This window comes from Heterodontus francisci, chromosome 1 (genome assembly GCF_036365525.1).
Source record: "Heterodontus francisci isolate sHetFra1 chromosome 1, sHetFra1.hap1, whole genome shotgun sequence".
In the NCBI taxonomy this organism is placed as follows: domain Eukaryota; kingdom Metazoa; phylum Chordata; class Chondrichthyes; order Heterodontiformes; family Heterodontidae; genus Heterodontus; species Heterodontus francisci.
Window position 1 is genome coordinate 274,940,041 of NC_090371.1, and position 446,666 is coordinate 275,386,706.

Consider the following 446,666-nt stretch of genomic DNA (forward strand, 5'->3'; position numbering starts at 1 on the left):
TCTGATGCAACATAAATGAGATGCATGGAGTTCAGTTGGTTGAAGATCTCTAACAGGTTTATTAAGCACTATTATATGCAGTGCAGTTAACTCTTTACAGAACCTGCCCCGAGGTGTTACAGTAGCAGAATGCCTCTGGCTCTGAGTCACATGACTGCATCCTGGCACTTAGCTCATTAGCATACTAAGATCTTAAAGGGACAGCACTCTTAAAGGCAATCACACAACACTAGCTTTTTGTGATCTGTGTACCTTAATCCCTTTGCTCCTCTACAGCTCCAAGTTGAAAATATTCTAATTAATTTTTCTCAGATCCTTACACTTCTCCACATTGTGGTGCAGTGATTAGCACCGCAACCTCACAGCTCCAGCGACCTGGGTTCAATTCTGGGTACTGCCTGTGTGGAGTTTGCAAGTTCTCCCTGTGTCTGCGTGGGTTTTCTCCGGGTGCTCCGGTTTCCTCCCAAAGCCAAAAGACTTGCAGGTTGGTAGGTAAATTGGCCATTATAAATTGCCCCTAGTATAGGTAGGTGGTAGGGAAATATAGGGACAGGTGGGGATGTGGTAAGAATATGGGATTAGTATAGGATTAGTATAAATGGGTGGTTGATGGTCGGCACAGACTCAGTGGGCCGAAGGGCCTGTTTCAGTGCTGTATCTCTAAACTAAACTAAACTCGATCTGGCATAATTATGCCCACTCATTTAGTCTGTGTATGTCCCTTTGTAACTTTCTGCTCCCTTCAACACTATTTACTGTGCCTCCTAAACTAGTGCAAACTTGGATATAGTTTAGAGTTACAGCACTGAAACAGGCCCTTCGGCCCACCGAGTCTGTGCCGACCATCAAGCACCCATTTATACTAATCCTACACTAATTCCATATTCCTACCACATCCCCACCTGTCCCTATATTTCCCTACCACCTACCTATACTAGGGGCAATTTATAATGGCCAATTAACCTATCAACCTGCAAGTCTTTGGCATGTGGGAGGAAACCGGAGCACCCGGAGGAAACCCACGCAGACACAGGGAGAACTTGCAAACTCCACACAGGCAGTACCCAGAATTGAACCTGGGTCGCTGGAGCTGTGAGGCTGCGGTGCTAACCACTGCGCCACTGTGCCGCCCCTCTATACAACTCTCTATTCCTGAATCCAAGTAATAAATATATATGAAGTGCTGAGGCATTAGTACAGATCCCTGGGGAGCACCACTTGTAACATACTGCCATCAGAGAATGAATCCTCTAGTTTTACACTCTTCTTCTACCTCCCAATCAATTATTAACCCATGTCACAAAGTTATCTTCAATTCTGTGAACTCTCGTTTTTGCTATTGATTTCTTGTGCAGAACTTATCAAATGCCTTCTGAAGGTCCACGTAGACAACATCTTTGGACACTCCCCTATCAACCATATCTGTGACCTCCTCAAAATATTCAATTGGAATAGTGAGCTATGATCTACCCTTCACAAATCCATGCTGACTCTCACTGATCAGTTGATATTTGTCCAAGTGCTCAGTCACTTTGTAGTTCTTTATATTTGATGCATTTATTTACAATATATTTAATATTTGTGTCTGCTCACACTATAAACACTTTTGCATTATAAATTCCTATGAAAAAACAAAAACATGCAATGATATACCACTTTTCATGATCATCGGACATCCCAAAGCACTTTGCAGCCAATGAATTATTTTTAAAGTGCAGTCACTGTTGTCAGGGAGGCAGTGGTGTAGTGGTAGTGTCACTGGACTAGTGGCTCTGGGGACATCGGTTTGAATCCCACCATGGCAGATGATGAAATTTAAATTTAATTAATCAATAGTCTAATGGTGACCATTAAACCATTGTCAATTGTTGTAAAAACCCATCTGGTTCACGAATATCCTTACCTGGTCTGGCCTACATGTGACTCCAGATCCATAGCAATGTGGTTGACTCTTAACTGCCCTCTGAAATGGCCTAGCAAGCCATTCAGTTCAAGGTAATTAAGGATGGGCAATAAATGCTGGCCTTGCCAGCTACACCCACATCACATGAATGAATAAAAATGTAGGAAACACAGCAGCCAATTTGCACAGAACAAATTCTCACAAACAGCAATGTGATAATGACCAGATAATCTATTCTTTATTGAATAAAATAAAAGCAAAATACTGCGGATGCTGGAAATCTGAAATAAAAACAAGAAATGCTGGAAATACTCAGCAGGTCTGGCAGCATCTGTGGAGAGAGAAGCAGAGTTAACATTTCGGGTCAGTGACCCTTCTTCGGAACTGGCAAATATTAGAAATGTCAAAGGTTATAAGCAAGTAAAGCAGCGGTGGGGCAAGAGATAACAAAGGAGAAGGTGTAGATCGGACAAGGCCACAGAATAGCTGACCAGAAGGTCATGGAGCAAAGGCAAACAGTATGTTAACGGTGTGTTGAAAGACAAAGCATTAGTACAGATAGGGTGTTAACAGACTGAAGATTGAACAGCAGCAAATACAGACATGAAAAAAAATAGGGGGTAAGCAAACTGAACAAACTAAGATGAAATAAAATAAACATACAAAAAAAATGTAAAAAATAAAAAGAAAAAATAACTCAAAATGAAAGTAAAATGGGGGGGGCCTGTCATGCTCTCAAATTATTGAACTCAATGGTCAGTCCAGCAGGCTGTAGTGTGCCTAATCGGTAAATGAGATGCTGTTCCTCGAGCTTGCGTTGGTGTTCACTGGAGCAATCCCAGGACAGAGATGTGAGCATGAGAGCAGGGGGGAGTGTTGAAATGGCAAGCAACCGGAAGCTCAGGGTCCTGCTTGCAGACTGAGCGGAGATGTTCCGCAAAGCGGTCACCCAGTCTGCGTTTGGTCTCCCCAATGTATTCTTTATTAATGTTGATCGAGAGATAAATATCAGCCAGGACACTGTGGCTAACTCTCCTGCTGTTCTTTGTAATAGTGCCATGGGATCGTTTATGCCCACCTGAGAGGGCAAACAGAACCTCAGTTTAAAATCTCATCCAAAGGACGGCACTTCTGACTGTACAGCACTCCCTCAGTACTGCACTAGAGATCAACCTGGATGGTTGAGGTGAAGTCCTGGAGCTGGACTTGAAACTACAACCTTCTGACTCAGAAGTGAGAGTGCTAGCAACTGTGGGATTAATCTAGTGAACCTTTATTGCACTCCCTCTAATACAAGTATATCCTTCTTTAGGTATGGAGACAAAACTGTTCACAGTACTCAAGATGTGGTGTCTCCAAAGTCCTGTACAATTGCAACAAGACTTTCTTACTCTTGTATTCCAACCCCTTTCAATAAAGGCCATCATACCAGTTGCCTTCCCGATTGCTTGCCGTACCTGCATGCTAATGTGTGTTTCCTGTACAATAATACCCAAATCCCACTGAATACTAACAATGAATAATTTCTCACCATTTAAAAAGTATTCTGTTTTTCCATTTTTACGACTAAAGTGAATAACCTCACATTTCTCCAAATTATATTCCATCTGCCACCTTCTTGCCCATTCACTTAACCTATCTATATCCCTTCGCAGACCGTCATCCTCACAGATTACTTTCCCACCAGCTTTGTACTGTCAGCAATTTGGATACATTTTAGTTGGTCCCATTATCTAATACATTGTAAATAGCTGAGGTCCCAGCACTGATCCTTGTAGCACCTCATCAGTAACAGCCTGCCAAGCTGAAAATGACTCATTTTATTCCTATTCTGTTGCCAGTCCTCTAACCAATCCTCTATCCCTGCTGATATATTAACCCCAACCCCATGAGCCCTTATTTTATGCAACAGCCTTTTGTGTCGCACCTTTTCAACTTCCCTTTGAAAATCCAAATATACTACATCCACTGGTTCTCCTTTTATCTATCCTGCAAATAACATCTCAAAAAATTCTAATAGATTTTTCAAACATTTCCCTTTCATTAAACCATGTTGACTCTGCCTAATCATATTATGATTTTCTAAATGCCCTGTTACCACTTCCTAAATAATGAATCCCATTATTTTCCCGATGACTGACAGCAGGCTAACTGATCTGTAGTTCCCTGTTTTCTCTCTACCTCCTTTTCTTAATAACGATGTTACATTTGCAACCTTCCAATCCACTGGACTGTTCCAAAATCTAGGGAATTTTGTAAGGTCAAAACCAGTGTGTCCACTATCTCTTCAGCCACCTCTTTCGAAACCCTAGGGCATAGGCCATTAGGTCCAGGGGATTTGTCGTCTTTCAGTCCACTTCTCCAGTACTATTTCTTTACCAATATTACTTAAGTTCCTCGCTCCCTTTGTTCTCCACTCTTTCATGGATAGTTTTTGTGCTTTCTAGTATGAAAACAGACATAAAATATTTGTTCAAAGACTCTGCCATTTCCTTATTCTCCATTATAATTTCTCCTATCTTAACCCACATTCACTTTTGCTACTTGCTTCCTTTTCACATACTTGTAGAAGCCATTGCCATCTGTATTTTATATTTCTGGCTAGTTCATTCTCATATTCTATTTTCTCCCTCTTTATCAATTTTTCAGTCATCTTTTGTTGGTATTTAACACTCACACAATCCTCAGGCTTACTACTCTTCTTGTCAATATTATATACCTCTTCTTTTAATCAAATACTATCCTTAACCTCTTTACGTTAGCCATAGATGGATCTCTTTTCCAGTGGAGTTTTTATTTCTCAATGGAATGTAGATTCATTATGAAATATTTCTTTAAATGTTCATCATTACTCATCAATCATCATATCTTTCAACCTAATTTCCAAATCCACCTTTTCCTACTCTCCCCTTATATCTTTGTAATGGACTTTATTTAAGTTCTATACTCTAGTTTTGGACTTGCATACATCACATGTATGTTTGGTTTTTATATTCCTATTCAATATTCCTTCTAGATACAGGTAATCTGTGGTATCATTGTGTGTTGCATAATGTTGATTTGATCTTACAAAATCCAATAAACCACAAAGTAGGAATTACTATTGCTGATAATAGTATTGAATGCTTACTATGATTGCATGGCATTCCTCTGTCCATTATTTTAATGGTTGCTGTAAACACTCTAAAATACACAGGTTACATCTTTCACTCAAAAGCAGACAGGATCATATGAAATGTTAAATGCCCATCTGCTATTATCACAACAGAAATGTCTACCATTCGAAGCTTATAGTAACAAAAATACAACTGTCATTGAGCAGGTAGTCACAGATTTTCGAATGCATCAAATGCCCCTAGTTAGTTGTATGGATGAATTTTTTCCCAACAGTCAAACGTTGTCTTGGAATGATCATTCTAGGAAAAGTGAGTGAATACTTTTCCTGCAATGGAATAAAGGAAAATCTGAACAGAGAGAATCACCAATCTTTTCTTTATCTCAGTGAGAGCACGAAAACAAGTTGATTGTTCTGGCAAAGTGTTGGCACAGACACAATGGGCTGAATGGCCTCCTTCTGTATTGTAAGCTTATATTGTTTATGGAGTGGTGGGAAGTTGGCATTATTCATCTGCTGAGTCAGCTAACAGCAGCTTTGTACTTGTTCGATTTTGGGTTGCTTGCTTCTTTAGCTCGTTATAACTCTAGAGGCCACACATCCTCCTTAAATATAAATCAACACTGTACCAGCAGTGGTGTTCCACATGTAAAAACGCCAGTCCCTGAAGCCCAGGTTGAAAATCCCAATGAGGCCCTTTGTCTTGTCTTCATTTTCTCTGGTTTTATCGTCACACAGTCATCTACAAGCTCCCAGTGCTAAAGTGCTCGAACCGGATATCCGATTTTTCAAAAGAGGAAAACAAAACGGCTTAAAATTCTTAGTAGTTTTATCTCCAGCTGTCATAACTTCTGTTGTTTTCTTCTCAATTTATCAAAACCTTGTGGCTAATCCTGTCAGGTGATCTCCATCTTGGGAGGAGTTGCCTGAAGGGATTAGAATCTTACATTACACAAACTATGAGGAGAGACTTTGATTTCTTCCAACTTTGCCTGGTTTTGCATTACTAACATATTTCAGGTATACTGTAATTCAAGCAGCAAAGCTCCATTGACTTATAATATTGGAAAGGTATCTGTTCTCGGATCAGTAAATCTAACGTGCGCCTTTGCTCTCCATTACATCTGAAATGTAGTTTCCACCAGAAATGTCAAAGAAAGGTTGCGCCGCTCAGCAGGTTAGAAAACTATACTTTGTTCTCAAGCTCAGACTGCTGAGATGAAAGCTTTCTCGCAGAGACAGCCACATAAGTTCCAAATGAAATAAATTTGTGTAATCTTAGTCCAAATTCTAAGGATCTGTAGCACAAAAATCCTCAACATTAAGCTGGAAGTCCTATGAAGGAGACTACAAGCGTTGCTAGGTAGAGAAAAGCTGCCCATCCACGATGGGCTGAATGGCCTCCTCCTATGCCATAACGTTTTCTGTGGTTCTATGGTTCTATCCAGCTCTGCCATTGCACTTGCTGGGTAACAAGTTTCTGCATTGGCTTGAAAAATGAATGCCGCCATCTATTTATGACTGTGTTACACTTGACCCAAGAGGACTTCATAATAGGCATTGGGTATAAGAACAATTCGCAACACAGCATAAAATTCACCAAAATAAGTAAATAATTAGAAATATTGAAATAGGAATGTTTATTTTGAAGCATTTTTCGCATCTTTAGGATAGGCAGTTCTCACTCCTTGCACTGTTCATATTTATAACGGACATCCACCTATATCAGGCAAAAGGTGTGAACCATTTCCGTTTCCAGAGGAGCTAATTACAGATGTATTAAGCACACTAACAATTTTGGGCAAAGTCAGATCTAGCACCTTAATCAGCGGTTCACACCTGGTTAATCCCCTGTATTTAGTAAGCATTGATTTAGATGCAACTGCTAACAATTATAAGAGAAAATTCCTAAAGTAGAGACATCAAGTATTCTGCTTTAAGCCTTTTTTTAAAAAAAAAGATTTCTTTAGTTTTACTGTCCACTGCGTGTAGCGGGAAAATCGTGTTAACATGAGCATGCCCGATGTAAGTGGTAGGGCCTGTACCAAAGCATTGTTTTTCTCTGCGGTGTCATTTCACTGGAGTCGAAATATTAACCAGGACACTGGAAAAACTCCCCGTTTTCCTTCAAATAGCGCCACGGGATCTTTCATACCTTGAACAGAAAGTGGGATAAATTTTTCTCAGTAATTACTGGAAAATGAACACTTTCACTCAATGGTGTTGTACTGCCAAGAACCAGCCTAATTTTCCTCAGTGCTTCATTAGATATTCATGATGGGCTTCCTGTACTCTTGGAGCCCTCCTATAAGTAATTTACCTCTGGAGAGAAGGAAAACCCAGTGGTGCTGTGGCAGCTGAAAGGGCCATGGCGGTATTTAATGTCTATAGCCAAGTGGTTCAATGCAATGTCTGGGGCTGCTGTGACTACAGGGCTCTGTCCCACATATTTACAGAAACCTCAATTAAGACATTACTGTCTGAATCCAGTAATTGAGCACCCAGCTCTCTTTACCCCCGAGGAAAGGAGATGCACCAAGTATATGATCCAGGCCTCTTGGAAGAAGGTAGCTACCTATTGCTGTGCAAAATTAAGTCGCACCCACTAATAATGCAGAATAATAAATATTTTCCAGTTGCAACTTCCTTGCATTGAACACTAGCTGCAACTTGCCAGCAACATGCAAGAGATACCACAATAGCTTTCACATCCCCCTTCCTTCTCCTGTAAGAGCTCCTTTACATCCAACTGAACATCTAGGAAAGTAATGAGAGTCTCACAGGACCAGTATTCTATTGCCAGCACTTATTTTCGCTACCATAAAGGAATGTTTTCACAAAGTGCCCTCACTTTCACTACTTTCTTGCTAAAGGAGAAATGGCTCCAGTATGAGCTATGCCTGCAGCTTTATGGCTTTGGCAGACCTCAGCTACCGTGCCATTGTCTCTGGTGTCCTCTAAGGATCTTTCCTTGGCCGCCTTCTATTTTTCATCTTCATGCTCCAAGGGGCAGCATGATCTAATAACACAATGACAGCTTCCACAAGTACACTAACCCAGCTCGACCTCACCACTTTTGGCGACCTCTCCATTGTCTCTAAATTGTCTAAATACTTGTCCGGCATCCAATAGTGGATTGACAGAGATTTCCTCCAATTAAGTATTGGGAAGACCGAAGCCTTTATCTTCAATCCGCACTATAAATTCCATTTCCTAGCGACTGACTCCATCCCTCTCCCTGGTAACTGTCTGAGGCTGAACCAGACTTTTTGCAACCTCAGTGCTGTGTTTGACCCCGCGATGAGTTTCCAATGTCATATCAGCACCACCACTAAAACCGTCTGTTTCCACCTCTGTAACATTGGCCATTTCTGCCTCTGCCTCAGCTCATCTGCTGCAGAAACCCTCACCCATGTCTTTGTTACCTCTATATTGAATGACTCCAACTTTACAATTCCTGGACAGCCTCCCTTCCTCCACCCTCTATAAACTCGAGATCATCCAAAATTCTGCTGCCCGTGTCCTAAATCGCACCAAGTCCCGTTCACCCATCATCCCTATGCTCGCTGATCTTCATTGGCTCCCAGTTAAGCAATGTCTCTTTTTTAAAGTTCTCATTTTTGGCTACAAGTCCCTCCTTTTGATGTGAATAAAGGTGATAAGCTAAATATGTTTCATCTACATTTAGTAAGTCATTTGATAAAGTACCTAATAGAAAAAGCTGCCTGCTTGATTGGCACACCATCCACCACTTTAGAGTTTTAGAGTTATACAGCACAGAAACAGGCCCTTCAGCCCATTGCGTCTGTGTCTTAAACATTCACTTCCTCCACCACTGGCGCACAGTGGCAGCAGTGTGTATACTACATACAAGATGCACTGCAGCAACTCATCAAGGCTCCTTCAACAGCACTTCCCAGACCCGTGACCTCTACCACCTAGAAGGACTAGGGCAGCAGGTGCATTAGAACACCACCACCTGCAAGTTCCCATCCAAGTCACTCACCATCTTGACTTGGAACTATATCACCATTCCTTCACTGTCACTGGGTCAAAATCCTGGAACTCCCTACCTAACAGCATTGTGCATGTACCTACACCACGTGGACTGCACTACTTCAAGTAGGCGGCTCACAACCACCTTCTCAAGGGCAATTAGAGATGGACAACAGAATACTGGCCTTACCAGTGACGCTCATATCCCAGGAATGAATGAAAAAAGCAGAATGTAAAACCAGCTCTGCTGGACTTTCAGTTGACCAGGCAAGAGTAGACAGAAGGCCCAATTCTAACCCTGACAACTCAGCAGAAACCAGGTGGACAGGCAGTTACAATCAGTATAGTGACTTACCCTCTGGTCCCTCTGTAATTTTAACTTGCTGTTTTTAGCAGGTGAGAAGGACACCACCAGAAGGCAGCAAGGTTCTGCTTTAATATGAAGATCGGGCTCTGCTGCCACAATCAGGGCCCTAACTGCAATTTTAACTCCAGGCCTGCATGGAAAGTCATCCTGGCTTCGGACTCAGAGATGGGAATGCTACCACAAAACCAAAGGTCCAATCCAGCGATGTAGATGATCCGTCAAGATTATTCATATTGGCATGAAACTTTCTTTTATTGCTGAAGCATTGAATATAAGTTTTTGATGGACCCAGACACCATGCTCACCTTCACAACCACTGGCAATGCCGTCCCTGCCCTGCTCTGAAGTTGCAGTTGTGGCTGCAGCAGGTGGCAAATTTCAGGGAGCACTGCACCTCAAGAAGGATAAATTGAACTTGGAGGGAATGCAGCTGAGATACACTAGAATGATACTTGGGCTAAATAGGTTAAAAAAAAATGAGGGCAGGCTGCATAGACCAGGCTCGTATTCCCTTGAGTGTGGAAGATTAAGGGGTGACTTGAAGGAGATGTTTAAAATAATTAAAGGGGTTGATAAGGTAGAGAGAAACTCAACAGATTGTGGGTCAGATTGCTGGACTGCTGTGGTACCCTGCAAGGCCTTATGACCACTGGTATCCACAGCCATGATGACAGCAGTATGAGCTTGCAGTGCAGCAAGCTGATCTTGCATTACAGAAACCTGAGCTTCCACTGGAGCACCCAGATGTTGGGTGGCTCCTGCTTGTTCTGCAATGGAAGCTGAGACAATGGCTATCAGATGCTGCATTATGGTTGGGTCTGCAAATGTGCTAAACACGGGTGCAGTACTATGCATAACCTTTAGACTGCAGCATGGCAGGGAGAATAATCAGAGGTGACGGAGAGCAGGACAAGCTGCTGGAAGAGGGAGGAGGAGAAGGGGAAAGAAGGGTTCTCAGCAGGAGGCCATATTCACCCAGGATATTCAGGGAGCAATTCACCTACCTGAACTTCAGCAATGAACAATGTGTGAGCTGTCTATACTTCAGTAAGGGTGTCCTAACTGAAACCTGCCACCTGCTGCAGCCACAATTGTAATCTCACAGCAGGGCAGGGACAGCATTGCCAGTGGTTGTGGAGGTGACCATAGCGATGAACTTTTATGCATCTCGTCTTTCCAGGCTGGAGCAATGGATATTTGCAACATCTCTCAGTTCGCCATCCGCTGTTTAAAAAAGGGAAGTCACCGAGGCTCTTTATGCGAAGACGGCTGAATACATTTCATTCTGTCTTGCCAAAGAGAAGCAGGTGGAGCACGCATGCGGCTTGCAGGCATAAGGATTGCAGGGCCCCCATGGTGCATGGTGCCTTGACTGCATGCACAACACTTTGCGGGAGCTTTATATCAACTCTGAGATGTACCACAACCGAAAGGGATTCCACTCCTTCAATGTGCAGCTGGTTTGCAGCCAATCACAGCATATCATGTATGTCAATGCCCAACATCCTGGCAGCAGTCATCATGCCTTCATGCTGCGGCAGTCCACTGTGCTATCAGCATTTGAGTCACCACAACGACCTAGGGTGCAGCTACTGGGTGACGAGGACAATCTGCTGACAACATGGTTTGTGACTCCAGTGTGCAACCCACACGCTTGTGGGCAGCATGCATACAACGAAAGCCAAGCTACCACACAAAATATGATAGAGCAGACCATTGACAAGCTGAAACAACGCTGCCTAGACCACTCTGGAGGAAACCTGCAGTACTCAGCAGAGCCGGTATCAAGACTTGTGGTGGTCTACTACTTGCTGCGCAACCTTGTTATCATAAGGACACAGACCTTTCCACCAGCTATATGGTGATCTGCTGAGGAGCAGGAGGAAGAGAGGAGGTAACCTAGACTACTTCTTCCTGGCTAGGCTGTCCTTGAATGACTCATCCAATAGCAATTCCCTTAAACACAACCCAAATTCTTTTTTCACCAACAGTCTCACACCTTGGGCTGGATTTTGTTCACCTCCCAATGTCGGGCTCTTCGGTGGAGGGGGCTGGAAGATCAGAGTGGCAGCAGCCCGTCACGGAACTCGACGCTGGGATTGCTGGTCCCGATCCTCCCAGTCGCGGCGAAGTTCCTGCAAAGTGCAAAGTGCAAACGAGAGAGTACACTGGGACATCATGTGGCCGACCCTCCTTCAGGGTGAAAACTTGCCATTTCTTCTTGCTACAGGAGACAAGCTGCTGAGTTTTTGACCAGTGCAGGACCTAAGGGGGGGTCTCTCTCTCTCTCCAGGCAACCCTGTAAGTGTGAACCCTGCCTGCGTACTACAAAACATCCAAATCTATCATTGCTGCAGAGAGAGACCATGGGGGAGAAAACCATTTACATCACTGTCTCCAAGAAAACCCTGAACCAGGTGGCCACCTCTACCAACCTGAAATGGCAGCACCATGAGTTCAGCCGGATGACAGCTGAATTACCAGACTCCACAGACTGTATATTCTTTTATTTGTTCTGGACTTTAATCAGTCTGTTCTTCATTCTGTAACGTATTTGTGTCTGTGTGTGATTCGTGTGTGTGTGTGTGTGTGTGTGTGTGTCTGTGTGTGTCTGTGTGTGATGTGTGTGTGTGTCTGTGTGTGTCTGTGTGTGTCTGTGTGTCTGTGTGTGATGTGTGTGATGTGTGTGTGTGAGAAAGTTGGAGCGTAGTTTATAATTTTTACTTACATCAGATTTTGATTAAGTACAATAAAACAAGAATTCCAAATGTACTACTCTTTCTTGTTTAAACTCTAGAAAACCTGTCCGATTGGTTCTTTTAGGATCATAGCACATAAAGGATTAAACACTCACTGAATTGGTAAGCACATCCACTGTTTAGAAGAAATAAACCCTGTTGCGGTCAAACAAGGAGAGGAACAAGAGGGGAGCCTTTCCACTCCTCCTCACCTGATCCTAACGTAGGAAACAGCATTTGCAGATAGATTCACTGACTTTGGCCCCTCATGTGAGGTAATTGAACCAGCATTGCATCTGGGTCCTCATGGCTTGACTCCTGGCAATGACCGCCAAGGCTATCTGCTTCCACTGCCTTCGCAAAGTTTGTCTGATGGGCCTTCTGGTCCCCTGTGGATAGATCACACCTCTCTTCTATCCACCTCCTCCTCCCATAAGGCATCCAGTGAGGCGTTAGAGAACCTTTGAGTACGGTCACTCCCGTTGCACCATAATTCACTCTTCTTCCTTCTCAGACTCTCTTCCATAAACAGTTTCAGTCCCTGCTCCAACCAGAATGACCCTCTTCTTCAAGAGGTGCAGGCTGGCTTTAAATAGCAAACACTAGCTTTTCATGGTTCTAGCCTCGCACAAACTTGGGCCCCCTGCTGAAGTATGCAGCCACTCCACAGCCCGTTTAGCACTGGCTGCACACAGCAACGTGTACATTAGCAGGCATCACAAATTTGCTGTGCAGCCTGCATTGGAAGTAATGGCATGGGTTAAGTTCGCATCGCAATCCCTGTACTTGCTTTCGGGGGATACCAAGTTTTTCCTCCTAAATCTTTAATTTGTCTTTTATATTTTAAAACTGGTAAATATTTATTGTGAGGTATAAGTGGCACAGATTACACTGAGTATGCATCTAATTAACCCTGTCTCATTACACAACACTAGATCTAAAATAGTCTGGTTCCTAGTTGGTTCCCCGTCATATTGTTCTAAAAAACTTTCTCAAAACCATTCCATGAACTACTTATGCCAGTTTGGTTTGCCCAATCTAAATGAAGATTAAAGTCTCCCATAATTATTGTGTTACCCTTGTCACATGCTCCTCTAAATTCATGATTTATACTCTGTCCAAAACTATAACTACTCTTAGGGACCTATATATATTTATGACTTGTCAAAGATTTTCATGCCTCTCAAGAACAGGATTTTTCCAACTGTGGAAACAATACATTTGGAATTCTTATTTCAGGAATGTACTTTTTACAAGCTGGGTTTTGAGAAGACAGCCACACCCGAGTGATGAGATTGTTGGAAGTCCATGGGGTCAATTTCTGCTTGTCTCCGTCAGTAATATCTATGTAATCTGGGTGGTATTGCTGAACCAATGTACAAGATGGGGAATTTCAAACTGCTGAGTTACACCCAAAAGCAATGTTCCTGTTTTCTGAAATCTTTTACACTGGTTCAAGATTCAGTTTGCACTAATCAAACCACACGCCTAGGTTGAAATTGCGAGATTCTGCTGATTTCACGGCTTCAGGAAGGGTTTTCAAATTGCTTTCCTTTTCTTAGCCGCACAGGTACTAGTCATCACATTTTAAAAGGTTTTTCCCATCAAAACATATTTAATTTACTAAGAAACTGACTCGTACACCAAGGACACTAATTAAATCATTCAGCATAGATGGTTAGTCATTTTCAACTATTTTAAAATCAGGTTACTCACAGGTGGAAGACTGGACACCCTTTTTAAAATGCTTATTTTTGCTGGTAAGCTCATTTGTCCATTTTAGCTGCATTAATAAAACGGGTTTCAGCAGCAGACGAGCTGAGACAGGGGCAAAGTTACGGAGGTGGAAATAAGCAGTCTTAGTGATGGCGCGAAGATGAACACTTCATAGAGAACACTTTACATTTGTGATTACGCAAATAAATCTTAGTGGAAACCTGAAATGTAACCTAACCAACGCAAATTCAAGTGCATTTTGGGCACAATTTCCCGAAAGCACCCGAAGTGGAAACTCTACCCCTATATGTACAGTGATGTAAATAGTATGCTAAACTGGACTGAAGGTAAAGAGAAGCTGGATTAGCAGGTCTGCTTAGACTGCAGTGTCTGTTTCAATTTGGATTAAACTGATACCCATGGAATGCAATCTCCTGGTAACTATTCACCTCTGTGCTGACCTGGTTCATGTTTCAATTTACAGGGCCCAACATGTACGCTTTTCTTCTTAAAAGTGGACTGAGCCCTAAATTTGACTCCTTACACCCACTTGATTTGAGTCACATTGCAGTGAACTTTAAAGGGATATCGGGAATTGGGAGCTCATATCCAATATATGATCATAAATAAGTTTGCATCACTTGTATACTGAACATTGTAATGCACAACAGCTGAAAATTTGGAACATTGTAGATTTTCAGCTGTGATGGAAACAGGATTAAGGGCTGAGGACCCTCTTTCAAAAGAGGTTTTACCTCCTACAATGTCTGCTCCAGTTGTGGTTGCACTGTCAGATTTTTGCCTTATTACTCAAAATAGCTACTCATGGTTTCAAAGTTTTCATGGAAATTTTTCTGAAATGGAAACTGCAGGAATACAAAACTCAAAAACATACTGCTGAGATGTGGCTAAAAGCCTTGGTAAGCTTGCTGAATTCAGGAGAAAATTTTGGTGATTAGCAAGATGCTAATTCCATTACTTAAATAGGATTCAAGAGATATACCTAGAATAGAAGAGACAGCAGTAGCTGTAGTGAAAGTCTCCAAAGCAATTTTAAGAAATCCAGTGGGTGAACATATGGTCGTCATGAATGCAGAAAAGTGAGGCTTATTTTAATGTACCTGATAAAGTTTCTGAGGACCTGATAGGGCGGACAGGGAACATGTAGGGGATGCTCTATATTTTGGACTTATAGGAAACTTGTGACAAAGTTTCAAGTTGATAATTAATTGCTGCGGTAAAGTGGTGATGGAATATGAGGCTGGATCCAAAATTGGCCTAGATAGGAAACAGAGGGGCAAATTTAACTTTAGGCAATGGTGTGATGATATGTGATATTTAATTAGCCGTCCATTATACATCCCCTCATACAATAATTTCAATGATGTACAATGGGCGGCTCATGGGCCCCTCACCGATAGTTAAAAATACCCCCAGAGAATGGATATGAATGGGACATTTTCAGGTTGCATCCCACCTTGAGGTCCTTTTGAGCCACCCAATAATACTTGCATTTATTTAGCACATTATCATATTGGAGAGCGCCTCATCAAATGAATTGCCTTTTCAAGTGCAATGACAATTGAGAACTCCCTCAAAGAATCATAGAAATTTACATACAAAAGGAGGCCATTTGGCCCATCATGTCTGTGCCCACCAAAAAAAAAGAAAGAGTTATCCAGCCTAATTCCACTTTCCAGCTCTGGGTCCGTAGACTTGCAGGTTATAGAATTTCAAGTGCATATCCAAGTACTTTTTAAATGTTATGGGGGTTTCTGCTCAATTCAAATGAACGTTTACTCTGGGACTGCCACATCTAGAATACAGTCCTTATTCTGTCATTGATTAACGTAAACATAAAAAATAGATGCAGTGTGCCATTACACAATCTAGAATAGATGTCTGTTGTATCAGCAAAGTTCTGTGACACACCAGTAGGATGCCAGTTGCTTTGTTGTCCCACAAAGCAGATCCTGGTTAACCCATTAGAAGAATGATCCCAGCTGGCAACAATAGTTTTACACAGGCTGAATCACCTTTTCAACACACAATAAGCACTTTGGGACACTTTACAACTGTAACTGTCAGAATTTAGGGAGCTAGGTAAGAAATTAGCAAGCAGGACCATGTTGGGGCATACAGGGGGATGGGAACCTGAGCATAGTCTTAGATAGGACAATTTCAGGGCAAAGAACAGGAGGCAGCAAGTTAGCGAGTGACTCTGAAAGACAGAAGAAGCAAAGGTTAAAAAGTGTGCAGCACAGGAATTTGGCAGTGTTAAAGGGTATTTATTTAATTTGGTCTAACCATCAGCCTCAAGAAAACAAACATCATGGGACAGGATGTCAGAAATGCTCCATCCATCAATATCGGCGACCACACTCTGGAAGTGGTTCAAGAGTTCACCTACCTAGGCTCAACTATCACCAGTAACCTGTCTCTCGATGCAGAAATCAACTAGCGCATGGGAAAGGCTTCCACTGCTATGTCCAGACTGGCCAAGAGAGTGTGGGAAAATGGCGCACTGACACAGAACACAAAAGTCCGAGTGTATCAAGCCTGTGTCCTCAGTACCTTGCTCTACGGCAGCGAGGCCTGGACAAAATATGTTAGCCAAGAGCGACGTCTCAATTCATTCCATCTTCGCTGCCTCCGGAGAATCCTTGGCATCGGGTAGCAGGACCGCATCTCTAACACAGAAGTCCGCGAGGTGGCCAACATCCCCAGCTTATACACACTACTGAGTCAGTGGCGCTTGAGATGGCTTGGCCATGTGAGCCGCATGGAAGATGGCAGGATCCCCAAGGACACATTGTACAGTGCGCTCGCCACTGGTATCAGACCTACCGGCCATCCATGTCTCCACTTTAAAGACGTCTGCAAACGCAACATGAAGTCCTGTGACATTGATCACAAGTCGTGGGAGTCAGTTGCCAGCGATTGCCAGAGCTGGCGGGCAGCCATAAAGGCGGGGCTAAAGTGAGGTGAGTCGAAGAGACATTGCAGTTGGCAGGAAAAAAGACAGAAGCGCAAGGGGAGAGCCAACTGTGTAACAGCCCCGACAACCAATTTTTTCTGCAGCACCTGTGGAAGAGTCTGTCACTCTAGTATTGGCCTTTATAGCCACTCCAGGCGCTGCTCCACAAACCACTGACCACCTCCAGGCACTTACCCATTGTCTCCCGAGACAAGGAGGCCAAAGAAGAAGAAAGGGTATTTATTTAAACGCAAGGAATATAGTAAATAAAACCGATGAGCTGAGGGCACAGATAGACACACGACAACACAATATCGCTGCTAGAACAGAAACTTGGCTTAAAGAGGGGCAAGATTGGCAGCTCAACATCCCTGGATATAGAGTTTTCAGGCGGGATAGAGAGGGAGATAAAAAAGGAGGGGGGTGTAGCATTATTAGTTAAGGAATCAATAACAGCTTTGAGGAGGGATGATATGCTAAATAAATCAAACGAGGCCATATGGGTGTAGCTCAGAAATAAAAAATGGGCAGCCACACTACTAGGAGTGCACTGGAGACCCTCAAATAGTGAGAGGGAGGTAGAAGAACAAATAGGTAGGCAAATTTCTGAGTGCAAAAACTATAGGGCAATAATAGTTGAGGATTTCAACTACCTCAATATCAACTGTGATGCAAACAGTGTGAAGGGCACAAAGGGGATAAAATTCTTGAACTGTGTTCAAGAGAACATTTTTAGTCAGCACGTAACAAACCCGAGAGGGGGCGCAATTCTAGATTTAGTCTTCGGTAATGAAGCTGGGCAAATGGATGAACTAACAGTGGGTGACCATTTTGGAGATAGTGACCATAATACAGTTAGTTTTAGCATAATAATGGGAAAAGGACAAAGATAAAACAGGAGTAAAGGCTCTAAATTGGGAGAAGGCAAATTTTACAAAACTGAGAGGTGACCTGGTGAAAGTGGACTGGATACAGCTACTTGAAGGAAAATCAGTGGCAAACCAGTGGGAGGCATTCAAAAGCGAGATACTATAGGCACAGTGTAGGCATGTCCCCACAAAGATAAAGGGTGGCACTACCAAATCTAGATCCCCCTGGTTATCTAGAAGCTTACAGGGTAAGCTAAAGCGGGGAAAAAAAGCTTATGATGATCACAAATATCTTAATACTTTAGAAAGCCTAGAGGAGAATAGAAAGTGCAGGGGTGAAGTAAAAAAGGAAATTAGAAAAGCAAAGAGAGGACATGAAAAATTATTGGCAGGTATAATCAAGGAAAACCTGAAGATGTTTTATCAGTACATTAAGAGCAATAGGATAACTAAGGAAAGGGTAGGGCTCATCAGAGACATACAAGGGAACTTATTCGTGGATGCAGATGATGTGGGCAGGGTACTTAATGAGTTTTTTGTCTCTGTCTTCATAAAGGAGAGGGTTGATGCAGACATTGTAGTTAAAGAGGAGTGTGAAATATTAGATACAATAAGCATAATGAGAGAGGAAGTACTAGAGGGTCTGACATCCTTGAAAGTGGATAAATCGCTGGGGCCAGATGGATTGCATCCCAGGTTGTTAAAGGAAGCCAGGGAGGAAATAGCGGATGTGCTGAGGATCATCTTCAAATCCTCACTAAATACAGGAGAGGTAACAGACGATTGGAGGTCTGCGAACATTGTACCATTGTTTAAAAAGCGTGCGAGGGATAGGCCAAATAATAATAGGCCAATCAGTCTGACCTCAGTGGTGGGTTAATTGTTAGAATCAATTCTGAAGGACAGGATAAACTGCCACTTAGAAAGACACGGATTAATCAGATTTAGATTTTAGATTTAGATTTAGAGATACAGCACTGAAACAGGCCCTTCAGCCCACCAAGTCTGTGCCGACCATTAACCACCCATTTATACGAATCCTACACTAATCCCATATTCCTACCACATCCTCATATGTCCCTATATTCCCCTACCACCTACCTATACTAGGGGCAATTTATAATGGCCAATTTACCCATCAACCTGCAAGTCTTTTGGCTGTGGGAGGAAACCGGAGCACCCGGAAGAAACCCATGCAGACACAGGGAGAACTTGCAAACTCCACACAGGCAGTACCCAGAATTGAACCCAGGTCGCTGGAGCTGTGAGGTTGCGGTGCTAATCACTGCGCCGCTGTGATAGTCAACATGGATTTGTTAGGGGAAGGTTATGTCTTACTAACTTAATTGAGTTTTTTTGAGGAAGTAACAAGTAGGATTGATGAGTAATGCAGTGGATGTGGTCTACGTGGATTTTAGTGAGGCATTTGACAAGGTCCCGCATGGCAGACTGGTCAGTAAAATGAAAGCCCATGAGATGCAGGGAAATGTGGCAGGTTGGATCCAGAATTGGCTCAGGGACAGGAAACAAAGAGTAGTAGTCGATGGATGTTTTTGTGAATGGAAAGCTGTTTCCAGTGGCGTTCCACAGGGCTCAGTGTTGGGTCCCTTGTTGTTTGTGGTATATAATAATGATTTGGACTTAAATGTGAGAGGTATGATTGGGAAATTTGCTGATGACAAAAAAATTGGCCATGTAGCTGATGGTGAAGAGGATAGCTGTAGACTCCAAATGATATCAATGGTTTGGTTGAGTGGGCAGAAAAGTGGCAAATGGAATTCAATCCAGAGAAGTGTGAAGTAATGAATTTGGGGAAGGTAAATAAAGCGAGGGAATACAAAATAAACGGGACGATATTGAGAGGGGTAGAAGAATTGAGAAACCTTGGAGTGCATGTCCAGTTCCCTGAAGGTGGCAGGACAGGTAAATAGAGTGGTGAAGAAGGCATATGGAATGTTTTCCTTTATTGGCCGAGGTATAGAATACAAAAGCAGGGATGTAATGCTGAAACTGTAGAAGAACTAGGAGCAGGAGTAGGCAATTCAGCCCCTCGAGCCTGCTCCGCCATTCAATACGATCATGGCTGATCTCATCACGGCCTCAACTCCACTTTCCTGCCTGTTCTCCATAATCCTTCAACCCATTTCTAATTAAAAATCTGTCTATCTCCTCCTTAAATTTACTCAATGTCCCAGCATCTACCGCACTCTGGGGTAATGAATTCCACACAGTCACGACCCTTTGAGAGAAGCAATTTCTCCTCATCTCTGTTATAATCTGCTACCCATTATCCTAAAACTATGACCTCTCGTTCTAGATTGTCCCACAGGAGGAAACATCCTCTCTACATCAAAACGCTGGTTAGGCCACAGCTACAGTACTGCATACAGTTCTGGTCGCCACATTACAGGAAGGACATCATTGCTCTGGAGATAGTACAGAGGAGGTTTACAAGAATGTTACCAGGGCTTGAAAGTTGCAGCTATGAGGAAAGATTGGATAGACTAGGGTTGCTTTCCCTAGAAGAGGAGGCTGAGGGGTGACTTAATTGAGGTGTTACAAAATTATGAGGGGCCTAGATAGAGTCGACAGGAAGGACCTGTTTCCCCTAGCTGAGAGGTCAATTACGGGGGCACAGATTTAAGGTGATTGGTAGAAGGAATAGCAGGAACATGAGGAAAAGCTTTTTCACCCAGAGGGTGGTGGGTGGCTGGAATTCACTGCTGGGAATGGTGGTGGAGGCAGAAATCCTCAAATTCTTTTAAAAGGTACCTGGAGATGCACCTGAAGTGCTGTAACCTGCAAGGCTATGGACCAGGTGCTGGAAGGTGGAATTAGATAGCAGCTAGTTTGTTCGGCCGGCACGGACACGATGGGCTGAATGACCTCCTTCAGTGCCGTAATTTTTCTATGGTTCTATAGTTCCAAATGTGAGTTGATGCATTTGGGGAGGTCAAACAAGGCAAAGGAATACATGATTAATGGGAAAATACTGAGAAGTGTAGAGGAAGTGAGGGACCTTGGAGTGAATGTCCACAGATCCCTTAAGGTGGCAGGACAGGTCGATAAGGTGGTTAAGAAGGCATATGGAATCCTTTCCTTTATTAGCCGAGGTATAGAATATAAAGCATTGAGGTTATGCTGGAACTGTATAACTCACTGGTTAGGCCACAACTTGAGTACTGTATTCCTTAGCAAGCCACTCAGTTCAAGAGCAATTAGTTATGGGCAATAATTGCTGGCCTAGCCAGTGACCCCACATCCCACAAATGAATAAAAAAATCTATAAATACAAGCTGTTATTGTATTCCTATGAATCAGTTACACAGGTAGTAACATCAGAATAATGGAGAGATTCAGAAAACTTCAGAATAAAGGTTGGGTGGCCTATGACTATCAGCTATGTCTTTGACCAAGTTTCAAATGCCTCCTCTCCTCACTTTTTAACAATGATTTTGTACATAGTGAGGAGATGCACATTGATGTCCCTGGATACTGGACTGAATTTTACAGCACAGAAAAAGGCCATTTGACTCAACAGGCCTCTGCCAGTGTTTATGCTACACACAAGGCTCCTCCCACCTTATCTCATCTCATCCTATCAACAGAAAGTTGGGTGTAGAGTTGTAGAAGGATTCACTGGCTAGGCAAAGCCTGACAGGGACCGTGACGAGAAAGCTCCTTCTGCGACACCCCCCCAGGACTGACATCAGCTGCTGCAAAGCCCTTAGACCGAAGTGGGGTTACGGCCAAACAAATTCTGTCGACTGTGACTGCGGAGAGGCATCCCAAATGATGAAACATCTCTGAGAATGCCCCCTACTACCAGAACCATGCAGCCCTGCAGATCTGAAGGTCTTCAACTCTCGCGCCTGCATGGAATGGTAGCGAGCAAAGAGGTAGTGACACGACAAGAAGACCCTATCAACATATTCTATACCTTTCTCCCTCATGTACATAGCTATCTTCCCCTCAAGTGCTTATATACTATTCATCTGAACCACTCCATGTGGTAGCGAGTTCTATATTCTGACCTCTGATATTATATTTATCCTGTGACAAAACTTAATAACATGCGAATAATTTCACCATAAGCTTCATGTCCTTGATGTGGCTTAACATTCATAGGAGAGGATTAATGGCTGTGAAGCTAACAACACAGATTTATTTAAGACAAATTTTACATCGGTTACCTATGAGAACCTTATGTAACCCTTTAGCACCTATTATTTACAAATTACCTTCATAAGCAGGACAGATAATCCAAATGATGCCAAACGAGCAGCTTATAGACAAACTGAGTTTCAATAGATTACACCTCGTCATTTCTCTATCTTGCTTCTTTCTGAATGTGGGTAACTTAGAAACATCAATTAAATGAAGCCATCAGGGTTTACAGGTGACATGATTGGATGTGGGTTTTACAGCAGTCATTCCCCATATGGTGGGATATCAATTTCTGCTGAGTTGATGGGGGTGCCATTGGGAGCGAAGATGAAGAGAAGGTCATTCCAGGCCACTCTTCTGCTTCCTTTTCAACTATATATCCAATTCCATTTTGAAAGTTACAATTGAAAACTGTTTCCAACACCCTTTCAGTGCATTCCAGGCCACAACATCTCACCCCTGTATCTTTTGTCTAACAATTAGATATGTCACCTATGGGCTTGCTGTATGTTGGCACACAAAAGTATAGACTGAATTTGCTCATTTCTGTTTAATTTACCGACACTTGAAACTGGTTGTCAAATGCTTTGTAGATCTATTTGCACAACACATGCTTCTCGGAGCAGCTGATTGAAATGTCTTGCTCCTGTAATAAGCCAAGATCAGGACAGAACCATGCTGCCGCATGGGGAAGATGCAGTTTACAGATTCTTTGGACCATCGCTTTATTAAAATCTTGTGAACCACATCATGACAGAAAGTACAGTTTTTTTTGAGTGTATTTCTGTTACTGATGCCAGAGCTGTCACACTGTGAACCCCCATCACTGGTGCTAATTTGTTTCTGTATTCCATATTCACAGGTTGGAATGCTAGCCATTTGCACGCGCCAAGCTAATGAAACATAAAGGTATGATTATAAATGACTTATGCATTTTGTGCATTGTATTAAATGGGCAAAGGTTGTGCTAGCTTGTGGTTATCTGTGGTATCAGGGCAACTTAAGGTCCAAATCAAATCTGTGAATACCAAAGCATCTCACTTATTCGGTGATGGAATTAATTATCAAGGAAGTATTCAAGCATAACCTGTATTTGTTTGGTACTACATAGCTTCCCGCCTCTGTCTGACAACAAACTGGATAATTAGAGAAAACCAAACTACAGGCCCTAATCTCCTGGGTCAACACTACTGAAGGAGATAGGCAAAGGAAGGCGCATCATCAGCCACAAACCACCATGACATTCCAGAAAAGTCCAAACAAAAAGGATATAAATCCTGTAATTCAATAACTTTCTGCACTAAATAAATTCTCTCCACAACTGAAATGCTGAAGCTGTAATATTTTACGATGTGAAACATGTTTTACCGGCACTGTGCGAAATATTCTTCTTTGTCACTTTAGAGTGATGAGGCTTTCGAAAGAAAAACTTGTATTTATATAGCACCTTTCACAACCACAGGACATCACAAATCGCATTACAGCCAATGAAGAACTTTTGATGTATAGTCACTGCTGTAATGCAGGAAACATGCCAGCCAGTATGCGCAGAGCAAGATTCCAGAAACAGCAATGTGATCGTGACCAGATAATCTGTTTTTGTGATGTAGATTGAGAAACAAATATTGGCCAAGACACTGGGGATAACTCCCCTGCTCTACTTTGAAATAGTGCAGTGGGACCTTTTACGTTCACTTTAGAGGTCAGGTGGGGCCTCAGTTTTATGTCTCATCCAAAAGACGGCACCTCCAAATGTGCAGCACTCCTTCAGTACCGTACAGGAGCATCAGCTTTGATTCTTGTGCTTTGTTCATAATGCTGCTCAATCTTGAAATTGGGCCCCTTCTTCTGTTGTAATTGTTAATGTAAACATATCCTATGATAATTCCTTCATCTCATTAGTGCTTTCAAGTGTTATGCAATATAGTGGATTTGGGTTATCCCCTCAAGCTCTGCAGCTAGCTCCCAATACCCATTACTATTTGTAAACATTCCCCTTTACACTAGAATGAGAAGATGTGCAGACAACAATGATCACTAACTCTCCGGAACAAGACTTACCAATGATAGCATCATAATCAACTATGGCTGTCAGAAGGATTTGCTCCTCCTTCTCCTCTGGGTTGTTCAGCACCAGTCATTTGTAACTGCCATATGTTTATAAGTCTGCTGTAAAACCCTAATCATGGCCATTTGTATAGAATGACTAAATAAGTCAAATTCCATTTTTATGAAACAGGTTTCAGGACATGGTGTTTTCTGATCACATTCTGAGTTCTACCAGTACTCTGAAAATTAATGTTGGAAAGGTCAATATTGAGCATTTTTACCTGTTCCTAGTCACTGTTCACCATCTGGAGTTAATTTGCGATTGTATCATTACTAAAATGCAGCCAAAAAGACTGGAAAAAAACTTCTATAATACTGCCATTTAGCACATCCATCCAAAATTAACTTAAAGTACTCCCTTGGCAGCATTCAACCGATACTTAAATGATTGCAGGGTTTTCATTTCCACCAGTCTATCCAGGAGTCCATTCCATGTATAGATCGCTCTGTATGTGAAGAAAAGCTGCCTGATAATAAGTCCAAAAACAACCCTTGTCCCACCTTGGCAAATTTAATTTAAACTAAATTTCCAGATTTCCCTTTTCTGTATTGTTCACATTGTGCTACATGGTGTAATACTCTGGTTATCAAACAGTACAGCTTCCAATTTAATGGTAGCACTCTCATCTCTTGAGTCAGGAGGTTATGGATTCAAGTTCCACTCCAAAGACTTCAGCACAGTACTGAGGGATTGCCGTACTGTCAGAGGTGCCATCTTTTGGATGTGTTGTTAAACTGAGGTCTATCTTTCGGGCAGATGTAAAGGATACCATGGCACTATTTGAAGAAGGGCAGGGGAATGCTCCTGTGTCCTGACCAATATTTATCCTTCAACTAAGATCACCAAAAGATTATCTGGTCTCATTACTGTTTTTGGGATCTTAATGTGTGCAAATTGGCTGCCTTATTTCCTACATTACAACAGTGACTACACTTCAAAAAGTATTTCATTGTCTGTCCAGAAGTTGAATGTGTGTGCAGTGCCAGCGGAACCTGGGAACAGTTGTGGAAGACGACAGAAAGCTGCCAAGGTAAGGCTACTCAACAGCATTATACAACCAGCGGATGGTCCAAGCATGCATGCTATTAGGTGTTGCCTGTCTACTTTTTACTTCTGGACCATGCAAAAACCTCAGACAACCATTTGATGCTCACCACGCATTGCTTTGCAGTAGGCTATACATTCAGTCTGCAACTTAAAAATAAATCTCCCTAGTACAGTGTCATCTTAAAAGAGCTTCATACAGGAAGTCATCTTAACACAACCTAGCTGCATAAGGCATGTACTGACCCAAACATGGACTACAAGTTGGGCGCATGTTTGTCACTATCTAGACTTCTTAAGCCTACTTTTCAGCTTGCCGGTCAAGATGTCAACTCACATAGATGCAAAACAGAGGAGGATTCAGAATTTACCAACCTTTTGCACATGGAGATCATTATCTATAACAGCATCAAACAAGTAGGGGAAGGTGAAGCTGCTGGCTTCTGCAAATTTAGGCCGAGAAGTATCTTGCTTGTTTTATCTTATCCCCTTCTAACTCACCCACAGGCATACACACAGCCACATAAACATCACACACAAGAGTTTATTTACCAATCACTACTGCTGTGGTGTGAACCACAGTGTTTGACATTGGAAAATTAGGCAGAGATCCCAATCAGTGGGTCTCCATCCATAATGTGCTATAAATACTTACATTCTTAATTCTCTCCTTTGGGGCTTCACTCGCTCAGCAGCGCTGTGGCTGACAAAATGTCTTGTGATCTTATCTCTCTTTGAAGGTATTGTCCTTTTCTCTTGCTGAAGATAAGACAATACCAAATGAAATCATGGAATCTGGCACATGACAACACATTGGATCAAGCACACCTCATGACCTGAACATTTAGGTTTAAATTCCTACCTTTTTAACTTCATCCAGCTCTGGCTCCCAGTACACAGTTTCAGACTTCCAAAATTGGTTTTCTGTGCATCCCACCATCCACCACGGGTTGCAAAGCCATCAGCCACCTCATCTTCTTCTCAGAAGCTCCCTCCCTAAACCTCTTCCCCTTGCTATCACCAACACCTATCTTCTTAACCATGAGTGGTTAACTATGAGTGGCATTGAGTGACCGCTTCCAATTCTTGTGTTACTGCTCCTCCCCACTTCAGCTGTCTCAATATTGGGATGATCTCTAATGGGTTGGTCACAGCTCCAAACAGAGAACAAATACGAGTGGAGAGAGGAGGTAGGTCTGGTGTGCACTTCTACCAGACCTGAAAGTTGTGATAATGGCATTCTGTCGAAACAATTTTGGCTCTGCATATGAAACAGAAAACCCAAGTTTAAAAATTGCTTCCAAACGTTTTGAGAGTTTCTTCAGAAAGCCGACTGGGGCGGAGCCCTCTACTTCATCTGGAATCCCTAGAATTAATAAACTTAAGGCAACTCCCATTTTCAGAATGGTCTAACTTTGCCTGCAGAGTTTGAAGAAGTTTCTCCCTTAAATCAATTTAAGCATTCTCTCTTCCAAAGCAGACTGTCTGACCCCCAGTGCAAACAATTTATTTTCATAGATTCATCCAATCTTATTTATTTTCACCATGGCACTGGATATGGATCTTGTTTTATATTGATATGCTCCCAGATTTCATCAACTTATTTTTGGAAGCGGGATGGGTGGGGATTGAGGTGGGGGGTGGGGGGGGGGGGGAGCATTGTTGAGAATCCTCCATCAATATCATTGTAAACACAGACATGCAGTCCTCATAAGGTGCATTCCTTGTTCCAGCAGTTGATCTTACTCCAGCAGACAGCTAGAATTGTTGAGATTGTTTCCTCCCCTAAATTTCCAAGTTGTTTGCAAGGTTTCCTTCCTTTTCCTGGAGTTTTTAATGGCTCATTTGTATAAAGCAATTCTTTTTGGTAGATGCAAAAGAAATTCCTTGCGGGAAGTCCTCCAAAGCCTGCTTGATTGGCACCCCATCTACCACCTTGAAAATTCACTCCCAGCACCACCAAAGCACAGTGGCAGCAGTGTGGGCTATGTACAAGATGCACTGCAGCAATGCACTAAGGGTCCTTCAACAGCGCCTTCCAAACCCGCGACCTCTACCACCTAGAAGGACAAGGGCAGCAAATACATGGGAACACCACCACCTGCAAGTTCCCCTCCAAGCCATACACCATCCTGACTTGGAACTATATCGCCGTTCCTTCACTGTCGCTGGGTCAAAATCCTGGAACTCCCTTCCTAACAGCACTGTGGGTGTACCTACCCCAAATGGACTGCAGCAGTTCAAGAAGGCAGCTCACCACCACCTTCTCAAGGGCAATTAGGGATGGGCAATAAATACTGGTCTGGCCAGCGACGCCCACATCCCCCGAATGAATAAATAAAACAGTGGGGTGGGGGTGGGGGGGGGGAATGGTGGTCACAAAATTTAGTCCAAATTATTCACACCAGCACAAAACCTATTCTGCTTTCTAGAAATCTATTTTACTTGCATTTGATTTCTATCAATGATTATTTTAAATATGTTTTTATTCCTTCCTTCACAAGAATTAGTTAGACACATCTCAAAACATTTCGATTAAAAAAAGCAGTTTGTCAATATTTATTCGCTCAAGGTGTGGAAATAATGGCAAAATATAAAGGACTTAGGTTCAATTAATAATATTCTTAGATTTTTCAGTGTAATTCAAAAGAGACGATAAGAGTCAGCTTGACTCAGTGCTCTGAGCCAGAAGGTTGTGGGCCCAAGTTCTATTCCAGGAGTTAAGGACACAATCTAGGCCATTACTTCAGTGCCCTCATGAGGGAGTGCTGCATTGTCAGAGCTGTCGACTTTCAGATGAGACTTTAAATGAAGGTCCATACTGCCTTTCAGCTGAATAGAAAGTATCCCATGGCACTATTTGAGCTGTATTTATCTACAAAACAACAGTGATTACACTTCAATAGTAATAAGTTAACTGTGAGATGCATTGGGACCTCCTGAGAATTTGAAAGATCCTACATAAATCAAAGGCTTTTTTTTCTATTCTTTCCATCAGGGCCTCTTTTCCTGCACTGGTCCGGTGTGCCCTGATGAATCTTACAGGTTTTCCCTGTAACTTCCAGCAGTCAGCTTGAAGGTGACCTACCTTGTTACAATGGAAACACACAGGTCTTCAGATATCACTCCTGCTCTCAATACAGTCCTTTTTGGCCTGAGGAGGGCCCCCTGTGTGTCCAGCTTTCCCTTCTTGCTCATAGCTGTTCAGGCTCCTATCACCTTCCCACTCTTTATCCTTTTCAGGTTTGTGGGGGTGACTAGGGAAGTGTTTCTCTTGGGGTAAGGGCGTGTACAAGGGTAAATTCATCAGCCAGGATTGTGGCCTGCCTGGTTCTTTTAATCGTTTGCTCCTCTATGTGGGTTGTAATAGGAAGGGGAAGTGAGTTTTTAAACTCAAGAAGGATCACCTGTCTGAGGTTTTCATATGTGAGCTGTCTCTTAAGTGCCCATATCCACTTGTCAAAAGCCAGCTGCTCAACTCTTTCAAACTCGAATAAGTTTGTTCAGGCTGCTTTCGGAGGGTTCGGAATTTTTGGCGGTATGACTCTGGTACTAGCTCATATGCACCCAGGATAGCATTTTTAGTCATCTCATAGTCTGATTAACTCTCATCTGGCAACAGTAAATAAACCTCATGGACTTTTCCTGTTAGTTTGCTTTGCAATAACAGAGTTCAGCTGTCTGCCGGCCATTTCAGCTATCTTGCAAGCTTTTCAAAAGTGACGAAAAATGCTTCCACATCTCCCTCATTGAACTTTGGAATCAAGTGGAAGAACTTTAAGAGCTCAGTACTCAGCCCTAAGCTAGGGGTAGCTTCCTCACTAGGTGTACCTTCACTGGGTGTATTGGATCACCCCCTAGTTAGTTCGAGCCACCTCAGCTCCCTTCCGTTCTTCTCCTTCAGAAAAGCTCTTTTTCCTTTTATTTTTCTCCTTCTTGACACTCTCTACTCTTTCTCTCTCTGGAATTCTAATTCTAGTCTCCTTTGTTCTAGATGTATCTTAGCTAACATTACTCTGTCTGTTTATGACTCTAAGCCTGTCTCCTGTTCTTCAGTTTCCAGCGCAAAAGAGTTGGCCACAGGTTTTAGGATTTCGGGTCTCCTAGCCTTTGGACAGACAGTAATCCCTAACTGCCCAGCTGCATAACTCAACTCTTCAATAGATAGGGCATTTAACCTGTCCCAAGTTACTTCATTTTGACTTAGGAAGGTTTTGGCCTTGAATGTGGGCACGTTAGTGCTCGAATAGTGAAAATCACAGGAAAACCTGTATTGAAGTTTTTAAAATTTTGAGAGGGATCAATTTGGTTTCCCACTTCCAATTTCTTATTTGTCGGTGGGCAACAATCCTGGATGAGCCCCCAAAATTTCTGTAATGATCAGGTGAGGAGGGGTCACAAGGCTCGCCTCTTGTCCTTACTCTTATTTGATTGCAACAGGGTTTATTCCTTTTTAAACAGTGGATGTGCTTACCACTTCAGTGAGTGTTTACCTTTTACCTTTGTTGTGATTGTAAAAGAACCAATTGGACAGGTTTTCTTGAGTTTAAACAAGAAAGAGGTGTTTATTATACTTAATCTAAACCTGATCTAAAACAAATAATAAAAATTACACTACACATTCACACACACACTCACACGAGAATCATACACACGCAAATAGATTAGGGAGTCATGAGGGGTAGATTTGTGGTTGGATTAGAGTCCAGGACAACTAAAAATTAATACACAGTCTGTGAGGTTGGTCGGTTCTGTTGTCTGTCCATCTCTGTGAAAGTTGGGAGTTTCTCCACAACTGGAGAAGCTGGTCCTTCTCTACAGGTGGCCGATCAGGAAGATATGAACTCACCATCTCACAGGTCACAGGTCAGTCCCAGAGGTCCACAGTACCCCAACAATGAAAATGGAACAACAGTTACCGTGGCAAGCAACACGGGAATGATACTAAAATAAAAACAAAATACTGCGGATGCTGGAAATCTGAAATAAAAACAAGAAATGCTGGAACCACCCAGCAGGTCTGGCAGCATCTGTGAAAAGAGAAGCAGAGTTAACGCTTCGGGTCAGTGACCCTTCTTCCGAAGGGTTCCGAAGAAGGGTCACTGACCCGAAACGTTAACTCTGCTTCTCTTTTCACAGATGCTGCCAGACCGACTGAGTGGTTCCAGCATTTCTTGTTTTTATTACGGGAATGATACTCCCTGGGAGAAGAAAAATCACCCAGATGAACTGCCAACGACAACGCACACGCGCACCATTAAGAGACCGGCATCATTTAAAGACTATGGGCTGGATTTTAAGGAGCCCTCAATGTCTGGATCTATGGCGACGGGGCCTGAAGATGGCCCAGATGAGGCCCACTGCAGACCCTAATGCTGGCAGGACCCAGCCCAATCCTCCCAGCAGCAGCGGGGCACTGTGGTGGTCCCCCTGCCGCTTGGCGACAGGACCACAATCACCATATGCAAAAGAATAAAATGGATAGATTTGCATGTACTTACCCTTAACCTTGATGGCCCATCGCGATCTTCGGCCTAGCGGCTGGTACTCCAGCACCTTCGGATCCCCATCCGGGGAAACGAGGCGCCACACTGGTGTGGGGGGAGGGGGAGGAGGTAAATTTATCAGTGCAGGGAGTGGGGGTGAAAAAGGTCAAATAAACGTCATGGGTGTAGGAGATAATGGGAAGGTTTGTACTTTAAACTTTATACAGTTTTGGGGGAAAATAGGTCAGATGTTACAGGTAAGTGTTTTGGGGGGGGGGTGGAGGGCAAATAGTTAATTTGTTATTGGGGGGTGGGAGAGGGGCAAGAGAAATGTATTTGATTTTATTGAATTTGTCTTTAAATATTTAAATAAGCCAGTAGGTCTGATAGCCCTTTAAAAATGGCATCAGTGCCTGCGCACAGGCAGCTGACACCATTGCCAGAGACGGACAGCCCGCTCCCTCCACATGACTGGGGGGACGGCCTGCCTGGCTATTTAAATGAGCCACTGCATTTGAGATTGTGGTGGCTCTTTGCCATTTTTGGATCAGCGGGGAGTTCATAAAATCCATCCCTTGCGTGCAATGCACGTGCAGAGACTGATGAGAATAACGAACCGCTAATGCATGGGAACAGTTGTGTGCATAGTGGATAACTTGGGCACCTCACAGTGTAAATGATAATGCATTCAAATGTTTTTTTGTATGAAAGGGGGATGTTTGGGATAGAAATGCAATAGTGTACTAATGTGCCTCTTGGCTTGCCGTAGTCATGCGCCCTCTACCATGAGGCACTCACTGCAGGCAGCCATCACAAGTTCAGTTCAATAAAGACACAGTATAAGCAAGACTGTTGTCCTGTGAGCTCGTAACAGCATGGTTAATCAGCTGGCAAAATTTCTGCCTAATCGAGCATAAGTTACTGACCCCTTATGGCAACGATTAAGGAAAGTTCAAGCATGGTGTTGGAATGCACATCAGGAGCAGGCATTTCAAAGGATCAAGGAAGTGCTGATTGTGCCAGATATCTTAGCACATTATAACCTGTCGCTACCATCCACAATTGCAGCAGATGCCTCATCTACAGGGTTAGGGGCAGTTCTTCTTCAAGAACAGCCAGATGGATGTCGCAGACCAGTTTATTACGCATCTTGAGCATTGTCTGAGACTGAGAGGAGGTATGCCATCGTAGAGAAAGAAGCTCTCACAGTTACGTGGGCTTGTGTAAGGTTCTCAGATTATATCTTTATCTTAAAGGTAGTCATAGAGACAGATTACAAACTACTAGTTTCCTTACTTGATGAAAAGGAACTCGCTAGGATGCCTCCGAGAATCCAGAGATTCCGGTTGAGGCTATTGAGATTCACGTATGAAATGGTATATGTACAGGACAAGCTGCAAACAACAGCAGACGCATTGTCCAGAGTTACTGTCGACCATCCTACACAACAGGATGTTAACTTCACGAACGAGATTGAGTTATATTCTCAGTTCACTGCATCATAATGGCCGTCAAACTCAAAAACCACTCCAAGAAGTTCGTCATGCTCAGATGCAAGAGGTGGAATGCATCCATATCCGGCAATTTTGCACGCAAGGTAGGTCAGTGATGAAAATTTTCTTTGAGCACAGAATGCACTTTACTATTATGAATGAATTGCTGGAATATGATGAGAGGCTGGTGATTCTGGTCTCACTCCGGTCAGACATCTTGGAGAAAATACACCAGGGCCACATGGGTGTCACAAAATGCAGAGCACGAGCTCTGTCGGCTGTGTGATGGCTGGGAATATCGAGAGATATAGAAGAAATGATTTCTAATTACCAGGTATGCGCAGTGCACAGACCGGACCAGAGGGAACCCCTTATCTCAACCCAATTTTCAACCAGACCATGGGAACATCTGGGGATGGATCTATTCATGTTTAATGGGAAATCCTACCTGATTGTTAATGATTATTTTCCAGGTGGATCGAAGTCAAATGTTTGTACATGACAACTACTGAGACGGTCATTCGAGCTTAACGGAGAGCTTTGCAACACATGGCATTCCTGACCAGATTGTTTCCGATAATGGTCCACAATTTGCAAATGACTACTTCATACACTTTGCGGAAAACTGTGGATTTGTATATCTAACAAGTTCCCCTAGATATCCTCAATCTAATGGCGAAACTGAAAGAGGATTCAGAACTATCAAAGCACTGTTAAAGAAGAATGAAGATTTTCAAACAGCACTCCTAAACTTCAGACCTACTCCATTGCAATGTGGATTAGCACCAGCAGAACTGTTGATGGGAAGGAAGCTCAAAACACAACTTCCAACCCTACCCATAAAATGACTTCCAGGGTTCGAGTCCAAGATTATCCGAGAATTCAAGACAGAGAAAAATCTTATCGAAAACAACAAGTTTATAACTATAACAGGAGATATCGTACCAGGAACCTACCCAAGTTGATTGAAGGAGGAAAGGTATGGGTACGAGACCAAGGCAGTGAAGGAGTAATCGTCCAGAGAGATGACAATCCGAGATCTTATTTAGTACATACTTCAGAAGGTACTAGAAGAACAGGAGAAATCTTATTTCTATTCTTCAAAAATGTCAGTCATACATTTGAAAGAACCAGATGTTGAACCCGAAATTCAGAAAGCAATGGATGCTACAAACCTCGATGAAGGCCGTCCAAGTCAAGAAACAAGAGTTCAGAGAAAGACTACTGATCTTCCGAGTCTGATAACAACACGATCAGGGAGAGTCGTGAAGCCTCCTGACAGATTGAATCTGTGATGTCAAAGACTTGGAGGGAGATGGGGTAGTATGTAAAAGTAAATGAATGTATAAAAAATGAATGTATAAAAAATATACAAATATACATATACACAGATTAGTATAAGGGGTTGAAAGGGTTAACGTCTGGGACAGTGTGAGTAACACTTCCCACTATGATGATGTAAAAGATTACATGAGAGGGAGACTTGAAGAAGAAGCAGCATGGCATCAGCAGAGTCAGTGACAAAAGATGGAAGAACATGAGTCTTCTGGCAAGAAGCTGAGACTCGAGGTCAACATACTGGACTCTCCGGGATATCCCCATTCAAAGTTTAACAAGGAAATTATCAAAGAATCTATTCAAAAGGCTTTGAGCCAAAACTTCAAGCATGGTCGCATTTTGCCATCGTTGTGCTTAAGGCAGATATCCCACTTTGTGAAGAGGACAATGAAATAACACAGCTGGTAAAGGTAAAAGAAAGTTATATTAGGGACTGTTCCCATACTAAATCCTGGGTAGAAAAATCCAAAATGTGTTAAGAGTGACTATATAACATTGTCCTTTATGAAAGGGAAAATCTGTACAGTAAACCAGGCACGATCCAGGGTAGTTAGCCAGCTGATTTTGTGGAAGGATAGTTAATGAATAAGTTGGAATCAATCTTATTTGTTCAGCTTGCCCCACTTTGGAACCAGACCAAAACTTTAGTGCAGTACTGAGGGAATGCTACATTGGTTTTGAGTGACACGTTAAACCAATGCCCTGCCTGCCTGTTTTGGTTGAGGTAAAAGATTCCGTGGCAGGTAAGAGTTCAACTGTTCTGGCTAATATGCATCCTTCAGTTAATACTACCAAAGCAGATTAACTAGTTATTTACCATGTTTGTAATTTGTGGGCTCTTGCTGTGCACAAATAGACTACTGTGTTGCCTTCAAACCAATAGTGAGTACACTTTCAAAGGGAATTTGCAGTGAAGTGTTTTAGGATGTCCAAAGTATGTTAACGGGGAAATACAACATTTTTCTTTCACTCATTTGTGAATTATATAGAAAGCAAGCTTTAGTAAATAATTCTGCTCTAAAGATTTACTCCTAAGTAACTCAAATAAAGATTTAGGTTTCTCGAGGAACAGAGTGCTTACCTCCCAAAAGATGGTTGTGGATTTTAATTTCAGAGTAGTTCCCCACTTTAGACCATGCACCAGAGTTGGGATAGAATATGTAAATTCTTGGTTGGGGTATAAACTGGGAATCGGTAGGGCAAAATTGGAATTGTTCATTCATTAGGTTAGGTGCACTTCCTTTCATTCAGTTAAGAAGAATCTTCATTATTGGTTATACAGCATACTATAGTTCAAACCATTATAAGTTCCCTGCCAAATGAGGCTGTGAGAAGTAAAATCTTGATGGAATTCTCCCTTTAGGCATTTCCCCCCACCTTGCTCCTAGATATACCGTCATTATGTGATCATATTTGCAATTCTTAGCAGTGACATGAATTAAATGTCATTGTTCAAAATACAAGGTGCCCAGTTATGTCTCTGAAGACCTTTATGATTTTATCCCTTCCATCATGACCTGTTATTATCCACAAACTTAGGCACTCAACTTTGATTACTTCCATCAGATCATCACAATGTTGTTTTTGTTAACAACGTTTGAACAGAATAGATTCTTGAACTTGGCTCAACATATTTTCCGATAACATCTGTCCAATTAGATCTATTAGCAGTGACCACTATTTTTTGTTTTGTTATGCTTACCAAGAATTCAACAGGCATGACGTCTTCCCTAAAATGATATTAGTCTGGACGTTTCAAATTTATTCTCATTGCATTCTCTTGAGGAGTCTCCCTTCAACACATGAAAACAAGCTTTTGAGCATTCGTGGGATATTAGTTAACTTTAACTGGTTAAAGTATGAATCAAATTAATTGATAACAATGACAAAGGGTAACTGCCAAGCCCATAAATAAATTATAAATATAATTTTCATTTAATTTTGAGTAGAAAACAGGCTTCCTTGCTCTCAATGTTATCCACCAACATAATTCATTCATTGGTTACAAACACATCGGCCAGGATTTTACAGGCCCCCAAGGCGGGGCTTTCTGGACTGTCCCCGGTGATCCCACTTCACCTACCTGTGTTCTGGGATTTCACCACTGGGCCAGCATCCGAGGCCTCTGCAGTACCGCTCCCGGTGGCACTGCCGATACTGCTGAGCTGCCCGCCCTCTGATTGGCCGCCAGCTCTTGAAAGTGGGATCCCCATCCCCCTAAAGTCTTTAAAGGGACGGGGATCTCAACTCCTAAAACTTTGACTCAAAAGGACTGGAGGATTGCTCCTGGGTGGGCACGCAAAAGGTTCCCTCTGCCTTTTCGGTTAGCGCCAGGAGCCCTGTCTCCAGCATAAAAGGAACTTAAAAACAACCTAATCCCTCATCAACTGAGTGTAGATTTTATAACACGTTGTTAGTGTCTTGCAAGTAAAGAATTTTCAAAAGAACATGTTTGAGGTGGTAGTGAAATGATATGTTACCTTCCATCAGATTGAAATGAAAGCTCGTGCTCATGACGGTCATGTTCTCAACTATGGTCAGATCATCAGTGAAAAGGTTGCAGTCAAGACCAAGCATTAACCCCACAATAGACAAGTCGCCCCAGACCTGCCTCATACCAGCTCGTTTGACAGTACTATTGGCAGAAATCTGCCAGAATGTCATATGCTCGCCATCATTTCTCGGCAATCTCATGAGAGTAAAATGCAAGAGAAGGAAAATGTCTTAAATAAAAGAAAAGGTTAATGTGCTATATTTCCTTTCCACTACTGTGCAGTGCCACACCTTACTACCCGTTGAGGGTCTAACTTGCTATTGTGCAAAGCAGGTGCATTTGGTTAAGGAATACTCCATAAGTTGGGCACCCAGGGTTTCAGTAACTTTCAGTATCTTTTCCCAGACCCCATGAAGTCTATTGTCCTTTGGCTATTACTAGCTCACAGCTAGACATAATTCTGTTTGGACATCCTGTCATATACATCTGTAGACTAGTGATATTTTCTTGCAGGACATCTTTGGGGGCTCATCACTATTAAATGAGGACAATTCCTCGGGGAGACTTTGGCTGGAATGTTATGCTCCCCCAGGGAGCGGGCTGGAAGGCAGTGGGGGTGTGGGTGGGGGGGGGGGGGAGGGGTGGTGGTCATAAAATCGGGTGGGATTGCAGCAGCCTGCCCTTGGGTCAATTGAGGCCCTTAAGTGGCTAATTAATGGCCAATAAAACCTGGTAGACTTCCTGTGGCTGCAAGTGCTGCCCCTGTTGGAAGACCCTCCCTCACCTTCGCGATTGATCACCACCCCCCAAACTCCTTGCCGGGGCCTGCCTGATTAGCCTTGGCGATCCCCGACCCCATTTACCTGCACTCCAGGTCTCCTCAATGCTGCTCCGTGCATTGCTGCAGTCCCAGCAATGGCCACCACTCCCAATGGCACTCTGGTTGGCCGGCAGCTCTTGGAGGCGGGAGATCCTGCCTTAGAAGGGCGGAAGCTATGACTGCAGGCAGTTAATTACCCGAGGACTGTAGAGTACAGTCGGGGCACGCATCCAACTTTCTAGCCAGTGGGTTGGGTCACTACCTCTATGTTGCTCTCACTAAAAAGTCATCACTTTGATGTGTATTAAGTTGAACTTTTATATTTTCACACTTGGATTTTTGGAGCTCAAAATGGGGATTAGAATCAGTTTGCTTCCACTTTGGACTAACCTAGGAGGCAGAATGAAGATGCATGGAACAATAACCAGTACAAAATGAATTAAAATTGGAATTCAGTTCAAGGTCTGGCATTATAAAACGTGCCTCAAGATACATCATATTTGGGATTCAGATCAAAGACTTGCTTTAAAGTGAACTCTCCAAGACACATTGAAGTTGGAATTCGGTTTAATGCTATTGTGAAACTGAATGGTGCCAATGCATTACAGTTTCTTTGCATTAAAATTACATTGACAGTATTTTCCACTGCTCAGTACTGCCAGCCGCTACTACCAGTTGGTGCTGCAACTTGCTGTTACTTTGCCGTCCAGCAAAATACATGGATTTATCTGGGAATATATTCCATAAGATGGGCACTCAGGGTTACAGTAACTATCTTTTCCCAAATCACATTAAGTCTATTGTCCTTTAGCTATTATTGGCTCATGGGTGGGCATAATTCTGTTTGGACATCATGTCATATACAATTGTAGGCTAATGATATTTTCACGTGGGACTTTTTTGGGGGCTTATCACATCTAAATGAAGACAATTCCTCAGGGAGATATTGGGTGGAATTTCATTGCAATTGACCCGCATGCAGTGGGGAGACTTGTAACCAGTTGGAAACCTGTCTGTTAAAGAAGTGGGCTTTGCTGTGGTTTTTTGAGAAAAGGCATTAACATCCTACTTCTGGGTTTCCCAATAAATCAGAGAGGGTGGGCGGGATGATGCGCCGAATCTGTTGTAGGAAAGATTTCTGATTAAAGGGACTCTGGCATGGGTCAGAATGGCTGAACTGGGACATGGTTTGCTGAAGCTGCAGCAACCACAGGGATTGAGGGGAGACCTGGGAAGGCTGCTCCCCGAGTCTCTGACTCTTAGCTGGAGGTCTTGTTGTGGGATCTGAGGGACTGCAGTGAGGGGATGTTTGCCAAGGACGGCAGGAAGAGATCAGCCCTTAAACCAAGCAGGCATGCATGGAAGAGGCCAAGGAAGCGAGCATCAGGAGTGTGCTCCCTCCTGTCTGGAGACAGTACACCGAGGATCTAGGACCTCAGCGGGGGCTGGGAAAGGTGAGTGGTAATACAGTTTCAGGTGCCAAGCCCCACACTCTTACTATCTCAGCATTCCCCTGCACAGCACTCTTCTAAACAACACATCTTACAGCTGCACTCATTCCTCTCTCTCCAGGCACCTACTCACATTCACATGTGTACAGCCAACATTCACACACACCCTCATCTTTGTGCCATCTCATACCCATGTCTCACTGACAGCCTCCACAAATGTTCTTTCCCTCCTCTCCACACAATCCATTTCTAACACTCATAACTCTCTGCTTTCTCTCCTAGCAGAAAAGAGCGCACAACTTCAGGGAGAGTCTGAGACCCGGAGTGGAAGGAGGCCCTCCAGTGACAGCCATCTTGATGCCCACCTGGTCCACAGGAAAGGAAGTCTTGTTCCAGGAGGCTGCAAATGCCAGCAATGACCTGCCATGGAAACGTAATCCTCCTGAGGCACTGGTGCACATGTCGAGAAAGCTGATCGTCTGCCTGTAGATGCTGTGTTGCGGGTCTCGTCTCCTTCTAGCTGTATTTCTGTGTCCATCCCCTCTGTCTTATGGCTGAGGAGAACGCAGATGGTGCTGATACTGCTGTTGCTGTTGGAGTTGATGTTGCTGCTCCTCTTGTTCCTCATCAGAAGTGCAAGGTAGAGCTGCATAAACTGATGTGATGCTGCAGGGAAGGCTGACAGCAGGGAAGTGTAGCTCAAGATGAGTGAAGTCCAGGATGGGTGAACTGACTTCCAAGAAGTTGGAAATCACATATCAAGCACTGAAAGTAAACTCTAAGAGATGCTCTGAGCAGCAGTCTGTCACCTGGCCATGGCTGCAGCTCTTCAGTTTCACTATTCAAAGCCTTCCCAGCCTGTCAGTTTCACTGAAGCAGCTCTCCTCACTGTGTACTTAGTAGGTTGACCTGGCGAGTTATTGACAGCATGGAAAATAGGCACACTGGCTGCTAAAGCCAGAATGCTCGGTTAAAACAACAGTTAATGACTTATTTGCATATTACAATTACTTACCCAAACAGCTCCAAAGGGGTTTCCCATTCTTCAGAAAATCCGGAAATGGTAGGATGATGTCAGGATCCTTACTAGATGTCACTTTTAGGGGATTTAACAGCCTGCACGCACCCAAACCTGCCTCCCCTTGGCAGTTAAGATTCTGCCTGTTGTCTCAGTAAAAGGTCAGCACTTTGATGTGTACTAAGTTGAACTTTTATATTTTTACTCTTGGATTTTTGGAGCTCAAAATGGGGATTAGAATCAGTTTGTTTCTACTTTGGACTAACCTAGGAGGCAGAATGAAGATGCATGGAACAATTACAGGTACAAAATGCATTAAAATTGGAATTCAGTTCAAGATCTGGCATGAAAAATAACGCCCCAAGATACTTCACACTTGGGATTCAGATCAAAGACTGGCTTTAAAAAAATCTCTCCAAGACACATTGAAGTTGGAATTCAGTTTAATGTTATTGTGAAGTTGAACGATGCTATCAATGCATTATAGTTCCTTGCATTAAGATTACATTCACAGAAAAGTATTAATATTTACTTTGAAGAATGAAGTAGGTACTATTTATTATAGTCATCAATAATTCAGAATAGCTGGCTACTACATAAGTGCAAAATATTGGCTACAATCTTACTTCATTAGAAGCTGTTTTGCTTGATTAGAGTTTTGCTAAGTCTGTTTGAAAACATACAAGGAAATATGGAACAAGATAAAGAAGCTATTTGATTCATGGAGCTAGTTTCCTCTATTTAGCATGGATGCGAGTGTAAATATATTTAAGGTGAAGCATACGGGGGAACAGGAAACAATAAACATCCATGTGGCAAAGGGTGATCCATTCGCAGAGGTGAAGGAGGCATGATTTATCATTCACCAAATGTTTCCAATCACTGTCAGCAATGCTATTTTGATACTAGACCTACCTGATAGGTATTGGCCTATAAGTTAAAACAAGATGATCCAACATTGTACAAATCACTGGTAAGGCACATTTCAAACTCTGCTTGTTTCTTGACTATCCTGCTTTCAAAGGATATTGGTGTATTTATGAGGACTCAAAGACAGCAACAAGGGTGATGCTGGAATTTGGAGCTCTAAATTCTAAGAACAGGTGGACAGAGATGAAGAATTCCATGCCCTTTTGGAGAAGATGGGGTGGGAGAGAGAAGGTGACATGACCCAAGTCTGTAAACAATGTAAGATGGAAGTACATTCCTTCATTTGGAACGTAAGCACAGAACCAAAAAACTGCTTCAAAATTAAAGTCTCTAGAATAACTAGAGATTGGAAGACCCCTTCCCAATTCACAGGTCTCCCATGCAAAAGCTGTGCCAATTAACTCCTTCAAAAACAACTTGGCTTGGAGACAGATGATAAATACTCCAGAAGATACAAGGGTTCCTGTGCTGTTAATGCGTGTTTTGGAAATATTGATCCCTGAGCTTAACAGGACAAGACTGGATTGTGGAGATGTGATGACAGATGATCATTCGGGAACTCTGTTGAAACTTCTCACTGGATCCGGGAATATTCATGCAAAAAACACCCTCAGGATGCAGAGCAGGTAGGGAAAAGTCAGTGATGTAGAGTGAATCATACATGCTCTGTGTAAGGAGTGGCCTGCTGAGCTAAAAAAAATAATTTTCTTGTTCCTAACTTCCTTTACACAATTCGTTCTATTATGAACCTTATTCAACTTAATCTCCTGAGGAGGAGGAATAACCACAGTTAAAGCTACAATTATTATTTTCTCACTTCCTATGTCCCAAAGATCACTGAGCATGAACTCCAGCATATCAATTTCTATTACAGTACAATCTACATTCATTCAACTGTAACCATGTGCAGAGAGGCCACAAGCATAACTACTGTGGATAAAGGTTATGTCACCAGTATGGATGGTAGACTTCTCTTCTGGGGTCTTGGATAAAGCTCTTTGCTTAGGTAACTGGAAATTCATCATCAGGATAGACTGGCTCCCCAAAAGGATATGGGATCCTTGAGGATTGTCACAGGAAAAGGGGACCCAATAATACAGAAGTATGGAACCGTTCATGTGGGATATTCGGGAAATCTCCAGATTCCCATATGGACAGTCTGCCACTAATTATCAGGCTGTAGTAGCCCTGATCTGGGAATTTACATGTTCAGCAATGATTTGTTGAATATGAGCATAAATGATTCAGCAATCTATAATTCGTTTCCTTTTCTTGAACCTTCTGCAATCATTCATTGTGCATCTGCTGTGGCTTTGAGGAAAATTTGACTGTTTTATGGTGTGCGATTGGCTGCCAACAAATGTATCAACGTTTAAATGTTTAACGCTACTCTGTCATCATGCTTTTGATTTTCCACACATCTGATTGTAAAGCATCAATATTTTTGTGCAAATGCCCAATGACTAACTTTCATTTTGTTTTTGCGTAAATTAAAACATTCTGGGAGCTAGAAGAAAGCGTGGCGATAGAAGAGACAAGAAGGAGCCTCACTAATTAACTGGATTTTACATATAATAACTGGATTTTACATATAATAACTGGATTTTGCAATTTGGTGGTTGTTCAAATAGTGTTTTTAATGATGTTTCCAGCAGTTTCATTTACAAATTGCAGAAGTTTGCAATGGACAAGTAATTAATCAGTATTACATTTAATAATAAAATCTTGCATTTTCATAGCACTTTAAGTCTCTCAGAAATGGTTCAAATTGTTGACTACAAGCTGTCAGATTTCATTATTTACTCAGCCATTCATCCTTTTTGGTGAAGCTAAGTAAAACAAATGAGATAGTGACCAGGTAATCTATTTTAGGGATGTTGGTTGAAGGATAAATATTGGCCAGGACACAGCGAACTCCCCTGCTTTTGAAAAATTGTTATGGGATATTTTATGTTCAGCTGAATAGGCAGACAAGGCCTCGGTATAGTGTCTTATCTGAAAAGTAAATCAAGGACACCTGTATTCACCCCTTATTTTTGAACTGCGAATTGTTTTGAGATATACAAATATATTCCAACTCTCCCTCAAATGATCAGGGGGAAAAAAATCCTTTAGGAGGATTTAGCAGTAATATATCACAGACCATTCTTCTTGTATTTTGTGTTTTGGTACCTTGTACACAGCTACTATCTCATTAAACTGTTGAGTATTTGGGAAAAGAGGTTTCTCTTTTGTGTCTTTCGTTTAAAGATTAGTTTTCAAATTGTAGATATAAACTCAGATAGAGAATAAGACAACTGGTATTTACAAAAACATCACGGCCTCTTTACATCAGCAATTGTTAAAAGATAAATAGAGCTAATAAGGGGAGCACTCTTTGTTCTTTCCCCCTGCAAACATAATAGAAAGAAAATAAAGAAAACTGTCTCCAAAATCTTTGAAAAATTACTTGACAGTAGCCAGAAGACAGACCTCCTGGAGAACAAAACCAGTTAAAAGGTTATTCACCTACCTGACTGCACAAATCTAGCTGATAGAATAAGAGCTCCTCTTTTGTGATATATACAATTTTATAAACATAAATAAAAGCAGAGAAAAAGCATGAGACTTAGATTTAAAACAAGAGTAAGAAGAAAGGGACGTCTGTTTTCAGACATGCTTTTGATTATAAGACAGGGTGTGCTGTGCTTTTCATTTTAAAACATAATTGACTGTAGAACTGGCTATGTCTTTGTTATAAAACATATTTCATTGTAGGACTGGCTATTTTTTAAAGCTTACTTGATTGCAAGACAGGGTGTGCCTTTTTGTTTTAAAGTATATTTTATTGCAAGATTGGCTATGTCTTCTGTTTTAAAATATGCTTGTTTGGAAACTAGCTACATCTTTTTTTAAAAAAACATACTTGATTGCAAGACAGGCCACGTCTTTTGTTTTAAAAGATACACGGTTACAAGACTGACTCTGCAGTTTTTTTTTAAAAGATGTTCTTGATTGTAGGACTAGTTTTTGCCTTTTGTTTTAAAACACATACTTGATTATAAGATTGAGTGGCTTTTGTTGTGAAACAGCAATCTGATAAGGTATTCTTTAGACAGACTGTCTCAACCATCATATATTTCTCATAACAAGACATTTCAACCAATACAAAATCATATAAATCAAGAAAGGTTCTTCAGTTGACTTCAATAGAAGTAAATAGTTCAGCAGGATATGACCTCTGCATAAATTGTTAAATGTTAGTACAGCCAGTTGGAGATAGAATTATTCTGTGAAAGCTATCTAGTATTATTTAAAAATATCTGTGCACCTTCCCCGTCAACAATACCTTACTTCCTAATATCCTGTTTTGGTCACATTTTTGTATCAAATTTGGCAACTGTAAATTCCTATGTCCACATTTATAATGGAAACTGCCTATGTAAACTTGTCATGCTGTAATTATACCCTACTACCAGTGATGGCACTAAACTGCCTGAGTTTTGCAACTCCAACCTCCTCAGCTGAGAAATTCCTTTGCTTTACCAACATTGGCCATCAATTTGATATTGAACTATAAAAATACCAAGTATTAAGTATTACATAAAATAGGAATAGAATAAAAAAAAAGAATTCCTTACCAGACATTCCAACCCCACTGTTACATGGATCAAGAGATAAACTCTTAAAACTCAAGAGATTTGGTGTAAAAATCATGCTATATTTTTCAAACAAACAAATATAGACTGACAGTTGGTTTATAAACCTCATTAGTATCTTATTCAATCTCTAACAGGTCAGAGCTCTTTGCAAAAACTTATTACTGAATCTGAAAATGCTTTACAAAATACTTTTCAAAAAACTCTGCTTGTATCCGGGTATGATCATGGCCCTACGGGAGGGGGAGGGGTCCATTACCACATTCACTTCTCAGAGACTGCTGCAAAAGACACTGGATGCAGAGCTTGGGCCTCACAGCTGCCAGAAGCTGGGCAAGGAAAGGAAAGGTCCATCATCATTCAGGCATCGTTATACCAAGACAATGCCACAGCCATAGAAACCAAAAAGGGGGGCAGGAGAGGGGGAATTTTACTCTAATGACACCAAGGTCTGTTTCTAGAAAATTCCAGATGTTTCAATGTGATGTGCCTCTGTATATAAAGATCAAGATATTATTAATAACACATTTTCATGTTGTATTGACCAGCGCACTCCAAGCCCCAGCTGGCAGTAGCCAGGGCCTGACAGCATTGGGGTTTAACCTCTTCTACTGCCATAGTAGAACTAAAATGCACCAAGTTGACCCCTTGCTCTCAGCCACACACACAGCCCCTAGTCCTGCTCACCCATCTCCCCTTCCTTCACACTTGTCGCCCTCCTCAGTGTGGTATCAATCTGATGTTTGCAGCAATCGCAATCCCACCTTCAAGGCTGATGACATGCTCCCGGTTCTGGTTGTGCAGCTCGATGTCCTTGATTAAATCTTAAATGATGTAGATTTTGGGATGGATGCTCTCAAAGTCCTGGATCTCAGCATGGATGGCCGCCATGTTGGATACAGCAGCTGCTGTGCTCGAGCCAGGGAGGTAGCCAAGTTAGAGTCGGAATGAGACAACGCTATCACTGAGCCCGAGCATGAGCTGCAGTCCAGACCCAGATCCCCATCTAGAAGGCATAGCACTGACACCGACACATAGCCATTTGAACCCTTCCAATCTGGAGGCTGGTGAGCTGGAGTAGAGAGATGGCTGAGAACGGAAAATGGTGGCAAGAAGGCTAAAGGGTGCGAGAGGTGAGAGATCAGGGCATTAGGGACCAGGCACAGCTTAGAATCCTCATAGCTGATGCTGATGACAGAAGGACATGCCATTACCGCAGAGTCAAATCAAACCTCAAGGGCTGTTGCGAGCCTGTTGCCAGAGACCAGCGTTGCCTTGCTCCATCTTCTATCCTCTCTCCTCTTATTATACTCACTCCCAACACCCCTAACAGCTCCACTTGCACTGCTCTATGTACCGTGCGATGGCCTCACAGTGAAGGACCAGCAATCTAATCCACGCTTGACGATTGATGTGAAAAAACCATACACCTCTCTCCTATAGGTCAATGCTCAGACCGCCACCTTATTAATAATTGGTATGATTTGTAACTGCCTCTGAGCATTGCTCGTTCTGAATGCCTGTGAAAAATCCTGAGGTTTCAGAGCCCTATTGCAAGTGAAGCTTAAATTTTACTGAGGAATCATGTCTATGCGCAATAAATTTAAGCTGGCATGTCTACCATACCCTTCAAATGCCCTGACCATGACAGCATTGTAGAAGGGGTTGCATGAGGTCCAAGTAAAGCAACAAGAAACAAAAAATAAACAAAACAAAATAGAATTGTTGCCAGCAACAAACTGAATATGATTTTTAGAAAAATCAGCTAGACACTTAACCTTCATTACCATCACATTGAATAATGAGGGCAGGTCACAGGGGACACTGAACATTTCTTTTTGACAGTTACAGTACATACAGGATAATGGATGATAATCAGGTCAGTAACTCAATCGTGATCTGCCCAAGGTATACAGCACAGGCTAAAGGCAGTATAATGTAGGGGTTGAATGGATATTTCATGTGACTGCTACTAACATTGATACTCGCTTAGGTTGGATCTTTTGCAGTAGAACCTCTGTTTTTTTATTCGTTCTTGGGATGTGGGTGTCGCTGTTTAGGCCACCATTTAATTGCCCTTGAGAAGGTGGTGGTGAGCCGGCGCCTTGAACTGCTGCAGTCCATATGGTATAGATACACCCACAGTGCTGTTTAGAGGAAGTTATTATGGTGTGTGGCTTGGAGGGGATCTTGAAAGTGGTGGCGTTCCCATGCATCTGCTGCCCTTGTCCTTCTAGGTGGTAGAGATTGTGGGTTTGGAAGGTGTTCTCAAAAGGAGTTGCTGCAGTGGACTGGACACTATTTTGCGTCACAGAATCACAGAATAATACAGTGCAGAAGAGGCCCTTCGGCCCATCGAGTCTGCACCGATGCATTAAAACACCTGACCTGTCTACCTAATCCCATTTGCCAGCACTTGGCCCATAGCCTTGAATGTTATGACGTGCCAAGTGCTCATTCAGGTACTTTTTAAAGGATGTGAGGCAACCTGCCTCTACCACCCTCCCAGGCAGGGCATTCCAGACCGTCACCATCCTCTGGGTAAAAAAGTTCTTCCTCAAATCCCCCTTAAACCTTCCACCCCTCACATTAAACTTATGACCCCTCGTAACTGACCCTTCAACTAAGGGGAACAGCTGCTCCCTATCCACCCTGTCCATGCCCCTCATAATCTTGTACACCTCGATCAGGTCACCCCTCAGTCTTCTCTGCTCCAGCAAGAACAACCCAAGCCTATCCAACCTCTCTTCATAGCTTAAATATTCCATCCCAGGCAACATCCTGGTGAATCGCCTCTGCACCCCCTCTAATGCAATCACATCCTTCCTATAATGTGGCGACCAGAATTGCACACAGTACTCCAGCTGTGGCCTTACCAAAGTTCTATACAACTCCAACATGACCTCCCTGCTTTTGTAATCTATGCCTCGATTGATAAAGGCAAGTGTCCCATATGCCCTTTTCACCACCCTATTAACCTGCCCTTCTGCCTTCAGAGATCTATGGACAAACAAGCCAAGGTCCCTTTGTTCCTCGGAACTTCCCAGCGTCAGGCCATTCATTAAATACTTCCGTGCCACATTACTCCTTCTAAAGTGTATCACCTCACACTTTTCAGCGTTAAATTCCATCTGCCACTTTTCTGCCCATTTGACCATCCCGTCTATATCTTCCTGTAACCTAAGACACTCCATTTCATTGTTAATCACTCAGCCAATCTTTGTGTCATCCGCAAACTTACTGATCCTACCCCCCACATAGTCATCTATGTCGTTTACATAAATGACAAACAATAGGGGACCCAGCACAGATCCCTGTGGTACGCCACTGGACACTGGCCTCCAGTCACTAAAACAGCCGTCTGTCATCACTCTCTGTCTCCTACAGCTAAGCCAATTTTGAATCCATCTTATCAAGTTACCTTGTATCCCATGTGCATTTGCTTTCTTGATAAGTCTCCCATGTGGGACCTTGTCAAAGGCTTTGCTGAAATCCATGTAAACTACATCAACTGCACTACCCTCATCTACACACCTGGTCACATGCTCAAAAAATTCAATCAAATTTGTTAGGCATGACCTCCGTCTGACAAAGCCATGCAGACTATTCCTAATCAAATTTTGCCTCTCCAAGTGGTGATAGATTCTCTCCTTCAGAATTTTCTCCAATAGTTTCCCTACCACTGACGTGAGACTCACTGGTCTGTAGTTCCCTGGCTTATCTCTACGACCTTTCTTAAATAATGGAACCACATTAGCTGTTCTCCAGTCCTCTGGCACCTCCCCCGTGGCCAGAGAGGAATTAAAAATTAGGGTTAGAGCCCCTGCAATCTCCACCCTCGCCTCCCACAGCATCCTGAGACACAAATCGTCCGGACCTGGAGATTTGTCCAATTTTAAGCCTTCCAAAGCCTCCAATACCTTGCCACTCCCTATGACAATTTGCTCAAGAACCTCACAGTCTCTCTCGCTAATTTCCATATCTACATCCTCATTCTCTTGTGTGAAGACAGATGTGAAGTATTCGTTCAACACCCTACCAATGTCCTCTGGCTCCACCCACAAATTTCCCCCTTGGTCCCTAATGGGTCTTACTCTTTCCCTGGTTATCCTCTTCTCATTGATATACTTATAGAATATCTTGGGATTTTCCCTACTTTTACCAGCCAGAGCTTTCTCATATCCCCTCTTTGCTCTCCTAATTGCTTTCTTAAGCTCCATCCTACACTTTCTGTACTCCACTAATGCTTCCATTGATTTGCTCTCCTTGTATTTGCTAAAAGCCTCTCTTTTCCTTCTCATCATACCCTGAATGTTTCTGGTCATCCATGGTTCTCTGGGCTTGTTGCTCCTACCTATTGCCCTAGAGGGAACATGTTGGGCCTGTACCCTCTCCCCATTACCTTTTTGAATGCCCCCCACTGCTCTTCTGTAGATTTCCCGACAAGTAACTCTTTCCAGTCTACTTTGGCCAGATCCTGCCTTTTTTACTAAAATTCACTCTCCCCCAATCCAAAACCTTTTTTTGCAACTGGTCTATTTCTTTCTCCATAACAAGCTTAAATTGTCACATGACTCTGAAGCAAAACTGCTTCCATGAAGAGTATGCAAAAGATGTACACATATGAAGAACGACAAGGGTGATTTAGTAACACTGCTCCTCACAATTATGATCTATTACAACAATTACAAAGCTATGGGCAGCCTTCCAGTTCCAAAGTGTCTTGATATCAGAGCTTCTATTGTAGACATACATTTAGAAATGCAAATTTTATGCATCAATGCAGCACTTTACATGACAGGAACATGTTGGTTAGTGTTCCTGATTTGCAGCCCACAAAACATTTTGACCCGTGTGGGTGAATTCCCATTATACAATATTTTTCCATTAACTGAAGATCTGTTCTGAAAGCACATCTGTCTCACATCAGGCATACATATGCAAATCTGAGCCATAGGTAAAAAGATACAAAAAGAAATGAAGTCAGACATTTTGAACCCACAGTGAAACTTCCTGAGAAACTGAAAATACAAACTGTCTTCACCTGAACATTTCATAATTAAAAGTTTGACCTCTAGCTGACTTAGGAATCTGATAGTACCAAAAGGATACAACACCCAGAGTAGATCAAACTGTAGAGTTCCATTCCAGCAGCAGAATAGCATGTCGTGAATTAGATTGTCCCTGTCTTTATGGAACAGATAATGCTCTAATTACCACGTATAGGGCCACCCCTGGGAGAGCTACAGCATGCATTCAATGAAAAATTTCATTTAATCTACTTCCATTTTAACTATGTTTACTACTGTAAAATAACAGCCTCCATTTATATAATGCCTTTAATGTAGGAAAACATCCCAAAGCACTTGCATTATTGAAAAACGTACTGAACAATGAAACGTACAGACTCTACAAACAATTGACTGTCCACTCCTCTAGAGTAGCAGGTGCCTTAGTAAAAAAAATGGAAAAAACCTTTAAGTCCAAATAGTCAGCTGAAAGAAATGTATGTGAATTATCTACTTCAATAACCAAATAGTAATGGTATGTTATCCCCCATTCTGACTATACAGTAGTTATCCACTTTTTAAAAACTGTATAATGTTAAATAATTTAAAAAACTGATTTTGCTTAAAACAAGTTGACATTATTTTAGGTTAACCCTTAGACGGTCAGTACTTGTTGAGAATTCAGTACTCCCTGACCTTATTTGTGAGCTTCTAACTCAAACATTGACACTGAAAAATCCTCAAGTACCACAGTTGTGAAATACTCTAGGCCAATAGTTTTATTACTGTAATATTAAACATTAAATACATATTCCAAACTTTATTAAAAATTCTGATAAAAGTAGTAGTTTGAATTTACATAGCAACTTTCACATTATCCTAAAATACTTCACAACCAATTAATACTTCTTCTTGAAGTGTAGCCACTGGTGTAAATTAGGAAAGCGCCGCAGCAAATTCTCACACAGCAAGGTTCTACAAGTTGACCAGATGATCTTTTTCAGTGATGTTGGTTGAGGGATATATATTGGCCAGGACACTGGAGAGAATTCCCCTTCTCTTTCACATCCACTTATGAGAAGACGGGGGCCTTGGTTTAATGTCTCATCCGAAAGATGGGACCTCTGGTAGTTCAGCACTGCACTGAAGCGTCAGCCTAGATTATGTGCTCCAGCCCTACTGCAAGGCTTGAACCAAGACCTTTTAACTCTGAGGCAAAGGTCCTATCACTGAGCCACGGCTAAAAAAAAAAATTTTCTTTCCCTTGTCTCTTTTCCCCTTACTTTGCTTGCCACTTCTTTTATCACTAGTTTATCATTCCAATTATTTCTTAATATTTAAATTTCACTTGTTCCTCATCTAAAATCTAAACTTACATTTTTTTTCCACTGATCTGTGCACCATTCAGAATCAGAGACCTTTTTTTAGGCTTAAAGTTGGTCCCAGTTTGGCTAGAAATTTGCTCCAAAATGTGAAGTTTTAGGCCAGTTTATAAGCCTGAGCTGAGCTTATCTTGTTAAAACAAAATCATGCTGAGAAAAGAATTATGTATTTAATTGTAAATCTACAGAAATACATGTATGAGCATGGAAAATGTTTTTTTATTGACTTTAAAGATTAAAAATATAATTTGTGTTATTGCAGGGCATTCTTGGACCAGAGTGGAATGATTTTACTGCAGTGGTTGTCACCCACAGAGATATAGTTGAGAAAGCTCATTATAATTAAGAAAAATATTTGCAGACTGCCACTGAACCTCGACAAAAACTCCTGGTATTTGTGCAGAACAGGTTTCATTGTGTCAACAATGACCCAGATTTTCTCAAAAATGAACAGGGCCCACTTTTGCAAAAAATAATGGGATTTATTCGACAAAATAATTACAAAGTTCTAAAGTTTAATTGAATGCATAGAGGATTTATAGTAACAGAAATGTAGCGGCCAGATGTACAAACTGCTGTGGTCAGGTATTATGTGGTTTATGATAGCCATGCTTATAATGACTTTTAAATTCATGTGTCATCTTTAAACAATTAAACTTTTGTTTGCCCTAAACCTTCAGTTATGTTTTTGAAGCAATAAACTGGTCACAAAGTTCAGAGCATTTTCACATACACAAAACTAAGGATCACTAGATTTTGAGTATGAGCTTTGGTTGAAGTGATTGAGAGACAGGTCTAACTGATTTTTTTGACACCTTGCAACAACAGAGAATGTCCAAAAGAAGCACTGCAGTTTACAAGCTAGTTTGTCATGTCTTGATCAGTAAGCATGCAGCTTTGTGGGGCTGCAAGGAGGGAAAAGAGAATAAAATTGCATTTACTGCATTCAGTATTTAAACAACAAAGATTTCTTGCTTTTGTTCAACAAAAATAGATTTACATTTTTAATTGTGATCAATGAATACAAAGACATACACAACCTGTTAAGAGTTTCAGTGATATACCGCAACTGCCTCACCTAACACTATCAGATACCACTCCAGCTACATGAAAGAGTCTTGGATAGAAATTTATAAACATATTTAAAACAGCAGTTCCTATTCCATAATGCAGTGAAGCTTGTAAATCTCTAACATATGAGAGGTTTCAGAGGGAAATATTAAAAATGCTTTCCACAAATTCCATTCAGAAGAAACATTCCAAGAGATCTGTCAGAGGAGAATACCGTAACCTAACTCAAGGATAGATTGTCCGGGCTTCTGCATTGTCAAGAATCTCCAAAACTGAAAGGAAGTTGTCAGCAACATTACTCTATGGACAGACAACCTTATTCACAAGAGAAGCTATGTGCTGTCAACTTCCAATACTTAAGTTCCAAAACAAAGTGTAGATTCCAGAAACAGTGCAGAAAACATGGCTGGGTAGTGATTACTTGAAGTTTTTTCCGTGACATGTCACGAGTTGCAAAAGCACCAGGCTCAAGGAAAGACTCCAAAAGGATTCTTTGCAACATGACTTCATGCTGCCCATGTGAAATCTTTTTAAATAAAGGAATGGCTAACACATTTAGCATGCATCTCATCTCTGTATTTTCAGAGAAGGCTCAAGAAAGGACTGCAGGAGTACCAGGCAAGTGTGTGGAGGAACACTAACAGATACAAATATTAAAAAGGAAGACGTATTAACGGGGTCAATGGAATTCATTTAGCCCAGATAGTCCATGCTCCAGAATACTGAGCAGCGGTTAGCAAAAAAATAAAGTAGGTACTAATTATAATTTTCAAAACATTGTTGGGAAATAAGAGTTGCACCGATTAACTGGAGGCAGGCAAATGTTACCACTATCCCTTCCCCATTCCCAAAATGATAAAAGCACAACTATAAACTAGTTAGTTTCACATTGATAGTAGGTAAACTGTTAAAAGACACCACAATACAGGATAATATTAATAAGCACTTAGAAAAGTTTAGACTAATCAGAAATGGTTAGCACAGATTTGTAAAGTGCAATTCATGCATGAATAAGTTAATAAAATTTGCAAGTAAGTTAATGAGTGACAGACAAAAGGAAATACAGTAGACGCAATATATTTGGACATTCAAAAAAAAAACAAGACTGGCATTTAAAGAGCGTCTTTCACAACCTCAGTATGTCCCAAAACACTTTACAGCCAATGAAGCACTTTTGAAGTGTAGTCACTGTTGCAATGTAGGAAACGTGGCAGCCAATTTGCACCCACAAGCAGCAGTGTGATCATGAACAGATGTTTAGTGACGTTAGTTGAGCAATATTGTGCAGGTCACAGGGAGAACTCCCTGGCTCTTCAAATAGTGTCAAGGGATCTTTTATGCCCACTTGAGGGTGCAAATAGGGCCTTGGTTCAATGCCTTATCTGAAAGAAGACATCTCCAATAGTGCAGCACCCCCACAGTACTGCGCTGAAATGGCAGCCTAATTTTTGTGCTCAAGTCTCTGGAGTGGGACTTGAACCTACAATCTTCTGACTCAGAGGCAAGTGTGATGCCACTGAGCCACAGCTAAAAAGCCAGTAAGAGGGCTTGGGCAGGGGGGGGCGGTATTGGTGATAACATTTGCCAGCCTTTCATCATTAGGTGCAACTCTCGTTTCCAAAGCATTTTTGAAAATTGTAGGTACTATGTTACTTTGTTGCTAACCTCCCTCAGTATTCTGGAGCATGGACCATCTGGACTAACTGAATTCCATTAACTCTGTTAATACTGTTTCCTTTTTAATATTTATATCTGTAGATATTCATATAAAAGAGAATTGTTGTGAACATTATAAGGCTCATAGCAAAAATATGCTGATGGCAGAATGTAGGATATTTCTTATAAATGAGAAACCTAGCCAGCATTATGACACAGGGATCTGTGTTATGACCACTCATTTCTTGTGTGCATAAGGATTTTGTTTTGGGCATAGATAGACCAATTCCAAAATCTGTTGTTGATGCCAAAGCAGGGACAAATGCAGGAAACTGAGAACACCATAGATAGGTCAGGGAATGAATAGGTAGATGGAAAATGCAGCTTAATATAGAGCAGTAGGTAAACTGGAAATAGTCCAAGATGGGTAGGGTAGGGGGAGAGCAGAGACTGGAAATGTAACAAATACTCAAATTCTCCCTGAAATGAAGTAAAGGGAGAGTTTGGGGAACAAATAAATGCACCTTGCTATTTAAAGCAGGATTCCAGGTGCAAAAAAAACATTAAGAAAGGTAAAATGGGATCTGGGGGTAACTGCAGACATTGAATACAATAGGGAGGAAGTGATAATGAATCTGTATAAAAACAAGAAATGCTGGATTCACTCAGCAGGTCTGGCAGCATCTGTGGAAAGAGAAGCAGAGTTAACGTTTCGGGTCAGTGACCCTTCTTCGGAACTGACAAATATTAGAAAAGTCACAGATTATAAGCAAGTGAGGTGGGGGTGGGGCAAGAGATAACAAAGGAGGTCTAGATTGGACCAGGCCACATAGCTGACCAAAAGGTCACGGAGCAAAGGCAAACAATATGTTAATGGTGTGTTGAAAGACAAAGCATTAGTACAGATTAGGTGTGAATATACTGAATATTGAACATCAGCAAGTGCAAACCTGAAGAAAAACAACCTGAAAAAAACAGTGGGTAAGCAAACTGAACAAACTAAGATGAATTTCATTGAGGTGGGGGCGTAAGGGGATAAAACTGAGACCTTTTCTGAGTACAGAACGCTCAGCATCAGAGAGGGGGAGGTCAGAGGGTATAGTGAATACACGGCAAGGGGTCAGATCAGAAGGGGTGGGGTCAGAGGGAAGTGAAGCGGAAGGAGGATCCAGATCCAGATCGCCCCCACCTCAATGAATTTCGCGCTCGGCATGACGTTGAGCTCTTCTTCCGTCGCCTCCGCCTCCGGGCTCACTTCTTCGACCAGGAGTCCTCCCCCCGACCAGCAGACCCATTCACCCGCCTCCAGCTTTCTCCCTCTACCTGGACCCCTCACCCTGGCCTCTTACCCGCTCTTGATCTCTTCATTGAAAACTGTCGGCGAGACATTGGTCGTCTCAATTTCTCTGCCCCCCTCACTCACTCTAACCTGTCCCCCTCTGAACTTGAGGCACTCCGTTCTCTCAGGTCTAACCCCGACATGGTCATCAAACCTGCAGACTAGGGTGGTGCTGTTGTTGTATGGCGTACCGACCTCTACCTTGCAGAAGCTCAACGCCAACTCACAGACACCTCTTCCTACCTCCCTCTGGACCATGACCCCACCACCGAACATCAAGCCACCGTCCAAAGGACTGTCACTGACCTCATCTCCTCTGGAGATCTTCCCTCTACAGCTTCCAACCTCATAGTCCCGCAACCCCGGACAGCCCGCTTCTACCTCCTTCCCAAAATCCACAAACGGGACTGTCCCGGCAGACCCATTGTGTCAGCCTGCTCCTGCCCCACTGAACTTATTTCTTCCTATTTAGACTCTATCTTTTCTCCCCTGGTCCAGTCTCTTCCCACCTACATCCGTGACTCTTCTGACGCCCTACGTCATTTTGACAATTTCCAGTTTCCTGGTCCCAACCGCCTCCTCTTCACTATGGACGTCCAATCGCTCTACACCTCCATCCCCCACCAGGATGGTTTGAGGGCTCTCCGCTTCTTCCTGGAACAGAGGCCCAACCAGTCCCCATCCACCAACACCCTCCTCCGCCTGGCTGAACTTGTTCTCACATTGAACAACTTCTCCTTCAACTCCATGCATTTCCTTCAAGTAAAAGGTGTCGCTATGGGTACCCGCATGGGTCCTAGTTATGCCTGTCTTTTTGTGGGATATGTCGAGCATTCTTTGTTCCAGTCCTACTCAGGCCCCCTCCCCCAACTCTTTTTCCGGTACATTGATGACTGTATCGGTGCCGCTTCCTGCTCCCGCCCCGAACTAGAAAACTTTATCAACTTTGCTTCCAATTTCCACCCTTCTCTCACCTTTACATGGTCCATCTCTGACACTTCCCTTCCCTTCCTCGACTTCTCTGTCTCCATCTCTGGGGATAGGTTGTCTACCAATATCCATTATAAGCCCACTGACTCCCACAGCTACCTCGACTACACTTCTTCACACCCTACCTCCTGTAAGGACTCCATTCCATTCTCCCAGTTTCTCCGTCTCCGACGCATCTGCTCTGATGATGCTACCTTCCATGACGGTGCTTTTTTCCTCAACCGAGGATTTCCCCCCACTGTGGTTGACAGGGCCCTCAACCGTGTCCGACCCATTCCCCGCACCTCTACCCTCACCCCTTCCCCTCCCTCCCAGAACCGTGACAGGGTTCCCCTTGTCCTCACTTTTCATCCCACCAGCCTCCATATCCAAAGGATCATCCTCCGCCATTTTCGCCACCTCCAGCGTGATGCCACTACCAGTCGCATCTTCCCCTCCCTTCCCCTGTCAGCATTCCGAAGGGATCGTTCCCTCCGCGACACCCTGGTCCACTCCTCCATTACCCCCACCACCTCGTCCCCGTCCCAGGGCACCTTCCCTTACAATCGCAGGAGGTGTAATACCTGCCCATTTACCTCCTCTCTCCTCACTATCCCAGGCCCCAAACACTCCTTTCAGGTGAAGCAGCGATTTACATGTACTTCTTTCAATGTCGTATACTGTATTCGCTGCTCACAGTGTGGTCTCCTCTACATTGGGGAGACCAAGCGCAGACTGGGTGACCGCTTTGCGGAACATCTCCGCTCAGTCCGCAAGCAGGACCCTGAGCTTCCGGTTGCTTGCCATTTCAACACTCCCCCCTGCTCTCATGCTCACATCTCTGTCCTGGGATTGCTGCAGTGTTCCAGTGAACATCAACGCAAGCTCGAGGAACAGCATCTCATCTACCGATTAGGCACACTACAGCCTGCCGGACTGAACATTGAGTTCAATAATTTCAGAGCATGACAGCCCCCCACTTTACTTTCATTTTTAGTCATTTTTAGTTATTAATTCTTCCTTTTTTATGCATTCCTTTTTACATTTTTTACAATCTTTTTTTGCATTTATTTCATTTCATCTTAGTTTGTTCAGTTTGCTTACCCACTGTTTTTTTCAGGTTGTTTTTCTTCAGGTTTGCACTTGCTGATGTTCAATATTCAGTATATTCACACCTAATCTGTACTAATGCTTTGTCTTTCAACACACCATTAACATATTGTTTGCTTTTGCTCCGTGACCTTTTGGTCAGCTATGTGGCCTGGTCCAATCTGCACCTTCTCCTTTGTTATCTCTTGCCCAACCCCCACCTCACTTGTTTATAATCTGTGACTTTTCTAATATTTGTCAGTTCCGAAGAAGGGTCACTGACCCGAAACGTTAACTCTGCTTCTCTTTCCACAGATGCTGCCAGACCTGCTGAGTGAATCCAGCATTTCTTGTTTTTGTTTCAGATTTCCAGCATCCGCAGTATTTTGCTTTTATGAATCTGTATAACATTGGTTAGACCACAGAGTACTGATTGCAGTTTTGAACATTCTGTTGTAGAAAAGATATTATACTTCGAAAAGGTGCAGATAGATTCTCTGGATTGATACAGGATGAGCGTACACATACTGAGACTTGAAAAACAGAAAATGTATTCACTACAGCAGGGAAGATTAATGGGGATTTAGAAGTGCTTAACATTTTGAAAGAATTTGAGAGGATAAATAATGAAAGCTCTTTTCACTGGCTGGTGAGCTTGCAACAAGGGGGAGTAAATTTAGGATTGATTTTAAAAACAAAGAATAAACTTGCATTTACATAGCGCCTTTCTTAATGAAGGGGTTAAGAAATAGCATGAGAGTTAGAAAGGCAATTCAGCAGACTATATAACAGGTAGGATGAGAAATAGACAAACAAGCTGCTAGGGGCGAAGTTAGGGAGTGACTGAAACCAGGATGTCCACAAGTTGTGGAAGGTCGAGCTAATGTGATAAAGACAAAACTGATTAATCAGAGAGCTACATGATGAACTACTCATTGTATAACCATACTGCGTGACACGAAATTTATATAAAATGGCAACTTTGAGTGTAAATCAGAGTGCTATCTCGAACTGCCCGAGATGGTCTCTCCCTGCGTACGCTTGAATAAACAATTGAAACCTGTATCTGAGTCTCCTCGTGTGGTGATTGAGTTGTCCAACAACATCCCAATATCACTTCACAGAATATTAGTTAAGCACTTTTGAAGTGTAGTCACTGTAGTAAGGTGAGGAAATGCAGTAGTCAATCTGCGCACAGCAAGTTCCCACAACAGCAATTAAATAAATTACAAGATGATTTATCTGTTTTTGGTGGTGGTGTTTGAGAGATAAATGTTGGTTAGGACACCAGGAGAAGTTCCATACTCTTCAAAAGTGCCAAGGAATTTTTAATGCCCACCTTAGAGTAGACAGGGCTTCATTTTAATGTCTCACCTGAAAGAGCAGGTCTGACAACGTAGCACTCCCTCAGTACTGCAACCAAGATTATATACTGAAGCCTCTGGAGACAACCTTCTGACTCAGTGGCAAGAGTGCCACCCACTGAGCCAAGGCTGACACCTCAGTGGGAGGTTACAAGACATTTTTGCACACAAACGGTTTAGATTACTACAATGGCTATAAAATGACACAAGTGACATAGCTTCAAAAAGTTATTAAACATTTGAAGGAAAATATCAAGGGATACAACTTTGGGATGGGTAAGAGGGGCAGATGACAAAAAATGTTATATGCAGACAACACAATGTGGAAGCATACCAAAATGGTACAAAATTAGGATCCTCAATACCAGCTGCCATGACTGATTTGCCAAAGTTTTTGTGTGCTGCATTTTAAATCTAGACAGCAATGTTGAGTAAAATTATAATGCAAACTCCCGACAGCCTTGTGCATGCTAGAAACTGGAGCCTGATTAAGAAATGCCCAGGAAACAGCCTTGGAACAGATGGAACTGACCCCTTTGGCATCTCCCTGCAAAAGGGTAGTACTATTAGAGTCACTCAGCTGGGCGTTTAGCTCTTTAGTACTTAGTCACTCTTTGTTCCTGGGTCTCTGCACCGCAGGAAATGAATAACATATTAATGGAGCATTTTAATGGCAGGGATTAAGAGCGCTCTCAGAATTTTCCAGGATTCTGAGGGCAGCAGCTAGGAAAGAATGCCTATGCAAATTAGGCAGTTGGCATGGCGGGGCTAGCCCCTCAGGGCAGAGGATTCAACAAAGTGCAGTCAGCGGCTTTCTCTGAAGATTTCCGCCTTCGTCAATGGAGCAAGGCTACGATGCTGGCGTGAAGACCCATAAAGCTGTAATTTCTTACCAGGCCAAATTTAACATTACTGCAGACCTTCAAGACCAGCAGCAATGCACAACTTACGACCTCCAATTTGGAGCAACTATTGATACTGAGTCTATAGACTGTCCAATGGTATCCCAACAAATGTTAAGTAGGTGAACCTGGAAAACCAGCCAGATAAAACAAGGTCAAGTCAGGCATAATCAAACAGCATTACCACTCAGCTTACATTGAGACGACAGGAAATCATTCCTGTGATTTTGGGAACTACAAAATACCTGTAGACATTTCTCCCTTATCTAGGGTGAATTCTCTCCCTCAACTCTGATGCTACTAGTTTACTTCAGGTGACAATGCGGTTATTGCGAGAAGGTATTCCCCGAGGACCTCACAGGTGTGTTTTTGAAATGAAGAGTGCGACCCAATAGTCTTCTAGGATCCATACACAAGTTCCTGCAGGTGGCAATACCCAGTGAGAAGTTGATGTGGACAAGATATGCCCAGAACTCCATGGGAGTATTGGAGAAACCTGCAGGCGTGGATAGCACGAGGAATACTCTTCAGGTAGGGAGGCCTGAAAACTCCAAAAACGTTGTGGCTGAGCTGGCATTGTTTTAGCCTATTGCTTGAGCAAGCAATGGAAAGTGTTTTACCCATCCCCATCAGAGCACTCACATACAGCTTTATTTCCTCTACATCTTCACCCCACCCACAAATATATACTTTTTCATATGCATCTGTTTTCCCTCAAACATATCAAGCCAGTCTACGCTTCCCAAAGGGTGTAGAATGTAGAACTAGAATTAGTATTCTGCCTTCTATCACAGGTACTAGCTTACAGGGAATTCACGATAGGGAACAAAGCTCCAGAAAAGCAATAAAAAAAAAAAGGACCAGGGTGGTAGTGGTTTAGGATAGTACCGTTTCATCTAAGTCCAAGTTTAAGTCCAGTGCAGATCAACAGAATGAAAGTTGCCTCATTCTGATGGATGAACAACATGGATTTTTAACAGCACCAGCAAAAAGACTGAGACAAAACAGTTTTAAAATATCTTTGTGAAAGTCGCTTTGCTCTGTGCCTATTTGTTACAGTGTCAGAAACACTTATCCAGAATAGCTGTGCTGTTGATGGACATCTTTTGCCAAAATAACATAGGACATGTAAGAGTTGGGGTCAATTAATGGTTTCAAGATAGGTGCAATCTTTATTCACTACAAATTAATAGTTTTAAATCAAAAGAAATGCAGAAAAATGGATGTGGAAATCAATTTTAATTTTTTGTAACTGCCAACTTTTTCAGAAAAAGCATCCATGTTACCATAGTAGTAATCGAAGTTTGTAGCTATTGGGTTTTAAAAATCTTTAGTTTTATATAGTACCTCATCACATCTCAAGAAATATTTCAACACTTCACCCTAATTAATTACTTTGAAAACAAATCAAATATTATGTAAGCAATTGCAGCACAGCAAGAGTCCAAAAATAACAATGAGCTGAAAGTGTTTTCCGACATTAGCAAAACTCCTTGAGCTCCTCTTTGAATGCTACCACGAAATCTTGAATATCTACCTGTACCTCAAGAATTGATAGCTGGACCTTGATTTAAGATATCCTCCGGCAATGCAATACTGCCTCAGCACTGCTAGACTAAACTGTATGCTCAAGTCCAAGAGTGAAGCTTGAACCCATAACCTTGTGAATCAGAACAATGAGTCAAACTAAGTAAACTTGTAGCTGTGACGCCAAAATAATAAATGTGTTCTCAAAAAGTTCCTGTTTCTAAAATGTAAATCAAACCTCTGAAATTTGCAATTCTATTGTTGATTTTTTTTTGCTACATTATTCTGCATGGATGGCACAAGAAACATAATGGATTTCAAGAAGGAACTGGACAGGTCCTTGTCAACAAATGGGATTCAGGGTTATCAGAATAGCACCAAGGGATTACTGTGGATAGGTGGGCTAGATGGATCAAGGGTCTTCTGTATGAAATTGTTACGTTTAAGCTTTGTCTAACACTCCCAAATGGATCTCATTTTATCATATCATAGTGATCTTCAAAATTGGCAGATTTTATCAAACTTTATCATTGCAAATTTTCAGTTTTACTTCAGATCACCAAATTTGAACTGAATAATTCTGTCATAACAATGTACCCTGAATAAACATGAATTCCATACAAGATTTAAGTAGCAAATTACTTAAAATCATCAGAGATTCATAAACAATGAAATACAGTGAGCACTGCTATGTAGAAAATGATGACAACTACACAAGGTTCCCAGCCAATGAATGGCTAGTTATTGTTTTTTTGATGCTGTTGGTTGCCTCGACCCTCTCTAAAATCTGTAATCGCTTTAAATCCTACAACCTTCAGATATTTGCGCTCCTCCAATTCCAGCCTCTTGAGCATCATCAGTTTTAATTACTCCAGTTAGCAGCCTTACCTTCAGCTGGTTAGGCTTTAAGCTAGAATTACCTCCCTAAACCTTTCCACTTCTCTTTCCTCCTTTAAGACACTCCTTAAAACCTACCTCTTTGAATCTTGTTTTACAATGTTCTTTATGTATTAATAAACCTATTGTGAAAAGGAAATGACATTGAATAAATCTTCAGCATGGAATCTGTGTTGAATCTTGTTTTACAATGCTCCTGTGAAGCACCTTGGGTTGTTTTTAGTCCATTAAAGGTGCCATATAAATAAAAGTTGTTGTTTTATTATAACCAGCACATTAGGAGGGCTTTTGTTCTTCTTTGAACACTCACTTGAGCCATCAGAATAGGCTGATAAGACCCAAGTTTAATATTTCATCTGAACGATGGCACCACCAATACAGCACATACACTGTATTACAATGAAAGTCAGCCTAGATTATGTGGTTCAATCCTAATGAAGGGTTTGAACTCACAACCTTCAGAATCTCAGGTAAGAGCTACCAACTGAGTCAAGCATTAAAAAAAGTACTTCATGTGTGCAGGATTTCAAAGTCGAAAACACAGCCTTAGTCAGCATTACCCAGGCTCCATAGCTTGTGAGCTTTTTTTAAAAAAAACACACAACTTTAACAACTTGAGCTCCTACTTTAAAGATTTGCATATCTGATGCATTGCTAAAATTTATCTACATCTACCAACCTGTCTATAACATAATTTGCATTTTATTTGCAGAGAGCCACATAATAATCTTGCTTAAAATCTGCAATAGAATGTGGGAAACCATTTTTCAAAGTACTGGCAGGAATAATGCAATTGAATTTTCTTTATGTATTAATAAACTTTATGTGAAAAGGAAATGACATATTGAATAAATCTTCAGCATGGAAGTAAGCATTCATAAATCAGTCACTCTCTTCACACATTAGCTTAAAGAATGATGGTTAACAGATCCTTAAAGTAATTTTCTGCAGCTCAAGTAGCAAAATTATTACTTGTACAACAGATTTTTAAAGTCAGATAATAAAGTGTATTGAAGCTGCTACACCACGCATTTATCTCACTGAAAAAAAAAATAATTCAACGTAGATTTTAGAATGATTATACTGTACAACATTTAAGTTCTATGTCACAGTATTTGTGGCATGTAAAATAAGCCACATCATACAAACATCTTTTCCAGTATGACACACATGCACGCACACATACACAAAAGTGAACAATTCGTAGCCACTTAATGTTTTCAAGTATTTATTGTGCTTTTTGCAATATCAGACTCTCATTACCACTGTAGAGACAAACAAGTTATTTAATTCCACTATTGGCCATCGTCTGAGCCTTGCAAACTCCCTTGCCTTTCACCTCAAATGGTGTGCCTTTGTATGTGGCAACATACTCTGCATTCGTGCTGAAGTCAGGCTGAATTTGATCCCATATTTTCTTCTTTGGATTTAGCTCCTTGTCAGATTCACCTGAAGAGGAAGAAAATAAAATACATTAAGAGATACAGATACAAGGGAAAGGAGCGCACGCAGACTACTAATTAATTTACTAGTTTCAGTAGGAACAGACAGTGCCAAAATTTCACACATCAAATTCAGCAGGATGTAGATGCTTATAACATTTAACATAACATTACTTACAGCTTAAATTATTGCTGTGGAGATTAAGGTATTGTGGCTCAACACAGGCAAAATTAAGAATGCCAATATGACTTAAATGCTGAACTTTAAAGTGGCGTAGAGGAACACAGGAATCCAAGGGTGCAGATACGTATCTTGAAAAGCAAGACTACACCCATAGGAGAGGCAAAATTGGGTTCTGATATTGTATAATAGGCACTGAATAATGTAAGGTGAAGATGATGAACATATAAAAGACAGATGATTGTAGGAATCTAACGGGTAGGGTCACATTCTATCTGTCTAGCAGTTGGATTGGGTCATTTTCCCATTTTTCTACTCACGTCAGATTGTCCCTCCCTCTATAGGGGTGTACCTGATGGGTGAAAAACATTGAAAAGATCTCCAGAAAACAAGTCCAGATTGACTGGTACTTTCCTACTCTTGGGAGAAGCTCATCATTTTAATACAGATATTCACATTGGTTGAATGCATCTCCCCAAAAGCCATTTTCTTGGGGCCATGTAGTAGATAATTCCATGCAACTGCCTATCTCCATCCAGGGGAGGATTCCCATACTACTACACTGACTGATGCAATTATCTCTAACAATTGTTCAATCTCCAGTGTACATATGTTCTCACTTCCACCATCTGTTTAAATAAAACTAATGGAAAGTATTTAATCTCAATCATATATCCTTCCTCCATAATTGGACTTCATCCCTCAGCAGTTCCATAGTCTCGAACTATTGTTTTACATGCTATAAAAATAATGACTAATAGTATTTGTGTTTGAAATGCATAAAACAATGTTCCCCATCAGAGGCCTATGCTTACATGAGATGCCTTAAGCTTAAATTCATGCAAGCTTCTATACACATCATTAGATTAAGAGACTCGAATGCATCACTGCCTATTCTTACATGAATATCTACTCATCAAACATGCAAGGCTAATTTATAAGGTGTGCCCCTGTGATAGATGGCAATTATTAGGCTGGATTGCTTTGTAGCTCAATGGTAGACAGCAGAGAGGTGGTGTGTGGTGAGGTATCAAGAGTAGAAACTAGTTGGTAGTGTAATTCCACAAGGATTCAGGTCAGGGCTTCTGTTGACAAAGATCCCAAACTGTAACATCACTCCATTACTAAATGCAATTGAAGTACATCAGTATGGGCTCCTCTGCATATCAAGACAGTTTTTGCTGTAGGTAAATACAATACCAATTTCCTTCCCGAGCATATTTCCAATACATAGACTTCCATCATACATAGGCAGTAGTGGGCTACGCCACAACCAAATATTTACTTCTACAGTCCCAAGTTTTGCATATGGCCATTTCAAATGGACTCGTGGAAAATTTATATTCAAGTTGACTAACCAGAATGGCATCCATTGGGAATCAGAAGGCAGTACATAGGATGCAACTATCCCTACATGAAATCTTGAAATTCTGATTCCAGTCACGTATCAATCAATGTATGGAGGCACCTACTACAGGTTCACAAATGGTCAGTTCAGTCATAATCCTTTTTTGCCAAGCATGAGATTACATATTATGATCAGATGGATCATCTACTTACCAGGGTAGCCCTCAAAGGTTATTCTGTCTCCAGGCACGGCATCACTTGGTGGGTCCAAGATTTCAACTTTCTCTGGTGAGCTTGCACACATCACCATAGCCTGAGAGACCACTCCCCGCATTTTAGCAGGTTTAAGGTTGCACAGCATTACTGCCAGTCGATTTTGCATCTGTAAAAACAGCAAGTCTTACAAGTCAGTTTTCTAAAACATTTTTCAAAAATCTTAAACAGCACTCCCTTTTAAAGACACATCAAGATTACCACGGACAGCCCGCTTCTACCTCCTTCCCAAAATCCACAAACAGGACCATCCCGGCAGACCCATTGTGTCAGCCTGTTCCTGCCCCACTGAACTTATTTCTTCCTATCTTGACTCTATCTTTTCTCCCCTGGTCCAGTCTCTTCCCACCTACATCCATGACTCTTCTGACACACTACGTCATTTTGACAATTTCCAGTTTCCTGAACCCAACCGCCTCCTCTTCACTATGGACATCCAATCCCTCTACACCTCCATCCCCCACCAGAACGATTTGAGGGCTCTCCGCTTCCTCCTTGAACAGAGGCCCAACCAGTGCCCATCCACCACCACCCTCCTCAGCTTGGCTGAACTTGTCTCACATTGAACAACTTCTCCTTCAACTCTACTCACTTACTTCAAGTAAAAGGTGTTGCTATGGGTACTCGCATGGGTCCTAACTATGCCTGTCTCTTTGTGGGATATATCGAACATTCCTTGTTCCAGTCCTACCCAGGTACCCCTCCCCAAACTCTTTTTCCAGTACATTGATGACTGTATCGGTGCTGTTTCCTGCTCCTGCCCAGAACTGGAAAACTGGATCAACTTTGCTTCTAATTTCCATCCTTCTCTCACCTTTACATGGTCCATCTCCGACACTTCCCTTCCCTGACTTCTATGTCTCCATCTCTGGGGATAGGCTATCTACTAATATTCATTATAAGCCCACCGACTCTCTCAGCTACCTCGACTACACTTCTTCACACCCTGCCTCCTGTAAGGACTCCATTCCATTCTCCCAGTTTCTGCGCCTCCGACGCATCTGCTCTGATGATGCAAACTTTCATGACAGTGTTTCAGATAGGTCTTCCTTTTTCCTCAACTGAGGATTCCCCCCCACTGTGGTCGACAGGGCCCTTAACCGTGTCCGGCCCATTTCCTGCACCTCAACCCTCACTACTTTCCCTGCCTCCCAGAACCGCAATAGGGTTCCCCTTGTCCTCACTTTCCACCCCACTAGCCTCCACATACAAAGAATCATCCTCCACCATTTCCGCCACGTCCAGCGTGATGCCACTACCAAATGCATTTTCCCCTCCCCTCCCCTGTCAGCATTCTGAAGGAACACCTCGTTCCCTTCCCACGGCACCTTCCCACGCAATTGCAGGAGGTGTAATATCTGCCCATTCACCCCCTCTCTCCTCACTATCCAAGGCCCCAAACACTCTTTTCAGGTGAAGCAGTGATTTACTTGTACTTCCTTCAATGTAGTATACTGTATTCGCGTTCACAATGTGGTCTCCTCTGCACTGGGGAGACCAAACGCAGATTGGGTGACCGCTTTGCGGAACACCTCCGCTCAGTTCCTGTTGCTGGTTATTTCAACACACCCTCTGCTCTCATGCCCACATATCTGTCCTGGGATTGCTGCAATGTTCCAGTGAACATCAACGCAAGCTCGAGGAACAGCATCTTATTTACCGATTAGGCACACTACAGCCTGCCAGACTGAACATTGAATTCAATAATTTTAGAGCATGACGGGGACCCCCTTTTTATTTTCAGCTATTTTTCCTTTATTTGTTTATTTTATTTCATTTTGTTTCATCATTTTTTTTTAAACCATGTGCCTACCCACTTTTCTTTTTTGCCATGTTTGTGCTTTGGGCCAGGCTATTCTATTTTTCTGTCAATTAACACGCTCTCTGCACTAACGCTTTGTCTTTAGATTATGAGGGGAAATTACATAAACTAGGCTTGTATTACCTGGAATATGGAAGGTTAAGAGGTGATTAAGTTTTGAGGAATCTAGAAGGAATCGATGGGGAAGACAGAAGTTTTTTCCACTGCTTGGAGAGATGGTTGGGGGCGGGGGGGGGGGGGCGTAGTCTAGGACAAGGTGACATAACTTTAAAATCAGACAGACCATTCAGAACAGAAATTAGGGAACACTTCATGCAAATGGTGAAAGAGGCATGGAACACTATTCCTCTAAAAGCAGTAGATACGAGCTCAATTAATAACTTTAAATATGAGATTGATAGATTTTTGCTAAACAAGGGTATGAATTGATATGGAGCTAAAGCAGGTGGATTGAGTTAGATACAGTTCAACCACAATCTCATTGAACAGCAGAACAGGCTACTACTGTTCCAATATTCATGATCTGTTGGGAGAAGAGGGATGCACCCTTGACCATCAGTGCCTAGTCCGTCCATTTTGGGCAACAAGAACAAGGAATTCTGCAGTCTTGAGAGCAAAATGTAATGTTGGAATGATTGAAATATTAATGCGTTGGCAGCTTGTGCAGTTGCTAGGGGTCATATTGGGACTTAGAAACAGAGCCAAGCAAACACAGGATCAGTGCAACTGGCTGCTGTGAATACTGGTGGATTCTGGAGGCGTTTCAGCAACCAAAGCCACATCAGCGACCCACTGCAATATCTCTAAACAGAGACAACATGCAGAAAAACACTGAGCCAAATGTGGGCAATCACTTGGCAGTGTGGTCAGGTAGAGGTGAAACTGACATCCAGCATGTTGAACCTACATGAGAGACTGTATGAGGTGGACGAGGCGCACAATTCAACCTCGCTGCTTAGTCCAAGCTGACAGCGTTATTTCATCCCACGGATAGACTATAGGTTCAGAAGAGCTGCGTGAAGCAACACAATTCAACACACTCCTTGTGAATGACAAAATGGCCCTGTGTGGCTTGCCTGTGCAACGGAAAGATAATTAATGTAGTGGAGAGCAAAGTGAATTTTTTAGTGAATGAAAAGTTGCACTAATTATACAGCAGCCACTGCATAGTTTTCTGTTAAGCAAAGACCACAACTGATATCCTATAGTGTGCTTGACCATGACAAATAGGTATGGCAGGAGATTAAACCTGCAACACCTGTTAGAAAGTTGTCAACACTACTCTGAATAGATACCCAGAAGAAAAACAACAGATCCTGTATCTCAAAATCTGCTGTGCAACTGACTCTAGTGAATAACTAACATCTGGGTGGGATGGCAATATAGGGAGATTTCTGCAAGGAAAATATACAAGCATCTGCTCATTATTCTGTCACTAATCAGAAATGATTGACAGGTCTTACTTCAGAAGCTTCTAAACTATTTTCAAACTACCATACTTTTTTGACAAGTAAAAGGAACCTGAATAACCCACTGGGCAGAAAAAAATGGATATTACTCCCAGTTTTAATTAAAATGGTCAAATATTATGGTACAATAAAGAGATTTCAAAATATGCAATTATCCAAATTACATATTTTTTAAAGCAGAATATATCTAGCACAAATTTGCCTAGCATGTTTTGGATTTCATTTTTTACAATAGCGCATCTGGAGAAAATGTAAAACATGTGAAAGAAAATGGAACACGCTGGTGCAGAAGGTTTATCTGTAACCAAGAAGGTACTGCACACTAGCAATTTCAAGCACTATAAATATTACAAAAGCGGAATTAGCAGAGCCAAAAGGCCCTCTGGAAGAAAGATTAAAGCAGGAATTCACATAACTGATGTATTAGTAAATTTCAGTTTCCTGCTGCACACTAGATTTTGTTCTGTGTATAAAAGTTGGCTTTAAAATTGAAAGAATAATTTGAGAACTTAGTTGAACAGATGCAATACAGGATAAAACAATTACTTGATCCATTCCTTCTTCTCTCAAACTATAGCTTGACCTAACATTTTTAAAAGAATTAGCACTGTTATTGGCCCCTCCCTCATCTAGCTTACTTTTACTAAACAGTAACTGGAATCCAAGATTTTGTTTATTTGAAAAACTAAGCAAACCTATATGAACACAAACATTTTGCGAGTTTCATGACTGGGCAAATTGTACAAACTTAGCTAACACTATTTCATGAAGTGACCTAGAGAACTGACAAACAGTGCGCAACTCAGTTAAAATATTGCACCATATTGGTGACAAAAAGAACGGATTCAAAATGAGACAGAAAACATTGAAAGACTAGAAATGTGCTTTCAGTGGTACACGGAAATAAGGATGGAAAATAGACGAGGGATTAAAGCAGAATGGAACAGTCACTCATTTTCTTCTCCTGACACCCAATTTACATTGGTTCAAATGGCAGCTGGAGTTGAAAATCTTAGCTTGTATCTATTTATTCTCATTTGTTCACTTATCTGAGCTCTTCTTCAGTCTGGCAAAATAATAAAGCATGGGCATTATTCATTAAATATTAGACAGATTTACAAACAGAGCACTCTATATCCAGCTCAACAATAATGATTGATGCTTAATTACTGCAGACATAGCATAGCTACAGCAATGCATGCGATATTAGCTTCATATAATTTTCTTCTGGTACTGGAGTGCTTTTAACCAGGCATTACCTCCTCTACGGGCACATGTTTCACCAGTCCACTGACAACAGTTCTTGGGTTTTCTTCTCCAACATCAACCTCTTCCACATACAGTGAGTCAGCATCAGGGTGCTTTTTAGCAGTGATGATACGCCCAATACGTAGGTCTAAACGAGAAACGTCAATTGGTTTGGAATCATCGCCACCTCCTGCTGTCTGCTTCTTCTCTCCTTCAAATACAAGGAGGAACACTATTGAATATTTCAAAAATGTACAATTATAGGTAAGATACCAGGAAAAAAGTGTAGCTGCTTGTATTCAAAGCTGCTGTGTGCACCTTATTGAGTACTGATACTACACAATGTGCTTTCATAAGTACAGCATCTTTTGTAACGAATCAGTAAAAGGTGACAACGATATTCTGTGCTGGAATTTATTTTATTTGGAAGTGTAAGCACTATGATCCCTAAATATCTGACAATTTGCAGCTGAACTGAAAGTGTCACAGGTACTTGATGACCCAATGTTAACTCTATTCACTGTACATACTGCATGAAATAATTCGTCGCCATCCTCCCTGAACCAATACAACATTTATTTTCATGTCCTCTCGGAAGTACTCATTGAATATTAACACAAAATTGACAATTTTTGATATGCTGAATCCATATTACACAAGTATTCATCATTCCAAGGAAACGGTTAGTAACTTACATGAGTTACAAAATAACAAAAGACATTTGCAGTTTTTAAATTTTATATTAACTAGGAATGGGGAACACTGCAAGGAAAATGTTTTAATCGTGAGCTTGTTTTAAACGTAAGCCATAGAGTCATTACAGCACAGAAAGAGGCCATTTGCCCATTGAGTCCATTCCAGCTCTCTGTAGAGTAATCTAACAAGCCTTACAACCTTTGCTAAGGTAGGTATTATAATAAATTATCAGGCTATGGATGGTGCTTGTTTTTTTTGGAAAGTTGAAGAAATAAAGCTAAACTTTCCACCACAATGCAACTTGAAAAACCATGAAACCACAAGAGCGCTGCATGGACATTTCAAAATTAAATGGCTACCAAAAATATGCCCCACAGCCGACCAGCTATTAGGAAATAGATGGAGACCAGAGAAATAATTTCAATTCAGGCCCTCAGCAGATCTAATTAAAATATTAGAGATTATTTGCTTTGGGGAGCAAACAAAAGTCACTATGGTCCATGTGTTTCAACAGAAATCAAACGCTAACAAACAATTCTAAAATTTTATTATCTGCAAAGAAAAGTTTTTTTAAAAATAAAAATCATACAACCAATTATTGTAAAGATGACATCTGACCAAAATAAGACAGTTCTATTTTCTAATAGGAATGTTTAAAGTTTCAACCATATTATAAATAAAAAGCTAACAAAGGATTACTCTATTGTGGCTTTTTATCAAGTGAAGTAGTTGGGTTCTGTGCCACATTTGGAGACCAACACTATACGGTGATCTAAAGGTTGGGTGGGGGCTGGGCGAAGGAGAGCTGCAGAATACTTCAATGTTAAGAATCTTCCCTAAAAAGTTACAAAAAACATTGCCATGGCGGTTAGACTTGTTTCATTCAATCCAACACTGTCTAAATTCCAAAGTTCAGCTGTGAATTGTGGGTCTATTTTCCCATTTACCATGTCAGTAACTGTAACTTGATTAACTTCACAAGGCACGGAAAATTCTCCACAAAATGCCTGTTTTCTGGCCATTAGTCAGCAGTTAGGGAAGACATGATTGAGATGCAAGTGCACAAGTGAATCCCCCCCAAACCCCCGATCCTTCAGTACATATAGAAATATGGCCTATTTCAGTAACTCCCACTTTAACTCAACCATTTACCTTTTTTTTAATGCTTTAAAAGCTCCTGCTTACTTAATACACACTCACATCATCAGGTGAGGATTTTTTCCCCAAAACCCAGCAATGTGACAATATTAATAATAACCCACAGCTAAGTTCTGACAACTGGTGGGGCGTTATGATGCTACCACTGAATATTTTAACTGCTGCATGCATGGGAGGGTAGACTTAATGTGCACGGAGTCAGGTCCTCTGGAATTAGTTATCGTCTGTGTAGGCGTGTGTGGACTGTTGGACAGAATAGCTGAAGTGTAGGGCATGACCAGAACACGGGTGGTTTGTGTGTTTCTCCAAAAGTTGCCAGGTATGGGAGATGAAAGTTTTGGAGATGTGTGTGTGCACAGTGTGAAATGTATGATTTTGAGCAGGTCCTCAGACATTTTGCAAGAGCTAGTGATGAAAATTGCTATTCCCCTTTCCTTTTTAGATGGACAATCTCATTCCAAGGCTTCAGGTTTCTGTCCTGACCTTTGATCACAGAGCTGAGCAGCATGGAAATGTGTTTGCAAAGGAATGGAGGACGAGTTCCAAAGGGGATGGCTCATGCTGAGTTTTAGGCTGCAAGAATAGAAATGCTTGAACATGCCTGTAAGGAATAAAGGGGATCGGAGCAGGAGGAAGATTTGCAGTTAGTTGGAGCACTTGTGGTGGGATTCAAATACTGCAGATTGTGCTCTACTCTCTCCCTGGCCTACCAGCTCCACCACAAGTCTAAATAATATTAAGAAAAAGCATAAAATTAAATTAGTAAATCTGCTGGTCCTTAGACTTGCCTCCCACATTCATACAGGTACCTCTATTTAGTAGCTTACATCAAGAGCAATTATATCTGCCATCAACTCTGTTTCTTTACATTGTTTGAATGCTGCATTTTGATATATTTTAAATAAAAAATGCTACTCAGCTAAACAGTTAACATGCAATTTTGGTGTTGAGTTACAATAATAGTGAAACAATTACTATTAATTTTAAAATTTTGTAGCTTTCATTGAGAAGAAATAATTCATCTGGTGTTTTAATCGTATCAACCATAATTAAGTGCTCGAGAACTCCCCTGCACTTTCCTTCATGCGTTCAAACCCACAACTGGGACTTAAGCACATAATTTAGGCTTGCACTTCAGAGCAATACAATGTCGTTGTGTTTTCGGAGTTGCTTTCTTTTGGAAGAGAAGAGAAATCAAGGCCTCATTTGCTTTTTCAGGCAAACGTAAAAAGATTTTGTGGCACCATTCACAGCAGGGAAGATATCAATGTTCTGGTCAACATTTATCTCAAACTCTTTCTTCTTCTTCTTCTTTGGCCTCCTTATCTCGAGAGACAATGGGTAAGTGCCTGGAGGTGGTCAGTGGTGTGTGGAGCAGCGCCTGGAGTGGCTATAAAGGCCAATTCTAGAGTGGCAGGCTCTTCCACAGGTGCTGCAGAAAAATTTGTTTGTCAGGGCTGTTACAAAGTTGGCTCTCCCCTTGCGCTTCTGTCTTTTTTCCTGCCAACTGCTAAGTCTCTTCGACTCGCCACACTTTAGCCCCGCCTTTATGGCTGCCCGCCAGTTCTGGCGATCGCTGGCAACTGACTCCCACGATTTGTGATCAATGTCACAGGACTTCATGTTGCGTTTGCAGACGTCTTTAAAGCGGAGACATGGACGGCCGGTGGGTCTGATACCAGTGGCGAGCTCGCTGTGCAATGTGTCTTTGGGGATCCTGCCATCTTCCATGCGGCTCACATGGCCAAGCCATCTCAAGCGCCGCTGGCTTAGTGGTGTGTATAAGCTGGGGACGTTGGCCGTCTCAAGGACTTCTGTGTTGGAGGTACGGTCCTGCCACCTGATGCCAAGTATTCTCTGGAGGCAGCGAAGATGGAATGAATTGAGACATCGCTCTTGGCTGACATACGTTGTCCAGGCCTCGCTGCCATAGAGCAAGGGACTGAGGACACAGGCTTGATACACTCGGACATTTGTGTTCCGTGTCAGTGCGCCATTTTCCCACACTCTCTTGGCCAGTCTGGACATAGCAGTGGAAGCCTTTCCCATGCGCTTGTTGATTTCTACATCTAGAGACAGGTTACTGGTGATAGCTGAGCCTAGGTAGGTGAACTCTTGAACCACTTCCAGAGCGTGGTCGCCGATATTGATGGATGGATCATTTCTGAACATTATCTCAACCAATACAATCAAAAGCAGATGAACTGGTCACTTATCTCATCTGTTATCTATGGGACCTTGTGCACAAATTGGTTTCCGCATTCACCTACTTAGAAAAGTGAATACGCTTGAAAATAATTCACTGGCTGTGGAGCGCTTTGGAGCAATTTCTTTCCTTTTAGAATTGTGCTTTCTAATTGAGCTCCTCTGGGAATATAACCCCAGAATTATTTAAGATATAATCGTAAGAATCATTGCAAATAATAACAGCAAAATACCAGAGGCTGGAAATCTGAAATAAAAGCAATAAATCCTGGAAAACACTCAGCAGGTCAGGCAACAATCAGTGGAGGAAGAAACAGAGTTAATGTTTCAGGTCAATGACCTTTTTTCCTATCTGAAATGTTTTTTTTTTAAAAATGGGATGTGGGCATCACTAGCAGGCCAGCATTTGTTACCCATCCCCAAGTGTCTTTGAACTGAGTGGCTTGCTAGGACACTTCAGAAGGCAGTTAAGAGTCAAACTGGAGTCACATGTAGGTCAGACCAGCTTAAGGACAGCAGATTTCCTTCCCGAAAGGACATTAGTGAACCACATGTTTTGAAACTACAATCGATGATTGACACCATTACTGAAACTAGCTTTCAATTCCAGATTAATAAATTGAATTTATTGATTAATTGAAACTAAAGGTACTGCCTGTGTGGAGTTTGCAAGTTCTCCCTGTGTCTGCGTGGGTTTCCTCCGGGTGCTCCGGTTTCCTCCCACATGCCAAAGACTTGCAGGTTGATAGGTTAATTGGCCATTATAAATTGCCCCTAGTGTAGGTAGGTGGTAGGGAAATATAGAGACAGGTGGGGTTGTGGTAGGAATATGGAATTAGTGTAGGATTAGTATAAATGGGTGGTTGATGGTCGGCACAGACTCGGTGGGCCGAAGGGCCTGTTTCAGTGCTGTATCTCTAAAACTAAAATCCATCAGCTGCCAGGGCATTAGCCAGGGCCTCTGGATTACTAGTCCAGTGACATTACCACTTCGCCACCATCTCCACAAATGCTGATTGACGTGCTAAGTGTTTTCCAGCATTTTCTGTTTTTACTGTAAATAATAGTGAGTATCATTGTACAGCTGTGCCGTAGTGCTAAGCAGCTATATAAAGACTTGACTGACAAAATGCCCAGGCACATGTATCCTCATCTAGCCTCTTGTCCAGATAATACTGCAAGTAGTTACACATTTTAATTCATGTCTCTTCAAAAATACTATTTTTAATTAACAAAAATAAATCATTTCCCAAATTTACTGATTGAAGTGCTTAGGTTTAAAAACTTTGAAGTGTCCACACAAAAGTCAATGATTTCAAGGGTACATACAACTTGAATACTTATTAAACATTTACATGGATTACAGACATTTAGCTTTGCTGTTTGAAATATGGGTTGAGCAGTTTTTCCATTCATTACACTCCTACATAAAAATAGAGATTTCACTTAGGTGATTTACAAAAATCTTAATGCCATTCATTTTGTTACGCTAATCATATGTAGTTGCTCATTGAATAGTTGTAAGTTTTTACTAATATGGTTAAATAAACTATTCAGTAGACTAATTTTCTACCCTGTACATTAGAGTACAATGCAATTTGGTATATATGTGAACAAAACTGTGTCAAGATACAACAAAAAATTTGCTGTTCAACAAATGTGTTTCCTATTCAGTCAATACCCTCTAATTCAAATTATGAGCTAACTGGAACAGCTGTATTTGACTACAGAACAAGCAATAATTCCCCCAATATCCTGTCAACATGCTGGAATTCTGGATCCACATCAGATAGCTGGCTCCACGTAAAAATCATCTTTCCATTCTATTAACAACAGCTTTAGGCTCACTGTTTTGGTGCCAGCTGGATGTTTCTTTCCAATAAAGGGGAGGGTGGTGCAGCAGGGGGAACTAAACGGCAGGATTTTAAAATATGCTCCCATTTTAGAAACAAATATCTCCAAATGGAAAATACTTATGAGCATTTTCTATATTTTGAAGTATCTTTGAGACAAAACATTTATATGTTCTGTTTTTTGTGGACAGGACACAGCAGGGCAATTTTCCCACATTGTCTGGTAACTGTCCTGTCCACAAAAAACAGGACAAAACCAAACCAGCTAATTACCATCCCTTCAGCCTACCCTCAATCATCAGCAAAGTGATATCATAGCTAGAACAGCTTGGCTGGACCTCGGTGGTGGGCAAATTATTAGAGTCAATTCTGAGAGATAGGATAAACTGCCACATAAAAAAGGCACGGATTAATCAGGGATAATCAGCATGAATGTTAAGGGAAGGTCATGTCTTACTAACTTAATTGAATTTTTTGAGGAAGTAACAAGGAGGATTGACTAGGGTAGTGCAGTGGATGTGTCTACATAGATTTTTGTAAGGCATTTGACAAGGTCCCACATAGCAGACTGGCCAGACAAGTAACAGCCCATGGGATACAGGGCTGATAAGTGGCAAGTAATATTCGTGCCACACAAGTGCCAGGCAATGACCATCTCCAAAAAGAAACAATCTAACCATCTCCCCTTGACATTCAATGGCATTATGATTGCTGAGTCCCCCATTATCAACATCCTGGGGGTTACCAATGACCAAAAACTGAACTGGAATATCCATATAAATACCGCGGCTACAAGAGCAGGTCAGAAGCTAGGAATCCTGCAGCGAGTAACTCACCTCTTGACTCCCCAATGCCTGTCCACCATCTACAAGGCACAAGCCAGGAGCGTGATGGAATACTCTCCACTTGCAACTCCAATAAAACTCAAGAAGCTTGACACCATCCAGAACAAAGCAGCCCGCTTGATGGGCACCCCATCCACAAACATTTACTCCCTCCACCACCGACACACAGTGGTAGCAGTGTGTACTATCTACAAGCAGCACTGCAGCAACGCAACAATGCTCCTGAGACAACAGCTGGAATTTAACACTGGGCAGACGAGAGCCGGACTCCAATGTAAATGTCGGTGCCGAACCCGCGTCCGCCCAGCCTGAGGATCTGTCCCGTATATTAAGGCTTTAATTGGCTCGAGGCGGGACTTTCACACACTTGAGGGAGGAGGTCCCACCTCAGTGAGCAGCAGGCCAGCAGCTCTTCGTCTCAGTAGCGCCACCGGGAGCGGTTGCCACTGCGGGGACTGCAGCCCAGCCGACTGAGGAGGATACCAAGGAGCCGGGACTGAAGGTAAATTTGGGTTGCCTCACCAGGGGAAATCGGTCGTGCTCTGGTGAGGCTAGGGTGGTAGTTTGGGGGGAGGCGGGCGTCTTGGATCCCAGGGTCAGGTTGGGAGGCGGAAATGGCCTGTGCCCGATTGCCAGGCCACCCCCCCGGAGTGCGGAAAGGCCGGCAGCTATAGCTGCACACCCGCTTGCCATGGGTAAAATACCCGTGGAGGCGGGCAAGGGCCCTTAAGTGGCCACTTAAGGGTCTTGATTGGCCTCGGATTGCGGGCCGCTTCTCACTCCCCCGCTGGACCTCCGTAAACTTGGTTGGAGGCGGAATCGGGGCGGTTAGGCCTCCTGGAGACTGCCGCTCAATTTTACCCCGCCCCCATCCGACCCGCTGGGGCGGGGTAAAATTCCGGCCAACATCTTCCAAATCCGCGACCTCTACCACCTAGAAGGACAAGGGAAGCAGATGCAAGGGAACACCACCACCTGCAAGTTCCCCTCCAAGTCACATGCTATTCTGACTTGGAACTATATTGCCATTCCTTCACTGTTGCTGGGTCTAAATCCTGGAACTCCCTTCCTAACAGCACTGTGGTTATACCTACCCCACATGGACTACAGCGGTTCAAGAAGGCATCTCAACACCACCTTCTCATGGGCAATTAGGGATGGGCAATAAATGCTGACCTGACCAGCGTCGCCCACATCATCATAAAAACAAATTTTTAAAAAAACGGTGGGTTGGATCCAAAATTGGCTCAGTGACAGGAAACAAAGGGTAATGGTTGACGGATGTTTTTGCTAACGGAAAGCTGTTTCACGTGGCATTCCACAGGGCTCAGTGTTGGGTCCCTTGTTGTTTGTGGTATATATTAGTGACTTGGACTTAAATGCGGGAGGCATGATTGGGAAATTTGCAGATGACATGTAGTGGACAGTTGTAGACTCCAAAATGATATCAATGGTTTGTTTGAGTGCCAGAAAAGTGGCAAATGGAATTTAATCTGGAGAAGTGTGAGATAATGCATTTGAAGAGGGCAAATAAAGCAAGGGAATGCACAATAAACAGGAGGATATTGAAAGGGGTAGAGAAAGTGAAAGACCTTGGCATGCACGTCCACAGGTCCCTGAAGGTGGCAGGACGGGTAGATAAAGTGCTGAAGAAGGCACATGGAATGCATTCCTTTATTGGCCGAGGTATAGAATAGAAAAGCAGGGATGCAATGCTGGAACTGTATAAAACCTGGTTAGGCCACAGCCGAAGTATTGTGTACAGTTCTGGTCACCACATTATAGGAAGGACATAATTGCTCTGAATAGAGTACAGAGGAGATTTACAAGAATGTTGCCAGGACTTAAAAATTGCAGCCGTGAGGAAAGATTGGATCAGCTAGGGTTGTTTTCCTTTGAACAGAGGAGGCTGAGGGGTGACTCAATTGAGGTGTACAAAATTATGAGGGGCCTAGATAGAGCAGACAGGAAGGACCCGTTTCCCCTAGCGGAGAAGTCAATTACCAGGGGGCACAGATTTAAGGTGACTGGTCAAAAGATTAGAGGAGACATGAGGAAAAGCTCCTTCACCCAGAGGATGGTGGGTGTCTGGAATTCACTGCCTGGATTGGTGGTGGAGGCAGAAACCCTCAACTCATTTAAAAAGGTACCTGGACCTGCACTGGAAGTGCTGTTGACTGCAAAGCTATGGACCAGGTACTGGAAGGTGGGATTAGAATGGGTGGCTAGTTTTATGATAGGCTTATTTGTCTCTTTCTGTATTGTAACTTTCTATAGTTCTATGTGCTGTTACACTGGATGTGTTTGCACTTAAATGTCTGTTTCTGCATCCAGTTCTTCCTTCCCATTATTCCCATTCTGGTACCTCTTAAATGCACTTACTAAACATCTTTTCAGTGCCAGTGCAACTCAGTTTGCACCAAAGGGTGCATTTAAAATGCATTGTGTCTGTGTTTATCAGTTTTGCTCTGATATCTAATTTACAATCCACAAGTTCAGTGTTGGTTCGAAGCTGAAACTGCTTTGCACAAACACGGTTTGCATTGCGACACATCCTAACATCTTCAAGTCCAAATGAGTTCAAATTCCCCATTTGTAGTTTTTCTAGAAAGATATTAATAGGGACTCTTCCTTTGTTAAAGTCTCATACAACCAGCATGTACAAATGTCTGATGATACCCAGTTTCACCCTGCCACCACCATCCACAACTGTCACATTGTCCTGCATAATTGCATGCCTCATATCCAGCTTAACAAGAGTAAACCCAACGTCATGTTTTTTGACATCTACCAGAAACGCCACACCCTAGTCATCACTTCTTCAGATGTCTGTTCAGGTAAATTATTTGGTGTGGTATTTGATCCTGACCCAATATGTTAAACCCTGTATCTAAGTCGAGATTCTCCGTCGTAATGTGAGGATTTCAAAATTCTCATCCTCCACTTCAAATTTCTCCACTGCCTTGTCCTGCACTACCCTGGTGATCTCTTCCACCCTTATGCCCCACACGCACACTCACATCTTGTTGCCTGCTTCTTCCACTTCACGGCTGGTGGTTGTTTGCTCACCCACTACACTCAGGTCTTCTCGAAATCCTTGCCTACCTCCTCTACTTTAGCACATCCCTCCGTATTTTCAAAAACCTCAAATTCTTCTCCTTGACCACACCGTCACTCCCTCTCCTTTTGCCCCGACTTATTATTTGGGGCATCCTGACAATGTGGTAAAATACAATTAATATACAAGTTCTTCCTTTAATCTTTATGAATACTTAAGTGTTTTAGATACACAGTAATACTGTTTAATCATCAATAGATTCTTCAGGATTAATACCTTTCTTGTCTGGCTTCTTGTCTGGTTTATCTTTCTTTTTCTTGTTTTCACTCATTTCTGGTGTTTTTCCGATAACAGTTGGAGTAGCCAATGCATCTGGTGGAGATATACATATTGCAGAACTGGACTGAACTGAAGCTGCTGTCGGAAGTGGAACTTGTTTAACTGCAATTGAAACATTTTCACATTAGAGATGATATAGAAGTCAACATGAACTGCACAGATTTAGCTTCTCTCGATTATCACTTTTCAGGGGTAGAGCTGTGACTCTGGATAATTAAAAAACCTTTAAGTAGTTACTCTAAATACAATGAAGCTCTCCCATTATAATTCAGTTTACCAGTAAACATGAAGTTAAACCATTTTAGTGATGCAGGAAGCTTAGGACCTATACTTGAGGCGATAGCAAATATCAAGATTTTTATTATCCCCACTGCAATATTTGGAAGAGTTAATGGAATAGAAACCCACATATCCAAAGTTGCTGATGAGATAGGCGGCATTGTAAGCAGAGTCGAAGGAAGCATAAAATGACAGATATTGATAAAGTGAATGGACAAAACTGTAGCAAATAGATTTCAATGTAGGCAATGTGAGGTCATCCACTTTGAACCTAAAAAGGATAGAACAGGGTACTTTTATAAATAGCGAAAAGCTAGAAACAGTGGAGGCCCACAGAGATTTGAGTGTCCAGGTAGATAGATTAAAATGTCATGAACAAAGACAGAAAATAATCAAAAAGGCAAATGGAATGCTGGCCTTTATATTTAGAGGACTAGAATACAAGTGGGTAGAAGTAATGCTTCAGCAGTACAAAGCCCTTGTTAGACCACACCTGGAGAACTGCAAGCAGTTCTGAGCACCGCACTCGATGAAGAATATATAGGTCTTGCAGAGAGTGCAGTTTAGATTTCCCAGAGTGATAGCTGGACTCAGTTAAATTACAGGGGTTGTATGCTCTGGAATTTAGGAGGTTAAGGGGTGATTTAATTGATATATTTAAGATATTAAGGAAAACAGATAGAAACTATTTCAGCTGGTTGAGGAGTCTAGAGCTCGGGGCATAGTCAAAGAATTAGAATGAGACCTTTCAGGAGTGAAATTAGGAAAAACTTCTACGCACAAAGGGTGGTAAAAGTTTGGAACTCTCTTCTGCAAATTACATTTGATGCTCAAAGAATTGTTAATGTTAAATCCGAGATTGGTAGATTTTTGTTATCCAAAGATATTAAGATATATGGGGCAAAGGCAGTTACATGATGTTAGATCACAGGTCAGCCATTATCTCACTGAATGGCGAAACAGGCTTGAGGGGCTAAAACACCTACTCCTGTTTTTATGTTCCTAGTTATCCTGGGTGTCCTGACCAATATTTATCCCTCAATAAACATCACAAAAACAGATTATCTGGTCATTACTGTTACACTACTGTTTGTGGTAGCTTGCTGTGTGCAAAATGGCTATCCTGTTTCCTACATTGTAACAGTGAGTACACTTCAAAAAAAAAAGTACTTAACTGGCTATAAAGCACTTTGGGATGTCCTGAGGTCATGAAAGGCACAGAATAAATTAAAGTCTTTCTTTTTATTTACAGTTGAAAATTGAGTCAAAAATGAAATGGGAATCTTTAGCAACTATACAGACAGGACAGGACATAAGGCAAAGAAGGATTCAAAGTCATGAGTCACCTTTACGGCAACATGTTGGCCCTGACCTCTCACTATTTTCTTTTTGAATGACTTCCACTGGTCTGATGTAGACTTTCCTACAAGCAGCTGCTCCCAGTCCACTTTGGACAGATCCTGTTTTATCATATTGAAATCAGCCTTCCCCCAACTCAGTACCTTTATTTCTGGTCCATCTTTGTCCTTTTCCATAACTACCTTAAATCTTACAGAGTTATGGTCACTATCCCCGAAATACTCCCCCACTGACACTTCTACCACTCGTCCAGCTTCATACCCGAGGATTAGGTCCAGTACCGCCCCTTCTCTTGTAGGGCTTTTTATCTGCTGGCTCAAAAAGCTCTCCTGAATGCACTTTAAGAATTCTGCCACCTTTAAGCCTTTTGCACGAAGACTATCCCAGTAAGTATTGGGGAAGTTGAAATCCCGTACTATTATTACCCTATTATTTTTACACCTCTGAGATTTGCCTACATATCTGCTCTTCTATCTCTCCCTGACTATTTGGAGGCCTGTAGTACACTCCCAGCAAAGTGATTGCCCCCTTTTTGTTTTTAAGTTCTACCCATATGGCCTCATTTGAGGAACCCAAGATATCATCCCTCCTTACTGCAGTAATTGACTCCTTGAACAATAGTGCTACGCCACCTCCTCTCTTACAGCTCCCTCTCCCCGTCACGCCTGAAGATTCTACACCCTGGAATATTAAGCTGCCAGTCCTGCCCTTCCCTCAACCACGTCTTTGAGATAGCAATAGTATCATATTCCCATGTGTTCATCAACGCCCTCAATTCATCTACCTTACTGGTAAGACTCCTTGTATTAAAAAAGATGCAATCCAGCCTTGCATTATTCACTTCTTCAGAGTTCTGAAGAAGGGTCACTGACCTGAAACGTTAACTCTGCTTCTCTCTCCACAGATGCTACCAGACCTGCTGAGTATTTCCAGCATTTCTTGTTTTTATTTCAGATTTCCAGCATCTGCAGTATTTTGCTTTTATATTATTGCACTATTCGCTTGTGCCTTAACAGGTTTATATTTGCTCTCCCTTCCAGACTAACTTAGTTTCTCTTCTATATTTGGCTGTGCATCACTCCCTACTGTACTTCCACTCTGTATCGCATCCCCTTACCAAATTAGTTTAAACCCCCCCAACAGCACTAGCAAACCTCCCTGCAAGGATGTTGGTCCCGTTCCAGTTGAGGTGCAGCCCGTCTGACTTGTACAGGTCCCACCTTCGCCAGAAACAGACCCAGTGATCCAGGAAACTAAAGCCCTCCACTCCTGCACCATCTCTTCAACCATGCATTCATTTGTTCTAAACTCCTATTCCTATATTCACTAGCACATGGCACCGGGAGTAATCCAGAGATTACGACCTTTGAGGTCCTGCTTTTTAATCTGCTACCTAGCTCCCTAAATTCTTGCTGCAGAACCTCATCCCTCTTTCTACCCACGTCTTTGGTACCAATGTGAACCACGACCCTCCCTCTTCAGGATGTCCAGCAGACGCTCTGTGACATCCTTGACCCTAGCACCAGGGAGGCAACATACTATCCTGGAGTCACGTTTGCAGCCACGGAAATGCACATCTGTACCCTTTACGATAGAATTCCCATTACAATAGCTCTCCCACCCTTTTTCCACCCCTCCTGTGCAGCTGAGCCACCCATGATGCCATAGACTTGGCTCTTGCTGCATTCCCCTGAGAAGCTATCTCCCCCAACAGTGTTCGAAGCAGAAAATCTGTTAGAGAGGGAAATGGGCCCACGGGATTCCTGCACGACCTGCCTAGTTCTTCTACTCTGCCTGGCAGTCACCCATTCCCTTTCTGCCTGAGCAGTCTTTATGTGACCACCTCCCTGTACGTGCTATCCACGATGATCTCAGCCTTGCGGATGCTCCCGTGTCCCCAGCTGCTGCTCCAGATCCAAAACGTGGATTCAGAGTAGCTGCAGCTGGAGACACTTCCTGCACATGTGTTCACCCTGGACACGCAAGTATCCCTGACTTCCCATATTGCACAGGAGCAGCACTCCATGCTATCCTTCCATGACTTACCCTTAATTTACTCAAAAATTAGACATTATTTACACTAGGGACCTTGATTCCCTAAAAAACGTACTATATATAAAAAAAAACTGTAGACCTTAACTTTCTCTTTACTTTAGTTACTAACCCAGCTATTTACTGATACTCCCTAACAGCAGTCAATATGTCCCATTTGGCATACAGGGTTTTCCTGACCATATAAGCTGTAAAAAGTTGAGGCCCCAGCTCTGCTCCCTGTGGCACACCACTCGTTACATCTTGCCAACCAGAAAATGACTCATTTACGCCTACTCTGTTTCCTGTTAGCTAGCCAATCTTCTATCCATACCAATATGTTAGCCCCTACACCATGAGCTTTTATTTTCCACAGTAACCTCTGATGTGGCACCTTATCAAATGCCTTCTGGAAATCCAAGTGCAGTACATCCACTGGTTGCCCTTTATCCACATGACATGTTGCTTCTTCAAAGAACTCCAATAAATTGGTTATACGTGATTTCCCTTTCACAAAACCATGTTGACTCTACCTGATTACCTTGAATATTTCTAAGTGCCCTGCTAGAACGTCTTTAATAATAGCTTCTAACATCTTCCCTATGACAGATGTTAAGCTAACTGGCCTGTAGTTTCCTGCTTTCCGTCTCCCTCCTTTTTGAATAAAGGAGTTACATTGGCTATTTTCTGATCTAATGGAACCGTCCCAGAATCTAGGGAATTTTGGAAAATTAAAAACGCATCAACTATCTCACTAGCCACTTCTAAGACCTTAGGATGAAGTCCATCAGGACCCGGGGACTTGTCAGCCCGCAGCTCCAGCAATTTGCTCAGTACCACTTCCCTGGTGATTGTAATTTTCTTGAGTTCCTCCCTCCCTTCCATTTCTTGATTTACAACTATTTCTGGGATGTTACTTGTATCCTCCATCCTATGGTGAAGATGGATGCAAAATACCTGTTCACCTGCCATCTGCTTATTTTCCATCATTAATTCCCCAGACTCACTTTTTATAGGACCAATGCTCACTTTGTTAACTTTTATTTTTTAAATAGCTATAGAAACTTTTACTAACCGTCGAAATACAGGAGAGTTGGATTGTTTTAGTCTAATCAAACTTAAGGATATGCACATTTTTTATGAAAGACAGCAAAATGATTAAATCAAGATGTAATACCAAATCTAAAGGGTTGAGCGAGTTATGAAACATTCCTTGCCAGCTAAAATACATCAGTTACTTCACTAACGGATAGAAGCCCCGAGAATGGAAACATCATTTGCACAAGAATTTCCAACAACTATTGTAGTTGGCTGGCTCATGGCGTCCAGCAAGACAAATCTGGCTAACAAAATGATTCATTGCGAGAACTCCTGTAGAGGCGGACATGAATCAACAGAGCCAAGTGATGAGAAACAGATGCATTGTACAAGTTATGATGGGACATGAAAAGGTCTGGAAGATTAACTGGATTACCAGAATGATCAGAAGATAGGAAGGCTAATTTTTAGGTTATTAAAAGTTACCTAAGACAGCAGTTAACTCAGTATGGGTGCTGGCTTGATCAACTGAAAAACTGGCAGGAGAAATTTAGTTGTGATAACCTAGAAAACAGTACATTAGAAATATTAAACACAGTGCTGCTTTCCACTTCCACATTCACCATTACCCAAACAAGAGCGTCAGCCTTCGCTCTGCCTTTGTGTCACACTGATGGGTTCAAACCCCACTCCAGAGGTTTGAGATTATCTAGGCTGACACTTCACTGCAGTAATGAGGGTGTATGGTACTGCTGGAGGTGCAGTCTTTTAAGTCAGTCATTAAACTGAACCCTCATCTGTCTGCTCAGGTGGATGTAAAAGATCCTGTTGCGCTATAAGAGCAGGGAGCTCTCCAAGTATTTAGTTTAGTTTAGTTTAGTTTAGAGATACAGCACTGAAACAGGCCCTTCGGTCCACCGAGTCTGTGCCGACCATCAACCACCCATTTATACTAATCCTGCACTAATCCCATATTCCTACCACATCCCCACCTGTCCCTATATTTCCCTACCTATGCTAGGGGCAATTTATAATGGCCAATTAACCTATCAACCAGCAAGTCTTTGGCATGTGGGAGGAAACCGGAGCACCCGGAGGAAACCCACGCAGACACAGGGAGAACTTGCAAACTCCACACAGGCAGTACCCAGAATTGAACCCAGGTCGCTGGAGCTGTGAGGCTGCGGTGCTAACCACTGCGCCACTGTGCCGCCCCTCTCGTCCCTCATCGAACATGAAAACAAACTGGTCATTTATCTCATTGCAACTGGTGGGGTTTTGCTGTGCACGATTTGACTGTTACATTTCCCCACATAAAACAATGACTACACTTTAAAAATACTTCATTAGTTAAGTGTTTTGGGCAGTTTGAAGACATAAATTGCACTAGAAAAATGCAAGTTATTTCTCTCAATTTTGGTCTCGGTAAGAGTGGAGGAAAATTCATCACAATAAAATGGGACTGCATTTTGGAATGAAGCTCGACGAAAGTAATATTAGAGCTTTCATTGCAACCTCATGACATGTTGTTCCCTTCGGGACAATGCCATATTCCACTTTGATGAAAAACAAATGCGTTTCAACATCAGTATTGTAATTGTAGTCCAGGATCCACAATCAAATCAATGATTATCGTATACAATGGGTGCTTGAATGAAAAGTATAAAATTTGAGAACTTAAAATTAAATGCTAGAAGCTTTTCTGAATACAGAACATTGATTGAGAGAAATAAAAACACCCATTATCATTTAAGAAACAAAGAGAAATGGAGATGAGGAATTTTTTTGGGTATTGTTTCACAGATGAAATTATATCTTCCAATATAAAGTGTATTATCAATTAATTCATTAGCAAAAAAAAAAAGCCCTCGTCCATTTAAAGACAAAATTATTTGAATCAAAACACCCAACAATTTGAATTTGCCACTACTTGAGGGATGAAGGCCAGCCTGGATGACAGGTAAAATATGTAAAGTTTTAGAGGAATCAAGTCATCTGAAGATTATAAGTGCCAGCATAAAGAAAAATTTGAGAGGATGCAAAAGGATCCTCTAAGGTAGATAAGTCCCCAGGGCCTGATGGGATCTACCCTAGAATACTGAGGGAGGCAAGGGAAGAAATTGCTGGGGCCTTGACAGAAATCTTTGCATCCTCATTGGCTACAGGTAAGGTCCCAGAGGACTGGAGAATAGCCAATGTTGTTCCTTTGTTTAAGAAGGGTGGAAAGGATAATCCAGGAAATTATAGGCCGGTGAGCCTTACGTCACTGGTAGGGAAACTATTAGAGAGGATTCTTCGGGACAGGATTTACTCCCATTTGGAAACAAACGAACTTATTAGCGAGAGACAGCATGGCTTTGTGAAGGGGAGGTCGTGTCTTACTAATTTGATTGAGTTTTTTGAGGAAGTGACGAAGATGATTGATGAGGGAAGGGCGATAGATGTTGTCTATATGGGACTTTAGTAAAGCCTTTGACAAGGTCCCGCATGGCAGACTGGTACAAAAGGTGAAGTCACACGGGATCAGAGGTGAGCTGGCAAGATGGATACAGAACTGGCTCAGTCACAGAAGACAGAGGGTATCAGTGGATGGGTGTTTTTCTGAATGGAGGGATGTGACTAGTGGTGTTCCGCAGGGATCAATGCTGGGACCTTTGCTGTTTGTAGTATATATAAATGATTTGGAGGAAAATGTAGCTGGTCTGATTAGTAAGTTTGCGAACGACACAAAGGTTGGTGGAGTTGCGGATAATGATGAGGATTGTCAGAGGATACAGCAGGATATAGATCGGTTGGAGACTTGGGCGGAGAAATGGCAGATGGAGTTTAATCCGGACAAATGTGAGGTAATGCATTTTGGAAGGTCTAATGCAGGTGGGAGGTATACAGTAAATGGCAGAACCCTTAGGAGTATTGACAGGCAGAGAGATCTGGGCGTACAGGTCCACAGGTCACTGAAAGTGGCAACGCAGGTGGATAAGGTAGTCAAGAAGGCATACGGCATGCTTGCCTTCATCGGTCGGGGCATAGAGTATAAAAATTGGCAAGTCATGTTGCAGCTGTACAGAACCTTAGTTTGGTCAGACTTAGAATATTGCGTGCAATTCTGGTCGCCACACTACCAGAAGGACATGGAGGCTTTGGAGAGGGTACAGAGGAGGTTTACCAGGATGATGCCTGGTCTGGAGGGCATTAGCTAAGAGGAGAGGTTGGAAAAACTCGGATTGTTTTCACTGGAACGACGGAGGTGGAGGGGCGACATGATAGAGGTTTACAAAGTTATGAGCGGCATGGACAGAGTGGATAGTCAGAAGCTTTTTCCCAGGGTGCAAGAGTCAGTTACTAGGGGACATAGGTTTAAGGTGCGAGGGGCAAAGTTTAGAGGGGATGTGCGAGGCAAGTTTTTTTTACACAGAGGGCGGTGAGTACCTGGAACATGCTGCCAGGGGAGGTGGTGGAAGCAGATACGATCGTGACGTTTAAGAGACATCTTGACAAATACATGAATAGGAAGGGAATAGAGAGATATGGGCCCCGGAAGTGCAGAAGGTGTTAGTTTCGGCAGGCATCAAGATCGGCGCAGGCTTGGAGGGCCGAATGGCCTGTTCCTGTGCTGTTCTTTGTTCTTTGATAGAAACTGGCTAAGCAGGAATATATGGATTTAAAACTGCTGCAGTGATGAAAACAAAGAAGAATATTTTTCAAGTACATCAGGTGGGAAAAAGGTAAAAAAAAAACTGTTGTAAATTAAAGATGAGATTTGCTGAAAAATTGAATTAGTACTTTAGTTGTGTGTTTATAAGAGAATATGATCGGACAGTGCTGTGGCAAAATTGATACAAGGTGGTTGAAATTTTAGAGATATATAACCTGCAGGAGTCAAGGAAATAATTTCTGACCAACTCTATAGAATTTTTTTTGATGTGAAAACTGTAGAGGTGACTTATTTAGATTTTAGTACAGCTTTTGACAAGGTATTTTGCACAATAACAGTTGAGACATTTTTCAAGCAAATGCTGGGGTAGATAAAATCTGAATTGGCTGTAGAAAAAGAGTCTGTCTAAATGGTATGAAGAATTCCTTCTGCTCTTCTGCTGAACTTACAATTGGGAATAAAAAATAAGGAAAGGAATTATTGGCTTAATGGGCAAACAACAACAAAAACAGAGGGACCAGAGGGATCACAGTAGATAAATCCAGTGCATGACTGCTATCAAGAAAGCACATAGAATATATATGTTGTATAGATCATAGGACATTATCCCACTATTGTAAAATGCATTGCAAGGGCACATCTGGAGCATTTTGTGTACTGCTCTAGAATCCTCATCGCAGGCAAATGTAGCCGAGCTGAAAAACGTACAGAGAAGAACGATTAGAGGATAAAGAATAAACCACAGAGCTGGGACCCTTCACCATAGAGGGAAAACTGATGGGAAATATGATGGAGGTTATTTGAATTACAGAAGCTCAAGTACAAAAAAGGATGACAAGTACAAGGTGAAGAGAGATAATTTCAGGCTGGAAGTAACTAAGCATTACTTCATTAAAAGGGTGGTTGGTATTTGGAATAGTTTACCAAGGGAGTCTGTATGTACAAGAAGCTTTGATTGCTCAGATGTAAAATTGCCAAGTGTCTTGAAACTAATACTATTGGATACAGCTGGAGGGCAGATTAGATAGACTTTGGTCTTTGAGATGAGATTTTCTCTACTACTTGAATTTGCATGGCACATTTCCCCATCTCCTCTGCTGAGGCCATTGACAAAAGTGGGTATGCTTCATTCACAACAAATGCAGCCCAACAAGTGGTCCAAGTGGCCGCACCTCACATTGGTCTAGGTGGAAGGAATAAGCAAGCTGTGCGACAATGGTGGGACATCACAGCCAATCCTGTTCGTGTCCTCAACATTTATTGCTTACTTTACAATTGGAATTACTGGACAGTGATCAGGAACGTGAACCCAGGATACTCTCCCCCGCCATTCACATGCAAGAGGCTAATTGCAGTATCCGATCACTGCTTTGATAAAAAATCAGCCATCTCAACCATGGACTAAATCTGGGACTTTTCTGGCTCAACTGTACATCAGGCAGTGAGTCAACTGTGGCTGAGGAATCTGCACTGTTCTTTTATAGGTTATACTGAAGAGAAGAAAAATAATCATAAAAATTTTACTGTTGCTCTGATGCAGCCCCATGCCTTCATCTATCTGCGATGTAAAACATTTTGGCGAATCTATGGAACTTATAAAGCCGTAAAAATAAAAGTACCTTAAATTTGCTAGCGGTATTACGTTTCATTATACTGCAGGTTGTGGAAAATACTTGTAACAGTCTGCATTTCTGGACTTCAATGGGATTGATAAAAAAATTCTTTTTGAAATGCTTAGATTTTGCATCATAAATACAGAAGTTTATTCAGGGCCGATACATTGGGCTGAATTTTATTGCAGGCCGAAAAGCAGGTCCCAAGCCCGTACTTGCCAGCAGGAGGACCAGCTCGGCAACATTATTGCAGGCGCCCTCCTAACTGGCTGCCTGCAGGTCCACCGTCCAATTAAGGACGGTGGGCGAGCTCCTAATACTGCCGGCCCAGAGGACTGGCAGCTCTGAAGCCTCATCAACGCCACTAGGAGGGGTGGGTGCTGCTGAGGCAGCAGACCTTGAGGGTGCCTGAACATGGAGACACCCTCAGACAGGGGACCGGGGAAGGTAGAGCCCATGGGACAGAGGGGAAACCCCTCCAGCTGGTCCGTTGTGGTCGCCTTCCCTGCCCGTGGCTCCGTCTTTGGGCCATGGAGACTCCAGCTCTGCTGGCCCCGCTGGGCTCCCCATGTGGTGGAGAGCTACCCTGATGTCGGCACAATGCTGATGGTCCCGTAAAACAGTCCCTGAATTGGGCCCTTAAATGATGCAAATCGGCTGCTTGCCACCGTGGAGCAGGCAGCTGATCCGCCTTACAGCCTGCCACTGGGAAATTTCCCCGATGGCAGGACTGCGATGGAGAGCCTGCTATTTTACCTGCCCCCCTCCTCCATTCCTTTCACCCGGGGACTGGTAAAATTCAGCCCGTTAGTGTATGTGAACTCATGAAATATTGGATGCAGCTCATCACTGCTTGAAACTTTTAAAAACACTAGAGTGATGATTAGGTATTAGAAACATGAGCATGGAGTTATGAGGAAGATTTAAATTTGCAGCACTGCAGGGAAGATTAATCATTCTAGACTTAAAATAGCAAAGCCAAGTGATTGTGACAAAAATCAACACAAATAATACAAATGGTGAAGAATAAGGCCTCTAGAATTGAGTTTCTGATTCTCCCAAAATGCAAAGTCGTAAGTCTATATTTTGAGATTCATATCAAGTAATATATACTTCCTGCCCCAGCCAAATCTGAGTGAGCGCTAATGTCAACGAGTAGTTTCACTGTAATTAGGACCCCTATTAACTAGTAAAAGACTAAGTTAAAATTGGCAGGTCTCAGAGAAATTGCTCTGAAAAATCGTTTTATTGCAGTCCCTTGCAAACTAAACTGCCCTGAAATTGAGAAATGCTAGTTACATACAAACATCTGTAAAACGACCAGGAAATATCAGCTTGTTCATCGAGCCTGTCCCATCTGCAATGCTGTAGCCTCCCCCATCATAGCCATGCAATCTCCTGGGAAAGGTGAAATACATATTTAAGAGAAATTTAAGAGAAAAGCTTTGGGAAATTTCTCTCTGACCTTCCCAAAGGCAATCACAGAATCGTTACAGTGCAGAAGGAGGCCATTTGGCCCATCATGTCCACACTGGCTCTCTGAAAGAGCAATTCCCTGAGTTCCATTCCCCTGCCTTCTCCCCAGAACCCTTCACATTCTTTCTTTTCATATAACTGTCTAATTCCTTTTTGAATGCTTCAATTGAACCTGCCTCCACCACGTTCTCAGGCAACGCATTCCAGACCTTAACCACTCTCTCTGTGAAAAAGTTTTTCCTCGTGTCACTTTTGCTTCTCTTATCAAATACTTTAAATCTGTACCCTCTCGATCTCAATCTTTTCACAAGTGGGAACAGTTTCTCTCTATCTACTCTGTCCAGACCCCTCATGATTTTGAATACCTCTCTCAAATCATCTCAGCCTCCTCTTCTCCAAGGAAAACAGTCCTAACTTCTCCAGTCTGTCATAACTGAAATTCCTCATCCCTGAAACCATTCTCATTAATCTTTTCTGTACTCTCTCCAATGCCCTCACGTCTTTCCTAAAGTGCGGTGCCCAGAACTGGATGCAATACTCCAGCTGAGGCTGAACTATGTCTTACACAAGTTCAACGTAACATCCTTGCTCTTGTACTCTATGCCCCTATTAATAAAGCCCATGATACTGTAAACTTTATTAACTGCTATCTCAACCTGTCCAGCCCACCTTCAATGACTTATGTACATATACACCTAGGTCCCTCTGCTCCTGCACCCCCTTTAAAATTGTACCCTTTATTCTATATTGTCTCTCCATGGTCTTCCTACCAAAATGAATCACTTCATATTTCTCTGCATTGAACTTCACCTGCCACCTGTCTGCCCATTCCACCAACTTGTCTATGTCCTTTTGAAGTTCTACACTATCCTCCTCACAGTTCACAATACTTCCAAGTTTTGTATCATCTGCAAACTTTGAAATTGTGCCCTGCATACCAAGGTCTAGGTCATTAATATATTTCAGGAAAAGCAAAGGTCCCAACACTGATCCCTGGGGAACTCCACTACAAACCTTCCTCCAGCCCGAACAACATCCATTAACCACTGCTCTTTGTTTCCCGTCACTCAGCCATTTTCGTATCCATGTTGCTACCGGCCCTTTCATTCCATGTGCTACAAGTTTGCTCACAAGTCTGTTGTGTGGCAGTGTGTCAAACGCCTTTTGAAAGTCCATGTACACCACATCAACAGCATTGCCCTCATCAACCCTCTCTGTTACCTCCTCAAAAAAACTCCAGCAAGTTAGTTAAACATGATTTTCCCTTAAGATATTCATGCTGGCTTTCCTTAATTAACTTGCATTTGTCCATGTGACTACTGATTTTGTCCTGAATTATTTTTTCTAGAAGTTTTCCCACCACCGAAGTTAAACTGACTGGTCTGTAGTTGCTGGCTTATCTTAACACCCTTTTTAGAACAAGGGTGTACCGTCTGCAATTCTCCAGTCCTTTGGCACCATCCCCGAGTCTAAGACAATCTGAAAAATTATGGCAATGCCTCTGCGATTTCCACCCTCACTTCCCTCAGTATCCTTCGATGCGTCTCATATGGTCCTGGTGCTTTATCCACTTTAAGTACAGACAGCCTGTCTAATACTTCCTCTTTTATCAATTTTAAACCCTAGTGTCTGAATTACCTCCTCTTTCATCATTGCCTGGGGTGCATCTTCTTCCTTGGTAAAGACAGATGCAAAGTATTCATTTAATAGCTCAGCTATGCCCTCTGCCTCCACGTGTAAATCCCCTTTGTAGTCCCTAATTGGCCCCACTCATCCTTTTACCACCCTTTTACTATTTATATGCCGATAGAAAACTCTGGGATTTCCTTTAATGCTAGCTGCCAGTCTCTTTTCATGCTCTCTCTTTGCTTCAAGCAATCAAGCTTGCAATCAAGCAAGCTCCAGGAGATCACGATGAGTTTGCAAATCAAACATAAACAGGGCGTATTATCAATACCCTCAGTTAATTACAGCAAACTATAAAAATTTTATAATTCAATTGTTTTATGTACAGCATTATGGTTATAATTTAGTGGTACAAAGGCCTACCTCCATTACGGATCTCTGCTTCTATTAGATTTTGTTTTAAATCTTCGATTTCCTTCTTCAATTTTGCATTTTCAACCCGAAGCCTCTTTTCTTCTCTTTGGGAAGCCTGGAGGACTTAATTACCCAAAGTTACAATATTTAAATGAAACATGTTCAGTATATACAAGCCATTGAAACTTGTTCAAAAAGGCTACATTGTACTCAATTCTTAACTGATAATTCACACAATATTTAGCAAAGTTTTGACACAATGTACACACTAACATATGGCAATTGGATCCTTCAAAAAGCTTACGCCCATTAGGAAACAGACTGAAAATTTCACACATAACAAATGAGGTATCAGAGAAGACTTTCACTTGGAGTGGATGCTGGATATGAATCCAGGTCCCAAAAGGTGAAAAGCCAGTGTCTGATATACTATATCATTCAGTTCACCTTCCTACTGGCTGAACATTATTAAAATAAATTCTCATTTCTTATTTCACAGCTCAATGCGAGCAATTTCTTCCCTACCTTTATGCCTCCTATAAACTTTCTTTCAATAACAACTTGGAAAGTTTTGGTAAAAATTATACCAATTTGCTTGAACTGATTATAATGCTGATGTGATAGGGTCCCTTTGTTAGTTCTTGTGCAAATGTGTCCATTGATTACTGGACATTCTGTGATGGTACCCTGTATGACACACAAAATATTTTCAGTTCAATTATGATTTCTGTTCACCAATACGCTATTATGACGGTCTTAACTTGGCCGGTGAGGAAGTTATCAGTTCATTCAAATCCATTATTTTGATGATAAATGCAAATGAGTTGCCAAGTTCTAGCAAGCAGTCTGTACCAAGCAAGGCAAAGGCAATAATTTCAGAGAATATTGTTCGTTTCACTTATGAGTTAGATCATTGCCAGGACTTCTCAGCCAATTGCCAACAGCAATCTCTTGGTCTCAAAAGCTCTCCCATCCTCTTCCGTGCAAGGAAAACGTCTCTTCTCCAGAACAAAGTTAACAAAACCTGGCAGGACAGAATTCCGAGGCACTCTTATACATCTCTATCTGGCCTTTACTTTTGACAAATTATAGATTTGTTCAAGAATGCCATTGCTTTTGCTTTTTTGATTCTCAAGAGAGGCAGTAGCCATTTGTCTTGTTTGACCCTAATTGTCTACAATACAAGTAATGTATGCAGTGAACGGCTGTGCCTTTGACTATGTAACTAAACATACTAGCAGAAACCTGCAAAACATTTGCAATCAGCAACCACATCCCTGAAACACTCACATATCTCAAATTTTAGTTGAATGCAATAAATGAAGTTAGGTTTCAAAAAAACTTTCAGTGGCGCTGAAAACTAAATGCACCCCATGTGGACGATGCTCACATATCTGAGGGTTTAATTGAAAGCAATAAACAGAATTGGGTTTAAACAAAACTGCAGTTAGCAACCATTTCACTGAAACAAGATTTTTCATCTCCGTCAGTTTAATACATTATTCTGAAGTAATTCTACAGCTTTTGCCCTCAGCTGACCAGTTAGTGCCTGCCTTTTAAGATTTGCAGCTGCACGAGAGAATATGTAATATCCTCAAATTTGCAGATGACACAAAACTGGGTGGGAGGGTGCGTTGGGAGGAGGATGCAGAGGCGCTTCAGGGTGATTTGGACAAGTTGAGTGAGTGGGCTAATGCATGGCAGATGCAGTATAATGTGGATAAATGTATTTTGATAGCAAAAACAGGAAAGCAGATTATCTGAACGGCTTTAAACTGAGAGGGGGAATATGCAGAGAGACCTGGGTGTTCTCGTACACCAGTCGCTGAAGGTAAGCATGCAGGTGCAACAGGCAGTAAAAAAGGCACATGGTATGTTGGCCTTCATAGTGAGAGGATTCAAGTACAGGAGCAGGGATGTCTTGCTGCAATTATACAGGGCCTTGGTGAGGCCACACCTGGAATATTGTGTGCAGTTTTGGTTTCCTTATCTGAGGAAGGATGTTCTTGCTATAGAGGGAGTGCAGCGAAGGTTTACCAGACTGATTCCTGTGATGGTGGGACTGATGTATGAGGAGAGATTGAATCGGTTAGGATTATATTCGCTTGAATTCAGAAGAGTGAGGGGGGGATCTCATAGAAACCTATAAAATTCTAACAGGACTTGACAGGGTAGATGCAGGAAGGATGTTCCTGATGGTGGGGGAGTCCAGAACCAGGGGTCATAGTCTCAGGACACGGGGTCAACCTTTCAGGACTGAGATGAGGAGAACTTTCTTCACCCAGAGAGTGGTGAGCCTGTGGAATTCGCTACCACAGAAAGCAGTTGAGGCCAAAACATTGTATGTTTTCATGGAGTTAGACATAGCACTTGGGTCTAAAGGGATCAAAGGGTATGGGGTGAAAGCGGGAACAGATTACTGAGTTGGATGATCAGCCATGATCATAATGAATGGCGGAGCAGGCTTGAAGGGCCGAATGGCCTACTCCTGCTCCTATTTTCTATGTTTCTAAAAGGCCATTAATCCCCTGTAGTTTGTACTGTTGCTGACTCTCTTTAAAGACAAAAGGGATTTGTATCTATTCAGCACTCATGTCTTTTGAATGTCCCAGAGCACCTCACATAGAATTAATTACCTGGTGCAATTCTGAGAGATAATTTTATTATAGATAATTGCACAAGTTTACTTGGCAGTCTGAGTGTTTGATGTTAATAAACTGGTATTTAACAGATTTTGTGCAATATTGGGCTTAAAAAACAAGCTCTAATCCTCCACCTGCTTCTGTGTGCACCAAAGCTGAAACATTTGCAGTCAAAGTAGTTTTGTGCACAAGGTTCCACAAATGACAGCGAAGAGTTTTAAAAATTGCAGTTAGGAACCACTTCCCTAAAACAATATTTTGACAAATTTAGATTTCAATTCCACTATTCACCTCTGTCCCAGTTGAAAATGGTGCCAAAAACTGAGCGCACCCAGTGTGCCAGGCACTGCCCACCAAATAACCCCACCACCAGATGCATCCCTTAAACTGATCAATCAGTTCACCAAACTGACAGACAAAAACTGTGTATTTTATTATAGATAATTGCACAAACTTGCTTGGCAGTCTGAGTGTTGAATGCTGATAAACCGGTATTTAACAGATTTTGTGATTAAACAAAATAAGCTGATTTTGAATGTGAATGGAATGGAATGTGAATGGACAACTCAAAGTGCATGACTGCAAACACTGATGAGTATACTAATTAAATAGACAGAGAGGGGGCATCTTGAACCACATAAGCTGAACAAAGTAATACAGATAGAACATTACAACTTATTTACACAAGATTACATTTTAGCTTGCTGGAGCTGAAGTGTTTTTCAAAATTCAATGCATCCATTGAATCTGAGCCTACTGTCATGGTGGTACTAATTCACACCTGAGTACCCTCAATTCACCCTTTGGAATCGACTATCTACGTCTCATCTAGAATCTCTAGTATCTGAAGTGCATCAGTATATCATTCACTCATTGAATAATCATGTACATACCACTGACATCTTAATGCTTTATGAATCCACTCAGCAGAAACAACAAAGCAGAAGTAGTACAGAAACTTCATGTAAGATGTCTTGGCATTAAGAATACAAATTTAGAGCCTGAAGGGGTATGTACAAGTATGTAGCTCTGAATCACTTTTTCATAATGCAAGATCAGGAAACAACTCTACTTAGTATTTCCTTTCTGACAATTTATGGTTCCAGTTATTTCTAACATGAACCCAATTACAAGGCAATAATGAGGGCATGGTTTTGGCATGTTGGTCATAACATTTCTTCTTTTTCTTATGTATCCCCTTTAGTTTCATTTCATGAACATACATTTTGTAGTTCATAGATTTTATTTTTACAAGTGCTTTTTGCAGTTTCAAGTGTATAATTCTCTCATGTTGTGGGTCATATGGAGATACATGTAGCTTCAACGCCAGCTCTCAGTTTAAAGGAAACACACAATGACATGTTCCAGCTGCTCTCTAGGACCCATCATTAGAAAAATTAATATCCAGTGCAAATTGATAGATGGATGCACTGTATAAAACAGGCAAATACTGAAACACAAGAAATAGGAGCAGGGTAGACCATATGGGCCATCAAGCCTGCTCCGCTATTCAATACGATCATGGCTGATCTTAGGGTTCAATTTCACTTTCCCACCCGCTCGCCATATCCCTTGGTTCTATCCCAGTCTTAAATGTATTCAACGATGGAGCATCCACAACCCTCTGGGCTACAAAATTCCAAAGATTCACAAATAGTTTCTCATCATATCAGTCCTAAATAACAAAGAACAAAGAACAGTACAGCACAGGAACAGGCCATTCGGCCCTCCAAGCCTGCGCCGATCTTGATGCCTGCCTAAACTAACACCTTCTGCACTTCCGGGGCCCATATCCCTCTAGTCCCTTCCTATTCATATATTTGTCAAGATGTCTTTTAAACGTTGCTATCGTATCTGCTTCCACCACCTCCCCTGGCAGCAGGTTCCAGGTACTCACCACCCTCTGTGTAAAAAAACTTGCCTCGCACATCCCCTCTAAACTTTGCCCCTCGCACCATAAACCTATGTCCCCTAGTAACTGACTCTTCCACCCTGGGAAAAAGCTTCTGACTATCCACTCTGTCCATGCCGCTCATAACTTCGTAAACCTCTATCATGTCGCCCCTCCAACTCCGTCGTTCCAGTGAAAACAATCCGAGTTTTTCCAACCTCTCCTCATAGCTAATGCCCTCCAGACCAGGCAACATCCTGGTAAACCTCCTCTGTACCCTCTCCAAAGCCTCCACGTCCTTCTGGTAGTGTGGCGACCAGAATTGCACACAATATTCTAAGTGTGGCCTAACTAAGGTTCTGTACAGCTGCAACGTGACTTGCCAATTTTTATACTCTATGCCCCGACCGATGAAGGAAAGCATGCCGTATGCCTTCTTGACTACCTTATCCACCGGCGTTGCCACTTTCAGTGACCTGTGGACCTGTATGCCCAGATCTCTCTGCCTATCAATACTCCTAAGGGTTCTGCCATTTACTGTATACCTCCCACCTGCATTAGACCTTCCAAAATGCATTACCTCATATTTGTCCGGATTAAACTCCATCTGCCATTTCTCCGCCCAAGTCTCCAACCGATCTATATCCTGCTGTATTCTCTGACAATCCTCATCATTATCCGCAACTCCACCAACCTTTGTGTCGTCCGCAAACTTACTAATGATCGGCCCCTTTTCCTGAGACTGTGCCTCCATGTTTTCAACCAGTGGCAACAATCTCTCAGTGTCTACCCTCTCTAGCCCCTTCAGAATCTTGTATGTTTCAATGAGATCACCTCTCATTTTCTACACTCCAGGGAATAAAGCCCAATTTACTCAGCCTATCATAAGACAACCCAGGGACCAATTTAGTGCATCTTCACTGTACTGCCTCCAATGCAAGTATATCCTTTCTAAAATGTGGAGACTGAAACTGCACACAGTTCTCCAGATGTGGTCTCACCAAAACCCTGTATAATTGTAGCAAAACTGGATATGCAATAAAGACTTAAAAAAGTATGAGTTACATGGTGGTTTGTTTATATGCATGAATAGCAAGAACATTTCAGCTCTTGATTTTCAAGTTGTAGGACTAAGAAGTTGATCTCAACTCCAGGAACGAAGACATTGTAACACTCCTATCAAAATAGGATTTGTAAGAAAGCTGGATTTTAGGATCTTGACAAATATATGATGAGGAACCAGACAAATCCTTGATTCCCTCCGTTAGTTCCTAACTAAAGAACTATCTGGGATTCTACCTGCCACTATAGGTCTTGGGATGAATGATGTTGAACTCATCTGCCAAAATGTCTTACATTTAACTCAGTTCTAAGCAAAATTAATTTAATTTACTAAACCTTGATTCAGTTAGCTCAAGTTGCTGAGTGAGTGAATTAACTCTTACCAAATCGTCAAGGAAGAAGCCAGACCACATTATGCATTGAACACAATTTACTGGTTGCAAACTGCAATTAGTACATGAATTCTTAATAAACACTCATTAGTTTATTTAGCGAGCTAGCAGTTGAGCAGCAAATCATTAATGGATAGAGCTACTTAAAACAAGTAGCAAAGATTACACAGGTATTACAATAAATTAGTGTATTGCTGTAAATCAGAACTACCAGATGCTGAACATTAATACTGCAATGACCAGAGCCTGTTACAAATTGTTGAGATTCCTTTGAATAATTAGATAGCTGACAAATTAACAGCTTTGAATAGCCAGTCTATTAAATAGTTCAAGTCTGCATGCATGATTAACAAGGTTCACAGCTTACACAACCTCATCTTTAAGAATGGTGCAGTCCAGTCAATCTTCTTCCTTCCCTAGGACTCAGACCTTAGCTTCTGAAGCATTGAGGCAATGAGCCCCCTTTTTCCCTTTCCACTTGGACCTTCAGTGCCGACTGGCTTCACACTGGCCTCTCTCTGACCTCAGCCACTTAAAGTTAAGTGGCACTTTTCTTTGTCTGCAGCCATCTGGTGCAGCCTTAAAAACTAATCTGGTGTTTTATTCCTTATCCTAATATGCTGTACCTGTAAAGGCACCTTCCCGTATTTGCTAGGTACAGGTTCTTACAGAACAAAAAACTGAAATGTACCAACAGAGACTGCTAATCATAAAAATACAGAGAAAAGACAGCTTGTTCCCCAGAGAAGAATATTACTACAGACTAATATTCCCTCTCAGCTGTGTGCCTACGCGTCAACCCGAAAATTCCCATGCAGGAAACCTAGTTGGCCCCTTGTAGTTACTACGCATGCTTAAAAAAAAGAATTGCCCGTGCACTCCAAAAAAAATTTAGAGGGTACATATTTTGTTACAGACTGCCTATTACAATTGACTACTCATTGTCTAACACTGATTGATCAGAGAGGTGCAGAACCATCTAGTTAAAGGCAAATTTCACTCAATCGGGATGAAACTGGTGCCAGAAGGTCTTGACCACCCCCTCCAACCTTTTGTCAAACACGATAAATGTGGAGTCCTATACCTGTCATCTGAATTGCAGGGGGCCTGGCATTTCCCCCCAGTAAGACAGACTTTGTGTCTATGATTTTTACAATCCCCTTCACCCGCTGATCTTGCATTTCTAGAGTCATTTTTCCAACACAGATGGAGGGAGGTGACATCTTTATGTTCAATTAGGCTTTCCACCCGAGGCTAAAGCTAAGGATATTGAAGTCTCATAAGACCTGCCTGTAGCATAAACACAAACCTTTCTAGTGCAATTAACATACAGGTTTTATAGTTTTGATTAGTTTATGGGCTTCATCTTACAGGATTCTATGACCAGAAGCCTGGGTGACAGTTAGCTAAACGTTTTCACCCGGCTTTCAATAACTGAAATCTATTTTGTCTATGCAGCTTTCAGACAGAAACTCCATTTTAGGGTAGTTCCCTCTCGAAGCCTTTAATGGACTTTTTCTTATAGACTCCAATCACAAAGCTAGACATAGACAGCCACTGGACTACATAAAGTCCGCATTGCCCTTTTCTCTTATGTTTCATTAGTGTAAGAAAGTAGAAAAGTGATTTCATTTTAAAGCAACAAATGTATAACATGCAAATCCAGTGATAAATCCACTACTACCTGCTGAGAAAAATTATAACCGATGTTCCTTAGATTGACCTAATGAGAAAAATATCCGTAGTGCACACGTATGACACCACTGCCAATTACTTACGGGCAACCTTGTAGTGTGATCTCACACAACTAGAAACTAGATGGTGACTGCCAAGACTTAGTTTCACTTGGGTGTATTAGTAATTTCAAACTTCCATACATCATTTTTGGCTAGATTTGTTGCTATAATAGTTCAGATCTTTAATGTAGGACATTTAAGAACAAATCAATATCCTACATTGGGTCAAAAATACAAAGGTTTTTTTTCTTCTTTCAGTTTTCTTTCCTTATGATTGTAAATTGAAAACAATAGCTCTTGCTGGTGTACAGTTCTAGAGGTAGCAATCACCTTCTGGCACCTCAGCCAAGAGGCCATTTTTAGGCATGAGGTTGGACAACTCATATTGGTAATCTAATCAAATGTGGAAACCGTCACAGACAAGCCTGTCCTCACTTGATCTCCACAGCAAAACACATTATTGCATAGCAATTAGGAGGGGGAAAACCCTGGCCAACTTTCCCTTTCTTTGCCTCTTATTTGATCCCGAGCTGAGCTTCTGACCCTGTGTCCTCTCCAGCACCAAGACTGCCTACTTGCAGCACTGTAACATCACCAAAATCCACCCCTGCTGCAGCCCTCATCCATGACTTTGTTAACGCTAGACTTGATTATTCTAATGCCGTCCTGCCCAGCCTCCCATCTCGAACCCACAGGCAACTAAAGCTCATCCAAAATTCTGTATCCTAACAAGTTCACCATCACCCCTGAGCTTGCGTGACCTACAGTGGCTTCCGGCTCAGCAGCAGCTCAAATTTAACATTTTTATCCTCGCTTTCAAATCCTCCATGGTCTTATCCCTCCTTCTCTCTGTAACCTCCTACAACTCAAGATCTCTCTGTTCCTCCAATTCTGCCCTCTTTCGCATTCCCAAATTTCATTGTCCCACCACTAGCGAGTGAGTCTACAGCTGCTTAGTCCCTACGCTCTGGAATTCCCTCCCTAATCTTCCCTGCCTCTCTCACCTCCTTTAAGACACTGCTTAAAAGCTACCTCTTTGACCCTTGGTCACCTGTCCTAAAATCACCTTATGTGGCTTAATGTCAAGTTCTGTTTGTTAACTCTGAAGTGCCTTGGGTTATTTTCCTACATTAAAGGTGCTAAATAAATGTAAACAGTTGTTGCTCTTAATTAAGGAATAGTGAGAGCCGTTGTATTGCTGTCCCACTGATTGACTCAGCACAGATCAGGGATTAAAGCTCCTTTCAAACAAAACCCTATGACACAACTTTTGGACAGAATAGTTATAGCAGCAGTAAGTACCATGGCGCTTAGCCAAATATTCTAAACTCACTATTAGCAGTATGTGATTTAAAGGCTAAACATGAGTTTGAGAAAGGTTTAGGATAAGCAGGATTTACATGCAATATTTTAATATAGAAAGAAAAATAATTTTCAGGAGTACCAGAAAATCTATCAAAGGGATCCTGATATTAGTGCTTCTATTGGGATCAATTGGAATTAGGAGACATGAGGGCTACTCTTGGTTGGACAATTCAATGTTACAGCAAGGTCATCAGGCTGGCATGGTATTTCTTTGCTGCAAGCATGCCTCCCATTGGCTGACCATACAGCAGTACTGATAACAGTTATGAAAGACTATGGTTTAGACAATCATATCCATCTAGCTGCTAATGCATGAAGTGGAATGGGAAATTATTTTAGGTATGGAGAATTCATAACCAGGAAAACCCATGGGGAAATAAATCAATAAATGATCACAACATTCCAAACTTACTTGCTTTCTCTTTAAGTAAGGCCACCTGCTGCTTAAGGTATTCAATAACTTGGTCAGCCTCTATGGCTCTCTGCTCCAGCCGGTTTAATAGAGCACGATCGCTAGACATTCTTGCCAGTTGCCGTCCTAGAAACCTGAGAGGAATAAAAGACCAAGTAGTTACTCTTCTTTTTTAAATTTATTCCAGTGCCGCTGGAAAGGCCGACATTTATTTCCCATCCCTGATTGCTGCTGTTCAATAGACAGTATAATTTGAGGATTGATGTGTATATGGACTTTTATAAGGTGTTTGAGAAGTTCAACTTCTAAAGTCTTTTACTATTCTCATTGTTGACTATATTTCTGTGTTTTGTATCATCTGTAAACTTTGAAATTATGCTCAGTATACCCAAGTCATATATCAAAAACAGCAGTGGTCCCAATACTGACACCTAACAAAATACCAAGGCATACTGAAAAACTGTTCACCACTACTCTGCTTTCTTGTCCTTAGTCAATTTTTTACCCAGAGGGTGGTTGGAATCTGGAACACACTGGCTGAAGGGGTGGTAGAGGCAGGAACCCTCACAACATTTAAGAAGTATTTAGATGAGCACTTGAAATGCCATAGCATACAAGGCTACGGGCCAAGTACTGGGAAATGGGATTAGAATAGATAGGTGTTTGATGGCCGGCATGAACACGATGGGAAGAAGGGCCTGTTTCTGTGCTGTATAACTCTACGACTCGATTTTTTATCCATTCTGCCTCTCTTTAATCTAATGGGCTTTAATTGCATTAAGCCTATTATGATGAACTATTGAAAAGCAGCAAGTTCAATGAGTTGAACAGATTTTGTTCATTCTTTGCTTTCTTAGAGAGCAGGGTTGGTCAACTTTTCAAAACTAGAACAAGTAAACAAAGCTTTACACTGACAAAGAACCATAAATTGTGGAACTTAGCAATTACATAGAAATCACAAAGAAACAGGGCATTCGGCCCAACTACAATAACTTTTGGCATTTATCCTTCACGTGAGCTATAGGCTTAATCCCAATGTCCACCCTGTTCTCATATCCCTTTTACCCCATTCCTTCAACCACCTATCTAACCTATTCATAAAAATGATATCTAGTTCAATCTCTAACTCCCGTAGTGCATTCTACATCCTCACAACCGTGTAAATAAAGTCTCTCATAGTCTGTCCTAAATATCTTACAGGTAATCATATCTACATCCTCTCATCAGTAATCAAGTATTGTAATAAATGACATCTCCAGCCTAAGCAATACATTTTTAAGATTTTTAAATCCACAAACAGTACTGAGGAGGTTGAGAATGTATATTCTTTATTTATTCAAACTTTTTAAAATAAAATTAAAATCAGATTATTAAACTATATGTAGCCCATGGTTGTACAACATACAGCCCATGGGCCAGAATATGGCCTGCCAATCACATGTGACTGACAGCAGGCTGGTGCGGTGGTCACAACACTCACCCAAACTGGAGCGCTAGATACCGCAAGCTTGTCCTACCTGCTTTACGATCTGCTGTGGAAGGTGAGCAATTTAACCCGAGCGTGTGGGGACAGCTGCTGCGTAGCCAGTTGCTCTAACAGGAATAAGCATGTGTCTCAGTGTGGACTTAACATCTTACTTTTGTTCCCTAGTGGTTGTTTGCTCTCCAGTGAAGGGCTATGTCTCGCCAGTGTCACCATTAGAGACTAGCTTTCAATTCCATATTTTTAATTAATGAATTGAATTTAAATTTCACCAGCTGCCATGGTGGAATCTGAACCCATGTCCCCAGGGCATTAGCCTGGGTCTCTGGATTACGAGTTCCATGACATTACCACTACGCTACCATCTCCCCATACTAAAAAAACTTTCATGACTCTGCTTCCTTGTCCTTAGCCAATTCGGTGCTGACACGGGGGGTGGAGGCGGATAGAGATCAAGATCAGTGCTGACAGATGGACATGTATTCCGAATACTGCGCATCGCTACATCAAGTGTGCTGCCAGAAATTGTGCAAGCAAAAACAATGCCAGGTGTTCAACTTAGTGAAGAGAAAATAAGTTCATAAATTAGTCTTCTCATTGAAAGCTTGGTCACAAAAATGCACATTTGTTGCTGTTGAATTAGGAGAAAGATAAATTTTTAATGCCTTTATCTTTCCAAAATTTGCTCATCAGCCCCGTATGTAGGACAAAACTGGTAATGTGGCTTCTCACGTGAAAAGGTTGGACACTCCTGATGTAGCCCCATGACCCTAAATTGAAATTAACCAATTTAATTTTCATCACCCTTTAAATACAAAGACCATAAACAATCTCAACAGGCGAAAGAGCAGGACATGAGTGCAGTGCTCAAATATTCATCTTTTGAGATCGGTGACAGCCAATTGTGTGTGCTTGTGTGCTCAATGAGTGAAACAATGAACTTCCCGACACCACACCTCACTTGCACATCAAACAACTACACTAGCATCTTCATTGACGTCAATAAGCTGTTATGAGATCAGCCAACAGTGGACAGATTTCCAAAGAAATTATCAGCAATATTGAATTAGTTCTTTTCTGGTTGGCCTATGTGTAGAATAGTGTTTCAAGAGCTGCTGAAGAACTATAACATAGATAACCCAACCAGAGCCATGCTCAGAAGCTTTTTGAAAATTCTTAGGCACACTGGTTTGAGAACATAGCAACAAGCCTGCTTCCTCACTACAAATTTGGTACTGCTGGAAATCCTGTGCAATTCCTCCCCCTCACATTACAAAATGTTGTATCTTGCCATAGTAGGTTAAGTGCAAGGTAACAGAATTATTTCTCAGTAAACACAATAGAAATTATTCATATTAACCTGATAAAATTACCTCCTTAATCAAAACAATCCTTTCGAGATATTGTGCAAATGGTCTGTTTATTTCAAATTTTATTCTTGATCCAAATTACTTCTCTATTAACACCCACTTCTCAAAAGATTGAATGGTGTGCGCACTTGTGCTTTATAGACTAATTCAAGTGAAAAGTATCTATGAGGTTTTCATTGCTAACTGTGTCACATGTGGTGACCCTTGTTCAGTCAAATGTTTGGTAGTATTTTTCCAGTAATGCGACAATCTGAGACACTGGAATATATTAAGAACTGGTTTTGTTCTCCATGCAGGCTCTAACGACTGGATGGCATCGGGAGCAGACTTAAAAATATTTCTGCCAGTTCTGGCACGAGTATTGAACTTCTGCCGGGTAAATAAAAGGGCAATATTGGATTGGGCGAAATGTATAATTGTCAATCAGTATCACCTATTTTATGCTCCTGCTGAAGTTTAAAGTTCTGCCCTATTACGTTCTGAATTTTTCTATTCAGATAAGTTCATTTTTAAATTTGGTTCCTGTGTTTTCTGTTTATAGAGGCATCCTTTTCTTCATGGCTTCCTCCACTGCCAATCTCCCCACAGTTCACTCAGGTAGCAGGACTTTTATTCCCCCCCCCACCCCCTCTGCTTCTACCCTAGACGTCTGTGCCGCGATCCACCAACTTCTTTAAAACTCCATGACGGCTTACTTTTATTAAATATACACAAATGCTAAATATATAAATTGCACTTGTTTCTACATTGTAAACTAAAAAAATTGTTACAGTGTACACTATGGGTCGGGTTGGTGAATGGGAGCGGTCACAGTCAAAGTTTCATCAACTCACCTGGCTGTGGGGAAATGGTCCGGACCTGATCCAGAGTCTACTTCATCCCTTGCTGCGTTAAGCTCCCTGCTGCACTCTGTTGCACCTCTGCCCACCTCAGTCCCTTGCTACATGAGTTTTTTCTCTGAAGTGGGCCAAGAGAAATCAGGGCTGACAGGTGGAGCAGCCGTGACTCAACACTTTTCCTTTTATTAATTGACACAGTATGACACACTGAACGCTATGAAAAGGTGCTTCTGGAATTTATCATGAACTATAATTGTTTTGTCTCTCTTTTAAAACCAATATGTGCAGCCTGGTAATGGCAGTACAGTAGGGGGCTACTGTGGGTAAAAATGTCTGTAACTTTCCCCAAGTCCACTGTAGATTTGTAAGCATGAAGTCTAGTAACTGACAGATATTCATTTCAGAGGAATAATGGACTGCAGTGAGCCTAGGCTGAGTTATTACCATCTTACCTCACTTCATTATCTCCTTTATGTTATTTTGGATATCTTGAGGCCATTTCCCCACAAACAGGTGAGTTACTGAAACTGGGACTATGTCCCCCAATTTAAGTACACCTGTACTTTTTAAAAGTTGATGTTAGCTGCTTAAAAGCTCAGAATTTACAACTTCAAAGTGGAAATCTAACACCACTTCACCAGAAAACATTTTAAATCTCAAAGTGGCAAAGGCATGGAACATCGACTAGTATATACTAATAATTCAGTGACATTAAAACAGCTCATGCCATATTTCGGGCATGTTATCTATCACACATTAATTGACAAAACATGGAAAAAGTGGTACAGTACAAGATGCTATGCAATATAAGAACTTGAATTTATCAGCATTTTTCATGACCTCCAAACATCCCAAAATGTTTTACAGCTGATTGAGTATTTTTACAAATTGTAGCCATTGTTGTAGTATGTAGGCTATGTTGCAGTGAACTTGCACACTGCAAGGTTCCACTAACAGCAATGAGATAAGTAAGTAGTTTGTTTTCAATAAAGAAAAATCTTGAAAAGGATTATTGTCTTTCAATGAGCTTTTATCTGGTTTCTAAAGTCAGGAAAACTATCATAGATTGAAATAATCAACTACATCTATGCAGGTGAGGAAAGCTACATCAGAAGTTAAGTAAATAATTCTTATATGGTCCTGATGGAAGGAAATCCTGCGCAAATGCTACGCACACAAACAGTTTTGTCCTCCCAGTGCCTAACATTTTTCTAAGATAGGACAGCGCAAGAGCATCTAATCTAGCATTAAAACATGTCATTTAAAGTTTTAAGGCTTCGAAATCCAGCCAATCTCCAGACACTTTTGAAATGCACTTCATGTAGTATCCTGGTTCATGAAGCTTCCATCGAAGAACATGACCAGAGAGTAAAAGTGGTTTTAAGACATCTTCAGGAAGAAGGGTTCACGCTTAACAACAGTGTGAATTCACCAAGACATCTATCCATTTCTTGGGACACATAGTAACAACAGTATAATGGCAGACCCACAAAAGATAAGAGCCATTAATGAGTTTCCAACTCCAAATTCTGTCCAACAGCTCCAAAGATTTCTAGGAGTGGTGAATCAGTTCACCAACTTTTTACCTCATCTAGCACAGGTAACTGAGCCATTAAGACAACTCTTGGAAAAAGATCAAGCGTGGTGTCGGAGTTCACATAAAGAGCAGGCATTCCAAAAGATTCAAGAAATGCTCATGTTGCCCTATAACCCTACATTACCAGCAACAAGTGCTGCAGATGCCTCATCCACAGTGTTAGGGGCAATCCTTTTCCAAGAACAGCCTGATGATTGTTGAAGACCAATATACTATGTATCAAGAGCTTTGTCTCAGACAGAGACCAGAAATGCAGTAATTGAAAAAGAAGCACGAGCAGTCACGTGGGATTGCGAGAAGTTCTCTGAATACATTATGGGATTGAAAGTTGCCATTGAGACAGATCACAAACCGCTAGTTTCCTTACTAGACGAGAAGGAGATCGCAAAAATGCCTCCAAGAATTCAGAGGTCCCAGTTACAATCGATGTGATATACATACAAGACCGTATACGTTCAGGGAAAGATGCAAACCTCCGCTGATGTGCTATCAAGAGCAAAGGTAGACCATCAAGCTCAACAGGACGTGAACTTTGTGGACAAGATAGAGTCATAGTCACAGTATACCGCACAACAGTGGCCAGCAAGTATACAGAAACTGCAATAAATTAGTCACGCCCAAAAGCAGGATGAAGAATGTACTCGTATACAGGGTTGGCCTCAAGAATGCCCCAGTGGTAAGATCATGAAAACTTCCTATGAATTCAGAAAACACTTAACAATTATTGATGATTTGCTGGTGTATAATGACAGACTAGTCATTCCACGTTCACCCGGATCAGATATCTTGGAACATCTATATCAGGGCCACATGGACATAACAGGGTACAGTCATCCAGTGGCCAGAAGTATCCAAAGACATAGAATGCATGGTCCTGAACTGCAAAGTATATGCAATACATAGACTGGAGCAGACAGAACCTCTGATTACAACAACAGTTCCAACCAGACCCGTGGGAACGGCTAGGGATGGATTTATTTATGTGCAATGGAAAATCCTACATAATCATGATCGATTATTTCTCATGATGGTTGAGGTGAAAAGGTTCAACTCAACAGATTTTACAGGAAATCTTTGCAACACATGGTATCCCTGACTAAGTCGTTTCAGGAAACGGACCACAGTTCGCAAATGAATACTTCTCACAATTTACAAGAAAATGGGGATTCGAACATCTCACGAGTTCACCACGATATCCTCAGTTGAATAGCAAAGCCGGAAGAGGAGTAAGAACAATAAAGATGTTATGGTGTGGACTAACACCTTCTGAGCTGTTTATGGGGAGGAAGGTAAAACCTACCTGCCTATTTTGCCTAGAAAGTTACTTCCGGAGCTCGATGTCAAAGACTACCAAAAAGTCCAAGTACTACAGGAACAATTACAACACAAGATTCCATACCAGAAATTTACCTCAGCTAAAGGAAAGTGAGAAGGTATGGATATGAGACCTAGTATGGGAAAGTGTTGTCATCCAAAAAGATGAAAATTATCAGAGATCATATCTCGTATGCACAGCAGAGAAAACTATATGACGAAGTAGAAGAAACATTATCCCTATTCCACAGAAGCAACGATCAATCATTTATCTGGACAGACCAGATGATGATCAAGAAACCCAGAGACAACAGGATACGACAAACATTGGTCAAGGACATCCAAGTCGTCCAACAAAACTTTCAAGCAAGACCAATGATTCAACTCCGAGAAGAATACGATCAGGGAGAGCTGTGAAACCTCCTGATCGGCTGAATCTGTGATTGGGAGACCTGGGGGGAGATGGGGTAGTATGTAAAGTCAAAATGAATGAATATATATATATATATATATGTCAAAAATAGATAGGGACAAAGACTTGGGGGAAAATGTAGTATAAGGGCCTTAAAGGGTTAATGTTTGAGCCAGTGAGAGTAAACCTCTCCCACTTATAGTGATGATATATGTAATAGTCAATCGGGGATTAGGCTTGGAAGAAGCTAGAAGCAGCATTAGGTGTGCTAGCTAGATAGGCTTGAGGAGTGTAAATTATTATATGTACATAATAAATGAGTTATTCTTTAGCCCTTCAAAGACTTCTCAGACTTCTTTGAACAACCCTAGAACTACATTATAACAATACAGAACACTTCACACCAGGCTAGTTGTACTGCAGCCAACGTTAAGCCCATGTGATGCAATACACCCTCCTGAGATGTGCCCGTGTATTCCAAGTACAAATATACTGCACACTATATATGAATTATAACTTAAGTGCACAGAATTACGACAACCACAAAGAAAAGCACAAAACTTTAAAAAGAAAATTAAAATTTTAAAAGCTAGTTATGATTTCATAACAGCTCTCTGCAACTTTGGAACTAAAACACTTGATATTATAGTCATTTTCCACCTGGGACAACTTTGCAATTTGAACCCATATCTAAATTTGCTACATATGAAGACTAATACAAAAATGATGGATTAAAAAAAAATCAACGCAGCAGTGACAATGATGGTTTTGATCAAGTTGTCAAAAAGATGGAGGATCTACAGGTTCTATTAACAACAACTTGAATGATTTTGTAATGCTCCAACAGCACAGTAACAAACCTTCTAACAAAAAAAATGAAGTGAACCTTGAAAAGTAGATCCAATCAACTATCAAGGGACAGGATTCAGTTTTATTTTCTAACTACCACATGTATTCTAACTACCACAAGTACTGCAAACCCGCTCAGAGCATTAGACAAATGTTCATGGCTCTATATTGCTATAATCGCTGGGTCAAAATGCTAGAACTCCCTTCCAAACAGCACTGTTGGTGTACCTACACCAGAAGAACTGCAACAGTTCAAGAAGGCAGCCCATCACCACCTTCTCAAGGGCAATTAGGGATCGATGATAAATGCTGGCCGAGCCAAAAACACCCACAACCCATGAACGAATAAAACAAAAATTCCAGGATTAAAAAATTGAACCCGAGTGAAAATCTAGGGAGTAAAGTTAACTGTGCCTGAACAAAAGTATGGAGATATTTAAACACTTAGTTTTATAAGGTACAGAAAGGAAAAATTGACAGTAAAATCAGGACAACAAATAGGCCGCGCTGACCTCCGCACGAGTATTCAGAATCCACATTCCTAAGGAACACTGCTCAGTACCAGGAGCCTCACCCCAAGGTAGCTTTAAATAGCATATTAGAGAAGACTTCACAAGCCGTTTAAGATCAACTATAAAAAGATACTGAAACATAGGATTTCAAGAAATTAACTGACAGATTTGCAAATCTGTCAGTCACAGCTGATTTGTATATTTTGCCTATCTCTAACAAAAATACAAAGGACTTGAAAATTTGGGCCGTTTTGTTAGAACAGAGGAGGTTAAGAGGCTATTTGATAAAAGTTTAAAATTATGAAGGGATAGGACAGAGCACATCAGAATAGACTGCTCCCAGTAATTGAGGCATCTATAAAAAGGGGATTTAGATAAAAGATTAAATATGAGTTTTAGGACTGTGTAGGAGAAACCTTTTACACAGGTTTGTGAACCTGAATGCACTACAGGCCATAAATGAAGCACAGACAATTTCAACATTTAAGAATATGTCAGATAGGTAGTTGAAGGAAAGAGTTATAGAAACTGAGCAGGCCCATGAAATTAGGACCACTGCTAATGGGACAAGACATTGGCTGTGAAGCATTTTGCAAGATCCTGAATAGGTGATATTGCCCAAAACAAAGGCAAAGTATTTCTCTCATTCAGATGAGGGTGTGCACAGCATAGAATCATACAACACAGGAGGCCATTTTGCTCATCATGTGCGCTAGCTCTTTGAAAGAGATAGCCAACCAATCAGTCTCATTCTCATGCTCTTTCCCTATAGTCCTAAAAAAAAATGATCTTGAAGTATATATCCAATTCCCTTTTGAAGTTACTATTGAGTCTGCTTCCAAGAACCAAGACAGTATGGAGTGGGCTTCGCCATCAGAAACTCTTTGCTCAGCATGATAGAGCCACTTTCAAATGGCTCAGAACGCATACTGTCCATCCGACTGCTCACCGCCTCAGGTCCAGTACACCTACTCAGCATCCATGCTCCAACACTCTGCTCCCCACCTGAAGCTAAAGACCAGTTCTACGCGGAACTCCATAACATCCAATACCGAACATCTGTTCCTACTGGGGGACTTTAATGCCAGGGTTGGGGCCGACCATGACTCATGGCCCTCCTGCCTTGGGTCACATGAGATCAGAGGTGAGCTGACAAGATGGATATAGAACTGGCTCGGTCATAGAAGACAGAGGGTAGCAGTGGAAGGGTGTTTTTCTGAATGGAGGGATGTGACTAGTGGTGTTCCGCAGGGATCAGTGCTGGGACCTTTGCTGTTTGTAGTATATATAAATGATTTGGAGGAAAATGTAGCTGGTCTGATTAGTAAGTTTGCGGACGACCCAAAGGTTGGTGGAGTTGCGGATAATGATGAGGATTGTCAGAGGATACAGCAGGATATAGATCAGTTGGAGACTTGGGCGGAGAAATGGCAGATGGAGTTTAATCTGGACAAATGTGAGGTAATGCATTTTGGAAGGTCTAATGCAGGTGGGAGGTATACAGTAAATGGCAGAACCCTTAGGAGTATTGACAGGCAGAGAGATCTGTGCGTACAGGTCCACAGGTCACTGAAAGCGGCAACGCAGGTGGACAAGGTAGTCAAGAAAACATAAGGCATGCTTGCCTTCATCGGTCGGGGCATAGAGTATAATAATTGGCAAGTCATGTTGCAGCTGTACAAACCTTAGTTAGGCCACACTTAGAATATTGCGTGCAATTCTGGTCGCCACACTACCAGAAGGATGTGGAGGCTTTGGAGAGGGTACAGAGGAGGTTTACCAGGATGTTGCTAGTCTGGATGGCATTAGCTATGAGGAGAGGTTGTAAAAACTCGGATTGTTTTCACTGGAACGACAGAGGTGGAGGGGTGACATGATAGAGATTTACAAAGTTATGAGCGGCATGGACAGAGTGGATAGTCAGAAGCTTTTTCCCAGGGTGGAAGAGTCAGTTACTAGGGGACATAGGTTTAAGGTGAGAGGGGCAAAGTTTAGAGGGGATGTGCGAGGCAAGTTTTTTTTTTTTTTACACAGAGGGTGGTGAGTGCCTGGAACTTGCTGCCAGGGGAGGTGGTGGAAGCAGATACGATAGAGACGTTTAAGAGACATCTTGACAAATACATGAATAGGAAGGGAATAGAGGGATATGGGCCCCGGAAGTGCAGAAGGTGTTAGTTTAGGCAGGCATCAAGATCGGCGCAGGCTTGGAGGGCCGAATGGCCTGTTCCTGTGCTGTACTGTTCTTTGTTCTATGGCTTTGGAAGGATGACTGAGAACGGACAGAGACTGCTTGAGTTGTGTACCTATCATAACCTCTGCATCACCAACTTGTTCTTTCACACTAAACCCTGTCACCAGGTTTCTTGGAGGTACCCAAGATCACATCGTTGGCACCAGCTGGACCTCATCGTCACAAGGCAAGCCTCCGTAAACAGCGTTCAAATCACACGCAGCTTCCACTGCGGACTGCGACACCAACCACTCCCTGGTGTGCAGCAAGGTTAGACTCAAACCAAAGAAGCTGCATCACTCCAAGCAGAAGGGCCACCCGCGCATCAACACGAGCAGAATTTCTTATCCACAGCTGTTACATAAATTTCTAAACTCACTTGAAAAAGCCCTTCAAAACACTCCCACAGAGGATGCAGAGACCAAGTGGGCCCACATCAGAGTCGCCATCTATGAGTCAGCTATGACCACCTATGGCAAACGTGTGAAGCAGAATGCAGACTGGTTTCAATCTCACTTTGAAGAGCTGGAACCTGTAATAGCAGCTAAGCGCACTGCACTGTCGAACTACAAGAAAGCCCCCAGCGAGTTAACATCCGTAGCACTTAAAGCAGCCAGAAGCGCTGCACAAAGAACAGCCAGGAGCTGCGCAAATGACTACTGGCAACACCGAAGCAGCCATATTCAGCTGGCCTCAGACACCGGAAACATCAGAGTGTATGATGGCATTGAGAGAGCGCTTTTGGGCCAACCATCAAGAAGATCACCCCCCTCAAATCTAAAGCAGGGGACACATCACTGACCAACGTAAGCAAATGGACCGCTGGGTAGAGCACTACCTCGAACTGTACTCCAGGGAAAATGTTGTCACTGAGACCGCCCTCAATGCAGCCCAGTCTCTGCCAGTCACGGATGAGCTGGACGTACAGCCAACAAAATCGGAACTCAGTGATGCCATTGATTCTCTAGCCAGCGGAAAAGCCCCTGGGCTGCACAGTGGTTAGCATCGCAGCCTCACAGCTCCAGGGACCCGGGTTCGATTCTGGGTACTGCCAGTGCGGAGTTTGCAAGTTCTCCCTGTGACCGCGTGGGTTTTCGCCGGGTGCTCCGGTTTCCTCCCACAGCCAAAGACTTGCAGGTTGATTGGTAAATTGGCCACTGTAAATTGCACCTAGTGTAGGTAGGTGGTAGGGAATATGGGATTACTGTAGGGTTAGTATAAATGGGTGGTTGTTGGTCGGCACAGACTCGGTGGGCCGAAGGGCCTGTTTCAGTGCTGAATCTCTAAATAAAATAAAATAAAAGGACGGCATTACCCCTGAAATAATCAGGAGTGCTAAGCCTGCTATACTCTCAGCACTCTACGAACTGCTTTGCCTGTGCTGGGACAAGGGAGCAGTACCACAGGACATGCACAATGCCAATATCATCACCCTCTATAAGAGCAAAGGTGACCGAGGTGACTGCAACAACTACCGTGGAATTTCCCTGCTCAGCATAGTGGGGAAAGTCTTCGCTCAAGTCGCTTTAAACAGGCTCCAAAAGCTGGCTGAGCGTGTCTACCCTGAGGCACAGTGTGGCTTTTGAGCAGAGAGATCGACCATTGACATGCTGTTCTCCCTTCGTCAGCTACAGGAGAAATGCTGCGAACAACAGATGCCCCTCCATGTTGCTTTCATTGATCTCACCAAAGCCTTTAACCCCGTCAGCAGACGTGGTCTCTTCAGACTACTAGCAAAGATCGGATGTCCACCAAAGCTACTAAGTATCATCACCTCATTCCATGACAATACGAAAGGCACAATTCAGCATAGCGGTGCCTCATCAGACCCCTTTCCTATCCTGAGTGATGCGAAACAGGGCTGTGTTCTCGCACCCACACTGTTTGGGATCTTCTTCTCCCTGCTGCTCTCACATGCGTTCAAGTCTTCAGAAGAAGGAATTTTCCTCCACACAAGATCAGGTGGCAGGTTGTTCAACCTTGCCTGTCTAAGAGTGAAGGCCAAAGTACAGAAAGTCCTCATCAGAGAACTCCTCTTTGCTGATGCTGCATTAACATCTCACACTGAAGAGTGTCGGCAGAGTCTCATCAACAGGTTTGCGGCTGCCTGCAACGAATTTGGCCTAACCATCAGCCTCAAGAAAACGAACATCATGGGACAGGACGTCAGAAATGCTCCATCCATCAATATCGGCGATCACGCTCTGGAAGTGGTTCAAGAGTTCACCTACCTAGGCTTAACTATCACCAGTAACCTGTCTCTAGATGCAGAAATCAACAAGCGCATGGGAAAGGCTTCCACTGCTATGTCCAGACTGGCCAAGAGAGTGTGGGAAAATGGCGCACTGACACGAAACACAAAAGTCCGAGTGTATCAAGCCTGTGTCCTCAGTACCTTGCTCTACGGCAGCGAGGCCTGGACAACGTACGTCAGCCAAGAGCGACATCTCAATTCATTCCATCTTCGCTGCCTCCTAAGAATCCTTGGCATCAGGTGGCAGGACCGTATCTCCAACACAGAAGTCCTCGAGGCGGCCAACATCCCCAGCTTATACACCCTACTGAGTCAGCGGCGCTTGAGATGGCTTGGCCATGTGAGCTGCATGGAAGATGGCAGGATCCCCAAGGACACTTTGTACAGCGAGCTCGCCACTGGTATCAGACCCACTAGCCGTCCATGTCTCCGCTTTAAAGACGTCTGCAAATGCAACATGAAGTCCTGTGACATTGATCACAAGTCGTGGGAGTCAGTTGCCAGTGATCGCCAGAGCTGGCGGGCAGCCATAAAGGCGGGGCTAAAGTGTGGCGAGTCGAAGAGACTTAGCAGTTGGCAGGAAAAAAGACAGAAGCGCAAGGGGAGAGCCAACTGCATAACAGCCCTGACACCCAATTTTATCTGCAGCACCTGTGGAAGAGTCTGTCACTCTAGAATTGGCCTTTATAGCCACTCCAGGCGCTGCTCCACAAACTACTGACCACCTCCAGGCGCTTACCCATTGTCTCTCGAGACAAGGAGGCCGAAGAAGATGATGATTGAGTCTGCTTCCACCACCCTCTCAGACAATGCATTTTGGATAACTCACTGGGGACAAAATTGCTACTAATCTCCTCCCCGATATTTTGTGAAACATGTAAAATCTGCGCCCTCTGTTTACCGCTTCCCCTGCCAGTTTCACCCTATCAAGACTCCATATAATTTTCAACCTCCCTGTTTAATTTCCCCTAAACATCCTCTGCTCTAAGGAGAACAATCCCAGCTTTTCTGATCACACCACACATCGGAAGTGCCTCATTCCTGGTACAATTCTCGTAAATCTCCTCTGCAACCATTCCAAGGCCTTGACAACCATCCTAAAGTGTGGTACCCAGAATTGGACACAATACTTCAACTGAGGCCTAACCATTGATTTACATTTGCATATGGTGAAATAAGTGCACAAATGTACAGCTGGCAGATTTGAATTAAAATGCAGACAGATTTTGAGGCCTCCTGCTAAGCTGAAATTAGTCAGTAGCTCCCTGAGACCAGTGGGCTGAGACTTACAGGATATGCCCATTATTGCTGTAGCTGACTCAATCCTACCCTGTGCTTGCCGCTGGATGAGCAGATTGTTGGCCTGAGCGAGAAGCTACGCTATTTAAACCTGATGATCAGTGTCTTATGACGTACCCAAGACCCTGCTTGCCCTTTCAGGGCACTTGGGTGTAACATGTACGACACAGGCACAGAAGCCCACAGGATAAGTTTTGTTCTATTTCTGTAGGTCTGGGAGGAGCAGAATTGTTCTTGCAAGCTCTATAAAACCAACCTAGGCCTCTGCGGGTCCCCTCCCCTGAGATCTTCTCCCAAAGGATGGTATAATGGCAGCGAAAGGCAGATTAACAGTTCAGGTATGGCTCTTTATCTGAAATCAGTTCGAATGAGAGGTTACATTGGAAACCTCAACCTATCTTGCTCTGTTACTGTTTTATATTACCCGAGGTCTTTTCAAGAGTTAACATGTAATGACTTGCATTTAAATAATGTCATTTACATAGAAATACAGCTCAAGGTGCTTCACAGGGGAATAAGGATTTTTTAAAAATGCCAATCTAAACCCAAATAAGAACAATGAAAGGGCAGCCAAAAGTTTAGTTGAGGGTCATAAAGGAGGAAAGGGGGAGATGGAGAGGGAAAGCAGTTTAGAGAAGAAATTCCAAAGAGTGTTAAAGACATGGCCACCAATGATAGGGTAAAAAGGGGGCTGCACAGGAGGCCAGAGAATGAGGAATGGAGAATTTAAGGTGGGGATGGTTGTGGGTCTGGAAGAAGTTAGAGAGTTAGAAAGTGCAAGACCATGGAGACACGTGGGGGGGGGGGGGGGGGATAAGAGCCAACGTAGGTCACTGAAGACAAGAGTGATAGAGTGTGCAAATTGCTGCAGGATAGCATATGAACTGAAGTTGAGGGTAAAGGATGAGATGGCGACCAGAAAAGCATTGGAGTAATTGTTTGGAGGTGACAGAGGTATTTATGAGGGTTTCAGAAGCAGATCGATTGAGGTAGTGATGGAGGCAAGTGATGTTATGGATACTGTCAGGGAGATGTGGGCGAGATGAGCATGGATTGGGGAAGCAACAAGATGCTCAAGGACATTGAGGGTGTTTGGATATGGGATAGTAGGTAGCAGGGACAGAATTCTCAAAGTTTTGTGATTGTTGTATGAAGCCCTTAATGTTGTGAAAGAAAACTGATAGCTAGCCTGCAAGTTAAGGCTATTATTTTCACTGGCGTCAAGCTCATATGGAGGATAAACGCCAACACAGGCTAGTTGATCCAAATGGCCTATTTAGTGTTATAATTTCTATGTAATCACTGAGAACGAAGAACAGTAACAGTATTTTGTGTTAAAATACAAGAAGCTATTACAACATATACAGTTAAGATGAAAATGAACTGATCTGAATCAAATCCTCTGATTCTCTTTAAATGGCCTGATTTGGTACAAGTTTTGTGGTTGAAACAAGGAAAGAGTGAAAATCTTAGGGGCAGACCACAAATAATGGGAAATTTGAAAAGTTATGGTACAACAGACCACCAGGGCTTATATTCTTTGAAAAAAAAATCTATTTTACATGAACAGTGGTGTTCAAGACTTATAAATCTTGATATACGCCCTACAATTTTCTTTGCAGGAGATAGTTTTCATGCCGTAGCAAATGCTTATTTTTTGCCATGTAGAAATTTGAAATTTCAAGAAAACAAGCATTTTGCTCAAAATCTGAACCAGATGTTCAGTCCACACAAAAATGCAATAACTGTAACAAAGAAAACTGTAAACCAGAAATAAGAAGAAAATACTGGAAACACAAAGGTCAGTCAGCACCTGTAAAAGATAGGTTACAACATTTTAAACTTGAAGTGTAAGCAAACATGTCATAATCTGCCATTGCGCTTTACCGATGTTGGCTGATTTGCAGTGTAGTTCCAGCATTTTTGTTATCACACATGTAGTGCAACTATTTTCTCCTTATAAATTTAAGTGTCTTCCGAAACTGTCACTTGTCCCTCAATCTCACATTTTCTAATGCTCCAGTTAATTTATTTCATGGTAGCTCACAGCATTCTGCTTTTTCCACTAAATATTTGAGTTTTTACACAGATACAACAGTATACAGTCAGCACTTTCTACAATCTGTCAAGATGTTTGTAACTACAGCTACTTTTAAATAGGCATGGCTATCCCCCCACAAAATTTCTAACAAAAGCATTCAAATTGACAACAGTTAGATCCATGGTTTGAACAAAGAACAGTACAGCACAGGAACAGGCCATTCGGCCCTCCAAGCCTGCCCTCCAATCTTGATGCCTGCCGAAACTAAAACCTTCTGCACTTCCGGGGACGATATCCCTCTATTCCCATCCTATTCATGTATTTGTCAAGATGCCTCTTAACCGTCACCATCATACCTGCTTCCACCACCTCCCCCGGCAGCAAGTTCCAGGCACTCACCACCCTCTGTGTAAAGAACTTGCCTCGCACATCCCCTCTAAACTTTGCCCCTCTCACCTTAAACCTATGTCCCCTAGTAACTGACTCTTGCACCCTGGGAAAAAGCTTCTGACTATCCACTCTGTCCATGCCGCTCATAACTTTGTAAATCTCTATCATGTCACCCCTCCACCTCTGTCGTTCCAGTGAAAACAATCCGAGTTTTTACAACTTCTCCTCATAGCTAATGCCCTCCAGACCAGGCAACATCCTGGTAAACCTCTTCTGTACCCTCTCCAAAACCTCCAAGTCCTTCTGGTAGTGTGGCGATCAGAATTGCACGCAATATTCTAAGTGTGGCCTAACTAAAGTTCTGTACAGCTGCAGCATGACTTGCCAATTTTTATACTCTATGCCCCGACCGATGAAGGCAAGCATGCCGTATGCCTTCTTGACTACCTTATCCACCTGCGTTGCCACTTTCAGTGACCTGTGGACCTGTACACCCAGATCTCTCTGCCTGTCAATACTCCTAAGGGTTCTGCCATTTACTGTATACTTCCCACCTGTATTAGATCTTCCAAAATGCATTACCTCACATTTGTCCGGATTAAACTCCATCTGCCATTTCTCCACCCAAGTCTCCAACTGATCTATATCCTGCTGTATCCTCTGACAATCCTCATCACTGTCCGCAACTCCACCAACCTTTGTGTCGTCCGCAAACTTACTAATCAGACCAGCTACATTTTCCTCCAAATCATTTATGTACACTACAAACAGCAAAGGTCCCAGCACTGATCCCTGCGGAACACCACTAGTCACATTACTCCGTTCAGAAAAGCACCCTTCCACTGCTACCCTCTGTCTTCTATGACAGAGCCAGTTCTGTATCCATCTTGTCAGCTCACCTCTGATCCTGTGTGACTTCACCTTTTGTACCAGTCTGCCATGAGGGACCTTGTCAAAGGCTTTACTGAAGTCCATATAGATAACATCCACTGCCCTTCCTTCATCAATCATCTTTGTCACTTCCTCAAAAAACTCAATCAAATTAGTGAGACACGACCTCCCTTCACAAAACCATGCTGCCTCTCGCTAATAAGTTAGTTTGTTTCCAAATGGGAGTAAATCCTGTCCCGAAGAATCCTCTCCAATAATTTCCCTACCACTGACGTAAAGCTCACCGGTCTATAATTTCCTGGATTATCCTTGCTACCCTTCTTAAACAAAGGAACAACATTGGCTATTCTCCAGTCCTCTGGGACCTCACCTGTAGCCAATGAGGATGCAAAGATTTCTGTCAAGGCCCCAGCAATTTCTTCCCTTGCCTCCCTCAGTATTCTGGGGTAGATCCCATCAGGCCCTGGGGACTTATCTACCTTAATGCTTTGCAAGACACCGAACACCTCCTCCTTTTCGATGAGATGACTGAGACTATCTACACTCCCTTCCCTAGGCTCATCATCCACCAAGTCCTTCTCTTTGGTGAATACTGATGTAAAGTACTCATTTAGTGCCTCGCCCATTTCCTCTGACTCCACACATAGATTCCCTTCTCGGTCCTTCAGTGGGCCAACCCTTTCCCTAGTTACCCTCTTGCTCTTTATATACGTATAAAAAGCCTTGGGATTTTCCTTAATCCTATTTGCCAATGACTTTTCATGACCCCTTTCAGCCCTCCTGACTCCTTGCTTAAGTTCCTTCCTACTGTCTTTATATTCCTCAAGAGATTTGTCTGCTCCTAGCCTTCCCAAGAGTCCATTCAGACCCCTCCAGGGTTTTAAACCAAGAGCCCAGACTCCCAGGTCTAATGTAGAATTTAAGGAGTCAGAATGCAGTGTTGATGCAGTGACATATTTTCCTCCAATATGCTTTCAACACACTATAAACATTTAAGAATAGTTTTAAATGTGTTAGTGTCATCTAGTGGCAGATCATCAGCATTGCATCAATTAAATTATTTGTTATATTGTCAGCCTGTCCAATTCGGACACACCGTACATTGGCAGTATATCTACAGCAGACTGATACTTTACAAGTTCTCCAAGTAAACATCATGTTGAAGCTGTTATAGGCATATTTTTCCTCATTAAACCACTAGATCAATTTTATAAAATTAAGTCATTAGGTCATGTTTCTACAATTCTACTCCTCATATCAGTACATTTCAATCTTCTCGTTTTGCAAAACGAAAATCAGATTGAAAACTATCACAATACTGAGGCAGATGAATTATTTCCCAGTTCACGTGGCACATCAGCTTTTAAAACATCACTTGCAGCTCCCATAAGGTCAATAAGCAAATGCAGTGACTGGTGTGGTACTGATCCATTCAGACCAGGAAGCCTGTAGCTTCAATCATTGCTGAGTTAGTTGAGTAGGGGCAACAGTACAACTGCTTCAGTGCCTGAGCTAGCACGACATTGTTCCAGATCCAGATTTTCCAATGGACCCTTCTGGAAACTGTTTTATCAGTGACAGTGTCCCCCTTCCACCAACAGTAATCAAATTGCCTGCTAACGTCACTGTCCAGGCATGCTGACATCACATCCAACCATAAGTTAATATCTTCAGACCAGAGTGAAATCAAAACAAGCAACTGCTGGGACAGGGGAAGAATGCTATGATGAAAAAGACACTGAGAAACAGTTATAGTGGATGGTAGCTGACTGAATAATCCATGCATCAGCAGCATTTTGAATCGACCAGTTTTCTTCACTCCTTTAAAATATTAAAAGATAATGCTTAATGTGCAAACACTTTCAAAATAATATATAGTTATACTTAAATTATGCTTGTGCATAATTTTAATTTGGGGAGGCCTCCAATTTTGATCCACTCCTAAAAACAGAAATTCCCTCATTTCTATTTGTTGCTTACCTAAAGAAATAATTTTAAATTCAAGATACATTTTTCATTAATTTCAAACAAAACTCTGGAAGGCTTTGCACATGATCACTGCTTTTTTTTTTAAGTGGCAAAATAATACTTAAGTTGGACTAATCACATTAAATACATGCAGAATATTCATAAATCAAAAAATAATTAAGATTGTGCACAAATCAAGTACTTTCAACCCATAAAAATGAACTTCATTAATCTATTCCCTCTTCTAGTTCCTTGCTTTAAAAATTATTTTAAGAAATTCTAATGTCTCTGCAAAATATATCATTTAAGCATTCCTCTCTGCCCTCAATCCAGGCATGCATGGTAATCAGTACTTCTGGTTAATGGTTTATCTTCCTTCTTTGCCTCCCTCCTGTCCTGACCACCCACAACTTTACTTTGCAGGCTGAGAATTCCACAGCTCTAGAGACATAAGCTGCTATTATACTGTAGGCTGGCTCACAGCAAAACAACATAACTGCGTCACTTTTCGTTTACAAGATTCAGTGTTAACCTTAATCCGCTGGTAGCAATTATGTCTAAGTCTCACAGGTCATGGGTTGAAGCCCCACTCTAGAGATTTAAGCACATAATCTAGCGCTGAAATTTCAGTGCAGTACTGATGGAGAGATAAACTCTTGGAGATGTCCTGTTTCAGATGAGACTTTAAACTGAGGCCCCATTTGCCCTCGCAGTCATGGATGATCCCATGGCACAGTTTGAAAAGTACTAGGATAGTACTCCCCGTTTCCTGGCCAATTATTATCCCTCAATCATAATCACCGAAACAGACTAACTGGTTATTTATCGCACTGTTGTTTTTGGGAGTTTGCTGTGTCCAAATTGGTTGTTGCGTTTGTCTACATTACAACACTTCAGAGCTCATGGCTGTGAAACACTTTAGGACATCTGAGAATGTTAAAGTGGTTATATAAATACAACTTTTAGCTCAGGCAACTGGACTGTGCGAGTCAACTTAATGCGTGCATGTGCAAACTGAGAGTGACAGTTTGGCTGGTGCATGTGATGTACCGATGAAATAATGTTACTTCATGACAGCACTGCTGCTTGATCAGACTGACTTACATACTGGTTCCAAGAAGACTGGTGTAAGTTGTGTAGACAGTGGATTAAATAAAACTGGGCTTCTGGGTCATCTATCTTCTAAAAATGGCAAATTTGCAGCAGCCTGTTTGAGACTCATGCTTTAGGAGGTAGCAGCTGAAGAATACAAAATTAGCTTTAGATTTTGGGTGGTTTATGGATAGAAGACGCAGGAGCACTAAGAGCCCAGTTACAAAAGTTACAGAACAGAGACTGAATGACAGCTCATAATGTGGACACTTTGGCTCCTGCGGGAAGAACAAATGTGGCCACGTTCACACCAGAAAAGATGACATTTTTCAGTTACCCAAGAAAATAATTAAAAGCTTTTTTGTAGCAAACCATCTAATGAAGTCTAATCAATGATGCCACCACAAATTCATTTGTGGAAAAATTGCCAAAACTGAATGTTAGCTGGATCATCAAAACAAATTCATAGTATAAGGAACCTGAACTGGAAAGTTCTTCCCAAGCCCTGATTTTACATTGGTAACCTTTTATCTGTAGATGCATCAACCACTTCTTGTGTCAGATAATTTGTGACAGGTCGGTCACAGAACAGAATGAATATGCTGGAGGAATGTTAGTCAAATTTGCAATGTGTTTATTGCACACAACTGGGAAGATTGTTCGAGGTTGTTAAAGAGACTGATCACAGGACAACTAACCCAACCTTGCCAGCAACAAACCAATACTCAACAAAAAATGGGGGGGAAACAATATTGAAGTCAGATTTTGCTGGAAAAAAAATGGTTGTTGAATGATGTACACCATTATTAATCCACAAATTGCCTAGCAACTTTTAGTGATCACGAGATACCCCATCAGTAATGAGTCGCTCGCTGATTTGTGCCAATCCACCAACAGCTTCGTGAAAATTACATCTCACTCTCAAGCGTCCTGTTATTTTTAAGAACCTGCTGTATTTGCACATCAACTTCGCTACAGAAAGTTAGGGAGGGTACTTAATAGTGTCTTTTAATGACCTGATAATCAATCAGTCTTGCCAGAAAGAGAACATTGGAAGTATAGGGTCTCATTCCTTCAAAATTATGAATTGTTTTAGATTTTAAAAGCATCAAATTTTTACTTTTTTTCTCACCTTTACTTTGTCTCCATCCAATCTTTCTTTCGTTCTGTTTCTTTTTCCTAATTTAACATTAAATTTATCCACGCTTATTCACCCTCCTCCTCAGTTCTTTGTTTATTCTCAAACTCTATCTTTTGTTCTGGAGATACACTGTTTGCCTTATTGTTCACCAAGATCTCAGATGTCCCATTGTCCTCACTGCACTGTTATCAGCTCGCACTTCCAGCGACATTATTTGCAAAAAATTTTAAAACCTGAATCTGCATGAACAGACCTAATTAATGGGAGACGCTGTGTGTTGTCCCAGCAAAATCTGGCCCAATATTGCGCTCATAATATGTTCCATGGATTAGCCAGGTTAGAGGATCTAAATCTAAAGCAGGCAATATTTAAATGCATATATTCTATTTTTCAGAAATGAACATTTAATAGTTTTTCCTTCCTCTCCATTTGCAACTTTTGCTCACTGGTTTACATCCCTCTCCGCCTGTTGTATCCCAGCAGGGAATTGACGAATCACCTTCCAGAATTTTGCCTGTACATGAGCCCTGACTAATGAATTTAGCAAGCTATTTTGCCACAGAAAGCATCACGGTTGAAACCAATTCTATGCTCACTAAATATTAATAATGGATAGTGATCAAAATCAACAAGCCTAGCAGTCTCCCTTAAAGGCCTGCTACCCGACCTGAACCAGACGACATGTGTTGGGTTCAGGTCGGGTCAGGTCGCTCTTCTGGGTCCAGCTTTCGGGCTCGGGTCAGACACACATAGTACTCCACAGACTGAGTCTGCGCAGTGAGTGTCTCTATGATATCATTGCGCTCATGCTGCAGCTTCCTTCCATTCCATCCATCCAAAAGTGATAAGTACAGTGAGTGCACTGTGGTCGGGTCGGGCGTGGGAAAAAATGGAAGGACTCTTGCTGGATCGGGCTCGGGTCCGATGTGGTTCTGTCGGGTTCAGGTCGGGTTTTTTTTCCAAACCCGAGCAGGCGTTTAGTCTCCCTCCTCTCCCATGGGCTGAAGCTACTTGCAATTCCCCTTCCAGCACTGCAGCTGACATCAGCTAACTCAGCACAGAGCGAGAACCAAACCTGGAACTCTCTATGCTTGAACTGGATGAACTCACTGAGATAACTCCATAGCATTTGTTTTTAGAGGTACAGAGGATCAAGATTATAGCTGGAATTAACAGAATTAAATTCACACCCTTAAGGAATACTGTGACTCAATCTTTGAACATAGAACTGTAAGTGAGCTTTACCAAGAAAGTTAAAGCTTTAGTACAGATCTGGTATATACACTGTTCTTACTTTCTGCAACTTAGCTGAAGATTTTCCACAAAGAACAGAAAATACAAGTAGCATGACACCAAGTATTGAATTGTACCATGTTTATATAACGATGCACAATTGTTTGACTCCAATATTTCTGGCATCACTGAATAGCTGCTGGATCTGTTCAACATGTAGACACGGATTCAAGTCTGTATCGATCTTTAATTTTTGCCATCTTTTGCACTAATTACCACACTGCATAATGGTCTTAATGCTGCTTGTGACAGTAACACTTTACTCAAACCAGCACTTTTACTTCTCCTATAAACAAAAAATAATGCAAACATTATCTCTTTATAAACTTAACTCTAGTCTTCTCTGATCGTGCATAACTGGATAAATCGAATGTATTCATGATTACATCCTCATTGATTCTACTGCCTACACTTGACTGGAGGCATAATTCTTACAATGAATCACATTCACAAGAAATTCAAAACACCAGAACCATTAAACGAAATCTGTTTACATTTTACTTGCTCACTTGCACTTGATAAATATAACATATTTAGAAACGTAATACAAAATACAATTTTTATTCAAAACTAAGATAAAGACCAATTATTGGCATCTAGCAAAAATTTGACAATGTATTTCTGATCAAATAATTCAGAATATTCCAAATTATTGAATATACATAATGCACCTGTGGAACACTACTCAATTATCCCTATTGCAGATTGAATCTGTGCTACCGTGTGCTCACAATATGTATTCACCCCTTAACTTCCATCATCACCAATAAATATTACAGGCCTGCCCTACAGATTAAAAAAACTGAACAACAGTGATAACAAAAATGTAAACTCAGGATTTAATGCACAATAAACCATACTAGCTTAACTTTCCCTCTTTTAAACGTCAAGACTAATGTACTAAATCATATAGAATTTAGATATTATACATAAAATATCATGTTACAACAGAAAACAAGTTTAACATTCTTTAAAGCTCTTATTTTTACATTAAATTTCTGAAAAATGATCAGATTTTATGTAGAAAAGCTTGCAAACTAGTAGAGCACAAGTAAATGCATCTAATTACCAAATACGGTAACTGTTCCAAGGGTTTTGTTGACTGGAGACTTAAATGTTGCTCTCTAACATTGTCACAACAACAAGTTTTGTTCATCAGTTCCCAGCAAAAGCACCTTCTCTATTATTCAGGATCAAATACAGAATTATTCTTCTGCCCAAGATTTAAGGGAGAGATTTGTTATTACCACAAGCAAGACAACTTCAATAAGAGTGCAACATGTACAAGTCTATAAATAGTCCCATGTTATCTGAAACTGCATTCCTAACATGGTACCAGCTATATCAATCTACACCCAGATTCTGACTGGCAAGTGAGAATTTCATAATGTTCTAGTGAATGATATTTTAGAAGCCTTTCAGTGCAGGTTGCCAGTTGAGTCGTTGTAAAATAGAAAAACTTCCTTCAAAAGATAATTATAACGAGAAAGGCCACTGGCCCATCTTTATTCATTCAATCCAGGATGGCCTAATAGCTCCCCCACTATAGCATCTATAAGGTTCTTAAACTATTCGCGTTTTCATTTCCACTGTTCTAATCCAAGAATCCATTCTATGTATTCCTTCCTTGATTTCAGTACTAAATTTGCTTTTACTCATTTGAACCTATGGCTCCTTGTACTCTTGCTTTCTAAATTGATTTTCTAGATTTGCCTTCTACATATCTTTCACTATATTACATACTTCAATAGGATTATTTCTCAGATACCCCTTTTCAAGTCTGAAAAGCCCAATTCACTCTAGCCTCTCCTCAAAACTTAGACCTCTAGGGATCAGTTCTGTTGTACTTCTTTGCATCACATCCAATGTTTGAATATCAACCTTGTGTCTCAGGGACCAGACTGAACATGGATCTCAAAATATGCCCTGACCCAAGCATGATAGTTGATTATGACTTCAGCTAAGCATAGCTCAACACCCTTTGTTGATTGTTCAACATTTCCAACCAATGCAGAGCAGTAGTCAGTTGACTAAATATGAGTCTCATTCACCTTTACCCCTATATATGTCAACATCATTCATTGAGTTCACACATTACCCATGTTTCTTTCCAATTCACAATAATTCACCCTTGCTGGCGTTAAATTTCATCTGCCATTGTTTTTCCCACTTACGATTTTATGCAGCTAATTTTGCAATTTCTGAGCTGCTCCTTGCAATTCCACTGCCCCTTCTAGTTCATTGAGATTCACAAAATGAATCTCCATATATCACATAACTTAATTGGCAAGTTCTAATTTTCCTGTTCATCAGAATGACTACGAACAATCATCCTTTTTACATAAAACTGGGATCTAACTATATCAGTTACTATCCATAATTATCAGTTTCCCACCTATGGTTACTTACAGCCACTGATGCAATAGAAAAACCTGGCAGCATTTTAACTAATCACAGGTTTACTTACTATATTTCAAAGGCCATTTTTCCAAAAGAGCACAAAACAATAAACATGTAAAAGATCTTAAGTCTGAAGATCATCTGTACTACTTGAAAAAGTGAAAACAAAATACATGCTGTTGAACATTGATTGTTGATGACATTGGGAAATTACACATTAATAAGCTCAGCATCATAATGGAACCAAATTAATACAAAATTTATACAATATTGCTGCCTCCTGAAATAAGTGAGGTGGCATATATATCTCCAGTGGCATACAACCCCCAAGGTGGTTTTGTTCATTGTCTTTAACCCTAATCTTTGTTTGCCACTCTAGTCATTTTATCTTGATGGTAGGCAGGCAAGCTCTCACCAACCATATAAGTTGACAATGTGATTTTCACATCCTTGGCCTCTGCAGATCTTCCACCAACATCAGGAAAGGTTTGTACTCAGAACTGTAAAGTCACAAATTCAACTTGAGTAACTTCACACAAATAAACATGACTGTAAAGTAACTTAGCTTAAGACTTTGGATTACTGTATATGAAAATCTTAAATCTACGGTTGGTCCAGTGTTGCTCGACCAGTACTCCAAACCTGCTCTGCAGTAAACTGAGAACATCAGCAGTACAACCATAACACAAAACTGTTCCATTGGAAGTGGCTCCAAAAGATGGAGCCTATAACAGTTGCCATGATGGAAGCAGAGAGTTAACATAGTCTATCTTGTTTATTTGGGTAATCACTTCAATGCAGCAGTGAAGGAGTGTTGCATTTTCTTAAGCCTGCTCAGGTAAATATGAAAGAATCCATCACAACATATCAAGAACAGCAGGGAGTTCACAGTGTCATGAACATCTATCTCTCAACCAGTAATACTAATACAACATATATACTGACTTATCTCATGGTTCTTTGTGACCTTGGGTGCTACATGAATGCAAGTTATTTGTGTGTATAAAATGTTAAACTATGAGGCTCTATAATTCTTCAATGAAAACTCACTCTTTTCTGCCAGCGTTGTCCCTGCAAGAAAAACCAAAATAATGACCAATTGCTATATAATCTCGCTCACTCCTCCAGTGCTAAAACCGCCAACACGCCTTGCCTCTGTCTCCAGCCACCTAGGCAATTTCCTACAATTGCTGGCTGTACCTTCAGCTGCCTCGGATCAACATTCCTCCCTATAGTGTCAGCATGGCTCAGTTGGTAGCATTCCGACCTCTGAGCCAGAAGGTTGTGGATTCAAGTCCCATTCCAGGCCTGGAGCACACAGATCTACTGCAGAGGATGTACTGCTCTGTTGGATGAGCTGGGTTTTGGATGAGACGTTAAACCGAGGCGCTGTACGACCTCTTCGGTGGACATAAAATACCCCATGCACTATTTCGAACAACAGCACAAGTTCTCCTAGCCAATATCTGCCCCTCAATCAACAGTACAAAAAATAATTATCTGCTCGTTATCTCATTGCTGTTTGTGAGCGAGCTGTGGCAAATTGGCAACAATGTTTCTCATACTACAACACTGATCACACTTCAAAAAAAGTACTGCAATGATAATTAAGCATTTTGTGGCATCACGTGGTCATGAAAGGTGCTATAAAATTCCAAGTCTACTCTATATCCCTCCCTCCTTGAAATTCATCTCTTCGACCACGCTTCTTAATCAACACCCCTTCTTAATCCCTCTGCCTTTGCATGGCCCTTACCACCCTCCATGCAGTGACGCGGCTTTTTTAGGTTATAGGTGCTATGTAAGTGCAGTTAGTAGGGGTTATTAGTTATTATTGCCAAAATAGAATGCTGGAGAGGCTATGTGACGGAGGGGGGAACCTGGCAGGGGGAGGAGAGGGACGTGTCAGTGTCAGGGGGAGGATGACCGGGCTGGGTGGCGGGGGGAAGAGAGGATGTGACTGGGCCTGGGGGGAGGAGGCAGGGGGAGAGGAGAGGATGTGACCAGTGGGAGGATGTGACCAGGAGTGGCTGATGTGACTGGGGGAGGGGGGAGAATGACTAGGTGGTAAGAGGATTGACTGGGCAGGGGAGGGAGAGAGGTGGGAGAGGATGTGGGTGGGGGGTCGGGGGGAAATGTGACCAGGAGTGGGGTGGGGGGAATGTGATCAGGGGTGGGGGGAGTGTGTGACCGGGGTAGGGGGAGTGTGTGACCGGGGTAGGGGGGGGAAGGGAGGTGTGTGGCCGGGGAGGAGGGAGTGAGAGACCTGGGGGGGGGGGGGGGGGGTGGAGGGAGGATGTGACGGGTGTGTGGGGGGAATGCGATGGGGGGGGGCAGGGGGGGATGCGATGGAAGGGGGGAATGCGATGGGGCGGGCAGGGGGAGGGGAGACCGTGAACGGGGGTTGGGCGGGGACAGGCGTGACGGGATTGGAGGAAGGATAAGGAGTAACGTGTTGGGGCGAAGCTAAGGCTCCGAATGGGTCACCGACGTCCGCGTGTGGGAGGAACGGACTCTCATTGCCCCGCCCCCCCCCCCCCAAAAACTCCGCTGCATTTCTGCTGTTGTGTTCTCCATTTCCCTTCAGCCAACCCTCCAGCAGCTCCACCGTCTCTAATATGAATTTAAAAAAACACCCACTTGCCAATCAAACCAACCCCGCTCCCTCGGTACCAGGCCGCCGCAATGATGGCGGAGCCGCCGCCGTGTTTTTACTCACATCAACTCCGCCAACCGTCCCCTCGCCTGGGGGCCTCAACAGAGCCGCCTAACACCTACCTGCCTGAATCTCTGTATTCACTCTACCCCCACTCCACAGCCAAACACCTCAGCTTCAATCTCACCAGGGTAGATTTACAAAGAATAATTCCACATTGTGCGTCGGAATGAAACGAAAGTGGCTCAGTATCATTTCTGTATGACTGACGCAGCCGCCTGAGAAACGAGGACTTGACTTGCTCTGTCGCTCGCGCAGAGCATTGTGAGATTTGTAGTTCACATGCTCTTAGTTCTCATTGGTGCGAATTCCGAGCTGGACTACAAGTCCCTGTGTGCACTGCGACACTCTGTTTGTTGAAGAGAGACAAGCGGTAAGAAGCCTGGGCTGTGATGTGGGGATGAGATTGATTTGCTGTAATTTGTGGAATATGCTGTCGGTGCTGCATCGACTGGCCTTCTTACGTTAAATACTTAATGATCTCTTTATGTGGCGAGTTGTCAAATTTTGTTTGCTAACGCTTGTATAGCACGTTGGGACGCTTTATTACTTTAAAGACGCTACATAAATGCAAGTCGTTGTTCAAGGACTACACTGGGATAATGTTAAAGAGCATCTGCCTTGTAAAAAGGCGGTGTCTGGATTCTCCTGCATCCACCTTCTGCAGGACAATTTAATTCATTACGATAACATTGTATTCCTTAACATCTCAAAAGATAATTAGGGATCAGGAAGTCCATCGGCATTCAGCCGATGCTGAAATGTTTCCTGGATTTTTACTTCCACTAATCTATCTGGGGGTTGATTATGCAAAGAAATATTTCCTGATATCTGTTCAATAAATTTACCTTTCATTAGTTTGAACCTATGGACTTTCTACTCTTGCTTTTTTGATTTAGAGTAATTTTCTGGATTTACCTTTACCATAACAGTGGCGCACTGGTTAGCACCGCAGCCTCACAGCTCCTGGGACCTCCAGGTTCGATTCTGGGTACTGCCTGTGCGGAGTTTGCAAGTTCTCCCTGTGACCACGTGGGTTTTCGCCCCACCGCCAAAGACTTGCAGGTGATAGGTAAATTGGCTGTAGTAAATTGCCCCGAGTGTAGGTAGGTGGTAGGGAATGTGGGATTACTGTAGGGTTAGTATAAATGGGTCAGCACAGACTCGGTGGGCCGAAGGGCCTGTTTCAGTGCTGTATCTCTAAGTTAAAGTTATAACTGTTAAAAAAAAATTGCAGGACGTGGGGGATAGAAGCAGGGAAATGGGACTAATTGTACAACTCTTTGGAAGAGCCGGGACAAGCACGTTGGGCTGATGGCCTCCTCTGTTGTATAATTATATGATTTGCAATCTGGTATACCTGCACAAGTCCACCTCCCAGACACTTTTGCAATCTGAAAACCTCAAACCTTCCCTGATAAATTAAGAGTGCTACCACTCGGGATCAATTCTTATACTTTACAAGCTAATACTGTTTGGAAACTCTGCTTCCTTAGTTACACGCCTGGACTAACCCTGCAGGACTTGAGTACCTTAGACACATTAGCCATATAGTTGGCTGAGTCTTCCTTTAATGTGAATGAATTCAGTATGGGCTTTCTAGGCTTGGTCTCCAGGTTTTCCTGGTCTCATGATAGACATCCCCTTCACTTTCCTCAGCTGCTCTCAAGACTCCTTTAGCTGTTTTGCCAACTCAGTTTTCTTTCTCTTTTTGGACTTCTTTCAAAACTACTGTTTTTTACTGCCTTTCTCGAGCTGAAGCACACCAGTTCTCCGGTCACATCTTCAGTGGTTTCCCGCTCTGCGACTTACTCATCTTTCATCTCTTGAATCCTTGAACCCTCAGTGTGTCTCCAAACTGGTGTCTCACATCAGCTTCTGTCTCACTATCCTTGTCTCTCTCTCTCTGTGGTTCTCACTCTTCTGCCTTCAACTTCATTCACAAAACTCTCTTACTTTCCTTAGTACTCTCCTACCTTTGTTGCTGCAGTCCCCTTTTAAATTTTCCTCTTGCCCTCAACTTTTTCTGTATTACTGCTCTTGCCCTGCTTTCCTCTTTATCTTCCTTGGCCTCTTCCTCGGCCACTTTCTGTGCATTGTTTGTGCCCTTAAGGCCTTGGCTTTGGTTGAACTCTTGCTTCTGAGACAGAAACTCATGAGTTCAAGGCCCATTCAAGTCTTGAATGCATAATCTGCTCTGACACTTGTGTTGTTTTTCTGATGAGAGGCTAAGCCTGTCTGCTTGCTCAGGTGGATGTGAAAAAAAGACCATGACAGTATTTGAATACGAGGAGGGTAGATCTCTTGTTTAGTTCTGGCCAATATTTATCCCTCAAACAACATTACAAAAACAGAGATATCTGGATACTATCTCATTGCTGTCTATGGGATTTTGCTGTGTGCAAATTGGCTGCTGTAATTTAGTTCTGCAACTGAAAACAGATATCAGCCTTCGAAGCATGCCCAGTTTACTTGCATTCTATGTTAAATTCTGCTGATAATCCTCAATCTGGATAATGTAGCATAACTGTTATCTGTGTGTCTTTTGTTCTTTATTGATGGTGTGATTTTCTTGTAAGATGTTTCTCTTAAACTGATAAGAACAGTATTGGCCTACCTTGCTAGGTTGGCTCATTGATAGCATTCTTGCCCCAGAGTCAGGAAAGTCGTGGGTTCCAGACCCACTCCATTGCAGTGCTGAGGGAGTCCTGCATTGTTGGACATATTGTCTATCAGATGAGATGCTCAACTGAAACCCCATACACCTGCTCAGGTGAACATAAAAGATTCTGTGGCACTATTCAACGAAAGGCAGGGGAGTACTCCAGGTATGTTGGCCAACATTTGTCCCTTAACCAACATCACTGAAATGGATTAATCCATTGCTGTTTATAGGGGCTTGCTGTGTTTGCTTATAAAAATACAATGGTTACAAGCCAAAGCACTTCACTGGCTGTGGAGTGCTTTGGCATGTCCTGAGAATGTAAAAGATACTAAACACAAGTTATTTCTTTACTTAAAGTAAATTTTCTGACTTTTTTCATCCATTAGTCGCTAGGAGAGATTTCTACATACGCTCTGCTTTGTCCTGCAGAAGGTGACCTCCTGTTTTAGGGCTTCACGCTGAGTTTGCACCTGTTCCACTGATGTCAGTATCAGGAATCTGAGGGAGTGAAACTGGAACAGGGCCATTGTTGAATTGGACACGTCTTCTGGTTTGGAATTCTGCACTTATATGTGACTATTAGTGTTTCTCGCTAAGCTGTGGCAGTGTTACCAAAGTGATTAGTTGAGATAAGAGCATCTGGTATATGGGAAGATATGCCAAATTAGGTAGAGAAGTGACTATATGTGGGAAATACTGGCTGATATTTTCTCAGTGGAATCGACAGCCTGGTGGGAAGTGCCACAGTGATTAGTCATGGGTAGGGCGGCACAGTGGCGCAGTGGTTAGCACCGCAGCTTCACAGCTCCAGGGACCCGGGTTCGATTCTGGGTACTGCCTGTGTGGAGTTTGCAAGTTCTCCCTGTGTCTGCGTGGGTTTTCTCCGGGTGCTCCGGTTTCCTCCCACAAGCCAAAAGACTTGCAGGTTGATAGGTAAATTGGCCATTATAAATTGTCACTAGTATAGGTAGGTGGTAGGGAAATATAGGGATAGGTGGGGATGTTTGGTAGGAATATGTGATTAGTGTAGGATTAGTATAAATGGGTGGTTGATGTTCGGCACAGACTCGGTGGGCTGAAGGGCCTGTTTCAGTGCTGTATCTCTAAAAAAAAAAAAAAAAAAAAAAAATTCTAGTTCTCATCTACATCAATGATGTTAATAAGGACATTCACATTTGCAGGCAATACAATTGCACTGAAAAACTAAGTAAGCCAAAAAGCCAATTTGTATTCAGCAGTGATCTGGAAATCTTGATCCGTGGGTAAAAGGTGAACGTTTTATGAATTGTATCTGAAATTGGTGATGATAACAGTTTACATTTATATAGTGCTCCTCACTTGGTTAATGTTAAGAGTGCATTACTGAATACTGACTGGGATAGGGGCATGGTTGGTTGGAGTGATGGCTTGGTTTAAAACAAAAGATTTTTAAGGAGGCTTTTAATCTTGAGAGGGGAGGTTGTGAGGTGGAAGGATTTTGGATAGGAATTCTAGATGATGGGGACATAATGGCAGAAGGAACAGACAGCAGGTAGCAATGACAAGTGGGCGGAGCACAAAAGAAATAAATCAGTGTCAGAGGAGTAGAGAATATATGGAAGCAAATTATAGTTGAAGGAGGTCACAGGTAGGGTGGGATCAGGCTATGAAAAGCAGCGAGAACAAGAATACGGTTCCTTTAATTAATCCTTTGGGCTATAGGAGGCCAGTGAAGCTTCGTGAGGACGAAAATGGATGTGCAAGTTTTTGTGCATAAGGGTTGTGTACCTCAACAATAATTTGCATTTATATAGTGCCTTTAATGTGGTAAAATATCCCAAGGGGCTTCACAGAGGCATTATCGAACAAAACCACCAAGCCACATAAGGAGCTATTAAGACAGGTGACTAAAAGGTTGGTCAACGAGGTAGGTTTTAAGGAGTGTCAAAGGAAGAAAGAGAGGCAGAGAGAATCAGGGATGGAATTTCAGAGCTTCGGGTCCTGGTAGCTGAAGGCAGGTCCGCTAAATGTGGTATGATTAAAATCGGGGATATGGAAGAGGCCAGAATTGGAGGAGCATGGGTATTTCCAAGGGTTGTGGAGCTGGAGGAAGTTACAGGTTAGGGGGAGATATGGAGGGATTTGAAAACAAAGATGAAAAGTTTAACATTGAGGCATTGCTTAACTGGGAGCCAGTGTAGGTGAGCGAGCACAGGGCTGATGGGTGAACGGGAGTTGGTGTGAATTAGGATGCAGACAGCAGAACTTTGGATCAGTTAGGGCATTTAAGTGGTCATTGGATAGACATATGGATGAAAATGGAATAGTGTAGGTCAGATGGTTTCACAGGTCGGCGCAACATCAAGGGCCGAAGGGCCTGTACTGCGCTGTAATGTTCTAATTCTAATAATGGGCGTAAGTTGGGAGACCAGCCAGAAGTGTGTTGGAATAGTTCAGTCTCGAGATGATAAAGGCATGGATGAGGGTTTCAGCAACAGATGAGCTGAGGCAGAGGTGGAGTTGGGTAATGTTACAGAGGTGGAAATAGGTGGTGTTAGTGATGGCTCTAATATGTGGCCGGAAACTCATCTCGGGATCAAATATGACACCAAAGTTATGAACAGTCTGGTACAGCTGTAGACTGTTACCAGGGAGAGGAATGGAGTCGGTGGCTAGGGAACGGTTTGTGGCATACTGAATACTGACCCATCCATTGGAAAGGCAGTGGTGAGGTACAGTTTGGTGTGGTCAGCAGTCATGTGAAAACTAACGCTGTGTTTTCAGACAATGTTGCCGAGAGGCAGCATGTGACAAATAGGAGGGGGCCAAGGATAGATCCTTGGGGGATTCCAGAGGTAATGGTGTTGGAGCAGAAAGAGAAGCAATTGCAGGTGATTCTCTGTCTATGACTGGATAGTTAAGAATACACCCAGCTGGATGATGGTGGAGAAGTATTGGAGAAGGAAAGTTTTGTCAACTATGTCAAAGACTGCAGATAGGTTAAGAAGGGTGAGGAGGGATGGTTTACCATGGTCACAGTTACATAGGATGTCATTTGTGATTTTGATAGCCGTTTTGGTACTGTGGCAAGGCGGAACCTGATTGGAGAGATTCAAGCATGGAGTTCCGGGAAAGGTGGGAATGGATTTAGGAGGCAACACATTCAAGCACTTTGCAGAGGTAAGGGAGATTGGAGATGGGATGGTAGTTGGCAAGGACACTTTTTTTTTGAGAATGAGCAGGCCAAAAAGAAGAGCATTCAAGTTTGGAGATGATGAAGTGAAGGACTAGGTTCACAGACTTAATGGGGGAGTGGATAGAGGGAGAGGCAGAGATGGGCACCATTTTGGAGTTGAGGAGACCGTCTTAGTGAAGGAAGATCAGCTTGGGTTTAGGCTGAGGTTTTTGCACCTCTGGGATAAACCTAAGCAGCCTCCCTGGTTTCCACTTCAAGTCCCAAATGGTAGAACGGTGATCCTAGTCAGAGCTAAAGTGTGTAGTTTTGGTGCTGTTGACATTAGAGTCATAAAGTCATGATAGAAGGAGGCCATTTGGCCCATCAAGGCCATGCTGGCTCCATGGAGCAATACAGTCAGTCCCTTTAAAGTAGATTATTAAAGCAAAATACTACAGATACTGGAAATCTTAATCAAAATAGAAAATGCTGAAAATACTCAGCAGGTCTGACAGCATATAGAGGGAGAAGCAGAGTTAACATTTCAGGTCTGTGACCCAGTTCTCTTTCTGCACAGATGCTGCCAGATCTGCTGAGTATTTCCAGCATTTTCTGTTTTTAATCATTAAAGTGTATTATGTTGTTTGTATAGAAATTGAAATATGTGAAGGTAATTTTTCTTTTATTGCATAGACAGAACATTTGACTTTTTTTTTGTATGCTAACCAGCGTTACTGAATAATAGTAATTATGTTAGTCTTTTTAAATCCTGGTTCACAGAAGCTTAATCCTTCTACCTGTGCATGCCAAAAACATTGGAAAGTTGCCACAGCAGGAAAGATACCTGCTTCATAGAAAAGCAATAAGAAACTAGAGACATTTTGATAGGAAAGAAAAGTATGAAGGAACATTAAATTTTCAGGGTAAATTAGTTCTGCTGACAGAGGGGAGATAAATATGTTTCCCTTAATGAAAAATAGGAACATAGGAAATAGGAGTAGGCCTTTTGGCCCATTGAGTCTGCTCTGCCATTTAAACAAAACATGGCTGATCATCTACCTCTACGCCATTTTTCCTCACTATCCTCATATCCCTTGATGTCATTAGTATCCATAAATCTATTGATTTCGGCCTCGAACATGCTTGATGATTGAGCTTCCACAGCCCTCTGGGGTAGAGAATTCCAAAGATTCACCACCATTCATTGAAGAAATTCCTCCTCATCTCAGTGTTAAGTGACCTGCCCCTTATTCTGAGACTATGTTCCCTGGTTCTAGACTCACCAGCCAGAGGAAACATCCTATCCACATTTACTCTGTCATGCACTGTACGAATTTTGTAAGTTTCAATGAGGTCACTTCTCATTCTTCAAAACTCTAGAGAACTCTAGAGCCCAGTTTCTGCAATCTCTCCTCATAAGACAATTCCGCAATCCCAGGGATTAGTCTGGTGAACTCCCTCTATGGCAAGTATATTCTTCCTTAGATAAGGGGACTAAAACTATACACAGTACGCTGGTGTCTCACCAATGTTCTATACAATTGAAGCAAGACATCTTTACTCCTGTACTCAAATCCCCTTGCAATGAAGGCCAACGTACCATTTGCCTTCCTAATTGCGTGCTGCACCTGCATACTAGCTTTTAGTGACTCATTAACAAGGACACCCAGATCCCTTTGGGCAGCAATACTTTCCAACCTCTCATCATTTAAGAAATACTCTGCCTTTCTATTTTTTCTACCAAAGTGGATCACTTCGCACCTATTCCATCTGCCATGTTCTTGCCCATTCACTTAGCTTGTCCAAATCCCCTTGAAGCCACCTTGCATCATCCTCACAACTTACATTTCCACCTAGTTTTGTCATCAACAAATTTGGAAATATTACTTTTGGTCCCCACATCCAAATCATTTATTCAGATTGTGAACAGCTGTGGCCCAAGCACTGATCCTTGCGGTACCCCATTAGTAACAGCCTGCCATCCTGAGAATGACCCATTTATTTCTACTCCGTTTTCTGTTTGTAAACCAATTTTCAATCCATACCAGTATATTGTCCCTAATCCCATGTGCTCTAATTTTGTTTACTAACCTCCTGTGTGGGACCTCATCAAAAGCCTTCTGAAAATCCAAATACACCATATTCACTGGTTCTCCTTCATCTATGCTACAAGTAACATCCTCAAAAAATTCGAACAGGTTTGTCAAGCATGATTTCCCTTTCATAAATCCATGTTGACTCTGCCCAATCATATTATTTTCCAAGTGTCTAGTTATCACATCTTTTATAATAGATTTTAACATTTTCTCTACTACTGACGTCAAACTAACTGTAGTTTTCTGTTTTCTCTCTTGCTCCCTTCTTAAATAGTGGGGTTACATTTTCTAATTTCCAGTCTGTAGGAACCCTTCCAGAATCTATAGATAACCACCAATGCATTCATTATCTCTATATCCACCTCCTTTAATACTCTGGGATGTAGCTCATCTGGTCCAGGGGATTTATCAATGTTTAATCTAATAAATTTTTTGAGTACTACCTGTTTAATGTAAATAATTTGTTTTGCTGAAGAATCTTAGGAACACTTTGCACTTGTACTGCCACCTTCACGTCGTCGTTAAGTTGAGGTGTAAGTTAAGCTTTGAGATGTCCCTTGGTGCTAAGTTGGCAGTCAAAGGCCAGTGTTGTGATCTCATCAAGAAGCTATCTCACAATAGCTGCAGTATGACTCCACCCTTGAATCACGTTTACCGAAGTGCATGCAACTAACTATTTTGGCCCCCTACCCCGCCTTGTTCTGGATTCCCCTGTAGGAGGAAATGGTTTCATTGTATCTATTCAATGGAATCCTTTTTGTATAGACTCGGCTTTGATTTATTTGGCAGAATGAAAATATGGAAGTGGTTGTACTGGTAGTTTGAACTAAAGTCCCAAACGAACAGAATAGGATACTGAATAAGATCCTTACCCCATTATGAATTCTATTGATTCTGCACTTTCAAAAGCAAAATCAAATTCTACTTAATCAGAGTCACTAGGTATTCAGTTTTTCTTTCCCAAGTCAGGCATGGAGGGTGGTGTGTCAGCTGTGGCTCACTTGGTAGCACTCTCGCCTCAGAAGAATGTGGGTTCAAGTCCCACCCCAGGACTTGAGCACAAAAAAAATCAAGGCTGACACTCTAGTGCAGTACTGAGGAACTGTTGGAGGTTCCATCTTTCGGATAAGATGTTAAAACAAGGCCTTTATCCTGTCAGATCAATATGTAAGATCCTATGGCAGTATTTTGAAGAAGCTCAAGGTGTCCTGGCCAATATTTATCCTTCAATCAACATCACAAAAAAGAAGTTTGAGCTGCTCAATTGTAAGCTCTTGATAATATGAAATGCACATTGTAACCACAGTCAGGGTTGAAGAAGCTTGGAGACCAAATTCTGTCTATGGGTCTTGCGTTGTATGTGCCATCTTAAGTGATCATTTTACAACTTCTGTTTGTGAAATGTTTGTGAGTAGGTTTGCCGATTATTGAGGGAAAAGTGGCAAAAGTGAAAGTGATCTTTAAACATATGGAACTGTGCTGATTTTCAAAGTCAAATGCGTCCAAGTTCAAAATGAGTGTGTCTTGCTGATAAACAGCGAGATTTAAATGCATGTAATATTTTACCTAAATTGCGTTGAAAAAAGTAAAGCTTTTAGGTCAATGTACAGCCACTTATTAATCCTGATAAGAGTGATAAAGGCAAATAGAAAAATAGCGTTCCAGAAAAGAAAGTGAGAAAGTGTGACATGGAGAAGGAAAGAAGGAGACAAAGTAAGAGGCAAAGATGGCAGAGAGTGGGAAATGAGCTGGGAAATTGAAAGGAAGTGGGATAAAGGCACGCAATTACTTTACTCTGTCACTAAGTGTAGAAAATTATTTTCGTGGTCTGACATAGGGGGATTAATTTCAGCTGTTATATCCAGAAGCCATTCAGGATTCTAACTCCATTACACACTCCTAATTGTAACTGATACCAAATGTTGATCAATTGGGCTTTATATCAGGTAACTTGAGTATGAAGCAGGATTTGAATATCCTTCACTAACCTCTGCCAGTCTGTGCGCTTAAGAACAGCAGATGGTGAGCGCATTGCTAAAATTCCATATCCTTCCTTGGTCTCATGCTGTCACTTGGGCCATGATACTGGCATGGAAGCAAGAGGCCAACAATTTCACCTCTGTTGTGATGAAGCACACGCTGGCTAATTATCTTGTGCTACCTCCTGTACTGGAGCAAATTCAGTTTACGCCATATGCACAGTGTGCTTTGAGCATTGTACTGTAAATATAAGGAGGTTTGGAATGAAGTTAGTGAGGCATTGTCTTCCCTGAGAGTTTTAAGGACATTTTTGAATTGCTGTTATTTTTCCATTTGCCAGCCCTCAGTGGCTAAATAAGTTGTCAGATTAAAGGATAGATATTGGGCGAGAAGCCAGCTGTTTCATTTTTCTCTTCGCAAAAATATACTTTATTCATAAAAATCTGTAAAAAAAAATAAATAAATACATTACAAAACAGCACCAAGTTGACATTCCAAAAAGTGCAAAGGAAATCTCTTTTCTTCAATACAAGAGTGAGTTGCCTCACAACCCTTCCATTCCATTTTACATGCCATGTACATTTGATAGCAACCCCATATTTGGTGTATACAGCCCGAGGGGTTTCCCCATTGAGTCTTTGCAGTGGCTGCCCCAAGCTTTAGTGCATCCCTCAGCAGCTAGTCCTGGACCTTAGAATGTGCCAGTCTGCAGCACTTGGTCGTGGACAACTCTTTGTGCTGGAAGACCACAAGTTTCAGGCAGACCAAAGAGTGTCTTTCACCGAATTGATGGTCTTCCAGCAGCAGTTGATGTTTATCTCGGTGTGCATCCCTGGGAACAGCCCGTAGAGCACAGACTGCTGCGTTACAGAGCTGCTTGGGATGAACCTTGACAAAAACCACTGCATCTCTTTCCACGCCTGCTTTGCAAAGGCATGTTCCAGAAGGAGGTGGGCAACAGTCTCTTCCCCAACTGTTTCATGCGAATTTAAAACTCTGATCTGTGGTATATGATTTCACTCTGATACCTGTGTTTTTCTCAAATGCACCAGTCATGCTGCACATTTAGGTTCAGTGTTGAACCAAAATATCCACAATGGGAATTGCAATAGCCTGGTATGGGGTCTCTGGTGACATGTTGAGCTTTCAAAATTGTTTGAGTGGGTTCATTGCTAACTTTAACTATATGCTGGACACAGTGCAACTGCTCAGTAGCAACTATATGCTGCTTTTGCAGACCATAAGCCATTGTGCGATCATCCCGCATCGTAAACTAAGTCTTGGAACTCTCAGCTGAGATTTTTGACTTGTTTCAATAGTTGCTGCTTTGATTTGAAGCAACCAGATAACCCTAGAAAGAGAAGGGAAAAAGTTGCTCAATAAACCAGTGTTGTCTGATAAGATAGCCAGCAGCCACATGTAGCTAATCAGGAGTTCCGATATGGCTAATTGCAATTCTGATTAGTAAATAAACATGTGATCTCAATACTCAAATTTGTACGTCTTATGCATATGAACTTTAATTTTTTTTTGAGTCTTTGTTGGTAAAATGGCAAGAGAGCAAAATAGAGTGTGCCAGTGTAGTTTCTGATCAAGGTGAGGTGAGTGCTTTACTTCCTTGGTTACTGAATGGTAGATGCTAAGTAAATAAACACACATGGAGTACATTTGCCTGTATTGTGTGAGTGTCTGTCAGGGGTTTTCTACTACAATGAGTATATGCAGCTAAAACTGTGCGCTGTAGGCACTTCTGTGGCTCATCAGGTCGAACAGCTTGCAAACACAACAGGTATGCAGGAACTGACCCAAGGGCTGGGCCCAGTATAGACAGTGGGACTGGTGAGCTATACATAGTTTAAATGAGTTTTGAGATTGCCTCTATTGACATGCGCATTGTTAAGTCAACTACGCAATGTGTTTCAACCATGGGGTACGTTCCCAAGGTCAAAGCTGGCCTGCTGTTTCCACAGGAATGTGGAATACCACATCTCAGTACCTACAGACAATGGTGGTCCCACGGAACATAGATCTGCTCAGGAGGAAATGATTGCAGTTCCTCCAGCCTGGGTATTCTGCTATGAGGAGGAAACTTCACCATCACGGAAGATAAGGAGATGGTGGACGATTGTCTCCTCATAGCAAATGTAATGTACGAAAACACCTGCTCTGGTCAATCAACATCTACACCCCGGCTCTAAAGAACCAGCGACTGGCCATCTTCCAGCAGCTCCCACTGATGCTGGCAGCATCCAGGCTGTTCATTCTTGGCAGTGACTTCAGCTGCATCATCGATGCAACTGGACAATCTGACAGGGCTGATGGCAACTGGAAGCTACGTCCAGGCTCCTGGTGGAAGCAGTAAAAGACGGCAAGCTGTGTAACATCTTCAGCAACCCTGCAGATCGAGTGCCGTGTGGATACACCTAGGCGAGGCCAGACTGGTCCATCTGTTCCAGGATAGACTTCCTGTTTGTGTCCCGAGTGTTCTCTGTATGATCCACCAATGTGAAGCTGGTGTTCATCTCTGAACGCTGTCACCTACAGGAATGCCTGAGGGTTGAAAGGGGAACATGGAAGCTGAACATGAAACTACCGACTCCAGAAACATTGAGGAACTCAAAAGGGATTACAAAGGTTGGAGAACCGTGAACCGCCTCTTTGAGTCCCCGATGCACTGGTGAAAGTGATCGAGGCGAACATCAAGAGGTTCTTTATTCTCGAAGGTGTTCAGAACACGAGAGAGCAAGACAGAGGGAAATGTCCTGACTCCAGAAAAGCATTCAGAATCTGCTCCTGCTGTATTTGATTGGGGTTGAGGTCAAGGAAGATCTCCAAGAGGTGAAAAGCCAGCAGGCTTTGCTCTTTGTTGTGGAGGCCTCCAAGATCACCTTCATGTCCAGAGTCCGCTCTGTGGAGCAGGATGAAACGTGCTCACGTTTCTTCTTCTAAAAGGTACAGAGCGAGAGCTCTTTGATCAGCAGCCTGAAGGAAGAAGACTGCTCGATATCATCATTGCAGCTTGCCTTGCTAAGGATCAGCAAATCCTTTTATGCTAGGCTGTATGACGTAAAGCCCACAGATAGCACTGCCTCCCAGTCCTTGCTGTTCTCTATCATGGAGGTCTTAGACGACAGTAAACAGGAAAGTCTGGAACAAACTGCTAATTCTGGACTAGCTGACAAAGGCCATCAGGTCCTTTGAGGCAAGCAAAACTCCCAGAAGTGCTATCTTACTGCCAAGTTGTATTGGGACTCGATTGGTCCAGCATATCAGAATCAATGAGGAAAGGCATCATTAGCCTCATCTACAAATGGAAGGGGAAGAGGGAGGAAATCAGAAATTGGTGGCCCATTTTACTCAACGTGGACTACAAAATTCTGTCTAAGGTCATTGCCAGTCGGGTCAAGTCTGCTCTGGAGTTGGTGATCCACCCGATTTGACCTGCACTTCACCTGGCAGGAAGATCTCTGATGGTCTCATGCTACTCAGGGATACAATCACCTATGCACAGGACAAGAGGGTAGACACCCGCCTCATCAGCCTGGAGGAGACCTTTGATAGAATGTTGCACACCTACATGAAACATGTGCTCTCCAAAATGGGGTGTGAGGAGGGAACAAACAATTGGATCCATCTGCTCTACACAAACATCAGCCCAGTTTCAATCAACCTGTGGGAATTGGAAAGCTTTCCGATCAAATGTGAGGTCAAGTAAGACTGCCTCTCACTCCTGTTTTCCTCGTGTGCTGTATCAAACCTTTTGCCGAATCCATCAGGAAGGATGTGGGCATAAGAGGGATGATGATTCCAGATAGCGGAGGCACTCAGGTCAAAGCGTCCCTGTACATGGAAATTGTTACCATATTCTACTTGGATTCGCTGTTGTTTCACTATCTGTGACCAATTCAAAATGGCCTCGGGAGCCAAAGTAAAGCACAGCAAGAGTGAGGCCATGTTCTTTGGGAAGTGGGCCGATCAAACCTTTTGTCCCTTTCACCATCAGGTCAGACTACCTGAAGGTGCTGGGGAAATGCTTCAGAGGGGCCGGGGTATACGCCGAAACTGGGAGGAACATATAGCCAAGGCCAAACCGAAATTGGGCAGGTCGGAGTGATGCACCCTCTCCATTGCGGGTAAGAACCTGGTCATCATGTATAAGTTGCACATGATGTTGCTGTACATGGCGCAGGTCTAGCTCGTACCCACTCCTACACCATGGCAGTCACTCAAGCCATCTTCTGCTTTATCTGGAGATTTAAAAATGAACCATGTCTGCGGGGACACCATGCACCAATCTCTAGATAAAGCAGGGAAAGCAGATGCATGGGAACACCACCACCTACAAGTTCCCCTTCAAGCCACACACTATCCTGACGGAACTATATCGCCGTTCCTTCACTGTCGCTGGGTCACGATCCTGGAACTCCCTTCCTAATAGCACTTTGTGTACCTATACCCCAAGGACTGCAGCGGTTCAAGAAGGCAGCTCACCACCACCTTCTCAAGGGCAATTAAGATTGGGCAATAAATGCAGGCCTAGCCAGCGACTCCCACATCCCACGAACGAATATATTAAAAAAAACAACTTCGCCCTCCTCCCGATGGCCATCTTTGTGTGTGGCTGCATCAAGCTGTGCATAGACCTGCAATACACAATTGCCAAGTGCTAAGGTTCTATCTGTCCCTGGTTTTGCGAAGGATGGGTCTGGCCCTGTTGCCGTGGAACACTGCATTTAGCTGGAACGTGCCATACCAGCTGTCCCTCATGGAAAAGTCTGTACAGAAAAATACCTTTGACTACAAGTCCATCAGGCAGTGGTCTGCACGTAACATCCCAGAGTCCCTGTGGGAAAAGGAGATGGTGGATCCAGTCTTAGGCTTCCCTGAGCAGACTGTGAGTCATTTGGCAGCATATCTCATTGCCAGAACTTCCAAACAAGCACCAAGACATAGCTTGGTTGATGGTGCAAATGGGCCTCCAAGTCAGATCTTATTCGCCCACCCGGAGTCTCAGCACCACCGTAAGCCATCCTTGAGGCAGCTGAGGTGGGGAAGAGACTGTCTCCTACCTTCTTCTGGAATGAGCCTCTGCAAAATTGCCCTTAGTATAGGTAGGTGGTAGGGAAATATAGGGACAGGTGGGGATGTGGTAGGAATATGTGATTAGTGTAGGATTAGTATAAATGGGTGGTTGATGGTCGGCACAGACTCAGTGGGCCGAAGGGCCTGTTTCAGTGCTGTATCTCTAAACTAAACTAAAGCAGGTCTGGAAAGAGATGCAGTGATTTTTGTCCAGGTTCATCCCGAGCAGCTCCTTAACGCAGGACTTGGTGCTCTACGGACTATTCCTCGGGATGCACACCAAGACAAACATCAACTGCTGCTACTGGAAGACCTTCAATTCAGTGAAAGAAGCTCTTTGGTCTGCCCAAAACTTGTTGGTCTTCCAGCGCAAAGAGCTGTCTGCGACTGAATGTTACTGAGGGATGCACTAAAGCTTGGGACAGCTACCACAAAGGCTCAATGGGAAAGGCCCACGGTCTGAGGCCCTCCCGCCATAGTAGACCAAGGGGCTGCAACCTGTGGAAAAACCCTCAGGCTATATGCACCAGAGAATGTTTGACATGAAATGTAGAATAATGTAAATATTACCCATAATTGTAAGTGTGGTGAGGCATCTCAGAGTTCCACGTACTGTATTGAAAGAAATTCAACTGTATTGCACTTTATGTAATGTCAAATTTGAACTGTTATATAATGTACTTTTACAAATTTGATGAATAAAGTATATTTTTTGGAAAAAAATTATTTCCATTGGACAACACTGGAATAAATAACAAGCAGCTTTAAAGGAAGAACTTGCATTTATATAGTGTCTGTCACATTTTAAGGGCATCCAAAAGTGCTTTACAGCTAATGAGTTAATGTTTAGTCACAATTGTTCCTACATTACAACAGTGACTACACTTCAAAAGTACTTCTTTGTGATTTTGGAACAGCCTGAGTTTGTAAAAGGCACTATATAAATTTAAGCCCCTTTTTTTATATAGGCACTTCCCGCACAGCAAAATTCCATAAACAGCAATGTCCATATAATCTGTTTTTGGAGGTGTTGATTTAGGGATGAATGTTAGGATGAACTCCCCTGCCCTTCTTCGAATAGTACTACTAAAGCTTTTACATCCACCTAGAGTGGAATTTAATTCAAGGCTTTCTGGCTGTGAGGTGTCAGGGCCAAGTTGGTGTTGAAGTGCAAATGTGTGTGACTGTATGAAAAGGTATTAAGCTTGGTGGAGCTCTTAATAGTCCATGCCACTGATACCAGTGGTCAACATTAACTCTCTATAGGAGAATCACTTACATAGAATCAGTACTCTATGTTTGTCTAATAGTAGCAAAAATGCTTTCAAGATACTTGGTGACAACATTGCTAAAATTAAGATGTTAAGGAAAAAATGTTTTAAAATCTTTACAAATTACATTTGTGTTAAAGGGAAGGTACTGTATGCAATGATTAAAATTATAAAGAGTTAATGATTTAGTTTGTAGATTGTGCCTGAACTTTTTGTGTTCCCCTTAAAATAATTTTTTCGCAAAGAAAGGTAGATCTCATCTCAGTCAGCCATTATATAGTTTGTACAACTTTTTATAAAATGAAGATTTGTGAAGTTTCTGATAAATAAATGTTGGTGCTTCAAAATGCTATGGTTATGTACTTGAGTGATTTCCGTTTTGTTTTTTTTTAAAAAAACTTCAGACCACATTTATTAAATGATTCACTAGTTCCTCCAAATGTAGATTATCGATGTTTTGGCACTGCAGTTAGGAACATAAGAACAGGAGTAAGCCCATTAACCCCTCAGGTCTGTTCCACCATTCAGTTAGATCATGACTGATCAGTACCTCAGCTCCATTCACCTGCCTTGGTTCCATAGCCCTTGATACCCTGACCAAACAAAAATCTATTAATGAGTCCTGAAAGTTCTAATTGACCCAGCATTCACAACGTTTTGGATAAGAGCCTTCCAGGTTTTTACCACTCTTTGTATGGCCTCGTTTTGAATTATCATTAGTTAGGGATCGAAAACCTTAATTTCATTGCGTAGTAATGATCTGGTAATATACCTCCCGAAGGAGGTTTGTCTCACTTAAGCATTTTGAGTGTCTTAATTATGTGTGTAACTTAAAATGGCTGCTTTTTTCCACACTCAATCTCTTGCATATTTCTTTCTTTTCCAATCCTCAGATTTGTGATGACACTGAATTGAGAGTAAAATGTTTCCCCTAAAAGATGCCCAGCTTGGAGCCTTCACTTTTTTCGCTTCAGCTCTTCCACATGATGTATGCGGCAGTAATGGGCTTCCACTCACCCCAAATTCCATTAGGATTCTAGGGCGATTCCAAATCCTGAAGGCCATCTCACATCCCAGACTCTGCCAGTATGTGGACATATCACGGGGCAAACATGGTGAGTTCTTTCTTGTACAGTGCATTCTGTGTAGATCTGCATCATCTTTGGCAGATGGAGTATAATGCTGGAAAATGTGAAGTTGTTCACTTTGGCAGGAAGAACAAAAAAGCAGAGTATTACTTAAATGGAGAACAACTGCAGAATTCCGAGGTACAGAGGGATCGAGGTGTTCTAGTGTAGGAGTCAAAAAAATGTAGTATGCAGTTAAAGCAGGTAATAAAGATGGCTAATGGAATGCTATCCTTTATTACGAGAGGAATTGAAAATAAAAGTAAGGATGTTCTGCTTCAGTTATACAGTGCATTGACGAGACCACGTCTCGAATACTGTGTGCAGTTTTGGTCTCTTTATTTAAGGAAGGATGTAAATACGTTGGAGGCAGTTCAGAGGAGGTTTACTAGATTAATACCTGGAATAAGCGGGTTGTCTTATGAGGAAAGATTGGACAGACTGAGCTTGTTTTCACTGGAGTTTAAAAGAATGAGGAAAGACTTGATTGAAGTATATAATATCCAGAATGGTCTTGACAAGGTGGATGTGGAGAGGATGTTTCCTCTTGTGGGTCAGTCCAGAACTAGGGGGCACTGTTTTAAAATTAGGGGATGCCCTTTTAAGACAGATGAGGAGAAATGTTTCTCTGAGGGTTGTGTGACTTTGGAACTCTGCCTCAGAAGGTGGTGGAGGCGGAGTCATTGAATATTCTTAAGGCAGAGGTAGATAGATTCTTGTTAGGCAAGGGAATCAAAGGTTATTGGGGGTAAATGGGAGTGTGGAATTCGAGACACAAACCAATCAGCCATGATCTTATTGAATTGCGGAGCAGGCTTGAGGGGCCGACTGACCACCTTCTCCTAATTGGTATGTTCATATCTTTGAATCATGGAGTAACATCATTGTAAGACAATGGAGACTGATGAAACCAAAAGACACGTGAAGTAATGAATTCTCTGACAGTTCCGATACATATTCTCAAATCTACAGGAGATGATTTTTAAATGTTTTTGCATAGTTGCTTCCTATTAGTTCTTTGGATAATTGAAGAGAATACTATGTGTCAACAGAATATATTTTTCTGCTGTCTGTTAAAATGTCCTTGTACAGTAAATAAGCTTTTTAAGGAAGCACATGTCTAGACATATCAACGTTGACACTGTGTCTTGGATATGCCTTTGAATACTTGATGGTGCTTTAAATTTCAGAAGAATTTTGAATGCCCAATCTCCCTACACTTTGCATGTGCCTGCTGACCCGAGGAATCAGACTCTCATCAGTAGCTCAGTGTACAGTGCATCCAGTGCATGTTTTGATGTTGCGCTGTCATGTGAGGAATTGCGCCAGGGGTATTCCCTCAGTTCCAGGTGTTAAGTTGGAGCCAAAACAACATTATTCTGCTGCCAGGCCACCAGCTTGGGTGGGTCTTGGATAAGGTGGTGCACCCTTTTGAGAGTGACAGTTGTCAATTCGGTATTTTATCACTTGCCAGACCTAGATTGATCTGGATGTTCATATGAGGCATAGACGATTGAGTAAGAAAGCATTACATTCTGAGCCTGTCAAAGCATTACAACCACAAGGAAGCAAACTGGGTCAGTCAATTTAGTTTGATGACATCCTATAGTATTGCTTCTGTGTGTCGTGAAATTATACTTTGGAGAACCAAAGATGGCTATGCTAACAGTGAAATTCTAGATATTTCACTCCACTTGAGGCCTCAAACTACTGTAAACTTATTCTGATTCTCCAGTAGGTGATAGAAAATGTAAAACTGAAGCATTTTCTAAGTTTTCCAAATGGAGTGAAGTTATGCTAAACTTTTATAAATTACTGATTAAACCTCAGTTATAGAGTATTGTGTCCAATTTTAGGCACCAAACTTTAGGAAGGATGTCAAGGCCTTGGAGAGGGTGCAGACAAGATTTCGCAGAATAATATCAGAGATGAGGGACTAGAGAATCTGAGATTGTTCTCCTGAGAGCAGAGAAGGTTATGGGGGGATTTAATTGGTGTTCAAAATTAACGATGGGTTTTGATAGAGTAAATAAGGGTATGTTGTTCACCAGAGTCCACATTTAAGATAATTGGCAAAAGAAACTGAGGGAAGATGGGATGGTTTTTGTGGAGTAAGTTGTTATGATATAGAAAGCACTGCCTGAAAGGGTGGTGGAAGCAGATTCAATGGTAATTTTCAAAACTGAATTGAATTTTTATTTGAAAAGGAACAGCCTATAGGGTTATGGGGAAAGAGCGGGGAAATGGGACAAACTGGATAGTTCTTCGAAAGAGCTGACACAGGCCTAATGGACTGAATGGTCTCCTTCTCTGATATAAGAATCTATGATTTTAACGACATTTGAAAGAGAAAGCCTGGAATGTCTTGAGTCAATTATATTGATTCTTGCCAGTAATGTACTGCAAAAATTGGATGATATTTAATCCAATGAACAAATGCTTCATGTAAATTTATTAGGCATGTGGTAAGCATTCGTTGAACGATACAATATTTCTGATTGTACAAGGACATATAAGTCAAGTATGCCAAGTAGATGCCGTGATTATAGGTGCCAAACCACTAAGACAGAAGGATTCTAACCTGTAGCATATAATTTAAAAGTGAAGATGTAACTGGGAGGAGGAAGGGATCTAAAGGGCTGGGTAATTGAGTTCAGCATCTGTTTGTACATGAACATTACTGCCTTCCAAAGTTATCTTATGATGTCTCTCCTTAACATCCATTTCTCAACCCTTCCCTGGTGGCTCAGTGGGCAAGGGGACTTCCCAGTACAGTCATACATATGACAGAGATCTCAGTTTCAATCCACCATTGTGTAAGGTTAGCTAGTTTCAACTAGACCAGCTGGTAGGGAATTGGCCTAAATGTCCCTGAGAGATAAAAATTAACTAGGGTTCCTGCTTCTGGTCACTATCTTACGACCTCTGTTTGAAAGTGCTTGTTTGGTGACATTGGGTAAATGTAGGATTGTTCTTGGCTGTGGTGCTCCCATGCCTCCATCAAGAACAAGGGCAGCAGACACATGGGAACACCACCACTTGCAACTTCCCCTCCATGCCACACACCATCCTGACTTGGAACTATATCACTGTTCCTTCACTGTTGCTGTGTCAAAATCCTGAAACTCCCTCTCTCTAACAGCACTGTGGTACCCTGCATGGATTGCAGCAGCTCAAGAAGGTGGCTCACCATCACCTCCTCAAGGAAGTTAGGAATGGGCAACAAATGCTGGCCTTGACGGTGCTGCCTACATCCCATGAATGAATTAAACTTTTTTAGAAAATAAATTCCCCCACCATTGGCCCTGCACACCCACGTTTTTGGCTCAACCATGTAGAATGATCACTTGGACAAGAGTTTCTTCCTCCTGTGGAACTGAATGAATCAGTTCTTTGGAGGAAGCTGAAGTGTAGGAGAACTCCTCAACATTAGAGTCATAGAGAGATACAACACTGAAGCAGGCCCTTCGGCCCACCGAGTCTGTGCCGACCAACAACCACCCATTTATACTAACCCTACATTAATCTCATATTCCCTACCACATCCCCACCATTCTCCTACCACCTACCTACACTCGGGGCAATTTACAATGGCCAATTTACCTATCGACCTGCAAGTCTTTGGCTGTGGGAGGAAACCGGAGCACCCGGCAGAAACCCATGCGGTCACAGGGAGAACTTGCAAACTCCGCACAGGCAGTACCCAGAACTGAACCCGGGTCGCTGGAGCTGTGAGGCTGCGCCACTGTGCCACCCTGATCTTTTTGATCTTCTTTTATGGTGTGTTTGCATGTGACTTTTTATCTTTTTGTTTTGCTACAAGAGTGGGACCCAACACTAGTCCATGTAGTTTCAAAATTAATGAAATGGGTTCATCCAATTTCCTGAAACAATCTTTATTCCAAAGTAATCTGTACAAGCCCAAGATAGTGATTTGGCTTTAATAATGTCCCAATCACGCATAAAAGATGGACATTATCAACTCCAACTTGACTCAAATGCCAGAGGTACAGTATTCTTCATTTCTTGTTATTGAATAAAAAATATCAATTTTCAGTTAACCAAGACTTGGCATCATAGATGTTTAAAAGCAATTGATTTAACAACTTGGCAATAATTTCTACACTGTGTTTAACATCTTGGGAGTCCTGTTCTTCCTCATGTACAGAAAGGCTGGTCGTTGTTACTGAGCATTATGAGAGAAGTCTGGAAGATCTATTAAAGGAAAGAAAGCCCATCAGGTAACATTTTAAAAATCATATACTGTTTACTTATTGTTTAGAAACTTTCTCCCATTGCACCCACTAGCATAGTTTTTCAAATGAATATTAATGTTTGGTCCTTCAGAAAAATCTCTGATTCACTTTAATTGACTAGTTTTGTATTCAGTGGACCCTTCATTTGCTGGGTTAATGGGAATCAATTAGAATACATTGGGCCAGAATTTACTGTAGCCAGTGAGCAATCAGCCCATTTAATGTCCTGGAGCTTTTGCACTAGGAATTGCTGCATGTGGGTGATCTTAAGAGTGCAATGCCCTCTACAGGGCATCTGGGATCTCGTTAACCAATCAGAATGAAATATTGTTAATGAACAGAGCAGAGACTAAGCCAGGAAGTTTAAGTTAGCATATTGAATTCATTGTCAAATCAAGTACAGAGAGGAAATGAAAGATTTTATTAAGAGAGAAAGATGAAAAAGGAAGGAATGAGACTCCACACTTGCAAAAGTTTTAATTTTCAGTGTCAGGTTGTTTGGCAACAATTAACATTATTGCACCTTTGAAAAGGGTACATTGAATGAAACTGACAAGCCCTAACTTTCTGTGCCAAGTTTTGTTCGTATCTACCATGCAAGTCATTTTCACAAAACTAACGACTGAGCAGTGCATCTTGGGTAGCAACTTTGGAATTTTCGGGTTTACCCATACACCTGCCCTCGCCTGAGGTTTTTGTGCAATTTGCGCATAAGCAACAATGAGCATTATTAGCCTCAGTCTATTTTGGCAGTAAATTCTGGCCTGTTGTTTTCATAGGAAGTGAACTGATGGCCAGAGTCGGGATTTATATTTGAGCTGACTTCTGGAAGGTATTTGATGTGTGTGTGCCACATCTTGGATTATTTTTGCAGGTTATGTTTTAAACTGTTATTTACTATCATTGCATGTACCTTGTTATAAGATATAAAAGCTGTACTTATCCATTTTTGCCTTTTAAATTAAGATCACCTATTAATTCATTGTGCCCAGCCAAATTGTGACAGCTTGCATATTCCCTGACGGTACTCCATTCCCTACTGTAATAATACTGGGTCAAAGGAATAACTGGCTGGTTCTGATTTAATAGTAGCACTTGTAGTGGTGATAGAAAAGCCAAGGTGCCCTGCTGACATGGTATCAGGAAGAGACTGTCTCCAAAAGCTATGGAAACACTTTTGAAAAAATTCTTAAATGCTTCTCCTTCATAGCGCAAGAAGATAACCTTTGCCGGATAGGTGCATTCTTGAGAGCTTATGTGACATTTTGCACGTCAATATCCCAAAGGCCTGGGATGTTAAAGTGGTGCAATTTTACAACCTAGTGTGCAGCCCAAAATTGGATTTTAAAGGTCTTTCCTTGTAATAGCTCTAGGATAAGCACAGCCAATAATTGAGATTCCTTTGAAGCCAAGCACCATTAATCGAAATGACTTTGCCAGCCTGTTAGTGCAGTCAATTAATCCATGTTGGAAAGTCTCCTCAACAGGTTCTTGTAGCTTATTACCTCTGGATGGCACATCTAAAGATGCTTTTATATTTGCTAATTTTTAGCTAGGACTGTGGGAGAAGAGCCTCTGTGTGCTGACCTCCCTCCACTGGGATTAGGTAACCAAATTGAACAACCTCAACTACAAAACAATGTGAAGCTACCCTAGTCTGTAAAACGGGAATAAAATGTACCTGTCAGGCATGATGCAGGATTACTGGCTAAAGCTGACAAAAGAGGTTACTAACAGTGGTAATTTTATACGTTCAGTGCCTCCACTCGAAGACTCTACTTCTCTGTTGGCAATGCAAATAAAGCAAAGCAGCAACCAACAGTAGCAGGAAGAACATGTTTAAGGAATGTTTCTTTCCTTGCATCAGAGCTGGTGCAACTATGTAGTTGGCTGCCAGCACTGTCCATGGAGCTGGCTGTGCACTTTGCCCGCACGCAAGGTCTGGCAGTGCCATGCCTGCCGGTATGTACCAGTTGCCAGCACAGGCTTTGGGCAGATGCAGTTCTGTCCACCTGGATGGTATAGCAGCTGCAGATTTTGCCTGTGTGTACCAGCGCCAGCAATCAAGGAAAGTCTGCAGCCAGAAAACAAGTGACTTCTAAACAACTGCACATGTAGTTGACAGTGCTATCAAGTGGCACTTGCTCAGCAAGAACCTGCTCACCAATGTTGAGTTGGGTTCTTCAGGGTCATTTGGCTCCAGACCTTGTTACAGCCTTGGTCCAAACATCGACAGAACAGCTGAATTCAAGAGATGAGGTGATAGTAACTGCCCTTGACATCAAAGGCAGCATTTGACCGATTGTGGCGTCAAGGAGCCCTAGCAAAATTGAAGTCAATGGGAATCAGAGGGAAAACTCTTCACTGGTTGGAGTCATACCTAGCATAAAGGAAGATGGTTGTGGCTGTTTGAGGCCAGTCATCTCAGCTCCAGGACATCATTGCAGGAGTTCCCAGGGTAGTGTCCTAGGCCCAAGCATCTTCAGCTGCTTCATCAGTGACCTTCCCTCCAACATAAGGTTAGAAGTGAGGATGTTTGTTGATGATTACCAAGTGTTCAGTACAATTCGTAACTCTTCTGATACTGAAGCAGTCCGTGCCTGCATGCAGCCCGTGCCTGCATGCAGCAAGATCTGGACAATATTCAGACTTGAGTTGACCAGTTGCAAGTAACATTCACGTCATGCTAGTGCCAGGCAATGACCATATCTACAAGAGAGAATCTAATCATTTCCCCTTGATGTTCAATGGCATTATCATTAATAAATCTCTCACCATCAACATCCTGCGGGTCACTGTTGACCAGAAACTGAACTGGACCAGCCATAGAAATACTGTGGCTACAAGACCAGGTCAGAGGCTGGGAATTCTGTAATAAGTAACTCACCAACTGACTCCCCAAAGCCTGTCCACCATCTACAAGGCACAACTCAGGAATGTGATGGAATATTCTCCACTTATCTGAAAGTACAGGCTGTCAGAGGGACCTTGGTGTACTTGTCCATAGATCACTGAAGGCAGCAGCACATGTAGATAAGGTGGTTAGGAAGGCATATGGGATACTTGCCTAAATAATTTCACCCAGAGGGTGGTTGGAATCTGGAACACACTGCCTGAAGGATTGGTAGAGGCAGGAACCCTCAACATGGCCGGCACAGACAATGGGCCGAAGGGCCTGTTTCTGTACTGTATAACACTATGACTTTGAGTGCAGCTCGAACAACACTCAGGAAGCTCAGGACCAAGCCGCTGCTTGATCGACATCCCATCCACCATCTTAAACATTCATTCCCTCTGCCACCGGCGCACAGTGGCAGCAGTGTGTACTGCATAAAAGATGCACTGCAGCAACACGCCAGCTCCTTTGACTGCACCTTCCAAATTCGTGAACTCTACAACCTAGAAGGACAAAGGTAGCAGACACATGGGACCACCACCTGCAAGTACCCCTCCAAGTCGTACACCATCCTGACTTGGAACTATATCGCTGTTCCTTCATTATCACTGGGTCAAAATCCCTCCTAACAGCACTGTGGGTGTATCTACACCACATGGCCTTTAACAGTTCAAGAAGGCAGCTCACCACCACTTTCTCAAGGGCAATTTGAGATGGGCAACAAATGCTGGCGTTGCCAGAAATGCTCACATCCTGTGAATCCTAACAAATAATTTTTAAAAAGCGTGAAGCTTTTTGAGTTACTGCCAATACCATGCCATAAAAGGGCAATTAGGGATGGGCAATAAATGCTGGCCTGGTCAGCGACGCCCACATCCCATGAATGAATTTTTAAAAAACTCCTATTAAAAGCTGTTCTGGATAATACAAACTCAATAATACTGCATCTTTGACCAGTTGAGGCTCCCCTAGGGACTCGTCTTAGAATATATGGTATTCAGTTCATAATGAAAATGATGTTTAATGAAAGGATTTACACTGGAATGACTGTTTGCACATGACATAAATTTCTGCAATGTCGGGAAGAGACAGACACGACGCAAATGACTGCAGTTATGAATGGTAAATGTGGAACTTTTGTTGATCAGTGGGAGGTAATGGATATCTGTGCCAGAAGTATCAATATGATTTCAGTGAAGAGTAGATCAAATAAAGTACAGCAGAGAAATAAAGTGTTTAATGAAACACAGTAGGCTGAAGGAGTACAAAGAGTGGCCAACATTATTAAATTCCTTGCAATTATAATAGCACCTTCTGAAAGTGGCTGCTTTTGATTTATTTTTTAATACCATGTCGCCTTGAAACATCTTGGCTGGTGAGATTTTTACTTAAATTTACAAAGTGTGTTTGAATAAAAAATGAGCGAATATCCTGTTTAAACTGAACTCCAGTTTTGAAACTTAAATTCATTATGTTGTGTGTTTTTTTTCCCCCCAAAACACAATTTGACAAGAAATTTCCCTTAGAAGGACAGACCTATCCGTCTGGATTAGGGTGTTGCCCATTTCCATGTCTGTCTGTCTATGTATGCGTGTGTGTATGTGCTTGAGATAAATCATGGAATTGTACATTTCATCCAGCCATATACTCAGACAACAACTGTGAATGATGAGCAGCACAGAATGGTTCAGCAAAACCTACAGGCCCCACTATGCTTGGTACGTAGGAATATATGAAACGGTTGTAGTATATCTACAACCTCCTGGTCACCTCCAGCAAGCAAAAGAAATAAGTTTTATAATTTTAAATAACTGGAATACAAGAGTTTTATGGGAGGTAATAGTGTTATTTTCATTGTCAAACAAATGGTATAATTATTTTCTATATCTGGTGAAGTCTGTATCTTTTAACATGAACATGTTGTTAGCCAAACCTTGGTAAGGTGTTATTCGTAGTACACTGGTTCACTTACCTCTGAGTCAGAAGGTTGTGGGTTCAAGTCTGTCCCCAAGACTTGAGTGCATAATCTGGACTGGCACTTCAGTATGGTTCTGAGGGAATGCAGCACTGTTAGAGGTTCCGTCGTTTAGATGAGATGTTAAACTGAGGCCCCGTCTGCCCTCTCAGGTAGACGTGTAAGAACCCAAGAAGATCGAAGAGCTGGAAGTTCTCTCTGGTGTCGTGGCCGATATTTATCCCTCAACCTTTAAAAGAAACCCATAAAATCTGGTTATCACATTGCTGTTTGTGGGAGCTTGCTGTGTGCAAATTGGCTGCTGCGTTTCCGACATTACAATATTGATTACACTGCAAAAGCACTTCATTGATTTGTAAAGAGCTTTGGGACAACCTGAAGTATAAATGCACAAATGTCTTTGTTAAAAGACATACTCCAGGTTCAGACCTAATCAAGGTTTGTTAACGTTAGAAAATTTTATTCGAACTTGCATTCCCTGGTTTAGATTCTGTGCTGCACATTAAGAATTCTTCAATTTGATTGGGGCGGCGCAGTGGCTAGCACCGCAGCCTCACTGCTCCAGTGACCCAGGTTTGGTTCTGGGTACTGCCTGTGTGGAGTTTGCAAGTTCTCCCTGTGACCGCGTGGGTTTCCTCCGAGTGCTCCGTTTTCCTCCCACATGCTAAAGACTTGCGGGTTGATAGGTAAATTGGCCATTGTAAAAATTGCCCCTAGTATAGGTAGGTGGTAGGAGAATTGAGGGAAGGTGGGGATGTGAGAGGGAAAATGGGATTAATGTAGGATTAGTATAAACGGGTGGTTGATGGTCAGCACGGATTCGGTAGGCCGAAGGGCCTGTTTCAGTGCTGTATCTCTCTGACTCTAAGGTGAGATGCTTGCCCTGTTCGCACAGGTCCCAGCTCCCCTGTAGAGGGTGCTGGCCCCAAGATGGATTTCAAGTTATCATACATTCCAGTTCAAAGCCCTTAGAAAGTGGGTGGGCAAGTGTAATGAACGAGTGCCATCCTTAATTCATGGTTAACTGCAAAATCCAGGCCGTTATATATGCATGTGCACAATTGCACTGGTTTGGTTGATCTGTGAAAAATATCCTTTGTCTAAACGTAGGTTTCTAAGGGAAAATCAAACTGGAGCAAATTAAATTTTTATCTTTAGAAAAATAAGAAATGTAAAATATCCCGAGACAAAGTATTAGATTAAAAAAAGGGAATAGTCTGTGAGTTGTGAGCAGAACTTTTGATGTGTTAATGATGACTAGAAATTAAATGTTTTGACTCTCTCTCTCTCTCTCTCTCTCTCTTTTCTCTCTCTCTCTCCTGCCACCTTTGATTAAGAGGAGTAAAACTGTTTGCCAGAAATGTTCCTCTGTGTGTGTGTGTGTGTGTGTGATTAGCAGCCCTTAAAATAGCTGATTAATCCCTGGCATACAATACTACAGACAGATGTTGCGTGAAAGAGTGATTCTAAAACTTGATGTAGACTTGCACACAGTGTTCTGTGTAAATGCACATGTTCTTAATTATTCCTCTGCTTTTCTCCAGAAAATTTGGATGGCTTTGTGGGAGGGGTTGGGGAGCAGTGCATGTGCTTGCTTTAAAAATTGTATGTAAAACTCTGGAAGTCAACTGATGTCTGAATCTTACATTGGCAAATATAAGTATCATTCAAAAAGTTAACTTTCTAGTTATATTTTATTTGAAAGAATGGTGGAAGGAGATTCAATGGTTACTTTCAAAAGGAAATTGCCTATATGTTTGAAAAGTGTGCATGTAAAAGATTACATTGGAAAAAGAGCAGGTGAGGTTTCCCGCTGTCCTGGCCAACATTTATCCCTTAATTTATTACACCAAAAACAGACTAACTGGTCATTTATCTCATTTCAGCATTTCTTACTTTACAGCAGTGGCTACACTTCAAAAGTACTTCATTGGCTGTAGTGCACATTGAGATGTCTGGTGGTCATGTAAGGCAGTAGATAAATGCAAGTCAGTCTTTCCTGTGTGCGATTTGACTACCATATTTGGCCACTCGACAATAGTGACCACAATTTAGACGTAATTCGCTGAAATACTTTGGATCATCCTGAGGATGTGAAAGGCGCTAGATAAATAAATGCAACTTCAATCCTTTCTTTCCATCTACAGTTTTGTTTCTGTATTCATTTTTATTTGTTGGTGTATCAGTCTAATTTTTGTTAGTGTATTGCAAGTCTTTTATTTCCAAATCCATTTCTTGAAACTATGCTTCCAGCTGCCTCTTAGCTTGCAGAAAGTGAAGCGTTCAGGACGGGAATTGCTTTTAGGATTCCATGGTGCACCTAGATTTGAAGCAGGAAGAGCAGAGGACAAGAAAGGGAGGTGCAGCAATCCCTCACTCACATACATTGTCCGTCCTTATCCCAGGCCCTCCATTTGCTGGCTCAGATGGTCTGCCCTGCACATTTCCAGAGGAGACTTGTTCTGCAGTGTCTCGGCTTCACAAAGGCATTGCCAGTTAGCTTTTGTGTAATTGGTGAAGTGTTCCAAAGCAGTCAGTCTAATGTTGACAAATAGTTCAAGCAAGTGGCAGAGGTCCTGTATGTAAAGGGATAGCCTGTGAAAAGAAGGTATCAACTCATCAGGGGAAAGAATGTTACAGAAGCAAGATACTGCAGATGCTGGAAATCTGAGATAAAAATAGAAAATGTTGGATGTACTCTGGTCTGGAAGCATCTGTAAAGAGAGAAACTGAGTTAATGTTTCAGGTCAATAACCTTTTATCGGAACAGTCCTGATTAAATATTTGATTTCAGTTTCAAAAATCTCGAAATAAAAAGCTGCCATCAGTAAAAGTGACCATGAAATTGTCGGGTTGCCGTAAAACTCAACTGGTTCACAAATGTCCTTTGGGAAGGAAACCTGCTGTCCTTATCTGGTCCAGCCTATATGTGACTCCCCTCCCACATCAGTTTGGAGCTTTTAACTGCTTTCAAGCCACTCTGTTGTAGCAAACTGTTACAGCACCTTCACTATATGGGCTGCAGCGGTTTAAAGAGAAAGCCCACCACGACCATCTCAGGGCAACTTGGATGGACAATAAATGCAGGCATGTTACTTGTCTGAGAGCAGCTGATACCAACTCTTGCCACTGAGTAGTGTCTGTTCCCTTGTCTCATCAATTGGTCTACGCCAGTTCAGAGCAAATTGGTAACCTGTTTTATATTGCACTCAATTTGTTAATGGAAAAGAAAATTGGGTGGGTGCGAAGGGGGCATTCACATGGCTCAAATGATCGCACTCTCGCTTCTGAGTCAGAAAGTTGTGGGTTCAATCTCCTCCTCAGGAATGTGAGCTCCAAATCTAGGCTGACACTTTAGTACTGTACTGAAGGAACTCTAGTATCCGAGCCACAGCTGTGATGCTCCAGCCTTGTATTCCATATGTAATGCCTTCCACTATATACCAGTGAGTTAACCCTGATAAAATAATCCCTGCATTATATTCCAATATCTGACTTCTTTTCCCAGGTGTATTTGTTTATTGGGCAACTTTCATCACCAGAATATATTCACCCCCAGCCTTGTGCCGGTCCCTCCCCCAACTATTATCAAATTGGTACAGCTGATTGACTTTAAGGAGAGAGTGGAACTGACTGGATGGACTGAATTCGTATTTTCCAGCCCTGTACGTCCCTATGTTACTATCAATATGTCAGTCTCGGGAAAGCGTACAGCGAACATTCACTGCAATGACCTCTGGAGAGGTTCTCCTTATGGAGAATGCTTCAAAATGAGGGTTTTTTTTGTTCTGGAATGGAGAAGTTGAGGGCAAAGTCTTTTGACATATGAATCGTTTTTAGAGCATGAATGGTGAAAGATTGAGTCCATTGATTGGTGAGTTGGTAACAAGGGGCAGCGACTGAGAATGATGGAGGAGGTTAAATGAACCACTCTTCAAAGTTGTTAGAGCATGGAATGAATTGCCAAAGTGAGTGAGGCAGCGTTTATAAAAAGGACAACGGCTGTGAACCTGTCAGTTTCTTCCCGGGTGGATTGAGTTAAAATGAATTCTCCCAGATATTTGTGTATTTGCTGTGTAAGCTTGTGATCACCTAATCTCATCCTGTGCCAGTTGAACACATCTCCTGAAGGCTAATACAGGAACATGAATGTCTTGTGGGTGGGGATTAGTGAGTTGCAGGCAGAGAATGAGTTGCACATGATATATGCCATAATTTCTCACACACATTATGAAGAGAATACATCATAAGGAACTGTGAAATTCATGGGAAAGAAGACTCATTTATGAACTAGGTTGGTTATTTTCTAACCTGTATAAATCATGACTCTTGTCCCATCAGTGCTTCACAATTAACCATTCAACTGTTCAACTGTGGATTCACACTCCATCTGGTGGTAATACCATGTAACTGTATTTGTTGCAGAGGTGATACAAAATAAAACCTGCATGAAACAAACTGTAGCCAGAGGTGATAGACCAAATGACAAAGTTAGGGACTCTTTAGGGGAAGGTATAAGAAACTTTTCCTCCTGGAAATGTATGAGAAATTGTGTACAAAGAATCTAAGTGCTTCCCATCTCCCAAACCAGGAACACTGGATATAAATGTCATCTTGAGGCAAGGGGTCCAATTGGCAGAGATACTTGCAACTCCTTAAATTATTTATTTTATGAACTTGTGACTTTATAAATACAACTAAAAATTGGAGAAAAAGACACGTTTGAAAACTACTTTTGTTTTTTAAATTATCTTTCAGTCCTGGAAGGGTGCTCCAAATAGCTTTTGAGGTGTTAGAAGGGCTGGAATATATGAACAAACACAGAATGGTTCACCGAGCACTTGCACCACACAATATTCTTCTGGATTGTGAGGTAAGGCAATCTGCTTTTCTCTTTATGTAGAATATAGTGCTTTATAAATGTGTATATCCAGTATTAGTTGTTAATTGAAAGAAGGACTTTTTAATGCTTGATTAATTGGAGCTACTAATGACTAGCCTACTTGTGGCTGAATGTATGGCTGATGTTTTGATTGTTAATGTAATGAAAATTAAGGTGTGTTACACTACCTCTTTAGAATGCCCCAAGGCTGGACAACAGGTTCTGGAGGGCTGTAGATAAGGGAGCGGGTTCGAGAAACGCTCTGGAGTGGCCTGAGGCTGGACAGCAAGGTCCTGGGACATCCTGAAGATAGGGAGTGATTTCTGGAACTATGCAAGGCTGGACAGCAGGTTCTGGAGTGTCCTGAGACTTGGTAGCAAGTCCTTGACTGCTGGGAAACTGTAGAGCGGGACTTGGAATGGCCCGAATTCATAGAGTAAGATCTGAAGCTGCCGAAGGCAGATTAGAATGGCAGCTACAGGCACAGCCCAAGATTTAAATGAACAACTACTAAGCTCCGCCCTTAAAAAATGATCATGATCTTCAATTGGATCATAGAAAATGACACTTCAGAATTGCATTGACTGGCAGGTGAATAGGCTTAATTTGTTCTTATTTTTGTTCAATTTTTCTCTTTGTTCCCAACAGTTATTATAGCCAGGCCTAGTCAATCTTGAATGACTGAATAGGCTATTTGTTTCCCTACCAATGTGAATGACAAATTTGAAAGAATGTTATATTTGTCTGCAGTACTTGATCTAACCATTCCCAGAAGCTCATGTAACAGTAGTACATGATTAAGAGTGGAGTCCATCTTTTGCATTGAATAATTCTGAGCTGCTAATGGGAATGATCTAGTTGATGTCAGGTCATGTCCAACAATAGATAGCTAGTATGATAAGTAGCTCATGTGACAGATGATCTGATTCATATACCAGGCAGAGCACCTGATTTTAATCTGTGTTTCTTTTTATGATTTACAGGGTCACGTTAAATTGGCTAAGTTTGGTCTGTATCATATGACTGGCTACAATGCTGATGTTGACTTTCCTATTGGGTAAGAATTCCGAACAGTTTGATTGTGAATGGTCTTGAGTGTGCCTAAGGTTGGAGCATATTCTGCAAACTTTTTTTTCTTTGCCCTTTGAGAATGAAAATAATTAAACTCTGATTTAGCAGTGCCTACAACAAAGTGTTGTATGAGGTATCAGCTGTTGGTAGCATTCATCTGAGTCAGAAGGTTGTGGGGTCAAGAACCACTCCAGAGAATTGAGCACGTAATCCGGGTTGACAGTTCAGTGCCGTACTGAGGGAGCGCTGCACTGTCGGAAGTGTCAGCTTTTCAGACGAGACATTAAAACAGGGTCCCGTCTGAACCCTCAAGTGAACATAAAAGATCCCATGACACTGTTTCAAAGAAGAGCAGGGGAGTTCTCTCCAGTATCCTGGCCAATAGCTATCCCTCAACCAACATTATTAAGATAAATTATCTGGTCCTTTTAACTCGTTGCTGTTTGTGGGAGCTTGCTACATACAAATGGGCTGCCGTATTTCCAACATTATGACAGTGACTATGCTTCAAAAGTACCTAATTGGCTGTAATGTGCTTTGTGATGTCTTGAGGTTGTGAAGCACTGTATAAATGCACATCTTGAAATGAAAGGAGAAAAGCTTGGAAGAGGGTTTCAGCAGTAGATGGGCTGAGGTGGCCGATAGGTACACAGCTGAATTGTTATAAAGCCATCTGCACCTGACAATAGAGCCTGCAGATCACATTGGGGTGAAATGGGTGCCTGAACATGTGCACACCACATCCTGTCCATGTTCTCATCATCACTGAACATCTGGTTTAAGGCTGTCACTGAGCAACCGATCAAGGTGGGCTAAATAGAACATGATCTGAAGAGAGGACTGTGATTCGCTGTAAAATGTTTCTCCAGGAATATAAAATGAGCCTCAGAAATTGGGCTGCGTATAGCCAATTTGAAATAAATTTAACAAGCTGTTTACATTAAGAGCTGTTTGACCCTTTATAAAGCCTTTAGGCTAATGGGTGTATGCTGACCGTACCGGTGTAGTTAAGCTATTGGTTAATATGTATTTATGGGTTGTGTTTAGGTATCCTTCATACTTGGCACCTGAGGTCATTGCCCAGGGAATGGTGAAGTCCACTGATCACACTCAGAGCGACAGGTCATCACCCTCTGGTCCTAAAGTCGATGTGTGGTCTCTTGGTGTGATACTCTTTGAGCTTTGTGTGGTATGTTCTGGAACCCTCTCCTCTATCTGCATGTAAACTAATAGTATGGCTTGATGGAAAGAGCTTTAGTGCTACAGATTTTTCTTTAAACAGGATTATTTAAACCTAATTGGTTCTTAAGGTAGACAAGGGCATAAAATTACATATGCTATCCTGCTGCATATTCTGGAAGGGGCTACTTTCACTTTGTTAACTTTCTAATCTGCTGATTTTCTTTTTTGTTAAAGAGGAAGAACATTGTGTCCAAAATAGCCATTATCCATCCATAAAAATAACTTTAGCCATGAGCCTGCAGCCCTGCGTGGACCCAGTGCAGTGTGTGTTGGTGGGAGGGGATCTATTTGAATGAACTTTCTGGCTGGACTGGGTGCAGCCAGCCAACTGCTATTAAACTGAGTGGGCATACTGTTCTATGCAGTCCTGGATGTTGATCCCAGTTCACAAATACAACCAAAAGACGAGGTGGAGGTAGGGGGGGGAAAGGTAGTGGGGAGAGGCCCTCCATGTTGAGTTGTTCCTTCCCCATTTGGAGCTGGCTGGCCAGCATTTTCTGTTTCAGTCTCAGTCCTGGTTTGATTTCAAAGCCAGGTAAACATCAACACCCTCTAATCCAAACAGATAGTTCCATGTATGAATTTTTATGTAATCCTTTCCAATACCATTAACATGACTGGTCATTTATCTCAGTGCTTTTTATGAAACCTTGCAATGCACCAAATAGCGACAGTGACTGAACTTCAAGACTAACTCATTGGCTGTAGGACACCCTGAGGATGTGAAAGACGCTATATAAATACAAGTTTGTTTTTTCTTTACCAAAGGGATGGAGCGTATTCTGATTCCAGTTCAACACAGGAACAGTGTAACTGGTGCTGAATTTGGACACAATGCAATTTGCAACTGGGAAGCTTCTTCAAGGGGGCAAAAAAGCGCATTTTTGGCATGGCAGTTTATACATTTAGAAACAACTTTGTTTTTTCCTTTGCCAGAAGTTAATCTCTCGACTCGAGATATGGGAACTGTTTCCAGTATCTAGTGGTCCAATAGGGAAAAATAAATGTATTAAATTAATAAAATATTGAGGTCTTGTAATTCTCTTCCTCATTAGTTTTATTTTGTTGACCCCTCATGTATTGATAGTGGCAGAATTCAGGTTTTGGATATCGGTTATAGACAACAATGAACAAATGCCAAATTGCAGTCAGAAAGAATAATATGAAACAGAAGCATTTACTCTTAAAGGAAACTAACTGAAGCAACTGAGTGGCCATGTGGTAAAGATTACAGACAATTAGTGATGGAAACAGTCGTGACATGGTGGATATATTCTAACCACATGTGGTATACCAGGCCAAGATAGTTGGGTCTGAGGTTTGTCAATGCTGTAATCACTATCCTCTCTTTTGTTTTCTGCATTTTTTTGATTATTGCTATTTTTTTTAAATGGTACACTCATTAAAACTAAGTGAGCACTGCAAAGATCATGGGGCTTTTTGCTGAATTACTATTCCAGTGCTATCTCTTCATCTGGAGTTATCTACTTTACTCCCACTTCTATGCTGTTTCCAACTGTACTAATGTATTCTTTCCTTTACAAATACTAATCCAATTCCCCATTGTGTGATGACATTGGGCTGAATTTTTCAGCAGGTGCAGGACCAGGTGTAAGTCCCAACCCCAATAGTGTCTGATTCTTACCCACCTGTGCGATCTTCCCAGAGGTGGCCTAACCAGAGACTGCCTCCGGGAGCCCAGTCCAATTAGGGACAGCGAGTGGTCTGTGTAGGCAGGAGGCCCAATTGGAGCAACCAAGGCTGTGGGCAGCCAGCAGCCCCACCTCAAGATGGAGGCACCCTCTGAAGACTTCCAAAATTGGTAAAAGTAAGTGTGGCTACATCACCCTTACCAGGATGGCCTTCGGCCGTGGTGGCTACGACCTGTTGATTTCCCTGGCTCCGGTGGGGAGGGTGGACTTTAAAGGAGGAGTCCGTGGCTCTCCAGCCAGCCGCCTCTAGAGAACTAGTGGAGGCCTGCTCCGACTGTGGGAAGTTCCTGCCTCTATCAGACTGCTGACTTTCTACCTGCGAAGTTCCCCTGGAGGTAGAAATGTATCAGGGAGTCGTCCCGAAGCGGCTCCCCGCTATTTTCCTGGCCCACCCCTCTGCAGCCTCCAACCCCATGTCCACTGGGCTGGGAAAATCCAGTCCATTGTCTTTGCCTCATGTCATGTCCAAATAGCCTGGTCAATGAAAAGCTTTCGTCTAACTTCCCCTTTGTACGTCCACTGATAATTCGGAATCTTTGTCTCTATTTTACCAATTCTTTTACCAATTTTACCAATGGCAATAACTTGTCACTGTTTATTATTGCTCCATCTCTAAACCTCCCTGCCCTCTGTGCTGTCAGCTTGTCTGACATCAAGTCTCAGATGAACTACAATTCCTTCAGTTAAACATTCTGGGCAATTGTCTTCAAACTCTTGCCACTGATTTCATCCCCCTCCTCACCTACTGTCTCTAGACTATTGGCAGCCTCAACATTATATTCACCCTGTTGAGAGCTTATGACCCCTTATCCTCTCCGATGCAAAGACCACCTACTTCCATTTAGTCTCACTCGCCCCCATCACCCCTGTCCTTGCTGATCTGCATTGGCTCCCATGTCCCACAAGGTTTCCAATTTAAAATTGTCATCTTTGTATTTAATTTCCTTCAAAGCCTCACCCCACTCTTTCTCTGTAACCTCCTCTCTCTCTCTCTCTCTCTATCTCTATCTCTCTCTATCTATCTATCTATCTATTGCCTTCAATTTGTATAAATTCAACATCACTGCCTTGATTTTTTGTATTCAGTGTGTTTCTGTTTTCAATTTCTTTGCTTATAATATGCAGAATCCCTTTGGCTTTGTCAAGGTCTTTTCTACTTGCATTGCCAGCTTCATAAACTTGTATCCCTAGATATCTCCCTCTCCTTTCTTTTATTGCACGCTGGTAGATCTCCCATGGAGGTACACAAGGACGACAAGATCAAGTACAGTGTTCAAGTGAACATCTTTTTTTATTCATTTGTGGGATGTGGGCATCGCTGGCTCGGCCAGCATTTATTGCCCATCCCTAATTGTCGTTGAACTGAGTGGTCTGATTGGCCATTTCTGAGGGCTGTGGGTCTCAGACCAGGTAAGGACGGCAGATTTCCTTCCCTGAGGAGATTTGTGAACCAGATGGGTTTTTACAGCAATCATCAGTGGTTTCATGGCCATTTATTGAATTCAAATTTCAACATCTGCCATGGTGGGATTCGAACCCATGTCCCCAGAGCATTAGCCTGGGCTCTGGATTACTAGTCCAGTGACATTACCACAATGCCACTGCATTTAGTTAGCAGGTAACGATTGGGCTAGGTGCACTTATGAGTTCAGTCCCGATTTATTCTGTCATACATCCTGTCAATTTGTAATAAATTATAAAATTCCTGTATTTACACTGGGAACTGCCTATGTAAACTTGTTGTGCTGAAATTGCACCCTCCCCTGTGGAGAAGCTGTAGTGTCAACACAGGTGGAATAGTGCAATTGGAGTTTGTCAAGCTTATAAAAGCATTTTCCATAATAATTGTAAACACTTCCAGTTACCATTTTCAGACATAAGTTTTTGTAATGTATTATAGATTTCTTTGCATTAATCTGCATTTGCCACCTGTCTGCCTAAACAGCCAATATGTATATTTCTATCAAATTCTCCTGCATTCTTCCTTGACAATGTGCTATGCTTCCTATCACCAAAGAAATCAAACCAAGTGTGGTGAAACACAGGCAATAATTTGAAATGAATCGACTAGGAGTTCATGTCAGACAAAAAAAAAACTTTTAGCTCAATCTCTTTGTCTTTATCATTTCCAGATGTGTTGTATTTAACAAATCTATTGTAAATTAATTCTAAGACCAAACGCACTAAAAGCCTGATTGCGTATTTATTTTATTCAGGGTCATAAACTGCTCCAGAATGTGGACATTTCTGAAAGGCTAAAATTTATCCTAAATCTAGGTAAGCTTTTTGTTGTACTTGGTGGTGTTGATTTTTGTTTCTCCATCCTGGACTTATTCTAAGTTTGTTTTGCAGATTGCGTGGATGATATCTTGACTGTAATATCAGAAGAGCATGGCTGCGTAGAGATTACCATGGTTTGCTCTATTGACTTTACTTTTTGTAATGATTACAAGCTAAATACTGATGTATTTTTGTTTAGTTGATTGTCATCACAACATTGTACAATGTGATAAAATGACTGGACATCAGCCCAACGTTCCTTTTTTGCTCCCCCAACACCGTTTCTTCTCTCCTGTCTCCTCTCCTTCCTGCCACACAGCGGTGCCATGTTTCATTACTGTCCTGATGCAAAATTTCTCCCCTCCCTATCCCAGACCATATCACAACTATTCACCACTCCTTTGCCTTCCTACTCTCCTGTCACTGTCCTAGGTTTGAATACCTCTTGAATAAGCCCAAGATTATTTCTGTGCCTCTTTCGACATTAAAAGACTCTTTACAAGCTGTAACTTAACCCCATCCATTGCTCTCTCCGACCATCCTGCCTGATACATCTTGACTGTCAAAAGGCTTTCAAAAAACTCATGACAGTTAATTAAAGTCAAAGTTCTAGAGACTGAGGGTGAGTCTTGGGAAGGGTTTAGAAACTTAGTGAAGGGTAGCAATCCACCTACTGAAAGATTGAAGAACCAGACATGAGGTTAGGCTTATAATATGCAGAATCCCATTTGCATTTGTCAAGGTCTTTTCTACCTGTATTGCCAGCTTCAAATAAACTTGCACCCCTAGATCTCTCTCTCTCTCTCTCTCTCATTTTAATATAGGATATATTTCCTTTCTTTTATCACACACTGGTAGATCTCCCGTGAGGTTGCACTCCAGTGTTACACCATTTTATAAGATATTGAGCAATAGAGGCACACGTCTGAATGCAAGACACTCTCTGGTGGGTCATGGGACTGACCAGCAGCACTATCTATACCCAAGAGACTATTTAAGGTATACCCGAGATTCGGTAAATGTATACATAGCAAATTCGTATTTCTCTAATTCTAATGAAATGAAGATACTGGCTTATTTATTTCCAAACATGGATTTGATTTGCCCTTTGTGTACTTGTTGGTAAATATAAATGCTGTTTCATCTTATCAAAGGATTTATCCAAAGATGTTCAAACACTGTTGAAAAAATGCCTGACCTTTCACCCATCCAAAAGGTAAGTGCTTTTGTAGCTTCAAAGCAAATTTCAAAATGTCAACTCGACAAATTATCTCAAAGATAAAAGACTGACTTTTCCAGTATTATTCTCATTTGCTGTGCGAATTTACCCTTGGGTGAATGTTTTTGTCCAAGTGGTGCTCATCAAGGTGGGCAACTTTAGTGTTGGGAAAGAAGACATTTTCCTATTTTGGATATCCAGTATCCCAGGTCTGATGGTTAGTTGCAGTACAAAATGCCCTCAACTCTACCCAATGGTGTCTTGCCTACAATCATAGGGTGTTTCCTTGCTGCACTAGTTAGTTTCCGTTTCCTATACATGTCCCTCGAGACTGACAATTATGGACGGTTTTACTCTGTGTCATTCTCATTCAGAGCTTGTTTGAAAGTACCGATTCATATCTTGTAAAAATAGTTACTTGTAACGTTTATGAATTTGAATACAAAAACATTTCTGACTGTCTCGGCTGAATTGCAAGTTACCTCTTCTAGATTATTTCCAGTGTCTCTAAGCAGCCGCAGATAGAGCCTGCAATAATGGTTCCCTCAAATTTTGATTGTTTTAAAAGAAAGTCCCCTCTCTAGTTGTCATTTCTCTGAGATCAGGGTTTCCCTGGTAAATTGTGGGAAGAGAACTTCCAGTCATTGAAGACGCGCACTGCTCTGAAGTAGGAGCAACTAAAGTTCTTTTTAAAGTTTATCTGCTGCGTAATTTGTTGTAGTTTATCTATAGTGGAAGGTTCTACAATATATACTTTCCTTCGAACAATGAAGTAATCGGATGAGAAAAGTGCTCTTCGCCAATGTTATCATTTGCTTAAAGGTTATTATGTTCCTGTTGGAGTAATATCACTGTGTTCTGGCATCTGTTTGCATGGTAGGCCCACTCCAGCTGAACTACTGCAAGACAGTTTGTTCAGTGAAGTTTCTCCTTTGTACAAACCATTCCGCAAACCTGACGGTCTCTTTTCATCCTCTCTGCGTTGTGCTGATCTAATGATCCCTGAGGACCTGGGGACATTCTGTAAAGGTAATGATACCATGGAAAGTTTATTTTATATTAAACTTCTGTGTGGCCATGTTGGGCGATGTGCATTGGGGTGCATCCAGAGATAACTGTAACACAGACATATCTCAGGACTCTATTGCTTACTGGGGCACACAAAAAAAAAGCCATGAATTTTTGTACTAGGTAGCAAAACACTAACTATAATGTCAATGCATGCTCCAGTAACTCTGGTTCATTAAGTGATGCTTACAGCTAAAGGAAACTTTGAGGCAGGATTCTTTCTGGGTGAGAACTTCACATATTGACGTGCATATTTCATAGTTTAGTTTAGAGATACAGCACTGAAACAGGCCCTTCGGCCCACCGAGTCTGTGCCGACCATCAACCACCCATTTATACTAATCCTACACTAATTCCATATTCCTACCACATCCCCACCTGTCCCTATATTTCCCTACCACCTACCTATACTAGGGGCAATTTATAATGGCCAATTAACCTATCAACCAGCAAGTCTTTGGCATGTGGGAGGAAACCGGAGCACCCGGAGGAAACCCACGCAGACACAGGGAGAACTTGCAAACTCCACACAGGCAGTACCCAGAATTGAACCCGGGTCGCTGGAGCTGTGAGGCTGCGGTGCTAACCACTGCGCCACTGTGCCGCCCCTGCTTTTCTGACATAAACATAGGTGAAATGCCATTAACTCTTATGGTGCTGCTCCAATTGCCTTGTAGAGTACTGACAGTCTAGTCACATCTTCATACTGTTGTGGAAACTGGAGCACTGAGCAAATCACCCTTAGCGAGTGCGCTGGTCTATACATCTGTAAACTGTGCTGAGTGCAGGATAAGAGATTACTTTTCTCTGCAGCTGCTGAGCAGCATTCTGTCACTCAGATCGGTGACGATAACCGGGCTGATGTTTTCTGAGCATCTCTACGCTTGTACCAAGTGTTCTAATCATGCTTACCACTTCTGTACCCAGAGTAGATGGGATGTGATTCTTAAGCCAAGGGTTGACCGTTTGCAACTGAGGAGGGTCTGCAGCATTATGCTGCACCTTTTTTCATCAAAAAAATTTCCCTAGCCTTACTAGGACAGTTGATGCTCAAGGAGGAAGAAAGGTTGAGGGTAGATGTTTTATTCAAAGTATTTTCCCCATTCTATATTGAAAATAATAGACTTATTTGCCTTCTTGAAAATGTTAGATTCATTGTCAGTACAGAGACATCTGAAATTAAAAACAAACTACTAGAAATATTTAGCAGATCAGGCAGCATTTCTGGAGAGAGGGAAGTAGAGTTAATGTTTCAGGTCGTGACCTTTTTTTACCAATTCTGAGAAAAAAGGAGGTATTTGATATTAAATGGAGTAGAAAAGGTAAGTCCTGAGCACTATTTTAAGTTTAACTAGATGAGCCAAGCACATTAGGCCATGCCATAGAAAGCAATGATAAATAATGTAGGCTATAGAAACATAGGGCTGGATTTTGAGCCCCTGCCAGGGCCAGGATTAGAGGCAGGCGGGCGCTTAAAAAAAAGCCTGCGTGCCAGTTGCCTGTCTCCATCCCGTCCCTGAGCCATTTTCCTGTTGGCGGAATGTTGGTGGGGGGGGTGCATGGGTGGGCAGCTGGGCAGTTGAAGGAGGCCTACTGGGATTTTCCGATCAGCCTCCAGGTTCCTGGAGGCAGGGGGGCCAGTTTAACTGCATGGAGATGGCCTTCCGGCTGCAGGCCAGGGCACCAGCACTCCAGACAGGCTTTGAGGCTCTCCCTGCCTGCCTGGGTGCAGTAACAGCCAAAGGCCATCCTGTAGAGGGGTTCCCACCCCACAGTGGTGGCCTGGCTGCAAAGGCCATTCTTTACTTTACATTTTAAAAAGTTGGAGAAAGGGCTCATCCATTTTGGGGTGACCTTTCTCTCACTTACCTGCCATGGCGTCCTCCTGCTGCTTTCAAGCTGGAAGGCCTCTGATTGACCCTCCAGCTTTGGGAGCCCACCTGGTGTCCTTAATTAGATGGCTAGCCCACCCTCTGGCCATTAATTGGCCACTCCAGGAAAAATCAGTGAGTGTTTCTCACACAGTGCGGTCTTCTGACCACCATTTGAGCCTGATGGCGGGATTCAGAAGCCTGCTGGGAAAATCCAGCCCATAGAATCTTGCAGCATAGGAGGCCGTCAGTTCGGCCCATTGTGCCTGTCTCGACCCACTCCCCTACTCTTTCCCCATAGCCTTTCAGTTTTTTCCTTTTCAGATATATGCCCAACTCCCTTGTGAGAGTTACAATTGAATGTGCTCCCACTACCCTTTCAAGCAGTATATTCTAGATCATCATAAGTCACTGCTGTTAAAAGGAAATGCAGACCTAGCTTATGCAACCTGTCTTCATAATTTTACCCTTTTAACCTGGGTATGGCTAAAGTGAGGAACGCATATACTGCCCAAAGTTCCCTTCAAGATCTTCGCTTTATGGTTAACTCTTAATATTGTGGAAGTCTTTATAGCTGATGCTCTAGAATGTTGGATTATATCTTGAAGTAGTTCCCGTCATTAGCAATTTTGAGCATACGGTGATTGAAATAGTTGCAAATGAGGGACTTGTACATGCTGGCTATATTGGAACTTAAACTATCAAATTATTCAGACTTGTGATCCACAGATTTCCCCAAGATACAGTATTATTTACCCTTTTTTTTTCTTGAAGATGAAGACTATCTTTCAGAAAGATCTATTGATGAAGTCTATTATCTGTGGTGCTTGGCCGGAGGAGACTTGGAGAAGGAACTTACAATCAAAGGAATCATTCGCTCCAAACCGCCAATTTGTACATTGTCAAAGTAAGTCCTAAATCTCCACCAATATCATGTATATATTATTTGGCCAGTGTGATTGTCTAGAGAAGATTCCCTTTTTTATTTTGCCCCTTTCCTCAGACTCTCGAGTTGGAAGACAATGTTAACAAAACTGAGTATTTTGTCCTTTTTTTTTCCCCAAAAGCACTTTCCAATCAGTTTAGTAATAGAAAATGCAGGAAACACTCAGCAGGTCAGTTGACATCTATGGAGAGATAAACTTGGGTTTAACACAGGGGTGAAATGAGTTGTGTTAACAGCTACCCTTAAAAGTTGTTATGACATTTGTTGTATGAAGAATCCTTAGATTAGTTAGATTAGTGATCACAAATCCCCATCTAAATTACAACACTCATAAAATGAAAGTTCTACATTTAAACTTGAGTATTTTAAGAATGCTTTTAAGAAAACAGTTATCTGCTTACAGACATCAGATATACAGATTTCCCCTCAATATTGTTTTTGTGTTGTGGATTGGAATGAAATAATTATTCATCAACAACTCATTGAAACCAGAACAGCATAAATGTTTGTTTTCAGAGCAATGAAAATATTTGATAACTGGTAAATTTAATAACCTACCTGTGCTATGCTTACTGACACTTTAAACGACTTCAGTAAAATTTGTTCCAGTGCTCAACACAAAGTCAACAGAAATCAGGATACAATTGGTGTTACTTATATTGCAAATCTACATGCTCCTCTCAGTGCTCCTCCATGTGCGCTCCTCTCCTCACCCGAGTAGGAATAAGTGGGTCATTCTCGGAGTGGCAGGCTGTTACTAGTGGGGTACCGCAAGGATCAGTACTAGGGCCACACCTGTTCACAATCTATATAAATGATTTGGATGTGGGGACCAATTTTAATAGTTCCAAATTTTCTGATGAGACTAAACTAGGTGGGAATGTAAGTTGTGAGGAAGATGCAAGGAAGCTTCAAGCAGACTAGGACAGACTAATTGGCCAAGAACGGCAGATGGAATATAATATGTGTGAAGTTGACCGCTTTGGTAGAAAAAGCAGAAACACAGTATTTCTTAAATTATGAGAGGTTGGGAAATGTTGGTGTCCAAAGGGACCTGGGTGACCTTGTTCATGACTCATTAAAAGCTAGCATGCTGATGCAACAATCAATAGGGAAGGCAAATGGTATGTTGGCCTTCATCACAAGGGGATTTGAGTACAGAAGTAAACAAGACTTACTGCAATTGTATAGAGCCTTGGTGAGACTACGTCTGGAGTATTGCATACAGTTTTGGTCTCCTTATCTAAGGAAGGGTGTACTTGCCATAGAGGCAGTGCAACGGAGGTTCACCAGACTAATTCCTGGAATGGTGGGATTGTCTTATGAGGAGAGATTGCAGAAACTGGGCATGTATTCTCGAGAGTTTTGAAGAATGAGAGGTGATCTCATTGAAACTGACAAAATTCTTACAGGGCGTGACAGGGTGGAAGTAGATAGGATGTTTCCCCTGGCTGGTAAGTCGAGAACCAGGGGATATCGTCTCAGAATAAGGGGAAGGCCATTTAAGACTAAGATGAGGAGGAAGTTTTTCACTGAGGGTTGGAAATCTTTGGAATTCTCTACCCCAGAGGGCTGTGGAAGCTCAATCATTGAGCATGTTCAAGGCAGAAAGGGATATATTTCGGGAGACTAATGACATCAAGGGGTATGGGGATAATGCGGGACAGTGACGTTGAGGCAGATGATCATCTATGATCTAATTGAATGATGGAGCAGGCTCGACGGGCTGAATGGCCGCCTCCTGTTCCTATGTTCCTACTCCATTCCCACCTTGCAAAAAGTCCACCTCCTGCATTTGCTCACCCTAGACCACTTGCTGTTGTTCATTGATGGACACGACACAGATAAAAGCGGGTAATCTGACTTCCTTCCCTTCTCAAAGTCACCGATTCTTGCTCCTCACAATATTTCGCAGACTTTCTGGATGTCCTGGAAAGTCTCTCCAGATCCCAACCCGAGAACGACTGTGAGGGCCGGATAGATTCAATTCGCGAGTCAGATATAGCCCCCAAGCTATATTTTTCTTCTGTTTCTGTTTTAGGTCAGTGACCTGTTGATGATCCAGTTCTGCATGCAAGTTGATGATAAACTGATGATCATCAACTGGTTCTTTAGTCTGATGGTTTAAGGAATCTACACAGAAAAAAGTAGCCAGGATAAAGAATTCCTGCTATAAAAAGCAAATGTTTCTTGCTGGTCGGTCCATGACTTTTAACATTCTGTCTCTTATCTAAAAATTGTGAGAAAGAATGCAGAAGACTTTGGTAGCAATAGGCACAATAGTAGAATAGACAATTAGCTTGCTGGTGCAGTTCAATACGTAGAAATTTATAATGTATTAAAAATTTTCCTGTCTTTTTTTTTGCAATTCCTATGTCAACATTTACAATGGAAATGGTATGTGTAAACTTGTCACGCTGTGGTTACACTCTTCTGCTATTGGAGGCATTCCTGCACCACAGCTGTCAGTAGTGTGTAATGACAGTGTGTCAAGCTTACCTAGGCAGTTTCCATTGTAAATGTGAAAGGAATTTATAATGGCAGTGCAAAAGTAAGGACCGAACGCATGACTTAAAGACATGGACTGAAATCACATGTCCATCCCTGGATGTAACCATGATTCAGTAAACCACACTTTTTCTGACTGCGTGTGTGCAATGCCGCGGATGGTCAGCTAGTATACTTAAAGTCATTTATGACATCAAAGAAGGCCATTTGGCCCATCGAGTCCATGCCAGCTTTTTGCCCAGATCCAATCTTTGGTTCAGCACAGGGAAGGACCTGAGAGCCAATTACTCCATCCATTATTCCTTACTTGAAACCACACAGCCAAAATGTTAATGAAAACAGAATAATTACTAATATTTCACTACTGTGAGCTAAGATCAATGTATTGTACTACTCTGAATAAAATGGCTTGAGGACCCATCTTGAAACAGTGACTAAGCCATGTGTGGTGTAAATAACACACATGTCTGACCATGTAGTCTTGTGGCTCCAGCCACTTTTGATTTATACCGAGGTGTGACTTCAGGTGTTGGCACATTCATTTTAAAATCAACTATAGTGAAGCCAACCAACCTGTCTCAGGACCTGCTTATGAAATAACAAGTTGTAACTTTGAATATTTTAAGCTTCATATTAGAAGATGGAGAAAGCTTTGGGCAAGTAAGAGATAGAAGTTTCCTGCTGGATGATACCACACTGACGCTATCATTATGCCAACTCAAGAATGTAAGTATTAAAATGATTTTTTCAATGACTTTGCAAATGATAAATTTCTTTAAAATTGAATCTTACTAAAATGTGCTCATTTGTTCTTTGTTGACTAAAACTAGACTTGCGATTATCATATCAAGTAAAGATCTTCATTACTGCTGGTTCTCTAAATGTTCTAGAGATGTCTTTCGAATGAAACATTAAACAGAGGCCCTGTCTGCCTGTTCTGGTAAATGTAAAAAAAAAAAAAATCCCAGGGCAATATTTTGGAGAAGAGCAGGGGAGTTATCCCTAGTGCCCCAGCCAATATTTGTCCCTCAATCAACATCACAAACATAGCTAGTATCAATCCTATTGGATTGTTGTAAAGACCCGTCTGGTTCACTAATATCCTTTTAGGGAAGGAAATATGCCATCCTTACCCAGTCTGGCCTACATATGGCTCCAAACATTTTGACTCTCAACTACCCTCTGAAATGGCCTAGCAAGCCACTCAGGTTGTATCAAACCACTTACCTCCTGACTCCCCAAAGCCTTTCTTTGGAATACTCTCCATGTGCCGCTCCAACAACAGCCAAGAAATTCAACACCATCCAAGACAAAGCAGCCTGCTTGATTGACACCGCATCCACCATCGTGAATATTCACTCCTTCCATCACCAGCACACTGTGGTAGCAGTATGTACCATCTACAAGATGCACTGTAGCAACTTAGCAAGGCTCCTTTGACAGCACCTTCCAAATTTGCACCTCCTAAAAGTACAAGGGCAGCAGGTGCATGGGAACACAACCAAGAGTTTCCCTCCAAGTCGCGCATCATCTTGACTTGGAAATACATTGCCATTCCTTCATTGTCGCTGGATTAAAATCGTGGAACTCCCTACCTAACAGCCCTGTGCTTGAGGTGGAACACAGCAGTTCAAGAAGGCGGCTCACCACCACCTTCTCCAGGGCAATTAGGGATGGGCAATAACTGCTGGCTTGCCAGTGACGCCCATATCCCATAAACAAATTTTTAAAAAAAGAAAAAGATTATGACCTGTCACCTCTAATCTTTCTCTTCCTGCCAGTTTAAGATCTGGCTGCCTTAAACTTGTGTTCTTCCTGATTCATTAAACAGGAAGCAGTTATAGTACTGGGTGCCATGGTACAGCGCAAAGCTGTATATTCTTTCAAGAGGAGAATTGTTCCAGATTGTGAGTAGATGATTACATAGTACACTCCTTCGTTGGAGCCATTCTGGTGCTCAGTTTAAAGGGTGGTTTCTATGGTCCTAATTTATTTTCTTAATGCTGCAGTGTTTGCTCATTGGGAATAGCCGGACGAAAGTGCAGGCTGGCTAAGTCTAAAAAGAAAGAGCTTGCATTTATTTAGTGTTTTATCATGTTCTCAAGCGACTCAAAGTGGGGTCACCACCAAAGAATTAATCTTGACGTACATTCACTGTTAGAACACAGGTTGTGTTATGCTATGTGGCCAAATATGGCAACCATTCCATGAACAACAAGGTCCCACAAACATCAATGCGATAAATGATCCTTTTATAATGGTGTGAACTGGGGAGATGAATGTTGGCCAGAACACACAAACTTTGGACTTGGAGGCTAGAATTCTATCACTGTGCTACTGCACAAAGTTTCCCATTCCCATTGTCCCCATTTCTCCAGCTCTAGTTGTTAGTTTTCTGGTCCTCATCTTTATTTTCAAATCGTGACCTCATCCCACCTTCCCTCAGTGAGCTCAGCTGTCTGAATGGCCTTGCCATGCCCTTGAACACTAGATTATCTCTCCTTCTGCTTTGCCATTTCCCTGCCTGCTATCAAAAGCCTCTCAGAAACCCTTTGACCATCCTTCTGCCCCTCATTTTACCTCAATTCCTTTTATCTTCTCTGCTTGACATCCACTTTTTTTCCTCTTACCTGTTAAATTCACAGAAGTCTTTTTGTGCACGAGGAGCACTATAGAAATGAGTACCACATTACAGAATTGATCCTGTAACAAAGGCTTTTACTAAATCAAATAGTCACAATCCAATGAAAATTCCTTGAGGATTGATTGTGCACAAGTAGCAAAGGAGGTAGTGACTTAATGGCAGTGAATGTCCTTTTTGGGGCTACTTCAGGAAATGATGAAAGGGCTTCCACTGAAATAAAGATGACAATGATTTGATAAATACGGTACAGTAAAACTCTTCCTTTCACAATCATGTACGATGGCAATTGGTAAATTTCAGTTGCTCAGTGCCCCCTGTTGTGAGTTTTGAGCAAAATATTCAAAAGCTCAACTTAAAAAGAAAATGCATTCAGTTTGATAAACAGAGTACTTGGTGCCTGCTCTTAAAATACCCAGATTATTTCCACAGCTAGTTCTGTTCATACACTCATTCACTAGATTGTCCACTCAAAATCCCTGGCTAAGGAACCTCTCCCAGCTTAACAGTGCAACTCTAGAAGTCAGACCACCTGATTGGCCATCTATTGGGTTGCATATCAGGCTAGCAATGATTTATATTTTCACAGTACTAATCTAGTATTTTCATCTGCTTGTCTTCTAGAGATTGAAAGATGTTGCTGGAGAAGCATTTTATCCTTTGCTGGAAGATGAGTGAGTAAACATATTGTCTGATTAATCGGTACCTGGAGTGAGTTTATAGAGTTGCAGTTCAGTCAGGGGGTATCTTTAATGAATACTAGTGCCTGCATTTGCCGCCTTCATGAGGCATCCCTTTATATCAAATTGTGTTTCTTTTTGGCAGTTCTATGGCATTGGCTTTAGACTTTATCTTTCACTAATGTTCTTCAGGAAAGGAACTCTGCCATCCTTACTCGGTGTGGTTTATATGTGACTCTGAACCCACAGCAATGTCTTAACCGCCCTCTGAAATGGCCTAGCAAGCCACTCTATTGTATTGAAGGCAGCTCATCGTCGCCTTCTCGAGGGAAATTAGGGAGGGCAATAAATAAATTATTGTCTAAGATGGCTCCTGAACAGTTGGCTCCCTAGGGAGCTCCTCACCATGCAGTTTTATCTGTGGCCATCTGTTGCTTTCTCCCCCAAAAACCTCTCTTCTGCTGAATGAATTCCCCTGATTTTAACAATGGGTGCATTGTAGCCCAAACATCAAGTTAACTGTTAGTTTAAATGGCCTGTCTGTTCGGTCAAACTCCATACCTTACTTTACGAGCTGTGGCAAAGATCTGTTCTCTTAAATCTGGCTTTAAATTCGTGGACTTCTCTGGACATTAAGACCATGGGGGAATTTTATGCTCTCCCCGTGGCGGATTTGGAGGCAGGGAGAGCATATAATCGTGTGGGATGGTGGCGGGGTGGGGACCCAGCCATCTTCCCGCCTCTGCCAAAATTAAATCTGGGCCAAGAAGGCCTGTGAACAGCCTTCCCGTCCCACTGCCAATTGAGACCCTTAAGTAGGCAATTAATGCCCAATTAAGGGCCTCATCCCGCTGCCACAATTAGCCGAGCAGCAGGTGGTCCTGTCACTGCACGGGAAGCACAGCAAGTAAAACTATGTGAATTGCTTGCTGTCTCTGGGGGCGGGGCTCCCTTGTTAAAAGGCACATAGTGCCTGAACGACGGACCTGGCATCGGGAGGGGGGCCCACTGAGAGCCCCCCCCCCTTGCTTTTGCTGCCGACCCCCTACACCCACCTATCCTGCGACTTCCACTCTGTGAGATCCCTCCTGCCCTGACTTACCTGTGACCTTGGTCCAGCGTCGCATCTGGGCCTTGGGTGGGTGCTGCAACGGCAGCAACCGCTGCCTTCGCGGTGGCACTGCTCAGTTAAAGAGCTGCCGGGCAATCCCGGCAGCTATCAGAGGGCAGAACTTCTGTTGCAGGTCTCTGAAAACCACTTCTGTCCAGTTAAGTGCCTAATTGGCACTTATTTATTTAGAGATACAGCACTGAAGTCTGAAGCACTGAGTCTGTGGCGACCAACAACCACCCATTTATACTAACCCTATAGTAATCCCATATTCCCTACCACCTACCTACACTAGGGGCAATTTACAATGGCCAATTTACCCATCACCTGCAATCTTTGGCGGTGGGAGGAAACCGGAGCAGCCGGCGGAAACCCACGCAGTCACAGGGAGAACTTGCAAACTCCGCACAGGCAGTACCCAGAATTGAACCCGGGTCTCTGTGAGGCTGCGATGCTAACCACTGCGCCACTGTGTTGCCCTAAGCTGACTTGAGTCAGCAGCCTCCCACAGAAGGTATCATGCGGGGTTCTCACCTGTGCTTTTGCCAGCGGTCGAGATCCCCTTTGCCCAGATAAAATCCCGGCCCACATTTCCGCACTGGACTACAATGGAATAAGCTGAAAGACTCGGCTTCTGTCTACCATCTACTGATCTTTGATCTGTGAGCGGTGGGAAAGGTCTGGAAAAATCTAGATCTAGATCTTCCCTCAAACTTGGCTTCAAATTCTTGGACTTCTCTCGACATCAGAAGGATGTTTCTGCTTTGGACTACCCTGGCTATAATGTAAGACCAAACTTCTGTCTCTGATCTACTGCTCTTGTGTGATATTTGAAGTACCTTTGATTAGTTTACAGCCCTTCGCCCACCACCATTGTGGTTAAGAGACTCCACTCTCCTGCTGAGCCTGTGACTGGCCACTGGTTATACTGGTTTTTCAGCTTCAGTCTATTGCTGGCCAGAAATTTACTCAACTGGGCTGAAGAACAAACCTCCACTGCTTCTGAATTTTATGGTGTCCTCCAACTTCGCCATCATCTTTCTGATCCTGCAACTGCCTCTGGATCTTCACTCCCATTTTTAAAAAAAAGCCTCCAGCAGTGCATCCTCTGACACACTCTCCTCAAATAGCTTCTGGACTTCACTCACGACACCTGTCTCCAAACTTGGACAACAATTTGTTGCTGCATGCTGACGCCACCCTACCTAAGTCAATCATATCCCACCACGGGACCCGTAACTTTAACTCCGGACTCCTTCCTATTATCTCCTAACTGTTTCCTATTTCTCGTTGATTATCAAGTTTTTATCAGTTTCGGAGTGAAGAATGGAGTGAAACTGGGTTGTCTCCGAGCCCCCCACTCTGTTTGGCATCTGCTTCTCGTTGCTCCTGACCATCACCTTCCCTGCAGATATGGAAGGAGTCTACTTACACACTAGGTCAGATGGCAAGCTCTACAATTTATAAAGGTTGAAAGTGAAGACAAAAACACATGGAATCCTGATCAGAGAACTCCTCTATGCTGATGATACTGTGCTGGTCGCTCACACAGAAATTCAGCTACAAAGACTCATGGACTGTCTCTCCCATGCCTGTACCTTGTTCTCCTTGACTATCTTCTTCTTTGGCCTCCTTGTCTCAAGAGACAATGGGTAAGCGCCTGGAGGTGGTCAGTGGTTTGTGAAGCAGCGCCTGGAGTGGCTATAAAGGCCAATTCTAGAGTGACAGACTCTTCCACAGATGCTGCAGATAAAATTGGTTGTTGGGGCTGTTACACAGTTGGCTCTCTCCTTGGGCTTCTGTCTTTTTTTCTTGCCAACTGCTAAGTCTCTTCGACTCACCACACTTTAGCCCCGCCTTTATGGCTGCCCGCCAGCTCTGGCAATCACTGGCAACTGACTCCCATGACTTGTGATCAATGTCACAGGACTTCATGTCACGTTTGCAGACATCTTTAAAACGGAGACATGGACGGCCGGTGGTTCTGATACCAGTGACGAGCTCGCTGTACAATGTGTCCTTGGGGATCCTGCCATCTTCCATGCGGCTCACATGGCCAAGCCATCTCAAGCGCCGCTGGCTCAGTAGGGTGTATAAGCTGAGGCTGTTGGCCCTTTCAAGGACTTCCGTATTGGAGATACGGTCCTGCCACCTGATGTCAAGGATTCTCCGGAGGCAGCAACGATGAAATGAATTGAGACGTTGCTCTTGGCTGACATACGTTGTCCAGGCCTTGCTGTCGTAGAGCAAGGTACTGAGGACACAGGCTTGATACACTCAGACTTTTGTGTTCCGTGTCAGTGCGCCATTTTCCCACACTCTGGAAGCCTTTCCCATGTGCTTGTTGATTTCTGCATCGAGAGACAGGTTACTGGTGATAGTTGAGCCTAGGTAGGTGAACTCTTGAACCATTTCCAGAATGTGGTCGCCAATATTGATGGATGGAGCATTTCTTGACTATAAGTGTCAAGAAAACCACAGTCATGGGAGAAAGTGTTGCTGAAAAACCAGTGGTTAGGAATGCATATGGAATACTTGCCTTTATTAGCCGAGGCATATAATATAAGAGCAGGGAGGTTATGATGGAGCTGTATAAAATGCTAGTTAGGCCACAGCTGGAGTACTCTGTACAGTTCTGGGCCCCACACTATAGGAAGGATGTGATTGCACTGGAGAGGGTGCAGAGGAGATTGACCAGGATGTTGCCTGGGCTGGAGCATTTCAGCTATGAAGAGCGAATGAAAAGGCCAAAGTTGTTTTCCTTAGAACAGAGAAGGCTGAGGGGGGACGTGATTGAGGTATACAAAATTATGAGGGGCATTGATAGGTTAGATAGGAAGAAACTTTTTCCCTTAGCAGAGGGATCAATAACCGGGGGCATAGACTTAAGGTATGGGGCAGGAGGTTTAGACGGTATTTGAGGAAAAATTCTTTCACCCAGAGGGTGTTTGGAATCTGGAACACATTGCCTGAAGAGGTGGTAGAGGCAGGAACCCTCAACATTTAAAAAGTATTTAGATGAGCACTTGAAATGCCATAGCATACAAGGCTACGGGCATGTGCTGGGAAATGGGATTAGAATAGTTAGAATGCTTGATGGCCAGCACGGACACGACAGGCCGAAGGGCCTGTTTCCGTGCTGTATAACTCTATGACTCTATCTCTGCTCCTGATCACACTAAATAACACCCCGCTGGAAGTGGTTAGCAAATTCTGTGACCTTGGGCTCACGGTGACAGACAATCTGTCCCTTTATGCAGAGGTCGAAACACGCATAGGGAATGCAGCTACCACCTTTGGCTGACTTGAGAAACGAGTATGGGATAACACCAAGCTGACCCTTAGGACCAAGCTGATGGTTTATAAGTCCTGTGTTCTCAGCACCTTGCTGTTTGGCTGTGAAACATGGGTGACTTACAGCTACCAGGAAAAGAAGCTCAATAATTTCCATCTCTGTTGTCTGCAGTGCATTATGGGTATATACTGGCAGGACAGAATATCAAATGTGGCAGTCGTCTCCAAGGCAGAGCTCCCAAATGTTTCTCTCCTGTCTCCCCTCATGCCCTCTCTGAGATCATCTTGTCCAGGAGATATCTGCTCCCTCAACCCCATTCGTATTAAACTTCTGACCACCTAACTTCCCCTCCTAGTCCCCATGTTAGCTGATATTACAAATAGTTCTCTCTCTCGTTTTCAAAGAAAGTATGCAGAGGATAAACATGATTAGAGAAATTAAGGTGACTTTTCATTGGTATCGTTCCTCTTTGCCCATTGAATGGAATTTTTCGTCCAGCACTTGCCAATGTCTGTGTGCCTTCCCGATTCCTTCAAACTGATTTGGATCTATGGAGGTTATTCAGTTTTGGTCGCCTTCAGTGAAAAATATAGTCATGTGACTTCAAACAAAAATTTGTAGTTCCTGTTGCAATGATTTTTTTTTTTCCCCTTGTTGATAATGGACTTGTGGTAAGGTATGTGTAAGGTGAGCTTCATTCAAAGAATGAAGACCATTTCAGAGATAGGTAGTGTTACATTTTCTTTAATTGGCTTAAGCAGTTGACAGAGTGTGATATGTGTAGTTACGCTTCACCTGAGGAACAGTAGAGTTATACGAGCAGAACTGTGGGTATAAATGTTTTTGGTGGCAATATTCACATTGAATAATGGACAGTAGAGCTGGGCCATTCTGTATTCAAAGTATGATTTTGATATCTGTTTTAAATCCACCACGGATTGAAAATATCTGTATATTTCAAATCCTGCTTTTTTAGAGGGAACGATGTGTAACTGCTAAAATACAAATGCTTTTGAGAAAAATAAATGTCTATGTCAATATTATATTGCAGATGTCACACAGATGATGCAATTTATTTTCAACCAATGGTGACCATGCTAGAGAAATATGAAATAATAACATGTTTGTTTTCCAGCAACAGTCTCTAAATCAGTAATGGTCAAGTCTTTTACCTTGATTATCGGCACAGGAGCATAGCATTGAAAGTCGCAGGCCATAGCTGTTAGGTTTGAAATGTTCCTGTTAATTGCTTATAACTCACTCTGTATCAGATTTATTTATTTTATTTAGAGATACAGCACTGAAACTGGCACTTCGGCCCACCGAGTCTGTGCCGACCAACAACCGCCCATTTATACTAATCCTACATTAACCCTATATTCTCTACCACATCCCCACCATTCTCCTACCACCTACCTACACCAGGGGCAATTTACAATGGCCAATTTACCTATCAACCTGCAAGTCTTTGGCTGTGGGAGGAAACCGGAGCACCCGGTGGAAACCCACGCAGACACGGGGAGAACTTGCAAACTCCGCACAGGCAGTACCCAGAATCGAACCCGGGTCGCTGGAGCTGTAGGCAATAATGCTAGGAGTAGCTCTTAGCAAGCCTGCAGGCCCACAAAGTTCAAATGGAACAAACCAGAAATGAGTGCAAGTAGTTGATTGGATTTCACGGACCAGGTTCCCAAAATTTGGAGGACCACAAGGGACCCATGTGGGACAGCTTGGAAGTTTTGCTCTAAAATAAACACAAACTGCAGCCATTTTTCAAAGAAGTTTTAGCTTTCTCCTAGTTAGATTAAATGTACTATTGCATAGAATTTACAGCACAGAAACAGGCCATCTGACTCAAATGGTCTATGCCAGCATTTATGCTCCACTTAAATCTCCTCCCACCCAATTAGAAGGCAACTGCTACTCTAATGTATAATACGTTTTACATTCATTTTCTAGGCAGTCGACTATATCGCCTTCCAACAGCAGCCACGAGCTTACTGCAGCTGCCTCGCTGCCCCTCATTATACGAGAGAGAGACACTGAGTACCAGCTACACCGAATCATACTCTTTGACAGACTGCTAAAGGTGGGATTGAAGCACTGTTTTCAATTCTGGACAAAAATGTGGAGTCTTTAGCCAAATTAAATCTGATTTGTTCACATTGTCATCTAATCTGTGATAGAAAGGGAGATAAAACATTCAGTGCTATCCTGGCAGTATCTTTGGTTAAGGAAAGCTATGTTCTATGCAATATAAAACAGTACAGCACAGTCCAGGCCCTTCGGCCCACGATGTTGTGCCGATCCTTTAACCTACTCTAAGATCTAAGTAACTACCTACCCTTTATTCTACTATCATCCATGTACCTATCCAAGAGTCACTTAAATGTCCCTAATGTATCTGCTTCTACTACCACCACTTGGCAGCGCATTCCACGCACCCACCACTCTCTGTGTAAAGAACCTACCTCTGACATCTCCCCGAAACCTTCCTCCAATCACCTTAAAATTATGCCCCCTGGTGATAGCCCTTTCCACCCTGGGAAAAAGTCTCTGACTATACCACTCTATCTATGCCTCTCCTCATCTTGTGCCCCTCTATCAAGTCACCTCTCATCCTTCTTCGCTCCAATGAGAAAAGCCCTAGCTCCCTCAATCTTTCTTTGTAGGACATGCCCTCCAGTCCAGGCAGCATCCTGGTAAATCTCCTCTGCACCCTCTGTAAAGCTTCCACATCCTTCCTATAATGAGACGACCAGAACTGAACACAATATTCCAAGTGTGGTCGAACCAGGGCTTTATAGAGCTGCTGCATAACCTCGCGGCTCTTAAACTCAATCCCCCTGTTAATGAAAGCCAACACACTATACGCCTTCTTAACAACCCTATCAACTTGGGTGGCAACTTTGAGCGATCTATGGACATGGACCCCAAGATCCCTCTGTTCCTCCACACTACCAAGAATCCTGTCTTTAAGCCTGTATTGTGCATTCAAATTCGACCTTCCAAAATGAATCACTTCACACTTTTCCAGGTTGAACTCCATCTGCCACTTCTCAGCCCAGCTCTGCGTCCTGTCAATGTCCCGTTGCAACCTACAACAGCCTTCCTCATTATCCACAACTCCAGCAACCTTCGTGTCATCGGCAAACCTGCTAACCCAGCCTTCCGCTTCCTCATCCAAGTCATTTATAAAAATCACAAAGAGCAGAGGTCCCAGAACAGATCCTTGTGGAACACCACTGGTCACCGAGCTCCATGCTGAATACTTTCCATCTACTACCACCCTCTGACTTCTATGGGCCAGCCAATTTTGTATCCAGACAGCCAACTTTCCCTGTATCCCATGCCTCCTTACTTTCTGAAGTAAGGTTGATATTTAATGGGGGAAATATAATACTGGTGTCTTCTGGATAATTAATTGTAATGAAAATTTACATTACCCTCTTTTCTGTGCTTTTCCTCTTGCTAATCTCTTTCAGGCCACATGCATCCTGCAGCTCAGGATGGGGTGGGACAGTGTGCCTGCTCCCAGTCTGTTGTTCCCCTCCCACCCCTCTCGTTTCCAGTTGAGAGGATGGGATGGGCGTGCCATCAACACATTATCTCATTACTGTTTCGGTGTAAATTAGCCACCTATTTTGCTACATACAATGTTGGATACATTTTGGATATAATTCTTTGGCTTTGAAGCATTTTGCGATGTCCTAAGGATGCGAAAAACGCTATATAAATGCAAGTTCTATCTTTCTTTTTGCTCCATCAACGCCACAAAATAGGATTACCTGGTACAGTGACCACTTCAATAAGTGATTTATTGTTGTGAGATGCTTTGGATTTAATACTACCTAAATGCAAGTCTTTTTTTCCTTCTGCCAACGTTTCTCTGAAACCAACCTGTAGCAGTGGCCTATGATATTTGTGATTCACATGTTTCCACATCCCCACCTCCTCCCTACCTTACCACCAGCACTGTGGGGCAACCTTTTGCTATCTGTTTCATTTCTCCTAATGTTACAACCGAGGTGGGAGGAGTGCACTGTTTTTTCTAGTTCCACTTCTCCACAGGTCACAACATATATTTAAATGTTTACCCGGTTACCGGTACAGCCAATCATGCACTCCTTTTTTTTTTTATCCCAGAATAAAATATACCAACAAGGTTTCTTTAATAAACAACAAAATTATCAATTTATTATTAAACAACACATAACCAGTAATGAAGCAATGCATTAACACACCAATTGAAATTTTAAAGTTCCCCAATTATACACAAACACACAAAAAATACAGCAATTCCCTCTGCAGAGGTCTGTTACATAAAAATGGCAAAAGAAGACTACTTCGGCCAAATACTTGCTAATTCTTGACGGAAAAAAGGAGAAGATATGGAAGGAAGTCAGGTGTCCCTTTTTTGGTCTGGCGTCCAGGTATACGGAGACAGCTGACTGGGATCATTTCAAAAGCAGTCCGTTCTGAAGATGTCGAGAATTATTCTAGTAGGCTTTCTAGGAGAAATGTGGCGTCAGAGTTTTCTGCCAGCACACATTTTGAATCGCAGGATTTTTTTCAACTTCTCAACAGCTATGCAGCACCAGGGATTTTAGCTGTCCCAAACTGTATCGCTGCAGGATTTCTTCAAAAAGGTACAGAAAGAGGTGAGCTGGGTGGTTTCTTTTTTTGTTCCCCGGTAGGAAAACACCAACTGTCTTCAAGCAATTCACATCCAACTAAAACTGAAAACAATGTCCAAACCCCAAACAGAGAGTTGAATTCCTGACCTCCATAAACCTTGACATGTGGCTTCTCTGTAACCATTTTCCCCCAGGTCACCAAGGGTTTTGTTGTTTACTGAGCCCAAAGCACATGACTTCCAGCACAGGTGTTTTTCAAACAGCATCTCAAGTGTTCCCCTGGTGAATCTGTTTTTTTAAAAAAACACATCCATGGAATCCTTTCAGCTTTAACGCAAGTCCTCAAAAAAAAAAATTATAACTTTTCTTAACGCTAAGAATTTTGCAAGTGAAAAACCATGAGTGTGAATGGCAGACTTGCCACTCCTGGGTGCTGTGCAATTTGAATTCCAACGTAGACTGCCTTTCGCTCGCTCCAGCTCTCAAATTGGGACACTGACGCAGCTGGTGGGTTTCCTTATCTTATTTCCTTTTCTTCAGGCATATCCATACAAAAAGAATCAAATTTGGAAAGAAGCAAGGGTGGACATTCCTCCACTGGTGAGAGGTTTGACCTGGGCCGCACTGCTTGGAGTGGAGGTAAGAGCAAATTGCTTTGAAAGTTTTTTTTTAAAAAGAAGGTTTCATTCCTCTACTCCCTGCTGAATCAGGAATTTGTCCTGTTCCCCTTTGGATTCTTTAGCATTTACAGCAGCGAGTGAAGAGACACGAGGAGCCATGTGTTAAGCTGCCACGTTGTAATACCTAAATCAGCTTCTGTCCTGGATCCAATAAAATGCGCTGGCACATGATTAAAAAGAAAATTACTTCATTGCACTGCAGTTAGTCCTCTGAAGGCTGAAGGTTCATTAATCTTTCTTGTAGTTCAAAAAAAAAATCCCATTGACATCATTTCCAAGCAAAATTTTTATTTCAACAAAGGTAGTTCAACTGAAAGTAAATCACTTTTTTAGTCACTGAAGTGGTTATGTCTGCTCATTCCATTGTTTGTTCATCAATTCCTACGACATTACACATGGGGAGGATTACAGGCCAGGGAGAATTGAACTGGGGCGAGGGCATAGGTAACAGTCTCCACTTTAAAATTATGCATTTTGCTATTATTTTTATGCAATACTTTGATATCATTTATAGTTAAATAGCAAAACTTGTGAGAAATTTGGGAATCGGGAATTTATAATGAAAAATGGTGACCGGAAGTGTATATCAGTATGAGATTTTTAATATATAGATAAATTCTTCAATCTCCTACAACGTCACAATTGCTAATTGAGAGGAACAACAGCTTTCTCATTTGCTTGAGAGTGTGCTATGACTCAGTTGGTAGCATCCTCACCTCTGAGTCAGATGGTTGTGGGTTCAAATCCCAACCCAGAACTTGAGCATAAAAAATCAAGGCTGACACACGAGTACAGTACTGAGGGAGTGCTGCACTGTTGGAAGTGCCATCTTTTGGATGAGACGTTAAATCAAGGCCCCATCTGTCCCTCAAGCTGGATGTAAAAGATCCCATAGCACTATTTCGAAGAAGAGCAGGGCAGTTATCTTGGATGTCCTGGCCAATATTTATCCCTCAATCAACATCATAAAAACAGATGATCTGGTCGTTATCACATTGCTGTTTGTGGGAGCTTGCTGTCCACAAATTGGCTGCTACTTTTCCTACGTTGCAACAGTGACTACACTTCAAACGCACGTTGAGATGTCCGGTGGTTGTGGAAGGCGCTATATAAATGTAAGTTTCCTTTCTTTCCTTTAAAAATTGTGATTGTTGCTGATTTTGTTTTGCTGAATGACTGAGTTGCGATCCACTAGCCCCATAATGCTTCTAATTGTGCATATAATTGCACCTGGATGAATCTCCATTATCATATTCAGTAGCACACAGGCAGACTTTTACTCATAGTGTTTATTTTTATTACTTTTAATAATTCAATTTTATTTTTGTATATTTTTAATTTTATATTAAATTCATATTTTCAAAAATATTAAAACCATGCACAAATATAATTTTGAAAATTAATATAGAATTATATAAAATATTTATTAGTAGGTAGCAGTTGTTGAGTATATTTATAAGACAGAGAACAACAGATTTTTGGGTACTAAGGGGATTAAGGGATATGAGGATAGGGCAGGAAAGTCCAGTTGATGTAGAAGTTCAGCCATGATCTTATTGAATGGCAGAATAAGCTGGAAAGGCAAAATGGCCCATGCCTGCTCCTGTTTCTTGTCGTCTTAATTCAAATTTCACTTAAGAAATTAACATTCTTTAAAACACTCGACATTAATAGTCTCAGTCCTTGACAATGTAACTATTTGTCTTAATGTTATAGAAGCTTTACATGATCACACTCTCTGGCCATCGCAGTCCAACACAAATTTCAATGTTACTTTTGGAGGGATGAAAAAGTGCAGCATCTTAGTTAACTCATCCATCCGTTGTCTACTTATCAATTAAAAAACTTTGTAGCGTTAAGTGACAAACCGACCCAAGCAGAAAAATAATATATCATGTCTTATATGGTGCAGTGTTCCTCCCCTTACAAAGCAATGTATCCAGTGGCCTGGAATTCCACACATGCCAATCTGGGAAACTAGCAACAGCTGACCAACCAAAAGCTGACAACTCAAAAATAGTGCCTGAATATAGAATGATGGCATGCAGTTACACTGAGGCACAGGCTTGTCATAACTTACATTGCAGGTGTGGCTATCCTTCCATCAATTTTCAGTAGAAAATTATGGCAAAAATAACAGTAAATTTTTCCCCTTGCAGCGCAATTGCAGGTGATTGTGGATATATATTGGTACTCACTACTGCTGCATCTTATTACTTTAAAGTTGCTTGTATGGTTGTCGCAGTGACATCAAGATACTCTTTATCCACCTTCCATCCAATTCACAGAGGCACCTTCATTTACTCTTTTCACACAGACTTTGCCCATAGTGTATTTACCAGCTAAAGTATCAAGCAAGTTCTGCAGTTTGATTTCTCAATCCACAAAATGTGTAGCTAAAAGAAACAAATATTTTGACTAACCCTATAAAATGTTTTCAACCGAATGCAATAACTATCTTTGAGATTCTAAGTGGTTTAGACCAAGGAAATTAAATGCCAATTGACAAATTGGAAAACAAAACGGAAGGTTCCACAGACTTCACAGAATAATACACTATTCATTAGACACGATGCACGGATATTAATGATTTAAGAAATGCTGTGCCCTGTTAACATCAGACAGGTAGGAATGCAGTGGCTTCAATACAGTGCCATCTGTTATTGTGGCTGTCCTTCCTGGGCCCCTTTTCCCACATTCTTATACATGCACCCACCTGAGTTGTGAAGTCAAACCATGTCATGATATTTTCCAGTATTAATATTGCTGTAGTAGAACATAAATCCAATTAGAAGAACACCGATAGTGGAGCCCTTTATTGCTGAAGCAAACTTAGGATGCTTATGTTCTCAATTCCCCAAATCCGACCAACAGTTAACACCTCTTGTCTTTGGTAGCAGCATTCTTAGCCCTATAGTCATTGTTAGCATCTCTCTCTCTCTCTCTCTCTCTCTCTCTCTTTCCTCTGATATCAAATTAAATGCTTTTTTTTCTTCAATTAAAAAACCTGGGTTAATGGCTAGGGCACACAGAGCTCGGCATGACTGTTGATGAAAGGACTAAGAGAAAAAATGAGGTAAACTAGAAAAGAGAGGTTTGGTTATGCCAAGCTTGAGATTGAAGAGGCTGTTGATTGCAAAAGGAAGGGAAAAATCCAACTTGAATTTTGAGATACTGGGAAAGAGCGAGAGCATAATAAGTATGAACATTCAAAAATGTCAGGAAAAGATCACCTGATCTATCTAGCCTGTGTCATGCAGATGCATCACATCTAAGACTCCTAAACACCTTGGTGCCATGTAGCCTTCAGGAAGAGATGAGAAAGCAGATAAGCAATTCTGATGTCAATTACGGAAAGAATTTGGAAACTGCTGAGCTCTCTTTAGGTGATTGAAACTACGCCTGGAAATCACCTTGATCATGTCTGGCATTACTGGGTATCCATCCCTTGTATAACATGATCGCTGCCCCACATCTTTTGATGACTTCTAGTTTCATTCCAGTGAAAATACATAATGGAAGATCATGGGACAATGCCATATTTGGAAATTGGGAGATGCTTTAGCTGATATGTTATGTTTAGGGCTGTACACAAAGCCCAGATGTTTGGTTGTAGACTCAAGCTTCCACCTCCCTACCATTTTGGTCTAACTTGTAGGATTTGGTTGTATTCTTTCCAGTTAAAGTTGAACTCCCCTCGAGCTGCTTTCAGCCACACTCTTTCAAGGAGAAATTATGAACTATATAATGAATTTATGTAACAAACACAAACAGACTTGAGGCATGCCAAAGCGGCCCGGATTCAAACTAACCAATCAGGAGAAAGGATTGTGGCAGCGCATTCCAGAATACGCAGCGAAATCAGTGTTGGTTAATTTGGTTATTCGTTCAAAAATGAAGATTCCATCTATTCCAGTGAAGGAGGGCCCTGCCTAAGATACATGTAGGCAGCAACTGAAGTTGGCCTTAAACTCCCTACTACAGAAACCGTATCAGGATTTTGCCATTGACCTTTGGCTGGAATGTAATGAGCAGTCTGCAACAGCGTATCCGTCTGTCTTTACTGAACAAGGGAAGAGATTACAGGCCTGCACCATTCAAGGCTTCACCCCGGGGAAAAACAAGTTTAACATAGACCTTTTTTTTAAAAATCATCAGACCTAATGCATCTCATCTTTATACTCTATCTTTTCTTGAGTGTGTATATATCTGTATGAGTGTGAGAGTGGGTCGTGTTGCGTATATTTCGGGTGTTGTATAATGAATATTTATCTTTTTAAACATGAGAAAACCTGTAATTTGCCTATTCTTGATAGATAAAACACTGGCTAAAAGAGCAGCTTTTTAAAAAAAATACTATCTTCGGTCAATCAAGAGGTGAAAAAGGGGGGAACCATCTCTATCATCTCTTATCTGTATGTAACAAATCATAAAATGATAAATCACAGAAGAAGGCTATTAGGCCCATCGTGCCTGTGCCTATGTCTGAAACGGAAAAATAATACAGTACCAACTTCTGAAATTAGATTAGTGATGTTCACTGCCATTGGTAACCAGTTTAAACCTGAATCCAGTTATGAAATGGGGAGATGTTTTTCACTTCTAGTTTAATATGTGCCTTAACATTAATAGAAATTTTAGAAATAGTATGTTTTTAGTTGTAACATGGTGCATCGGTTGAGTTGAGCAGTCTAGACTTTGAAACTAATGTATGCCAGGCTGAAGTATAAACGTTAGCTGGTAAATGTGTTGAAAAGATAGTTTCTGTGTTGTGCAATTTGTTCTCAACCAGTTGATAAACTGTAGATCCACATGTTTGTGACATGTTTGGTACATTAAATTTAAAATAAATAGTACCAATTAATTTGTATTTTTTTCTACCTGTTCCACTGCATTGCCTAATTATTAACAAGTTTGGATAACTTGTTCCAGCAAGTTTCAAAGGAGTGGGCAATGATCAGGAATAGTATAATTTCCTGGTTGATATGTGGATTGAGTTTACATTTAGTTTACCTCAGTCTTTGGATGTGCTGGACATTTTGAAAATGATATATTTTATGTTCTCGTCTCCACCACAGTCAATTTTAATATTTTGTACACCAGCATAATTCTCTACCCTCCTCAGAAAATCTGTTTTTAATGATAAAGCTATCGGGGGTAAAATTGTTTATGTTAAATGATCCCTAAAGAAAAAACAAGTATTGGACAAGCTGTGCCTTAAGAAAGTCAGGGCTGTCTGAAAGATTACGTCTTCCTTGGACAGTATTGGGTGTTGTGAATGTTATATATAATATATATAAATTCCTTAAACAGGCATCATTTGACTTAATTACTTACATCCACATTTTCAGGGAGACATTCAAGCAAAATATGATGCAATTGACAAGGACACACCGATACCGACCGATCGACAGGTAAAGCAGATATACTGAGGAGACCTTCCACAGTACTGTCTAATCAGTGTTGGGACAGTTTGTGCAATGTTCCATTACTTCACCAGGTGTAATAAGTGAAAATATAGTGAAATTGCACTGTGCAGTTTATGCAGTGTTTTAACTCCATCTGTCATCAGGTTGGAAGGTAATCTTGCACCAGCATAATTTCTGGACATAAAGACAACAGCATAATAGGCACTTATTGGACATTGTTATCTACATAAAGTTGTTCTAGATTGGCTACTCCAGCGGCATTATCCATAGACATAGGGTCAACTTCCACATGTATGCCGATGACACAAAGCTCTACCTCTCCACCATATCTCGCAACTCCTCCATTGCTTCTGTGTTGTCAAACTGCTTGTCTGACATCTGGTCTTGGATGAGCCGCAATTTCTTCCTGTTAAACAGTGGGAAGACTGAACCCATCATGTTCAGCACCTACCACAAAACCAGTACTGTTGACACCGATTCCATCTTCCTCCCTAGCCATTGTCCCCGGCTGTTTACAATCTTGTCCAATTGAACCCCAAGTTGAGCTATTGATCCCATATGTCCATAATGGCAGCCATCTCAGTCCATCTGATGCTGAAACCCTCTTCCAACCAACATCAAGAACAAATTATCTGGTCATTAATTTCATTGCTGTTTACGGGATCTGCTATGTGAAAACTGATTGCGTACATAGCAACACTGACTACACTTCAAAAAGTCATTAATTGGCTGTGAAATGCTTTGGGACATCTTGTCATGAAAGATGCTACATAAATGCAAGTTCTTCTGTACATTCAAGGTGCTATATAAACTCAAGTTGTTGTATTGTCACAGTGATTAAATATGGAGCTTAATCATTCATTTAAATACCATTTGCATTAAATAATTTTCATGAAGGTGGCATCATGTTACATTTTAATTACTAGAACTAGTTTACCTTTGAAAACAGATACACAGTTTATAGTATAAATATTCTAAACCCACATAATAGATGAATCAGCGCTTTCACTGTCTCGGGCTATGTTTTTTTTTAAACCATTTAACCCAGTTCACTTTTGATCCTGATATAAACAGCATAAGTTATGAAGACCTAGGGAGTAGGATTTGTATCCCTTGTGTAGTTTAGACTGTAAGATGCTTGGAGGTTATCAGTACACACTTATGGGATATAAATTATATAGCTTGAGAGGAGGAGGCTTTTATAATGTATTCTCTACTTCCCTACAGTGAATTACTGTCTTGCCCATGAAATAACGTTTGCTATGAGTGTCTGTCTTTAACCCTGCTTCAGTTCCTTTTATTTCTGCCTGTGCATTAGATTCAGGTTGTAACAAGTTTCCTTGCCATATTGCTGTACAGCAACAAAGGTAAACTCCATTGTAATCTAAATATTCTGAGAAATTGCGGCAGTTTTCATGAAGTTAATTAGGTTCTGATTTTTCTGTACCTAGCAAACTGTCCTCTTTTGTATATCCTTTTGCACAGAGCCCTGGATTGGAATTGTTTTTCCAGGTTTGCATCTTGGGTTCAATCAGTTTCTATTTCTATGGCCGATTACCTTTCAGATTGAGGTGGATATCCCACGCTGCCATCAGTATGATGAACTGCTTTCATCGCCAGAGGGTCATAAAAAGTTCAGGCGTGTGTTAAAGGCTTGGGTCGTCTCCCATCAAGATCTGGTGTACTGGCAAGGTGCGTTTAATTGCTCCAGTTGACGAATGATGGTAACTGTGTTACTCATGACATCATTAAGTTCACTTCGCTGCATTGCTTATTTATATTGAGTTATACAAAGCCAAAATTACCCCCATTTATATCTGCAGGAAGTAGCTTGCTTCTCTAATGTCACAACATTATCATCTGGGTGGCAACTGACCTTCATTCATACATAGTAAGGAAATTTTGGAATCAGCACTCCTCCCTGTACGCTAAGATAGTAAACTAACATTTTGGGATGATCTATAATATATATTTATTGGAAGCCCCACCTAGAAAAACAATTCTGTACTTTCCGACATGAGAATTGAAGTTTTGGCAATCCCTTTTCTGTTGTTTTGTCAATAGATTATTAACTCCCTCTCCAAATTGTGGGCATTCTGAAACTAATTAGGTAAAAAACCACCTGATAACCAATCCCAGTTATTTTCTTGAGTCAGTTTAATTAATGCTTAATATCTTCTCAGCATATTGGACTAGTGTTGCTCCCGAATGGGGGGGAAGCGCTCTTAATTGAGAAAAAATTCTGAGCAGAATTTTACTCTGTTAGTTACTAGAGGACTGTTGAACTGGATGATGAGAAGTAGAAGTCTGAGTTGGGATGTTATGTTTACCACAGTCTCACTCTTAAACTGTTAATCACTATACTTTGCAGTAAGTCAACCTGAGAAAATTGAAGCAGCTCAGTTTGGGGCTGCCTCAACTAGAACTAGAAATAATTGCTTCTCACCAAACAGCAAATGAAATTCCAGTTTCAGCTTTATTGATTTATTGTGAATTGTTAAATTACTATATCCCCATAAATTCTCATTTGTAATAGTTTTACCCATAACACTTTTCATGAATTAGCAGCTATTTGTGTGTCCTATTAAAAGTGATTGCACAAATAGGTAAGGTCATAAAAAAGGCAGATGAAATCCTTGGTTTTGTGTATGGTTAGGAACGCAATAATGTTGAACTTGCGAAAGATCTGAGGCTGCAGTTGGAGTATTGTGCATAGTTTTGGCATCCCATTTACAGGAAGTATATGAAAACAATGGAAAAGATGCAGTGTAGATTCAGCAAAACAAATTTTCATTTATATCGCGCCTTTGACGTGGAAATATCTCAGATAGCATGACAAATAGGCACTGATCCAGGAAAGGAGAGATTAGGAGAAGTAATCACAAGTTAGGTCACAGAGGTGTGCTCTGAGGAGATTTTAAAAAGTGAAGAATTGTTTTGTGGGAGAGATCCAAAGGATAACACCAAGGGCACTGAGGATGGGCCACCAGTCGTGAGGGGAAGAAAGGAGGAGCACTTGGGACAGGGTTACAGTCATAGAGCGGAATAAGGCCATGGAGGGATTTAGAGATGAGTAATATGTGACCCATCCAACACTAGATGTTGGACTAGTATTCTGACAGTGTTGGAGGTAGTCTGGAGGCAAGATTTCACCCCGATATGGGGCGGGAATGAACGCGGGTGATTTTGTGCCGCCGGCTGGTGTGCCAGTTTGCCGGCACTATGCTGCCCCCTGAGCCATTGTCCTGGAGGCCTCGTATTGGACCTCCAGCTTCAAGAGCCCACCTTGCGTACTTAATTGGAAGCCAAGCACACCCTCTGGCCACTAATTGACCAATCCAATTTATGTTGGCTGGCTGCTCCCAACACAGTGCTGGGTCAGGGCCCACATTTGACCCCAACATCTGGGTCCCGACCCAAAATGTAAAATCCTGCCTTGAGAATCAAGGGAAGTAGTGGAGCGAGGGAGCCAGGTATCCGAGGAAAGCTGCTGCCATACCTTTGGCTGATGTCACTGAGAGGCAGCATGTATATAAAGAAGAGGGGTTTGGGCTCAGATCTTTGGGATCACCAGGACCTTAGTAAGAGTGAAAGGTTAAAAGTGTGAAGAAAGACTTAAGAAATTAAAGGGGATTTCTACTGGATCTGAGAGGTTAAGGGGTGATATGATCAGTGTTCCAAAGCTTTAAATTGTTTCCCCTACACAACCAGTTGTGTATGTACTTAATAACTAAGTTTTAGAATATTGATAATGGTCTTGGCTCATCTTTTAAATATATTTTTGCCCTAGGCTTGGACTCCTTGTGTGCACCATTCTTGTATCTGAATTTCAACAACGAAGGTAAGTGTGCAATTAGTTTGTGATAAATATCCTAGGATGAGAGGCCTTAGATGTGAGGAGAGTGTCGAGAAGCAAGGACTCATCTCATTACAACATGGAAGGTTTAAAGGAGATCTGACGGAGTTATGAGGGGTTTGAAATCATGGAGAAAGTATTTCCATTGATCAGTGTGGCAATAATTTGGAGAGCATACATTTAATCACCAAAACACAAATGGAGAAGTTAAGAGAATTTCTTTTTATGCAGAGGGATTTAGTTTAGAGATACAGCACTGAAACAGGCCCTTCGGCCCACCGAGTCTGTGCCAACCATCAACCACCCATTTATACTAATCCTGCACTAATTCCATATTCCTACCACATCCCCACCTGTCCCTATATTTCCCTACCACCTACCCATACTAGGGGCAATTTATAATGGCCAATTTACCTATCAACCTGCAAGTCTTTTGGCATGTGGGAGGAAACCGGAGCACCCGGAGGAAACCCACGCAGACACAGGGAGAACTTGCAAACTCCACACAGGCAGTACCCAGAATTGAACCCGGGTCGCTGGAGCTGTGAGGCTGCGGTGCTAACCACTGCGCCACTGTGCCGCCCCAAAAAATCAATGTTTTTGAACATGGAATATCGTGGGAACAGAATCTGTAATAACTTTTAATAGGAAAGTGGATAAATAATTTGAAAAATAAAAATGTAAAGTGGTATGAGGAAAGAGCACAGGAGTGGAACTATGGATAGCTCTCTCAGAGCAGTGGGCCAAATGGCTTCTGACAGTAAAATTCTACAAAATGCAGATAACTTTCTCCAACAATAATTGTGCTTTAAAGAAACAGAAAAATTGAGCCAATTGAACAGCTCTGCCTCAGAGACTGCTGAACTTAGGTTCATACCCTTTGTTTCCAATTTCAATTGTGCTGTGTATGAGGAGGCATGAGAGGGAAGACAGGCTATTTTTCCATGGAACATGAGAGAGAACTGAGAGGAGAGCTAGCCTCAGGCCAGTCTTGGAGATCTACCAACAACTAGATGCTGAACTGTTCTGACAAATCTCGAAGCAGATTGTCCATCCACAGTCTTGATTGAAGATGATACATGGCACAGGGAGACCAACAGAAATGGGAAGAAAAGAGTATATAAGTACCTTCATGGGATTTCACTCACACTTGCGGGGAAATGACAGGTTCTGGAATCACAAACACCACTGACAATGCTAATTTTTTCTTTCTGTTGCAGCCTTGGCCTATGCTTGCATGTCTGCTTTTATTCCTAAATACCTATACAACTTCTTTCTGAAGGATAACTCTCACGTCATACAAGGTAATTTGCAATGTTCCTTTATGCACATTGTTTGCGTGTATTGTATGGAAGATCTGGTAAAATAAGTTTGTACAAGCCAATCAGTGTGATGGTTAAATGTGCTTCTGTAGCATGTGGCATCCAGTATATTTCTGTGATGATCTGCCAGCAGGAAATAACAGCAGGAAACAATCTTAAGCATGCTGTGTTAATTGTGTGATGCCGTATTATGGCAGGACCTGTATTGCTCTCTCCTTTATTATGTTGAGGTGCCCGTGCCTCACTCAGTGGACTAGTCATTAAATGATGAATTTAAAAGCAAAGTTAAATGTGGTGCAGTCCATCTGTTAAAGAAAAGCGTGTCTGTCAGCAAGTCTAAAGCAGTAATTCAATATTGTTTTTTTTTCCAAGTGAACGCTTCACTTCTGTGTTTTGTCTCATCGAAGCTGCTTATTTGTATGATTTGCTTTTTAACACTCTTTTTAAGTTAGAATTAATTCTAGAACAGTTGTTCTAAGGTATTGTCTAACCATGTTTTGTCATCCAGCTCACCAGAGGGAGGCTGAGAAGTTCAGGTGATTTTGGCCCATTTCAACCCCATCTGACTAGCATTTAAAACAAACCAAAGTTTGGAGACACGGTCAGTATATACTTTTTGTGCACCCTCTATGTGTTGCACAAAAAGATATCCTTATCTATCAGATGTGTAGATTGTTGGCCTTGAAATGGCAGAGGGGTTCCATTGGCTGGCAACATGGAAAACGCCCCCCCCCCCATTTCACCCCCCCCCCAACCCCAACCTGCCATAACTAGGTTACGTCAGTCCTCCAGATGGATTTTGTGTGCCCCTGCCCAACTGCTGCCATGAAAACCTATGGAATTTCAGGGCTCGTCTCTTTTGTTTCCTTCCCTAATGTTGGGAATTGAGTGGAGTGAGGGACGGGGGGTGCATGGGGTGCAGGGATATATCCAATTTCGATAATGCCTCTGGGTCATCTGGTGCACAAAAGAGGCTCTTTTAGCTTCCTGGTCTTTTTCTTTTTCCATATATTTTGGATACCACTTCTCAATTTGTAGGATGTTTTGGGTGGGATTGGGGTTTTCTTCTTTGGGGTGGGATTGGGGTTTTCTTCTTTGGGGTGGGATTGGGGTTTTCTTCTTTGGGGTGGGATTGGGGTTTTCTTCTTTGGGGTGGGATTGGGGTTTTCTTCTTTGGGGTGGGATTGGGGTTTTCTGCTTTGGGGTGGGATTGGGGTTTTCTTCTTTGGGGTGGGATTGGGGTTTTCTTCTTTGGGGTGGGATTGGGGTTTTCTTCTTTGGGGTGGGATTGGGGTTTTCTTCTTTGGGGTGGGATTGGGGTTTTCTTCTTTGGGGTGGGATTGGGGTTTTCTGCTTTGGGGTGGGATTGGGGTTTTCTGCTTTGGGGTGGGATTGGGGTTTTCTTCTTTGGGGTGGGATTGGGGTTTTCTTCTTTGGGGTGGGATTGGGGTTTTCTTCTTTGGGGTGGGATTGGGGTTTTCTGCTTTGGGGTGGGATTGGGATTTTCTGCTTTTGGAGTGGGTTTGGGATTTTATGCTGGGTGGAGGGGAGCCGGACTCCGACGTAAATGTTGGTGCCGATCCCGCTCCCGCCCAGCCTGAGGATTTGTCCCGTATTTTACAGATCCCCAGGCTTTAATTGGCCCGAGGCGGGACTTCCACCCGCTTGAGGGAGGAGGTCCTGCCTCAGTGAGCTGCTGGCCAATCAGCGGGTTGGCAGCTCTTAGTCTCAGCAGCACCACCGGGAGAGGTGGCCACTGCTGAGACTGCAGCCCAGCCGACCGAGGAGGCCGCTATGGAACCAGGACAGAAGATAAGTTCAGGCAGCCTCACCAGGGGAATCGGTTGTGCCCTGGTGAGGCTAGGGTGGTCTTTGGGGGGAGGGGGGCATCTTGGATCCCGGGGTTGGGTTGGGAGGTGGGGGCGGCCCTCAACGGGCACCCTGTGCCCGATTTGCCAGGCCCCCCCCCCCCCCGGGGTGCGGAAAGACTAGCAGCTATAGCTAGGTGGCCTTTCACGTCCCCGGCACACCCGCTTGCCACTGGTAAAATACCCATGGAGGCGGGCAAGGGCTGTTAAGTGGCCACTTAAGGGTCTTGATTGGCCTCGGGTGGGCGGACCGCTTCTCACCACCCCCTGCCAGACCTCCGTAAACTTGGTCCAAGGCGGAATCGGGGCGGGTAGGCCTCCCAGAGCCTGCAGCTCAATTTTATGCCTTCCCCACGCCACCATCCGACCCGCTGGGGCAGCGTAAAATTCCAGCCGGTATTTTGAGGTGGGAATGTGGTTTTCTGTAAATGGAATAAATCAAGTGGTTTTGTGGAAGTCTTGTACATTGGTGGTGCTTTTCCCAACACTTTCCTCACCACTTTTCTGCCCGGACTTCCTCTTCTGCAGGCATGGAGTCCTTGGTAGAGTGCAGCTTTATGACAGTAGTCACCCTCTAATACTCTATGTGGCCATTATTTTTGTGTGGCTTAATGTTGAATGTCGTCAGGCTGTTGGACTGTGTGAGGACATCACATCTGAGTGTGATGCTCACCCGACCTTGCACAAACAAACACCTTCAGCAGGTATCACTACATGGTGACAAAGTGGGTATCAACTGAACCCTTAACAAAGTTTGGCTCCTTTCTGTATTGCCAGGCTTTGCTCCTCACTGAGCCAGCAACAGAGCCAAGTGTTGCTGTATAATATCAAGACGTGCTCATTAAAACGGGCATTTAAGATGGATATTTTTGGACTCAGTCTACATCTCGGGTGGTCTGAGTACAAAGCTGGAATTAATCCGCGTACTCATTACAGTCAGTCATCTGCAACAGAATGCAGTAATTGCTGAACAGGCCACGTAACAGCTCAATTCTGACAGTTTAAGGTGCATGAAATGAGCTCACTAATACAGATTAACAGAACATAAAGGGGTTGGAAGGGTTATGGGACTGAGTGATGAGGTTGCACCACTTCTGGTTGTAGACAGTGTTAGCTTTTCCAAAGAATCCACAGAAATAAGGGTTTAGTTCAGGAAACCAATCCTTTTGTATGAGAAACAGTCTTTGTTTCTTTTGTGTTTCCTCTTGATTTAATTATCTTGATCAGTTTCAGAGTCCAGAGTTCAGAATGCGAACAAATACTTAAAGTAGTAAAGGATGAAATTGTAAAAAACTCAGGTTGCCCAAGCAGTTTACTCCAACTGCTAGCAAGCAGCAACTTGCATTGTCCAGTATGTGGCGCTGCCGATACATAGTACCTGAAGGGGCATGAAACAAGACTCATTAGCTCAAAGCTTAGCTCAGCCTCAGAAATACACCATTGTATAGTGTATGAACCTGCAGTTTGATCCCTCTAGTGGTTAAGCATCCCAAACTTAATTTGTGCCCCGCACATTGCTTTTCCAATTTGCTTTCACTCGATATAATTCAGGCAATCCCCATGTATCTTTAATTCTTTCACTGCTCCAAAGCAAAATAATAAACCTAACTCTGCACTGTATTAGATATGGACTCTGCAGTGCTGCATCTACCTGCCCAGATTGCAGCAGCTGAAACATTTACTGTATTAAATAATAGACTGGAAATATGCTGTGCTAGGAAGCCTTGCCTACAGATCTGTCAGCACTGCAGCTATTGCTCCATAATTGGTTGACTGGTGACATTTTTGTGCAGGGTGTGGAGATGGAATGATGGGGTCTTGTCATGCCTAAGCTTGATTACTAAATAAGAGCTTTAGGGACAGGTTGAGTCTGCTCTCTGGGTGGGTTGCAAAATTTGAAAGGATTTCAGCTTTCAGTGCAGTGCTGGACCTTTTAAATACTGTCTTAAACATTAACATTTGAACTACATTGAATACTGATTTCTTCTTTGATTAATGCTCAAGTGCAGATAAGAGAATGTGTCGCCAACCATCAATTAAATTACTGTTAAGCAATAAATGGCTCAGTATGTATTTTACTAAAATCAAGGTTGTGTGTTCTATACAATGCTGTCTTTGAAGCTTGCGGTACCTATAATGGTCAGTTGTTACATTTGAGTCACACCCCTGACAGGTATTGCATTTCTGTCCAAATCTTTTCTTGCAGTTTAAACAGTTTATCAAACCTTTGTGATATATTTCCAGGAAGCAATTATTTTCTGTGCTCAAAGTACTAAGGCTAGACTAGAAGAGCCATAATTAATGACTTTAAAATTTGTGTTCCTGTAATGTACTGCACTCAGGAAATCTTAATCTTAAACCTCTTTCTCAGCTTCTCCCCCTCCCCCCCCAATCCCCCACTCCCTCCTTTCCCCAAGTGAACTATGAGGGAAAAATCTCAGGGGCTGCTCTCCCAGGGTAGAGCCTCACTTAACAAGAGCAGAGATCAAAGGACCGGTGCAGACTTTAGATAACCTGGTATTTGAAATTGGGAGCATTCCAGCTCATTCCAGGTATCAATCTAGTAAACCTTCTCTGAACTATCTCCAGTGCATTTACATAAACGCAAAATACTGCAGATGCTGGAAATCTGAAATAAACGCAAGAAATGCTGGAAATACTCAGCAGGTCTGGCAGCATCTGTGAAGAGAGAAGCAGAGTTAACATTTCAGGTCAGTGACCCTTCATCAGAAGTGGCAGATATTAGAAATGTAAAAGGTTTTAAGCAAGTAAAGGTGGGGCAAGAGATAACAAAAGAGAAGGTGTTGATAGGACAAGGTCACAGAGAATAACTGACCAGAAGGTCATGGAACAAAGGCAAACGGTATGTTAATGGAGTGCTGAAAGACAAAGTGTTAGTACAGAGAGGGTGTGAACAGACTGTAAAGCACAAAGCACTCCAAGTGCAAACAATAAAAAAACAGAAACAGTGGGTAGGCACATTAGAAACAATCTTAAAAAAAACTCCAATGCATTTACATCCTTCCTTAAATAAGGAGACCAAAACTGAACACAGTATTCGAGATGTGGTCTCACCAATGCCCTGTATAACTGAAGCATAACATCCTTACTTTTATTTTCAATTCCTCTCGTAATTTTTTTTTATTTATTCATGGGATATGGGCATTGCAGGCCAGGCCAGCATTTATTGCCCATCCCTAATTGCCCTGGAGAAGGTGGTGGTGGGCTGCCTTCTTGAACCGCTGCAGTCCATGTGGGGTAGGTATGCCCACAGTGCTGTTGGGAAGGGAGTTCCAGGATTTTGACCCAGCGACAGTGAAGGAACAGCGATATAGTTCCAAGTCAGGATGGTATTTGACTTGGATGGGAACTTGCAGGTGGTGGTGTTCCCAGGTATTTGCTGCCCTTGTCCTTCTAATTAGTAGAGGTCGCGCATTTGGAAGGTGCTGTCTAAGGAGCCTTGGTGCGTTGCTGCAGTGCAACTTGTAGATGGTACACACTGCTGCCACTGTGCTTCGGTGGTGGAGGGAGTGAATGTTTGTAGATGGGGTGCCAATCAAGCGGGCTGCTTTGTCCTGGATGGTGTCGAGCTTCTTGAGTGTTGTTGGAGCTGCACCCATCCAGGCAAGTGGAGAGTATTCCATCACACTCCTGACTTGTGCCTTGTGGATGGTGGACAGGCTTTGGGGAGTCAGGGGGTGAGTTACTCGCCTCAGGTTTCCTTGCCTCTGACCTGCTCTTGTAGCCACGGTATTTATATGGCTACTCCAGTTCAGTTTCTGGTCAATGGTAGCCCCTAGGATGTTGATAGTGGGAGATTCAGCGATGGTAATGCCATTGAATGTCAAGGGGAAATGGTTAGATTCTATCTTGTTGGAGATGGTCATTGCCTGGCATTTGTGTGGCGCAAATGTTGCTTGTCACTTATCAGCCCAAGCCTGCATATTATCCAGGTCTTGCTGCATTTCTACACTGACTGCTTCAGTATCTGAGGAGTCATGAATGGTGCTGAACATTGTGCAATCATCAGCGAACATCCCCACTTCTGACCTTATGATTGAAGGAATGTCATTGGTGAAGCAGCTGAAGATGGTTGGGCCTCGGACACTACCCAAGTCTGGCATCTGTGATGCTGGGGACTTCAGGAGGAGGCCGAGATGGATCATCAACTCGGCACTTCTGGCTGAAGATTGTTGCAAATGCTTCAGCCTTATCTTTCGCACTGATGTGCTGGGCCCCCCATCATTGAGGATAGGGATATTTGTGGAGCCACCTCCTCCAGTTAGTTGTTTAATTGTCTATCACCATTCACGGCTGGACGTGGCTGGACTGCAGAGCTTAGATCTGATCCGTTGGTTATGGGATCGCTTAGCTCTGTCTATCGCATGCTGCTTCACCAGTTTGACACCTCTTTTTGAGGTATGGCTGTTGCTGCTCCTGGTATGCCCTCCTGCACTCTTCATTGAACTAGGGTTGGTCTGGCTTGGTGGTAATGGTAGAGTGGGGGATATGCTGGGCCACCAGGTTACAGATTGTGGTTGAGTACAGTCCTGCTGCTGATGGCCCACAGCGCCTCATGGATACCCAGTTTTGCATTGCTGGATCTGTTCGAAATCTATCCCATTTAGCACGGTGGTAGTGCCACACAACACGATGGAGGGTATCCTCAATGTGAAGGCGGGACTTCGTCTCCACAATGACTGTGTTGGTTACTCCTACCAATACTGTCATGGACAGATGCATCTGCAGCAGGCAGATTGGCGAGGACGGGGTCAAGTATGTTTTCCCCTCTTGTTGGTTCCTTCACCACCTGCCGCAGACCCAGTCTAGCAGATATGTCCTTTAGGACTCGGCCAGCTCGGTCCGTAGTGGTGCTACCGAGCCATTCTTGGTGATGGACATTGAAGCCCCCACCTAGAATACATTCTGTGCCCTCGCCACCCTCAGTGCTTCCTCCAAGTGCTGTTCAACATGGAGGAGTACTGAGTCATCAGCTGAGGGAGGGCGATGGATGGTAATCAGCTGGAGGTCTCCTTGTCCATGTTTGATCTGATGCCATGAGACATCATGGGGTCCAGAGTCGATGTTGAGGACTCCCAGGGCAACTCCCTGCCTACTGTATACCACTGCCGCCACCTCTGGTGGGTGTGTCCTGCCGTTGGGACAGGACATACCTGGGGATGGTGATGGCAAAGTCTGGGACATTGTCTGTCAGGTATGATTCTGTGAGTATGACTATGTCAGGCTGTTGCTTGACTAGTCTGTGGGACAGCTCTCCCAACTTTGGCACAAGCCCCCAGATGTTAGTCAGGAGGACTTTGCAGGGTCGACAGGGCTGGGTTTGCCGTTGTCGTTTCCGGTGCCCAGGTCGATGCCGGATGGTCCGTCCGGTTGCATTCCTTTTTATTGATTTCGTAGCGTTTGGATACAACTGAGTGGCTTGCTAGGCCATTTCAGAGGGCATGTAAGAGTCAACCATGTTGCTGTGGGTCTGGAGTCACATGTAGGCCAGACCAGGTAAGGACAGCAGATTTCTTTCCCTAAAGGACATTCGTGAACCAGATGGGTTTTTACAACAATCGACAATGGTTTCATGGCCATTATTAGACTAGCTTTTTAATTCCAGATTTATTAATTGAATTCAAATTCCACCTTCTGCTGTGGTGGGATTTGAACCCATGTCCCCAGAGCAATACCCTAGGTCTCTGGGTTACTAGTCCAGTGACAATACCACTACGCCACCGCCCCCCCTAATAAATAAAGGATAGCATTCCATTAGCCGCCTTTATTATTTGCTGGAGCTGCAATACGATAGAACAGCAGCTTCCAGCATCCATACGTGCGTAGTTAAAAACAGAAATCAAGAATTACGTAGAGTATGCAGCACAGAAACAGGCCATTCGGCCCAACCAGTCCATGCTGGCATTTATACTCCACTCAAGCCTCCTCCCATTCTTCTTCCACTCTATCAGTGTACCCCTCTATTCCCTTCTCCCTCATATGCTTATCTAGCTTCCCTTTAAATTCATCTATACCATTCGTCCCAACTCCTCCCTTTGGCAGCAAGATCCATAGTCTCATCACTTTCTGGGTAAAGAGGGTTCTTCTGAATTTCCTATTCGATTTCTTGGTGACTATCCTATATTGCTGGCCTTGAGTTTTGCTCTTTTCCCACAAGTGGAAACACTGCCTCTGTCTACCCTATCAAAACCTTTCTTAGTTTTAAAGATCTCTATCAGGTCATCCCTCAGCCTTCTCTTTTCAAGAGAAAAGAGTACCAGACTGTTCATCATTTCTTGATGGATATAACCTCTGTTCTAGTATCACCCTTGTGAATCTTTTTTGAACCCTTTACAGTGCCTCTATATCTTTTTTGTGATAAGACGACCAGAGCTGTACACTGTAATCCAAGTATGTCTAACCAAGGTTCAACACAATTTTGGCATAATATCTCTACTTTTCAATTCTATCCCTCTAGAAATAACCCTAGGAGATTGTAATGGACCAGCACAACAGGACATTATCCATCCACCTAATCCCCTATCACGACCACATTTCTATTTAGCTCTTCTCAACCTTCCCCATCCCAGCCAGCCTTCTGAATCACTGTGCCTTGGTCTGCACGGCAGCTATCCTCCCCACAGTCTTTGTTCCTGCCCTCACATGTGGCAAGTACATTGTACCTGTTGTACAGGACCCCCTTCTCAACCTCTTTTAAGTCCCTGCCCAACAGGCTCTCTAGTAGTCACACTTCCCCCTTCCTGAAACTGTGCTTTCCTCTGTTGTGTGACTGTTCTGGATAAAACTATCCAGAAATTTCAGCGCCCCCTCCCCCCGCACTTTTCTTATGTTCCAGGTTTATAACTTGCACTTCAGTTGATTGCCTTGTTTCAGTCCAGCTCAGAGTCAGAGATGTTTCCTGCAGTTGTAGGAATCCTGGACAATCTCACTGTCCACAAACTCCCACATATCGCAGGCCTGACACATAGTATGCCCTGCTGTCTCTAGTCATTTTTATTTTCTTGGTTTTTGATAGTCTGAGTTAAGATTAGCAAGTCAGCTTTTGTTTAAAAACAACAAAATGCTTGCTATTTACTCACCCTCAGAGCTCCTCCTCTGTGCTCGCCACGATGTTACTCAGATGTTTCCGTAGGTTGCTTTCACTGCCCACTTTTTTTTTAAACCGAGTTTTATTTCTGTGCTAGTTCTGTCATCACTGACGTCAGTCTTTCACTTTCTACTTTATCTTGACTGCCACTTTCGCCACTTTATCTCGGGGCACACTCCTGCACTTTGTCCCAAGACCTCTGCCAACTCTTTTGCTGTCCAATTTGGCCTGTTCCTCCATAAGCCGCACTGCACCAAAGCCTCGCTGATTCGTTTCAGCATTTACATCTATGCAATGCCATGAAGTTACTGTATTTTCCCACTAAACATGCTAGAAAAAGTTAATGCTAGTACATTCAGGTATACGTGAAGTTTTAACAGCATGATAAGTCTTAATTACTGCTAAATAACCACTCTGGATCTAAAACATATATTTACAAATGTGGAGTCTCATTCCTTCAGGATTTAATTATTGTTGATTTTTTAAAAATTGAAATACTTTTTATTGTCCTTTCTTTCTGTTTCTTATCTCCCTTAATCCCATCTTTCTTTGCCTCTTTATTTTGTTTTCTGTATATGAATTTACATTAAATTAAGTATTCAAATTAACTCTCTCAATTCAGAGCCCTTCCCTATCCTGAGTGGCGTGAAACAGGGCTGTGTTCTCGCACCCACACTTTTTGGGATTTTCTTTTCTTTGCTGCTTTCACATGCGTTCAAGTCCTCTGAAGAAGGAATTTTCCTCCACACAAGATCAGGGGGCAGGTTGTTCAACCTTGCCCGTCTAAGAGCGAAGTCCAAAGTACGGAAAGTCCTCATCAGGGAACTCCTCTTTGCTGACGATGCTGTTTTAACATCTCACACTCGAGTGCCTGCAGAGTCTCATCGATAGGTTTGCGGCTGCCTGCAATGAATTTGGCCTAACCATTAGCCTCAAGAAAACGAACATCATGGGGCAGGACGTCAGAAATGCTCCATCCATAATATTGGCGACCACGCTCTGGAAGTGGTTCAAGAGTTCACCTACCTAGGCTCAACTATCACCAGTAACCTGTCTCTAGATGCAGAAATCAACAAGCGCATGGGAAAGGCTTCCACTGCTATGTCCAGACTGGCCAAGAGAGTGTGGGAAAATGGCGCACTGACACGGAACACAAAAGTCCGAGTGTATCAGGCCTGTGTCCTCAGTACCTTGCTCTATGGCAGCGAGGCCTGGACAACGTATGTCAGCCAAGAGCGACGTCTCAATTCATTCCATCTTCGCTGCCTCCGGAGAATACTTGGCATCAGGTGGCAGGACCGTATCTCCAACACAGAAGTCCTCGAGGCGGCCCACATCCCCAGCTTATGCACACTACTGACACAGCGGCGCTTGAGATGGCTTGGCCATGTGAGCCGCATGGAAGATGGCAGGATCCCCAAAGACACATTGTACAGCGAGCTCGCCACTGCTATTAGACCCACCAGCCGTCCTTGTCTCCGCTTTAAAGATGTCTGCAAACGCGACATGAAATTCTGTGACATTGATCACAAGTCGTGGGAGTCAGTTGCCAGCGTCCCGCCAGAGCTGGCGGGCAGCCATAAAGGCGGGGCTAAAGTGTGGCGAGTCGAAGAGACTTAGTTGGCAGGAAAAAAGACAGAGGCGCAAGGAGAGAGCCAGCTGTGTAACAGCCCCGACAAACAAATTTCTCTGCAGCACCTGTGGAAAAGTCTGTCACTCTAGAATTGGCCTTTATAGCCCCTCCAGGCGCTGCTTCACAAACCACTGACCACCTCCAGGCGCTTATCCATTGTCTCTCGAGATAAGGAGGCCAAAAGAAGAATTCAGATGAGTTATGAAAAGGCAAAACTTTTTACCTCATCCCAGGTAGAATGGCTGCATTTTTCCATTCAGTGATGCAGTATTCTGATGTGTGTTAATAGTTTGGTCTTGTTCTTTGTGTGTAAGTGTTTTCTCTCTCCACCCCCATCCCACCCCCGCTTTCATATATGATAGGTTTTGTGTCATGTAATGGTTAAGCCTTTCCAGCCAAAGTTATTTTTGCTGCTTTCTTTTGCTGGGATGGGTTGCCTCTTGCCTGTCAGTTTTACAAAGAGTAGTTGAAATATGGAATTCTGTCCCTCAAAAAGCTCTGAGGCTCAATCAATTGAACATTTCAAAAGTGGGATTGATAGCTTTTTGTTAGGAAAGGATAATAAAGGTTGTGGAACTAAGGCAGGTCGATGGAGTTAAGATGTTAAGATTCAGATCTGCCTTGATCTAATTGAATGGTGGAACAGGATTGAGGGGCTGAATGGCGGAACAGGATTGAGGGGCTGAATGGCCTCCACCTGTTCCCACCTTCCTACCAGTGTTCGTATTGACAGTAATTTAACTGAATGCACTGTGCTATAAACGCTGGACTCGAGCATGATTGTTACAAAAGCTGTGATTTTTAATATAGTTTAAGATGGAGTCAGAGAAGTCAGGTGACCTTATATCAACTCTGCTTAAAGACAAGACAGGGATCTTGGTTACCAGGACAACAAAGAACCCAGATCAAAGACCTTTTTGAAAAGCAGAGATTGCCAAGGTGTAGCACCTGAACAGTGGGTTGCACCCTCGCAGACTTGGAGATCATAAACAAGGAGTCAGTGGTTCTGAAAATGTAAATACGAATGACAGTTGCTAAAACCTGGAAACAGTGGAAAGCTCGGGTGACTCTGCTGTAGCCAGACTTGTGGACTTTGCATGTTGGAAAAAACAGTTGGATATTGATTTCTGAAAATCAGTTGAATTTATCCACAATCAGAAGGCAGGAAGGCTATAAGGAAGACCAGCGGTGGCATCCTCAGGGAGGTTGTAAGGAAGACTGGAAGAAGACCAGCGGTGGTAGAATCAGAGAGGAGATGGAGAGGGGAAATCTGCTCTCAGAAGACTGATACAGCGAAAGGCTGCATAGGCTTGAACCTGTTTTGAAAGTTGAGGTTTGTGGATCCTACAGGATCAACTGAGATTGCCTTATTCACGGAAGTCCAGGTCAAAAGTGTTTGGAATAAGTGAGCAAAGAGGACATTAACTTTGAGAAAGGTCTGTGAAATCCAACCCGTTGCAACTGGGAGGAGTTTGGGACTTTTTAATAAGTGAAAAAAATACCTTTCTCTGTTAATTTGGGATATCAGCTACTTATAATGTACTACTTAGTTAATGGAGATTTTTTTGCTTAGTTATCATGAAAATCGTAAAACGTGAAATCTTGTGTAATTCTTTAAATTAGTCTGGGGAGTTCTTGTGTTTTAATGTTAACAGTCTCACTGATGTCATAACAAATATATTATCACAGATTGAGCAGGATAGGTTAGCAAGGACCAGGGAATGTAAGTATGTTTTTTAAAAAAATAGAATTATGTTAGATTCCCGGTGTTTCTTTTTTTCCACAAGAGAGTCATTGGATTCTGGGCTAAGTTTTCAACTCATGGAGTGAGTGCGGATTTCCTGCAAGCATTCAAAAGAGTTAAAAGGAAAGACTTGCCTTTCTATAGCACCTTTCATAACCTCAATGTCCCAAAGCAGTTTATAGCCAATGAAGTACTTTTGAAATTTAGCCACTTGCAATGTAGAAAAGGTGATAACCATTTTATGCGTAGCAATGAAATAGGTGTAATGAGAACAGAAAGTGTTGGAAATACTCAGCAGTTCTGGCAGCATGTGTGTAGCAAGAAACAGAGTTAACATTTCAGGTCTGTGACCATTCACCAGATGAGTTCCGATGTAGGCCACAGACCTGAAAAGTTGTTGTTTGCAGATAAATAATGGCAATGGCATCTGAAGAACTCCCCTGCTCTTTAAAATAATGCCATGGGATCTTTTATGTCCACATGAAAGTGCAGATCGAGCCTCAGTTTAACCCTCAGGACTGCACTGGAGTGTTAACCCAGATTTAGTGCTCTGGAGTGGGACTTGAATCCGCAACCTTCAATCTCAGAGGCAAGAGTGCTGCACTGAGCCAAGGCTCCCGAGTTCTTGAGTGTAACGAATCTCTACATCTAGAATATAGGTTTGTCACTAGGCACTGTCTGGAGCTTGTTTGCCTCCGGGGGGGGCGGGGTGGGGGGGGCGGTTTATTTTCTTATGCCTTTCCCAGAAGTTTGAGTGGGCAGGTAGGGTTTTCAAGGAACGGTGATGGTATATGGAAATTACACCATACCAGGACAGGACAGGCTTAATGGATGAGCAGGCCTTTTCTTATCCATTTTTGTATTTTTTTTCGCTATTCGTTCTTGGGATGTGTGTGTCCCAAGAGCATAAGAAATAGGAGCCCTTCGAGCCTGCTCCACCATTCAGTAAGCTCATGGCTGATGTGCCTCACCTATATCTTCCACACAATTCCTGTATCCCTTGATTCCCTTAGTATCCAAAAATCTATCGATCTCTGTTTTGAATATATTCAGTAACTGAGCATTCACAGCTGTCTGGGGTAGATAGTTCCAAAAATTGACAGTACTTTTGAGTGAAGAAATTTCCCCTCATCTCAGTCCTAAATGGCCAACCCCTTATTCTGAGACTGTGACCCCTCGTTCTAGACTCCCCAGCCAAGGACACATTCTCCCAACATCTACCCTGCCAAACCCTTTAAAAAATGTTATATGTCTCAAAGATATCACCTCTCATTCTTCTAAACTCTAGGGAATAGATGCCTAGTCTACTCCATTTCTCCTCATCGGATTTACCCCTCATTCCAGGAATCAATGTAATAAACCTTTATTGCACAAGTATATCCTTTTTTTAGTTAAGGAGAAAAAAACTGTAAACCGTATTCCATATGTGGTCTCATCCAGGCCCTATACAATTATAGTAAGACTTCTTTACTCTTATACCCCAATCCCTTTATAATAAAGGCTAACATACTGTTTGTTTTCCTAATTGCTTGCTGTACCTATATGTTAACATTTTGTGATGTGTGTACAAGGACACTTGGATCTCTCTGATAACCAACATTTCTCAAGTCTCTCACAATTTAGAAAATATTCTGCTTTTCTATCTTCCCTACCAAAGTGGATAACTTCAGACTCCACTACATTATATTCCACATTCTTGCCCCCTCACATAATCTGTCTGTATCCTTATGCAGCCTCTTTGTGTCCTCCTCATAGCTTACTTTCCCAACAAACTTGGATATAACACACTCAGTTCCCTCATCTAATTCATTAATATAGATTGTCAATAGCTGAAAACCAAGCAGGGAACCTTGTGGTACTCAACTAATTATAGCCTGCCAATCTAAAAATGATCCATTCGTTCCTACTCTGTTTTTTGTCCTTTAACCAATCCTCAATACTTGCTAATCCCCAATCCCATGAGCCGAGATTTTATGTAATAACCTCTTGTGTGGCACCTTATTGAATGTTTTTTGAAAATCCAAGTGCACTCCATCCACTGGTTCCCCATTATCCACCTTTTTAGTTACAATCTCAAAAAACTTGAACAGATTTGTCAAACGTGATCTCCCTTTCTTAAATCCATGTTGACTCTACCCAATCATATTATGATTTTCTAAGTGCCCTGTTATCACATCCCTAATATTAGATTCTGGCATTGTCCCTACTGCTCGTGTCAGGCTAACTGGCCTGTTCCCTGTTTTCTCTCTCCCTTCGTTCTTGAAGGACAAGGTTACATTTGTTCCCTTTCAATCCGGGGAACCATTCTAGAATCCAGGGAACTCTAGAATGTAGGAGATTCATGCTAAAATTTGAACTTGCATGTTTTAGATTATTAAGCATTCTGGATGAGTAGTCCAGTAACATAACCACTTGGCTACCAAACCCCCAGTGTCTGTGTTTGCTCGACTTGTATAAAGGAAACTCTCTGAGTCCATTAGGCCTCACATATCACTGAAGGATCTATGATCTTTTCAGTCAGCTTTGTCTTCCATGTCTGCTGTAGCTTCACATCAGTGGAGAGTTATTCCTGCAGAGACAGTCACATCAGGGCTACCTGGAAGGGAATATCTGCCTTTCGCACTGTGTTGCACAAATGTTAATAAAGTAAATTGATGTTGAAACATCAGATTTGGCACAACCTGATGAGAGCACAGGATGGGATTGAGATCAAAACCAGAAAGGGTCCTATCAGTTCTGTGCCCCTATTGCACAGAGTGGATTGGAATTAATTGAGACGTTTAAAAATGTGATGTATGAGATAATGTATCACTAGGAATGTGAAACTGAATCCCATTCCCCTGTGCTTTCTCCATAACTTTTTTAATGTTTTTGTTTTTCAAATATCCCTTACAGATATGACAGATTGTGCCTCAGTCACTGGTAGTTGCATTTCATTTTGTATTTACCTTCAGCATTAAAAATAATTCTCTTAACATTCCCCTTCATTCTTTTTGAAGATGATAAACATTATGCCCTTTAATTACTGATTCAACTACTGATGAAAATAGTTTCTCCCCCTTTATATTTTAAAATCCTTCATAATCTCGAACACATTCTGTGTCAAATTTCCTCTCAACGTTCTCCATTCTCATCGCAAGAGTCCCTGTTTTTCTTCTCTCCTTATAACTAAAGCCTCCTAGCACTGGTAAATTTCTCTTGTACCCTCTCCTTCTTAAAATGATGAAACTGCTGCTTCGTTGTTTTGGAGCTGTTTAGATATAGCAAGGCACTGTGTCAGTGCACAAGTTGTTTCTTTATATCAGCACTAATATAAAAACAGGCAAAAAGATGCAGCTCAGGTATTTTTTGGAAGTTCGAGAATGAGAGTTGATCTGAATGAAACATAAGATTTTGAGGGGGCTTGACAGCATAGGTGCTAAGAGGATGTTTCCCCTTGTGGGGCAATCTAGGGAATCCAGAATAAGAGGTCGCCCTTTAAGACGGAGATGAGAAGGAATTTCTTCTCTGAGGGTCGTGAATCCCTGAAATTCTCTAACCCAAAGAGGTATAGGGGCTGAGTAATTAAATTTATGCAAGGCTGAGATAGACAAATTGTTGAACTATAAAGGAATCAGAGATTATGGGGAACAGACAGGAAAGTGAAGCTGAAGCCGAGATCAGATTAGCCATGATCTTATTTAATGGCAGAGCAAACTCAAGGGGCCATCTGGCCTACTCCTGCTCCTATTCTTTATGTTCTTATTTATGTTCATTAATTTGAGCTAAACTCCTCAATGGACCGTCCACCTGACAGCAACTGCAGTGCTTTTATCCCACAAATCAAACTATTTGTATTACTGTTATCTTTTCCACACGCTATAACATTGGTGCACCATTAGTATGTCATAAAGCTGTGATATTGACTCGTTTGGCCTTATCAGGGTTCAGCTGTTGACAAGCAGGTCCTTGCTGATCAAATCACTTATGTAGCCTTTGTGGAGCCACCCTGGAAGCTGTGGCTGGGTGTATCGTGTCTGTGGGATAGCGAGTTCCCTCTATGACCGGTTATGAAAACATTCATTATTATTTAAGGATCAGTCTTTTATCAGATGCTTTTTTGTTTGATGATTAATAAATTGTCTCCTTGTTACAGAGTATCTGACAGTGTTTTCCCAGATGATTGCTTTCCATGACCCAGAGTTGAGTAACCATCTGAACGAGATTGGCTTCATTCCAGATGTAAGTACTAAGGGTACTTGTAAATTCTCCTCTTGAAGGTTAGATATCCTCTAATGTGGTTTAAAAAAAAACAGTGGATCTCAAATTTGTGTGGGGGTTACAAAGAGGGCAATGCTTAGAAGAAAAATGTCACTCTGCACTTGAGAGAATATTTTGACAGACTTATTACTAAGTTTGTCCTTTCCCTTGATAAATGAAACAAGGTTGGACAGTCAAACACTAACGAGGGTGAATGTGTGCACACATCGTGAAACTGCCACTTTGGAGGCCTTGACTGAGGAGAACCTGGTTTGAATATCATCTGGTTCAGTGCAGACATCATTTTTGTAGTAAGGAGTGATCTGCTGGCATAACATTGTGATCACAGATGGAAAGAGTTTACATTTATATAGTGCCTTATCAACTCCTTTGGATGCCCAAAATGCTTCTGAAGTATAGTCACTTTTTTTTTTACAATTCTTTTATGAGATGTGAGCGTCGCTGGGAAGGCCAGCATTTGTTGCCCACCCCTAATTGCTCTTGAGAAGGTGATGGTGAGCTGCCTTCTTGAACCACTGCAGTCCATGTGGGATAGTGAGTTCCCTCTATGACCGGTTATGAAAACATGCATTATTAGTGGGTGTAGGTACACCCACAGTGCTGTTAGGAAGGGAGTTCTAGGTTTTTGACCTGGTGACAGTGAAGGAACATAGGAACATACGAAATAGGAGCAGGAGTAGGCCACCCGGCCCTTCGAGCCTGCTCCTCCATTCAATAAGTTCATGGCTGAACTGATTATTCCACATTTCCACCTACCCCCTGATAACCTTCCACCCCCTTGCTTGTCAAGAATCTATCTACCTCTGTCTTAAAAATATTCAAAGTCTCTCTTCCTCAAAAGGCTATGGCAGCAGAATTCCAAAAACCGGAAGGAGCAGCGATACAGATCCAAGTCAGGATGGTGTGTGAGTTGGAGGGGAACTTGCAGGTGGTGGTGTTCCCACGCATCTACTGCCCTTGTCCTTCTAGGTGGTAGAGATCGCGGGTTTGGAAGGTGCTGCTGAAGGGGGCTTGGCAAGTTGCTGCAGTGCATCTTGTAGGTGGTCCACACTGCTGTCCCTGTGCGCCAGTGGTGGAGGGAGTGAATGTTTAAGGTGGTGGATGGGAGCCAATCATGCTGGTTGCTTTGTCCTGGATGGCTGTTTTTGTAGGCAAATACACCAGCCAGTATGCATGCAACTTAGTCCCTCAAACAACAAAATGAAGGAATAAACAGTTAATCTATTTTGGGTGGTGTTGGTTGAGAAAGAATGTTAGATATTTTTCGAATGGTGCAACGGAATCTTGTATATCCACCTGAGAGACAGCAGAAAGGGCCTTGGTTTAATGTCTCATCTGAAAGGCAGCGTTTCCGAGACTGCAATGCTCCCTCAGTAATGTGCTGAATGCTGGCCTAGGTTACGTGCTATTGTCCTGCACTGGAACTTGAACCCACAACCGATGACTCAGAGTGCTGGGGACATGGCTTGTGAAACACAGGAAGGCTGAGAAAAGTCAACCCAAATCACTGTCATGCAATTCCCAGCAGTTGGCTCAAAGAAAAGAGGCACTGTAGAAAGTCCTGAGTTTGGGGATTGCATGACAGTGATTTGTCAACTTTTAACATATTCTCACCATTATGGAATCTGAATTTAATGAAAATGACAATGTTTCCTATTAGGGCTTCCACTTGTCTATTTGTGAGTGGATTGTTTGGGAACTTGTAAAGTCAATATAAAACCTCTCCTTTTAAAAAAAAAAAAGTTCTTTTTAGTTTCTGTGTCTTATAAATGGGAGATATTACTTGTTAAAGCTTACAATTAATGTGTCAGTAGCACAGTAAATCTCAGTACTCGGGCTGTAATCCCACCCTGCCCAGTCCCCTTTACAGTTTGTTGAAGACCCCACAGTACTATTCAAAGAAAAAAATTCTCCTAGTGTGTCAGCCAACATTCCTGCCTCAAGTTAAACCAAAACAGAGCAACTGGCCACTCACTTCAAATCTTAGGTGGCGTGTTTACGCCAAGTTTTAGAAATGCATTTGGTTGCAGTTTTCTTCAGCCTTTTGATCGTGGCGGACAGGCAGTGCTATAACTGAGCAGCAGGGATTCAGGGATTAACATGGCAGAGCATTTAACCTTTTAGGCATCTGCTTCTGTTTAGTATGTTCCCACTACCTGTGATTTCTGCCTCTAAAACACAAGCTGCTTGTGTTGGAGGCAATAGCTGGTGAAGTTGAACAGCATTAAAACACCAGTTTGCTATATGCGTGATCCAGCACAATCCATTTCATGGATTGTTACTCATTCCACTATGTTGGCTCAGATGCTGATACTTCTGCCCCTCACAATCCATCACCTTCAAAAACCTGTAGTATCTCTGCATAAAATCATTTTGATGCCTAATGCTCATGTGGAAGTTGGATGCAGCCAAGATTAGTCTTGGGTGTAAAACTATATGCGGTTGAATAGCCTGTCTCCTTACAGTCTAGGTTCTTGCAAGCAATGAAGCATTGTAAGTGTCTTAAGTTCATGAAATCAAGCTTAACAGGGAGTCACCACTTGGTGGAGGGATTGGGGGGAGTGCTAATTGGGTGTCACCCTTGGTTCAGTGGTAGCATTCTCACCTCTGAGCCAGAAGGATGTGGGTTTAAGCCTTATTGCAGAAACTTGAGTGCATAAATCAGGCTAACACTCCAATATCGTACTGAGGGAGTGCTGCACTGTCAGTAGCTCCGTTTTTCAAATGAGATATTAAACCGAAGGCCCACCTTCCCTTTCAGGTGGATGTTAGCGATCCCATGGCAGTATTTTGAAAAGCAGGGGAATTCTTCTGGTGTCTTGGCCAATAACCAGTATCACTTAAACAGATCACTGGGCATTATCTCACATTTCTGTTTGTGGGACCTTGCTGTATGTAAATTGGCTGCTATGTTTCTGACAGTACAACAGTCGCTACAGTTCAAGAGCATGTCAATGGTTATATAGCACTTTGGGATATCCTGAGGTTGTGAAAGCCACTATGTAAATGCAAATTGTTTCTTTTCCTTTTCTTTCTTAATCATGGAATGATAGAATAGTACAAAACGGAAGGAGGCCATTCAACCTATCAAGTCTGCACTGACTCTTTTAAAGAGCAATCCAGTTAGTCCCATATCCCTGTGCTTTCCCCATAGCTTTGCAATTTTTTTTTTCTCCTCAGGTATTTATCCAAATGCCTTTTGAAGGCTACTATTGAATCTATATCTACCTAAATCTCAAATTACCTCAGGATATTCCTTCCGACACAGATGGCTGGAACAATCCATCCTAGATTACTATTGTGACTTCTGTGACTGTAATCTAACCTGCGTTCTAGTAGCGACATGGGCCCGGAAGTTCCTTGGAGCTACTCCATCACCATAAGTCACTGGGCACGCAGCACAAACTGCGTTGATGCAATTTGGTGAAGTTACGGCAACAGAGTGGGTCCAGGTCCAAGGAAGTTTTGAACTGTGGTTTCTTCAAAGTGGACAAACTGTAAATGCCCTAATTTACAACTAAACTGGTGTTTTTTTTAAGTTGCACTGTCTGAAAATGTGACTAAGACTCATTTATACACAAATTTCAGCTCAAGATCTTAGTTCTGATATCATTTAGTGTCATGTGATAAATCTAACATGAAACTATACAAATTCAGAAAAATTGTGATTCTGCGGTAAAGCAGTTTGACACTCAAGCATGCGTATGAAAAATAGCTGCAGTGCAAAGGTTAACATTGGAATTTAGGAAACTGGAGCATTGAAAGTTGACTAGAAGGTTTTAAGGAAGACAAGTGAGAGATAAAAGGCAAAGTTTTATATTTTAAAAAAGCATTAAAACAGTCCAACAGTTTAAAATATAACAACTTTAGGAAGAAGAAAATATTATAACGAGGAATTTAGAAACTGAGAAGCATCTGAGGTGCAGGAAACATAGGCATTACATTGAGTTATGCAAAAGATAAAAGGCGTTATTTGGGTGGAGATTCGAGATGTTGGTGTTACACGTTACAAATGCAAACACGTGAAGCAACTAGCATAGGTCATAATGGAATTGAACCGGAGGCAGGAAGTTTGGAAGATGTGCCCCTGCAGCAGAAAATCTTGCCACTCAACATGAGGATACTAATTATGTAATTCCAATACTCAGAGACAGAAGATTCTGGGGTTAACGGAATTACGAACCAGTTGTTAAAGAAATGTTAAATGTTTTCAGGACACTTATAATTATTAATTAAGGCCAAAGAGACCATAAGGATTGGTCGACATTATTTATATATTTTCGAAATGAAAAATCATGCTTCACAAGCTTTTTTGCTTAAAAAAAAGGACAGCTGCCCAATGGATACAATGTACCTCCATTTTCAACAGGCATTTGATAAATTTCAACAAGTGAGACTTTTAATGCAGAATAAGGCTAATATAATTCAGGGCGGGAATTAAATTGGCCAATTTTTTTTTTGTGCAGAAATTTATTTTTGAGTATAGTGACTTATTAGCTACTAAATTGGAAAGTGTTTTATGAACAGAAAGTCGCATTGGTATTAAAGGGGAGGGGGCCAAGTTCTGGCGGGGAGGTCCTCTAATTTGTTCTGATTCATCTGTTTACATTACACACAAATGATACTTGGGAGCTTGCTTCCAGTAGTAAAAAATTTGCTGGTTGTATCAAGATATGGAGCCAGTATTGGGAAGATTGAAATGAATCACAGAAATAGGATTAAATTGAAATCTGTTGCAGAAATAGTGATGCGAGCTGAGGAATGGAAGAAGGATTTTAATGTGGATAAACATAAAATATTGAAAACTGAATTGGAATGTGAAATGTGTTTACAATGAAAGTCCTTTTGTGCAGAAATTACTTTTTTGAGTGTAGTGACTATTTTCATGTAGTAAATACCTTCACCATTTTGCATACAGAGATCTAGCAACAGCAATGAGATGAATGATCAGTTAATCATTTTTTTAGTGTTGGTTGGTTGTGAGAAGAATTTTGGTTCGGATCTTAGAGGACTCTTCCTTCTGCAAATAATGCCATGAGTACTTTTAAGTCCACCTGAAAAACCAAATGATTTAACTTCTCATCTGAAGGACAAACACATTAAATAGATGTTGGTATGCAAACATGGAAAAGTTTAATGATGTGGGTGAGTTATTCACCATTCTCTCAAAATATCTGCTTCCTGTGACTCCTAGTCAGTAATACCAATCAGGTTGTCGGATGCATCCATATACATTTAATGATGGCAAAATAAATAATTCTAGTATATTTCACCCATAAGGCTGCATTTGCAATGTTTTATTGAGTTTTGCACATCCTGTCTTCAAAATGTCTTGATTTCTTGAAATGAGTTCAGAGAAGAGCAACAAATATAATTTTGGTATCTAGGATCTTTAAGTTCTAAACAGTGATTGAGCCTGATTATTTTTACTCGAGACAAAAATACGTTTAGGGAGGTTACGATTCACCGTTATATAGTTGCAGAAAAGCACACAAATGTAAAGGAAGATTCTTCAATTAAAACAGTAAATGCAGTTCCCACAGGCAAGAGTACACGATTAAGAAGGCTTGACAGGTCTGATTAGAAGAATTTCCCCTTTCCACCCATAAAATAGATTTGTGGAATATACTCCAGCAAAAGCACTTAGTGCTGTGTTGATTTAATCCTTTGAAAACAAGGCGGGTGTTAATCAGTTTAATGATGAGGTGGAAGATTATAATGAGGCAGATAACTTTTCTGAAATGCTCTGTAGAAAACCAATTCTTATGCTGTTGACAATCATAAAATGTCATTAGTGAAGCCCTGTGGATCAAATTTAAGAATGCAGTTTTTAACTTTAGATTGATACACTGGAGTTTTCACCCAATTGTCTTTGGGGGACAGGGAGAGATTTCGTACTTCTTTCTTCTCTGTAGCTTTTGGCCTTGATGTCATCCCTTTTCAGGAAGGTCAATGAATTGGGTAGAGTCCATGATGGTACAGCACTATTTGTTAGGGGAGGCATACTCAGTTGTCTTTTCTCATTTCTTGCTGTCTCGTATTGAGTATCCAGGAGGTACATCAAAATTCTGATAGTTGTTGCCCAGTGATTCTTGGTGTAAGTAAAATCCTATAACTTAGAGTCATAGAGATACAGCGCTGAAACAGGCCCTTCGGCCCACCGTGTCTGTGCCGACCAACAACCACCCATTTATACTAATCCTACATTAATCCCATATTCCCTACCACATCCCCACCATTCTCCTACCACCTACCTACACTAGGGGCAATTTACAATGGCCAATTTACCTATCAACCTGCATGTCTTTGGCTGTGGGAGGAAACCGGAGCACCCGGCGGAAACCCATGCGGTCACAGGGAGAATTTGCAAACTCCGCACAGGCAGTACCCAGAACTGAACCCAGGTCGCTGGAGCTGTGAGGCTGCGGTGCTAACCACTGTGCCATCTTTCACAGAATTTGTGTGAAAATCTATTATTTTTTCACAGGAGCCATATTTTGAATAATGGATGGCACTAAGAATCAAACATAAGGAAATAAATAAGGTTAAGGGAGGATATCTTGGGGGAAGCTTAGAATGGGGCTTGGGAGAAGCAGTAAACAACAATGATTTAAAGGGGGGGGGGGAGGGGCGCGCGTAAGAGATGCTTGAAAGACGCAAAGGTACCAGAGGTGGAGGGACAGAGTCAACATTGTGAATTAGTGATAAAGGCCATACTACCACTTTGGCAGTTTGAGCACGACCGGTGGTGGAATGCTGAATCAGGCACGGAGCTCAGATAGGTCATAAGGATTCGACAATGTGAGAAGTGGCAAAGTGCTGCAATTGTGATAAAGGATTCGCTCCTGGGGTATGTGATTAAATACTGTCGGTTTAATCTAACAGCTGCCTTGGGCCTCTGTTAACCCTGAACAAAAGTATGTTTGATGCTGTCATTGGATACTAAGTGAGAAGGAAGAAAAGGTTCATCTTCACCATGATGGGCGCAAATACACAGGGGGAAAAAAAGCTCATTTTCACTACCTTTCCACTTTGTGGAGAATAATGACATCTCTAAAAGATGGCACCTCCAAAACCTAACATTTTCTCATTACTGCACAGGAGTGGGAGCCAAGAATATATGCCCAAGCCTCTGGAGTAGGACTTGAACCTATGACCTTTTGTCTTAGAGGCAAGAGTGTGCAAACCACCATTTCAAAAAGTAACCCAAAAAAAACTTTACTAATGCACTGTACATTTTACGCAACTTTATCTTGCAACAAAAGACATTTTAGAGCCAAAGTCTGGGAACTACAACCTGTTGAAATTTAAAAATAAGAAACGCATTGTGATAAATCACAAACTTAACCCTCCTTTCAATGATAACTCTTAAGTAAGTAAACAGCAGCCTGTACATACAAATTAGTAGAGTTGAAGAAAGCAGCACACCCACAAGTTTCTTTCTACCTTGTAGAAAGACATTCACATGTGCTTCCTGTGATGGCCAAAGACCTGCACTTCAGAGCATTGCATGTCCTGAAGTTGATGCCCAAGTACTAATCCTATTCCTGCAAAACCAGACTAATCTTTCATCAGGGAAGCTTGAACTTACTGTTAAAATGTTTGCACATGCTGGTATGGTTCCATTTGCCTTGGGTCGTGTCTTTCTGTGAGATTACATGTTGGGTCAGCCTAACTTCCCCTTGCATTAGCAACTGAGGTAGTACAAAGGGAAAGAGGATACCTGCGTTCCTAAAGCGAGACAGTCAATTCCTGATAAGTGATTTTTGTTCTCAACATTTTGTTCATTTAAATGGGCTTCTAGTGAAATATTAGTAAGAAGTTTCTGTTCTGTCTATGTTGTTAATTGTAATTAGAGATTCTGAGATGTAAACACTTTTATGAGTAGAGTTGGCTAAATGGGGAAAAATATGTAGCTGGGGATTATATTCCATGTTGTAAATGCAGTAAGACATGAAAGTAATAGGGATAGATGCCTAAAATGATTCAATAAACTGTGTTGAAGACAGTGGGTGTTTGTAGAAATGACAGAGGAATTTCAATTCCTAGCCATTTAAGTGAAATTGGCTCCAATGCTAATGCATTGATTTGCACTGATAGATATCTGACAACAAGGATTCTGGCTTTCACGAAACAAGAAAAGATTGTTCAAGCTATCAGAATCCCTTGTTCCACAGCCCATGGGACTATATGTGCTGCTGTGAATTCTACTGTGCCAACTGAGGTGTCAGCTGTGGCTCAGTTGCTCGCATACTCACCTCTGAATCAGAAGTTCATGATCCAACTGCAGTGAGTAGTCTGGATGCCCAGACATTGTAAATCAACAAAACTGAAGCCACTGGTGCCACATTAAAATTGCATACTTGACAAAACTCACTGTAACCCATGACTTGAGCATGAAAATCTAGGCTGACACTCCAGTGCAGGACTAAGAGAGTGCTGCACTCTCGGAGATGCCGTCTTTCGCATGCGACATTAAACTGAGATCCCGTCTGCCCTCGGCCTCAGGTGGATGTAAAAGACCCCATGACACTGTTTCGAAAAGAACAGGGGAGTTATCCCCGGTTTCCAGGACAATATTTGTCCCTCAATCAACATCAGAAAAAACAGATTATCTGGTCAATATCACATTGCTGTTTGTGGGAGTTTGGTGTGCGCAAATTGGCTGCTGCGTTTCCTACATTACAACAGTGACTTCATTTCAAAAGTACTTCATTGGCTTTAAAATGCTTTGCAACATCCTGAGGTCAGGAAAGGTGCGATATAATTACAAGTCTTTCTTTTCTTCATCTAAAGCTGCAGTTATACAGTTCTACCTGTTCAAAACTGGTGGCTTTATTGTGTAGTGTACAATGATCAAGACCCGACTTTTATTCGAGACTGCCTGGCTGTAAACCATATTTGATCACAAGGAAATTGTATGCACTCAGATTTCTATTCTCTCATTAACTATATTTAATGCAACAGGCTTGATCAATTTCATAACATCAAAAAGACTCTGTAGTTTGTTTAGAAAGGATCCAGAAGGTTCAGTGAATCACTTTAGCGCTTTTTGAACCTATCTTCATACCATATTGGCATATCTTACCCACAGCTGTCACAAAAGTTTCTTAATTCACTTGAAAAAGCCCATCAAAACACTCCTGCAGGGGATGCAGAGACCAAGTGGGCCCACATCAGAGACGCCATCTATGACTCAGCAATACCATTTTTGGCAAATGTGAGAAGCAGAATGCAGACTGGTTTCAATCTCACTCTGAAGAGATGGAACGAGTCATAGCCGCTAAGCGCCCTGCACTGCTGAACTACGAGAAAGCCCCCAGCAAGTTAACATCCTTAGCACTTAAAGTAGCCAGAAGTACCGCGCAAAGAACAGCCAGGTGCTGTGCAAATGACTACTGGCAACACCTGTGCAGTCAGATTCAGCTGGCCTCCGACACCGGAAACATCAGAGGAATGTATGATGGCATTCAGAGAGCTTTTGGGCCAACCAACAAGAAGATCGCCCCCCCCTCAAATCTACATCAGGGGAATCAATCACTGACCAACGCAAGCAAATGGACTGCTGGATGCAATACTACCTAGAACTGTACTCCAGGGAAAATGATATCACAGATACCATCCTCAATGCAGCCCAGTCTCTGCCAGTCATGGATGAACTGGACAAACAGCCAACAAAATCGGAACTCGGCAATGCCATCGATTCTCTAGCCAGTGGAATTACCCCTGAAATAATCAAGAGTGCCAAGCCTGCTATACTCTCAGCACTACATGAACTGCTTTGCCTTTGCTGGGATGAGGGAGCAGTACCACAGGACATGCGCGATACCAATATCATCACCCTCTATAAGAACAAGGGTGACCGCGGTGACTGCAACAACTACCGTGGAATCTCCCTGCTCAGCGTAGTGGGGAAAGCCATGCTCGAGTCATTTTAAACAGACTCCAGAAGCTAGCTGAGCGTGTCTACCCTGAGGCACAGTGCGGCTTTCAAGCAGAGAGATCCACCATTGACATGCTGTTCTCCCTTCGCCAGCTACAGGAGAAATGCCGCGAACAACGGATGCCCCTCTACGTTGCCTTCATAGATCACACTTCGACATCGTCAGCAGACATGGTCTCTTCAGACTACGAACAAAGATCAGATGTCCACCAAAGCTACTAAGTATCATCACCTCATTCCATGACAATATGAAAGGCACAATTCAGCATAGCGGTGCCTCATCAGACCCCTTTTCTATCCTGAGTGGCGTGAAACAGGGCTGTGTTCTCGCACCTACACTGTTTGGGATCATCTTCTCACTGCTGCTCTCTCATGCGTTTAAGTCTTAAGAAGAAGGAATTTTCCTCCACACAAGATCAGATGGTAGGTTGTTCAACCTTGCCCGTCTTAGAGCGAAGACCAAAGTACGGAAGGTCCTCATCAGGGAACTCATCAGGAATGTCTGCAGAGACTCATCGACAGGTTTACAGCTGCCTGCAACGAATTTGGCCTAACCATCAGCCTGAAGAAAACATCATGGGACAGGACGTCAGTAATGCTCCATCCATCAATATCGACGACCACGCTCTGGAAGTGGTTCAAGAGTTCACCTACCTAGGCTCAACTATCACCAGTAACCTGTCTCTCGATGCAGAAATCAACAAACGCGTGGGAAAGGTGTCTGCTGCTATGTCCAGACTGGCCAAGAGGGTGTGGGAAAATGGCGCATCGACACGGAACTCAAAAGTCCGAGTGTTTCAAGCCTGTGTCCTCGGTACCTTGCTCTACGGCAGCGAGGCCTGGACAACGTATGTCAGCCAAGAGCGACGTCTCAACGCTTTCCATCTTCACTGTCTCCGGAGTATCCTTGGCATCAGGTGGCAGGACTGTATCTCCAACGCAGAAGTCCTCGAGGCGGCCAACATATACGTCCTATTGAGCCAGCGGCGCTTGAAATGGCTTGGCCATGTGAGCCGTATGGAGGATGGCAGGATCCCCAAGGACGCGTTGTACAGCGAGCTCGTCACTGGTATCAGACTGACCAGTCGTCCATATCTCCATTTTAAAGACGTCTGCAAACGCGACATGAAGTCCTGCGACATTGACCACAAGTTGTGGGAGTTAGTTGCCAGCGATCGCCAAAGCTGGCGGACAGCTATAAAGGCGGGGCTAAGGAGAGGCGACTCAGAAACTTAACAGTTGGCAGGAAAAGAGACAGAAGTGTAAGGAGAGAGCCAACTGTGTAACAGCCCTGACAACCAATTTGATCTTCAGCACCTGTGGAAGAGTCTGCCAGTCTAGAATTGGCCTTTATAGCCGCTCCTGGCGCTGCTCCACAAACCACTGACCACCTCTAGGCGCTTCTCCTTGTCTTGAGAGACAATGGGTGCCAAAGAAGAAGGTGCCATACATAATGTTGAGGCCAAGCAGAGTGAGGCAGTCTCATGCCACTTGGCTTTAATATATTTATATTGTGCCTTTTACGACCTTGTGACATCACAAAGCACTTTCCAATCAATGAAGTACATTTGAAGTGTAGTCACTGTTTGTAATGTAGGAAACGTGGTAGCCAATTTGCACACAGCAAGGTTCACAACTAGCAATGTAAAAATGACCAGATCATCTGTTTTTTAGTTGTAGGTTGAAATGTTGTCCAGATCACCAGGGGAATCTTTTATCTGCAGCGCCTGTGAAAGAGTCTGCCAGTCTAGAATTGGCCTTTATAGCCACTCCTGGCGCTGCTCCACAAACCACTGACCACCTCTTTGAATAGTACTATGGGATCATAGGAACATAGGAGCAGGAGTAGGCTATTCAGCCCATCGAGCCTGCTCCCCCACTCAATGCGATCATGACTCATCACTTCAATGCCTTTTTCCCACACTATCCCCATATCCCTTTATTGGTATCAAGAAATCTGTCAGTCTCTGCTTTAAACATACTCAATGACTGAGCTTCCACAGCCCTCTGGGGTAATACTGATCCTTGCGTTACCCTACTAGTCACAGCCTGCTAACACAAGAATGACCCGTTTATTCCTACTCTGTTTTCTGCCTGTTAACCAATCCGTACTCTATGCCAGTATATTACCTCCTATCCCATATGCTTTAATTTTGCTAACCAACCTCCTGTGGGGGACTTTATCAAAAGCCTTCTGAAAATCCAAGTCTACTACGTCGATCCTTTATGTTCACCCGAGAGGGAAGATGGAGCCTCAGTTTAACGGCTCATTGGAAAGACAGTGCAGCACTCCCTCAGTGCTACACTTTAGCGTCAGCCTAGATTATGTGCTGAAGTCAATGGCGTGGGAGTTTGAACCCACAACCTTTACACTCAGAGTGCTACCAACTGAGCCAGAGCTGACCCTTATGAACAACAAACTGTATGAATCATGGTTGCCGTGCAACCAGTGAGTTATTCTTCATAGCCTACTAGTTCCTGATAGCTTCCTCTAATTATTTTTTTTGCCTTTGATCATATGAACTAATTTAACAGTAACTGCAGAAAATTTCTGGTTAATTATATATTTGAAGGCCCAGTGAAAAGGTTGGGGCAATCCTGATTGATGTTGCTAGGTGGCAGTGTAGCCTTTAACAACTTAACCCTAGAAATTAGATCATGCCATGCCTGTTTTTCCAGGTGTAAATCGGGCACCTAAGGGTCCAATAGGGCAGGTGGTGTGTGTGCACACTCATTCCATGCTGGAAATGACCAGGCCACCTAGATAGAGGCTTCTGCATAGGCGTCCAGGGCATGTTTTGAAATGGGTGTTCGGGCCTTTGCATATGCATGGAGGGGGCCTGATGCGTGTTTGGGGTGTCCGGTGTGTAAATGTTTTGTGATTGACCTCAACAAGAGCGGTGCATGCTGTGGTCCATCTTCTCGAGTTCAGCAGCCAAACCTTTGGAGGCTGTGACTGGAAAGGTAAGTTTTATCTTTTACTTGCCTCATTGTGAAGCCAGGAATAGCAGGATTGCTCCTCCCAGCTCCAGGCAAAATTTGAGGGTAACTACTGACCACCACTGGATCCCACTCCACGCACCCTCCTCACCCCGCCCCACCCCGGCAGACTCCCTTAAGTGACCGAGCTGGATGATTTTGATGCCTCTAGGGAACTGGCAAGATGCCTCTGGAACCACAACTGATGCCTGCAGGTAACCAGTAATGTAGAAATGAGGCCAGTGGACCAATTTCCTGTGGTCCTGCTGTCGGCCTGATTTAGGCACAGTCCAATTTCAAAACCATGTTTATATAATAACCTCAGATATATATTTGAATAAATAGAAAGCAGTGCAGTTGCACCCAATATTGGTGCTCCATTACCTTCATCATGGGAGCAATAATAATATGAGCTTGTCATCTATCATTTCCTCTTGCATTGAGTGTCTGATATTATGCTTGCTCTCACAATCGGTATCTCCACTTCCTTGCTATGAAAGAAACGGGGTACAACTGGGGCCTGGGGTTACTAAGTTTTCCCCCGAATTGTTAACTTGTCCTGTCACTTGAATAAGGGAGAATCTTATGCCTATTCCCAGCATTTTCTTGCTTTATTTCAGATTTCCAATCTTCGTTTTGCCAGAAGAATTGGATCAATTTTCCAATGTGATATGGATTCACTGCTGCATGTAGTATCCAGAACACTGTTAACAGTTTTGCTCCATGTGAGGGCACCTTTGGCAGTGGCACAGTCTCATACTCTGAAGCTTGATGCATTACAGATGCATGGGAACACCACCACCTACAAGTTCCCCTCCAAGTCTCACACCATCCTGACTTGGCACTATATCGCTGTTCCTTCACTGTTGCTGGGTCAAAATCCTGGAACTCCCTTCCTAACATTATTGTGGGTGTACCTACACCCCGAGGACTTCAGCGGTTCAAGAAGGCAGCTCACCACCACCTTCTCAAGGGCAATTAGGGATGGGCAATAAATGCTGGCTTAGCAAGCAATGCCCACATCCCATGAATGAATTTTTAAAAAAAGCTTTTCCCAAATGCTGTTCTTGTATAGAACAGACAAAACTTACTTGTCACATTTTTGTCACACAACAGAAACAACAGTTGTCCAACATGAGAGAGCTTTAGCTGATTTTGTTGGCCTACTCATTAACATTGCACTGAGTTAAAATCCTACTCAAAGTATTCTTGCACGGTCAACACTGAATTAAATATGTCTGTTGGTTTGACTCAGTTGGTAACACACTCGCATCGAATTGAGAAGGTTGTAGACTCCGGGCGTGAGCCTATAATTTATCCCGACACTCCAGTGCTGTACTGAGGGAGTGCTGCATTGTCAGAGGTGTTGTCCTTTAGATGAGACCATTTAAAGAAGGCCCCAACTCCCCATTCAAATGGATGTTAACGATCCCACTGGATAGTTTGAAGAATAGCAGGAAGTTCTCCTAGTATCCTGGAAAATGCTCCTTCCCTCAACCTACACCAACAAAATTAGATTACTTTCATATCACTGCTGTTTGTGAGCATTGTTGCATTACAACATGGCTATTGGATTCACCCACAGAACAACACTTCAGAATAAATCATTACATACCAAATGACCTGGGAGAGACACAATAAGGTTCTGTATTAATAGATATCTTCGATCATATGGCAGCCAAAACTCAATGATATTGTTGCTTGTTTATTCTTGCCTCCAGTGTGATAGCGAGGATTTAGAGCTGAATCTAAAGCAATAAATATTTTATTTTAGAAAGTCAGCTATAGTCCATCACGTTGAAATGAATTGAAGCAGGAAGCTAACAGTAATCAAAAGTACTGAATGTTCTAAATGGCTCCAAAACACAAATAACTCAACTGGCCTAACAAAAACTATATAAAGTGACATGAACTCTTCAGTACTTTAGTGCTTTGAGGCCATTTAATTACAGGCATGAACTTGTGCCTTTGTTAAACCAGTAAACCTGTTACTCGTAAAAGTTACATTTTCTTTCAACACTTGATATTTGATATTAGAATGAAAAATGTCACATGGATACTGTAAATAATTCATTTTCCAGTTGTTTGTGTGCGTATGCTTGCCAAAAATGATACCTGCTTCCCCACTCCCGCAACCACACACTCCCTCAGTGGGTCGATAAAACATAGAATCATAGAGTAGTTCCCGCACAGAAGGCGGCCATTTGGCCCATCATGTCTGTGATGGCTCTCTGCAAGTGCAACTCAGCTCATCCCATTTCCCTGCCTTTTCCCCTGAGCCCTGCATATATTTTCTTTTCAGATAATTATCCAATTCTCTTTTGAAAGCCACAATTGAATCTGTTTCCACCATATTCTCAGGCAGTGCATTCCCGATCCTAGCCACTCACTGTGTAAAATAGCTTTTCCTCATGTCGCCTTTAGTCCTTTTACCATTCACCTTAAATAAGTGTGCCCTGGTTCGTGACCCCTCCGCCGATGAGAACAATTTCTGTCCAGACCTCTCATGATTTTGAACACCTCTATCAAATCATCTCTCAACCTTCTCTTTTCTAAGTCCCAATTTTACCAATCTATCCATGTAACCGAAGCCCCTCATCCCTGGAACCATTCTCATAAATCTTCTCTGCATCCTCTCCAATGCCTTCACATCCTTCCTACAGTGTGGTGCCCAGAATTGAACACAGTACTTCAGTTGAGGTCGAACAAGTGTTTTGTTCACCATAACTTGGATTCCAGACACTGAATCCCAGTGCAAAAGTTACAGGGCAGTTTTTCCTGCAGAGTTCTGGATCGAACCTGTATTACACTTTGATTTATTTATACAGATAGCTGTGAAAAAACTGGGCACTTAATGTAAGTGTTTAAAATAGAATTAGATGAACGCCATTTTTTAAGTCAAACAATTATGTATGTTGCTCTCTGGGATTGTTGACATTATACTAAAATATAATGAGCAGATTGATACTTAAAGTTGATGTCATTCACTCAGTGGAACATGACAGTCTTTTTATTCATTTTCCAGATGAAGGTATTGCTGGCATGGCCAGTGTTTATTGCCCATCCCTAGTTGTCCATAGTGGTTTGGCACAAACAAGCTAGACTACTTCAGAGTGGTAATGAATATTCAATCGCATTGGTGTGGGACTGGAATCACATATAGGTAACTGGATTATAACAGACTAAGTAAAGACAGCAGGTTTCCTTCCTTAAAGGAAATTAGTGAGCCAGTTGGATTTTTATGACAATTTGACAGCTTCATGACCACTTTTGCTGATACCAGCATTTTCCAAAATTTTTAAACTGAATTCAGATCCTCAAATATTACATAGTGAGGTTTGAACTTGCATTCTGTAAATTATTAGTCCATTCCTCTGGATTGCTAGTCTAGTAGTATAACCACTGTATTACTGTACTTTGTTAATAGTTTGATATGGCTATGAATGGTATTGCATAGTGCGAGAAATGGGGTAGACAAAGAATAATCATCGATGAAAAATATCCAATTACCATTGTACATTTACCACCGACTGATATTAGCAGGTTTCTAAGCCAGATTTAATTTGACTTTGAAAACAGCCAAGTGATATCATTTAAAATGGCATAAAACCTCAAGAAGAAATATTGAATGTGGAGAATTTTGCTTGTGTAAAACGCTGCACAGCTTACTGGTGCTTGCAGTACTTGCAAGCTGTGTTGCTTTCACACTCGGGGCTGGATTTTGTGCTGGAGGCGGGGCTCTAGGCACCGGGCCAAAAAGACTGGGGGATCCCTGCCTGTCTTTTTCCACCCCCTACCCCCAGAGCGATCCACCTGTCGTCTTTTTGTCGACATTTTAGGAGGCAGGATGCCTTTAAAGACTTTAAAAGCTCGGGGATCCCGCCTCCAAGAGCTACCAGCCAATCACAGGGCTGGCAGTTCAGCAGTATCGGCAGCGCCACCGGGAGTGGTGGTCACTACTAGTACTGTAGAGGCCTTGGACCCAGGCCCAGCAATGGAACCCTGGACCAGAGGTAGGGTCAATCTGGAAGGCCCCGGTGAGGAGGGTTGGGGGGTGGTCTTGGCAGTCTGGGGGAGGGGGTCCCAGTGGGGGTCCTCCTTGAGCCACAAATTGCCCACAAAGGTGGGTCCCTTAATAGACCACTTAAGGGCCTCATTTCACCTCTGGGCAGGAAGCCCATTGTCAGCCTATCCTGCCCCCAGGATGATCTGTGGGCGATGGGCCCCCGCCACACGTCGCGATTCTTTGTGCCCCCCCCAGCCTCCGAACCCACCTCAGGGTCCCGTAAAATCCCAGCCTCTGCATAAATGAATAGGAGTTCCCTATCGTAGCTGTACTCCCATGAGGATATGGTAAAAGGGGTCCAAGAAACCCCACCAAGGCACAACATTGAAAATAAATCAGAGTTACACTCCTGGGCTGCTCTTGCAGTCTTTGAATGGCTAGCTGTAGATTGAATTTGACACATGTCTGAGACCAAGCCTTATACCACAGTTGTATGTGGAGGATTAAAGGAATTGCTTGTTTCAATGAATCATCTTATTGAGTGCCCAAAACATCTCAAAGCATTCCATGTAACAAAGTGCAGTGACTTTTTATATAGGCAAATATAACCGCTGTTCTGTGTCAGCAAGCACCCACATATGGTAAAGAGGTGAATGGCCTCAAATGGCATCCATACAAAAGGGAATAATAATTACCATTTTCTTGCGGTTTTGTCAGGAAATAATTTGGTGGGAAATTCTGTGTTCGGATTACATTGCGTGGTGTTGGGATCAATACTGTTGAGGTTCGAACTGAGACCAGGTAGTATGTCAGGATCAGCAGCTTCCTTGCAAACAGGTAGTCTTAGAGGAAAGCCGAGCAAAAAAGAAAAAAACATTTTGAATTTATATAGCACCTTTCATGTCCTCAGCAGGTCCCAAAGCACTTCACAGCCAATGAATTATTATATCAGGATGTAGACAAACAGCAACCAACTTGTGTGCAACAAGTTCCCACAAACAGAAATGCGAACAAATATCCAGCTGATCTATTATTGGTGGTCTTGATTGAGGGAGGAATGTTGGCCAGGACACCAGAAAAACTTCCAGCTCCTCTTTGAATAGTGCTGTGGGATCTTTTATGTCCATCTGAACAGCTAGGCAGGGTTTAATATCTCGTCTAAAAACCAGCATCTCCAACAATGCAGCACTTCCTCAGTACTGCATCAAAGCGATAGCCTAGATTATGTGCTGGAATGGGGCTTGAACCCATGACCTCTAACTCCAATGTGAGAGTACTACCAGTGCTGGCACGTTGCAGGACATGAACCTACTATGAAAATTAATGGTTAAGTTGGCATTCACTGGTATTTGCAGCCAATATAACATCAATTAATTAATCAATCTTCCTGTGGAACACACAATGTGACGTTGCTTAATCGTGCTTTGTTTTGTATTTTCCAGCTTTATGCCATTCCATGGTTTCTCACAATGTTTACACGTGAGTAGTACTAATATTTATTTGACAAACTTCAGGAAAGAAATCCATGAAAACCTTTTAAGTGTTAAGTCAACATAAATGTATAAGAAGAATATAAAGGCAGAAACCTCAGCTCATTGATGTCTCTAGCATGCACTCTCGCTAACAAAACCAGGCTACAATTTGCTTCTTTTAAGTAATTTGAGATAAAAGGAATAAGGGTCACAACATGGGCTGTTGCTCTCAACGTTCAAATGATTTGTATGGAATAATTGCATAAAAAGTATTTTAATGAACAAGCTTTGCACAGGCTTTGACAAAAAATGGTGCTAATTTTCCATTACTTGTAAACATTTGCACTGATACTTTCTGTTGTGGTGGATTTGGTTTGATGATGATGCTGACACAACTGGTTTTAGTGAATCAATGAAATGGGTTTGATCAGATTGCAATTGAAACTTACAGCAGGATACTAAAGTGCAAAACAGCAGCCACTTCCAAATTTGTCTATTCCCCAAATAAAATTACTGTAAAACAAGCATTGGAAATGAAGCCTAACCAACAAAAAAAAAAGTTTTTCAAAAAAAGCTAGTTTCAAACAGGTAAATGTTGGTTACAATATTATACAGTTACCAATTTTCTGTTACTGAGATAAACCTCTCAAAGACCGTTTTAATAACATTTAGTATAATGAGAAATTCAATCTTGTTTTCTGACTAAATATGCGTCTTAGTTGCTGAAACTGTCCATCTTTGTGACTCTTTTTACAGATGTGTTTCCTTTGCACAAGATCTTTCACTTATGGGACACGTTACTCCTAGGCAACTCTTCATTCCCATTCTGTATTGGAGTAGCCATTCTGCAACAGTTGCGAGACAGACTACTGGCCAACGGATTCAATGAATGTATTCTACTGTTTTCAGACTTACCAGGTAAGAATCTCGTGTGAGTGGTCCTTAGGAGATTTGGCAAAGGTTTTCAGTACGCAGTATCCTATGATAGAATACCAGAGGTACACGCTCAACTACAGTCAAAAACTTGGTTACACTGAGTTTCGTCAAGTATGCAGTTTTAATCTGGCAGCAGTGGCTTCAGTTTTGTTGATTTACTATGTCTGGGCATCCAGACTACTTACTGCAGTTGGATCAGGATATATGTTTAATGACTCTGTGATATCAATAGGGTGCTTAGTATAAGATGCATTTGTTTATAGAAGGAAAATGCAGGGTTGTTGAAGCAATTTTTAATTCTACAATTGTTAAGTCTGGTACAATTTCTTTCTCCTAATTGGGCATTCATGCTAGGACAAAACATTCACCTCTTCCAATCTAATTATTACTATTAGTTATGTATAAATAATGTGGCTCCATCAGTCTTGGTCCTGTGCTATTTTGTAATCTACATTAGGGAATAGAAAGTAGAAATACTATGACTTGGGCCCTTTCCAAACACTAGGGGCTGAATTTTCACTTCATTGATGGACAACAGAAGCTGGAACTGTTTCTGGGCTGCAAACCCGCCCTTGGGGAGCTGGCACTTGTTGAAATTTTGACCGGGGCGCCCCCTTTAATTGGCATGGAGACATGATGCCTGTCCATTAAGGGCAGCGGGCGAGCTAGCGAAGCTAGAGGGTCTATCTCAGCTGCAGTAAATGGTAAGTAACCGAGAGGGTGCTTCAACGTGAAGGCATCGTCTCAACCAATTTTTTTAAAATTTAAGTAAAAAACAGAAAAGGCAGCCAGGGCACCACTGTGGGAGAGAAGCCTCTCTACAGGCTGGTGTTTGGCTGCACTCCCGCCCAGGCAGTGAGGGCCTGTAGACCAGACTGGCGCTCTGGCACACCAGCCTGGCACTGGGTGCCTGCCTCCAGGAAGTTGCCAACTGGAAAAAATCAGTCGGCATCCTTAATCACTGGTGAACAAGGCTCTTAAAGCGGGCAGGCAACTAGGTTCATTGTGAGGCCGGGCGGCCTTGCCAAACCTTGACCCCAAGTTAGCCAAAATGAACGGGGTCAGGAAGCTGGCACACTGGGAGACCTCATAATTTTCAGGCGCCATCCAGCTCCATGCCCGACCCCAGCGGGGCCCAAAAATTCAGCCCTAGGCCTCTTCATGGCAAATTGCAGTTTCCTGAGGCAAACTTGCTCTTCCTATGAACCTAAGCTTAAATTTTGAAGTATGTAGTGACTGGAAGTAATGTCCCTCAGGGGTAACAATATACCTTTTGTAACAACCAGTTACACACCAAAAATTTATATGGGTTCCCCAGTGTAGGCCTCGATTGGCTGGTGCTATCCTGCCTGACGGGCCACATTATTCAATCACCAAGCTGCAGATCAGATTTGTTACAAGAATAAAAGGAAAAATAAACCAACAAGTAAACAGCAGTACTTAAATTATACATGCCTCAAATTGTTTTCAAACCAAAATAGTCAAATTGTTACAATCATTTTCAGAATTCTTTAAATGAGTCATGTGAATTTTATTTTAATGTGGAGTCGGCTTCTGAATCCCGAATTTTGCCCCACCGTAATGCCATGGGAATATGGCTGGAACAAGTGACTTGAATATATGACCAAGACTAACACTTGCACTTTTATTGTGCCTTTAGTGTAGTAAAGCATTTGACAGCATTTCACAGAAACATCGCCAAACAAAATTGGACACTGAACCATGTAAAAGGATATTAGAACAGGTGACCAAAAGTCAAAGATAGGTATTAAGGAGTGTGTTAAAGGAGGAGGGAGAGAGTGGAGGTGAGGATTAGGGAGGAGTTCCAGGGCTTGGGGCCTGGGCAGCTGAAGGGGCAGCCACCAATGGTGGAGTAATGAAACGCAGGAATGCTCAAGAGACCAGAATTGGAGGAATATAAAGATCTCTGAGAGTTGTAGTGCTGGGCAAGATTGCAGAGACAGGGATGAGTGAGTACATGGCGGAAATGTAAACAAAAATGAGAATTTTTAAATTATGGCATTGCGGACCAGGAGTCAATGTAGGTCAGTCAGCGAGCAGCAGAGTGATGGTGAACAGGACTTGGTGCGAGTTAGGATGCGGGCAGCAGAGCTTTGGATGAGGTCAAGATTACAGTGAATGCAAGGTGGAAGGCCAGCCAGCCTGCAGAATATATTCACTCATTATTAGGTCCCCTGATAGAGAACTGTTCAGTAAACTAGATCAAAGACACGATGGTGAGAGATGCCTATGTTTTCTGTTAATGGATATTTGTACTCGTATCTGGCTTCATTTTGCACAAGAAACCTAATTTTCAGTGGCTCAGCATTACACATAGCAATGTCTCACAACCAGAAGAGGATTTCTGCTGCAGTTAACTTGTAACAAGAACAAAAGAAATAAGAGCAGGCTTAGGCCACACTGCCCCTCAAGATTTACACTAGTCAATGAGGTCATGGCTGATCCTGAACCCCAATTGCACTTTCCTGCCGAATTCCCAGATCCCTCTGTTCCCTTAGATTCCAAAAATCTATTGATCTCAGAGGGTGGTGATTCTTTGGGGACTATGGAAGCTCAATCATTGAGCATGTTCAAGACAGAAATCGATAGATATCTAGGTACTAATGACATCAAGGGTTATGGAGATATGCGCGCGAAAGTGATATTGAGGGAGATGATCAGCCATGATCTAATTGAATGGCGGAGCAAGCTCAATGGGCTGAATGGCCTACTCCTGCTCCTATGTTCCTATCTTGACCTTGAATATACTCAACAACTATACAGCCCTCTGAGCTGAATTCCAAAGATTCCCAACCCTCTGAATGAAGAAGCTCCTCCTCAACTCTGTCCAAAATGGCTGTCATCTTATCCTGAGACTATGCCCTCATGTTGTCGACACTCCATCCAAGGGAATCAGCCTCTCAGCATCAAGCACTCTCAGAATCATATATGTTTCAATGAATTCCATTCAGTATTTTGTGTATTGGGCTCTACCTTTCCATCACAAAGACACATTGGGACTATTTTACAGAAAATAGCCAACGGAACCTTATTTTAAATTGCAATGATTTGTTCAGCTAAAGAATAAAGTGAACAGGGAAGCAGAAATATTTTAGGATGCAATGTATCCATCTGTTACAAGAACGCACTAGGCATCAGATCAGTAAACCATCATGCTATATTATCTGGTATAAGTCATATTTAAGGAAGCATTTCAGGGACCAGAGTTTGTTATTTGGGAGTCATGCCGGAGGACTGGAGGGTTGACGATGTAACCCTTCTCTCTAAAAAGAGAGAAAGGGATGATTCGGATAACTATAGATCCATCAGTCTAAATTAATCATGGAGAAGCATCTTAAGGCCACAGTGCAGGAAAAAATTAATACCTGTTTAGAAGGACATGGTTTAGTTGAGAGACAGCATGGAATTGTAGAAGTCTGGCAAATTTAATAGGGTTCTTTGAGGCAATAACACAGTGAGTTGTTAAAGGAAAGACGGTGTATGTTATGCATATGGATTTTCAAAAGGCATTTGATAAGGTGCCTCAAAGAGGCTTCTTGATGTAACTAAAGCTTATCATATTAAAGCAATATGGGTAGGAAATTGGTAAAAGACAGAACATAGTGGTCTGTAGATATTTCTTAGACTGCAGTGATCCAGTCCTTCCAGTAACTCCACAGAACATGGTTCCCAGGAATATCAGGGAAGAGGTGAATTGCAACTATTTCTAATGTGAGATTACACTTTAAATGATGTTTGGTTTACGAGTATACAGGGGGGGGAAAACCAGCTGGTTCATCAAGCTTGTCCCAGTAAAAAAAAAATTGAAACACTCCTTACAAAATGTATTTAAAGTATTAGAAAGGAAAGAAAGACTTTCACTTATATAGCGCCGTTCAAGACCACTGGATAACTCAAAATGCTTTATAGCCTATGAATTGTAGTCGCTGTTGCAACATAGGAAATGTGGCAGCCAAATTTGCTCACAGCAAGCTTCCAGAAACAACAATGTGATAATGACCAGGTGATCATTTTTATGATGTTGATTGAGGGGTAATATTGACCAGGACACCGGGGATAACTCTCCTGCTCTTCACCTCTTTGTAATAGTGCCATGGGATCTTTTACGTCAAACCAGGTACTGAATCTACAATTCTGCCATTCCCTATGGCTCAGTACGACAATATGCAGTAAGCAACTGAAGTAGTCGTAAAATCAAAGAATGATGCAGCACAGAAAGAGGCCATTCAGCCTATCATGCCTTTACTGGTTCTTGGGTAGAGCTATCCAGTTAATCCCACACACCTGCTTCTTCCCCACAGTCCTCTGATTTTTCTTCAAATATTTATTCAATTCATTTTTGAATTTCAAAAAGTGCATTCCAGGTCACAACAAAGTCAGAAGAATTTCCTTATGGATTCCTTCAACAATGGAACAGTGGAAAAATTTAAGATACTCGTATTTTTTTTAAATCTTAATTACATTAACACTGAACATCTGACAAAATTACATTGTAAAATATTTTGGCACAGCTTGTGTGCCTGCCTAGATCTAGATGTACTATTTACCTGTGCTGACACTAGGATTTCAGGTCAGTATACAGTAGCTGTGTGAAATTTTCATGCAGTTTCATTGTATATTTCTTTTATTTAAAAAAATATTTTTGAAGAAGTGAACTTTATGTGCCCAACTCCAAATTAGAATCATGTTCTGCTCAGAATGTGTGGCTGCAAACTGTTCACCTGCACTCAGTCACTTGCCACGTTTCCTGGACATGTGGCTGGCACGATGACCAAAACTGAAGCCCGAGTTCCCTCTGGAATCATTTACAAACTAATGGCACAACTGGGCAGACTTGCATACTAAAATGTATAGAACTGCATACCATTTCAACCAAAAAAAATGTCAAGCCATTTGAAAACATAAAGACTGGTGGTAATTCTGCAAGTACACCAGTAGTGCTACCTTGTGGTTAATGTCATAATTGCCAGAAATGATCGACCTCTTGTCCCCGTCCCTGAAACATCCCGTGAACGAGTAATATGTACCATGTACTTTAATTCACCTCAGACATAGTACCAGTTACAGATGGCTGTGGCTTGGCCATCAAGGGGAAAGGTATGTTATGCAATCAGTATTTGACGAGCAGATTACGATCAGTCTCCACAGGCAATGTGCAACATCGCTAATGTGTTATCCATCATGTAGAAGACATTGAAAGGAGGAGCATTGTGCTCTCACAACCCACCAATATGTTGACCTGTATCGACCAGGGAAATCATGTTGATCTGTTTCGTACCTGTCATCATTGTCACCAATCGGATTCATGTCCTAATTGTGACCAACAGAAAATGTGATTGAAAGCAGGTCATTTAGCTGTATTTATTTTAAAACGCAGGAAACTCATTTCCCATGGACTATGATAGCTTTTTAGACAATTTGGCACAAAAATTCTGCCGGGGTTTCTTGTAAGTCTGTTGAAAAATCAATTTAAACAAGGACCAACAGCCAAAATAGCTGTGCCATTGCTATTTTTCTGGAGTTTACATCTGTCTCCCACTAGATACAACCCCCCAACCCTGAATATCTAGATGTAACATTTACCATCAAAAAAAATTGTAAAATGCTTCAGTTGTTTTCTTTTTATTTATAGCAACAGCTTACATTTATAGGGCGGAATATTGTGGGCTGCCTTGAGGTGGGGTTGGAGACGGGGTGCCCAGGGAATCACGATCGGAGGCGAGGGGAGGAGGGCCCGTCGCTGTCCTCTCACCAGGCAATTTTGCCGGGGGCAGTATTGTCCGCCGATAGCCTTACCGTCCAGAGGCCAATTGGGGCCCTTGCGTGGCCTATTTAACAGCCACTTGAGGGTCCTCTCCTCCCCACCCCCACTGCTGGGATTTAAACAGCAGCAATGGGCGCTTCTGCCATGTGGGGAGGGCGCATCCTAATACGAGGCGCCCTCCCTGCGGTCTTGGGTTTGGGGAGGGGTGTTCCTCCTTTTTTGTCCAGCGATGGGAGCCCCTCCGGCTGCACAAAATCCATATGGTGTCATTAATCTAGAAATACACCTCCAGTGTGCTTCACTGAGGCATAATCAAGTAAGACTAGACACCGAGACAAAGAAGGAGATTTTAGGAGGATTGACTAAAAGGCTGGGTGGTTACTTTTTAAGGAGAACCTTAAAAGGATAGAGTGATGGAGAGTGAATTCCAGAGCAAGGAGCCTAGACGGCAGAAGGCATGGTTGTCAATGGTGGGGCAAAGAGAGGAGGACATCAGAACAGGAATGTGAAATTCAAGAGGGAGGCAAGTTGCAGAGCTGGAGGGAGCAAGGCCATCGAGAGCTTTAACTTGAGAGGTTTTGAGTTGTTGAGGGCAACCGGGAGGAAATGTGGATTAGTGGGGACAGGCGAGTTGGGTGAACGAGACCTGGTACCAGATAGGATATGAGCAGCAGAATTTTGGATGACTGAAGTTTACGGAGGGTGGAGGATGGGAAACTGACATTGGAAAGGTGAGCATTGGAATAGTTGAGTATGAGGGTGACCAAGGAATGGAAGAGTGTTTTAGCAACTGATGGGCAGAGGCAGAGACAGACAATTTTCTAGAGGTGGAAGAAGCTGGTCTTTATGATGAGAAGATATGGGGTGGTAAGCTCAGCTCTGAGTCAGATAAATGAGCTAAATGACCAGCTAGTCTGTTTTGGTGATGTTTGAGAGATAAATGTCAGCCAGAACACTGAGGGGAAACTTTCCTGCTCCACTTTGAATGGTGCCATGGAATCCTTTACCTGAACAAACCGAAAGGGCCTCTGTTTAATGTCTCATCTGAAAGATAGCACTTTCTGACAATGCTGAGCTCCCTCTGTACTGCACTGAAGTGTCAGTCAAGACTGTGTGCTCAAGTCCTGGAGTGGGGTTTGAACCTGCAACCGTCTTAACTCAGGCAAGAATGCTACCAGTCCAAGCTGAAAGCTGAGAATCGGGCCACCAGCAAAAGGGGAGTGGTGGAGAAGGGTGATCTGTGATTTGTGCTGCTTACCAGATTTTACCTGTACTCAGTTTACATCACGCTCCCTCATGCTCATTTATTATGTCAGACAATATCAGTTTATTTCTCAGGAAAGGAACCAGAGAAGCTAGAAATATATTCGATGTGATTGAAATTGCTTCACTGCCACACCAGAAACCAAGTGTATGTTTTAATGGATCTATGCAATGTGAAGTATAGAACTCTGTTGTGCAATGTTCACTGTATTGCTTACATTGTGGATGTATTATCAAATGTAAAAACTTGCTTACCATCGAGAAGTGCTGCTGTATCATGTCCTGAACTGTAATGGAGATAAGTAAAGATAACCTGCATCACTGATAGTATCAGAACAGCTTTTTATCCCTGCTTCAGGCTATTATTGGGTGCAACTGCTTAGGTGAATGTTCTGGTTCCTCTTTAGGACAAGTAAAGAACAACCTGAAAGACAAGGGATCAACCAGAGGAAGCAATGTCTTCTCTCATGCATCCTTCAGTTCCGTAGTAGTCACTCTGCAATTTTCTATTTACTCCCAAGTACACCAGCAGCCCCCAGGCAAGGACGTGGTAGTTTGTAATTTATATTTTATCTTTCATTTCAGCAACACTGATTGGAATCAGTGCTGCCGCTGATAAGTGCACTACCCAGTGTGTAATGGTGCCTTACAGATGAAGAAGATCCCAGATTCTTTATTGAATTAGTTGGCAACTCGGGACAGATACTACGATTGGTTTCACTGCCTCTAGACTGGGGAGGGGAGCATAAATCTGCCCAGATTCCTGTTTGTGATTCCCATGCAATGATTCTTATTGGAAAGTGTTTGTATAGGTGGATATACAGGATTGACCTCGGCCGTGACTAGCGTGCAAGCAGGAGGGCCGCTTGGGCAAAGTGTCAGCGAGTGGCTAGTGCCATGGTACCCTATCTCGGGATGGGTCAGCACCTTCAGGAGATGAGGGGAGAAAATCCAGAAAAGAAAGAAAGCCAATAGTCATGAGTTTCCAAATAATAAAAATAACTTGGCAATGTTCAGTTGATTTATTTAAATTATGCCTGCATACACTTAGAATTCTGTGCTCCTCAAAGGTGAGTTTGTTTGCAGTTCACTTGTTAGTGAATTCAATATCATTCTTTCATTATTTCAACTCAGTCAGCACAGTAACATATTCAGATTCCTCCTGTTAAAGTATGCTTGAGGAATGATGTGCTAGTTTGTGTATGTGGAGGGGAAGGGGAGGGTTTGGTGGTGGTGGTAAGGGGAAAAGGCAGCACAGGAAGACTCCTGCAAGAATGTTTTAAAAACAACATAGTTTTTTTCTGGTTTATCTCCTGAGCCTACTGATAACCCAGCATTGCTCGTGGTCTGCCTTTGTCCCACTTCAGTGACTCTTTGGCTGTACCCTCCTTCTATTGTTCCAAAAATATACAGGCCCCCTTGCTACTTAAGTGTGCTTTTTACACATAAATCAAAGTACTGTAACACAATTTATCTTATTCGTTTAATTTCCTTCTTGACAAAAGATTTATTAGTAACATGCCAAAGCCAGCCTTGTCAGCATTGGCTGAGGTGCAGAGGCGGGGAAAGCAGCATAATAACACCTGCAGCTCCCTTTTGGTGTGGCGTCCAGCCAATGTCTGTCGCTTGATGAAAATTCCCAGGCAATTTGTATACGCCTGCTCCCTGAAGCATGGTCCCAGAATCTGACTAATGCCATTTCACCCAGAGCAGAAATTCCTTTGTACAATAATTTATGTTTTCACTTGTGGCTACATGATGTGGCTGCTTTCATTTCACTATTCATCCCTATTATGGCTCCACTGCTCTCAGTGATTTGAAAAACCACAGGTATTTTTCACAACTAAATATTTATTTAACTTAATTTTTTTGATCTATTAAAAAAGTGATTTCTTGCATATTTAAAATTTTGACAAATGTTTGTTTGAGCAAATGTCTGAGCTTTACATCTTTAATAATTCGTTTATGTTGATTTTGTAGAATAAAAATGACCAGGTCTTTGCATTTGATAACCACAGACTTAAGGTAGAATATGTACAAGGGCAAGTCAATAATTAGTTTATGGTCGACACGGAAAAATGGTTAAGGGGGAGCAGTTACTCGTATTTCTGTGCAATTATGTGGTTTTCAGCAGCTCAATGTGAATGTGCTCTTCTGTATTTTAAATATATTAAAGATGTAGGGTTGCACATAGAGAAGCTATAAATAAGGAATTGGATAAAGAACTATTATTTAATGGCCTTACCGAGGGACCTGGTCAAGTCTCAGTCCACAAATTAAAGTCTAACTAGTTTGTAGCCATCATGTGAATGGCATATGAGATTACTACCTGGGAAGTCAGCCCCTTAATTTTGTTCAAAGGGATGATTTGATTGAGGTGTTGAAAATCATGAAGGCATGAGATAGGATAGAAGCAGACTATTGCCAGGCACTGAGATCTAGAACAATGGGACATAGATATAAAAAAGAAAGATAAACTTGCATTTATGTAGTGCCTTGTAGCGTTAGGGTGTCCCAAAGCACTTTATAGCCAATGAAATATTTTTGAAGTGCCATCACATGCTGTAATGTAGGAAAAAATAAGATTAAATGTAAAAGATATCGGACGGAACAGGAGAGAAAGTTCTTTAGCTGAGTTGGAATGTACTAATGGAGTGAATGATTGAAACAAGTACAGTGACAAACAGGAGGTGTTGGGCAACTGGGAGCCAATGTAGATAAGTGAGAACAGGGGTGAATGGATAAGTGGGACAAGGCCAGAAAGAATATGGGTAGCAGAGTTTTAATTGAGCTGAAGTTTAAGGAGGTTGGTGAATCAGAGGCGCTGGATTAGTCAAGGGTGTTATAGACATGGCTGAGGATTTCAGCAACATATAGGTTGAGGTCACAGTGGAGGGAGGTGATGTTACAAAGGTGGAAGTAGGCTTTCTTTTAAATGGAGATAATATGGGATCAGAAGCTCAGCTCAGAGTGGAATAGGATGCCAAGAATGCAAACTGCCATTTTGGCACGATACAATGGCTAGGTAGGGAGATGGAATCGATAGTGAGAGTATGGAGCTTGTACTGGGCCCGAAGTCATTGGCTTTGTTTTTCCCAGTGTTCGGCTGGAGGAAAATGTTGGTGGTTGAAACTGGGCATGCAATCTGACAACACGGAAGAAGAGTTGAAATTTTTTTTTAAAAGATTCAGTAATATTCAATAATAAAGTCTGTGGTTTGTGCCTGCAAAAGTTTTTAAAATTTCCTTCAATTTTCCTGCTGATTTTCACCCCTTAACCAGTCCACACTTAAATAGAAAGACTTGCATATATATCGCACCTTTCATGATCTTAGGACTCGGAAAGCTCTTTAGAGCGCGTAAAGTAATTTTGAAGTATAGACATTGTTGTAATGTAAGGAAAGATGCTATTTGGGAAAATAACAGTTCAGTAATGAACCTTGGGATTCTCACTTCTGTGGTCATTCTTGTTCTGCAAATCTTGCTCGCTGATCTTGCCAGCTAAACAACTGAGAGACCATCAGAGCCAAGCCTGAGCAAAACACAAGCATACTGCCAGCAGGAGTCATGGAAGAGTGATTGCCAATTTGTCTAATATCTCCTTCCTCAGCACCTAAAGCCAATCATAGCGCCCTACATTACCCTGACTTCCAGCCAGCTCAACCAAATCAAAAGATTTTAAGAGTATGTTCCAAGTTGCTGGAGCACGATTTTACATGAGTTAACAGTATTCTATTATGAGAATGGCAGGTACATTTTGTTTGAAGACTTGGGAGCTCCTCAGCTGTTGAGTTGAGATAGTGAAGGAGTCCTCGTAGATGCTGGTGTTAAGGATGTAGAACTCTTTTTTTTTATTAAAACGTGAAAGAACTTGCAATTCTATAGCTCCTTTCACAACCTCAAGGTATCCCTAAGCAACCTGCTGCTAATGAAGTACTTTGGAAGTGTAGCCAATATTTCAGTACAAGAAATGCGGCAGTCAGTTTACTCACAGCAAGGTCCCACCAAGAGCAATGTGATAACTGACCAGATCATCTGTTTTAGGTATTGTTTGAGGGATAAACACTGACCAGGGTGATTTCCCCTGCTCTTCGAATAATAGCGTGGGATCTTGTACATCCACCTGAGAGGGCAGGCATGGCCTTGGTTTAATATCTTGTCCAAAAGACTACACCTCCAACAGTTACAGCACTTCCTCAGTACTGGATTTTTGTGCTCAAGTCTCTGCAGTGGGGCTTGAACCCATAACCTTCTGACTCAGAGGCACGAATGCTACCAACTGAACCGACTTTTTAACCAGAAGTGCAGGGTCCATTTCCTGCTATCTTCTGATGAATGAAATTGTACAAGGTCTGCTGAGATCAATAGTACTTCTGTGTTTACTATTAGATTACAGTGCATGTTGGTATTTGTAATTCTTTCTCGCTGATCTTTCTATCTGCTTATTCCATGATATTTCAGTTTGTTCTATGACAATCAACATGTTTAGGAATGTTATTTGTTTACAACATATTCTACTGCCCTTTAAACAAATACAAATGCAAGAGGGAAAGGAAGATGTTGGGCACAAGAAAGGCAGAGATGAGTGTATGCAGTGAATCTGGAAGAGTTCAGTGACTGTATCACTGTTTTGTGCTGTCTGTATTGGCTGAGAGAGGGGTTCAAGTGAGGCAAATAGACAGCTGGGTTCAGTTGACCTAACTGGCACGGTTTGGCTTTTGTGTTTATAGTTACCAATTGACATCTTTGGTTTTCAGAAATTGACATTGAGCGTTGTGTGCGAGAGTCCATCAATCTTTTCTGCTGGACGCCTAAAAGTGCTACGTACAGACAGCACGCTCAACCACCTAAACCTACATCTGATGGCAATGGAATGCCCCGACCGTCATCCTACTATTCTGCAGACTATCAGGACATGCCCAAGACTGATCTTGTGAGTAGGCCTGGAACATCATTTCCAATGGATAGCAATGTAGGCGCAGTGGTTAGCTGTCAACTTAAAAACCTGAGGTCTCTTTAACTTCTGCAATAGAAGGCAAGTCTTCCCTCTTTCAATAAAGTGTTGAATATGCATCTTAGCTATGCGAATTTATGCACACTGCATTTTCTAAGTAAATAAATGTTATTTTTGGAATACTTTTATTGAAGGCTGTGATAAATGCAGAGGGTAGTTTAGTACTCAATATAGATCATGCAAGGTGCTTTACATTTAAAACTGGTTAGCATAATGTAACTTTTTAAACCAGAGTTTAGCTCCTTTGTGCAACTTGAATGCATGATTACTGCTTTGATTCAGAACAGTGGGCAAGTTGCAGTGTTTTACGGCAATATATATACACTTGGAAAATGATAAACTACTTGGAATGCACCCTTGGTAAAATCCTTTTAAATGGCCAGACTTAAAAGTAGAAGGACTTAATATAACTCATAGATCAGAACCTTCCTATCAGTGCCGAATATGAAGCTATATGTGGTTTATAAACTGAGGCCTTCTTTTTCTGTAAACATCCTGCATGTATACTTTTCTTTTCTGTCACTTCCTCGTGCTCTACTACAATGAGCAAAATCCATTCATTGTAGAATCAACATTCTGATAGCTGTTTTAACGCTAACGTTTCTGTATTTTGGTGTGCTACATTCATTGGCTCAGCTGGGGAAACATTTCCCTGGAGTCATTGGTAATTTGGTTTGGCAAGTGATTAAGAAGGCAAATGCAGTGTTGTTGTTTATTGCAACAGGAATGGAATATAAAAGTAGAGATGTTTTGCTACAGTTGTATAGGGTATTGGTGAGACCACATCTGGAGTATTTTGTACAGTTCTGGCTCCTTACTTAAGAAAGGATAGAATTGCATTGGAAGCAGTTCAGAGAAGGTTCACTGGACTGATTCCTGGGATGAGAGGGTTATCTTACGAGGAAAGGTTGGACAGGTTGGGTCTGTATTCATTGGAATTTAGAAGGATGAGAGGTAATCTTATTGAAATATGTAAGATCCTGAGGGGACTTGACAAGGTGCATGTTGAAAGGATGTTTCTCCTTGTGGCAGAGACTAAAACTATCGGGCACAGTTTAAAAATAAGGGGTCTCCCATTTAAGACAGAGATGAAGAGAAATTTTTTCTCTGAGGATCGTGAGTCTGTGGAACACTCTTCCCCGGAGAGCAGTGGAGGCAGGGTCATTGAATGTTTTTAAGACAGAGGTAGACAGATTCTTGACAAACAAAGGAGTCAGAGGGTATCGGGTAGGCAGAAACGTGGAGTTGTGTCCACAAACAGATCAGCCATGATATAGAATGGCGGAGCAGGCTCGAGGGGCTGAATAGCCAATTCCTGCTCCTGGTTTGTATGTTCGTAATTTGATATGTAGTCAGCAATCTTTGCTGAGTAACAAACCGTGTCTACCTTATGAATTTTTAGATATTCAATATTGTCATGCATCAAAATAGAAATGGCGGAGAAACTAAACAATTACTGTTTGTCTGTCTTCACCGAGGAAGATACAGAAAATCTCCCAGAAATACGAGGGAACCAAGGGGCTTGTGAAAATGAGGATCTGAAGGAAATTAGTATTAATAAAGAGGTAGAACTTGAAAAATTAACTGGATTGAAGGTTGATAAATCCCCTGGACCAAATGAGCAACATCCCAGAGTGTTAAAGGAGGTGGCTATAGAGAGAGTGGATGCATTAGTGGTTATCTTTCAAAATTCTATAGATTCTGGAAAGGTTCCTGCAGACTGGAAAGTAGCAAATGTAACCTGACGACTTAAGAAAGGAGGGAGAGAGAAAACATGGTACTACAGACCTTGTTAGTTTGACATCAGGTCGTAGGGAAAATGTTAGAATCTATTATAAAGTATGTGATAACGAGATGCTTAGAAAATAATGAAATGATTGGGCAGGGTCAACATGGATTTATGAAAGGGAAATCATATTTGCCAAACCTGTTGGGAGTTTTTCTGAGGATGTTACTTGTAGCATAGATAAAGGAGAACCAGTGGATGTGGTGTATTTGAATTTTCAGAAGGCTTTTGATAAGGTCCCACACAGGAGGTTAGTAAACAAAATCAGAGCACATGGGATTGTGAGTAATATACTGGTATGGATCGAGAATTGGTTAACAGGCAGAAAACAGAGAGTAGGAATAAACGGGTTATTCTCAGGATGGCAGGATGTTACTAGTGGTGTATCGCAAGGATCAGTGCTTGGGCCACAGCTGTTCACAATCTATATAAATGATTTGGATGTGGGGACCAAATGTAATGTTTCCAAATTTACTAATTACACAAAGCTAAGTGGGAATGTAAGTTGTGAGGAGGATGCAAGGAGGCTTCAAGGGGACTTGGACAGGCTAAGTGAATGAGCAAGAACATGACAAATGGAACAGAATGTGAATAAGTGTGAAGTGAGTATTTCTTAAGTGGTGAGAGGTTGGGAAGTGTTGATATCCAAAGGGACCTGGGTGTCCTTGTTCAGGAGTCACTAAAGCTAGTCTGCAGATGCAGTAAGCAATTGGGGGAAGGCAAATGGTATGTTGGCCTTCATTGCAAGGGCATTTGAGTATAGAAGTAAAGATGTCTTGCTGCAATTGTATAGAATCTTGGTGAAACCACATCTGGAGTACTGTGAATAGTTTTTGGTCTCCTCATCTAAGGAAGAATATACTTGCCATAGAAGGAGTGCAATGGAGGTTCACCAGACTAATCCTGGGATGGAGGTATTGTCTGATGAGGAGAGATTGCAGAAACTGGGCCTGTATTCTCTAGAGTTTTAATCTCATTGAAACTTACAAAATTCTTACAGGGTGTGACAGGATGGATGTAGATAGGATGCTTCCCCTGCTTGGGGGTGGGGGGGATCTAGAACCAGGGGACACAGTGTCAGAATATGGGGTAGGCCGTTTAAGACTGAGATGAGGAGGAATTTCTTCACTCAGAGGGTGGTGAATCTTTCGAATTCTCTACCCCAGGGGGCTGTGGAAACTCAATCATTGAGCACGTTCATGACAGAAATCAGTAGATATCTGGATACTAATGGCATGAAGGGATGGGGGGATAGCGCGGGAAAGTGGCGTTGAGGTAGATGATCAGCCATGATCTAATTGAATGGTGGAGCAAGCTCGACAGGCTGAATGGCCTACTCCTGCTCCTATGTTCCTAAAACCATAGAGGTTTGTAGTGCAGAAGCAAGCTGTTTGGCACATCATGTGCTAGCTCTATGTCAGAGCAATGCAAAGTTAATTCTACTGCCCCACTATTTCCTTACAGCCCTGTATGGAACCATAGAAAAGAAAAAGAACTTGCATTTGTACAAGAAAATAGGAACATTCAGCCCCTCAAGCCTGTTCCACCATTCAATTATGGCTGACCTTTATCTTAACTCCATCTACCTGCCTTGGTTCCCCAAACCTTATTCCCCTTGCCTAACAAAAATGGATCCATCTTAGTTTTTAACTTTTCAATTGACCCCCAGCCTCACCGCTTTTTGGTGAAGAGAGTTCTAAGTTTTCACTACCCTTTATTGAAGAAGTGCTTCCTGACATCACCACTGAACAGCCTAGCTCTAATTTTAAAGTTATGGCCGCTTGATCAGGACTCTCCGATCAAAGGAAATAGTTTCTCTCTATCTACCTTATCAATTGATTTAATTATCTTAAACACCTCTATTAGATCACCCTTTAATCTTCTCTACTCGAGGGACTGGAAGCCCTAGTGTTTTTCATGACCTCAGGACATCCCAAAATACTTAATCGCCAAAACTGTACTTTTGAACTGTAATGGGGGATGTAACAGAAGGATGTTTGATATGATTGAAGGGACAGTGTTGCCAAAGTAGAATATCTTGCAAAACCTTTTACGGCAACAATTTATATTTATATAGCAACTTTGATGACGAGACATTTCACAGGAGCATTATAAAACAAAATAGTACACTGAGCCACAAAAGGAGATATTGGATCAAATGACCAAAGGCCTGGTCAAAGAGGTAGGTTTAAAGGGGTGTCTTAAAGGAAGAAAGCAAGGTGGAGAGATGTAGGAGGGTAGCCAAGAGCTTAGGGCCTAGGCACCTGAAGGTGCGGCCATCAGTAGTAGAGTGATTCAAATCGGGGATGCTCAAGAGGCCAGAATTAGAGGAGCACAGATATCTTGGTGGGTTAGAGGAGACTAGAAAGATCGGGAGGGACGAGGCCATGGAGGGATTTGAAAACATGGATGAAAATTTTTTTAATCAAGACATTGCTTGACCGGGAGCTAATGTAGGTCAGCCAGCACAAGGGTGATAGGTGAAAGGGATTTGGTGTGAGTTAAGATATAGGCAGCAGAGTTTTGGATGACCTCAAGTTTATGGCGGGTAGAATGTGGGAGACAATAGTCAAGTCTGGAGGTAATAAAGGCATGAATGAGGATCTCAGCAAGGCATGAGATGAGACAGGCAAAGTCGGACGACATTATAGAGGTAGAAATAGGCGACCTTAGGGATGGCACAAATATGAGGTTGGAAGCTCACCTTGGGATCAAATGTGGCACCAGGATTGTGAACAGATTGATTTAATCTCTGACTATTGCCAGGGAGAGGAATGGAGTCGGTAGCTAGGGAATGGAGTTTGGAACATGGACCAAAGACGATGGCTTCAGTCTTCCCAATATTTAATTGGAGGTATTTTCTGCTCATCCAGTACTGGATGTCAGATAAGCAATCTGATAATTAAGCAACAGTGGAGAAGTAGAGAGAGGTGATGGTGAGGTAGAGTTTCATTAGTGTACATGTGAAAACTAACACTGTACTTTTGGATGATGCCGAGGGACAGCATATAGTCGAGAAATAGGAGGGGGCCAAGGATAGATTCTCGGAAGACACCAGAGGTAATGGTGCGGGAGCAGGAAGAGAAATGATTACAAGTGATACTCTGGCCACGGTTAGATAAAAATGGAACCAGGTGAGAGCAGTCCCCACCCAGCTGGATGACAGTGGAGAGGCATTCAAGGAGGATGATGTGGTCAATCGTGTCAAAGGCTGCAGACAGGTCAAGGAGGACCAAGAGGAAAAGCTTACCTTTGTCACAGTCACATAGGATGTCATTTGTGACTTTGATCAGAGCTGTTTCGGTATTGTGGCAGGGCGGAAACCTAATTGGAGGGATTCACACATGGAGTTCTGGGAAAGAAGGGAACGGATTTGTGAGGTAACAACACGTTCAAGGAGATTGAAGAGAAAAGGAAGGTTGGAGGTGGGACAATGGGGTCAAGGGTTGGTTTTTGAGGAGAGGGTAATGACGGCAGATTTAAAGGACAGAGGGACAACACCTGAAAAAGAGAACCGTTAGCAATATTGACTAACGTGGAGACCAGGTGGGGAAGTTTGGTTTGCCTTCTGAATGAGTGCAAAATGACACATTTAGTGCATCAAAGTCATCGCAGTAACAATCAAAGCTTCCTTGACAGTTGCAATAAAAAAAATTGTCACAATCTTTCTCCAGTGGGTTTGAGCTGAGTTTTCAGAAACTCCACTCATCTTAAAAATTCCCCACTGTACAGGCAACGTATTGCTTAACCCTGATTGCACAATTAAAACTTTTGGCGCAGTGGTCTGTTGGGATTTTTTTTTTACCCTTGGATCTTAAAAGGGTTAGCAGTTTCTCTCCCCTCAACCGCAACCTTAATTCACCCATTATAATATGGTAGTGGTATATTTGAGTCAGGTCTGTGCACGTTTTCCATAGCAGATCCATGGCAACGCCTCCACCAATCAGAGTTCACTTGCCAATCAATCAGCACTCTCTTCTCATACAGTATAAAGTTGTTGTTTTCCCTTACATTGGTAGGGACAACAGCTTTCTTAGAATCATACAGCAACGAAGGAGGGAATTTGTTTCATCATGTCTGTGCAGGCTCTTTGAAAAAGCTATCCAATCAATCACTCCTGTGCTATTTTCTCCATCTCAAGAATATAAATTCAATGTAAAGTTTAATCATCTTTCTATCTGATTCAAGATTTGATTTCAGTACATGGCTGTAAACTGTTCTGTTATCAAGTAGTGTTTTCTATCTTCCCATCTCTTGAGGCAGGTACAGTTCAGTGTACTTCCTTGACCAATATTTCTTTACCTTATTAATTGGAACAGGATGGAAGAATCAGCAAATTTGTTGTCTACAGATACTCAACCTTTCGGACATTAGAGTTGCATGATTGATTTCAAAACAGAGCATCAAGATTGCATTTGGAAAGGAAAATAAACCTTGTTTCAACCCAATAATCCATTGCTTTTCTTCATTCAAATCCAAAGACACTACAGTTTTAAATTGTATTATGATCCCTTCTTGGGAAGAAGCACTTGAGGGTGTTTTATTCATTCACACGATGTGGGCATCACTGGCAAGGCCAACATTTATCACCTATCCATTATTTCCCTTGAAAAGGTGGTGGTGAGTCACCTTCTCAACAACTGAGCGGTTTGCAAGGCCATTTCAGAGGGCAGTTAAGAGTCAACCACATTCTGTGGGTCTGGAGTCACATATAGGCTAGGCCAGTTAAGAATGGCAGAATTTCTTCCCTCAAGGAAGTTAGTGAATCGGATAGGTTATTACAACAATCTGGTAGTTACATGATTACCATTACTGATTAACTGAATTTAAATTCCCCGGTGGGATTTGAACTCGTGGCTCGGGATCATTAATCCAAGCCTTTGGTTTACTACTTCATTAACATAACCACTATGCTACTGTTCTGGTGGGTGTTCTTGGACCACGGGAGAAGCACTTCTGTTCTTAGCAAGTCGGCATTACTTTACAATGTAAAAGTATCTCCTACTGAACTGCTGAACAGGCCAACAAGTGATTTGGGGACTTGACTTTTTACTCTCTGTGATTTTATAATTGCTCTAATAATTATATAATAAGAAAAATACTTGCATTTATATATAACACCTTTCATGGCCACCAGATGTCTTAAAGCACTTTACAGCCAATGAAGTACTTTTTGAAGTATAGTCACTGTTGTAACACATGAAATGCAGCAGCCAGTATGCACACCACAAACAACAATGTGATAATGGCCAGATAATGTGTCTTTTGTGATGTTGATTGAGGGATAAATATTGGCCAGGACATTAGGGAGAACTCCCCTACACCTCTTCGAAATAGTGACATGGGATCGATCTTTTACATCCGCCCGATCGGGCAGATGGGGCCTCGGTTTAACTTTTCATCTGTGAGATGGTACCTCTGACAATGTTACACTCCCTCAGTCGTGCACTGAAGTGTCAACCTTGATTTTTGTGCTCAAGCCCTGGAGCTGGACTTGAACACAGAACCTTGTGACTCAGGCGAGAGTGCTACCCACTGAGCCACAGCTGATGCATGTTATTTGGACTTTTATTGTACCTGAAGACATTTACCCTTACGCGCTAAAATTTTTTTGCAGTGTGCGCCAAATGCATAGCTCTTTTATAGGGAAACATTGGTGCAGGCTAAGTATTACACTGTAAAGTATCTGCCTCCTATATGTTGCAGAAGGGTTTTGTGATCGGGCGGACTTACTTTTATAGATAGCTCTTGTTAAAGGTATCGTCTGCAAAGCCTAGGTATGAAGGACATTTTAGATCATTTTCAATATGAACATACTCCAATTATGTACAGCACTCTTGAACTGAAGGAGCAGAGTGACCACTGAGTTGTATATGATTCTGGATTTTAAAAATTGCTTGTTACTTAAGGTTTTATCCTTAAGCCTCTCCTTGCTGGGTTTTTCTTCTCCAGGGTCATGAGTTGACTTGTATTGCTAACCTTTCCATGCTACCTTGGACGTGTTAGGATAGATATGCTTCCCTCTGGATATGGTGTTAAATTGAGCTGCTGCTTTCCTGTCCTGAAGGTTGATAAAGATCTTCCACCAAGTGTGGTGGTAATCACAATACTCTTGACATGTTATCCCCAAGAGAAAACTTCAGCCCGCTAATCTGGCCACAAGCCTGTCAAGTTTCGTTCTTTTGATTAAAATGAAATAAAATCTTGACCTGTTTCTTTGTGTCCCACTTTTTAAAAATAAACACAGCTCTTTATGTTTGAACACGTGAGTTGATTGACCAGAGAACCTTCTGAGGTTCTTTGTCTCAGACGGAAAGATGATAATGTAAGCGTAAGCAAGCTCCTGGACTCTGAATGACTAAGCACAACTCGAAACCTCCCCGACATCTTCTCCCCCACCTGCAATGAAGCTAAATACTGCATATAATTCTCTAACTGTGATGCGATTGAAGTTCTATGTATGCTTCTCATTACCACTTGGGTATTTATATTCTGTACCCCTTGTGATGAAATGTAGAATTCCATTAGCTTTTTTGTTAATGGCCTTATCAAGGGGAGACAGTGATGTAGAGTTAATGTTACTGGACTAGTAATCCAGAGGCCCAGGCACGGGTTCAAATCCCATCACAGCAGCTGGTGGAATTTAAATTCAATTAATTAATAAATTTCAGTAATTAATAGAATCTGAAAACCATCTCAGTAATGGTGCCATGAAACTATCGATTGTCGTAAAAATTCATATGGTTCCTGAATGTCCTTTCAGGGATGTAAATCTCCTGCCTTTACCCAGTCTGGATGTGACTCCAGACCCACAGCAATGTGGTTGACCCTTAACTGCCATCTGAAATGGCCTAGCAAGCCACTCAGTTGTCGTGGGCAGTTAGGAATGGGCAACAAATACCCAGATCCCTTGACAGAATTTATTTTTAAAAATCAACCTGAGGTGTTGCCTTTGATTTCCTGTGAACCTATACCCCCAAATTCCTCATCTGTCCTAATTCAGTGAGTCTGCTTCCATTCTGAGTATAGTTACTGCCGTTATTTTTAATTACCTGTATCCCTTGGCAGCTTCCAAATCATTTATGTGCACAGTGAACACAGTTATGCTACAGTTATATAAAGTCCTGGTTAGACCACAGCTGGAGTACTGTGACTAGTCCTGGGCACCACACCTTAGAAAGGATACATTGACCTTGGAGGGAGTGCAGCGTAGATTTACCAGAATGATACCTGGACACCAAGGGTTAAAATTACAAGAAGAGGTTACACAAACTAGGGTTGTATTCCATGGAATTTAGAAGGTTAACCGGTGTTTTGATCAAAGTTTTCAAAATATTAAGGGGAACAAATAGGGTAGATAGAGAAACTATTTCTGCTAGTTGGGAGAGTCTAAGACTGGGGACATAATCTAAAATTGGAGCCAGACCTTTCAGGATTGAAATTAGGAAACTCTTCTACACACAAAGGATGGTAGAAATTTGGAAATCTCTTCTGCAAACAGCAGTTGATATTAGATCAGTTGTAAATTTTAAATCTGAGATTGATAATTTTTTTATTAGCCAAAAGTATTAAGGGATATGGGGCAAAGGCAGATGGATGTAATTCAGTTGCATTGAATGAGGGAACACGTTCAAATGGCTAAATGGCTGCTCCTGTTTGTCTGTTCCTTCAGAAAGGCCCCAGAACTGAACCCTATAGGACACCATTGCTGACCCAACCATTCTGAAAAACTGCCCGTAACTCCTACTCTCTGTTTTCTCCATTGTAACACTTACAAATTAGTTTGCTATCCTCCCCCAAATTCCACACTTTTTTTTTTAACCTTCTCTAATCTCCCATGTGGTACTTGCCTAAGACTTTACAAAAGACCATGTAAAACCACATTCACTGCATTTCCCCCATCTAGTATGTCATGTGGACTGAGTGGGAGGAGGCACATGATGCTACTTTTGGGGGTTCCAATCCACTACTGCACCCAAGCTGGCTGTATTTTTTATAATTAACGACTGTTCTACTTTGTAATGTTGATTTTGCTGTCTTATTGCTTCCATTAGAAAGTAAAGCATGTTGCCAAATAAACTGGGGTGGGCACTTTTTTGTTCCTGAGAGAGTTAAAGACTCATGTATTTCTCGAAGTGGATTATGAATGAATATCTACACCTCAGCTAGCACCCCACTGTACCAAATAAAGAAACAGTTGTCTGATCACTCACTGACACTAACTGTACATATGCTGCCTATGAACAGAAATAGATTTAGTGCCCAGCTGGTATTCATGGAAAAAAAAATGCACCAAGAATCAGGAGCAACTTTAATGAAACAAAAAAGTGAGAGATGTTTTGGTCAGGATGTTTTCATTTATTGTTTCTCTCCAGTGCAGAGTCCCTGCAGGGTTTAGTCTGCGTTGAGTTCTGAAAATAATTTGGGATCCTTTGGTCTTTTCAGTTTTCTTCATCTTTCCCAAGAGGCATGCCCATTTAAGTAAAGATGGAAACAATTTAAAGGAATGTTTTAAAAGTCCTCAGGTGACCCATTGACTGAGGGAGGGGGTATATGTGCTCTTGCCGACCAGTTAGGGTGGTCTTCTCTTCTGGGAGGCAGAGGTAGTCTCATCTTCTGCATTGGAGGGGTTGGGGTGGCAGGTTGCTGGTCTTGTCTTCCGGGTGGGGGGGGGTGTTGGTCTCGAAGGATGGGCGAGGTCGGGTGGGGGGGTGGGCGAGGTCGGGTGAGGAAGGGTGGTGGGTCTGCTCTTGCCTTCTGATGGGAGAGGGAGGGGGGAGTGTGATCTTGTTTTCCAGAGGGGTTGGTTCTGCCTTCTAGCGATGCTCTCCCCTTCCAAGCAATGATAGTCTGACCTTCCGGGAAGGAAGTCTGACATTACTAGGTGATGTGGTTTTGCCCCTTGCCAGAGTACATTTGAGACAGCTGTGCCCAGAATTACACTGCACAATATCAGTCGAGATACACCTGAATCAAAGCAAGGTTTGCAGCCTAACTAGGCTGAAAGCAACTACACTGTTGGACCTCCTGTAATTGTAAAATGTAACTTCATGGGAACTTAGAATTTTAGGCAGTTTGACAGCAAACAAAATGACACATCACTCTTAATCTTTGAAATTAGGCTTTTCTGAATTAAATTCCACCCATAGTATCTTGTTTGTAGTTAAAATGGTCACTGCATTTTGGTAAAAGTATTTAATGTGTACTGTGATAATATGCCCTCGGAAAATAATACTGATCAAGTTATCAGGTTGCATGCAGTTTTAAAAGAAAGGATTAAGTCTCAGTATCTGGTCCATGTTGAATCAGAATACACGTCTTAGAGTATGTTATATTTTCATCAGCTCACTGATTACAGCTCTGAGTGATGCTCTGTGTCTCATATTGTTGCTTTGATCTATTTTAGTGTGCAGGCATGCAAGTAATCTACACAGATTGTTGGCTGGTTGCATTGAAATTCATGTTTTAGGCAAATGTGGGGTCTTTTTGTTTTCTATTTTCAGTACAGTTAGAGAGTTTATTTGAATCATTTGTTCCTGTTGGTACACACAAAAGATTAAAAACCTCGACAGTTTGTTGGGAAGCAAAGTTTTGGGAGATAATAATGGTGTTAACTTTGGAGCTGTGTAGGAAACTGCATCCTTTAACTGCTGTGTTATGCTGATGAATGTTCCTGGATAAATTAGCCGGGCTATCTATCATTTAGCACTTAACATGTGTTTCAAATTAGGACAAAAGGAGCTGCAATGTCCTCACTGGAACACATAAGTGCCCGATGTCTCGTTAATACACCAGCATGTGACAGATACTTTTCACGATTATCTTGTTAAATAGGTGAACTTGTGGTTTTGGGAAGTCTTCAGGAATTTCAGTCCCTGCACAAAGCAGGATTTGACAAAATAAACACTCCAGCCTGCGATGCAACAGGTGCTGCAAGTTTTTTATATCCTGATGATTTTTTTTTTAAATTGCCTGGCATAGTCACTTCTTCTTCACATTTCCATTCTTCGTTATACGTTTCTATTCCACACCTCATTTTTACAAAGTATTACAAAATAAGATTTTTTTTTTGGTGTGATTAATTTGGAACTTAATTTGGATTCTCCAACATAAGCTTATTTTCAATGTTTGCAGCAAATTACAGTTTTCATCCTCCATGGCAACAGTAACAAATGTATAAATAGTCGTTTGGTAGTACAAAACCTGAGAATTGCTGCAAATAGAAACATGTTGTCGAAGCTTTTCGTCTTGCACTCATCAGGACAATCCGCAAGAATACCAATGTAAGGGAAAACAACAACTTTATACTGTATGCGAAGAGAGTGCTGATTGGTTGGCAAGTGGACTCTGATTGGTAGAGGCGTTGCCCTGAAGAATGAATCAACAATGGCTGTCACTTATTTTGTTTAGCTGAAACAGCGCAATGTTTGTACACGTTCTTTCTGTCTGCAAAGAACAGGGCCCTTTGTATGAAAATATGTAGCTTCCAGTACACGCGAATGCGCCACACTGTGAGCCCTACTGACAATCTTAAATTGATTGTCAGCGTAATTCTTAGCACACTGAGGATTATTTCGCAAATGTTGTCTAAACGCGGAATTACATCTAATGTTGGACACTGTCTTTTGAGTTTTGCAAGTACGGGCTGGTTGGGTACAGCCTGTACCTTGCCTGTTGCAAACAGCGGAAGGGGCATGTTGTTTGATACGATTTGCCAGTCTTTGGGACGTACGGCCTATATACCTAGCATCACATTGGCATTGAAATTCATATATCGCATTACTCATTTGTACGATGGGCAGGACGTCTTTTTGGCTTGACGGCAGCATCCTGTTAGTGGTGAACACCACAGGTATTGCTACTGCATAGTATCAATGTGAAACAGCTAGCTTCACCTTTTGCTCAAATATTTGGGATACATTAACCTTTCGGGGTAATTTGAGGTAGACTGGGCACTTTTCAGGGCCGAAAATAACGGCCTTTGGCCCATTCATAAGTTTGCATGATATACAGCGAGAAATGATCAGATTAGCATAGCCATCGTCACGCATTTCAATGCCAGTGTGATGTTGTGGATTGTTCTGATAAGTGCAAGATGAAAAGCTCCAGCAACATTTCTCTATTTTCAGCAATTCTCAATTAACAGATCTGAACGATAAATATTTTCTCATTAAAATAAAGGAGCCTTTGTATTAAAGATAGTATCTTTTAGAAATGGACAGAAGTAGCTTTTCTTTATTTCTGGTAGCTATTGTTTTTAACCACAGCCCACGTAAGTTCAACAATTGAGGAGCTTTCAGAAACCCAGTATGCATGTGGCTTTTCAGTGTCAGTAAGACATCCATTAACTGGTAATCTAATCAACACATCAATGTTGCACTTCTTATAGAATGCAATTGTGTAATTAGAGGCCTAAGCACAGTGATCCTCTCCCCTTCACTGCATGAATGATATGATGGGCTGGATCCTACTAGGAAAAATTAATGTGAAATCTGAAGCCATTCTATAGATCCTTCTCTTTTTAATTCAGTGTGTTTAATTCCAATGCCTAATCTTAAGACTATTTTTAATTCTGTCCCTATCCACATAATATTTCTCAGGTAGATGAATGTCCATCTGGTTCTGGATTAGTTTGCCTCAGCTACAAGCATTTTCCTGCGTAGAAATGCTAGATGATAGCTGGAATTGTCAATCCATGTATGTTTCTATGATGCCATGTAATCTGTAACTTGTCATGTACTCTATTATGGCAGAGCCTGAGAAAGCAACTGGCATTCTTTGCAAAACAGTTTCCTCATTGCTCTTTTTTTTGTTTCTAAACATTAACATTTCCATCAATTTGGCATTAGAAAGATGAGACTTCATATATTATTGGACAGGAGTGTCGCCTAAGTTTACTTGTGATTATTTTTAGCTGCGCATCAGTAATCAGCAACATCAGTGCAAGTATGTAATGTCAAGAAACAGCAAACTAGCATTTATATCGCACCTTTTATGGAATCTGGATGCCCCAAACTGCTTTAATAGCCAGTGAAGTATTTCTTGAGATGTAGTCACTGTTGTAATGTTGGAAACGTGGCAGTCATTTTGCACACAGCAAGGTCCCACAACTAGTAATGAGACAGCGACCAGATAATATGTTATTTATTGAAAAAGCAACATACTGCGGATGCTGGAAATCTGAACTTAAAAAAAGAAAATGCTGGAAACACTCAACAGAGTTAAAGTTTCAGGTCTGTCATAGAAATATTAACTCTGTTTCTCTTTCCACAGATGCTGCTAGACCTGCTGAGTGTTTCCAGCATTTTCTGTTTTTATTATTTAATAATGTTGCTGAGGGATAAATATTAGCCAAGTCACTGGGGAGAACTCCCCTCCTCCTCTTCAAATGGTGCCACAAGATCTTTTATGCCCATCTAAGAGGTTTTAACGAAAGACAGCACCTCTGTAATGCACTGAAGTGTCAGCACAGATAATGTGCTTAAGTTTCTGGAGTGGGACTTGAACCCACAACTTTCTGACTCAAAGGCAAGAGTGTTACCCACTGAGCCAAGGGTGATATCTGTTTTTAAACATTGACTCGGCTTTTGCTGCAGCAGGGCCTCACATGGCGAGCCCTTTTCATGCATGTTTAGGTTTCAAAATATTTTTCCTGCTAAGTAGCTGGAAGTGCGAGCTGACAATGGCACACCAAGGGCAACAGGATATCTGAGACCTTGGTGAACCATGGGGTAAATAGTGTACCTCCTTAACCAAAGTGATTTCAGGATTGAGAAATAAACTGAGGAAGGACAGAAGGAGAGTGATTTAGAGTGGGTGAATTCAATGCCAAATCATGTACAAAGAGAGAAATAAAGAGAGGAAAAGAAGAATTGAATTGAGAGAAAAAGAGAAAGGAAAATTAGAAAAAAATTTTAAAATGTCTGAAAACCATTCACAACTTGAAGGAATGCAACTCCACACTTATAATTGTTCACTTTCTGGGCAAGGGTGGTTGTATGGCAGTCATTACACTTATCACGGCATGAAATGGGTACTTATGCTGTTAGTTACGAGATTTAACTTTCTATGGCAAATCTAATGGGCAATTAATGTACAAAAGCAGAAACTTCATGAAAATGATAGGGAGATTAAGAATGAGATGCCGTTTTCACAAAACTAATGGCGGAGCAGAGCAAATCAGCCAACGACTTGTGGCAATTCACAGTTCCCAGGGCCAATTTGTACATTAATAATGGAGAGTGTCATTCAGACGCCATTACTTTCTCAGCAAAATCTGGGCCATTATGTCAGAAACATACTGATGGAATCCATCAGAAAATCCTGTGATTAGGTGTTAATAATCAACAGTTGTTGTTTTTTTTTGTTTTCATCCAATTCACACAAGAAAACGTTAAAAAGTTTTTATTAAGATAAAGTACTCACTTTTGGTTCTAATTTTTCCAGTGAAAAACATCTTGAGCAAAAATGGATAATAGATGCAGAATTTCCCAGTGTTTAAAAACACTTAGCAGAGCGCTGAACCCAGTGTTACTGCCATCTTTAGAGCATGCACATTCTGCAGTGCAAGTATGTCATGCAGTTATGTGCTGCACATTTGGTAGTGTGTGTAGCTTAATTCTTGTTCCTAAGTAGCTGTTAAATCAGTTTTAAGTTAAATGTGCTATCGACGGGCAGGCACACAATACTCTTCACATCATCATAAAATAATCGTAGAATCATATAGCATAGAAGGAGGCCATTTGGGTCTTTGTGCCTGTGCCAGCTTTGTGAAGAACTGTCCACTTAGTCTCACTCCCCTGCTCTTTCCCCAACAGCTCTTCAATATTTCCTTTTCAAGTATATATCCAATTTCTTTTTGACAGAAGTGACTGAGCATATCCAGCAGCTTCTGAGACCTGGCTATCCTCTTTCTGTTGATGACCAAATGGGTCAATTAGGGACTGGCAGCTCACTGGTAAATGTAAAAAGAGGAGGACATGTGGAGGTCACTCTTCCAGTGTCCCAGTGCCAAATGGACAGGTGTCCTTTATATATGCTGCAGCTTGAGTTCAAGGTTCGGCAGATGGTCAACAATTATAAATTTCAGCAAGGTTAGATATTATTCCTGTGTCTTTAAGTTACAGAACTGATTCTATTGTTTCCAACGTTTTACTTTGTTTGTGAGTACGGTACGGAAACCCAATACCGATAATATCCCAATGTCACAGCAACATATGTCCTGGCGATGTGTGTCACAGTGGTAAGACTCAGGATTACACTGTGACTTCTCCACGCTCTGAACTCCTAATCAGTAGAGGGCCACTATAACTTAAATGAAAGAGAGAAACCAGAGGAGAAGATTTGTTTGCTAACTGGAATCATTGTTTCCTATCAAAATTAGTTATTGGGATTTAGGAACCAGTTCCCATTGCTATTGACCCCATCTTGAGCAGGTAGCTCAAGGGAGTTTGGAGAGGAGAAATAATTGGATGTATAGGGGAAGAAAGGGGAGGAAAACAAGTGCTCTCTCAAGCAAACGACACAATGAGGTGACTCAGGCAAACAACTTTGTTATGTCCAAGAAGCTGATGAATAATAGTGAGTTTAGCTTGATAGCAAGGAAATACAAATCCCAACAAAGTACTTTGCTGCTGTTGAGTAAGTACTCTCCTTTCACAGCAAAAGCAGCATGAAATGTCAATGAAGGATTAAACAAAAAATCAGTGACATTTTCTTGGCATTAATACCTTTAACCTTTCTTTGAAGAATTTATATTGAGTTCTATGAACAGCCAGGAAATCTTGGGGAGTTCACTATATGTTTATGCGTGACAGCTCTCTGTGAATGAATAAACATACAATCATCCCACACTTGCGCTTGGTAATCAAGATTAGAGTGCAGAAAAAATGCAGCTGAGTTAACACTACCATTGTGGCCGAGACATACAAGAATGTCCTTTTGGTTCAATGCTTTGTGTATGTATATTTTTGTCAAAACTATTACCTTCTGAAGAGGAATAGCTAATGTTTTCTTTTTGGGCTGAATGATTATCATTTTAAATGGGGACAACTGAATCCAACAGCAGATGAGAAAGGAGGTAGTGAGTCCAGGGCATGCAGAATCAAATAAGATAGGTTAAAGGGAAGCGATACAAGAAGGAGCATGAGCCAGAGGCCAGTCGGGTACTGAAGGGATGTGCAGAATAATAATGCAGACTGTTCACTTATCGCACTTCCAGTCAACTTTTTCCATTATAAATTCCTATGTCAACATTTATAACAGAAGTTGCCTTTGTCAAAGTTGTAATTGATGAGTCCAGTGGGTGAAGTTGTTTCAGCATCACTGCTGTTGGAAGTGTATAATTATAGCTGACAAGTTTTCCTAAACAATTTTTTTGTTAGAAATGTGGATGTAGGAATTTTTTAATGAAATATGTATTAAAATAAATGGAATGCATGCTTTTTTTTAAATGGGAATAGAATTACATGTGCAAGCCCTGGTCCAATTATCCATTGACCTCTAATTCTCTTTCAGCTGCATAGTACGTTTTGGTCTTGACTCCCCAAGTGTAACATCACAGGAGACTGATGTATGACCCAGTGTGTCCTTTGTCCATCAAACTCCAGCTATGACTGTTCCGTGTACAGATTTTGTATCACCTGATTGGATCAAACTGTTTATTCCTAAAATAGCAACAAATCAACATACCAATCAAATGCAAGTTCATTATAAATTCCATGTTGACATTGTAAAAAGAAATGTAGGGACATAATGCATGGCTTGAAAATGCGGACCAAATTTAGTCATTGTGTCTCAGTGTAATTACTCTCTGCCTTCAATTCCACTTTTCACTTGAAGCCAACACTCACCTGGTCTACGCTCTCCATAGACAAATGATGTCGTGGTGTGTGTTCTGTTGAAGGCTGGTGAGAGTAACTGAAAAAGATTAGAACCATGATGGAATTGATTGCCATAGTTTTGTAAAGCTCATATGTTCTCTTCTGTGTGGTTATTAATGCATGTATACCCACCTGGTTTCTAAATAGAAGTTGTCTTTTTTTCCTTAGTCTCGTGAATCTATTAGATTAAATGAACTGAAGACCGAAGTATCACCACGGATTTCTGCCGAGGATCTAATTGATCTGTGTGAGCTGTCAGGACCCACAAACTCCAAGATGCCCACCAAAAAGACAAAATCGGGGAAGCCAAAACTGCTTGTGGTGGACATTCGCAGCAGTGAGGAGTATCCTTACATGATGTTTAAGTGATCTTTTTACCTCTTATTTTAGGGTTACTCATTGGAACGGAGAATTAAAAAAAGAAAGCAGACAATCTTGCATGTTTATACTACTTTTCATGGCCTTAGGCTATCCTAAAGCAATTCACACACAATTAATTATTTTTGAAGTGCAGTCTCTTTTGATATGTAGATAAATACGGCAGTCAGTATGTGCACAACAAGGTCCCACAAGCAGCAGAGAGAACAATGACCAGTTAGTTTATTTTCCACTTGTGGTGTTTGAGGGATAAATGTGGGCCAGGAGAACTCTGTTGCTTCACTTTGAATAGTGCTGTGGGGTGTTTCACATCTACCTGAATAGGTGGGCAGGGTCTCAGTTTAACATCTGATCCAAAAGACAGTATCTCCAACAATGCAGCAAGCCCTCAGTACTTCACTGAAATGTCAGCCTAGATTATATGTTCAAGACCTGCAGTGGGGCTTGAATCCTCAACCTGCTCAATCAGTGGATATCGTGCTACCACCGAGCTAACCTCATGGAGGATAGAGCATCACTGCTGAAGAGTGGAACCTTTATCCAGTACTCATGAGTTAGGTAGAGATCATATTAGATTCAGTAAAAACGTAGGCACAGAGAAATTGCTGGGCAAGGAAAAAAAACAAGGTCCAACCAATTTAGCTTCTACCAACCTGGTAGTCGCCTGATACAACAAGAGTTGTTAACTTATGGCAATCAATGTCTGTCAATCAACCTACAACAGACCCAGACATTACGCAAAATTCCAGTGGTGGGAAGATTTGGGAGCCTTGAGTTCAAGGTCACCATTTCTTCCCAAGCATGCTACATTTACCATATGCCATGTCTCACATTACTTCGTACACTCGATCTCAAAATATTATTTCAGAAATCTAATTTACTTTTAAATGAATCAGTACTATTTGTTTCCATCATCTCCCTGAGGAACCTGTTCCATAGATTGACTACTCTCTAAGTGAAATAATGTTTTGCAGATTAGTTTCAAATTTACTCGCTCTACTCTGCTTGAAAAATATGTCTTAATTACATCTTAGTGTCTTCCCCCCCCCTCCACCCCTGAAATTCATGTAATTGATTTTAAAATAAGCAAACCCCATTTACTGAAATGTATTTTCAGTGCAATTGATCCAGTCTCAGTCTTAAATTAGATGTCATCCCATCTGAAAATGCCACCCTCATTGTGTGCAGTATTCTGGAATGACATTAAACAATAACTCAGTAATGCCTTCAGAACAAATCAGATTTAAGTGAAGATGTATTCCAGCTGTTCTCTCATTCATGTGGAAAATATTCTCTTGTATCTCAATCATATGTTACTGCAATTGTTCTGTAGCCATCACACAAGATGATTATGGATGAGAAACCCTTTTGACCCATCAGAGTCTGTCCATCTACACTGACCATGAATGCCCCAGCCTTGCAGCATCCAATTGTTTCTTAAATGATTCCCGAGGTTTCACCTCCAGCACGCTATTTGCGAGTCTGTTCCATGTGCTAATTGATCTTTGTGTGAAACCCCTGATATCAGCCCTAAACTTTTAAAAGTTTTAATCTGCATCCTACTTTCCCAATTCAGTTAAAAGTAGTTTTCTGAATTTACTTTTTCCATACCATTTGTGATGTGTAAGGCCACCTCTCAAGTGCCTCCTTTCAGGTTTCTCCAGTCGATTCTCACAACAGAGGCCTCTAAGACTGTATGTAGGATACTTTTACTGGGAAAGACATACACGTTTAAAGTCTGCTGACTGAATTTTTTTCTCTTATTTCAAATAGCCTCCAAATGACAGACATTTAACACAAAAGTTATGACATTTTATTTAACAAATGAATTTTGAAAATTGATCTTTCTGCTGCAGTTTCTGATCTGAAGAGATCCCATATATATTTCTGTTACAGAAAAAATGTTGCTTGGAAAATGGAAGGAGTGAATTGCAGAATGCTGTTGAACTTTCCCTAACCTCTGTTGGTTTACTGGTGTTAGGAACTTGAGCAAAGCCAATCTTACAGGTGTTGCACAATTGAATCAAAGGGTATAGGAAGTGTGAAGGTAAATTGCAGCTCCTGTGTTTAAAAACTGAACTATTAATGGTATGGCACACTGTAACCCAGCACTGTACTTGAAAATTCACTTTTAGCAAATATTTTTCAGTATATTCACACTATACAACGTTAGTATTCATACTGAACTTGTTTTACAGTACTTGGGTTTCACAAGAAAGAAAGAACTTGCATTTAAATACCAGCTGTCAGGTTGCCTGGACATTGCAGCGTTCTTAACTAATGGATCTGTGTTGAACAACAACAGCAATAACAACTTGCATTTATATAGAACCGTTAATACAGAGAAACATCCCAAAGTGCTTGCGGACATAATTTAGTAACAAAATGGATACGAAGGCAATAGAAGGAATGACAAAAAACTTGCACAAAGATACAGATTTTAAAGAGGGTCTTAAAGGAGGAGAGGGAGGTGGAGAGGTTTTAGAGGGAAAATAGCAATGCGTAAGGCCTAAATGGCTGGTGTGGAGGGATTCGCAGAAGAACAGAAACTACGAGGTGAGGGGGTGGATTGTAGCTTTGGAGGAGGTTACAGGTGAGGTTATGAATAGATTTAAGCACAAGGATAAGCATTTTAAAGTTGAGACATTGAGGGGCCTGAAAGCCAATGAGGACGTAGGTGATGAGCAAGCAGGATTTGGTGCAGGGTGGGGTATGGAGTTTTAAGTGCGTTTGAGTTTGCAGAGATTGGAGAATAGGAGGTCAGCCAAGAGTGCATTGGAATAGTCAAGTCTGAAGGTGGCAAAAGCGAGAAGAACTTGGTTTATATAGCACCTTTCACAACCTCAGGACATCTCGAGGCTTTTTGCAGCCAATTAACCACTTTTGAAGTGCAGTCACTGTTGTAATGTAGGAAACATTAATGTTGTAATGACAGAGGCATGGATGAGGGTTTCAGCAGCACATGGTTTGAGAATAATTGGAGGTAGACAATGTCGCAACAGTGGAAATAGGTGGTCTTGGTGGTGGAGTGCATTTGGCTTCAGAAGCTCAGCTTAAGGCGAGGTTATAAACTGTCTAGTTCAGTTGAAGTACAGTCAGTGTTGCTATGTAAGTAAATACAACAGCCAATTTACACACAACATCCCAAAAATAGCAATGTAATAAATGACCAGTTAATCAGTTTTTAATGTGATGGTATCTTGGCCAATCTTTATACCTCAATCAAAAGAACCTTCCTGCTCATATTTGAATACTGCACTTGGGATCTTTAATACCTAGGAAGATGGAGCCTCAAGTTAATGTCTCATCCGAAAGACTTTGCCTCTGACAGTACAGCACACTCTTATTATAGCAATTGCATATCAGCCTAGATTATGTGCTCAAGTTCTGGAGTGAGGCTTGATCCTGTGACTGACTTAGTTGGAACTGCTAACACTTATGATCTTGGACGCTTTCATTGCCAATATTAATTGTAAATTTCTATGATAGCATCAGAATCACATGCTTTCACTATTTTGTTTACATTCCTAAACCATGAAATCCAGCAGAGGGAGAGAATTCTCTTTTATTCCAATGTTTGTGTCGTACTTGTTTCCCCAATGGCTTATAATACAGTATTATAGTAAAATGCTAATGAAGTTCATATAATATACTTACCCGGAATGAACTAACTGCTTCATCTACTGAGTATGACCAAAGTGTGCACAAAAATACATTGGTCCATTTGTTTATTTGTATCCATTTGATTGGAAATAAGTTGAAAAAGGAAGGGTAAGTGTGATGTAGACGTCAAAAACACATATACATTAAGATAGGGTGTGATTTCAAGGGATAAGTATGTGCATATTATGTAGCCACGAGCGTCTGACTCAAAGTTTATTGCTGGTTCTGAAATTCGAACGTGTATCATTTTGAAACCTCGGCAAAAATTATTTTTAAAACAGCCACACTTTTAAATGTCCACATGGGTGCATTAAATCATTTAGGATTTTTGTTTTATAGTACTTTCAGCAACTATAGCTTTATTTTGTACTTTTATATTTTATGAACCTCTTTATGAGGTTTGTCATAAGCCGAGCCAGCTGATTTGTAAACCGAGAGCTTGGCGTTTTATTCAAACGAAGGAGCTTCATCAACTTCTATTCCATTTACACGTTCACACTAGAGAGTTCTTTTGGTATTAATATTCTGGACCCAGTAAATGCTAAACATTTTCATCATCTTCAGGGCTGCAGTAGCCCCACTGGATTATCAATGGGTTCAAACTCCAGATTTGGTCAGTGTCTAGATATCTTCCTTTTCAAGAAGGAAAGATTTGCATTTATATAGAACTTTCAAGATCTCAAGGCATTCCAAAGCGCTTCACAGCCAATGAAGTAGTTTTGAAGTGTCGTCACTGTTACAATGTAAGAAACACAACAGTCATTCTGCACACAGCAAGCTCCCACAAACAGCAATGTGATAATGACCAAATAATCTGTTCAGTGCTGTTGAGGAATAAATGTTGGCCAGGGCACTGAGAACTCCACTGCTTTTCTTCTAAACGATTCCATGGCACCATTTCTGCCCACCTGAGAGGGTAGACAGAGCATCCATTTAAAGTCTCACCTGACACCTACCTGCTCTGGAAATGTCGGCCTGGATTATGCGTTCAAGCCTCTTTTGTGGTATTGAAGATTTTGTTGGTCGCTTAGTGAAAGTGAAATCTTCTGCATTTGCCTTATGGCTGCTGGCTGATATCTCAAGGGTAAAATTGTCCATGGAATTAAATCTTTTCCGTTGTTAGATTTTTACTTGTTTAAAATAAGCCATAAAGGAGGAATTATGTAAATGCCCTGAAAGAAACCTTTGAGTCTCTTTGCTCTCGTGTGTAAGCATGTATTTTTAATTAACCTTCAGCAATAATTATATTTTTCTGTCATATTAAATATCAATTGTGGTTTCTGCCCACAACTCGAGCTCATTTGTTTTCAGCTAGATAGCCTGTATGCTTTGCCCATGTCAGTTCGGAATGTCAATGTAGGGAAATTGAACACCTATCCTTAATCTGACAGACTGCAGAATGCACAGTAGAGCACCCTTCATTCTATTGCAACAATGCATCTTAACTCCAGCTACAGAAGTGTCCCCTATTGCACCAATGTGAATATTTCCATTTCCCAAGCCAATCATTCATACAGCCCCTCTGAGTGAGATATAGTGCTAAATTATAACTTGTGTTTATGCTGTGAAACTGTTTATTGGGACTGCTCAACTTAATTTTGCAGAGGCACCTTTCAGCCAACAGAGAAAATAGGTTTAAAGCCCATAAGTTACATCCTTGTCTCAGGTGAAAAGACAGTGTGCTGAACTAATGCAGCAGTCAGTCCCATACCTGAAATGTCTTTTATCTACAGTAGAAGAAAGGTATAGATGAGGGAAACCATTCAGCCCATCTAGCTGATCCTTCTGTAGAAGCTCATGGTTCTTCTCTGCATTGCTCCCCGTCCATTACAGCACCCAACTACCTCTTTCCTACCATGTGTTAATTACTCTGTGAATTTAGATTTTTAGATTTAGAGATACAGCACTGAAACAGGCCCTTCAGCCCACCGAGTCTGTGCCGACCATTAACCACCCATTTATACTAATCCTACACTAATCCCATATTCCTACCACATCCTCACCTGTCCCTATATTCCCCTATCACCTACCTACACTAGGGGCAATTTATAATGGCCAATTTACCTATCAACCTGCAAGTCTTTTGGCTGTGGGAGGAAACAGGAGCACCCGGAGGAAACCCATGCAGACACAGGGAGAACTTGCAAACTCCACACGGCAGTACCCAGAATTGAACCCGGGTCGCTGGAGCTGTGAGGCTGTAGTGCTAACCACTGTGCCGCCCCATGAACAAGTTTTTTCTAACATCGATTCTGAACTTGCCTTTTACTATTTTGTACCTACGACCCCTTATCTTACAGGTATGTTTAATTTGAAATTATGTTCCAAATGACTCATCTCTTTCATGCTCCAGGTAATTTTGCAAATGATTTAATACAGCTGAACTATTTACAATTCTACAATGTTATTGTAAGGCTTTGTAATACAGCAATCAGAACATAAATGGGTACCATGTTTGGTTTGATCACCACTCTAGAGGCAGCTGCTGAATGTTATCAACATCTGAGACAAATACACCCATTAACTCTTCACATTTGGTATTGAAGGTGAGAGTAGAGGGGGCAGGGAAAGAGGCCATAGTAGGAGCAATGTGTTATCCTTGACCTCCAAAGTAATCCTGAAATAATAGGAGTACTTTCCTAAGGAGATAAAAGCATAGTAGTGCTTAAAAATGGTTGAATGATGCCATGGAGTCACAGCATCACAGAATAATACAGTGCAGAAGAGGCCCTTTGGCCCATCGAGTCTGCACCGATGCATTAAAGATACCTGACCTGTCTACCTAATCCCATTTGCCAGCACTTGGCCCATAGCCTTGAATGTTATGACGTGCCAAGTGCTCATCCAGGTACTTTTTAAAGGATGTGAGGAAACCCGCCTCTACCACTCTCCCAGGCAGGGCATTCCAGACCGTCACCATCCTCTGGGTAAAAAAGTTCTTCCTCAAATCCCCCTTAAACCTCCCACCCCTCACCTTAAACTTGTGACCCCTCGTAACTGACCCTTCAACTAAGGGGAACAGCTGCTCCCTATCCACCCTGTCCATGCCCCTCATAATCTTGTACACCTCGATCAGGTCACCCCTCAGTCTTCTCTACTCCAGCAAAAACAACCCAAGCCTATCCAACCTCTCTTCATAGCTTAAATGTTCCATCCCAGGCAACATCCTGGTGAATCGTCTCTGCACCCCCTCCAATGCAATCACATCCTTCCTATAATGTGGCGACCAGAATTGCACACAGTACTCCAGCTGTGGCCTTACCAAAGTTCTGTACAACTCCAACATGACCTCCCTGCTTTTGTAATCTATGCCTCGATTGATAAAGGCAAGTGTCCCATATGCCTTTTTCACCACCCTGTTAACCTGCCCTTCTGCCTTCAGAGATCTACGGACAAACACGTCAAGGTCCCTTTGTTCCTCTGAACTTCCCAGTGTCAGGCCATTCATTGAATACTTCCGTGTCACATTACTCCTTCCAAAGTGTATCACCTCACACTTTTCAGCGTTAAATTCCGTCTGCCTCTTTTCTGCCCATTTGACCATCCCGTCTATATCTTCCTGTGTCGAGTGAAGATGGGAGCTGCCTCAGGGAAGCAACAGTAGTGGGAGCTGATTAGTAATGTGGTAGGAACGAAGGTGCTGAAGGTAGTGGTGCTGGAATTGTTGAGCAGGTCAGTAGCAGCAGCTGTATCAAAATGAGTGGATGGCCACAGGAGAGGAATTTGGAGTTTGAAAGTGAATTTTTCAGTGACCTGCATTGTAAGAATTATTTTCCAAAAATATAATTTATTCATAAATTTGTAAAAGTGCATTACATAAATCAAATTTAACATTACATAAAGTGCAATACAGATCAGTTTCTTTCAAAACAATACATGAGGTGCCTTAATCCACTTGCCATTATAGGTTATATTTGCAATGTACATTTACATTTCATGTCAGTTCTGAAGAAGGGTCACTGACCCAAAACGTTAACTCTGCTTCTCTGTCCACAGATGCTACCAGACCTACTGAGTATTTCCAGCATTTCTTGTTTTTATTTCCGATTTCCAGCATCTGCAGTATTTTGCTTTTATTTTACATTTCATGTCAAACATTTTATGGTGCATACAATCCAAAAGGTTTTACATAGTTTCTAGCCGCTCGGTATACTATGGCGGGAGGACCTTACACAGTGGCCTTTCCCCATTGAGCCTTTGTGGTGGCTGCCCCATGCTTTAGTGCATCCCTCAGCACGTAGTCCTGTACTTTGGAATGTGCCAGTCTGCAACACTCAATCGTCGGCAGCTCTTTGCACTGGAAGACCAGCAAGTTTCAGGCAGACCAAAGAGCATCTTTCACCAAGTTGATGGTCCTCCAGCAGCAGTTGATGTTTATCTCATTGTGCGTCCCTGGGAACAGCCCATAGAGCATTGAGTCCTGTTACGGAGCTGCTTAAGATGAACCTTGACAAAAGCCACTGCATCTCTTTCCAGACCTGTTTTGCAAAAGCTCATTCCAGAAGGAATTGGGTGACGGTCTTTTCCCCATCGCAACACTTCGAGGGCAGTGTGCGGTGGTGCTGAGTCTCTGGGCATGCAGGAAGGATCTGACGGGGTGGCCCATCCTCACCACCAGCCAAGCTACATCTTGGTGCTTCCTTGAAAGTTCTGGTGATGATGCATTCTGACAAATGAGTTTGACAGTCTGTTCAGGAAATTATCCGACAGGATCCGCCATCTCCTTGTTCCCACAGGGCCTCGAGGACATTACGTGTGGGCTACTGCTTGATGGACTTGTGGTCGAAGGTGGTACAGCACAGCCTAACTGAATGGAGAACTAGCGGCAACGTGGCCAGACCCATTCTTTGCAACACTGGGGACAGCTAGAACTTCGGCACATAGTGACACTTGGTGTTTGCGTACCGAGGGTCTACACGCAGCTTGATGCAGCTGCAAACAAAGGTGGCCATCAGGATGAGGGTGACTGGGTAGATTTATCCCCCCCCCCCCTTTATCTGGGGATTTGTTCATGGCCCTGCGGATACTGTCCATTTTCAATCTCCAGATAAAGCAGAAGATGGCTCATGTGACCACCATGGCGCAGGAGCAGAGAATGTGCCAGACCTGTGCCACATAGAGCAACACCAAGGCCAGATTCTTGCCCTGTCCTATGTTTCTGAATAGGGAGTACTGGAAAAGCTCTAGGCTGTGTCACCACAAAGCCCTGCTCTGTGTGATCCCTTTAAATATCACGCTGTGTAATTGTAGTAGTACATGCCTGAACTTAGTCATTAGTTGGTTAATTTCTAGACAAGTAATTTTCCTTTATCCTATGTATCATCTTGATATGAAAGTTGATGTTTGCACACTAAAATTATAAGTTATTACTATCGCTGTGTTCTCTGCGGGTAGGAGGATATTGCTTCATTGAGTAAAAATATTGTGCAATATTTTTGAAACCTGAAGTTGATTTCATGAAATTATAATATCAAGCTAGGCCCTCACCTGCCAAGAATGAGGCGCATTAATTTTGTCATGAGCATTGATTTTAAACTGTTACTGGAGTGAGGGGAGGACTTGCTGAAAAGACTAGCCGTGGCTGGAAAAGATATTTGCATATTAACAGACAGTGTTTGGAAGTACAAAGCAGACATTCCCTGACGTTCAACCCACAATGGACTTTTGATCACCAGACGTTGAAGGCAGGGGAGCTCGCCTTCCAGGTTGACTGCTAAGATGGCCGAATACACAAATGGACATGGTCAAACCAGTTAGTCACATGACTAACCTGGGCAACTTTGAGTTTTTTGAATTTGTACAAATAGTTTAGGCAGAAAGCTGTTTGCTCCTGGACTGAGAAGATCTCGCTCCTGTCTGCTCCCATCTCTTTCTCACAAGCCCTGAATCCACTGAAGGCACATGAACCCCAAGAGAGAAAAGTCTCCTACAGCGAACAAGGTTTAAGAAGAATACAGGGCCCCAACGAAAAGCAAGATCTACCTACAATCAAGGACTCTACAGTGAGCTCAAAGAACCGTAACAACAACTCTTATTGCCTCAAACCTTTCCACTTTATTTTTCTTCTCTTTTCTGTCTCTATTTGCATGTGTGTATCGCATATGCGTGCTAGCGTGGGGCATGGTGTGAATCCATAGGCGTTAACCAAATCAGAGTTTAAGCTTAATAAATTTCAACTTTTCTTCTTTAAACCTAAGAAAGCCTGTTTGTACTGGTTTCTTCGCTTTATAATTGGAAAGCGGTGAACAAGAATTCACCAAAGGGGAGCTAAAAACACGGTGTGTTTAAAATTAAACCCTGTTACAGTAAGGTGAAGGCTGAAAGGGAACCCTAGACCTCTTTCACACCTGGTCATAACAAGAAAAGATATAATTTATAGTTCACTGATTATATCTTAAACACTCCAATTCTGTACTATTTTTGTAGTATGCCAAGAGTTGACATACCTATCTAAAATTCTTAATATAACATAACTCAGATAGGTTCAGGAAGGTGGTTCACCACAACTTTCTCAATTAAGGATGGGTAATAAATGCTGACCTTGCCAGCGATGCTCACATCCCATGAATGAATAAAAAAAGACATTCCCCTCCCTCCCAAATTGTTGTTTCTTCCAAAAATGCAGCCTCTGAAAACAGACAACATTGTGGCTGCTTCCCAGGTATCAGTCATTGGAGGACATAATGATATTTCTGTGGTCAGATACCATCTGAACATTTTTTGAGTGATGACACTTTCTTTGTATGGAGGCCATAGGGTTGATATGAAAAGCCTTTGTGATGGTTTCATGGGTACCAACTGCATCTCCTTGAACTGCAAGAAAGCCTACCATCCAGTGAAAGCTTTGTGTTCTGTCCAATTGATGCCTCCCTTCCGCAGACAAAGTGAAGAAGGTACTGTCCCTTCATCAGTGTCTTATCACTTGCTTGATGAGGGTGCACACTGCAGACTGATATACCACATGTCCCTTGGATGGATTGAAAGAATCTGTAAGCATGATTGCTTCATGTTGTACAACAGGAAGAGCTTCCCATGTTCCAGCAGATTTAAATCTCATCTGAAAGACAGCACATTAGGCAGTACAGCACCTCCTCAGCTTTGTACTGTGTCTGTCTAGTTTATAGGCTCAAGTTCTGGAGAAAGGGGCCTTGAACTCATGACTTTCTAATTCAAAAGTGACAGTGCTACCACTGAGGCAAGGCTGACGCAGCAAGACTGTGGGACTGATTTCCTGACTCAACTCACTACCTGAGTGTTTCTTGGAGAGTTTCCACATCTTGGTGTTCAGTTTGACATTGAACTCCTGTTCTTTCTGTAGTCAGTTTCTCGTGAGTGTTGAAACAGGGTCAGACAAGACCTTCTTTGAAGCGCTGACAGGCATCTGGGATCAAATAGGTAAAATTACATCTGTTGGCTAAACACTTCAGCAAGCAACCTCAGCCTAACCTTGATACCAGCTGTATTTACTAAATGCTTCTCCTAGTTTAAAAGTCTGTGAACACTGTACTTACAAAATATTAGTCATACATAAAAAGTTCTGAATGCAAACTATCTTCTCTTTTTTGGTTTGAATTAAGAGTCAGTTTTTGGAAGTAAGAGCTTGTGGTTTATTTGAAGTCTCTAAAATAGCCTAGATTTAAAATACTGATGGTATGATATAGTACTGGCTGGTGCAAATATGAAGACATGACTAATGCAGTAAATATGACCTATGTATAACAGCCAAAATTCACTGTGTCAAAAAAAAAGTTGAGGCAGAGTTAGTTCTTTGGCTTTGTACACCTCTTCGAACTGCAATCTGCATGCCAGCTGTAAAAAGAAGCATAGAACAGTTATATCATAGAATGATACAGCACAGAGGGAGTCCATTTGGCCCATCGTAACTCTGCTGGCTTTGTGAAAGCACAATGCAATTAGTCCCATTTTCTATTCCTTTCACTATAGCCCTGCAGTTTTTCACCCCTCAGGTATTTATGCAAGTTCCTTTTGAATGTTATTAGTGAATCTGTTTCAAACACCCTTTCAGGCAGTGCATTCATAATTCACTGTATAAAAAAAATTCTCATTGTGCATTGTCCAGCATTGTGTGCCTGGCCTGCCATTGAAGCTTGCTTGGATAATTCTGCCATCCATTTAAGTTCATAAGCTGCCACCTATGAATGCAACTTTCAGATCAGACTGATTAACTAGTTTTATTTCACAGTGTAAATTGAGAACTTAAATCTTGACTTATGTGGTTTTCTAGTTGCTAATCTGCCTATGTAGTATAATAATGTTTAGTTGAACTACAATTTAAACTGATTAATATAACAGGCCTTACTAGAAAGGGATCTCCAAAAATGCACTCCAATATGAGACAAACTGCATCATAGCATAGCCAATGCAAATCACCTGCATCGGCTAAGCTCTGAGTTATGAGGACAGGTTGTATAAACCTGCCCTGTATTCCTTTTGAGTGTAGAAAGTTGGTATGTGATCTAATTCAGGAGTTTAAAATGATCGAGATTAGAAGAGTAGATGCATAGAAACCATTATCTCTGGAACAAAGAATGATCTTAAAATTTGCAATTAAAATTAAAATAAAGTCTGGAAATACTCAGGTCAGGCAGCATCGGTGGAGAGAGAGCAACAGAATTAACATTTGAGGTTAATGGCCTTTCATCTTACAATTAAAGGTAGGCCATTCGGGAGTGAAATCGCAAACACTTTTTCTCCACAAAGTCTAGTGGAAACACGGAATTCTCTTCCCCAAAAGACAGTGGATTCTGAGGCAATTGAAGACTCTGGTCGATAGATTTTTATTAGATAAGAGTATATATGCATCAAAGATGGGTAAAATGAGTTGAGGTACAGATTAGCCAAAACCTAATCAAATTGTAGAACAGGCTTGAAAGAAAAGAAAGACTTGCATTTTTATAGTGCCTTTCAGGATGTCCCCCAAAGCCCTTTACAGCCACTGAAGTGTAATCACTTTTGTAATGCAGAAAATGCAGCAGCCAATTTGGGCACAAGCTCCCACAAAGAGAAATGTGATAATGACCATGTGATGTAGATTGCAGAGTAAATGTTGTCCATGACACCTGGGATAACTCCCCTGCTCCTCTTTGAAGTAGTGCTATGGGATCTTTTACATCCGCCTGAGAGGCAGACGTGCCTCAGATTAACATCTCTTCTGAAATGGCAGAATGGCCTACATCTATTCCTTTGTAAATCTATTCAGTTTATAACATAGACTCCAACAGGTCATAAATGCTAAATTCAATGTCAGTTAAAATGCTGGCATGTCATTTAATGTACAGTTTTAAATGGTAGGTTTATTGCTTCTTACTGTCATTAATAGAATACAAAATTAAGAGGAACTTCATTTAAAAAAATAACCGATTTGCAGTGTTAACTATTCTATACCTCTTGTTTCAAATCAGCTTAATCTTACTGCAATACCGAAAGGTCTCACGTAAAACCTGTGAGCAGGTCTAAATTCCCTGAAGCTTTATCAACAACATGTAATGCAGTGGACAGAACAGTGCTAGTGCAATATGAGATAACTAGAGTTTAGATTCCCAAGTTGGGAATTTCTGGTTCTAAAACCTGTGCATATTGGGTGGGAGAGGAGGTTTATAAATTGGAAAGAGTGTAGGTTTAAGGGCATTGTGTTTTTTTGCTGAGTCTGTTTATGCTGAACTGGATGATAGCACACACTATCCTTTATCTTTGAGCCTGAGTTTCAAATGAAACCCACACCAACGATCTCTCCTTGCTTTAAAGGTCCCATGTGAAATAGGTTTGGAATATCTCAACCCTGTTCCTAATGCAGGCATAATACGAAATTTATTTTAATTCCTCATCCGCAAAGCACGTTGTGAGCTTGAAGAACTGGCAAGTGAGAGTAAACTGGGCAGTAAAGTATATTAGATGGTGACAATGGATGCAAAATGTGAAAGCAAAAATGTTCAGTTCCCCACTGCTAACACCCCTCACCTCGATCTTAATAAAATTTGTTTCAAAGTTGGGTGGGAGATTATAGATAATTGCACAGCTCATGGTGTTGGACCAGCTTCCAGCAGAAATCACAGTGAAAATCTTTTGCTATTGGAAGGAACAGTGAAAGCTGAACACCAATCAGACCTGATATTCATTTCACTGAGATAAAATTAACACGACTAATGTAGCAGCTAAATATGGGACAAGAATGTTTAGCCCTTCCATCTTAATGAAATAGTCAACATTTAAGCGGGTACGGTAGCTTTGGGGTTAAATTACTGGACTAGTAATCCAGATATCTGCATTTTATAATCCAGTCATAGAATCAGAATATGATCAAGCTTGAGAATTTGAATTCAGTTTGAAAAGGCCAATATTAGTAACAGTGACCATGACACTGTTGGATTGTTGTAAAAACTCAACTGGTTCCCTGATGCTCTTTAGGGAGGGAACCTGTTGTCCTTACCCAGTCTGGCTTGTATGTGACTCCAGTCCCAATCAATGTAATTGAATCTTCACAGCCATCTGAAGTGGCCTTGCAAGACACTAAGTTGCATCAGTTGCAACTAGAGATGGGTAATAAACCCCAGCCTTGCCAGCAAAGCCCCCAACCCAAAAATGAATTTTTAAAAAGCTGGTCATTACTTTATCTATTCCAGTAATTTGTGACATGCAGCACTAACAGTGTTGACTTGACACGCCTTCTTACGTCATCTGTTTATACCCAAAGGAAGTGTACTTGACCTCTGCATTTTTTATTTTGTGGAATTTCTGACACTCTGTGCATTTGTCTTTGGACCAGCATTGATGGACTTGCCTTCTTACCCGTGCACTAACTGTAAAATATAAATATCCTTACCCTAGTAAAGTTCAGGGGGAGTAAAAAAACACTCCTTCAATGAAGCATTAGGTTCAAATTGTTTTTCCTAGCAAGTTCACTAAGGATTTAACGAAGGTCCATATACCCACATATGGTTATTTTTGAGCAGTGATTTAATGAGGTCAGAGTCTTGTGAAGTGTCTGCAGACAATATTCTAGCCAAAGCAGCATACCATGTTCACTTTGAAAAGGGAAGAAAGACCACATCATGTGTTATCAAAAGTCCCTGTTTATTATTTCGAAATGCAGGCTCGGTAAACAGAGTCTGGATCCAAGATTTCATCATAGCACTCCCACTATTTTGATCTCTCCAATCAGTTTTGGGCATTTTTGTTATGCATTTATGAGGATTCAGTTTTACTAGGAATTGTAGACTGGTTTTTATACCATAATATGTGCCAGCTGTGCACAATCCCAGCAGTTTGCCGTGCCTTGTTTCCTATTAAAATTACCTCTTCCTAAGGCCTCGCACCACCCTATTTCAGTGTCATCCCATGTCCTTGCACACAAACTTTGAACACTGGCCAACCCCCGGTTCCCCTTCCTCTTCACTCCTTTGAAGATGCTTTTTTAAGCACCATACTGTTGTGCTTCCAAGCTGTCACCCAAAACCACTTGTCCTTCCAGTGTTCAAAATCCTACTGAAAGGTTTTTCCCTTTAGATGCTCAGTGGACCCTGTCCTCTATCTACATTCTATCAATTCCTCCATCTGGCTCAGTGACTCTGAATGTGCCTTGGAGCACAAGGCCCATGTGTAAATGCAAATTGAGCTAGCAGCGTTTGTGATTCTATTAAATATGTTGGCATATGTAACCTACCTGCCCTTTCTCTGAAGTGGTAGACAGAGATTATTTGTCATAACAGGATTGTGGCCTGAGCAGCTGGAAATTACTGTTAGAATTGGAAACAATAATTAAAAAGTATATAATGGCCCAGATTTTGCCATTGTAATGATGGCAGAACTGTCAGTGTAAAACTGACAGCAGCTTCTGGAGTCCACATATGTGCAGTTAAACTGTTCCTCCACAGGCTGCACTGTTGGAAGTAACATGGATAATACAGTAATAATGGGTGACTTCAATTTACATACAGACTGGATAAACCTAATCAGCACAGTCCATATGGTGCGCTTACACCCGCAGAGCTGTTAGGAAGGGAGTTCCAGGATTTTGATTCAGCGATAGTGAAGGAGCGGTGATATATTTCCAAGTCAGGATGGTGTGTGGCTTGGAGGGAAACTTGCAGTTGGCGGTGTTCCCATGTGTCAGCTTCCCTTCTCCTTCTAGGTGGAAGATGTCGCAGATTTGGAAGGTGCTGTCGAAGGATGTGTGGTGAGTTTCTGCAGTGTATCTTATATATGGTATACACCGCTGCCATTGTGCGTTGGTGTTGGGTGGGATACTGATCAAGCAGGCTGCTTTGTCCTGGATGGTGTCGAGCTTCCTGAGTGTTGCTGAAAATGCACTCATCCAGGCAAGTATTCCATCACACTCCTGACTTGTGCCTTGTAGATGGTGGACAGGCTTTGGGGAGTCAGGAGGTGCAGAATTCCCAGCCTCTGATCTCACCTCTGGAGTTCAGCTCTTTTGTCCATGTTTGGACCAAGGCTGTAATGAGATCAGGATCTGAGTGCCCTGGCGGAATCCAAAATCCTGGCCAGAGAGTCGAAAGTATGTCTAGTCCTCAGGTGAAAAGGGGAGAGTTAGAGGAAATGGACAATCGAACAAAAATGCACAGATCTAATTTAGTATGCATTTTAAAGTCATTCATTGTGTCCTTATTTTTATACTTCCATTATAAATTTATAATGGCAGCTCCTTTGCAAATTTATCTTGCAGTGACTGTATCCTCCTGCTGCTGTTGATGCTATAACACCTCCAGTGGCAGGAGGGTGCAATTGCAATGTGATCAGTTAAATAGGTAAAAACTGTGGACATAGGAATTTATAATGGGTAAAGTTGACCGGGACTGTGTGCAGATTTTAATATTATAGATTTTCCGTATGATTCACATTGTTCAAGATAACTGGAATAGGCTGTAGAACTACTCAGGCTCTCGTGAGCATTTGAATTGATGGAGCTTCGCTGTGCCAGATTGTGATGTGATTAGCAAGGCTGGACATCATATAAATTTCTACACTGACCCAAACATATTTTTCAGAAATGATTTTGGAAGGCAGAAAAATTGCTGTTGTCTAAGCAGATCTAAACAGCACCAAATCGCATGCTCAGTGGATCCTGTCGAGTGTTGTACTGTCTTATTCCATCTGTAAATTCTTCTTATTTAAAAAGGAGGATTTAAAATATTAAAATTTGCCTTTTCAGCTTTAAGTAAATATTTTTCCAATTGGTCAGTTTCTTATTGAGAAAAAATGATTTTGAATAAATTTAGTGAAACTGTAAACTCTGATAGCTGAGACTATGCGGTTTATATGCCTCCTGAACTGCAAAATAAATTACAATTATAGCAGCAACTTGCCTTCCCATAATGTTTAATGGGCTAGTTAAAGTTCGGCTTTATGATGCTGCAGGTGTGAACTCTAACCTGTCGAAACATTTTCAGTGTTTCTGTGATATAAGTGAAACAGCTGCATCAATGAAAAGACGTAGAATTTCAAGTCTTCAGCTTTTAGTAAATATTGCAGCTTTCCTCTGGGCTTACATAGGAACTGAAGAAAAGAAAAATACTTGTAGTTGTGCAGCATCTTTCATGAACATGGATCTTGGGCTTCATTTAATAGAGGTATTGAATACAAGAGCAGGGATGTTATGTTGAACCTTTTATAAAGCTCTGGTTAGCCCACAACAAGAGTATTGCATCCGATTCTGGTAACCATGCTTTAGGAAGGATGTGAGGATCCTTGACAGGGTGCAGAGGCAATTTACCGGAATGGTTCCAGAGTTGGGGGATTTTAGTTGCAAGGTTAAGTTCAAAAACCTGGGGTTATTCTCCTTGGAGCAAAAGAGATTGAGGAGAGATTTGATAGAGGTGTACGAAATTATGACAGGCTTAGGTAGGGTAGACAAGGAAAAACTGTTCCCATTAACTGATGGTACAAGGACTAGGGACACGAGTTTAAGGTTTAGGGCAATAGATGCAGGGGGAATGTGAGGAAGAACGTTTTTACGCAGTGGGTGGTAATGACTTGGAACTCACTGTCTATGAGGGTGGTGGAAGTGGAGGCAATCAATAATTTCAAAAGGAAATTGGATGGGCATTTGAGGGAAATAAACGTGCAGGACTACAGAGATTGAGCGGGTGAGTGGGACTGTGGATTGCTCCACGGAGAGCTGGGATGGACTCGATGGGCCAAATGGCAGCCTCCTGTACCATAAGTGACTCTGACCAGGAGTAGTTGAGTGGATAGGAAGATGCATTTAAGGGGAAGCTAGATAAACATATGAAGGAGACGAGAGTAGAAGGATATGCAAATATGGATAAATGACGTAGGGTGGGAGGAGGCTTGTGAGGTGCTTAAATGCTGGCATAGACCAGTTGGACTGATGCCTGTGTCTGTGCTATAGGCTCTATTTAACTCTGCATTTCTTCACTGATCCCAATGGAAACTGCAGCACCCTCTGTCAGTTCATTTGACAACCTTAGACTTCTGATTTTAATTTTTCTTACCCAGTTCTCTTTAGAAAGTGCACATATATACTGTTAATATTGTCAAGGACGAGGCGACACAGATTTAAGGTTTTGGGCAAGAGATGCAGAGGGGATCTCTGAGGGAAGGACTTTTTTTACACCGTGGTAATGACCTGGAACTCGCTCCCTATGAGTGTGGTGGACGCGGAGACGAATGATTTCAAAAATAAATTGGATGGGTAGTTGAGGGAAATAAACTTACAGGGCTATGGGGCTAGAGTGAGGCTGATTGGATTGCTGTACAGAGAGCTTCCATGGACTCAATGGGTCAAATGGCCTCCTTTTGTGCCGATATGACTCTATGACTTTGACCTCAGGAAATAGTGAGAGTTCAGGGCCAGCATGTTCCCATAAAGGTGAAGGGTAGGACCAATAAGTCCAGGGAACCCTGGAGGTCAAGGGATATAGAGAATTGGATAAGGGGAAAAAAGGAGACTTATGGCAGATTCAGAGGGCTGTAAACAGCGGAGGCCATAGAGGAGTTAGAAAGTGTAGGGGGGGCTACTTAAAAAAAAAAAGTAATTAGGAGTGCGAAGAGGGGGCATGAAAAAACACTGGCGGGCAACATAAAGGAAAATCCCAAGGCATTTTATAAGTATACTAAGAGCAAGAGGATAACCAGGGAAAGAGTAGGGCCCATTAGGGACCAAAGTGGCAATCTGTGTGTGGAGCCAGAGGACGTAGGTGAGATTTTAAATGATTACTTTTCATCTGTGTTCACTATGGAGAAAGACGATGTAGGTGTAGAGATCAGGGAGGGGGGTTATGATATACTTGAACAAATTAGCATTGAAAGGGAGAAAGTATTAGCGGGCTTAAAAGTGGATAAATCCCCAGGCCCAGATGAGATGTATCCCAGGCTGTTATGTGAGGCAAAGCAGGAGATAGCAGGGGCTCTGACACATATTTTCAAATTGTCTCTGGCCACAGGAGAGGTGCCAGAGGACTGGAGGACAGCGAATGTGGTACCATTATTCAAGAAGGGTAGCAGGGATAAACCAGGTAGTTACAGGCCAGGAAGTCTAACATCAGTGATAGGGAAACTATTGGCAAAAGTTCTGAGGGACAAGATTAATCCCCACTTGGAGAGGCAGGGATTAATCAAGGATACTCCGCATGGCTTTTCAGGGGGAGATCATGTCTAACAAACTTGATTGAATTTTTCGAGGAGGTGACTAGATGTGTAGATGAGGGTAAAGCAGTTGATGTAGTCTACTTGGACTTCAGTAAGGCTTTTGAACAGGTCCCGCATGGGAGATTGGTTAAGAAAGTAAGAGCCCAGGGGATCCAGAGCAAATTGGATCCAAAATTGGCTTAGTGGCAGGAGGCAGAGGGTGATGGTCGAGGGTTGTTTTTGCGATTAGAAGCCTGTGACCAGTGGTGTACCACAGGGCTCAGTGCTGGCACCCTTGCTGTTTGTAGTGTACATTAATGATTTAGACATGAAAATAGGAGGTACGATCAGTAAGTTCGCAGATGACACGAAAATTGATGGTGTCGTAAATAGTGAGGAGGAAAGCCTTGGATTACAGGACAATATCAATGGGCTGGTAAGATGGGCAGAGCAGTGGCAAATGGAATTTAATCCTGAGAAGTGTGAGGTAATGCATTTTGGGAGGACTAACAAGGCAAGGGAATATACAATGGGTGGTAGGATCCGAGGAAGAGCAGAAGGTCAGAGGGACCTTGGTGTACTTGTCCATAGATCACTGAAGGCAGCAGCACAGGTAGATAAGGTGGTTAGGAAGGCATTTAGGATACTTGCCTTTATTAGCCGAGGCATAGAATATAAAAGAAGGGAGGTTATGATGGAGCTATATAAAACTCTACTTAGGCCACAGCTGGAGTACTGTGTACAGTTCTGGTTGCCAAACTATAGGAAGGATGTGATCGCACTGGAGAGGGTGCAGAGGAGATTCACCTGGGCTGGAGAATTTCAGCTATGAAGAGAGACTGGATAGGCTAGGGTTTTTTTCAATAGAGCAGAGAAGGCTGAGGGGAGACCTGATTGAGGTATACAAAATTATGAGGGGCAGAGATAGGGTAGATAGGAAGAAACCTTTTCCCTTAGTGGAGGTGTCAATAGCTAGGGAGTATAGATTTACAATAAGGGGCAGGAGGTTTAGAGGGAAAAAATCACCCAGAGGGTGGTTGGAGTCTGGAACACACTGCCTGAAGGGGTGGTAGAGGCAGGAACCCTCACAACATTTAAGAAGTATCTAGATGAGCACTTGAAATGCCATAGCATACAAGGCTACGGGCCAAGTGCTGGAAAATGGGATTAGAATAGATAGGCTTGATGGCCAGTGCAGACACAGTGGGCCGAAGGGCCTGTTTCTGTACTGTTTAACTCTGACGTACAGACAATGAAGTACATTTTGAAGTGCAGTTGCTGTCATAATGTAGCACAGTGGTGCAGTGGTTAGCACCACAGCCTCACAGCTCCAGCGATCCGGGTTCAATTCTGGGTACTGCCTGTGCGGAGTTTGCAAGTTCTCACTGTGACTGCGTGGGTTTTCGCCGGGTGCTCCGGTTTCCTCCCACAGCCAAAGACTTGCAGGCTGATCGGTAAATTGGCCATTGTAAATTGCCCCTAGTATAGGTAGGTGGTAGGGGAATTGTGGGGATGTGGTAGGAATATGGGATTAATGTAGGATTAGTATGAATGGGTGGTTGATGGTCGGCACAGACTCGGTGGGCCGAAGGGCCTGTTTCAGTGCTGTATCTCTAAATAAAAAATTTTTAAAAATAAAATAAAAAATAAAAACTAATGTGCACACAGCAAGGTCCTAGAAAATGAAATAACTCACTAGATCTGTTTTAGATGTTGGTTTAGGGATGGATATTGGCCAGGACATCAAGAGAAACTCCCTTGCTCCTTTTCAAAAAGTGCCAAAGGATCTTTTACATCCATCTGAGGGGGAAGAGTCTGTCACTCTAGAATTGGCCTTTATAGCCACCCCAGGCACTGTTTCACAAACCACTGACCGCCTCTAGGTGCTTACCCATTGTCTGTCAAGACAAGGAGGCCAAAGAACAAGAAGAACATGAGAGGGGGCAGACAAGGCCTTAATTTAATATCTCATCCAAAAGGTTGTATGCCCAACAATGCAGCACTCCTTCAGTGCTGGACTGAATTGTCAGCCTAGATTATGTTGAAGTCTCTGGAGTTGGGCTTGAACCCACATCTAGGCTAATATTTCAGTGTATTACTGAAAAAGTGCTGCATTGTTGGAAGTGATGTCTTTTGGATGAGCCATTATATCCAGGCCCCATGTACCTTCACAGGTGACTAAAAGATTCCATCCGATGAAGAAGATTAAGTGAGTACTCCCAGTGTCCTGGCCATCATTTCTCTCACAACCAAAAGTAGATTAACCAGTCGTTTACGTCATTGTTATTTTGTAGGTAAAAATGGGTGCCAATTTGATCACAGTAAAGCCCCATAACACAGTGATTATGTTTCAAAAGTAATTCATTATTTTTTTTTAAAAGAAAGACTTGCATTTATTTAGAAATTACAAACACTGGACATCCCAAAGCACTTTACAGCTAATGAAGTGATTTTGAAGTGTAGTCACTGTCGTAGGAAATGTGGCAGCCAATTTGCACACAGCAAACTCCCACAAACAGCAATTTGATATTTATGAAACATTTGGTACGTCCTGAGGATGTGAAAGGCACCAAAAAATTTCTTTAGTTAGAGTTATCGTAATATTAAGTATGCTCATAGTTTTCGTCTCTCTCAAAAAGAATATTGGAGGGGACACAGGGAAAGGCTACACGGTTGATCCTGGAACTTAAGAGAATGATGTTTGAGGAAAAGATTAATTTGTTTGGCAGTGTCCCCTCTAATTTTCTTTTTGCCGTGTGTGGTCTGTTCTTCTCAATGTGTAATACCTTTAATTATTTTATGCAATGTCATGTGAGCAGCCAGCGCAGTACCTTCCAGATTACTGTGCATGCGCACAGTTTAAAAGAAACATTGTTGCCTGCTGTCTCTTTCCACTTTAAAGAAAAGATTGAGAGGAGATATGATAGAAGTGTTTAAAATAATGAAAGGTTTGGACCAAAGTAATCTTTTCTTGAATGTACAGGACTAAAGCACAAGGAATCAAGTTGACAAGTTAAGAACAACAACAAAAATAGGAAACACAGAAGGAACTTTTTATTAAAAGTTTGGTAACAGATTACTGGCACTTGTGGCGGAACAAGAAACCTTAATTGGTTTCATGAAGGAATTAGGTTCCTGTCAACAAATGGGATTCAGGGTTTTTAGAAATGCACTAAGGGAACTGTGCATAACTGGGCTGCATTGACCGTAGGTCTCCTTCCTGAAAATATTATAGCATCAAACTCCTTATCGTAACAGACCAGTGAGTGCCACTCTGCATACAACTTTGCACACATTCATTGAGCCCCTGTGATCATAGAATGAGAACAGAGCACCTTGTCAATGCGAATGGGAATCTGAAACCTTCTACTTTAACCAAGTTAATATCCTGTAGAACATTACGGTCATACCAAGTCAAATTTTTCAAAATGCCACCTTATTTTTCTTTCAATTATAAAGATGATTGAAGCACACTGCATCTTGACCAGTCCATTAATATAATTTATATTTCCACTTATGCAGTTCATTAAGTTGACTGGTCAAGCAGTATCCTCTTGTTTAATACTTTCATTTTGTGATCTATGATTGCCACAGACCTAGTCTTCCTAACAGAAAAACACACATTACTGCAAGAAAAAATCCAGTTGTAAGGGTTTACATGGTTTTAAAAAGCAGTAGTTAAATGATGATGAGCCAAACAATTATTAGAAAAGAACACTTCAAGATAACCTGTGCAACTCAATTTTTTTCTGGCTATTTTGCTGTAGCTTGGGATGACTGGATAATTAAGTGGATGACTGGCTCAGCTATTCTGACCAGAAAAAGTTAACAAAATGTTGCAGTGCTAACGTAGAACTGTACTTATCCACAAAAAAATCACTAAAAACTATGAAAGGAGCCGATTATGTTGAAAGATAGATCAAAATGTTAATCTTTATTAACTCAAAAGCCTTGATCCAGGATAATTAATCAAAGTTTATTTGTTTGATGTTGGTTTAAATGCAGCAATTTAACTCCGTGCCAAGGCATATGAACAGATCCCGGTGGTGCCAATGTTTTATCTCAAGAATTTAAATCCTTCAAGTTCCTTCCCTTGAATTGCCTGGAAAATAAAGTGAGTGGTTGAAATTTGCAAGGATTTAATGCTGCTGAAAAGTTTCGGTTGCACCTCGTGCCAAAATCTGAAGGATTTTGTTGCAACGTTGACTGTGCTCCTAGCAACCTAATTTATTTTATAATGTATGCCCTTTTTCCATTTTGTTATCTGTGAGTCTGCATCACTGTTAATGGCCTTGCGTTATAGTGTACATTCAGAGCTATGTAGTCACAGCTGTTAGTTTTTTTTTAGTCAAGCAAATAAAGTTTGTGAAGTTTTTTTTTAACTTTATTTTTATGAGAGTATTTGGGTAAACATTCCACCTGTTTTTTACTCACTTCTGATCTGCTTAGCCTGACTGCTGTAGTCGTTGCGTCTCCTCCTTTGTTGCTGTCACTGACCCTCTACTTGTCAAAGACTGCCGTATTGTGATTCTTCTTTTGAACTTTTCTGTTGGTGGGAGCTTGCTGTGCACAGATTGGCTTCTGCAACTTCACCACTACCACAACTGCTATACTTCAGAAATTACTTTATTTGCACTTTGAGACATGAGGAGCACTATGTAAATGCAAGTTCTTTCTAAATTTCTGTGTATCAAGTGTTATTTAATTAATGTAGATATGAAGACTCATAATGCAAGCTATCTCACTCTCTACCCCCTTTCCATTCCAACTACACCAATCTTCATGCCATTTATGGTCCATCTATTCACCCCATGCCTCTGAGATTCACCCAACTGATTACTAGATTCCCTCCACCTGTGCTTTGCCTGTGTCTCCCCTCCCCATCTTAAGTTAAGAAATTACAATTCATTCCTTTTCTCCACCTTCGTGTTAATAAATGCCAATTGTGAACACTGCTTCCAAACATTAGTATAATTCCCTCCACTATCACTGTTGTTCCTTTGGCCTCACTCTTCCAGCAAGGTGAAAACAGCTTCTTTCACTTCCATCTCATTGAACCTCTATTTTTCCTGCACAAGAAGATTTTAGAGCAATAAATAGCTAAGGGTAAAACACATTCCATAGTAAGGCATTAATCTGTCACAAAGTTGGATGTCTGGGGGGGGAAAAGTGAAATGTTTCTAGGGTACTCAGAAAACGAGATCCCAAATGAAAGGGATTAGAGTAATGCATTTGAACTACAGTTCACATTTGTTCATAGGTGCTTCTGTCTGCCTTAATGGTTCTAATGAAGTATGTGTGGGGCAGCAGAGTTCCAAGTATGATTCTACAGCACAAGCGCCTCATAATTTAACAGGAATTGGCATTTAGTTGCTACAGTCTTATTCACGGAGGCTGTAAAGCTGGCTGGTGTATCAAGTGGAAATGCCAGAGGAATGGAAAAATGTGCTCTCCCTAGGTTGGAGTTGAAGTGCATTGTCGGGATAGGGTAAACAGAGCACTCTTCTGCATCTGACCCATGTTTTCCTGGCCTGACAGTACTTGATGCTATCACTGGATGAGGAATCAAGGGGGATAATGTAGACTTTGGCCAATTGTTTAAAGTGAGAAATATTGGATCAGCCTCCTGTTATGGATATATATCTAATGAAATGAAAATGAGGAGAGATTTATAAGGGATGGCTGATCCATTTTATACTATTGGCCAAAGTCAAAATGACCCCCACTGAATTCCTCAGTTCTGACGTTGCTGTTGTTAATAGGCATCTATTCACAGAAACCTGTGGGTGTTTCTTTGGTAGCAACAACAGAATGCCAAAATGTTATTCAAGCAATGATGTCAGCTGCAGAATTAAAATAAAAGCCCTAAAAGTCCATTCAGCACACTGCAAAGCTGAGCTATGTTTAGAACAGAGCTTGTATATTGCCTCTGGTGGTTGTCCAATTGGCACGTACACTTCAGGTCAACAAAAGTGGAACAGCTTTAGTTTTCAAAAGTGTCTTTTATCCCAATGCTAGGAACTTGTCGGAGTTTTTGTGTTGAAGAGAAAGGGATTCCTTTGTAGTTTGGAGGAAATGGGGAGAGCCTCCTCTTGGCCATGGACACATTGGTGCTAATGAATTCCCAAGCGTCGTGTCAGCTGTTTCACAAAAGACGCCATGAGGAGCAGTTGATTTGAATTTGCAGCTCAGGAAAGCCCAATTTTTCAAGGTGCTTGTGTTTCTAAGGAAACAGCTACTGTAAAAGCAATTAGAAATGGAGGGGCTGCACAGTTTCCTCAGAGCAGGGTCTCCACGCTCATTATCTGACAGTGATTGAAACTTCGGAGGCATGCTGTAGAAAGATGAAAGCAGTAGGGTGATGACCCTTATTAGAGCTTCCTCCTCCTCCTCCTCCCTAAGCAAGGAGCAGGAATCCTCCTCACTAGAGCAGGACACACAAATACACACTGAGGGATGTTTATTTACATTAGCACTTCGAAATGAGCTGGTGATTAAAGCCATATTTAGTGGGTGCAGGATGTTTCGGGAGAACTAATTACAGAACAAGCACTTTTAAAGCATCATTAAACGCGAGTTTATCACTGGTGGTAACTGGTTCTGTCTCTCGTACACATCGGGTGGATTAAGAAACAGCTTGTTTTCGTGCTTTATGGGAAGAATTTACTTTGGGTTATTTTAGTCAATATCGTTAGATGGTGTAAATGAACAGCAGGATTCCAACTAGTATAAGGTCATTACTACATTTAAAAAAAAAAGTAATAGTATGTTACAAAATAGTGCAAATGCTTCCGCTATTATAAAATTTAAAACTATCATTGAATAGTAGAATCAGAATGCCTTTCTGGTTAAGTATGCACATCGTGAACCTCATTATTACTAACTCCATCACTTATTGTCATGCAACCAGACTATTATAAACTGTATTATGTATCTCTTGTATTACAAACTCTAGTACTTGCCTTGAGTTCTAATGCATTAAACTTGTATGGAATCTTGCTTGGACCACACACTGTACTCAGTTCTGGTCTCTATCATAAAAAGGATATGGAGGCACTGGAGAAGGTGCAAATATGATTTTAAGTTTCACAAGGATGATATCAAAACTCTTATCAGGAAAGGCTGAGCAGGCTGGGGCTTTTTTCACTAGAAAAGAGAAGGCTGAGGGGTGACATGATGCATGTATTTATGATTATGAAAGTGTTCGGGGGTAGAGGTAGAAAAAAACATTTCCACTTGTGGGTGAGTCCAAAACTAAAGGTCAGAAATATATGATCATCACTAATAAATCCAGGTGAAACCTCTTTACCCAAAGAGTGATAAGAATGTGGAATGCGCTACTGCAAGGAGTAGTTGAGATGGATAGGAAGATGCATTTAAGGGGAAGCTAGATAAACATATGAAGGAGAAAGGAGCAGAAGTAGTGGGGTGGATGGAGGCTTGTGCGGCCCATAAGCATTGGCATAGACCCGTTGGACTCAATAGCCTGTTTCTGTGCTGTAGACTCAATTTAATTATATGCATTGCTTCACTGATCCCAATGGAAACTGCAGCACGCCTCTCAATCCACTTGACCTTGTTAAACTTCTGTTTACTTTTATTTTTCTATATTGCATTTCATCTCCAGTTCTCATTCAATTCTCCTTTTAAAAAATATATAAATATATACTCCTAAATATTGTGAATTAGGCCCTGTTTTGTCAGCGATAACTAGTAATGTGTGGTGTATAGAATGTAAACTGGGACAAACCACAGAGATTTCCTTCAGTGCTTGTGGTTTCCAGTGTTGTGTACAGTAGCATGTGGAAATGATTGTAACGTAATGTAGTGCAATAAACACTATTCTTATCCTGTGGCTTTGCAAACATTGCAGTTAAAGATCTGAGAGAGACTCTGAAGGAGGTGGGTGGTAGGTTCGAGTCCTGCAGAGGCCACCTATGCTGAAGTGTCTACTTCTGCTGGTGGTATACAGTTACGAATTATTCTGAAGCCGTTTCATATTTTGCAGCCAACTTCTCCATTCCCTTGACCTCTCAAGAAGGTTTATAAAGGAGCCGTCACCAATGGGAAGGTTATGACATGTTTACATATACAGTATTTGCTCGCTCATTAATGTTATGGATAGACTTCCCAGTCTTTTTTTTACCACATACGATAAACCCACCTACGGTAACACACTGGGGTGAATATTCAAATTCGTTTGCTGTGTAAAGGAAAGGCAATAATTTTATTCCATTGTTCAGTGAAAATTTGAGCCTCAGACATCCATTGTTTAGCCCATAATCAGCAGTGGAATGGAACTCACAGATCAATGCCTCCCAGTCATACTGCACTCTGTGCATTCACTGAGTCTTATTACTTTTTCAACATAGAATTATGTTGGGAAATGGTTTAGAATTGAGTTTAATCTAGCCAAGTATTAGATTTGTTTTCCTCCATATATGTTGATCAGATGTCTGGCTCTGATTTAATATTTATCTTGTGTTTATAGTTCAGTGCAACTCAGTTAATTAGCTCTTAACATTGGGAAAAGAAAGAAATATTTGCTTTTATATTCTGCCTTTCATGATCGCAGTATGCCCCAAAACACTTTACAGCCAATTAAGTACGTCTGAAGTGCAGTCACTGAAGTATGTAGGAAACATATCAGCCAATTTTCACACAGCAAGGTCCTACAGCCAGTAATGAGATAGTGACCATAGGATTTAGTGATGTTGATTGAGGGATAAGAATTGGCCAGGACACCAGGGTGGCAAAACTCCCCTGCCCTTCTTCGAATAATGCCACCGGATATTTTGCGTCTATCTAAGAGGGCAGATAAGACATCAGTTTAATGTCTCGTCTCATCCAAAAGGCAACAGTACAGCACTCCCTCAGTACTCTGCTGAAGTGTTGATGCTACTGAGACTCCTCCGAAACTGAAAACTGTCTGTCTTTTAGAGACTGTTCAGAATTAGAAGCTATTGACTTTGGGGGGGAGGGGGGGGGGTGGGGAAGCAGTGCACACCTGACAGCACATAATGATGCGTTCTATTTTTAACCAAGTGTGAATTTTTTTTTCTGTGATTGCGCCTTTATAGTTTGTAAAACAATCAAGTGTCTAGATGTTTCTCTTTTGTGGTTTACATGTGATGCAAGCATCAAATAGATATTGTTACGTGTGGCACTGGTTGCTTTGAATTCCAGAAGCAGTAATGAAGATTTGTCTCTAGTGTTTCTGAAAGTTTAATTAATCTCATGCTGCGATGAAATTGATTATCAATATTTGTCATAAAATATGAGCAGCATTAGCCAAGAAAATGATCCTTGGTGCAACCCAAGTATGTTTTTAATATCAGATGTCAGAACAACGAGGTACAAATGGACAACTATCGCCAGAGTTAGCCTATTAGTTCAGTGATAGACATAAGCTCGTGCCTCACTAAACTTTGTTAAAATTTGCAAATGGATTTTAATCAAAATAATTCGCATTTAGATATCTTCTGTGCATTGAAAAAATATATTGGCATTTATTGGACAAAGTACATATGCATTTCTTCTGTCGTTCAGCTGTCAGGATATAACTTGCAGCTGGGCCATTTACAATATTTGAAGGTTTACTAAAATTTCTGAAGTGAAGAGTGGCAGTAGTTTCAAATGTTAATCAGTCTCCCGTTGCATTGTCATTAGAGAGTCAAAACCAAAGGCTGAATTTTAGTTGTGCTCCACGGTGGCGCGCTTTGAACTTGGCGGCCTTCAGACACAGAAGTGCTGCCGAAGAGCCCCCGCGATATTACGCGCGGGGCTCATTTAAGTGGAGGGAGCGGGGCGTCCGCCCCGATGATGTAGAGAGGGCGGCTGCCACGTTCCCAGCAACGGCATCCGGCGCCACTGTGCAGACACCAGCGCCATTAAACCCTTAACACAGATTTAAATTTATAAAGGAACATTACTGCCGATTTTTATTAAATAAACACGTTATGGAGGCCCTTCCCCAACCCCTCAAATGGTCTTTTAATTGGCCCTCATTGACAAAAAACACTTTATTCCCTACCCAAACTTCCCCCCCCACCCCCCAACCTTCAATCATTTGCCCTTCAACCCCTTCCCACCATTCATACAACCAATAAAAATCAATTTCCCTGCTCCCCCACCCCTCCTGCCCTGAAAATGTTATTCCTCCCCCCCAGATTGTCGCCCTGGAACTCCATATGGAGTTCCGAAGGCAGGCGAAGCACTAAATGGTGGCCATAAAATCGGCCTGGGACTGCCGTCGTCTGTAGGTAAGTTTATTTACATCTCATTAATGTTAATTTAAATATGCAGATGAAGGGCCCGGTGGCGAGGTCACCGCACCAAGATCCCCCCCACCGCCGGTAATATGCGGCAGGGCCCTTGCTGTCGGGTCGAGGCGGGTGCCTCCCCGCAGAACTTTACCGGTCCCTCCGCCGTGACTCGAGGCATCGAGAGGCTGGTAAAATTCAGCCCCATGTGTAAACTTCGGATTGAAAAGGGGTTGGACCGTGTTAAACATGCAGTTTTTCAAGGCTGTATCTCAGAATTCCATTACAAACCGGCGTAGCTAAAGTAATGCAAATGTTTCAGATAACCATTTCCTCTTTTTTTTTTCCCCCCCCCCCCAATGCGGCTTTCCTTGACCATATTTGTACCAGATTCACTCGTGGCCACATTAGTGGCAGCATAAACATTCCATACAGTTCTGCCTTCGGCCCGGACGGTGAGCTGAACCAGGGTGCATCTACCAGCTTGCTGCAGAGCTTCAAGGGACGTGTCATTGTCATTGTGGGGAACGTGGTCAGGAATGCAGCCGATGTAAGTTACTATCCCATTTTGTTCTAAAATATCCTGCTGAAATGCTTCTGTCGTTGTGCCTGTAGCTATACCTTCAAATCCTTGCTGGAGGGAGGATTTACGAAACAAAGTCGACTTTTAACAAGAAAACAAACAGGCAATTAGCTCATTACGGAAGCTGAAACTGAGGTCCTCCAAGAAGGTTGGCTCCTGATGGGATGATGACAATAACATGTGGCTCAGGATGGTCTATGTGTGTTGATTTATTAGCTGCCCACCTCAGGATCCTGAACTGGACACCTGAAACTTCCTGGTACCAGTTAACCCTTTGACTTGAAAGAGTTTTTCAGTTTTCCCACTGCGCACATCTTTACTTCCATAAAATATTTTTGTAGATGCTTTTTGTCCATTTTAAATGTGTCATAAGATAGAATGAGAAATACGCAGAATCATGAGAACAAGAATCTATATTATTTGTACTCTTGGAACTATCTGAAGAATCTAAATATTAGAGTTAGTGGGCACCTAGACTACAGCTTTATCGCTGCTATTTCACTTCATACCAGTGCTGACATTACGCTGTGCGTCAGGAGTCAGGGCTCCATCTGACCCTGGTGAGAAGTTGTGTCAGACTCTTGGAGGAGTCAAGCTCCTTTTGTCTTGCATAGGGTCTGTGCTTGTCCCACAAGCTCCCTACACTCGAGTCTCATAAAACCATCAGCAACTCCAAAGTAGGCTTGCCAGATCGCACAGGTCAGTGGCTAGGAAGGTGTAGCATTAGTGAATGTAGCGGGTTTACTTTGGGTTAGTTTACTGAGTCTGCAAGACCCACTAGTTGGAACCAGAAGCACTAACCCAGCACTTAAACTCAATAAAATGAGCAGATACAGTCTGGTACAACCTGGGTTTGCAAGGGACCTAACTCATGGCTGACCCTTCAATGCACTACTGAGGAAGTGCTGCATTGTTGGAATCGCAGTCCAAATCAAAAAACAGTGCTTCATGTGGATGTAAAAACCTTATGGCAGTACTTGAAGGAGAGTAGGGGAGTTTTCCCAGCGTCTTGGCCAACAATAATATCCTAACCAACATTAGCAAAAACAGATTCCGAAGAAGGGTCACTGACCCGAAACGTTAACTCTGCTTCTCTTTCCACAGATGCTGCCAGACCTGCTGAGTGAATCCAGCATTTCTTGTTTTTGTTTCAGATTTCCAGCATCCGCAGTATTTTGCTTTTATTTTATTAACTGACTATCTCATCTGCTGATAATAGGTCCTTGCTGTGTCTAAAATTGACTGCCATATTTGACTACATAACAACAGTGGCTGCATTTCAAAAGTAACTCTTTGGTCGTAAGGTACTTTTAGATGTCCTGACGGCACAACAGATTGCTTTATAAAGCAATCATCTTTCCTTCAAGTGGAGTATCAAACCACATTTAAAAAGTGCCCAGGAAACACTTTTTAAATCTGCCTGCAATTACTTTAAATGTTTAGATAGTACAGACACTTTCTACCAATCCTCTCTAATCTCTTAAATATTAACTGCTGGGAAAAGAGTGCTTCGCAAGGGTCTAACCACAGGGCTGTCTGCTAAGGCAGGAGGTTTGGAGTTCCAAGCAGGCAGTGTAAACAGGTTCTGCCTGACTGGAAACTATACTACAGCTACCTATCTCAGAACAATTGCTGCAGTGTAAATACAGCTTAAGTTACTGATGGAGAATTGCTATTGTAAATTTCAGAGTAAAGCCAAATGATACCTTGTTTAAAAAAATTTATTTCATTAAGTTACTGGTTTCAGACTAATATAAAATGTTAATATTGCAACAATATTTGGGAATATGGACTTTGTGAGACGAGGTGAACTTTTCCTTAAAGGATTCTGCCCAACCTGAGCTCAAAGGTTGATTCAGAATTACATTATTTATGGTATGTAAGAAATCCACAGTTAGCACTAATTACTATTAAAGAATTACTGAAATATTGAATAAAGCTACATGCACATTAAGAGCATGCTATAAAATTAAGATTAAACTATAATATTATGAGTTACATAAAATGCTTGAATTGGGAAACCCTGCGAGTATTGAAAGATTTTCCAGATTTCGAAGCGTGCACCTGCAAACTTCTGCAGGCATTTTTTTGTAGTATAGCATTAGCATGGATTCAGAAAGCATTGCTTAATTCACAGTATTTCAATGAACACTTTTTATTGTTCTATATTGGCAAAGGTTAGTGAGATGTTCCTAATTCGTTTGTTTCAATATTGTGCATACTGTGGCAGAGTTACAAGTTTTAATATTTTTACATTTTCCTAGTACATTCTTCTTCTTTCAAAAGCAAAATACTGAGGATGCTGGAAATCTGAAATAAGAATATAAAGTGCTGGAATTACTCAGCAGGTCAGGCAGTATCCATGAAGAGAGAAACAGAGAATTAGAGAAACAGATGAAAGATCATCGACCTGAACTGTGAACTCTGTTTCCATCGTTGATCTTATTTGTTCTTTTAGTACAAAAGACTTGACCAGCACCACAAATAACCGTCTGGTTAATGCATCTAATGCACTCCTCCTAACTGAGAACTAATGTAGCACTAATATCCCTGACAAAATACTGATGACCCGAGGTTACAAATCTGCTGGTTATCCCTCCACCATGAAATGCTAACATATTTTTAACTTTGACCTATTGTTGACTATGGTGGGTGTTTGCATCACTTAGGATCAGAATGCTGTAAATCATGATGTTGTTTCCATCAATCACTGACTGGGTCCATTTTCTTTCATTTGTTAATCAAACAATTGTGACAAATTTCTTCCCCAGCGTGCTAGCAGCATTACTAATAAAGGAAAGCCAGCATCACAAAGTGGGGACAGCAGAATCTGCATGTGGGTAGAAGACTCAAATCATGGTTGCCAAAGCTTGTACAAAATGTAAAGGCTTCCCATCAGTTGCTCTGATCAGTGCAGGTCAGTGTGCTGGAATCCCACAATGTCCTCTAGGGCTGCCCAGCTCTGATGGGCACTTCACAGCTGATTATTCAGGCGTAGACCCTCTCCTCTCAGCCTCTTAACCTTAGCATTTCTTGTATGTTAATATTAATATCCTTTTATTAAATATGTGTGTATATATATTGCACACATACATATATTGTTACAACCAGGTGAGAAAGGTGTCTAGGGGTCTTTCTCAGCCTTCAACTGGTCTTATTGTAACAAGGTTTAATTTTAAACACACACTGTTTTGACCTCCCACTTGGTGAATCCTTGTTCACTGCTTTTCAATTATAAGGTAAAGAAATGAGCACAAACAGGCCTCCTTAGGTTTAAAGAAGAAAAATGAAATTTATTAAAACTTAAACTCTAATTCGGTTAACGCTTATGGATGCACGCTGCGCTCCACGCTAGCACGCATATGCGATACGCACATGCAAATAGAGACAGAAAAGAGCAGAAGAAAAAATAAAGTAGAGAGGTTTGGGGCAATATCAGAAGAGTTTCTTGTTACTGTGCTTCGAGCTCACTGTAGTCCTTTTGTAAGTAGTCTTGCTTTTCATTGAGGCCCAGTATTCTTCTTAAACCTTGTTCACGGTAGGGGACTTTTCTGTCTTCGTGTTCACGCGTCTTCAATGGGGCTACAGTTCCATTAGAAAGAGATGGGAGCAGACAGGAGAGAGATGTTCTCAGTCCAGGCGCAAAGAGCTTTCTGAGTTCAAATTCTCTGGGGCAAGTTCAAATTCAAAAAACTCCAACAGCCAGTTAGTCATGTGACTAAACTGGTCTGACCGTGTCTTCTGTGTATTGGGGAAGCAGGGACTGGTTGCTTTGTTCCAACACTGTCTGCTAGTGTGCAAAAAAGGTTTTTTCCAGCAAGGGGCCTGGCAATTCCTTATGATAAGCCCTCTTTTCTTTCCAGCAACAATTTTAAGTTTAATGTCCATGTGGCGAAATTATGTGCCTTATTCTTGGCAGGTGGTGGGGGTGGGGGGGAGGGGGGGCCTGCATAACAATATACAATGTGTATGCATGCAAGTCTGCATATATAATATATATTTATACTAGCCCCAAACCAGCATACTTGGGTGGAATGTTCACTGCTAATTAGAAATTTCAGCAGTTGAACGACAAAAGCCAAAGCAGCAAAATACAAATTAGAGGAATTTATGATCAAATGATGAAATTATGAACAGGGCTTTGGTCAAGCCTTGAGTACTGTATCCAGTTGTGGTCGCCGGGAAAGCAAGCAAGACAGTCGAGCACGGGGGTCAGTGCAGAGGAGAGCCACGAGACTGATCCCCAGTGTCAGGGGTCTTACGGCTGACGAGCTGTTGACTTTTTACCATGCAACAGGGCCATCCAGGCAGTGATCTTATAGAGGATTATTAAGAAGTAAATGATATAGAAAAGGTTAATCTGTAATGCTGCATTAAAATAAACAGTGGGAGTACTACAATGGGTTCAAACTAGTAAAAGGTAACCATAGGACTGATATCAAGAGGTTCTCCGAGTGATCAACACTTGGAATGGACTTTGGGTCATGACAAAGCTGAAAATTCTGGAATCACATCATAATGGGAATGCGGTTAGGGTCTGCCTGGATGGACAAATTAAGATTGGCCGAACGGCCTGCCTCATCCATTAGTAATTTGTGAAGTCACATTGTAGCAAGCAGTCAATAAAATTGCTCTGTGTGCAGAGTTCAACAGAGCAGGAAATGCAGTTAGAAGAAAGAAACACAGTTTTAGACTTCTGCACACTGCGTAAGATGGTTTATTTTATTGTGAACTGCCGCTGAAAACTATTAGCTTGTTTATATCCTTTGTATTTCAATCTGGCAAAAAATGGCACAATGCACAGCTTGTTCTGTCAGTGGCCACGTATATGGTTTGAATTAAAGAATCCTGATTTTTAAACAGATTTTAAAATAAATTAGTTGAATTAATTTAAAACATCAGAGTGAAAATTCTTGAATTAATTATCATAGGCCTAAGGCTTTGTCATTGACAACCTAATCAAGTTTAGCAATGTGGAGAGGAGAAAGAAAATACAAAAGCCCCCTGCTCAAAGCGCAACCAAAACAGAAGGAGAACAGGAAGCTCATATTTCCCCCAATATAAGAGCAAAATACTGCAGATGCTGGAAGTCTGAAAGGAGAACAGAAAATGCCGGAAATACTTGGCAGGTTTGTCAGCATATGTGTAGAGAGAAACAGAGTTAACGTGCAGGTCAGTGACCCTTCATCAGAACTGGCAGAAGTTAGAAATGTAACAGTCCTTGAGCAAGTGAAAGGGAGGAGAGGGGAAGAACAAGAAGAAGGACTGCGATAGGACAGAATAAATGCTGGAAATACTCAGCAGGTCTGGCAGCATCTGGCAAAAGATGGGACGGATTTTGTTTTATTTATTTTTCTTATATATGCTTTTAAAATTTTTAAACCATGTGCTAGTCTTAAAAATATTTTTCATGTTTTTGCGTTCATACAGAGCTGTTCATTATTCTGCCATTAGCACTCTCTCTGACTCCTGCTTTGTCTTTTGCAACAACTATTTAGCACTCCATTTGCATTCTCTTCCATGACGTATCTGTCATTTAATCTCTTCCCCCCCCTCCCACCCCACCCCCCTCCATCCTATCACAGTCTTTCCTTCTTGTTCTTCGTCCCCCTCCCCCCTTTCATTTGCTCAAAGACTGTTACATTTCTAACTTCTGCCAGTTCTGGTGAAGGGTCACAAACCTGAAACGTTAACTCTGTTTCTCTCTACACAGATGCTGCCAGACCTGCTGAGTATTTCCGGCACTTTATGTTCTCATTTCATATTTCCCCCAGTCCTCCGAACTGCAACATTGCACTTGTGACTTGAATTGCAACTGAAATTCTAGCCCCGAAATACATTTGAAGTCTGATTCAGGATGATTATGAACACATTGTCTGCAAATTGCTTTAGCCAAGTCAAATTAAAATTTAGAGATGGCATCTTCAGAGTAAAGTGATACAAACTAGAATGGACTTCTCCTGTATATTTCCCATGATGTAATTTGCACTCCCTCCCCTTCCGTTCCCTCCCTGCCACTCCCCATCTCACTTTAGGAGCCATAGATTTTAGTTGCACGGCCACCTTTAGCCAGGAAGCTCTGGGCCATGCCTCAATGCCCTGTTCTGCCCCTCAGAATACTACAGTGCCTCCCCAGAAGGAGAATGCTGTTTGAGTGTGGCATGTTTACATAGACAGTTTCCATTATAAATGTGGCCAGAGGAATTTATAATGGGAAAAGTTGACCAGAAGTGTGCACAGGTATCGCATTTTTAATATGTTGGTGATATGGTGGGACAGGAATGTACAATTAGTACAGAGATTTCAGTAAATGCTGTATAAAAAGAGAAATTGCTGGAAATACTCAGCAGGTCAGGCAGCATCTGTGGAGAGAGAAACCGCATTAATGTTTCAGGTTGACCTTTCGTCAGAAAACGTTGTGTAGGGTAGAAGAAGATTGGTCATTTTCTTTTCTCCTCACTCCTTTTTCTATCATTTTTTCCCCCTCCCTTTCTCTCCTAAAGGTATTGATTGACTCCCTGCTCTGGTATATTCTGCGGATACTGAGCACTTTTTGGCACCTCACCCATTCTTCATGCCAGAACTACCATACTGCTGGCATTCAAGCCAATCTTAAGGCACAATGCAGCCAAAGCCATTCCTGTCCCAACACACAGCTTCCATCAGGGATCACTAGTCCAAGGTCATGAGCATGAAGCACGGTCAGCTTTCCCCCGATCCCCAGGGGTGCTTAGTTCAGCTGTAGGGCCCGACATTCTCCTCCAAACTGATGGCAAATAAGTTGACTGGTTCCAAAAACTAGTTGATGAAATTGGTGCTTTAGATTTTGTTGTCAAATGATGCCTTTGCGTGTGAAGAAATACTGGAAACTTACTGGCCTATCTTTTGGAAATGAGATAGATTCTGAGTGCAATGGGGAACTGGGCGATAGTGCTGACCTGTACCTTCTCAGTTGCAATTATGCTTACCATTATCCTTCGATACAAAAAAGTAGAATTGGATTATCCCTTCTCTTAATGACTACTAATTCTTTTTTTTAATCTTTAAGAGAATACTTTTAGTCAAAAACGTAAACAGTTTAACCATCTGGTATAAACAAAATGTGCTAGATACAAGCAAAGGTTTCAAAGCAATTTTGCTGGAATCTCAAAGCTTCTTCAGGCGAAAGATTAAGGCAAAGAAGATCAGGCACCTCTTAGTTTGTTTGTTACCTGAAGGCAAAAAAGTGAATGAATAAAGATGAGCAATAAACACAACTCGCTGCAGGGCCAAAGCATCACGACAAGAAAGTGAATAAATGACAGCATAGAGGCAGTTCTACTGATTAGGATGTCTGAGGTCGCAGTAGTTGCATTTCTTTTCAGAAGAGTGTTGACCTTAGGGTTGGTTAATCTTGAACTCTGTTGCACTAATTGGGCACAGCTTAACCTTTCCGCTCTTGTCCACCATTAAACTTTTTGGCCTGGAGTTTCTTCCTTGAGCATAACGTGGAGGTTGGAGCCAAGAATACACCCAATGTTGTCCTCATTTTGCTGATGCCAAGTTACGCCTAACTGTTCTCTCCAATCTTGTTAGATTACGCTCAAACTTAAAATAGGCAGAAATGGGCAGAAATCAGAATAAACAATTGGGGCCCAAAGAATTGTCAAACCCACACAATATTATCTCTTTTAAAATGTAAGTTTCAACTCATTTAATCATTACTCACGCCGATCAGGTGCGGCATGTTTGGGAAGTTTTTCAATTTTTAGTGTGATTTGTGCCATAAGAATGCAGTTAAAAGAAACAAAAGAGTACAGAGCAAGCCACAGGAGGATTTTTTTTATCATCTCACCAGCTTTGCCACTGAAACAGTATGTAGAAGGAAGAATTGATCCGGTCACTACACATGGAAATATTGCAAACGTAACACTGCCCCTAAAAGCTTTTCAAAGTTCTGACCCCAATAACAGGAAAAGCCCTCCCCCCCCCCCCCCCACTGTGATCCTGTATTGAGTAGATTGGGAAAGGGAGCCAACTGCGTGAATGAAATCAGAGCACATTCATGCTTCCTAAAGCCACATTTAAATAGATCATAAACGCCCAGAAACTATTAAAGACACTGATCATATCCTGGGATCTAGCTGATTATATTAACCACACAGTGAGCCCCTTCAATGAGATTGCAGTGTTAAGTCATTTCAATGCTTTTCATAGCATCTACCATAGACCTTGGGAGCAATTTTTAATTCCAATTTTGGTCTCTTATGATAAAGAACCGTTCTGGAATGTCACTGGCTGCTGAGTTATTCCAAGTAGATTCTGATGTTCACACCTAAGGAGGAGCAATCATGATTGTAATCGATGCAAGCTTGATAAGGAGAATTCAACAGTTGATCACTGGGAATTAACCATATTAACCAGACTAATCCCTGGGGTGGTGGAATTGTCTCATGAGGAGAGATTGCATAAACTGGGCCTGTATTCTCTAGAGTTTTGAAGAATAAGAGGTGATCTCATTGAAACTTACTAAATTCTTACAGGGCATCACAGGGTGGATATAGATAGGATGTTTCCCCTGGCTGGTGAGTCTAGAACCAGGGACATAGTCTCAGAATAAAGGGTAGGCCATTTAAGACTGAGATGAGGAGGAATTTCTTCACTCAGAGGATGGTGAATCTTTGGAATTCTCTCCCCAGAGGGCTGCGGAAGCTCAATCATTGAGCATTTTAAAGACAGAAATCAATAGATTTCTAGTTACTAATGACATCAAGGGATATGGGGGTAGTGGGGAAAAATGGCTTGGAAGTAAATGATCAGCCATGATTTGTTTGAATGGCGGAGCAGGCTCGATGGGCTGAATGATCAATTCCTGCTTCTATTTCCTATGTTCCTATCACTATGTGTTGTCATATATTACTACCTTTCAAACATGGGCAATCTCAGTGATCCATAGAGTATGAAAATATAAACTGGTTCCAGAACAGACTATTAAAATACAGAGACTGCCCTGGATTCTGCAACATATTAGACCAAGATGCAGATATCTGGGTCCTGGTATAATATTCTGCCCCTCTGACATAGTCCCTCCATAGTTATCATGGTAGCTTCAGAGTTTCAGTCCCGGTGTTTCTTAACCTCAGCCTCTACTCAAATTTTCAGTGTGACAGCCAAACACAAATGGGGAGAAGTAACATTTTTAGCCGTATTAAATCACTCACTGTGTTATTGCAGTTCCCATTAAAATTAATCTTTCATAACATGCTTGTTATTGAGACCAAATTGATGTTTAGGCATTAAGGACAATTTTTAACTCGTAGGACCTTCTGAACTCACTTGTGACCTTGAATGCTTTGTTATACTTACCTCCATTTAAAACCTAGGTAATGGAGTCATATAAATGTGCATAAATGCTTACAGCCTGAAATTTCTCTCTCCGCTATTTTAATTTACTTTCAGATCTGCAGAGAAAGATGCCTGTGTGGGATACAGTCAGCAGCAAATACTGCTACATTTCCAAAATACGTATCAGGCTGAAAGTATTCTTTTGCTACAAGATAACTTGTTCAAATTGAATCATTATTCTTCACAGATTTCCTCTGGCTAAATAAATGCTCATTTGTAATGCTGGAGCATGGTAAATGTAGGAAGCCAACATATTGCTGTAATAATTTCAACACACCTGCTGTGCTAAAATTGTGGCTTTGAGCTGGTTCTATCCTTTTTAATATGTGATTTTTCAATTCTAACAAAACTTCTGCCACTTCCTACTTGTCACTGCAGTGGAAAGAGGGTAGATTTCTATGCAAAGACTTTTCTGAGAAATGTGTTTTGCTGGTCTTCTCTGGATCAAGCCCTTCACAGATACAAATGTGTGCTTTGTTCAGTGTTGCAGACTTTATTCCTCTGCTCATTCCTTTGTGCAGTAGATCCCCTTTCACATCTATAGCACATTTGAGGCTTTTGTCTTTGATGTTGAGCAGATGCTGTTTGTTAACCATTTGAGCGAGAAGTTTTATGGAGTCATAAGCCAGATATTGAAAGCTTATTTTCAAGCACAGCCTGAAATATGTCCTGAGTTAGAGGCTTTCCTGAGTTCGCTGGATGGATTATGAGTTTGCACTCTGCTTACCACTGTCCCAAAAGGGTACCAATGAAAACATAATTGTAAAATATTTGACTGCATTTCAGGGTTTTAACAGGAAACTATTGACCCTAAAGTTTCAGGAGTGACCCGATATGTTTTATCCAGGCTTTGAGGCTACTGTTGCACACCTGAGGCCCGATAATATTATGGCTTAGCCTAAAAGTCAATGTCAGTATATATTGTATAAAACATAATGGACTGTCATTTAGAAACTGAACCATTTTTAACCAATTTAGGCTCTTGTCTCTTGATTACACTGTACAGTTTTAACAAGCAATAATCTATGTATCTTTGGCTGCTGTTGGTGCATTCTAAACCACTGTTTAACAATAATAAAAATTGAGAATTGCTGAAAATAGAGACATGTTGTCGAAGCTGTTCGACTTGCACTCATCAGAACAATACGCAAGAATAGCCAATGTAAGGGAAAACAACAACTTATACTGCATGAGAAGAGAGTGCTGATTGGTTGGCAAGTGAACTCTGTTTGGTAGAGACGTTGCCATGGAGAATGCACCAGTTTACAGTGACTGACAGTTAACTGCCAAGCTTTGTTTGAAATTTAAACCAGGCAACTTGACTCTGATTGGTCAAGGCATTGCCCTGAAGAATGAACCAGCGAATGGCTGTCACTTATTTTGTTCAGTTGAAACAGATGCAATGTGTGTACATGTTCTTTCTGTCTGCAAAGAACAGGGCCCTGTGTATTAATGTATGTAGCTTCTAGTACGCGCAAATGTGTCACACTGCGAGCCCTACTGACAATCTTAAATTGGTTGTCAGCGTATTACTTAGCACACTGTGGATTGTTTAGCAAATGTTGTCCAATCACGGAATCATATCCAATGTTGGAGACTGTGTTTCGAGTTTTGCAAGCATGGGCTGGTTGAGTATGGCCTGTACCTTGCCCATTGCGAACAGCAGAAGGGACATGTTGTTTGATGCTATCCGCCAGTCTTCCTAAGGCAGGATTCCTTCACATTTGTGAAGACCATTCAGGACTTGCATATCGATAGCAATGCCATGTCCATGTGCTCATTTGACATTGCTAGCCTATTCACCAATGTACCACTTAAGGAAACCATAGATATTTGCACTATATCATGGCAATCTCGACCCACCACCATTGCATGAATTCGTTGAAATTATGAACTCGGCAACTTGCACAGTTGAGTTCAGTTTTAACGATACCATGTATGCCCAAATAGATGGTGTTGCTATGGGATCCCCTCTAGGCCCAGCTCTTTCAAACATCTTCGTTGGATTCCATGAGAACTGTCTTTTCGAGGGTATGACACCTAAGCTCCTACTTCTTGCATATTTCCAATATGTAGATGATATGTTTGCGATATTTGAATCCGCAGCTGCATGCAATAATTTCCTTGCACGTCTTAATGGGCTCCATCCTGCGCTCAAATTCACCTTTGAAATGGAGCAGTCAAATGAGCTTCCTTTCCTTGACGTACTAGTTGAGAAATCTGTTAAGGGGTTCTCTGCCATGGTCTGCTGCAAACCTACTTTGGTCAATACACGCATTGGGATTTTTGCAGTTCCACACGCTATAAGATTGGCCTTATCAGCAACCACTTAAAAGGGCCCGAGCCATTTGCTCACCATGCAAGCTTGATGCTGAAATAGGGCGAATCAAAAACATCCTGCATGACCATGGCTACCCTGATCAGATGATTTCTCACTGTATATCGCGCAATCTTATGAACGGGCCTACGGCTGTCATTTTTGGCCCTGAAAAGTGCCCAATCTACTTCAAATTACCCTGGAAGGGTAATGTATCCCAAAAATTTGAGCAATAGGTAGAGATAGCTGTTTCACACTGTTACTATGCAGTAGCAACATGTGTGGTTTTTGCCTCTAACAGGATGCTGCTGTCAAGCCAAAAAGATATCCTGCCTATCTCACAAATGAGTAATGTGATAAATGAATTTCAATGCCAGTGTGATGCTAGGTATATAGGCCATACGTCCCAAAGACTGGCGCATCGTATCAAACAACATGTCCCTTCCGCTGTTTGCAACGGGCAAGGTACAGGCCGTACCCAACCAGCCCGTGCTTGCAAAACTCAAAACACAGTCTCCAAAATTAGATGTGATTCCGTGATTGGACAACGTTTGCTAAGCAATCCGCAGTGTGCTAAGAATTACGCTGGCAATCAATTTAAGATTGTCAATAGGGTTTGCAGCGTGGCACATTTGCGCGTACTGGAAGCTACGTATATTAATACACAGGGCCCTGTTCTTTGCAGACAGAAAGAACATGTACATAGTGCATGTTTCAACTGAACAAAATAAGTGACAGCCATTCGCTGGTTCATTCCTCAGGGCACTGCCTTGACAAATCAGAGTCAAGCTGCCTGGTTTAAATTTCAAACAAAGCTTGGCAGTTAACTGTCAGTCACTGTAAACTGGTGCATTCTCCATGGCAGCACCTCTACCAAACAGAGTTCACTTGCCAACCAATCAGCACTCTCTTCTCATGCAGTATAACTTGTTTTTTTCCCTTACATTGGTTATTCTTGCGTATTGTCCTGATGAGTGCAAGATGAAAAGCTTCAACAATATGTCTCTATTTTCAGCAATTCTCAAGTTCTGTACGACCAAACGACTATTAATAAAAATGATCGTACCTAATAGCCACTAAGCTAGTTACTATTCAGTGATGGGCTCTGGTAATATATAAAAAGGTCCAGATTTAATTCACAAGCTCTCACTACAGCATAATTTAATTACTTTTGATGTAGGCAGCAGTTAAAGATCTGGGGCCTGATTTTTGGCCCCGGCTGGAGCTTAGAACGGAGGTGAGCGGGCGCGTAATTTTGTACCACTGACCTGTGTGCCGGTTCCCCGGCTCCATCTCCACTACAGGCCGTTTTCCCAAGGGGTGATGGGAGGGCAGCAGGGCTACCCGCCCACCCACAGCGGGTGGCTGATTAAACTTATTAACGGCCGTTTAAGGCCAATTGAAGGAGGCCAACTCGGACTTTTCAGTAAGCTTCCAGGTACCCGGAAGGAGTGAGGAACAGTTTAGCTGCCTAGAGGCGACCTCTTGATGAGGACCGGGGGGCCTGCACTCCAGGCAAGCTTAGAGGCCCTTCCTACCTGCCTGGGTGCAGTGTGCAGCAGCTGCAGGCCACCCTGTGGAGGGGCTCTTCCCCCCCCCCCCCCCCCACATTGCTCGCCCACCCCTCTTCCCCACGTCCTCCTTCCACCCCAGTGGTGGCCCAGCTGTAAAAGGCCATTTTTATTTTAAATTAAAAGTTGGAGAGAGGATGTCTCTATTATGAAGCACCCTCTCCTTCACAACTGCCATGGCATCCTGCCGCTGCTGTCAAGCTGAAGGGCCTCTGATTGGCCCTTCAGCTTTGAAAGCCCATCTGCTGCCTTTAATTGGACGGCATGTCCGCCCTCTGGCCATTAATGGCCTCTCCGGGGAAAATCACATTGAGTGTTGCCAAATCGTGCGAGCTTCTGACTCCCATTTGTGCTTAACATCAGGGTTCAGAAGCCCACAGGGAAAATCCAGCCCCTGATGTCAGCCTTGATTCAGTGCTAGCACTTCTGCCTCCAAGTAGAAAAGTCATGGGTTGACTCCAAAGATTTGAGTGCATGATCTAAGTTGGCACTCCAGTGCAGTACTGAAGGAGGGAGTGCTGCACTGTCAGAGGTGCCATCTTTCAGATGAGACGTTAAACCGAGACTGCCCTCTGCCCTCTCAGGTGGACAAAAAAGATCCCATGCAACCAGGAGTTCTTTCGGTGTCCTGGCCAACTGCCATCCCTCAAGCAAGATCACAAAGATAATTGGTCGTTTCTCTCATTGTTGTTTGTGGGAGCTTGCTGGGAGCAAATTGGCTGCTGAGATTCCCTCCATCACAACAGTGACTACTTCATTGGCCGTGAAATGCTTTCGGACATCCTGAGTTTGTGAAAGGTGCTATATGAATGCAAGTTCTCTTCATGTAACTATACAGCTTGCAGTGTAACCTGGCAGAAGGCTCACGAGAGGGAGCTTCAGTTTTGCTGTTTGTGAGAAAATAGAATGTAGTACAGGAGGTTTATCTGGATAATACTGCAGTGGTACGTTGTGAGACAGCTGCAGGATATCCTGAAAAAAATCACCTAAGGAATCTGAACACAAATGTTTATGCAACAAAAGTGACTACATATTCCAGTCTTATGAAATATCCGTAAGCTAGGAGCTCATCCAAAACTCTGCTGCCTGTAGCGTTACTCACACCAAGTCTGTTTCAGCTATCATCCTTGTGCTCACTGAACTACATTGGTCCCAGTCTGGGTAATGCCTTGATTTTAAAATTCTCATCCTTGTTTTCAAATCCCTCTATGGCTTCCCCCACCTGAATCTCTGTTACCTGCTCCAACCCTACAATCCTCCAAAATCTCTGCACTCCACCAATTCTGACCTCTTGAGCATCCCCAATTTTCATCGCTCCACCATTGATGGCCATACCTTCAGCTACCTCGGTCCTAGGCTCCAGAATTCCCTCCCTAAACCTCTTCCCACTCTCCTCCTTTAAGATGTTCCTTAAAGCTTATCTCTTTGACCAAGCTTTTGTCCACCTGCCCTAATATCATCTTACGTGGCTTGGTGTCAAATTTTGTTTGACACTTCCATGGCGCAACTTGGGATGTTTTACTATATTCAGTCTGCTAGATAAATGTAAGTTGTTGCTGCTTTTATTGTCTTCCATCAGATGTTGGTTTTCAAGGAAGGTCAGAAGCATGCACTTGACTGCAAACTCTACAACCTTAATATGGGATATGATTGTTCAATATTAAATGAATATTGATTGAAGAGAAGAAAACTTTCAGCAATTTGAGGCAGTGCATGTGTTTGGGAAAATATGTCAGTCAGTTTTAGAGAAATTTCCTAAGTAAGTGCTTTTTATATTTTTGTGCTCCTAGATATGAGGAATGATGATGGTATTTGAGACTAAAACACTTCTAACACTCTTGAACTGCAAGTCAGAATCAAACCGTTTCCTGATAATCTCTGGAGACATGAGGAAATCCCTCATGCTGATGATGGAGAAGCTTGGTTTCATTAAATCTGACAGCCATATCACAGTGCAAGTATCAGCAATAACATTCAGTTTCCCTCTTGGGTGGATACTTGAGGGAGGGAAATAGACTAGAACACAAGCTGATATTTTCCAGTTATCCTCGATTTCTAAGATTCTGTGAAAGATGCCAGTGAAACCAGGTTGAAGTGGTCTAGTCACCTTCACCCCACACAAATAAGGTATTCAAAGGAGTTAGAATGTAGGATGGCAGCTTCCTAACCTGCTGAATGAGCACATTAGAGCTAATAGGTCTTCAAATATACAGTGATGTACAACGAGGTGATTCTGGCAAATGTTTGAGATTCAATCGTGAGAAATCATTATTTGCTGAATATTGACTTGACGAAAAGCACCAGTTTGGGACAGTGCACGTGTTTGAGAGCATGACACAAAAAAAGGTAACAACTTCCTACATTTAGAATTTTAGACGGTATAATGTAATCACAAAAGGATCTATTTTGAACTGTCATGTTTATGCTTGCTGCTGAAGTTCGTGTAGCTGCATTCCTTAAAGAAGGTTTAGCAAACAGACCCACAAGCTTGGTTTACCAGTCTGTTTGCAGAGCAGAATGCTTTTAAGTGATGATGAGTGGTCTTGTGACACTGTCATTAGACCATGGGCAGGGAATATGTGTTCAGTGACCATCTGACCTGAGATAGGGGCAAAAAAAGGCTGTATAAATCTGCCGTTCCCTATTTAACAGAGACTGACGGAGCCAACAGTCATCCCACTGGGTGAACAACATTACAGTAAAGCCTGCAGTAAGTAGCCATCTACAAGACTAATCTTAATTGGTAGCTCAGATAGCTGGGGTTCATTGACAGGGGCAATAGTTATTACAAAGCTACATTGCCTCTTCCTGTCAGCCTTTATTTCCTGAGAAATGCTGTTATTTTTGTCTATAATTATCTTCTTGAGTTATAATTTACTTATATAATAAAGTCCTCAATAATTTCATTTTGTGTTTCACTGTTTAGCCGTGGCTCAATTGATATTGCACTCGCCTCTGATTCAGGGTTGTGAGCCCAAGCCCCACGCAAGGGACGTGACCATATGACCTAGGCTGCCACTGTTGTGTAGAACTGAGGGAGTGCTGCACTGTTGCAGCTGCTGTCTTTTGTGTGAGATGGTAAACTGAGGCCCTACCTGCCTCCCCTGTTGGATGTCAAAGATCTGCTGGAAGAGCAGAGAGAATTGTACTGGAGTCTGACCAATATTTATCCCTCAACCAAGAGCACTAAAAACAGATTAACTGGTCATTTACCTCATTGCTGTTTGTAGGAACTCGCTGTGTGCAAATTATCTGTTTGCCTACATAACAGCCACTGCTGCACTTCATTGGCTGTGAAGCATTTTGGGACATCCTGAGGACGTGAAAGATGCTATATAAGTGCAAGTTTTTTATTTGTGTGGATGTACTATAGTGCTAGCAATATCTCACTGTGGGTAGGATATGAAAGTCACTATATAAATACAAGCTCCCTTGTGCCCTCCTGTGCCTCACTTAACAGTTATTGTGCGCTGTTCAAATTGCAGTTGCTCTATCTTCAGTGAAATGCAATTTTAGCTCTGCATTTTTAACTCATTAATATTTTAAACATGACTGAGATCAAATATGAGTGGAAGATATGCCTGGAATACTATATTATTGTAATATTGTATTGACTTCTGGCTCACTGTATGATGCCACAGACCAATCAGATCACTGGTGGGAAAAAGCAACGCTGTCTCATCCACCATTGCTAGTTCCCTGCACAAACTTTTCTCCCCACCAATAAGCTTCCAAACCCAGACATTGTGCTTAACCACAGGAGATCTGTTTGTCTATTATTCAAGGGCAGGGCAATTAGGTGGCACCAGTAATCACAGTCCTTTCACTTCTGAGAACTGGGTTTAAGTCGAGCCCCAATTGTTGGGATGCGAATGGTCTCCATCACGGGCTATAAAGGCCTCATGTCAATAGGGTTGCCAACATCTGGTTCAGTTTATTCTAGGAGGTTTCATCACATGACCTCCTGCCTCCCACTACCCCGCCCTCACGCTTCTGCCATTGGTTTCCCGGCACACCCATCCCCATGGCGCATTGTCAATCAGAAAGCGAAAAGACTCTTCATTACCTGAACCGGTTGAATTTTAGCTGTCACACAGCCGCCTTCACTCCCTCTCCAAAATTATTATCAATAAAAAATGAAAGTGGTCAAAGACAATTTTTTTTTAATACTCATATGTTTTTTCTCCTGGATGGTGTTCACACCCTGGAGATTAATCTTTAATTCCTGAAAACTCCAGGACAGTCCTGGAGGCTGACAATTCTACAGGTGAAATGAGTTTGGCAGCCTCAGTGCAGTCCCTAACTGGGCATGGATGTTCACTACAAACCATCCCTAATTCAACACTGATTGGTAATCTCACTCTCGGAGGCCACAGAATATCTAATGTGAGAAATGGAAAAATGACACACTGGTGTATGAGGGCTGTTGTTGGAAAGTTGGGATTGAACCACTTTGTTGGGGCAGAGTAGAGGGAGTTTTACTCTGCTTCTGGCTGTGCTGTACCTGACTTGGGAGTGCTCAATGCCGATACTGGATGCCTAAAATGCGATAGGTTCCTTTTCCCAGCTCAAATATCTTTCATCTTGATGAGCGTAAAACTATTCTGTAACAAAAAAGAAAGGTAAAACTGTAATTAAATGCGATGGCTGTGATTCCAAAATGACTATCTGTGGAGGAAGTAATGAGCTGCGGGTGATGATGCGTTACACTCCAAAGATTTGAGGCTGCTTAGAGCTTTCACTTTCTGAAACAGAGGAATATATCAGACGAAAGAGAGAGATGGGCAGTGGAGTTAGTTTTGGATTGCACTAGCAAAGAGCTGATGCAAGCTATAATGGGCTGACTGGCCCCTTTCTGTGCTATACGCTTCCATGGCTCTGCGGTTACTGCAGTGCACATGTCCCCGAAGCTGCCATGGCTAAATAAAGGCATATTTCAGCATAAGCAGTTAAAAGAAGCCTGACAATGCAGTAATGTGATTTAAGAAAAATTCAAGTGCACTGTGCTAGCAACTGCTGTGATTAAGATTTTAAATTCCGCACCAACTGTGTGCTAGCAAGCTTGTGACATTGTGCAGTATGAAAGCTTGTTTAATACCATGTCCTCCTTATTCAATTAACAGAAAACGATTGAGATGGGCTTCAGTATCTTTTTTTGAAAAATCCCTTGTTGAATGCCATCATTCAACTCGTTGGAAGTCATTTTGACTTTGTGCTTTAGCGACTCAGCTCATTTCTCATCTTTCCCTTGTGTTTTTCTTAAATTCCAATATTTCATGTCAGGCTTCTCTTAACTGCGTGTACTAAAATATGCCTTTGTTTATCATAGACTAAACATTACCCTTGGCAGCTTTTTGGACATATGCAATGCAGTAATTACAGACCCCTGGAAGCTTATTGCACAGAATGGGGCCACTTATCCCATCATATTTCCACAGACTACACTGTGCAATCTCACCACGCAAAGGGTACTTTGAGCTGTAGTGGGCAAGGAAGGCTGAGAGAAACAGTATACTGTGGTGGACATTGGTATTTATCTGGACCAAATGCACATTTGATACTGGTTTCTGTCAAAGGGGCTCTATGACCCTATGTTAGCGTGCATTCCATTCACTTTGTGTATTTAATGTAATTTGACCTTGAATCAAAGAGTATTGATAACCGAATTGTTATGATAGTTCAAGTGCTTCATTATAAACAAAGTGTGATAAAGTGAGCCTCAGGAATTCCAGGCCTTGTTGGTTCTTAGGGTGGAAATTTTAGTCAACAAATTTCATAGCTCCAGACACATGATACAAATTCTACCACCTCCTTTATTTGTTGCTGTGCTGCTCATCGAGCAGGAAGGGTAAAGAACATGAGAAATAGGAGCAGGAGTAAGCTCGCTGCTCCGGGCCTCGCTCCCAGTAGTACGGCTGGGAATGCTGAGCTGCTCAAGCCTGCTCCACCATTCAGTAAGATGATGGCTGATTTTTGATCTCAACTCCACTTTCATGCCCAATCCCCATGTCTCTTGATTCATTTAGATTGCAAAAATATATTTTGATCTCAGCCGTGAATATGCTCAACGATTGAGCATCTACAGCCCTCTGGGATAGAGAATTCCAAAGATTCACAACCCTCTGAGTGAAGTACTTTCTCCTTATCTCTGTCCAAAGTGGCTGACCTCTTGTCCCAAGACTGTACCCCATGGTTCTAGGCTCATAACCAAGGGAAAACAGCCTCTCAGCATCTACCCTGTCAATCGTTCCAGAATCTTCTGTGTTTCAGTGAGGTCACGGGCTGGATTTTATTTTGGTGGTGGGGGTCCCGGTAACTGGCTGGAAGGTGGGGCAGAAGGTGTCGCCGCCTCGGCCCTTTATCGGACCCCTGGCCGAATTCAGCGGCAGGCAGACAATTAACTGCCTGCCATCAGGGATGCCAACTCTGTTCAGGGACAAGATCCCACCCAAGAGCTGCCAGCCAATCAGAGGGCCGGCAGCTCAGCAGTCCCAGCAGCACCACCAGGAGCGGTGGCCACTGCAGGAGCAGGGAGGTTGAAGGAGGCTCCAGAGGACAGATAAGAGGTCACTCAGGCAGGCCCCGGCAAGGCATTAGAGGAGTGTCATTACTGAGGTCAGGGGGTCTTTCAGGGGCAGGGGGCTTTGCCTCTGGGGAGGGGGCCTCTGTGGGCCACAGGTGCCTGATCAGGAGCGCTCCCCCAACAGCTAGAAGACTTCTCTATGCAGCGGCAGGCCCCTTCAACATTGGAGGCAGGAGGTGGCTCTTAATGGGCCCCTTAAGCGGCTCAATTAGCCTCCCAGCGGACTTCCCTTGGACAAAATGGCATGGGGGTAGGACAACATTGGGCACACCATCTGACACCACTCCATGCTATTGTGTCTGCCCCCCCCCCCCCCACCCCCACCCCCACCCCCATCACTTCCCAGCCCATCACCACAGGCCACTTAAAATTTCACCCGACCTAATTCTTCTAAAATCTAAAAAGTATGAGCCCATTCTACTCAATCTGTCCTCAGGGCAACCCTCTCATTTCAGTAATCAATCTACCTTCAGTGCACTCCTCTAAGGCAAATATATCCTTCCTGAGGTACAGAGACCAAAACTATACACAGTACTCCAGCTGTGGCCTCCTAAAGCCCTGTACAATTGCAGCAACACTTCCTTACACTTGTACTCCAACCACTTTGCAATAAAGACCTATATACCAGTTACCTTCCTAATTGCTTGCTGTACCTGTATGTTAACTTTCTGACTTTGAAGCAGATCAATCTAAATCAACTTCTTCATTGTTGCACATGTGTAATGGTTTGTTTTAAGTTGCAGGAGGGATATTAGCCCAATATAAATCTATGCTGTTACTACATAAGAAATTGGTTCAGCCCAACCAGTCCATCTTGGTGTTTATCCTCTACCTAAGCTCATATGCCTGCTCTGTTATTTTATCCCTTTATTTCCCTTTTGTGTAACCACCCATGAAACCTATTCTTAAATGTTGACCATGGATCAGGATCTTCTTACAAGCTGCTCCCACAACGTCATCATAACTTCTGCCGCTCTTCTTGCATAGGAACGGGAGCAGCTCTGAGGAAATTCACTCCCTTGGTCTCTGCTTCAATCACTGACTGTAATTCTGCTTAATGCAATTAAACTGCAGGCAAACCTAATGCTTTGGTTTTGTAATAGTGCCAGTGATGTTTGTTACGGACTGGTGGTAATGGGTATGGGTGGTTCCCACTGTTCACTTTTCCACTGCCCGCAATCGTGTTTTGTTTAAAATGATGAGTTACTCCCTAAGTTTGTTAGGGTCAAATAAACAGACAAATGACAGGTTTTCCTTGTAGGTTAAACAAAAGATAACTCACCCGTGCACGCATTCACACCCACACACACACACTCAAGAATAGATCGATAGAGAGAAAAAGGGTAAGATGTAATTCAAAGTGAGGTTGGTGTTTGTGGTTTACAGTAAATCTGCTGAAACTTCTCCAGAGGGCAGTCTCTTTTAAAAATGCAGGCCTAGGTGTTTGTAGTTTGAACTTGTTGAGGTGTTGTAGATTTTTGGTGGTTAAGACTTCAGACTGGAGGCGGTGATCACCTTCAGTTCTCTGTTGCAGCAAGTTTAAGTGTAGAATTTGCATCAGGGCTGTTTCTTCTTGCCTGGCTGGATCCTTCCACAGCCCTTGGCTGGACTGTTTTCTGTGATGTTCTTGTGATCGCTCTCCTTTCTCCAGAGGGCTACCTTTTAAAGTCAAAATTCAACACATTAGAATTTCTGTTTGTTGTGACCACGCAATGGACCAGAATGTGGAATCCATGATTAAATGTTGATGTCTGGATGGTCCATTTCGTTATGATATGGCTACTTCACATCTTTGTCTCAGAAGACCCATTCCATTCAGGAATGTCTCTTGATAGTTTCAGGATGGGTGTAATTAACACCTGTTAGTCTGGAATCTATCCTTTTGTCGTTTTGAGACATTGAGGCAGTTTTTGAATACACGGGCCAGATCATCTGACATTCAGCAGCCATCTTTGCAGCACATTGTCCACTTTTTTTTTTAAGGAAATGTCAATTTCAAGGAGTCCACGTTGAATGAAGTTTGTATCTTAAAAGTCAGGAATATGATATGTCTTTATTGGGCATGACATGTTCAAAAATTTTGGGAATTAGTCAGCACTGACAGTATTGTCAATGCTGGAGGCAGTGATTTTAATCAGTGAAGTCACCAGCCATGGAGAGAAGGGGAGAATGGATGATGTATGTTCATATAATGTTAAGTTTCCCAGCTTTGGTTGCCTGTAATGGTTACTTGCAGTTCAGATCAGTGGCAGTTTATAGGATCTGTCAGCCTGTTTATTGTCTTATTTTTAAAAATCTCCTCCACTCCATTCTAGATAGCTTCCATTTAATCTTGAATCTTGGTCCCCTCATTCTAGACCCCTCAGTCTTTGGCAAAAGTCTGTTTCTATCTGCTTTGACCCATCCCTTCATAATTTTAAACACACCACCCCTTCCTATCCTATGTTCTAATGAAAACTCTTGAAGTTACTGTAAAAGCCCTATCTTGTATCTTACAACTATGATCTTGGGCGGACCATGAATGTGGAGTTGCTTCATCATCCCAGCCTTAGTTCGATCCATTTTTAAATGCTAGTTATGTGACAAATTGAGTACTAAACCACGCAGAGCTGGACATGAAAGATATGATAGATATAGATAATTAGACAGGTGCAGTGCCACCCTTCGAGCTGAGAACTGATTCAGTGAGGGAGAGCTAGAGGAAGACCTTCCCTTTAAAGAGATTTGTGTCGCACACCTAGCATGAGGTGCTACTCCCTGGTGAGGCATAAACCTGTACAAAGGGCGGCATTAGAAAATAGCACACTCGCAACAAATTACAGGCAGAATTTTATACGGCATAAATTCTAACCTAAACAATACTCCAGGGTGTCTGATGATTTCCTTCCAGATGTGCAATGGGATGAGGTGATCCAGTAAAAGTGACTTCAGAAGAAACTTTGAATTCTGCTTATCTGCTTTATTCTGCCTTATATAGAATTACATGGAATTTTACAATCGTTGAAACAAGCCATTCAGCCTAATTGGTCTCTGTTGATGGTCATGTTGCACATGACCCTCCTCCCACCTTACTTCATCTAACCTTATCAACATACCCTTATATTCCTTTCTCCCTCATGTACTTGCACAGCTTCCCCTTAAATGCACCTCAGCCACTCCATATGGAGTGAGTTCCTCATTCTAACCACTCTTTAAATGAAGAAATTTCTCCTGAATTCCTAATTGGATTTATAAGTGATTACCTTACCTAATTTGGACTCACCTAAAAGTAGAAACATCATCTCTACATCTACCCTATCGTGCTTGTTTGTAATTTTGAAGATCTCTATTAGGTCACCTCTCCATCTTCTATTTCCTAGAGAAAACAGCCCTTAATACAATTAAATTGCAGACAAACCTAGTGCTTTGGCATTTGATAGTGAATGACAATGATTTTTAAAAATAGAAATAAGGAATCGTAATCCTTTTGGGAAATAGCCAGCCCAGTAAGGCATTGTTGATGTTGGAGGCTGTGATCTTGATCAGTAGTTTAAGTCACCGGTCTTGCAGAGGAAGGGAGCCAAGAATGGATGATGCATACTCTTACAATGTTTAAGTATCCCAGTTTTAGTCACCTGTAATGGTTATTTGCAGTTCAGACCAGCGATATTTTATCAAATCTGTCAGCCTGCTTAATATTATTCCAGTTGAAGTTTGGACTTGCGGACCTGAAACCATAATTAACGATGACAATTCTGCACCCCTGTGACCCCTTAGGAACAATCAAAAATGATGGTTTCAACCAATTTATCCAAAATGATACAAAGCTGCCCTGGGCTGTAATAATAGATGTCCTGAGTCAGCTACAGGCTGGAAAAAGTTCATAGGTCACTCGCTAGCAATTTTACTTTGAAACCATACTTAATTTTCGATTCTGGCGCAAAACTTGCTTAATGGTCTTTGCAGCTCCCTGACTTCACTGATCAGAGATCAGCTTCATTGGCATCTTTTAAGCTGGCTCCCAGTAGGAGTCCCACTAGCACCCCTTTGAGGGAAGGAGAGGAGAGAGAGAGAACAGGTTGGTGTGCAGGATGGTTTGTTCAGGTCTCAGGTTCCAACAACAATCATAAAAAGACTGGTTTCATGCAGAGGCAGTTGAAGAGGTGGGAGAAAGAAATAATTCACGCTTCAGAATCGAAAATTAAGTATGGTTTCAAAGTAAAATTGCTAGCGGGTGACCTGTGAACTTTTTCCAGCCTGGAGCTGACTCAGGACATTTATTATTACAGCCCAAGGCAGCTTTATATCATTCTGCATAAATTGGTTGAAACCATCAATCAATTACACTGTTGTAGGAGAGCCTCTTAAATTATAAATCCCTCCCATCTGACATAGCAGCACTGCACAGTTGGATACACCATTGTTCCCTCCACCCAGTGTTAACAAGGCAGTAATCACTGGGAAGATGCAAGACCAGCTTCATAATCATTTGTACCCCTCCCCTCCACCACCACCGCACCCCCCCCCCCCCTCCCATCACCACCACTCATCTGCCCAGCTCCCAAAATCAGGCTTAATGGGATTGGAAAGCCCTGGAAAATGTTTTTTGCAATGTGTTGGCTTAGCCTAGTGGTAGCACCCTTGCCTCTGAGTTCAGAAATTGTATATTCAAGTCCCGCTTCAAAGACTTCAGCACACGGTCTAGGCTGACACTTCAGTGCAGTGCTGAGGGAGTGTCGTACTGTCAAATGTGTTGGTGGGAGACATTAAACCAAGGTTCTGCCTGCCTGCTCATTTAAAAAAAAAAAAAAATTTAAGGCACTTTTCAGAGAAGAGCAGAAAGTTTTCGTGACCTGTCCAACATATATCCCTCAACCAACATCACCAAAACAGGTTAACTGGTCAATTATTGCTGTTTGATGTGAGTAAATTGGCTGCCACATTTGCTTACATTACAGCACTGTTTACACTTTAAAAGTAATTCATTGGCTATGAACTGCTTTTGGATAACCTGAGGTCATGAAAATCACTGTTTAAATCCAAGTCTTTCTATTTTAGTCAAGTATTAAAACTATATAATGAAAACAATTTGCTTTACAAACACTTCAGCTGAGTACAAAAGATTGTAGGTGATCCAGCTACAGCATAAAAAGTCAGCTCGGAAGAAAAATATAAAAGCAGATCCCAACTCACATTTCAATAATAAACCTGTGTTCTTCATTGAATAGAGTAACAGCCTATTGCAGTAGCAGGAGATTCCCCTTGCCAGCTAGTGTAACCTGTGTTTATATTCACAATGGGAGCTGATAATTGAAGCATTGACCAGATTTGTGTGTGTTTGTGTGTTTCCCAAATCTTTCATTGCTTCTCACTCTGTTTGCTTGCAACATCTAATCCTCAGTCTCTTATTATAGTCCCCTGCCTCAGTCGTTAACACTTCATCGGTGCTAAAGTTGTCTGCTCTTCAGGGTTTTTTTTTAAGTTTGACTAAGAGTTTTTGTTGAAGTCTAATTTGTTTTAAGGTCTTCCTTCCAAAACAGTTGGACAACAATTTTTCACTGCAAAGCCATTAATTTCAGCTTGCACCAATTAACAGTATAAGATTGAGTTTTCAGTTTATTGAAAGCAGTCATTTAGTTCTCAACTTACTTGGTATTTGAACAATAAAACATATACTTAATACTTTCACAAATACACTTCCTATTACTGCCCCTTATAGAATTACAAACTTTTCAAATGTTCTTTCCTTAGATAATTTGGGATTATTGCTCCTATGATCTGTTACCTTAACCCCATCATTCTTCAGTCTGCCTGACACCTGAAGCCCAGGCATGATTCTTTCTCCCTCTGCGCCGTCCCAACTATTGGGAGATGCAGCTTTCATTCTCCATTTGATGCATTTCAGTTTGGTGAGGCTCGGATGGGGAACTGTGCTGTTCTGTGCAATGTCAACATAGAACGTTGCACTTGCCACCCCAGCAGCACATAGTGCCATCCCAGCCCTTGGTTCAAACTGTAGCCCACAGTTCCCACTCTAGCACTTGGTACCACTCCTGTAGTCCGCATTATGCAGCCACACCAGATGTTACCATTTTATCATAGAATGTTACAGCACAGAGGAGGCCACTTGACCTAACATGCCTGCACCAATTGTTTGGTCGGTCTATCCAATTAATCCTAATCCCCATAGCCCTGGAATTTTTTTGCCTTCAAATCTTTATTCAATTCTCCTTTCAAAGTTACTATTGAATCTGCTTCCACCACCTTTTCAGGCTGTGCATTCCAGATCATCGCTACTCACTGTAAAAGATAAAGTTTCCTCATGTCACCTCTGTTTCTTCTATCAATCACTGTAAATCTCTCTCACTTGGTTAGCCATCATTTTGCCACAGGAAACAGTTTCTCCTTATTCTTTCAAGATTTTGAACACCTTCATCAAATATCCCTTTAACCTCGTTAAGCTTGAGTTCAATTGTACCGGCACAACGCAGGTCCAAAACTTATCTTACAGCTCCTTGACCTAATATAGCTCAATAATTATATAGGTTAGATGCTAACATTGTCAAGCAACTAAGAATTAAAGACAGCAAATATTATAAATGATGAACAAGCCCAGAAACTGGGTCTGTGTCAGCGGCTGCATTATTACAGTGCACTTGTGTGTTCTCCAGGGTGTGTGGCTGAGTACGTGGAGTGACAATGCATAACAGAAGCGGGAACAACAGCACAGTTGTACATCAGACCCCATCCTCATTAATGATCTGGAGAATATTTTTTAACTGCTTTTAAGCAGTGTGTTTTATTTTTGGAAGTGTGCTGGTTAGTGACTGAAAAAGATGAAGTAAGGCAAGTGGAAACAACTTTATCTTCCAGTAGACTTCATCTCCCAACGCAATGATAATTCTGAAAGGCATTGAACGTTTATTTGAAAATACATCAACCCAAGATTTAACTTCTTTGTGGAATGCCATTCCCAAAGTACAGGGCTTTCATGTGGCCTAGGGAGATGGTTACTATTGATTCATTCAGTTGGAAATTAGATAGATTTCCTGCAGCAAATAATATTTTGGATACAGCATATGAGTAATTTGAGACATGACATGGGGTAAGTTTAGCATCTTGGGAGGGGCTGGTGACTTTGGACCTATGGTTCCAAAAGCTGTCATGTTTGGGTCTTCTGTAGAATAATTAATAGAGATTGGTTGCTATGAAAGTCAACAACTCCATTCTCTTATCATTTGACTGCCCGGATGGTAAAAGGTGAGCTAGATGGACCTTGGTCTTTATTTTTTGTCTAGCAATTCCTTATATTACAAGATTACTGATGAACTTCCCTTTGGGTTTATTTTAAGACCTCGCAATAAGTATATTTCATAAGGAAAAGTCACATTAACAAATGAAAGGGCCAGCATTTATTGGCTATCCCTAGTTCCCTGAACTAAATGGCATGCTAGGTTACTTCAAAGGGAAGTTAAGAGTCAGCCACGTTGGGATGGGACAGGAGTCACATATAGGTAAGCAGGTTTCCTTCCCCAAACGACATTAGTGAACCAGCTCTCAAACATTCTTCACCCAGTCGTACTTCCAATAACAAACCTCAGTCCTGAACAGTGAAGCAATTATTCTTATGACGTTTTTGTAGCTAATGGCTCCGTCTTTCTTCTTCAGTTCACAGCTCATTTAGTCAAGCTGGGTTACCCACGCGTCTGCACCTTGGATGGAGGCATCAGCAAGATGAAGCCGACAGGGCTGCTAATGGTCCCTTCACCTCAGATCTGAATCTTTCCGCCTACAACATGAGGGGAAGATGGAGCAGATTGGACGTGGCTGAGACAGTGACAGCACCAGCATTGAAACAGCACAGGCACTCGAGACTAAAATCCCTCTCTATGAATCCCTAGCTGTGCATAATCAGTAACCTGTAGCGTAGTGACTCAGTCACTTGTAACACAGGTGATAATCTGCGGAACAGCGTTTTCTGATGTACAACACTGTATGAGTAGAGAATTACATCTAAGTGCCATTCAGCTAACAGACCCATTGTGAATCATATTTTTGAATGTTTGCACAAAAGTGAGACTGTGTTGTTGATTGTGAACGGTGATTTTAATGGAATATTCTAACACAATCTTTATTTAAATCTGAGACACCAAAAAAAACTCTTTATTGCCTTTTTAAAAAATTTTAATTGTGTCTGAAAGAGTGTAAAAATACTGGGGCGAAACTCTGCAATAACCTGTTTAGCAACTTAAGTTGACCTAAAGAGCCTTGATAGATCAGCCTGTATAGAAGGAACTAGGAAATATTTACATAAGCACTAGAATCACTGCCATTAAATTAGCATTTAATAAGGTACCCTATCTTACTCCTTAGTGACCAGCTAAGCACTGAAGAACCTTCCCCTCAGTGTAGTTGAAATATTTTCATTTCAGAGAATGCTAGCCCCACTAATTTTTGAATTGGATTTTTGTTTCAAGCTTTAAGCCTCACGAAACTGAAGGCCACTCATTGTTATGCCCTGTTGTAGGATGTGCTTTAAGTTGCCTGATACTGTAGTGCATGAGATTATTTGATTTCACCTCTTAAATACAGTTCCCAAAAATGTCACTGTCGAATAGAAAATCATTCCCAGTACACTTTGTAAGCAATGCTATATTTTGTGGCAGGGTCTAATAGTGCCTGACATCATGTGTGCTGCCTGATTTGCTAAAGCACTTCTGAAATATGGCAACCAAGATGTCCAAATATCTGTCTCCAAACTACTGATTTTGTTTGAGAAATCAGTTACGTGAGGAAATATGATACCAAGAAGCAGAATAATTCCACCCCCCCAAGGGCACTAGAAATGTACAAACTGGAGTAGGTCATTCAGTCCTTGAGTCTGTTCCACCATCCAGTTAGATCATGGCTGATCTGTAGTTCAACCCCATTTACCTGCCTTTGCTCTATGTGCCTTGATGCACACTATATGCACTTGGATGCAAACAGATGCAAAGAAAATCAAAGTAACCTTAAAGAAAGTTGCTTCCTCAGGGGACAAATGAAATCCCTCGAGAAATTTAAGTCTTGGTGGTCAGACCTCCTGCAAAAACAAAACCGGGAAGTGCAGCTATCCCACCAGACTATCTGAACTAACTAATGTTTGTGACCCGCATTGACATTTCAAGTGGCACAGATCCCCATGACACCAAATTTGGGATGATAAGAAGCTGCTGCTGTGAAATGTTCACTAAAGTTTTCTGTTGTACTGCTGTGACTGTTCAGGTGTATTTCCGTACAAGTTATTTAAGGTATGTAGTCGGCAGGGAACAGCAGAGTGATAGGCCACATAGTCCAAGTGTTTTCACAAAATGCACCATCAGTCTCAGCCAGGTCATTCTGGAAGAGCTGAGGTGAATTTCCTATAGAAGGGGTGCAAAAATCAGAGAATGGGTCCCGCTGTGTCGCACTTCAATCTTGCAATCTTGACCGATTCAGCTGCCAGTTTGTCATGTGGACTGGGACATGTACAGTACTAAAGGAAAATAGCTCAAAACGGGGAAGTGTATTCAATGGCTTAACATTCCTAAGATCTTCCTTGCATTCATTAACGCTGATCATGCTTCCTAATTCCCAGAGGATGATTATGTCAGGAAGAAAATGTTAAAGACTCATCAGAGAAAACTCAGTGGGTCAGTCAGCATCTGTGGAGCGAACAGGGTGAGCTAACCTTTCAGGTGTGGATCCTTCTGAGCAGGTGAACAGCATTTAAACAGGAACGGGACAAAGGGAGTGGATAAAAACACTCTAATTAGAGAGAAGAAATTGAATGACCTGTAAAGTCGCAATGATTCATAGTTACTGAGTACAATGAGCATGTGGGTTGAGAAAATTGGCTGCCAGGTTTCATAGTCTAGGGCAAAAAATCTGAGCAGAAAATTACCACCATTAAGTGCTGCAAACCCTATCTGAGGCAGAGATGGCAGTTACTTTTGATTGTGAGCTTCTAAAGGGAAGGAACATTGTCTGAGATTAGCATTTCTTACATAGTGTCTGAAAATAATTGTCGATTACTGTCTTAATTCTCATTCTTCTGCTAAGCTATGAAATGGGTGGCAACAGAGCAAAAATTGGATGGATGGCCTTTCGCCCTTCATTAGCTCCAGATTCTTCTCAGTGTGGCCTATTCCTGAATGAGCTATTTCTTCTGCCTGACAAAAAGACCGAATACAACCCTGTTTCAGGTCGCGATTTCCAGTGTTTATCAGAGCAGCAGCCTGGGGATTTTATCTTCCCTTAGTAGTTACTGTACAGTCTAAATGCCAGTGAACAATGGAAGCTTTGTATGAAGTTTCTCCTTCCATAATCATGGCTACCGCTGAGAAAACATAACTTGTTGTTTGAGCATAGCAAGGATTATCAGGTTTGGATGCAATGAGTCAGGGCTTTGAACTGCAATCTAAAAAAGCAGCTGCAGTTTTGAAGAGTAAATGCTCTGAGGATTTCAGTAAGTGTGTTTTTAATTGACTAAAGTACAACCTCCAGAGAGATTCCACGTCAGCGTTTAATATGTAATCATGAATCTTGAAGGTTAGTGACTGAAATTTTTCACATTTGAGACATAGGAATGTTCAGAGTTTTTTATAATGTGGGACCTCTGAGAAGCTCTAACGAATGGCTGTTTAGTGAAGTAAGCATTCATTTTAGAGTCATAGAGTCGTATAGCATAGAAAAAGGCCCTTCGGCCCACCGCGTCCATGCCAACAATAATGCCTATCTATACAAATCGCACCTGCCTGCATTAATTCCATATCCCTCTAAGCCTTGCTCATTCAAGTGCCTGTCCAGATACCTCTTAAATGTCGCTACTGTTCCTGCCTCCACCACCTCCTCAGGCAGCTCATTCCAGATACCCACTATTCTTTGTGTTGCCCTGTTATTTCAGTCTTCACATAAAAGTGAATAGGCTATTCTCCAAAAGGAGACAAAGCACATTGTGGGGTGGGACAAAAAGCAGAAAATGCTGGAAGACCTGCTGAGTATTTTCAGCATTTTCTGTTTTTGTTTCACATTTCCACTATCTGCAGTATTTTGCTTTCCATTGGTGGGTTGAGAGGGCTGCCTTGGTTATAAAGTTTGGCACCATATTGGTAATGACGCTTCTCCAACATGTTCATGGGACTTTTTCTGTTCAGTGACCCTCACCACCTCATGGTCAGCTGATAACTTACAGGCTTGGATTTTGCAGTCAGTGGCGAAGGGATGGCCTGCGCCACGAACCTCAAGAAAAGCTGCACATAAAGATTTCCCTTATTCCAATCTGACTTTTAATCCAGCTCCATCTATAGGGAAATTGTGTCACAAGCAACATTGACGTCATCAAGCAGTCTAATCCAATCAGATTGAAGAATTCCCACTGACATCAAACTAGGAAGTAAAAACCACAGATTATAATTCACTTTTTAATCGTTTTACAGAAGGAAAAGATTGGGAAATACACGTGGGATTAAGGTTGAAACAGAAATATCAAACAAACTTTAAAAACAAATCTTTAATATTTTAAGAATCATAGCATTTTTAAATGTTACTGTGAGGGAATGAGATTCCACACTTGTAAACATAGTTATTCAGATCCAGAGGGGTTGTTCAGCAGTAATTATGACTTAGCACACTATTAAAAATGCAATTATACCTCAGTAACCAACCTTAACATTGTCAGTATTTTTTACAGCAAGAGTAGTTCATCAAAAGTTGAAATTCACGTCAACAGTAGGTTAATAGGTTCGGCACAACATCGTGGGCCGAAGGGCCTGTACTGTGCTGTACTGTTCTTTGTTCTAACTCACTGATTCTATGTCGATTACATCTGTGAGGGCTGCTTCAGCGCACCTTGTGGAGGAGCAGGATGTCATTGACAGCAACTTCTGGATTTTTGCAGTTAACTGTGCATGTGCAGATGCCAGAAGTTGCTGTCAGTTTTTCACAGTAATGAACGCGTGCGCTGACGGTTTCGCTATCACTGCAACTGCAAATTGTTAATAGCAATTGTGTTGCTACTCCACTCATGAAAGCAGTGACCCATGTGGCACTGGCATCTGCATTAATCAGGCAGTGATTCCATACTTACAGTCTCCTGATCTTCGGGAGGCTATTCTCCCAGGAGGTGGGACAGGATATTTTAAATATTTCTTTTCAGTTTTGTAACGACGTCGACTTTGACTTCCGGGATAGGGCGTGCTTTGTCGCTCTCACGTAAGTTGATCAGTTGTCCTGCGTTTTATCTATTAATGCCTTGCACCAATTGACTCATTCTCAAGTCAGACCTCGTTTCAGCATCTCCACACCTCATGGCTTCTTTCCAATGCCCGCTGTGATGGATATCCTGTAGCACATGTGAAGCTGAACTTGTGCTTAACTCGGTAATAGAGCCTGAAATTTCGGATAGTCATCTTTCTAATGTGCACGAGTTCCCTTGGTACACAATATTGAGAAGCTAGAAACTCCGATTCGTCAAAAAGATACAGCTGTAACTCAGATCCAGTACAGGAATACAGGAATGGTGCTAAATAACACCCAAGTCTAGGGTTGACTCAGAAGGCCTGGGAGAGGGGCCAAGGACCTCTGATGTTTATTCTTCGCACATTAGATAATTTTGAACAGTAATATCTGTTCATCAATTATCCCTGAAGTCTTCTCTTGATTGCCAATGGTCTGTGGCACATTTTTTTATTTAGAGATACAGCACTGAGTCTGTGCTGACCATTAACCACACATTTACACTAATCCTACATTAATCCCATTACCCTCTCACATCCCCACCTTCCATCAATTCCCCTACCACCTACCTATACTAGGGGCAATTTATAATGGCCAATTTACCTATCAACCTGCAAGTCTTTGGCTGTGGGAGGAAACTGGAGCACCCGGAGAAAACCTACGCAGTCACGGAGAACTTGCAAACTCCACACAGGCAGTACCCAGAATTGAACCCGGGTCACTGGAGCTGTGAGGCTGTGGTGCTAACCACTGCACCACTGTGCTGCCCTCTGGATGTGGGATGTTGTTCTCTGGATGTGGGAAATGCTGGCAAGGCCACATCCTGAGTTTCCTGAGAAGGTGGTGGTGGGCCGCCTTCTTGAACCATTGCAGTCCTTGTAGTGATGGTGGTCTCACAAACCTGTTAAGTAAGGATTTCCAGGATATTAACCCAGTGCCATTGAAGGAAGGATGGTTTGTGATCTGAAGGTGATGACGTTCCCATAACATTGCTGTTCCCCTCCCTCTCTACCGCAGAGAAGAGCAGAAGTGCTTACAACAATGAAATTTATTCATTTCATAGAATCGTAGAATGGTACAGGACAGAAGAGAAGGAGGCCATTCAGTCCTCCAAGCCTGTGATAGCTCTTTGATCAGCTAGGCAATTAGTTCCTTTCCCCTGCTCTTTCTCCATATACCTGCAAATGTTTTCCCATTAAGTATTTATCCAATTTCCTCTTGAAAGTTACTGTTGAAACTGTCACAACAACTCGCTGTGTAAATTTTCTTTTCCTAATGTCAGCTCTGGTTCTTTTGCCAGTCACCTTAAATCTGTGTCCTCTGGTTACCAACCCTTCTACCACTGGAAAAAGTTTCTCCTTATTTACTCTCTCAAAACTAATCATGATTTTGAATTCCACTATCAAATCTACTAACCTTCTCTGCTCTAAGGAGAACATCTCCAGTTTCTCCACTTAACTGAAGTCCCTCATCCCTGATACCATTCTAGTAAATATCTTCTGCCGTTCTGACACTTTCTCATCCTTCCTAACTCTGTGATATCCAGAATGTTCCAAATCTTTCCTCATCGCTAAAATTCTCCAGTCCTGGCGACATCCTGGTAAATCTCCTCTCAAGTGCGATTGCATCCTTCCTGTAATGTGATGACCAGAACCATAAGCAGTACCCTAGCTGCAGTCTAACTTGCATTTTATACCATTCTAGAATAGCCCCTCTTATATTCTATGCCTCATCTAATAAAGGAAAGTATACCCTATGCCACCTTAACCATCTTATCTACCTGTCCTAGTATCTTCAGAGAGCTGTGTTTGTACACGCTATGTATACCTTAGCATGAATGCCTTGTGTTCATCAGAATAGCCTTTGTGATTCCACTTAGGCTAGTTGTCATTGGCTTTTGCCTTATACTGCTCATCATGTACAAGTCATGTCAGTTGCCATGTATACCTTGTGTTCATTGTCACACATACTTTATATTCACTATGACCTGTAACCTATGGCCCGAGGTCATTTTCAGGATGGGTAGAGTTAGTTTTTCGGGAGTCATATTAAAGTACTCTTGGAATTCCCCAAATTATAAGATAACAAGGTATTTAGAGATGAGAAAGACAATTCCGCCTATCTTAATTCATCCATCCAGAGAAACCCTAACATCCTCCCATTGTAGTATCCAATTTTTTATTGAATAATTCTGGGGGCATTTTGCCTCCCTTGGATGCTGTGCCAGTCAAGTGTGCGATTTTGTCCTGGACATTGTCGAGCTTCTTGCGTGTTGCTGGAGCTTCACTCATCAGGCAAGTGGAGAGTATTCCATTACACTCTTGACTTATGCCTTGTAGATGGTGGAAATGCTTTGGGGAATCGCGAGATATGTCATTCGCTGCAAAATTCCCAGCCTCTGACTTGCTCTTGTGACCACAGCTGACCCGGTTAAGTTTCTGATTAATTATAACCTCCGGGATGTTGATGGTGTTGAATATCTAGGGGCAGCGGTTGGATTCTCTCTCATTGATATGGTCATTGTCTGACACTTGCTACTTATAGTTCCAAGCCTGAATGTCATCCAAGTCTTGCTGCATGTGGACACAGAAAGCTTCAGTATCTGAGGAGTTGCAAATGGTACAGGACACTGTGCAATCGTCAATAAACATCCCCACTTCTGACCTTAGGATGAAGCTGCTGAAGGTGTTTGGCCTTAGGTCTCTACCCTGAGAAACTCCTGCAATGGTGTACTGGGGCTGAATTCGATAACCTCCATCTTCCTTTATGCTAGCTATGAAACTAACCAGTGGAGAGTTTCCCACTGATTTCCATTGACTTCAATTTTGTTAGGGTTCCTTGATGCCATACTCAGTCAAATGCTGCCTTGATGTCAAGGACGGTCACTCTTGCTTCACCTCTGGAATTCAGCTCTTTTGCCCATGTTTGGACCAAGGCTGCAATGAGGTCTGGAGCTGAGTGGCTCTGGCAAAACCCAAACTGAGCAGGTTATTGGTGAGCAAGTGATGACACTATCAATGACAACTTCCATCACGTTGTCGATAATTGAGGTTAGACTGACGGAGTGTTAGTTGTCTGGATTGACAGGACCTACCTGGGCAATTTTCCACTTTGTCAGGGACTTGCAGGTGGTTTCATGCGAGGCAGTATTTTATTATTAATGACCATTGAAAGTGATAAGATTATTTAGTTCTGAATATAATAACAACATTCGGGGCTGCTTTATTCATTGAACATTATCCCATATCCCGCCCGCCCTGATAATTTCAATCCTTCTCCACCCCCACCCCCTCACCCAACCAGTGTCTCGCCTCAGAACTCCAAAAGGAGTTTCGCAGGCGCGTGCGTTGCAGCTGGCGGCCGTAAAATTAGCATGGGACAGCCGCTGGGAGCAGGTAAGGATAATTAGCATTTTGTTTGAATTGATTTAAACCTGAAAATAAAGCCCTGCTAGTACCACACCGAGGCCTCGCCACCACCTGTAAAGTGCAGCGGGGCCTTCGGCATCGTGGATCATGGAGGGCCTCTCCCGCAAGTATTTTATGTGCCCCACCCACCCACCACGACCCCTGACACTGAGGAGCTGGTAAAATTCAGCCCATGTTGTCCCAATACAGTTGTGTATATTCACAAGCAGTAATATATCCAGAGTAACATCAAAAAATTCTGGGAAGGAGGTCATATGTGGTATGAATTCATCTTTTCTCTGTCAATACCCAACTGACCTGCTGTGCATTGTCAACAATTTCTGCTTGTACCTCAGGGCTTGAACAGACATTTTTTTTTTAAAAATCTTGCCAGTGTATACAAGGCCAATTAGACCACCAGCTACCACCACTGCCACGCACACACCCCGCTCCACCCACCCACAACTCACCTGTAGAGACCCTACCAGCAACCACCCACCAGACCAGCCCCCAGAGCTGAGATTAGCAAATTCAGGCCTTGGATTGAACCCAGATCCTTCCTGGTGTATATGGATCAGCTCCTCAATGGGATAAAAATACAGGAATTTTATTTCAAAGTATGAATTGCTGGCAGGAAAATGGTCCAAACGCTACTGTTTACTGAGGCATTGGCTGTGGTTATACAGCACAATCACAGTGAGGGACCAGAAATTGGGGCAGAACCCAGATTTCTGCCCTATTGAAAGTCCAAAGTGGATAGGGGTGTGCCTATAATGTGCCTGGCCACAAATGTAAATGAGGATAATGTCATAATATATTCCTTATTGAACTAATAATCCAGAGAACTGGGAGTTCAAATCCCACCATGACAGCTTCAGTATTTTTTTAATCTGTCAAAGTATCATTAAAAACTCATTTGGTTCATTAACATCCCTTTCAGGAAGGAACCTGCCATCCTTACCCAGTCTGAGCCTAGATGTGATTCCAGTCTCACGCCAACGTGGTTGACTCTTATCTGCCTTCTGAGTGGCCTACCATGTCCATTCATTTGTATCAGACCCACCAATCACCTTCTTACAAGCAACTAGGCTTTGGCAGTGAATGCTGGCTTTGCCAGTGACCAATGCATTTTTTAAAAGCAAGCAACACTGGATGTCCGCGAGTTTCCAGCACTCATTATGACCAGGTGCAGAACAATGGGAGAGGGAGTTCAAACATTCAATGGCTGGTTTCATATATGCAATCACAGCAATCATTTGTGTTGCAAAAACAGGACGGAGAAGGTGAGAGGTATTTGAAAAGAGAAACGATGTTTGTTCTGGAGCCCGGTGGGGTTGTTGGTGCCGCAGCAAATTTCCTCCTCCTTTCCCCCCTACCCCCACTCCCCTCCCCACCTACTCCATGCATTTCCCTGGCTTATAAGCACCTTAGTTCATCAAAAACATCACCGGCACAAGATTTTTAAAACAGCTGGGGCATTTCCAGCAGGGTCAGGGTTGTCGAGAGTGGGTGGGCTTCCTTTCTCCAGCTCTGCTTCTCACCTACAGCTGCAGGACTGTCAGGGGCATTAGTATTCAAGGACTGGTAATATGTACCATTGAGCTGGAACCTTTCAACAATGAGACCAGACACCTTTGCACATGTTGGTTTTATTACAAAAAACAGAACTTTTTTTTCCCTAAAAGCCCCTCTGGTGTCTGGAATAGCTTTTGCCGAACGATGACAAGATTAAAACGAAAGAAGACTTTCAGTCGTGAACTTCATAAAGAAATGCCATTCCCACCCGTATTAAATATTCTGTAATAAATATCTCATCGCCCACTCACGGCCTGTGTTGGACATTCGCTGATTATCTTTAACGAGAGGCAATTGCACTTCAAAGATCAGCTGACAATGAGCAAGGTAAGCAGGGGAAGAATATAAGTTCTGAAAAAATCATTTACTAATAAAATATGACAGCAAGAAATAATAAATGAAGCCTCTAAATAGTACAAGCACCATTGTAAAAGTTGTGCCTTAGGAATCACAAAGTGAGCTCTGGGCTTGAGTGCCGCCCAGTGCTGTTATGGGTGTTGTTTAACATGGATTATTAAACAAGTGAACAAAAACCAACATAGAGGAGGAACGTATTCGAGGAATGACCCTACTGATCTGAATGATCCCATTCTCAAGCTACCATGTAAACAGTGACTAAGGTGTGGGGAAGGGGCACAGTTGCAGCCTTACTATAATAGTGTAATGGGGCCTGTTTAAGAGTAATACAAACAAAGCCAAGACGAGGGATTCCTCCCATCCATACAGGACTGGCGTCCTGCATCCTGGTTACTGAGCAAGAGCCATTATGATTTGAAAATATCGCTATGCTCCTCCTAAATGGAAAACAATCAGTTAAAAAAAAATACTGCATTACAAAAAACGAGCATACTTAATGTTTATTCTCCAGTTTTGTAGCAGTGATTCTGTGGCCTTACAAAATGGGGAGTAAACTGCACATTCTGATTTGTTAATACTGCCATCTTACAAAACACTGCTACAAACCCTCTAATAGCTGCCTGCAAAAGCTTGTAGAAGTACATGGTGTAAAACAATTTTTCCCTGCAATGTTATGTACAGTACTATGGAGTATCTCAACAAATACAGATAGTTTCAGTAAATACTAGATCAGATAAACGTTAATTTTAAATAGAGAGTGAGACAATAGCCTAAAACAATATAAATTCATTTACACTTCAGTACATTTTTGGGTGGTTATGGGGGCTGTTAATGAACAGTCCATACATACATCATAGGTGAGATCCTGGACACTGCAGGGCCTTCCTCACCCCTAGCAATGACACTAGTGCTTTCCCATTGTTGCAAAGTTTTTTACATGGGGGGAGGGGGTGCAGGGAAGGTGGGGAAGAGCCACCCTTCAGCTTTAAGCTGAGACAATAGTGGGAGCAATTTAACAGAAGTCCCCTGCTTCTTGCCTGTAATGAGGCAGAGGGCATTAAAATATACAGCTTCCCACAAGGCCTGTGTGATGTTTGCAATTGGTGTTGGGAAGGAGGAGAGAGGAGGTGGGTCATTTTAATTGACTGTTGAGAGGAGTCTCTTATAAAACAGCAAAGAGGTTCTCTCTCACCCTCCACTACAAATCCGGGGTGGGGTCGGTCTAACGTTAGACATGGAAATTTCCGGAATGGCAGTGACTTGGCGCAAGGTTCAGTTTGTATGAGAAGTCTCCTGTCTGAGGCACAACACTTGCCAGGACTACCCTTTGGGAGGTTTTCAGACAGCGGTACCGAACCCGGGTAATGAACTACACAAACAAGATTCGTTGGGTTTCAGGTGTTACTGGCATCCAGCCAGGCCACATCCTGCTATCCCACGTAATGTAGTAACATGTTGATTAACTAGGAAAAGTTGTGTTCAAATCAGCGCCTCTTAATCTTTGGCGATTTTATAGCCACATTCCTCAGCATTACAGGAGCACAGATACACATAAGGTAAGGTTTAATAAAAATGCTGAGTTTGTTTGAAGGTCTTGTGCCTTCAGAGGGCCTTGTCTAGGGTAGATTGGCTCCTAGCTGCAATTTGTGCAAACAAAGAGAATGGCAGCCTGCTGTTAAGTCTCTCCCTTCACATCCAGTCCTCACACAAGTAGAGGGGGAACGGGATGGAGTCCCTTTAGGAGTGGCTCTCTGTGTTTTACTATTGTCTCAGAGTTTTTCCAGAGCAGTGGCCTTTCTGCAGGCTGATATCGTCCAGGCTGATCTCTCCTCTCTTCTTCTCTCGTACCCCTTTGAAGATGACCTAGGAGAAAGCAAGAGAGAGAGAGACTGGTGTGAAACTAGTTCAGTGAAACTCACTGAGCCCTTGTATTTTCTGCTAAAGCAGTTTATGCGGCCCGCATTCCCCACAGCTGCACATTCACTTTGAAACTAATCTGCAAAACTATGCACTTGAGATTAGCTTTGCCTCACCATTTGAATTGGGTTTTGTCTCACTTATATCTCCAAAGGCATGCGCCCAACCTTCCTAGGTGTATTCTCTCTTAAAAGAATATTTCTCATCAAAAAAAAATTATGAACTGCTGAAGGCTGAGCACTATTAACTCCTTGAGTGCTGAATTGTGCAGTTTCCTTAAGAAGATATGAAGAGCCTTTCCTCCAATGCTGGTTCATACTAGAGTAGATCCCAACAGGAATTGCAATCTTCAGGTATCTCACCGAACTGGCAGGTCAGCCAAGACAAAAAGGGAGACATTCTCTACAGAACAGAGTTCTGGCGGGGCGGGACTTTCGTATTCTCCACCTTATCTGTCCCAGCCCCAACCCCATTTTCCTGGGATACAACGTTGGATTCCCATCATTAAGAGGGGACATTGCTTCAGCATCAGAAGATCCAGCGAGGGACCTTAAAGTGGCAGTAGATTGGAAACCAAGAGCCACTGAAGGCCTCAGCGAAGACCAAACTGTCAACAGGTAAATCACTGGGAACAAATGGAGGGAGAGGAGGCCACTGCAAGGCCTCAGGGGAGTGACTACTCCTTTTTTGGAGCCCCCTGTCATTGCCCCATGGTTGTCCTAGGCTACAGCGATAATACAGACAGAAAGAAGGGGCATCCTCTGGGCTCTGTGTCATCTCCATTGGGGAAGGTGTGGGCTCTGGAAGTTCCAGTAGAGGCAGGAAGTCAACCATCGGCATTGCTGCCACATGTTCCCACCATTTCTCCCATATATCTGCCCCAATTGAATTCCCTCCTGAAACATCATTGGTAACGCTCCCATGAAGCACCTTCGGATGGTTTACTATGTTAAAGATGCTGTATAAATGCAAGTTGTTTTTGTTGTTGGGAATACCTCTCCTCCGTCCAAGTGTCAGGTTGTAGGAAGGTTCCCAGTTGAGCCTCCTATCCAACACCCATACTATTTTCCAGCAGGAGTCACTGCATCACAATCAAGAGAGGAAATCCTGACTAATTGTCCCTCTCTCCCCTAAGGTCTCGGAGGTCAACTGTAGCCCAGCTAGCTCCTCCCCATCACCACCTTAGCATGGAATGGGAATCAAACATGAATAGGGGAGGTAGTGGTAATGTCACTGGACTAGTAACCAGAAGCCCAGGCAAATGCTCTGAGGACATGGGTTCAAATCCTACCATAGCAGATGGTGAAATTTTGAATTCAATTAATAAATATGTAATTAAAAGCTAATCTAATAGTGGCCATGCAACCATTGTCAATTGTTGTAAAAAACCCATCTGGTTCACAAATGTCCTTTGGGGAAAGACGACATGTGACTCCAGACCCACAGCAATGTGGTTGATTCTTAAATGCTCTCTGAACTGGCCACTCAGTTCAAGGGTAACTATGGATGAGCAATAAATGCTGGCCTAGCCAGTACGCCCACATCCCATGAGCAAATAAAAAAAGAAGACCCTTGTCCCATAATGGGTGTTACTTACTCATCCATATTGAGTTCCTAATCTACTGTCTCTGATGCCAATTTGCTAATTTGATTACATGGTTTCTTGATTACAACACACTGTTAATCTGAACAAGCAAAGAATTGTCAACATCTCAACAAATGTGGCATAATCTGACATTCTCAGTGGGCTCCTGTCACTTTCCTCCAATTTAAGGAAGGAACCTGAGCCCCGGTGTTATGTTTGGAACTGTTCACATTGACTCCAGCCTGACCAACCTCCGAGGAATGTGTTTCTCCAATTCTAGCCAGTTGTGTATCCCCGATTTCTTTCACCCACTATTGACGGCCATGCCTTCAGCTGTCTGGGCCTAAGCACTAGAATTCCCTCCCCACCGCTCGCTTCTTTTAAGATGCTCCTGAAAACCTACCTGTTTGACCAGGCTTTTGGTCACCTGTCTTAATATCTGTTTATCTGGCTCAAATTTTATCTGTTACCTTTCTTGTGAAGCACCTTGGGCTATTTTCCTTTGTTAAAGGCTAGACATAATGTAAGTTGTTATTGTATATGATGGCTGGGTCATGGTTTACAGTGCGCGGACGGTGTTGGTTAAATCAATGCTTAGCACATCTGCCTTTGAATGGCATTTCCTCCATGGTGGACTCGCTCCCCGCCCCCAGGTGCTTGTCTGTCCAAAGCCATTGGCACTTTCTGGAGGTGACCAGGTTACTTGACCACCTCCTAGCACTCAGCATTGACCAGTCACAGGCAGCACCATCTACTGTTATTACGGTAACTAGTTTGAACACCTGACCTGACATATGTAGAGCTGATTCAAAATGGAACAGGTAAATATATGAATAACATGGAGCGAAGGGTTACTTAGAAATAGCACAGGCATTAGGTGGAACAGCATGTCAGAGATAACGTACTTCCAGTAAAATCAGCTAAGGAACCAATTTTTGCACCGTCAATTTGCTGCAGGAACAGGCAGCTTTGATGTTTCAGCAGACTGCATTGAGTTAAAATCAAGATAAGGAAACAAAGAGATTTATCAAATTTGTACTGGAATGTTTTCTCAGAAACATGCACTCTAATCGTGTGATATTTCCTATGGCTTTTTTGATAAGTGAACAAAGACTACGGACTTGTGCTAACTGGAAATCTGCCAATCTATAAGATCTGTGGCCTGGCTCCGTGCAACCATCCAGATTCAACTTTGTTCAACACTTCATCCCAGTACATCTCCCTCTGATTTTGTCTGTTTATTTCATTTATTTCTTTTAAAAAAATAACTTTGTATAGCAATTCTCATGGCCTCTCGGCATCCTAAACACTTCACCGCCAATGAAGTACTTTTGAACTTAGTCATTGTTGTTGTGGATGAATATGTTGCAGCTAACCACTGCACAACAAGATCCCAGAACCATCAATTAGATTTTTTTTTAAACTTATAGGAACAGGAGTAGGCTATTTAGCACCTTGAGCCTGTTCCGCCATTCAATGAGATCATGGCTGATCTGCGGCCTAACTCATTATCCTGCCTTTTCCCCATGCCCCTTAACTGTGTGGTGGCGTTGGTTGAGATGTTGGTCAGGACATCATAAGAACTAGCCTACTCTTCTTTGAATTGTACCATGGGGTCTTTTATACCCACCTGAGAGGGCAGATGGGGCCTCGATTTAAATTCTCATCCTTCTGTTCAAATCCTTCCATGGCCTTGCTCCTTCCTATCTCCATAACCTCCTCCAGGCCTATAACATTCCAGCAACTCAGCATTCCTCCAATTCTGGCCTCCTGTGCATCCCTATTTCCTTTGGCAAACCATTGGTGGCCGTACCTTCAATTGTCTCGGTCCTAAGAGCCGAAATTCGCTCCTGCGAATAAACATCTCCTGCTCTCTACCTCTCTCTCCTCCTTTAAGACTCTCCTTAAAACCTACCTGTTTGACTAAGCTTTTTATCACCTAATATCTCCTTATGCAGCTCAGGTCAAATTATATCTGATAATGCTCCTGTGAAGCACCTTAGGATGTTTTACTTTGTTAAATGTGCTATATAAACGCACATTGTTGTTGTTACGAATGATGATATATTCAACAGTGATAGCTTGTTCCATACTGGAATGAAGTGTCCACCAGCTCAAGTCTTAGAGTGGGACTGGGAAAGGCTTTGTTTTTCCTTCCCCTCTGTACATTCGTCCTTTGTAAACTTGCATTGCGTGTACTGACTTTATAGGGTTGCCTCCCTATGCTTTTGCAGATGAGACCCTGCATGGTAAATAAGGTGTGCCACAACCATTAAAGGCACAGTGACGCCCCTTGGAGAGGGTTTCCCCGGCAACTGTTGAGTGTCGGCAGTGACAAATGCAAACTGCTGCTGCCTGCAATACTTAAACTGGGTGTGGCATTTTGGTTCTGATCGCAGGCAGACTGTGAACGCCCTTAAACCCACTCAACAAAACTGTGCAAATCTTAGATTTTGCATCGTTTCCCTGCTATTGTATATTGTGTAGGGACTGCTGAATAGTGGCAATTCTGTAAAATAAATGGGGTGTTAGACATCAATGTTTAACCTTGATTAATGAAAGCAATGTGCTCCGTGATTAGGTCTGATTGTCTTCCACAAGTCAACTTGACACAGAGGTTCCTGGCGCTTGAAGAGCTCTGGTGCTAGGGGTTTGGGACAGAGCCCAGTTATGCTGGGAATTTCACCGCATTTTCTGTGGCCCTTTAAATTCTAATGGGAGTGTGGCTGGATCTTTTTCCTGCCCCACCCAACCCGACCATCCCCTCACGTAAAGGGGGCATGTCCAGAGGGAGTGATGAGTTCACAAGCTCTCCTAGGAAATCCGCTCTTTACATTGTCCATGAAAATTAGCACAACTGAAAGCTGCCTGAATTTGCACTAAGGGCCTTAAGAAGCCTTGAACCATTAGGTGGCAAAAGTAATCAATTCCTGAGGGGATTGATTATCTTCTTGAAGAGGCCGGCTTACTCCACTGGTAGCAGAAGAATGGAAGGGAAGAATGCTTTCAGCCCCCACTGCCCGCCATTGTATTGACAATCAATCTGGCACTCCAGCTGGTGGCTCAAGGCAGTCGATACGCATTTCCCACCCCAGCTATGCAAATGACCCCCAACCCCTAAATTTGAGAAACGGTCTCCCTGCCTTGGAGCCAGGGCGGATATAGCTGGCGCTCTGAGGTATTTGTGCCATCTGAGAGCCCCCTGAGGAATTTCTGAACCCTGTGTGCAACTACTGTTCATGGTGCACCTGTTAGAACGGCCAGTCCATAGTTTTTAAATCCATGTTCTGTTTAAATCTAACAATGCTCACATTCTCGAGGCCTGGTCCTTTCAGCGTGAACCGACTGGTCCTCCAGCCATGCCCTCTGTTCCTCTCCCACAGGACATGCTCATAGATGCCGTTTCTCTTCACAAACACCTGGATCTTCCCGAGAGAGTCTCCAGACAGTTTGTGCCTGAAGGTAAGACAAAGGTTTCCGGGATGTGATGTCCGTCCCAGCGCAAAGACAAGATGGGCCACTTCCCTCCATTTGTTGTTAGAACCAAGAAGAGTCAGATACCAACCGCGACCTAAAAATACAACCAGTAGAGTTAATTGAACTCGGTGCCTACAAGGAGTCAGAGTTACAATGGAAGAGGTGTAAGGATGGGTGAGTGGACATTGCAACCCAAAATTTGATCACACTCTAGAAAGAACTTGCATTTATATAGTGCCTTTCTGGATGTCCCAAAGCACTTTATAGCCAGTGGTTACTGTTGCAATGTAAGCAAATTACACACAGCAAGGTCCCATAAATAGCAATATGTTAATGACCAGATCATCTGTTTTAACCCCGTTGTCGAGGGATAAATATTGGCCAGGACCTGGCAAAACGTCCCTGCTCTTCTTCAAATAGTGCCATAGCGTCTTTTACCTCCACCTGAGAGGACAGACGGGACCACGGTTTAACAACTCATTCATAAGACAAGACCTTCGAATGTGCAGCGCTCCCTCAATACTGTGCTGGGTGTGTCAGCCTAGCTCTTGTGCTTACTTCACAACCTTCTGACTCGAGTGAAGAATGTTACCAACTGAATGGACACACTGCCTGAATGGAACTCATGGCCCTGGCCAATACATCCACAGGCCAAGGATGTATGGGATCTTCAGGGGGTCATTATAATTGCCTGCCTCTGTTTCTTGGCCTTGTACATACCTGGGTGGCCCTTGAGAGGGACCATATGGTGCCTTCTAGTACATTCATTGTCTTTGTTACCTCTAGACTCCCAACTTGCACCCCCTGTAAACTTTAGCTCATCCAATGCTGTCCATATCTTAGTTCAAACCAAGTCCAATCATCAACGTTCCTGCAAAATTTTGTTGTACATGGCCAATTTCTCAATTGTGTGGTACCTTTAAATTTTTTTTGTGCAGTTATCCAAGCATGGTGTTTAATACAGAACAAGCCTAGCACAGTACCTTCCATGCTGTTGTGCATCCATGCATGCGGCAGCTTCCAGAAATATTGCCCATCACCCCTGTGCTCGCTGACCTACATTGGCTCCTGGTCCAACAATGCCTCGATTTAAATTCTCATTCTTGTTTTCAAATCCCTCCATGGCCTCACCCCTCCCTATCTCTGAATCGTCCTACAGCCCTCCGAGATCTCTGTACCTCCCTAATTCTGGTGTCTTGTGCATTCCACGATTTTCATTACTCCACCATTGCCAGCAGGGTCTTCAGCTGCCTAGGCCCCAAGCTCTGGAATTCCTCCCTAAATCTCTCTGTCTCTCTATCAGACTCTTCACCTTTAAGACTTTGATGGCTTAGATGAAGAGACAGATAGTAATGCATCTATGTTTGCTGATGATACAAAGCTAGGTGGAAAGGTGAGCTGTGGGAAGGACACAGAGAGGCTGCAGACAGGTTAAGTGAGTGGGCAACAAGGCGGCAGATGGAGTATAATGTAGGGAATTGCGAAGCTATTCACTTTGAATAGAAAAAGAGTAAGAATAGAAAAGCAGAATTTTTTTAAAAAGGTATGAAACTTTTAAGTGATGCTGTTCAAAGAGACTTAGGTGTGCTTGTGCAAGGAATGCAAAAAGTTAGCATGCAGGTACAGCAAGAAATTAGGAAGGTTATTGGAGTACAGGAACAAAGAAGTCTTGCTACAATTGTACAAGGTTTTGGTGAGACCACAAAGTAGTGTGTGCAGTTTTGGTCTCTACATTTAAGAAAGGATGTACTTGCAGTGGAGGCAGTGCAGCAAAGGTTCACTAAATTGGTACCTAGGATGGGGGGGGGGGTTGTCTTATGATGAGAGACCGAGTAAATTGAGACTATATTCTCTGGAGTTTAGAAGAATGAGAGGCGATCTTATTGAAACATACAAGATTCTGAAGGGGCTGGATACGGTAGAGGCTGAAAGATTGTTTCCACTGGTCGGGGAATCTAAAACACGGGGACACCGTCTCAGGATAAAGGGTCAATCATTTAGGACTGAGATGAGGAGAAATTACTTCACACAAAGGGTTGTGAATCTTTGGAATTTTCTACCCCAGAGGGTTGTGGATGCTCCATCATTGAATACATTTAAGAGGCGGGACAGATAGATTTTTGATCTCTCAGGGAATCAAGGGATATGGCGAGTGGGCGGGAAAGTGGAATTGAAGCCTAACATCAACCACGATCATATTGAATGGTGGGGCAGTCCCAACGGGCCATATGGTCTACTCTTGCTCCCACTTCTCGTGTTCTTGTGTTCTAAGACTCTCCTTAATACCAAGCTTTAGGTCACCTCTCCTAATATTTGTCTTATGTGGCTCGGTGTCAAATTTTGTTTGAAAATGCTCCTGTGAAGCACCTTGGGATGTTTTACTAAGTTCAAGGAGCTGCATAAATCCGAGTTGTTTTTGTTGTGGGCTCCGCAGGATGTAACTTGCATCATAGATGAAGAGAGCAAAATGGTAAAGTAGTTCCCCCTTCTGAGCTTCTTCGAATTGAAATAGATCATCCATGAGTATGTTTTATTCATGCTGCTGTCCTCTGGGGGGAGTTACCTGCAGTGATGGTATTGGTTGGATGGCACTGTCTTATTGGTCCATTTCAAACATCCCTGAATAGAACAGCCTCAGTGGCTGATCAGTCCTTGCCGAAGGAGAAGATGGAGGTGGTCGCATTGGATTTTCAAAGCATGAACAGCATACACCATTGGGAATAGGTGCTAGCAATAAGGAGCTGCTTCCAACTTTGAAAAATCCACAAGTCTTGGCCAGTAATCAGACGGCACAGATTTAGGGTACAAGAAACAAAAGGAAAATAACTTGCATTTATATAGCGCCTTTCATGCCCTCAGGATGCCCCCAAAGTGCACTATGGCCAATTACGTATTTTTGAAGTATAGTCGTCATAATAATTGGCAAAAAGAGCTAGGGCGGAGATGAGGAGAATTTTATTTACGCAGCCAGTTGTTATGATTTGGAATGTGCTTCTTCAAAGGTGGTGGAAGCATATTTCAAAAGGGAACCTGACAAAATAAAATTTTCAGTGCTATGGGGAAACAGCAGGAGAGTGGGAAGTATTGAATAGCTCTTTCAAAGAGCCAGTACAGGCACAATGGGCCAAATGGCCTCCTTCAGTGCTGGATTATCTAAGATTCTAAGTCTGATACAATAATCACCAATTCCGCATCGCTTATTGACAACAGCTAGTCAGCAATGGAATGTGTGTTCTTGATGTGCTGTAAGTTCCTTATGTGATTCTGGCACTAAACATCTTTGGTTAACAAGATAATTGTTGCCAGGGGTCACCACGCCTATGTTTGTTGATCATTAATGATGGCAGTGGGCCTGCACAGCATCAGAGCATTCCAGAACAGAACACAGGGTTCAAATTTGGAATCTAGTGGCACAAAATATGCAGCTTTCTAGGGAGCAATGACTGTTTTCATTTAAGTGTAATTGCATAGAAGTTACAGCACAGAATCAGGCCGTTCACCCAACGGGCTTTCGCCAATGTACATGCTCCACGCGCGCCTTCTTCCACCTTAATTCATTTAATCCTCTCAGTATAACATTCTATTCCTTTCTCCCTCATGTACTTCTCTAGCTTCCCCTTAAACGCATCTCAGTGATTCATCACAACTACTCTACGTGGTAATAAACCATTACTCTCTCTCACCCTGGCTGTTCCCGTGGTACGGTCCTCATCTCCATTTCTTTAAGTCCAAGGGATACAAACTGGAAAGGATATGGCGGGCAACTAGTTCAACCATCCACTGTCAGATCTGGCTGGACCACATAAAGTACTATCAGGTCCTGCTAAAACAACTCAATATTTCAGGATCAGCCTGGAATGCAAAGTAACCCCCTCCTTTGTTTCTCTACTACAAACTATCTTCTAAAACCCCTGTTCCCTGTCCCCTGTCTCGTCCACCCTCACCTCCAACAAGTGCAAGGAGCTCATGGACTACCATGTCACTAAAATCGAGATCATCCTAGCAGCTACCTTTGCCATGTTCCTCTCTTCCCCTAGCCCACCAGGCCAAACTTCCTATAATGCTCTTCCCTGCCCTGGCCTTAGCCCTGAACTCGTATTTTTCTCTTGTTTCTCCCCTATCGACACACATGCCCACTCCAATCTCAGCTTGTCCATGAGATCCACCTCCTGCTCCCTCGACCCTATTCCCACTAAACTGCTGATCACCCAACTTCCCCTCCTGGTCCCCGTGTTACCCAATATTGTTAGCGGTTCTCTCTCTTCAGGTGTTGTTCCTCTCTCCTTTAAATCTGTCATCATCATCTTTCTCCTCATAAAACTACTGCTTCATCCCACCATCCTTTCCAACGACCGTCCCATCGCCAACCTCCCTTTCCTCTCCAATGTCCTTGAATATGTTGTCACCTCCCAAATCCGTGTTCATCTTTCCCAGAACACCATATTTGAATCCATCCAATCAGGTTTCCGCCTAACCAAAACAGCTTTTATCAAAGTCACAAATGGCATCCTGTGTGACTGTGACAAAGGTAAATTATCCCTCCTCGTCCTTCTCGAACAGCAGCTTTTGATGCAATTGAGCACGAGGTCGGTCGGGCAAAGTCTGGCGATGTTATGGAGGTCAAAATAAGCAGTCTTAGCGATGCTGCAAATATGTGGTCAGAAGCTCATCTCGGCGTCAAATATGACAGCAAGTTTGTGAACAGACTGGTTTAGTCTTCTCTAATGCCTCTCCACTCTTTTACAGCTCGGTGCGAATGCTCTTGCCAGGTTCCATTCTTATCTAATCATATTCAGAGTATCACTTGCAATGGTTTCTCTTCCCGCTGCCACACTGCTACCTCTGGTGTCCCCCAAGGATCTATCCTTTCCCCTTCCCATTTCTTATCTACATGCCGCTCATCGGTGACATCATCCGAAAGCACGGCGTTAGTTTTCACCTGCACGATGATGACACCCAGCTCTACCTCATCACCACTTCTCTCAACTCCTCCACTGTTACTAAACTATCAGACTGCTTATATGCTCATTCAGTACTGGATGTCAGATATTTCCCCCAATTCAATTTTGGGAAGACTGAAGCCATTGTTTTTGGTCCCTGCTCCAAATTCTGTTCCCTCACTATCAACTCCATCCCTCTTCCCAGCAACTGTCCGAGTCTGCATACTTGGTGTCATATTTGATCCCAATGAGCTTCTGACCTCATATTCGTGCCATCAGTAAGACCACCTATTTCCACCTCCGAAACATTGCTCAACTTTGCCCCGCCTTCGCTTATCTGCTGCTGAAACCCTTATTCAGGCCTTCATTACCTCTTGACGTGAATTTTTCAATGCACTCCTGGCTGGTCTCCCACATTTTATCTTCCGTAAACTTGAGGTCATCCAACATTCTGCTGTCCGTGTCCTAGCTCGCACCATATCTTGTTCACCTATCACCGCTGTGCTCACTGACCTACATTGGCTCCCGGTTAAGTAACGTCTTGATTTTAAAATTCTTACCCTTCTTTTCAAATCCCTCCATGGCCTCGCCCCTTCCTATCTCTGTAATCTCCTCCAGTCCCACAACCCTCCAAGATATCTGGCATCTTGAGCATCCCAAATTTTAATTGTTCCACCATTGGTGGCCGTACTTTCAGTTGCTTAGGCCCCAAGCTCTGGAATGCCCTCCCTACACCTCTCTCACCTCACTTTCCTCCTTCAAGATTCTCCTTAAAACCTACCACTTTGACAAAGCTTTTGGTCACCTGAGCTAATATCTCCTTCTGTGACTCGGTGTCATATTTTGTTTTATAACGCTTCTGTTAAACGTGCTATATAAATATAAGTTGTTGTATTTGTAGTGAGTTCCACATTATAATCATTTCCTGGGTTGTTTCCCCTGAATTCCTTATTGAATTTATTGGTAATATTTAATAGTAAGGACCTCTAGTTTTGTATTGTCCCAAAGTGGAATTATCTTCTTTATGTCTACCCTATTAAACCTCTTCATAATTTGAAGACCTCCATCAGGTCTCCCCCCAAGCCTTCTCTTTTGTAAAGAAAAAAAGAGACTTGCAATTATATGCCATCTTTCATGACCACCGAGCATCTCAAAGTGCTTTCCACCCAACAAGGTACATTTTGAAGTGTAGTCACTGTTATAATGTAGGAAACGCAGCAGCCAATTTGTGCACAGCAAGTTCCCACAAACAGCAATGTGATAATGACCAGATAATCTGTCTCTGTGAAGTCGATTGAAGGATAAATATTGGCCTGGACACTGGAGATAACTCCCCTGCTCTTCTTCAAAATAGTGCCATGGGATCTTTTACATCCGCCTGAGAGCACAGATAGGCCCTCGGTATAATGTCCCATCTGAAAGACAAAACCTCACAGGGGCGGCGCAGTGGTTAGCACCGCAGCCTCACAGTTCCAGCGACCCGGGTTCAATTCTGGGTACTGCCTGTGTGGAGTTTGCAAGTTCTCCCTGTGTCTGCGTGGGTTTCCTCCGGGTGCTCCGGTTTCCTCCCACATGCCAAAGACTTGCAGGTTGATAGGTTAATTGGCCATTATAAATTGCCCCTAGTATAGGCAGGTGGTAGGGAAATATAGGGACAGGTGGGGATGTGGTAGGAATATGGGATTAGTGTAGGATTAGTATAAATGGGTGGTTGATGGTTGGCACAGACTCGGTGGGCCGAAGGGCCTGTTTCAGTGCTGCATCCCTAAACTAAACTAAACTAAACCTCCATCAGCGCAGCACTCCCTCAGTACTGCACTGCAGTGTCAGGCTTGATTTTTGTGCTCAAGTCCTGGAGTGGGGCCTGAACCCAGAACTTTCCCGACGAAGAGGCAAAAGTCTACCAACTGATCCATGGCTGACATGAGAGCCCTTAATCAAACACACTATCGAGTTCATTTTACAATAGTTCATTTAAAAACAAGCTGCACACAATCCAATTGTAATCTCATATAAGTTACATTTGGAGAAAATTTCTCACTTTTCTTCACTTTGATGAGGGTTAAGGAGTAGGATAAATCAGTCCCACTGGAAACATTCAGGATCAATTCTAGCCTTTCACTGATCTTTTCCTGGGCTTCCAAGCTTGTCTCAGGTATTATTTTATTTTTCATTCTTGGAATATGGACTTTTCTGGAAAGGTTGGCATTTATCGCCCATCCCTCACTGCCTTGAGAAGGTGAGTGTTCTTCAATTGCAGCAATAGCAGTTTCATGCAACTGAGTGACTTGCTAGGCCACCACCGAGGGCAGTTAAGAGTCAACCATGTTGATGTGGGACTGGAGTCCGATATAGGCCAGTTCAGGGAAGGATGGCACGTTTTCTTCCTTTTTCCTACATCATTGATTTCATTGCTGTTTGTGGGATCTTGCTGTGTGCAAATTGGCTGCTGGGTTCCCTACATTGTGACGACAATTTTAAAGGTATTTCTTTGGCTATGAATTGCATTAGGAGGTCCTGGGATTTTGAAAAATGCTAGATAAATGTAAGTTTTTTCTTTTAAAATGACATTATTGTACCAATTGGGTTGTTAAGTCAAGATTTGATGGTTTCATGGTCACTTTTAATGATACCAACTTTTAATTTCTGGATGTCTTTTAAACAGAATTTGAATTCTCAAATGGCCCGGCCTCTGTATATAACTACTACAACACCATACCCACTGACTGGTGTGATCATAAAATGGTTACAGAACAGAAGGAGGCCATTCAGACCATCATGTGCATGCTGTCCCTCTGCAAGAGCAACTCTTATAGTCCCACTCTCCCGCCCTTTCCCAGTAGCCCTGCAATTTTTTTCTCTTCAGTTACTTATCCAATTTCCTTTTGAAAGCCCCGATTGAATCTGCCTCCAACACACTCTCAGGCAGTCCATTCCAGATCCTAATTGCTCACTGCAGAAAAAAGTTTTTCCTCATGTCACAATTGGTTCTTTTGCCAATCACCTTAAATTGGTGTCCTCTGGTTCTCAACCCCTCCACCAATGGGAACAATTTCTCTCTTTCTACTCAGTCCAGACCCGTCATGATTTTGAACACTTTCATCAAATCTCTTCTCAACCTTCTCTTCTCTAAGGAAAACAATCCCAGCTTCTCCAATCTATCCACCTAGCTGAAGCCCCTCATCCCTGGAACTATTCTCATAAATCTTTTCTGCACCCTCCCTGAAGCCTTCACACCCTTCCTAAAGTGTGGTGCCCAGAATTAATTTAACCAGAACTTGTGCTATTTGTATAAAAGAAGCATGTCTCCTTAGTGTTCTCAACTCATTGTAGATTTCTTCACTTAAAGAAGCAAAGGAATCAATAAAGTTATGGGATGTGATGAGGTTGTTGGGGAAAGATATTGAGAAAGTAATGACAAAAGGCTTAAAGGGTCCAAACTTGTATATTGTAGCAGCTTAACCTGGCTGCATAGAATTTCTCCTCCAAATTCAAAATATCCGAACAACTTAGCTTGTGTTCCTGACTAATTGTACCCAGAAATGCAATCATTTGAATGAATTATCACAAACAGGCAGTCTGATTAAATTAGTAATCCTGTCAGGATGTCTCATTTGAATCGCCCAATCACAGTGTCAGACTCAAGCGCTAACTGATGATGTCATCAGCCCTCATCACTTAGATAAAGACATCAAAAAAAGTTACAAAGGTTAGGTAGCAAGAAAGAAAAGAATTTTTATGTAACATTAAACCAAGGCCCCCTGTCAGGTGAATGTAAAAGGTCCAGCAGCACTATTTGCAGACGAGCAGGCGAGTCACCCCCCGTGTTCTGCCCAACAATTATCCCTCAATCAATACCTAAAATAGATGATCTGGTCCATGTATTTCATTGCTGTTTATTGGAGCTGGCTGCAGCAAATTGGCTGCTGCATTTCCCCCAGTTATGACCGTAAAATACTTCAAAAATACTTTACTGGCTGTAAAGCACTTTGGAACTTCCAGGCACCATGAAAGGCACTATATAAATTTATTCATTTATTTATTCATTTCTTCTTTTTGATTTCTAGAAGGAACAGTTCTGGAGAGGATCACTTCCTCAAACCCAGCGTTGCCACAGTGCAGATTGGAGTTTGGAGCTGTATAACACATCACCTGGGAGGGCTCACTGATCTCACTAAAGTGTACAAAAGGAAATCCAGAACATCCCTCACCTCAATGAGCAAATAGAAAGGGAACTTCTGCATTTACTGTTGTGTTTAGAGTTGATCTGTCAACTACAAAGGCAATCAAGTCAAAGGATATCTCTGTTGAAATCTCTGTGCAACAGTTGTTAATATAATCAATTGGAAAACATGGCTCCTTAAGTCAATACTGAATTGTTCTCGTGTTAACTATGCTACTGTGAGCGCACAGGTGTATCTAGGAACGACTGAGGTTATTATCCAAACAATACTTTACAATCGGGGAGTGTTGACCTTTTCCTGGTTCCCATCTGTTACAGTCTATGTCATGTTGAGGAGTGGCTATGAGCTGGAAACTCAGAAGCTGGACAGGGTGTCAATCATCTTGATTTGTTCTTGCATCTCACTGCCCTCAGTGTGCGCCCTCATTGGCCTCCTGCTGTCTCAGTTTAATTGGTTCTGCATACCTGTTTAACTAATCGCTTCCCTCCACTGCAGTTCTGTCAAGGATATTCTAACAGCCCACTGTTGTAACACAGAATCCAAGTGTCAACCTTAAGCTAGAATCATTTCAGCACAACAGCTACAGTTAAAAAAAGAGGGAGTGGAAGGGAGGTGGGAAGGACTGTCTTGCATTGATATAAGCACCTTTCATGAGTTTAGGATATTCCAAAGCACCGAACATCCAATAAAGTACTTTTGAAGTGTAGTCACTGTTGTAATGTAAGGATGCATGTCAGCCTTTAGATGTACTGTTTTAGTGATGACACTGGAGGGATAAATGCTGGCTAGGACACCGGGGAGAACTCCCCTGCGCTTGTTTGAATGAGTGCTATGGGATCTTTTACATCAATTTAAAGGGCAAATAGGGCCTCAATTTAACATCTCACACGAAAGACAGCACCTCCGACAGCGTAGCCATCCCTCAGTACTTCACTGGCATGTCGGCCCAGATTATGTGCCAAAGTCCGAGAGTGGGCCGGCATTTATTGCCCCGTCGCTGTTATACAACTGACCGGCTTGCAGCGGGCAGTGAAGTGTCAACCAAGTTAATGTGTGGGACTGGAGTCGCATATAGACCAGACCAGGGAAGAACAGCAGCTTTTTGTTTTAAACAGCATCCTTTCAATATTCAAATTGGCAGGAGAAAAAGGGGTCTTCATAATGCCCATTTAGTTTCACTTTTTTCTTGCATTCTGTGAGCCAACTCTGAAGATCCCGTCAGCACAGGCAACAGAAACAGGAGTTTCACAATGACAAACTGATAAACCTTTTGCTTAAGGGAAGTCCAGGTTGTTTGGAGGTCACCCATATGATTTCCCTCTAAATACAGTCTGAGAGCTAGGAGTCAGCCCGAGGAACGTGGCACTTGGAGTTTTCCAGCACCCGTGAGCATCATCTCCTGCTGAGGGCCCCCTGTGAAAAACTTCACTGTCCATTTTTTTCCTTTTTCCAGTCATTTGATGTCTTCTCATCGAGCTCAAATAATACTGCATGGTGATAGCCTCCATTGTAAAATTCTCATCCCTGTGTTTGAAACCCTCCATAGCCTCGCATCTCCCTCTCTCTGTAACCTCCAGCCCTGAAACCCTCCGCGATATCTGCCCGCCTCCAACTTTGGCCTCCTACGCATCACAAAAGCATTCAAACCACCACTAGTGGCTGTGCCTTCAGCTTTCCAGATCCTAAGCTCTGGAATTCCCTCCCTGCATCCCTCCACCTCTCCATCCTCCTTCAAGACCTTCCTCAAAATCTACCTGTTTGAACATGCTTTCAGTCGCCCCACATAATATCTCCTGCTTTGTTTGGTTCGGTGTCAATTTTTGTCTGATTACGCTCAGGTGAAGAACTTTGGGGCTATTTTCTACAATAAAGGTGCCAAGTAAATGCAAGTTGTTGTTGGAATGATTTGATCTAACGACTGATAGTGTGTGCACAATAATTGGTTTAAGAAGTTCAATCATTTTGATTACCTGATGGGACAGGAACTCGCTCCCAGTGAAGTCCTGATTCTTTCTCCTGAGTCCACCCACACATTCCATAGTCAAAGTTGCAGCTGTTCACCAAAATGTCTGCCAACAAACCACAAAAAACAGTCGTTTACTACAGCTAAGGAAGGACTGATGACTCATTGATGGGTCTGACAGTAGGCTTGCTGTAGGTCTGAAATTTCGGGGCTTGCCCTTCGCCTGCACAAGTGTGGCAGAGTGGGATCCCCATTCGCTCATGGGTGAAGATGCAGGCCTGATTGGGGTATCAGCTCATTTGCATGCGGCAGGTAGGGTGTTGCGAGGCCTCTGGCACCTGCAGGGTTGCTTCAGCTCCCCCCGCACTCCACTCCGCCCACTTGAGGCTGAGTGCGCCAAAGCTGCACTGCTCGAGGTCCTCAAAGATCCTACTGGCCTGAAAGCGTTCTCAGTTGCTAAAGGAGCCATTTTAGGTAATGGATTCCTTTGGGATTGATGACATTCACCTGGTACAGGCCTGAGGCCTTGGCTGTGGGCCTCACAGACTTATAAGGGCATATTAAGCAGAATTTCCAGGACAGCCAGGGAACTTCCCAGACACTCCCACCTGACATGAGGGGTTGTCAGGCAGAGTATCCACCTCACACCCGTCCTCCTGACGGAAAAGAGTAATTATGAAAAAAACAGGACAGAATCCTAACAAAACTAAGTTCTACCCCACGTTTTACAGCATTTCTCTGCCATTAAGATGTATTGTGAATTTGAGTTCCGTTGCATTCAATCGAATGGAAAATTTTTAATACATTCTTTAAGTTGAAACTAAAATGGTAAAATAAACATTAGTTCCAGCATTTGTAGCCAGTTATTTCAAGTTATAATTCCCTCAATGTTTTGGAATTCTATAGGACAGAGTCTCTATGGGGATGTACCCGAGCAATATTTTCCCTTTATCACTCTTCCCTTTAACTGGCTACATGTTCTTACAATCAAACAATCTTACAGCACAGAAGGAGGCCATTCAGCCCATCATGTCTGTGCCGGCTCTTTGAAAGAGTCTAATTAGTCCCACTCCCCTGTTTTTTGCCCATAACCCTGCAAATTCCTCCTTTTCAAGTACTTATCTAATTCTCTTTTGAGTTACAAGGTGGAATCTTATCGTCTTTAAAAATTTTCAGGGCTGGACCATTTTCCAGTCCCGACACCGCTCGGGTCAGAGGTGTCTTCCAGGAGCGGCCAATTAACAGGCCGCATCCGCATTTGCCGTCCAATTAGGGAAGGCGGACAAGTTCCGCGTTCAGCACATTGCGGCCCACTCCAATTGAGGACAGCAGCCCCCATTGTAAGACCAGTGAGAGAGCTGCTGGGGGCCAGACCGAAGGAGCACGAGGCACCGCAGCCGCCATTAGCATCTATAGAGCGAATGCAAAGTTCAATGCATATGACCAGTGGAGACATCTATCTCCACGACTTCTTCACTCAATGGCAAAGCTGTGATATGGGCAGAGAGCAACCCTGGCACTTGCTGCCGGTGAGCTCTTCAACAGCCTCAAAAGTGACCAGGCTCTGACTTCCCACTGTGAGGCCGCCATCTCTCACCAGCTGCGGGGGTGGGGGGGGGGGGAGTGGGGTGCTGTGGGGGGGGTGTGGGGGAGGAGGGGTGTCCATGTGCCACTCACAAGATTCCAGCGGCATTCAAAAATAGAAGCTGGTTACCCTTTTAAAACCTTGATTGGAAAAACACCAGTACCTGGCAAGCAGCAGCTGCAACAGGGAGCCCGTCTCCGGGAAGATCTCCTGGAGACAGGAACACGTCAGGAAGTCAATCTGACAGGTGGTATTCCAAATGTCCTTGCCGCCCCAACCCCCCCCCCACCCTCCACCCCACGTCTCCAAAGCCCCCTCCATGGTGCTGATAAGATTCTATCCACAGTGTCAGTAATTCAGTGAGAAAGAGTGAGAGACAGTACCAGGAACATACTGAGAGAGTGATAGTTCCAGGAACTTAGTGAGACACAGACCAGAATTTTATTTAGGCGGAAGGGATCATGCTGCTGGGGCTGAAAGTGGGGAGTGGCCCGCTGCTCGCTTCTGTGGGCAGCAGGAGCTGCAGTTGCATTTTGTCAGCGGCAGCCAATTAAGTGGCTGCTGCTGGGGCTGCCATCCCTATTAAGGACAGAAGCCCGCCCGCAAGAACCGCCAACCAATCAAAGGGCTGGCAGCTCAGCAACGCCACCACTACCGGTGGCCACTGCTGGAGTTGCACCTGCAGGATGAGGGCGCCTCAATGGTCATGCACCCTCACAGTCAGCTAAATGGGATTTGAGGGTGCCAGGGCCAGTCAGGCAGGCTCCAGCAAGTGGGTGAGCAGAGATCACGGAGGGCATGCTGCGTTGTTGCTGTGGGGGCAATCATTGCCACCAGGAGGCTCCTCCAAGGGACAAAGAGTCTCTGGAAAGGAAGCCCCCCACTTGGAACCCGCTGGGAGGCCACCAGGTTTCGCTTGATGGTATCCCAACGTGGCGGAGGGCCCCCCTGCAACTGAGCAGTCGAGGCAGGAAGAGGTCCTTAATTGGCCACTTAAGTGGCTCAATTGGTCTCCAGTTGGGCAACCTATCCCGTCGCTTGCAAAATGGCATGGTGGCAGAAGACAATGGGCACACCACCCGCTGCCTTCCTGAGCCATTTTGCCAGTCTTCCTGCTTCCCAGCCTGTCCCCAAAAGGCTGGTAAAATCCAGCCCAGAGTGTGAGAGTTAGAGTGCCAGGAACTTTCTCTCTCTCACTGTCAGAAGTCAGCTGTTAGAATGAATGGCATTAATGAGATTGAAGGAAGACAGAAACAGGAGAAACTTTTCACCATTCTGAAAGCAGCTATAGCACAGACAGACAGTATTAATAAAGTTAACATTCTTTATTAAACTTTGGCACCAAAAAAGTAGATTTACCTGTAAAATTAATTGCTGCCCATCAGTGCCAAAAGTCAAGGGTTTCACTCAATTCACAGCTGGAATGAGGCCCCCACAAGGTTTACTTTGAACCCATTGTGATAAAACCCCTCCACCTTTTCGCCAGCTGGTCAGTGGGCTTTTATTTCACATAGTTAGAGCCCTGCCAGGTCCAAACACAGAATGAGAGAGAGGATTGGACTATTTACCTTGGTCGTCCCTTGCATCATTTTCTTCTGCGGTAATCCCCTTTTCAATGTCAAGAAGGTCAAATAAAGCCCCGTTCCCCCCAGGCTGGCGTGGGACTGCAAAATGAATAGAGAGCTGTTAGATGCAACTTAAGACTAATCACATTCACATAGTCCTATACGAGACCGGCGAGGGGGAGGCAGAACAAAGCACTTTGCACTGTTCTACTCACACTTGTTCCTTTCACTGTCCCAAGCAGGCTAGGCTGAAAAACACAGATCTTCAAAACATTCCTTTACTTTTGGCAAGCCCCTGTTAGATTGCTATTTGCTGTAATACGTTCTGTGATATCATTTCTCCATCAATGATGAGTGTCTAAATCTTTAAAAAATACACTGGGTGGGACAGGTTGAAGTTTGTTTTCATATAGGAGAACAGTTCCACCTACCTTTCTCCCAGGCCCCTGGACCATTGGAAACTCCTCAGCTTTGACAGTTTTTCCTGCTTCCATTTCTATCTGCCTCATCCCTCCCCTCCTCAGCTATTCACACATTGTAGCTCATAAATGTCTTTGATTGCTCTCACATGCCTCCTATTGTCCCCTGCTAATGTCACGCCGATTATTTAACCTTCTGCTGTTTTCTATTTATGCACTTTACAGGTCACTCTACTTCTCCTGATGTGTGTGCGTGCATGTATGTGAGTGTGCATATGTATGTTGGTATATGTATGTGCATGTGTTTGTGTTCATGTACGTGTGGATATATGTGTGCGTATGCATGTAGGTGTGTGTGTATGTGGATGTACGTGTGTGTATATGTGTGTGTGTATCTTCCCCTTTGCTTTTTTCTGTTTTGTTTCAAATAATTTTTTTCCCAGTTCTGACTAAGGGTCCATATCTGTTTCACAGAGACTGACTGACATGCCAAACGTTTCCAACGTTTTCTGTTTTTAAGTCAGGTGTCTAGCATTTATAGTTTTTTGATTTTCTTTTTAAGAAAAAATTATTGTTTGCTCCTCGCCTTTTGATCTTGTTCATGCTGGGCCTTCACCTCTGTCAGGGGGTTTGTTCACAAGTAACTGACCTATAGACCCCAGGTTCAATCCCTAGTCTGCACTGCTTCCAGCCATGGCAAGAAGAGAGATAATACCACTGGCTTGAGCACCCTAGATAAGGAAGCAGATATATCAGTGTCCCCACTCCCAATCACTACCCAACAATCTCTATCGGCAGTAAGTGAGAACAGGAACAAGCTCTGCTCAGAACAAGGAGCATGAAATCTGCCAGGGACTAGCTCAGTCCAGATTCACACCTAAAGATGACCTGTTCAAGCTCTATGGAGTGAGGTTTAAACCCACAACCTTCTGACTCAGAGGTGAGAGTGCCATTGAGGCTGTCACATAAAGACCGAATGTGGTATTGATCAAAGTCCCTGAATTGGAAAAGGCATAACTAGCTTCTGAAGGGAAGAGGATTAAAAAAAAAGAAATGAACTGCACTTCACTTCAGCAGAGAAAGTATCAATTCTTCATTCCCCTCCCTGTAGGGGATTCAAAGAATTAAGAATAATATTGATGTAAAGCCAGTAATTGGATGCTGCCTCTTTACAAAAATGAATCTATCCTTGGCAAACACCTCGAGCTGAGCCACCTACACAACTCCATTTCTATTTGTGCCACTGATTTTAGTGTTAAAATATTCCATGTGCAGAATGCAGTCACTGCCAAGATTCCATTAGTAGTAATGAAGATTAGTGGTGACAGGAAAATACTTGGCATGCCACAGCAATGGGAGAGGAACCTTTACCAATCCTCTTTGTGATGTTACTATATCCAAACAGCCATGTGAGACACCTTCCCTTTTAGAATCACACCACATGCTGTCGAAGCCTGAGTTATCTTTGGTGAATGCCAGGCGAATGAGATGTAAAGTTATATCACACCGATGACCTGGGCCAGCTGCAAGCCAGGTTTTAAGCAGTAAGATGAATGTCAACACCTCACATTACCTGAATCTTACATATAATCTGGGCAGATTGGGTGAGATTCAAAATTCACTGACTCTCATTCTAATTGATGCTGTTGTTCCTGTCGTCTGTTCCTGCACAGTAGTGCAAACATGCTAAAAGATCCCTTCGGTCTAAATTGAAATATGAGACTGGGAAGACAGACAGGGTGCACTCTGATATATTGGTGGCTGCTCCTTCAGAAGTCTGAATGACCAGTTCGGGATGATCAAGGCCAATGATTTACGTATTTTGGAGAAAAATGGAAAGAATTGTGGAATTCAACCTGCACAACACTGGTAAAAATCTCAAGTGATGAGAACGGAATTTGGCCTATTCAGTCGTTATAAACCTATGATCCTGTTTCTTTCTGTGCATTTTTTTTATTCATTCATGGGATGTGGGCATCGCTGGCAAGGCCGGCATTTATTGGTCAACCCTAATTTGCCTTGAGAAGGTAATGGTGGTGTTGGTACACCCTCAGTGCTATTTGGGAGGGAGTTCCAGGATTTTGACCCAGCATCAGTGAAGGAACAGCGATATATTTCCAAATCAGGATGATGTGCTTTGAAAGTGCAAGATCTTTCCTCTCGTTAAAAATAGAGAAGTGTAAAAGTACATATACAAATCAAGAAACTAACACCACAGCAACTCAGATCTCAAGTTTATGAAGGAAAGCTAGTGCTCCTTTACGTGGTGTATAAATAGTGAGAAGGACTTGTGACGGTCTCTCAGGACCCACCTATAGAATGATCCAGTGTGTAGATTTTGGATTGTGTTTTACTTTGCAATTGTGAAGTCTTTGTACAGCTTGCTGAGATGCACCCAGGAGCGTGCTGGTTCAAGGATGGGCTTAGGCCTAGTCAGACCAGGAATGAGCACATCACGAGTGACATGAATATAAAGCATGTGAGTAATTCTTGGAATGTCAACTGGGATGTAAACGTAATTGAGTTGATGAAAGCTTTCGTAATCTGGGTTATAGGGGAGATGAAGTTCAATCAATTAGAAGGAGTAAATGGCACTGATTGGGGTAGATCTCAACATTGTGTGATAGTGAAAAACAATAGATAGATATCTCACCCAATTTTTATTTATGTTGACTTCAATAGATCGGCACATTCGCTATTGCTTGTTTTACTTTATTGCATAAAGTCAAGATCTACCTCATTGTCTTGACCGAACTTCATTAAGTTCTCCTGTTAACTATCTTCTTATCCTGATGACTCAAATTTTCCATTTTAATTGGTGGGTAAAGTTCCTTATGGCATCAGAAGGGTTAAAAAGGTTATTGCATTTAGAAAAGTTTGAGAAACTCTGTGACATGATCAGTTAGCAAACTGGCTGCTGATTGGCGATAATAATCACAGGGAAACCCCTCCTTCTGTGCGTGGTGATAGCCTCTATCTAAATTCAGTACACAGCCTAAAACTGCCTGTAATACAACACTAACAAGCACCACATGGTCCATCTCACTTACAGATAGAAAGTCCGCACTATGACATTGGTGCTGCTGTTCTAAAGTGGAGATCAAGACACAAGGGGGGGATTTTTTTTATTTTTATGAACACATTTACAATTTCCCTAGAGAAAAAAGCTTCCCCATTGTTTAGGCAGAGAGCTTTGCTTTGTATTTTTTCCTGGGATTGCTGTGTCCCTAAAATGATGAGGTGTTCCATTACGTACCATGATAAACAAATAAAAAGCACTCACTGAAAAGTGTCTAAAAATGTGAAGGAATATGTCATCAGACAGAGACAGCCTCATAACGGTTTTGTTTAGGGATAGATTCACCATTGCCACAGTAGCTGCTACTGTGGCTGATCAGGGCATACAGTGATGTAAATTATAACATCAGACAACCCCACCAGCAATCTCCCCTGCCCCCACCACCTCCTATCTCCCATCCCCCCACCCACAGCGTGGTCCTCATAAATTCCAAGAAATTTCATAAACACTTTGGAATTCATTCCCTGGCCTATTACTCCCTGTTAACATAATTGTTGCCTGAAATAGACTAGCATTTGGCTCATTTCTGTCAGGAAACTGGCATGAAATAGAAGGAGGAACAGCACTCTACCAAGATGCAGACTTGGAGCCAGAACATCAGAACTCAATGGACAAGAAGTCGAACCTTGGGTTAGTGGAAAGCCAGGCTTTATTTAAGACAGATGCCTGCACTTGACATGGCAGATGTGCCTTGCGATAATGCCCTGCAGAGGGGCAGCATAGTCCTTCCACCTACCTGCTCCTCATCTCAGTCGAGGTGTCGAGGTGAACTGCATGCAGGAGCTGATTACTACCCCAGAAGGAAGAGAGACCTGGAGTGTGAAGGCAGATCTGAGCAACCATGTCAAGAGCAGAATTGACAGAGGCCTGCAGATCGGTGACGTGCCTTCACCCTGTCAGAGACTGGGGGTTTAATTTTTAGGCCCAGACGGGGGTGGGTATGGAGACGGGAGGAATTTCATGCCACTGGTTGAAGTGCCAGTTCCCCGAGTTCATCCTGCCCCTGGGCTATTTTCTTAGAGGCGGAGCGGGGGTAGGGGCGGAAGGGGTGCAGCAGGGCTACCCACCCACGAGCGGCAGGTAGCCAATCGAGGCCCTTAAAGACCTATTGAGGCCGATTATCAGAGACTGACTGAGATTTTCCAGCTGGCCAGCGGGTCCCTGCAGTCAGAGGGGAGCAGGGCAGCTGCCAGGAGCTGGCCTCCCGGTAGCAGACCTGGGGGGCGGGGGGGAGTGGGGACAGGATGTAGCTAGCACTCCAGTCAGGCTTAGAGGCCCTCCCTGCCTGCCTGGGTTCAGCTGCAGCCTCAGGCTGCCCTGTGGAGGGGTTACCCCCATCCCCAACAATCGTGGCCCAGTTGCTAAGGCCCTTTTTTATTTTCGATTTTAAAAAGTTGATGAGAGGGCACCTTCATTTTGGGGTTCCCTCTCCCTTACTTACCTGCCATTGGCCCTCCAGCTTCAGGAGCCCACCTACAATCCTTAATTGGTCAGTGAGCCCGCCCTCTGACCGTTAATTGGCCAATTTGGGGAAAATCAGAGGGGACTACAGGCTCCTGACCCCCATTACAGCCTGACAGTGGGCTCCTGAAGCCCACAGGGAAAATCCTGCCCTGGGAGTCAAGGCAAGTTAAAAGAGGAAAAAATCACTTACAAAATGGAAGGGGACAAAAATGAACAAAAGAATGAATTACCATTTGTTCAGTTGCTTTATACTGGAGCCTCCTACTTACTTTGCACCTGTTTGTTCCAAATTCTGTTTTCAACTGAACTACAAGAATTCTCTACTACCTGATGACACAATAAGTTGCATTTTTAATCTAGTCCGATTGATCCACAGTCCTTGAGAGGTGATTCCGAAGTGGGAGCGGAGTGTTGCAAAATTTCCTCTTATGTATTTTAGTGAAAATGCTGACAATGTTTCTATTTAAAGGAATGTTCTTGTCTGAGGAATCTTCCTGTCAGGAGTGTTGCAAAGATGCAACTAACATAACAGCAGTACCCACAGAAGTAATTCATTAGATGTGAAGCATTGTGAGATGTCCCATGGATGATAAAAGCGCTGTATAAATGCAACTTCCATCTTTATTAATTGTGTCTCCAATGGCAACTGTTGGGGGCATCCAACTGAACTATAGTCCAAGCTATTTTGCCCATCTGATTGAAGGTATAGCCTGCTAGACCTACACAGTCTGCACTAGCATGGGGAAAATATGTAGGTTTCTCAACAAGCTTTTGTGGGCTGTATTAATTATACTCACAGTCAGTCAACATCATAGGAATATAGCAACATAGGAACATGATTAGGCTGTTCAGCCCCTCGAGCCTGTTCTGCCAATTGGATGATGGCTGATCTGTCCCTCAACTCCATTTACCCGCATTTGTTCCATATTCCTCGATACCCTTACCTAACAAAAAAATGTCAATCTCAGTCTTAAAAATTTCAATTGACCCAGCGTCCACAGCCTTTTGAGGAGAGAGTTCCAGATTTCCACCACCCTTTACGTGAAAGCATATTTCCTGATTTCACTCCTGAATGGCTTAGCTCTAATTTGAAGATTATGCCCCCTTTTTCTGCTTTCCTCCACCAGAGGAAATCGTTTCTCTGTATCTACCCAACAGAATGCCTCTAACATTTTAAACATCTTGATGAGAGCATCCCTCAATCTTCTACACTCAAGGGAGTACAAGTCAAGTTTATCCAACCTGTCCTCGTAATTTAACCCTTTAAGCCACAATATCATTCTGGTGAATCCATGCTACACCCCTCCAAGGCCACTATATCCTTTCTGAGGTGCGGTGTCCAAAACTGCACGCAGTACACCAGATGGAGTCTGACCTAGGATCTACACAACTGAAGCATCACTTCCTCCCCTTTGTATTCCAGTTCCTTTAGTACTTTGTCATCCTGTTTTCTTTTGTGCTGAGCCAGAAATCCCAGGCTTGGATCTGTCTAGGCTGCTGGACTTGCCCTTATTTATTTTCACATGATTTTTTAAAAACAGAAATGACGTTCCAAAGGTTCTGTTAATTGTGTTTACAAAATATTACTCTGTCTGTGACTCACTGAGAACTTCAGGTTTAAATGCTTCAAGATGGCAGGAGATTCATGAGCAGCTGCAGTGTAATAGATACAATGAATGCCATCAGTTTCTATCCCCCTCAACTGCTGAATAGAATTCATTCAGTGCACTGACACATGAAGTAATTTATAATCCAGCAATGTGAAGATAGTAGCAACTCTCTGGGGCCCGCTGACATCAACAATACAAAATTGCATGTCCAGGGTCCTGGCAATGGGAACATGGTAAGACTGCACAATTAACCCAAGGAGTGCTTGGACTTAGTCATGTCCAATAGCCACAGTGCATGTCTGACTCTGCCTTTGTCAAGGTAAATATCGACATTAAACCTCTTTAAGCCTCTTTAAGTGTGGTAGTGCTGGCTCAATGGTAGCACTCTCACCCCTTTGTTAGCAAGTCATCGGTTTAAGTCTCACTGCAGGGACCTGAGCTGATGCTGAGGGAGTGCTGCACTGTTGGAGATGCTGACTTTTGGGCACAGTCTGCCCTCTCAGATGGACATAAAAGATCCCATGGCGCTATTTCAAAGAACAGCACGGATTTTTATCCCTCAAACAACATTACTAAAACAGATCACTTGGTGGTTATCATGTTGTTCTGTGCAAAATGGCTTCTGTGTTTCCTACATTATATTAGTACCACACTTCAAAAGTACTTCATTGGCTTAAAGCATCTTGGAATGAACTAAAGGTACCGTGTAAATGCAAATTATTTCTTTCTATTAAAAATTCAAAAAAGTGAGACAAAGTACCTGGATATTCCTGCCCGTAAATTCAGGAATACAGTTGAGTACTCATACTTCAGGAAATATCCCACTTGTGACCTGACTTGCCTGTCACCGTATCTTTGGCTCGTGATTTTCAGATCACTGATGGATCATTCTCCATAAGCCACAGATTATCAAGGTACCTTCCACCAACATGTCAGTGCTGTGCTGTAATTATTGAGATACTTACTGAAAACATCTCCTCTTTGCCGTGGGACCTCGTTATGGATCCTGTTGTCCACAGGCATGACTGTGGTTGAGGCTGTGGTTGAGACTGTGGTTGAGACTGTGACTGAGGTGCTACTGACAGTAGGGGTGGGCCTTTCTGTTTTGACCTGTGGCTTGTTGGTAATAGGTATTGGAGTGTTAACTGTCCGAGAAGTGGTCACTGGGGTTGTTCTCCTTCTAGTGATTGCAGGGGTGGTATTTTCCAGATCAACACTATTCATAGTTTCATTGTTTCTGTCTTTGGGTGGACTTGGTGAAACTGGGAACTTTCCATTGATTATCCTTATGTCACCTGAAAGACAAGAGTGACAATGCCATTAATGAATAACTGCTTTGTAAACTTTTTACCATAGCCCACTGTATTGCATTAAACATGGTGGTTCAGTGGCATAACCTGGCATGCCAACTGGCTACATATTGCAATGGGGCTATGTAGCTTCCCACTCAATGTGGTTTTTCGTCTTGGTTGTGTGGAAATTCCTCACAGATATGGAAGGAAAGGTATCTGGGAACAATATCTAGCCTGAGCAGGATGGTGAGTTCCATTTTTCTTGTGTTAATTCCCTGAAGTAGCAAAATCCCAAAGTCGACAAGGTTATAACATTTCACTTTGTTTCAAGAGTGCAATCACTCTGTACATTTTTAAAAATTTGATATTGGGATGTGTGCATCACTGGAAAGGCCAGCATTTATTGCCCATCTCTAATTACCCTTAGTGGCTTTCCAGAGGGCAGTTAAGAGTCAACCACATTGCTGTGGGTCTGGAGTCACATGTAGACCAGATTGGGTAAGAACAGCAAATTCCCTCATTTGAAGGGCATCAGTGAACCAGATAGGATTTTATGACAATCCACTAGTTTCATGATTACTATTAATGAGATTCACAATTCTAATACCAGATATATTAATCCATTGAATTTTTTAATTCTACCAGCTGCCGCGGTGTGACTTGAACTCAGGCCTCTAGACTACTAGGCCAGTAGCATTACCACTTTCCCTCCAATCCAATTTAACTTTATAATTTTCATTTTAAAAATGTGTGGCAAATCACATCTGCAGATTATTTTGTCAGGTGAATATGTTATTGTAACAAAGTTTTGTCTGACTTCTGTGAGCAATACAGAAGTGGCATCTGATTGGCTGGATTCAGCCTGTAAGGAGCGACAAGTACAAGGAAACCTCAGTCTGAATAGTTCATTCATCTCAGAAAATGGTCTCATTACTGTCCCAACTTTTTCTCCCTTTCAAATCTAATACTGGTTTCCAGAATCAGCAACATTGAAGAAGGCTGTTCAATGTTAATTGGATCTTAATTGAGTGTTTAATTGCGTTCAGGTGGTGGGCATTACCTGGGCATTCACCTGTGCACCACTCGCCGAGGGCACTGGACAGGACTGCTCCGAGTGCAGTCCTATAGGGGTCGAGTGCTGGTCATAAACCAACTGGTGGCTGCGATGCTGTGGTACTGGTTGGTCACTTTGGTCCCTCGCCCTGAGTTTGTCGCCAAGATACAGAAGGAATTGGTCAAAAGGCAGCACTAGGTCTCTGCCATAGTGCTGAGTCTCCTGCTTAGGGAGGGCGGTCAGGCGCTGGTGTGCCTTCATATTCAGGCAGCAACTTTCCATCTTCAGGCCCTGCAGAGATACCTGTACATCGAGCCTCCTCCCGTGCGCTGGTGACGTATTTCTTCCGCCGGCTGCATGGCCTCAACTACAACACGCAGTTCCTGTTTATAAACCTGGGGGAGGGGGTCTCTGTGCCTCATTGCAGGAGCCGCCTGTCTTTTACCAGGATCTGATAAGGCTCTAGACATGGTCACCACCAGCCGGAGTCCTTCCTCATCGGGATTGGCGGCGATCTTCCAGGAGCTGCTGCTCAGGAACCCACACCTACAGCAGTACGGGTTCATGTGGCTGGTGGAGGAGAGGGCACTGGCTGCCAAGATGACCAGAGTCGGGGATGTTCTGGATGGCGGAGGAGCAGGCTGGATGTTGCCAGAAGAGTTGGCATGACGTGCGTCTTAGGGGAGCGTCCAGCTTGCGGCCGAAGCGATCGAAAATCTTAAAAATGTGGCACTCGGCCCTGACTGCACTGGTGGTGTCTAGGCAGCCCAGGCATGTGAGGTATTCCCGACCAAGCTGACCACCAACGCCCCCCCCCGCCCACCACCCTCCCCCCCCCCCCCCCCCCCGCCCACTTCGGCCTGGATTTCTCATCGGTGCCTCTCCTGGGAGTCTCGGCCTCATAACCTGAGCCGTCTTTCAGAAATCCCCTCAGTGCCATTCCACTCTCCAATGAAGGGTTTCCTGTACATGCTGCTGTTGCACACCCTTCACTTCCATGCCCTCGTCAGCCATCCGGACACGCCATGGCGTTCCGTCCTGCTGTCTGGCAGGTGGCACTCTATGCGTGAGTCCTCCCTAATACATTGGGGATTTGGCGTGGATGGTGTTGCATGCAGCAATCCCGTGCAATAGGATATTAAGTCGATTCATGGACTCCCAGGCTGCCTGTAATTTCTGCGGCCTGGAGGTGTCCATGTTCCACATTTACGCAGAATGTGTGAGGTTGCAGCCCCTTTTTGCATATCTGAGGGAGCTGCTCCTCAAGTTTTGATTGCACTTCTGTCCCACGCTCCTGAACCTCGGCCACCCAGTACGGAGAGGAGCAAGCAAGCCAAGAGACCTCCTTGTGGGACTGCTCCTCGGCCTGGCCAAAGTGGCCATTCATTGGACCAGGCAACGGGCGGTCTTCGAGCTGGACTGTCAGCCTCTCTTCCGCAGCTACACCCACACCCGTGTGTCCCTGCACACCGGTATGCTTGAGGCCTTCTGTGACCGACGGGCACCTGAGGGACTGGAGTATATAACATCGCCAGGAATGATATCTTGATTTAGTTAAGTTTCCTTTTTTGTGTTTTGTTTTTAACCATATGACTTGGTTGGAGTTATCTAGTCCCTTTGGTTGATTTATTTTGTACTTCAAAAGAGGTATATATATATATATATATATATATATACACACACAATATAAGAGCAGACTGAAACCGTGATAAACTGGGATCTTGAGGTGCACGATATGTAATGTGTGTCCCTGTAAATAAAAGTTTATAAATGTATAAAGACTAGGCTCCAGTTTTATCCTTCACTGCCTGGCTATCAACCCTCATGCATGTGCCGACCCTTTGAAAGAGTTCTCCAATTAGTCCCACTCCCCTGATCTTTCACCGTATTAACAAGTTACTAGCAAGGCAGATCACATTGGAATGTAAGGAACTATTCTAAAACATGAGAGACACTTAGTAGCATGCTCTGCTTGTGCTGGTATACATACGTGTGCAGCTGTAACCATTACCCCTGTAGCCAGTCATGCACTTGCATTTGTACAAGCCTGGTATGTTCTGACAAGTAGCAAAGACACTGCATTTATGTGTCCTCCTCGCACACTCGTCAACATCTGGAATGGAGAGGAACAAATAGATCAATGTAGTCTTTCATGCTACTCAAACATCACAGCCACACATTTGCTACTTTCATACAATATGCAGCACAGAAACAGGCCATTCAGCCCAACTGTCTTATGCAGCTCCACACGAGCCTCCTTCCACCCTACTTCATCTAACCCTATCAGCATAACCTGTTATTTTCCATTACGTACTTATCGAGCTTCCCCTTAAACGCAACTACACTGTTCACTTTAATTACTCCTTGTCGCACTGAGTTCTACATTCTAACCACTCTCTGAGTAAAGAAGTTTCCCCTGAATTCTTTATTAGATTAATTAGTAACTGTCTTATATTTATGATCCCTGGTATTGGGACCCCCTACAAGTGGAATTATCCTCTCAACACCTATCCTATCAATCCCCTCCATAATTAAAAAAATCTCTAATGGGTCACCCCTCCCCTCCACCCCCCCCCCCCCCCCCCAAGCTTCCCCTTTTCTAGAGGAGATCTATCTAGTCTGTTCAGTCTTTCCTGATGCTATAATTTCAAAGTCATGGCATCATCCTTGCAAAAATCTTTTTCCACCTTGTCCAGTGTCTCTATATCCTTTTTGTAATATGGAGACCAGAACTGTAAACAGTTTAAGTTCCATTTAAACACGAGACAAAGACTCAAAAGATCAGAAGTCAACAACCTGCCAATATAGAATCATAGAATGGTTACAGGACAGAAGGAGGCCACTCGGCCTGTCGTGTCCATGCTGGCTCTTGGAAGAGCAATTGAGCTAGTCCCATTCCCCTGCCCTTTTCCCCATGACCAAGTAATTTGATTCAATTCAGATAATTGTCCAATTCCCTTTTGAAAGCCACGATTGAATTTACCACCAACTACACTCTCAGGCAGTGCATTCCAGATCCTAACCACTCCCTGGATGACGAGGCTTTTCCTCAGGCCACTTTTGATTCTTTTGCCAATCACCTTAAGTCGGTGTCCTCTGGTTCTTGACCCTTCCGCCAATGGGAACAGTTTCTCCCTATCTACTCTGTCCAGAGGCCTCATGAATTTGAACACCTCTATCAAGTCTCCTCTCAACCTTCTCTTCACTAAGGAGAACATCCCCAGCATCTCCAATCTATCCATGCAACTGAAGTCTTTCATCCCTGGAACCATTCTCATGAATCTTTTCTGCACTCTTTTCAATGCCTTCACATCCTTCCTAAAGTGTGGCATCCAGAATTGGACACAAATACTCCAGTTGAGGCCAAACCAGTGCTTTGCAAAGGTTCACCATACTTGTTTTTGCACTCCATGCCTCTGTTTATAAAGTTTAAGATTCCATATACCATTTTAGAACATAGAACATAGAACAGTACAGGCCCTTCGGCCCACGATGTTGTGCCAACCCTTTAACCTACTCTAAGATCAAACTAACTACCTACCCTTCATTCTACTATCATCCATGTACCTATCCAAGAGTCTCTTAAATGTTCCTAATGTATCTGCTTCTACTACCACCGCTGGCAGCGCATTTTTAGCCACTTTCACAACCTGCCCTGTCACCTTCAATGATTTGTGCACATATACCCCCAGGTCCCTACACTCCTGCACCCCCTTTAGAATTGTACCCTTTATTTTATACTGTTCTTTATACTATATCCTTGTTCTTCCTACCAAAATGTATCACTTCACACCTCTGCACTTCTGTTCACAGGTCACAGTACTTCTAAGTTTTGTGTTATCCGCAAATTTTGAAATTGTGCCATGTACACCCAAGTCAAGGTCATTAATATCGATTAAGAAAAGTAATAGTTCTAATACTGACCCTGGGGAACCCCACTGTATACCTTCTTCTATTCTGAAAAACAAAATACTACTCTCTGTTTCCTGTCACTCAGCCAACGTCATATCCATGCAGCTGCTGTCCCTTTTATTCCATGGGTTTTAACTTTGCTTACAAGCCTGTTATGTGGCATTTTATCAAACGCCTTTTGGAAGTCTATGGACACCACATCAACCACATTACCCTCATCAACCCTCTCTGTTACCTCATCAAAAAACTTAATTAATTTAGTTAAGCACAATTTGCCTTTAATAATGCTGGCTTTCCTTAATTAATCCACATTGGTCCAAATGACTGTTAATTTTATCCTGTATTATCATTTCTAAAACCTTCCCTATCACAAAGGTTAAACTGACTGGTCTGTAGTTGTTGAGCTTATCCTTACACCCTTTTTTGAACAAGGATGTAACATTTGCAATTCTCCAGTCCTCTGGCACCAATCCTGTATCTAAGGAGGATTGGAAGATTATGGCCAGTGCCTCTGCAATTTCCACCCTTACTTTCTTAAGCAGCTTCGGATGTATCCCGTCTGGCCCTGGTGACTTATCAACTTTAAGTACAGCCAGTCTTTCTAATACCTCCTCTTTATCAATTGTTAGCCCATCCAGTGTTTCAACTTCACTACAATTTTGGCAGCATCTTCCTCCTTGGTAAATATAGGTGCAAAGTACTCATTTAGTACCTTAGCCACACCCTCTGCCTCCATGAGTAAGTCCCATTTTTGGTCCCTAATTGGCCCCACCCCCTTTTTAACTATTTGTATGCCTACAGAAGACTTTTGGATTCTATTTTCTGTTTGCTGCCAGTCTCTTCTCATACTCTCTTTCTTTGCTCCTCCTATTACTTTTTTCACTTCCTCTCTGAACTTTCTATATTCAGCCTGGTTCTCACTTGTATTATCAACCTGACATCTGTCATATGCACCCTCTTTCTGCTTCATCTTACTCTCTAATCTCTTTTGTCAGCCAGGGAGCTCTGGCTTTGTTTGTCCTACTTTTGTCCCTCGTGTGAATTCAATTTAAAATAAATTGAATTCAAATTCTCAAATAGCCAAGGTGGGATTCACATACTTTGAATTATTAGCCCAAATCTTTAGATTGCATGTCCAGTATCATAAGCATTACAGTACTGGGCTCAAGCCCATGAGTTTCCAATCTCGGCCACACTGCGGGGCATGTGTGGTGGTGGGTGTTTCCTACAGAGAGGGAGGCCAAAACCAGAGGGTCAGGACCATCCTGTAGTGACTGTTTGTGGAATAGAACCAGGAGAGGATTGGGAGACAGTTGACCACTGGCCCTCTCAGCTGGAGAACAGTGTGAACAGTTTAGGAAAACCTAAAGGAAGGGATGAATCTAGCATGTAAAAGGGGATTAAAAAAATATAAACTTTTTTTATTCATTCGAAGGATTTGAGCATCGCTAGCAAGGACAGCATTCATTGCCCATCCCTAATTACCCTTGAGCGGTGAGCCGCCTTCTTGAACCGCTGCAGTTCTTGTGGTGTGGGTACACCCACAGTGCTGTTAGGAAGGGAATTCCAGGATTTTGACCCAGCGACAGTGAAGGAACTGCGATATAGTTCCAAGTCAGGATGATGTGAGTTTTGTAAGGGAACTTGCAGTTGGTGGTGTTCCCATGCACCTGCTGCCTTTGTTCTTATAGGTGGTAGAGGTTGCAGGTTTGGAAGGTGTTGTTGGAGGGGCCTTAGTGAGTTGCTGCAGTGTATCTTGATGGTATATGGTACACACTGTTGCCAATGTGCACCACTAGTGGCGGGAGTGAAAGTTTAAGGTGGTGGATGGGGTGCTAATCAAGTGGGCTGCTTTGTCTTGGATGGTATTGAGCTTCTAGAGTGTTGTTGGAGCTGCACCCATCCAGGCAAGTGGGATGCATTCCATCACACTCCTGACTTGTGCTTTGTAGATGAAGGACAAGCTTTGGGGAGTCCGGAGGTAGTTACTCGCCGCAGAATTCCCAACCTCTGACCTGGGACTTTACTAAAGAGGTCACCACAGCAATGTTAACTCTACCTTAATCAGCAAGGATTTTTGCCTGAAGAGATGGTAGAGGCAGGAACCCTCACAACATTTAAGAAGTATTTAGATGAGCACTTGAAATGCCATCGCATACAAGGCCAAGTGTTGACAAATGGGATTAGAATAGATAGGTGCTTGATGGCCGGCACAGACACGATAGGCCGAAGGGCTTGTTTCTGTGCTGTATAACTCTATGACTCTATAATAAGCTAGTTTTTGAAGTATTTTTAACTGTGTTATCAGCATTTCTTGTGCAAATTGTGTGTGGTCTTGGTTGACATAGTAACAATTAATGAAACCAAAATAAAGTAACAAAAACCTCTCGTTCACATAGGATTCTGGTCTTTGGTGGAGCTAATTGACCAAGGGCAGTGATGCAACAGAAGATGTAACAAAAATCGTTGTGAGATATTCAAATCAGCATTTTACTTTTAGGGGCAGTGATTTTTCTTGAGAAATGTATTCAGTGAGAGATGTGCAACAGTGGGGAATGGACAGTGTCAGCATCAAGCACTCTCAGATGAGATGTGACAGGGACATTTGCACAGCAAAAGAACCTTCCCCAACCCTCCCCAAACCATCCTCCTCCACCCCCACCTCAACCGTGGAGGAGGGGAATTGGCTAAAACCAATCATGCCTTTCACTTGCACGCACTTTCCAGCAGGGGTCACCGGGGAGTAGAGGTGAGAGTCATTGTGGGGCAGAGAATTAAAATGACAAGCAACCAGAAGCTCAGGGTCACACTTGCAGACTGACGAAGGTGTTCCACAAAGCGATCACCCAATATGTGTTTGGTCTCCCCAGTGTAGAGGAGACCACATCATGAGCAGCAAATAGAATATGCTAAATTGAAAGAGGCACAAGTACACTGTTATTTCACCTGGAAGGAGCCTTCAGTTGCTGTTTTATCGCACCAGCATTTTGCAAGTGTGTGGGAAATGTGACAGTGGGTTAACATATGATTATAAAATGAATGAAAACTCAGCGCAGGAGATTGGGCCGATAGGGCCTGAGGTTTTCCATCCATTAAAATATCCAGCAGGAGCATTCCTATTACCAGATTAGGGCGATGACAGGTTAAATAATTGTTCACATATTTGTTAAATAATTGTTAAACAAAGTCCTTCTGACTTACCCAGACACTGATATTTGCCATTGTAATACCTCAGCTCAAAGCCATCGTGACATCTGCAATAGTAACTTCCAAAGGTATTGATGCATTTGCGGAATCTAGGGCACACAACTCTCCCAGCAGCACACTCATCGACGTCTGAAAGGATATGCAGGAAGAGTTTATCGTACTCAGTCGACTGGCACAGGCCAGGCATGACATTCATTGCTTTCTGGCCTTCTGCTGCCCACCAGTAAAGGTGCAGCATTAGGAAATCAAAAACACAATTTCTTGCTTCACATCTGCTGCTCTGGAGTCCACCCTATAAAGGCAAAGGGAGCTGATTCCAGAGTTCTGAGACAACAGAACCAATTCCGTACATTTTTAACGGAGAGAAAGCTGATTCAACTAAACGAATAAAGACCAGATCAAGAGGCAAGAGAAGAAAACAGGTTGTGCATTCCAGAGCGCAAGGGCTGCACCAGCTGCAGATGTTCAGGGATGCCTAGCTGTTATGCAATAGCAGCAACTAAAGGGCTGCCACCTTTAGGAATTTTATTTTACCCAACAAGAGGTTTCTGTTGGCAGGTATCTGCAGATTACAATGATGTATGTGCTTTAATGCAATTGTGAATACAGGCAGATTGGGATAGGTAGCACTTAAGTAGAAGCCCATCATATAGTAACTGATACACCCAACCAAATTAACTCTATGGACAGGAAAGGGACATGGGAACAGGAGTAGGTCATTCAGACCCTTGAGCCTATAGGGCTATTCTACCAGATCATGGCTGATTTATACCTCAATTCACATTTAACCATATCCTAGTTCTGCCCTGTGATCCCTCAATCAAGGAGCACTGGAAAGATTTACTCCATTGGTCCATGTGAACAAGGCCTCTACATCCATACCTACGCAGGTCCTTCTGTCTGGTCCGAGCTGCAGCCCAGGAGAGGGACAGCGACACCGAATCTCTCCTTTCACCTCATCGCAGCCATACTGGCAGTTTGCCATGGCGCACGATCGCGTATCTGTCAAACAACACACAGAAGTTATTTCACACACCGGCAAAAGATAGCCATCGCCTTCAACCTAACCAATCACATAGGCAGCTGTAAGGAATGCTCATGATGTATACCTTGGTCAGCTCCCATAAAGAAAAAAAGGTTAAAGTTTCAGACTCACCAGAATATTGAAATTAATTACGACACTTTAATTAGCCTATTAGCCACTTTAATTCTTCACCTCACTCCCATTCGGACCTCTCTGTCCTCGGCCTCCGACATTGATCCAATGATATTACCACACGTTGGCGTAAGAGTACCTCATCTTTTGATCATAACCCACTGCTCACATTTTTTCAGACAGCCGCTGTTGGGAATGATTCTGCGATTGCCATTTACATCTCCTCTAGACCCATCTTTTGTTTCTTCACTTGTCCCATTACCATCTCTTTTGCCTTGCACCATCATCCCTTTTGTCATTTAATCACCACTGCCCTCCACCCTATCACAGACCTTCCATTTTGTTCCTTCCTCCCCTCTCCAACTTTTCCCTAGCTCCGTTCTTGCTTGAAAACTATTAAATCTCTAACTTCTTCCAGTTCTGATGAAAGGGCATGGGCCTGAAATGTTAACTCTGTTTCTCTCTCCACAGATGCTGCCTGACTTGCTGAGTATTTCCAGCACTTTCTGTTTTTATTTCCGATTTGCAGCATCTGCTGTACCTTGCTTTTGTGAAAATATCAACCTGTTGCTTTCTCCTTCAGAGGCTTGAACTGACTGCCAGGCATTATCAGCATCTTCTAATTGAACTTTATATACAATAGCAACTTGCATTTACAAAGCACCTTTAACATAGAGAAACATCCCACGGCATTTCACAGAAGTGTAATCGGACCAAAAAAAATAGCAACCGAGCTACAAAAGGAAATATTTGGAGGAATGAGTAAAATCATGGTCAAAGAGGTGAGTTTTGAGGAGATTCCTACAGGAGGAGAGGAAGGTGGAGAGGTTTAGGAGGGAATTTCAGAGCTTAGGGCCTCAACAACAGAAGGCACGGCTGCCAATGATGGAGAGAAAGGACATTTCCTTTTTGTCTCTACTAAATGTTAATATAACAAGGAGAAACAAATATCGATTCTCTTAAGAGTAAAACAGCGAGCACTTTTATTTGAATTAATAGGAATGTTATCCTGTGCCTTAAATGTTGAGTAGGGGAAATGAGGCGAGTTTGTTTTACATAATGAGTTGCTATGCAGTGCCTGATATGGTGGTGGAAGCAGATTCAATAGGAACTTTCAAAAGTGAATTAGATGAATACTTGAAAAGGAGAAATTAGCAGGAGTAAAGGGAAAGTGCAAGGGAGTGGGACTAATTGGATAGCTCTTTCAAAAAGGCAGCACAGACACGATGGGCTGAATGGCCTCTATCTTTGCTGTAAGATTCAACAAATATATTTTTTCTATGTTAGTTTCCACCGATTTACAGGGACTTAAATTTTATTTTTATTCTGAGATTGGGGGGATTTTGGATTACATTCTGAGATTATATCCATTTACAATTGGGCCCACTGGTTTGTAGTGGTTCCATTTGTCTGTATTCTGGGATCTTTACCTGGTGCGTTGGGAATCAAACTCTGTGATTCTGTACATTTTTCCATTAAACCTATAGATCAGTTTGAATCAAATGGTCACATGGTTAATTTAATAGATCAGCTCTGTACTATTCAAACAGGAATCAGCAAGTTCTTCAGCATTGTCATTTGGATACGCTTTCTACACAGACGTATAGTTAAAAAAAAAAGACACCATCCAAACTGGAATTTACTGGGGCTTTCCCTATAGGCACTGACAGTTGCAGGGAAAGTAGTTCCACAGATGCCCGATTCCCTCTGGCAATTTGCCCCCGCCATTTTAGTCAGTAGGCGTGAGCAGGCCATTCAACTGCAGCTGCATCACATGCTTGTTCTCCACACAGATGCAGCTTTCTGCAGGAATTCCGGGAACAGTAATCAGGAACCAGGAATACTGGAGAATATTCCCGCTCTTTAACCCAGGTATGTTGAGGTCAATTGTAACAGCCTCCCAGGTGTACCCAGCTGAGATCAGCGAGCCCTTGATCAAATGAGAGCCGGAACCAGGGCCCTGTTGACAGCCTGCATTCTCGAAGGATAATGAATTTACCAGTTGAGCCACGAAAGCCTTTTGTTGTATTTGCTACACGGAGAGCAAAGTGGAATGGGCCTGTCATTGGCCTGCATTATGGGCCAATGATTTAGACTCAACATTGGCATTTGCACTGGTTATTCGAGTTGTTTAATGCTGAAGGAATGCAATACATTCCTTGCATGTATTCCTTTCATCACTAGAAGACGACAATACAGACTATCTAAAAGTGCGAATGAAAATGTTTATCTTCACCTGGTATTGCTGTAGTTGCATTTACATTGTTCACCAACCCCCCACTCCCCCCTCCCCAACGCCCCCCACCCAGCCCCCCACCCCAGCACACTGAAGGCAGCCTCCATTCACGCTGCAGTCAGGCTGATAGCGGACCCAGTCACCACTTTCACTCAGAAAGCCAGGCTGGAATTTGTTGAACTTGAACCACTAAGCAAAGCCCTGGCTGCTTCATAGAAACCAGGATCCAAACCAATCGCTTCTGAGCAATGACTGTGCAACCCGTGGAAAGAAAAGAAAGGAAGGCTTGCATTTATATAGCGCCTTTCACGATCTCAGGGTGTCCCAAAACGCTTTACAGCCAATGAAGTACTTTTGAAGTGTAGTCACTGTTGTAAGGCAGGGAAGTAGTAAAGGATAATGTTGCAGTTGCTGACTGTACTTTCAGTAGCGGAAAGCATTGACTAGATGAGCATAACCTTGGAAAGAAACCTTCCCCTTATTACAGGCTGCAACTTTCACAACATTGTACTGGGTTCTTTATGTTGTCTGATGCAACGTAAATGAGATGTGTGGAGTCCAGTTAGGTTGAAGATCTCAAACAGGTTTATTACAGCTAAACTACTATATACAGTACAGAACAAACTATTTACAGAACCTTCCTCTAGGTGTTACAGTTGAAGCAATCATACAATACCATTATTACTGTAAGCATCATCTAAAATGAAAAAGAACACAGGATTGTGTGAAGCAATCAAAAGCAAGCCACTTACTTGCACATGATCCATCAGACATGAGCATGTAGCCATTCAGGCAGTAGCACTTGTAGCTGCCGTACGTATTCATGCACCGATGCTTGCACAGCCGAGGCTTCATTCCACACTCATTAAAATCTGCTCAGGAAACAAACGCCACAGTTAATGTCAACACAAAATCATCCCTTTAAATTACAAAGGTAAGTGTGGCACAGTACTGTGAGTCCCAGCTAAAACATATTAGAAACTAAAATTGCTTAACTGTTCAACTCCCCATTCTAATTCATGGTGAAAGTTCTCTCTTTGTAATAAAGCAGTTGACTGGTAAATGGGAAGCTCTGGGTAAGGTGCTAATTGAATCATTGTTATCTGAAATGGTCATCTACATCATAACAGCAGTAATGCAATCCAGTACTGGAGTTTTAGTATTAGTGCAGTATCAGCACTAATGGTAGTATTTTCCTGTGAGATTAAGGCTGAGAGCTTGGATCTTTGGGTTTGGTGTTTGAACACAAGAACATAAGAAATAGGAGCAGGAGTAGGCCATTCAGCCCCTCAAACCTGCTCCGCCATTCAATAAAATCATGGCCGATCTTCTATCTCGACTCCACTTCCTGCCCTATCCCCAGATCCCTTGAATCCCTTAGTCCAAAACAAATCTATCGATCTCAGTCTTGAATATACTCAACGACTAACAATGCACAACTCTCTAAGGTAGAGAATTGCAAAGATTCACAACCCACTGAATGAAGAAATTCCTACTTACCTCAGTCCTAAATGGCCCCTATACTGAGACTATAACCCCCTAAGCCCTTGACTCTCCAGCCAGGGGAAACAGCCTCTCAGCATCTACCCTGTCAAATCCTCTAAGAATTTTTGTACATTTCAATGAGAGAATGTGATATATTTAAATCAGATCACCTTTTACTCTTCTAAACACAAGAGAACATGGGCCCATTCTGCTCAATCTCACCTCATAGGTCAACCCTCTGATTCCAAGAATCAATCTAGTGAACCTATGTGGCACTCTCTCTAAGGTATGTACATCCTTACATATGTTGCAGTTGAATTTATATTAAGGGACGTCCCCAGCCCAAGCTAACTTCACACAAACTCTGTTGTTAGGTCGCAGAAGACTGCCTCCATTCGCATGGGAGGCAGGCTGATCATGACGATTGAAGTTGAAAGATTCTGAATTCTGAGCAGGTAGACATTGACTTTGAAAGCCAGCACCTAAATTCAGGAACCTAAAGTTCAGCTCTGATCTTAAATTTGGCAATAGATGACTCAACACTGGCACTCACTATCACTCTGAATAGTCGCTTCTTATTAATTGAACAACTGGTAGATCAGTAAATCCAATGTTGCTACCAGGAGCACATAGGCTGGCATAGAATTTACAGCACAGAAACAGGCTATTTGGCCCGAATGGTCTATGTTCGTGTACATCCACTCACCTAAATCAGGAGCTCAGAGTGGCACAGTGGTTAGCACTGCAGCCTCACAGCTCCAGCGACCCGGGTTTGGTTCTGGGTACTGCCTGTGTGGAGTTTGCAAGTTCCCCCTGTGACCATGTGGGTTTCCACCGGGTACTCTGGTTTCCTCCCACAGCCAAAGACTTGCAGGTTGATAGGTAAATTGGCCATTGTAAATTGCCCCTACTGTAGGTAGGTGGTAGGAGAATTGAGGGAAGGTGGGGATGTGGTAGGGAATATGGGATTAAATGTAGGATTAGTATAAATGGGTGGTTGTTGGTCAGCACAGATTTGGTGGGCCAAAGGGCCTGTTTCAATGCTGTATCACTCTATGACAACATCTAAGAACTGAAAACAAAGTTCTTGTGAAGGTTTGACTCGCAATTATGGCATTAGCAAGAATATAAATTGGGATTATGGCAGGAACTATGCATTATATTGCAGAATATACAAATTAGACACAAGGGCCTTATAATCAATTTCAAGTGTTTGCAAAGCAAATGAAACCCCCTCAGGTCTGTGATATTTTGAATCTGCTGTGTAATAATGGGCAGAATTGAGCTCTGGGACATGTGTCTGAATGTACAGTATCCCATCCAGCTGGCTGCAAGTTTGCCAGAGGATATGTGAGCACAAGTATGGCAACTCAAGAAATGCCACACCCTTGGTTGAAATATCTGACACAAGCTGCAGTTCCAAGGAATTACATCAATGGTTGGTTCTATAATTGGAAGAGAGGAAAAAAAGTCAAGTTTGATTTCACTTCAGACCATGTGAGTTGTTCTAGCCTTCAGAGGTTAATCATCTGAATGCTGAAATTTAATTGGGTGTGTAGGATCGGAATCTCCTCCAACAGGGAAATTTATGGAATATAAAAATCCAGGCCCACAGACATGTTTTGACCTCATGTTTGAACTACAAAATACTAAAACCAAGCTGCAGCCAGAAGCACAGGGCTGGGCAGCAAGGGGTTAATTTGGATTAAAACCAAAAAGGTGCTGGAAGTACTCAGCAGGTCTGGCAGCATCTGTGGAGAGAGAAGCAGAGTTAATGTTTCAGGTCGGTGACCTTTCATCAGAACATTTGGTCATTTAGTAAAAGACAGTGACTCATCAAAAAGGATTCAGACACTGACTGAGTGTTATCATGGAACAATGATAACAGAGAAAAGCCATGACCTGCCATTGGCTAATGCAATTAAGAGACTGATTACCCTGCACAATGGTACAAGGGACATGCCATTTATATGATAATAAGGCCACTACCAAACGCATCTTCCCCTCCCTTCCCCTGTCAGCATTCCAAAGGGATCGTTCCCTCCGCGACACCCTGGTCCACTCCTCCATTACCCCCACCACCCCGTCCCCATCCCATGGCACCTTCCCCTGCAATCGCAGGAGGTGTAATACCTGCCCATTTACCTCCTCTCTCCTCACTATCCCAGGCTCCAAACACTCCTTTCAGGTGAAGCAGTGATTTACTTGTACTTCTTTCAATGTAGTATACTGTATTCACTGCTCACAGTGTGGTCTCCTCCACATTGGGGAGACCAAGCGCAGACTGGGTGACCGTTTTGCGGAACACCTCCGCTCGGTCCGCAAGCAGGACCCTGAGCTTCCGGTTGCTTGCCATTTCAACACTCCCCCCTGCTCTCATGCTCACATCTGTGTCCTGGAATTGCTGCAGTGTTCCAGTGAACATCAACGCAAGCTCAAGGAACAGCATCTCATCTACCGATTAGGCACACTACAGCCTGCCGGACTGAACAATGAGTTCAATAATTTCAGAGCATGACAGCCCCCCATTTTACTTTCATTTTTAGTTGTTTTTTATTTCTTCTTCTTTTTTACATTTTTTACAACCTTTTTTTTGCATTTATTTCATTTCATTTTAGTTTGTTCAGTTTGCTTACCCACTGTTTTTTTACTCATGTTTGCACTTGCTGCTGTTCAATATTCAGTCCGTTAACACCTATTCTGTACTAATGCTTTGTCTTTCAACACACCATTAACATATTGTTTGCCTTTACTCCATGACCTTTTGGTCAGCTATGTGGCCTTGTCCAATCTGCACCTTCTCCTTTGTTATCTCTTGCCCCACCCCCACCTCACTTGCTTATAACCTGTGACATTTTTAAAATTTGTCAGTTCCGAAGAAGGGACACTGACCCGAAACGTTAACTCTGCTTCTCTTTCCACAGATGCTGCCAGACCTGCTGAGTGGTTCCAGCATTTCTTGTTTTTATTTCAGAAATCCCAGCATCCGCAGTATTTTGCTTTTATCATAGACAATGGTATTGGAATCTGGCTATTGTAACTGTGATTGATTCCTTTCGAGGAGAGAGATGGGACATTCACACCTTCATCCACCTCAGAGTCAGGTGCTTTTACTGTATTGCCTCAAACAGCAGGAGGACTGTTTAAATGATGTGGGAGCTGATTAGATTCAAAGTGACTCCTGACAACACACCAGCCCGCTGACATCATCAGAGTGCGGCAAGCTGCACACATGCGCAGCTGCATCTTGCCAGGATTAAGTTGCGCATGCGCGGGAAGACGTCACCGTGCAGTGCCAGCGTCATCTCGTACCTGCGCCTGGTCCATCTTCGTGCATGCATGATAAAACATCATCGGGTATCCAGCCCCCCACTCGGCTGAATGGGAGGCTTTGAGGCTGGAGCTCGATCCCCGTCACTCACTCCCACCCCTCAGCAACTCGCTTCAGACCACTTTGCTTCTTCGGGTGGCGCGTGGAGACTGATCAAACATGGGAGCGAGTGGCCGAGAGGAGGGAAGTGGCACGGCCCAGACCTAGCAGTTGTGGGGGCGGGGGGAAGGGGGGAGCAGGCGGCCAGAGAGCGGGTGAAGCGAGCGGGGAACAATCAACCAGGGAAGTGGGGGGGGAACAGCGAGGTCTGGAGCGAGCAGCTGAGGAGGGGGAGCGCGGCCAGTGGGGCAGGAGTTAGTAGTTGCGTTTGGTTGAAATCAGTCCTGGTCAGTCATATAAACGAATCACGATAACAAATTGGCAGCACATTTTATCCTCTGCCCGATTTTCTTTGCCATTGATCGGGGTGCCAATTCACTATCTTCCCATGGGAATGCAATCATAAAATTCCTTTTGTATTTAATAGGATTTCTGGAATATCAAATGGATCTGAGGATTACAGTTAGTATCCTATAACTACATAGTAGCATATTACTGGGCTTCCATCCAACTTAATGTAAGGTTAGTTTGCTGGAACGATCTAGCCATACGCATTTCCTGTGATAAATTGAGAAGTGCCATCTTTAATCTTGGCAGCTGCCCGAACGTCGCAGACACGACGTTCCAGTTGAAGAGCCTGCATTTGCGCATGTGCAAGTACTGCACCACCTACTGGTTGCGTTGTCAGCAAACGCAGCAGATTAGATTTGTCTGAGTCATTTCTTCCATGGAAGGACTGTATTGTTGCACCCAGTATGAGCTGGTCATATTTGTCTGCACTATGCATGGAATAAACTAAAAGGTGTTACCTGTTGGACACTGAACAGCATGAACAACGAGAAATATGTTTGAGATGAGTCATTTTATTATAAAAAGAAAGCACATCACAGTGACTGAGCTGCAGTCAGGTGAAGAAGGACGGGGACTGGTCATCTCTCGATCCAGATCTACAATCAACATCGGTAATGACCAGCCATATGGGTGATTTTAAGTTTTCAGTCAAATGTTGAAGGGGTTTGTACTGTGGGGGCTGTAGTCGGAAGAAGGGTCAGGAGTGGTCACCTTGACTCAGGACCGACAATCAACACCGGACAGACTGGCCGTGTTGGGGGTTGTAAATGTTTCAGCCAAATGCTAATGATATTGGTCTGAGGGTTTTGTAAGGTTTTGGGACAAAAGCGTAGTGTTTTTACTGGTGTTTTGTAAGTTTAAACCAAGTCGTAGTGACTTTGTTTGGGTAACTGGCAACAGTGGCCAAATTGCAGAAGGGATCAGCTGGTAACTGCAGAAGGTTTTGTACTGGGGACAGTTTTGTTTATTTCTTTTCAATGAACCATAGAGGTATTTGTATTAGGGATATGAGTGGGTTCAATAAAACAACAGATTTAAGGTTGAGCCAAACCCTGTGCCATGTGCACTTTGTTCTTGTAATTCCTGAAGTCCAAGAACCATCGTAAAGGGAAACGGGAACGGAATCTCTTACAGGTGCCAAGGTGTCTTCCATTTGGATTGATATGGTCACCCATCAGGAACTGACTGCGCAGGTAATAGCAATTGCCTTTAGGGACTCTGCTTTCAGTTCAGTAAAAGGCGGGTGGTTCGAAGCTAGGCTGAACTTGGCATACTCAAATCTGGCATGTCTTTTAAAGTTAAATTTCACCTGATGGACTGTTGAGTTTAATGGAATTGTGGTATCACATAGGATTCAATTATCATGAGATTGGAATATGGAGCAATTAAATTAGAAGAGTATATGTAATGGTTTACTAGGCCATTTAAGAGTCAACCACATTGCTGTGGGCTTGGAGTCACACGTGGGGCAGAGCAGGTAAGGAAAGCAGATTTCCTTCCATAAAGGGAATGAGTGAACCAGATGGGGGTTTTTTTAAACAACAATCCAGTAGATTCATGAACACCACGACAAATAATTAATTAATTTTAAACACCTGCAGCTGCCATGGTGAGATTTGAGCTCATGTTTCCAAGAGCATTAATCCAGGTCTCTGGATCACCAGTGCAGTAACAGTCCAACAGTACTAGGGTTCTCAGTGTTCAAGAAGGTGGCTCACCACAATATTCAAAAGGGCAATTAAGGATGGGCAACAATGCAATGACCCTCACATTCCATCAATGAATAAAAACAAGACTATGTGGAAGGCGCAGTATAATGAGCAGGGTATCTGGGGAAGGAAGGGGCAGTGTAATCAGCAGGGTATCTGGAAGGGGGAGTATAATCAGCAGGGTATCTGGGTAAGGAAGGGACAGTGTAATCAGCAGGGTATCTGGAAGGGGGAGTATAATCAGCAGGGTATCTGGGTAAGGAAGGGGCAGTGTAATCAGCAGGGTATCTGGAAGGGGGAGTATAATCAGCAGGGTTTCTGGGTAAGGAAGGGGCAGTGTAATCAGCAGGGTATCTGGAAGGGGGAGTATAATCAGCAGGGTATCTGGGTAAGGAAGGGGCAGTGTAATCAGCAGGGTATCTGGAAGGGGGAGTATAATCAGCAGGGTATCTGGGTAAGGAAGGGGCAGTGTAATCAGCAGGGTATCTGGGGAAGGAAGGGCAGTATAATCAGCAGGGTATCTGGGGAAGGAAGGGGCAGTATAATCAGCAGGGTATCTGGAAGGGGGAGTATAATCAGCAGGGTATCTGGGTAAGGAAGGGGCAGTGTAATCAGCAGGGTATCTGGAAGGGGGAGTATAATCAGCAGGGTATCTGGGTAAGGAAGGGGCAGTGTAATCAGCAGGGTATCTGGGGAAGGAAGGGCAGTATAATCAGCAGGGTATCTGGGGAAGGAAGGGGCAGTAGAATCAGCAGAGTATCTGGGGATGGAAGGGGCAGTAGAATCAGCAGAGTATCTGGTTAAGGAAGGGGCTGTAAAATCAGCAGAGTATATGGGTAAGGAAAGGGCAGTATAATCAGCAGGGTATCTGGGTAAGGGGCAGTATAATCAGCAGGGTATCTGGGTAAGGGGCAGTATCATCAGCAGGGTATCTGGGGAAGGGGCAGTATTATCAGCAGGGTATCTGGGTAAGGGGCAGTGTAATCAGCAGGGTATCTGGGTAACGATGGGGCAGTATAATCAGCAGGGTATCTGGGTAAGGGGCAGTATTATCAGCAGGGTATCTGGGTAAGGGGCAGTGTAATCAGCAGGGTATCTGGGTAACGATGGGGCAGTATAATCAGCAGCGTATCTGGGTCAAGATGGGGCAGTATAATCAGTAGGGTATCTGGGTAAGGAAGGGACAGTATTATCAACAGGGTATCTGGGTAAGGCAGCGGCAGTATAATCAGCAGGGTATCTGGGTAAGGGGCAGTATTATCAGCAGGGTATCTGGGTAAGGGGCAGTGTAATCATCAGGGTATCTGGGTAAGGAAGGGGCAGTATAATCAGCACGGTATCTGGGTAAGAAAGCGGCAGTATAATCAGCAGGGTATCTGGGTAAGGAAGGGACAGTATAATCAGCAGGTTTTCGGGATAAGAATGGGGCAGTGTAATCAGCAGGGTATCTGGTAAGGGACAGTGTAATCAGCAGGGTAACTGGGTAAGGGGCAGTGTAATCAGCAGGGTATCTGGGTAAGGGGCAGTGTAATCAGCAGTGTATCTGGGTAAGGAAGCGGCAGTGTAATCAGCAGGGTATCTGGGTAAGGAAGGGGCAGTATAATCAGCAGGTTTTCTGGATAAGAATGGGGCAGGATAATCATCAGGGTATCTGGGTAAGGAAGGGGCAGTGTAATCAGCAGGGTATCTGGGTAAGGAAGGGGCAGTATAATCAGCAGGGTATCTGGGTAAGGAAGGGGCAGTGTAATCAGCAGGGTATCTGGGTAAGGAAGGGGCAGTATAATCAGCAGCGTATCTGGATAAGGAAGGGGCAGTGTAATCAGCAGGATATCTGGGGAAGGAAGGGGCAGTATAATCAGCAGGGTATCTGGGTAAGGGGCAGTAGAATCAGCAGGGTATCTGGGTAAGGAAGGGACAGTGTCATCAGCAGGGTAACTGGGTAAGGGGCAGTGTAATCAGCAGGGTATCTGGGGAAGGAAGAGGCAGTGTAATCAGCAGGCTATCTGGGTAAGGAAGGGGCAGTGTAATCAGCAGGGTATCTGGGTAAGGAAGGGACAGTGTCATCAGCAGGGTATCTGGGTAAGGAAGGGACAGTATAATCAGCAGGGTATCTGGGTAAAGAAGGGGCAGTGTAATCAGCAGGGTATCTGGGTAAGGAAGGGACAGTGTCATCAGCAGGGTAACTGGGTAAGGGGCAGTATAATCAGCAGGGTATCTGGGTAAGGAAGGGGCAGTATAATCAGCAGGGTATCTGGGTAAGGAAGGGACAGTGTCATCAGCAGGGTAACTGGGTAAGGGGCAGTATAATCAGCAGGGTATCTGGGTAAGGAAGGGGCAGTATAATCAGCAGGGTATCTGGGTAAGGAAGGGACAGTATAATCAGCAGGGTATCTGGGTAAGGAAGGGGCAGTGTAATCAGCAGGGTATCTGGGTAAGGAAGGCAGTGTCATCAGCAGGGTATCTGGGTAAGGAAGGGACAGTATAATCAGCAGGGTATCTGGGTAAGGAAGGGGCAGTGTCATCAGCAGGGTAACTGGGTAAGGGGCAGTATAATCAGCAGGGTATCTGGTAAGGGACAGTGTAATCAGCAGGGTAACTGGGTAAGGGGCAGTGTAATCAGCAGGGTATCTGGGTAAGGAAGGGACAGTATAAGCAGCAGGGTATCTGGGTAAGGAAGGGGCAGTGTAATCAGCAGGGTATCTGGGTAAGGAAGGGGCAGTGTCATCAGCAGGGTAACTGGGTAAGGGGCAGTGTAATCAGCAGGGTATCTGGGTAAGGAAGGGACAGTGTCATCAGCAGGGTAACTGGGTAAGGGGCAGTATAATCAGCAGGGTATCTGGTAAGGGACAGTGTAATCAGCAGGGTAACTGGGTAAGGGGCAGTGTAATCAGCAGGGTATCTGGGTAAGGAAGGGGCAGTATAATCAGCACGGTATCTGGGTAAGGAAGGGACAGTATAATGAGCAGGTTTTCTGGATAAGAATGGGGCAGGATAATCATCAGGGTATCTGGGTAAGGAAGCGGCAGTGTAATCAGCAGGGTATCTGGGTAAGGAAGGGGCAGTGTAATCAGCAGGGTATCTGGGTAAGGAAGGGGCAGTATAATCAGCAGGGTATCTAGGTAAGGAAGGGGCAGTGTAATCAGCAGGGTATCTGGGTAAGGAAGGGGCAGTGTAATCAGCAGGGTATCTGGGTAAGGAAGGGGCAGTATAATCAGCAGGGTATCTGGGTAAGGAAGGGGCAGTGTAATCAGCAGGGTATCTGGGTAAGGAAGGGGCAGTATAATCAGCAGGGTATCTGGGTAAGGAAGGGACAGTGTCATCAGCAGGGTAACTGGGTAAGGGGCAGTGTAATCAGCAGGGTATCTGGGGAAGGAAGAGGCAGTGTAATCAGCAGGCTATCTGGGTAAGGAAGGGGCAGTGTAATCAGCAGGGTATCTGGGTAAGGAAGGGACAGTGTCATCAGCAGGGTATCTGGGTAAGGAAGGGACAGTATAATCAGCAGGGTATCTGGGTAAAGAAGGGGCAGTGTCATCAGCAGGGTATCTGGGTAAGGAAGGGACAGTATAATCAGCAGGGTATCTGGGTAAAGAAGGGGCAGTGTAATCAGCAGGGTATCTGGGTAAGGAAGGGACAGTGTCATCAGCAGGGTAACTGGGTAGGGGGCAGTATAATCAGCAGGGTATCTGGGTAAGGAAGGGGCAGTATAATCAGCAGGGTATCTGGGTAAGGAAGGGACAGTGTCATCAGCAGGGTAACTGGGTAAGGGGCAGTATAATCAGCAGGGTATCTGGGTAAGGAAGGGGCAGTATAATCAGCAGGGTATCTGGGTAAGGAAGGGGCAGTGTAATCAGCAGGGTATCTGGGTAAGGAAGGGACAGTGTCATCAGCAGGGTATCTGGGTAAGGAAGGGACAGTATAATCAGCAGGGTATCTGGGTAAGGAAGGGGCAGTGTAATCAGCAGGGTATCTGGGTAAGGAAGGGACAGTGTCATCAGCAGGGTAACTGGGTAAGGGGCAGTATAATCAGCAGGGTATCTGGGTAAGGAAGGGGCAGTATAATCAGCAGGGTATCTGGGTAAGGAAGGGGCAGTGTAATCAGCAGGGTATCTGGGTAAGGAAGGGGCAGTATAATCAGCAGGGTATCTGGATAAGGAAGGGGTAGTGTAATCAGCAGGGTATCTAGGTAAGGAAGGGGCAGTATAATCAGCAGGGGATCTGGGTAAGGAAGGGGCAGTGTAATCAGCAGGGTATCTGGGTAAGGAAGGGGCAGTATAATCAGCAGGGTATCTGGGTAAGGAAGGGGCAGTGTAATCAGCAGGGTATCTGGGTAAGGAAGGGGCAGTGTAATCAGCAGGGTATCTGGGTAAGGAAGGGGCAGTAGAATCAGCAGGGTATCAGGGTAAGGAAGGGGCAGTATAATCAGCAGGGTATCTGGGTAAGGAAGGGGCAGTGTAATCAGCAGGGCGTCTGGGTAAGGGGCAGTATAATCAGCAGGGTATCTGGGTAAGGAAGGGGCAGTATAATCAGCAGGGTATCTGGGTAAGGAAGGGGCAGTATAATCAGCAGGGTATCTGGGTAAGGAAGGGGCAGTGTAATCAGCAGGGCGTCTGGGTAAGGGGCAGTATAATCAGCAGGGTATCTGGGTAAGGAAGGGGCAGTATAATCAGCAGGGTATCTGGGTAAGGAAGGGGCAGTGTAATCAGCAGGATATCTGGGGAAGGAAGGGGCAGTATAATCAGCAGGGCATCTGGGTAAGGAGGCGGCAGTATAATCAGCAGGATATCTGGGTAAGGAAGGGGCAGTGTAATGAGCAGGGCATCTGGGTAAGGAAGGGGCAGTATAATCAGCAGGGTATCTGGGTCAGGGGCAGTATAATCAGCAGGCTATCTGGGTAAGAAAGGGGCAGTGTAATCAGCAGGGCATCTGGGTAAGGGGCAGTATAATCAGCAGGGTATCTGGGTCAGGGGCAGTATAATCAGCAGGGTATCTGGGTAAGAAAGGGGCAGTGTAATCAGCAGGGCATCTGGGTAAGGGGCAGTATAATCAGCAGGGCATCTGGGTAAGGAGGCGGCAGTATAATCAGCAGGATATCTGGGTAAGGAAGGGGCAGTGTAATCAGCAGGGCATCTGGGTAAGGAAGGGGCAGTATAATCAGCAGGGTATCTGGGTAAGGAATGAGTAGTATAATCAGCAGGGTGTCTGGGTAAGGAAGGGGTAGTATAATCAGCAGGGTATCTGGGTAAGGTAGGGGCAGTATAATCAGCAGGGTGTCTGGGTAAGGAAGGGGTAGTATAATCAGCAGGGTATCTGGGGAAGGAAGGGGCAGTATAATCAGTAGGGTATCTGGGTAAGGAAGGGGCAGTATAATCAGCAGGGTATCTGGGTAAGGAATGGGTAGTATAATGAGCAGGGTGTCTGGGTAAGGAAGGGGCAGTATAATCAGCAGGGTATCTGGATAAGGAAGGGGCAGTGTAATCAGCAGGGTATCTGGGTAAGGAAGGGGCAGTATAATCAGCAGGGGATCTGGGTAAGGAAGGGGCAGTGTAATCAGCAGGGTATCTGGGTAAGGAAGGGGCAGTATAATCAGCAGGGTATCTGGGTAAGGAAGGGGCAGTGTAATCAGCAGGGTATCTGGGTAAGGAAGGGGCAGTAGAATCAGCAGGGTATCTGGGTAAGGGGCAGTAGAATCAGCAGGGTATCTGGGTATGGAAGGGACAGTGTCATCAGCAGGGTAACTGGGTAAGGGGCAGTGTAATCAGCAGGGTATCTGGGGAAGGAAGGGGCAGTGTAATCAGCAGGCTATCTGGGTAAGGAAGGGGCAGTGTAATCAGCAGGGTATCTGGGTAAGGGGCAGTAGAATCAGCAGGGTATCTGGGTAAGGAAGGGACAGTGTCATCAGCAGGGTATCTGGGTAAGGGGCAGTAGAATCAGCAGGGTATCTGGGGAAGGAAGGGGCAGAATAATCAGCAGGGTATCTGGGTAAGGAAGGGACAGTATAATCAGCAGGGTAACTGGGTAAGGGGCAGTATAATCAGCAGGGTATCTGGGTAAGGAAGGGGCAGTATAATCAGCAGGGTATCTGGGTAAGGAAGGGGCAGTGTAATCAGCAGGGTATCTGGGTAAGGAAGGGGCAGTATAATCAGCAGGGTATCTGGGTAAGGAAGGGGCAGTGTAATCAGCAGGGTATCTGGGTAAGGAAGGGGCAGTGTAATCAGCAGGGTATCTGGGTAAGGAAGGGGCAGTATAATCAGCAGGGTATCAGGGTAAGGAAGGGGCAGTATAATCAGCAGGATATCTGGGTAAGGAAGGGGCAGTGTAATCAGCAGGGCGTCTGGGTAAGGGGCAGTATAATCAGCAGGGTATCTGGGTAAGGAACGGGCAGTGTAATCAGCAGGGTATCTGGGTAAGGAAGGGGCAGTATAATCAGCAGGGTATCTGGGTCAGGAAGGGGCAGTATAATCAGCAGGATATCTGGGTAAGGAAGGGGCAGTGTAATCAGCAGGGCGTCTGGGTAAGGGGCAGTATAATCAGCAGGGTATCTGGGTAAGGAAGGGGCAGTATATTCAGCAGGGTATCTGGGTAAGGAAGGGGCAGTATAATCAGCAGGGTATCTGGGTAAGGAAGGGGCAGTGTAATCAGCAGGGCGTCTGGGTAAGGGGCAGTATAATCAGCAGGGTATCTGGGTAAGGAAGGGGCAGTATAATCAGCAGGGTATCTGGGTAAGGAAGGGGCAGTGTAATCAGCAGGATATCTGGGGAAGGAAGGGGCAGTATAATCAGCAGGGCATCTGGGTAAGGGGCAGTATAATCAGCAGGGTATCTGGGTCAGGGGCAGTATAATCAGCAGGGTATCTGGGTAAGAAAGGGGCAGTGTAATCAGCAGGGCATCTGGGTAAGGGGCAGTATAATCAGCAGGGTATCTGGGTCAGGGGCAGTATAATCAGCAGGCTATCTGGGTAAGAAAGGGGCAGTGTAATCAGCAGGGCATCTGGGTAAGGAGGCGGCAGTATAATCAGCAGGATATCTGGGTAAGGAAGGGGCAGTGTAATCAGCAGGGCATCTGGGTAAGGGGCAGTATAATCAGCAGGGTATCTGGGTCAGGGGCAGTATAATCAGCAGGGTATCTGGGTAAGAAAGGGGCAGTGTAATCAGCAGGGCATCTGGGTAAGGGGCAGTATAATCAGCAGGGTATCTGGGTCAGGGGCAGTATAATCAGCAGGCTATCTGGGTAAGAAAGGGGCAGTGTAATCAGCAGGGCATCTGGGTAAGGGGCAGTATAATCAGCAGGGTATCTGGGTCAGGGGCAGTATAATCAGCAGGGTATCTGGGTAAGAAAGGGGCAGTGTAATCAGCAGGGCATCTGGGTAAGGGGCAGTATAATCAGCAGGGCATCTGGGTAAGGAGGCGGCAGTATAATCAGCAGGATATCTGGGTAAGGAAGGGGCAGTGTAATCAGCAGGGCATCTGGGTAAGGAAGGGGCAGTATAATCAGCAGGGTATCTGGGTAAGGAAGGGGCAGTATAATCAGCAGGGTATCTGGGTAAGGAATGGGTAGTATAATCAGCAGGGTGTCTGGGTAAGGAAGGGGTAGTATAATCAGCAGGGTGTCTGGGTAAGGAAGGGGCAGTATAATCAGCAGGGTATCTGGATAAGGAAGGGGCAGTGTAATCAGCAGGGTATCTGGGTAAGGAAGGGGCAGTATAATCAGCAGGGTATCTGGGTAAGGAAGGGGCAGTATAATCAGCAGGGGATCTGGGTAAGGAAGGGGCAGTGTAATCAGCAGGGTATCTGGGTAAGGAAGGGGCAGTATAATCAGCAGGGTATCTGGGTAAGGAAGGGGCAGTGTAATCAGCAGGGTATCTGGGTAAGGAAGGGGCAGTAGAATCAGCAGGGTATCTGGGTAAGGGGCAGTAGAATCAGCAGGGTATCTGGGTATGGAAGGGACAGTGTCATCAGCAGGGTAACTGGGTAAGGGGCAGTGTAATCAGCAGGGTATCTGGGGAAGGAAGGGGCAGTGTAATCAGCAGGCTATCTGGGTAAGGAAGGGGCAGTGTAATCAGCAGGGTATCTGGGTAAGGGGCAGTAGAATCAGCAGGGTATCTGGGTAAGGAAGGGACAGTGTCATCAGCAGGGTATCTGGGTAAGGGGCAGTAGAATCAGCAGGGTATCTGGGGAAGGAAGGGGCAGAATAATCAGCAGGGTATCTGGGTAAGGAAGGGACAGTATAATCAGCAGGATATCTGGGTAAGGAAGGGGCAGTGTAATCAGCAGGGTATCTGGGTAAGGAAGGGGCAGTAGAATCAGCAGGGTATCTGGGGAAGGCAGGGGCAGTGTAATCAGCAGGGTATCTGGGAAAGGAAGGGACAGTGTCATCAGCAGGGTAACTGGGTAAGGGGCAGTATAATCAGCAGGGTATCTGGGTAAGGAAGGGGCAGTATAATCAGCAGGGTATCTGGGTAAGGAAGGGGCAGTGTAATCAGCAGGGTATCTGGGTAAGGAAGGGGCAGTATAATCAGCAGGGTATCTGGATAAGGAAGGGGCAGTGTAATCAGCAGGGTATCTGGGTAAGGAAGGGGCAGTGTAATCAGCAGGGTATCTAGGTAAGGAAGGGGCAGTATAATCAGCAGGGGATCTGGGTAAGGAAGGGGCAGTGTAATCAGCAGGGTATCTGGGTAAGGAAGGGGCAGTATAATCAGCAGGGTATCTGGGTGAGGAAGGGGCAGTGTAATCAGCAGGGTATCTGGGTAAGGAAGGGGCAGTGTAATCAGCAGGGTATCTGGGTAAGGAAGGGGCAGTATAATCAGCAGGGTATCTGGGTAAGGAAGGGGCAGTATAATCAGCAGGATATCTGGGTAAGGAAGGGGCAATCAGCAGGGCGTCTGGGTAAGGGGCAGTATAATCAGCAGGGTATCTGGGTAAGGAACGGGCAGTGTAATCAGCAGGGTATCTGGGTAAGGAAGGGGCAGTATAATCAGCAGGCTATCTGGGTAAGAAAGGGGCAGTATAATCAGCAGGGTATCTGGGTAAGGGGCAGTATAATCAGCAGGGTATCTGGGTCAGGGGCAGTATAATCAGCAGGCTATCTGGGTAAGAAAGGGGCAGTGTAATCAGCAGGGCATCTGGGTAAGGGGCAGTATAATCAGCAGGGCATCTGGGTAAGGAGGCGGCAGTATAATCAGCAGGATATCTGGGTAAGGAAGGGGCAGTGTAATCAGCAGGGCATCTGGGTAAGGAAGGGGCAGTATAATCAGCAGGGTATCTGGGTAAGGAATGGGTATTATAATCAGCAGGGTATCTGGGTAAGGAAGGGGTAGTATAATCAGCAGGGTATCTGGGGAAGGAAGGGGCAGTATAATCAGTAGGGTATCTGGGTAAGGAAGGGGCAGTATAATCAGCAGGGTATCTGGGGAAGGAAGGGGCAGTATAATCAGCAGGGTGTCTGGGTAAGGAAGGGGCAGTATAATCAGCAGGGTATCTGGGTAAGGAAGGGGCAGTATAATCAGCAGGGTATCTGGGGAAGGAAGGGGCAGTATAATCAGCAGGGTGTCTGGGTAAGGAAGGGGCAGTATAATCAGCAGGGTATCTGGGTAAGGAAGGGGCAGTATAATCAGCAGGGTATCTGGGGAAGGAAGGGGCAGTATAATCAGCAGGGTGTCTGGGTAAGGAAGGGGCAGTATAATCAGCAGGGTATCTGGGGAAGGAAGGGGCAGTATAATCAGCAGGGTATCTGGATAAGGAAGGGGCAGTGTAATCAGCAGGGTATCTGGGTAAGGAAGGGGCAGTATAATCAGCAGGGTATCTGGGTAAGGAAGGGGCAGTATAATCAGCAGGGTATCTGGGTAAGGAAGGGGCAGTGTCATCAGCAGGGTATCTGGGTAAGGAAGGGGCAGTATAATCAGCAGGGTATCTGGGTAAGGAAGGGGCAGTGTAATCAGCAGGGTATCTGGGTATGGAAGGGACAGTGTCATCAGCAGGGTAACTGGGTAAGGGGCAGTGTAATCAGCAGGGTATCTGGGGAAGGAAGGGGCAGTGTAATCAGCAGGCTATCTGGGTAAGGAAGGGGCAGTGTAATCAGCAGGGTATCTGGGTAAGGGGCAGTAGAATCAGCAGGGTATCTGGGTAAGGAAGGGACAGTGTCATCAGCAGGGTATCTGGGTAAGGGGCAGTAGAATCAGCAGGGTATCTGGGGAAGGAAGGGGCAGAATAATCAGCAGGGTATCTGGGTAAGGAAGGGACAGTATAATCAGCAGGATATCTGGGTAAGGAAGGGGCAGTGTAATCAGCAGGGCATCTGGGTAAGGAGGCGGCAGTATAATCAGCAGGATATCTGGGTAAGGAAGGGGCAGTGTAATCAGCAGGGCATCTGGGTAAGGAAGGGGCAGTATAATCAGCAGGGTATCTGGGTAAGGAATGGGTAGTATAATCAGCAGGGTGTCTGGGTAAGGAAGGGGTAGTATAATCAGCAGGGTGTCTGGGTAAGGAAGGGGCAGTATAATCAGCAGGGTATCTGGATAAGGAAGGGGCAGTGTAATCAGCAGGGTATCTGGGTAAGGAAGGGGCAGTATAATCAGCAGGGTATCTGGGTAAGGAAGGGGCAGTATAATCAGCAGGGGATCTGGGTAAGGAAGGGGCAGTGTAATCAGCAGGGTATCTGGGTAAGGAAGGGGCAGTATAATCAGCAGGGTATCTGGGTAAGGAAGGGGCAGTGTAATCAGCAGGGTATCTGGGTAAGGAAGGGGCAGTAGAATCAGCAGGGTATCTGGGTAAGGGGCAGTAGAATCAGCAGGGTATCTGGGTATGGAAGGGACAGTGTCATCAGCAGGGTAACTGGGTAAGGGGCAGTGTAATCAGCAGGGTATCTGGGGAAGGAAGGGGCAGTGTAATCAGCAGGGTATCTGGGTAAGGAAGGGGCAGTGTAATCAGCAGGGTATCTGGGTAAGGGGCAGTAGAATCAGCAGGGTATCTGGGTAAGGAAGGGACAGTATAATCAGCAGGGTATCTGGGTAAGGGGCAGTAGAATCAGCAGGGTATCTGGGGAAGGAAGGGGCAGAATAATCAGCAGGGTATCTGGGTAAGGAAGGGACAGTATAATCAGCAGGATATCTGGGTAAGGAAGGGGCAGTGTAATCAGCAGGGTATCTGGGTAAGGAAGGGGCAGTAGAATCAGCAGGGTATCTGGAGAAGGAAGGGGCAGTGTAATCAGCAGGGTATCTGGGAAAGGAAGGGACAGTGTCATCAGCAGGGTAACTGGGTAAGGGGCAGTATAATCAGCAGGGTATCTGGGTAAGGAAGGGGCAGTATAATCAGCAGGGTATCTGGGTAAGGAAGGGGCAGTGTAATCAGCAGGGTATCTGGGTAAGGAAGGGGCAGTATAATCAGCAGGGTATCTGGATAAGGAAGGGGCAGTGTAATCAGCAGGGTATCTGGGTAAGGAAGGGGCAGTGTAATCAGCAGGGTATCTAGGTAAGGAAGGGGCAGTGTAATCAGCAGGGTATCTGGGTAAGGAAGGGGCAGTGTAATCAGCAGGGTATCTGGGTAAGGAAGGGGCAGTATAATCAGCAGGATATCTGGGTAAGGAAGGGGCAATCAGCAGGGCGTCTGGGTAAGGGGCAGTATAATCAGCAGGGTATCTGGGTGAGGAAGGGGCAGTGTAATCAGCAGGGTATCTGGGTAAGGAAGGGGCAGTATAATCAGCAGGGTATCTGGGTAAGGAATGGGTATTATAATCAGCAGGGTATCTGGGTAAGGAAGGGGTAGTATAATCAGCAGGGTATCTGGGGAAGGAAGGGGCAGTATAATCAGTAGGGTATCTGGGTAAGGAAGGGGCAGTGTAATCAGCAGGGTATCTGGGTAAGGAAGGGGCAGTATAATCAGCAGGGTATCTGGGTAAGGAATGGGTATTATAATCAGCAGGGTATCTGGGTAAGGAATGGGTATTATAATCAGCAGGGTATCTGGGTAAGGAAGGGGTAGTATAATCAGCAGGGTATCTGGGTAAGGAATGGGTATTATAATCAGCAGGGTATCTGGGTAAGGAAGGGGTAGTATAATCAGCAGGGTATCTGGGGAAGGAAGGGGCAGTATAATCAGTAGGGTATCTGGGTAAGGAAGGGGCAGTATAATCAGCAGGGTATCTGGGGAAGGAAGGGGCAGTATAATCAGCAGGGTATCTGGGTAAGGAAGGGGCAGTATAATCAGCAGGGTATCTGGGTAAGGAATGGGTATTATAATCAGCAGGGTATCTGGGTAAGGAAGGGGTAGTATAATCAGCAGGGTATCTGGGGAAGGAAGGGGCAGTATAATCAGTAGGGTATCTGGGGAAGGAAGGGGCAGTATAATCAGCAGGGTATCTGGGTAAGGAAGGGGCAGTATAATCAGCAGGGTATCTGGGTAAGGAATGGGTATTATAATCAGCAGGGTATCTGGGTAAGGAAGGGGTAGTATAATCAGCAGGGTATCTGGGGAAGGAAGGGGCAGTATAATCAGTAGGGTATCTGGGTAAGGAAGGGGCAGTATAATCAGCAGGGTATCTGGGTGAGGAAGGGGCAGTGTAATCAGCAGGGTATCTGGGTAAGGAAGGGGCAGTATAATCAGCAGGGTATCTGGGTAAGGAATGGGTATTATAATCAGCAGGGTATCTGGGGAAGGAAGGGGCAGTGTAATCAGCAGGGTATCTGGGTAAGGAAGGGGCAATCAGCAGGGCGTCTGGGTAAGGGGCAGTATAATCAGCAGGGTATCTGGGTGAGGAAGGGGTAGTATAATCAGCAGGGTATCTGGGTAAGGAATGGGTATTATAATCAGCAGGGTATCTGGGTAAGGAAGGGGTATTATAATCAGCAGGGTATCTGGGTAAGGAAGGGGTAGTATAATCAGCAGGGTATCTGGGTAAGGAAGGGGCAGTATAATCAGCAGGGTATCTGGGGAAGGAAGGGGCAGTGTAATCAGCAGGGTATCTGGGTAAGGAAGGGGCAATCAGCAGGGCGTCTGGGTAAGGGGCAGTATAATCAGCAGGGTATCTGGGTGAGGAAGGGGCAGTGTAATCAGCAGGATATCTGGGTAAGGAATGGGTATTATAATCAGCAGGGTATCTGGGGAAGGAAGGGGCAGTATAATCAGTAGGGTATCTGGGTAAGGAAGGGGCAGTATAATCAGCAGGGCATCTGGGTAAGGGGCAGTATAATCAGCAGGGCATCTGGGTAAGGAAGGGGCAGTGTAATCAGCAGGGCATCTGGGTAAGGAAGGGGCAGTATAATCAGCAGGGTATCTGGGTAAGGAATGGGTATTATAATCAGCAGGGTATCTGGGTAAGGAAGGGGTAGTATAATCAGCAGGGTATCTGGGGAAGGAAGGGGCAGTATAATCAGTAGGGTATCTGGGTAAGGAATGGGTATTATAATCAGCAGGGTATCTGGGTAAGGAAGGGGTAGTATAATCAGCAGGGTATCTGGGTAAGGAAGGGGTATTATAATCAGCAGGGTATCTGGGTAAGGAATGGGTATTATAATCAGCAGGGTATCTGGGTAAGGAAGGGGTAGTATAATCAGCAGGGTATCTGGGGAAGGAAGGGGCAGTATAATCAGTAGGGTATCTGGGTAAGGAAGGGGCAGTATAATCAGCAGGGCATCTGGGTAAGGGGCAGTATAATCAGCAGGGCATCTGGGTAAGGAAGGGGCAGTGTAATCAGCAGGGCATCTGGGTAAGGAAGGGGCAGTATAATCAGCAGGGTATCTGGGTAAGGAATGGGTATTATAATCAGCAGGGTATCTGGGTAAGGAAGGGGTAGTATAATCAGCAGGGTATCTGGGGAAGGAAGGGGCAGTATAATCAGTAGGGTATCTGGGTAAGGAAGGGGCAGTATAATCAGCAGGGCATCTGGGTAAGGAATGGGTATTATAATCAGCAGGGTATCTGGGTAAGGAAGGGGCAGTGTAATCAGCAGGGCATCTGGGTAAGGAAGGGGCAGTATAATCAGTAGGGTATCTGGGTAAGGAATGGGCAGTGTAATCAGCAGGGCATCTGGGTAAGGAAGGGGCAGTATAATCAGCAGGGTATCTGGGTAAGGAATGGGTAGTATAATCAGCACGTTACCTGGGTAAGGAAGGGGTAGTATAATCAGCAGGGTATCTGGATAAGGAAGGGGCAGTGTAATCAGCAGGGTATCTGGGGAAGGAAGGGGCAATCAGCAGGGCGTCTGGGTAAGGGGCAGTATAATCAGCAGGGTATCTGGGTAAGGAACGGGCAGTGTAATCAGCAGGGTATCTGGGTAAGGAAGGGGCAGTATAATCAGCAGGCTATCTGGGTAAGAAAGGGGCAGTATAATCAGCAGGGTATCTGGGTAAGGGGCAGTATAATCAGCAGGGTATCTGGGTCAGGGGCAGTATAATCAGCAGGCTATCTGGGTAAGAAAGGGGCAGTGTAATCAGCAGGGCATCTGGGTAAGGGGCAGTATAATCAGCAGGGCATCTGGGTAAGGAGGCGGCAGTATAATCAGCAGGATATCTGGGTAAGGAAGGGGCAGTGTAATCAGCAGGGCATCTGGGTAAGGAAGGGGCAGTATAATCAGCAGGGTATCTGGGTAAGGAATGGGTATTATAATCAGCAGGGTATCTGGGTAAGGAAGGGGTAGTATAATCAGCAGGGTATCTGGGGAAGGAAGGGGCAGTATAATCAGTAGGGTATCTGGGTAAGGAAGGGGCAGTATAATCAGCAGGGTGTCTGGATAAGGAAGGGGCAGTGTAATCAGCAGGGTATCTGGGGAAGGAAGGGGCAGTATAATCAGCAGGGTATCTGGGTAAGGAAGGGGCAGTATAATCAGCAGGGTATCTGGGTAAGGAAGGGGCAGTGTCATCAGCAGGGTATCTGGGTAAGGAAGGGGCAGTATAATCAGCAGGGTATCTGGGTAAGGAAGGGGCAGTGTAATCAGCAGGGTATCTGGGTATGGAAGGGACAGTGTCATCAGCAGGGTAACTGGGTAAGGGGCAGTAGAATCAGCAGGGTATCTGGGTAAGGAAGGGACAGTGTCATCAGCAGGGTATCTGGGTAAGGGGCAGTAGAATCAGCAGGGTATCTGGGGAAGGAAGGGGCAGAATAATCAGCAGGGTATCTGGGTAAGGAAGGGACAGTATAATCAGCAGGATATCTGGGTAAGGAAGGGGCAGTGTAATCAGCAGGGTATCTGGGTAAGGAAGGGGCAGTAGAATCAGCAGGGTATCTGGGGAAGGAAGGGGCAGAATAATCAGCAGGGTATCTGGGTAAGGAAGGGGCAGTAGAATCAGCAGGGTATCTGGGGAAGGAAGGGGCAGAATAATCAGCAGGGTATCTGGGTAAGGAAGGGGCAGTGTAATCAGCAGGGTATCTGGGTAAGGAAGGGGCAGTATAATCAGCAGGGGATCTGGGTAAGGAAGGGGCAGTGTAATCAGCAGGATATCTGGGTAAGGAAGGGGCAATATAATCAGCAGGGTATCTGGGTAAGGAAGGGGCAGTATAATCAGCAGGATATCTGGGGAAGGAAGGGGCAGTATAATCAGCAGGGTATCTGGGTAAGAAATGGGCAGTGTAATCAGCAGGGCGTCTGGGTAAGGGGCAGTATAATCAGCAGGGTCTCTGGGTAAGGAAGGGGCAGTATAATCAGCAGGGTATCTGGGTCAGGGGCAGTATAATCAGTAGGGTATCTGGATAAGGAAGGGGCAGTGTAATCAGCAGGGTATCTGGGTAAGGAAGGGGCAGTATAATCAGCAGGGTATCTGGGTAAGGAAGGGGCAGTATAATCAGCAGGGGATCTGGGTAAGGAAGGGGCAGTGTAATCAGCAGGGTATCTGGGTAAGGAAGGGGCAGTATAATCAGCAGGGTATCTGGGTAAGGAAGGGGCAGTGTAATCAGCAGGGTATCTGGGTAAGGAAGGGGCAGTAGAATCAGCAGGGTATCTGGGTATGGAAGGGACAGTGTCATCAGCAGGGTAACTGGGTAAGGGGCAGTGTAATCAGCAGGGTATCTGGGGAAGGAAGGGGCAGTGTAATCAGCAGGCTATCTGGGTAAGGAAGGGGCAGTGTAATCAGCAGGGTATCTGGGTAAGGGGCAGTAGAATCAGCAGGGTATCTGGGTAAGGAAGGGACAGTGTCATCAGCAGGGTATCTGGGTAAGGGGCAGTAGAATCAGCAGGGTATCTGGGGAAGGAAGGGGCAGAATAATCAGCAGGGTATCTGGGTAAGGAAGGGACAGTATAATCAGCAGGATATCTGGGTAAGGAAGGGGCAGTGTAATCAGCAGGGTATCTGGGTAAGGAAGGGGCAGTAGAATCAGCAGGGTATCTGGGGAAGGCAGGGGCAGTGTAATCAGCAGGGTATCTGGGAAAGGAAGGGACAGTGTCATCAGCAGGGTAACTGGGTAAGGGGCAGTATAATCAGCAGGGTATCTGGGTAAGGAAGGGGCAGTATAATCAGCAGGGTATCTGGGTAAGGAAGGGGCAGTGTAATCAGCAGGGTATCTGGGTAAGGAAGGGGCAGTATAATCAGCAGGGTATCTGGATAAGGAAGGGGCAGTGTAATCAGCAGGGTATCTGGGTAAGGAAGGGGCAGTGTAATCAGCAGGGTATCTAGGTAAGGAAGGGGCAGTATAATCAGCAGGGTATCTGGGTAAGGAAGGGGTAGTATAATCAGCAGGATATCTGGGTAAGGAAGGGGCAGTGTAATCAGCAGGGCGTCTGGGTAAGGGGCAGTATAATCAGCAGGGTATCTGGGTAAGGAACGGGCAGTGTAATCAGCAGGGTATCTGGGTAAGGAAGGGGCAGTATAATCAGCAGGCTATCTGGGTAAGAAAGGGGCAGTATAATCAGCAGGGTATCTGGGTAAGGGGCAGTATAATCAGCAGGGTATCTGGGTCAGGGGCAGTATAATCAGCAGGCTATCTGGGTAAGAAAGGGGCAGTGTAATCAGCAGGGCATCTGGGTAAGGGGCAGTATAATCAGCAGGGCATCTGGGTAAGGAGGCGGCAGTATAATCAGCAGGATATCTGGGTAAGGAAGGGGCAGTGTAATCAGCAGGGCATCTGGGTAAGGAAGGGGCAGTGTAATCAGCAGGGTATCTGGGTAAGGAATGGGTAGTATAATCAGCAGGGTATCTGGGTAAGGAAGGGGTAGTATAATCAGCAGGGTATCTGGGGAAGGAAGGGGCAGTATAATCAGTAGGGTATCTGGGTAAGGAAGGGGCAGTATAATCAGCAGGGTATCTGGGTAAGGAAGGGGCAGTATAATCAGTAGGGTATCTGGGTAAGGAATGGGTAGTATAATCAGCAGGGTATCTGGGTAAGGAAGGGGTAGTATAATCAGCAGGGTATCTGGGGAAGGAAGGGGCAGTATAATCAGCAGGGTATCTGGGGAAGGAAGGGGCAGTATAATCAGTAGGGTATCTGGGTAAGGAAGGGGCAGTATAATCAGCAGGGTATCTGGGTAAGGAATGGGTAGTATAATCAGCACGTTACCTGGGTAAGGAAGGGGTAGTATAATCAGCAGGGTGTCTGGGTAAGGAAGGGGCAGTATAATCAGCAGGGTATCTGGGTAAGGAAGGGGTAGTATAATCAGCAGGGTATCTGGGTAAGGAAGGGGCAGTATAATCAGCAGGGTATCTGGGTAAGGAAGGGGTAGTATAATCAGCTGGGTATCTGGGTAAGGAAGGGGTAGTATAATCAACAGGGTATCTGGGTAAGGAAGGGGCAGTATAATCAGCAGGGTATCTGGGGAAGGAAGGGGCAGTGTAATCAGCAGGGTATCTGGGTAAGGAAGGGGCAGTATAATCAGCAGGGTATCTGGGTAAGGAAGGGGCAGTATAATCAGCAGGGTATCTGGGGAAGGAAGGGGCAGTATAATCAGCAGGGTATCTGGGGAAGGAAGGGGCAGTATAATCAGCAGGGTATCTGGGTAAGGAAGGGGCAGTATAATCAGCAGGGTATCTGGGGAAGGAAGGGGCAGTGTAATCAGCAGGGTATCTGGGTAAGGAAGGGGCAGTGTAATCAGCAGGGTATCTGGGTAAGGAAGGGGCAGTATAATCAGCAGGGTATCTGGGGAAGGCAGGGGCAGTATAATCAGCAGGGTATCTGTGTAAGGAAGGGGTAGTATAATCAGCAGGGTATCTGGGTAAGGAAGAGGCAGTATAATCAGCAGGGTATCTGGGTAAGGAAGCAGCAGTGTAATCAGCAGGGTATCTGGGTAAGGAAGGGGCAGTATAATCAGCAGGGTATCTGGGTAAGGAAGCGGCAGTGTAATCGGCAGGGTATCTGGGGAAGGAAGGGGCAGTATAATCAGCAGGGTATCTGGGTAAGGAAGGGGCAGTATAATCAGCAGGGTATCTGGGTAAGGGGCAGTATTATCAGCAGGGTATCTGGGTAAGGGGCAGTATTATCAGCAGGGTATCTGGGTAAGGGCAGTATTATCAGCAGGGTATCTGGGTAAGGGGCAGTATAATCAGCAGGGTATCTGGGGAAGGAAGGGGCAGTATAATCAGCAGGGTATCTGGGTAAGGGGCAGTATTATCAGCAGGGTATCTGGGTAAGGGGCAGTATAATCAGCAGGGTATCTGGGGAAGGAAGGAGCAGTATAATCAGCAGGGTATCTGGGGAAGGAAGGGGCAGTATAATCAGCAGGGTATCTGGGTAAGGAAGGGGCAGTATAATCAGCAGGGTATCTGGGTAAGGAAGGGGCAGTATAATCAGCAGGGTATCTGGGTAAGGGGCAGTATTATCAGCAGGGTATCTGGGTAAGGGGCAGTATAATCAGCAGGGTATCTGGGGAAGGAAGGGGCAGTATAATCAGCAGGGTATCTGGGTAAGGGGCAGTATAATCAGCAGGGTATCTGGGTAAGGGGCAGTATTATCAGCAGGGTATCTGGGTAAGGGGCAGTATAATCAGCAGGGTATCTGGGGAAGGAAGGAGCAGTATAATCAGCAGGGTATCTGGGTAAGGGGCAGTATTATCAGCAGGGTATCTGGGTAAGGGGCAGTATAATCAGCAGGGTATCTGGGGAAGGAAGGAGCAGTATAATCAGCAGGGTATCTGGGTAAGGGACAGTATCATTGGCGTTATATTTAGTCAGGGAGCAATGTAATTGACAGTATATCTGGATAGGGAACAGTACAATCATGTGTAGCTGTGTCAATGGCACTATAATATGGTTGACTCCCTGTCTGTTACTTTGACTGTGACCAATTTGCTTCCTAGTTCCATTTTTCAATTTTGAACTGTGAAGACATATTCGCTATTATAGTTTTGCTCCCCTTGTTTAATTTAGCACTTTTTCCCTGCCAGCTGTATTTCCACTCTCCTTAAATATTTGCCAGCTGTGGCTGTAACAGCAAGATTTCTCTCGGGCTTTTGACTGCCTATTGAAAGAAAATCTGTACATGATGTAAAATAATGTTGGTTATAAATTTTCTTCTTTGAACACACTGAATGCTTTTGGTGTACAGGCTCCCTACTGGGGTTAAATGGTGTGAGTTATAAATTTATAAACTATACAATAAGTGAAGACTGAAGATGCTGGAATTCTTTTCTCATGGAAGATCTGTACCTTAACTCCATCAATCCACCTTGATTCCCTCATCGTTAACACCCTTGCCTAACAAAAATCTATTAATCTCAGTTTTGAAATTTTTAATTGACATAGCCTCAATCAGTTGGGTACCTGAGCAGCAGACAGGAAAAGTATCAGGATTTCTGGGTAGCGATCAACAAAAAGTGCCAGTGTCTGGGCAGGAAGCAGTATAATTGCTTCAGGTGGAGTACTTTGCACTGACAAGTTAAAACTGTTCCCTGTGCGTATCGGTATGTAGATGCATGGGGGAAGCAACTGGAGATTGTGCACTGTTCGATCAAATTGAAAAAAGACCCTTCGCCATCACACATCTAGCTATTCTCTGACCGTTTTCTCAGACATACACAATTTTCATACTGTCTAAATGGTAGCACAGTGGTTACATTACTTGACTAGTAAGCTAGAAGCATACACTAGTGAGCTGGAAACTGTGAGTTCAAATTCCACCATGGCAGCTGGGGAACTTAAAATCAGTTAACTAAATAAATCTGGAATAAAAAGCCAGTATCAATACTGGTGACCACATAACTACTGGATTGTTGTTAAAAACCCATCTGATTCACTAATGTACTTTAGGAAAGGAAATCTGCCATTCTTACTTGGTCTGGCCTATGTGTGACTCCAGACCCAGATCAATGTGGTTGACTCTCAATTGCCAAAATAGCCTAGCAAGCTATTCAGTTGTCAAAAAGGCAGTTCACCACCACCTTCTCAAGGGCAGTTCAGGATGGGCAATAAATGCTGACCTAGCCAGAGACACCCACCATCTGTGAATGAATTTTCTTTAAAAAGGCCTTCTGCTTGGACCTAGCACAAACAGTAAATTTAAGAGATATAAGAAGCAGGAAAATTAGATGGTGATTCGCAGTGGGATTCTCGCCATCCAGAGCATGCTGTCACATTGTTGTGACAAGCTAACTCCGCATAGGCCAGGGATCATAGCTAACACCTTCCTGGTTTGAATGGCTCAGCAACTCACTACTTTAACCAAGTGAGCCTGGGGATGCAGTTTGCTGTTGTGGGATTTGAACTGATGATTTTGAGGATGCTCGTCAAGTGCCATAACTATGATACTTCCGCCTACAAAAAAATGTACAAGCTACTGATTTAGCCACTGGTCAAAATGTTTTTTACTCTCTGTTTACTTAGTAAACATGCATGTTGATGTCAGTGACCTCTCGTGTCTCATTTTATGGAAAGTGGGGAACTTTACTGTTCACACAGCCCCCTATATACACAAAAGGAGCACAGATTACATGAAAACTAAACAAGTTGGACATACTGTTTAGGTTTTACTTTGTATTAACATTGCAAACTGTGCTTTTCCTTATTTGGTTATGTCATGTGGGTTTGCCCATCTGAATTAACTCATTTTACGATTTACAACAGCTTTAACCCGATCAATTTTCAATCAGATTTAGCACCAATCAGCAACTATCGTATAGATATTCAGAGAGAACAGTTCTGGTTAGCAGTCGTGAAATATGCAGTAAACAGAGTTTCATCCATTTTATATCGAAGGTACTGCAAAGTCAGGGGAATTAGCAGCAAGAGAATTGTTGTTCCATTGCTAAGGTTTGCGCTCGTTAGGGTGAGGGAGAAATGCCAGCACAGGCGAATGGAGCACTTTCTCATTTCATACACCCACTGTCAGCATTTCACCCTCCCATGTAAGTACAGCGTGGTTAGGTACAGAATAAATGTCCCTCCACTCTGCTGGAACAAAGGGGGTGGGGGTGGGGTGGGGGTGGGGTGGGTGGTGAAGTTGGTGTTGGTAGCTAGCACAAAATGGAAGATAGAGTCTCGGCAGTCCATGTTATACCCCATCTAATTTTCCATTCCAAAACCAATATGACCCACAATGTGTCTCACCCCTAAACTTTACTGCACTTTTTCATTTCCCACTGGAAAGGCTGAGTATGCTTAGAGTGGATAAGTCGCCTGGTCCGGATGGCTTGCATCCCAGGTTGCTCAAAGAATTGGGAGTGGAGATAGTGGAATGGCTTGCCATAATCTTCCAATATTCCCTAGATACTTGGGAGGTGCCATATGGAGAGTGGCAAATGTGACCCCTTTATTCAAGAAAGGGTGTAAGGACATTTCTAATAACTACAAGCCAATTAGTTTAACATCAGTGGTGGGTACACTTTTAGAAACGATAATCAAGAAAAAAAAATCAACAGACACTTGGAGAGGTTGAAGTTAAGTAAGAAGAGCCAGCACAGATTTGTAAAAGGCAGATCGTGCTTGACTAATTGAATTTTTGGATGAAGTAACAGAGAAGGTTGATGAAAGGAAAGCAATGGATGCTGTTTATATGGATTTTAAGAAAGCGATAGACAAAGTACCATATATAATGATGGTTACCAAAACTGAGGCTCATGGAATGGGGTGGGGGTGGGGTCAGTGTCAGCTTGGATAAAAAATTGGCTTAAGGGCAGAAAACAGCGTGTTGTAGTAGATGGTCGTTTTTCAGACTGTAGGATGGTAGACAGTGGTGCTCCCCAAGGTTCAGTGCTAAAACCATTCTTTTTTGTTATATATAAATGACTTGGATATTGGAATACAGAGTAAAATTGCAAAATTTGCTGATGATACCAAACTTGGAGGTTTAGCAGACAGCAAGGATGATATCAGTCGACGACAACAGGACAGAGATAGGCTAGCAGAATAGGCAGACAAGGGGCAGATGGAATTTCATACAGAGAAGTGTGAGGTGATGCATCTTGGCAGAAGGGATAGGGTGAGGCAATATAGACTTAATGGTGCAGTTCTAAAGAATGTACAGGGACAGAGGGACCTGGGGATTCATGTGCATAGATCTTTGAAGGTGACAGGACATATTGAGGGAGTAGTTAGCAAAGCATATGGGATCTTGGGCTTCATAAATAGAGGTATGGAGTACAAAAACTGGGAAATTATGCTGAACTTTTATAAAGTTCTGACTAAGCCCAACTAGAGTATTACATCCAGTTCTAGTAACCTCACTTTAGGAAGGATGTGAGGGTCCTTGAGAGGGTGCAGAAAAGATTTACCAGAATGGTTCCAGGCAAGAGTGATTTTAGCTACAAAATTAGGTTGGAGAAGCTGGGGTTGTTCTCCTTAGAACAAAAGAGGTTGAGGAGAGATTTGATAGAGGTGTACAAGATTATGACAGGTTTAGATAAAATAAGGTAGACAAAGAAAAGCTATACCCATTAGCTGATGGTACAAGGACTGGGGACACAGATTTAAGGTTTTGGACAAAAGATGCAGGGGGGATATGAGGACGAATTTTTTAAATAGGCAAGTGATAATGACCTGGAATTCGCTGCCTATGAGGGTGGTGGAAGGGGAGGTGATCAATGATTTCAAAAGGAAATTGGATGGGCACTTGAAGGCTACGGGGATAGAGCGGGGAATGGGAGTACAGAGAGCCCACAAGGACTCGATGGGCTGAATGTCCTCCTTCTGCAGCGTAATAACTCTATGACATCAGCCAGTTTGAAAATCTCCCTGATTGAGATTGCCGATTAAAATTAGAACCATAGTTCACAGCACAGAAGGAGGCCATTTGGCTTATTACGTCTGTGCTGGTTCTTTGCAAGAGCAATCTAAAATGAATCCCAGTGGCCTGGTCTCTCTGTAGAGCTTGATACCCTCCTCTGCTTCAAATATATTTTCCTAAGTTCCCTCCTCACCCTCAGTGACAATTCTAAGTTAATGACTCTTCATCACTGATTTGCCAGCTATTGATTCCTTCCTAGTGAACATACACTCAGCACTCTGTACAGGATTAATGTCCTTTCCATAATGCAGCATTCAAAACTGCACCCAGTACTCTAACTGTGGCCAGACCAATGTTTTGTACAGAGTAAACATTACTTCTTTACTCTTCTGCCTATTTATAAAACTCAAGGACTCAGATTTTTATTTAGGTACATGATCCGACCAGGGGTGGGATGGGGCAGGCCTGAAAGTGGCCTGGGGAGTGGAATAATGTGGGAAGCTTCTTTTTCACTGGCATTGCAAATGTACCTCAAGAGATTACTGACGAAAACCTACTCTATAATTGCAAGACGGACCATCAACAGTTAAAGGAGATTCCCATCACATCAGTCTGACACTTGGATTTGAACCCGGGTCCTGAAGGTGAAAGGTTAACCAACCTATTGTACCTTCCAGTCCCCTTATTACTTCTTTTTTTAAAAAAAATAAATAATAATGACAAATAAGCCGAGCATTTTATAAAGTAATTGGGGTTTGCACTTGCTAGGTTTTTAGGATACCTATTGCTCACAAATATTGAGGTCAGACATGGCCAGAACCCACGACAAGCTGCACTTTCTGGTGCTCTGTGGCTACTTAACGCTGTAGGTGGCTCTTCCAGTTTTATGTCAGTGGGGAAGGAGGTTGTGAATAAACAGTTCACTTCTCCATTGGACAGAGGTCAAGTCCCAGGTGGCTTTGTCCTCATTTATCAGACTAGCAGGTCTGGTTTTCCTCTGTGACTCGGAAATCTGCTTTCAGTTAAAAAAGTGACAACCTTATGAGTTCTGACTGAAGCTATTTGCGTTGCCAAACAGTAACAGAACCCATCAAAGAATTCAAAGTGTTTAATCCCCAGGATTAAACATATCAATACTGAAAACAAAGTGAGTAATAGCTCTGCACACCCAGGAAATTATGTCTACAATTCTACCCCTAAGTGGCCAGCAGATGTTTATTCTTAAGCATCTACCTATCCAAGTAGCATGAGAAAATATAGTTAGTTCAGATTTAAATCTTGTTGGGAAAATAATACTTGGTCTACTGTAAAACAATACGGGTGTATGAGATGGAGCAGTGGGAGGAAGTAGAGTTATGGTAATTTTTTTTTTCCTTTAAAGGTATAGGTTGTATTACATAGAAACATAGAAAATAGGAGCACGAGTAGGCCATTCAGCCCTTTGAGCCTGCTCCACCATTCATTACGATCATGGAATACACTGCCCGAAAGGGTGGTAGAGGCAGGAACGCTCATGACATTTAAGAAGTATTTAGATGAGCACTTGAAACGCCATAACATACAAGGCTACGGGCCAAGTGCAGGGAAGTGGGACTAGTTTTGGCCGAAGGGCCTGTTTCTGTGCTGTAAAACTCTATGACTCTGTGGCTGATCATCCGACTCAGTAACCTGTTCCTGCTTTTGCCCCATACCCTTTGATCCCTTTAGACCCAAGAGCTATATCTAACTCCTTCTTGAAAACATACAATATTTTGGCCTCAACTGCTTTCAGTGGTAGCGAATTCCACAGGCCCACCACTTCCTGGTGAAGAAATTTCTCCTCATCTCAGTCCTGAAAGGTTTACCCCATATCCTTAGACTATGACCCCACCATCGGGAACATCCTTCCTGCATCTACCCTGTCAAGTCCTGTTAGAATTTTATAGGTTTCTATGAGATCCCCCCTCACTCTTCTGAACTCCAGCGAATATAATCCTAATCGACTCAATCTCTCCTCATACATCAGTCCCACCATCTCAGGAATCAGTCTGGTAGACCTTCGCTGCACTCCCTCTATAGCAAGAACATCCTTCTTCAGATAAGGAAACCAAAACTGCACACAATATTCCAGCTGTGGCCTCACCAAGGCCCTGTATAATTGCAGTAAGACTTCCCTGCCTCTGTACTTGAATCCTCTCGCTATGAAGGCCAACATACCATTTGCCTTTTTTACCGTCTGTTGCACCTGCATGCTTACCTTCATCGACTGGTGTACGAGAACACCCAGGTCTCATTGCACATTCGCCTCTCTCAGTTTATAGCCATTCAGATAATAATCTACCTTCCTGTTTTTGCTACCAAAGTGGATAACCTCACATTTATCCACATTATACTGCATCTGCCATGCATTTGAGTTAATAAAAGAAAGAACTTGCATTTTTATAGTGCCTTTCCTAGCCTCAGAGCACCCTGAAGTGCTTGACAGCCAATTAAATACTTTTGAAGTTGTAATATAGGAAACACAATCGTCAATTTGTGCACAACACGCTCCCACAAACAACAATGTGATTAGCTAATGTTTCAGTGATGTTGATTAAGGGATAAATACTGGCCAAAACACTGTGCAGAACTCCCCTGCTCTTCTTTGAAATGGTACCATTGGATCTTTTCCATCCACCTGAGAGGACTGACAGGGTATTGGTTTAGGGTCTGGGTTCCTACTCCTAATCATAATCCAGTGACTCCCCTGCTAGAAAGTGCATGAGTCTGGACATTAGGTGAGACCAGAATCTGGCTTGGCAGTGATGGCCCTGTGGAATAGCCAGCACACACCTCCTAGTCCCAACACAGAAAGGACAGTCAGCTGCATGGGGCACTAGACAGCTACCAGCAATCGTGGACAGTACCGTAATATTAATCAGTGTCTGCAGAAAGAGCAGCATGGAAAATTTGAACTAACCAGTCTTGTATTCCTACAGCTACCTGATTTCTGCGTTCCTCCTCATTAACTCCTCACGGTACTGAGCCTCTCTACCATCTGTGAATATATGAGGTTTCAACACAGAAGAACGCAACAGTTTTCGATCTTTAATCTACCAACGCCATCTGCAACAGGTAAATATTGCTCTGCTTGGATGGTAAACCTGCTAATCACACCTCCTGTGAAAATAACCCCAGAGTTAGAGCAATATTGTATTAAAATGCTTCAGTCAACAAAAGCTGCATTTAATTCAGAGAGTTGGCTCCAGTCCTTAAAGGTTATGAACTGAGGCATTTTTCACAAAGTTATCAGAGGGGCCTTTGAAAGACTGGCCCTGTATTATCCAAGCTCTGTATGTTAAACAAAAGTTAGAGTTTAAAGATTTACAGACACATCAAATATTTTGCAAGAAATGAGCACCTTACAGTTTTGTGCAACCATTAGCAGTGCACACAAATATACTCGTACATAAATATATTTGTATCTCTACATTTCAAAATCATCAGATGCATCACCAACATATGTATCCCAGAAATATATCACAGTGTGTAAATGTTGTAGCTCCAACTTATGTGTAACTGTAGTTTGTTAAATCTGAGATGTACACCTCTTTAATGAATGAACTCAGGTCTACCTTACTATCAAACAGAACAACCTACTGATAATCAAGCATGTAATCTATTTCTGGGAATGGTTGGTACAGTACTGATATGAACACTGTTTCTATGCATTCTTCAAAATGTAGCAAGTCCTCACTCTTTAGCGCTAGCACCATTTTTCTGATTGGCAAAACCTGGTTTTGTGTTCTTACCTTGGTTGCACGTTTTGCCTGTGTACCCTGGGTAGCACTTGCACCTATTTGGTCCCACACATTCGCCATGTTTACATCCATGTTGGCACACCGCTGGTAAGAGCAGAATAAACATGTTAATGCTTAAAACAGATCAGCAGCAGCCTTGTCTGCTCAGCAAGCTCACTGTCACAGAGTTAGCCTTTGACCATCAACGAGGATACCGTTTCAGTCAAGTAAATTCGACAGCTCCAATCCAACGCACCACAATTCCATATTAATAGCACATAATTAGGCGTGAGTTTCTCACTCACATAATCAGTTTATTCACAAGGACAATGCCACTGCTATTCTAACTTTGATAGGCAATGTTTGACCTTGAAAAATGATATAACAAGCACATGTTCTCAGAATGACAAGTGCCAGCACTGTCATTTATCTAAAACTAAATGACACTGTTTCCACATTTTACCTATTGAGCATGAAAGGTGCTCCCTCTGAGACGTCGAGTGTCTTTCCCTGGAATTTACCTCACCCATCATGGAAAGGCATGTGCTCCGAAATGGCTGCTCACTTCAAAATGGGCACCTGCTTCCTGCTCAGTTGACAACACATGCACCATTGAAGTGTTAGAATAGCACAACTGTAAGTCTCACAGACAACAGGAGGTGTAGTGTTGGAACAGGAACTTTGGATTTGACAGGCCCTGTGAAGGAAATTACTAGCTGCAATGTTAGTGCTATTTTCAGTCAGGTAACGTGGCCTCGTCTTCTCATCAGAACATTGCTCTTTGTTTTTCTGACTTACCTCAATATATAATTTCATAAAGTATCTAACAGAGGGAAGCAGAGCTCCTGGCAATAGATGCACCACACAGAGCAGGAAAACCCAATCCTTCGTCTCTGTTGAAGTTAGCCGGTCTTGGCTAGAGCAGTGGTAGAAAGGTTGTCATTGGTCTCAGATTGAACTCAGGTGGGGTGGGGGTAGGGGAGTGTTGTGGGGGGTGGGGGGGGGGGGGTGGTTGCGGTGGAATCAGTCAGCGTTTTGTGCTCTTCATTGTCTTCCAATGACACCCTGCAGGAAAAGGGCATGGCTGTGGACTTTATCTGCATTGCCCTCCGTGAACGAATAGCTTGTAGACACCAACTAGGCTCGGCCATGAGGAGTGCCGAGGCAATGGATGCTGTTGACGCTCGTGGTATCATTAGGCCAGAGTGAGTGAGAGCCTCCAGGGGATGACAGGAGAACATTGGAAACCAAAAGTTAGGGACACTAAGGGAACCAAGGGTTATGGGATAGGGGGGAATGTGGTGTTGAGGTAGATGATCAGTCGCAAACTTACTGAATGATGGAGAAGTCCTGTTCATATTTCTTACATTCTAATAGCAGGAAACAGGGGGGAATGAGCTGCAAAGGCAATTTTATTTTTCAGCCACATAGAAATTGAAAGTCGTAAGAAAAATAGTCAAAGGAAGCTCGCTAACAGGAATTAACTGTAACTGTAATCCCCTTAGAATGATCAAGACAGAAAGCCATTTTTATTTTTATGTTTTATCTGGTAAAAGAAGCAGAGGGGAGTTTTCTTTACACAATGAGCTGTTATAATTTGGCATGCACTGCTTGAAAGGGAGGTGGTAGCAGATTCATTTGTAAATTTTAAAAGGGAATTGGATGTAGAATTGCAAAGGAAAAAAAAAATTGCACGGCTATGGGGAAAATATAGGTGGAGTTGGACTAATTAGATGCCTCTTTTAAAGAGCTGGCACAGGCACAATGGGCCAAATGGCCTCCTCCTGTGCTATAAGAGTCTATGATTCTATGAATTCTCCCATGCCAGTAGAAGTTAATAAACCTGGATTAACCATGTAGTTCTCTCAGGACATCAGTAACATTTATTGTCCCCAAATTTAACCTCTGCAATAATGTGCTTACATTGACCAGGAAATGGAAAAACAGAATGGAAGACCATATTTTCATCCATTTTTACTGATCATTCACAAAAATTTATAAATTGATTATAAGTTTTAATTTTGTTGCAAAGTGTGAGCTTGAGCTCATGTTAAGTTTGAAAGTGACACATTTCAATCACAAACAAGAACCTTAAACTTAAAGCCAATTATGAAGGTATGGGGGAGAACTGGCTAAGATTAATTGGGTAAATAGACTGGATAGTATGGCAGTAAATGAACAGTGGGAAATATTTAAAGAAACAATTCAAAGGGTTCAATAAAAGTAGATTAGATTTAAAAACAAAAACTAATCAAGGCCCATCGGTGGCTCACTCAGGAAGTTAAGGAGAGTATTAGACAAAAAGAAGAGGCTTACAATGTTGCAAAAGAATAGTAGCAATTCTGAGGATTGGGAATGTTTTACAAACCAGCAAAGGGCCACCAAAAGGTTAATAGCAAGGGAAACATAGAATATGAGAGTAAACTATCCAGCAATATAAAAACAGATTGTAAGTGTTTTTATAAGTCCATAAAAAGGAAGAGATGTTTAATTAGATGCTAAAGTAGATGTTGGTCCCTTCGAAGCAGAGACAGAAGAAATCATCATGGGGAATGAGGAAATGGCAGAGACATTGAACAGTAGAAGACACAAGTTCCATACCAGAAATAGGCAATAACCAGGGGCTAAAAAGATTGAGGAAATTAAGGAAATTGGAGAAATTAAGTATTGGAGAAATTTGAGGGACTAAAATCTGACAAGGCCCCAGGACCAGATGGCCTACACCCTAGGGCTCTAAAAGAGATAGCTGCAGAGATAGTGGATGTGCTAGCTATGATTTTCCAGAATTCCTTAGATTCAGGAATGGGCTCTGATCAGATTGGAAGTCGGCAAATGTTACACCGCTTTTCAAGAAAGGAGGTAGAGAGAAAACAGGGAACTACAGGCCAGTTAGCCTAACAACAGTCGTTGGGAAGCAGCTGGAAACTATTATTAAAGAAGTCTTAACAACGCACTTGAAAAAGCATAGTATGACTAGAAAAGGTCAGCATGGTTTTACTAAAGGGAAATTCTGTTTGACAAATTTATTAGAATTATTTGAGGATGTAACTAATAGGGCAGATAAAGGGGAATCAGTAGATCTAGTATAGCTGGATTTCCAAAAGGTATTCAGTAAGGTGCCACACAAAAGATTCATAGGCAAGATAAGGGTTCATGTTGTTGGGGTAATATATTAGCATGGATAGAGGATTGGTTAACAGACAAAAAGCAGAGAGTGGGCATAAATGGGGCATTTTCAAGTTGGCAGGCAGTGAATAGTGGGGTGCCACAATGATCAGTGCTGGGGCCGCAGCTATTTACAATCTATATTAATGACTTAGGTGAAGAGACAGAGAGTAATGTATCTAGGTTTGCTGATGCTACAAAGTTCAGTTGAAAGGTAAGCTGCGGTGAGGACATAGAGAGGCTGCAAAGAGATATAGACAGGTTAATTGAGTGGGCAACAAGATGGCAAATGGAGTATAATGTAGGGAAGCGTGAAGTTGTTCACTGTTCATAAAAATAGAAAAGCAGAATATTTTTTAAAAGGTGTGAAACTGGTAACTGTTGATGTTCAGAGAGACTTTGGTGTACTCGTACAAGGAACACACACAGTTAACATGCAGGTGTAGCAGGCTATTAGGAAGGCAAATGGCATGTTGGCCTTTATTGCAAGGGGATTGGAGTGCAGGAATAAAGAGGTCTTACTAAAATTGTTTAGGGCTTTGGTGATCTGCACCTGGAATACGATGTGCAGTTTCAGTCTCCACATTTAAGAAGAATATACTTGCACTGGAAGCAGTGCAGTGAAAATTTATTAAATTGGTCCCTGGGATGAAGGGGTTGTCCAGTGATGAGAGGCTGAGTAAATTGAGCCTATATTCTCTGGAGTTTAGAAGAATGAGAGGCGATCTAATTGAGACATACAAGATTCTGAAAGGACTTGATAGGGTAGAAGCTTAAGAGATGCTGGTCGAGGAATCTGCAACACGGGGGCACAGTCTCAGGATCAGGAACTGATCATTCAGGATGGAGATGAGGAGAAATTACTACACTCAAAGGGTTGTGAATCTTTGGAATTCTCTACACCACAGGGTTGTGGAAACTCCATCATTTAATACACTTAAGGCTGGGATAAATAGATTTTTGGTCTCATAGGGAACCAAGGGATATGGGGAGCGGGCAGGAAAGTGGAATTGAAGCCCAAGATCAGCCATGATTGTATTGAATGGCGGAGCAAGCTCGATGGGCCATATGGTCTACTTTTGCTCCTATTTCTTGTGTTGTTGTGTTCTTGAGCTGTGCACTCCACTGCACTGTAATTCATATTGACATTAACTTTAGCTCGATTTGCTTTAACTTGCTCTCATTGTGGTAGAAGGTGATCGGAAGTCGTTGACATCCATTGTTGCACATGGAGAGGGAGAGAATATGAACAGCACCCAGTGGCTCATTAAAGGGAGGGAATCTCATTAAGCCAAGAGTGAGTCTTTCTGAAAGAGCTTTTCTCTTGCTCCACATTATTAGTGGTTCTGAAATTACATAATGCAGTGTGATAAGTGAACATAGAGCAGAAGCTTTCACTAAAGAAAGGAAACACAGATATTGGAAAACGTCTTTACCAAAATGTCATTCCACACATGAATAAGAAAAAGGTCTCACCTTAGTTAGGTCGCCTTGCTTTGTGTAAGTGGAAATTATTTGTGAGTAACGGGAGGCAGTGACCAGTGGGAAGCAGTGACCAGCGGGTGGCAGTGACCAGCGGGAAGCAGAGACCAGAGGGTGGCAGTGACCAGAAGAAGGCAGTGACTGGTAGGTGGCAGTGACCACATGCGACAGTGACCAGTGGGAGGAAGTGACCAGCGGGAGTCAGTTACCAACAGGATGCAGTGTCCAGTGAGAAGCAGTGACCAATATGTGACAGTGACCAGTGGGAGGAAGTGACCAGCACATAACAGTAACCAGTGGGAGGCAGTGACCAGTGGGGGTCAGTGACCAGCACGTGACAGTGGCCAGCGAGTGGCAGTGACCAGTGGGTGACAGTGACCAGCAGGAAGCAGTGTTAAAAGAAGCAAGAGAAGAAATAGCAGAAGGTCTGACCATCATTTTCCAGTCCTCAATGGATACAGGAGTAGTGCCAGAGGATTGGAGAACTGCTAACGTTGTACCTCTGTTTAAAAAGGGAACGAGGGATAAACCGAATAATTACAGGCCAGTCAGTCTGACCTCAGTAGAGGGCAAATTATTGGAATCTATTCTGAGAGACAGGATAAACTGTCATTTAGAAAGGCACAGATTAATCAAGGATAGTCAGCATGGATTTGTTAAGGGAAGATCTTGTGTTCCGAAGAAGGGTCACTGACCTGAAACATTAACTCTGCTTCTCGTTTCACAGATGCTGCCGGACCTGCTGAGTGGTTCCAGCATTTCTTGTTTTTATATCTTCTTTGACCAACTTGATCAAATTTTTTGAAGCAGTAACAAGGAAGATAGATGGGGGTAGTGCAGTTGATGTGGTTTACATGGATTTCAGCAAGGCTTTTGACAAGGTCCCACATCGCAGACTGGTTAAAAAAATAAAATCCCATGGGATCCAGGGAATTGCAGCAAGGTGGATACAAAATTGGCTCAGTGGCAGGAAACAAAGGGTAATTGTTGACAGCTGTTTTAGTGACTGGGGGGCTGTTTCCAGTGACATTCCGCAGGACCCAGTACTGGATCCCCTGCTTTTTGTGGTATATATTAACGATCTGGATGGAAATGTAGGGGGCACGATCAAGAGGTTTGCAGACGACATAAAGATTGACCGTGTGGTAGATAGTGAGGAGGATAGCTGTAAAGCTGCAGGAAGGTATCGATGGACTGGTCAGATGGGCAGAAAAGTAGCAAATGTAATTCAACCTGGAGACGTGTGAGGTGATTCATTTGGGGAGGTCAAACAAGACAAAGGAATACACGATTAATGGGAGAATACCAAGAGGTGTGGAGAAAGTGAGGGGCCGTGGAGTGAATGTCCACAGATCCCTGGAGGTGGCAGGACAGGCTGATAAGGTGGTTAAGAAGGCATCCTTTCCTTTATTAGCTGAGGTATAGAATATAAGAGCAGGGAGGTTATGCTAGAACTGTACAACTCATTTGTTAGGTCACAACTTGAGTACTGTGTGCAGTTCTGGTCACCTCATTACAGAAAGGATGTAATTGCACTAGAGAGGGTACAGAGGAGATTTACGAGGATGTTGCCAGGACTGGAAAAATGCAGCTATGAGAAAAGATTGGATAGGCTGGGGTTGTTCTCCTTGGAACAGAGAAGACAGAGGGAAGATCTGATTGAAAAGTACAATATTTTGAGGGGCCTGGATAGAATGGAGATGAAGGGACTATTTACCTTGGCAGAGAGGTCAGTGACTAGGGGGGCATAGATTTAAAGTGATTGGTTGAAAATTAGAAGGGAGATGAGGAAAAGCTTTTTCAGCCAGAGGGTGGTGCGGGTCTGGAACTCACTGCCTGAATGGGTAGTTCAGGCAGAAACTCTCAACTCATTTAACAGGCGTCTGGATATGCGCCTCAAATGCCGTCATCTGCAGGGTTACAGAACAAATGCTGGAAGGTGGGATTAGAATAGGTGGATCATTTTTTGGCTGGCACAGACATGGTGAGCCAAGAGGCCTCTTTCTGTGCTTTAAACTTTCTATGATTCTATGATCAGTGGGAGGCAGTGATCCCAGCAGGAGACAGTGACAAGCCCGTGACAGTGACCAGCAGGAAGCAGTGACCAGCGGGTGTCAGTGACCAGCGGGTGTCAGTAACCAGAGGGTGGCAGTGACCAGAAGAAGGCAGTGACTGGTAGGTGGCAGTGACCACATGCGACAGTGACCAGTGGGAGGAAGTGACCAGTGGGAGTCAGTTACCAACAGGATGCAGTGTCCAGTGAGAAGCAGTGACCAATATGTGACAGTGACCAGTGGGAGGAAGTGACTAGTAGGTGTCAGTGACCAGCGGGAGGCAGTGACCAGCACGTGACAGTGACCAGCTGTGACAGTGACCAGCCGGTGACAGTGACCAGCAAGAGGCAGTGAACAGCGAGAGGCAGTGACCAGTGGGCGACAGTGATCAGCGGGCGACAGTGACCAGTGGGTGACAGTGACCAGCAGGAGGCAGTGACCAGCAGGAGGCAGTGACCAGCGAGCGACAGTGACCAGCGGGCGACAGTGATCAGTGGGCGACAGTGACCAGCAGGAGGCAGTGACCAGTGGGTGACAGTGACCAGCAGGAGGCAGTGACCAGCACATGACAGTGACCAGCAAGAGGCAGTGACCATTGAATAGCGGGTAGCAGTGACCAGCTGGAGGCAGTGAACAGCGCGTGACAGTGACCAGCGGGGAGGCAGTGACCAGTGGATGGCAGTGACAAGCAAGAGGCAGTGATCAGCTGATGACAGTGACCAGCGGGAGGCAGTGACCAGCAAGAGGCAGTGACCAGCAAGAGGCAGTGACCAGTGGGTGTCAGTGACCAGTGGGTGTCAGTGACCAGTGCATGACAGTGATCAGCAAGAGGCAGTGACCAGCAGCCAAGGTGTAGCTAAAGAGTGAATGTTTTCAGGGGAAAAAGACAATGAAATGCCCTATTTCTCCAGAATGGGACTGACTGGAATCACGTTGTTCAGAATCCTTGGTGGACTGTGATCCTTTTTCTCATTTCTCAAGGGTAATTAGGGATGGGCAATCGATGCTGACCTTGCCAGCCATGCCCACATTCCATTAACGAATAAAAAAAAAGGAATTTCACAATAGCAGGTGTAGAAGTGTGGCCGGAGGGGTAATTCAATAATTTGTTCAATAGTGTTGAGTCTATCAGCAAGAGTGAAAGGACGTTGATCCCAACCAGAGCAACGTCAGCTCAAAATACATTTTGTTAGTTTTGATTACAAGGAGGAAAAATATGGCTTTCAGTTTGTGATGTGAGCTGATTGCATTTGTTAAACCAAATCCAACTGCATGGAACTGCCACGAATGGAGCAACACATGAAGAGTTTCTCAATAGTCTTGCATTGTAGTGGATTGACCGCAAATGTTTTTTAAACCTTACAAACATGTGTGTACTACTTACATAGCGATAGCCACTATCACCCCCTAACACCTTAAACCCACCTCAGGTGTCCGATGGGGCTCAGCTGGAAGCACTCTCACCTTCAAGTCAGAAGGTTGTGGGTTCAAATCCCACTCTAGAAGCTGAATCAAATCTAGGCTGACACTCCAAGAGTACTGCACTGTTGGAAGTGCCATTTTTCAAATGCCATGTTGAACTGAAACTCGTATACCCTCCGAGATAGATGTATATCTACAGTAGTACTATCTGAGAGAAGAACAAAGCTGTTTTTCCTAGTGTCCTAGCTGACATTTATTACTAAAACAGATTATCTGGTTATTTGTCTCTTTGCTGTTCGTCGGTCCCTTCAGCGCACAACTTAGCTGCTATGTTCTCTACATTGTGACAGTACTTCATTAACTGTAAAGTGCTTTGGAACATCCTGAGATCATGAAAAACACTATATAAATTATAAAGAGATTATCAGGTCCTAATCATAATCACATTGCTGTTTGTGAGAGCTTGCTATGTGTAAATTGGCTGCTGTGTTTCCTACATTACAACAGTAATGACACTTCAAAAGTACTTCATTAGCTGTAAAGTGCTTTGGGATGTCTGATGGTCATGAAAGGTGCTATTTAGCTGCAATTAGAAACATAGAACAAATATGATCAGGAGTAGGCCATTCGGCCCTTCGAGCCTGCACCGCCATTCAATACGATCATGGCTGATCATCCAAACTCAGTACCCTGTTCCCGCTTTCTCCCCGTATCCCTTGATCCCTTTAGCCCTAAGAACTATATCTAACTCTTTCTTGAATAAATTTAATGATTTGGCCTCAACTGCTTACTCTGGTAGAGAATTCCACAGGTTCACCACACTCTGGGTGAAGAAATCCCTCCTCATCTCAGTCCTAAACGGCTTACCCCTTATCCTTAGACTGTGACCCCTGGTCCTGGACTCCCCCGCCATCGGAAACATCCTTCCTGCATCTAGTACCTCGAATTTACCTAGCACCTTTCTACTACACAGGACTACTTGCATGCCAAACAGTGGAAGCAGCATGCAATAGACAGGGCTAAGTGATCCCACAACCAACAGATCAGATATAAGCTCTGCAGTCCTGCCATATCCAGTTGTGAATGGTGGTGGACAATTAAACAACTGACAGAAGGAGGAAGCTCCACAAATATCCCCATCCTCAATGATGGGGGAACCCAGCATATCGGTGCAACAGACAAGACTGAAGCATTTGCATCTATCGTCAGCCAGAAGTGACGAGTGGATGATCCATCTCGGCCTCCTCCTGAGGTCCCCAGCATCTCAGATGCCAGTCTTCAGCCAATCTAATTCACTCCACGTGATATTAAAAAAAAACTGAAGGCACTGGATACTGCAAAGGCTATGGGCCCTGACAACATTCTGGCAATAGTACTGAAGATGTGCTCCAGAACTAGCCGTGCCCCTAGCCAAGTTGTTCCAGTACAGCTAAGACACGGGCATCTACCCAACAATGTGGAAAATTGCCCAGGTATGTCCTGTGCACAAAAAGCAGGACAAATCCAACCCAGCCAATTACCGCCCTATCAGTCTACTCCTGATCATCAGTAAAGTAATGGAAGGGTCGTCGACAGTACTATCAAGCGGCACTTACTCAGCAATAACTTGCTCACTGACACTCTGTTTGGGTTCCGCCAGGGCCACTCAGCTCCTGACTTTATGAGAGCCTTGATCCAAACATGGACGAAAGAGCTGAACTCAAGAGATGAGTTGAGAGTGACTGCCCTTGACATCAAGGCAGCATTTATTTTTACTCATTCATGGGATGTAGGCGTCACTGGCCAGGCCAGCATTTATTGCCCATCCCTAATTGCCCTTCAGAAGGTGGTGGTGAGCTGCTTTCTTGAACCGCTGCAGTCCATGTGGGGTAGGTACACCCACAGTGCTGTTAGGGAGGGAGTTCCAGGATTTTGACACAGCGACAGTGAAGGAACGGCAATATAGTTCCAAGTCAGAATGGTGTGTGACTTGGAGGGGATCTTGAAGGTGGAAATGCAACAACAATATCCAGGTTTGGCTGATAAGTGGCAAGTAACATTCGCACCACACAAGTGCCAGGCAATGACCATCTCCAAAAGGAGAGAATCTAACCATCTCTCCTTGACATTCAACGACATTACCATCGCTGAATCCCCCACTATCAACATCCTAGGGGGTACCATTGACCAGAAACTGAACTGGAGTAGTCATATAAATACCATGGCTACAAGAGCAGGTCAGAAGCTAGGAATCCTGAGGCGAGTAACTCACCTCCTGACTCCCCAAAGCCTGTCCACCATCTACAAGGCACAAGTCAGGAGTGTGATGGAATACTCTCCACTTGCCTGGATGGGTGCAGCTCCAACAACACTCAAGAAGCTCGACACCATCCAGGACAAAGCAGCCCACTTGATTGGCACCCCATCTACAAACATTCACTCCCTCCACCACCAACGCATGGTGGCAGCAGTGTGTACCATCTACAAGATGCACTGCAGCAATGCACCAAGGCTCCTTCAACAGCATCTTCCAAACCCACGACCTCTACCAAATAGAAGGACAAGGACAGCAGATGCATGGGAACACCACCACCTGCAAGTTCCCCTCCAAGCCACACCATCCTGACTTGGAACTGTATCACCATTCCTTCACTGTTGCTGGGTTAAAATCCTGGAACTCCCTTCCTACATCCCAAGAACTACAGCGGTTCAAGAAGACAGCTCACCACCACCTTCTCAAGGGCAATTAGCGATGGGTAATAAACACTGGCCTAACCAGCGATCCCCACATCCCCCGAATGAATAAAAAAAAATTATTTCTTTTTCTAAATGCAAATCTTCTTTTTCTTGTTCTTATGTTCTCCACACCAACAGTTTTAAAAAATTCTTTTCAGGGGATGTGGGGATCGCTGGCAAGGCCAACATTTGTTGTCCATCCCTAATTGCGGTTGACAACTGAGTGGCTTGCTAGACCATTTTAGAGGCAGTTAAGAATCAACCACATTGACGTGGGTCTGGAGTCACATGTAGACCCGACCCAGTAAAGACAGCAGATTTCCTTCCCTAAAGGACATTAGTGAACCAGATGGGCTTTTATGACAATTGATGATAGTTTCATGGCACCATTATTACACTTACAATTCTAGACTTTTAATTAATCGTGTTTAAATTTCACCAGCTACTGTGGTGAGATTTGAACTCCTGTCCTCAGGGAACTAGCCTGGGCCTCTAGATTACTAAACTAGTGACGTTACCACTATGCCACCATCTCCCCAACAGTCATGGTTGGCTTATTAACATGCTCTGAATTCAACTGTTTGTGAGTTCTGTAACATACCAGAACTGGGTAAAATAAACTGCCTCTAATTCTTTCCACCTCTGCTGCTCTCTCTGAAGTAAGAAACGTTTGACATTTATTTTTGTTGGAACTTGTTCAGTAACAGGATTGACGGCTAAACGCTGTCGGCCGTACAAAGCAGGAAGATTCTAGGCTTAGTCTCTGCTCCGTGGTGAGCTAGAGCACGTAGCAGGAGAATTGCAATTGGCCTCAGTGCCGTGAACTAGGGAGGAGTGATCAGCCAGAGCTGCCATCCTGCTGAATGCAGGTATGGATCTCAGGTGAGCACTGAATCAGGTTTGGCTGTGATATTGCCCATGATATATTTCCTATCACCATTCAATGCCTGGGTCCACATTGAAAAGTAAGCTGAAGGTAAGCATGCAGGTGGAACAGGCGGTAAAAAAGGCAAATGGTATGTTGGCCTTCATAGCAAGAGGATTCGAGTACAGGAGCAGGGATGTCTTGCTGCAATTATACAGGGCCTTGGTGAGGCCACACCGGGAATATTTTGTGCAGTTTTGGTCTCCTTATCTGAGGAAGGATGTTCTTGCTATAGAGGGAATGCAGCGAAGGTTTACCAGACTGATTCCTGGGATGGCAGGACTAACGTAAGAGGAGAGATTGAGTCGGTTAGGATTATATTCGCTGGAGTTCAGAAGAGGGGGGATCTCATAGAAACCTATAAAATTCTAACAGGACTTGACAGGGTAGATGCAAGAAGGATGTTCTCGATGGTGGGGAGTCCAGAACCAGGGGTCATAGTCTAAGGATATGGGGTAAAGCTTTCAGGACTGAGATGAGGAGGAATTTCTTCACCCAGAGAGTTGTGAGCCTGTGGAATTCGCTACCACAGAAAGAAATTGAGGCCAAAACATTGTATGTTTTCAAGAAGGAGTTAGATATAGATATAGCTCTTGGGTCTAAAGGGATCAAAGGATATGGGGCGAAAGCGGGAACAGGTTACAGAGTTGGATGATCAGCCACTATCATAATGAATGGCGGAGCAGGCTCGAAGGGCCGAATGGCCTACTCCTGCTCTTATTTTCTATGTTTCTATGAAAAATGGTCACTTGGAGAGGCACTGGAGGATTGCCACTGTTGCTACAACCATATTTCAGTGAGACGTCAGGGTAGGAGTACAGAAATATGAAATAAGTTGACAGGAGGTCTATATAGACACATTAAAAAATTCTATTTGCACGGTAACAAGAGAAGGTAGTGGGGAAAATAAGAACTTTCACACTTCATGGGCTCCCCTGTGGATAGTGAAAGAGCAATATTGTAGGGAACTGGGAGCAGGTGGGCCTGTTTCTTTTATTGGACAGGAAATGGTGAATGTAGAAAGAGGGGAAGAAAAGAAGGGATGAAGCAAACAACTTACAAAGCAAAGGACTAAAATGTGCAAGGAGTCAGCACTTAGAATGGTTACAATCATCAAAGCTCACAATATTCAGAAGGGTTTGGTGACCCGAAAGCCACCCTTTTTGAAACATGGACAACCGCAGAGCTGTTGAATCCATAAAATGTAGATTATTGAAACCATAAATATTGGAACAGCAGTAGGCCATTCAGCCCTTTGAGCTGGTTTTGCCACTCAGTTAGATCATGGTTGATCTACATGTTAACTCCATTTACCTGGCTTGGTTCCATATCCCTTAATACCATGCCTAACAAAAATCTATCAATCTCAGTATGAAATTATCAATTCACCTCACCTCAACAGCTTTTTGGGGATGAGTTCCAGATTTCCACTACTCTTTGTGGGAAGATGTGCTTCCTGATATCACCCCTGAATGGCCCGGCTCTAATTTTAAGGTTATGCCCCCTTGTTGAATTGCCCTCTAGAGGAAATAGTTTTTCTCTATCTACCCCATCCGTTAAACATTTTAACCAGCCCAGTTAGATCATCCCTTAATTTTTCATACTCAAGAGAAGACAAGCCTAGCCCATGCAACCTGTGCTCATAATTTAGTCCAAGGCCAATATATCCTTCCTGAGGTGTGGTGCCCACAACTGAATGCAGTACTTCAGATGTGGTCTAACCAGAACTTTATACATCTGTAGCATAACTCCCACACCTTTGTATTCCAGCTTTATATTGGAGATAAAGGCTAATATTCCATTTGTGTTTTTGATTATGTTTGGCAGCCGTCCACTAGATTTTAGTTATTTCTGCACATGGACCCCTAAATCTCTCTGCTCCTCCACAGTTTCTAGCTTCTCACCATTTAGAAAATACTCTGATCTATCTTTCTTGGGTCTAAAGTGAATGACCTCACACTTCCCAACACTGAACTCCTTCTGCCACACTTTTTTCCAACTCATAATATCAATATCCCTTTGCAACTTTCTGCTCCCATCTACACTACTGCGCCACCTAACTTTGTGTCGTCAGCAAACCTGGGCATGCGGCTCTCTACTCCTTTCATCCAACTCATTGATGAATATAGTGAAAAGCTGAGGCCTTAAACATAAGGAACATAGGAGCAAGAGAAGGCCATTCAGCCCATCAAGCCTGCCCCGCCATTCATTATGCTCATGGTTGATCTTCCACTTCAATGCCTTTTTCCCACACTATCCCCATATCCCCTTATGTCATTTGTATTTAGAAATCTGTCAATTTCTGCTTTTAACATGCTCAATGACTGAGCTTCCACAGCCCTCTGGGGCAGAGAATTCAAATTTCAACAAATTTCACTCCTTAGTAAAGGGCAGTAATATCAAATCAAATGTTAAATCAAAAGCTATTTTGCTTTTAAAACAATTTGTAAATGTGGGCTTAATGTACTTTTCAGAAATAGATGATAATTGTTTTGGCCAAATTGAGATAAGTGAACACGTCAACACCTTTTCTTGGGCTTCAAAGTTTCATTTAGCTGAACAAAATTTGCATTCTTTCTCAGGTCATTGTACAAGACATGATACCTGCGCACACATACGCCAATGGTATTACACTGTTAGGTAGTGTTAATCTTTAATGGGGGCAAAGCTGTTCTTTAATGGGGGAGCTCAGATGAGCTGAGATTGCTGGTCAAAGGTCTCATTGGGCAATATGTCTTAGATCCACTGGGAGGGGTTGAATGGAATAAAGGGACTGACTGACTGGCTTTTAAACATTGTGGCATTGAGGTTTGGTGATAGTAGTTGGCTGCTTTCCGACCACAAGTTAAAAATGTTAATTTTTAGGTTGTCACATAAATCTACCGACCCCAATGACTGATTTCGTGGTGGGATTACCAAATTGGGCACCATGTAGAATTGAGCTGTTTATAATTTTAGGAAAACTTACCATTATCTATCTTAGCGCTGCCTGAGGTATGTCTCCCAGGTAGTGATTACTCATTTCAGTTCAATGTAAAGCTGTGAAATTTGGGTCCGGGGAGGCCTGCCAACCTGCAGTCTCCAGGAATTAAAGATTCAGTGCCTGGACACTACTGAAGCAACCCAGGAGAAAATTGGTGGATGTTAAAAGAAATGTGTCTTTTTCATATTTTCTTTAAAAATTAAAATTCTTAATTATAAAAATACTGAACGTGGGAGAAAGGTCATTTGACTGACAGCCGTGAATCATCCAACTGGAATTTTACGTGCCCCCAAAGAGTGGGAAGGTGGTGTGCTGGGGGCATAAAATGGAGGGGAGGCTCAGGGGCCCTTCCCAACCCGCTCCCACCTCTGCCGGCACTATATGCAGGGCGGCGGCGAAAAACAGTCCGCCCACCCCAGGCCAATCAAGGCCCTTAAGTGGCCACTTACCAGCTACTTAAGGGGCTCCGCCCGCCATCCCGGGGATTTTACCCATGGCAAGCGGGCGGCCCAGGCCCGAGAAAAGCTGCCTGTTAAAATCAGGCAGATCCCTTACGATGTTGGGGGGGGGGGTGCCCTCATGATCGGGCACCGTGTGCCCGATGGAGGACCGCCCCCGATGCCCCAACCACCCCCAACACGCACCTCCCCATATCGGTACCAACGACATAGGCAGGAAGAGTGACGAGGTCCTGCAGGGGGAGTTTAGGGAGTTAGGTAGAAAGTTAAAAGACAGGACCTCTAGGGTTGTAATCTCGGGATTACTCCCTGTGCCACCTGCCAGTGAGGCTAGAAATAGGAAGATAGTGCAGCTAAACATGTGGCTGAACAGCTGGTGTAGAAGGGAGGGTTTCAGATATCTGGACCATTGGGATCTCTTCAGGGACAGATGGGACCTGTACAAGAAGGATGGGTTGCATCTAAACTGAAGGGGCACAAATATCCTGTCTGGGAGGTTTGCTAGCGTCACTCGGGAGGGTTTAAACTAGTGTGGCAGGGGGGTGGGAACCAGAGCAGTAGGACAGCAAGTGAAATAAATGAGGGGGAACTAGTAAATAAGGCCAGTAAGACTAAGAGGAAGAGCAGGCAGGGCGATGTTGCGGAGCACAGCGGGACTGGTGGTCTGAAGTGCATTTGTTTCAATGCGAGAAGTATAACAGGTAGGGCAGATGAACTTAGAGCTTGGATTAGTACCTGGAACTATGATGTTGTTGCTATTACAGAGACTTGGTTGAGGGAAGGACAGGATTGGCAGCTAAATGTTCCAGGATTTAGAAGCTTCAGGCGGGATAGAGGGGGATGTAAAAGGGGTGGGGGAGTTGCATTTCTGGTTAAGGAGAATATCACAGCTGTACTGTAGGAGGACACCTTGGAGGGGTCATGCAGCGAGGCAATATGGGTGGAGCTTGGGAATAGGAAAGGTGCAGTCACGATGTTGGGGGTTTACTACAGGCCTCCCAACAGCCAGCGGGAGGTAGAGGAGCAGATATGTAGACAGATTTTGGAAAGATGTAACAGGTTGTAGTGGTGGGTGATTTTAACTTCCCCTATATTGACTGGGACTCACTTAGTGCTAGGGGCTTCGATGGGGCAGAATTTGTAAGGAGCATCCAGGAGGGCTTCTTGAAACAATACGTAGATAGTCCAACTAGGGATGGGGCCGTACTGGACCTGGTATTGGGGAATGAGCCCGGCCAGGTGGTCGAAGTTTCAGCAGGGGAGCATTTCGGGAACAGTGACCATAATTCCATAAGTTTTAAGGTACTTGTGGATAAGGATAAGAGTAGTCCTCGGGTGAAGATGCTAAATTGGGGGAAGGCTAATTATAACAATATTATGCAGGAACTGAAGAATTTAGATTGGGGACAGCTGTTTGAGGGTAAATCAACATCTGACATGTGGGAGTCTTTCAATCGTCAGTTGATTAGAATCCAGGACCAGCATGTTCCTGTGAGGAAGAAGGATTAGTTTGGCAAGTTTCGGGAAGCTTGGATAACGCGGGATATTGTGAGCCTAGTCAAAAAGAAAAAGGAAGCATTTGTAAGGGCTGGAAGGCTAGGAACAGACGAAGCACTTGAGGAATATAAAGACAGTAGGAAGGAACTTAAGCAAGGAGTCAGGAGGGCTAAAAGGGGTTATGAGAAGTCATTGGCAAACAGGATTAAGGAAAATCCCAAGGCTTTTGATACGTATATAAAGAGCAAGAGGGTAACCAGGGAAAGGGTTGGCCCACTCAAGGACAGAGAAGGGAATCTATGTGTGGAGCCAGAGGAAATGGGCGAGGTACTAAATGAGTACTTTGCATCAGTATTCACCAAGGAGAAGGACTTGGTGGATGATGAGCCTAGGGGAGTGTAGATAGTTTCAGTCATCTCATTATCAAAAAGGAGGAGGTGTTGGGTGTCTTGCAAAGCGTTAAGGTAGATAAGTCCCCAGGGCCTGATGGGATCTACCCCAGAGTACTGAGGGAGGCAAGGGAAGAAATTGCTGGGGCCTTGACAGAAATCTTTGCATCCTCATTGGCTACAGGTGAGGTCCCAGAGGACTGGAGAATAGCCAATGTTGTTCCTTTGTTTAAGAAGGGTGGCAAGGATAATCCAGGAAATTATAGGCCGGTGAGCCTTACGTCAGTGGTGGGGAGATTATTAAAGAGGATTCTTTGGGACAGGATTTACTCCCATTTGGAAACAAATGGACTTATTAGCAAGAGGCAGCATGGCTTTGTGAAGGGGAAGTCGTGTCTCACGAATTTGATTGAGTTTTTTGAGGAAGTGACGAAGATGATTGATGAAGGAAGGGCAGTGAATGTTATCTATCTGGACTTTAGTAAAGCCTTTGACAAGGTCCCTCATGGCAGACTGGTACAAAAGGTGAAGTCACACGAGATCAGAGGGGAGCTGGCAAGATGGATACAGAACTGGCTCGGTCATAGAAGACAGAGGGTAGCTGTGGAAGGGTGCTTTTCTGAATGGAGGGATGTGACTAGTGGTGTTCCGCAGGGATCGGTGCTGGAACCTTTGCTGTTTGTAGTGTATATAAATGATTTGGAGGAAAATGTAGCTGGTCTGATTAGTAAGCTTGCAGACGACACAAAGGTTGGTGGAGTTGCGGACAGTGATGAGGATTGTCAGAGGATACAGCAGGATATAGATCGGTTGGAGATTTGGGCGGTGAAATGGCAGATGGAGTTTAATCCGGACAAATGTGAGGTAATGCATTTTGGAAGGTCTAATGCAGGTGGGAAGTATACAGTAAATGGCAGAACCCTTAGGAGTATTGACAGGCAGAGAGATCTGGGCATACAGGTCCACAGGTCACTGAAAGTGGCAACGCAGGTGGATAAGGTAGTCAAGAAGGCATACGGCATGCTTGCCTTCATCGGTCGGGGCATAGAGTATAAAAATTGGCAAGTCATGTTGCAGCTCTACAGAACTTTAGTGAGGCCACACTTAGAATATTGTGTGCAATTCTGGTCGCCACACTACCAGAAGGACGTGGAGGCTTTGGAGAGGGTACAGAAAAGGTTTACCAGGATGTTGCCTGGTCTGGGGGCATTAGCTATGAGGAGAGGTTGGATAGGCTCGGATTATTTTCACTGGAACGACGGAGGTGGAGGGGCGACATGATAGAGGTTTACAAAGTTATAAGCGGCATGGACAGAGTGGATAGTCAGAAGCTTTTTCCCAGGGTGGAAGAGTCAGTTACTAGGGGACATAAGTTTAAGGTGAGAGGGGCAAAGTTTAGAGGGGATGTGCGAGGCAAGTTCTTTACACAGAGGGTGGTGAGTGCCTGGAACATGTTGCCGGGGGAGGTGGTGGATGCAGGTACCATGGAGACATTTAAGAGTCATCTTGACAAATACATGAATAGGAAGGGAATAGAGGGATATGGACCCCGGAAGTGCAGAAGGTGTTAGTTTAGGCAGGCATCAAGACCTGCGCAGGCTTGGAGGGCCGAATGGCCTGTTCCTGTGCTGTACTGTTCTTTGTTCTTTGTTCTCCCCCCGTCCCCCCAATCGTCCACCCTTGCCTTGCCGGGGCCTGACCAATCACTCCCAGCGAGGCAACAAAAAATTTACTTGCATTCCAGGGTTCCTCTGCACAAAGCTGGGCTGCAGTACCAGCAGTGGACACTGCTCCCGGTGGCGCTGCTGGGACAGAGAGCTGCCGGCCCGCTGATTGGCCGGCAGCTCTATTAGGCGGGACTTCCTGCCTCAAGTAGGTGGAAGACCCGCCTCAGAACACTTAATGGCCGAGGTCCCAGGCCAGGTGGAAGCGGGATTGCCACCGACTTTTTAGTCGGTGGACGGCTCCCGAATCATCCAAAATATCATTTGTGACTTGGACAAAGAAATTTTATTTATCCCAACTTGAATTGCGAATTCCAGTCCCAGTTCCTTGCTAGTTGTGCTTTCCATGGGCTCTGCCACTCCTACAGACCCACTTGCCCAACTACAAGAAATAACACTTGGAAGCTCCTTCCCCTGGAGCATTTAGATATTTATACTTCAATGCACATCTGCTCCTAGTCCCATCTCAAACTTTACCAGTAATAAGCCTTGACATATGAGTCTACAAAGTCAGAATTAAATTTAGCCTTAAGTAATTGGTAATTGGTGTCTAATAGGTTCAAGGCTCTTCTCAATCATAAATGAAGTATACATTGAGGCCCCTTTTAAAAAAGAAAGAAAAGGCTTGCATTTATGTAGCACCTATCACAGCCTCAGGACATCCCAAAGCAACCAATGAAATCCATTTGACGTGTAGTCACTGTTCTAATTTAGGAAATGCAGCAGCCTATTTGCGCACAGCAAGGACTCACAAAGGAATTGAAATAAAGGACCAGATAATCTGTTTTAGTGATAGTGGTTGAGGGATAAATGTTGGCCAGGACGCCAGGGAGAACTCCCTTGCTCATCTGTGAAATAGTGCCATGGGATCTTTTGCACCCACCTGAGAGGGCAGGTGGGGCCTCAGTTTAACATCTCATTGGAAAGGTGACACCTCTGAGTAATTCTCAGGACCCTGGACATATCACATGCTGGTAGTAATTACTGTAGGAGGATTCTCATTACATTTCCTTGTCCTCCTCTATCTGAAATCTGAATATGTGCAAGTGGCAGAACCTATGAGTGACCAGGGTCACCCACGAGCTCAAATTGGAATTTTTAATTCGGACTTTACTGTTGGAAAACCCATATAGGCTGATCATAGCTGGAGTAGCAGTAGGGGTGCTACAGTTGTCCTTAGCAACACTGGGTTGGGGGGAGCAGGTTTCAAACTCAAGTGCTATCCAATCACTCGGGCTGGAAGTGAGCACGAATGGATGTGGGGGTAAGGGCAGCATCGACCCAGGCGTGAGGATTCCTGTGGTTGAATAGCCTGTCAACACTCACCTTCTAGAGGAACAGCCAGTTGGGCAAAGCCACAGAGGAGCACCCTTTCCCTGTGGAACTGTATCCCAGCAAGCACCTTCAGGTAAGATTCAATGGAAAAATTTGCATGAGGAAATCCTATATCTCACTTTCTCCCATAACACACTTCTTGTACAGTTCCCAAAGACAGGTTAATCGGAGATTTGGAGGGCATGGGGGAGTTGGATAGTGTATTTATTTCCTTTTGTCATTTTGGAACCTCTTTTGTGCAGGGGATTTACTTCATGGTGGTCTGGTCTAATGTTTATTCAGTATCCCATGCTCGAATAACGGAAGTTGAACAAACAAACCTCAAACTAATGAAAGGTTTGCGTTTAGAAAGTGAGATGTTCTCACAGCAGCTCTTGGACTCCTCTTGGATTATTCTCACATTTAATTTGCAGGCACCTCTCCTTGAATGATGAACAGTGCCCACTGAACAGTACACATTGAAACACTCACACAAGTTACTGGGCACGGATGCCCCTTAGTGTTAATGGATACAGCAGGCTCAATGTTGAAACTAGGCACCGGAGCTGTTAAGCAAACACCTGTTTTCTCTTAATCTTTTTATTATCCAAGATCTACCTCAGTGGGTATGCACTAGCTTTGCGGAGGGAGGAGTTAGATCTGAATAGGAAAAAAGGATATTCCCCCCCCACTCCTCCCCACCTCCAGAATGAAACAGAGATTATCGAGAAACTGTTCAATTCTTTATGACTTCACTGTTCCGTTCATCTCTCCCCACACATATGGCAGTGATCTGCCCCTCCAGAGTAATGATAGTCTGACCTTTTGATGTAGCATTCCTACTATATACAGCATCCCATGCACATGACTATAACATATTCATCTCACACTTTCAAACAGTGTCATAACCCACTAGTGACAAGATTGGTAGCAGGTTATTTAGTAACTGCATAATTTAAGAAAAAAAATCATGCTGCACAACAGAATTCTTCATACAATATTTTTCACATTGATGTGTATTTTTAAAGGTTTTGAAGAGGATGATCTAATTTACTTGTTCCCAGTTACATCTACAATCAGAGTCCACATCCCTGTAGCTTGGTAACCACCAGGAGACAACAACTGGGGCCAGGGATAATGAGTAGTGTTGACAGGACAGCTATGAATAATATCCCACTATTGAGATGTCAGCATTCGTTTTAAATTACCACTGACATAATAAATGGTTGCCCCATAAATACATGAACCCTATATAACTCCTCTCTAATAACGTGCCTCTGTGAGGGAGCTCCATGTCAGATAGTACAGCTAGTGCTGCTTTTTCCAGAACAGATATTAACACCGAATAAGAAACACATTGATCGTGTTCCCATTTATTGCCCGCAGGGACCCGGGTTCAATTCTGGGTACTGCCTGTGCGGAGTTTGCAAGTTCTCCCTGTGACTGCATGGGTTTCCTCCGGGTGCTCCGGTTTCCTCCCACATGCCAAAGACTTGCAGGTTGATAGGTTAATTGGCCATTATAAATTGCCCCTAGTATAGGTAGGTGGTAGGGGAATATATAGGGACAGGTGGGGATGTGATAGGAATATGGGATTAGTGTAGGATTAGTATAAATGGGTGGTTGATGGTCGGCACAGACTCGGTGGGCCGAAGGGCCTGTTTCAGTGCTGTATCTCTAAAACTAAAACTAAAACAGGGCACCATTATCTCTTGAGGTCTGTCTACATTGCTTGATCAAAAAGAAAATCTTGCATTTGTATAGCACCTCAGGATGTCCCAAAGCACTTTACACCCAATGAAGTACTTTTGAAGTGTCATCACTGTTGTAATGTAGGATACACAGCAGCCAATTTGCACACAGCAAGATCCCACAGACAGTAATGTTGTAACGACCAGATTATCTGTTTTAGTAATGTTGGTTAAAGGATAAATGTACCCAGGAGATACTGGGACAACTCCCATGTTCTTCTTCAATATTGAATATGGAATCTTTTATGCCCATCTGAGAGCCAGACAGGGCCTTGAGTTTAACAATTCATCCAGCACCTCCAACAGTATAGAATACACTCAGGACTGTTAAAAGATTGTTAGTCTATAATTTGTACTGAAAAGTCTGTAATGGGACATGAACCCACAATCTTCTGACTTAAAAGCAAGAACACTACCACAGAGCCACAGCTGACACCTGTCATTGAGGTCACTCTATGCTTCACATACCCTGTCTTCAAGCCACGAGTTAACAAGATTATTGTAAGAAATATGTTAAGCTAACCTTTCAGAGGGTACGTTACTCGACATATTCTTTGCATTAACGGGATGAAAGCTGGAAAACAAATATCCAGAGAATTCCAGAGCCTTTTTAGGAGGTTGGCCTTGATTTTGTCAACAAGCCACATTCCAGTACATTTATACACACATACACACATCCACATATACCACTATTAAAACTCTCTGAAACACATAACATGGGTCACAAGGGAATTGTTTATGTTGGTCAAGACTACTCTGTTTACTCAGAAGTAACCATTCACATTAATGAGTGAGTGGAAACTAGAGTGTGAAATATACATGTTTCTCTCCATTTGGGCTGCCTCTCAATCCGGTTATAAAGTGGTTCCCACGGGCAGGTCATTTAGCATTTGCTGAGACTGCCTCTTGTTCATTGATGCTCAGTGATAATCACCCAGTCCAAAGCAGGCGTTTACCACCATCCAGTTAGAATAAGTGCATTTGTCATTGTGAAATATGTCTCTGTGAGGAACTCTAGCTTTGCAATATATCGGCACACAAACAGTATCAGCATCAATTCATTCAGGTTCGCTGTAGTAGTCACCTCTTTTACCGTTATTCACTAGCACCCAATGTTTCTGTGCCTGCTAAAATATTCCACAAGAATCTTACAGGACAGCCTCACTGCAATAATTCATCTCCTTTGAAATTTAATTTAAGTCAATCATATTATTGGGCTACATTTGAAAAAAGGGAGAATCTGGATTTTTTATGAATTAAGAAACCAGAATTTGGAAATGACAGTGAAATCTCACAATGAAGGAGTTTTGTGTCTGAAATTAGAATGCTGGCATTAAGTTAGTTAGTATAGAGGATTTATTGTGCCTCTTATTACGGTACAGTAACTGCAATTTAGTGATGGGCAAATTAAGTTATACCCTGCTGCATGCAATGTCTCAGAGAGCTGCTCCTCTCAATTTTGGTATATACAAAAACCTTCCCCTGTAGAAGTACTGGTTCATGTGCAATAAGGGAAATGCCCTTTCACCAGTGGCGTACCTGATATACAGGGGGAATGGGACTAATTAGATCGCTCTTTCAAACAGCCAGCATATGCATGCTGGATTAAATGGCCTCCTACTTTGCAGTATGATTCTATGATACCTAACTCCTCACTGCTATTGGGGAATGTGAGTGGAGGAGGTCTTTCAGGGCTGTGAAAGCTGTTTGGCGAAACACTGATATAAGATTATTCCTAATTAAATGAAATTGATGGGGTTTAAGCATGTTGCATATTGGCCCCCTCCCCCAGCCAGACAACCACCTTCTTGCCAGGTGTATTAGTGTTTTATCTTTCACTAGCAATTGCAGAATTGCCAACAGTGCACATTAACATTAACAAAAGTGCCATCGGGATTGATCTGATAGGACTTCTCATTCCTGAGGATAAGAAATGGGAGTTCACATACACAAATCTTTGAAAGTGACAGGATGAGTTGATAAGATTGTTTAAAAAAAATCTTATGGGATCCTGAGCTTGATAAATAAAGGCAGGGAGGACAAAAGTAAGGAGGTTATGCTGGACCATCATACATCACTGGCTATCCTTCAGCTAGAGGATTGTGCAGATAGTGGTATAGGGATGAGTGTCTGCTATTATGTGGAAAGAGTAGAGAATTTGGGTTTGTTCTCCTTAGAATAGAGGAGGGCAAGGGGAGATTTAATATAGGTGCTCACAATTATGAAGTATTTTGATAGAGTTTTTTTATTCATTCTTGGGATTTGGGCATCGCTGGCTAGGCCAGCATTTATTGCCCATTCCTAATTGCCCTTGAGAAGGTGGTGGTGAGCTGCCTGCTTGAACCATTGCAGTCCATGTGGGGCAGGTACACCCACAGTGCTGTTAGGAAGGGAGTTCCAGGATTTTGACCCAGTGACAGTGAAGGAACAGCGATATAGTTCCAAGTCAGGGTGGTGTGTGACTTGGAGGGGAACTTGCAGGTGGTGGTGTTCCCATGCATCTGCTGCCCTTGTCCTTCTATTTGGTAGAGGTCATGGGTTTGGAGGGTGCTGTCTAAGGAGCCTTGGTGCATTGCTACAGTGCATCCTGTAAATGGTACACACACTGCCACTGTGCGTTGGTGGTGGAGGGAGTGAATGTTTGTAGATGGGGTGCCAATCAAGTGGGCTGCTTTGTCCTGGATGGTGTCGAGCTTCTTGAGTGTTGTTGGAGCTGCACCCATCCAGGCAAGTGGATAGTATTCCACCACACTCTTGATTTGTGCTTTGTAGATGGTGGACAGGTTTTGGGGAGTCAGGAGATGAGTTACTCACCGCAGGATTCCTAACCTCTGATCTGCTCTTGTACCCACGGCATTAATATGGCTACTCTAGTTCAGTTTCTGGTGAATGGTAACCCCCAGGATGTTGATAGTGGGGAATTCAGTGATCGTAATGACGTTGAATGTCAAGGGGGGATGGTTAGATTCTCTCTAATAAGGAGTAAATAATGATAAACCGTTTTCACTGGCAAGAGGGTTGGTAATCAGACAACACAGATTTAATGTAATTGGCAAAAGAACCAGAATGAAGATGAGATTTTTTTAATGCAATGAGTTGTTGCGTGGAAGGAGATTCAATAGTAACTTTCAGAAAGAAATTGGATATGTACTTTAAAAGAAAAGCAATGCAGGGCTCCTTGAAAGAGCAGGGGGAGTGGTATTAATTGGATAGCTCTTTCAAACAGCCCAGCACAGGCACGATGGACTGAATGGCCTTCTCCTGTGCTGTAAGATTCTATGAGAGCTCTACAACTTGTTCACTGCCTCCTTCCTTCCTGAGGATTTTTTTTTCACACCTTAGGGATTTGGCCATGTGATCCCCCGAGATGGAACAGGATCTCTGGAGACATCGCATTGGAACTAAAGCCATAAATGTCAGCTGGACAAAGTGGGTGATCCCTGTGGAATAGATTGTGTCCCGAGGCGGTCTATGGAGACCGCACCACCTGCTGCCGAACAAATAAATTACAACCAAATTTCGCCGGCGGGGGGAGGAGAGTGTGAGAGATGCTGGATTCTGGCTGCAGGACACAAGGAATGGCCTGATTTTGCTTTGAGAAATTTGTATTCATATTCGGTGACACAAAGCCAAACGTTCAATCGCACCGATTTAAAACAGGCCACTTCTTCCCCGAACACTGCGATATGCAATCTTAAAATATACCCTGAATGTTTTAATTCGTTTTCACAACCTGCAGTTTATTCAAGGTGACACAGTATGCATTTTAGTTAGAGTCAATAACGGCATGAAAGTTTTGCAAGATTGCATCGATCCAAGCAGCCCCTTGCGTATAAAAGCCCAGCAGGTTATAAATGCCCCAAAAACTTTTACTTAACACCAGGCAAGCAAGTGCAAATACAAACTTCATCTAGGTTTCGTGAAAAACAATGCACATTGTATAAAACCAGTAACCATCCTCATTAAAAGCCCCAGCGGCAATGTGTAAACTCCTCATCTGTACTGAGCCATGAGTAAAATAACCCTAAACATGTTGGATAAATGTCCCAATGCAGATGTGTGAACACCCCCGGTAATATGTAAATGTTCATTGGCCTTTAGTTTGTGCAAAACTTTCACTGAGACCACATTAAAATCCTACTGATTGTGTAGAAAAACTTGGGTTCTGTCTAAAGCCCCAACTGCTGACCATTCGCAGCAGCAGTGCGGAAAGGGTTAAATTGAGGACAAGTTGCATTTTCTTGGCTTGTATTCCCTGCAGAATAGATGACGTAGGAGTGATATGAACGTGATGTTTAAAATGATAAAATGTTTTGTTAGTGTAGACATGGAAAAAGTATGTCATTCATGCCTTCATTACTCTAGACTTGACTATTCCAACGCAGTCCTGGCTGATCTCCCAGATTCTACCCTCTGTAAACTTGAGGTCATCCAAAACTCTGCAGCCCTTGTCTTAACTCGCACCAAGTCCTGTTCACCTGTCACCCCTGTGCTCGCTGACCTACATTGGCTCCCAGTCAAGCAACATCTTGATTTTAAAATTCTTATCCTTTTCAAATCCCTTCATTGACTCGCCACACCCTATCTCTGTAATCTCCTCCAGCCCCATGACTCTCCAAGATATCTGCGCTCCTCTAATTCTGCCCTCTTTGGCATCCCCGATTTTAAATGCTCCACCATTGGTTGCCGTGGCTTCAGTTGCCGAGGCCCTAAGCTCTGAAATTCCCACCCAACACCTCTCTGCCTTTCTACCTCACTTTCCTCCTTTAAGACACTCCTTAAAACCTGCCTCTTTGACCAAGCTTTTGGTCATTTGACCAAATATCTCCTTTTGTGGCTTTATAATGCCCCTGTGAAGGGCCTTAGGATGTTTTATTATGTTAAAGGCGCTATACAAATTTAAGTTGTTGTTGTTTATGGGGGGGAAATCAAGAATATGGTGGTGGGGTGGAGACAATCTTAAAATTAGAGCAAGGCCATTCAGGATTGAAATCAGGAAGCACTTTTCCACAAAAGGTAATCGAAATTTGAAAATCTCTCCCAAAGGACTGTGGATGCTGGGGGTCAATTGGAGACTGCGATAGATAATTTATTGTTGGGTGAGAATATCAGGACTATGGAGCAAAGATGGAAAAATGGATTTGAGGTATAGATCAGCCATGATCTAATTAAATGTTGGAACAGCCTCAAGGGGGCTGAATGTTCCTAATTTTACTATTCTACCAAAGTCTTATCATCAACTCTTAAAAGCCGCAGAACTGTGTAAAAGCCACAGCTTCATGCAAACTCTCCCACAGTAGCATTGGACACTCTGCGAGTTCTCTGTCTCAAAGTCATGTTGATGATATTTGCTGCTGTGCACATGTCCCTGTGAAAGTAGATAGTGTGTGATAGTCACTTGGATCGTGTGCTGTTTAATAAACTCTTTTTGACTGTTTAAGGGTCTTTGCTGTCTATAATGTCCTTTAGTGTTTAAAACTCCAGATCTGTGTATTACACATTGACAGTGTTTAAATGCACCAGCACTGAACAAAAGTCTAATTTGCAGAAGACCCATAGAAGAAGCTTCATATAAAATACCATTCAGTGCAATTTAAATCCCCAGCTGTTTAACTCTGTTGGTATTTTGAAGCCCCAGCTGTATGCAATTGCCCCCTTTGGCAATTCTTAAAAGCCCGATTTGTAGAAAAGCCCTTGTGTGCGTGTAAAATCCCCAACCAGCTGTGTGTAACAACACCAGATATGTGTAAAAGCCCGACTGTGGTTGAAAGCCCTTGTCCTGACTGTGTATAAAAGCCCCAGCTGTGTTTAAAAGCCCCAACTGTGTGTGTGTAAAAGCCCCAGCTGTGTTTAAAAGCCCCAGCTATGCGTGCAAAAGCCCCAGCTGTGTGTGTAAAAGCACATGCTGGCAGGTTGCGGTACTCACGCTGGCACTGTCCCCAGGTTCTGCGGTTCCATCCCCAGCAGCAGTCCATCCGAAGCCCATAGCGACACATGCCACCCGAAATAGACCGATGCTTGCGGACCCTGAACAGAAAACATGGTCAGAACAGAGTCAGTATCCTGAGAGAGGAAGAGGGACAAATGAAAAACAAAAGGATTGCACACCTGAACTAATTCTTCAAACATTTTGAGGAGTTTTGAAGGAATAAATAAGGAGAAACATTGGCAGGAGGGTCGGTAAAGAGAGGGCACAAATTTAAGATAATTGGCAAAAGAACCAAGGTGGGGTGAGGAGAGAGAGAGAGATAAGGATAATTTGTTATAATCTGGAATGCACTGCCTGAAAGGAAGTAGATTCTTTAGAAACTTTCAAAAGTGAACTAAACCACTACTTAAAAAAAGGGGGGGGGGGAACTACATGGCTATGGGCAAAGTTGGGAGTGCTAATGGAACCAAGGCGACTAGATGGAGTTAAGGTACAGATCAGCCATTAGATTGTGGAACAGGCTGAATGGTCTACTCCCGTTCTTATCTTTCTATGAATGGGACCAACTGGATAGATCTCTCAACGAGCCAACACAGGCACGATGGGCCGAATGGCCTCTTTCTGTGCTGTGCGATTCTATGATTTTCAATCCGGGCCACGCTTTTTTTTTTGCCTGAATTTGGACCGGGTCTGGGGGAGGAGGTGAGTTGGTGGTGGGCGCGGGGCGGCTCCTTTTGACACTTGCTGTACACAACTGGAGCCAGCGCGCCCACCACCGAGGTGCAGGGTACATGGTGAGTTGTTGCATTCCTGTACACTGCTGCATATGGCTCCACAATACAACACAAGCCCTAACTTGAGAGCAAACGGGTGCCTGTGTGTCTGACAACCTTTAATCGCAGCGATCTGAGATTCTGCGCACTTTTTTTTTAATCCGAGACATTCAATGTAATTTATGCGCTTTGATTTTTTTTTCTTTTTTAAAAAAAAATGCAAAAAATGCTTTGAAATAAAATTAAACGCCATGGGACAATTTCCAAACATTCCATTGTCAAACGTGGCAGGTGTTACACTGCATTAAACGATGTACAGTGTAATATAATTTGGAGATAAAGTACACAAAGGATATAATTATTACAGAGGTTAGATAATTGCCGTTGAATATAGAGTGTAATTCATGTTACTCTTATTCCTTGTGTTTTACAGGGAGTGAGTTCTCTCTAAGAGTTTTCCCCTCTTACCTGTTTCTGTCGCTTTGCTCTGCTGTTACACACAGGTACAATGTGGACACGGCAAACAATTGCAGCACGGACCCCCTCATGCCTTCCTTGCTCCTTGAAATCCTTTCTCGCTCTCGGTAAAACACGTCCCTCCAGAGTCCAGCGGCACCAGAGGTTTTCTGATCCCGGGGAAAAGCCTCCCTGTGTTGGCGTGATTGGGTTCGTGCTGACCAGGCTCGGTGCTGGAAGAGGCTGATCTCCTCCCTCCAGTCCCTTGCCCCTCTCTCCTCCTCCTCTTAGTAGGGAGAGGTGCTTAGAGTAATCCGGTCTATGGAGAACTCCAAGATTCAGTTCTTGGGCTTGCTGTAGTGCCAGGGATTCTGTGCTGGGTACATTCAGCGCGGCTCGTTTTTTTCTCTCCCTCTCTATTTCCTCCTCCTCTCTCTCTCTCTCTCTCTCACACACACACTCTGTGCTGAAGAACAGATCTCACCGTGTCAGGGTTTGCCTCCTCCTCTGTCAAGTGCGCGGAGAGTTGCGAGAACGAGTGGGAGAGGTTGGCTCTGCTCTGTCTCCAGACTGTTCTTTCTGTCGGAGCTGGAGGGCTTGCAGGGAGAGTGGGAGGTGGGTCATCCCCACAGCCCTAAGCCAACCCTCCCAGCACACCAACACCGCCCCCCCCCCCCACCCCCTGCCTCGCCCCGCTCGACCCACTGCTGCTGTCAGTCCGTGCCAGCTTCTGCCAATGTGCGGAGAGAGAACGAGAAAGTTCAAAGAGAGAGAAAAATGGAAAGAGAAATAGAATCAGTAAAAGAGAGTGGGGGAGAAGGGAGAGCCTGATTGAGAGACAGAGAACGATGGAGAAATTGAGGAAGAGGAAGACAGATAGAGAAATTGAAAGAACGATAACAAAAATTGAGAAACAGGGAGATAGTAAGAGTGAGAGAATAAGAAATAATAAGAACGAGAAAGAGCGAGAATGAGAGAAAGAGATAAAGAGAAAGAAAGAGAAGGAAGAGAGAGGGTGAAAAAGAGAAATAGGGGGAAATGGCAGAGACGAGAATGTGAGTTGTTGAATAAATCGGGGGAAGCAGAGGGAGAAGGGGAAAACCGAGACATTGAGGGTTGGAGTTACCCTATTAACATTTGAAGCAGTTACTCTGGTTTAGAATGAGAGTACGGGAGGCTTCACCTAATGAAATGGGACGGGAACCGCTTCAGCTGATGCCTGGTCTCCCCATTCGGGTTAAATGAGTTGTCACCTTCCGGAGCAGGTGGGCACTTTGTCCCAGATTAACCTGTTAAGTGGGTCCCGCAAACACTATTCAGAGAGAGTAAAGTTTGTTTAACTGTGCGTTCTTGAGTCTGCTCCACCGCGGCGGTTGTTAGGGTGATGTGACCCCGCGTGTTTTCCATTGCCGAGAGATGGGGAGGAGGATGGCGGCTGCATTGCTTAAGTCTTGCTGTTAAAATACACAGCAGCTAAGAGGCGGTCGGGCGGGCGGGGGGTGGTGAAGTTTTTAACACTCATATTTTAAGCAGTGTTTATGGATTTCCTAACAACATTTCTCTTGCGCAATTTTTGTTGTTGTTGAACTGGCTGAGTAGATTGAAGAGCAGAAATTGGATATAGAAGCTGAAGGAAATGAACAGCCAATCAATCTGCGTTCATCACTGACCAAATCAGACTCAGGGAGAAAGTACGAGAGAGTATCAGAGAGAAAAAGAGACTAACAGAGACACAGTGAGAGTGGGGATGTGCTTCAATGGCCCCATAAAAACTATGATGGAGACTGTGTTCCATTAGATCTAGTTAAGAATGATGGAGAGGGGTTAAGTGGACCTTGTCTGGGAATCCATGCCTTTTGTGTCATGCTGCCCCCAGAACAGAAATGAGTACATCGATAAATACCAACATGGAAATGTGCCCCAGAGATTGCATGGTTTTCTGTAGAGGGGTGTAATCCCCAGGCAGCCTAAAATAACAGCTCATTCTGCCGGTCCTCAACTACCACAGTGCTCGGGGTGAGAATGTGAGGACTTACAAAGCAGCTGTCGCCAAGTCCCAGAATTGTTGATGAAGAATGAAAGGTTCTCGAAGGTCCTAATCCATGAGAATAACACTTAGGTAATTGATAAAGTCAGCAGAACCCCAAGATTCATGGAATTGAAGGCAAATTATTGATCTGGTTAGGAAATTGGCTGAGCAACGGGAACAGAGAGTAGGAATAATGGGCAAGTAGGCTAATTGACAGGATGTGACCAGCAGTGTCCCGCAAGGATGTGCGTTGGGGTCTCAACTATTCACCATATTTATTAACAACTTAGATGATGGTATAGAAAGGCACAATCCAATGACACAAGGATAAGCGGCATTGTAAGCAGTGTAGACGGAAGTGCAAAATTACAGAGCTATTGCTAGATTAAGTGAATGGACAAAACTGTGGCAAATAGATTTCAATGTAGGCAAATGTGAGGTCAAAAGCAAAATACTGCAATGCTGGAAATCTGAAATAAAAACAGAAAATGCTGGAAATCCTCAGCAGGTTCTGGCAGCATCTGTGGAGAGAGAAACAGAGTTAACATTTCAGGTTGATGACCTTTTATCAGAATTTGAGGTCATCCACGTTTGACGTAAAAAGAGAGAACAGGGTACTTTCTAACTGGTGAAAAGCTAGAAACAGTGGCGGTCCAAAGAGTTTTGGGGGTCTAGACACATAGATCATTAAAATGTCAAGAACAGGTAGGTACATTAAATAATCAACAAGGCTAATGGAATGTTGACCGTTATATCTCGAGGACTAGAATATAAGGGGGTAGAAGTCATGCATCAGTAACACAAAGCCCTGGTTAGACCACACCTTAAAAAGGATATATTGGCTTTGGAGGGAGTGCAGCCCAGAGTTACCAGAATGATGCCTGGACTCCAAGGGTTAAACTACAAGGATAGATTGCACAAATTAGGGTTGTATTCCCTGGAATTTAGAAGGTTAAGGGGTGATTTGATTTATGTTTTCAAGATATTTAGGGGAATAGATAGGGTGGATAGAAATAAACCATATCTGCTGGCTGGGGAGTCATGGACTAGAGGCCATAGTCTAAAATTTAGAGTCAGACCTTTCAGGAGTGAACTTAGGAAACATTTCTACACACAAAGGGTGGTAGAAGTTTGGAACTCCTTTCCACAAAGCTAGATCAATTGCTAATTTTAAATCTGAGATTGATAGATTTTTGTTCACCAAAGGCACTAAGGGATATGGGGCAAAGGCAGGCCTATGGAGTTAAATTGCAGATCAGCTGTGATCTCATTGAATAGAGGAACAGGCTTGAAGGGCTAAATGGCCTCCTCCTGTTCCTATGCACCTATAAGACCATTTTACAGGTTTTTAACCTATCTATAGTCGTACTTAATTCTTTTATTTAAAAAAAAATCAGACCTCCCTGGGCATTGCTCTGTGTGATTGGATGGTTTGTTATTAGAGAATGTGTAGAATACCACATTGAGTTGATCCTCCATGGATTCATTCACAGCCAAAATAAAAATTGTCTCTCTCTCCCTGTAACTATTTTGTTGCTGCTTTCCCAGTCGTCAATTATTTCTGTCACTCCTTCTCTTTGTCTTCCCCACATTTAGATTCCCTTTCTCTCAGTTTTCAAGTATAGGCATCTAATCACTTTCTGTATCTGTTTTTCTAGCTGGTTCCTTCCATTCTCCAACTTGGCTTCATCTCTCTCTTCTGGATCTCTCCCAATCTCCCCATATGACTTTCGATACATGTCCCACTACTGATAGTTAAGTTCTATGCTTCAACTCTATTAAAGCGAGGCTATGTAGGAACACGGCAAGCAAACTCTTATGGACTCAGAGGTAGATACCAGGTTCAGACGGAGATAGGATATTCAGGAGCCAATGTAGTATACATGGGTGCAAGAAAATCTGGGGTTAATATGGGAGTGTCACAGTAAGTATTATTTTTAAATAATTTGCTCTTGGGGTGTGGGTGGCAGTGACAAGGGCAACTTTAATCACCCAACCCTATAGTGTGGGAATGGAGTCAGAAGTAGGCCAGACCAGGTAGGGGTAGCAGTAAATCAATGGTGTTTTTAACAATGAAACAGCCACTTTTCTTGGTTATTATTCCCGTGCCAGTCCAGATTTATTGAGATCAATTTCACATTAGTGGGACTTGAACGCTCAACCTCTGGGCTGTTAGTCCAAAACCATAACTATGAGGCATTCATGTCTTATATTCAAATGTAACATGGACATATGTGATACGTTTTCTTAGAACTATGCAATGGACACAAAACTGTATCTTCCTTTCTGCAGATTTATGAGCTTTGCTATTTTGGCATCCCATTTCCATCTCTTCCACTGCCTCTGCTTCTTGGTGTATTGATACCTATATTGTAATCTTCTTTGGCCTCCTTGTCTCAAGAGACAATGGGTAAGCGCCTAGAGGTGGTCAGTGGTTTGTGGAGCAGCGCCTGGAGTGGCTATAAAGGCCAATTCTAGAGTGACAGACTCTTCCACAGGCGCTGCAGATAAAATTGGTTGTCGGGGCTGTTACACAGTTGGCTCTCTCCTTGCGCTTCTGTCTTTTTTCCTGCCAACTGCTAAGTCTCTTCGACTCACCACTCTTTAGCCCCGCCTTTATGGCTGTCCGCCAGCTCTGGCGACCACTAGCAATTGACTCCCATGACTTGTGGTCAATGTCACAGGACTTCATGTCGCGTTTGCAGACATCTTTAAAGCGGAGACATGGACGGCCGGTGGGTCTGATGCCAGTGATGAGCTCGCTGTACAATGCACCCTTGGGGATCCTGCCATCTTCCATGCTGCTCACATGGCCAAGCCATCTCAAGCGCCACTGGCTCAGTAGGGTGTATATGCCAGGGATGTTGCCCGCCTCGAGGACTTCTGCATTGGAGATACAGTCCTGCCACCTGATGCTAAGGATTCTCCGGAGGCAGCGAAGATGGAATGAGTTGAGACGTCGCTCTTGGCTGACATATGTTGTCCAGGCCTCACTGCCGTAGATCAAGGTACTAAGGACACAGGCTTGAAACACTTGGACCTTAGTGTTCCGTGTCAGTGCGCCATTTTCCCACATCGTCTTGGCCAGTCTGGACATAGCAGTGGACGCCTTTCCCACGCGCTTGTTGATTTCTGCATAGAGAGACAGGTTACTGGTGATAGTTGAGCCTAGATAGGTGAACTCTTGAACTACTTCCAGAGCGTTATTGCCGATATTGATGGATGGAGCATTTCTGACTTCCTGTCCCATGATGTTCGTTTTCTTGAGGCTGATGGTTAGGCCAAATTCGTTGCAGGCAGCCACAATCCTGTCGATGAGTCTCTGCAGACACTCTTCTGTGTGGGATTTAATGCAGCATCGTCAGCAAAGAGGAGTTCCCTGATGAGGACCTTCCGTACTTTGGTCTTCGCTCTAAGATGGGCAAGGTTGAACAACCTGTCATCTGATCTTCTGTGGAGGAAAATTCCTTCTTCTGAAGACTTGAATGCATGTGACAGCAACAGCTAATATTCTATTAGCATCATCTATTTTCCACTTTTTTCTTCTCTTGGTGCATGGATAGACCCTCCTGTACATGCACCAACTGCAACAAATATTTCAACAGTGCCAAAAGTTACATGTTACAGAAGGAAGCAATTTTACTGAAAAATAATTCAGATTTTACAAACAAAAATACAAGCCTTTGGCTTTGTGGTAGTGCTGCTGCCTCAGAGTCAGGTTTTGAAACCCCGCCCCCCTACCCCCAACCTCCAGATAGTCCCGGCGAGTATAGACCAGAACTCCAGCCCTGAATTCTGGGTTGATGTCCAGCAGAATACTCGCGACTGCTGGGTGCGTGTGCTACCACCCTCCCCATCATAAGGGTTGTGGATAGTTTGTAAAATCTGAATTATTTTTCAGTAAAATTGCTTCCTTCTGTAACAGTGTAACTTTTGGCACTGTTGAAATATTTGTTGCAGTTGGTGCATGTACAGGAGGGTCTATCCATGCACCAAGAGAAGAAAAAAGTGGAAAATAGATGATGCTAATAGAATATTAGCTGTTGCTATCACATGCATTCAAGTCTTCAGAAGAAGGAATTTTCCAAATCCTCCTGCCATATCATATTAAACACCCCATGAGCTGGTGTTAAAAATGGTTTCAGCTATGGAAGGGCTGTCTACATCGTGGCCTGCCAGACTAATTCACAAGAGAAGAAAGTAAAGATATGAAAATAATAATCAGGATGTAGAACAGACTATCAGAAAATTTCAGGGATGTAGTACTCTGCATATTATGTTTGCATTAAGACATTAGACTTTCTAGTAACATAGTATTTTGATTGGGAGGGGGTGTGGGGAGGATTCCTACCCACCTCAGCAGTTATGAGACAGTGAGTTCTGTTTGTTGAAGAACTATGGTAAGGTAATTGGCAATCCAGTACTATACACGGGGGATTCAATTAAGTACAGTAAGCTATACATAGAGTCTGCTTTCATGAAAACAGATGGTGCTTATTCATGGTATGTAAGGTGCTGGTAGCAATGCATCAGGCACACTGCATGTGTTCTTATAACAGTTGTCAAGTACCATTCTCATGTTAGTTACATGTTGAAATAGGTCATATCCTATTTGCAGCCACCCCATCTGCTTCCCATTGCACCCCTAGTCAGTGGATAACATGTTCAGCATGAAATCGGAAAGATTCACTTCTTGGCCTGCGTGAGCTACGTAGTCTCAGCCTGGGTGGCAATGGGGTTCACAATTGTCGTGGAGCATTCCTGGAAATGGGAGGAAGAAGTGAGGAGTCCTTTGCCTGAATGCTATTCACCATCTCATGCTGGGAAATTGTTTACATTATTATGACCTCAGTGAGACCCTTAACGTTAAAAATACAAGATATGAACCCCCTGACCAATTTAAAGAATTATACAAGAAGATTTCATGTTTTAAGACTTTTATTATAACAACTAAACTAAAAGAAATCCCCATTAATTAAACAGTACTTTGTAAGTAGCTGATATCTCAAATTACAAAGAAAGGTATTTTCTTTTATATTAAAATACTTGAAAACCTCACACCACACTTATATGTTACACAGTCCTCTTTGATGGCGAAATCTTTGTGGTTAAAAGTCCCAAACTCCTCTTCGTTGCAATGGGTTGGATCTCCCAGATCTTTTAAAAATCAATGTCCTCTCCACTTACTTCTCCAAGCACTTTTGACCTGGACGTCCGTGAATAAGGTGATCCTGTTGGCCTTTTCCTTCTCCGCAAACTTCAACTTTCAAAAAACAGGTTCAAGTCTTCGCAGCCTTTCGCTGCATCAGTCTTCTCTGAGAGCAGGTATTCCCTCTCGCTCCCTTGAGGCTGGTTGTCTCCCTTTCTTACAGCCTGTCTGCCTTCAGAAAATCTGTTAAATTTATCTGGAATCAAAAGTCAATCGCTCATTGTCCTTTTCCAATATGCAAAGTCCAGAAGTCTGGCTTAAGCAGTACCACCTGGGCTTTTCATTGTTTCTAGGTGTTAGCAGCTGCCATGTATAGCATCACTGACGTCTTGTTTATGATCCAAAAGTCTGAGAAGGTGAAACACGTTGTTCATCAGATATTATAGCCCTGCAGTTTCTGTTTTTTCAAAAAAGTCTTTGATCGTGGATCTTTGTTGACCTGGTAACCAAGATTCCTGTCTTGTCTTTAAGCAGAGTGGATGTGAGGTCACCTGACATCTTTGAAACCATCTTAAACTTTTAAAACTCACAGTTTTTAAAACATAATCGTGCTACAAAGTCCAGCTTTTTTGGCAGCATGCCGACAGGACTTGGGCATCACAGGATTTGGGGGAGTGGTCAGTTGTCATGGTCAAATACTTCACTGGCATTCAGGCCCATGCTTGAAGAATGGAATGGGCACTTGTGGAAAGTACATGAAGGCTACTGCAACCTGCACAACCTCAGTACTAGATCTCTTGCATTTTGTGATATTTATTAATAATTTAGACTTGAACATAGGGGGTATGATTAAGAAGTTTGCAGACAATACAAAAATTGGCCGTGTGGTTGATAGTGAAGAGGAAAGCTGTAGACTGCAGGAGGATATCAATGGACTCGTCAGGTGGGCGGAACAGGGGCAAAAGGAGTTCAATCTGGAGGTGTGAGGTAATGTTTTTTACCCTCTCAGAGGGCTGTTAATCTTTGGAATTCTGTTCCCCAGAGAGCAGTGGAGACTGGGTCATTAAATATGTTCAAGACTGAATTAGACAGATTTTTGATCTATAAGGGAGTCAAGGGTTATGGGGGGCCAGCAGGAAAGTGGAATTAAGGCCACAATCAGATTAGCCATGATCTCATTAGATGGCAGAGCCAGCTCGAGGGGCTGAATGGCGTACTCCTATTTCTTATGATCTTATAAGGCTAACAAGGCAAGGAAATACATAATAAATGGTCGGATACTGAGAAAGGTAAAAGGAACAGAGGGACTGGCTGGACAGGTCGATAAGGTGGTCAAGAAGGCATACAGGATACTTGCCTTTATTAACAAAAGCATAGAATATAAGAGAAGTGAGGCTATGCTGGTACTATTTAAAACACTAGTTAGGCCACAGTTGGAGTACTGCGTGCAGTTCTGGTCACCGCACTATATTAAAGATGTGATTTCACGAGAGAGGGTAGCAGAGGAGATTTGCCTGGGCTGGATAATTTTAGTTATGAAGAAAGATTAGATAGGCTAGGGTTGTTTTCAATGGAACAGAAGAGGCTGAGGAGAGTGTATAAAATTATTAGGGATCTAGATAGAGCAGATAGGAAGGCCTTATTCCCCTTGGTTGAGGGGTCCATACCAGGGGACATGGATTTAGAGTAAGAGGTAGAAGGTTTTGAGGAAATTTGAGGGGAAAATTTTTCACCAAGAGGAATTCTTTGCCTGAAAGGTTTGTAGAGGCAGAAAACCTCATAACATTTAAAATGTAGTTGTATATGCACTTGAAGTGCTGTAACCTATTAGACTACAGAACAAGACCTGGAAAGTGGGAGTAGACTGGATGGCTACTTATCGGCTGGCACAGACACAATGGGCTGAATGGCCTCTTTCCGCGCTGTAAAATTTCTATGATTCTATGATTAATTCCATGAACTGCCATGCAGTAGGAGCTGCTATCTTCAGGAAAAGGGAGAAAATAAGAAGGGGGTGGGGAGAGCTTAGTATTTATATTGTCATACCAGCAAATGCATGTAATAACTCAAATCAAATGACCATCTGGAAGCCTTTTAAATCCGTACAGCGGTGACAACCAGTATGCTGCTCTTTGACTTTTCTATTTGATTGATGGTAGCGTATCTTCCTGATTGGACAGTTGCAATCATCATTTTCTATGCAGGCAGTTTTAGACGGAGCTGGGCCAGTGTATAAACAGGGAGTGGAACCAGCATTTACCAGCAGGACTGGAGTGGGCCTAGCATTTACCAGTAAGACCGGAGTGGGACCAGCATTTACCAGCAAAACTGGAGTAAAATGGGCATGTGTCAGCAGGACTGGAGTGGGACCAGGGTTCACCAGCAGGACTGGAGTGGGATGGGTAATTACCAGTAGAACTGTACTGGGATCGTTGTTCACCAGCAGGACTGGGCTGGGTTGTGTATTCACCAGGAGATGGGTAGGATGGGTACTTTAACAAGAAATGGGACGAGCATTAACTGTGGAATGAGCAGCACTATGAAACCTGGTGAGTAAATGACTACAAGAGAGCACTGGTAGTGAGGGCAAGCGAGCAAAGTGAAGAGTGAAATCTGTTGACTACACTGTGGATCAGGGTCTGGGCCTTCCACAGGATCAAGGACCCATGTGATGGAAGTCCTGCCTTTGGAGAGCTGCCTGCCAATCAGAAGCTGGCAGCTCCTTCACTGAGCAGCGCCACCACAGAGGCAGTGGCTGCTGCCAGTGGAGCACCTATCCGAGGCTCAGAAGCCGTGCTGGACCCAGGCCACAGGTCGGTCAGGGCAGGAGGGGTCTCGCGGGGCGGGGGTTACGGGGGAGGGGGGTGTAAAGCGGTCAGTAGCAAGGGCAAGGGGTAGCTCTCAGCGGGCCACACCCTTTCCGATGCCCGGTCCCTCATTCAGGCACTAAGTGCCTTTTAACGAGGGACCCCACCCCCAGAGCCGGAAAGCAGCCCGCATGGTTTTTGGTACCGTGCTTCCCATGCAGCGACAGGGCCACCCGCCGCACAGCTAACTGCGCAGGTGGTGGGATAAGGCTCTTAATTGGGTATTAATTGCCCAGTTAAGGCCCTCAATTGACAGCGTGGCGGGAAGGCCGTTCACAGGCCTTCTGCCCTGGAGTTAATTTTGGCGGAGTTGGGAAGGTGGCGGGGTTCCCCCCACCACCACGCCAACCAATTTTATGCTCTTCCCACGTCCAAACCCGACGTGGGGGATAAAATTACCCCCCAAATGTAAGAATTTACCCCCAGATTTCAAGCAGTGAAGAACAAAGTCTGACCAGACCTCTACTCATTCAGTCAATGGACAGAAGATATAGCTAGTATTTTAATAGTTAAATTGATCATGTGCTTGATTGTGCTGTGCAATGCAAGTATATTTTTTATTATAATTACAATTGGAATATCACTGAATTATATTTTCTAGTGCGTTCCATTTAACAGTAAAAAAATAATTCCTATTGCTAATTCTTGTTACTTGCTGGCATATCTTCCATTTTTGGAAA

General features: G+C 42.9%; 3 protein-coding genes across 24 annotated transcripts; 1 reads left to right on the forward strand and 2 right to left on the reverse strand.

Moving 5' to 3' along the window:
• Positions 1-62,086: 62,086 nt before the first annotated feature.
• Positions 62,087-130,830, reverse strand: aimp1a (aminoacyl tRNA synthetase complex interacting multifunctional protein 1a). Of its 15 annotated transcripts, none has more exons than XM_068045661.1 (9): positions 130,021-130,085; positions 127,597-127,677; positions 125,847-125,957; positions 101,803-101,936; positions 92,312-92,425; positions 78,749-78,913; positions 68,669-68,889; positions 64,059-64,227; positions 62,087-62,324 (listed from the first exon to the last, which is right to left on the reverse strand). In XM_068045661.1, the coding sequence occupies exons 4-9, from the start codon at positions 101,909-101,911 to the stop codon at positions 62,158-62,160; spliced, it is 945 nt and encodes a 314-aa protein (XP_067901762.1). In that variant the 5' UTR covers positions 101,912-101,936; positions 125,847-125,957; positions 127,597-127,677; positions 130,021-130,085; the 3' UTR covers positions 62,087-62,157. The 15 variants fall into 15 exon arrangements, with proteins under 15 accessions (XP_067901762.1, XP_067901754.1, XP_067901768.1 ...); XM_068045653.1 differs by lacking the exon at positions 130,021-130,085 and adding an exon at positions 129,897-129,940; XM_068045667.1 differs by lacking the exon at positions 130,021-130,085 and adding an exon at positions 128,228-128,248.
• On the forward strand, positions 130,166-326,537 carry tbck (TBC1 domain containing kinase). Of its 6 annotated transcripts, none has more exons than XM_068045581.1 (26): positions 130,166-130,266; positions 147,035-147,256; positions 151,437-151,509; positions 161,154-161,268; positions 162,261-162,334; positions 163,396-163,537; positions 167,519-167,579; positions 167,655-167,716; positions 168,737-168,798; positions 169,682-169,830; positions 172,515-172,647; positions 175,821-175,920; positions 178,460-178,509; positions 184,881-185,010; positions 188,099-188,197; positions 193,590-193,652; positions 195,233-195,359; positions 197,458-197,508; positions 198,744-198,827; positions 215,334-215,419; positions 233,829-233,865; positions 234,615-234,776; positions 246,599-246,774; positions 264,691-264,866; positions 294,840-294,999; positions 322,535-326,537. In XM_068045581.1, exons 2-26 carry the CDS (start codon positions 147,064-147,066, stop codon positions 322,643-322,645), a joined length of 2,676 nt encoding a protein of 891 aa, XP_067901682.1. In that variant the 5' UTR covers positions 130,166-130,266; positions 147,035-147,063; the 3' UTR covers positions 322,646-326,537. The 6 variants fall into 6 exon arrangements, with proteins under 6 accessions (XP_067901682.1, XP_067901673.1, XP_067901691.1 ...); XM_068045572.1 differs by lacking the exon at positions 130,166-130,266 and adding an exon at positions 130,277-130,385; XM_068045590.1 differs by lacking the exon at positions 130,166-130,266 and adding an exon at positions 132,465-132,721.
• A 6,408-nt stretch (positions 326,538-332,945) lies between these two features.
• npnta (nephronectin a) lies at positions 332,946-436,555 on the reverse strand. 3 transcript variants are annotated; one of them, XM_068045752.1, is made up of 13 exons: positions 436,426-436,555; positions 434,710-434,810; positions 429,307-429,357; positions 406,917-407,009; positions 373,858-373,977; positions 370,596-370,715; positions 369,708-369,842; positions 364,585-364,707; positions 361,214-361,543; positions 353,680-353,775; positions 350,534-350,632; positions 339,274-339,533; positions 332,946-334,323 (listed from the first exon to the last, which is right to left on the reverse strand). In XM_068045752.1, the coding sequence occupies exons 2-13, from the start codon at positions 434,777-434,779 to the stop codon at positions 334,222-334,224; spliced, it is 1,599 nt and encodes a 532-aa protein (XP_067901853.1). In that variant the 5' UTR covers positions 434,780-434,810; positions 436,426-436,555; the 3' UTR covers positions 332,946-334,221. The 3 variants fall into 3 exon arrangements, with proteins under 3 accessions (XP_067901853.1, XP_067901836.1, XP_067901843.1); XM_068045735.1 differs by having other exon boundaries at positions 435,954-436,555; XM_068045742.1 differs by lacking the exon at positions 429,307-429,357 and having other exon boundaries at positions 435,954-436,553.
• Positions 436,556-446,666: the final 10,111 nt, after the last annotated feature.

Bases quoted from the DNA above. Each gene is read 5' to 3' on its own strand.
- aimp1a (XM_068045632.1), bottom strand. From the start codon at position 130,088: ATGATACTGAGCCACTTTCGTTTCATTCCGACGCACAATGTGGAATTA. The intron at 92,426-101,802 runs GTAAGTTTGGAA...TGGGTAATTAAG, and splicing joins CTTACTTAAAGAGAAAGCAA to TCCTCCAGGCTTCCCAAAGA. The intron at 64,228-68,668 runs GTAATGCCTGGT...CTGTTTTTACAG, and splicing joins AACATGTGCCCGTAGAGGAG to ATGCAAAATCGACTGGCAGT.
- tbck (XM_068045581.1), top strand. From the start codon at position 147,064: ATGTTTCCCCTAAAAGATGCCCAGCTTGGAGCCTTCACTTTTTTCGCT. The intron at 233,866-234,614 runs GTGAGTAGTACT...CTCTTTTTACAG, and splicing joins GTTTCTCACAATGTTTACAC to ATGTGTTTCCTTTGCACAAG. The intron at 295,000-322,534 runs GTAAGTTACTAT...TTTCTTCTTCAG, and splicing joins TGGTCAGGAATGCAGCCGAT to TTCACAGCTCATTTAGTCAA.
- npnta (XM_068045735.1), bottom strand. From the start codon at position 436,033: ATGAGGGGGTCCGTGCTGCAATTGTTTGCCGTGTCCACATTGTACCTG. The intron at 434,811-435,953 runs GTAAGAGGGGAA...TTTTCTGTTCAG, and splicing joins GAGCAAAGCGACAGAAACAG to GGTCCGCAAGCATCGGTCTA. The intron at 350,633-353,679 runs GTAAATAGTCCA...GTTTGTTGGCAG, and splicing joins TGATGCAAGGGACGACCAAG to ACATTTTGGTGAACAGCTGC.